This window comes from Prionailurus bengalensis, chromosome C1 (genome assembly GCF_016509475.1).
Source record: "Prionailurus bengalensis isolate Pbe53 chromosome C1, Fcat_Pben_1.1_paternal_pri, whole genome shotgun sequence".
In the NCBI taxonomy this organism is placed as follows: Eukaryota; Metazoa; Chordata; class Mammalia; order Carnivora; family Felidae; genus Prionailurus; species Prionailurus bengalensis.
This window is the reverse complement of record NC_057345.1, coordinates 118,692,093-119,201,804: the sequence shown is the minus strand read 5'-3', so window position 1 is coordinate 119,201,804 and position 509,712 is coordinate 118,692,093. Positions and strand designations below refer to the sequence as shown.

Below are 509,712 nucleotides of genomic sequence, written 5' to 3'. Positions count from 1 at the left end.
GTCCCAATAGGGCATGCACTTTCTGGGACATACTACGCTAAAAAAAAAATTCATTGTTTCTCTGAAATTCATATTTAACTGGGCATCCTACATTTTTATTTGCTGAATCCGCCGACCCCATTCAATACCCAGCAGCCTCGTGAGAGATCCCGGGTGAATGAAAGATGGGATGGCTGAACGACACAGAGTCAGTGGTTAACATGGGAGTCGCATGTAAGGCAGGGGACAGGCTTTCCGAACAAGAACACCGGTTCCTTTTCCCTGGTGTCCCCCATGTGTCAGGCTCTGTGCTGGCCCATAAGGGGGGACTGCTCTTTAAGTCCTCACACCCTCCCGCACAGAGAGGCCCAAAGGTCCCAGAAGCCAGGTGACGCTTCAAGCTGGTGACGACCCACAAGGCCTGTGTGACTACGAGTTCGGGAAGAATCAGAGAGGGACTCTTCAGGCAGCTAGAACTCCAGCTGGGTCGCCTGTGCTGGGCAAGAGGGGCAGTCAGAGATGGGGACACTGCCTGCCTCTGCCCGAGGACACCAGACTCTTCATTCCCGAGTCACATACAGCAGGCTCTGTTTTCCTTCTCTACCACGTCCACCTCCTGCCCCTTTAAAAAAAATTTTTTTTAACGTTTATTTATTTTTGAGACAGAGAGAGACAGAGCATGAACAGGGGGAGGGGCAGAGAGAGAGGGAGACACAGAATCCGAAGCAGGCTCCAGGCTCTGAGCCATCAGCCCAGAGCCCGACGCGGGGCTCAAACTCACAGACCGCGAGATCGTGACCTGAGTCGAAGTCGGACACTTAACCGACGGAGCCACCCAGACTCCCCAACTGCCCCTTTTTTAAGCTACCCATTTGTCCTGCCTCATCAGCTTCAAGGATAAAATGAGGTCACAGTACTTGGACTAATCAGAGTTCACAATTTGTATCTCCCTTCCCACCTAAAATGTCACACTCCGTTTCCAGGATAAGTGGAAGCACCCTGGGGAGTCCCGCTCAGCCCAAGAGGCTGGTCCTGATGACCTCTGAGGAGCCTGGACCTTCGGCTGCCCAGCTCGGGGGTCTCTGCAGGCTGGTGTCGGATGGATGCCCATCTGCTATGGGGACACAGGTTCATGCCACTGTTGCTGGCCAGGCAGTGGTTCTCTGGGTGGAGAAGGGAAGAGTGGCCTGGAAGAGGGCACGCGTGTGCATGCACCCCCCGCCCCCCATACACACAAAGATGTACACGTGTAGACACACAATTCAGAAGAGTTGCTGAGTGCTGTCTAGGAGCTGGGCCTTGCTGGGCCCATCAAGGGATGTAACCCCGAGCTTGCCCCGTGGCAAAGGGCACAAGTCATCAACAAAAGCCAGATTTTACATATGCACTATAAAGCCAGGGCAGGAGAAGTGCTACAAAGGAAGACTGACGTTTGGCCAAGGGGAGAGGGAGTGGCCCAAGAGTTTCCCGGAGGACTTGTCATGGAACAGAGACCTGACTGTAGGAAGGCGCAAGCCGGCTGTCATTTGGGGACAGACACTTCCAGGTACTTGGGACGCCGCATTCAGAGGCCCTCAGAGGAAGTGTGCTTGGCCTGCTGGAGGACCAGGGACAAGGCTCAGATAGCTAGAACAGTGGGGGCTGCAGGGAAAGGGACAGGGAAAGAACACAGATGTGGCCAGGAAGCTGGTCACATGGGATCTTGCAGCTAGGGCATGGACTTTGGATTTGGAGTTTCATCCTAGGTCAGGGAGTCCTTGGAGAGTTTTGAGCAGGGGAGTAACAGGAGCCATGTTCTGTTTTAAACACACTTTCCCAGGTGGCTCAGTCGGTTAAGCGTCCAATTCGTGGTTTTGAGCCCCCCGTCCGGTTCGGTGCTGACAGCGCAGAGCCTGCTTGGGATTGCCCCTTTCCCCCCTCTCTCTGCCCTTCACTGTGCTCTTTCTCTCTCTCAGAATAAATGAATAAACTTAAAAAAACACAAAAATAGGGGCGCCTGGGTGGCGCAGTCGGTTAAGCGTCCGACTTCAGCTCAGGTCACGATCTCGCGGTCCGTGAGTTCGAGCCCCGCGTCGGGCTCTGGGCTGATGGCTCAGAGCCTGGAGCCTGCTTCCGATTCTGTGTCTCCCTCTCTCTCTCTGCCCCTCCCCCGTTCACGCTCTGTCTCTCTCTGTCTCAAAAATAAATAAACGTTAATAAAAAAAATAAATTAAAAAAAAACACAAAAATAAACACACTTTACGGGCCTGCGTGGAGAACTAGCCATAGGGGGTGGGGGCGCAAAGACGACCATGAGAGGAAGCCGGCACCAGTCTGTCCCAGTCAGAACTCCTGCTGTCTGGCACCAGGGCCTTTTTTTGAAGGTGAGCTGGTCGGGGTGGGGCTCATCTCAGGGTCAGGCATCTTGTTACACCAACAAAAGACAACCAATGTGGGGGCTCCTGCTGGAGCCGTGGAAAATAGGTGGGAAGGGGAAGCCCTGGGACACATCTCCCCTGCCTGCTGCCCTAAGCCAAGTGTCTGCAGGGTAAGGGCGATGCTCTAGGGCTCGGACACGGGGTGGACAGTTGGCCAGGTTTTATTCTGGGAAATGATACACCTGCTCTTCTTGGATTGAGAGACCTCCACCCGGCTGTGCATCAGAGGCACTTGATAAGCACTTCATAAGAAAGGACGCCTGAGCCGTAGCTCAGACCCAGCTCGGACCAGCTGGGGTAGGACTCCAGCAACAACAGGTGTTTTCTGGCTTGCTTTTCTTTTGTTTTGTTTTAAAACGTGTTATTTATTTTTGAGAGAGAGCACGAGCAGGAGTGAGGGAGGGACAGAGAGAGAGGAGAACAGAGGATCTGAAGCCGGCTCTGCGCTGACAGAAGTGAGCCCGATGCGGGGCTCGAACTCACAAACCATGACTGAGATCACGACCTGAGCCAAACTCGGTCGCTTAGCCAACTGAGCCACCCAGGCGCCCCAAGAAACATATCTTTTAACTAGATTATATTGCTTGGGTTCTTTTTGTCGTTAGTGTTATAGAGTCCAACTAAAATAGTTTTCCAAAGTTAGTTCTTTTCTTTTTCTTCTCTGCTTCTACCACTGTGGTTGTGCCGTGCATTTGGGATACAGTTAGGCCCATGTGTTACTGTTTATCTTCCATCTCTGGGTTTAATTATTTGCTCATATTTGGGGTGGGCGGGGGGAGGGGTTGGTTTGTGGAGCATTACCACGGTTCTGAGAGCCGGAGCTCCACAAAAAGACTCAGGGGAAGGTCTCTCCCTCCTCCTCATATGCACCCTGTAGGTAACCAGTCCCTTTGGTTTGTGGTTTATCCTCTGAAGCGGTAGTTTTCGTAAATCTCCCACTGGCTGGTCTTGAGATCCATATCCCGCCTCCACCTTCGCTCAGAAGTTCCCTAGACACAGCCCACGCGTGCACACCCCGCACCTGTGCCCTTACTCTTCCTAAGGTTCCACCACCTTCCTGCCTCCTGTTCCCAGGTCAGGCTTCCCTCGGCCCCTGGTTCTGCAGGACCGCACTACCTCGAAGGCAGGGACTAGGTCTGTCATCTCTGGGTACCTGGTACTTGTACCTCGACTACGGAGGAAGGCGGCGGGGCATCGTTGCCTGTTCAGGGAATTGCTTCCCTCGACGTCCACCTTCAACACCACTTTGTCCACTTTGCTTCCTTCAGCACACCCAGCCCACCATTAGTGAGCCCCTGGCTGACTCCACCCGCCCCTTCCCCCTTTCTTCCTGGGTGCCCAGCATTATATTATTTGTGCGAACTTTCCTGCTCAGGGCTTGTTCCAAGGGCTTGGAACCTGGGCTCATGTCAGTGCATGTGTTTACATCCAGCTCTGTTGCCCCACATAAACAAGAGCCAACTTCTTTTGTTTCTCTCCTTGCCTTCCAAACGCGTCCTGTGGCTCTGGGCCCTCTGAAAGAATGGGACTGTGTTGGGGATCTGGTGCCACCTGCTGGATGCCACAGGAAAGGCCTCATCTGCCTCCCAAGTACACCGTAGCCTCGGATTTCCCCCATGAAACAAACCAGCTTCCAAAGAGGGACTATGGTCTGTGCTTTTCTTCCTTCTTTTCAGACCACCCTTAGATGAGAAAAGGCAAGGAACCCTTATACGTGTTGTCTTCCACAATCAATCCCGTAGAGAAAGTTTCTTCAGTGGAATCACTGACCACGTGAAGTTTGGGGGCTTCCTACGGAATCAGTCAGCCAGGTTCTCTAGGGATCGTGGATATAGTCAAAGGGTAGATGAGGAGCTCAGCGTTAAGCAGCGGTCTCTGAAGACCCGCTAGCTCCTTCCCGCTTGCATTTACTCAGATTATCCCCTCTCCTTCTCTCTAAAGTCCAAGAGCTGTGAAACCAAAGGACCTCAGGATAATTCACTACCGTTGCTTCATTTTACAAGTAATTATAACTGCTTCCTTGTTGAAGACTTTCAGTTTGTGAAGTATTTTCTCAATGATCCTTACAATGTGCTGAGACACACAGACTGGCTGTTATTATCGTGATATAAGTGGGGAAACTGAGGCCCAGAGAGGTTCGTGGACTTGCCCAGTTAACAGAACAGCTAGGCTTGGGCAGAACCCAGGCTGCCTGATTCTGTATCCACTCTTCCCTCTACCACATGAAAGTCAATGGAAATTTTACTGCTTTATATTTCTTTACTTTTAATTTAAAATCTCAGCTTCTGGGTTTCTACGTGTCACAGAATAATACTTACATTTTACTTAATTATTTGTTCTTTAAAATATGTAATGTAGAGGGGCGCCTGGGTGGCGCAGTCGGTTAAGCGTCCGACTTCAGCCAGGTCACGATCTCGCGGTCCGGGAGTTCGAGCCCCGCGTCAGGCTCTGGGCTGGTGGCTCAGAGCCTGGAGCCTGTTTCCGATTCTGTGTCTCCCTCTCTCTCTGCTCCTCCCCCGTTCATGCTCTGTCTCTCTCTGTCCCAATAATAAAATAAAAACGTTGAAAAAAAAAATTAAAAAAAAAAATAAAATATGTAATGTAGAAAAAGCACGAATTAGCAAATCTCCTAGCTCTAAAATCGATCAGTTTGGATCTAAAGAAATCAGATAGGGGCGCCTGGGTGGCTCGGTCGGTTGAGCGTCCGACTTCGGCTCGGGTCATGATCTCATGGTCCGTGAGTTCGAGCCCCGCGTCGGGCTCTGTGCTGACAGCTCAGAGCCTGGAGCCTGTTTCAGATTCTGTGTCTTCGTCTCTCTGACCATCCCCTGTTCATGCTCTGTCTCTCTCTGTCTTAAAAATAAATAAACATTAAAAAAATAAAAAAATAAAGAAATCAGATAGTATGTTACCCCACCAGGGTATTGGCCACATTTATGTGTCCCCAGCACACAGCAAGAGGTTTGGCACAATATAGGCTCTCAATAAATGTTTGTTGAATCAAAGAATATGAAAGAAATATGAAAACTATGTGTCTAATATCCATTTACATTTTCATGAACGTGTATGTTTATGGAGAATATTTGTTATAGGAGAAATAGGAGCTGAAGGTAATAAATGAATTCTGAATCCCTGGTAAATAAGGGTGTACTCTCAGCAAATACAGCAAGTTTATGCAATCTCCTTGCCTTTTATTAAACAGGGAAATAAAAATAACTTTACGGGGTGGCCGTGGAGTTAAGTGAGACGATATGGCAGCACATTACACAATAGATATTAGCTGTTATGAGCGTCTCACTGTTTATTTGTTGAGGGAGTGAAGCTGACTCCTTACCTGCCACCCCACCTTCCGCAATTCCCCTTGCCACCCTCTACCATCTGTCTCCCATGCTCCAATGGCTAAGCTGAGAACTGCACACGAGAGAGAACCTTCCAGAAGGTGTGGGGATGAAACATTGCACTAAAGAACACGAAGTCTCTCTCTTCAAGCAGGGTTTAGGAATAGGAGTTCACGTAAATGCTAAAGATTGGGAATAGAACGGTCGGGATGTGGGCCTCTTTGAAGGTGGGAATGGACTGATCGACTCAGTGGTCTCTCATGTCCCTTCCAAAGATGGAGGACTTCATCTTGGGTCTCTGTCCAGACCTCGCCAACTTCATCTTGGGTCTCTGTCCAGACCTCGCCGCCTTCCCCTTCCCAGTCACATCACAGGCCATTCCCCCTTTGCCCAGCAGATGGCATCATGGAGAGAGGTTCATTATGAAGGCAAGGAGAACTACCTCTCCTAGAGGACATCCAGAAGGGCCTTTTATCCAGGGGGCAGCCACTTACTTCCAGGGTAGAGAGCCCATAGCACCCCTCCCGCTCCTTTTTAAATTTTTTTTATGTTTTTAATAGCGTTGATATTTTTGAGAGGGAAAGCACAGTGGGGGAGGGGGAGGGGAGGAGGGAGGGAGAGAATTCCAAGCAGGCCCCATGCTCAGCGACCATGAGATCATGACCTGAGCTGAAATCATGAGTCAGATCCTCCTCAACCAACTGAGCCACCCAGGTGCCCTTCCCCTTCCTTCTCACAGTGGATTCAATCAGAGCAAGCAAGCACCTTACCCAAAGGTTTTTGGTCTACGGGAGATGGGGACAAATAGTTTGTCATTAAAAGATAAAGGGGCACCCGGGTAGCTCAGTTGGTTAAGCATCTGACTTCAGCTCAGGTCATGATCTCGCATTCGTGGGTTCAAGTCTTGCGTTGGGCTCTGTGCTGACCGCTCAGAGCCTGGAGCCTGCTTTGGATTCTGTCTCCCTCTCTCTCTGCCCCTCCCGCTTGTGCTCTGTCTCTCAAAAATAAATAAAATGTTAAAAAAAAATTTTTTTTTTTTAAAAAAAGGTAGACTGAGCTAATCTGATCCCTTCTCTCAGGAATTTGAACCAGGAAGTTCAAAAGAGATTGGGCAAGTGGGGCACCTGGGTGGCTCAGTCGGTTAAACGTCTAACTTCAGCTTGGGTCATGATCTCATGGTTTGTGAGTTTGAGCCCTGCATTGTGCTTTCTGCTGTCAGCACAGAGCCCGCTTTAGATCCTCCGTGCCCCCCTTTCTCTCTGCCCCCCCCACTCACACTCTCATGCTCTCTCTCTCTCTCTCTAAAATAAATAAACATTAGAAAAGAGAGAGAGAGAGAGATTGAGCAACCTGGTAACAGGGACAGAAGCTGGATGGTTATGAAATAGAGAAGTTATGTGGGGCAGCTATGATAGGCCCTGAGCAGCTGAAGTTAGGAAGCAGTGAAGAAGCAGGTTTCTTGGTTTGGTAAACACAAGAAATAAAGCAGATGCACCAAGATGCACCAAGAGACAAGAGGCAAGTCAGGATGGAACCCAAGCATGCCTCTCCCTGAGCTGCCCCAATCTCAGCCAGCTCCAGTACTGGGACCCCACCCTGTAACAAGCCCTCTCTTTCTTCAGAAGCTTAAGAGAATCTACTCCTTAACACCAAAGAGTCTAATCAGATCTCGAGACTCGGCCAAGGCATGGGCACAGAGGTCTGGTGTCACATTCTCCAATAGCAGTGGCTTAAAAAAAAAGTTTCATTTCAGATACTGTTTGCAGGAAGTGTGTTAAAGCCATTGTGAGAAGACTTTAGAGAAAGCAATGCAAAAGAAAGACCTTGAGATGTATAGAGAAGGTTGTCAGATGATGCTTACTCCCCCAGTAACCAACAGTGCAAGCCCATACGCGCACACACACACACACACACACACACCCTGCCTGGGGTCCAGCTATCAATATCTCAACAACTAGATACCTGCAAAAGGTAGAGCCCTTTTTTATGTGCTTACTGTCCCTGAAGGTGGAAGTTGACCGGGGTGGAGGCTGAAGCCAAGGACAGGCTACTCTTCAAGGTCCCCAATGCCCGGAGCTCCAAGCTGGCCATCCTGGGGGCACCAATGGCTTCTGCTGCTCCTCCTCCCACTGTGACATTCCAGAAGCTCTTGCCTCTGCTTCAGGCTGATGCATCTACCTCCAATGGCAAGCCTGAACAACGAAGCCCCGAGCCTCTCCTGCAACTTCCAGTGAATTACTCTGGACCTTTAAATGGTTTACCCACCTTGCCCTAGATTCAAAGTCTAGAGTACTTACCAAGGCCAATCTCATCTTGACCCAGTGTTTACCTCCACCATCACCACCAACCAAGCTAGATTAGCAGAGGGGCTAATAGAAGGCAACAGGAACTTGGTCACTATAACATCAGCTGTTCACATTACGACCCACCAGAAAGACCACCAGTGAGCAGTCATGTAGGCAAACATCTTTGTTTCTCTTTCCATCCTTCCTACCAAAAAAGGAAGCCCCAGGAGCTATGGGAACGAAAGCAGACCGTACTTCCGCGCTCCAAGCTGTTGGAGATAGAAGTCTAGTCTACACTGGGGGTGGCGTGCTGACATGGTAAGGGGAGCCTTGTGTCAAATACAGGACTGAAGTTTTAAAACACACAATGAAACCGAGTCTTCACCAAAAGGATGCTGTCTTGGTAACGGATATCGACCGACAAACTATAGGTTTGGACTGTGTATCATTAAGGGAGCCCACCAGTAGGCAGGAAAGCACATGTTTAAATACAGTTGGTAGTAATTACCGGAACAATAAAGTCGTTTCGTCTATGCCTCAATGAGCTGATATTACTCAATCAAACTATCCACACTATAGTCACCACCCCAAGTCCCAGCTTGTGACTCATAGAGAGGAATGATAGTCAGTGGACACATGGGATCATGAAAGTGGAAGGGAGGGTGCTCAGTGCAGCCTAAGGAGAGGGATACAGGATCTAATTTGGTCTCTGCGGGTCAGAATTACAATATACAGCTTGGCGTGTTAAAGTTAGAAAAACAGCGTTGTATTATTGTGGCAATAAGGGAAGCTGGTATCTTTGGAAAAAATCTTTTATACTAAAGCATGATTTGTTTAAGTTCTCAGTTAAGTTGGAGTTGAAAATAATATGATTCCATGATGTTTTTCTTTTTTGTTGTTATTGGGGGGGGGGATTTTTTTGTTTGTTTGTTTTTTTATTTTTGAGAGAGAGAGAGCACGCACACCCATGCAACTGGGGGAGAGGCAGAGAATCTTTTTTTTAATGTTTTATTTATTTTTGACAGAGAGCGAGAGAGACAGAGCATGAGCGGGGGAGGGTCAGAGAGAGAAGGAGACACAGAATCTGAAGCAGGCTCCAGGCTCTGAGCTGTCAGCACAGAGCCCGACGCGGGGCTCGAACTCACAGACCGCGAGATCATGACCTGAGCTGAAGTCGGACGCTCAACCGACTGAGCCCCCCAGGCGCCCCAAGAGGCAGAGAATCTTAAGCAGGCCTCATGCCCACCAGAGAGCTGAACTCGGGGCTCAAACTCATGACCGCGACATTATGACCTGGGCGGAAATCAAGAGTCGGACGCTTAAACGACTGAGCCACCCAGGCGCCCCTTCCATGATATTTTTTCTGGGTCTGCCTCTAAAATAGTCTGCTATGCTGTAGCCCACCCCCAATATCGAGTAGAGCGGTCTAACCTGTGCCCGAAGCACCTAGATTTTAGTCTTTACAGTTCCCCAGCAAGAACCAAGGAGCCTTGGAAAGTTTTCTGATTCTATATCCTGGAGCAAGGATCATTCAGATGGGTGTGGGGTATCACTTTGTTGCCAGAAAGAAAGTATGCCTCCAAGGTGATCCAACGCAATTTAAAGGATAAAGGAGCCAGTTGAAAGGGCTCCCACTGAGCAAATTGTGACAATTAGAAAGACAGCAATAGTTCTCTGCACAACCCTATGAGGCATACTGAAAAAAGGAAAAGAAAAAAAGGCAGGTACAACTTTTTAATGATGTTTACAGTATGTTGACAAAGCCAAAACGATGTATATACTATATTCAAGTTTTGAATATGACATCAAAACTTGATCATTGCAAATCAAACGGCTAAAAGACGGATTGCAATCTTGGCAGGGGATTCAGCATCGCATCAATTCTCCTCAGGAAATGAAAAATTGTGGAAGATTTACTGTTAAAAAAAAAAAAAACCCACAGAGGTTTGGGAAGTCCAATTATCCCCACCGATACTCAACCTAATAAACGAACTCATGATGAATCACCCCGGAAATCATTCTGGACCCGTCCTGGGCAAGAACATACCACTGAAAGTTTGACCCAGAGCACTGCAGCATGAAGTGACTTGAGAGGATGGTTCTGGACACCTGGGTTGGGAGACAACATTTGTAATGTCAGGATGAATAAAGAAATTTACCTGAATTGGTACCTGGGTGCCGGTTAGGTTATCTGTAATAAGGAGTTTCATTCCACTGTTTGAAAGATTTTGCTTACTGGATTTGAAAGGCTGCAGTCTGAGGAGAGTGTATTTAAAAGAATCAGCTCAATTAAATTTGAAAGTATGGTTGGAAATGTCTAAGGGAATTTGATCAATTAAGTACAGGAGGGATGTGATATAATTAAGGAAGATTTAATCTGTAAAGCCCATACTTAATTAAAAGGTAATCACAGAACAAGTAGAAAAAAATTCTTATTTTATTTTAAAAAAATACTAGATTTCTTACTAAGATTATATTTGTAAATTGAGGTTCTCGGCTTAGAAGACATGGGATATTGGAGCTTGCTATTTAAAATTTTTTTTTCTACATTTATTTATTTTTGAGACAGAGAGAGACAGAGCATGAACGGGGGAGGGTCAGAGAGAGAGGGAGACACAGAATCCGAAACAGGCTCCAGGCTCTGAGCTGTCAGCACAGAGCCCGACGCGGGGCTTGAACCCACGGACCGCGAGATCATGACCTGAGCCGAAGTTGGACACTCAACCGACTGAGCCACCCAGGCACCCCTGGAGCTTGCTATTTTAATCAACTAAATAATAATCAAAATACAATGAACTTTTAAATATTTCTATCATGCCCAAAAGCCCCCTCAGAACTTTTTTTTCAGAATTTTTTTTTAATGAAGAAATAGAAGACCCGAGTAGACCAATAACAAGAAAGGAGATTGAATCAGTGATTTAACATCTCCCCACAAAAGGGGCACCTGGTTGGCTCAGTAGGGTAAGCATCTGACTCTTGGTTTCAGCTCAAGTCATGATCTCACAGTTTGTGAATTCAAGCCGCACATCCAGCTCCACACTTGGAATTCTCTCTCTCCCTCTCTCAAAATAAATAAACTTAAAAAAATGAAAACATAAAATCTCCCCACAAAGAAAAGCTCTGGAGCTGATGGTCTCACTGGTCTATTTGGTTTTAAATATTCTACCAAGGGGGTGCCTGGGTGGCTCAATCGATTAAGCTCCTGACTTTGGCTCAGGTCATGATCTTCCAGTTCATGGGTTTGAGCCCCGAGTCAGGCTCTGTGCTGACAGCTCGGAGCCTGGAGCCTGCTTTGGATTCTGTGTCTCCCCCTCTCTCTCTGCCCCTCCCCTGCTCACGCTCTCTCTCTCTCAAAAATAAACAAACATTAAAAAAAATTTTTAAGAGATAATACCAATCTTTCTTTTCTCGAATGTTTTCCAAAGGGGGAACACTTCGTAACTCATTCTGTGGGTCAGGATTACCCCAATTCCAAAGCCAGACAAAGATACTACAAGAAAAATTCAACAAGTATCCCTTGTGAATACTGATGCAAGAGCCCTCAACAAAATTCTAGTAAACGGATTCAGCACATTAAAAGGACTATACACCAAAACCACATGGGATTTATTCCTGCAATGCAAGGATGGCTCAACATATCAACATAACCGATCGACATAATACACCACATTAACAAAATAAAGAAAAAAAGCCAATTGATCATCTCAACTTATATAAAATTTGGCACACAACTGTTAGATGGTAGAGGAGGGTCAGTAAGTACTGTGCCCTCCAGAAGGAGAAAGTGTTTCACTTTAATACTGAAACACAAAGCAAGCCACTTCATACTGGTTGCACACTTTACTGATGGGGGCAATCCGGAGGGCTGCCAATCCAAATGGTGCTAAGCAGTTATTCTCTGCCCATTTTCCACCAAGCCCTGACTGCAACCACAGCTTGTATAAATGGAGATGCCTGGTGGTGAGGTCCCAAGGTAGTTATCTAAAATAGTGCCACCTGTGCACCTGAGGGGCGTGCTACTAGTCATCTAAAGTGGAGTCATCTCTGGCAAGATGGAAGGCCAAAGATGGAGTCAGTGTTGTTAGCACGCCTGCACTCAACAAACTAGGAACAGAAGTAAACTGCCTCCACATAATAAAAAGCCATATGAAAAACCCACAGCAAACTTCATCCACAACGGTGAAGGACCAAAGGCTTTTCCTCTAAGATCTGGAACAAGACAAGGATGCCTGCTTTCACCAGTTGCATTTAACATAGTACTAAAAGTCCTAGTCAGAGCAATTCAGTTAGGCAAGGAACAGAAAGAAAAGGCATCCAACTAGAAAGGAAGAAGTAAAGTTATCTCTGTTTGCAGATGATATATGGTCTTATATGTAGAAAACCCTAAAGATTACACACACACACACACACACACACACAGTTAATAAATGAAATTTAGCAAAGTAGCAGGATACAAAGTCAACACAAAATTCAATTGCTATCCACTAACAATAAACAATCTGAAAAGGAAATTATGAAAATAAGTCCATTTACAATAGCAAGAAAAAGAACAAAATACTTAGGAATTAACTAAAAAGGTGAAAGGCTTATATAATGATGAAAACTACAAAATATTGCTGAAAGAAATTAAAGACATAAATAAATGGAAACACATCCCATGTTCATGAATTGGGAGATTTCACATTGTTAAGATGTCAGTACTATTCAAAGAAAACTACAAATGCAATGTATCAAAATCCCAATGACATTTTTAACAGAAATAGGAAAACCCATCCTAAAATTTATAGGGAATCTCAAGGGATCCCAAATAGCCAAAACAATGTTGCCAAAGAACAAAGTTGAAGGACTCACACATCCCGATTTCAAAACTTACTACAAAGCTGCAGCAATCAAAACAGTATGGTGCTAGCATAAAGACAGACCAATACAATAAAAGAGAGAATCTGGAAGTAAACCCTCATATATATAGCCAAATGATTTTTGACAAGGATGCCAAGACCATTCAATGAGGACAGAACAGTCTTTTCAACAAATGGTGCTGGGAAAACTGAATATCCACATGCAAAAGAATGAAATTGGACCCTTACTTAACACTGTATGCAAAAAATTAATTCAAACCAGATCAAAGACCCAAATGTAAGACCTAAAACGATAAAAACTTTTAGAAGAAAACACGGTTGTCCTATGGTGATAGGGCTTCCTGGTGCTGGATTTGGCAATGATTTTTTGGATATGACACCAGAGGCATAGGCAACAGGAGAAAATAGACAAATTGGACTTCGTGACAATTTTCAAACTCTATAAAAAAACAAAAACGAAAACAAAACCAAAAACATCAAATGACAATGTCCACAGACTAAAAAGGGAACCAACAGAATGAGAGAAAATATTTGCAAATCATATATCTCATAAGGGATCAACATCCAGAGTCTTTTGAGAACTCCTAAAACTCAACAAGAACACAACAACAAAAAACAACCCAATTAAAAAATGGGCAAAGCACCTGAATAGACATTTCTCCAAAGAAGATATATGAATGACCAATAAGCACAGGAAAAGATGCTCAATATCACTAATTATTAGGAAAGTGCAAATCAAAACTATGAGATAACTATCTCACACTAATTATGATGGCCTCTATCAAAAAATCCCAGAAAACAGCAATTGTTGGAGAGGATGTAGAGAAATTGGAGCCCTTGTGCACTGTTGATGAATGTAAACAGTATAGCCTTTGTGAGAAACAGTACGGTGGTCCCTCAGAGAGAAAAAATAGAATTGCCATTTCATCTAGCAATTCACTTCTAGGTCTATATAAAAGATTTGAAAGCAGGGTCTTAGAGAGATATTTGTACCCTCACGTTCATAACCGCACTATTCACAATAGCCAAAAGGTGGAAGCAACTCAATGCCTATCAGCTGATGAATGGATAAACACATTGTGGTGCATACATACAATCGAATCTTTTTCAGCCTTAAAAAGAAAGGAAATCCTGTCACACGCTTTAACACGCACAAAACTTGAGGACATTGTGCTGCATTACATTACCCAGTCACAAGGAGACGAATACTGTATGTTTCCACTTGTATGAGATACTTAGTAAAAATTATAGAGACAGAAATTACAAGGGTGGTTGTCAGGGACTAGGGGGTAGGGGAGATAGGGAGTTTTTAGGTATAGAGCTTCGGTTTTACAAGATGAATTATGGAGATGTATAGTGGTGATGCTTGTACAACATGATGAATGTATGTATAAAGACCACTGAACTGTACAACTTAAAAATATGTGTGTTTTACCACCATCGAAAAATACCAACCACCAGATGCCCTGTAATCTGTCATTCCCTGGGTGCTTATCCCTATATGTTTATTTCCTCTTTATACCCTAATCTAGTCCCAATCATGCACCCCTTGCAAGCCTCCCAAACATCACTGCAACCTTTAGGATGCTTGGTCCGCCATCAGCAAATTCCACATACCTTCACCTCCTTCTCTGAACATTTGTTTCTCTTGCTTGCTTTCACCAAAGCTTGGCTCTCTTTTGTGAGGATACCATAACTTCCTCCCACACCCTGCGGAAATCAGGATAGAGCAGGCATCCTCTTTGCCCCCATGGCCATTTCCTTCACAAACCTCAGCTCCTGTGACATCCGTGCTGTCAGACCATTCCGATACACCGCCAGCCTTGCTACTATGATCCACCCACCTCCTAGTCACTCTCTGTCTCCTTCTTGAATTATTTGAGCACCTGGACCCTTGCATTCTTTAACACTCTCCTTTGCACCATTCTTGCCAACTTCAACATTGGCAGAGACAATCCACCCAAGACCTTGGCCTCTTGTAACTGAGCCTCCTGTTTTGATTGTACCTCAGATGTAATTTATAGAGGTGACCAAGGGGCAACATGGAAAGGTCAACGCCATTGAAAGAAGTATTTATTATTTACATTTCCTGAGAGGAGGGAGCACATCATGCCACGTGGGGCAACATGGGAAGTAGCGGGGTCAGTCAGGAAGCAAAAGGAACATGTAGAAGGCATGGCCCCGAACCTCTACTGTGGTTTCCATGGGAAGGAATGGTGAGGCAGGGTAGGGAAGTTTAAAGAAGTTAAAGATTGGATAGTTTGAATAATTTTGGCCGCCTCTGGGATTACAGGGATGGTCTCTAGTTGTCCAGTACCTGACTCAAGGGTCATTCATTTAGGGCAGGGGACATACTGGCATGGTGTGTGAGAGCTGAAGGAAATGGTCGGGGGTACGGTTGGTTTCCCATGTGAAAGGTATGTTTATGGGCAGAGTAGAGGGAGTCACTTGTTCTCTCTAGGAATTAGCTAGTCCTGGGAGGGGCAGTCTTTCCAGCATTAGCAAGACCCCTAAATTGTCAAAATATCATTAAATATGGAAAATTTTTTTAAACACACAAGTCATACACCTCCTCAATTCTCTGTAACCTTTCGCCTCACCATAGCCATTGACTCCCACAGTCATACTCTTTTTTTTATTCAGAAATTTTTTCTTAATGTTTATTTATTTTTGAGAGGGAGAGAGAGACAGAGTGTGAGCAGGGGAGGGCCAGAGAGAGAGGGAGACACAGAATCAGAAGCAGGCTGCAGGCTCCAGGCTCTGAGCTGTCAGCACAGAGCCCGATGCGGGGCTCGAACCCACGAGTCGTGAGATCATGACCTGAGCCAAAGTCAGACGCTTACCCGACTGAGCCACCCAGGCGCCCTTCACAGTCATACTCTTGACCTTGCCATCACCAATATTGACACCACTTCTGAAGTGTCCATTTCCAACCTCCCCCCTTCTAATCACCACCTCCTTATACTTCTACACGCCTTACTATGGTGACCCCATTCCAACAATCCTTACATTCCACTGGGACGATGATCTTGCCACTCCTTCCTTCTGCAAAGGGCCTAGAAACAGTGCTAAGTGCACATGGTATCCACCATGTCCGTGGTTAGCACATAAATCATCCCGTGGGCCCTCACTGTCCTCTTCTCTAGCCTAGAGTTCATGGTCCATCACTATATAACCACCTCTTTGCAAACGCCCTCCCCTCCCTCGTTCATTTCTCCCCACTCTACACCTGACTGGCAAACTCTACCTCTGGCTAAACCCCTCAACTATCCATCCACCCATCCCTGCACCTGAGCATCTGAACATTATTGTAGAAAATCACACCACCATATTAACTGCCCTCACGCTGTGTTTTTGACCCAGATCCCAAATGGGCACTCAACAATCATTACAGGGTCCAGGTGGGCTCTTTCCTCCTCTTCAGGTGGAAATTTCACATCTTTTCTGCTTTCTTCATACATTCCCCACCCTGTCCCCACTACACTCTCAGCTGATGAGCTGGCTCCATGTGTCACCAAGAAAACAAAGAAGCAATCAGGTAAGAACAGCCTCACCTTCCCCCCTCTGAAATCACTAGCCTGGGCCCATTGACCACAGCTTCCCTCTCCCCCCTCCCCCCCCCCGCCCCCGACCTGCTTTATTGAAATATAACTGGCATATAACATGTAAGTTTGGGGCACCTGGGTGGCTCAGTTGGTTAAGCATCCGACTTCAGCTGAGGTCATGCTCTCATCCTGGGTTCGAGCCCTGCATCAGGCTCCACACTATCGGTGATGAGGGATTCTCTCTCTCTTGCTTTCTCTCTGCCCCTCCTCCACTCGCGCTTTCTCTCTCTCTCTCTCTCTCTCTCTCAAAAATAAGTAAAGAAATCTTTTTAAAGAATCTTGTAAGTTTAAAGTTAGAATGTGTTGATTTGTTAGCAGCTTTATCTTGTTACGGTGAAGAATTCCTGAAGAATTCCCACTCATGCCCTGGACCCCAACCCCTCTCACCTACCCAAGGAATTCTTTCCCACAGGGATCCCCTCTCTCTGGCATCATCAATTTGTCTCTCTCAGTGAGATCCTCTCAATACACTATATCTCAGTGAGATCATTATCATATAAACACGGCGAACAACACAAAGCCTCTTAGACCCCATCCTTCACAGCTAAGAGGGTTGTCTGTGTTCCTAGGAGTACAATTGCCAGATCACATAGAAATTCTACGCTTAACTTTATGAGGAACCGCCAGACCGTGTTCTCTAGTGGCTGGCCCGTTTTACATTCCCACCAGTAACGTATGAGAGCTTCAGTCTCTCCGCATCCTCGCACTTGTTACTTTCTGTCGGTTTGTTTTGTTTTTATGGCCGTCCCAGTGGGTGAAATAGTATCTCATTGTGGATTTGACTTGTATTTCCCTAATGAGGAAGGATGCTGAGCATCTTTTTATGTGCTTGTTGGCCATTTGTGAATCTTCTTTGGAGAAGTGTCTATTCAAGTCATTTGCCCACTTTTTTTTTTTTCCTGTAAGTTTTTCAATGTTTATTTTTGAGAGAGAAACAGAGTACAAGCAGGGAGGGACAGAGAGAGAGAGAGAGACAGAGGGAGACAGAATCTGAAGCAGGCTCCAGGCTCTGAGCTGTCAGCACAGAGCCCGACGCAGGGCTCGAACCCACAAACCATGAGATCACGACCTGATGGAAGTCAGACACTTAACCAACCGAGCCATCCAGGTGCCCCAATTTGCCCACTTTTAAATTAGGTTGTCTTTTTGTTGTGGAGTTGTTACAAGTTCTTTTTTTTAAATTTATTATTATTTTTTTTAATTTTTTTTTCAACGTTTATCTATTTTTGGGACAGAGAGAGACAGAGCATGAACGGGCGAGGAGCAGAGAGAGAGGGAGACACAGAATCAGAAACAGGCTCCAGGCTCCGAGCCATCAGCCCAGAGCCCAACTCGGGGCTCGAACTCACAGACCGCGAGATCGTGACCTGGCTGAAGTCGAACGCTTAACCGACTGCACCACCCAGGCGCCCCATGTTACAAGTTCTTATATATTCTGGAAACTAGGCCCTTATTATATCTATGATTTGCCAATATTTTCTCATTCTGTGGACTGTTTTTTTTTTGTTTTTTTTTTTTTAATTTTTTTTTTCAACGTTTATTTATTTTTTGGGGACAGAGAGAGACAGAGCATGAACGGGGGAGGGGCAGAGAGAGAGGGAGACACAGAATCGGAAACAGGCTCCAGACTCTGAGCCATCAGCCCAGAGCCTGATGCGGGGCTCGAACTCACGGACCGCGAGATCGTGACCTGGCTGAAGTCGGACACTTAACCGACTGCGCCACCCAGGCGCCCCTGGACTGTTTTTTCACTTTCTCGATAATGTTCTTTGATGCCCAAATTTTTTAATTTGATGAAGTTCAATTGATCAGCGTACTTTCAAATACACATTTAACAAAACACATTTTATTTGGAAATTTCCAAACGTACACAGAGCACAGGATAACGAACTCCCTCCTAAACCGGTCATGAAGCTTCAACAACTACCGACATTTCGTTGCTGTTTCATCTATGCCCCTGGTTTTTGTTTTCATGGCGGTGGTTTTGTTTTGGTTGTAATATTTTGAACTAAATAGCATGTCGTTGCACCTCTAGATACTTCAATATGCATCTCTAACTGACAAGGACTTTTTGGTTTACATAAATATCTTCCTTCATCCCACCTAACAAAACAAACAATTCATTAATATTACCTAATATTCACTCCATATTCAGATCTCCCCAGATGTCTCAAAGGTGTCTTTCTTTTACACTTAACCTATTGATTCAGGATCCCAACAAAAGCCACATCTTGCATTTAACTGCTATGTCTTTCACATCTCTTATTTTGTGAATGTCTCCTTTCCCTTGTTTTTTGTGCCATTGATTTGTTAGAAAGACCACATCATCTGCCCTGTAGGCTATCCCACCTTCGGAATCTAGCTGAGGTCACATATTGAAGCGTGTTATAGCATCATTTACACACGAACAAATGAGCAGCCAGAGTTGGCGTCAGAAACAGAACAGATCCCAGTAATAATAGCTAATAGCTATTTGGTACAAACTATGCGAGACATCATACGTACATGAACCCATTGAATCCTCACAGTAATCCTAGGAGCTAGGTGGTACTCTCATCCCGTGTTATTGATGAGAACACTAGGCCCAGAAAGGTTAACTTGCCCAGAGTCACACGGCTAGTAAGGGGTAGAGCCAGGATGTACCCCCAGCAGTCTAGCGTCAGCCTCTGTGCACTGCACTATTTCTAGATTTACATCTGGTCACAGAACCTTTTACGACAGACTTTCAAGGCCAAGGTTGAGGGGAAACCCCCAAGTCCTGTTCAGGAGCATGTGACTTGAAGTGACCCCTCTTTAGTTATGGGGATGAGAGTATCTAGGAAACTTCTAGGATTAGGAGGTAACATGGCCCTTTGAGATAGATATTATCCTCACTTTAGAGATGAGGAAACTGAGGTCCAGGGCAGGTGACATCCTTTAGGCAAGAGCCCCCTGCCTCCTAAGAAAGTTTTTTCAGTCTCCATAAATACTGCTTCTGGGCTGAGGGACCAACCCACGTCTGCCCGGGGGCAGCCACACCAGATCTAGGTTCTTCACTAGTGTCAGTAGGGTTATCTCTGCCAGACCAGCCTATGGCTCCAGAAGGGGCTGCTGGGCCAAGCCTGAGACAGGAAACACCAACCCCAAGGTGTCTCCATGGGATACTACACACAGAGGGTTAGCTAGGAGTCAGGTATGGTCCTGACTGAGATTGCAGCTAGCCCTTTCGTGGTCAAGACCCCTGCAGAGAGCTGATGGTTTGTATGGAGAGACAGTGGCCCACAGCCTGCTAACCATCCAAAACCCCACCCCAATGCCCACAGGCTTCTGGGTCTCCTTACATCTTTATCTTCCCTGGCAACCTCACTTTTCCACCCAGGACCTAAGCCCTTCTTTCTCCTTGGGGGTGGCAGGAAAAGGCTTGGATGGAAGAGAAAGTCAGACACAGAGGCCAGACCCACTTAGGAGAATGGACAAGAGCGACTAGGTTCAATTGTATGAAGGCAGGAGATGTAATGGGAAATGTACAGGGACAGGAGTCCTGTGCCATTCTGGTGCATGCTAGGTGCATATGAGCTGGGCATCCTGTGGAAGCTAAATGTTTCTGTTTCTCCATCTGTAAGATGGGAATAATGTACTTCATGTGTCCACAGACTTTTTCCATAAGGGCCAGATAGCTAAAATTTTAGGCTTTCTGGGTCAGACGGTCTCTGTCCTGGTTAGTTAACTGTGCCCTTCTGGGAGAAAGCAGCCATACGCAACTTGTAAAGAAATAGGTATGGCTGTTCTCCAATAAAACTTTATTTACAAAAAACAGGTGGCGAGCAGCGCTGCTGGGAAGATGAAGTGACAGGTGTGACGCTGCTCTGTGGGCTGTACAGCATGGATCACTTGAGGGGCATGGGCCAGGGGGCAGCTGCTACGGTAAACTAAAGCCCAGAGCAGACCACTGGCGGTGAACGCTTCCAGACAGGAAAGGCCACGGACCTGTCAGTCAGGTGGGCTTGGGCTCCGCAGGCAACGTAACCACAGGTCACCTCCTGACCCACGTGGGGCCGCCGTTTCTTAGAGGGCTAAACAGGCGACCAAGGCCGCCTTTCAGGGAGAGAGAAGGAAGCCCCCGCCCAGGCAGCACAGCCTAAGGCGAGGACCCCGCAGGCCTCAGCCCCGCCCCAAGGCACTCAGTCAGGGAGGAGCCTCCAGCTCCAACCCCGACCGCCAGCGAGCTAGTCCCCGCCCCAGGCCCCGCCCCGGACGTCCCGCCCCCCTGTCCCGCCTCCAGAGCCTGCTCTGCGCCAGGCCCCCTGTAGTCCCCGCCCCCGGAGCCCAGGCCAGCCGCGCTCTGCGCTGGGCCGGCCCCGCGCACGTGTCGCCGTGTGCTAGGTGGCGGCTGCGGAAAAGGTGAGCGCGCGGAGGGGACGGCAGGTTCGCGGAGCCGGGGAAGGGCCCCCTCCCTAGCGTCCACTCCAGCAGCGCTTTCGAGCCGCGGTGCGCAGCCTGGGGCCCGGGATGGACGCCCGGCGGCGAGCCCTCCGCGAGGGTCCCGCGGCCCCTCCTCGGCCAGCCTGGATCGTGGCCTTGGCGCTGGTGGGCCTGGGGACGTTGGGACCCGGGCCAGGACCCTTGCTTTCCTAGCCTTAGTTTCTCCATTGGGAAAATAGGCCCAAGTGATGTGCCCCGTTAGGAGTTTTTTGTTAAAATAGGCCAGCCGGTACCCCCACGTTCTTGTTTGTAGCAACTTACTTGCTAATTAAACACGTTTCAGAGGCAGGAAGACAGTAAGCCTCAACCAAAGTAAAATAATTGTGAATTCTTGTTGAAATATTTACGAATGAAATAAGAGGACGCCCAGGACGTGTTTCAAAATAAACCAGTTGGAGGAGGAATGTGGGTGGGAGAGAGGAAACAAGATTGGCCATGAGTTGGTTGAAGTGCTAAGTGGCTAAGTGCTCTTTTCTCTACTTTTGTATATATTTGTAATTTAGCATTAAATTTTGTTCTGAGATGAAAAATTTTCTGTGGACCCCTGATAGCCTGTGTTCAAATACTGTGCCTGTGTTAGTCACAGCGAGGGCTGCCAGGACAAGTACTGGGTGGCAGAAATTGGTTTTCTCAGGATCTGGAAGCTGAAAGTCCAAGATTAAGGCGTCAGCATGACGCGTCTTCTGAGACTGCTCCCATTGGCTTGTAAATAGTCACCTGTGGCTTGTGTCCTCTCATGGTCTTTCCTCTGTGTCGGTGTCCTAAGGTGTTCTCTTAAGGACAGCAGTCATATTAGATGAGGACCTACCCTCATGACCTCACTTAATTATCTCTAAATACAGTTATATCCCTAAATACAGTTACATTCTTAGAGGGGGGGCAGGGGTTAAGACTTCAGCATGTGAATTTGGAGGGAACACAACTCAACCTTTAATACTGCCACTTTGGTAGTCTGGGGTTTTGACCAGTTTACTTAGCCTATCGTGCCTCAGTTTCCAATGCTTTAAAAAAGGGGCAGTAGGAGCTCCTGGGTGGCTCAGTCGGTTGGGCGTCTGACTTCGGTTCAGGTCATGATCTCAAAGCTCGAGGGTTCCAGCCCCGCATCGGGCTCTGTGCTGACAGCTCAGAGCCTGGAGCCTGCTTTGGATTCTGTGTCTCCCTCTCTGTCTGTTCCTCCCCTGCTCACACTCTGTGTCTCTCTCCCTCTCAAAAATAAATAAACATTAAACATTTTTTTTAAATAAACAAATAAATAGGGTCAATAGTAATTGGGTCATGGAGTTGTGAGGATTCAATTGTTGGATAATATATATAAAGCTCTAAGAGTTGTGTCTAGCATCTAAGAAGTACTTTATACGTTGAACATAGGGCCTCACTATGGGATGAATAGTGTCATGAGGCAGTTGGGGACTTGGTGCTTATTAAACGTAATAATCATGCATTATCACAAGAGGTGTCAGCTGCTGTGCCAGACCGATTATTTTACGTATTCATATGTTTATTCATATGCCCGTCACCGCCACCCTAGTGATGCCCTTGTCCCTTGCCTGTTTGGCAGATGGGTAAGGTGATGCACAGAGAGGGAGTTTGGATTGGAGCTCTGGCTGTAGAGCTCATGCTCTTACCCACCTTGCTGTATTGCCTCCGTTACAGAGGATGTGGCCCTGGGGTAGGTCAGCCTGCAGGCAGACCCAGGGAACTGTTGGCTGACTTCTCTTTCTCTTGGCTCAGGTTTACAACGGTGGCAGCGCTCATGGCAGGTCCCCTGTGGCGGGCCGCAGCGTTTGTGCAGAGACACAGGACAGGACTGGTGGTGGGTTCCTGTGCAGGCCTATTTGGGGCCCAGATCTCATACCACGTCCTCCCAGATCCTGTGATCCAATGGCTATACCAGTACTGGCCTCAGGGCCAGCCAGCCCCACTCTCCCCAGAGCTGCAGAGGCTCTTCCAAGAAGTGCTACAGGACATTGGTGTCCCCGCAGGCCATAGCTATGAGGCTTTCACCACCTTCACCTTCCAGCCTGTGAGTGCTGGCTTCCCGACACTCCCCGCCGGGGCGGTAGTGGGCATCCCAGCCAGCTTCCTGGGTGGCTCATTGACCAACACTGATCATCCAGTGGTTGTACATGGGCAAAGAGTGAACTGGCAGAGCCCAGCAGGTGCCCGGCTGAGAGATGCCCTGACCCTGTCCCGCGACGCCCAGAAGTTTGCCTTGGCCAAGGAAGTGGTGTACCTGGAGAGCAGTGCAGCCGCCCTACAGGCTCTGCCGGCCCCAGCTTGCCTGGCAGGAACGTGGGCACTGGGCGTGGGTGCCAAGCATGCACTGGGGCTCTATGGGGGCCCCATGAACATACGGGCTGCCTTCAACCTGGTGGCAGCGGTGGTGGGCTTTGTGGCCTATGCCTTCTCCACAGACTCTCTCACTCATGCCCTGGAAGCCTGGCTGGACCGCCGCACGGCCTCCCTGTCTGCAGCCTATGCCCGGGGTGGAGTGGAGTTCTATGAGAAGGTTTTATCCGGCAACGTAGCCCTGCGCAGCCTCTTGGGCACACACGGAGCGAAGCTGTATACGCCTAGTGGGAACATCGTTCCCAGACACTGGTTCCGCATCAAACATTTACCCTTCACGACCCGCCGGGATTCTGTGCTGCAGATGTGGAGGGCCACCCTCAACTCGGGCCGCTCCTGAGGGACTCATCACAAGGACAGATGCGGCTCCTGCAGGCACCACCCTGCCGTTGACTCTGGGGGCTCTCTTGGTACTTCTGGACCCACAGCCCATTGTCAATTAAGTCAGACTTTGGAATTAAACAGCCTAGGTTCTATCCCGGTCCACCACTCATGATCCCGATGAGCTTGGGCAAGTCCCTTTTGAATCTAAGCCTCGGTTTCCTCAGCTGTCAGATGGGGATGATGTAAATTACCTGGCAGGATGGTGGGGCAGCGTGAGCTGTGAATGAAAGGGCTTGGCCAAGAGGACATTCCGCGAAGAAATGGGATGTCCCTCCTTGGTGTTTGAATACCAGCCGCCTGTGGGAGTCAGGCCGCTTCTCCCCCCTGGAGGTGCTTGCACGACGTGAACAACCACCCTGTAGCTTACCTGGTGGTCTAATCCCAATTTCCTTCTACTGTGGCAGACATTGAAAACCTTCGAGGCCCAGGTGAGAAGCTAGTGTCGCCCGGAGAGGCTGGGAAGTGGGAGCTTGAGGGAGAGCTTCAAGGGTGATGTGTCCAGCGAAGATGGCATGCTCAGAGAGAGCCCCTGGGCCTGAAGGGGAGTGGAGGTGTTGCTGACACCCGGCGAGACCTGTGGCTGAAGGAAGAGGAAGGAGCAAGCCATTGCAGAACTGAGGCTCTGCAGGGAGGGAGCCTGCTGATGCATGGTCAGTGCCTGGGGAGGAGAGGGCCGGGGGTGGGGGCAGAGGGAGCTTGGTTTTCAGGGGCCAGGAGGAAGCAGGATGGAGGAGAGCAATGGACTGGGCCTGGTGTCACACTCAGGGCCCAGAAGGATATGCTGCACCCTTGCTCTGTTTCCCTTGGGCCGTCTAGTGGCAGATGGAGCAGACCCCACTTTTGGTCCTTGGACAGGAGACCCCTTCCCAGAGGAGAGGTGGGGACAGTTGTAGCCGGCAAGCCAGGTTCCCTTTTTTATTTTTATTTTTCATTGTCGATTATGTTTTCCCCGGAACAGTGGAAGAATTCAGGCCCGTTGCCAAGGTAACTCAGGGCAAAGAGATCAGGCCACACCCAGGGAGCCAGGAAGCCCACTCAGTGGCAGACAGTTCCTGCAGGAGGCTGAGTGGAGAGTGAGCAGGGAGGGGTGGCATGTCTTCCTTCTGGGTCCTTCACGGTGGCTGCAGATCTGTGCTCTGGCTCCATGGGGCCAGCCTGTGGGTCCCAACGTCCGGCCTGGCCACACACCCCATCTCTCAGGTCTCCGGGATGGCGCTGGGCACACACTTGGTGGATGCATAGGCAGGTGGATGAGTTAGTGAGTGGTAGAACTCATGTCCGCTCTGGGAAGTACCACTTCAGGGGGCCCCTCAGGCTGTCCCCCGGCTGCTGCCCCCATGTATGACTCTGTGATCTCGGCTGGAGAAATGTGGTTTGGGGTCTGGATTCAGTGAGCTCCATCCACTTACACTCCCCGCCCCACTGAGTTCAATACTAGAGGAGCAGCAGGATGGCCACGCCAGGCATTCCTGCTGACTTGCCCAAAAGGGAAGGACAGGGAGCCCCCGTGGTAAGGGTAGTGATCCCCTGAGATGGCTGCTGCTTTGGCTCCCTCTAGTCCATGTCACAAACTTTGCACTCCTCAGCTGCTCCCGGTCCCCACGCATGCCTCGTGTGGCCCAATTTCCAGACCTTGGCCCAGAGCCTCCACCCTGTGAGCTGCCCCTCCCCTTCCTCCCTGCTGCATTCTGCACATTGCCCAGGCCCAGGCAACCCTCAGCTCTGTCCTTGCCCTCCCCAGATAGTTCCTCCCTCCGGCCTCCTGGCCACTGTTCCCACCCCTCCCAGCTCTTGGAAAATCAGGTCTGTCTGCTTAAAACTGTTTGCAGACATCCCCTTGCTTTCTGCTAGGGGCACCTGGATGGCTCAGCCTGTAGAGCGTCTGACTTCAGCTCAGGTCATGATCTCACAGCTCGTGAGTTCAAGCCCCACATCCGGCTCTGTGCTGACAGTTCGGAGCCTGGCATCTGCTTCGGATTCTGTGTCTCCCTCTCTCTCTGCCCCTTCCCCACTCGTGCTCTGTTTCTGTCTCTCTCAAAAATAAATAAACATTAAAAAAAAAAAAGTTTGTGGACATCCCCTTGCTTTCTGCCAGAGCTGCATCTCTGAGCCTGGACCTAATGGCCTCTCTAACCATCTTGTGTCCCCTTCTCCCGGTTCTGTGGATCCTAAACTCAGGAGCACTTTGGTTCCCTCACTGCTTTCCTCTTCCTTCCCCACACAGTGCCTTGATCTGGGGTGCTTTCTCCCATTTTGCTCTTGTCTCTGTTATTTAGTGCTCTTTCTGCAGGAGTACCCAGTGACCTGACCCTGGGAACCTTCCCCATTCACACCCATCATGCACCCTGTACCCCTCCCGAGCTCTTAGTGCAAACTGTAACTACATAAGTTACCGTGAAGCTAATGGCTTACCATCTCCTCTACTGAAACGTACTGTCTATAAGAACAGTGTCTTGTATACTGCTGTGCACTGAGGCTTTCCATAACATGTTTGAATGAATGAATGGAACTTTTAAGCTACAACAGGCAGGCCTGGCTCCCTAGAGTCAGAGCATTTACTGTAGGGCTGGCTGCACACATGGGTGAGGCCATATGAATCATAGGTGACCCTGTCCTGTCTTCCCAACTTGGGACTTTCCGAGGGCAGGGGCTGGCCCGGATCTTCTGTGATTGTTGTTCTGTGGGGAAACCAGGACACTTCTGGTCACTTCCTATAGAGCACAGATTACCACTCAGGCCACCAGGGTGTCCAAGAGGCTTTAGGAAATAGGTCACCGCCCCCCCCCCCAAATTTTGTGATATATTGTGCCCTCGCACACAGATTTGGGTGTTGATCCTAGAAAGATGAAAAAGCATGCTCCAGAGCTCTGTAACAGACCAGGTGGCAGGAAGGTACCCTGTAAATGCGGCCCTGCATCTTTCCTTCTCAGATGCCTGCAGCACGCCTCAGCTGTCAGCACTCTGCCCCTGGTCCCAAGAGAACATTGTCCTGTTGAGTCGTGCCCCCCTCCCACATGATCCTGGTTCTGAGCGTGAATGTGCAGAGATACCCACCCCCCCCCCCACCCAGAACAGTCCTGCGCAGACTCCGAAGTAGGCTGACCGACAGAAGGCTCTGTCAACGCACACAGATCCCCCCACCCCATGTGCACGCGCGCATGTGCGCGCACGCAGGCGCGCGCGCGCGCGCACACACACACACACACACACACACAGCCGGAATATAGGAAAGGGAGCCCCAGAGCCATCATGCCATCATTGGCTCTGCCCATTCCTGACCCTAGCAGCCTGACTCGTCCCCAGCAGCCAGTATCCACAGTGCCATGCACCCCCATCCCCAGGTGTGTGGATATCACAGTCTGGGGCTGAAAGAGACCTGTGGATCCTCACCCAGTGAGTCCTCCTGCCCACTACATCCCTACAGTATTGTTTATAGCGCCTTTACTACGTAGCAGACACTCTGCTAGGCTCTTAGAGTCTGTTTTCATTGATCCCCAAATTGGAACAGATAGTTGATAATGTTACTTCAATTTTCTTTTTTTTTTTTTTAATTTTTTTTTAACGTGTATTTATTTTTGAGACAGGGAGAGACAGAGCATGAACAGGGGAGGGTCAGAGAGAGGGAGACACAGAATCTGAAGCAGGCTCCAGGCTCTGAGCTGTCAGCACAGAGCCCGACGCGGGGCTTGAACTCACGGACCTCGAGATCATGACCTGAGTCGGAGTCCGCCGCCTAACCGACTGAGCCACCCAGGCGCCCCAATGTTATTTCAATTTTACAAGCAAGGAAATAGCACAGAGAGGTGAAGAAATGGGCCCCAAGCCACAAAGCTTTGAAAATAACAGAACAAGGATTTGAAGTCAGGAGCCTGGGTCCAGATCCCCTTTGCAAACCCTTTGTTTACACTGTCCTATTTATCCCGAGGGTTTTGTGGTATAAACTTGTACTGTAACCTCTACAGCCTTTCTCCCCTGCTGGTTAGAGGTGACTCTCTAGCCTCACCTCTCATCAGGAGAAAATGGTCACTGAGCAGAGCTTTCTGGAACTTCCAGGGGAGACCCTTTCAGCTAACTGAAGAGGAAAGGACACCCGATTTGTCATATTTGGTGCTGAGGTGAGAATGGAGTGGAGGGACCAAGCATTAGGAGCCCTCAGAGGCTCCAGCTGAGGACAAGGTTACCTTAGGAAGCAGAGAGAGGACACAGACAGGATAGCCTGCTGTGGGTTCAAATGCTGGTCCTGCCACTTTAGCAGAGTGACCTTGAACAGCTGATGTCCCATCTTGGTCCCCAAGTTTTCTATTAAATGGGGACATTGATATGTAGCTTACAGTATTATTTTGGTAATGAAAGTGAAATAAAGTTTGCAAAATGTGAAGCCCAGTGAGAGTATATAGTAAGCTTTAAAAGAAGATTGGTTTTGGGGCACCTGGGTGGCTCAGGCGGTTGAGCGTCCAACTTTGGCTCAGGCCAAGATATCACAGTTCATGAGTTCAACCTCTGTGTCTGGCTCTGTGCTGACATCTCAGAGCCTGGGGCCTGATTCAGATTCTGTGTGTCCCTCTCTTTCCACCCCTCCTCCACTCATGCTCTCTCTCTCTCTCTCTCTCTCTCTCTCTCTCTCTCTCTCTCAAAAATAAATAAACATTTATTTATTATGGGAAGATAATCTGTCCCCAGTCGAGAAGTCAAAGAAGATTGGTTTTGGGGCACCTGAGTGGCTCAATCAGTTGAGTGCTGACTTTGGCTCAGGTCATGATCCCACGGTTCATGAGTTCGAGCCCCACGTCAGGCTCTGTGCTGACACTCAGAGCCTGGAGACTGCTTTGGACTCTGAGTCTCCCCCTCTCTACCTCTCCCCCACCCATGCTCTGTCTCTCTCTCTCTCTCTCTCAAAAATAAAATAAAAGACGTTAAAAAAAATTAAAAGAAGATTGATTTCCTAAATTTCCCTGCTTTTTAAGTGATACAGGTACTAGGGTGTTCAGAGCTTGGAGTTGCTGCCCAAATACCAGCAATTCCTTGAGGCTGGAACCCTCCCAGGGAACTCACTGCTGCCTACTACAAGTCTGTGCTTAGAGCTTTTCAAAGTCCCAGTTAGGTCAGTTCCTTTGCTGAGTTGCTATCAGTTGACAACTTTTTGGAAATTACGTGGCAGCAGCTGAGAGCAAAGGACCCATGTCCCTTTGGTGTAGATACCAGGCCAGAGAAGAGGCCATTAAAATGGGAAATAGTCTTACACCTACTATATTGGTAATTTTAAAATGCTAGACCATTCACTTTTAGGGTGGTTGCTGTGAAATTGGTACAAACGTATGTTCTTGGTGACATTTGTAGTAAACAGCCTCCAAAATGGCCCCAGTGATCCCCATTCCTGGTGCTCTTGGCCTTGTGTCATCCTCTGTCTTTACTCCCCTGGTTCAAAACAGTAGAATACAGCAACATTAAGGGGGTATCACTTCTTTAATCAAGTCACAAAAGATTGTGACTTCTGTCTTCCTAGCAGACTCTATTGTCTTCTCAGATACATGCTTTGATAAAGCAAATTGCCATATTGGAGCCTCACCATAGCACGGAACTAAGGGCCATCTCTGATCAACAGCTGGCTAAGAACTGAGGCCCTCAGTCCAACAGCCCATGAGGAACTGAATTCTGACAACAGCTGGAACTGAATTCTGACAACAACTGAGTAGGCTTGGAAGATAATCTGTCCCCAGTCGAGCTTTCAGAAGAGACAACAGCCTCAGCCAGCACCTTCGCTGTAACCTGTGACAGACTCTGAAGCAGAGGACACAGCTAAGTTATGCTTGGATCCTTGACCCACAGAAGCAGTGAGACAATAAGTGTGGGTTGTATGAACCACTTAGTTTTATGGTAATTTTTTGTGCAACAACAGCTAACTAATGCACATGATTAATTAACAATGGTTTGGGGTGCCTGGGTGGCTCAGTTGAACATCCAACTCTTGATTTCCGCTCGGGTCATGATCTCGACGGCTCTTGGGATTGAGCCCTGCACTGAGCTTTGCGCTGACAGCGCAGAGCCTGCTTGGGATTGTCTCTCCCTCACTCTCTTCCCTTCCTCTGTTTGCATGCTCTCTCTCTCTTTCTCTCTCAAAATAATAAACATAATTGACATAATGATTTTAGAAAGCAATTTGGCAAAATTTGATATGACCACAAAACTGTATCTTTAGAGCCAGTAACTTGAAACCTAGAAACGTATCCGAAAGCTACGACCTAACAGAAACTAAATAGTATATGCCCAAAGATGTACATAAGAACATTAGCGGTGATCATTAAAAAAAAAAAATCAAAATAATAGAAATGTTGAACAGCAATGACTTAGAAAATTATGGCACATCCATCTGTTGAATGTTGTTTGGTCACCAAAAAGCATAATTGTGAAGGTTATGATAGAAATGTAGAAATATTAGTTACAAATAGCAAATCTTTAGAAAATAGGAAGTGCTGCTTGCAATGATGATTGCAATAATGCCCCATGGGTAGGACCTGGAAAGAAATTCACAAAGTTGGGGCGCCTGGGTGGCTTGATCGGCTAAGCGTCCGACTTCGGCTCAGGTCATGATCTCACGGTCCGTGAGTTCGAGCCCCACGTCGGGCTCTGTGCTGACCGCTCAGAGCCTGGAGCCTGTTTCCGATTCTGTGTCTCCCTCTCTCTCTGCCCCTCCCCCGTTCATGCTCTGTCTCTCTCTGTCTCAAAAATAAATAAACGTTAAAAAAAAAAAATTCACAAAGTTGAAAGTAAATCTGTTCCCGTGGAGTTTGGAATGACTATGCCTTCAATATATGTAAGGATTTACTGCTATATATGTTTATACTTGCGTATGAAGGCTTTTTCAGAGGGGCCCATGGGCCCGCTCCCTCTCCCTGCATCAAGGTGACAGATTCTGGCATCACTGCTTTTGGCTGTGTATCCTTGGGGTGTGGCCAACCTTCTGTCTGTCAGCTCCCGTAGCCATCATGAAAATGTGCTGCTCAGACCTGCGGGGAGCAGAAGTGACTGACAGCCGCAGCTGTTGTTTCCTTCGCTCCACCGCCGCATTCTCACTGAGGCCATGCCTCTCACAGGCTGCTTTCAGCCAACGGCTGGTCTGGTGGCCATGCTAAGGCAGGCTCATTCCAGTGAACTGAGGGACTTCTCCAGTGGGTGCCTGTGGCTCCAGGACTCTACTGTATGTAACCTGGGCAGGTCTGTCTTAGGTCCGAGACCCTTCGCTACCCAATCCTCCTTTATTCCCCACTCCTTTCCAGGAGTCAGATCTACATCGTGATACGAAAGCTCCCCTCCACTTTCTATTCCCAACCCCTTTGCCCTTCACAGGCATTATCCCCCGACACATGTAATCCTGTCTTCCTGTCTATTTCTCAGAGGACCTGAGCTAATGAGATTACTCCATTGCTCAGTCAGGTGCACTGTGAGGTCCTGGGGTGCTTGCAGTCCCACGGAAGGGCCCGTCCGACAAGTAAACCTGCAGTGACAGCACCGTGAGATCGGTGCAGCGAAGGCCCGTGACCTTGGCCGTGCAGCTTGGTGACCACTAATTTTTTTGCACGCGTAGTGCAATTTTATTTCAATCGCACCCAGTCGGTGTGTAGGAAATGTAAATGCAGCGGTACGGTAAAAATAGCAGAGAATCTGGGGCGCCTGGGTGGCGCAGTCGGTTAAGCGTCCGACTTCAGCCAGGTCACGATCTCGCGGTCCGTGAGTTCGAGCCCCGCGTCGGGCTCTGGGCTGATGGCTCAGAGCCTGGAGCCTGTTTCCGATTCTGTGTCTCCCTCTCTCTCTGCCCCTCTCCCGTTCATGCTCTGTCTCTCTCTGTCCCAAAAATAAAGAAACGTTGAAAAAAAAAAATTAAAAAAAAAAATAGCAGAGAATCGAAAAATCCAAGAAAGAAGTACACATAAAGCATGAGAGTTCAACATTCATTAACGTTTCATCTTGGGTTCTGACTGACACTTGATACTCGCAAATTTCAAAACAAACCTTGAAATCGTGAGGACTGTTCTGAAGACATTTCAGCACCAGCATAAGATTCACCCATTCAGCTGGTTTGCAGTTGACTTGTTCTCCACGTACGTAGCGCGTAGTACAGATCTGTCACGGGTCAGATCACAGCGTTGAGGAAAGGAGTACCTTCCCGTAATTAGAAAGGATCCCCTGGACTGCACTCAGGTTAAGACATCCAGTGTATAAGAGCACGCAAACCATCGTAACGTGCTTCCAAGAAACATTTTTCTTAAGTAGGCTGTATGCCCCGTGCAGAGCCCAACGCAGGGCCTGAACCCACGACCCTGAGATCAAGGCCTGAGCTGAGATCGAGAGTCGGACGCCTAACCGACAAACGCCCAGGCGCCAACAAGGAACATAATTTTTATAAAGAAAACAACTTAAGCTTCGGTTTCCTATTTTAATTACTGAAATCTCTCACAATGACAAAGTGTCACCTGTGACAGTTAATGTATACAGTGATTCAGTCAAACTTCTTAGGAAGAACACACTTGGCAATCTGGGCTAATGAAAAAGGATGGAAAATATGATGGGATTCAACACTGGTTCTTTTTGTCAGATTACACAGACATCGTGTTAATGTTAGACCGAGGCACAGAATGTTTGGTGGGTAAACCAGTCTCCTCTTCAGAGCTGGCATTTTATTGTAGTCTTTTACTCTGTACCCAGTATTCTGTCCTACCAGAGGCTGTTTAACTTCACCCACAAAAAATGATTTCTGACCAGATGTATAGGGAACATAAACATTTATGTCATCAAGCTGTTTGCATAACCAAAAGTACAATAACAAAGGTGAACGTGCCTCCCAATTTCTTTTGGAAAACAGTACTTTATAAGCTTACTGCGTCTTGACTGCCTTTACTGCTATTGCCTGACAGTGAATAGTTAGTGGAACAAAGAGCTGTTCACTTGAATTCTGATAGCTCATCCCTCAGAGGCTAATCTCAAGATGAAGTTTCTACAGAAACCGGAACTATTTGAACATGGAAAAAAAAATCCCTTCAAACCTCTTTGAAGGGTAATGGCTGCCCGTCTGAAGCATCCAACTATGCCATCAACAAGCTCTGTCTCATGAGCTGACACGAAGACATCTAGACAGCCGATGAAAACGGATTATTTCTTCAGAATTTCAGTAAAACTTCTGATAATCACAGATTTCAAGGCAAATATGGCACATTATTGTATCTCAAGCATAAACGAAGAGGGAGAGAGGCTGGGGGTGCCGGCCTGGCTCAGTCAGAGAGCATACGGGCTCTTGATCTCATGGTCTGGACTTTGAGCCCCATGTTGGGTATAAGATTACTTAAAATAAATAGACAAACTTTTATTTATTTATTTATTTATTTTTCAACGTTTATTTATTTTTGGGACAGAGAGAGACAGAGCATGAACGGGGGAGGGGCAGAGAGAGAGGGAGACACAGAATCGGAAACAGGCTCCAGGCTCTGAGCCATCAGCCCAGAGCCCGACGCAGGGCTCGAACCCACGGACTGCGAGATCGTGACCTGGCTGAAGTCGGACGCTTAACCGACTGCGCCACCCAGGCGCCCCTAGACAAACTTTTTAAAAAAAAGATAGCCTGGAGAATTTTTGATTTCCTAAACATCCCCCCCCCAAAGTCTATCATTGTAACATATGTAGGACTTCTTCCCTATTTTAATCTTACGAGCTTCAAAGAAAAAGGAGTGGATTACATACCCGCGTGCATGCATGCACGAACATGCACGCGCACACACGCTGGTAAGTAACCTAATTCCTTCTTCACTTTATTAAAAGGAAATTATGCAGGGGCGCCTGGGTGGCGCAGTCGGTTGAGCGTCCGACTTCAGCTCAGGTCACGATCTCGCAGTCCGTGGGTTCGAGCCCTGCGTCGGGCTCTGGGCTGATGGCTCAGAGCCTGGAGCCTGTTTCTGATTCTGTGTCTCCCTCTCTCTCTGCCCCTCCCCCGTTCATGCCCTGTCTCTCTCTGTCCCAAATAAATAAATAAACGTTGAAAAAAAATTTTTTTAAAAAGGAAATGATCCAGAAGTCATCATCGGTCTCCCTTTCCCTCACGATCTCTGTGACCTTAACTGCTGCTGTCATTGTTACTTCTTGTATTTCAACAAAACAAAATTCAAAAGCAGCTTGGTAGGCAGGAACATGTTCCTGAACACTTGTATAACTGCAGGGCGCCTAGGTGGTGATAACTTCCAAATGCAGGGGCCACACTTTTGGGTTCCACGGTAAGCTAATTCAGATGAAGCTCAGAATCCCGTTTCAGACCACGGTTCTCAGGGCAGAGCCACCTGAGGGAACGCCGGGAACTGGCCCCAGGGGAGCTACTGAAGGGTCCCCGGGTCAGGAAACACCGCAGGGGAGGCCATGCTCTGGAGGAGCCTGCGTTACAGAGACCGCCATGACAGGACCTTGAGGAAGAGAAGAATCCTGTCCTCCTCCAGCGACCCTCCAGCGCCCTCTACTGACAAGACTCAACTTAGTGTCAGCCGGGGAGAAATACTTAAAGGGTCCCTCTCCGTTTTCTCAAAGCAGATGGTGAAGGACGCATTAGAAGCAGTAAATTGATAACTAGTCCAATGGTCAAAGAGCAAAACCTGGCATGGCTGGCAGAGTGCAAGCAAGGGTGTGGGGGGAGATGAGACTGAGGGGCCTGGTGGGGACCAGGGTATGCAGGGCCCGGTGGGCCATGGCGAGGTGTTTGGATTTTATTCTGAGAGCACTGGGGAGCCTTTGATAACGCTACAGCGGGAGAGGACACGATCGTGCTTGGATCTTAGAGAGTGACTTTAGTGGACAATGGGTTGAGAGGGCCAGACAGGAGGCAGAGAGAGCAGTCGGTGGGGGAGGGGACATTTGGTAACAAAAAGTGATGGTGGTGGCCTGAACTTGGCAGTAGCCGTGAAAATGAAAAGAAGCAGGACTCGGGCTACATTTAGGAGGCAGTATCGATGCGATCTGGTGGTGGGCTGGGTCTGGGGGTGTGAGAGAGGAATGTCAGAAGTCAAGGGTCAGCAACGTCCCCCAGTCCCAGTTGGCAGCTGGGGTGTCAGGGGTGTCCCCTCTGCCTTTTCTCTGCTGCAGAGCTCGCAGACGCCGAGTCCCGTTCTCTTTCTGTCTCCTGGGATGTCCCTCCTCCTTTACTGACTATGCCTCCACGGAAAGACTGTGGCGGTGGCCGTGAAGCCTTTCGGCCCACGCGATGCCCGCGAGCTCCCGGCTTGAGGCAGAACAAGGAAGAAGGCCTGAAGACCGTTCTCCAAAGCATCCACAGATTGTTCAGGGCAAAGGCCAATGGAGGTGAGTAGCTGGTGTCCACAGGCCGGACGTTGCCAGCTCCTTCGTCTGGTGTCCCTCTGCTTGTGCCCTCTCCTTGTGCCCCCGGCCGTGCTCGCCTCTGGCAGGCTCGGGCGGCACAAACTTACCTGGTCACCTGGACCCAAAGCCACCGTGGCTCTGGACGTCTTCCAATCTAGGTCCGTGGAGCTGTCGTTCCCCAGAGGGACCTGCTCCCTGCTGCAAGTCAACGGGTCCAAACTCATGCTGTCAACCACCCCTCCCCTCCCGCTCCCCCTGCCTGCTCACAGGCTGCTATCCCTGGGCCGCGCAGGCTTTGTGAAGGGCTGGAGGGTAATGAGCTGGGGCCCCGGGCCAAAGGACTCAACTGTGGAGCCAGAGCCCACGTGGAGGGACGGACGGAGGGGGAAGAGCATCCACACGCCACACGCCAGCACCTCACCGCTTTATGATCAGACCCTCTCTGTTTACAGATTTTTAAAAAACTTTTTTTAACATTTTTATTTATTGGCAAGAGACAGAGAGAGACGGAGCATGAGCAGAGGAGGGGCAGAGAGAGGGGGAGACACAGAATCCGAAGCGGGCTCCGAGCTGTCAGCACAGCGCCCGATGCGGGGCTCGAACTCACAAAGTGTGAGATCATGACCTGACCGAAGTCGATGCCCAACCGACCGAGCCACCCAGGCGCCCCTGTTTACAGATTTTACTGTTGTCATCAACAAGTCCTGCCAGAGTCCCACAGTCTGACACTGACCGGCTAGTCGGTCGTGGACAGTTCACGGATGCCGGTGGTTGTCCTTGCTGGCCCACAGCACAGTCGGGTGGGCACCGCTCACTGGCTCCATTTTCCAAGACCTCAAGTCAACGTCAAGGTTGACTTTTCCCTAATGCCATGCACATGTGAAGAGACTAAGGTCATAGCTCTGTTCACCACAGAGGGTCTCCCTCCCTTACCTGGCCCCCGAGCTTAAATCCGTGGAGCTGCGCCCCTTCAGAGCTAACCGCGGCTGACTCGGGGGGCCCCTCCTGGCCCCCACCGGTCGTGGGCAACTCTGCAGGCCGGAAACATGCCTGTCTTTGTCGGCGTGCGGAAGCAGGAAAGAACTGGAATCAGAGTCCCGGGAGACCGGGACCCAGTGGGAGGCTGTCAGCCAGGGGTGAATCTGTGGGTGCCTCTCCAGGCAGCCTTTGGCTTCGGAAACTGGGTTGAGACCACGGCTTTACGACTGCCTGCCCCGGGCCTGTCACTTACCCTCTCCATACCTCAGTTTCCCCCATCCGTAAATGGGAAATACGAAAATGCCTGTCTCCTGGGGTTGTTTTAAGAATTTAACAAATCGAGGGGCACCCGGGTGGCTCGGGCAATTGAGCGTCCAACTCTTGATTTGTGCTCAGGTCATGACCCCACAGTTCGCAGTGTCGAGCCCCTGGTCGGGCTCCGCGCTGACAGTGCGGAGCCTGCTTGGGCTTCCCTCTCTGCCGCTCCCCTGCTCGAACCGTCTCTCAAAATAAATAAATAAATTAAAAAAAAACAAACAAACCTTAATAAATTGACATTTGTAAAGCACTTTGAGCGGCACCTGGCACAGAGATAAAGCTTGGGAACGTTGAATATGCTTTTCTTCACCAAGGCACGATTGTTGGGAAGTGACCCCGTGTGACATCTTTGGAAATGTCCCGGGCGATTGTGACGTGAGTCAGGGCTGGCAGTGCGGCCCCGCACAGCGTCCTCCAACCCCCAGCAGCGTCTTACTCGTGTCTGACTCCCCCACCAGCCTGGGCAGCAGCAAGGGCCCCCTCACCCCCTCATTCCCAGTACCTGAGAGTCCGTGCTCAGGCAGTTTGCTGAGTACACGACTGAGGTGTGAAGGGAGGCGGGAGCGTGACAAGCGGGCACACCCCAGAGACTCAACTCAGCCCGCATTTCTTAGGAGCTGGTGGGGGAGAGGCTGAAGTAAGGCTTCTAGACTCCAGTCCTGATCCCTGGATAAGGTACCCCAAGAGGGCACACAAGGGTACCCAAGGCCTGCAGCACCTTCTGACGTGGCTCCCGCAACAGCTGGGGCCACCCTCAGGCATCGATCCCCAGGTCCTGATGGGGCCTGCTGGCGCACGGACTGTCCCGTGCCGGTCCCTGGAGAGGAAAGGTGTCCCAGGCTCTGGATGTCCCCTACTGCAGAGGGACGCAAGCTCTCGGAGACCCCGCAGGAGAGCCGGGCCGCAGCTGCCACAGGCCGGGCCCCTTGGTGCCTCCTTCTCTTCTGTGCAGACCCACACCTTCCTCCATCTCCCAACTCCTGTTCCACCCGCTTTGGATCCGGTACCTAAGGCTCTGCTGGCCGGCCAAGCGAATGTCAGGAGCCATCTGTGGCCTCAGCCAGCGGCAGCTGCCGAGAAAATGCTTGCATACATATGAATCAACGTTGTTTTGCCTCGTGATAAGATCTTCAGTTGAGCCAGGGGAGATTTGCTAAATTATTCAGAGGTTACATTAACCTGAGGAAGACAGAACTGACAGCCAGGGGGGAGGGCCAGAGTGGGAAGCCTAGAGACGACTGAGGAGGCCCTGTGGCCTAAGGAGGAAGCCACTGTGGGGTAGCCACAGGCTCGTGGCACCTCGTGAGAGCACCAGGCCCATGTCCCCCTGACTGGCCTGACCCTGGGTCACCTCAGTAGATGCGGCAAAGTTGGCTTTCAGTGCCCGTCGAGGTGAGCAGGGGCCTCACATTCCCCCAGGCCCTCAAAAGGAGTCTTCCTCTCAGCTTGTTCAGCCCGGCCCTACATGGAACTGCCTCCATGGAATAGTGTTACAGCCTTCACATGGGGAGCGGCTACTCCGTGCCAGGCTGTTTCCTCATATTATCTCATTTAACCACCACAACCCCCCCCCCCATACTATCTCATTTAATCACCACAAAACTCTTTAAAGAAAGGCAGGTATTAGTCTCCCAGTCTAGCTGGGAAGCAGCAGCTCAGAGAGGTTATGTAACTTGCCCACCGGCACACAGCTGTTGCCGGAGGGACCAGGGTGGGATCCCTGGAGCCCTAATGCGAAGCCTATGCTGTGTTCTCTCCCAAAGCTGCAGCCACACCGGGGAAGTCAGGATCATCTGGGGTTTCTACATCTGGGAGAGCAGCACCCTTCTGTGAAGCGGCAAAGCCTCCTGGAGACCCCCAGGGAGCCCCACTCCCTGCTGGGGTGCTCTCGGTGAACCGATTTGAAGCATGTGGGGCACCTTGGAGCCCCGACTGGAACATTTCAGTCACTGAGTTACTGCTTTGTCCTGCGGGGATATGATGGTGGCCTGAGGTCTCTTCTGAAAAGCGGGCTGTTGGTAAAACTTCCTCCAAGCAGAGGAAGATGGAGAATGAAATTTTAGATATGCTTTCAGAAAGGATGTTTCTGAACCCCCTGAGGCACCCATTAAATGCAGATCCTCAGGCCTGCCTGAGAACTACCGAATCAGACTGTGGGCAAACCCAGGAAGCTGCATTTTTCACAGGCTTTTCTCTGGGGTGATTTGTGTGTACCCTAAAGTATGAGAATGACTGCCTTGGATAAGCCAATATTTAGGTTGATGTTCTTTATAATTTTTTTTTTTTAATTTATTTACTTACTTGGGCGCTGGGGGGCAGAGAGTAGGAGAGAGAATCCCAAGCAGACCCCACACTGCCATCGCGGGGCTTGAACTCACAAACCATGAGATCATGACCTGAGCTGAAATCTAGAGTTGGATGTTTAACCCACTGAGCCATCCAGGTGTCCCCAGGTTAATGTTCTTTAAACACCTGAAGAATGGACCCTCTCAAGTGTGTGCAGCCCCTTCTGAGGGAAAAGGCCTTGGCCACACCTGAAGCAAAGGTCTCCTGCAGGAACCGTATGACCCTCCCACATGACCTCTGCCCACCAGCTGGAGCCACAGAGGACACACACGGACACACACAGACACATACCATACTCACCGCACCCCCCCCCCACCAAACCCTCACCCCCCACAGACCACATACACACACACACACACACACACACACGCCCCATGCCCCAGGAAACCTTCAGAAGTCCAGTGCAAATAAAGGTGACGTTAATTCACTGGCCCCATCACATTCTCTCTTGGATAGTTAGACCAGGGGTGCAAGGTAAGAGCCAGTCAGTCGGCGGTGGAGCCTGAAGAAACCTGGAGGCACTCAGGGGTTAGCAGTGGTAGAGTCCGTGCTGTGAGTGGCTGATGCTCTTTGCCACTTGTGTGGATGTTGCTGGTGACCAGGTTCTGTTCCCACCGTGAAGGTAGGCATGGCCACGTGGCCCGCTCCGGCCAGTGGACTTGAGAGCTGATGGGGGTCACTTCCACGTGAAAGCATTTGAGAGCCAGAGTGTCTCCATCTTTCCTACCCCCAGTGGGCCTCCAGATGTTGGGTCCCCATGGCTATGGAGCAGAGACCCCAGCACCCCGTGATGAACATGGAGCGAGAGCAAAAAGCAAACCTTTGTGGTTTGAAGGCACGGATTTGGGGTCGTTACCACCACATCACTCACCCCTTCGTGCTGCTGTACTATGCTTAAGAGACAAACCGCCACAAGGGTTAAACGCACTCCGCTCAGACAAGTTTGGGCACTCAGCTAGAAGTGGCTCATTAGTAGGAGGTGAGAATTCTGCTCCCTGGAAGCAGTCCTGCAGATTCTTAATGCTTAGGCATTACAGCCTGGTGCCCACTGATGCTTCGATGCCTTTCTGAAAAACAAACATCAAGAAATGATCGTGCGGAAAAAAAAAAAAAAAAGAAAGAAATGATCTTGCAAACACATAGTTGCTACAAATGCCTTGTTTACCGAGAGTCTGTGTGTCTTTCTTTCTTTCTTTTTTTTTTTCTCCCATTAGAAGAGCGGAAGCTTTACCAAGGCGACAGCCGCAGGGCTGGAACAAAGCAGGACCGGGGAAAACTCCATTTCTTCATTTTCTGCCCCCACCCCCCACCCCCTTCCCTCCACACCCAGCTCTTTGAAAAGCTGAACGCAATGCACAGATGCAGGAGCTGTTTTCATTCTTGTGGTTACAAGCCCCCCTCTGTTCCCATGGCAGCCTGGCACTCTCCACCTTGCACTCTTCACACGGCATCAAGTCGGCTTCCTTGTCAGGCTCTCCCAACTGGGCTGTGAATGCCTGGTGGGCAGGGAGGGGAGGGGGGGGCCTTCCAGCATCCTGGCCACCTGGCTGAGCACCTCTAGGCGAGGGAGGGGCGGGAGGAAGAGCCAGGAGGGGAGACCCTGTGGGCCTGACAGCAACCCAGTCCGAAAGCATTTACTGAGCACCACTGTGCACAAGTCAGATGGCAAGGCCCTAGGGAAAGGTCTAGATTCATAACATAACATGAATCGGTTTACAAATTTCCGTATACGTTATTTTTTGAACCTCATGGCATGGTGGTGCGGTAAATTGGACATACTTACCTATAGTTAGCGCATCTTACTTTAGAAGAATGTGAGTCTGCAGAGTTTCCAGGTAGTGTAACAAAAAGGGGAGCGCCCTTGGCCATGCATGTTGCTTCCAGTCTTGGCTTTGCCCCCACCCTGCATGTGACTTTGGGAAGCATCAGCATCCTGACATATAAAAGGGAAAGAGTGGCCCTGCAGCCACAGCCTTCCTGACATTCTCGGCCCGGTCTGAAGCCTAGGGCTGTTCCATTCACCAAGAGACGTGGGGGTGCCATGAGGCTGGGGGCAGGCGCAGGCCTGGAGGCCGGCAGATTAGGGAGAGGGGCAGGAGGCTTGGACCACCTCCTTTCCAAGGCCGCAGGGCATCCTACAGGGGCCAGCCAAGGAAGTGTGCACTGAATAAATGCTTGAGTGAGGGCTGGGCAGCCCAGATGGGGCAATGTCCGGAAATCCCGACTGTTTAAGAGCATGTGGGCTGATGTGAGTGCTCAGAGATTAAATGTGACCCAGGGGACCCTGGGAAGAGGAGCTGGCAGTGTTGAGAGTACTGTCTATCCCACCAAGACTGGACCTGGGAAAACCATAGATTGCTAGTATTGTCACTGACTTCATGGTGACCACGTTGTGGGGGTGAGAGGTGACAGCACACCATTACCATCAACTAGTCATTAGCACACATTTATTGAGCACCTACTATGTGCCAGGCTCTGTTCTAGGCACTGGAAACACAGTAGTGGATACAATCCCTGCCTATATATTCTACTGAGGGGCATAGACAAGAAACAAAGAATAAATAATTATGGAGCATATAAGAAGATGGTAAGGGCTGCTGTGGGACAAGGGATTGGATATGCTGGGTTGGGGGACCACGTGCTTTCCCAAATAGGGTGGCCCAGGAAGCCCTACACTGCAAAGGCGACCTTGGAGCCAAATCCTGAGCAATGTGAGGGAGTGGAAATGTGCGAATGATCATTCCCATGAGAGAAGGACCAGGGCAAAGGCCCTGGGGCAGGAACGTGTCTGGCGTGTTTGTGGTTGGAGCCCAAACAGGGAAGAGGGAAAAGGAGAGAAATCAGAGAGGAGGAGGAGGAAGGGGCCAGATTGTGTAGGGTCTCGTGAAGGAAGAACTGGGGTTTTTCCCTGCCTTCGTCTGAAAACCTTTGTTTCTTTTCACTCCTCTGTTGAAAGTTGTCCTCTGCCCACGGGAAGCAGCCTGTCTGGAGAAGGCTTCTCCTAGTTGCTTGTGGTGAGACACAGGCCTGTGTGCACGTGACAGTTCAGGTGCAGCCCGGGCTGGCCCAGGAGATTCGAAGCCGTGACCCTCAGACGCGCAGGTCACGCCCAGCCAGCCTGTGAATAGTGCGGCCACAAAATGCAGCTGAAGGGTTGGGGTGCCTCGATTCTCCGTGTCTCCCCACACACCTCACTTTTAGGGACCCAGCTGTCTAGAACCAGAGGCCATTGCCTCTCCCCTGCAGACATCTGCACCGGCCGTTCCCTCTGCCTGCAGCCCCCACAGCCCCCTCTGCGGCTCCTATAGGCCTCTCCTCCCCAGCAAGCCCGGCCTGGCTCTTCACCCCGGCTCCTCTCCGCTCTCTGTGGGTCTACGGCCCCTCTGCTCCTTCTGCCATCCTGCTGAATCATCCACCAGGAGCCTCCCTGCTTCCTTTCTTTTTTTTTTTTTTTTTTTAATTTTACGATTTTTAAAAATTTATATCCAAATTAGTTAGCATAGAGTGCAACAATGATTTCAGGGTAGATTCCTTAGTGCCCCTGACCCATTGAGCCCATCCCCCCCACCCCCTCCAGTAACCCTCAGTTTGTTCTCCCTGTTTTGAGTCCCTGTTTTATGAGTCTCCCTGTTTTTATATTACTTTCACTTCCCTTCCCTTATGTTCATCTGTTTTGTCTCTTAAAGTCCTCATATGAGTGAAGTCATAAGATTTTTGTCTTTCTCTGACTAATTTCACTTAGCATATTACCCTCCAGTTCCATCCACGTCATTGCAAATGGCAAGACTTCATTCTTTTTGATTGCCGAGTAATACTCCATTGTGTGTGTGTGTGTGTGTGTATATATATATATATACATATATATATACCGCATCTTCTTTATCCATTCATCCATCAGTGGACATTTGGGCTCTTTCCATACTTTGGCTATTGTCGATAGTGCTGCTATAAACATGGGGGTGCATGTGCCCGTTCAAAACAGCACACCTGTATTCCTTGGGTAAATGCCTAGTAGTGCAATTGCTGGGTCGTAGGGTATTTCTATTTCTAGTTTTTTGAAGAACCTCCACACTGTTTTCCAGAGTGGCTACACCAGCCTGCATTCCCGTATCCTGCTTCCTTTCTTTCTCCTCCCAACCCGCCTCCCTCGGGCCACGGTACACGGAGCCTCGCATATTGCCGCCATGAGAAGATGTCAGGAAGTTCTGGGCCAACAGCAAGGGGAAACCAGACTCCGGGGTGGAGAGGAGCCAGGGGCAGAAGGGAAACAGGAAGTGGGAGCAGGAAGTCAGTGAGCACTATTGAGGCAAAATGAACCAACCCTGCAGAATCTCTAAAAGAAAGAAAGACGGGCGCCTGGGTGGCTCAGTCGGTTAAGCGTGCGACTTCGGCTCGGGTCGTGATCTCACAGTTGGTGGGTTTGAGCCCCGCGTCAGGCACGGCACTGACAGCATGGAGCCCACTTAGGATTCTCTGTCTCTCCCTCTCTCTCCCTGCCTCTCCCCAGCTTGCACGCACGTGTGCGCACGCTCTCTCTCAAAAGTAAACATTAAAAAAAAACTTTTTTAAGAAAATGAGTTTTAATCGAGCCCAAGTTAGGAGAACTGCCTGGGGAAAAAGACTCTTCGCCAGGGAAGAAAATGCTCCAAAAAATGAACAGTTATTACAGGGTTATATACTTTTTCACATCTGGTAAAATCTCAAAAGATTATACACTCCCATGTAAGCAGGGATCACGAGTTTTATCATAAAGGAATGCAGGAAGTAGGAGACATGATGGCTATCTTAAGGTCATGATGGTTTTCTTTTGGGCTAAGAAGCTCGAATGTACATTCACAACTCAAATGTGCAATGCCTGCGTGGCAGGCTATAAATCAGGCTTTGGGTTTGAACAAAGTTTATGTACAGTCATGTTGACCTAGAAAGAAGTTTAAAATGACTTCCCTTGTCCATCAGGCCTTTACAGAGTTTCTTCCTCATCATTATCCAGCCATGGAAGGAGGGCAGGGAAAGAGGGAGCTGGGCGTGGTGGGGAAGGCAGGCTTCCAAGGTTTACTTGCGTTTACTTGCGTTGGGGGCCTGAGCCTTCCCATGGCACTGTCCCTGGCTTACCCGGACATTTAAACTGCTGCAACAGGCTAAATCCGAGAACCGGGAAAAGGGTCCCACAAGACCAGCCAAGAGAGTCCCTGGCTTTATGCAGAATAGAAATCAAAACAGGGGCACCTGGGTGGCTCAGTGGGTTAAGCCTCTGACTCTTGATTTCGGCTCGGGTCGTGATCTCACGGTTCCTGCCTTTGAAACGTGCACTGGGCTCCACGATGGTAGTGCGGAGTCGCCTTGGGATTCTCCCTCTCTCTCTCTTCTCTCTTCCCCTCTCTCTCTTCGCCCCTCCCCCACTCGTTCTCTCTAAATAAATAAATAAGAAATAAGAAATCAAAACAGAAAACAGATTATTGAATAGTGTAAGTGACAGCTAGGGAAAGGCAGAGGGAGTGTCTGGAGCCCTCAAAGGGAAGCAGAATGGGTCTGGTCATTGCCTGGGGGTAAGCATTTATGTTAGAAAAGGGTCTAGGGTAGTGTTCCTCCAGGAATCCAGGGTAGGGTCCAATCAAAGGGAGTAAACGATAGGTGTCACTCCCTAACTCACCGAAGGTGGGGTACGATGCCAGCCTCGGCTGAGGTCTGTTCGAAGCTAATGTCCTGGAACGTGTTTGGGATCCAGCTCTTCTTAGATGTTATCGTGTGTTTGGGGCCTGGGAGAAAACTCAGAGGATGATTCACTTTCTCGCTTTCCCCTTGAAGTGGGAACATTAGCTTCTTTGGCTTATTCAGAGGCAAAAAGTGGAACACGAGTAAATGGGGCCCAGCAGACACGCAGCAGAGAAGGCGCCTTCCTAAAATGGAGTCCCTTCAAGCCTCCCTACCTCACTTTTTCTGGCTGCCTAAAGATGTTCACTGGTGATATGCATCGACTGGTGGGTCTATGGGCCAGGCCTGTGCTGGGAGATCCAGTGTCGGGCCCACCACCAAGGGCCCCTGGCCTCCACCCCAGAGAGGGCATGTCCTGAGTGCACCCCCCCCCCCCCCCCAGGGACAGGATGGGTGAGGACAGGTGAGGCAAGAGTGAGTGCTGAAAGGCGGGGTGGCATGACATTTTTGAAAGATTAGATGATTTCTCCAACATTCCCCACCCCCTTTTCCCTTCTTCCTTTCTCCCCTCCCATTTAAACCCAGCTCCAAGCCTCTGGGAAGAGGAAGATAGGAGAGAGCAGAGAGCAGAATAAAAGCAGTCACTTCCTGGCTTTTGTTTCGAAAAAGTCCTCCCAGACCATTAATGGCAGAGAGTCACTAAAGCTTGAACAAAAGACCTGGGAGGAAACCACCGGGAATGAGGAATGAGGGCAAGGCTTCCTGCCCCGGCTAAGATTCCCCGGGCTGGGCGGAGGGTCAAGGGGACAAGTTGCAGGGGAGGAGGTAAGAGGTAGGCGGGCTGGGCCCTGCTTCCTGAGCGGAGCCCGTGGGGTGTGGCAGGACCTGGTGGGGGCCAGGGGATGTGAGGGCGCTGGGGGCACCTGGCACACATTTCCCTAGAAGGCACCAGGTGGGGGAGGGGAGAAGTTGGGAAAGCTTAGCTTTTTTCTTTTCCTTAGCTGTTCTTTCAGAAAATCCAGTGCCCCTACGAAGCGACAGGGCCACAGAGGGATTTCCAGGAGTCCACATGCAACCTGTGAAGGAGCCCGGAAGCCAGGAATCCCTGGCTGCCGACCTAGGAGCATCTCAGCAGGTGCCTGTGAGGACAGACTAAGAAGCCCGGTGGCTCCGGGTCCCCTAGGCCTTGACCACATAAGTGTTCCCCTCTTCCCTCCACCTTCCTCTAGGACATAATCCCAGGGAAAGGGCAGAGAGGAACCCTTACTAAGAAAACAAAGTTCAGGGCGCCTGGGGGGCTCAGTCTGTTGAGCATCCTTCGGCTCAGGTCATGATCTCACGGTCCATGAGTTCGAGCCCCGCGTCGGGCTCTGTGCTGACAGCTCGGAGCCTGGAGCCTGCTTCAGATTCTGTGTCTCCCTCTCTCTCTGCCCCTCCCCTGCCCGTGCTGTGTCTCTCTCTGTCTCTCAAAAATGAATAAACATAAAAAAAAAAAAACAAACTTCTTTGACACGTAAAAAAAAAAAGCAACAAAGTTCAATCAAGTAAATTTGAAGTTCTAGTTGGCTTTATTAAACAAACGGGCATCATCCCATCTGCCACGTGGGAGACAGCTCCCAGAAACTATACAAACTACACAAAGATTTTTTTTTTTAATGTTCTTAATGTTTATTTTTGAGAGACAGAGAGCGTGCACTAGCGGAAAAGGGGCAGAGAGAGAAAGGGAGACAGACCATCTGAAGCAGGCTCTGAGCTATCAGTGCAAAGCCCGATGTGGGGCTCGAACCCAAGACCAGTGAGACCCTGACCTGAGCCAAAGTCGTGTGCTCATCGGACTGAGCCAGGTGCTCCAAAAGGGAAGGTTTTTCTAAGAAGGAGGGTGGGGCAAGAAAGTTATTAGCAAAAGAAAGGATTGTTTCAGGCAAGGTTGTTTTTCCCTAGGGGGAAGGGGGGGGGGAGGGTCTTCTCTAGGTTACCTCCTCTTCCTTTGGGAGATGTCCCTGTGACAGATTACGTTGTTAGAAAATTCTTGGTTGAAAGGTTCAAACTTATATTTCTGGAGGAGGTTAAAACTGCAGTTTAGGTGTTAGGCCTGGTTTAGTGACTTGGCCTGACCCCAACGACACACTTTTGGGCCTGTGGGGTATTGGTGGGTGTGGTCATGGAAGGCTTCCTGGAGGAGGTTGAATCAACAAATTGCAACTTTCCGATATGTGTGCCAGTTTGAATTTCCACGTCTCGAGGGGCGCCTGGGTGGCGCAGTCGGTTAAGCGTCCGACTTCAGCCAGGTCACGATCTCGCGGTCCGTGAGTTCGAGCCCTGCGTCAGGCTCTGGGCTGACGGCTCGGAGCCTGGAGCCTGTTTCCGATTCTGTGTCTCCCTCTCTCTCTGCCCCTCCCCTGTTCATGCTCTGTCTCTGTCTCAAAAATAAATAAAAAACGTTGAAAAAAAATTAAAAAAAAAATGAATTTCCACGTCTCCAAGAGATTCTGTTGTAGCCAAGACAGTTCTCTATCCCAGGAAGGTGAGTCCAAGCATCCTCAGGTGCTCGAAATTCTGTGGGAACTTTTCGGGGGGCTAGTCCCAAAGGCTGGGTACACACTGGTGACTACGCCCAGGGTGGCTAATGCACCTGCAGGAGCCTGGCTGGGCAGGTTCTTGTAGATGCCCTGGATGGCCAGCAGGGGGAGCAAGCTCGCCACAGCCCAAGGCCCAGGAGCCCTGGGGAGAAGCGTGGGTCGAGGCCCAAATGCTGGGAGGCTCCCAGGATTTAATAATCTTCTAGGTAGTGGACGCCTTAGCGAGTGGGGGACCCACCCCTGGGCATCCATCCACCCTCCCTCAACCCTGAGCCCAGCCCTGCAGTTTCTGAAGAACAGTTCTTTCAGGTGCCGCCCGAGCCTTCTGACACACAAGCCACTGAGCAAAGAAAGGTAGGACCTGATGGCCCAAGGTGGTCTCCGGGGAGGGCGCAGGGCTGGTGTTTCTCAACTGGACTCTGCAATCCTTCAACTGTGGAGACGCCTCCAGGAATTCATGCGCTTAAAATGGCAGGTGTAGAAACATACTTGCGAGCAGACACCCTTGCGGTGATTGGACACAGACCAGTCTTAGTACCCTCTGATGTTACTGCTGCTGTTGCCTCTACTACTAATATATTTTTTAAGCAGGCTCTATGTCCAACATGGGGCGTGGACTCAGCGATCAGAGTCGCATGCTCTATGGACGGAGCCAGGCGGGTGCCCCCTATGACTACTAATATTAATACCACTACTAGTAAATTGTAGACTCCCCCAAATGATACAATCTAATTTAGCCATTAAGAGCACTGTCTTCAGGGGCACCTGGGTGGCTCAGTCCGTTAAGCGTCCGACTTCAGCTCAGGTCATGATCTCATGGTCCGTAAGTTCAAGCCCCGCGTTGGGCTCTGTGCTGACAGCTCAGAGCCTGGAGCCTGCTTCGGATTCTGTGTCTCCCTCTCTCTCTGCCCCGCCCCTGCTCACTCTCTCTCTCTCTCTCTCCCCCTCTCAAAAATGAATAAACATTTTTTTAAAATTTTTTTTTCAACGTTTTTATTTATTTCTGGGACAGAGAGAGACAGAGCATGAACGGGGGAGGGGCAGAGAGAGAGGGAGACACAGAATCGGAAACAGGCTCCAGGCTCCCAGCCGTCAGCCCAGAGCCTGACGCGGGGCTCGAACTCACGGACCGCGAGATTGTGACCTGGCTGAAGTCGGACACTTAACCGACTGCGCCCCATAAATGAATAAACATTTTTAAAAATTTAAGAAAAAAAGAACACTGTCTTCAAGGGATATTTAATGGCATGGGATACTGCTCATAATATGCTAATTCTTCTCCATTTGTCCTTCCAGAATCATTTTCTGCCCCGCCCTGCTCTGCTCCCCAAGAAATGGAGCCCAGTGCATTCCTTCACCCTATTCCCTTGCCCTCTGGCTTTGAGTTGGGTTCAGCCAATGGGAGACACCAGCAGGAGACGGGAGGGCAAGAGAGATAGGCTGAGATATGTCTTCTCAGTCTCCCAGGACTACAGTCCCTGCTGGGCCACCCCCTCTAAGCGTGCAGCCCTCTCTGGGCTCTGTTACCATCATTTTCTCCCCTTGCCCTTTTGACTCTGGTGGCGGTAACAGCTTCATGCCAGGGCCGGCTCCCAGGTGCCTCGGCAGCTTTGGTTGGTTCCCTCAAACTTATCTGCATCTCTGTAAATCATCCTTCATCAAATCGCTCTTCATTTGAACCATCCTAGTGAATGCTGTTTCCTGCCAGGATTCTGACTAATGCGTGCGTCAAGTGAAAAGAGAAGAATACAAAGCTTTGTGTATATATATTTAAAAAAAAAAAAAAAAAGGCCTAGTGCTTTATCCTCCTGATTTCACTGAGCACTCACAGCAATGCGGCGGAATGCTGTGGAGAGATGCATTGACACCAGATTCAAATTTAGAAAGCATCTGAAGGAATGTTCTAATAACATCTTTATGGAAGGGGACGAAGGCTGACAAAGGAAAATTGCAAAGGGCCCTCTAGATATTTATTTCTTTGAAACATTTCCATAAGCTACTACCAGATTGTATTTAAAAAAAAATTATTTAACGTTTATTTATTTTTGAGACAGAGAGAGACAGAGCATGAACGGGGGAGGATCAAAGAGAGAGGGAGACACAGAATCGGAAACAGGCTCCAGGCTCTGAGCTGTCAGCACAGAGCCCGACGTGGGGCTCGAACTCACAGACCACGAGATCATGACCTGAGCCAAAGTCGGATGCTTGACCGACTGAGCCACCCACACGCCCCCAGATTGTATTTTTTAAATGCATAATAGGGGTGTCTGAGTGGCTTAGTCCGTCAAGTGTCCAACTTCGGCTCAGGTCATGACCTCACGGTTCGTGGGTTCGAGCCCTGCATCAGGCTCTTTGCTGACAGCTCAGAATCTAAGCATTCTGTGTCTCCCTCTCTCTCTCTGCCCCTCCCCTGCTTGCACTCTGTCTCTCTCTCTCAAAAATAAACGTTAAAAAAAATTATAAATGCAGAGTAGTGGACCTCCTTTAAGAACATGCTTCTGAGAAGGAGAGAGGGAGGAGGAGGAACAGGAGGTGGGATGGGAGGGGGAGGCAAAGGCGGCTGCTTGATAAAGTAGGCCACATGCACTCCAATGACCTGATTTTTCCCTCCATAGCCAAACCCAACTTAGAAGAGGAGGAGCTGACTTACGTTCTTAGACTCCCAGCTCTATACTGTGGGGCCTCAGGGGTTTGTGTTTTGTTTTTTTGTGGGTTTTTTTTTTTGTCTGTAAAATGATTATATGAAAACCTATCTTAGGAGCTGTTGTGATGACTGATGAGTCAGTATATGTAACATGTCTGGCTCTGTGCCCAGGTCGTCATAGGAACCGAACACGTGTGAATCCCCGTTTTATCCTTTCAACCATGTCTAGAGTGGGTCGCCACAGTTATGTCTGCACGGTGAAGAAGGAATGGGGTGTGAGACACAACAGCTTTGTATTGTTATCCGGTGCCTGGCACATAGCAGTGGCTCTTAATAAGTAGTTGACAAATCAGTGAATGAACAAATGAACGTTCTGCCCAGATCTACCCTCCCCATGCTGGGTCCTGGGAAGACTCTTCACCGCCTCCTGTCTTTCACCGAAGGATCTTAATTCTCTATCCCAGCGTATTAGTTATTTATTGCTGTGTAAGAAATTCCCACAAACTTAGGGGCTAAAACTGTACACATTGGTTATCTCAGAGTTTCTGGGCACAGACTAGCTGGCTCTGCTGCTCGGGGACTCACTGGTTGTGCCCGAGAAGCTGGCAGGCTGCATTCTTATCTGGAGGCTTGACTGGGGCTGGCCTCAGAGCCTGAGAATATGCTGTTGCCCACCCTGGAGATCTCACAGACTCTTTCAGGTTGTGGGCAGGATTTGTCTCCTTAGATGGAGGACTTAGATCCTCTTTTTCTGGTTGGCTGTCAGAAAGAGCCCTTCTCAGCTCCTGGAGGCTGCCCACAGTTCCTTGGCAAGCGGCCATCTCCCTGTAGGGCAGCTTCCTTCTGGGAAGTCTGCATGAAAGACTCTCTCTCAATCCACTCTACTCAGAGCCACGTGCATGTGTACATGTGTGATCACCTTTGCCATATAACGTAACTGTCAAAGGAGGGACTCCACCTCCCTTAGAAGCAAGTCCCAGGTCCCCCCCCCCCTCACTGGGAGAAAGTGGGGATTATACAAGGTGTGATTCATCGGGGGTCACCTTAGGGTATTTGTACCACACCTATGCTCTCAGAGTCCTGTTATCTGTTGGGCAAGAAGCAAATGTATATTTTCCACACATATACACTATTTGCATTTGTCCCAGAACGTTCAGGAAATAATTCCTTATCCCCAGATCATTGTGATGACAACAGGTATCCTGGCATGTTTGCTGCTGGTTTCCTTTGAAGCAATGGAAGAGGTTGCCTTACATCTACAAGCCTTTACACTCTTCAGATTCACTACTCAGGTGGCCATTCACTTGTCCACATCGATTCAGCCATTTATCGGCATCCACAGGGTACGGCAAAGGTGATGGACTGTCAGCCCTTGATAACGTGACATTATGTGGCCCTTAATGGCATATATTTTTTGAGCATCTGCTGTCTGTCTAGCACTCTCCACAGAGATCATGCCGCTAGTCTCTGCCTTGATAACCAGTTTATCCACTTTTCTGGAGTAAGAGCATATTTCTTTGCTTTGAGTCAAGGTATGTCATCAATGGCAAGTCACACAAAACCACTGGTGACTTAAAGAAGTAAGAGATTTCTTTTATTCAGCTACCAAGAGGCCCAGGGCTAGGCAGTCCAGGGCTGGTGCAGCTCTTCCTCCAGCATCTAACTTTTGTCCTCATGGCCACAAAACTGTTGCTGCATCTCCAGGCATTGCATCCACATCTCACACAAGAAGAGGCAGGCAGAGCAAAGAGACTTGTTTTGTGGGTTTTTTTTTATTCCAGAAAGGTCACCCTCCCCAAGGACTTCCACATGCATCATATTGGCCAGAACTTAATCACATGCTAGCAGTAACTCCAAGAAGACTAGAGAAATAAATTTGGAGGCACATTGCCAGCAAGAACAAAATCAAGGTTCTGTTAGTGGAAAGATGAGGAAGGTATTTGGGGTAGGTCACCAGCCGGGCTCCTGTGGGGTCTTAGGCCAAATCATGGTCTCTCAAAGCTGATGGTTTTGCAGTGACAGCAGCTGATTCTTTCTGGGTCTTTATCAACAGGCGTGGTTTTTTTGCCAGAAAGGCATTGTCTAAGCAACGAGAAGCTGCCTTAAAATGGAACTAATGACTCTTCTTCCCTGAGAGGCCTGCTGTCCAGAGCTCGGGTAGAAGGTCAAGTGGTCTTCAAGGCAAGCCTCGATGAGATGAGATGAGATGTCATCGTGCAAACAGTGTTTTAGGGTAGAGGTCTCTTTTCCTTCTGTTTTTAAAAGCGTGCACCGGGGCGCCTGGTGGCTCAGTCAGTTGAGCATCTGACGGCGGCTCAGGTCACGAGCTTGCCGTTGGTGAGTTCGAGCCCCATGTCGGGCTCTGTGCTGACCGCTCGGAGCCTGGAGCCTGCTTCGGATTCTGTGTCTCCCTCTCTCTCTGCCCCTCCCCTGCTTGTGCTCTGTCTCTCTCTCTCTCTCTCAAAACTAAAATTAAAAAAATAAATAAATAGAAGCGTGTACAGGGTAATGTACAGGCCCTGAACCTGTCTGCCCCCCTCACATCCGTGACCCTTCCGCTTCTCTTCTCTGTGTTGCAGGGGGCTGAGCCCCCAATGGGTTCATTGTGATAGTACGGTGGGCATGACTGAGAGGGAGCGCCAGCAGGAGACTGGAGGGTGGTGGAAAGGAGAAGCAGGCTCTTCCTCTCTCTTTCTACCTCCGAGAGTGTCCCCACAGCGGGTAGGGCTCCCCCCGGGGCTCCAGTGCCCTCTCCCCACTACCCCACTAAAGGCAGGCTGTTGTTTCTACTTGGCTAAGTGACCCCACTCTTTTGTGTGTGTGTGTGCTAAGTGGCTCTGGTGATTGCCCCTCCAACGCAGGCTGGCGGTGGCTGACACTAATCTCCGGGTTGTCAGCTGGGCTCCCCAGCCTCCCATCTCCTGTGGAACCAATAGTCGGCCTCAAGCCTCTGTGCTTTACACGCTCAGGTGCTGTTTGCCTCCTGGTTGGAGCGCAGCTTATAGAAGCTATACGGTAAACTACCAACACCCATCACTTACATTTCACAATGGTTACCATTCTGCCATACTTACCTCATCTATTTTTATTTTTCGGGGGAGGGGGGAAGAAAACCCCCCAGACCTCTTGATGTTGCGGAAAGATCTCAGTATGTGTCCCAAAAAAAAAATTCGGGGCATAACAAGCATATTGAAATTGTTCCCACCTATGTGCGCACATTAACATACCTAACAAAATGAGCAAAAGTTCCTTATGGTCATGTAACACCCAATTCATATTCAAATTTTCCCAGTTGTTCCAAAGATGTCTGTTTTACAGTTGGTTTGTTCGAATTAGGATTTAAACAAGGTCCACATGTTGCATTGGGTAGGCATGTTTCCCAGGGGTCTCCTTTTTTTCTGAGTGTCTCGTTATTTATTCATTTATTTAATTTTTGATGTTTATTGATTCTTGAGAGAGAGAGAGAGAGAGAGAGAGAGAAAGAGATACAGAGCGTGAGTGGGGGAGGGATAAAGAGAGAGGGAGACACAGGATCCAAAGCAGGCTCCAGGCTCCGAGCTGTCAGCACAGAGCCCGAGGCAGGGCTCGAACTCACGGACCGCAAGACCATGACCTGAGCCGAAGTCGGACACTTAACAGACTGAGCCACCCGGGCGCCCCTCTGAGTGCCTTGTCATCTTGAACAGTCCTCACACAAGGTGTCTCACATGAGTGTGCAGGATCGCTCACAGTGCACACACGCGCGCGCACACACACACACACACACTCATGATGGCTAGCCACGGCTGCACTGAATCCCTCCCAGCTGGCTTGTGCCCATTTTCACAGAGCCCCCTACACAAACTGCTTCTTCAGCGTTGGTCCATGCCTCTTCTCTTCCAGGCACAGACCCTCTCTTCCCTCCTCTGGACCACCCCAGACTCGGAGTCACTATGACTCAGCTTGGTACTTAACTCTTCTTAATGGTTTCTACGTTTGTTTGTTATGTTTCCCTAACAGCGTGTAAAGCCACATGGAGGCAATACCTAAGCTCTTAATGACTTTCAACTACACAGGGATCTTAGAGGTCATCTCATCTGAGTCTTGGTTTTCCTTTTTTTATAGCTTTACAAATTGCATAAGTAGCATGTCACCACCCATTTCACAGATGAGGAAACTGAGGCTCAGGGAAGCTAAATAACTTATGCGGGGACATACAGCAACTTAGCAGACAGGCATCCACTGGTGGTGGATTTTCCACTGGCCCATACACCTTGCCTTTCCATTTTCCTGTGGCATCTAACACTGTGTATAAAACACAGAAACTGCCGGGCACCTGGGTGGCTCAGTCAGTTAAGCACCCGACTTCGGCTCAAGTCATGATCTCGCGGTTTGTGGGTTTAAGCCCCATGCCGGGCTCTGTGTGGAGGGCTAGGAGCCTGGAGCCTGCTTCGGATTCTGTGTCTCCCTCTCACTCTTCCCCTCCCCTGCTCATGCTCTCTCTCTCACAAATTAAATAAACATTAAAAGAAAAACAACAACATAGAAAATGCTCGCTAAACGGCTGTTGCCTAACATCTATCACAGCTCTGGATCTGATTTTTAACTACTTGAGGTGAGTGTAGTTGTGGCCATTTAGAAATGGTTTTTGAAAGCAAACGATCGGCTAAAAATCCCACCCCATACCGCAATCCCTTTGAATTTTCAGGGAGTGTTTGATCCACTGGGTGCTGGTAATTGGTTATTAATGGCTAATAGAGTCAGCCAGCTAATCTTAGGGAAAGCGGTCCCCAAAAGAAAATGTCAAAATACACTATACCTGTAAACTCATGGAGAGAGAGGCAGATTGGTGATTGTTGCCGGGGGGCGGGGGGTGAGAACAAGGAATGGGGAGTAGCTAGTGGGCATGGGGCTTTATTTTGGGGTGGTGAAAATATTTGGAAACCAGATCAATACGGTGGTTGCACAACATGGTGAGTGTGCTGGTCACTTGTAAAATGGTCAAGGTTATGTTATGTGAATATCACTGCAATAAAACTAAATATACTACACTTAGCGGGATTAAACGTCACAACTCGGCCCTGCCAGACCCAGCCACCCCTGAGCCTTCCCACCACCTCAGACCGTGTAAATGGAAGACAGGGTTCAAGTCGCAGGCAGCACCGTGCTGGGGAATGTTTCGGCTCTCCCCTCATTAATCAAGGGAGGCACTGCGAGAGAATTGCCCTTTGAGATTGGGGCTGCCCACGAGAAGCATATTCTTGGGTGCGAGAGAGGCTTTGGGACAAGATGGAGAGGCCATAGTGGCTTGTGTGCCCAAGGGGGGCCCATGAGTTTTGTGGGGCAGTGGGTTCCTTGGGCTGTGCCACCAGCACTTCCCCCTAAGAAAGCCAACCGCCGGCAAAGGGACTCGGCTGTCAGCGAGCTGAGGAGAGGCAGAAGGAGGGGCCCACAGTTATTCCTCTTGAGAGATGGCTTTTGGACACCCGCCATCCTGAAAACAGCAATAGAGAACCCACAAAACCCACAAAAGAAGAGGCTGCACTTGACGCCCAGTGAAGCGAAAAGACTCTTATCCTTGCCCCCACCCCTTCTCCAAGTCCTCAAGGCAGGGGACTGAGGAGGGGTATGAAGGGCAGCCCCCCACTCCCAACCCCTGCACTCCCAGGCTCCTGGCGACAGACAGGCTGGTCCTGGGAGAAGGGCAGGCGGCGAGCATTACATCAGATTCACTATTTAAGATTTTAAAAAGGAACTAGACTGGACAGGAGGATATTTTTAATACCTGAAAGCAACCAAAAAGCTACGAATGTGAGATCAAGCCCAAGATTTTACCAAGGATTATGAAAGGAGGTTTGATAGAAACGTTTAAAAGATTTGGAGAAAAAAATAAAACCATTTCATGTTTCTGCCCCCATGGAGTTCAAACCGTGAAGTACGTGGCTTCATCCGAGTCCCTGTTTTCTCATCTGTAAGGTGAGGATAATAATACGCCCTCGTGCTGGGACGTTGCAAATGTTCCATGGAGTAATATTCATAAAGCGCCTGGCACACAGTCAATAAAATGTGGAACGAAACAGCAGCTTTCGGAAAGCAAGCGGCTCTTCTGGGCAGAAACACGCATATCCCGGGGATATTGATGCTCCTGAACAAGTCTTAGATTTTCTCATCCCCTGGGATTTGAAATATGGATAGGCTTTTTTTTTTTCTCCTGTGGGCAGCCTCCTGCACTAATTGAAAAGCTGCACAGAGGAAAAGACCGTGTGAGGACACAGAGGAAAGGAGGCCATCGGCAAGCCAGGGAGGGGCCTCAGGAGACACCAACGCTGTTGACACTTTGATCTTGGACTTCCAGCTCCCAGAACTACCAGAAGATCAATCTCTGTTGTGTAAGCCACCGATCTGTGATATTTTGTTATGGCCGCCCAAGCTGACCAACAGAGTCGTAGACTTGTTTGTCCAACGGGATGCAGACAACAGTGACAGAGTGACAGCCACCAGCCAAGCCCTTAAGAGGCATCACACACTTTTGCTCATGCTCTTGTGCTCCTGACATGTGCCATAAGAAGAACTGGCCCTGGATACCCACTGGCCCAAGGAGAAGAGAAATGTGGAGCACCCATCAACCCGACCAGCAGTTATCAGCCCTGAGTTCAGAGCCCAGAGTCCACACCTGGGTCCAGCCTGGTCCAGACACCTTACAGCCAACCACAGGTCCATCAGAAAGAAGTGTACCCTTGCAGGGCACCTGGGGGGCTCAGTCGGTTAAGCGTCCGACTCTTGGTTTTGGCTCAGGTCATAATCTCACAGTTTCATGAGTTTGAGCCCCGCGTCAGGCTCTGTGCTGACAGCGTGGAGCCTACTTGGGATTCTTTCTCTCTCTCTCTCTCCCTCTCTTTCTCTGTCCCTCTCCCACTCACATGCTTTGTCTCTCTCAAAATAAATAAATAAACTTAAGAAAAAAATAAGAAGCACACTCTTGCTGCTCTACACAACTCAGGTCTAATGAAGAAGCTAACAAAGAAACTCCCTCGGGGATCAGCTGTGAGAATAAAGTGCATAATATACGAAAAGCCTGTGCAAAGGTAAGACATTAATATTATTTTGTAGCAAAGAGATCAAGCCTCGCGCAGTCAAACTGGGGAGGTCACCAGTGGCGTCCTTTGTACGGTGGCTACAGAATGTTCACTGAGGAAGGAGGACGGCAGTGAGGAATCTGGATTATCAATGATTTTTATTTTTTATTTTTTTTAATTTTTTTTCAACGTTTATTTATTTTTGGGACAGAGAGAGACAGAGCATGAATGGGGGAGGGTCAGAGAGAGGGAGACACAGAATCGGAAGCAGGCTCCAGGCTCCGAGCCATCAGCCCAGAGCCTGACGCGGGGCTCGAACTCCCGGACCGTGAGATCGTGACCTGGCTGAAGTCGGACGCTTAACCGACTGCGCCACCCAGGCGCCCCTATCCCCCATATATTTTTGTAGGGTTTAAATATTTTATTCAAAAAATGCACGCTGATCAATCAAGAAGCCCACCCTCCTTCCACACTGGGGCAGGCCTGCCACCAGATGGTTTCTTTCTTTCTTTCTTTCTTTTAATTTTTCTTTTTTTTGAGAGATACAGAGAGCAAGTGGGGGAGGGGCAGAGAAACGCAGGGAGAGAATCCCAAGCGGGCTCCAGTGCTGTGAGCGCAGAGCTCAGTGTGGGGCTCGATCCCACAAACCGTGAGATCATGACCTGAGCCGAGATCAAGAGCCGGACGCTTAACCGACTGAGCCACCCAGGCGCCCCCAGACCGTTTCTATTTTCTGTGAACCGGCTTCTCTCTTAGCCTGGAGGCATGACTGAGTCTGGTGCTTTTGTGAACACCAGGTAGCTGAGGATGTTTGAGCCCAAGGTATGGTGGGGGCCGGGCTGCGGGATGTGCCGACCAGATAGATCATGGAGGGTGTTGGGTGCCGTACTGGAGAACTTGAGCTTCGTGCGGAGAGGGGAGTCATTGGGATGGACCGGAGCTCAGCAACGGGAGACAGGTGACTTTGGAAGCACACAAGAGACAGCGAGAGGGGGTTCTGCAGTGGAAAGCGGGGTTGGCAAGGGACACGGGGGCAAATCCAGCCCTGACGCTGGTCTGCTGTAGGACGGTAGCCAGTTCCAGCTGGAGGTGGAGTTTCCCTGGGTAAAAATGGAAGCAGCCAGCGACTGCTATTTATAAAAATAACTACAAAGACTCGACAACCCGGAGAGAACGCTGAAAAAGTAAATTGAGGGCTGTTGGGAAAATGCTCAGTGCTTCTCATCTTCAAAGCATTGCTGAGCCATGAGGTCACACATCCTCCTTCCAGAGCCCCGACAGAAATACAGGGAAGAAGGAAGGTGGGGACAAAGTGTGGGTGATTTCCCCAAAGGAGCAAAACTGGCATCTGAGTGTTTTGTCACGGGACGCCACTTGAACGTTCACTTCTTCAATCTGTTTCTCCACCCTGTTCCTCAGACCCAGCCTGCTTGGGGGCTCGGACGTGCAGCGGCAAAGGTTGGGGCAGCCAGGGGACAGGCAGAGCTGAGCAAACCGTGCCAACAGCTGGGTGGGTCACTGCTAAGCTGCTAAGATTCAGGTCCAGGTGATAAAGGCAAACCCAGGCTGCTGGTCAAGGGTCGTGCTGGGCGAGGGGCCTGGCTGAGGCCCCGGGGATTTAACTGCGAGGTGGGCACAGGCAAGAGCCAAGGTGCCAGCTTCGGGCAGGAGGAAAGTTTGAACCCAGAGAAGGTAATAGGGAGTGAATGAGGGCAGAGAGAAGACAGGAGTGTGTACCTCCCGACATTTGAATGAGAGCTAACCTGCGCCTGGAGGCCAGGAGCCAGTCCCCTTTCCCTCCGTTGTTGTAAATTCTACAAGCCTCCAGTGTGGAGGTTTCACTCTTCCATGGAGGAGGAAACCAAGAGTGAGGGTCTCACACGGTGAGAGGATTTGAACCCAGACCCCTTTACCCTAATCCCCTTGCTCCAGGCAAACTCCCAGTCACCCTTCAAATTTCTGTTCAAGGGCCCCTCCTCCGGCAGCCTTCCTGGACTTACCCCAGAGCGAAAGAGCAGCCCAGAGCTAACTCCTTTGAGACGGCCCATCGAGCTGAGTTCAAAGGGCTTGTTGCTTGTCATCTCGGCCTGGACTGCACACCCTCGAGGGGTAGACTCTTGGCTTCCTCCTTGCTGTCTCCCACCCCTGGCGGCACCAGCTTCGCCTGCTCCCCTGTGACTTAGGCTATGCCCTAGGTCTTCTGTGGGGTGGCCTCTAACTGGCAAAGCCTTGGGGCGCCCGGGTGGCTCAGTCGGTTAAGCGTCCGACTTCGGCTCAGGTGACGATCTCATGGTTGGTGGGTTTGAACCCCGCATTGGGCTCTCTGCTGAAAGCTCAGAGCCTGGAACCCCCTTCGGATTCTGTGTCTCCCTCTCTCTCTCTCTGCCCCTCCTCCACTCGCGCTCTCTCTCTGTCTGTCAAAACTAAATAAATGTCAAAAAGAAAAAATTAACTGGCAAAGACTTTCCCTGTGTCTTAGGTCAGATTCCCAAGAGGGAGAAACTTGCAGGCAGGTCAAAAGCCACGGCCCAGGGCCAAAGGGGTAGGGTGACCCTACTGGACTAGGAGGCACTATCCCTGTGGGCAGGACAAGCCCGGTACCTGATGATCCAGAACAAAGACAGTAGGGACTGAGCATCTCAGTCTCAGTGCCGGGGACTCATCCACGAACAAAACAGATCGTGGTGCATACGTTGCTATGGGAAGACAGACCACACATAAACAAACCTGTAAGGTGATTTCCAAGACTGGTCTATTCTGTGAAGGTAGTAAAAGGGGAAGGTGCTGGGGCTGCCTGTGGAGCCATTTTAGCCAAGGTGGGCAGAGAACGAGATTAGCATGTCCCGGGGGGAACTTCCATACTCAGAATGATGCTTCCGGGGGGCCACTCCAACCTGCTGAATATCCGAGTCCCGCACGGCTCAGAGATGGTGACAACAGTCTCTGCTCCATGAAAAAACATACCCAGACCAAAAGCATTGCTTCAGTTTCATGGTTCAGCATATTTTCTCCAGCCTCCATGGGGAAAGATTATTTCATTGCCTTCAACAGAAGGCGTATTTGTATGTGTACATATGCTTGAGAGAAATTTACTGAAAAGATGTGGGTACGAGACCAGCTGGCAACACTTTCCAAGCCAGGATTCTCTTTTTGCAATCTGCCCAAGAGTTCTTGTTTGCAACGCTCGAAACCTAGCTGGGGGAGAATGCGGTGTAAGGAATACACGGGGGGGGGGGGGGGGGGGGGGGGGGGGGGGGGGGGGGGGGGGGGGGGGTCACCTACCCTGGAGGCCCCGCTTCCCCCAAAAGGAAGGGAGGCTCTGCCCTTGAAGGGAGGCAATAAAGACTTTTCAGGGAAACGTAAGGGTCTTGGACCGTTCTGTCTGGTCCAGAGCATAGATTTCACATGCGGAAGTGGGAGAGGGAAACGAGGGAAATGCAGTTATCCAGGGGTGTCTCCTACAGCTTCCTTTTAAAAGGCCTTTTTCTAGGGTCTTAACTGTGCCTGCTCAGTGGATAGAATTCCTACCACTTTCTCAAAGTGATTCATTCCCCAGACTTTAAAATTACACTGATCTTCCAGTATGTCAGGTACGGCAGTGCTTAAGAGAATGGAGGTGGTGGGGGCACCCGGCTGGCTCAGTCAGCAGAGCATGCAAATCCCAGTCTCAGAGTCGTAAGTTCAAGCCCCACGTTGGGCATGGAGCCTACTTGAAAAAAAAAGAGAAAGAGACATGGGGCGCCTGGGTGGCTCAGTCGGTTAAGCGTCTGACTGTGGCTCAGGTCATGATCTCATGGTTCGTGGGTTCAATCGCTGAATCAGGCTTGCTGCCCTCAGCACGGAGTCTGCTTGGGATTCTCTGTCTCCCTCTCTCTCTGCCCCTCCCCCCCCCCAAAATAAGCATTTCGAAAAAGAGAGAATGGAGGTGGTGAAAAAATTGCAAATTGCAAAATGTAAAATCACCGAGAGGCCATCAGAATATTTACCGATCCCTCCCCCCACCCCATGCTACCTTTCTTTTCCTGCTTCCTTACTGCATGTTTCTCTTTATGGCTAGTATGAGGAGCTCTTTAAAAAAAAGCACCCTGGGGCGCCTGGGTGGCTCAGTCGGTTAAGCGGCCGACTTCGGCTCAGGTCATGATCTCGCAGTTTGTGAGTTCGAGCCCCGCATCGGGCTCTGTGCTGACAGCTCGGAGCCTGGAGCCTGTTTCAGATTCTGTGTCTCCCTCTCTCTGACCCTCCCCCGTTCATGCTCTGTCTCTCTCTGTCTCAAAAATAAATAAACGTTAAAAATTAAAAAAAAAAAAAAGCACCCTGGGCAAAAAGCGTGCCCAGGGACCAGATAAACTGGGACCCCGGGCCAGAGAAAGAAGGATAAAGATAATGATGTGGGCAGAATAGTGACAACATGCCTGCATCCTAACACCCAGAACCGTGATTACATTAGGTTGCCTAGCAAAGGGGAAGTAAGGTCACAATCAGTTGACCTTAACATAGGGGGATTATGCAGGAAGAACCACTGGAATCCCAGTAGTCCTTGCAAGTGGAGAAGGGAGGCCAGGGTGTAGCACGGAAAGAGGGACTCTACCCATCCTTGCTGGTTTTGAAGATGGAGAGAGGCTCTATCAGCCAGAACAAAACGGGGCCTCGGGAAGTTGGAAAAGGCAAGAAATGGGTTCTCCCTTCATGGTATCTAGAATACACCCTGCTCTTCACCCGGTGAGACCCGTATGGGGCTTCCAACCTGCAGAACTGGACGATACCAAATTTGTGTTGTTTAAGCTGCCGAGTTTTTGGTCACTTGTTACAGCGGCAGTAGGAAATTAACACACAGGGACGTAAAGCAAAAAATTGAAAACAAGACCCAGAGGAGGCATGAAACAGTGAGCTGGAGAACAAGAAGGCACTTCCGGGGCCCTCAAGACACAGGACAAGGTGAATAGGGCTCTTTATGGGACACCATGGACCTCAGGGCGAGGAGGCATAACTCGGTTCCCCTTGCTGGCCAGTCTCGTATTCAAGACTGTCTACACGGTGTGTGCAGCCCAGTGCAAAGTGAAAAATACGGGGCCTTTTGTTTAAATTTATGAAGGGTTTTGAGACAAAGACAGGGCTCTTCTGAACCTGGAACCCTTGTGACTCTACAGGTCACATGCCCATCAAGACCCTGCTGCTCGTAATTGGTGGGAGCACACTGTCACCTCCCTGAAGTAGTTCTGAGTTATTCAGAACATTTACTTGGGCCCGAACTGGTGATATTCCTTTTGTCTGGAACCTCTCTCAGTTCCCCCATTGCTGACCTTTGCCCCTGACCTGAGATTTTAAAAGGACAGTGTGCCTGATACATATTACTCGAAGCCTCTTTTTGTGCTCCTGCCTGGTTGGCTGGCTAAATCTCAGTATTTCCTTCTGCTGTTGCTAGGGACCCTTCAGCACCAGCAGGGGACGGGGGGTGTCCCACACGAGTCTGAGAGAGCACAAATTGTAAGCAAGAGTCATAAGCAGAATTTTTATCTCAAATCAGAGCAGAAGGACTAAACTGTACAGTGCTTACAATGCCCGTGTTTCTGGAGTTTAGAATCCCAGTTTATGTTCCTTCTGGCAAAACATATATTTCTGCAGAACCAACATCCCTTGCAAAATATAGTTTCTGTAATCAGTTAGGTGGATGTAGATTTAAAAAGAAGGTTTTTTTTGAATGTGTATTTATTTTTGTAGGATAGAGCGACAGAGCGTGAGCAGGGGAGGAGCAGAGAGAAAGGGAGACACAGAATCCAAAGCAGGCTCCAGGCTCTGAGCTGTCAGCACAGAGCTCGATGCGGGGCTCGAACTCACAAACCGTGAGATCATGACCTGAGGCGAGTGGAAGTCAGACACTTAACCGACTGAGCCACCCAGGCACCCCAGGTGAATGTAGATTTTAAGTTGTTACCACCAGCCTCCCATTCATGTGGGTGAGGGATTTAGCCACATGTGACACCACACTCCCCACCTCCATGGACTCCCCCCATCCCCCTCTCTGCCCCCACTGGCCCCGAGATGAGCAATCTAACCAGGGACCAGGGCTTTGTTCCCCATCTGCTGGCCTCAGGTGAGGTGGAGTCAACAGGACAGGTCACCTGGGGCCTTTGGCTTCCATGTTTTTCATGGAGGTTAAGGTTTTTCTTACCAATTCCCCAAAGTCTCTGGAGAATTCTTTGCTATTATCAAAGGAATGGGGGGCGCATTTCAAAGGAATTGCTCTCTCACTCCCCACTTTCACGCTGTCCTTGCCACAAGGACAAGTCAGCATCCAAGATGTCTTGAGCCTTTGTTTGCTGTCTGAGCCCCACAAAGGGTACAGGAAAACAGATTGTGAAGGGGAAAGGAAGGTGCTACAGACTGAATGTATCCCCCACAAAATCCACATGCTGACACCTAATCCCCAGGATGATGGTATTAAATGGGGTGGGCGTGGGGGGGCTTTGGGAGTGATTAAGTCATGAGGGTAGAGCCCTCAGGCATGGGATTGGTGCCCTTATAAAAGGGACCCCGTAGAGCTACTTTGCCCCTTCCGTCACGTGAGGACACAAGGAGAAGACCGCCATTTATGACTCAGGAAGCAGGCTTTCGTTAGACACAAAATCTGCCAGTGCCTTGATCTTGGACTTCGAGCCTCCAGAACTGTCAGGAATAGATGTCAGTTGTTTAAATCATCCAGTCTGAACTATTTTTGTTCTAGCAGCCCGAATGGACTGAGACAGAAAGGAAGTGAGGAATAGGTAAAGATGGAGGGACAAACAGTAGGAAAAATTGCCACTGACTAGGGTACGGTAAGGACCACTTTGTGAGCCTTGTGGAGAGTCAAAAAGGGGCCAGACACAGCTCACTGCTGTGAAGCATTCATCGTTCAGCCTGAGAGTCAGTGCGCGCGTCAGACAGAAAGCCACTGCTGTTTGTTTTCTGCCCAAACCCACTCTCCCCCACCTTCTTCACTGCTAGCAAAGCTCTGGAAATTCCTGTAAAAGCAGTTTTTTGTTTGTTTGTTTGTTTATTGTCAAATTGGCTAACATACAATGTGTAAAGTGTGCTCTTGGTTTTGGGGGTAGATTCCTGTGGTTCATTGCTTACATACAACACCCAGTGCTCACCCCAACAAGTGCCCTCCTCAATGCCCATCACCCATTTTCCCCTCTTCCCTGACCACCCCCCCTCCAACCACCCTCAGTTTGTTCTCTGTATCTAAGAGTCTCTTATGGATTGCCTCCCTCCCTCTCTGTTTCTATTTTTTCCCCTTCCCTTCCCCCATGGTCTTCTTTAAGTTAAGTTTCTCAAGATCCACACGAGTGAAAACATATGATATCTGTCTTTCTCTGACTGACTTATTTCATTCAGCATAATACCTTCCAGTTCCATCCACGTTGCTGCAAAATGGCAGGATTTCATTCTTTCTCACTGCCAAGTAGTATTCCACTGTGTCTATAAACCACATTTTTTTTTATCCATTCATCAGTTGATGGGCATTTAGGCTCTTTCCATAATTTGGCTATTGTTGAAAGTGCTGCTGTAAACATTGGGGTACACATGCCCCTATGCATCAGCACTCCTGTATCCCTTGGGTAAATTCCTAGCAGTGCTATTGCTGGTCATAGGGTAGTTCTGTTTTTAATTTCTTGGGGAACCTCCACACTATTTTCCAGAGCAGCTGCACCAGTTTGCATTCCCACCAACAGTGCAAGAGGGTTCCCATTTCTCCACAGCCTCGCCAGCATCTGTTGTTTCCTGAGTTGTTCATTTTAGCCACTGTGACCGGCGTGAGGAGGTATCTCAGGGTGGCTTTGATTTGTATTTCCCTGATGATGAGTGACGTTGAGCATCTTTTCATGTGTCTATTAGCCATCTGGATGTCTTCTTTGGAAAAGTGTCTATTCATGTCTTCTACCCATTTCTTCACTGGATTATTTGTTTTTCGGGTGTTAAGTTTGATAAGTTCTTTATAGATTTTGGATACTAACCCTTTATCCAATATGCCATTTGCAAATATCTTTTCCCATTCTGTCAGTTGCTTTTTGGTTCTGTTGATTGTTTCCTTTGCAGTGCAGAAGCTTCTTATCTTGATGAGGTCCCAAGAGTTCATTTTTGCTTTTAATGCCCTTGCCTTTGGAGGTGTATCGAGCATGAAATTGCTGCTGCTGAGGTCAAAGAGGTTGTTGCCTGTTTTCTCCTCTAGGGTTTTGATGGTTTCCTGTCTCACATTTAGGTCTTTCATCCATTTTGAGTTTATTTTTGTGTATGGTGTAAGAAAGTGGTCTAGTTTCATTCTTCTACATGTTTCTGTCCAGTTTTCCCAGCACCATTTGCTAAAGAGACTATCTTTTTTCTATTGGATACTCTTTCCTGCTTTGTCAAAGATTAATTGGCCATACATTTGTGGGTCCAATTCTGGGTTCTGTTTTCTATTCTGTTGGTTTGTCTGTGTGTTTTTGTGCCAATACCATACTGTCTTGATGATTACAGCTTTGTAGTAGAGGCTAAAGTCTGGGGTTGTGATGCCTCCTGCTTTGGTTTTCTTCTTGAATATTACTCTGGCTATTCGGGGTCTTTTGTGGTTCCATACAAATCTTAGGATTGCTTGTTCTAGCTTTGAGAAGAATGTTGGTGCAATTTTTATTGGGATTGCAGTGAATGTGTAGATTGCTTTGGGTAATATTGACATATTAACAATGTAAAATCAGTTTTAAAATTGACACATAATATTGTGTCTCCCAATTTTATTTTATTTTAAATTTTTTAGTGTTTATTTATTTTTGAGATGGGGGAGGAACAGAGAGAGAGAGGCACAGAGGATCTGAAGCGGGCTCTGTGCTGACAGCAGAGTAGGGCTTGAACTTACACACTGTGAGATCATGACCTGAGTCAAAGTTGGATGCATAACCGAGAGCATGAGCAGGGGATGGGCAGGGAGAGAGGGAGACACAGAATCTGAAGCAGGCTCCAGACTTCAAGAATCAACAAGGCTGTGATCCACATGCAGAAAAATGCACAAACCATACCACACAGCGTGATGGTGAGCACACTCATGTGACCCCTCCCACCCCATGATAATAACAAAGGTGACACTTCTCCAGACTTCTAACACCATAGGCTAGTGAGGCTTGTTCTTGAACTTTATATAGCATGTGTTATAGACTGAATGTTTGTGTCTCCTTCAAATTAACAAGTTGAAACTCTAACCCCCAGTGTGGCTGTATTTGGAGATGGAGTCTCTAGGGAAGTAATTAAGGCTAACCGAGGTCATAAGGGTGGGGACCTGGTCCCATAGGATTAGTGTCCTTGTAAGAAGAGACTCGAAAGATTCCGCTCTTTACCCCTCCAGCAGCACACTTAGGAAAGACCATGTGATGACATAGAGAGAAGGTGGTTGTCGAAAAGCTAGGAAGAGAGCCTCCCTGAGAAACCAAATCGGCCAGAACCTGATATTGGCCTTCCAGCCTCCAGAGCTGTGAGAGAATGAACTTCTGTTGCTTAAGCTTAGTCAGCCTGTGGTGTCTTGTTATGGTGGCCTGAGCTAACTAACAGAGCATGCATTCCCTGAGGTCAAACCCTGAGCTTGATCAAGCATCCAACCCCCACAAGGCCATGTGCTCAGGGACACTCTCCCCGGGTCCAGACCACGATTGCTCTAAGCTGCACACAGCCCTTCCATAGCCCTGTAGGTGATTGGTTTGTTTGTTTGTTTGTTTATTGGTAAAGTATGTTTTCTTTATTTAAACAATTTTCTTAACATTTTTGTTTTATTTTTGACAGGCAGAGAGAGACAGATCACAAGCAGGCAGAGAGAGAGAGGGAGACACAGAATCCAAAGCAGGCTTCAGGCTCCAAGCTGTCAGCACAGAGCCTGACGTGGGGGCTTGAACCCATGAACTGCAAGATCATGACCTGAGCCAAAGTCAGATGCTCATCCAACTGAGCCACCCCGGTACCCCATGTAAAGTACATTTTTATTACTGCTTTTTTGTCCACAGGTTTTGCCTTTTCTACATTTAATCTAGTCTGTTTTATTTATTTATTTATTTATTTATTTATAATAAAAATACGTGTATTTTTTCAGGAATAGAATTTAGTGATTCATCACTTACATATGACACCCAGTGCTCATCCCAACCAGTGTCCTCCTTAATGCCCTTCACCCCTTTAGCCCTTCCCCCACCCAACACCCCCCAACCACCCTCAGTTTGTTCTGTATATTTAAGAATCTCTTGGGGCGCCTGGGTGGCTCAGTCGGTTGAGTGTCCGACTTCGGCTCAGGTCATGATCTCACAGTCTGTGAGTTTGAGCCCCGCATTGGGCTCTGGGCTGATGGCTCAGAGCCTGGAGCCTGCTTCCGATTCTGTGTCTCCCTCTCTCTCTGACCCTCCCCTGTTCATGCTCTGTCTCTGTCTCAAAAATAAATAAACGTTAAAAAAAAAATTTAAAAAAAAAAAAGAATCTCTTATGGTTTGTCTCCCTCCCTGTTTTTATATTATTTTTGCTTCCCTTCCCTTATGTTCATCTTTTTGTATCTTAAATTCCACATATGAGTGACATCATATGGTATTTGTCTTTCTCTGACTGACTTATTTCACTCGCCATAATACCCTCTAGTTCCATCCACGTTGTTGCAAATGGCAAAATTTCATTCTTTTTGATGACTGAGTAATATTCTAGTGTGTGTGTGTGTGTGTGTGTGTGTGTGTACACACACATATATATATATATATATATATATACCACATCTTTTTTATCCATTCATCAGTCGGTGGACATTTGGGCTCTTTCCATATTTTGGCTATTGTCGATAGTGTTGCTATTAAACATTGGGTAGCATGTGTCCTTCGAATCAGCATTTTTGTATCCTTTGGATAAATATCTAGCCTTGCAATTGCTCAGTCATAGGGTAGTTCTATTTTTAATTTTTTGAGGAACCTCCATGCCATTTTCCAGAGTGACTGCACCAGTTTGCATTCCCATAGTGACCGGTTTAGATGTGAGCATGTGGGACAATTCTGGCCAATAAGGAAAGTCTGCTGGAAGCTTCTGGGAAAATCTTTCTTTTTATGAAAAAGATGCACAGACAAAAACATTCCTTTGTTTCTGTTTGATGTTGTTGTTCTTGGAATTAGGGCAGTCCCTTTATAACAATGAAGGGAAATATCTGAGGTATAAAGTCAACACTCTGAGGACAGAATAGTGAAAATAGGGCTGGAACAAGGGTGAGGTAAGTGAAACATTTACCTGAGGTGCAAAATTTAATTTAAAAGGGTGTCAAAAATTTCAGTAATCAAGGAGTGCCTGGGTGGCTCAGTCAGGTAAGTGTCCAACTTCGGCTCAGGTCATGATCTCCCAGTTAGTGAGTTTGGGCCCCACATCAGGCTCTGTGCTGACAGCTCAGAGCCTGGAGGCTGCTTCAGATTCTGTGTCTTCCTCTCTCTCTGCCCCTCCCCCACTTGCACTCAGTCTCTCTCTCTCTCTGTCAAAAATAAATAAACATTTAAAAAAATCTCAGTAGTCAAGATACATAATATTTAATGCAATATTTTGAAAATGAGTATTAATGCAAAAATCCACATGAACAAAATATCAAAATGTTAAATAGACAGGAAAGTAACAATACCATGCTACGCGACAGTGAAGCCTGAGGCAAAAGGAAAAATCAGTAACGCTGATCCTGCTTTTATTCAAAAATTTTGAGGGGGTGTCTGCATGGCTCACTCAGTTGAGCATCCAACTCTTGATTTACGTTCAGGTAATGATCCCAGGGTCGTGGTATTGAGCCCTGCATCAGGCTCTGAGCTGGGCATGGACACGGCTTGAGATTCTCCATCTCTCTCCCTCTGCCCCTCCCCTGCTTGCACGTGTGCTATAAATAAATAAATAAGGGGTGCCTGGGTGGCTCAGTCGGTTAAGCGTCCGACTTCGGCTCAGGTCATGATCTCGCGGTTTGTGAGTTCAAGCCCCGCATCGGGCTCTGTGCTGACAGCTCAGAGCCTGGAGCCTGCTTCCGATTCTCTGTCTCCCTCTCTCTCTGCCCCTCCCCTGTTCATGCTCTGTCTCTCTCTGTCTCAAAAATAAATAAACGTTAAATAAATAAATAAATAAATAAATAATTTTTTTGATATTTGTCCATCCTGAGTGTGTGTATTAATTTTCCTTTTTAAAAATATTGCATTAAATACTATTTGTTTTTATTATTGAATTTTTTGCACACCCTTCAATTTTACTCCCAAGGCAAGTACCGTGCTAATTTCACCTAATACCAGACCCAAGTTAAAATGAAAATTCTGGGGGCACCTGGCTAACTCATTCAGAAGAGCATGTGACTCTTGATCTCAGGGTCCTGAGTCCAAGCCTCACATTGGGTGTAGAGACTACTTAAATATATAAATAAGGGGCTCCTGGGTGGCTCAGTCAGTTAGCATCCGACTCTCAGGTCATCTGACCTATAGGCTCAGGTCATATATCACGGTTGGTGAGTTTGAGCCCTGCATCTACAGTGCAGAGCCTGCTTGGAGTTCTCTGTCTCCCTCTCTCTATTCCCCTCCCCCCACTGGCTCTCTCTCACTATCTCTCAAAATAAGTAAATAAACGTTACAAAATAAATAAGTAAACTTAGGGGTGCCAGGGTGGCTCAGTCAGTTGGGCATCCTACACCTGATTTCATCTCAGGTCATGATCCTGGGATCATGGGGTTGAGCCCTGCATCAGACTTCACACTGAGCTTGGAGCCTGCTTAAGATTCTCTCTCTCTCTGCCCCTCTCCCCCACTTGTATGTACTCTTGCTCTCTCTCTCTGAAATAAAAATAAGTAAATAAGATAAGAATAAATAAACTTAAACTCTAAAAGTGTTTAACCTGCAGACTTTTCATTACGTGGAATAATAGAAGTTTTATTGTAAACATTATTTTTAGTTGGGTTTTCTGTTTACTGCGGCTCAAAGTGTCATAACAAATACAAGATCCATTAGCTGCAAGTGACAGAAACAACAGATACTGACTAAAAGAGTGAGAAAGGCACTATCTCCTACGTCATAGAGTCCAAATTACAGTGGACTCCAGATGCAGCACAACCAGGGGTCCAACTCTGTGTCTCTCCTGTTCTTCGACCAGTACTTTCCTCCCAGAGGTTTGTCTGAAGGTCGGTGTTGTATAACAAAGAATGTATCTGGTCTTTGTCCTAGGTTCCTGGCACAGGCTTTCTCAGACCCTTGTGATTTCCTGGGTGATGGGTTTGCCTTTGTTTCTCATAAGCCCCTTGGGTCACACCTGAATTTACACAAACAAGGTGGCCCAAGATGGAGGTTGGTCACCAGAAAGTCCACCCATGTGATTAGACAATTCCTGTGTTGAGCCAGCCCCACCTCCAGGGAGGGGATGGGAGTTGGAGATTGAGTTCAATCACATGACCATTGTTTAATCAATCTTGCCTACGGAATGAAACCCCAGTAAAAACGCTGGATGCTGAAGTTCAAGTTCAAAGCAACTTCCTGGTTGGTGAACACATTGATGTGCAGGGAGTGACGCTCTGATTCCACAGGGAGGGGGAACAGGTTCTCCGTGTTCAGGACCCTCCCAAGACCTCGCCCCATGTTCCTGATTTTTATACTTAATATAATAAAACTATAGTCATAAGGATACTGCTTTCCTGGCTTCTATGAATCATTCTAGCAAATTATTAAAACTGAGCGGTGTCATGGGAACCTCCAGATCTGTAACCAGTTGGTCAGAAGCAAAAGTGGCTGGGATCCCACTTTGCAGCTGGCATCTGAGGTAGGGAAAGTCTTTCTGAGAACCGTGCCTTTTAACTTGGGCCCACACTGACTCCAGGTGAGATCTGTATTTCTATCTGGAGAACTGTATTACAGTACACAAGTTGATGTCACAACAGTTGGTATCAGAATAGCTTCCCCCAGGGTCACAAAAAGTCTGCCAATAGAAACATACCTACTAGTTTATTTCTATAGCAAGGAGGGAAACACTTATCCCCCAAACATGGAATAGACCATCTTTCCCTCAATCTTATTGTGCCCACTTACATCACACTAGACCCGGGTCACCGGGAGAAGGTCACAGATTGATTGGTTTAAGCCCAACTTCTTAAAGCGATCACTGGACAGCATACGAGTTTGCTGTGATTAGTTTAAAGTAATCGATCTTCCCATCCTGCCACCAAGAATTGAAAATAGGCCAGGGCGCCTGGTTGGCTCAGTAGGGGAGCACACGACTCTTAATCTCAGGGCTATAGGTTCGAGTCCCAGGCTGGTTGTAGAGATCACTTGAGAAAAAATCTCTAGGGGCACGTGGGTGGTTTACTCAGTTAAGCATCTGACTCTTGATTTTGGCTCAGGTTATGATCTCACGGTTCATGAGTTTGAGCCCCACATTGGGCTCTGTGCTGGCAGTGCAGAACCTGCCTGGGATTCTCTCTCTCCCCCTCTCTCTGCCCCTCCCCCACTTGCGCGCGGGCGTGCGCTCTCTCTTGCTCTCTCTCAAAATAAAAAAAATAAATTTTAAAAATCTTCCCAAAAAAATCTCTAAGGAAAAAAAAAAAGGAATTGAAAAGGGGGTCATCATCCCTCAGTCCGCATGAGCTATTTTTTCAGGAGTGGTAAATAATTAAACAAAGTTGAGGCTCTGTTAGGAAAAAGAAGGTGTGCTGAATAATGGATGTCAGGAAGACCGCCAACAGAATAGCATCATATAAAAAAAGAGAATAGCCTTTGATTTGAATCGCAACTTCAATATCCACTGGTTGTGGGAACTGACTTCGAGAACCTGTGTTCTTATCTGTAAAAGGAAATATAATGTCTACCTGAATGAGTGTTTGTAACATGAGTTTACATTAAACGACAATGCACGGCGTGTAACATATTGTAGTGTCTAATGAAATGCATAGTGCCTGACACGTAGTAGACGTGTAATTACATGCACAGTACCTGGCGTGCACAATATCTTTCCTTCATCCAGCCTCCTTTAGACGCCGAGCTCCTGGGGGCTGCGTGCAACCTTTCATCTTTGATGACCTTGACGAGTGCCTGGCACACGATGGGCACTTAAATAGATGTTTGCTAAATGAAAGGACAAGAACATTCCTCTGCAAAACTGGGACCTTTCTCTCTCCTACCATGAAGAATTCTGCAACTAACTAGGGAGCCCATTTTTGCTTTGACACAGGAAATTTTAGCTAGCTAAATTTGAACTGCAGAGTCCACACATCTTAGCTCCTCTTTTACCGGATCTTGATCTTCCTATCTCTATTTCCCTCGGACCTGAATTTCCACCTCCCTGTGTTTCTTTTCCCAGGAGCATTTTGTTGTTAAGTGTCCTTGCCAGAAGCCATTTTCATTGAAAGTGAAAAGACAAAAACAAACAAGTGGGCAAACAAAATCCTAGCATAAAAAAAAAAAAAAAAAAAAAAAAAACCAACCACTGAAGACCCATCGAGGACTTTCTGCCATTATGAAGTGAATTATTTCCTAGGCTGGTCTGAGTAGCACCCAGACTTTATATCAGGCTTTGTTCCAAGGGGGTGGGAGTGCCAAAAGGGAATGCGGCCGCCCGAAAGCCGTCCAAGGAAAAAGGCTTCATTTAGAGGCGAGCCCACAATACACAGTTGGCAATGCTAAACTGAGCTTTCTCCCAGCTTCCAGGGGGAAATGAAAGGCATTCCTCCTATAGCTTCCCTTTCAAGCTCTCACAGCTGGAAGGGCAGGAGAGCCAAGTTCGGCCCTTTTCAATGCAGGTTGTCACTCGGATGCCAGGATCTTCTGATCTATTAGCCAAACACCCAACGTGAGAAAAAGACCCATCATGCATCTTTTTGCTTATCCATCATTAAATGCTCCATTTAACACAAAAGAACCTGACTTTCTCTTTTTCTCTTCTGCCATAGCTTGAGGAGAACACCGCCCCTAAGAGATTTTTTAAAATTACAAAAGGGAAAAAAAGAAAGAAAGATGAAAGAAAGAAAGAAAGAAAGAAAGAAAGAAAGAAAGAAAGAAAGAAAAAGAAGCTTTGGAAGCAGATCCCTCATTTGTAATTCTGCACCTGAGGCTGTTTGTATTTCATGGAATCTGAGAACAGGAAGGGAACTTGAGAGTACTCTCATGGAAACCCCCCTGTTTCACAGACTGAGAAGCAGTTGCCTGCGGAGGTAAAGTGACTCACCCAAGATCACACAACTAGTTAAGGGCAAGGGCAGGACCAGACGACCATCTCCCGACTCCTAATTCAGTCTTTGCTCACTACACGATAGACGTTTTCATCAGACCATTTCTACAAATTCTTATAAGAGATTTAATAATTCAAACAGATGATGCCCTTGCAGAAGGACAAACTGGAGTAGCTTCTGTGTTATTTTAAACCAACAACCCAGATAGTAAAATTCAAGAGCTCAGCTTCTTTTTCTAGTCATACAGAATAAAACAGTTTACAGGCCGACATTCCCTAACTCACAAATAAGCTACGTTCTAACAGTGTGTTTGAGACCTGCTGTTTAGAACGCAGGATGTGTGTTCTTCCCGGGAAATCACGTGAACCAGTGTGGGTAGAATCCCAGGCCGGGTCACAAAGGCCGACTTAACCAGTAAGTAACCCCAGTGGAGTCGAAGCAACCCCTCATCATGTGATTTCCAAGCAAGACCACGTTCCAAGTTCCAAGAAGGGGTGGCGGAAACACAGCCAAGTGCCCCATGGCCCCATCGGGAAGATGTACCTCCCAGGTGGGCGTGGGGAGTCCCAATAGAACCATGAACCGGCCATGGGCTTTGCCTGAAGATCGAGTGGTTTCGAGTCACCGTTGCCAGTTTAGGAGTGGCCTAGTTCCTTAACGTCCCTGAGCATCTGAAAAGTGAGGATGATTATCATACCTCACGGGAAAGTTATAAGGACAAAAGAAGAGAATGCGTTAAAAGGACCTATTAAAGCGTCTTGCGTGCATGACAAGCTATCGCTTATTACTGTTAGCTACTTGGGGGGAGTGGAAGGAAGGATGGGCTCTGGCAGTTTGAAGAGCTGGGATGCTCTTTTGGGGAAGGCTGACTCTGGGGTGGAGGAAGGCTCCTGCCAGGGCCTGAGGGACAGGAGACAGTGAAGGGACCTGGGTTCTTGGCCCCCAGCTGTAGTTCCATCCTGACTCGACAGGAGAGGCAGGCGCTGGGCGGGGCCCACAGCACTACTCCATGTAACCCTGTCATTGAAAGGGCTGGACTCAGCAGCATGCAATCATAAAGCAGACTTGCCCTCTGCAATCATCTTTACCCGTCCCCGGGGACCATCTCCGCAACCTCCCATCATACTTCTGGGCCCTTTCAAGTCTCATTTCAGTGACTAAAATATCCAAGCCAGTGTAACAATCCACCCCCAAACTGTGTCAGATTTTAAGCTCCTGCTCCTTCCTTCCGCAGGCTGAGGACTGCTTCAGGCTTAGAGGCAGCAGAGGGGAGAGGGGTGGGGGTCTGTGTGGTTGGCTTCTCTCTCCCAGCTCTGCCCCAACCCCCATGCTCCCCAGCTGGATTGCAGACGTCTGAGGTCAAACCCACAGGGAGAAAGGATGGAGGAAGGAGAGCAGAGCCCCGTGACCTGGCACAGGGTCCTCTGGGTGTCCGATGCACAGCAGTTACCTCTGTCCAGGCCCCTGGCTCCAGAGTGGCTCTGTCCCAGTTTGCCCAGAACTGCGAGATTTTCCAGGAGGCAGGGCTTTCAATGCTAAAACTGGGGCAGGCCCAGGCAAACCGGGAGGAGCTGGTTACCTTACCCAGGCACGTCACACTACCCAGCTCCCTCCAAAGCAACCAATTTCTCGAGACTCTTCTGCCCGGAGTGACCAGTGGGAGAACTGGTAGGCCAACTGTAGTTCTCTTCACAGGTCCTGTTTATAGGGCTCACCTGGCTCTGAGACGTAGATCCCTGGCATCTTCTAAAGATTTTTTTTTTTAATGTTATTTATTTATTTATTTATTTAGAGGGAAAGAGAGAGAGTAGGGGAGGGGCAGAGAGAGAGAGAGAATCCCAAGCAGGCTCCACACTGTCCTCACAGAGCCCCAATGCAGGGCTCAGACTCACAAACCATGGGATCATGACCTGAGCTGAAATCAAGAGTCAGATACTTAACCGACTGAGCCACCCAGGCGTCCCAGATTCTTGGCATCTTCTAGATGGTTCTCTTTGAGACCTCTGTCTAAGCTGAAACTTAGCTTATGAACTAGAGGAATTTCTAGTGCCATGGAACCCTCAACTCATCGGTTCCACTGGGCACTTAAGAACATCTCAAAAAAAAAAAAAAAAAAAAGAACATCTCAGCAGAGGGGCATTTGACTTCAGCTCAGGTCATGATCTCATGGTTCGTGAGTTCAAGCCCCACATCGGGCTCACTGCTGTCAGCCTGTCAGCGCAGAGCCTGCTTCAGATCTTCTGTCCCCCTCTCTCTGCTCCTCCCCTGCCCGCACTCTCCCAAAAATAAATAAATATTAAAAAAAAAAAAGAACATCTCAGCAGGTATCCTCAAGAGAGAAACTACAGCTTGGTGTAGGCCGTGGCCTGGGATCAAATTATAGCTCAACCATGGGGCGCCTGGGTGGCTCAGTGGTTAAGCATCTGACTTTGGCTCAGGTCATGACCTCACAGTTTGTGAGTTTGAGCTCCGTGTCAGGCTCTGTGCTCACAGCTCAGGGCCTGGAGCTTGCTTTGGATTCCGTGTCTCCCTCCCTCTCTCTCTGCTCCTCCCCCTCTGACACTCTGTCTCTGTCTCTCTCTCTCAAAAATAAATTAACATTTAAAAAAATTTTTTTTAATGTTAGCTCAGCTTTTCACTACCCTGGACTGTGTTACCTTGAGCAGATTACTGGGCATCTCAGTATACTGGGCCTCAATTTCCCCCCATGTGAAATGGTACCTAATTCATAGAATTATCCAGAGGATTGTAAAAGTTAACTCATGCAACCGGTCTGGGTTCTGGTAAGGGCACAGTAAATGTTAGCTGCTATCAACATTACAATAGCAAGCCGGGATTGGGTAACAAAAACTTTAATAAGTTTTAAATCTGTTGCAGGCATGTTTTCTCAAGTTATCTTCTCAATTTTAAGGCGAATTAATGAGTCAGTGTTGCAAAGGCACCAGTGAAAGGTCAGACGCTCACACACTGCTGGTGGGAATATAAATTTATAGTCTCTCTGGAAGGTCATTTAGCAACAAGTTTCGAAATCCCTAAAAATGTTTTTGACCCAGCAATTCCACTTCTAGGAATTTATCCTGAGGAAATAATTAGATGTGCAGATTACTCATCACAATACCCTTAAAACAGAAAAGGATAGGAAATAATCTAAAGGTCTTACAATAGGGAATTGGTTAGATTTTGGTTCACACATACAATGGCACAACATGCAACTATTAAGAATGAAATGATTAGGGGCGCCTGGGTGGCGCAGTCGGTTAAGCGCCCGACTTCAGCCAGGTCACGATCTCGCGGTCCGCGAGTTCGAGCCCCGCGTCGGGCTCTGGGCTGATGGCTCGGAGCCTGGAGCCTGTTTCCGATTCTGTGTCTCCCTCTCTCTCTGCCCCTCCCCCGTTCATGCTCTGTCTCTCTCTGTCCCAAAAATAAATAAACGTTGAAAAAAAAAATTAAAAAAAAAAAAGAATGAAATGATAAATCTGTATTTATTGACATAGAAGGATGCTTGTGATATGTATGGTGTACGTATTTTTTTAAATGTTTATTTATTTTGAGAAAGAGAGAAAGAACACATGTATGCATGTGTGAGCAAGAGAGGGGCAGAGAGAGAGAAAGAGAATCCTAAGCAGGTTCCATGCTCAGTGTGCAACCAGATGTGGGCCTCGATCTCACAACTCTGGGATCATGACCCGAGCTGAAATTAAGAGTCAGTTGCTCAAGCAACTGAGCCACCCACCTGCCCCTGGACCATATACATTTTAAAATCATGTAGATTCCAGGATTTTTTTCTGAGCATAGGGATTATTACCATCTAGTTGATGTACAAATGTATATATATACTTTTGTATCTTGCTTTTTTTCTTTTTTGTTTAATGTTACCTAAAAACCATTTTGCACCATCTATAAACGTTAGTAGTAATAATACCCATCAGCTTGACGTTTCATGATTTAGATGATGAATCATTTCTTGTTGGAGCACGTTATTCCAATAGTGCTAACATCTTCGTACATAATACTTTTTTTTTTCCATTTTTGGGAGTATTTCCTTAAGGTTAACACCCCAAAATCAAGAGCAAAGTATAGGAAGTATAGTAAAGCACGTGGACACTGCATGTGAGGGGGATATAAATATTTTTAAGGCTTTCAGCACATACTGCTTTCCAACAAGGTTATACCCATACACAAGGAGAATCAGTCTGGAGTCCATGCTTATCCACTTAGTAGAGCTTGTCCACCGTCCTCTGCAAAGAGGAGCTCACACTGCTTATATAATGTCTTTCCTAGGTTTATTGTCCTACACAAACAGATTATTTTGAGAGTATCCTTTCCTCTTATTATGATGAACACTGCTGGTTTCATGTGAAACTGCACAAATTACCACAGATACAAGACCAACAACAACAAAAAAAGAGGGGTGCCTGGCTGGCTCCGTTGGTAAAGCATGAGACTCTTCATCTTTGGGTTGTGAGTTTGAGCCCCACGCTGGATGTAGAGATTACTTAAAAGTAAAATCTGAGGTGCCTGGGTGGCTCAGTCAGTTTGGCCCCTGACTTCGGCTCAGGTCATGATCTCACAGCTTGTGAGTTCGAGCCCTGCATTGGGCTCTCTGCTGTCAGCACAGAGCCTGCTTCAGATCTTCTGTCCACCCCCCCCCCCGCCCCTCCCCAGCTCCTTCTCTCTCTTTCTTCCAAAATAGATAAACTTTAAAAAATAATAATAGTAAAATAGAATCTTTAAGAGGCACCTGGGTGGCTCAGTCAGTTAAATGTCTGACTCGATTTCGGCTCCGGTCATGATCTCACAATTCGTGGGTTTGAGCTCCACATTGGGCTCTTCGTTGACCGTGCAGAGCCTGCTTGGGATTCTCTCTCTCTTTCTGTCTCTGCTCCTCCTTCATTCGTGCTCGCATGCTCGCTCTCTCTCTGTCTCTCTCAAAATAAACTTAAAAATAAGAGGAAGAAAAAAATAAAATCTTTAGAAAAAGAGAGAAAGGAGAAAAGCATTCCACCGTTACCCCCCCCCCCCCACACACACATACTCGCCAATCGATCGGTTTATATGGCAGACAGGCAATTTGATTATGCTCAGTATAACTCGGTACATTTCGGCAGTTTCTAAGTGCCTTTCAGTGGTTGTTCTTCCCTTTATTTCTGATTAATTTTGAATATTTTTTTCAGAATTATTGATGATACAAAATGCAAGTGTATTAAGAAGCATCTTAATGCTGGAACACTGAGGGGAAGCCTCGAACAAAAACTGGCAGATTGAAGCCCAGGAGAAACTTCCAAATGTCAAACGCTCTCTTGTCCTGTAATAACAGAAAGTCTAAAACGTCTGATGGATGCGGCATGAAGTTTAGGAAAAGAATCACATAAAACAACCACAAGCAGAAAAATACAAATAATGAAAACGACAAGAGAAGAGAGAAAGATTTTAAGAATTAGAACATGCCAAAATCAGTCCTTCATTAAGAGCAGAGATGTGTCTTGAGCATAGATTCTTTGCATCACCCAACTTAGTGAAGAAGAGTGAATCAGAGGAATATCACTCTTGGTAATTTGACCACAATACACTGACATCAACAAGGATAGCATAGACTCATACCAGGCCACCACTACAAGGACACTGATCAAAATATGTAGGAAAAAGTATAACAAAAATTGGAGGAAAAAAAATGTATCGTCGCGATGTATCCAATAGTTAATCACTATTAACTATTATGGGTTTTTTTTTCTGGATTTTGTGATACTGGTGGTTAGTTGTCAGCTTTTTTTTTTTTTTTTTTAATTTTTTTTTCAACATTTATTTATTTTTGGGACAGAGAGAGACAGAGCATGAACGGGGGAGGGGCAGAGAGAGAGGGAGACACAGAATCGGAAACAGGCTCCAGGCTCCGAGCCATCAGCCCAGAGCCCGACGCGGGGCTCGAACTCACGGACCGCGAGATTGTGACCTGGCTGAAGTCGGACACTTAACCGGCTGCGCCACCCAGGCGCCCCAGTTGTCAGCTTTTTAAAACTTGTAATATGTTGGGGCACCTGAGTGGCTCAGTCAATTGAGCGTCCGACTTTGGCTCGGGTCATGATCTCACAGTTCGTGAGTTCGAGCCCCGCGTCGGGCTCTGTGCTGGCAGCTCGGAGCCCGGGGCCTCCTCTGGATTCTGTGTCTCCCTCTCTCTCTGCCCTTGACTCACTCGCATTCTGTCTCTGTCTCTCTCAAAAATAAATAAACATTAAATTTTTTTTTTTAATTTGTAATGTGTTGTGATTTCCCCTAGATGAATATTCACATTTATGCCTAATTTGATCTTCATAATTTGATCTTCTTTTTCTTAGAAAACGTCCCAATTTGTACTAACCTCGGGTGCTCAAAAACCCAGATCCGCCCCTTCTGTGAACACAGTGCCCACACATGTTCTCGGGGAAGATCCCAAATCCAGTTTCTGCTGTCTCCATTATCATACCTGGCATGTTTCATTTTGTTTGTTTATTTTATTTCTTTCTTTACTTATTTTTAGAGGGAGGGAGAGAGTACAAGCAGGACAGAGGTGGAGACGGGGAGAGAGAGAGAGAGAAAGAGAATCTTAAGCAGGCTCCACACTCAGCACAGACCCTGACTCGGGACTCCATCCCACAACCCTGGGATCATGACCTGAGCCGAAATCAAGGGTCGGATGTTCAACCGACTGAGCCACCCAGGTGCCCCATACCTGGCATGTTTTGTAACGAGAAGACGTACCACAGCCCAAGTCCCTTTGGGAAGGACTAAACAATGCCAGAAAAACCTCTCCGGAGATTCTGTAGGTGGGAAGAGGGGTCAGTTCACTCAGCTTTTGACACTGAGCTCTCCAACATTTACGGAGCGTCCACCACAGACATCAGGCACCGTGGACACCGATGAAGGACGGGCTGCAGCGGCAGAGGTGGAGATACAAATGGGAAGTCGGTTTGTGAACCGACGGCACTCAGCAGGGCACAGTCATAAGGCCACTCTGTTTCCGCCTCGTCTTTCAACCTGACTCCACCCCAGCGGGACGTCTGAGGCAGGCGTCGCACATAGGTCCCTTTAAGTCACGAGAACAATAGTTGTTCAGAAGTTTGGTGGCACTCAAAATGCTCAATTTCACTGAAAGGTCAAGTGTCTCTCTCCTTGGCCATGTCCCCCAGGCACCTGCCATTCTTCCATATGAGCTCGCTAGCCAGGGTTGTTGGTGAAGGGGAGGGGAGGGAGAGAAGGGGAGAGGAACAAGGATAAAGGAGCAGAAAGGGTCTTATCTGATTGCCTTGGTAGTGACCTGGCGTCGGGGTTTGATAACTAACAACCATTTAGGACATGTCTGTGGATTTCTTGGAGAAGCCACAAGCACTTATGCTGCAAAGCTTCCAAGGTAGGGTTGCCAGATAAAATACAGGATGCTCAGCTAATCTGAAGTCCAGATAAACAATAAATGGCTTTTTAGTAGATCTCAAACAGTGCATGTGATAGACTAACAGCTCATCCTTTGCTTATCTGAAATTCAAATTTAAATGGCCATCTTGTATCTTCATTTGTCAAATCCGGCAACCCTGTCCTAAGTACCGTGCTCATTATGAGGTTGGGGTGTGTGTATGTCGGGGACAGGGACCGCAGTAGCCCCGCAGCAGCGGGTCTTCTAATCTCCACACCCAACGTGGGGCTCCAACTCACGACCCTGAGATCAAGAGTCATGTGCTCTACCAACCGAGCCAGCCAGGCGCCCTGGGTGAGGTTCCTTTCAGTGAGGCTCCAGGCAGTCTGCCCAGTTTGCGAGCCACATCTAGTGTAGGAGAATGGTGTACCTTTGCCCCATTGCCTTCTGGGGCAGGGCCGTGTTGGTCTAGTGTCACCCTGACTTCTGGGACCAGTCCTCGGCTTTCCCCAAACACTTAAAGCTCCCCCGGACGCCCTTCTCACTTACCTTGAGGCGAGAAGGAAGCATCTGTCTCCCCTGCCCCAGGGAAGGGCACTGGGGTGGTGGGAACACACAGGCCTCCGTCAGCCTTCTCCATAGAAACCCTTTTGGCTGTCATTCGCGGGCGGGAAGCGGGGAAGGGTTTAAGGCTGACAGAGGAAGTTTCACATTGTCCTATGTGGGGTCTCAGCACTTTGTGTGGATGGGAGGTTTCTTGGCACTGACTATTTTGTTCTCTGCCTTTGCGGCCTCTGCTGAAATTTCTGGATAACAGGAAAAGTCCCTTTTAACCTCCAGTTATACTCCCTTCTTGTGAAAGAAGTCCAAGGGGGGCACAATGGGAACCATGGGAAGAGCTTTTTTAGCGGGGTCTGGGGCAATCAGGAAGGGCCTCAAGGAAGGGGAACCACCTAGCAGGCCCTCAGCCTGTGCTGCTCAAACTTTAAAGTGCCCAGGGTCCCCCAGGATGGAATTAAACTGCAGATTTGGCTTCAGCATGTCTGGGGGGGGGGGGCCTGAGAGTCTGCATTTCCTGCAGCTCTCAGATGATGTCCTCATGTGCACTTTGAACAGTGAGGGGCTAGAAAGACACGTAGGAGGAGTTGCCAAGGCCCTTGGGGGAGAGGGGAGAGGTCAGGCATGGCCATCGTGGGAGCAGCAAGTGTGAATGCAAAGTTCAGGTCATGTCAACATTGCCTTTGGGCTGTTCAGCCTGTAGGTCAGGGGCTAAAAGGGACCAAACCACACTGGTGGAAGGGGGATGGGGAGTCAGCAGTAGAAGTTCCAGAAGGGTCCTGACTCTGCCGGCAAAGCTAGAACAGGAAAATCAGGCTGAGTGGGCTCCATTTGTGTCAGATCTTGAAAGTAAAAAAAAAAAAAAACAAGAAAAAAACAAAACCACTTTATGAGCTAGCCTCTATAATTGCACTTCACAAAGCCGTGTGAACGTTAATTACTGAGTGAATCCGACGGCTTGACCACAAAGGGCCTGGGACGGATACATTCAAGTCTTACTTTGCACTTCGCCCAGCTGGCACTGTCATACAACTCTGTGTCTCTCAACATGCATAAAAGGTGTGAGTCACATGACAAAGGTCTGTCGCCCTGAGGGAACACCTTGCTGAGGGTCAGCGACTCAGCCTAACCCTGACTATGGGAGTTGGACTAATGGCTCCCCCAAAGATGTCGACACCCTAGTCCCCGGGGCCTATGAATATTACCTCACATGGCAAAAGGGACTTTGCTGATGGGGTTTAGGATTTTGAGATGGGGATATCATGCTGGGTAATCTGGGTGGACCTAACCTACCCACACTAGTAAGGACTCACCATTCCCAGCTGTGGTCAGAAGGAGTGATGTGACAGTGAAAGAAATGTCAGAGAGACATGTCAGGAGCATGAGAAATCCTGTTGCCGGTTCCTGTTGCGTGGGCGGGCTATGTACATGGATCGGAGAGAGCCCCCAGCTGACAGCCAGCGAGGAGACTTGGGTCCCAGATCTCATGGAACTGAGTTCCACCAGTTGTGTGAACAAGAAAATGGTTCCTCTCTTACAGTCTCCAGAAAGGTATGTGACCCTGCAGTCATGTGGGGATCCATGTCAGACTTTGACGCACGGAACTATATGACAATAAATTGCATTGTTTAATTTTTTTTAATGTTTATTTTTGAGAGTAAGAGACAGAGTGTGAGCGGGGGAGGGGCAGAGAGAGAGGGAGACACAGAATCCGAAGCAAGTTCCAGGCTCTGAGCTGTCAGCACAGAGCCCGATGCGGGGCTCAAAGTCATGAACCGTGAGATCATGACCCGAGCCGAAGTCGGACCCTTAACCGACTGAGCCACCCACGTGCCCTAAATTGCATTGTTTGAAGCTGCTAAATTTGTAGCGATTTGTTATAGCAGCGACGGAAAACAAATACCCCGCGGAGACCGACTTCCCTCTTCCTTGTTAGAGGAAGGCCCCGAGCCTGATGCTGCAAACTAGCCTCTCTAGGCTGTCACACCCAAATGCTGAAAGCTCCCCAGAAGCGGCTGCTGTTTTCTGAGAACAATGAGTTGCTTGTCAGCCTGAGAGAATAGGATGACAAATCTACTTCGCTAACAGCCCTGAGTCTGATGGGCATGCCCTCCCATGGCAAGTTGGTCCTTGAATACTTGCCTTCTGTCCTGCCCTTATTTTCCTTGGCTCCCTGGCTGACTCTTTTGGTGTTCTAACTGTATCCAGAAAGCCATCTCAACTCTTGTTATAGAGAAAAGCCATATGGACATAGCATGGGGACTCACCACACGCCTGCCTCGGTGGTTTCTGGGAGGAGCCCTGCCCGGACATCTCAGTGACACCTTCTTGGCCCCATAGGGTGGTTAGAAGAAGAAGGGATGTGGAACCAGTCCAGTCCAACCATGTCATTTTATGTGGAAGGAGGGAAGGAAGGAAAGGAGAAAAGAAGGAAGCAGAGGTCAACTGCCAGAGGACCCGTCTTCCAGAGGGGGGCCAGGCCGACAGGATTCCAAAGACTGCTGTGACAGTGGAATTAGGGAAGCAATGAGAGTTGAGAGAGAGCTAAGGACACTGAGCCCAGGCAGCCAAGAGGGCGTCCCCGAGGGCCACTAAAGCCATCCGCACCCAGTATCCACCAAGGCTCTGAGATGGATGCCTGGGCACCAAGCAGCCAACACCAGGGTGTTGGAGCGGGTTCTGTGGTCAGCTTCTGTCACCCCCCCCCCCACACACACACACATACAAAGGGACCAGATGACCAAAGTCACACCTCAGATAAACAGAGCCGCCTGGACCTCACACTGAGCACATGTCATTCTGCCCAAACAGCCATCTATCTCCATGATCATAAACATGTATTCAAAGTTACTAAATATGTGCACAGTTTCTCAGGGTACAGATTGTTCTCTAACGGTCAACATCTAAACAAATCGATTAAGGTCCACCTGTTAATTTTCTGAGTAACTGAGCAAACTCAGCTTTCTTTCTCCTCCCTCTCCCCGTTTAAAGCATGCTTTCTAGACTGTGGCTTCAAATGTCGTAGCACTACATCAAGGCCTACTTTCCGTTTCTGGCTCACAAATGAAGGCGTGCTCAGGTTCCCTCACCTGTGGGGTTCTGTGCTTTGTGGGGGGGGGGGGGCCTGGTTTCCCCTATCCAGAGTGAAAAACAGTGGGTGAGGAGGTCACTCGGGTTCCGAGGCGGAGAAGCCTCCACACTGGAGTTTATGGGTCTCAAAGGGCCTCACCACGTAGAAATTCCTGCCCCGCCCTGCCTACTGCATCCCATTTTAGGAAGCGCCTGTACCCCAAAAGACTCTGTGGTTGCTGAACTATTCATTACTTCAACAAACAGTCATTGATCGTCTACTGTCTGCTGGAGTCCTATGAAAGAAGGACTCTTCACCTTAATCTGCAACCCGATTGGTTCCTGGCACTATCCCTCTGTACCCCAGTTCTACTACAGCCTTCTAGCCTGACCCAAAAAGTGGTCTCTCTTAGCCTCTGACCTCTGCTTTCTTCCAGGGTCTATTTTTCATCCTCCCCCTTGGCTCAGTGACCGCAAAAGAGAGTTCCAGGCAGTCACCCCTCCCCTCCCCCACCCTAGTCTTGGCCTCGGGGCCAGGCGGGATCCGGATCCCGCCTGCCAATAAAGCACTCAGAGCTCCAAGCCAGTTTCTGGGGGGACGGCAGCAGAAGGTGCTTTCCCTGGGGGACTGAGTGTCAGCCCTTGTTCTCTGGTGCAGCAAAGGCCTTCCATTCGGGCCCTGGAATGGCAGCCCTAACTTTCCGTCACTAGGGGTCCCCTGACAGCAAGCACAAGATGGCCATCTTGCCTGAAGTCCATTTCATCTTGCAAAGCCAGCTTCTGCTGCTCCGTGATGATTAATGCTGTAGCTCTCTTTCTACTCTGTGAAATGCCTTTTCATGCAGTGCACTCATTGAAACGGCTCTGCCATCTGCATGGGTCTCTGCGGAAATGTGGGGAAATGGCCATGCGTTTATTTATGTCGCCCATTGTTAGCTAAGAATATCCAGGTGTTCTAATAATGGAGGTACCAACACAGGAAAAAGTGTTGGATGGTGGAAAGGATGCTGAGCTCAGTATCAGGAAAACGAGCCCCACGGCCCGACCTGGGTGGCCTCAGCAAGTACCTTGTACTTTGTTAGCCTCAGATTCTTGCAGGGAAAAAAAATGAGCCTCCTAGTTTTGCTCGGCCGATCTCAAAGGGTTGTCATGAGAATCCAATGAGAGGGCGTTGTGTATCCCACATTCCCTCAGGCGCCAGCAGCCAGAAGGACACATGAATCCACATTAACAGGTGTCATAGCTCATGCTCCCACCTTCTGACCCAAGGCCCCCAGGGATCCCCAACATGTTTCACCAGAGATATTTTTGGGAGCTCCTGGGGGTGTCTCAGGAGAAAACTTTTTCAAGTGCCTGAGATGCCCTCTCTACAACTACCCATGCCCCCAAGGAAGGTGAATTTCAGGGCTCTCAAAGCTGCAAAAACCAAGAGGTGTCAAAATGATCTGTCCCCTTAGACCTGCTACACCCCCTTCGTTTCAGAATGACACCTGGAGGCTGGGAGTGTAGGAACCCAGGAATGCTCAAGCTTCAGGTTAGGCTTAGAAGAACACTGCTACACAGAGGGGCTGGGGAGCAGCGTCAGACCCTGGGCTGAGGTCTTACCCACGTTCCCGTTGAATCCACATGGCTGCCCCAGAGGTGGGTGTTGTCCCCTTTCTCATTTTGCCAAGGTCACTCAGCTGGTAGTAGTAGGTGGTAGAGCCATGTGGTGAACATTTGTCATTGTGTTGAACATCGGGCATCTGCATATACTTATGCTACACTTTCTTCTAGAAGTTTCATAAGTTTTGAAACTTACATTTAGGTCGATAGTCCAACTTGACTTAATTTTTGTATATAATACAAAGTGAGAATCATGGTTCTTTTCTTTTGCAGATGGATATCCACTTGAGGATATACTTTTTTTTTGGCAGAAACATCAAGATAAGTGGGAGGAGGGTTCTACCATCCACTGCGGAAATCAAGTTGAAGGGGAAGATATTCCCTCTTTCCATTCTCTGGTCGCTCAAAACTTCAACTCTTGAGGGTCACCTGGGTGGTTCAGACAGTTAAGCATGCGACTCATTCTCACTCAGCTCAGGTCATGATCTCACAGTACTGAGTTCGAGCCCTGCATCGGGCTCTGTGCTGATGGCACAGAGCCTACTTGGAATTCTCTCTCCCTGTCTCTGCCACTACCCTGCTTGTGCGCTCTCTCTCTCTCTCTCTCTTTCTGTCTCAAAATAAATAAATAAAGTTAAAATTTTTTTTTTACCTCTCGAGGGAGACAAGCCAAGGCACAGTTTCAGTTAGAGGTTATGCAGGGTGGTCCTGAAGTGCAGTGACAAGAATTCCCCCCACCTCGTCAAGCTGGTGTCTCCCCAGGTAGCTTCTCTACTGTGCCTCACTTCGTTTGTCAGGGCCTCCTACCATCCGGTTCTTCTATGAATTACCCACCACCCTTCACATAAATTTCTCTTCTGCTAAAGTTAACTAGAAACAGTTTCTGTTTGCAACCCAATCCCTGGCTGCCACGAGGCAGGATTCAAATCCTTCTAGAAACACCCATGTGCTTTCTAACATACCTTTCACGGTGCTCTGTGAAAGCCTATCTGCATAGAAGACATGATTACAATGCATTAAATTGGACCATATCCTCATGAAATAAGCGACAGGGTGGTGGCAATTCTGGAAGAAAGCAAGTCAAGCCATCAAGGTCAGATGCTCTAAATCTCCATACTCATAGAAAGGTTTGAAAGGAAAAGTGCTACTCAAGTCCGGAAAACAACTGTGTAAATAGGAAACGCCATCTGGGTAATGGGATTCCACCACCTGTTTTTTAAATAACTGAATTCAGTGGCAATTTTTAAAAATGTCCTGTATAGTTTGTGTATGGTCATAATCCTGCAACCCAGTATTTTAAAGCCAGAAAGGACCCTAAAAGTCATCTGACTTCCTCACCTCATTTCATAGGTAAGGGGACTGGTACCCAGTTAGGTTAAAAGACTCATCTAACATCACACACCGAGGTAGTGATGGAACCAGAGCTAGAGGGAAGTTTTGTCTCCACACCAACACATTGCCCAAAGGAAAGGAGGTTGAAAGAGTCCAAAAATCCAGAGGGTAACATACTTACTCAGTGGGAAACTACATTAATTAGTTTAATTATCTAGGAAATGAAATCACACACTTTCCCCAGTCTTTTTGTCTCTGTGAAGTCACAGGTTCATCCTCAAGACTGTCCCCCTGAGATGTGCCTGCTGTTTCCTCTGTTCCTACAGAGGAACCATCCAGGTAAGCCTCACCTCCCACAGTCCCCTACAGTATCCTGAGGCCCATACTCAAGTGAGCAAAGCATTGCAGAGAGCTAGGGTGTATTCAAAGTTCTCTAAAGGATGGTTGACCTTTGACCAACGTGGGGGTCAGGGGAGCCAACCCCCTATGTAGCCTGTAGTGCTATCTTGGTGCTGTGGTAGTACCTTCTAGATGATCATTCAGATTAGCTTCTAAGGAAGAAAGATGCTCAAGAAAACCTAAGGTCTTGGAGAGCCTGGCTGGCTGAATCAATAGAACATGCAACTCTTGATGTTGGGGTCATGAGTTTGAGTCCCACGTTGGGCAGAGAGATTAATCAAAAAAACAAAACAACAACCTAAGGTCTCTACTGAGGCATTTTCGCATCAGCAGGCAGCCACTCTCAGTACAGTTTAAGGAAAAGCCTCCCTTCCAAATGATACATTTCCTTAAGAGGATCTTGAAGTTAGAGGACATCCCAGGCAGGGCTGACTCAGTTTCCCCACAGGCCCTCCCCAGCCACCTTACAACAAAAATTATGAGCATGTGTTACATTTATAATAAAAAAAGAAACTAATCTTTTTTTTTTTAATTTTTTTTCAATGTTTATTTATTTTTGGGACAGAGAGAGACCGAGCATGAACGGGGGAGGGGCAGAGAGAGAGGGAGACACAGAATCAGAAACAGGCTCCAGGCTCCGAGCCATCAGCCCAGAGCCTGACGCGGGGCTCGAACTCTCGGAGCGCGAGATCGTGACCTGGCTGAAGTCGGACGCTTAACCGACTGCGCCACCCAGGCGCCCCAAAAGAAACTAATCTTTAAAAAAAATCTGGCTTCCATGGCATTACGCCCAGATCTGGGGTGAATGGGCAGGCAAATCTGTATTTTAATAAGTTCTTTGGATGATTCCCATGTGCAGACAGAGTTGAGAATCCTTGGGTCGAGGCATTAAGGGTCTCTGATAATGTATTACCTGGGAGAAGTGTGTGATTTGGTGTCACTCTCTCAGATTAGCTCCTGGGGAAGAGGGATGCTGATGAAATTCAGAAGACCTATGTAGTGTGTTTCATGGGACAGAAGTGAGTTACTTAAGTAGAGCACACCAGGGGCAGCCAGAGGGCACTGGCCCGTCTCAGCTTGGGCCGCCATACCAAAATACCATAGATTGCATGGCTTAAACAAATGAAACTTATTTCCTCACAGTTCTGGAGGCTGGAAGTTCCAGATCAAGGTCTGGCTGGGTTCAGTTTCTGAGAGAGCTCCCTTTCTGACTTACAGATGGCCACTTTGTCCTGACATGGCCTTTCCTCCTAGTGCACTTGGAGGGAGAGAGAGAGTAAGCTTTCTGGTGTCTCTTCCTATAAGGACACTAAGCCTGTGGGGTCAGGACCCCATTCTTATGACCTAATTTTGCCTTTATTACCTCCTTAGAGACCCCATCTTCAAATATAGTCACATGAGGGATTAGGGCTTCAACAAATGGAAAGAGGGAGGGGCACAAACATTCAGTCCATGACAGTGCCCAAGAAGTAGAAAACGGAGAAGGGGAAGCCAGGCCAGCTCACAGGGTAAGCCTCAGAGGCCTCCCTTTGTCCTGTTGGCCTCCATGTTCTTTTCTGTCCACCACAAGCCGGGACTCATAACTCAGGAACCCACAGGCAATTAGGATATTTGTTTTATTTGGAAGCCCCCATATTATGTTTAAAAATAATTCTGGGTTTTTTATGAAAAGCAGGTTGGGGAAAAACATCTGGAATGAGATAAATCCACAGACCATTTACATAGACCAAAAAGAGAATGGGGAAAAAAAACCAACCCACTCAAATTATACTATTCTTAACAGTGCCGGGAAAGACAGGAATGAGCAGGGAGGGGGACAAACTTCTTCTAAATGATAGTAAAAGAAGGTAGAGGAAACCAGAGTGTGGGTGGGTCTGTGAGCACTTTGCTCTCACCTTATGGAAAGAAAGAAGTTTCATTGAAGCAATTTGGAATCTTTTTCAAAAAAGCAATTTTTATGTGTGGTTCTAAATTACAGACTTGAGTCAATTCTGAAGAACTTCCCACAAGATTAGTATCTAAATTCCCCTCCTCTCCACAGCTAAACAGTCTGTGTCCTGTCTCCACTAATACGGGTTGTCCTCTAAGAGGAAGTGCGTTTCTGGCAGACATCGTTTCGACAGCAGTGTTGCTGTGTGATGTTGTGATATAATAAGAAATGTATATTTGGTCCTTGTCCCCGGTTCCTGGCACAAGAGCTTCTAAAACCCTTGGAATCTCCTGAGTGCTAAGAGTGTCTTTGGTATGCTGATGACTTTTGGCTGAGGGGCTCCTACAAAGCTTGGACTGGAGGGTTGGAACTTTTGGCCCCTTCTCTGGACCTCCAGGGAGGGGAGAGGGCTGGAGAGTAAGCTAATCATCCCTAGCCAATGATTTAATCACTTGTGCCCACCTAACGAAACTTCGTAAAAGCTCCTAAGCCACAAGGTTCAGAGAGCTTCTGGGCTGGTGACTAACTATATTGAGGCACTGGGGGCGGGTAGCACACCCAGAGAGGGCCTGAAAGCCCAGAGCCCCACCCATACCTTATTCAATGCTTCTCTTCCATTTGGCTGTCCCTGAGTCGCAGCTTTATAATAAGCCATTCATAGCTAGTAGACTGTTTTCCTGAGTTCTGCGAGCTATTCTGGCCCATTATCCAACCCAAAAAGGACTCATGGGAACCCCTAATTGTGGCCAGCCGGTCAGAAGTACAGGGGGCTGGTGATTTGCAATTGGCATCTGGAGTCGGGGCAGTCTCGTGGGGCTGGGCCTGTAACCTGGGGGAGCTGACATTAACTCCAGGTGGTCAGTGTCAGAATCGATTTAAATTGCAGGATACCCAGTTGGTATTTGGAGAGGTGGATAACTGGGTGGTATTGGGGGAGGGGGCCGGAAATCCGCACATTTGGTGTCGGAAGTGTTGCAATGTGAAAACAGCCTATGTTTCTTCATGTTCAACATACTGAGTTGAAAAGGGGTTGACATCTTCAAGAACCCCTTCAGAAGGGTTGATGAAGCCCTCCCCCCCCCCAAACAACAATAGCAATTCCTCATTGCAAAACAGTTCATCTCTAGGACGCTCTGCCTGGGGAATAAACCTTTACTGAAAGCCCACTGTCTTAATGGTCTGTGTCGATTCCTTTAAGAGGGAAGGCAGTAGAAAGGAGCTAGCATGGCTGGGCATCTATTAAGTTATGTCTCTTATTCTTGATCAGTTCTATGAGGTTGTGACGACTGTGCATGTTTCACAGATAAGGGAGCTGAGTCCCAGAGAGTCTAGCCTCCAACCAAGATCTAGCCCCTCTGCCCACTAGTTGTGACTTTTGGCAAGTTACTTAAGTCTCTATGTCCTGGGCTCTTCATCTGTAAAATGAGAATAAGAAAATCCCCCTCACAGGGCAACTGAGAGGATGGAAAATAACACATTGCAAAGTACTTAGTAGAGAAATAAGTGATCAGTAAATATGAAGTACCGTTATTATTGTTACAGTTAAAGAGGTCAAGTAGCTTGCTCAAATTAAAATTGCTATTAAGTGCTAATGCTGGATTTCCGTCACTTTCTTCGTCCAAAGTACACTCTCCTCATTACTCAGCAGGCTCTCTAAGTTGAGAATAAAAGACAGAGAGACGGAGACATCTGTCCTCTTTCCTCCAGGGGTATCAAGGTATCTAAGGGTGTGGATTTGATTGATGTTAACTTCTGGCCACAGACTGATTGACTGATTGATTGATTTTGTGGCTTATTGGTCAGAAAGCCGGGCTGGCTCCCTGGAACCTGCTGGAATGCTCAGAAAATTTGGCTGACTGGGCAGTGGGTAGGGTTGGAAGCTGGGAATAGGCTGGCCAGGGTTGGGGAAATTGGACTGCCACAGGCCTGGTGCAGGAGTGGGTACAGGGTCTAGACTCTATGTCTGTGGGCTCAACGGGGTGGACAGTCTGGACTACATACGTGGCCAGGCAGGCAGGCAGGCAGGCTGCAGGGGGATGTGCCCAAGTCAGCAGGCTACCGTTGAGCTGGAAGAAAACCCATGGAGCTAGCAGCCAATGGGTGACTTGGAACAATGAAGGATGGTTTTGGGGTCTCCTAGGGGCGCCTGGGGAGGGGACTGACTCTCAGTAACTTACTCACAGCCCTGGCCACTGTTAGTCTCTCCTAGCGAGAGTGTAGGAGTGGGGTGCGGATGGGGAGGTGAGGGCATGTGTAAAGAACCAGCATGAAAATAGGAGCTGGGTGCAATCGCTGCTTATATGCTAGGCACTTTACATGTGCCAGTAGCTAGTCCCACCACCGGGGTACCAGTAAGGAAACTGAGGCTCATACAAGTCAAATAGTAATGGTCAAGGTCAGTGTTAGACTGTTGAATAAGCTAACTAAAAGTCTGCTTAGGATATTTACAAAGTAGGAATATATGAAAACTTTTTTCAACAACTGTCAATTTGAGGGGCACATGAGTGGCTCGGTGGGTTAAGCATCTGACTTCGGCTCAGGTCATGATCTCATCACTCATGAGTTCGAGCCCCTCACTGGGCTCTCTGCTGTCAGCACAGAGCCCACTTTGGATCCTCTGTCCCTCCCCCCAACCCCGTCCCTTTTCCCTTGTACTCTCTCTCAAAAATAAATAAACGTTTAAAAAATTGTCAATTTGAATTGTCTAAGAATGCATCAAAGCAATCATTGTTGGAAAAATCAGAACTGTGTTGGACTTCCTTACAATTATTTTTATGTCCTAAAGAGAGCAGAAGGGGGAGGGTGGAAAAATGGCTTTCTCCCCATTTTTCTCTCCTTTTTAGGGGCATGGGGAGAGGAGGAAAGCTTTTCTAGAAGCCTTCAGCAAATTTTCTCCAGCATCTTTTTGGCTAGGACAGAGTCACACACATACCCTAGAACAGTTACTGGCAAAAGGAACCAGAACTGCATTAATTGTCTTAGAATAATCACAACTTATACTATGGGGCTGGGCAAATGGCCACACCATAGAATTGGGTTCCGTCAGCAAGAAGGGGACAAGGGCGGTTGAGTATGCAATCAGTGGAGCTATCACAAGACTTCAGGACGCTCTGGGATCACTGGGGAGCTTGTGAAGCATGGACTATTCATGTACCAAATGGCTGCCTTGAGTTAGGGTTTATCAACTATCACTTTTAAAAAAAGGGAGTATTAATGGACCCTTGTGAAGACTTGAATCCCACGACATAGTATTGTTAGTACCGTGCTCTAACGAAAGCTTCCCCTGCACCACGGCCTGTCTTTATTTCTCTCACTTCCCTTAATCAACTAAACTCCTTGTGACCTGTCTTCACTCTGTCTACTTCCCACTCCCTCTCCAACTCATTGTCATCTGCCTTCCACCCCCGTCTCTTCCTTGAGATTGTCAGTCAACGGTCATGAATGAATATTCAACTCCCAATCCCTGACACACTTTCCCACCCACAGCTTACTCAGCTTGTGGCACATGGCACAGTTAACCCTTCTGACAGCCTCGACAAGCTCTCCTCCTCTGAGGCCTGGGACCCTACCCAGTCCTTCTCGCCCTGACTGGTCTACTACGGGGGCATATTCCCAAATGTTGGGGCTCACCCCATAGCATTCTTTCCTTTCCTCCTCTTCTTTCTCCTGACACTGTCCTTAGGACACGCACTACCATATCCAATATCTAACTCCAGTGCAGGCTGGAGACTTGAGCTTGCAGAACTTAAGTTTAACTGACTGGATGGTTCTACCTAGAATCTCATAAGTACCTCAAGTTCAATTTCATTTAAACTGGAGTCACCATCATATCTTTCAAACTGACTCCTTTTTATCTTGCACTCCTGATCTTGGTGACTGGCACAACGACCCATCCAGCCACTTGGCCAACCAGAAACCTGGATCCCACCTGGATCAGAAGATAAATGATCAGGTGCTCTTGTTTCTACTTAGTGAATATCTCTAAGTATCTCTGTTCTTTTATATATCCACAATTTCCACCTTGATCTAAGCATAGCCCTCTGGGTTATCATGCGGGTCTAAAGCTTATTTCCCCACCTTTATGCCTACCCTACCCCCAGTCTAGTTTCTACTGTTGATACTTGCTCAGAGAGGAGCTGGAGGTACAAATTCAGCAAGGAGTGCGTCTAATAGGCATGGCTCATAGTAAGGGTCTAGTCACTGCTAACAGCTCCTACTCATGGAGCAGCCCGACTCTGCCATTTTTACCATTATGCAACCCTACCTCTTCATGATTGGAGACCACTTAGTTATTTTTTTCCAATGCTGTGGAATCACACAGAGCTGATTTATTTAATTTTTACTTATTTTTTTATTTTTGAGAGAGAGTGCAAGCAGGAAAGGGGCAGAGAGAGATGGGGACAGAGGATCCGAAGCAGGCTCTGTGCTGACAGCAGAGAGCCTCATGTGGGGCTCAAACCCACGAACTGTGAGATCATGACCTGAGTCCAAGTCAGATACTTAACCAATGGAGCCACCCAGACTCCCCGTTTGGAGACCATTTATTTATTTATTTATTTTTCAACGTTTTTTATTTATTTTTGGGACAGAGAGAGACAGAGCATGAACGGGGGAGGGGCAGAGAGAGAGGGAGACACAGAATCGGAAACAGGCTCCAGGCTCTGAGCCATCAGCCCAGAGCCCGACTCGGGGCTCAAACTCACAGACCGCTAGATCGTGACCTGGCTGAATTCGGACGCTTAACCGACTGCGCCACCCAGGCGCCCCTGGAGACCATTTAAATTAATCCATTGGCTCTTGCTATACGCTCTGGAATTCCTAATAAGCGTGTTATAAATTATCTGAGGAAGAACACACAAATCTAAGGGCTAATTTTTAGCATGTTAGCATAAAGCCAATGGGATGTTCTCAACTACAAAGAACTTCTCAATAATTTGAAAGCTTTTTCTCCGCTGGATTGAATAACTAATTCGTTTGATGTCATCGACACCAAAATAATTCAGACCTAAGTTAAATCTATTATTCTGTAAATAAAGTCATTTGGAAATTGCCTCAAAGAGACTTTGACATTTTCGCTCTTTTCAAAACTGTCATTTCACATTCTATGTTTTGCAAGAGGTTTAAAACAAGAGCACTTGTGCCTTCCCATTTGGGTAAACTTGACCTTGAGCTGGAGCAAAGTGCCCCACACTCACAGTATTTACCTAGTTTTTCTTGGGTTGGATTTTAGCCAAACCTTCAACAGAGGTGTTCCAGAATGACTTTAATGCTTTATCACAGGAACTGGAGTATGTGCCCTAGGCCAATACAAACAGGTGTCCTAGTGCTTGGCTTCAACTCTATGGACACTTAACAGTTCTAACCCTTGTAAAGAGAGGGAGAATGTTGGCTTCGGCTTTTAGATCAACCACTTCTCCACTGGCCCACAAAGTCTTTTGGAGCAGGTGCCATATCGTATTCATCCCTGCAAACGCAGATCCTAGCATGGTGCTGGGCACAGAGATAGCACTCCATCAAGCCAAACACTTAATCCTGCTGCCAGGGTTAGAGGTCCTAGTTTATCTCCTGCCTCAACTGGGACTGGTTCAGAACAGGGGTTGGCGTAGCAGAGTACTAACAAGGGACAGATAGCATCCTACCATATAAGAACCTGAGTGGTAGAGATGAAATTAGATGGGGGTTGACAGTATTTGAGAAACAGTCAAGTTGTTGGAAAAACATATAGCTTCCCAAAATGACTAAGCTGAAGGACTGGAAATTCAATGTGTAGGTGCTGACATGGTTGTTTAAAGAGGAAAGATATGTTTTACAGTAACCACGCACAGAGCTTATACTAACACATGCTGCCCCTCCCTATAAGCCAAATGAAGGTACATTCGAATTCTCTCCTCTTTTGGTTAATGTTTGTCCTACTTTTTTCCCACTAAGACTAGATCTGTGATTCTTCTTTCCTACCGAAACGTATAAAACATCCACATGTGGAAAGATTCTGATATGTACGATTCCAAATATTGCAAGCCCCAAACAGAAGCAAGGCCCTGCCTTGGAAAAATTCTCAGTTGACTGCCACAGTTAAATCAGGGATATCTTAAAACATAAAAACAAACAAACAAACAAATAAATAAGCAAGCAAGCTTGGGCCAAAGTCCCAATTGTAGAAGCAAGGAAAACGGGCAGTTGAAGGGAGATCACCTGCGGGGGGGGTGGAGGGATGGGGGTGGGGGTAGCTCCTCCCCACTCCAGTCACTTGGCAATTGCTTGTTTGGACATTGGACAGGGCCTTAAAATAACCTACTCTCCGTCAGACGTAGCTGATGTCGTGTCTACATAGGAGCATTACCATTAATTGATAGCACCATGTGCCAGGCACTAGGCCGAATGCTTTGTATGCATCACCCCTTTTCATGTTCACTATTCTGTAGGGGTCCACAATCCTCTTGGAGCTTGAGTGATTTACCCAAGTACACACAACAGATACGTCTGCCCTATCCAAAGCCCAGCTTCCTTCCACAGAACCAGTATTTCCCAGACTGGACGAGGGCTCGGCATTGTCAGGAAAGCCCTGCTCATTAGCTACGGCGTGGGGGAGAGCGTAGGCCTCCAGACTTTTGAAGACTTTTGCAGAGCACCATGGCAGGCACTCAAGAACTGTTGCTGCCGTTTGCAGACCCTGTTCATCTCAAGGAGTACAGTTTGTCCCACGGTGAGTGCAGTGCTCAGAAAAGGAGGTCCAGAACACGGGTTAATATGGGGCCACGAGGCATGTGCTGTTCTGACAGTTGTCTGAACAAAGACTTGATCCAGGAAAGAGAAATAAAAACCTGCTTCAACCGGAGCAACTGGTCTAGATCTCGGAGCTGGTGGGGGGCGGGGAGGGGCACGCAGTGGAGACTGGTGGGGCCACAAGGAGATTTGATGAACACCAGGAGGGTTGGGAGAAGGCAACAAGGAGCAGGTGTGGGGAGAATGTTGTCTGATGGTTTAGGTAACTGTCTTTGAATGCCAGGCACATTCAAAAATATAGAGCCCCCCCTTTTTCATTTATTCATTTTGAGAGAGACAGAGCACGCACAGATGCGTGAGTAGGGAGGTGCAGAGAGAGAGGGGGAGAGAGAGATCCCGAGCAGGCTTTACGCTCAGCATGGAGCCAGACACAGAGCTCGATCTCGCAAACCATGAGATCATGACCTGAGCCAAAATGAGGTCAGGCACCCAACCGACTGAGCCACCCAAACACCCCAAGATATAGAGCCTCTTTTACAGGGACTGCAGGCGTCCTCCCAAAGCGAGTGGCAGCTCTTCAAGGTATCACTGCTGGAAGGAGACTTGGTGGAACGCACATTAAACTGATGACGGTACTCAAGTCTTGAGAGATGAGACGGGGAAGGCCAAAACTTGGGCCTGGTCAGCAATGGAGATGTATGCCTTACACGCACCATAGTTTTTGTTGTTGTTGTTGTTTGTTCTTTGTTTTGTTTTTTTTTGTTTGTTTGTGTTTTTTTTTTTTGGGACAGAGAGAGACAGAGCATGAATGGGGGAGGGGCAGAGAGAGAGGGAGACACAGAATCAGAAACAGGCTCCAGGCTCTGAGCCATCAGCCCAGAGCCTGACGCGGGGCTCGAACTCACGGACCGCGAGATCGTGACCTGGCTGAAGTCCGACGCTTAACCGACTGCGCCACCCAGGCGCCCCTGTTCTTTGTTTTTTAAACAAGGACCATATATTATTTAAACACTGGTGTAACCAGAGTGCAATGAATAAAAAACGGACCACGCGTGTGAGTCGTTTGTCAAGGGTGACACAGCGTGTAAATATACTTGACAGATAAAGGGAAGCGCAGGAGAGAGAGTGGTCCCGAAGCCCGTGTTACAGGCAATCTGTGATTCTCCACAGTGGCAGATGCCATTATGTAACTTCCGGTTCCCATTCTCTCCTTCTCCCTCAGTATGAGAATGGAAGGAGCCCCGCATTTTAGCTGGGAACATGGCAGCCATGGAATAAAGACCCCATTTCCCAGGATCCCTTGCATCTAGGTGTAGCCACAAAACTAAGTGATGAAGGACTGTGTGCCAACTTCAGGAAACCTCCTTCAAATGGCAGGTAACTGGCTTTGCCCCCTTTTCTTTGTCTCTTTCTTCAATGGCTACCTGAAATATGGATATGTTGGAGTTCTAGTGAACAATTTAGACCATAAAGATGACGGGGCACCTGGGTGGCGCAGTCGGCTAAGCGTCCGACTTCAGCCAGGTCACGATCTCGCGGTCCGTGAGTTCGAGCCCCGCGTCAGGCTCTGGGCTGATGGCTCGGAGCCTGGAGCCTGTTTCCGATTCTGTGTCTCCCTCTCTCTCTGCCCCTCCCCCGTTCATGCTCTGTCTCTCTCTGTCCCAAAAATAAATAAACGTTGAAAAAAAATTAAAAAAAAAAAAAAAAAGATGAGAGCCACATCTTCGGGACTGCCAACCAGGGAGCTGGAAAGAGCCTGCATCCCTGAGGACCTAACGGACCTGGGCTACCACGTCACCCCAGGACTGCCAGACTCCCTTCCATCTTTCACAGGAGGGGGAGATGAGCCCCTTCTTGTATAAGCCACTGTAGTTTGATTTTTCTGTCAAGCGTATCCCTTTAATTTCTCCCTTTTAGGTCCAAGTTCACCCTCCTGAGGGCCTACTGTGTGCCAGACATCCTACTGAATACTCTCACATGTCAGTGCCACTTAACCCTCTCAAACCTATCTCCCTCCTATAGATTCTAGGTTAAATTCAGAAGAAACCTAAGCCAACATCTCCATCAGTGGTTTCAAATATTTTTTTAAATATTTACTTACATTTATTTTTGAGAGAAAGAGAGAGCGTGTGTGGTGCGTGTGTGCTCGCAAGGGAGGGGCAAAGAGTGAGAGAGAGAATCCCAAGCAGGCCCTGCACTGTCAACACAGAGCGTCATGCATGTCTCGAACTCCTGAACCATGAGATCATGCCCTCAGCCGAAATCAAGAGTCAGACACTTAACCGAAGGATCCACCCAGGCGCCCCTCAAATATTTTTAGAGCAGCAGCAATTTACTCCTTCCTTCCTCCCCCACTACCAAACAACAATCATACACATTATCTCAAAAAAAAAAAAAAAAACAGACAAATAACCAACAACAGCAAACCTGGGGACGCCTTCCCAGAACCTACAACTCTACACTGAGCATAGTATTGTGCAGATACTATACTCTCTATCCACATGTTGCCGATAATCCAGAGGGAGGCAGTGACAAGTTACATGACAATTGCAATGTGGTGTTAAAATGACTACAAGAGGGGCACCTGGGTGGCGCAGTCGGTTAAGCGTCCGACTTCAGCTCAGGTCACGATCTCGCGGTCCGGGAGTTCGAGCCCCGCGTCGGGCTCTGGGCTGATGGCTCAGAGCCTGGAGCCTGTTTCCGATTCTGTGTCTCCCTCTCTCTCTGCCCCTCCACCGTTCATGCTCTGTCTCTCTCTGTCCCAAAAATAAATAAACGTTGAAAAAAAAATTAAAAAAAAAAATAAAATGACTACAAGAGCGATAGATCACATGGACCATGGAAGCACAGAGAGAGACCATCTCGGTCTCTCTTGGTTTTTGTTGTTGTTGTTGTTGTTATTTCTGTTTCCTCTCTGCCAGTGCATTAGGTATCTTAGGAGACCCTCTGCTAAGCCAAGGGGGCTGAAGCTGAGTCATTGTCTCAGTTGTTCTGCTTTGTGAGCCCCTAAGTGTCTTTCAGACCAGGTATTTATTAGTGGTCTGTTGTTAATGACCATGGTAAGCTATCTAAGCTGAGTTTGTATTAATCTTTAGAGATTCATAGTTACAAAGAAGTGAAAACCTCAGAATAAAATATGAGGCTCTTTGGTCCATGTTGGATTTTCAGGAAGCTAATTGGTCCCTCTTGAACTGTTCTGTGTGTGTTTTTCTCTGATTTTCCAGCTATTATGCTGAGCACCACCTCAGATTCAGCTGCCTGTTAAGTGGGACAAGGAGGACTGTCATTAGCATGACAAGGAACCTGCATGAAATCTAGACTTTAACCAGTACTACAGGGGCCAGCCCAGATATGGGGTAGATTTGGTGATGGGGAGGAGAGTGATAAGGACCAGAGCTTAGGGACATCTCAGAACAGGCAGCCCTGGAAATGGAAACTCTATTAAAAAAAATTTTTTTAACGTTTATTTATTTTTTAGAGAGAGAGAGAGAGAGCGAGAGATCATGAGCAGGGGAGGGACAGAGAGGAAGACACAGAATCTGAAGCAGATTCCAGGCTCTGAACTGTCAGCACAGAGCCCAACGCGGGGCTCAAACTCACAAACTGCGAGATCATGACCTGAGCCAAAGTTGGACGCTAAACTGACGTAGCCACCCAGGCGCCCCTGGAAATGGAAGCTTTAGATACTCTTTGAAAGAGGAGCTGGCCTGGTCCACATGGTCTGGTGTTGGGGACCTTGAAGGAAAGCAGGGAGCAGGAGAGGAATATAGGGTCAGAGGGGTGGACAGAGGTGATTCACTGACACTCAATAGGTATACTATAAGTATCTCCTGAAGAAAAGGAAGAGTGGAGGGAGATAGGGCAGGAAAGGAGGAGGAGGAAGAAGGGAGAAGGAAAGAAGGGAAGAAAGGAAGAAAGGAAGGAAGGAAGAGATTGCTAAGACCAAGTAATAGGCAGCCAAAAAGGAGTTGAGAGTCAGGGGTTGCTTCAATAAAATACACAAAACAAGAACATACATGCAGGGACACTGGGGTAATGCTTCAGCCGACAGAAAAATACACAGACACACACACACAGGCACACACATACAGACACACATACATATACAGACATATGCATACACATATATATGATAGCCAGCCTCCAACACGGTCCCCAATCCTTGTCCGTTGGTGTATATACCCTTATGTTGTTCTCTCCTACACCAAACAGAGCTGATCTGGGCAACCAATAGGATACTGCCCAAAGACTTGGCCATAAAAATCGTGGAGGCTTCTGCATTTCTGTCTCTGAGATCACTCATTCTGGGGGAAGACAGCTCTCATGTCATGAAGACACTGGAGAGTTTTACACGGCGAGGAACTGAGGCCTCCTGTCAACAGTTCATGCCGGCTGGCCAGCCATGTGAACAAGCCAGCTTGGAAATCGATCCTCCTGCCCCACCAAGCCTTCAGCTTCAGATGACAGCAGCTTACTCTCAGATGCCCGACCCATGGAAGCTGTGAGATAATGTGTATTGTTTTATGTCAAGCAACAATAGAGGACTAATACAAAATAAACACATAATTTCCACATATGTATCTTTTTAAAAATGATTATTGTATTTATTTTGAGAGAGAGAGAGACAGAGAGGGTGTGCTGTGTGAAAGCTGGGGGGAGGGGTAGAACGTGAGGGAGAAAGAGAATCCCAAGGAGGCTCTCTGCTGTCAATGCAGAGCCTGATGTGGGGCTTGATCTATGAACTGTGAGATCATGACCTGAGCCGAAATCAAGAGTCAGACACTTAACCAGGTGCACCTCCATATATATACCTTATACACAAAATATATCGCTTTCCATAGTGTCAAGATAATATATATTTATGGGAAAATGTTAGTAAATATAAATTAGTCAATTAAAATCAGCACAATTCCACCTGTCCCCCCTAGAGATGGTAATGCTATGTTTTAAGCACAATATGTGTGTTCATTGATTTAATGCCGGCAACAAATCTTATGAGGTAAGTGATGCTCTAATCCCCATTCTAACGGATGGGGAAATACAGGGAGTGAAAGTAAACTTGCCTAAGCAAAATGTGAAGGAGACAGAATTTGTCTTTTTTCTATGCATCTATTTCTTTTAATTAACAGGCTTTGTTTTCTAGAGCAGTTTTAGGCTTACAGAAAAATACAGTATATCCAATGAAAACATAGTATGTTCAATGGGTTTTGACAAATGTATACTGACACATATCCAGCATTACAATGTCATAAAGAATAGCTTCCTTGGCCCTACTACGCCCCTGTTCTCCATCCGTTCATCCTTCCTGATGCACATCATTCTTAGGCAGAGCTCATACTGCATATATTAATTTTGTACCCTGTTTTTTTCTTTTTTTAAGTGTTTATTTAGTTTTGAGAGAGAGAGAGAGAGAGCATGAGTAAGGGAGGGGCAGAGAGAGAGAGGGAGACAGATAATCCGAAGCAGGCTCCACGCTGCCAGCAGCAAGCCCTATGTGGGGCTCGAACTTATGACCTGGGAGATCACGACTTGAGCCAAAGTTGGACGCTCAACTGACTGAGCCACCCAGGCCCCCCTGCAATCCTGTTTTTTTTCAATTAATATTACATAAGAAGCATTTTTCCATGTCAGTAAAACTTATTTATAAACACATTTTGTTTATAAGCACAATTTTTAATGCTTGGATAATATGCTATGTGTGCATGGATGAACTGTAACCTATCCCCTGTTGTTGGGCATGAAGCCCGGTTTTTTTAAGTCTTGGGATGGGGGTGAGGGACTCTTGAAACTCAACCCAGCATCCTTAATATAAGGGTGCATTTATCCAAGGATGTGTGTGAACTTCCTCAAGTAGGTACAACAGCTGTGATTTTTAACATTCTCCGTTAGAAACTTGGAAACTCTTGACTCTGTGAGTTATTTCTAGGCTGTGGGTACACTTGTTCTTCCTCCCCGACCTGTGTTCTCCCCAACCCCCAACTCCCAACGTGGCTTTTAGAATGACTTTTCCTCGGTTCTCCAAAAATGAATCATTGCAAATAGAAAATGCTCACAAACTTTTCTTCACACCCTACTTCCTGCGTCAGACGCAGGCTGATACTACTGATGTCTTTCCAGAGGCCCGCTCAAGGCAGATGATATCCTCTGAGACTGATTTGTCAAATGGTCTGTATTACTTTTGCCCATTTCCAAATTCCTTCATTTAATTTTAAATTTGATTTTAACAGACTATAGACTCCTATTAGATTAATCTTTATGGCTCATCACAACTTTCAACTGTCTCTAATTGCCAATTCCCCTTACATGTGGTTTTCTTCTTCCTAGAGTGTCTCTTTTACACACCAGGGGACACCTACATCTGTATTTAAGGAAGATACACAGACCTGCTTGGACTGGTCCATTAGTTAGATTGCCATTAAAAAAAGAGATGATGCACAAAAATTTAAGCCTCAAGTTTAAAGCTTGCTGTCCTCTAGCTGCCTCTCTCTCTCTCTCTCTCTCTCTCTCTCTCTCTCTTAAGTCTGATACCCACATAGGCAGGAGAGTATTCTAGATTGTGTGATTTTGATGATCCTCAGAACAGCTACTGGTACTAGAAGAATCTAAAGAAGTTAAGAACTAGAATGGTACACTGGATTGGTAATTATAGGCTTTAATTTTTTTTAATTTTTAAAAAATATTTTATTTTAATTTTGAGAGAGAGAGAGAGAGGGAAGGGAAGAGATAGAGGGAGACACAGAATCCAGAGCAGGCTCCAGGCTCTGAGCTGTTGGCATACAGCCTGACGCAGGGCTTGAACTCACGAACTGCGAGGTCACGACCTAAGCCAAGTTGGACACTTAACCGACCGAGCCACACAGGCGTCCCTAGGATTTTGTAACTGACTGATTTTGGTCAGAGAAACATTGTTTGTCTCACTCACAGTGGGTAGTTGCCTTCATTTCTGAGTTCAGCCTAAAGAGAGTTGAAGAGAAGGAAGCATGACCTAATTTTGGGTTTAATATATTACTGGATGTTGAGATTGAAGGAAAAAAAGAAGTATAACTTGCCGAATTCCTATAAGAACAGTATAGATGTTTTTTCCAATGAAACTTATCAGACCATTAAGAACATGCTGTGTTATTTATCAAACATTCCATAAAAGATCACCGTACATAATAAATCCAATCCAGGGCCTTGCTGCCCTTACTAGAAATTCATACAAACTTAGGTGACTAGTAATGAGTGCTAAGAAAACCATTTGTTACCTTCCATTAGATGTTTTGCTTTGTCACCAGCAAAAGTTTATATCCAAGATAAAAAATTGGAATCATTATCGGGGTGCCTGGGTGGCTCAGTTGGTTAAGTGTCTGACTTTTGATCTTGGCTCAGGTCATGATCTCACAGTTGGTAAGATTGAACCCCATTTGGGGCTCTCCACTGACAGCTCAGAGCCTGCTTGGGATTCTTTCTCTCCTTCTCTCTCTGCCCCTCCCCCACTCGTTCTTTCCCTCTCTCTCTCAAAATAAATAAATACACTTAAAAAAAACTTCTGGAATCAGGGGCGCCTGGCTTGGTCTGTTAAGTGCCCGACTTCAGCCCAGGTCATGATCTCACGGCTTGTGAGTTCGAGCCCCAAGTCAGGCTCTGCGCTGACAGCGCAGAGCCTGGAACCTGCTTCGGATTCTGTGTTTCCCTCTCTCTGTTCCTCCCTTGCTCACACTCTGTCTCTCTGTCTCTCTCAAAAATAAACATTAAAAAAAGTTAAAAAAAATTTGTGGAATCATTATTTAAACTGATTAAATATATAATGATTATACATAAAGTTTCTAGTACTTGACATCCAGACTATTACAACACACTTCTGAATTTTCTTCCCTTGCATCTGAGGCATAGGATAGACTCCCTTCAACACCAAAGTTCTCCATGGCTGTGATTATTGATCAAGGATGGGGCCTGGGAAAGCTGTGGGTGACTTATCAGAATTGGGTGGGGGGAAGGTAGGGGTGAGTGTCAGTACTGATTCATGGGGCAGGATTGTCACTGTTTTAATTGGTCTTCCAGATTCAGTCTTTGCCCAATCCTAATCTCTCCTTCCTCAGAAGCATGAAATTAATTTTTCCTAAATTGCTGATTACATCATCATACTCCTTACACTCTTTTATCATCTGCCACTCTATGTTTATACTCTCCAGCTTGACTTTCAAGAAACAATTTCCCCACCCCTCCCCATTGCCAAGGCTTTAATAAGATTTGAAGTTAATCCTTTATCCTATTGCCCCTTGCCATAATACCATCCTCTGAGAATGGAACTAGAAAATTAGTTTATTTCACCAACCATTTTTGGGGGGGAGGGGTCTTTACTGTGTGTGGATTTGGGGGATCCAGAAATAAATGAAAGCCAAGATCGATGTTCTAAGAAGCTTAAAAATCAACTGGGGAAAAGAGAGGAGCTGGCGCATTGCAACGTCATGGGCTATGTGCTTTCCTGGGGACACAAAGAGTTGAGCCCTGGGTGAAGGGAAGATCAAGGAAGGCTTCTCAGAGGAGTCAGCCTGAGAGCTGAAATCTAAAAGGTGAGTAGGAGTTTGGCAAAGAAAGGAAAGGCACAGCATGATAGACAGAAGGGAAACACTGCACATAATAAGATGAGAAGGAGTAATTGCCTTATGATAGACGAGTCATCTGTGGGTAAAACGTGCTAGAGATAGTTAATAAATATATCACCAATGAAAACCAGGGATTATGCAAGTCCAATCAAGGTGTCTCAGAAGTGGTGTAAAAACCAGAGAAAGTAGGAACTTAATCCGGCCTATTGAACCTGCCTGCTGGAGGTGGTGACGGATGGAGGGCACATCCTAGCAGTGTGAGAGGCTGTCAAGAGTCTGTCCGTGTTTATTAAGCATTGTCCAAGGGAGAGATGCATCATGGAGTGGGCATGAATATTGCGTCACCAGAGAGGAGTGCTCTGTTGTAGGGAGAGATCCTCATTCTCCGTTTCCGAAATAATTTTCTTATGCTTGAGGACCTTCATACTGGGAAGAGGGTATTCTTAGAGCACACATCAGTGTCTGGTCCCTGGAAGGTGTATTTCCTTTAAAAAGAGTAACTTTTGCTTTATAATCAGTTTCTTTTCTTTTTAAAAATTTTTTTTTAACGTTTATTTATTATTGAGAGAGAAAGAGAATGAGCATGAGAGGGGCAGAGAGAGGGAGACACAGAATCCGAAGCAGGCTCCAGGCTCTGCGCTGTCAGCGCAGAGCCCGAGGTGGGACTCAAACTCACAAACTGTGAGATCATGACCTGAGCCCAAGTCGGACGCTCAACCCGCTGAGCCACCCAGGCGCCCTTTTATAATCAGTTTCTAAAAAATTTTGAGCGTACGGACAGCGCTAAGTGCCCCATCATGTCGGTGTTCCGATAAGGGTAAAGTTGGCTCTTCAAAACTGAGCATAAGGCCCTCAGGCCTGGTGGCCCTACAGGGCTCTGATGCCTTGGGGGCTCTGAGGAGTCAGTGGGCCTCCTCCTCAAAAGCAATAAGTATGACCTGCGTGTCCTGCTACCGTTGTGTGTTTTGCACGTCTGCTGTCCTGTCCTTACCTCCACCCTCATCTAGAATATAACCTAGAACGGTAGGAGTCAAGTGCTGCCCTGAAGACAGTTTGTCACCAGTTCATAGTAAGATAAATACAAAAATGCGATTAAGTAGGTAGAACCTTTTAGAGAAATTTAAGAGAAATTAATTTCTATTGGAATTTAACAAAAAAATTGGCATTTGTATTCTATTATTATGTGTTCGTTTTCCCATTTACTTTCTAGTAATTTATTTTTATTTATATTTTGCAAAAATATTCGGCCATGACAGATTTGTTCTTCACCCTAGGCGGTTTGAGAAGTGCTAATGGGGGCACCTGGGTGGCTCCGTCAGTTAAGCGTGTCAGACTCTTGATTTAGGCACAGGTCATGATCTCATGGTTCCCGAGATTGAACCCCGTGTGGGGCTGTGCTGACATTGTGGAGCCTGCTTGGGATTCTCTCTGTCCCTCTCTGACCCTCCCCTGTTGGTGCCCTCTGTCTCTCAAAATAAATAAACAAACATTAAAAAAAAGTGTGGATGGAGATGGCAGAGATCCCTGTTTTGCATGGATGCTGTATTAGCTTTGGTGCCTGTCCAAATGGGAGCTGTGGGTCTCAACCCTACTGCACAGTAGAATCACCTTGGCAGCTGAAAAAAAATCTTTATCTATATCCACATCTGTAAGAGGACCCTGGGCTCCACTCTGACCAATTAAGTGAGAATAGAGTGGGATCAGAGTGGGGCAAAGTCTTCTGTACTTTTTTTTTTTTAATTTCTCTTAACGTTTACTTATTTTTGAGAGATAGAGTGCAAGCGGGGAGGGGCAGAGAGTGAAGGAGACACAGAATCTAAAGCAAGCTCCAGGCTCCCAGCTGTCAGCACAGAGCCCAATGCAGGGCTTGAACCCACAAACTGTGAGATCATGACCTGAGCCGAAGTCAGACGTTTAAACGGTGGAGCCTCAGGTGCCCCAACTCCTCTGTATTTATTAAAAACTTCCTTCGGGAAAGAAGGAACATACTTAAAGATCATAAAAGCCATTTATGAAAAGCCCAAAACTAATATCATCCTCAATGGGGAAAAACTGAGAGCTTTTTCCCTGAGATCAGGAACATGACAGGGATGCCCACTCTCACCGCTGTTGTTTAACATAGTGCTGGAAGTTCTAGCATCAGCAATCAGACAACAAAAGGAAATCAAAGGCATCAAAATTGGCAAAGATGAAGTCAAGCTTTCGCTTTTTGCAGATGACATGATATTATACATGGAAAATCCGATAGACTCCACCAAAAGTCTGCTAGAACTGATACATGAATTCAGCAAAGTTGCAGGATACAAAATCAATGTACAGAAATCAGTTGCATTCTTATACACTAACAATGAAGCAACAGAAAGAGAAATAAAGAAACCGATCCCATTCACAATTGCACCAAGAAGCATAAAATACCTAGGAATAAATCTAACCAAAGATGTAAAGGATCTGTATGCTGAAAACTATAGAAAGCTTATGAAGGAAATTGAAGAAGATTTAAAGAAATGGAAAGACATTCCCTGCTCATGGATTGGAAAAATAAATATTGTCAAAATGTCAATACTACCCAAAGCTATCTACACATTCAATGCAATCCCAATCAAAATTGCACCAGCATTCTTCTCGAAACTAGAACAAGCCATCCTAAAATTCATATGGAACCACAAAAGGCCCCGAATAGCCAAAGGAATTTTGAAGAAGAAGACCAAAGCAGGAGGCATCACAATCCCAGACTTTAGCCTCTACTACAAAGCGGTAATCATCAAGACAGCATGGTACTGGCACCAAAACAGACACATAGACCAATGGAATAGAATAGAAACCCCAGAACTAGACCCACAAACGTATGGCCAACTCATCTTTGACAAAGCAGGAAAGAACATCCAATGGAAAAAAGACAGCCTCTTTAACAAATGGTGCTGGGAGAACTGGACAGCAACATGCAGAAGGTTGAAACTAGACCACTTTCTCACACCATTCACAAAAATAAACTCAAAATGGATAAAGGACCTAAATGTGAGACAGGAAACCATCAAAACCCTAGAGGAGAAAGCAGGAAAAGACCTCTCTGACCTCAGCCGTAGCAATCTCTTACTCGACACATCCCCAAAGGCAAGGGAATTAAAAGCAAAAGTGAATTACTGGGACCTTACGAAGATAAAAAGCTTCTGCACAGCAAAGGAAACAACCAACAAAACTAAAAGGCAACCAACGGAATGGGAAAAGATATTTGCAAATGACATATCGGACAAAGGACTAGTATCTAAAATCTATAAAGAGCTCACCAAACTCCACACCCAAAAAACAAATAACCCAGTAAAGAAATGGGCAGAAAACATGAATAGACACTTCTCTAAAGAAGACATCCGGATGGCCAACAGGCACATGAAAAGATGTTCAGCGTCGCTCCTTATCAGGGAAATACAAATCAAAACCACACTCAGGTATCACCTCACACCAGTCAGAGTGGCCAAAATGAACAAATCAGGAGACTATAGATGCTGGAAAGGATGTGGAAAAACGGGAACCCTCTTGCACTGTTGGTGGGAATGCAAATTGGTGCAGCCGCTCTGGAAAGCAGTGTGGAGGTTCCTCAGAAAATGAAAAATAGACCTACCCTATGACCCAGCAATAGCACTGCTAGGAATTTATCTAAGGGATACGGGAGTACTGATGCATAGGGCCACTTGTACCCCAATGTTCATAGCAGCACTCTCAACAATAGCCAAATTATGGAAGGAGCCTAAGTGTCCATCAACTGATGAATGGATAAAGAAATTGTGGTTTATATACACAATGGAATATTACGTGGCAATGAGAAAAAATGAAATATGGCCTTTTGTAGCAACGTGGATGGAACTGGAGAGTGTGATGCTAGGTGAAATAAGCCATACAGAGAAAGACAGATACCATATGGTTTCACTCTTATGTGGATCCTGAGAAACTTAACAGGAACCCATGGGGGAGGGGAAGGAAAAAAAAAAAAAAGAGGTTAGAGTGGGAGAGAGCCAAAGCATAAGAGACTGTTAAAAACTGAGAACAAACTGAGGGTTGATGGGGGGTGGGAGGGAGGGGAGGGTGGGTGATGGGTATTGAGGAGGGCACCTTTTGGGATGAGCACTGGGTGTTGTATGGAAACCAATTGGTCAATAAATTTCATATATATAAAAAAAATAAAATAAAATAAAATAAAATAAAATAAAATAAAAATAAAAAAATAAAAACTTCCTTAGTGCTTCTAATGTGAGGCCAGGGAGGAGAATCCTTAATGTGGGTGGTAACCAATCAATGACCACAGGTTGAATGAATGACCAAGACATGTCAGCCAGTCAATAGCACATCTAAAAATGCTGTGCCAGGTGCATGCTACAAAGGCATTAAGATTAATCAAGATTTTCTAATCTGTTGTTAAAGCTCCTATGGATAAAGCCAACACATAAAAAAAGAGTATAGACCATTAAAACCGCAGTATTCATCTACAAATAAAGGAACATTTATACATTATGGGGATGAGCCCATCTTTTCCTTTTTCTTTTCTTCTTCTTCTTCTTCTTCTTCTTCTTCTTCTTCTTCCTCCTCTTCTTCTTCCTCTTCTTCCTCTTCTTCTTTTCTTTTTTCTCTTCTTTTTCTTCTTCTTCTTCTTCTTCTTCTTCTTCTTCTTCTTCTTCTTCTTCTTCCTTAAACATACAGCACATCCAATAATATTCCTCCTGATGGGAGATTCCTCAGGCTAGTTCCTCCCATTTGGTCACAGAAGCCACTAGATGTCACTCAAGGTCCCTCAGGCTTCCCTCTCAAGGCTCTGCCCAGCCTTCAATTCTCCACCAGATCATTTCATCTCCAAATCTTGTCCCTGCAGTCCACGCTCCCAGTGGAAGCCAGGCAAAACCTAAGGCACAATGTGTCTAGTCATCTGGTCTCCTTTCACTGATTTCCCTAGCCTCCTGGGCCCATCTCATCCCTTCTTTTATTGGAGAATAACAACTGAGGGCTGATTATAGACCAGACATTACCAAACCAGACCAGTCTGTGAGGAAATAATGGTGAGCCATGGTTCCTGCCCTCATGGAGTTTAATCTATGAAAGCACTTCTACGATTTTGTACTGTTTTATTTACTTCTTAATTCTCCCACAGACCAGAGGCACTCAAACTTTTTGGCCACACACCTAAAGGAAGAAAGACATCTTACATCGCAACCTACATACACACAAAACACACAAACATGCAACCAAAGTTAAAGTTTCACAGTACTGTGTTTACCTTCACTTTGTGTGATGCGCTCTATTTTCTAGCCTAATTCATTTCCTTTTTTCAAGATTCTAGTTATGGTCTACCACCCTGATTTCACAACTCATTTATAAGTCACAACCTAAGAATGAAAAACACTTGCCTTGAGGGCACGGGCCACCTCTTACCTATATTCTAGATGCCTAACAAATAGTAGGTGAGCAATACACGATTGTTGGTTTTTTATGAATGAAAATTATGAGAACAAATTTGCATTAGTATTTAAGTTAAGAAAACAAATAAAAATAAATCAAGAAAACTTAGATACAGGTTAAGTGCCTTATATGGATAATGTCCAAAGAATGTACTTATATATACAGATTATATTCACATATAACTACAAATAATATTTTTTCTGACAATATACAAATTATACACTAAGCACACCATATGTACTGTCAATGTAATTTAATATTGTGGTTATAATCTAAGATTCATGTATTTTATTTTATTTATTTTTGTTTTAAGATTTTATTTTTTTTTTAATTTTTTTTTCAACGTTTATTTATTTTTGGGACAGAGAGAGACAGAGCATGAACAGGGGAGGGGCAGAGAGAGAGAGGGAGACACAGAATCAGAAACAGGCTCCAGGCTCTGAGCCATCAGCCCAGAGTCCGACGCGGGGCTCGAACTCCCGGACCGCGAGATCGTGACCTGGCTGAATTCGGACGCTTAACCGACTGCGCCACCCAGGCGCCCCTAAGATTTTATTTTTAAGTAGTCTCTATACCCAATGTGGGCGGTCAAACTTACAACCTGGAGATTGAGAGTTGCACGCTCCACTGACTGAGCCAGCCAGGTGCCCCTGGCTCACGTATTTTGTATTCATATAGTTAAAAACATGTTCATCTTGGAAAAAGAAGTCATGAGGTGAAATTAACTTTTTTTTTCAGGTATTAAAACTGATTAGAGATTCTAATGGCTAAAAAGCATGGCATTAGAGATCATGGCATGATGTGATGTGTTTTGGGGTCTGGGAGGGAATGGTCAAGAAAAAATTCTTAGGGCACCCGGGTGCCTCAGTCGGTTAAGCTTCTGACTTCGGCTCAGGTCATGATCTCACAGTTCCTGGGTTTGAGCCCTGTGTCGGGCTCTGTGCTGACAGCTCAGAGCTTGGAGCCTGCTTTGGATTCTGTGTCTCCCTCTCTCTCTGCTGCTCTCCCACTCACGCTCTGTCTCTCTCAAATTCTGTGTCTCCCTCTCTCTCTGCTGTTCTCCCGCTCATGCTCTGTCTCTCTCAAAAATAAATAAACATTAAAAAAATTTTTTTTTAATAAAAAAAAAGAATTCTTGAGACGTTTTTGGTGCAAAAAGAGTGGTTTTATTAAAGCACGGGGACAGTACCTGTGGGCAGAAATAGCTGCCCTGGGGTTGTGAGGAGTGACTGTATATACTTTTAAGTTGGGAGGGGGTGAGGGATAGTTTAAGTCTCTAAGGAATTTGGAAGCAAGGTTGTGAGGACTTTGAGGGGCTGGCTGTTGTTAGGAAAAGGTCATTTACTACTGTCTAGTAAAACATTAGTCACGAGTCCCTTCAGATGTATAACAGTGGGCCATATGATTGGAGGATGATTGCTAACATATATCTTGGGGGGCAGGTAGAGATAAAAGAAGTTTCCAAAGGAATTTCTATATGTTAAAGAAGATTTACAGGATCCTGGAGATCCGGCCAATGTCAGGTTAAGGTTGCCTTTTGCCCTTAGCAAAGTATTAATATTGAGGCAGCTGAGCTCCTTGAAGAAGGTCACTCTATCTCAGGTACTTGTAGGCGGGCTGCAAGTTGTAAGGAAATTTAATTTTTTCTACATTTCTTTTGCTTTTGTTCTCCACATCATGGCACGCAGGATAGTGGCCTCCAAAGATGTTCACACCATCTGCACAGAATGATAATGTGAATACGGTAGCTTGCATAGCAAAACGGACTTTGGAGATGTGGTTAAACTAAGGATCTTAAATGGGAGGGTGATCCTGGACTGTGTGGATGTGTCCAGCGTAATCACAAGGGTCCTCATCCAAGGGGGGTACGGGTGTCATGGAAGACGCAGGGATGAGGAGACAGAGATGTGAAGATGCGAGCTCCTGGGTCTGAAGATGGAGGGAGGGGCCATGAGCCAAGGAGCGCTTCAGCCTCAAGGAGCTGGAAAAGACAAGAGATTTCTCCTCCAGAAATAACATAGTCTATCAATCCATCTTGGACTTCATATGCCCAGAATTGTGACATAATAAGTGTGTGTTGTTGTAAGCCGCCAAAGTTGTGGTAATTTGTTAATGGCTTCTTCAAGAAGATTGCTATTGGGACAAGTGGATAGCTATGAAAAAAAATGAAGCGGGATCCCTATTTCTTTCCACTAGCATTATTTCCAGAGGGTCATAGATTTAAGTATTTTAAAAAAGAGGAAAAACAACCGTAAGTATTAGAAGAAAATATGTTTTTGTTTTTGTATTGATGAAAATACAAAACCCAGAAACAATAAGAGGTTGAAAACAGCAACTCACGCGCAGTTGGTGGGCGCAACTTGGCAATATTTATCAAAATTAAACATGCCCGTATACTTCAACCCAGCAATTGCATTTCTGTCTTAAAGAAATACTTTGGGGCACCTGGGTGGCTCGGTTGATTAAGCATCTGACTCTGGATTTTGGCTCAGGTCATGATCTCAAGTTTCATGGGGTCAAACCCCGTGTCAGGATCTGCATTGACAACACAGACCCTGCTTGGGATTCTCCTCCCCCTTCTTCTGCCCCTCTCCTGCTCTCTCTCTCAAAATAAATAAACAAATTTTATTTTTATTTATTTATTTAAATGTTTATTTATTTTTGGAAGAGAGAGCACAAGTTGGGGAGGGGCAGAGAGAGAGAGGGAGACACAAAATCTGAAGCAGGCTCCAAGCTGTCAGTGCAGAGCCCGACACAGGGCTGGAACCCAAGAACCATGAAATCATGGCCTGAGCCAAAGTTGGATGCTTAACTGACTGAGCCACCCAGGCACCCCTAAATAAACTTAAAAAAATAAAATAAAAGAATACTTTGTGGGGCTCCGGGGTGGCTCAGTCGGTTGGGCGGCCTACTCTGCTCAGGTCATGATCTCACAGTTCATGAGTTCGAGCCCCACGTTGGGCTCTGTGCTGACAGCTCAGAGCCCAGAGCCTACTTCAGATTCTGTGTCTCATGCTGTCTCTTCCCCAGCCCAACTCAAACTCTGTCTCTATGTCTCTGTCTCTGTCTCTGTCTCTATCTCTGTTTCTCTCTCTCAAAAGTAAATTAACATTAAAAAAATACTTTGTTATATGTACAAAGTTTTCTTGTACATGAAATGAAAGTGTTCTTTATAGCATTGTATGCAATAGCAAAGAACTGGAAATGACCTAACTGCCCATTTTTAGACAAGATTAAATACACTATGGCGCAGCCTTTAGAGTGACAGATATCTATATGTTTTATTAGGTACATTTATAAGTGAAATATTGTATGTATAGCATAATCCCTTATACGTAGGGGGAAAGATATACATTTAGCTTACAGATGTGGAGAAAATTCTAGAAGTATACACAAGAAACTGTTAGTAGTACTTACCTTTAGAGAGTGCGAAAGCAGGAGGAAGTCTTGGATTTTTTAAAGTTTTACATTTTTCTATATAGTTCTTGATCCCAGGGATTGTCAACATGGTTCTTCTGCTGCTTTAGAAAGGAAAGAAGGAAGAAAGAATTGCTAGCAAGCGAAGAGGAGAAGGTAATTTTGACAGAGTGATCAAATCTGGGCCAACTGCTTCAGAGATACATGCTATCTAATTTTCAAAAATAAGTTTTTTTTTAAAGCATATTTAAAGCAGCTCCATGATTAAAAGAAGCCCAAGGCACAGAATTCTGAACTTGTTGGAAAAATATATGATGCCTCCTTAAAGGTTTAAACTCTATAAATTGTTTTGTTTCAGTTTGTTATTCCTCTTTTTTTTTTGAAAGAGGGGGCAGAGAGAGAGGGGGAGGAGCAGAGGGAAAGGGAGAAAGAGAATCTTAAGCAGGCTCCACACCCAGTGCAGGGTGGGGGGCCAACTCAGGGCTCCATCTCATGACTGTGAGATCATGACCTGAGTCGAAATTAAGAGTCAGACCCTTAACTGACTGAGCCACCCAGGCGCCCCACTTTAAGTTATTCCTGAAGATTCCAGACAGGTAAAAAGATGGAATTCCCCCTTTGTCCCTTCGTTGTCAGTCGAAGGCAGGTAGAAATCCAATTAAAAAATTTTTTTAAAATATTTTATTTATTTTTTGAGACAGAGAGAGAGAGAGCGTGTGTGAGTGGGAGAGAGGCAGAGACAGTGGAGGACAGAGCATCCGAAGCAGGCTCTCGGCTCTGTGCCGACAGCAGCAAGCCTGACGCGGGGCTTGAACCCACAAACCGTGAGATCACGACCTGAGTAGAAGTCAGATGCTCAACAGACTGAGCCCCTAGATATCCAATTAAGGTCACATGTCAGAAAGCAGGTATTTGAAAGCTTGTATACCTTGTATGTTCCACTTCATCAGCTTAGGCAACAAAATCAAGTCACTTCAAGTCATGTGTTCTTTAATGTTAAAATTCACAGTCAGTACCCTGAGGTCTACCTAGCAAGCCTAGTCCAGATTTCCCTTGGGGTTCTCCTTCCTAGATATCTCCACTGACCTAAGGATCACTTATTTCTTCCAAAGGGATCCTCCCAGGTTGCTGATGGCAGGGTGGCTGAGCCACAGCGCCCAGTCCTTGTGTCCTTCATTCTCTGTTGCCTTATGGCTGCCAGAGGTCACTGCCACGGTCCAGGCGCATGGCTTGGCTGCACAGGCTAGAACAAATGCCCATTCCTTCTTGGCTGTGGCTACCCAGGGTTAGAAGAGGTCCTAACGTCAACTACACAGTGCAAAAAGGCCAGTCCTCCCCTGCCAACACCCTTCAAGTGTGGACACAACACTTGCTCTCACTCTCCCAAAGCACAGCCAAGGGCAGGCTGCAGACAAGGGAAAAAAAAAAAAATCACAGTCAATAGCAGTGTCTGCCAATATCTAGCAATGTTTGGGGCCACTCTGAAATGCAAAGAAAGATCTTGCTAACTCTCAAATGTAAAATTAAATCACTTAAATTATGTTCTTAATCATGGATAAACATAAGATTAGGTATAAAGTCCTTATTCTCACAGCTGTGAGCTTTTTTACACCTATAAACTAAACAATTTTGCAAATTAAATCAACAAAATTAAAAATTCAATTAATATCATGCATGTAGTGTAGTAGATGATGTTGTTTTGCTGAAATTAAAGTGTCCCTTGTGATGAGAAGATGGAACTCACTGCTATGGCATGGGTTTATAAAGGCATGCTTATAATCAACTGAATTATCCCTACATTCTTCTCTGTTTGAATTTTTGTGAAACTTTTGTATGTTGTGCCATGAGGATGCTTGATCTTCACTTAGGCAGAACGTTGTCATCTCCACAAGAAGTACTCTACTTTTTTTGTTTGTTTATTTATTTATTTTGAGAGATCACCAGCAGGCGGGGGGGGGGGGGGGAGGCAGAGAGAGAGAGAGAAACAGAATCCAAGCAGGCTCTGTGCTGTTGGCACAGAGCCCAATGTAGGGCTTAAACCCACGAACAGTGAGATCATAACCTGACTTGAAACCAAGAGTCAGGCACTTATCCGACTGAGCCACCCAGGCGCCCCAAGAAGTACTCTACTTTTTTCTCATTTGCCCAAGAAAATTAAAGTTACAGTTCTCGGTGCCAAATATGAAATCAGGTGGCAGTGTTTGGTTACAAAGTGGTCATCAAAATGATCTAGAATAGGCATATATTAATTTTTAGAGATTGTAATTTAAAGATGAGCAAAAATTTACATATTTTTGTAGAGAATTTACAGTATGTATGATTTCATTTGTATGACATGTCCAGAGTAGGCAAACCTATACAGGCAGAAAGTAGATTAGTGGTTGTCAGGGGCTGGTAGAGGAGGGAGTGAAGAGTGGCTGCTAATGGGTATGAGAGGTTTTTGGGAGTGATGATGTTGTGGAAGTAGATAGTGGTGATGGTTGCACAACTCTGCAAATATACTACAAAGCACTAAACTGTACACTTTATTATTATTATTTTTTAAGTGTTCATTTAGTTTTGAGACACACACACACACACACACACACACACACAGAGCATGTGCAGGGGAGGGGCTGTCAGCACAGAGCCCGACACGGGGCTCAAACCCACGAACCGCGAGACCATGACCTGAGCCCAAGTTGGCCGCCTAACCCACTGAGCCACCCAGGTGCTCCTGTACACTTTAAAAGGATGAGTGTTATGGTATGTGAATTATATATCAATTTTTTAAAATGTTTATTTTTGAGAAAGAGAGGGAGAGGGAGAGAGACAGAGTGCACATGTGCAGGGGAGGGGCAGAAAGAGAAGGAGACAGAGAACCCTAAGCAGGCTCTGCACTGACGGCAGAGAGATGCAGGGCTCGAACCCACAAACCGTGAGATCATAATCTGAGCTGAAGTCAGATGCTTAACTGACTAAGCCACCCAAGTGCCCCATATATATCAAGTTTTTAAAGAATGACTTCATAATTTTCCCAAAGAACAGTAGATGGATATGAGTCTTACATTTGTTTATCTAAAGGTCTCATTCTATGGAGGTTCCCACAACAAAAAAAATGTCTCCTTCAACCCCTCCAACGTGGAGACTCCAGCTTTATTTATATTACAAGTTTGATACAAAGATGATTGCCCTCAATGGGTTATCAGGTAGTAGTGGCAATAAGGCCCATACAAGCATAAGTATCCTATTAAAAACAGAAGGGAGGTATAAACCAAGAACTACACATGTCAAAGGAGGAAGGAATTCTTACTTCTGGTGGAAGTCCCACATGACCTTAGGTCGGAAGGATGACTGGATGTTGGTAGGTGGAGATGAAGTGAAGAGCATTTTAGTAGGGGGAATAGTATGAACAAAGGCATGGAAAAAGGAGAGCTAGAGGCAGGAAAACATATTTGGGGGAGGATGAATGAACACTTGCTGGAACTAAGCTCTGGGAAGGACAGTCAGTAGAAGAGGTAAAGCAGGAAAAATATGGACTGACAAGCTGTCTTTTTAAAATGCAGGCATGCGAAGGAGAAGAGAGTCAATAGAAATCGCTGTCTTTCACAGATCTGTATAAATTTACAAGATTTCATCTTGTAAAAACCTGTCCTGATTAATAAAGAGGCATTTTGTTGGCTTGGAGACAAAGCGCTGCTTGAAAGAACGCTTGTGTGACCTCGGCTCTGGTGGGGTACTGAAGCTAAGAGCAAGGAAGAGCAAGAAGGCACCAGGCTACAGGAAAGGACAGGGACAAAAATGATTGCAAAAAGAAAGTGCGACGGTCCCCAAATCCCCCCTCTCATCATTTCAGCTGAGATCACCCAGCCCGTAGGCATCTGTCTTATCACAAATAAGTTTGTACCATCAGTAAAATATGAATGCACGTGGCTAAAACCCCTGGTGTGATAACACCAAATTCATATGTGTTATCATGATGAGTTAATTCAATTTTTAAAAGCACACCGCTCCTGGCACACAGAAGGCACCCAGACGTTTGTTTCGTAAAAGAACATTGTTTGTTCTTTGTTTTAGAGTCTATATTTAGGAGAGGAAATGATTCAAAACTACATCCTAAAACCTGTATCCTCTATCAGCACTGAAGTTGGGACATTTGGGGCCCAGAGGTCCGGTTTTCCCCTTTAAAACTTAGGTTTCTGCTCCTCGGCCGGTCCCTTAGGTCAGTAGGTCCAGCAGGGGTCGCAGTTCAAGTAACCAATCGCTGCTGGGGCATGGGGCGGGGCCACAGCGCCCCGCCCCCTCCTCCCAGCCCTCCCTCCCCAACCTACCCAGGTCCGGCCTCCTTCGCACCTGCGTGTCCCCCACGCTCGCGCGCGGGTGCAACCTCTCCTGTCGGCTCTAGCTGGGAGGGTTTTTGGCCTCCCCTCTCGCGAGATCGCCTCCAGTTGCGGCCGCCGCCGCTCCTGGCCGCTGAGTGGCGGCGTCTGCGCAGCCGCCATGTTCGGTTGCTATGCTGTGGCCTGGGAGACGGGGTGTGCTTGAGGGAGGAGGAGGAGACGGAGGAGGAGGAGGAGGAGGAGGAGGAAGAGGAGGAGGAGAAGGAGGGGGGAGGTTGAGCTCCTCTTGCACTCTCACACACAAACGCTGCCCCGGATTACCCGCCCGCTCGCACCGCGCTGCGCGCTTTTCCGCTCCTCGCGGCCCCCCCACATTGTTCTCTCAGGACTCCTGGGTCCCCGGGGGCTGAATTCCGGGCCTGAGTCGGGGACAGGAGAGACTTGGCTTTGGCCGAAGGGTCCGAGGTTTGGGGCCAGGCCCCCCGCCCCGGGGCTCCCCTCCCCCACGGCACTTTGGGGGTGTGTGGATTATCTCATCCCCGCAGGGAGGTGGGAGAGCGCGCCGGCCGCCCGCCTCCCTCCCGCCTCCCCGGCGGCGCCGGCCCGCTGCAGCCCCGCAGTATGAGGTGGTGCTGGCGGCTCGGGGCCGTGGCGCGGCCGCTGCGGCGGCGGCTGCTGGGGGGGCGCTGAGGGAGCCCCCGGGAGCCGCGCGGCGGACGCGCTTCGCCCCGGCGCGCCCGGGCCTCGAGGCTTTTCTTCTCCAGCCGAGAGGACGCGGCTGTGCACCGAAGGTAAGAGGCTCTGGGGTTCCGGCCGGCGTCTCGGCCCTGCGAGGCGCGCGAGGCTGTTACCTGGGTGTGGGAGGCGAGCCAGGTAGGGCAAGCCGGAGGCACTAGGTTGATTTCAGAGAAGGGGAAAAATGATGCTTGTACCCCCGCCTCCCTTTCTTCTCGGGACCTCTGCTCCCGCAGCTCCTGGGGTTAGTGTTGGAATCTGTTAACGGGTGAGCGAAGGGAGAAGGGAGAAGGGGATGGAATCGGTGCGGAGATGGAATGTTCCACAGTACCTAAACTCTAGGTAAGGTTTTGGAATCTTCTGAGTTTTCCATCGTTGGTAGGCTTCCTTTTTGGTTTTGTTTCTGTTTTTTAATGGGCTCATGTGAGTGCTTCTTGCTTCTGCTGCATGGGCAAACTGTCTCTACCGTTGAAGTTTTAAGCCTCTTGTGATTCTACCGGTATATACTTGTGTTTAGGAATCTGTAGTTGGGCCAAAAAAAAAAAAAAAGTTGAGATGTAGCTAAGTAGACGATGCCGATGCATTTCCCAAGGTTTCCTTAGGATGGAACAGTTTACAGTTGCAAAGATACATGTATCGGTGTTTCTGCGAAATTTGAAATGGGAGGCTTTTATGTGTAGGGTTACCTTATATTGTGACACCAGTACAGACAACGAATTGTAGGCTTTTCAAGCGCTTGTTCGGGGGAACCTGTATATCTGCAATGTACTAACTGCTTTTAAATCAGAGTTGGAGTAATATTAGGTTTATGTGACCAGATTGTGGGTCTAGCTGAAACAGTACAGCTTAAAACGTGTTTATGGGGGCGGGGGGGAACCTAACCCAAAAGCCAACATATCCGACTTATAAATGATGATTTAAGGGAAAAGGTCATGGAACAGTAAAAGCCCAGATTTTTTACCCTAATTTTTGAACCTTAACGTGTCAAAGAAAAAAAATTATTTTTCATTTTTTTTAAGGGAGGAGGAACTGACCTTAAATGATTGCTCAGTCCAAGGTGTGCTTGCTTACTGGAGTAGAGCTAGATGTATCAGTTAGATCTTGAATTTGATGAATATAAATTCAACCTATAGATTTTTTTCAAAAAAGATTTTTCATAAGCAGAAGTTTGTGTATTGTATAGAACTTCTTTACTGACTCATAATAAAAGAGTGTGGTCTTTTGTCGATCCCACCATTTTTTGTCAGAATAAATTTATGCTCCAGTTACCACAAAGCTGTTTTTATGTCTCTGTTTTGTTTGTTTGTTTGTTTTTAATGACACACATATCTTTGTTACCGTTTTTCACTGAAACATGTGTGGTCTCATATTCTCATGTTCTTGAGTGGTTTGGTTTATAAGAAGAAAATCATAGTCTCTTAGTACATGGAGATATTTATGATTCAGCTAATCTGTTTTAAACATTTGGCCAGGAGCTAAACACAAGGAGCCATGACTATTTTGTCGTATTTATTAATGTTGAGTAGGCTGCAGTTTATTAAGTTGGAAAATCACACGTTCTTCAAAAGTAGTAATGGAGAGGATGTAACTTTCTTATTGCCTGCTTTCTAACCTGCTTAGCTTCTGGGCTGTGGGTACAGAATTGTTTCATGCTTGGTTTTTTATGTTCTAACTGAATATCTTTTAAAATGTCCCTACTAACTTTGTTACTTCAAATTTGTGACACCCAATTTCTAATTTAGGCTAGGCATAAAACCAGCATTGATTGAACACACTTGCTAAAAATACTTTCTGGGTCAGATGTACTTAGAATGCAGCCTCAGGAAAATTCATTTGACCTATTCTAATGTGACCAACGTACACTTCATTATTATTGAAGGACTTTAAAAAATTACAGACTGTCACAAATTAGGTTTCATCGGTTCAGGCATAGAAGCCTAACTGTTTTCAATGTATAAAGTACTTTATGTAGGATAGTAATAAAGACTTTTTTTATCAAAAAAAAATTTATGTGACTCCCCCCCCATTGAATATTGTTAATCTTTATGATTTGTATATTCAAAATATTTTAGTTTTGTCTAAAAAAATTATTTGAGTTGTAAAGTGACAGTACAAGGTGCAGTGTTATCTCTTTGGCATTTATTTGACTTATTCTGAACCCTTTATGGGGGAGCATTGGTCATGTTTTTGAGTAAATTATCTTTAAGGACTGAGGTAAGAGAATGCCAGATAAATTTCAAGGAGACACTGGGAGGACACTCCCCTGCCCCCCCTTTTGTGAGTTGATATGGTCCGTTTTAAGCAATAAGAAAGCTTTAAAAAAATACGTAGAAATCTTGTTTTGTGGATGTTTAAACATGACTGTTTAAAAGTTCTTTGATTTTTTTTGTGTTAGTTTTTAGGAGTGTAAAATTGGTGACCTCATGCGAAATGGCAAGTCTGTTTAACTATGTGGCTAAATATGAATTGTTGTCCCTACGTGAAATTTAGTATTGGTGGAAATTCACTGGCTACAAACTGAGTTGAATTTTGTTGTTTTTCTGGGTAAACGCATGCATGATGTAAAATTTTTTATATGCTGTAGTCTAGATTTGTTAAACTTGTCAGTTTAGTAGATGAAGCTGTGAAGCCTTGAAGGTTAGTTTAACACGCTGGAAATCCTTTTTTATTACTGTTTACCTGGAAAGTATTGTAAGATGAAGGTGTTATTTCTTCATTTAATATTCAACTAATAGTACAGATGGTGATAAGGAATATAATGTAGAAGTACTGTAGAATCGTCTTTATTGGTGTGGAAGTTCAGGATCTGGGAACAGTGTAGTACATTTCTTTTCCTTTGCATGGTCAGTCAGTATAGTCGTATATACAACAGGGTGGGAAATAAGAGGGGATATTTATTACATTCTCTAAACTTTGTTAGAGGCATCTCCCTCCCCCACCTTCATTCTTCATTTTGTTACTCCTAAGTAGCAACGCTAGAAGAAAGGTGTAAGTATTTGAAAAAATTGGTAGGAACAGATGGAAAAGTAGGTGCTGTGGATTATCTTGAGGGGAAGATACTAATTTGGGCATTCTTGTGTTTGTATCTTTTAACCAAAAAGTTATATAGAGGAGTAGAAAGATAAAAGGATACACAAGGGAAATGTTTAATGTCCGTTACGCGCCATATAATGTAAAGGAGCATTTTGTGTTGTCTTACGTAGTCATCAAGTACAGTTTCTGAGGTAGGTATTATGAATTCCCTGCTTCCTCCCTCCCCCAAATGGGGTCAAAGAGCAATTAAATAACTAGGGCCACACTGCAATAAGTAGAATTGAAACTAGGTCTGTCTGACTCTGAAGCTTATTCTGAAGAATAAGCTGTCCAATTAAACTTTCTACAGTGATGGAAATACTCTTTTTCTGCACTGTCAGGTATGGTAGCCATTAATCATATGTGGCATGGAGCACTTGAATGTGACTGTCCTGCCTGAGGAACTGAATTTAAAATTGTATTTAATTTTAACCAGTTTAAATTTAAATAACCAGATGTTGCTAGTGGCTATAACATTGGATAGCACAGCTCTAGATCTTGCTGCCTAGAAAATCTGAGTTTTAGTATTGAATCTTCCACTAGTTTATATATGACATTAAGCAAATTATTTGATTTTGAGCCTCAATTTAATCCATTGGGAAAATGAAGAGGTTGTCACTGAAAAGATTATCTCCAGCGTCCCTTCTTGCTCTAGAGTTCTGTGATTCTTACTAAAATATACAGTGGCACTTAATATTTGAAAGCATTGTATCTGGAAGGATTCCTCTTACCAATATACTTACCCATTATTTAAACTTTTTTCTTTAGTTTTTCTTTTTCAGAAGGGTAATATGTATAAAGCACACATAATGGATAATGGATTCCCCCCTCCTGCCTCCGCCCTCCCCTCCAGTTATTAAGTATTGTTTAAATTCAAGGCAGTGCTTTCCTTGGAACAAAGTTTGAATTTTTTTTTTAATGTTTATTTTTGAGAGAGAGAGAGAGAGAGACAGCATGAGTGGGAGAGGGTCAGAGAGAGAGACAGAGAGAGAGGGAGACAGAGAATCTAAAGCAGGCTCCAGGTTCTGAGTTGTTAGCACAGAGCCTGACACAGGGCTTGAATCCATGAACCATGAGATCATGACCTGAGCTGAAGTCAGATGCCCCACCAACTGTGCCTCGCAGGCGCCCCTGAAGTTTGAATTTTTAAATATTTTTTTTGAATTTTTAAATTCTTATTTCAGCATGCCACCTTCCCATTTAAGAACGTGTCTGTTACAGTTCCCTGTTACTTATCTAATTAATTCCAAACATATCAACTTGGCCTTGAAGGCTTTCTACCCACTTCATCTCACTAACTTTGTTTCTCATTCTTGCTTAAAAAGAAAATACTCTTGTGTTTTCCTCTGCCCTTGTTTCCTCAGTTGAAACATTCCTGTCTCCGATTCATGTGCCCCCTCTTTAAGTCTTCCTCAAAATTCAGTCTTTTTTCCCTGGAAGAATGCTGCTTAATCCAGTCATGATCGACAAGTTTTCAATCCTAGTAATAAGCACCCTGGGCTTAATATATGATTTTTAAATATAGTTAGTTGAGTACATCCTTCTTAAGTTTTTACAACGTTACCTGTTCTGTGTCCTTAATAAAAATATATAAAAAAAATTAAAATGGGAGTTCTTTTTTACTGCCTCAGGAGTTCAGTTCATTGCCTAGCAATTCGGCTTCAAAGAGTCGCTAATATAAAAAAATGATACTGTCACAACATTCACCCTTAATTACCATTTAATAGATATTTTGTTTTTTTTCCAGGCAATTGTCCATACTTTTAAAATTAAGTTGTATGGTAGAGATACAGTTTTGAGTTTAATATATTTGAAACATATAGTAGAAGCATTGCAATGTAGGAAAAAGATGATAGACTTTGAAGTCACATTGATGTAGGTTGGAATCTGATCTCGAAAACTTTGGACAAATTATATAACCTTCAAGCCTACTTCCTTGTCTGTGAAACTAGGATAAGAATACTTGTCCTTGAATTGTTGTAATGATTAGGATAATATGTATAAAGCATGTAGTACTCTTTAAATAGAAAAGATGGTCAATAAATGGTAGGTGATCATATTTTTCTCATTTTCCCATTCCCATCATGAGTATAACTTAAACAATTGCTTAGCAGTTCAGATGATTTATCAATCAGGTGATTGATTTAGTCATTTACTTTTTGTTAAACATTTTGCTGTTTCTGAAATTTCTACTCCTATAATCTACAGTGAGTATCTCTGTGCTCATAGCTTGTTTATTTCCTCAGTTTAAAACTAGGATAATGGTCCAGTGGTATGAACATTTCTATGCCAGGTTTCTCTCAGAGAAATGGGCAATCTTGTTTTGGGAAAAAAAATGCTAATTTGATTGTAAAATTTTACCTTATGGTTTTAATTAATGTATTTTGGAAATTTTGGCTTATTGGGGGAATGACATAGTAAACACTCATTTATATGTGAATTAAACAAATATTTGAATGTCTGTTATAGGGATCAGTGGTATACAGGTAAATAGGACATGATTGTTGTCCTTGAGCTCTAATTCTAGGATGGTAACACATGTCAACAAACAATTACAATTCATAGTGACAAGTGTAATAAGATCTGGGGGAAATGAGATGTGGCATTTGAGCAGTGTCTTGGAGGACGGGTTGGAAGTGATCTGGGTAGAGAGAACAGCATGTACAAAATGTCAGAAGTATGAAAGGGTGCATAGTGTATTTGGAAAAATACAGGTTGTCTTGTATATGTGTGTCTTTGTGGGCTGGCTCTTGGTGTCTGATTTTGTGTGGAATCTGTGTTCCTGTATGTGTGTGTCGACTATGTGGATGAAACCTTCTGAGGGTCCTTATTTGGGCTTTGAGTGAAATTATAGTGAGAACTTTAGAACTTCCCAACTGGTGTGCCATGAATGGTTCACATGTGTGCCAGAGAGCGAGGTACCCATCAGGCTATTGGTCCTGGGCATATTGGAACCCCTAGATGGCTTCTTTTGACCTCCTATAGTGTTGGCTTATTCCAGTGTGCTAAAAATTATTTTCTTTGGTGCCAAGTTGGGAAAAGATTGGGAAAGGTACTGTGTTCTAGAGGCTCTAAGTATTGGCAAGTTTATGGTACCCACTCACCCCTGGCATTCCCACATGTAATAAAAAGTATAACCAATATCAAATCCTAAAATAAACACAAAGGAGATCAAATCAAAGTCCCCTTTTTAATCTGCCTTTCTTCTCTCCCCCCTCCTCCCCCCCCTCAGTAACTACTACTTCATTGTTTTGTGTGTGTGTGTGTGTGAAATATCTTTTTGGTACTCCTTTTAGGTGTACTTTTTGCTAGTGCCCTACACAAATGTTTAGTCTGCCTCTTAGGAAATCAGAATTTGCATTAGGGAGCAATTATCCATATTTAAATAATGGAATAAGATTAGATGTGGGTTTTGAAAGGTAACTCCTGACTTGTAGATAATGATGCAAGGATGTAAGGATGGTGCAAACATGAGGCTAGAGAGACCAGTTAGGATGCTCTTGCAGTGGTCCAGGTGAGAGATTATAGCTGGAAACGGGGAGATGAAAATGAGGATGTGGGACTAGAACCGAAAACTGATTAGGTAGTTTCACTAGAACTGAGTGTCCATTTGGATATAAGGGAAAGAGGAAAAGAGTTGATGATGATACCAAGATTTCTTCTTTGGGCAGCTCTAAGGCCAAATAATTTTTATTGTGTACGTACAGTGAGCCATGCATTTTGCTAGGCACAAGGTTGTCATGAATTCTTACTGAATTTTAAAAATTAATTTATTTTGAAATAATTTCAAACCTATAGAAAAGTTGCAAGAACAGCACAAAGAGCTCTTGAATCTCCTTCAACCAATTTTTTCCTTGAATTATTCTTACTAAAAATATTTTCCTTGAATAATTTTACACACACATACAGTATATACCATATATATACCATATGTGGTATATACTCTGTATATAGTGTATATACTGTGTGTGTGTGTACACAAGTTAAGCATGCAACATCTTTGTGCGTGGCTCGCGGTAGTGGGCCCAAGTGTGGCCTTTTCTTCCAGATGCCCAAAGAAGGAACTTTTGTCTTTGACCCTTTCTCTCTGCGATATCTTAGTGGATTCTCAAATTTTAGTGAGACTACCTAGTTATCTCATTTCTGGTCTCTCATTTTCATCCCTACTTCCAGCCATTTCAGAGGAATGTACCATTTTTTATTTCATTGGACTGTTTCTGAACCATTTGAGAGCAAGTAGCACACATGATGCCCATGGTAATCAGTGTGTCTTTACCAAAACCTGGATAGTCTCTTACATAATTACCAAATCAGACAGTTAACATTGATATAACAGTGCCTTCAGATTGCCAGATGCCATTCAGAATTTTCCAGTTGTCCCAGCAGTTTTTCTCTTTTCTTTTTGGTTTAGGATCCAACTTAGGATCTTACATTACATTTAATTATAATGTCTCTTTTTAGTCTCTTCAGTTTGAAACATTTCCTCAATATTTCTGTCTTGTATGACCTTGACCTTTTTTATTCTGAAAGATATCCCTTCACTTCGGTTCATCTGTTGGTTTGCTCATGTGTAGACTAAATGCGTTGTTGGCAGGAATACCATAGAAATGATGTGCTGTTCTTAGTCTATCACTAGGATGCATACAGTGTTGTCCCACCACTGTGATGTTTACTCTGAACACATTATGTTCATGTTTACTGAGTTTCTATACTGTAAAGTCATCATTTTTACTTTTGTAATTGGTATGTCTTTTGTGAGAAGAGCTCCAAGGCTCCAAGTATTTGATTCTTCCTCAAACTTCCATCCATCAGTCCACTGGGATGGGGCCACTGATGACTTCTGCATTCTGCCTGAATCAGCTACTACTATGAAGGTTGCTGTCTGCATTTACTGTTTGATGTTCTGCTGAAAACACGTCTCCCTTCTTCCCCATGCATTTATTCATTCATTCATTTATTTATATCAATATGTACTCAAGGATTTCTATTCCTATTCGGTGGGTTGTATTGTTATTTTTAATTTTTTTGTTGTTGTTATTGTTGAAATTGTCCTAGACTTGGCTAGTGGCACTGCCCCCCCCCCCCCTCCTTTCAGGATGGCTCCTGAGTCTTTTTGATATGTCCCCATCCTTTGAGTCTTTCCTTACTTTCTGGCACAGGATGTTCCAGACTCATACTTTTTCTGTCTCAGCTCTGGAATCATATATTTTCCCAAGGAATTGCGAGTTCTTTTAGTAGAGTAGAAACCAAGATTTGTATGCTTAATAAGCTCATTTCTACTGGGGTATAATCACTTCTAGAGTGGGCACAGCTAGGAAGTATAGGTATATATATGTACACATCTCAGTCTATTTCTATATCTAATGACGTATATATATTTACAAAGTTTACACTGCTACATCCAGTTCCAATTCAATACCTCATGGTTCTTTCTGGTCTTCCCCCATTCTGTATTTGGAAATCCTTCTCCAAAGTATGAAATTGGCTCTCATTATTCTCAGTATATTTACTCATTTTCTCAGTCCCCTTATGTGCCAGTCTTCTAACCACAGGCCAGCTGTCTCCTGCCTGACACCTCTGAGGCCCATGGCATGGGGTCCTCTGGGCATGCTAGGAAGTGAAAGAAACTTCTCATTTAATCTTTCTATTTTTTTCATTTAATCTGAACAAAAACTTGTTAGAAAGGTGTTCTCAGTTTTAAAGGAGAACAAAAGGGAAATTCAGAAAAGTATGTAACTTTAGGCATGTTACCACGTAAATAGAGCAAATATTTTGAATTCAGATTTGCGGGTTGCTAAAGCATCTTTTTTATTTTTTTTCCTCCTATGCTTTGTAGCCTCTGGAATTCAAAATGTCAGGATTTAGGATTGTATAGGTGGTAGTTGAAGCAGTGGGTATGACTCCTTACGAAGCTTATGTCTCTTAGAAGCAAAGAAGACTAAATGGTGAGAGAGGAGTCTAGTTGTATGGTAGAGTGTGATGAAGGAAGGAGTTCCAGGGAGGTGTCAAATACTGCTGAGAGCAGCAAAATGCTCTGAATTTGGCTATTGGAAAGTTACTGATAACCTTAGCTGATTCTTTTTCTAATGTGTTCAGGCAGGCCACTTGTAACAGAATTAAATGAGATACTGGGGTGCCTGGTTGGCTCAGTCGATTAAGCTTCTGACTTTGGCTCAGGTCATGATCTCACCGTTTGTGGGTTCAAGCCCTGTGTCAGGCTCTGTGCTGACAGCTCGGAGCCTGGAGCCTGTTTTGGATTCTGTGTCTCCCTCTCTGTCTCTGCCCCTCCCCACTCATGCTCTGTCTCTCTCTCAAAAATAAATAAACATTAAAAAAATTTTAAAAAAGAATTAAATGAGATACTGATTAAAAACATCAATTCCCCAGGTTTCATTTCAGACTTTATAGATTATTAAAAGGCGAAGTGAAGAATGGGGAGGTGCTGGTGTAGGAAATCTGCTTAAATGCTACTATGATTGTTCCGAGAAACACTAAAGTTTGAGTATTATTGTCTTAGCAGAAGAGTTAAAATAGAGGGGTGTAATGGAAAACTAAATTGAGAAATTAGACGTACAATGAATGTAGACTGAATAGCTCCAAGAAATTTGAGCACATAGAGGGAAGAAGGAAGATCTCTTGTCCCCTATTCGTGGTGGAATAGGGGCCAGAACCAAGAAAAAGGTTTTTTGTTGTTGTGTTTTTTTGTCTGTTTGTTTGTTTGTTTTTAAGGTTACAGACAGCTTAACATTTGGGGGATTAAGAGAAAGAAACTATAGTGGTTATTTCATCCACTGTGCTTGGCAGTGGGGTTACAGAATGAATAAGACATGATCTTTATTTTCAAGGAGATTATACTTTCTTTGGAGGAACTTAAAATTTATTATAGTACTAGAAATATATACAGATAAATCATAGTTATGTTAGTATATAGCTAAAGTATGTACAGATAAGTCATAATTAATAAGTGTAGCACAATATATTACCAAACTCAGACTTCTCAAATATTTAAAAATTTATTTAAATTTTATTTCCTTTTTTAATTGGTAGTATGTCTGTTTGGTTCAAATTTTAAAATAATGTAAAAAGGTATGTATTGAGAAGTCTTTATTTATTTTTTAATGTTCATTATTTATTTTTGAGAGTCAGACAAAGCATGAGCCAGGGAGGGGCAGAGAGAGAGAGACAGAAAATCTGAAGCAGGCCCCAGGCTCTGAGTTGTCAGCACCGAGCCCAACATGAGGCTCCAACCCAGGAACCATAAGATAATGACCTGGGCCAAAGTCAGTAGCTCAACTGACTGAGCCACCCAGGTGCCCCAAGAAGTCTTAATACTGTTCTGTCTCTCCCTTCCCTGCTCTCTATAGGTAGCCACTTTGATTTTTTGTATATTTTACCAGTATTTTTGCAAATAGAAAAGAAATAATAAATATAAATCACTGTTTCCCCCTACCTTTCTATGTAGAAGACAGCATATTATATTAATGTTTTATATCATAGTTTTTTCATTTAAAATATATGTTGGAGATCCCTTAACTTCAGTATAAGGGAACTCTTCCCTTTTTTTTTTTTTTTTTGTATAGTGACATGTTCAATTGTGTGGATATGCTATTAGGCTAACTGATTCAAATTATTTGAACTTTGCTCTACTTTTTTAGGCCCTTTTACTTGTGCAGCTCATTTACTTTCACCTCTTCTGTATGAACTAGTGCTCCCATAAGGCATTTTATTTTATTTTCTTCTTCTTCTTCTTCTCCTTCTCCTTCTCCTTCTCCTCCTCCTCCTCCTCCTCCTCCTCCTCTTCCCCCTCCCCCTCCCCCTCCCCTCCCTCTTCTCCTCCTCCTCCTCCTCCTCCTCCCCCTCCCCTCCCTCTCCCTCTTCTTCTCCTCCTCCTCCTCCTCCTCCTCCTCCCCCTCCTCCTCCTCCTCCTCCTCCTCCTGCTGCTGCTGCTGCTTCTTCTTCTTCTTCTTCTTCTTCTTCTTCTTTCTTCTTCTTCTTCTTCTTCTTCTTCGTCTTCTTTCTTCTTCTTCTTCTTTCTTCTTCTTCTTCTTCCGACCCGGTGATCAAGACCTGAGCTGAGATCAAGAGTCGGATGCTTAACTGACAGAGCCAACCCAGGTGCCCTCCATGAGGCATTTTACATCAGTGATCTGTGTTACTTTCTTCACTTAAAGTCATCTAATGAATGCCTAGTTGGAGAAGCATTTTAGACTTTGTGGCCAAGCAAAGGACTTCCTTTTTGTAGTAGCTTAGATGAAAAATGGAAGAAAAAGAGAAAGGGGTGAATAAAATACGTGTTTTAAAATATGGTATTTCATTTAATTCTCTCACAGAACCCTGTAGAATAGGTAATGTTATCCCCTTTTTATAGGTGAAGAAGTTGAGGGTCAAAAAGTCGAGTTTGTTTAGACTTTCACAGCTAGAAAATGGCAGATTTAGGTTTTGAAAGTAGGTTAATTTGAGTCCAGAATCTGTATCTTTTCTGCTGCTGTCCTATTTTCTGTCTCCTATTTTTGAATTCCTGAATTCTAGTCTTATAACTGGAGCTCTCTGCTATCTCATAAGCCTTTCATCAAGAATCATAAAATTAGGCATGTTTCCCTATTATGTTTTTCCTGATTGCTGGGATAGCACCTGCTTATCTGATCTCTACCACTAAGGCCCTGCTTGCCTGAATTGCTGACTATTGCCCACTAGTATAAGATGTGGATACTGTTTTTTAGCTCTCTGTCTAGATTGCCTCTCCTTATCCCTGAGTTTCCTTTTCTCCTTTAATTTTTTTCTACTGTATCCCCGTTACCATTTGAGCTTCAGTTTGGCAATATGAACCTTGGGCAAAACTTCGGAAATTTTGGTGGATGATATTTTAAAAAACTCATCATGTCTTGTTTGGACTTGTAAAATAGTCTCCTTAAAGTGCATTCTGCCATTGGTTTTGCCCTTTTTAATCCTCCTCGGCACTGTAGCCCGAGTAATCTGACATGCATATCCTATCACGTTACACGCTGCTCAGAATTTTGTATTGGCTCTCTCTGCCTGTAAGATACAAGCTAAACTCATGGTCAGCCCTTGTCTGCCTCTCAAAGCTTCACTCCCATATTCCCAGTATTCACAGTGCCTTGCCTGTAATACGTGCTAATTAATACGGACTACACTTCAAGTGAGTAGAATGAATGAATTTTCCAAGGAGATTAAAATTATTTAGGCAATATTTTAGAATATTTTTAAATTCATGTTTTCTTTTTTAGTTATTTCTTATAGCATGGAGATAAAATATTTTTACAAACTCCAAGGATTCCCAAATTGTTTTATTTACATTGGAATTTTAAAAATCTCTATATTTGGTTTATTTACACTTCCAACTTTCTAGCCCAGTCCAGACTGTGATCAGTTACTGTGCTTGCTGCAGAAGCTACATAGGGAAATGAGGAATCTTCATTGGGAGGGGTTTTGTGATTTGGAAAAGTTATTCTAGGTGATTGTGATATTATCACCTACTTTGCATGTAGATATTTTTATAGATTTTGATCTGTGTTAGCATCATTATTTACAAAGCAATCGTATAGATCAACAGTTCCTTATATGCAATTCTGAGATCACCAAGGCCCTGAAAAACAAAACTTTTTAGAAACTAATTTGACAGCCAAACTTCACCTAAACTGATGTGAGGCTACTGAGACTTTAATGTTTTTATTTTATTTATTTTCATTTTAAAAAAAAAAAATTTTTTTTTTCAACGTTTATTTATTTTTGGGACAGAGAGAGACAGAGCATGAACGGGGGAGGGGCAGAGAGAGAGGGAGACACAGAATCGGAAGCAGGCTCCAGGCTCTGAGCCATCAGCCCAGAGCCTGACGTGGGGCTCGAACTCACGGACCGTGAGATCGTGACCTGACTCACGGACCGCGAGATCGTGACCTGGCTGAATTCCGACGCTTAACCGACTGCGCCACCCAGGCGCCCCTTTCATTTTTGAGACAAAGACAGAGCATGAGCAGGGGAGGGGCAGAGAGAGAGGGAGACACAGAGTCTGAAGCAGGCTCCAGGCTCTGAGCTGTCAGCACAGAGCCTGATGCGGGGATTGAACTCACGAACTGTGAGATCATGACCTGAACCAAAATTGGATGCTTAACCACTTTGGTGACTGAGCCACTCAGGTGCCCCAAGGCTACTGAGACTTTATTTATTTCACTTGCATTGAACATTCCTAGGGTACTCTAAGGAAATTTTAAATAATGTATGGTTAATACTGGGTATTACCCTAGACCCAACTGTGAATGTTATTTAATATGAGGTATTTATGCATTATCACCTCTCTATAATCAAAATATTCTGAAATTCAGAAGTGTTTTGAAACCAGTAGTTTCAGATACAGGATTTTAGATCTGAACCAGTTTTCACTACTTCCAGTTTCCTTAGCAATGGGTGATAAATAGTACTCTTTTATTTTGAATTTCTTTTTGATGATAATGTAGTTGAACTTTTTTTCCATGTGTATTCATGTGTATTTCATGTGTATTCATGTGTATTTCATTTCTTGTTGCATTCTTCAAATTTTTTGTTCATTTTTCTGCTAGGATTTTAATGTTTTTTCTTACCAATTTATAATATTGTAGATACTGACTGGGTTTCTGTTAGCACAGAACCACTTGTGACATATTTTAAGTTCTTTGTCTCTAACAAATCAATAGGAAATGCTGTGAGTTGAACACTCATCTACTTATAGTATAAGGGAGATGACTGTGCTCCTGTGCTCAAAGTGCCTTAATGGCATCTGGTCTTATTTTAAAAGCAGAAGCTTTTACCATGGCCTGCAAGCCCTTACATGATCTGTGGGTGCTGCTCTGTCTGACCTCTCTGACCACTCTTGTTCACTTTTTTCAAGGTGCACTGGCCTCTTTGCTGTTCCTGGAACATGCCAGACGTGCTCACACCTGAGTCTTTCTTGGTTGTTCTTCCCTCTGCCTAGAACACCTTTTTTCCCAAGTGTTCCAGGCAGAGTATCCACATGACTCACCCTTACTTCAAGTCTGCTTAAAAATGAATTTCTCAGTCATACTTTTCCTGAATATCCTATTTAAAATTGTATCCCTGGGGGCACCTGGGTGGCTCAGTTGGTTAAGCGTCTGACTTCAGCTCAGGTCACAATCTCACGGTCCATGGGTTCGAGCCCCACATTGGGCTCTCTGCTGTCAGTGCAGAGCCCGCTTTGGATCCTCTGCTCTCCTCTCTCTGCTCCTCCCCCTTCCCTCTCTCTTAAAAGTAAACATCAAGGGGCACATGGTTGGCTCAGGTGGTTGAGCTTCCGACTTTGGCTCAGGTCATGATCTCATGATTCGTGGGTTTGAGCCCTGCGTTGGGCTCTGTGCTGACAGCACGGAGCTTGCCTGGGACTCTCTCTCCCTGATCCTACCCCCTCATGTTCTCTCTCGCTCGCTCTCTGAAAATAAATAAACAAAACATTTAAAAAAATAAAAGTAAAAAAATAAAATTGTATCCCTATTTGCACATTCCATGCTTTACTACCTTATACTATATAATTTTATTTTTACTTATTAGAATGTGGAAGCTCCATAAGGACAGGGGCTTCTATCTTGTTTAGTTTGTTGATATATTTGTGTTGCTTCTCTTGATCTGGCACATTTTGAGACATTTGGTAGATAATGTTGAACCAAGGAAAGGGTTAGAGGAGAATAAGGAGGAACATTTATCTAATTGTCAAACATATAAACAACTGAGGCTTCTAAAAATTTTTTTACAGATTTTTAATGAAATCAAAATATAATAGTAATGGTAGAATATAATTTTTTCATTGTATTGGTTTAGTAATGAGAAGAGTGTAATTCCTTTTTATAGGATAACATTTCACTTAATTAGGGTAATCTCCACACGTTGTGGGGCTCAAACTCACAGCCCTGAGATCAAGAGTCGAACGCTCTGTTGACTGAGCCAGGTGCCCCTGTAAAAACCATTCTTAATTCATGGCCCAAAAGCAAACAGATTTGGCCATTGGCCATAGTTTGCTGACCCCTGGACTATGCCACTATTGCCCAAATTGGTGCAAACTCATCTGCAGCACAGGCCCAAGTATCTTTCCAGGTTTTTTTGTTTGTTTGTTTTTAAGTTTAAATAAATTTATTTATTTTTGACAGAGAGAGCACAAGTGGGGAGAGAGGCAGAAAGAAGGAGAGACAGAATCCACAGTGTCATCACTGAGACTGATGCGGGGCTTGAACTCATGAACTGTGAGATCATGACCTGCGCTGAGATTAAGAGCTGGACATTAACCACCTGAGCCACCCAGGTGCTCATCTTTCCAGGTTTTGTTTTCCTGATGAGTTGTCTTGTATCCAACTGCATTACTGGTGTTTCTTGGATAGTTACTGGTTTGTGAGGCTTTTGGTAACCAGTACTCTGATTTAATTCTAGTGTAACTACAATATTTTGATAAAAGCGTAGTATTTCCAGTTTTTTCCTAAAGTCAGTTTTGAGCGTTAAGACAGGTAGTACTCAGTGATGATGATGGTAATAATAATGGCCAACATTTATTAGGTACTTTTAAGTGTCAGGCACTATGCTAAGGACTTATGTATCACCTCATTTAATGCTCTTAGCAGCTCCTTTGTGAGGAAACTGAGGCACAGAGTGGTTTAGTAATTCCAAGGTATAAAGGTAGTAAGGATTTGAGCCTTAAAACAGCCTGATTACTGAGCTCACATTTTTTTTTTTTAATTTTCTCTTTAATGTTTATTGTTGAGAGAGAGGGGGCTTGAACCTGGACCATGCGATCATGACCTGAGCCAAAGTCATACGCTTAACCGAGTGAGCCACCCAGCTGCCTCACTGAGCCCACATTCTTAACTACTAAGAAGTATTACTTCCCATGTATGCTAATAGTTTGTATTCTTACAGTTTGGGCCCCTTTGCAGAATTCCCTCTTTTTTAATCTAACTTTATTTGTGAAGGACAGGGGCTTCTATCTTGTTTAGTTTGTTGATATATTTGTGTTGCTTCTCTTGATCTGGCACAGTTATTTTCAACAGACAAGGACTCATGAGAACATATGAGGTAATAAGATGGTATTATGATTACATACAAAGTCAGGGGCTTTCCCACTACTTAGACTTTACTCCACATTAAGAGGTACTTTTTACATCATTCTCATGATAACTTCTATTTCATTCTACAGTTGACACTTGAACAACATGGAAGTTAGGAAGTGCTGACCCCCACACAATCAAAAATTTATGTATAACTTTTGTCTCCCCAAAAACTTATTAACTGCTAGTAGTCTGCTGTTGACCAGAAGCCTTACCGATAAACAGTTAACACGTAATTTGTATGTTCTGTGTATTATATGCTGTATTTTTACAATAAGCTAGAGAAAGGAAGATGTTATTTAAAAAATTGTAAGGAAGAGAAAATACATTTATCGTACTGTACTGTATCAAAAAAAACCTGCATGTAAGTAGACCCATGCAGTTCAACCCTGTATTAAGACTCAGCTGTATTCTTGTTTGTTGAAAAAGTACTGGTTTTGGCTCACTAAGTCGATTTCATAGCCAGTGAATCTCAACCTACAGTTTGAAACATTTCATTAAACATTTAGGTACTGTGAACTCTATTGTTTGTGTTCAGTTACAAAGGAAATTGCTTATATGAAACACTTTCTAAATGAAGGATAAGAATTCTGGAGGCTAGCATTCCTTTTTTTCCCCCCACCTAAAAATGCTCTACACTAAATAATAATGTAATATAATATGACTATATTATATAGTTAAATTAAATAATTAATTTTTATTTATTTATTAATTTAATTTAATTTAATTTAATTTAATTTAATTTTATTTTATTTTAGAGAGTGTCAGAGGGAGAGAGAGAGGGAGAGAGCATCCTAAGCAGGCTCCATGCTCAGTGTGGAGCCTGGCACAGGGCTCAATCCCATGACCCTAGGAAAATGACCCAAGCCGAAATCAAATCTGATGCTCAACTGACTAAGCCACCCAGGTGCCCCTAAGAGAATTTTTGTTGAAGAAGAAAGGAGCATCAAACCCCGAAAGATGATGATACTATATACACTAATGGCTGGCCCTTTCGGACAAGGAAAAACAAGAATATTTTCATTGGCTGATGGTACTTAATGAAAGATGGACTTTATTGTTGGTGTCTTATATGGAGATGACTAAAGAATAGAAATTTAGAAAGTAGGATGGGAGAGAGGGGAAGACCTAGTGGCTGCTGAAATTGTTTCTAGTAATGAGCTACAGTAGGTAGCTAGGTAATGAGGTACAGTCAGGTACCTTAGGTACTTGGTAATGAGCTTAGTAATGAGCTACAGTCAGGAGAAAGAAACAGTAGTTTTTTGACTCCCTAAAACCTTTTGTTTATGTCTTTTTTAGTATATTGTTTTACTGGATTATTTAAAGTCTCTTTCTTCAACTAGACTGTGAGCTCACTGAGGGTGGAGATCTAGATGAATATATATTTATGTCTCTAGCATCTAATACTGTGTATGGCAACTAGGAGCTGTTGACATGTTTACATGAATAAACAGGTATATTGAAGGTACAGGATTAGGGACCTCTTTATGGGCTTTAGTGAGTCTAGGTGTCCCTATCTCTCTCTTGTGCGTGCTCTCTCTCTGTCTCTCTCTCTCTCTTACACACACACACACACACACACACACACACACACACAGTCATATGGTACTTAAAATGCTGTAACGTATAAATAGGAAATAATGAGATATAAAAGATTAAATAGTGAAAAAAGGAAAAGCCTCAGGTAAATAAATTTGACACAAGAAATGGTTTAAATTATATTCCAGGATTTATAGTTTAGAATGAATTTTAAATTTATATTGACATTGTAATTCAGCATTTTTAGTGGGTCCATAACCATGGAGGACATTTGGAAAATGCTGCCTGTACATCAGTGAATCAGTGTGTGGGCCAGTGCTATGCATTCATGTCTCAAGTGATTGATTTGCTTGTGATTATCTGGGATACTTTTTTGTTGTTGTATATTATTTCTTAAGAAGATTCTTGTGAAAATTATTGCATAATAATTACTGTACGAATAGTATTTGGTGTATTAAATACAGAGAGCTAAATTTTAGAGCAAAACTGTTGCTACATTTGTGTTTTTTTTTTATTTTCCCCTTCAATGGCGTATCATTTTTATAGTTCATAGTTTTCATAGTTCTGTCCTAAGAGAATCTGGCCCATTCAGTTTTATATTGCTAGTTCAGTTCTGAAGGGTTGAGGGACCCTTGAATATAGTGTTACAGCAACAAGCCAAGTTACTCAATTCAGTGTTTTACACTACCAGCATTACAGTTTACAGTTACATTCAAAGCATTGTATTACAAATGAAGATTATAGCTAAGCAGATGGTTCATTTCAGAGCATTCCATTTAAAATAACTGTAAAAAATTGTCACTTATCCAGGAAACTTTTTGTGAGTAGTTAATTGGTTGATTTTTTTATAACAGAGGTTTTATTGTATTTGCTTTTAAAACAGCATTTGAAAGAGATATTCTTCCCAACAGGTTTTTATTAAAAAAAAATTTCAAGCCTTCGGAAAAGTAGCAAGAGTGGCATATTGAACATCCCCATGTACCTTTCATATAAATTCACCAATTGCTAACATTTTGCTACTTTGTTTATTTCTCTGTAGACACTTTTAAAATTTCTGAGCTATTTGAATATTGCAGTCATCACGATCATAACACTGTACCCTAAATGATTCAGCATGTAGACATGCATTTTCTAGGGGAAAAGGCACATCCTCCTACATAATCACATGATCACACAGGAAATTTAGCTTTGACACGGTGCTGTAATCTGAAATATAGTTTATATCTAGATTGCTCCAGTTATCCAAACAAATGCTTTATACTTTTTTTCCTCCTGATCCACGATTGGGTTAAGGACTGCACATTGCATTTGGTTAAGTCTCTTTTAATCTATAGCACTTGCCCAGTCTTTTACATCTCCTCCTCCTCCTCCTCCTTTCTTTCTTTTGGAGAATCCAGGCCAGTTGTTTTGTAGAATGTCTCTCAATTTGGATTTGTCTGGTTGTTTTAATATAATTTTTTTCATAATTAGGTTCAGATTAAACATTTTTGGCAGGAATATTACATAGGTGTTGTGTTCTTAGTGTATAACATTATGGTACTTATCAGTTTTGGTGATGTTAAAGATTATCATTTGGTTAAGGTGGATTTGACAGATTTCTCCACCGTAGAGATACCTTTCCCCCTTCATAATTAATAGTATCTGTGGGATGATACCTTGAAATTATGTGTATACATTGTTCCCCAACAAACTTTCATCCACTGATTTTAGAATTCATTGATGACTTTTGCCTGAATCAGTTGTGGTAGTTGTAAAATGGCAGTTTTCTGTTTCTCTCATTCCTTCTACATTTATCATTTGACATTATTCTATAAAGAAGTTAGTTATTTCTCTCCTTCACTTAAAAAAATTAGTATCAGGTTAAATCTGAGGATTCTTGTTTTATTGTTTGTTTTTAAACTTAAATGGTCTCATTTGGCTGGTGGGAGCCCCTTTAAACTGCCTCTTATGTTCTTTGACTTGTTTCCATCAGATTTTGAGGATTTCTTCACTTACTAACACAAGACGTTTAGCCTGACCTTGTATTTTTCTTGTCCCAGCTCTGGAACCAACTATTTTTCCCAAGGAATCCTGAAAATTTCCTTTTAGTGTGAAAAATATATAGGGCATTATATATGTTCAGTGTTAATTGAAGTATTTTTGCTTCTAGGTTCCAATAGCGGACAGAGATAGCATATATATATATATATATATATATATAATTTTGTGGCCATTTAAATTTAATTTAATTAAAAAAATTGTTAGTCACATGAACCACATTTCAAGCGCTCACTTCTGTGTAGTATGGTTGCTGTATAGGACAGTGCAGATTGTAGATCACACAGGTTTTACCATTTTACAGATGAAGAAATTGGAGCTCAGAAAGATGAAGTGACTGTTCCAAGGTAGATCCGAACGAGAAAGCAACAGAATTAGAATGTTAAAGTTTACAGTGAAACAGTGGTTTATCAGGTTTACTAGTGTAACGGCAGTTGTTGATAGAAAAGGAGACCTTTGCTTTAGGCTGTGAAAGCTTTTCTTGCTAAATTCCATTTGAGTGCAGCATAGTAACACAGAATATTTTGTGTTTTGAGAGCTTAATAATTGGCTAAATACAGAGTGCGTGGATGGCTCAGCTGGTTAAGTATCCTACTCTTGATTTTGGCTCAGGTCATGATTTTGTGGTTTGTGAGTTTGAGCCCCTTGTTGGGCTCTGTGCTGACAGCGTGGAGCCTCCCTGGGATTCTCTTTCTTTCTCTGCCTTTCCCCTGCTTGAGTGCGTGTGGTGTGCTCTCAAAAAAAATTGGCTAAATAATTGGCTAGATGCTGCTTTGCCATTCATTTGCACTAATTTCTATTCATTCATTTTTTTGCAATAAGGTTCCATTTGTGTACTGATTTATGAACTTGACTTGGGAAGCTGTTGGGAGAGGTTAGAAAGAATAAGTTATGCTAATTAAGCAAAATAAAGCAATGAAATTCTGCTATTGATTCTCAGTCAACTTGTAATTCAGGATATAAAATCAACATGCAGAAATTAGTTGCATTTCTTGGGGTGTCTGGGTGGCTCAGTCGGTTTAAGCATCCAACTTCGGCTTAGGTTATGATCTCGCGGTTCACAAGTTCAACCCTGTGTGTCTGGCTCTGTGCTGACAGCTTAGAGCCTGGAACTTGCTTCAGATTCTGTCTCTCTCTCTCTCTCTCTCTCTGCCCCTCCCCTGCTTGTGCTGAGTCTCTCTCTCAAAAATAAACATTACACAAATTAATAAAAAAATTAGTTGCATTTCTCTATACTGACAATGAAATATCTGAAGAAGAAATAGGAAAACATTCCCGTTTACAGTAGCATCAAAAACTTAGGAATAAATAAAATACTTAAAATAAATTTAGTCAAGGAGGTGAAGGATCTATCCACTGAAAACTTAAGAATTGATGAAAGAAATCAAAGAGGACACAAATAAATGGAAAAATATTTTGTTTTCATGGATCAGAGGAATTAATATTGTTATAAAATGTCCATACTGTAGATTTAGTGCAATTCCTATCAAAATTCCAACGTCATTTTTCACAGAAATAGCAAAAATCTTAAAATTTTTGGTATCACAGAAGACCCGAAATAGCAAAACAATCTTGAGAAAGAGTAACTAAGTGGGAGACATTACATTTCCTGTTTTCAAACTATACTGCAAAGCTGTAGTGATCAAAACAGTCTGATATTGGCATAAAAACAAACACATAGACCAATGGAATAGAATAGGGAGCCCAGAAATAAGCCCATGCATATACAGTCAACTACTATTTGACAGGGGAGTCAAGAATACTCAGTGGGGAAAAGATAGTTTCTGTTATTTTTTTCAATACTGTTTGATAAACTGGATATTCACATGCAAAAGAAAGAACTTGAACCCTGTTTTATACCACCCACAAAAATTAACTTTAAATGGATTACAGACATGGGGCGCCTGGGTGGCTCAGTCAGTTAAGCGTCTGACTTCGGCCCATGTCATGATCTCATGTTCCATGGGTTTGAGCCCTGTGTCGGGCTCTGTGCTGACAGCTTGGAGCATGAAGCCTGTTTCAGATTCTGTGTCTCCCTCTCTCTCTGCCCCTTGCCCACTCACGCTCTGTTACTGTCTCTCAAAATGAATAAACGTTTAAAAAAAAAAAAAAAATATATATATATATATATATATATATATAAATAAATGGATTACAGACTTAATTGTAAGGACTGAAGCCATAACTTCTGGAAGAAAACCTAGGGGAAAACCTCCTTTGATGTTTGTCCTGGCAACAAGTTTTTGGTTTTGACACCAAAAGTGCAAGCAACAAGAGCAAACATAAATAAGCAGTACCACATAAAACTAAAAAGGTTCTGCATAGCAAAAGAAGCAATCAATAGAATGAAGAGTTAACCTACAGAATGGGAGGAAATATTTCCAAACTGTCAGATAAAGGGGTTAATATCCGAAATATATAAGGAACTTAATAGCAAAAAAATCCATTTTAAAAATGGACAGAGGACCAAAATAGACATTTTTCCAAAGAAGACATACAAATGGGCAACAGGTGTATGGAAAGATGCTCAACATCACCAACCATCAGGGAAATGGAAATCAAAATCACAATGAGATATTACCTCCCATCTGTAGGAATGGCTATTTCCAAAAAAAGAAGAGATAAATGCTGGCAGGAATGTGAAGAAAGGGAGCCCTAGTGCACCAGCAGTGGGAATGTACATTGATGCAACCACTATGGAAAACAGAATAGAGGCTTTTCAAAAAATTAAAAATAGAGCTACCTTATGAGCCACCAGTCCTACTTCTGGATACATATCTGAAGGGAATGAAATTACTATTTCAAAGAGATAGCTGTACTGCCAAGTTCATTGCAGCATTGTTCATAATATCTAAGACATAGAAACAACCTAAGTGTCATGGATGGATGAATGGGTAAAGATGTGTGTGTGTACACACCAATACATACACACAATGGAGTATTATTCAGCCATCAGGAAGAAGGTACTCCTGCTGTTTGTGACAGCATGGATGGACTTTGAGGGCATTATGCCAAGTGAAATAAGTGAGACAAGAGAAACAAATAACTATATGATCTTACTCATATGCAGAATCTTAAAAAAGCCAAAGTCATAGAAACAGAGAGTAGAGTTGTGGTTGCCAGGGGTTGAGGGTAGTTAGGGGAAATGAAAGGTTGGTCAAAGAGTACAAACTTCTAGTTATAGGGTAAGTAAATTTGGGTGTTCCAATATTTAGCGTGATGATTATAGTTAATAGTCCTGTATTATATACTTGAAAGTTGCTAAGGGAGTAGATCTTAAATTTTGTGTGTTCTTACCACACACAAAAAGTTGTAATTATGTGAAGTGACGCATATATTAACTAACCTTGTCATGGTAATTATTTCACAATATATTCGTGTATAAAATTCTGTTCTACACCTTAAACTTACAGAATATTATATGTCAATTACATTTCAATAAAGCTTGGGAAAAAGTTGTTAGAATTTTGTCATATTTGCTCTGTGTGTGGGCATGTGTGTGCGTGTATGTGCACACAAGACAGGGAGGGAGGGAGAGAGAAAATGAGAGAGATGAGAAGCTTTCATGTGAGTGTGATATCAAAGTAAGAGAGTTAGATGGAGTGTTATGAAGCATAATGACTCCCACTTTGATAGAATGATCCATCCACCTTCATGGTGTTTACTTTTTATTTATTTATTTTATTTTACTGTTTTCAAAGATTTTATTTTTAAGGAATTTCTGTGCCTAATATGGGCTTGAACCTACAACCCTGAGATCAAGGGTTGCCTGCTCCATGGAGTGAGCCAGCCAGGTGCTTCACCCTCATGGTGTTTAATCAGGACACCTTTACTCTTAGGGAAATTAATGTAGCTCCCAAAGTAGGTTAATGAACCCCAATTAACGAGCCCCAAAGTGGGTTCCACAAGAGGGCTCAGTGCAGGGCACAAATTCACAAACTGTGAGATCATGACCTGAGCTGAAGTCGGGTATTCAACCAACTGAGCCACCCAGGTGCACCAGGTTGCAGTTTTTTAAATACTTGCTTAGTTGAGCACTTTCTTTCCTTGCCATATTTCTTACATATTTTACTATTACTCCGGTTAAGTTACTCTTCTCTTCCCTTAATGTAGTAGTGCTACTCAAATGATTGTGGATTAGTCCATGGCTGGGAGGAGATGAGTATAGTAACTGAGAGTAAGTAACTTTCATAATAATTGACTGAGAGTTCGATTTCTGTTAAATGTAATAAGAAAACATTGGAGCATGTATTCTGTGAATCTTTAAAATTTTTATTTTCTAGTCACTTTTATTTTATTTACAAAAACTGTGTTATACTGTGGGAAACATACCATCTCAAAACTTAGTGTTTTAAAACAATAGTCATTTATTTTGCTCACAAATCTAATTTGGTCAGCGCTTGGCACAGAAGATTTGTCTCTACTCCATGCAGAGGGAGCTGTGGTGGCTTGACTGAAGTTGGTTCACTTGCTGAGCTGGCAAATTGGTACTGTCAGTGGGAGCTCTGCCGGGGCTGAGAGTTGGGGGCTTGGCTTCCTTTCCACATGTGGCCTGGCCTTCCTCAGATATTGGTGGCTGGATTCTCAGGGTACGTGTCCTTACACAAAGTCAGGTGAAAGCTGTGTCTGCTTTTATGACCTGGCCTCAGCAGTCAGTGTGTCTTTTCTGCTTACTGTTACTCACCGAAGCAGACACAGAGGTGTTTCCAAACTCGTGGGGTAAGGGACATAGACTCCACGTTTTGATGGAGTGGCAAAATTCTAGAAATGTTGCTGCCATTTTTGGAAAATACAATCTACCACAGTCCATGATGGATTAGAAATTGGAAAAAAAATGGCCTTCACCAAGCTTCCCACAAAGATAGCTTTGAGAAGCATTACTAGATGACAGTTCTGTGGGGCACTTTTATCAGCATACTAGTTTAACACACATTTGAGGGATACCTTTTTATAAATTAATATGGTAGACGTAGTATGGTGCATTGGTAGCTTAGTGTTTGGCCTTTCCTCCATCATAACCCCAGCTGAGTGCTGTTAGTCATTTAAATCTTTCTTTTCCCAAAGGATGATTTAGTCCTTTTTATATTTAAGAGGGAGTCCAAATGGCTGATAGGAGACTCATAATGCATGAGTTTGTGTGTATTTGGTGGTTTTGTTGGCCTGTAGACTTTAGGATTTATGTCTTTTTCCTGACCTGGGGGATAGTTTTCTGAAAGAGATTCCCAGTGTTGTGCCTGGGCAAAAACTGGCTGTTAGTGTTCTAGGCAACCCAGTGTGGAAAGAGAGCAAGGGAAAGAGTGGCTCTAGTAATCCTGATGCTTCTGTATAATCTTAAAAAAAATTTTTTTTTCTCTTTAGTGTTTTTATTTTTGAGAGACAGAGAGGGAGCAGAGGAAGGGCAGAGAGAGAGAGGGAGACACAGAATCCAAAGCAGGGTCCAGGCTCTGAGCTGACAGCACAGAGCCCGATGTGGGACTCGAATCCACAAATTGTGAGATCATGACCTGAGCCGAAGTCGGACATTTAACAAACTGAGCCACCCAGGCACCCCATGATGCTTCTGTATAATTAACACATACTGTTTGAATACTACTGAGTACAAAGTTCAGTCCTAGGTGCTAAGAGAAGTACAAAGGTAAGTAGGACTTCTGCCTTTGAGGATCTTTAGTCTTAAAAAGAACATCTATACTTGGTAGACTTGAATGCTTGACTAGTAGTATTGTTCTTACTCAAGATCTGTGTATTACTACTACTACTAATACTAGAAGTAATATCATCTGACATTTATGTAGCACTTAAAAATTACAAGTTATTTTCAGGTAATTACTACTTTAGCTAATATTTGAGCTCTACTCCTCAGTTTTTAGCATAGTGCCTGGAACACAGTGGATGCTTAATAAATATTTGATTAAGTGAACAAATGAATCTTTGAGGAATAATAAAATGATTGTAGTCTCTGGTGTCTGGCACACTAGGTCTTGTACTTTCTAGCAGTGTCACATTGAGGTTGCATAATCTCGATCAGCCTGTCTTCATCTGTAGAAATAAAGTTAGTATCTCCTTATGTACCCTATAAAAATAGCTTGAGAGCATTGGGTATGAGCTCCTAAGAGGGTGTATATGTTCTCCACCTCTCGTTTTAAAACCCAGTGTACATGATGATAAGTAGAAAAAAATTACTGGTGTTGAAAACTAAAATTAGAAATTTTAGATAATGAGGTTTAAAATCTTAATGTTGTACTGCCTCTAGTACAATATTAGTTTAACTGTTGAATTTTTTGTATTTCTTTATTCTACATAAATTTATATTTGAAATGAATCTGATACATTAAGCAGAATATAAGTTTAGTTTGGCTTGTTTTAATTTTCACCCTTTTGTAGTAACAAAAAAAATACTTTTTTTCTTTTCAATTTTTTAAAGTTTGTTTATTTATTTTGAGAGAGACAGAGTGAGTGGGGGAGGGGCAGAGAGACAGAGGGAGAGAAAGAATCCTAAGCAGGCTTCAGGCTGCCAGTGCAGAGCTTGACATGGGACTTGAGCTCATGAAACTGCAAGATCATGACCTGAGCTGAAACCAACAGTCAGAAACTCAACCAGCTGAGCCACTCAGGCTCTCCTGTACTTTTATTTACACGAACTCATAAGAAAACTTAGGATATCCTTCTCCCCCCCCCCCCCCCAAATTAACTTGTTGGGTCATTCTTTATATAGTTTGCCAGGGCTCTTAAAAATACATATTCTTCTTCTTCTTTTTTTTTTAATGGTCGTGTAAGAACTCCAATAGAGCATATTTAGAATAAGCAAAGAGATCACAGATGATGAAAAGTGACAACACAAATTTCACAAAATTCAAAAATACATTACTTTCACTAATTAATGGCCTGTCACACCTGTAAAGTAACATTTGTTGATTACAGAAACTTAGATCACCTCTTCATATAACTAAGTTTTTAAAAAGTTATTTTTATATGTTTAAAAAAAATCTTTTAATGTTTATTTTTGTAAGACATAGAGGGCACATGTGAGTGGGGAAGGAGCAGAGAGAGAGGGGGACAGAGGACCGAAGCCAGCTCTGTGCTGACAGCAGAGCGCCTGATGTGGGACTCGAACTCATGAACTGTGAGATCATGACCTGAGCTGAAGTTGACCACTTAACTGACTGAGCCACCCAGGCACCGTAAAAAATTATTTTTAATTGTGTAAAGTATGCATAATGAAATTTAGCATCTTAATTATTTTTAAGTATGTAGTTAGTGGTATTAAGTATATTCATATTGTTGTGGAACCATCACTGTCATCCATCCCCAGAATGCTTTTCATCTTTCAAAACTGAAATGCCGTATACATTAAACAACTTCTCATTCCCTCCTACTTTCCCTTGGCAACCACCATTCTGCTTTCTATGAAATTGACTACTATAGATACCTTATTAGGTGGAATCAACCAGTATTTGCCATTTTGTGACTGGCTTATTTCACTTAGCATGGTCTTCAAGGTTCATCCACATGGTATGTAGCATGTGTCATAGTTTCCTTCCTTGTTAAGGCTGAATAATATTCCATTTTATGGTTGTACCACATTTGTTTTCCCATTCATCCACTGATGGACACTTGGCTTGCTTCCTCCAACCTTTTGGCTAATGTGAATAAAGCTGCTGTGAACTTGGGTGTATTAATACCCCTTCAGGGCCAAGCTTTTCAATTCTTTTGGTTATATACCTAGAAGTGGAATTGTTGGATCATGTGATAATTTTATTTTTAATTTTTTGAGGAACCACATGCTGCTTTTCATAGCAGCACACCATTTTACTCTCCACCAATACTACATTGTTTTGATTACTGTAGCTTTGTAAAAAGTTTTGAAATGAGAAAGTGTGACACTTCTAACTTGTTCTTCTTTTCAAGGCTTCCAGTATCTCCCTATCCTTGTTATTTTCTGTGTTTGTTTGTTTCTTTGTTTTTGACAGTAGCCAACCTAATGGGTGTGATGTAGGATCTCATTATGAATTTAATGTGCAATTAATTCCCTGATCAGTGATATTGAGCAACTTTTCATGTGTTGATTGGCCCAGTTTCATACCTTTGCATGTGGGTTTCCATTTTTCCCATTACCATTTATTGAAAAGACTGTACTTTCCTCATTGAATGGCCTTGGCACCCTTATAGAAAATCATTTGAACATGTATAGTAAGGGTTTATTTTTGGGCTCTCCATTCTATTCCATTGGCCTTTATGCCAGTACTACATTGTTTTGATTAGTGTAGCTTTGTAATAAGTTTTGAATTGAGAATTTGACACCTCCAACTTTGTTCTTTTCAAGATTTGTTTTGGCTATTCACAATCCTTGGAGATTCCATATGAGTTTTAGGATGGATTTTTCTATTTCTACAAAAAATGCCAGTGGGGTTTTGATAGTTTTACATTAAATGTGGTAGATGGCTTTGGGTAGTTTTGACATCTTAATATTTTCTTCCAATCCATGAACAGAGGATTTCCATCTTTATCTTCTTCAATTTCCTTGCCTCAGTGTTTTGTCATTTTCGGTATACAGGTCTTTTGCCTCCTTAGTCTAATTTACTTCTAAATATTTTATTATTTTTGATGTTATTGTATGAAAGTTGTTTTCTTAATTTCCTTTTTTGGATCATTGATTATGAAGGTGTAGAAACCCAACTGATTTTTACAGGTTGGATTTGTATCCTACCACTTTGCTAAATTTATTAGTTTCAGCCTGATATTAATACAGTTACGCTATCTCTGTTGTGGTTACTGTTTTTCTGGTATATATTTTTTTACATTGTTTTACATTTGAATGTAAATTGAATCTTCAGTTTCCATCCAGGACTCGAATCTAAATTGTGTCTTTTGTAGAGATTATATAATTGGAGCAGGGCTTTAAAAAAGATCTATTGTAAAAAAAAAAAAAAAAGATCTATTGTGTGAATCTTTGCCTTTTGATTTGAGTGTTTATATCATTTACATTTAATGTTGTTATTGATAAGGTAGTGCTGTTTTACTAGTTTTGTTAGTCTTTGTCCTTTTTCCACTGTAATCTGTATTATAGCTTTCTTTTAAGTTGATATTTTCCAACCTGTCATTTTAATTATGTCATTTATTTTCTGTATTATTTTCAGTTTATTTCTTAATGGTTTCCCTGGGGATTTACTTCTAACTGTTTAGTTGGGGATAATAGCAGATTAATCTCAAATATAGGAATTTTGCTCCTATATAGTTCACCTTCCCTTTCCTTTTTGTAGTATTGCCATATAGATTACATTTTTATAAAGTATAATCCCATCAACAGTTTCTAAGTGTTGCTTTATGCATTTGTGTTTTAAATCAGGAGGAAAAAAGTTACAAATAAAAAATACGTTCATAGGGTTGTTTATATTTAGCCACATAGTTACCCTTACTGGTGGTTTTCATTTTTTCCTTGGATTTTATTTTATTTTTTACTTTTTTTTTTTTTTTTAACGTTTATTTTTGAGACAGAGACAGAGACAGAGTGTGAGCAGGGGAGGAGCAGAGAGAGAGGGAGACACAGAATCCGAAGCAGGCTCCAGGCTCTGAGCTGTCAGCACAGAGCCCAACACAGGGCTCGAACTTGTGAACCATGAGATCATGACCTTAGCTGAAGTCAGACATTTAACTGACTTAGCCATCAAAGTGCCCCTCTTCCTGTGGATTTTAGTTGCTCTCTAAATGTCCTTTCATTTCATCTTTTAGTGTTTTTTTTTTTTTTTCCCCTAGGGCAGATCTGCTAGTGACAGATTCCTTTAGGTTTTGTTTTGTTTTGTTTTGTTTTGTTTTGTTTTGTTTTTTGGACCTCTCTTAAATTCTTCATTTATGAAGTATTGTTTTGCTGGATATTGAATTCTTGTAGATAGTCTTTCTCTGTTAGCACTTTGTGTCATTTATTGCCCTTTGACCTACATGGTTCCTATTAGATATTAGTCTGTAAATATTATTGAGGATCACTTGTAGGCAATGAGTCACTTTTCTCTTGCTACTTTCAAGATTTTCTTTTTCTTTGTGCTTTAATAGTTTAAGTAGGATATGTCTAGGATCTGGTTGAGTTTATCTTTTTTGGAAGTCAATGGATTTTTCTGATGGGTGGCTTAAATTTTTAAACATCAAATTTGGGGACTTAATCTGCCATTTGCCATTTTCTTCAAATATTTTCTCTGCCTCCTTTTTAGTTGACTGTTCTGAGACTTCCATTATAAATATGTTAGTGTAGTTGATTATGTTGTCTCTCAGGTCTCAGACTTTTTTTTTTTTTTTCCATTCTTTATTCTTTCTGGTCCTCAAATTGGCTATTTTCAATTGACTTATTTTCAAGTTCACAAATTCTTTTTTCTCTTGAAAGAGAAAAAATTTCTCTTGAATTGAAAACAAAAAGTTGTTTCCTTTATATTTGGACTATCTTGTGTTTAGAACCATTTAATATCATTGTATAGATTATTCTTTGAGAGTAAATTGACCACTTGAAGATTAGTCAGGTTGTTTTTCAGCTTAGAGTGCATCACCTGGTTATATCATGGTCCCTAAAATAACCCTTTGAGGTGAGTGCTATTACTTTGACCATTTTATAGATGAAGCAAATGAGGCAGAAGTAGGTTAAATAGAATAAACATACATCTGGTGATCATCTATATTCTTAATAATAGGCCTTATTGTAATAGCATATAGAACAGTCTCTACATCTGAATTCTTGTGACATGTAAGGTTCAAACTGAGTATTAAAAATTTAAATTTACATTGTCAGCATTTGCCACTAGTAGAAGAAATCAGCCATATTAACATGATGAAGTGGCCAAAATGTGCATTATGTTAAATTAAATTGAATTTTCTTATGTAATCAGGAGATTATGAATCATAATGTCAGAATTCTCTACATATTGTCCCTCTTAAATGGTTTGACTGTATGCTTTTTAACAGTTTTTTTAAAAAAGTTATTTATTTGAGAGAGAGAGAGCAAGTGGGGTAGGGTGAGAGAGAGAGAGAGAAGGAGAGGAAGAGAAGAATCCCAAGCTGGCTCTGGGCTGAGAGCAGCACAGGGTTCCATCTCACAAACTGTGAGATCATGACCTGAGCTGAAATCAAAAGTCAGACTAACCTACTGCGCCACCCAGGCACCCCTTTTAACAGTTTTATTGAAATAAAATAGCATATAATTAACTGTATATATATTTGAAGTATAGTATTTGATCAGTTTTGACATATTTATACATCCATAAAACTTCTCATCACCACAATCAATATAATGAACATGCGCTTTACTCCCAAAAGTTTCCTTGTGCCCCAGTGTGATCCCTTCCTCCACACTGCTGCACCTGAGGGAACTGCTGCTCTGCTGTCACCAAATATGACTTGGTATTTTTTAGAATTTTATATAAATGGAATCATATAGCATGTACTCTATTTTCTTTTTTTTAAGTTTATTTATTGTGAGAGAGAGCGTGCATGGGGCAGAGAGAGAGGGGGAGAGAGAGAATCTCAAGCAGGCTCTGCACCATCAGCACAGAGCCTGAAGTGGGGCTAGAACTCACAAACTGAAGAGATCATGGCCTGAGTTGAAATCAAGAGTCAGACCCTTAACTGACTAAACCATCCAGATGCCCCCCCCCCCCGCTGTACTCTTTTTTTTGATCTAGCTTCTTTGAGCATAATTATCTTGAGATTTGTACATCTTGTTGTGTATATCAGTAGTTCTGTTTTTATTATGTACTAGTATTCCATTTTATTAACAAACCACAGGTGAATAGGTATGTACCACATGTGAATAAATTCATTTACCTGTTAATAGACATTTGTTTTGTTTCCAGTGTTTACCTAAACAAATACAAGTCTTCATATGGACATATGCATTTATTACCTGGAAATGGAATGGATGGCTTATAGAGTTGGGAATAAGTTCAAATTTGTAAGCAAGTGCCAGGCTGTTTTCTAGTGTCGTTGTGACACTTTGTATTCCCACCAGCAATGAATGAGAGATCCATTTTTTCCTGCTCTTTGCCAGCATTTAGTGTTGTTCTATCCTGATGGGTAGTAGTGATCTTGTGTTATGGTTTTAATTTGCAATGTCTGATGATGTTGAGCATCTTTTTATGTGTGGGTAATCCCCGCATTGGGCTCTGTGCTGACAGCTCAGAGCTTGGAGCCTGCTTTGGATTCTGTGTCTCCCTCTCTGCCCCTCTCCTGCTCATGCTCTGTCTCTCTCTCAAAAATAAACATTAAATAAATAAATTTAAAAATTCTAAAAATACTGTTAAAATATATATACTTTTCTTTTCACTTGATTTAAAAAAAATACTTATTTTTGAGGGAGGGAGGGAGGGAGGGAGGGAGGGAGGGAGGGAGGGAGAGAGAGAGAGAGAGAGAGAGAGAGAGAGAGAATCCCAAGCAGGCTCTGCACGAAGCCTGATGCAGGCCTTGAACCGTGAACTGTGAGTGAGATCCTGACCTGAGCCAAAATCAAGAGCCAGACAACTTAATGTACTGAGCCACCCAGGATCCCAAAAAGTACGTATCTTAATTAAAAAATACTTCATTGTTGGGGCGCCTGGGTGGCTCAGTCAGTTAAGCGTCTGGCTTTGGCTCAGGTCATGATGTCGTGGTTTGTGGGTTTGAGTCCCATGTCAGGCTCTGTGCTGACAGCTCTTAGCCTGGAGCCTGCTTAGATTCTCCATCTCCCTCTCGCTCTGCCCCTCCCTGTCTCTGTCTCTCAAAAATAAATAAATGTTAAAAAAAATTTTTTTAATACTTCATTGCTAAAAAATGCTATACATGAGTTGTAATTACTGGTCACAGATCATCATAACAATTACAATAATAATAATGACAATAAGTGTGAATATTGAGAGAATTAACTGAAATGTGACACAGAGACTTGAAGTAAACAAATGCTGTTGGAAGAGTGATGCCATAAACTTGTTTGATGCCGGATTGCCACAAACCTTCAATTTGTCAAAATTCAGTATCTGTGAAGTACAGTAAAATGAGGTGTGTCTGTATATCTTGGTCAAAATTTAGTTGTCCATATATGTGTAGATCTCATTTTGGACTCTTATTTTGTTTCATTCCTTTATTTATCTTGATGTCAATACAATAGTGCCTTCGTTTCTGTAGCTTATAATGAATGAGTTTTAAAATGAGTAGATTTAGTCTCCCATTTTCTTTCTTTTTTGAAGTTGTTTTCAACTATTTTCAATTCAAATCTTTTTATGACCTATTTAAGTCTCTTTCATTTTCATATAAATTTTAGAATGGTTTGTCAATTTCTGTAAGAAGCCTGCTGTGATTTTTAGTGAGATTGCCTTGAATCTATAGATCGTCTAACCTGTGAACACAACATATCCCCTCATAGATTTTATTTCTTCCTTAGTAATAAATATTTCTTCCTTGGTTTTGAAGTTTTCAGTTTTAATGCTATTGTAAATTATATTATTTTTAAAATATTATTTTTTGGTTGCTAGTTTATTAGAAATACAATTAATTTTTACCTTTGGCATGATATTTTGCTTTGCTAAACTCAAGTTATTCTAGCAGCAGCTTTTTTTTTTTTTTGTAAATCTTCAGATTCTCTATGTAGCTAATTATGCCATCTGCAAATATTGATGGTTTTTCTTCTTCCTTTGTAACCTCAATGACTTGTATTTCTTTTTCTTGCTTAATTGCTACTCCTCACCCCTCCACTGCAGTTCTGAATAACAGTGATGAGAGCTGATTGGATTTCCTCGTTTTGTTCCTACTATTAGCTGGAAGCCATTCCATTTTTCAGTGTGAAGTATGATGTTAAGAATGTTTTCCACAGATGTCCTCTGTCATGTCAAGATTTGCGTGTCCCCTGTTTTATTCTCTACCACCCGTTTCATCTTTCTTGTACTTTCTTGCTACTGCCAAGTCATGTCATTTGTTTCTTTTTGTGACAGCCTAAACCTTTTAATCTGTATTTGTGATGATTGAAAATAAACTATCATTTTGTCCTTTGAAGTTAAAAGAAATTCAGAAAGAATGTGCTTTTTACTGAACAGAAAACATTGTATTAACATTAGAATTCTAAATATGAAAGAATTTTATCTCAGAATTTTAATTCACCGCTATATGAATATGCCTGAATGCTTTTTCTGTCTCTTATTATATTTGCCCGTAATTTATGTAGTTTGAATATCATCATTTATGTTCAGCTCTTTTGACTTAATATGCATAAATTTTTAATGTCTGTAGACAAAAAGATTTATCATAATTTTAGGTCTTTTAAGAATATTTAAAATTTTATTAGTACATTGAGTATAAAATGACTGAACATTTTTATAGATCACAATTCATATTCTTTTATTTTTTATTTTTATTTTTTATTATTTTTTAATGTTTATTTTTTATTTTTTAAATTTATTTATTTATTTATTTATCTATTTAAAAATTTTTTTGAATGTTTATTTACTTTTGAGAGAGAGAGAGAGGAAGGGCCAGAGAGAGAGGGAGACACAGAATCTGAAACAGGCTCCAGGCTCCGAACTGTCAGCACAGACCCCAACGCGGGGCTCAAACTCACGAACTGTGAGATCATGACCTGAGCCAAAGTTGGACGCTTAACCGACTGAGCCACCCATGCGCCTTTGTTTATTTATTTTTGAGAGAGAGAGAGACAGAGTTTGATCAGGGGAGGGGCAGAGAGAGAGGGAGACACAGAATCCAAAGCAGCCTCCAGGCTCTAAACTGTCAGCACAGACCCTGTCACGGGGCTCGAACTCACGAGTGGTGAGATCCTGACCTGAGCCGAAGTTGGATGCTTAACTGACTGAGCCACCCAGGCACCCCAGAATTCATATTCTTTTAAAAAGAGATGGGCTCGTTTCCACTGAAAGCAGTTATGTATACATGTATATCAGTTTTACTGAAAACGCTTTTCAGATGAAGAAAGAAAGATGTGATGGAGAATTTTAATTGACCTTTTTTTCCTAAAGCATCCTGAAGATTTGGCATAATTTTTTTCACAGTTAGAATTTTCAGGTAATAAAATTTCCCAGAAATCAAACAGAATTATTGCTTTATGAGAGGAAAGTAAATGTGGCAAAAAGTGTGAATATACTTAGTATATTGGTAACTAAATCTTCGTAACTGAAGTGAAGATTTCATTTTTATGGAGAAGTCTCAAGAGTGGATTAGACAGTTCATTTTTGCTTTAGGTCTGAAGTCTTTAAGTAGTGTTTCCCAAGAAAGTAACTTAGCACTAAAGATACTGAGTAGTGGGAACAGTGCTAATAAGACTGTATTTCACAGCTAAGATTCTAAAATGTACAAGACAGAATAGTCTGGAAAATATACTTAATTTATTATACTTTTCATTTGGTTACTTAAGGAATACTTACTCTGTGCCTAGCATCTTAAGGTTTGGGGTTGAAAGTTATAAAAGGAAGTATAATGGTAATTATGTTAGAACCAGTCTCTGCCTACTTGGCACTTACAGCTTCTTTTGAAGGATGCTTGAAAGAGGGCTAGAGGAAAATAAAATATTTTATGCTAGAACATAAGTTCCATAAGAATAGGAACTTGCCCCCCCCCCCCAATTGATGTATGCTGAGGGCCTAGATCAGTGCCTGGCACAGTTTAGCAAATATTCGCTGAATATTTAGTCTACTTAGAAATTATTCCTGGGGTACATGGCTGGCTCAGTTGGTAGAGCATGTGACTTTTGGTCTTGGGGTTGTGAGTTCAAGCCCCACATTGGGCAGAGAGATTAAAGTTTTTGTTTTTGTTTATTTTAGAGAAAGAATGCCTGTATGTGCAAGTGAGGGGAAGAAGAGGCTGAGGGACAGGGAATCAGCGGGGATCCTGACATGGGGCTCAATCCCACTACCCTAGGATCATGACCTGAGCCTCATTCAAAGAGTCAGATGCTTAACCAGCTGAGCCACCCAGGTGCCCCGGGCAGAGAGATTACTTAAAATTACTGTTTGTTTTTAAAAAAAGAAATTATTCTAATTTTTTTTAATGGAAAGGATATTTTTCATGAATATGAGTTTAAAACTCAAGAGTCTCTCCTTTTAGGGTTTTTTTTCCCCTTCAAGAAATAATAGTTTTATTAATTTTAATTCCAATTAGTTAACCTACAGTGTTATATTAGTTCAGGTGTACAATATAGTGATTCAGCAATTCCATACACCACCCAGAGCTCGTTGCAATAAGTGCACTCCTTAATCCCCATCACCTATTTCCCTCATGCCCCATCCACCTCCCTGCTGGTAACCATCGTTTTGTTCTCTAAAATTTAAGAGTCTGTTTCTTGGTTTGTCTTTCTCTTTTTTTCCCTTTGCTTGTTTGTTTTGTTTTGTTTCTTAAGTTCCTTATATGAGTGAAATCATATGGTATTTGTCTTTTCCTGACTGACTTATTTTGTCTGACTTAGCATTGTACTCTGGTTCCATTGATGTTGTTGCACATGGCAAGATTTCATTCTTTTTTATGGCTGAATAATATTCCATTGTATAAATATTACCTCCTTTTTATCCATTCAGCAACTGATGGACACCTGGACTGCTTCCATAATTTGGCTATTGTAAATAATGCTGCTATAAACATAGGGGTGCATATATCCCTTTGAATTAGTGTTTTTGTATTTTTTGGGTAAATACCCAGTGATGTGATTGCTGGCATGTAGGGTATTTTTAACTTTTTGAGGAACCTCCATACTGTTTTCCATAGTGGCTACACCAGTTTGCTTTCCCACCAACAGTGCACAAGTGTTCCTTTTTCTCCACATTCTTTCCAGTACCTGTTGTCTCTTGTGTTGTTGATTTTAGCCATTCTGACAGATGTGTGGTGACATCGCAATGAGTTTTGATTTGCATTTCTCTTATGGTGAGTGATGGTGAGCATCTTTTCATGTGTCTGTTGGCCATCTGTATGTTTTCTTTGGAGAATGTTCTCTTCAAGAAATATTTTTTAAAATTTGAAGATTACTATTAATGAATTTTTTTCTCAAAGGTTAGAGGATAACATCAAACCACGTAATCAAATAAAATTATTTAAAATTCTCAGGGGGGCGCCTGGGTGGCGCAGTCGGTTAAGCGTCCGACTTCAGCCAGGTCACGATCTTGCCGTCCGTGAGTTCGAGCCCCGCGTCAGGCTCTGGGCTGATGGCTCAGAGCCTGGAGCCTGCTTCCGATTCTGTGTCTCCCTCTCTCTCTGCCCCTCCCCCGTTCATGCTCTGTCTCTCTCTGTCCCAAAAATAAATAAACGTTGAAAAAAAAATTTTTTTAAATTCTCAGGAGGGTGTAAACTAGTAAGGTTTTATTGCAAATTATAGGTGGCCAACATCTTGTGACAATCCACATTTAAGAGCGTTGAATGTTTAGAATAGATTGTGCATTTCTGTAGTTGGGCTTAGCAGTGCAAATTTATTCTTTTAAAGTTAATTTGCATTGTCTTAAATACTTTTTGCCCATTACTGTTAGTGACTTGAGGTTGAGAGGAATGTTTTGGTAATAATAGCTACTTGAGCTTGTGTTTAAAGTTTTATCGTGTAATTTAAAAAATATGTAAGTACAACCACTGTCTGGAAAATATTTTTATTTATAAGCATAAATCTAAGGAACATGAGATTTTGAGGATAGAGGGTAGGTACATTTTGTTCTAATTTGAGGACATTTACATATGTTAATTATAATGTCCTGCTGTCCTATTGTTAGTTCTTTTTGTTTGAATATTATCTATTTAGGGTAGCCAAGTTTAGGTTTCTTTGGTCTGTAAAGAACAGTGGCTTTAACCTTATTTATAATCTACTAAACCTGTTTAAACATGGAGCCAATAGATGGGTTACTTTCAGGATACATTTATCTCTAAATATGTTGTCTAAGAGTAGATTTGGGTAGTCTCTAAAAACATGTGACTTAGTTTTCTAAATAATTACATATCTGTGGAAATGCTACTCAATGTTTTCTTTGTTTTTGCCAAAAATGGAAGTAATACCCAATACAATATTTGCTTAATGTTAATAATTGGTTTTCAAAATAATCTGCTGTTTGCACTTCACTTTGTAAATAATAGTCATAATAAAACTATATATATATATATATATATATATATATAGTTTTTTTAATTTCTTAATGTTCATTTATTTTTGAGAGAGAGAGAAAGAGTATGAATGGGGAGGGGCAGACAGAGAGGGAGACACAGAATCTGAAGCAGGCTCCAGGCTCCGAGCTGTCAGCACAGAGCCTGATGTGGGGCCTGAACTCATGAGCCATGAGATCATAAGCTGAACCCGATAAAACTATATATTTAAAGCATAGTATTAGTTGGGGCATCTGGGTAGCTCATTTGGTTAAGCGTTTGACTTCAGCTCAGGTCATGATCTCACAGTCTGTGAATTTGAACCCCGCATCAGGCTCTGTGCTGACAGCTTGGAGCCTGGAGCCTGCTTCGTATTCTGTGACTCTCTCTGTCTCTGCTGCTCCCCTGCTCACACTCTGTCTCTCTCTCTCTCAAAAATAAATAAATATTAAAAATTTTAAAAAAAGCATGATATTAGCACTCCCTAAACATCAGTTAGAAAATTGTATGAGATAACATAAACTAGACTATGGTGAGTAGTAATCAAGGACATATGTAATTAAAGAGTTCTTAAAATGGATAGATTTCTTTGTTCATATAGTCTCCTTCAGTGACTTCTTGAAAATTTATATGTAGCATAGAGGATGATCAGAAGAGCCCCCTAGAAGCATTTGATATTTTGCTCAACTGAGACTTTAAACAATTATGTTCTCTTAGCATCTCCAAAAGAACATCTTACTTTCATAAGTGAATAGAAAAAGTTTGAGGTACTAGGAAAAGGTGTCTCTTCTGAGAAAAGCACTCATCTGTCAGCTGGATGTCATATATTAAGATGCTCATAACTTTTGGGAGTGTGTTTTCAAAATGTAATGGAAATTCTGACAACTTATTTGTCAGAATTAGCTTATTTGGCTTACTGTTATCTTATTTCTTATCACCTGTGGGCAGTTAGGTTGTCACTGCCATAATTGTGTCACTTGTCAAGTGGTATGTATCGTAAATGTAGATAATTTTCAAGACTATGGAAGAATCTCAAATATGGAAGTATCTGGGTGAGTTACATAGAAATTTCATTGAAACAATCAAAAAAAGAAATTTCAGGGAAACTGTTAACCTGGGTTCAGGTGCAAATGTCAAAAGTAAGTGTGGCAATAAATGGGGAAGACTGGTGTTGGCAGAATACACTGATATCTTTTGATCCTGTCATTCCTGTACCATTCTTTGACATTGGAATATCTTTATAACATTGGCCAGTGCTCTTTTTTTTTTTGGTAGCTCCCCCTACTGTTAAACCTAATTTGCCGATTCTCTGTTCCTTATGAATTTCCTTAGGTCTTTGCCCACTTTCTTCAGCTGGACCACTCACCCCAGTTGAAGGGAAGGCAGGGCTGGGGAGAAGGGAAAATATATATCTGTTATAGGCAAGAGTTTAACATACACAAAGAGATCGTTGTGTGTGTTGCTTCATATTTTCTATTAATGTGTAATGAATTACCCCAAATGTAGTTTAAAACGATACACATTTATTTTCTTCCAGTTTGTGTGGGTTGGGTGTATGGGTGTAGGTTGGTTGGCTCTTGGAAAGTTGCTCTCTAGATGTTGACTAGACTTGGGGATCCTGGGTTCTTTTCCAAGGTCATGTGATTGTTGATTAATACAATCAAATGTAGGGCTCAGGTCTTTATTTGCTGGCTATCAGCATCTAGAGGCTCCTGACACAGGTCCTCTTACAGTACGGCAAACCATATCTTTAAATGTTTATTTTGTTTTATTTTTTGAGAGAGAACATGAGCTGGGGAGGAGCAGAGAGAGAGAATTTCAAGCAGGCTCCGTGCCGCCAGTGCAGAGCCCAGTGCAGGGCTTGAACTCACGGACCATGAAATCATGACTTGAGCTGAAATCAAGAGTCGAATGCTTCACCAACTGAGCCACCAAGGCACCCTGGCAGACCATGTATTTAAAGCCAGCAGGAGAATTTCTTTTACTTCAGGAAGTAAAAGAATTTTGCACCTGAGTGTGGCCCACCAAAGGCATTCTTTTCTTTTGATTTGGGACTTAAATCACATCTGCAATATCTTTCTTACCCTTCACCTAATTGTGGAAGGAAAATCTCATCAAATTTCTTGTCTTTGCCATATTCAAGTGGAGGGCATTGTACTGTTATCTGATTAATTAAGAGTAATAAAAATAAAAGTTTTTAGTTTACATTCACTTACTCCTTCTTTGAAACTCTTCTTTATGTAAATCTGAGTTTTGACCTATATTATTTTGCTTCCATCTAAATAACTTTTTAAAAAGTATTTTTCAAGACTGGTGCACTGGCACAAATCCATCCCCCCCCCCTTTTTTTTTGTCTGAGAAATTGTATGTTTATCTTTCTCTTTTGAAAGGTAATTTTGCAGGATATAGAATTCTCGGTTGGTGGGTTTTTCCCCTTAACATTTTAAACATTCCACTCTACTTCTTGTTTGCAGGCTTAAGTAGTCAGATGTAATTCTTATATTTGCTCCTCAGTGTTTTTTTCCTGTGACTTCCTTCAGGATTTGTTTTTTTTTTTAAGAATTAAAAAAAAATTTTTTTTTAAAAACATTTATTATTGAGAGGCAGAGAGAGACAGAGCATGAGCATGGGAGGGGCTGAGAGATGGGGAGACACAGAATCCAAAGCAGGCTCCAGGCTCTGAGCTGTCAGCACAGAGCCTGACAGGGGGCCTGAACTCACAGACTGAGACATCATGACCTGAGCCGAAGTCAGACACTTAACTGACTGAGCCACCCAGGTGCCCCATTTTTAAGAATTTTTTAAAGTTTATTTGTCTTGAGAGAGAGGGAGGGAGAGAGAGACATGTTGAGGGGCAGCGAGAGAGGGGGAAAGAGAGAATCCCAAGCAGCCCCCACACCATCAGCATGGAGCTCAATGTAGGACTCAAAGTCACAAACTGTGAGATCGTGACCCAATATGAAACCAAAAGTTGGATGGATACTCAACCAACTGAGCCACCCAGGTACCTCCAGGAGTTTTTAATCTTTGATTTGTAGTTTTAAAATGATATGCTTAGGTATAGGCTGGTTTTTGTAGGGTTTTGTTTTGTTTTTTTGGAGGGGCATTTTTCCTTCTTAGTGTTGTCAAGGCTTTTTGGATCTGTACTTTGATTTCTGACATTAATTTGGGGAAATTCTCAGTCATTACTGTTATAAATATTTTTTCCTATTTTTCTCCTTTTTCTGGTATAGCCACTGTATTTATGTTATACCTTTAAAAAAATTTTTTTTGTCCCACAGTATTTGGGTGTTCTGTTTTTATTTTTGTTTTTGTTTTTTTTAGTCTTTGTTCTTTTTGCTTTTTTGGTTTTTGAGGATTCTATTAATATATCCTCTAGCTCAGAGAGTCTTTCCTCTGTTGTGTCTGATACATGTCTATCATTAGGCATTCTTCATATATATGTGTTAGTGTTTTTTGCCTATAACATTACTTACTGGTTCTTTCTTAGGATTTCCATTTCTGTGCTCACATTACCCATCTGTTTCTGCATGTTGTCTACAATATCCATTAGAGCCTTTGGCATATTAATCACAGATAGTTCTTCTCAATTCTCTCTGTGATAATTCCAGCATCTATTTCATGTCTGGTTCTGACGCTTGCTCCATCCTTTCAAATAGTGGTTTGCCTTTTATCATGCCTTGTAAATTTTTCTTTTTCTTTTTCTTTTTCTTTTTTCTTCTTAAAGATTTTATTTGTAAGTAATCTATACACCCAACATGGGGCTCAAACTTACAACCCTGAGATCAAGAGTCACATGCTGTGCTGACAGCCAGCCAGCCAGGCAGCCTGACATCCCTGTAAATTTTTCTTGATAGGCAGGCATGGTGTAGTGGTAAGAGGAAATGCTGTAAATAGGCCTTTAGTAGGTGTGGGGAAGGGTATGGGGAAGGGTGGGGGGAGGAGAGAAGAATTCTGTAATCCTCTGGTTAAGTCTCAGTATTTTAGAGAGCCTGTGTCTCTGGACAGGGTTTCTCAGTTTTTCCCTCCCCTTTTAGATGGGACAGGATATCTAAAGTGGGCTGGAGTTGGGTATTTCCCTTCTCCCACCAGAAGGCTAGAGTTAGTTGGAGTTGAGTATTTTCCTTGCCCCAGGTTTGTTAGGCTCTTGTTAACTAGTTTCTCCTAAGGGCAGTTGTTGTTAAGAACAGAGTGCTTTGGTGTATTTAATAATAGTGTTTGTGTGTGTGTGTGTGTGTGTATGTATGTATGTAGTATGTATATGTATGTGTATGTATGTTTACTCCTGGCAGAAAGCTTAACTCTACTTTTCTCAGTACTTACTGTGGGAATCTAATTGGATTCTTGGAAATAAATCTCACATTGTGGAAGTCCCCTGGAGTTTTTTTTAACTCTCAGAATTGTCCACACTGAGCCCCCAGCAATTTGCCAGTTACAGTTACTGGTTCCCTGGGTGGTTTCTGCTTGTGACTCTTTACATGAGACCTCTTTGCCTGTCTCTTCAGTCTTGGGGACAGTAGTTTGCCTTGATCTTCTCTTTCTCATAAATCTCAGAAGCATTGGTGATTTTCCAGTCTGTTCTCCTTTTTACTTGTTAAAGTGGCATGGGGGCTTGCAAGCTCTTTACGTATGGAACCGGAAACCACCCATCACTGTCTTGTAATTGGTGAACCTTACTTGGCTTAGCCCTTCTTTGTCAACTGCTAAAGCTGTTTTCCTTATATAGTTCTCATACCTGTGTAACACTGACTGTTAGCTTTAATCATTTTGACATGAACAGTCTGTGATGTCAACTGCAGTTACTGGATACCACTGATTTGAATTGGTGTTTATTTTTATTATTTTTTGCTTACTCATTATTCAGATTTCTTACTACTTATTGCTTATTCATATTTAAAAATTTTATACCTTGTGTTTCTAATATATCTTATTTCTTTTCTCTAATTGTCTTTAAGAGGAAAGTTTTATGGATTTTAAACTTTGAATCCTTGACTGTCTGAAATGTCGTTAGCTTTGTTCTCCCACATGAACGCTAATTTTTTTGGTATGTAATTCTGTGTTTCATATAATTTTTAGAACTTAAAAGCTACAACTTTCATTGCCTTTTAACATCAAGTACTGCTAATAGCAATGTGTTGTCTCTTCTTTCTTGGCAATGCTATTTTTTCCTCTTAATTTTTTTTTTTATGTTTATTTAATTTTCAGAGAGAAAGACAGAGCAGGAGTGGGGGAGGGACAGAGAGAGGGACACAGAATCCGAAGCAGGCTCCAGGCTCTGAGCTGTCAGCACAGAGTCTGATGTAGGGCTCGAACCCATGAACTGCGAGATCATGACCTGAGCCAAAGTCAGCCCCTTAACCAACTGAGCCACTCAGGTGCCCCTGTTTTTCCCTCTTAGGTTAAAAATTGAGAAGCAAAGATGTGTAGTCTTATGTTTTCTATTTTGTTTTTGTTTTCTTGAGAATAATAAGAATAATCCTATTAGAATTAGTTTGAATATGAGGATAGTTAAAATGAAGGGTATTATTGTATTTTAAAAAATTGAGCAAACTCCCATGTTTCCCCCAAATCTGAATCAGTTTAATAAAGGGCCCTTCAAAGTTACACAATCTTCCTTCCATTTGCTATTCTACAGTGTCGTTTAATACTTGCATTGGTGAGAAATGTTCCAACTTCCTAAGATAGCATATGCTCCTACCCCTTTTTTTGGCTACTCCCAAATTTATTTATTTTGAATTGGATTATGACTTCCTGAACAATTCATGTATTGTCTTCCCAATGGAACAGTTCAAAATAAAGCTTTTCTTCAGGCAGTTTGAATTTTAGTTTAGATGATGAACTATATACAGTTCCTTTATTTATGCCTACAATTCTTATCCAGGTGTTTCAAAAGTTATAACTGCTTTTTACCTAAGTGTTAGTTGAACAATATATAACAGCCTTGCTGTTTTAAACTACTTTGTATCTTCAACTATTCTTTTATTTAGTGAATTTGTTTTTCAACTTAGACCGTGTGTGGACAGTAATGACCTCACGTTTCCGATTGCCTGCTGGCAGAACCTACAATGTACGAGCATCAGAGTTGGCCCGAGACAGACAGCATACGGAGGTGGTTTGCAACATCCTTCTTTTGGATAACACTGTACAAGCTTTCAAAGTTAATGTAAGTATTTTATATAGTTTTTTCTTTTCATAATCTGAATTTAGATTATATTTTAAAACTAAAATTGTTTAATTGTATTACACTTTGAAAAGCCTTATTCATTATCCAGTGAAGAAAGTCTTTCTAGTATGGGTTTGTAAGTTTCTAGTATAAGTTTTGATTTAAACTGGGTCTTTCAAAAGGTTGACACACCAACAGTGCCTTATGATAAGTGGAGCAAATCCGTGTGTGGCTGGTTTTTATAAATGAGCTTGAGGTGCTTGAAAGGAATTTATTCCCGTGAGTGATTTACACATTTTCTTCGTAATCTTTCTTGTACTTTCCGCGAATAAAGCTTGCTGAACAGAGATAAAGGACAGCCCTGATCTTATCTGAGTCTTGTCTGAAATATTTATTCAACAAATATTTGTTCATCCTATTTCTATTTTTATTTGTTTAACGTTATTTGTGAATTTCACCCATGCAGTATGTTGACAGTTGTTGGTTCGTTGCCAATGCTTTGTAGTACTCAGTTGTGTGAATATGCCACAATTTGCTTATTCACTTATTTGTCACCATTTACTTGTCCACTTTACTGTTGGTGTATTTGGATTTTTTCCACTTTGGGCTCTTGTCAGTAACGTTATTGTGAGCATACTTGTACATGTCTTGATATATACAAGGGCGTATTCCTCTTTTTTATTTAAAAAATTTCAAACCTGCAGAAGAGGAGGAAGAATAGGGTAATGAATACCCACATATTCTTTAGCTAGACTGATCCATTGTTCACATTTTTCACATTTGCTTTATCTTTCTTTTTCTGTGTGTTCTTCTGAATCTTCTGAAAGTAAGTGGTACACTTCACATGTAAGTACTTCAGCCTAGGAATCTCATAAATTACCACAGAACCATTGTCCCCTTCAAAAATCAAATACTATGAAATAATAGTGGCTGGTGTATAGTCCGTGTTCGGACTGGATTCCTCATTCCTCATTTCTGCCTTTCATAGCACCTTCCATCTGTTTTTTGCTGTGTTACCTGGGTTTTTCTATACTTAGAAATCTTTCAGTGATACGAAATACTAATCTTCTGAAATTAGCCTGGATGGACATGGGTATTATGCTAAGTGAAATAAGCCAGATAGAGAAAAATAAATACTGTGTGACTTTACTCATATCTGAGAGCTAAAAAAAAAACAAAAGCTGAACTCAGAAAGAGTAAAATGGTGGTTTCCATGGGTTAGGATGTGGGGGAAATGAGATGTTGGCCAAACGGTACAAACTTCCAGTTAGGAGTAAGTTCTGGGGATCTGATATACAGCATGGTGACTGTGGTCAACAGTACTGTACTATATACTTGAAAGTTGGTGAGGGAGTGAACCTTAAATGTTTGCACCGTACACGAAAAGGGTAATATGTGAGGTGATGCATGTACTAACTTTGTCATGGTAATTGTTTCATGATGTATATGTGTATCACATCATCTTGTTGTACACCTTAAACTTACACAATGTCATGTCAGTTATATCTCAAAGCTGGAAAAAATAAAATATTAATCTTCTTTCTTTACCAGTTTCTTAAACTTGAAATTTTCTGTATTACAACACGATCGCTAATCTGTCGCTAGTTTATTTTTTTACCCAAACTCCAAACCATTTCACATTGGAAAAGTGGCTGCAGAGTGGTACCTTTAAGAGTATTTTCTAACATACCCAACTAACGTGCTTTTCCGAAATGTTAAGCTTTAATTTTTTTCTTTTGTTTTTAGTATTCTGTCCTCTGTTAATACATAGTATAGGTTGCCAACAAAGGATAATAATATTTAGTGAAGGGAATTCTACTTCATAAAAATTTTTAGTTAATGGAAATTCATGTGTTGGGACTTGGTACAAGAAAAGCCCCTTTTCCTGTTATTGACTCATTAAATTTCTTTTGGGGGGGTTAAATAGTAATTCTTAATATTCATTATACTTAGTTCATATTTACTTTTAATTTTAACTTGTAATTCTGTATTTGTTTCAAAATATTGCAGAAGGATTTGCTATTTTCTGTTTAGCAAAATTTTTTCTGTTGGGCACTTTAGTTAATAATCCAATGTTGTATTTTTTTAATGTTATTTTATTTATTTTGAGAGAAAGAGAGCATGCGCATGAGCCAGGTAGGGGCAGAGAGAGAGGGACAGAGAATCCCCAGCAGGCTTTGTGCTGTCAGCGCAGACCCCATCATGGGGCTCGATCTCCCTGAGCCGAAATCAAGAGTTGGGTGTTTAACCAACTGAGCCACTCAGGCGCCCCTGGAATGTTGTATTTTTCAACATAGTAATCAATGTGCTAATTACTCTTTTAGAAAGACATATATTTACTCTTTTTATATATTTTTAATACATGTTATATATATTTAAATGTCCATTTTAATACAGTTGAGTGTATCACTAGACTGATAATATTATGGTACTGGAAACTTTACCTTTACTTCAGGTCATTACCAAATTTAGTTTAAGAGGAACAGTATAAGAAATTGACTGTTGGTGGGGCGCCTGGGTGGCGCAGTCGGTTAAGCGTCCGACTTCAGCCAGGTCACGATCTCGCGGTCCGTGAGTTCGAGCCCCGCGTCAGGCTCTGGGCTGATGGCTCAGAGCCTGGAGCCTGTTTCCGATTCTGTGTCTCCCTCTCTCTCTGCCCCTCCCCCGTTCATGCTCTGTCTCTCTCTGTCCCCAAAAAAATAAATAAACGTTGAAAAAAAAAAATTAAAAAAAAAAAAAAAGAAATTGACTGTTGGATATGTAGTATATTTATTCCTCAGGGTATTTGGACCCAAGTCTTTCAAAGTGTACTTTTAGTGCACTTAGTACTTTTGTGTAGATGCTGCATATTTTAATCTATGTGAATGGCTTTCTAGTTGTGCAGTTTACAATCTGTACAGCATCATGTGATCTAGTCTGCAAATTAACAGGGGAGTTCAAACTTCTGATATTATTCTCTGTGTCCAGTAAGTACCATTAGGTCTCAGAAATACCCACTGTGGGCAGCTGCTAGTTTCACCAGCCTCTCTGTTCCCTGGGAAGGAGAACCGTTCAGTTCTCCAGGTAGTCTCTGGAGGCTGCCAAGCAAGGATTTGTAGCATTTTAGCTGTTGAAATCATTCCTTTCCCTGAAAGATGTCTGTACCACAGATTAAATGTTCATTTTTACCAAAGTCTGCTTTTTTTTTCCATCTTGTATTCATCTCATCAAAACCTTTTCTATGTGGGGGCACCTGGGTGGTGGCTCAGTCAGTTAAGCGTCTGACTCTTGGTTTTGGCACAGGTCACGATCTCACAGTTCATGAGTTCTAGCTCCACATCCGGCTCTGTGCCGACAGTGCGGAGCTTGCTTGGGATTCTCTCTCTCCCTTGCTCTCTGTCCCTCCCCTGCTTGCGTATGTGCTGTCTCTTTCTCTCTTTCCAAAATAAATAAATAAACTTAAAAAAAAATCATCTGGGGAGCTTTTTTAAAAAATTAAAAATCTTTTCTGTATATCGTCCTGGGAGAAAATGGTGTAATGAAGGAACTGATAAAACTTCATTAGTTCCTTTTTTTCTTTCTCTTTGTAGACACAGGGTTGAGATAAGCCTGTTAGTGTTGTTTCAGTTTGAAGTTACATTTTCACTATGGTTTTGGCACAACTACTTTACTGTAGCCAGCCTATGGAGTGTGTTTTCTTTCTGTGTCCTTGAATTCATTGTCAGTCACTAAAAACATGTTTCCATTAAGTACATAGTATCCATACTACGTGGATTCATTTCACTTACCTATGCGGACTTTTTCCAAATTTTGGCTCTTTTTTTTATGTCAGTATGGCGATTTAGGAGTAGCCTGTGTGACAAGGAAGGGTTGGGGAAAACCACCCTATTCCAGTTATTAGGACTGTGTAAGAAATTACCCCAAAAGTTAGTGGCATATTTATTATCCTCAGAGGTTCTGTGAGTCAAGGATTCACATAGGTAGGGATGGCTTATATCTCCTCCATGGTTGGACCTCAGCTGGAAAACTCAAGGCTGGAGGCTACAATCATTTAAAGGCTTATTCACTCATATGACTATTACCTACGACCTTAGCTGAGGCTTACACACACTTGTGTATGCTCTCTCTGTGTGCCCCGGGCATATTCACAGCATTCCAAAGGTGAGCATCCTCAGAGAGAGTGAGAGCCAGGCTGCAACCATATTGCCTTTTCTGATCTGGCTTTGGAAGTCACATAATGTTACTTCACCACATTCTGTTAGTGCTGTCACAGAGTCACACTCAGGATCAGTGGAAGAGAAAGTTATTCAGCACACATTATTCAGTGTGTAGTTCTAAGGTGCTTCATAGATAGTAGTGTTCAAAGACGAGGAACAAAGCTTATGCGTTGAGGAATTTTTTGCCTTTTTTTTTTTTTTTTGGTCTTTTTGTCCCAGTTTACTTTTTTTTTTAATTAAATTTTTATGTTAAGTAGGCTCTATGCTGCACATGGGGCTTGAACTCATTACCCTGAGATCAAAAGTTGTATGCTCTTCTGACTGAACCAGCCAGGCACTCTTCCCTTAGTTTATTTTTTGGAAATAAAATTATCCTAATAGTACTAAAGCTGTTCTCTAAATTGTTTTGTTTGTTATATATGTCTATGTACTCAAGAATAACTGATATATTTTTTAAAGTTTATTTATTTTGAGAGAGAGAGAGACAGCATGAGTGAGGGAGGGGAAGAGAGAGAGGGGAGAAAGAATCTCAAGCAGGCTCTGTGCTGCCGGTGCAGAGTGTGACAGAGGGCTCAAACTCAGGAAACCGTGAGATCATGACGTGAGCCAAAACCAAGAGTCACACTGACTGAGTGACCCAGGCGCCCCAATAATTTTTTTTTTCATTTATTTTTTGTAATGTTTATTTTTGAGACAGAGACAGAATGCGAGTGGGTTGGGGCAGAGAGAGAGGGAGGCACAGAATCCGAAGCAGGCTCCAGGCTCCGAGCTGTTGGCACATAGCCCCACACAGGGCTCGAACTCACGAGCTGTGAGATCATGACCTGAGCCGAAGTCGGACGCTCAACAGACTGAGCCACCCAGGTGCCCCAATAATTTTTTTAATGATACTAGTACCTCAGTTGTTAACAAAAGGTGCCATAAATCATCAATTTTTTTTTCTTGAAATAAGGTGAAATTCAATTAATATATATTTTTGTTATGTGATAATTTGGGTTGATGAATATTTAGTTGGCTGAACTTTTTCCTTTTTTTGTCTGTGAAATAATTTGTTAACCAAATCAGTAGTGTAACCCTAATTACAACAGTGTGGTTAGCAGGTGGGGTGCAGATTGAGATGGGAAGCTAAAGGAGTATAAGGATGGTGAATTTAGCTAAATGAGATGTACTCATTTGCAACCACAGATAGTCCTATATCTGTAAAGGAGGATAGGATTTTAGGGAATTGTTTTCCTGATTATTGTTGCACTGACTTTATATATTGTATATGTGAGGAAGTAAGTTTAGAGTCATTAGGTTACTTACTAAGTCAGTGGCAGAGCCGAGAGAGGTGGGAGGGGCGGGGGGGGGGGAGAGAGAGAGTGTGTGTGTGTGTGAGAGAGAGAGAGAGAGAGAGAGAGAGAGAGAGAGAAAGAGAGAGAGAGGGAGGGAGGGAGGGAGAGAGGGAAGGTCTTTTAGGACCTCTAGTCAACATTTCAACTATTATTTTATTGTCATTTTCTAGCCCTACTTAAATTCAATATGTTATTTCCTTTAAAAATACTGTGTGTGTCACTCAGATTCCCTCAGAAGTGTTTTGTTTTACATATATGATTCATATATACAGTTTAAAAAAAAACCAACCAAATAGTTCTAAAAATGTTGTCACAAAAGCCAGCAGTTCCCTGCCCCATTACTACTTAGAAATAACCACATTCAAAACAGTTAGTTTTTCTCTCATGTTTATTACTATGGTTCTAAGAAACATGCCTATATTATTTCTGCTTTTGTCTGCCTTGTTTTTTTTTTTTTTGTTGTTGTTGTTGATATTCTTTATTGACTTTGAAGAATGAGACTTCAGATCTCTTACATCTCCCTTCCCCTCTCCATACACAGATAATTCTTCTTCTCTGTTGTCCTCTCAATAAATAAAATAGTTATGTAATATTACTTGATTAGTTCGGTATTTCTTTTCCGTAGAGAGAAATGCTCCTATCATCTGCCTGGAGTTTGTAGAGCCTTGCTGGGTCTTCTTAGCACTAAGCGAGAGAAATGGACTGGAGAGCTCTTAGCTCTTCAGTAAGTAGACTTGCACTTACGTAGATTTCCCTGTTTTCAATCCAGTAAAGATGAATCAACAGCTGTCCCCAATGTCCCTGAGTCCAGAATCTCTGGTTCTTATAGTAATTGGCAATGGGAAGGGGGTGGGGGTGAGAGATGGTCAGGTCATGGAGGGGCCTGTTACTTATTCAGACTCATTTTGATTACTGCCTTTTCTGTTATTTTAGTGTGTCTTAAGCAAACATTCGTGTCCAGTCTGCCTTGTTTAATCTTCACACCTCTCAGATTGATTTTCAACAATGTCCACCCTGGAGGAGAATTTACTATTTACCAAATTTTTTTCTAGTAAAATCACATGTTAAAATGGAACTTGTTACCTTTAGTGCAAAAAGATGTGATAATTTGCCAATTACCACATAGTCTGAAATTTAAACATTGTAGTATGTCATACATGTTTAAAGCTTTGCTTCATTTCACAATGTTTTTTCCTAAACTGTATCATATTGAGCACTAGAAAACTGTATCGATCAGATGTATAGCTATGTGCAGTTAAGGTTATCATATTTCTTGTTTTTTTCTTTAATCCTGTTATGTTTCTTGAGGTATGTATACTCCTTAGGTCTTGTATCACATTTGTCATGCATAAATTTTTACTGATAATGATGTTTACTTCCTGGACAGTTACCCAGTGATGAATTTGTAAGTCTTTAGTTTGAAGACTTACTAGCTTTGTGAGTATACATAAGTTGCTCTACCTTTTTGTGTTTTACATTCTTCATTTGTTAAGAGAGAATAATATTTGCCTTGCATGGGATGCTCAGAATAAAATGAGAATATTTGTGAAGTGCTTATTTATGTATCTGACTTATGTTACACATTTAGAAAGGTTGATTTCTTCTATTGATTATGATCCATTTGTCTATTCTGTAGTACCAGATATGTTTCCTTGGAAGAATTTTATTATTAAAATTCCACAAAATAGCAATCTTCTTATTGCTTTGTATGTATATATAATATTTTCATCTATGTACTGTGTCCATGTACTATTTCCAAAACCCAGTGTGTTTACTGGCAATATTAATTATAAATACATATATACAGAAATTGTAAATATGCTAGTTTATTCTTAAAAAGTAAAGAGGAAATAATTGTTAAGTTTCCAGTTTTGAGAATTAGGTATTTATTATTTTGGCAGTTGTATGGTAAATTAAATAAAATTGTGGGTTGTTTGTATATCTATTTAATGACAGTAATTATTGAGTGCCCAGTATATATTATAGAAAAAAATAATGGTGAAAATAACTGTAAGCCATTAAATTTTTGAGAAATATGTTGAATTTTATTTAGAAAGATACTGCAGCTCAGTCTCTCTACCCTGGATGTTATATATAGGTTTTTAAAATTTATTACTTATGATACGTGTTGTATAGTGCATAAATCTTCATTAAGCAACTCAAGAGTGTTTGCATATGTATACATCTGTGGAACCACCACAAGATTAAGTCATTGATTATTTCCCTCACCAAAAAAGGATTCTCTTGTGCCCTCTTTCTTTTATTGTATTTCCTTTATTAGCTTTTTTGATTAATCTTTTTTTTTAAGTTGATTTACATATCTTGAGAGAGAGAGAAAAAGCATGAGTGGGAGAAGGGCAGAGAGAGAAGAGATAGAGAGAATCCCATGCAGGCTCTGCACTATTAGCACAGAGCCTGATGCAGGGCTTGAATTTGTGAACCGTGAGATCATGATAGGAGCTGAAGTTGGATGCTCAACCGACTGAGCCACCCAGTCATCCCTGGGCTAATCCTTTAATATCAGACTTTTAGTGATTACTTTAGAAATTACAAAATGTGGGAGTGCCTGGGTAGTTCAGTCGGTTGAATGTCTGACTTCGGCTCAGGTCCTGATCTCACAGTTCATGAGTTCAAGCCCTGCATCGGGCTCTGTGCTGACAGCTTGGAGCCTGAAGCCTGTTTCAGATTCTGTGTCTCCCTCACTTTCTGTCCCTCCTGCACTCATGCTCTGTCTCCCTATCTCAAAAATAAATAATAAACAAAACATTAAAAAAATTAAAAAAAAAAGAAATTACAAAATATGTCTTTACTTATAAAAGTCTCCTTTTAATACATTTACTGTTGTCCTCCCCCAATGCAAAATCCTTAAAGCAGTTTAAATCCATTTACCTGCCTCCTACTTTTTTGCTATTGTTAAGTATTTTAATATCCCCCTCATGTTGTTATAAACCATATAAGCCTTTGTTATTATTGCTTTAAACAATCATTTACCTTTATATTTACCTTTATATTTACTATTTTACTATTCTATTTACCTTTATATCTATAGTTTCTACAGCTATTCATTTCTTATATATCTATGCTTCCATCTAGAATCCTCTCCTTTCATCCTAAAGAATTTCTTTCATTATTTAAAAAAAATTTTTTTTTAACATTTATTTTTGAGAGACAGAGAGAGACAGAGCACAAGTGGGGGAAGCGCAGAGAAAGAGGGAGACACAGAATCCAAAGCAGGCTCCAAGCTCTGAGCTGTCAGCACAGAGCCTGATGTGGGGCTCGAACCCATGAGTCATGAGATCATGACCTGAGCTGAAGTCGGACACTTAACTGACTGAGCCACCCAGGCGCCCCACTTTTATTTTTTTTTTAAATAAGGTCTCTTGATGATAGATTCTTTCAACTTTCTGTCTGAAAATGTCTTTAGTTATTTCTCATGTTCTGGGGGATATTTTTGCAGAGTATAGAATTCTGTGTTGATAGTTTTCTCCTTCACTGATTTAAATATGCCACTTCACTGGCCTTCATAGTTTCTCTTGAGAAGTCATCTTTCAGTCTTACTGTTGTTTTCCTGAAGGGCAAGAGAGAGGTCCTTTTCCTCCTCTGTTTTTAAGAATTTTCTCTGTCTCTTTGATTTTTAGTCACCTGTCAATAACATAGCTATATATGGTTTTGTATGTATGTGTTTTATCCTGCTTGGTATTCATTGACCTTCTTGAATCTGTAGGTTGGTATCTTACAACATTTGAAAAGTTCTTAACCTTTACTGATTCAAATATTGCTTCTGACTCATTTTCTTTTCTTTCCTGTATTCCAGTTAACATATATATTAGTTTGATTGCATCCCATTCTAGTTTATGATTTTTTTTCTGTCCTTTAAATAGCTTTTAATCTGTCTTTGCATGTGCTGATTGTTTTTCTTTTTTCCCAGTGCTTACTCTGCTATTAAACCTAGTCAAGGAATTCCTCTGTTTCACTTATTTTGTAGTTCTAGATTATCTATGTGATCATTTTCATAGATTCTAATTCTCTGTTGAAATATATATTTTAATCTGTTTTCTGTATTCTATCTTAATTGGCTTTGATACGTTGTCATAGTTATTTTGAAGCTCTTACATAAGACTAATATATGTCTTGTGTCTTGATTATCAGACACTTTTCCTGCTTCACATACCCACTAATTTTGCATTGTGTGATGGCTATTTTAAGTGTAATATGGAATAGTGGAAAGCAAGTTGGCCCAGGGGCCAAATGCAAGCCTGGTGGTTATTACTGTTTGGTTCATGAGCTAAGAATGGTTTTTACTTTTTAAAAGATGTTGTTGTTGTTGTTGTTGTTGCTGTTGTTGTTGTTAAGACAATGTGCAGTGGAGACTATGACCCTCAAAACCTAAAAATACTTTCTGGCTCTTTACAGGAAAGGTTTGCTGACCCTTCTTGTAAAAGCTCTGGATTGTTATCTTCCTCTAAATAAAATTTTATTTTATTCTGGCAGGCAGTTAAATTGCCAGTGGGTCACTTTGATCCTGTGGGGCTTAGTTTTAAGCTTTGTTAAGGTAAGTCTATTTTAACTTTGTTTTTATTCCTAGGGCATGGATTATCCAGGGTCTTACCTAAATGCCTTGGGTATTCATCAAGATCTGTCTCCTCTGACTGAGCCTGAACTTAATTTATTCAGAACTGTGCAAGCTCTGAAATCTTTGTTTAGCTAACAGCCTCCCCAACTGCCGTTCTGTCTTAGGCTTCTAGGAGTCTAACCCTGTGTGTGCACAGCCTAGGAGGCAGATGAGAACCAGAGAGGATTTTTTATATAGATTTTTGTAAGTTTTTCTTCTTGGTTCTTTTTTTCTAATAACCTGCCCCCCAAATCCAGCTACCTTAGCATTCCCAGACATTAATTGTAGTTTTCTCGTCCCAGCAAGACTGCCACACTGCTTGGGCTCTATTTCTCTACACCATGATTTGGAAAATGCCCTTAAGGGAGAGATTTGAGTGTGAATATGGGGTTTGAATCATCTAGTTCTCGTCTATCAAGGATCATGGTGTTGTGTTGGTTATTGCCTAAGGGTTGAAAATAGGATTTTTTTTTCTTTTGTTTTTTTCTATATTTGGCCCAGCTTTTATAGATGTTTATAGCAGGAGGGTATTCTAACATTAGCTACTCCATTATGACAAGAACTGAAAATCCTGATTGTTTTAAAATGTGAAAATATATCTCATTGTATAGTAGTGGACTTTGATTTGAAATATTTAACATGTTGCTGGCTGTGTTCTTTGTTCCATTATTCAGTTTAGCCAAGTAGAAGGACTCAGATCTCAGTTAATAATGGTGAATGTATGCATCCTATAAAATCAAATTAGTGTGATATATTGATCTGGTGAAGGGGATAAAATGGCCCTTTTCCAAAGATGAAGCCCTAGGCAGCTGGACCATTAGGTTGGTTATTTTATTAAGATTTATTTAAGTAATCTCTACACCCCATGTGGGGCTTGAACTCATGACCCTGAGATCAAGACTTGCACACTCCTCCAACTGTGCCAGCCAGACACCCTGGGTTTGTTAGTTTAGAAGATTTCATCTCAGAAGTCATCTGCCACATTTGAGATACCCCTTAATCCTACTTGGTCTGGGCTCACCTATTATCAGAGAAACTTTGGCTGGCCAATTCTTAATACTTAATTAACAATTTTATATTTGTTGTTTATATATCCAGTATCTCCAAAACAATTCTTAAATGTTTTAGCCCACACTGATCATCTCTTAACTACTATACTTATAGTGTATGTGGAATACAGACCTGGTAACACGCTGTTATATGACCTTATTTCGTATTCTTTAAGGGAATAATCATTTAAATGTTTTTCCTATCATACTATTTTTTTTTGTATTCTACTGAATATAAGGGCTGTCTATGCCACAGGTTACCATGATTAATTTGATGAAACTAGGTAGTTATCTTGGGGTATGCTTTCTCTCTTTTGCTCTTTGTATGTCTTTCCTGAAGTTGAATAACATGGCCTTCTCAGCTACATGTGGCCTGTTCTTTGAGAAAGGATGTATGTCCTAGCTCTGTTTCTCTGCTAGAACTTACAAACATGCTTTCAATATTCATTGGAATGGTGTCGGTGACTGTAGAAAGAGATGTGGATGTTATCATGTAGGTAAGCTACGTGACTCTCTCTCTCTGATTCACCACTCCCTATCCCTTCCCCTGGGCGATTCTTTGTTCTGAGTCCCCATATAGAACCAAGAATCCCCAGGAGGAATCTTTGGTGCCCACCCAGTGTGATCCTCTGCCCAGAGGTTGGTGTTGGTTGGTGTTGGTGGATTGACTCTGTTGATCACAGTATTATAGAAAAGAACTTACTTTGTTCTTTGTATCCATTCAGAGTGTTATTACTAACTCAAAATTAGGTAGTTTGTTATCTATATATTAGAAATTTGGTTATATAGTAAAGGTAGCATCCATATAGTCTTATTTGAGTCTTTGTCCTTATTTAACATTCTTTTCAAAAATGAGACTTTAAAATAATTTTGCTTCCAAAAGTTAAAAATAAAACAACTCTGGACTTGCATATATGCATGCATTACATGTAAACATATAGCAAATTACTCACTTTCAGAAATCTTTACTTCTCTTGAAACTCTTTTTTCTAGTGCTTATGAATTCAGTATAGTAATATGTCTTCCTCTTAAATACTTTTCCTAGTAACTGGTTTTATGACTTTTTTCATTTACCTTTTGAATTGTACACATAATTTTTAAATGTAACTATTTAGTGTCTGCAAAGAAAAGCAGCAGCTGTGATATGTGATGAATCAGTAATACTGTTATGACAGTATTTTTTTCAGAAAAATTTCAGATTTTTCAGAATGTGCACACACTTCTTTTTGATGCTTCCTTTGATTTGTTTGTAATAAGCTTCAGTGATTATTATTTCTGCTGTTTCCTTTGTAGTTATTTAATTTTTTCCCCCATGTTAAGGAAATCTGGAGGTGAGTAGGCATTTAAGTTTAGTACTAGATTAATTTACAGCATTGGATTCACTGTGTATTTTTTGATATCACTTAACTTTGAATTACTGTGAAGTGACTTTCATTTTTCCTTATCAAGAATAACTTGAATGGGGGCACCTCGTTGGCTCAGTCGGGTAAGTGTCCACCTTTGGCTCAGGTCATGATCTCGTAGTTCATGAGTTCAAGCCCCGCATTGGGCTCTGTGTTGACAGCTCAGAGCCTGGAGCCTGCTTTGGATTCTGTGTCTCCCTCTCTCTCTGCCCCTCCCCTGCTTGCACTCTGTCTCTCTCTCTCTCAAAAATGAATAAACATTAAAAAAAAAAAAGAATAACTTGAATGGGACTGGGCTAGTTCTACAAAGAACTACATAGATCTTGGATCTACCTGGATTGCAGCTTTTGGACTATCCCACACAGATTATTTAAGCATATAGTGATGTCACAATTACGACTAAGCACTCATGAATGGTTAATAAAGGACGTATTGTGATGTAGGAAGGTAGCATGGTATGATGAGAAGTGCATGGACCTTAGAATTCAAAAGACTAGATTTGTAACCTGTACCTAGTAAGTATTTGCTCTGTGGCATTGTCCTGTTTGCTTGATCTTTATATATAATTTCCTTTTATATGTAAGGTGGAAATGATATCATCTATTAGGGTTGTCAGGATTAAATGAATGTATATAAAGCAGCCAATAAGGATTCTATTAAGGTGCTTTTGAAATACAACATCCCTTCTTGTTCTTTATCTTCTTTTCCCTCTTTCCTCTTTAGTTACCCATAGTTAGCCAGAGTGAAAAGTTAGAGGGTACAGTGTCCACGAGACTGCCCTCACTTCTGACACCAGTTGCAAGTTTGGGAGATTTCTGAAATGACCCTGAGTTTCAATAATTGGTTAGAAGGGCTCACAGAACTGGGGCGCCTGGGTGGCTCAGCTAGTTAAGCATCTGACTCTTGATTTTGGCTCAGGTCATGATCTCACGGTCTGTGGGTTCGAGCCCCACATAAAGCTCTTGTGCTGACAGTGTGGAGACTGCTTGGAATTCTGTGTCTCCCTCTGTCTTTCTGCCCCTCCCCTGCTTGCTCTCTCTCTCTCTTTCTCTCTCTCTCAAAATAAATAAAGAAATTTAAAAAAAGGGGGGGCTCATAGAACTCATTAAAAGTTGTCATTCTCATGGTTACAGTTTATTACAGGGAGAGTGTACAGATTAAAATCAACCAAGCTGGGGTACCTGAGTGGCTCAGTTGGTTAAGCACCTGACTTCAGCTCAGGTCATGATGTGGGTTCAAGCCATGTTCAAGCCCTGCTCAGAGCCTGGAGCCTGCTTCAGATTTTGTCTCTGTCGCTCTCTCTGTCCATCCCCCGTTCACACACACTCTCTCTCAAATATAAATAAACATGAGAAAAAAAATTTTAATCAGCCAAGGTAGATGCCAGAAGGAGTTAAAACTGAGAAAGAACTTCCAAGTCCTCTTCTCATGGAGTCATAGATGATGTTACCTTCTCCTGGCCACCATGTGTGACAATACACACAAACTATTTCCAACGAGGGAGTCTCCTCCAAGCCTTTTGTATTTTTACTGGGACTTGATCACATACTCCCTGCATAACTGACCTAATCTCTAGCCTTTCCTACTGGTCAGGCTAATACCCTTAGTTTTCCGTTCCTGTAGAAGTCAGAACTGATGTTCTCCATCATAAATCATATTGTTAGACTGTCAGGTAACCAAGACCCCCAGGCAGGAGGTCTTGACGGGACCAAAACACCTGCCAAGCCCAGGACATTCCAAGGGTCTAGAGATCATCTCCCATTAGTGAAGGGCAAAGACCAGACTTTTGTTTGGAAAAGGTCATTTCTTCATGGTAGTGCTACATTTTTGTAGTAGCTGATGCAGAGCCTGATGCCAGGTTCGAACCCATCGAGATCATGAGCTGAGCCGAGATCAAGAGTCAGACACTTAATCTACTGAGCCACCCAGATGCCCTGGTTATTAATTTCTATCTAAGTAGTAACATACACTTTTAAATATTTTTTCAAAGCCCAACAGGACAAAGCATATAATGAAAGCTTAATGAAATGCTCCCACTTATTTATTTATTTATTTACCCACTTTCCAAAGGCTTTATTGGTGAATATGTTTTAGAAGAGAAAAATTGATTCTGTTATTTCCAAGCCAGTGGAATGAAGAGCTGTGTCCAGGGAGACATCAGGTGGCACCAGAGGGGACTGATGCTTTGTCTACCTTTCATTCCTAGTTTTAGTCAACCAATTCTTTAGGTTTAAACCATAGGCTGATTTCTTTCTCTGCACTGTTTACTGAATCGTTGCCATGAATGATGTTCCTGCCAACTTGAATACAGAAGTCTTCATGAGTGGTGCCTGGCTTACAATCTGCTGGTTTGGTCTCCCCAAACATCACTCACCCCGTCTTCACCACAGTCAGACCCTCCCAAACCATGGCCACAATGGGCCCAGAGCTCAGGTACTTTACCAGCCCTGGGAAGAATGGGTGGGCCTTTATGTCAATGTGGTGCTGCTTTAGCAGTTCCTTAGAGGCCTGTAGGAGGGAGCCTTTTGGCCACAACATGGAATCCCTTCTGCTCAAAGTGCTTGCCCACCAGGGTGTGCTACACACCATGCAGCTTGATGGCAATGACCATGTGCTCCTGATTGGCCATGGCCAAGAAGCTGGCTGTGCTGTGCTGCTTGGGGGACTGGAGGCCACTCCCACTCTTTTAGTACTAGTTTTGAAATACCTTTGAAGATATATTTTAGGCATTTATTTCCATTTTTCTATGCTGGTTTATATTTTTTATTCTGGACATTTTTTATATTGACTTCCCATTATACAAGATGAGGATTTAATATTTTTAGTCTATTTTACATCCTCCTCCTAAAATTCTTCTGTCATAATTTTTAGTTAAATATGTTTATCTGTCTATCTGTCCCTTTACTGTTTATCTTTTGATCTTCTATCAGAATTACATTTGGCTTCTAGTAAAAGAAACTGGAAATAACAGTAACTTAAATGAGCTAAAGTTAACTTTTCTATCAAAAGAATCCTAGCGATTGACAGTCCAATAATGGGATGGCAGCTTCACAGTTATCAAGGAGTCAGGTTTCCTGTTTGTCCTTCACTTCCCTGGGTGCATGGCTGTGTACATAAGATCATTTCATGATCCAAGAAAGCTTTCAGAATTCTAACATGCTTGTCAGCTTTCAGGCAGGTGGTGGTGTTACCCAAAATGGAGTTCGTCTCTTGGTGGTTGTTGAGCCAAAAGACACAACCAAGCCAAAGAATAGGAAAAGGAAGGGTTTTACTTGCAACAAGTAAAGGAGAACACTGGGGATCGTTCCCAAAGCAGTGTCTCCTGAACCACAGTATTGGGGAAGTTTTAAGCTAACAGTGCACACATATTCATGAAGGGGCTTTGCTCAGTGGGGAATACAGCATGGAATTGGGGCAGAAGTCATCTGAGGGTGACTGAGTCTAGGTCGCAGTCACGAAGGTTGGCAGTTGGTCCATGTCTAAATGCTCAGGTTTAGATCCTGCACAGAGAACTCAAGGATGTGCATCAGGTGAATCTTAACTTTTGAATCAGTACTGGAGCTTTACTACTGATTTACTGTCCCTGATATGATTAGGTTATATCCTGGCCTGATAGTGGCTGTCTGCTCTTACATTCTTTCACAAGATGGCTGGGACCCAAATTGACTTCTCTTATGTTAAGAAAGCTCTGTCTGTTCTTTTTCTAGGAACCCAACTCTTTCTGATTACAGTAGGGGAAAATGGAGAAGCAAAAAAGGGGACATACCGGTTTTCTTCCCCAAACTTAAAGAACGTTACTGATAAATTCTACTCTGTAGGTTCTAGTTACATCTTACTGGCCAAAATTCAGTCACATGTCCTCATTGGGTCTGCAAGGGCTGGGTATTTTATTTTATTTTATTTTATTTTATTTTATTTGTTATTTTTATTTTATTTATTTTTTTAATTTTATGTAGGCTCCATACCCAACATTGGACTTGAACTCTCGACCCTGAGATCAAGAATAGCACACTCTACCAACTGAGCTAGCCAGGTGCTCCAGGGCTTGGTATTTTACATACCGTTTCTACCCCAAACAATATTGAAGCTTTATTTTAATGAAATGAGACAAGATGGTTATGATGTGGGCCGTTGGCAGTTTCTGCCTTAATTGGTGTCATTGTTTACTTTTTTTATCATTATGCAAGTTAATTTACTGGAAAGCCAAGCAGCGTAGTTGGATGGTATTTTGTTCTTCCTAGAATTATTCATTGTCTTTTCTTGAAAATATGCTTAGTTTTCTCTCTTGAGCTTTTAGTTTTTGTGTCATATTGTAGGCAAACCTCATTTTACTACACTTTGATTCATTGCATGTCACAATCCTGCATTTTTATAGATTGAAGGTTTGTTGCAACTCTATGTTGAGCAAGTCTGTTGGCCCCATTTTCCCAACACCTTTTGTTCACTTTGTGACTTTGTGTCACATTTTGGTAATTCTTGCAATATTTCAAACTTTTTCATTATTACGTGTTGTGATTTTTTTTTTAAAGATTTTAATATTTTTAAGGAATTTCTACACCCAGCGTGGGGCTCAAACTCACAACCCTGCGATCAAGAGTTGCATGCTCCACTGACTGAGCCGGCTGGGTGCCCCTGTTCTAGTGGTCTTTGGTGTTACTACTGTAATTATTTTAGGGTGCCATGAACTACACCTGTGTAAAGCAGTGAACTTAATTGATAACTATGTGTGTTCTGACTGCTCCACTGACCAGCTGTCCCCCTGTCTTTCTCTTTCCCCTCTCCTTGGGCCTCACTATTCCCTGGAACATAAGAATACTGAAATTAGGACAGTTAATTATCCTACAGTGGCCTCTGCGTGTTCAAATGAAAGGAAGGGTCATACATCTCTCACTTTAAATCGGAAGTTGGAACTGATTAAGCTCACTAAGGAAGGCATGTCAGAAGCTGAGATAGGCTAAAAGCTGGGCCTCCACCAGTTAGCCAAGGTGTGAGTGCAAAGGAAAAGTTCTTGCAGGAAATTAAAAATGCTACTCCACTGAACACATGAATGATAAGAAAGTGAAAGAGCCTTATTGCTGATACAGAGAAAGTTTGAGTGGTCTGGATAGATCAAACTAGCCACATTTCCTTAAGCCAAAGCCTAATGCAGAGCAAAGCTCTAATGATTTTTAATTCTGTGAATGCTGAGAGAGGTGAGGAAGCTGCAGAAGAAGAGTTTGAACCTAGCAGAGGTGGTTTCATGAGATTTAAGGAAAAAAGCTGTTTCTGTAACATAAAGGTGCAAGGTGAAGCAGTAAGTGCTGATGTAGAAGCTGCAGCCAGTGATTCCAGAAGATCTAGTTCCTCCTTGAAAATAGCTACACTAAGCAGCAGATTTTCAGTGTAGACAAAACAGCCTTCTATTGGAAGAAGATGCTATCTAGGACCTTTACAGCTAGAGTGAAGTCAATGCCTAACTTCAAATCTTCAATAGACAGACTGACTCTCTTGTTAGGGGCTAATGCAACTAATGACTTTAAATTGATAAGTTGAAGCCAATGCTCATTGGTCATTCAGAAAATCCTAGGGCCCTTAAGAATTATGGTAAATCTATTCTACGTGTGCTCCATGAATGGAACAGCAAAGCTTGGATTGTAGCACATCTGTTTACAACATTGTTTAGTGCATATTTTAAGCCCATTAATGAGACCTGCTGCTCAGAGAAGATTCAGTTCAAAATATTACTGCTCACTGACAATGTGCCTGGTCACCCAAGAGCTCTGATGAAGATGTGATGCTGGCCTCATAGACTGATTTTGGAAGTGTGTATTCCTTTTCTTCTACCCTCTGAAAGGGATTATAGAGAATTGATATAATTTTTTCTTTAATGTTTGGTAGAATTCAGCAATGAACCCATCTGGATCTGGTGCTCTCTGCTTTGGAAAGTTACTAATTTGCCTTAACATTTTAAGCAGTAGGTTGCTAATTCTTTTTCCTTAATAAGAATAACAAAGATGGATGATTGTTTACAATGAAATTTGAAGTTACATCCTTGTATTTGCATTAAAATCAAGTGTTTATTTATTTATTTATTTATTTTTCAACATTTTTATTTATTTTTTTGGGACAGAGAGAGACAGAGCATGAACGGGGGAGGGGCAGAGAGAGAGGGAGACACAGAATCGGAAACAGGCTCCAGGCTCCGAGCCATCAGCCCAGAGCCTGACTCGGGGCTTGAACTCAACGGACCGCGAGATCGTGACCTGGCTGAAGTCGGACGCTTAACCGACTGCGCCACCCAGGCGCCCCTCAAGTGTTTATTTTTTAAAGATGACCTCCCCTTCCCGTTTCTATTTTATGTGTGTTTTGGCAGAAAATAACAAGAGCCATTTTATCTACTTTGTCATCAATCATCTAAACATTACAACCTAATCCTTCCATAATGTATATGTATATCAAACCATCTCTTTGTACTCCTTAAATATATACAATTCCATTTGTCAATTGTAGTTTAATAAAGGGTGAAAAAGAAATACTATACAATCTTGCCTCAGCCCTCATTCTGCTTCCTGAAAACTGCTTCCTCAAATCTTACTGTCTAGTTGGGAAATTAACTAGCTTCTTGTGGCTTATTGTGTTTGACTTCTAGCAGTTTTTAGAACTGTTACCTTCTCCTTTTAAGGAAAACTCTTTTCTGTCTCTGATCACATTCTGTATCTTAATCAGTTTTGTACATATTGATGTCCCCCCCCCTTTTTTTTTTTATCTTTCCCTTTCATTCTTTCCTGGTTTCTGTAGACTGTGATACCTATTATCTCCAGTCCTGTTATTTTTCCTCATTGCAAAAACTCTGTCTGCTAAAGATGCTAGAGGTATTTGTGGTCCAGAAAATTTTTGAAATCTCTCCCACCATGAGAAGGGGTTGATATTACCTCCAGTTAAACCTTGGTGGGCCTTTGTGATCCCCTCCACAATAGAATCCATTGGAAGAAATGTTGTATAACTTCCCAGTTGAGGTTAGAAAAACCAATTCACTTCTGCTGGCATTTTATAGTACACTCCTCTAGGAGAGCTTTCAGATGCCATGTAAAGTTCGGCTACCCTGAGACCTTGTGGAGATTTTGTGAAGAGACCATATGGAGAGAACACATAGATGCCCAGGGAATTCCCAGCTGTTTGTCTCCCAGGGCAGGACATTAGACATCTGAGTGAAGACACCTCTTGAGATGACACCAGTCCTAACATGTTATAGGCACACGAGACTCATTGAGACTGATATAGCTGAACCCAGTGAAATCCCAGAATCCTCAGTAAAATAAACTTAATGTTACTGTTTTAACCCACTGTTTTTTTTTTTTTTTAATGTTTATTTATTTTGAGAGAGAGAAAGAGAGGGAGGGAGGGAGGGGGAGAGAGAGAGAGAGAGAGAGAGAGAGAGAAAGAGCCCCAAGCAGGCTCTCTGCAGTGAATGCAGGACCCAGCGTGGGGCTTCAGCTCACAAACCACAAGATCATGACCTGAGCCGAAATCAAGAGTCTGATGCTTAACAGACTGCACCACACAGGCATCCCTAACCCTCTGTTTTGATGTGATTTGTTAGTCTTCAGTGCATAACCAGAATAGTATTTCACATTCAGCATATTCAAAACAGTTAATTGTCATCTCCTCATCAAATGATATATGTTATTTCTCTTTGATTAGTGTCATCATCACTGCTACATAACATTTTTGGTCCTTTTTTTTAAAAAATCTTTTTTTTTTAACATTCATTTTTGAGAGACAGAGTGAGCAGGGAGGGGCAGAGAGAGAGAGGGAGACACATAATCTAAAGCAGGCTCCAGGCTTTGAGCTGTCAGCATAGAGCCTGACGTGGGGCTTGAACTCATGAATAGCAAGATCATTCTGGCTAAAAGGTTATCAATTTTACTGTTTTTTAAAAAATCGCTAGTTCTGGTTTTAAGTAAATTTGGTCAGTTGTTTATCTCTTCAGTTTCATCGATTTCTATTATTTTCTTCCTTCTTTTGGTTCAATCTACTGTTTTAATTTTTCAAGGTAGAAGCATGTAGATTATTATTTTGAAATATTTCATGTTTTCTATTACAAGCATTTAATGCTGTAAATATCTCTCCAAGCACCGTTTCAGCTGTACATCCTGCAGAGTATCATATGTTGTCTTTTTATATTCATTCAGTTCAAAATATTTTTAAATTTCCCTCAATACTTCCTCTTTGCCCTGTGGGTTATTTACATGTATGCTGGATTCCAGATATGTGAGGGTTTTTCAGATACCTTTCTCTTACTAATTTCTATTTAAATTACATTATGTCTAGTTAATGTGCTTTGTATGATATCAATTCTTTTAAATTTGGTAAGGTTTGCTTTTGTAAGGTTTCTTTTAAATTTGGTAAGGTTTATGGCATATTTTGGTGAATGGTACATGTGCACTCTTTTTGCGTGGAGAGGTCTATAAATGTCAATTTGGTTGTTGATTCATAGCATTTTTACATCCTTGCTGATTTTCTCTTTGCTCTATCAGTTGTTCAAGTTGAAGTCTTCAACTGTAATTGTATAATTGAACATTTGTGTATCAGTTATATTAGTTTCACCTCATGGGAAACTAATGTGTTTGTATTACCTCTTGTATTAGCCATTTAAAACTGTTATTTCTTCTTAGTGAGTTGACACTTTTATCAATACGTAATGTCCATCTTTTCCCTTGGTCATTTTCTTCCGACATCTACTTTGTCAGATAGTACACTTCATCTTCGATTTGAATCGTGTTTATATACTGAATCTCTTTTCATTATTTTTATTAATGTGTGTACATTTTTATGTTAAAATGGAAATCTGGTTGACAGTGCATGAATAGGTCTTTTTAAAAGTACAATCTGGGGGCTCCTGGGTGGCTCAGTTGGTTGAGTATCTGACTTCTACTCAGGTCATGATCTTGTGATCTGTGAGTTTGAGCCCCATATTGGGGTGTGTGCTGGCAGCTTAGAGCCGGGAGCTTGCTTCAGATTCTCTGTCTTCCTCTCTCTCTGCCCCTCCCCTGCTCTCACTTTGTCTCTTTCTCTCTCTCTCTCTCAAAAATAATAAAAATAAACATTAAAAAGTTTTTTTTAATTAAAAAAATTAAAGTACAATCTGACAGTTAATGTCTTTTAATTTAAACTTAATGAGATTATTGAATTTATTCAATTTAGTGCTTCCATTTTTAAGTTCTTTTGTGTATCCATTCTGTTTTTTGTTTCTTTTTCCTTTCCTGCCTTCTTTGGATTAGTTGAATATTTTTAGTATTCATTTTTAGTGTATCTCTTTGCTTCATTTGTTGTTTTTTTGAGATTGCTATCTAGATTATATTATATATATACCAACTTTTTATGATCCACTTAAATTTCACATTTTACCACTTCAATTAAACCTGTACACTTCCATCCATACAGTTCCCAGTTCCCTCTCCTTTTATTGGTTATTGTTGTCATATATATTAATTTTATATAGGATGATATCTTCTCAGACATGCTGTTTTACTTTCAACAGTAACACGTTTTTTAAATAATTTAGTCGGAGGAAATAGTGTATTATATTTACCCATATATTTACCATTCTTTTTGCTTTAAGTTTGATTTCCCTCTGGTATCATTTCAATTCAGGGAAGAACTTCTAGGTATTTCTTTTGGTCCCAAGTCTTCTGGCAATAAATTCTCTTAATTTTCCTTTGTGTGACAGTGTTTTGAGTTGCCTTATACTTTTTAAAGTATATTTTCTTTTCTTTTTTTTTTTAAGTTTACTTACTTTGAGAGACAAGAGCGACCTGGGGAGGGGCAGAGAGAGAATGAGAATCCCAAGCAGGCTCCATACTGCCAGCACAGAGCCTGCTGCAGGGCTTGAACCCACGAACTGTGAAATTATGACCTGAGCTGAAATCGAGAGTTGGACGCTCAACCAGCTAAGCCACCCAACCGCCTCTCTCTCTTTTTTTTTTTAATATTTTTTTACTTTGAGAGAGAGAGAGAGAAAGAGAGAGAGAGGTGTGTGTGCGAGAGAGAGAGGGTCAGAGAGAAAGAAGGACAGAGAGAATCCCTGCTCTATGAGGGGCTCTATCTCACAAACCCATGAGATCATGACCTGAGCCAAAAGGAAGAGTTGGACACTTGACTGACTGAGCCCCCCAGGTGCCCCAAAGTATATTTTCTTTCTTTCTTTTTGTTTTTTAAATGTTTATTTATTCTTGAGAGAGAGAGACAGAGTGCCAGTGGGGCAGGGACAGAGACAGAGAGGGAGACACAGAATCCAAAGCAGGCTCCAGCCTCTGAGCTGTCAGCACAGGGCCCGATGCAGGGCTCAAACTCCCCAGCCTGTGAGGTCATGACCCAAGCCAAGGTCAAATGCTTAACCAACTGAGCCATCCAGGTGCCCCCCCCCCGATGTATATTTTCAATGGATATGGATTTCTGGGGGGATAGCTCTTTCTCTTTAAATACATAGTTTAGCTGTTTTGTGACTTCATAGTTTCTGATCCAAACTCTGCAGTCATTCAGATTATTGTTTTTCTATATGAAATGTGTTTTTTAAATATGGTCTCCTGTAAAATTTTTAGAAATTTGATTTTATCTTTTAGCAGTTTGATTTTGATGGGTCTGGCCATGGTTTTATTTAACTGAAATTTTCAAATCTTTAAATCCATTGCTTAGATCAAGTTTGGACACTTTTCAATCCTTATTTCTTCAGATATTTTTTCTGTATCAATCTCTTTCTGGTCTGTTTCAGGAACTCTAGTAATGTGTATTTTAACTTTTGTCCATAGGTCCCTGAGTCTCTGTTCACATTTATAAACTTTCTCTTTATTTCAGATTAGACCTGTTATTCATTACCTTAAAATTGACTTTCCAGTTATATTTATTCTGCTATTTAGCCCATTCAGTGAGATTTTTATTTTTTTTCAATATGTGAAATTTATTGTCAAATTGGTTTCCATACAACACCCAGTGCTCATCCCAAAAGGTGCCCTTCTCAATACCCATCACCCACCCTCCCCTCCCTCCCACCCCCCATCAACCCTCACAGTTTTTTTTTTTTTTAATTTTTTTTTCAACGTTTATTTTATTTTTGGGACAGAGAGAGACAGAGCATGAACAGGGGAGGGGCAGAGAGAGAGGGAGACACAGAATCGGAAACAGGCTCCAGGCTCCGAGCCATCAGCCCAGAGCCCGACGCGGGGCTCGATCTCACGGACCGCGAGATCGTGACCTGGCTGAAGTCGGACGCTTAACCAACTGTGCCACCCAGGCGCCCATGTTCTCAGTTTTTAAGAGTCTCTTATGCTTTGGCTGTCTCCCACTCTAACCTCTTTTTTTTTTCCTTCCCCTCCCCCATGGGTTTCTGTTAAGTTTCTCAGGATCCACATAAGAGTGAAACCATATGGTATCTGTCTTTCTCTGTATGGCTTATTTCATTTAGCATCACACTCTCCAGTTCTATCCACGTTGCTACAAAGGGCCCTATTTCGTTCTTTCTCATTGCCATGTAGTACTCCATTGTGTATATAAACCACAATTTCTTTATCCATCAGTTGATGGACATTTGAGATTTTTGTTTTAGATAATGTATTTTTCAGTTTGAATATCTCCATTTATATATGGGTATATGTATGGGTGTTTTTTCCTGAGAATTTCTGTATATTCTTTCATTTTAAGAGTGTTTACCCCCTTTATTCATGGAAGATGGTTATGATAACTATGTTAAAGGCTGTGCCTGATAATTCCAACATCTGAGTTATTTCAAAGTGTCCATCAGTTGATCATCTTTTTACCTTGAAAATTGTTCAGATTTGCCAGATTCTTAAGTGTATCAGGTAATTTTTTATTGCATCCTGGACATTCTGGAATATTATGAGACTGTATCTTATTAAAATCCGTGATATAATATTGTTTTTGTTGTTACTTTAGTGGGAGGTTAACCTGGTACTCAAATTCTTCTCATTTTGGGGGCAGTGGTTCCAGCATGAATTCATTTCCAAAGCCTTTGGTGTGATCTGGGAGTGTGACGTTTGCGTGGCACTCGAGAGCTACTTTAAGGCTGACACTCTAGTTCAGTTCTTAGTCACTGCTGTGGTTCTTCGGGTGTATTCTGCACATGCACAGCTTTGGCATGAGCCCAGGACTTGTTCTGATGTGTATTCTCCTACACTTTGCAGGCTTTTCTGCACACTTTCTGGTTGCCGGTAGCCACTTTTCATACTCTGGTCAGAAGGATGAGGTTCTTTTCTGTTTTGTGGAACAGTCTTGTCTTAGAGTGTAGTAGTGCTGAGAGAAAAGTGAGGGATAAAAACCAAACAAGCACAGATTACTCCCTACTCTTCAAAAAACCCTATTTTCTTGTACTATGCAGAGATGGGAGTTTTAGTTCCCACGGTATCATCACCATAGCCATGTCATTGCATGACCGGGGCTATCCCTGAGGCAGAGCTCTAGAGAGGAAAAAATGTGTCTCTGCCTGCGCCCCCCCCCCCCCCCCCACCCCCCGCACCACACTGGTTCACAGGGCTTCCTTCTCTCTTCCTCTTAAAAAGAAAATTGGGTTTCCCTTGTCTCTTTTGCTGCCTGTGCCTACTGGCAGTTCCCTAGTTCAACCCATCTTTGAGTCAAAGGTTTAAGTAAAGAAAACTAAAGAAAGGATAAAAAAAGAAAACCTGAAAAGCTCACCTTACCTCAGATTGTGATTTTTTCCTCTCTACACTGCCTGCTATAATTTACATTTTGGATTCCTCATATGATTGCTTTTTGTTTTTTTATCTTGCATCTTGAGTGAGAAAAGTAGGGTCTAGTATGTTTATTTCTTGTTGATCTACACCTGAAGTTGAATATAAATCTTTTCTTAGTAATGTCATACTAGATCAAGTTTTTCTTTGGTAGTATATAGTGTCTTTCTTACTTACATACTTGCTTCAGTAAAGTGACACATGACTCACCTCTCAGCTTCTCGTCTGTAGAAATTCCCCTGCTTGGTACCCTGTGAATATGCTTTTATTTTTTATTGTTTTGAATAATATTTAAGATACGTTTCTACAGAATCCTTTTTCTTTCATATATCCAAATTAATATTTTATTGGATAATTTTACTGTAGTATGGCTTCTCAGTTGTAGCTTTGTATTAGTATCTGTTGGATAATACTTATCTTGCATATTAGTTCTGTGTTACTTCCTTAGAGCTTTCACATATGTTTTTGGTTCTTTTTGTCAATAACAATGTGGTATGACAATTACCTCTTTTTCATAGATAGAGAAATCAAACCCAGGGAGTTTGTGCCTTGCTCATAGTTACAGGCCAAGTAAGTGATAGATTGAGATAAAAATCCTGGCCCTTTGACTCCTCAGACTGATGTTTTTATCTGCCACACCATCTGCTATCAGTTGACTGGTCTTCTGTTTCTTCTCTATATCTCCTTCTGATCAGTGACACAAATTAAAAGTTGTGGTTATGAAAGATTGGAGATAAGTAGTCCATGGTGCTGTTTGTATTACGTTTTTGTATGCATAAGAATTTAATGGTGGACTCTTAAGGAAAGCTTATTAGAAGTTTGGATTGCTGTCTGCACACTTCAGTTTTGTAGGTCTTTTGGGGGGCTTAGGAATCTGTATTTAAAAAGTACGCAAGATGATTTGGATCCATGTAGTCTCTGTCATAAAAACACAGTTGGGAGGGATGGAGACTGCCTTGGCCTCATTAACATTCTATAATTAGTTGTTATTTATAGAGCACATTTTCCATTGTGTTCATTGCATATACTAAATGGGACATAGTCAAAATTCATGTCCCAGATGTATTATACTTACTATTCTCCTCCCTCGTGGAGTAGGCTTTCTGTTTAGTATTTTTCTAAAGTTCAGTGAGAAACGAATCTATAGTCTTATAAGAATTGTCTTTAGGAAGTGGTTTTGAGCCCATAGCTAGAATTGTAAATGTTCCTCTGTAGTGATGATTCTCAAAGGGGACTGATTTTATACCTGCTCCCCCTCCCCCAGGGGACATTTGGCAATGTCAAAACATTCTGGTTGTCACAGTTGGGTGGGAGCTACTAGCATCTGCTGGGTGGAAACCAAGGATGCAGCTAAACATCCTATAATGCACAGGACAGTCCCCCTCTCCATGAAGTCTCTAATATAGAATGTCATCAGTGCCAAAGTTGGTTGAGAAACTGTGTTCTAAAGTTAGTGTTCAATGAAGACTTTTTATGAATAAATTCTTTTTTTTTTTTTTTTAATTTTTTTTTCCAACGTTTATTTTTGGGACAGAGAGAGACAGAGCATGAATGGGGGAGGGGCTGAGAGAGAGGGAGACACAGAATCGGAAACAGGCTCCAGGCTCTGTCTGAGCCATCAGCCCAGAGCCTGACGCGGGGCTCGAACTCACGGACCGCGAGATCGTGACCTGGCTGAAGTCGGACGCTTAACCGACTGCGCCACCCAGGCGCCCCTAAATTCATTTTTTAAAAGAATGTTTAGTTGCAGTTTTCCACTAGTTAGGTGTTTATACTTTTGAAAGTTAAGAGTCAAGAGATTTTGTTTTGTCCCTAAGCATACCCCCATACACAAACATTTCTTCTTGAGTTGATTGTTTGCATTGTGCATTTGCATATTAATAACACTGGATAAATGGGAATGACTAAATTAAGACAGAGCACTGTACAGATCTGTGGTCTCCCTGTGTAAAAATCTATTTTAGTTCAGCTTTAAATGAAAGCAGAGTAGAAAAGTAGAATGTTACAGGGGCTAAGTTTGAAGTGGGGAGGTTTATATGTAAAGAGTAAAACTTGACAATTTTTGTGTATCAGCAAGTGATACATTAGAGTTCCCACTGGGCCATTTACTTGCTAGCTAATTTTTCTCGGTAAAACAAAATTTTCTCAGTCTGAATGAATAAGAACTGATATTTCAGGGTTTTGGTAGTGTAGTGGGGCAGAACTAACTTTTCAGTTGAAGTATAACATACATACAGTAAAAATCAAATCTTAAATGTAAGATTGATAAGAATTACAAACTAAAGTCTGTGAAATAACCATTGGATCAAGATACAGAATATTAGGGGCGCCTGGGTGGCGCAGTCGGTTAAGCGTCCGACTTCAGCCAGGTCACGATCTCGTGGTCCGAGAGTTCGAGCCCTGCGTCAGGCTCTGGGCTGATGGCTCAGAGCCTGGAGCCTGTTTCCGATTCTGTGTCTCCCTCTCTCTCTGCCCCTTCCCCGTTCATGCTCTGTCTCTCTCTGTCGCAAAAATAAATAAACGTTGAAAAAATAAATAAATAAATAAAAAAGATACAGAATATTAGCAGTACTTTAGAAGCATTCCTTGTACTTCCTTCTTGTTATTTATCACTCCTTGCCTGAAGTAGTCACCATTCTGATATCTATCACCATAGATTAGTATTGTTTGTTTTTAATGTGAAATTCTTATTTTTGTAAGTCACCATGTCAGCAGTTTTATATATGGTTCGACCTAAATATTTCTTTTTCCTCCCCACTTCTGTGTAATATTCCATTTGTGGCAGCCAGTCCCCAAAGATGGCCTCCTACTGGACCATACCTCTTAGTATTCACACCATTGCAGAGTTCCTCACCCCTGAGTGTTGCCTGGCCTATGTGGTTTGTTTCTGTCCATGGCAATAAAGAGACTCTTTGTGACTGCCAGTAATGTGAAGGCGTCCCCCTTCTAGTTGGGTCTCTTAGAACGCTGGTACTCTTGGAACAGTCTCAGAATCCAGGTATCCTGCTGTGAGAAGCCTATACCATATGGAGAGGCCATAGATGTAGGCTTTCTGGTTAACAGTCCCAGCTGATACTCCAGCCAGCAGTCAGCATCAGTTGCCAGTCGCGTGAGTGAGCCGTCATGTACATCTTGGTACTGTCAAACTTCAGATGAATTTAATAGCTGCCATCTAACTGCAACCACAAGTAAGAACCACAGAGTGGGCCCATCAACCCACGGAAGCATGAAAGATATTAATACTTTTTATTTATTTTTAAGTTCTTAAAAAAATGTATTTAAGTAATCTCTACACCCAACGTGGGGCTCAAATTCATGACCCCGAGATTAAGAGTCGCATGCTCTTCTGAGTCAGCCAGGTGCCCCTGATACTTCTTAAAAAACATCTTGGGGCGCCTGGGTGGCGCAGTCGGTTGGGCGTCCGACTTCAGCCAGGTCACGATCTCGCGGTCCGTGAGTTCGAGCCCCGCGTCGGGCTCTGGGCTGATGGCTCAGAGTCTGGAGCCTGTTTCCGATTCTGTGTCTCCCTCTCTCTCTGCCCCTCCCCTGTTCATGCTCTGTCTCTCTCTGTCCCAAAAATAAATAAATGTTGAAAAAAAAATTTTTTTTAATAAAAAAAAAAAACATCTTGGTGTGTTTACCATAAAGCAATAGATAGTGAGACATCATTGCATAAGTACACTAAAATTTATCCAGTCCATTGTTTGTGGACCCTTGGTTTGTTTACATTGTGGGGCTACGATGAATACTACAGCTTTAAACAATTCATATGGGGCGCCTGGGTGGCACAGTCGGTTAAGTGTCCGACTTCAGCCAGGTCACGATCTCGCGGTCCGTGGGTTCGAGCCCCGCGTCGGGCTCTGGGCTGATGGCTCAGAGCTTGGAGCCTGTTTCCAATTCTGTGTCTCCCTCTCTCTCTGCCCCTCCCCCGTTCATGCTCTGTCTCTCTCTGTCCCAAAAATAAATTTAAAAAAGTTGAAAAAAAAATTTAAAATAAACAATTCATATATGTAAATTGGTGGAAAAATATGTATACATATATATACATATATACTTCTTTTGGGCGAATATCTCAGAGTGGAAAGCTTAGGTCAGATATTATGAAACAGTTTTTCATAGTGGTTATATTTGCATATACATTTCCACCAGCCGCTTATGGGAGTTGACATGTGCTCTCTCTCTACATCCTCACCAACACTTGGTATTTTTCAATTTCAGCCGTTTTGATGCTTATGTTGTAGTATTGTGGTTTTACTTTCTACTAATGAATTTTCTCAACATTTAAAAAATAACACCAATCTCTTCCAGTGAATAAAAAGAGAAGTAATAATTAACTACTCATTTTACAAAACCAGCATAACTTTCATATTTATAGCTAGTCAGATCATTATTATATAAAGAAATACTGTAGGGGCACCTGGGTGGCTGTCGGTTAAGCATCTGACTTCGGCTCAGGTCATGATCTCAGTTTGTGAGTTTGAGCCCCGCTTGGGCTCTGTGCTGACAGCTCAGAGCCAAAAGCCTGCTTCAGATTCCATATATCCCCATCTCTCTGCCCCTCCCCCACTCACACTGTGTCTCTCTTAAAAATAAAGTAAATGTTAAAAAAAATTAAGAAGTATTGTAGAACAAGATCTGAAAAATTTTCAAACAAATTATTAACAAATTAAATTTATATTGGCACATACACACAGTACTCATAAAATGTGTTTATACTAAGTTAGGTTAATTTCAAGAATGTGAGCTGTGAAGGAGAAATTCCATGTGATCAGTTCCCAAACATGTTTTTAAAAAAACAAAAACTTAGTGCACTAGAAATAGAAAAGAATTTCTATAAACTGCCGAAGGGTATTTACAGATACCTAAGGCATATATCATACCTAGAAATGAAATACTAGAATTTTTCCCCTAACACTGGAAACAAGGATGTCCACTGTCCATCACTTCATTGTGCCTTTGTTGTTGTTGTTTCCCTTTCCCTTATAATTATTGATCGTTTATGTTTCCAGTATTTATCTCACTCTTTTTGTGGTTTATCAGTAGTTCATTTTTGCTAAAATCTCCTGTGGGGAAAGATTTGTCAGGTTCTTCTTGTAGGAACTATCAACTTTATAGTATGTATGCTTTATCAGCTTTATTGACATATAATTCACATTTAAAGCATACAGTTCATCCTTTGTAATTGTACATTTCAGTGGTTTTAGGTATATTGCTATATTTTAAAATAATATATATATATGTAACATAAAATGTACTACCATTTTAAGTGTCCAGTTCAATTGCACTAATGACATTCACATTGTTTTGCAGCCATTAATACTGTTTCCAAAACTTTTTCATCACTCCAAACAGAAACTCTTGAACCATCAAGCAATTACTCCCCATTTTTCCCTGACCCCAAAACCTATGAATTTGCCTATTCTAGATATCTAAGTGGAATCGTACAATATATGTTCTTTTATGTAGGCTTGTTTCATTTAGCATAATGTTTCAAGATTCCATGTAGAATGTATCAGAACTTCATTCCTTTTTTATTCCTGAAAAATATTCCATTATACAGGTATACTGCATTTTGTATGCTCATTCATCTGCATTCATCTGTTGATGGACCTTGGGTTGTTTGCACCTTTCACCTCTTGTGAATAATGTTGCAGTGAACATTAGCTTGCGAATATCCAAATCCCTGTTTTCAGTTCTCTGGGGTATATACCCAGGAGTGCATCTGCTAGATCATATGATACTTTTGTTTAGCTTTTAAGGAACTGCAAAATTGTTTTCCATAACAGCTGCACCATTTCACATTCTGACCAGCAATGTACAAGGGTTCTAGTTTCTCCGTAAATTTGCCCACAATTGTTATTTTCCACTTAAAAAGAAAATTATAGCCATCTTTGTAGGTGTGAAGTGGTATTTTTTTATTGTGGCTTACACTTTGTATTTTTGGAACTCTTTTTGGTGCATAAAAGTTAAGAAATAGCATATTGTTTTGGCAAATTGCACCATTTATCATTATGCACCATAATGACTTTTTTAATACTTAGTAATGTGATTTTATTTTTATTTTTTATATTTTTTACATTTATTTATTTATTTATTTATTTATTTATTTATTTATTTAAGTTTATTCATTTTGAGAGAGAGAGAGCATAAGCAGGTGGTGGTTGTGGGGAGGGGAGGACAGAGAGAAGGAGAGGCAGAATCCCAAGCAGGCTTCAGGCTCTGAGCTGTTAGCCCAGAGCCCAGTGCAAGGCTCGAACTCAGCGACTGCAAGATCATGACCCAAGCCAAAGTCAGACGCCTAACTGAGCCACTCAGGTGCCCCTAACCTTTTATTTTTTTTAATTTATGTATTTATTTTGAAAGAGAGTGAGTGAGACAGACAGACAGCATTAGTGGGGAAGGGGCAGAGAAGAGGGAGAAAAAAAGAATACCAAGGAGGCTCCACACTGTCAGCACAGAGCCCAACGCAAGGCTTGAACTCGTGAACTGGGAGATCATGACCTGAACTGAAATCAAGAGTCAGATGCTTAACCTAGGTGAGCCACCTAGGTGCCCTTTACCCTTTATTGGTTGTATGATTTGCAGTTACCTTCTTCCATTCAGTAGGTTACCCTTTCATTTTGTTGATGGTTTCCTTTGCTGTACAAAAGCTTTTTAGTTTGATGTAATCCCCTTTGTTTATTTTAGCTTTTGTTGCCCTTGCCTGAAGAGACTGTTCCAGAAAATATTGCCAAGACCCGTGTCAGAGAGCTTACTGCCTATGTTTTCTTCTGTGTTTTATGGTTTCAGGTCTTACATTCAGCTGTTTATTTCATTTTGAGTTTATTTTTGGCACAAGGTATTGGTTCAGTTTCATTTTTTTTTCATATAACTGTCTAGTTTTCCCAGAACCATTTATTGAAGATTAATTGATCATACATGCTTGAGATTATTTCTAGGCTCTCTATACTGTTAATCTCTGTGTCTATTTTTGTGTTTTTTAGTGTAGTTTGAAATCAGGGAGCATGATACTTTCAGTTTTGTTCTTTCTCAAGATTACTTTTGTTATTTGGAGTCTTTGGTGGTTCCATTACAAATTTTAAGATTATTTGTTCCAGTTCTATGAAAAATGTCATTGGTATTTTTGATGGGGATGGCATTGTTTCTGTAGATTTCATTGAGTATTATGGATATTTTAACAATATTAATTCTTGGAGCCCTTGAGAATTATATATCATTTAATTTACTTATCTTCAGTTTCTTTCATCATTGTCTTATCGTTTTCAGAGTATAGGTGTTTGGTCTTCTTGGTTAAATTTATTCCTAGATGTTTTATTTATTTATTTTTTATGGTAAACATGATTGTTTTCTTAATTTCCCTTCCTTTAAAAAAAAACCTTTTAAATGTTTATTCATTTTTAAAAAATGTTTTTTAATGTTTATTTATTTTTGAGAGAGAGACAGAATATGAGTGGGGGAGGGGCAGTGAGAGATGGAGACACAGAATCCGAAGCAGGCTCCAGGCTCTGAGCTGTCAGCACAGAGCCTGACACGGGGCTCGAACCCACAAACCGTGAGATCATGACCTGAGCTGAAGTCGGACGCTCAACCGACTAAGCCACCCAGGTGCCCCTGTTTATTCATTTTTGAGAGAGAGAGAGCACTTGAACGAGCGAGTGGGGGAGGGGCAGTGGGACAGAGGAAAACGCAGAATCTGAAGCAGGCTCCAGGCTCTGATCTGTCAGTACAGAGCCTGAAGCAGGACTCGAACCCACAAACCGCAAGATTATGACCTGAGCCAAAGTCAGATGCTTTAACTGACTGAGCCACCCAGGAGCCCTTCTTAATTTCTCTGATAGCTTATTATTAGTTTATAGAGACACAACCAATTTCCATATGTTACTGTGTTGTATTCTACAACTTTATTGAATTTATTAGTTCTGATAGTTTTGTGGTAGAGTTTTTAGGGTGTTCTGTATATAGAATTAAGTTTTCTACAAGTAATGGCAATATTACTTCTTCCTTTCTAATTCGGATACCTTTTATTTCTTTTTCTTGCCTAATTGCTGTGGCTTGGAGTTCCAGTACTGTATTGAATAAAAATGGTGAGAGTAGTTATCCTTATCCTGATCTTAGAGGAAAATCTGTGAGCTTTTCAACATTGAGTCTGATGTTAGCTGTGGATCTTACATATGTAGCCTTTGTTACGTTGAGGTATGTTTCTTCTGTACCCACCTAATGTTGAGACTTTTTATCATAAATGGATGTTGAGTTTTGTCAAGTGCTTTTTCTGCATATACTGAGATGCCCATATGATTTTCATCCTTTGATGTTGTGGTGTATCACTTTGATTGAAATACAGATGTTGAACTATCCTTGCATCCCTGTAATAAAGCCTGCTTGGTCCTGGTGTGTGATCTTTTTAATATATTGTTGAATTTACTTTGCTGTTAGTTGGTGAGGATTTTTGCATCTATGTTCATCAGCGATATGGGCAGAATGTCTGGTTTTAGTTTTGCTGGCCTTGTAAAATGATTTTGGAAGCAGTCCTTCCTCTTCAGTTTTTTTCAAATAATTTGAGAAGAATAGGTACTAACTGTAAATGTTTGATAGAATTCACCTGTGAAGCCATCTGATCCTGGGCCTTAGGTTTTTAGGAGTTTGAAAATTGCAGATTTAATTCATTAGTTGTAATTAGGCTATTCAGATTAAAAAATTTTTTTTTTTAAGATTTTACTTTTTAGGTTATCTCCACAAACACTGTGAGACTTGAACTTACAACCCCTAGATCAAGAGTTGCTTGCTCTACTTACTGACCTAGCTAGGCATTCCAGTCTATTCAGACTTTTTATTTCTTTGTGATTCAGTTTTATAAGTCATGAGTTTCTAGGAATTTAACTATTTCTTCTAGGTTTTACAGTTTGTAGGCATATACTTGATTGTAGTAGTCTGTTATCATCCTTTATATTTCTGTAGGGTCAGTTGTAACTTCATTATTTCTGATCTTATTTGTGCCCTCTTTTTTTTTTTCCTTGATGGGTCTAGTTAATGATTTATTGATTTTCTTTTCAAAGAACCTGCTATTAGTTTCATTGATCTTTTCTCTTGTTTTTAAAAGTCTCGGTTTCATTTATGTCTGATCTGGTCTTTACTATTTCCTTTCTTCTGCTAATTTTAGGCTTTGCCCTTCTTTTTCTCGTTTGTTTAGGTGTAAAATTAAGTTGTGTATCTGGAATTTTTCTCATTTCTTTAGGTAGGCCTGCATCACCATGAACTTCCCTCTTAGAACTGCTTTTGTTGCATCCCATAGATTTTGGAAAGTTTTGTTTCCATTTTCATTTCTCTGAAGGTATTTTTTAAATTTCTTTTTTGATTTCTTTGTTGGCCCATTGTGTGTTTAGTAGCATGTTGTTTAGTCTACCCATGTTTGTATTTTTTTCCTGTTTCCTTCTTGTAATTGATTTCTAGTCTTCTGTTGTGGTTAGAAAAGATCCTTGGTATAATTTTAGTCTTCTTGTATTTATTGAGACTTGTTTTGTGGGCCAACATGTGAGTTATCCTAGAGAATGTCCCATGTGCACTTGAAAAGAAGGTGTATTCTGCAGCCTTTGGATGAAATGTTCTGTATATATCTATTGAGTTAATCTGGTCTAATGTGTTGTTTAAGGTCAGTCTTTTCTTTATGATTTTCTGTCTAATTGAGCAGTCTTTTGATGTAAGTGGGATATTAAAGTTACCTACTCTTATTATGTTATTGTCAATTTTTCCCTGTCTGTTAGTATTTGCTTTATATATTTAGGTGCTCCTTTGTTGGGTGAGTAAATATTTACAAATATTATCTTTTCTTTTTGAATTGACTCCCTCTATAGTTCTCTAATGCCCTTCTTTGTGTTTTGTTACTGCAAAATTTGTTTATGTGGTTTTACTTCATTTTTTCCCCATTTGAATGAGGAGGTATTTGTATGCTTTTTCTCCTTTATTCTGTTAATACTAAATTAATAATTCTATCTATAGCTTTTGTAATATTAAATCCTCCACAAAATCTTCGAATCATTTTTTGTCGTGATGCCAAAATTCAGTTTGCTAGTATTTTATTTGAGATTTTTGCATTTCTATTCATTAATGTGATTCACTTTCATATGTTCTTTTACTGTTATTATTGCCTTTTAAAGTAGAATCATCAGAGTAAGTAACATCTTCTGCTTTTCTATTCATTGGAAAAGTTTAGGTAGATGGAGATTTTGTATTCTTTGAAGGTTAGAACTTCACAGATTTGGTAATGCTATTTGTGCTTTTTATGTGTGAAATTTTAAACAGCTTACTGATTTTCTTTCATTGTTAGATCCATATGCTCTATATGTGGTTCTTGTTAATTTTTTTTTTTTAATTCTTAATTCAGTTTTGTTAGAGGCTTGTGTGTTAACATTTTTTAACCCATCTATAAGTAATTTGGGGTGTTATTTATTTTGAGAGAGATCGACTATGACTGGAGGAGGGGCAGGAGTGAGAGAGGAGAGAATCCCAAGCAGGCTCTGGAGCTTAGTGCAGAGCCTGACGTGGGGCTCTAATCTCACAACCATGAATGAGAACCTGACCTGAGCCAAAGGTAAGAGTTGGACACTTAACTGACTGAGCCACCCAGGTGCCCCTATATTTTTAATACTTTTAATCATTAAGTTTATGGTCTTTATGGCTCTATTATTTGAAGTTTTTAAAAGAATGTAATTAGCTTTCATAACTTTTGTCTTGATTCCACCAGTGTTTTATGATTTTGAATTGTGACCTTGTCTTCAGATAAGCATTATCCCTGAGAATTGTTTGTAGTCTGGGTTAAGGATGCATTCCTTGAGGGATGTTTTGTTTTTACCCAGAACTAATATTTGATCATAATTATTCACCATTGGGGTTCTTTAAGCAATAGACAGTATAAACTCAAACATTAGACCCTTGTGAGGGCAGCCTTGTGGTTGTGAATGATTTTCAGGGGAAACTTTTCCACTTCATCTGGATCCCAGGTAGAGGCAGAAAAACTACTTTTGTTTTATCCTGGGCTGGTGGGAGGATTTTGTCCCCCACTAATCTGCCTTTCGTTAATAGTGTTACCATCCGAGAGCGCCTGGGTGTCTCAGTTGGTTAAGTGTCTGACTCTTGATTTCAGCTCAGGTCCTGATCTCACAGTTCATGGGATTGAGCCTTGTGTTGGGCTCCATACTGACAGTGCAGAGCCTGCTTGGGATTGTCTCTCTCTCTGTCTCCTCTGCTCTTCTCCTCCCCACTTGTACGCACACACTCTCTCTCAAAATAAATAAATAAACTTAAACAAAAATAATGTCACCATCTGAGTTGGGAGTTTCAGTGAAAAAGTCTTAGTCCTGTATCTCACCTTATTTGAGCCCATCTCCTACTCAAATTGTCTCACTTGTATGTGATGAACTTAGACTGCTTATTCCTTAAGAAGCCTTTCCATGGCAGTCCTGGCACAGTTCTTAAGTTTTATATTTCCCTCTTTTTCCTTGCTGTAGGCTTCTTTTCAACCCAGCAATACAATTAAAAGAATGTTTATTGCATTTTTACCAGCATCTCTAGGGATTTTGTGGCAGAGAGTTCTTAGATTTTCTACTCTGCCATATTGCTGGAAAGGAAAGTGGGTATTTTTATATGGGTTATACAAAGCAATTGTGTGTACCCAGCTTAAAAAATATTCCTTTCAGCTGAGGAGACTAAGTATAAGTAGTCTTCCATTGTTGATAATGGCAAAATTATTCTATGAAACAAAGTATTTTATGGTGGCTGTAAGCATGGACTCTTGAGCCAGATAATCTGGGGTAGAATGTAAGTTCCACTACTTACTACCTGTGTGATCTTTGCAAATCTGTGTTTATTTTCTCTGCCTCAGTTTCTTCATCTTTAAAGAGTCTTTTTTAGGATTTAAGTGATTTCTGCACCCACCCTGGGGGCTCAAACTCACAACCCGGAGATCAACAGTTGCCCACTCTTCAACTGAGCCAGCCAGGCACTCCTAAAGAGTCTTAACAGGACCTACCTCAGAGAGTTCTCACGATAATGAAGTGAATTATTACATGTTCATTTACAAGTGTCAGACATAGCAAGTAGTCAGTAAGCTTTGGCTATCACTGTTGTTCTCAGTCATTACTAACTTTGCTAGCCATAACTCTGTTTGGATTATTTTTCTTTATGCAGAACCTTTCTCTTGACTTTCGTATAGAAAAAAATGTAGTTTTTTTAAACTATAGAAGGTGTAGTTTATATTTGGAGTACCATAATATTTGTTTCCCTTCTCCTGTTTTATAAATTAGTTCCAGGCAGAAAAAAGAAGCTATTGTCACTCCTTTAAGCCACTACTAAATTTTACGTTGTCCACCAATAAGTTACCTCTTTTTCTTTTCTTTTTTTTTTTTTTTTTTAAATTTTTTTTTTCAACGTTTATTTATTTTTGGGATAGAGAGAGACAGAGCATGAATGGGGGAGGGGCAGAGAGAGAGGGAGACACAGAATGGGAAACAGGCTCCAGGCTCTGAGCCATCAGCCCAGAGCCTGACGCGGGGCTCGAACTCACGGACCGCGAGATCGTGACCTGGCTGAAGTCGGACGCTTAACCGACTGCGCCACCCAGGCGCCCCGACCTCTTTTTCTTTTCAAAACCCATGTGTTTATGTTATCTCTTAAAGTTTATGTTGTCTGTTAAGAACCTTTCCTCACTTTAGACTCCTAATGAAAATCTATTCCTGTTGTGTATGTTCCATCCAGGGATATAATCAAAGTCCATACTCTAAGAGGGATCTGAAGGATTTCAGTCACTGTTAAGACACATTATATGCCTTTGGCCTAAACATTATGAAAGTAACTCTTTCCTCCAGCCCTTTAGTATTTCTAACCTGCATTAACTGTTACATAATTGCCTTTTTTCTTATGTGTAAACATTTCTTTTTTCCATGTTCAGGAAAGCATCCTTAGAAACGAGGGGCCTCAGAGATCATCTACTCCAATTGTTTTCAGTCGTTTTAAAGTATGAAATACTTTTGGGTTTTTTTCTGCCACAAAGATACACATACACACATGTATATGTGTGGGTGGGTAGATGTAGTAGACCAGTTCCATTTCCTATGGTTGAAGCAGGAAGCCCAAATCTGGCCTTTGCCACCTCAAAACACACATGAACTAGTCTATCCCCATAGGTTTTGAGTTGATGAAACTGGCTTAGTTAGAACAAAATTCACCCAAGACTACATACTAACTAGCCAAGTAAGGACTTGGCTTGACTGTTGTTTCCGTTTTACTGTACTACCCTACAGAGTATTTTTCTCTGCCATAAGTTTTATAGTGCTGCTGCTTGGTATTTCTTATAAACTTGTCTAACACATCTGTCCTTGTGCTTGGCCTGCCAACAGGAATCTCAGTTTTGCCTGGCAGTTGTTATCAACTTAAATTTCTAGTAATAAACCTAGATAAGTTCTGTTAGGAACAGTTTCTTTTTTTGCCTTTTTTTTAGTTCTTTTTTTCTTAATGTTTATTTATTTTTGAGAGAGAGACAGAGAGACAGAGAGAGCATGAGCAGGGGAGGGACAAAGAGAGGAGACATAGGAGAGAATCTGAAGCAGGCTCCAGGCTCTGAGCTCTCAGCACAGAGCCCAACAAGGGGTTCAAACTCAGCAACTGTGAGATCATGACCTGAGCCAAAGTCAGAGACTCAACCGACTGAGCCACCCAGGAACCTCAGGAACAGTTTCTTCATCTTTAAAGGAACTGTTTCCAGTTAGTATCTATGCAGGATGCACTGTCCCTTGTGCTTTAGAGATTTCCTCAGATGTCTTGTTTAGCTGGTCCTCTTAGGAAGTAAACATACAAACAAACAAACAAAAAACAAAAAAAAGAAAAACCTCTGAAGGACCAGGAATGCCTGCTAAGTGACATATATAAAAGCCATATAAACTTTAAATTATTTTCTGAAGGCCATTCTATCATTTATGTAGTCACTTAACCAAATATGTTTTTATTGCCTTCTTTGGCAGTCACTGTTCTGCCTGCTGGGGATTTTGGTACCTGTCAAGGTTCTCCATCAGCTGTTTCTTTACTCTTTCTTCTGACCCTGGGCAATCCCATCTGCTTCATGGCTTCAGTATTTTTTACTTTCTGTGATTGAGACCAGTCTCTGCTCTATGAGTGAGGGCTGGGTGGAGGCTTCCAGCTTCTTGGCCACACTGTCCTGTGTTTTAAAATCTGAAACACAGTTGAGATGCCTGAGAATGCTGGCAGCCTGCCCCTTCTGTACAGATTCTGTATGCCTTGACTACTATCTAAGGGTAGAGGGATTTTTCTCTTCTTGGCCATCCTGGAGTAGAGCTTGCTTACCATCAGCCTAGGAGGAAGAGAGAGAAAGTAGATCATGGCTCAAGTGCCACAGACTGACCATTCTTAGCAAGACTTAGTATAGTTTTTTGAATAAATGCTGTTTCATTTGTTCTATGTTCTTACCACAATTCCCGGAGGCTTTAAATTGTTGGGGTTGTGTTTTTGCTTGTTTTCCTTAGCAGTAGTTGTTTTGCTGGGAAGTAGGCCAAGGGAATTGCTTTCAGGACATCGTTACCTGATTGATTTTCAGTATTGAACCACACTTGCGTCTCCGGAAGACCTCACTTGTTCATCGTGTATAATCCTTTTGAGGGTTGCTTAATTCCATTTACTAATATTTCTTTGAGGAATTTTGCATTTATGTTCATGAGAAATATTTGTAGTTTTCTTTTTTTGTACTTTGGCTTTGATATCTGGGTATACTAGTTTCATAGAGTGAGTTGATTTTCTGGAGGTAGGTTGAGTAGACTTGTTCTTAAGTCTTATTTAAATATTTCTTAGAATTAATTCTCCAGTGAAATCATTAGGCCCAGGAGATTTCAATTTAGGGGAGGTGTTTTTTTTGTTGTTGTTGTTTGTTTTTTTTAAAGTACAGTTTCATTGAAAAAAATAATTGTAGAGGTATTCAAAGTATTTCATACTAGGTAAATATTAGTAGAGTTTTATTTTTTGAGGAAATCATTTATTTCACCCAAATTGTGAAATGTCTGTGTATAGATATGTTTCTTCTATTTACTTACCTTGTAGATGTTTTTGGAGTGTGCAGTGACATCCTTACTTTTAATTCTGTAATTGGTAATTTGTGTGTTCTCTCTCTTTTTCTTTATACTCTTGCTAGAAGTTTTTCAATTTTCTTGATCTTTTCAAAGAACCAGATTTCCATTGATTTCTGGTCTTACCTGTATTTTACTCCTTTCCTTCTATTTATTTTGCTTTTTCTAGTTTTTGTTAGGAGTTCAGGCTATTGACTGGAGACCTTTCCTTTTTTTCTAAAGTAAACTTTTAGGTCATAAATCCTCTTTTCAGCACAGCTTTAGCTATATTCTGTAGTCAACTTTTAATATATTGAATTTTCTTTTTTCCAGTTTATTGTATTTTTTTTATTTTACTGAGCCCTCTTTATCCTGTGGAGTATTTAAAAATGAGTTATTTTCCAAGTGTTTAGTTTCTAATTTTTAACTTTGTTACTGTTTTCTGCTCTAGTTTTATTATGGTTATAGAGCACTGATTTTAGTTTTCAATTTGGTAAGGTTTATTTAATGACCTAGGATATGGCCTGTCTTCTGAATATTCCATAGACAGTCAAAAAGAATGAATATTCTGGTGTTGAATAGAGTGTCCCATGTAGATGTTGTTAGTTGATGTCTTGTTGAATTCTATATTCTTGCTAATTTTCTATTAATAATTCTAGCAATTGATAAATTTTTGACACTGGCAGTTATAGTTGTGCTTTTTCTATTTTCTGATTTTCTTCCCATTCTATTTTTGTTTCATTTGTGTTCCAGTTGTGTTTTTTTGTGCATAAATATTTTGTAATGTTCTTTTCTTTCCCCTAGTAAAATTTTTTGCTTTCAAGTATAGTTTTTAAAATTAATGTTTGCGTGATACATCTTTTTCAATCCCTTTGTTTGCAATTTACACATATCATTATATTTGAAGTAAATTTGTTGTAGGTAATAGATCATGGTTTTTCCCCCTACTCTGCCTTTTTATTCATCTATTTAGACCATGTACTTTCATGTAATTATTTGTGTGTTAGAGCTTAGGTTTGCCATTTTATTACTTGGCTTCTGTTTATTATGCTTTTCATTTTTTTTCTTGCCTTTCTAATAGGTTATGTAAACCTTTTTTAGAATTTCGTTTTTAGTGTTTTTGAAAGTATCTTTTTGCATGGCTGTTTTTGATGATTGCTCTTGGTATTACATTTTTTACATACCAATTATGGTAGTATAGTTGAGATTTGAACAATATGAGTTTGAACTGCATGGGTCTATTTATATGCAGATTTTTTCCCGATAAATATGGTATAGTACCATAAATGTTATTTGCTTTTTCTTATGATTTTCTTTCTTTTTTTAAATTTTATTTTTAGAGGGAGAGAAAGAGTGAAAGCAGGGGAGAGGGGCAGAAGGAGAGAGAGCGAGAAAGAGAATCTTGAGCAAGCCCCATGCTCAGTGCAGAGCCTGACGCGGGGCTCAATCCCATGACCCTGGGATCATGACCTGAGCCAAAATCAAGAGTCAGCTGCTCAGGTGCCGACCTTATGATTTTCTTAATAACTTAATATTTTCTTTTCACTAGCTTATTATAAGAATACAGAATATAACACACATGACACACAAAATAGACGTTAATTGACTTTTTTTGTTATCAGTAAGTAAGGCTTCCAGTCACCAGTTAAGATTTGGGGAGTTGAGAGTTATATGCAGATTTTCACCTGTGGGGCAGGAATGGAGATTGGCACCCCTAATCCCCGTTGTTCAAGAGTCAACTGTATATTGGCAACAGTATTTTACTACCTTGAATGAAGTATAGAAACTACCTGCCTTTAGGGGCCTTTACTTTTCCCCCTTTCAATTGTGTTAATTTTTTTCTCTATGTACATTGGGCAGCATGTCAGATAAAGTTACAGTGTTTTCTTTTAGCCATCAAATATAATATAATCCTAAAGAGAAGCATAGGCTTTTAGATTTTTCCCAGTTTCTCCCACTCTGTTGTTCTTTTTTCTTTTCTATTTTTCCATATTTCTTCCTGTTACTGTTTCCTTTCTGGTTGGAGAACTTCTTTTAGGTATTCCTTTAGTGATGAACTATTGGTGATAAATTCTCTTAAATTTTCCTTTTTCTGAGAATGTTATTTATCTTTCATTCCTATACAATATTTTCTTTTACTAAAGAATTTTGTGTTGATAGCTGTTTTCTTTTAGCACGTGGAAAATATTATGTACAACTTCCTTATGGCCTTGTGGTTGCAGATGAGAAATCTGTCTTAATTTGAATTGTCACTTTGTATAGATAAATATTGCTTTCAAGATTTTTTTTCCTTTATGTTTTGTTTTCAGTAGTTTGATTATGATGTGTCTCAGGGTGTATTTGTTTGGAACCATTTTCCTTGGGATTCACTTGGATTCTTGAGTCTATGTTTTCACTTCTTGCCAAATTTGTGAAAATTTTAGCTAGCATTTCCTCAAATATTTTATTATCCCAAAACTATCTTCTCTTTTAGGGACTCCAGGGACAAGACTGTTATGTTTTTTTCCATTGTTTCACATGCCTCTGAAGGGCTGGTCATTTTCTTTCTTACAGTTTATTTTCTTTTTGTAATTTCTAGTCATCTGTCTTGAAATTCACTGATTCTTTTCTTTATCATCTTCATTCTCCTACTGAGCACATCAAGTCTTTATATTTTTAAGTTACAGAATTTCCATTGGTTCTTGTATATCTCTGTTTCTTTGCAAAAATATTCTAATTAAATTTTTTTGAGTTTATTTATTTATTTTGAGAGAGAGGGAGAGAGAGAATCTCAGGCAGGCTCTGTGCTGACATGCAGAGCCAAACGAGGGGCTCGATCTCACAAACCATGAGATCGTGACCTGAGCTGAGATCAAAAGTTGGATGCTTAACTGACTGAGCCACTTAGGTGCCCCTTTCTTTTCGTTTTCTTTTTCTTTCTTTGTTTTTGACAGCATTCATAATGGTTCATTGAAATGTTTGTAAGGTGACTACTTCAAAATCCTTGTCAGGTAATTCCAACATCTGAGTCATGTCATTGTTGGCATCTGTTGATTGCTTTTTCTCATTCTCATTGAGATTTCCCTAGTTCTTTGTATGATGAGTGATTTTAGGTAGTATTCTAGACATTTTGGGGAATATTTTGTGAGACTCTAGATTGTATTCGATCTTCTTTATTGCAAGGAGTCACCTTGGTAGTATACAGGTCCTGGCCTGCTTTTGTGGGTTGTTCTAATGATAATTTAGTTTCTAGAAACTTTGTGTAATTACCTTATTCTGCTTTGTGTGTATCTTATCCAGAGACCTAATTGAAAGCCATGCATGTATTCCACACTGTAGCTGAATTTTAAAACCTTTTGCTCTTTTAATTTTGGTCAGTTTTATATGCAGCTTATCATGGGTATGTTATTTCACGATTTAACTGTTCTTTTTCCTAGTTACCTCCTCCTGCTTTCTGTTTGATAGGTGCCACCTGCTATAGCTGGATGGTGTGTTAGTGGAAATCTAGGCTTCCCTCTCACCTTCTGCTGTCACTGTAACAGTGGGGGAAGCTAAACACTGCCTGTTACCATAAGGCTGAAATGGAAGTTCAGTAACACACTCAGCTTCTGCTGTTACCACTACTAAGGGGTAACTGTGTTTTGGAACTTGGCTTTTGGTTGGCAGAGGTAGAACAGGCTTCCCACTGGCTCCCTGCTAGTACCAGGAGGCACATGGAACTCTAGTTCCCTGCTTGATTTCCACGGCACTACTGGAGATGGGCTCTGTTTTTTTCCCATTGGGTTTGGCAGGAGTAGAGTTGGCATTGTCAGTAAGGTTTCTGTGCTGCTAGAAACCCTTCTTTTCCTGGTCATTTGGCTAGAGCAAGCAGGTTTTCTTGGCCTGTTTTCATCAGCGACTATTGGCATTTCTGGATTGTAGGATTCTTCAGAACTAAGTCTATATAGTGTATGGGAGATGAAAATAAAACTGATGACTGAGAGTAGAAAATAACCTATACATTTGGAAATAATTCCGTACATCTGTGGTCAACAGTTTTTTGACAAAGTTACCAAGATAGATTCAGTGAGGAAAGAATAGTTTCTTCAACAAATGGTGCTTAGACAACTGGATACCCACATGTAGAAGAAATAAGCTGCACCCCTACCTAGGTATATATATATATACCTACCATACAGAAAAATAAGGTTCAAAAGACTGAAAAGACTACATGTTAAGAGCTAAAACCATTAATCTTTTAGAAGAAAATATATAGGTAATTCTTCATGACCTTGGACCTGGCAAGTAATTCATAGATATAATATCAAAAGAAATAATAAATATGGCTTCACCGAAATTTAAAACTTTGTGTATCCAAGTTTATGATCAAGAAAGTGAAAAGACACCTACACATGGGAAAAAATATTTGTATATTATACATCCAGAAAAGCTCTAGCATCCAGAATATAAAAAGAACTTCTAAAACTCAACAGAAAGGTTTATCAAGCCAGTTTTTAAAATGGGCAAAGAACTTGATTAGACGTTTCTTCAAAGATGTTCAGATGGCCAATAAGCACATGAAAAAAATGCTCAACATCGTTAGATATTATGGAAATGTAGATCAAGACCATATTGAAGTACTACCTCATACCTACTTGGATGGCTTCAATCAAAAGAATAGAAAATAACAAATGTTGGCAAGGATTTAGAGAAATTGGAACCTTCATGCATTGTTAGTGGGAATGTGAAATACTACAGCTGCTGTGGAAAGGAGTTTGGTGGTACCTCAAAAAGTTAAACAGAATTTCTTTTGTTTAATTTTTTTTTTTTTCAACGTTTATTTTATTTTTTGGGACAGAGAGAGACAGAGCATGAACGGGGGAGGGGCAGAGAGAGAGGGAGACACAGAATCGGAAACAGGCTCCAGGCTCTGAGCTGTCAGCACAGAGCCCAATGCAGGGCTAGAACCCACGAATCGTGAGATCATGACCTGAGCCAAAGTTGGACGCTTAACCGACTGAGCCACCCAGGCGCCCCTCGCTTTTTAAAATGACTAATGCTTAGGGCGTTTGGGTGGGTCAGTTGGTTAAGCATCAGACTCATGGTTTTCAGGCTCAGATCACAGTCTCATGGTTTGTGGCTTCAAGCTTTACACTGGGGATTGACAGTGCAGGGCCTGCTTGGGATTCTCTTCTGTCCTTCTCCCTCTGCGCTCCCCTGCTCGCTCACTCTCTCTCTCTTCCTCTCATAAATAAAACCTAAAAAAAAAAGGTGGGTAATGCTTGATCTCCATCCTGGACCAATTTAATGAGAATGGGAGAGGGGTCGGGGAGGTGAGTTGTATCAGTATAAAAAATATTTATATTAAATAGCAGCCACCATTGTGAATCATTACTTGAAGCACATACATTCTGCCATTTACGAGTTTTGCAAATAGCTTTTTGACCCAGTCTGGCCAATAAGACACGAAGGATAGCTCTTTGTAAAGTAACCTTACTAAGAAGGTTGTTCTTTTCAACATTGTCATGTATTGGTATGAATTTTGATATTGCTATGACCATCTTGGTAACAGCCTACAGAGACAGTTAATACCAGGAATGCAGATAAGAGAGATGGAAAGAAACCTGGTGATTGATTATATCTTTCATCTGCTTGAATTAGCCAGCTCTGGAGTCTCTTGTACCTCTTTATTTTCTATTATTTGAAAACATACATGTCCTCATTGTTTTGGCTCTGAGTTTTGATTCTAATATGTAGCTGGAAGCTTCCAAACTGCTATAGCTAGTGAGAGGAAAAAATAGTGGTAAGGTATACCACTATTTACTAACATGTTTCTTCTAATATTTGTCTTATATAAATAAAACTGTAGTGAACATAGTGGTATGTATAGCTGTTTCGTCGTAGTCCGGGATTTAATTATTTGTCACTAAGGTTAGAATGCCAAAAGTAGTCAATATTGTTACTGCTCTTAGTTAGTGTTTTCAGATTGCTTTCCCAACACATTATATCTATCTATAATGTTAGCAGCAATAAGTAGTTTTTATCTCACTCATTGGATTTTTTGGATTGTGGTTTGCTCATGGCATGGCATTATAGTTTTCCACTTTTGATTTCTTTTATTACCAGATGTGTTGATTATTTCTTCATGTTTTTATTTATTGGTTACATCTTTCCCCCAAGTTTTTATTTAAATTCTAGTTAGTTAACAAACAGTGTAATACTCATTTCAAGTGTAGAATTTAGTGATTCATCACTTACATACAAATTACATTTCTTTTTTTAGGAAATTACCTAGTCATGCACTTTGTTCTACAACTTAGTAACTGTGGAACTTAGGGAAGTTATGCTTGCTTTTACTAAAACAGCAGGATAATAAATGATGCCTACATGATAGAATTAATGTGAGGTTAAAAGGAGGTATTTTTCTAAAGTTCTCTGAATACTTGCATAATTAAAATATTATTTATCAGTTTGCTACAAATAATTTTCATCTTTGTTGGGGCTTTTTGATGACTTTATTTTACATGCAGAAATACTAAATTTTATTTAGTTAAATGTGTCACTTTCTAGTCCTAATTTATTTTTTTTTTATTATTTAAAAAAATTTTTTTTTTCAACGTTTATTTATTTTGGGGACAGAGAGAGACAGAGCATGAACGGGGGAGGGGCAGAGAGAGAGGGAGACACAGAATCGGAAACAGGCTCCAGGCTCCGAGCCATCAGCCCAGAGCCTGACGCGGGGCTCGAACTCACGGACCGCGAGATCGTGACCTGGCTGAAGTCGGACGCTTAACCGACTGCGCCACCCAGGCGCCCCTCTAGTCCTAATTTAAATGGAAGAATAAAAACAGTAAGACAAGGGGCGCCTGGGTGGCTCAGTCGGTTGAACGTCGGACTTCGGCTCAAGTCATGATCTCGTGGTTCGTGGGTTTGAGCCCGTGTCAGGCTCTGTGGTGACAGCTCAGAGCCTAGAGCCTGGAGCCTGCTTCGGATTCTGTGTTTCCGTCTCTCTGCCTCTTCTGTACTCATGCTGTGTCTCTCTCTCTCAAAAATAAACAAACATTTAAAAAATTAGAAAAAAGCCAATAGGGCAAATGATAAAGATATATATGTGAGTTAATGTGGCAACAGTATAAAATTATCAAAATCCCATGACACTAGTTTGAAAGCAGAAGCCATTTCAACCAGAGGTTTTCTTTAATGTCATCATATTTTTATATGCTCTTTGAACCTTCTGAACAAAAGTCAAGAGTATTTTTTTTTGTTTATTTATTTTTTAGTAATCTCTACACCCAATGTGGGGCTCAAACTAATGATCAGGGGATCAAGAGTTACATGCTCTTCCAACTGAGCCTGTCAGGGACCCCAAGTCCGACTGTTCTTTAAGTATTATGTAACATGTGAAGTCTTTATTCTCAATCAAGTCATTGGTGTGGGAATAGTTGCCAATTTAATAGAAGAGGATAAAAATTCAGGAGCTCAAAAATGTGAAAGTATATTGCCTATCAGTGTTGATTTCCTTTTCTTTTCTTCTAGAAACATGATCAGGGGCAAGTTTTGTTGGATATAGTCTTCAAGCATCTTGATTTGACTGAGCGCGATTATTTTGGTTTACAGTTGGCTGACGATTCCACAGACAACCCAGTAAGTTTAAGCTGTTCTCTTTTATTTCATTTCAGTTTTTCTCTCTGTTCATAATATAAGGAATTTTTGATTTATAATGTTTACTAATCTGATTAGTGAGTTAAAGTTTTAAGAATTTAATTGGAATGATTAGAGCTAATTCTTCTGCCTTTGTTCCTCATTTTCTTGGTGTTTTAATTAATAAAGTTTTTTCCTGAAAGTTTTCATAATTATAAGTCAGTCTGTAAATCTTGTGCCAGTTTATTTATCTCACACAACTCAACTGTAAATCTAATGCATGCTACTTGACTGAGACAAAATTGGGCATAAAGTTTAAAATATTAATGCAGTATTAAAATATTGAAGTAAGATAAAAATATTTTTGAATGTTAATGTATCTTAGTCTTAATATAAATTAGCCTCCATTAAAGTGAAATTAGTTTTTTGTGGTATTCATGGCAGTCTGTTTCTAACAAATTTCCTTATTTGTTAAATGTAAATTTTCCAAGTAGGAAGATTCAAAGGAGACCCTCCCAAATGAGATAGAGATTAAGTTTGGGAGCTCTACAGTTACTTGGACATTAAGTTACTTAGATTGTTACTGATTCTTTAACAATCATGATAGTTCCAATCATGATTCTTCTTGTTGGAAAAAATCACATTATAGAAATAGAAGATAGCATGTGATGAATAACAGAAGTATTGAATTCTATGAAAAGTTATATGCTTATACAGATAGGGTCTTTTACAAAAGAATAATGATACTCATTTGATTAGTACAGGAGAGTGTTTTGAAAGAGACCTTTTATATCTATAGTTTAGAAAAATTTGGAGGCTGGACAAATGGGTCTCTGGTTCAGTGCTTTAGAAATTGGTTTATAAGGGAATGTTAATAGAATGGCTATAGAAAATACAAATAACTCTTACATGAAAAGTACAGTTTCTCTCCATGTCTTACTCTTGTTCTCTCATAGTCAGAATCCTAGATCTCTGAATGAATGGTTAACAGAAAGGAATATGGGGAAGCAGAGGTAACTGTGAGATGTTAAACATTACTTTTTTTTTTTTTTGAAGTTTATTTAATTTTGAGAGACAGCAGCATAGGGACAGAGAATCCCAAGCAGGCTCTGCGCTGAGCATATAGAGCCTGACACGGGGCCTAAACTGCAAGATCATGACCTGAGCTGAAATCAGGAGTTGGATGCTTAACAAAGTGAGCCACCCAGGTGCCTCCTAAATATTACTTTTTCCTGGCATCATTTACTCGTTTTGTATGAAAACCTATGAGAATGAGGTGGATAAAACAAAGCAAGAGCCAGCTAGTGTCAGTGGAAGGAAGTACTTTTGTAATGAACTGAAATAAAAACAAACTTTCCATATAAGTTGATGCCTTCACCAGAGATTGGAGCTTCTACAAGGGCCTAGTTGAGTAGTATTATTTCTTGATAAATGAATGTGAAAATGGAAGTGAGTAGAAATGTCAGTTATGCAGCCTTTCCCAGAAAGATAAATTGTGAGCCAGGCAACACCAAAGGTGTCTGCCACACCCCACTTTGTGTGACATACAGCTAATAAAAGTTAGTTGTCTGGTTATCTTGCTGACAGTTATCGGTCACACTCTCCTGCTGGAAGCCTGTCTTTAGAATGATTAGAAAAATGATAAGACAACAAAGGAGAAAGAGCAGCTACTCAGAATCATTGTCCCTGCCATGAGTATGAAAAATCATCCGCTGTGATAAAGTATTCTAGAAGGACTAATACTGAGATCACATATATTACAAGGGATAAAATTCTGTTACCTAGGGGCACCTTGGTGGCTCAGTCGGTTAAGTGTCTGGCTTTTAATTTCGGCTCAGTTTATGATCTCACGGTTTATAGGATTGAGTCCCGCATTGGGCTCTGCACTGACATTGTGGAGCCTGGTTCAGATTGTCTCTCTCTGTCCCTCTCCTGCTTTCGCGCGCGCACACACACACACACACACACACACACTCTCTCTCTCTCTCTCTCTCTCTCTCTCTCTCTCTCTCTCTCAAAATGAATAAACTTAAATTCTGATACATAAGTGTGTGTACAGGAGGACATTTTAGCAGGATGAATATGGGGAAGCAGAGGAATTTAGCTGGGTCGATCTTTTTGTAGTCTCCTAATTTTGCTTATTTTGTCTTACTTTTCTATCTTGAGCTTTCCTTTCCAAATAAGATATATTCCCAGGTCCAAGGGTCTATTTGCTAATGATCTAAAATCATTCTTCCCCCAAATTTGGAATTAGAATTTCAAAGACCCAAAAGAAGCCTTAGAAATTATTTTGTCTAGGGGTGCCTGGGTGGCTCAGTCAGTTAAGCATCTGACTCATGGTTTTGGGTCAGGGCATGATCTTGTGGTTCGTGAGATTGTGCCCCATGTCGGGTTCTGTGTTGACAGAACACCTGCTTGGGATTCTCTCTTTCTCTCTCTTTCTGCCCCTCCCTCTCCCCTACTCTGTCAGTCTGTCTGTCTGTCTGTCTCTCTCTCAAGATAAATAAATAAACTTTAAAAAAAATGAAAAAGAAATTATCTAGCACCCTTATTTTTTCATGAGAAATTATCCTAATCCAAGGAGATAAAGCCTAAGCTATTGCTGGCATTAATGAAACTAGTCTTGGGTGTCAAAACTCCCTATACAGGTCTTTCCCACAGTACTGCACGTTCAGTATTTAAATACTTAGAAGAATCTGTGAAATGACAAAATGAATCCACGGAAAGGCCTGTGAGGCACAAATGTTGTAAGCAGTGTCCTCTTTCTGATTGTCAATATGAAAATACATCACATCAATACTTTGAGGGTAATTAATGGACTGACAGAAGGCATACCATTCTGAAAAAGAGAAAAGAGGGTAATGTTTGTGAAACATGTACTGTAGACTTGTTTGTAAACCAAATTCTCAATTTTATAAACAAATCGTTAACATTTTTTAAATGAAAAACTGAGGCTTACAAAACTTGTTTAATGACATAGATAATTAAGTCACTGATAATGGTTTTGAACTTGCATTTAGACTCCAAATCATAGTGTACTCTACCTACCACAAAACATTGCTTCTCAAGAGATGATGATATATAGATGCACAGGATTTAGAAAAATGAACATGTTGAGAAGAGGATGTATCCATGCAATAAAATTGCCAACAGCAATCAAAAGGAATTTGGTTATGTTCTAAAAGAATTAATCCTTGTCAATCCTTAGCTGAGATTTTTTATTTAAGTTTTTCTAGTTATATATACTTATATATATGTACATGTATGTGTGTTGTATATATATGGATGTGTTTGTGTGTGTGTGTGTGTGTGTGTGTGTGTGTGTAATAGTTTTAGAGAATTTTGGAGCTAATATTCCCTTAGGCACACAGACATTCAAATTAATTTAATTGGACTTAATTGATAAATTATATAGACACCCAATGTTTTATTGTGACATGTACACAACAAATACAGACTCATTTTCTTTAGAATCTTCCTTGGTAAGAGTTCCAGTGCAACAAACAAAATTACTTAAAGAAAAGCTTTGACTTTTCAAAATATCTTCTGCTTTCATTAAAACCTATTTGTTGTAGGGGCACCTGGGTGGCCCAGTAGCTTGTTAATAAGCCTCTGACATCGCCTCAGGTCATGATCTCATGGTTCAGGGGTTTTGAGCCCCCGTTAGGCTCTGTGCTGACAGCTCAGGGCCTAGAGCCTGCTTCAGATTCTGTCTTCCTCTTTCTCGGCCCCTCCCTGCTCATGCTCTGTCTCTGTCTCTCTCTGCCTTTCAAAAATAAATAAACATCAAAAAAACCCACAAAAAAACCACACCTATTTGTCATAGCTCTAGCTCTTAGTATAATGTATGGTTTAATAGTAGTAGTCAGTGAATGTTTATTGAGTGAGCAAAATAAGGAGTAATGTGGTAATAATTCATTATGCATAATTTCTTTAATTTTATAAGTACTTAAAGGTGGCTCTTCCTTATTGGCCTTTATCAGTATGATATTCATCAGAACCCTCTGATTATATTATACATGTACATTTACTTTTGTTTTTTGTGCTGTTTTGTCCCTAAAGTGAATTACAATACCCTTAGTGGGACAAAGAGTATATTAGCGGTTACTGTTGACTTGTTCTATTTTTGCTTTCATCCTTCTGATACTTCGTGTTGTGGTTATATTTTACTGTTTTAGTACTATTTCCTTATTCCCTTACATTGTGGCTTTCAGACCTAACTTACATCAGAATCACCTGGATGCTGCTTAAAATACAGATTTCTGGGCCCTATGTGTAGAGTTTCTGATTCAGAAACTCTGATGTGGAGCTCAGTAATTTGCAATGCAAACAAGTTCCCCTGTAAAAGTGCTGCTAGTCGATGGAGCCATGTTTTGAAAATCACTGCTCTAACACAGTAGGCTAACTAAGACTACTGAAGTAAAAAAAAAATAATGCACATGGAATAAATTTGGTCTGTTTTTTGGAGATTCTTTTTACATGCTCAGAATTCTTAAATTTTATTTCATCAGGTTTGAGAAACTACAGGAAAAGCCACATAGAGGATGACTCTTCTGTCAACAAGCCACATTTTAGTACTTGTTTTTATTTCATATATCTTAGTATATCTGTCATATTCATCCGTTTTACTGTTACATCTTAACCAGGCTTTTACTGTCTGTTGCATAAATCTCTTTGGTAGTCTGCTGAATGTTAGGTCTTTGGTTTTGGTCTCTTTTAATCCTGTTCCATTTTGGGAGGGAATGACAGGCAGATTTAGGGTGCAGAAAAATGTTTCAGAGAGAATCCGTGTCATGTGTAAAGTTCCAGAATGAAGAATGAGGAAGGTTGTATTGAGGAACTGAAAGAAAATTTTAATAATGAGTGGAATACAGAGCAAGAGGAGAATGTGGGTGTAAAATGAAGTTTGGGTAGGAGCACCTGAGTGGCTCAGTTGGTTAAGCATCTGACTCTTGATTTCGGCCCAGGTCATGATTTTACGGTGGTGAGATTGAACCCTGCATGGGGCTCCACGCTGGACATGGAGCCTGCTTAAGATTCTCTCCCTTTCCCTTTGCTCCCCTCCTCAAAACAAAAAAACCAAAAAAATTTTGCCTAGTATGGCAGATTATGGAATACCTTTTAATCTGTAAGATTATATTCACCTAAGGATTTTTTTTATGCAAGTTACATGAGACTTGTATTTTAGATATACCACTTTGGTTACAGTGTGGCCAGTGGCAAATAGAGCTGCAAGCTAGAGACTGTTGGGAGATTGGAGCCTCCTGGCGTCACAGAGCAGGGGAGGGGCTCCTGAGTGGCTCAGTTGGTTGAATGTCCAATTCTTCTTGATTTCGGCTCAGGTCATGATCTCATGGTTCGGGAGATTGAACCCCAGGTGGGGCTCTGTGCTGACAGCCTGGAGTGTGCTTGGGATTCTGTCTCCCTCTCTCTCTGCCCCTCCCCTGCACACGCTATCTTTCTCTCTCTCTCTCTCTCTCTCTCTCTCTCTCTCTCTCCCCCCTTTCAAAATAACTAAATAAACATTAAAAAAAAAAACGGTACTGATATCTTTGTTACTCAGTTTCAAGTAGCTATCCTACTTGTGATTCCCTCTCCAAATCTCGTTTCATTTCATTTTTCATTTTCATTTCATTTATTTTTTTTGTGTGTCATTTTTCCATGGGTTGCCTCAAAGGTGAGCTTATACACATCTTAAAATCATATATTTATGTTCTTTAAAAATAAGCATTCTATTTTAAAAAGCAGTGTTTCTGTAGCAAGATGGCAAACTGAGTGCACATTTCTAGCATGTATTAATGTTGGTTTTTTTTTTTTTAATGTGTATATATATTTGAGAGAGATAGAGACAGAGTGTGAGCTGGGGAGGGGCAGAGAGAGGGGGAGATGCAGAATCCAAAGCAGGCTCCAGGCTCTGAGCTGTCAGCACAAAGCCAGACATGGGGCTCAAACTGACGAACTGGAGATCATGACCTGAGCCGAAGTCAGGCGCCTAACCGACTCTAACATATATTAAACACTGTTCACTAAGTATTTTAATCTTACCAAATTTAATCCTAACAATGTACCTGGATACTACTATTCCCACTTAACATATGAAAAAATGAAGGTATGGAGAAGTGAAGTAACTTGCCCAAGATCACAAAGTTCATGACTGTAAGTAGTTTCAGAGGAATGCCTAATTCAGTGATGAGCAAGGTGTGGTGGGGGAGTGGGGTGGGGAGGCTGTGGAGACTTTGGGGGACTGTTGGAAGGAGGTACACTGCTGTAGAAGCAGCCAAGTGGGTCAGCTCATTCCCTCCCCACAGGCCATGTGGTAAGTAATTAGTACTGCTTACTCCTAACTTTACCATTAAGTGTGAGTACTTGAAGGAAGAGAGGCAAGTCAGTGTCCCAGAGGGCTGGTGACACCCGGTAAAATGAAAAAAATCACCCTTGCCCAGGAGACTCGGTAGCTATGATACCCTACTGGCAGCACACTCTCCCACATTGATGTAAGTGGAATATTAGAGTCCTTTCCTATCATTGCTGTTTCTTCCTTTAAGTCTGTTAATACTTGCATTATGTGTTTATATGCTCTTATGTTAGATGCATAAATATTTACAAATTTTATATCTTCTGGTTGGATTGACTCATTTGTTATTACATTATAACTTTGTCTCTTACTGTAGTCTTTGTGTTAAGGTCTGTTTTGTCTTTTTCTTTTTTAATTTATTTATTTGGAGAGAGAGAGAGAGAGAGAGAGAGAGAGAGAGAGAGAGCGTGCGCGCAAATGAGCGTGTGAGCAGGGGAGGGACAGAGAGAGAGGGAGAGAGAATCCCAAGTAGGCTCTGCACGTATAGTGCAGACACAGGGTTGGGTCCCCTAACTGTGAGATCATGACCTGAGCTGAAATCAAGAGTCAGACACTTAACCGACTGAGCCACCCAGGTGCCCCTGTTTTGTCTTACATAAAAAGCTACCCAGCTTTCTTTAAGTTTCCACTTGTGTGGAATACCTTTTTTCCATCCCTTCACTTTCGGTCTGCATGTATCCTTACATATGAAGCAAGTCTCTTATAGGTAGTATATAGATGGGTCTTATTTTCTTTGTTGGCAGTTTGAAAGATTTTTTATGGTGGTATGCTTAGATTTTTTCCCCTTTATCTTCTGTGTATGCACTGTAGGTTTTTGCTTTGTAGTTACCATGAAGCTTACATAAAACAACTTACAACAGCCTATAACAACTTAAGTTGACAACAACTTAAGTTTGAACACATCCTAAACCTCTACATTTTTACCCCCACCCCCATTTTATCTTTTTAATGTCATAATTTACATCTTTTTACCTTGTGTATCCATTAAATTATTGTGGTTATAGTTATTACTGTTAGTTTTATCTTTTAACCTTCATACTAGCTTAATACATGATTAACCTAGCACCTTTACAACACTTAGATTATTCTGAATTTTACTATATATTTACTTTTACCAGTGAAATGTATACTTTTATGTCTTTCTGTTACTAATTTGCACCTTTTCATTTCAGTTTAAAGAAGTACCTTTAACATTTATTTTAAGGCTTGTCCAGTGGTGATGAACTCCTTTAGCTTTGGCTTGTCTGGAAAACTCTTGAATGCTCCTTCAGTTGTGAAGGTCAGTTCTGCCATATAGAGTATTCTTGGTTGGCAGGTTTTTTGTTTCTTTCAGCACTTTGAATATGTCATGCCATGGTCTTCTGGCCTGCAACGTTTCTGCTGAAAAATCTGATGACAATCTTATGGGAGTTCCCTTGTATGTAAGAAGTTGTTTTCTTCTTGCTGCCTTTAAGATGGTCTCCTTGTCTTCTAATTTTGACACTAATTATAATGTGTCTTAGAGTGGGTCTCTTTGGGTTCCTTTTATTTGGAACTCTGAGTTTCTTAGATCTGGATATCAGTTTCCTTCCCCATGTTAGGAGAGCTTTGAACCTTTATTTCTTGAAATAAGTTTTCTGCCCCTTTCTGTCTCTTCTACTCCTGGGAGCCCTATGCTGTGAATATTGATCTGCTTGATCTTGTCCCTTGAGTCTCTTAGGCTATCTTTACTTATTTTCATTGTTTTTTCTTTTTGCTGCTTGGGTTAGTTCTACTATCTTATCTTTGAGTTCACTCACCTTTCCTCTCCTTCATCTAGTCTGCTGTTAAACCCTTCTAATGTATGTTTCAGTTCAGCTACTGTGTTCTTCATTCAATCCTGTGACTTCTTTTTGATACTCTCTTATATTTTCTATCTCTGTTGAAATTCTCACAGTGTTCATCAGTTCTTCTGAGCTCAGTGAGCATCTTTATGACTAATATTTTGAATTCTTTATTAGGTAAATCACTTATATTCATTTCATTAAGGTCTTTTTCTGATATTTTCTCTTGTTCTTTTATTTGGAACATATTCCTCTTTTTTCTCATATTGCTTTACTTACTGTGTTGGTTTCTATGCATTAGATTAAACAGCCACCTCTCCTAGTCGTGAAGGAATGGCCTTGTGTTGAACCTTATCATTCACCCTTGCCCTCCGTAGCTCTTGGTTATCCCTGGAACCTTTCAGGATTTCCCAAGTAGCTAATTTATTTTTAGTGGCTCCCAGTACTTAAAGATGTGCCAAGACCTGCCGGTGTCTCAAAGGGGAGGATCTTGGTCAGCATCTAGATTCAGGGCAACTGGAAGCCAGACGCTCAGACAGCAGTTTTTAAAGTATGCAAATATACATCTTTTAGGGGAATACTGGGAGATGGGCATTTTTGTCTGGCCCCTGCATGCTGAACCCTGGGGTGATAATTAGGTAAGAACTGTAAATTCTTCGTTTGCTGCTGTCCCCTTGAACCTGTGAACATAAGCCCTGCTTGCCATTAGAGTCAAACCATCAAAGAGTGTGTCCTCTGGACAGCAGACACAAAATCCAGGGCACCAGACACAACCTCCTTTCTCAGAGATACCAACAACCTGGGCGGACAAGGAGAGTACAAAGATGGCACCCACCAGCCTCCTTTCGGAGAGTGCCTAAGTAAATTCTGATATGTGTGCCAAACTGGAAGCCTGCCCCTCAGGCCAGATCTTTTACACAAGGAAATAGGCCTCTTTCACCTAAAGACTAGGGTGTGTTTCATTCTTGTGTCTCTGCATTCTGCCCTGGAGAATGGTGGCCAACCAAGCATGGTTTCTTCATTTGTTATTAGTCCCTTTGGACCCATGACACAAGCCATGCTGGGCAACAGAACCAGATGATCAAGGGATATTCCCTGGACAGCAGACATAAAAACTAGAGCACCAGACATATGTACAAGCTCTCCTCTGGGAGGCACTGTGCTCTGGAGCATAGCAGAGGGAGTACTTGGAGATAGTACCTGCCCTCTGAGGTCTCTTGAGAGGATTACAGTTGAGTCTTAGATGAGCATTTAATTGGAAGCCTGCTACTCTGGCCACAGCTATAAGAGAAGCAAATAGGCCTCCTTGACAGAAAGACTGAGTGCCTCAGTCTGTTGCCTTTTTGCTGTGCCCTGCGGGGAGTAGCTGGTTTAGAACCCTTTCTCCGTTTGTTAGAAGAGTCCCGTGGGACCTGCAGACTTCAGCCCCGTTGGTCACCAGAGCTGAACAATCTAGAGGTGTCTCCTAGGCAGCAGTTGAAAAAATCAGGGTGCCAAACAAGGAATATATAAGCTTCTTTCCAAGAGATACCAGTGACCTGGAGTGAGGCAGAGGGAGCGTGCAAAGATGGTGCCTGCTGGCCTCCGTATCTTGGGAGTGTTTCACTAGGGCCCCCTCGACGTATGTTAAATGAGGTGTCTTCCCCTTAGGCCCATGCTTTAAGATAAGCAAGTAAGTCTGTCTCTCACATAAAGTCTGGGCACTTTTCAGTTGGCTCTGCTCTGCCCTGGGTTGGGTGAGTTTGCACTAACTCTTTAAGAACTGTTTCTCAGTTTACTCTAGTCTTGGGAGTCTTGTGGTCACAGGCTCTAGTTGACTTTCAAAGCTAGGGATTTTGGGGTCTCTTCTGTCAGGTGCAGGTTTTAAAGGTTGAGGCACCAGATGTGCAGTTCAAACTCTTTGCTCTTCAGGGAGAGGCTCGGGGTTGTGAGTTCCCTCCTGAGTGGGTTACCATGCTGGGGTTGGGTTTTATGGTGAGATTGTGTCTTGTCTTGTCTTTCCCACTTTGTGCGTTTTTTCTCCTTCACTCGATGAGAGGAAGTCACTCATCTAGTTCTGGGGTTTTTTCCAGAGGAAATAGTTCTGTATGTAGCTTTTAGATTCAGTGTGTCCATGGGGGTAGGTGAGTTTAGTAGGATTCACCTAGGTTGCCATCTTGAACCAGAACTTCCTTATTAGCTATTAACACTTGGTAGGTATTAATCATTTCTAGTAAGATACCACATTTTAAATTCATATATATTGCATTTTAAACAATGAAGACTCTTATCTCAGATATAGCATTGTAATTCAATTGGTGTAATGATTTTGGGCATAGATTATGGTGCATGACTAAAAATAGTGATATACTCTCAATGCCCATTTATGCAGGAAAATTAGAGAGCTTACAATACTTGTTTTCAGGACATAATGCAAAAAGGTACTGTAAGCAATTCCACTCCCAGTATTTACTCAAACATGAAAACATGTCCACACACAAAAGTTACTACTCAGCTGTTCATAGTAGCATTATTCATAATAGATAGGGGAAGCACTCATGTCCACCCTCTGATGAACAAATAAACCAAGTTGTATATCCATACAATAGAATATAATTTATCAAAGGAATGACATACCACTTCACACCTAGTAGGATGGGTATAATTAAAGAGACAATAGCAAGTACTGATGAGGATACAAAAAAATTGGAACCCTTTTTTTTTACATAGATGGTAGAAATGTAATATGGAAAAAAATTTGGTAATTCCTTAAAAAGTTAAATACAGAGTTATCATATGACCAAACAATACCAATCTTAGACACACCTTTGAGAGAACTGAGTCACATGTTGACAGAAAACTTTTACACAGATGTTAATAGTATTGTTATTCATGAAAGCCAAAAGATAAAAACAACCTAAATGTTAGCTATAAAATAGAATGTGGTACTGTTAAATGCCACAACATGGATGAACCTCGAAAACATTATACTAAGTGAAAGAAGCTAGGCACAAACAACCATCTGTTGTATGATTGCATTCATAGGAGATATCCAAAATTGTAAAATCCATAGTAATCATAAGTAGAATAACAGTTGCCAGGGGGCCACTGAAATGGACTGTTACTAGGTATGGGATTTCTTTTTGGGGTGATGCAAGTATTCTGACATTATTTAGTATTGATAGTTACATAACATAGTGAATATACTCAAGTACATTGAAGCATACACTTTAAAATGGTGAATTTTATATTGTGTAAAATATATCTCCGTAAATAATGCTATATAAAATAATGCTGGGTCTGTGGTCATTTACATTTTATATTTTGATAAATATTTCCAAATTGTCCTACATTGAGATGGCATAATTTTTATTCTCACGAGCTATGTATATGTGCCTGTTTTCCACATTCTTGCCATTGTGGTACAGCATTAAAAGTTTTAATCTTTGCCAATGTGTTATTGATGAAAAATGAAAAGCTGATATAAATGACTTTTATATTTCTCTAATTATGATCGAGATTGAATATCTTTTCATAACTTAAATGTCATTTAAATTTCCTGTGAATTTCTATTCTTACCCATTACCCATATTTCTATTAGTGTTGGTCTTTTTCTTACTGATTTGTAGAACTTTTTTATATGTTGTCTCTTTTCCCACTTTGTTTTTCTTTTGACTTATGATGTATTTTTACTAGGAACACTGTCCAGGAGTGCTCATTATATAATTGTTCCCTTTTCGTGGCTTAAGCCAAGAATTGAAGTCCTGTCTCATTGACATCATTGATGAGGTCTGTTAAATTTTCCAGTATTTAGAGATGCCCAAGTGGCTCAGTAGGTTGAGTGTCCAACTCTTGATTTCGACTCAGGTCATAATCCGAGGGCCGTGGGATTGAGCCCCTCATCGGGCTCCACGCTGAACGTGGAGCCGCTTTGGATTCTCCCTCTTCCTCTCCCCTTTTCACCCACTCATTTGTGCATGCTCTCTCTCTCTCTGTGTCTCTGAAATTAAAAAAAATTTTTCCCAGTATGTATTATTGTACTCCTCAGCTTTGTCAGCTGAATGTATCTATTTGTGTATGTAAATGTGTTTGTATCTCTGATACTATTTTAGAATATTTTAAAGGAGAACTGAATGTGGAAGGCAGGCTTTGAATAGATAACCTGAGCCCAAATTTTGACTTTAGACAAGCATTAAAATGAATGTAAGTTATGACTTTTTCTAAAAAATATGTAGAATGAAATCACTAGAAGATAGATGGGATGGAAAATGGATAAATGGGTAGATCTGCAGGGGAAACAAATGTGTTACCTAGGGGTGAAAAACAGCTGATTGCTGGCGCAGAAACAACCCCCCCCCCACACCCCACAGACACACCCTGTGTCAACCGTTGAGCCACTCAGCAGGTTTATTAAGTCCTTTTCTACATTTTTTTAAAATACATATATGCCAAGCCCTGTGCCTAGGTGCTGACTGTTCAGCTTTGAATGAATCAGATTTTATCCCTTACCTCATGGAGTTGATAATCTAATGGAGGAGCTAGGCAATAAAAAGGCAAAGCAAACGTTACAATTAAGAAAATGTCGGGGCGCCTGGGTGGCTCAGTCGGTTGGGCAGCCGACTTCGGCCCAGGTCATGATCTCGTGGTTTGTGAGTTCGAGCCCCGCGTCAGGCTCTGTGCTGACAGCTCAGAGCCTGGAGCCTGTTTCGGATTCTGTGTCTCCCTCTCTCTGACCCTCCCCCATTCATGCTCTGTCTCTCTCTCTCTCTATCTCAAAAATAAATGTTAAAAAAAATTAAAAAAAAAAAAAAAAGAAAATGTGAAGGAAAATAATATTCCTTGCCTATTTACAGAAGATAACTAAGGACATAGAAGATTTGTGACATACTTCATATATATATAAATTATATATATGTATATGTATGTAAATATATATATTCATATATATATTTTCATATATATATGTGTATATATATATCTATATGAAAGAGTACAAGCAGGGGAGAGGGGCAGAGGTAGAGAGAGAGAATCTTAAGCAGGTTCCACGCTTACCACAGACCCCAATGTGAGGCTCGATCCCATTACCCTGGGACCATGACCTGAGCCAAAATCAAGAGTCAGATGCTCAACCTACCGAGCCACCTTCATGACATACTCTTGTTAGGGTGATCAATGAAGGCCTTTCTGAGGAGGTGGTGTTTAAGCTGAGACTTAACAGGTAATGGAAGGAGTAAGATATGGGAAAGTTAGAGAAGAACATGGTGTGCATAAGGGAGCTTCTAATCAAAGACCCTAAGATAGCATCTGTGAGAAACAGACAGGAAGCCGTTATGGCTGGAGCTTAGTAAACTGAGGTAAGAAGTGATCATGCAAGCCCTAGTAAGGACTTTGAACTTTGCATGAGAAAATGCCAAGAGCTATTAAGGAAAGAAGTGACATATTTCAAAAGCCTACACTTGCTTCCAGATGGAGAATGAAGAACTTGGTAAGAAAAGAAGCAGAGATAACAATTACGAGGCTATGGCCAGAGCTATCCCAGATATAAGATGGTGGCAGAATGGATGGAGAAGAACTGTTAAATTCTAGGTATAGGAAGAAGGTAGAATCAACTGGATTTGATGTGTTGGATGTTGTGGATTGTGGAAGGGGAAGGTTTACGAATTAATGTCAGCTATTTGTTATTAAAATCTCTATGTGTTCTGCATGGAATCAAGTATGGGTGGTGGAGTATGGTTTATACATAATGATGTAAGCTGATATTTGTGTAGTGCTTTGAAAATACTGCCACATCTGTTACTCATTTTGGGTTCTTTAATTTTTTTTAATGAAATATGTTGGCAGTTGAAATATTTTCTGAATTCAGTTATAGTTTTCCTGAACTAGAGCTTAACTGGCATTCGGAAGTGTTGAGGCTACTTAAAATTCTCACACCCAAAAATCAGTCATTCCCCAAACTAAACACTGTCTCTTACAAAATTAGTGTGGAGGGTGTTTTGTTATGTTTTGTTTTGGTGGGTGGGGGGAGGAGATAGTTGTATTTTTTAAGGAATAAGGTATAAGTTAAAAAAATTTTCCTTAAGAGTATATTTTCATGGTGTGTAGTTAGATTTTGTTTGAATGAGATTATAAGGCCAACTATATTTTTATGAAAGATACCAAGAATTTTAAAAACTTGCCACACTGTTACATAATACAGTTAAATTAACAGAAATCACTTCAGATTGCTGTGATTATTTTTAGTTTTGGAATAGAGGTTATGTTGGACACTGTATACTTTGATGGAAAATTCTAATGAAAAATTTAGAGCTACCACAAATACGCTCAGTACTTTCTAGTATTAATTTTGTTATACTTGATATGAATATCTATAAATTGAGTATTTTTCCTAGACCTTTTTCAAAATGCAGTTTTTAGGAATGATCTTCAAATGTTACAGAATTGCAACAATTGATGTATTAGTTCCTCAAGGGAAAAAGAAATCAGTCTTATTTGTTTATTTTTCAGAGGTGGTTGGATCCAAACAAACCTATAAGGAAGCAGCTAAAGAGTGAGCATACATATTTACTTGATGTTTTGCAAGTATACTTTATAAAGATAAAGGATTGATATAATCTAATTGATTAGAACTGCTTTTATTACTTCTAGGAGGATCTCCTTACAGTTTGAACTTTAGAGTCAAATTTTTTGTAAGTGACCCCAACAAGTTACAAGAAGAATACACAAGGTGGGTTTATGGAGCATTGTCAAAACTATTATGAAATTTTGAAATTATTTAGGCAAAAATAGATTATCATAGTGTACTTCTGAGCTTCCCAGCCATCACACAGAATAGGGTATAGAGCTTTCATGATAATCGTTTCCTGCCTTCTTGCATGGCTGGGAGGGCTTTAGGAGATTGGGATCCCAGGACCACCCCATCCAACCACAGGCAGCCTCCTGAGCCATATAAAATTAGATTTTTCCTTTTTTAAAAAATGGCTCGGAAGCACTTCTGTAACTAATTGAGGTAATTAGATGATACTGCAATTGTATCCAAGTGATGCTGCATTGTGAGAATTGTGCCTTTTATTTCATGTAAAAGAATATTCTATGTATATTTTTGTATTTCCATTGAGGCGAACACAGAATTTAGAAAATATATAACCATTATGTGCAGGAGTAATGGTCAATAGGTACCTTCCCTCCCCCCACCCCTACCATTTTCCTTAAAAGTATAATTGACATATGGTGTTACATTCGTTTCACGTGAGCAGGTACCTTTTTATAAAGAATGTTGGCAGAGAATGCTCTAATACATTCATGTCTTTAAGTGCCCACTTTATTGGCCATTTTAAGTCTGATCTTAAGTTACAGTCTAATTTTGTTGTCACTTCTAAGGGACAAAGTATACACAAAAATGACCCAGATGAGCATTTGAGTGTATGAATGTTAGGTGAACTGTTTAAGGTAGAAATAATTACAGTATGATATCTGTTCCTGAATAATAACTTTGTTTACTGCTTGTAAGACAATTAGTAATCAGGTTTTTTTTTTTAAGACTAAAAATTAACATATGATACCTTCCATAAAAATCTTAAATAGAAGAATATAGGTCAGTGCTTGTATTCAAAATTACTCTAAAGGATAAGTGCCAAATTAACAATGTGTGTCTAAAGCTATGTGTAGATAGGTTGTGACATGTTAATATATTGGTCATTGTTTAGAATTCTGTGGTGCTGTGGTGAAACAAAAGAATAAATTAAAGATACTTACCTATATCTGCCAATCCTCAGGTGTTTATACAGTAGGGTTTTCTGCAGACCAGGTGAGAAAAGTTAGGTTGACCTTCTTAAGAATCCTTTTCTGGGTGTTTGTTGGGGGCCAGGTGTGAAGCTCTTTATAACAGAATTTAGGAGTGTAGCCCCTGGGTTAGGCAGTCCTATCCTTTGAAACTAATAGTATTTCCAAGCTAATTTGTCTTGAAATGCAAAGTTGTGTTATATGAATAACCTTCAATTAAATATTATAGTTCTTAGTCATGTTTTGTTGTTGTTGTTAAATAATTAAAATAACAAAATCCTTTATCTTAATAATTCTTAGTATAAAAATTTCTCTAATTTTGGATTAACTTCAAGGAAACTACTTTGAATTAATGAAAATTGTGAAGTATAAAACATTTTTAAGTGCATTTTACTATTTGCTGGTAAATATAACCTGAAATAAAATAGCAAAAGTATTTTATAATACATGTTTTATGTAATCAGATTTTTAAACGTATAAGAAATATTTGCAATTAAAAGACCAATTATTTAAAGTTGGATTTCTAATGTGTTTAACATTCATGAAGTTTGTTAGCATAACACTTAAAATACTGTCAATTATAACCCTATTCATTAATTTGCTTCACTCAAAAGAATGTTTTTGAATTTCTTAATGGAGCTTGAATGTGTTGATTCTTTTAAAACCTGTGTTGAAAGCATAAGGAATAAATGTATCTCATTGATAAGTCAAAATATCTTCCTGAAGTAGAAGAAAGTAAAGCCAAGTTTGGTAGTAGTCAAGAGATTAATTTGTGCTCAGTCTGTTGTCAAGAAGATTCTTTGTTTTCACTAGAAATAATGTATTCATTCAAAAATCCTTTATGATAGAATGTCCTAGAGTCTTATATCTGGTGCTGTTTGGTAAAAATGAGTTAAGTACCTAGTTTTTATTATATTACCATAGTGTACATTAGTGAATCTCTACCCCGACTACAACTTAGAATCACTTAGGGGAGCTTTAAAACATGCTGATGCCTTGGACATACCTCCTAGATATTCTGATTCAATTCAGTCTCAGATGGGACCTGTGCACAGGCATTACAAGCTTCCCAGGTGATTCTAATGTGCAGCAGGTTTAAGAAATACTCCTTTAAAACTTTAGTGCTTAGGCAACCTTAATGCAGTGGTCATGATTAGTAATATGACACCTTCAGCCACAGTTGCTAAATTTTAAGGACTAGTTTAAACCCACAAAACAGGAAATCTGCTACACCCCCTTACCTTGAGATTCCATTTTAGATCAGTGGTAGGAAAGAGTGGGCCCTATAGAGCTTCCATCAAACTACAGTCATTTGGTGTTAGCAGGTGCTGGCATCCTTAGAATTGGAGTTTTCTCAGGAGTCATGAGGGTACAAATGACAGTTCTTTTTGGTACCTTTTTAGTGTCTAGGTGTACTCGATACATGATAAGTGTTTATGGTATTGGTTATTGTCTGGGTTAGAAAAGTTATATTATTTTTAGAGATTAAACATTTTATTTCTGTATTTACCTCAAGCATTATTAATCTCTCTTAAAAGTCTTAATTGTAAAAATTGGGTTTTTGTCACCTGATTTAGGGCCCCTGGGATACAAGTGATATTACTTCCTTTTTACAAATATAGAAACTAAGGGTCAGCCAAATTTTAAGTAATTTTCTAAAGAACACAGGCTGGTTTAGCTTATGACTTGAATTCTGGTTTCCACTCTATCAGTTGTTACTGGTTGGTATATAAATGAAATTCGGCAGGCATAGGTATTATTTGTGTAAGATTATAATATTTTGTCAAGGATATACATGCCTTTTTAAACTTAACTATAAGATTGTTTCCCACCAGGAACTTTTAATTATGAAACCAGGTAAACTAGATAGAAATATCTTGTCTTAGATTGAATAAGTAGATAATATTTACAATATTATACATTATGTATTCTCACAGGGAGTTTACATACTTCTTTAATATATACAGTCAGGATATTTGTATCAGCTTTTTAAAAAAATTTTTCTATAGTGAATATCTGATTCTCTGAAATCCTTAATTAAATTATTTAGTAATTTAAATATTGTCATGTACGCTTTCATAATTTTAGTCAGACAACTAAAATTGTTAATGATTTTTTATTTTGGGGGTGTTTTTACTTTTTTCAGTGGGATGAAATAAAAGTCTTAAAATTTCCTATTTAAAGCCACAAAATTTGGTCTTCTGCCAGTGTTCTGCAGCACAGGTGACTTGTTTGCTGCAAGCATTAGGGAATGACTTACCCATTAGCTGGGACTTACAAGAGGACAGTGCCATCTTGTAAGGAACCTCAGCATTCTTTTTTATAGAAATCTTGTATTTTCTTGGTGTTAAAGGAATTTGCTTACTTGGCCATTCTAATGGTAGAGAAGGGGTCTTGGTGTTTGTTTTTGTTTTTTTTTCCTCATCAAAAAGAGCTTTCTTAACTCAAATGAAAATAGAAAGGTGTTTTTCTACAATTAGCAGCTTCCAGCAGGGGGCAGCATAATGATAAGATGATCATAGGCATGTCTTTGCCTCTGGCTTTCTGTCTCAGCAGAAAGGATGGTTTTCTCCAGTTGATTCCTAGTGCATTGCTGCTGTCAGCTCTCTGATGTCTCTGACTCAACTTTTCTGTGTTTCACAGTTCTAATTTCTACAAACACCAATCTTAGAGTATTCTCCTTAATCTCCCTTGGTCATGTAACTCTTAAAGATGTTGAGAAATTTTATAATAGAAGCTAGTGGAAACAAGATATTTGAAGTACAGAATTTTGTCTGCCAAAGAATTTTAATGATTGGAATTCATGAAATATGAAATCTTACTTAAAAATATATCTATGTGTGCTAATATGTAGATTATAAAAGCAAATATGTAAATATTTCAAATATACTTATATTGGTTAATGTAAGTATACAGTTTTTAATCCTGAAATGTTATAATTCCAGTAAATGCTAAATGCTGTCTCTCTCTCTCTCTCTCTCTTTAAGGTACCAGTATTTTTTGCAAATTAAACAAGACATTCTTACTGGAAGGTGGGCTATTTTAAGTTTTTAGTAATGGGCTTTAAAAGTACTTTCAGTTCTGTATTATTTAAGTAATTCATGATCATCGCAAACAAATTATTGAAAATGGTTGCATGTAGCATCAGTTTTTTTCATCAGATAAGATCATTACTTAACAATTAAAAAGTAAGTCACATGGAATAGTATAATATAAATTACAGTGCTTTTGAAATTATTGTGTTTAACCATGGGGTATGTGTTTTCTATTTTGTTTTATTAGATTGCCCTGTCCTTATAATACTGCTGCCCTTTTGGCTTCATTTGCTGTTCAGTGTAAGTGTCAGCCCACTTTTGGGTCATGGAGTATGTGATTGCATGGTCTGTGTTGATAGTACATTACCTTTAATGTATGAGTTCTTTAGACATACATTATTATACAGAAAAAGTGATTGCAAAGAAAATGTAATGAAATATCCAACTAGTTAGCAATGAGTTTGTTTCCTAAAAAGTTTTTCTGAAGTTGTTTGAGACCTAGAAATGTTAAGTGTAGTGTCATAATTTGCTTACATGGTAGCTAGCAGTAAAAACAAATACTTTACTTCCAGAAATATAATGGAATTCATGACATTTCTTATTTAGCTATCAGAATTACAAAATGTGTTTATTAAATTGTGAATATTTTCCTTCCATATAATAGCTGAACTTGGAGACTACAATCAGTCAGAGAACTTGCCAGGCTACCTCTCAGATTATTCTTTCATTCCTAATCAACCTCAAGATTTTGAAAAAGAAATTGCAAAATTACATCAGCAACATACGTAAGAATTTATTTACTTTTACACTTATTTCATAAACTTCTTAATGGCATGTTTTCTAGAGAAATGTTTTAAATTATTTCTAATGTGAGTGTTGTGTTTATTTAATATAGAACAGTTACTGTTATGTAAAATAGTGTGATTGATGTAAGGAAATGTGGGTTATCTATACTAAAAAATCATTACTAATTTCATAGACTACGTAAGGTTTTTTTTTCATTTCTACTAAGAACCATAAAACTATAGGTAAACAGAAGTTTACTATTATATAAAGTTGACAGTTCTTTAAGAAGGAATTTTAGAATATTAATGGTATCTTCACAGATCAACTGTTACAGATCAATCTACTCAGCAATTCTTTCTTAGTTTTTAGCTATGTGAAAGGAATCATTTGTTTTGCAGTGAACCAAAAGGAAAAAAGGAACTTTATGTAATACTAAAATAATGTTTTTAAAAGTCCTTTTTTAAAAAAGTAGCACTTTTTCATTCATAACAGTATTCAACTTTGATATTTTGTGAGTGTTAATTTTCTGTGACATAATTTGTTTCAAGAAGAGATACATTGCTTTGAATAGAAAATAATATTGTTTATTGGTTCAGAGTTTGCTTTTGCTTTAACATGCAATTCAGAATACTCACGGAGAAACTAAGGCAGTGCTACGTATTGGCTAAGAGTTTGAACTAGAGAGCCAGACTGCCTGGTCTGGAATTCTGGATGCGACAACTTTTGGGGTGCCCAAATGGCTCAGTCAGTTAAGCATCCAGACTCAGTTTTGGCTCAGGTCGTTATCGCACAGTTCCTTAGGTCAAGCCCGTTATCGGGCTCTGCGCTAACAGCATGGAGCTTCTTTGGGATTCTCTCTCCCTCTCTCTCTTCCTCTGTCTCTTCCTCTCTCTGTCTCTCACAATAAATAAAATAAACTTAAAAAAAAAAAAGACAACTTAATGATCAATAATCTTGACCAAATTGCTTTATATCTCTGCTTCTCTGCTTCTATGTAAATTGGAGATAATAAAAGTGTCTACCTCTGGAGTTAATGTAAGGCTTACATTAGTTCATATATACAAAGTACTCAGAATAGTGCCTAGTACATAGTAAACACTGAAGAAATATTGGCTCTTAATTTAAGGGAACTTCCTTTCATTTGGTTATGGCCCATGTACCTAACACAGGTTTACAAACTGGCGTACTGCCTATTTTTGTATGGCCCACGGGCTAAGAGTGATCTGTACGTTTTAAACGGTTGAGAAAAACATAAAAAGAAAAATAACATTTTGTAGCATGTAAAATTTTCAGAAATCCCAATTCAGTATCCATAAATGAACATTTACTGGAACACAGATTCCCTTATGCGTTTTCATGTCTGTGGCCGCTTTCATGTAACAGCAGAGTTGAGTGGTTGCAGCAGAGACCACGTGATCTAAAAGCCTAAAGTATTTACTATCTCTTTTCAATAAAAGTTTGCTGACCTCTGATCTAAAATAAGACTAATAAAATGAGAATTTTAATAAACTGGCCTAATGAGATGAAGGGGCTATTTTGGTCTAACAGTAAGTGCCATTTGTAGTAAAAGTTCTACACATAGCATATCCGGTCAAGGATTTGAAGATAAACCAGATTTTTTAAAAATTTGCCAATAAAGTCTCTTCTGTAAGGAAAAAGCTTGTACATTTGACAAGATATTGATTATGTATTTGTATTTGGTTTAGAGAAATGATTCCTCAGATCTTTAAACAAGAAAAATAGAATCATCCAGTTTGAGAAGTGGGGATTGGGGTGGGGAGATAGAGTATTTGTTTAACTTAATTGAATTTTATAGAAAATTGAGGTATATGTGCTTTTTTTAGGAATCTCATTTTTATGATCATGCATTGGTAGGCTGTTGGCTTCCTTTTCTGGTATCATTAGTGAGTGAAAGATTGATATTTTTTGCCTTTGTAGTTTGCTGCTTTTGCTCTGCTATAGTCAGATAATATCAGATAACTAAGATTTTTAGAAATATATATAATGCAGGAGTAAATCTACTTCTAATGGCTTTGCCGAGTGTTCATAAGAACACTGCGTTGCTGTGTTCATAAGAATCACCTGGGACATTGCTTAAATATAAATAGTTTAGGACCTTACCATTTTATATCCAATTGTATACAATTGTATTTCTGAAACTGATGAGACCAGTTTTTTTCCCCGTTTGTCATGGAATGAAACTTCTGAAAAAATAATAAAATTAAATTACTAGAAAAGTAAAATGGAGAAACAGAGACATAAAAATGACAAGACCTTAGATTCCACATACATGTAATTGCTCTGTCAAAGTGCTATAAAATATAAAAGACTGACACTGTCAGTTTCTGTACTTGTTATGAATCACCACCTGTCTGTACACCATATCTGAGAAGCACTGCTCGGGAGATTGTCTCAAAACTTCCATGTTTTAGAAGCAACTATGGATTAAACACAGATACAGTATATGGACCAAATTTTGAAAATCACTTCTTTCACATTTTGTCAGGGAATAAATGACTTTGTCAGACATAAGAACACCGAGGAACTTTTAAAACCTGTGTTTTTGTTTTGTTTTGTTTTCAATACAGCTGCCACACAGTTATTTTAGTTTCAGGTATTGACTGTAGTAATTTGATAAGCCTATTCCTTATGCTACACTCAAAAATGTAGCTACCATCTGTCATCATACACTAATACAATACCATTGACTGTATTCTCTATGCTGTACCAGCTCATTCTGTCATTGGAAGCCTGTATATCCTATTCTCCTTCACCCATTTTGCCCACCCCCCCACAGCCCTCCCCTCTGGCATCCATGAGTTTGTTTTCTATATTTATGTGTCTGTTTCTGCTTTTGTTTATTCATTTTTTAGATACCACATGTAAGTGAAATTATTCTTTCTTAGTGTGACTTATTTCACTTAGCATAATATCTTCTAGATCTATCCATTTTGTCACAGATGGTAAGATCTTATTCTTTTTTATGGCTGAATAATGCGCCATTGTATATGTACACACCACATCTTTATCCATTCATCTATTAATGGACACTGGCATGGTTCCATATCTTGGCTCTTGTAATTAATGCTGCAGTAAACATAGGGGGCCATATATCTTTTTAAATTAGTGTTTTCATTTTTGGGGGATGAATACCCAGTAGTGGAATTACTGGATCATATGGTACTTTTTATTTAATTACTTATTCATTCTCTCATTCATTTCTCACATGGTATTTTTATTCTTTTTAAATTTTAGTTAGCATACAGTACAATATTGGTTTCAGGAGTAGAATTCATTGATTCATCACTTAGATACAACACTCAGTGCTCATCATAACAGGTGCCCTCCTTGATACCCATCACCCCTCTAGCCCATCCCCCACCCACCTCCCCTCTATCAACCCTCAGTTTGTTCCCTATTAAGTGTCTCTTATGGTTTGTTTCTTTCTCTCTCTCTCTCTCTCTCTCTCTCTCTTCACCCCTTCCCATACATTATCTGCTTTGTTTTTTTAATTCCACATATAAGTGAAATCATTTGGTATTTGTTTTTTTCTGACTGACTTATTTTGCTTAGCATGGCTAGCTCCAATCCATGTCGTTGTAAATGGAAAATGTTCACTCTTTTTGATATCTGAGTAATATTCCATTATATGTATATACCACATCTTTTTCCACTCATCTATTGATGGACACTGGGGCTCTCCATAGTTCAGCTGTTGCTGCCGTAAACATTGGGGTGCAGGCATCCTTTCGAATCTGTTTTTGTTTTTGTTTTTAATTCATTGGGTAAATGCCTGGTAGTGTAATCCTGGGTCATAGGGTAGTTCTATTTGTAACTTTTTGAGGAACCTGCATACTGTTTTCCACAGTGGCTGTACCAGTTTGCATTCCCACAAACAGTGCAAGGGATTCCCCTTTCTCCACATCCTCGCCAACACCTGTTGCTTCTTGTGTTGTTAATTTTAGCCATTCTGACAGGTGTGAGGCAGTATCTCATTGTGGTTTTGATTTGTATTTCCCTGATGATGAGTGATGTTGAGCATCTTTTCATGTGTCTGTTAGCCATCTGGTGGATGTCTTCTTTGGAAAAATATCTATTGATGTCTTCTGCCCATTTCTTTAACTGGATCACTTGTTTTTGGGTGTTGAGTTTGATAAGTTCTTTATAGATTTTGGATACTAACCCTTTTTCAAATATGTCATTTGCAAACATCTTTTCCCATTCTGTTGGTTCCCTTTTAGTTTTGTTGATTGTTTCCTTTGCTGTGCAGAAGATTTTTATCTTGATGAAGCCCCAATACTTCATTTTTGCTTTTTCCTTTGCCTCTAGCAATGTGTTTTAATAAGAAGTTGCTATGGCTGAGGTCAAAGAGGTTGCTGCCCCCTTTGCTCCTACAAGATTTAGATGGTTTCCTGTCACACATTTAGGTGTTTCATCCATTTTGAATTTATTTTTGTGTATGGTGTAAGAAAGTGGTCCAGGTTCATTGTTCTGCATGTTGCTGTTCTGTTTTCCCAATACTATTTGTTGAAGATTGGATATTCTTTCCTAGTTTGTTGAAGATTAGTTGGCAGTATAGTTGTGGGTCGATATCTGGGTCTTCTGTTCCATTGATCTATGTGTCTGTCTGTGTGCCAGTACCTTAACTGTCTTGATGACTATAGCTTAGTAATATAGCTTGAAGTCCAGAATCATGATACCTCCAGCTTTGCTTTTCTTTTTCAGGATTACTTTGACTATTTACGGTCTTTCGTGGTTCCATACAAATTTTGGGATTATTTGTTCTAGCTCTGTGAAAAATGCTGGTGGTATTTTGGTAGGGATTGCATTAAATGTGTAGATTGCTTTGGTTAGTATAGACATTTGAACAGTGTTCTTCCAGTCCATCAGCATGGAATGGTTTTCCATTTCTTTGTGTCCTTTTCTATTTCTTTCATAAGTGTTCTATAGTTTTCAGAGTAGAGATCTTTTACCAATTTGGTTACATTTATTCCTAGGTATCTTACACTTTTTGTTACAATTGTAAATAGGATCAATTCCTTGATTTCCTTTTCTACTGCTTCATTATTGATGTATAGAAATGGCAACCAGTTTCTCTATGTTGATTTTATATCCTGCAACTTTGCTGAATTCATGTATTAGTTCTGGTAGTTTTTTTGGTGTCTTTTCAGGTTTTCTACATAGAGTATCATGTTGTTTGCAAATAGTGAAATTTTGACTTTTTCCTTGCCAATTTGGATGCCTTTTATTTCTTTTTGTTGTCTGATTGCTGAGGCCCAGACTTCCAGTAGCATGTTAAATAGTAATGGTGAGAGTGGACATCCTGTTTTGTTTCTGACCATAGAGGAAAAGCTCTGTTTTTCCCCCATTGAGGATGATATTAGCTGTGGGTCTTTCATACATGGCCTTTATGATGTTGAGGTATGTTCCATCTGTATCTATTTTGTTGACGATTTTTATCAAAAATGAATGCTGTATTTTGTCAAATGGTTTTTCTGCATCTATTGAGAAGATAATGTGGTTCTTATTCTTTCTTTTTTAATGTGATGTATCATGTTGATTGATATGTGAATATTGAACCACCCCTATAGCCCAGGCATAAATCCCCCTTGATTGTGGTGAATAAGTCTTTTAAGGTACTGTGGGATTTGATTTGTTAGTTTCTTTTTGAGAATTTTTGCATTCATGTTCATCAGGGATATTGGCCTGTAATTCTCCTTTTCAGTTGGATCTTTGTCCGGTTTTAGAATCAAGGTAATGTTGGCCTCATCGAATGAGTTTGGAAATTTTCTTTCCATTTCTATGTTTTTGGGAAAATTTGAGAAAACTGGGTATTAACTCTTCTTCAGATATCTGTTAAAATTCCCCTGGGAAGCCACCTGGCCCTGGACTTTTGTTTGTTGGGAGAATTCTGATTACTGATCCAAGTTCTTTGCTGCTTATGGGTGTGTTCATATTTTCTATTTCTTCCTGACTCAGTTTTGGTAGTTTGAATGTTTCTAGGAATTTGTTCATTTCTTCCAGATTTCCCAGTTTGTTGGCACATACTTTTTTTTTTTTAATGTGTGTTTATTTATTTTGAGAGATAGAAAGCAAATGGGAGAGGGGCAGAGAGAGGGCACTTGAGAGAATCCCAAACATGCTGCATGCTCACCATGGAACAGGATGCCAGGCTTGATTTCACGATTGTGAGTGAGATCATGACCTGAGCTGAAATCAAGAGTTGGATGCTTAACCAACTGAGCCACCCAGGCTCTCTAGCATATCATTTTGCATGATATTCTCTTATAATTGTTTGTATTTCTGGGGCGTTAGTCGTGATCTCTTTCATGATTTTATTTATTTGAGTCCTTTTCTTTCTGATAAGTCTAGCTAGGTGTTTATCAATTTTAGTAATTCTTTCAAAGAATCAGCTCTTAGTTTCTTTGATTTGTTATACTGGTTTTTTTTTGTTGTTGTTTGTTTGTGTGTCATTTATTTCTGCTCTCATCTTTATTATTTCTTTTCTGCTGGGTTTAGGCTTTATTTGCTGTTTCTTTCCTAGTTCTTTTAGGTGTAAGGTTAGGTTGTATATTTGAGAATTTTCTTGCTTCTTGAGGTAGATTTGTATTGCAATCTCTGCTACATCCCAAAGGTTTTGGACTGTCAAGTTTTCATTTTCATTTGCTTCCACGTAGTTTTTTTTTTTCTTCTTCTTTAATTTCCTGGTTAACCCATTCATTCTTTTTTTTATTAAATTTTTTAAAAAATTTATTTATTCTTGAGAGAGAGAGACAGAGCATGAGTCAGGGAGGGTCAGAGAGAGAGAAGGACACAGAAGCCGAAGCAGGCTCCAGGTTCTGAGCTGTCAGCACAGAGCCTGATGTGGGGCTTGAACCCACAAGCCAACCACAAGATCATGAGTTGAGCTGAAGTTGGATGCCCAACTCACTGAGCCACCCAGGTGCCCCAGCCCATTCATTCTTTAGTGAGAACTTCTTTAAACTTCATGTATTTGTGTTCTTTCCCAATTTTTTCCTGTGGTTGACTTCCAGTTTCATAGCATTGTATTTCAAAATGTGCATGGTATGATCTCAGTCTCTCTGTACTTGTTGAGGGCTGATTTGTGACCCAGTACATAATCTATTCTGGAGAATGTTCCATATACACTTGAAAAAAAATGTTTATTCTGCTTTAGGATGAAATGTTCTGAATATATCTGTTAAGTCCATCTGGTCCAGTGTGTCATTTAAAGACATTGTTTTATTGTTGATTTTCTGCTTAGATGATCTGTCCATTGTTGTAAGTGGGGTATTGAAGGCCCATACTATTATTGTATTATTATCAGTGAGTTTCTTTATGTTTGTGATTAATTGATTTACATATTTGGGGGCTCTCAAGTTGGGGGCATAAATTTTTACAATTGTTCTTCTTGATGGAGAGACCCCTTCATTATGATGTAATGCCCTTCTTCATCTCTTGTTACAGTCTTCAGTTTAAAATCTCATTTGTCACAGGGTGCCTGGGTGGCTCAGTTGGTTAAGTGTCCGAGTCTTGATTTTGACTCAGGTCATGATCTCCCAGTCATGGCATCAAGCCCCACATTGGGATCTGTGCTTGGCGTGAAACCTGCATAAGATTCTCTTTCTCTCCCTCTGCTTCTGTCCCCTGCTCATGCGCACACGTGCGTGCACTCTCTCTCTCTCTCAAAATAATAAAATATATATTATAACTAATATATATTATATTAGACATGATATATAATTATAAAATATATTATATTAAGTATACTTTTGTTATATATACTTAGATTAAAATTAATATAATTAAAATTATATTAAAAATAATATATTATAATATAAGTATGGCTACCCTGGCTTTCTTTTGACGTCCATTAGTATGATTGATGGTTCTCCATCCCCTCACTTTTCGATCTGCAGGTGTCTTAGCTCTAAAATGTGTCTCTTATAGGCGGCATATAGATGGATATTGTTTTTCATCCATTCTGATACCCTATGTTGATAGATTGGGACATTTAGTCCATTTACATTCAGAGTGATTATTGATAGATATTGATAGATTTGGTGCCATTGTGTTACTTGTAAAGTTAGTGTTTCTGGTGATGTTGACGTTCTCTGTTTCTTTCTAGACTTTGTTGCTTTTGGTGTTTTTTTCCCCTACTCAAAGAGACCCCTTTAATGTGGTATTTATATTTTTAATTTTTTGAGGAATCGCCGTACTGTTTACCGTAATGGCTGCATCAGTTTACATTCTCACCAACAGTGCACAAGGGTTCCTTTTCTCCACATCCCCTAGTGCATTCTTGTATTTCTGGAATATGAAATATTCTACAAAATAATGATTTGTGTTAATGAAAATTTACTTTCCAGATAAGTTAGATATTACTGTATACAACTAAGAGGAGTAGTCATGCATGATGTGTTATAAAAGATTTAACTAGAATGCTGATATTTTTCTAGATAAATAGGTTTTTTTTTTCCAGTTTGGCCATATTTGTGATTGGTATAATTTTTACTACACTGTCTTTACAGAGGCTTATCTCCTGCAGAAGCAGAATTTAATTATCTGAACACAGCACGTACCTTAGAACTCTATGGAGTTGAATTCCACTATGCAAGGGTAAGTGAAGAGAACTAATGTGATGTTGTTGAGTTAGGCTTCATTTACTCTATATCAGAGTTTTTATTTAATGCCTAGTAGGATTAGGCAACCAATGGAGTAACTAGTGAGTGCTGACAACATAGTTGCACTGAAAATTTCCTCTGAGTATAAGTATTTTCAGAATCCCTTAAGATTTAATACCTGAGGAGAAGAATGGTTGAAGTGGATATTTTGTGTTATTTTTAGGTTTTTATGTTATGAAGATAATTTTTGTAAAGATAATTTTGCAGACCATAAGAGATAGTACCTTTAGGCTTTTTATTTTCCAAAATAAAAGCAGGAAAAGTAGGGATTTTTGCATTCATATTCAGTGTTATAAAGATACTTTCACCTCACCGAGGCTTGTGTTACTTCACTTGTTTCCTCATTTAGTGGCATCATTATAAATTTTTATTTATAAAGCACAAAATGAAGTATGTTAACATATTTTGGTTGTCTTTCTCCCCTGTGACAAATCCCTTTATTAATAAAAGATGGAATTTACAGTCTTTGGCTTCTTCTGTACATCAGTCTGTAACAACTTTTTAATGGTGTCAAACTTTTCTGCTTCCAGAACCCTGCTGTAAGCATGTTTGTGAGTTGCTGTCCTTAATTAGTATGTCTCTATCTAAATTCTTTCTCATGATTTTATCATGAAGTTATGTTCCTTTAGAAGTACTTGGAGTACAGCTTTTCTACATAACAAATGAAAAGTGGAATTATAGGTAATCATTGTTTGAGTTGGTGATAGGTTTTATATTCTCTTGAGATAAATTAGCAATCCGAATAAGGAGAGCAGTCTGAAAGAGAGTTACGTTTTCCTTAGATAATTATTTTGAATTGATTTTATAATATACACCCTCGAAGTTCTGTTCCATGTAATGGTTTTATTGTTCAGGGCCTCACCTGGCTATGTTCTTCTGGAAGAGGAGTGTTCTTGTATTTCACAAAGCTTATGTCAGTCTCTCCTTTAAAAAAAACAAAGATTGGGGCGCCTGGGTGGCGCAGTCGGTTAAGCGTCCGACTTCAGCCAGGTCACGATCTCGCGGTCCGTGAGTTCGAGCCCCGCGTCAGGCTCTGGGCTGATGGCTCGGAGCCTGGAGCCTGTTTCCGATTCTGTGTCTCCCTCTCTCTCTGCCCCTCCCCCATTCATGCTCTGTCTCTCTGTCCCAAAAATAAATAAACGTTGAAAAAAAAATTTTTTTTAAACAAAAAAAAAACCAAAGATTTGCTTTCCTCACATGACTAGATCTGCTAGTTCTGAGTGTTTGTAACTTGGAAATCTATTTGATTCCATTTAAAATGCGTAAGTAAGGCTCTCTTGAACTTTTTGTTTTCTTTAAAGTGTTTCCCTCCCCCCCCCCATCGCCCCCCCCTCCGCCCATCTCTGTTTATGGGTTATTTTTTAACCTGATTCTCCAAAATGTAACATAGTTGTCAATATTTGTGCAGCTAGATTTTGGTTTTTATCATAAGGTTTAAAACTAATGGAACTTCCTTCACATATGTAAACTAAACTATGGTTAACAATAAAAAGATCACTAAATTCCGTCATGTTAGTCCTTAGCAGTTTTCTAAAGGTAGTGTACCCTGATGCCTGCTATCACTGACTGCTGTCGATGAAATACAAAGGATATGAGACTTTCTTTTTTTAATTTAAGTGACATGCTGGATCTCATGCATAACTAACCATATTGGTATTTATTGATTTGATTAAGTAGGAGTTCTGTTGTTATTTAAATTATTAGATTGTAAAACTCTAAGAAAGCCATAAATGTAGAGTGCCAGATTAAATTAAATTTTAAGTGGTCAGAGTTATTTAGAAACCTAATTTGTACTGACAGAAAACGCCAGGAAAGGGTGTTTTGGTTGTGTGTGGATACTGAGAACTTAAGAAAATGTGCAGATGTCCAGTGAACGTGGAGGGGAATTTTACAGCATCCTGAATAAAAATGACAAAAAAATAGAGGAGAGAGGATACATAAAGGGAATACCTAATTGAATATCACAAGCAAAGGTGTTTGAAATAATATTTTATTTTGAAAAAAAGAGGTAAGATGTTTTCTGCCTTTGAAATGTAGATTGAAAAAATCAGAGAGTAGAACAAGTTATTTATAGCAATCTGTAAAGCACAAATAAGTTAGAGTACTCATTGTTGTGGGTCTTTTAGGTGCCTTACACAGTGTTGGTGCTAAGGAGTACTTAGCAAAACATCAGTTATCTCATGGAGTTCACAGGATGGTGGGGAAGAAAGAAATGGGTCATGCGTTGACAAAAATGTGAAGATAAGAAGGGGAAAGTGGAGAATGATATGGGACTATATGATCAAACATCTAATCCAGCCTGGGAGCAAAGGTTAGGGAAGGTTTATTATAAGAAGTAATTTACCGAAAAAAAATTTTTTTTCGGTAAATTACCGAAGCCAGAAGAATGAATAAGAATTAACCAAGAGAGTGGTTTTCACTGTAGACCATCGCCATGAGTAAAGACCTGAAATCAAGAGAACATGACATGCTTAAGAAAATAAGAACATTTTATGTGTCCAGGAGATTATATGAGTAAGGGAAAAGGGAACTGTAGAAAATTAAAGAATGACTGAGAACCTCAAGATAGAAAGAGAAAAAAAGATTCGAGGTAAGGGAGCAGGGACATAGTTTGTGTTTTAAAATAATATGGTAAATGGATTTTTTTTTTTTAGGGGTGTGTGTATGTGTTCAGTTTTAACATATGTATAGATTTACGTAACCACTACCACAATCAGAATAAAGATAATCCATTATCCCATAAACTTTTGTTCATGCTGCTCCTTTGTAATCTAATTTTACACTTCCCCCTAATCCCTGGCAACTGGTTCTATTTTCTGACTCTGAATTTTTGTCTTTTCCAAAATGTCTTACAAATGGAATCCTATATTATGTAACCTTCTGAGACTGGCTTTTTACAGTAATGCATTTGAGATTTATCCAAGTTATTGTGTATTTCAATAATTCATTCCTTTTTTGTTGTTGTTTGTTTATTCACCCATGGAAGAACATCTGGATTGTTTGTGGTTGTTTTTTGTTTTTTGTTTTTTTTATTAATAGACCACTGCAGAAAAATCATTTCCAGTTTTTTTGTGTGGATTTAAGTTCTCATTTCTGTAGGGTAAAAACCCCAGAGTGAGATGGCTGGGTCATATGGTAAGTGTGTATTTAGCTTTACGAGAAACTGCCAAACTGTTTTCCAAAGTGACTGAACAACTTTGTATCCTTACTCGCAATATTGTGCAAGTTCCAGTTCACATCCTTTTTTGGCATTGTCCGTTTTGTTTTGTTTTTTTCAAGCTTTTCTAATAGATGTGTTTCATCTCAGCATGTATTTACTTTGTATCTGTCGAGCATCATATCTTCTTTGATGAATAAGCTGTTCAAATATTTTGCCCATTATTTGTTTCTTTTCTTACCCCCCCCCCCTTTTTTTTAAAAGAACTCTCTATACTAGATACACTTTTTTGATGGGTATGTGATTTGCAGATGTTTCTCCCCATTCTTTGGAGCAAAAGAAAGTGATAATTTATAATATTCCTTACTCGATCACTGATAAAAGAGATAGCTAAAATCTTTATCTTGCTGATTTTTAGACTAACAATGCAGTCAGCAAACTTGACTTAATTGATTTATGTAGAATATCGCATCTAGCAACTCCACAGTATGTATGATTTTCAAACACACAATATAATTTTTGAAAAACAAAAGGAAACTTTAAAAATCTTCTGAACATTTGGAAATCAAGAAATACACTTCTAAATAAACAGTGGATGCAAATGCAGTCATTATTTCCACCCAGCACTCTGTGCTTTATTCTCAGATTCTTACCTACAAAGAATAAGGATTAGTTACCCCCAAATTTTTGGTTAGGATCAGTTGATGAAATAATGATATGAAAGTAATCTTGAAAATACAATTTGAACATATGATATTAATTCCAAGGAACATTTGGGGAGCTAAATTTACGTTTTTGTGAAGAATTTCTGACCTCTTAAAATGTTATAAAAGCACTATCTCAGGAGTAATTGCTAGTGTAATTAAACTGTCTTAATTTGTTAAATGAATGGTTTGAGGGCTCAGCAAACACCTATTATCTTTTCTAATGAAAACTGTTCAGTGTTTATTAAACTGTGAGAATAGAATAAAAGAACATAATAGAGTTATAAGATACCTATGCCATGGGTCCTCCAGTTCAATCTCTGTTTTATAAGGATGTCAGTGTAATGTAAACTCTGTATTGCATAACCTTGTTACCTAAATGTAAAAGTAATCACAGAAAGTTTGGCTTTAGGATTTCAATTAAGTAGAGGATGCTCTAAATTAACCCTAAAACAGTTCAAGTTTTAGGCTTGTTGTCAGTATCTTATTTCCATAGGTATTTGTAATAATAATGAAGATAATTCTAATGAAAAATAACTTTTGCCCTTCAGCGTTCCAAAGGAAAGGAAAGCTTAATGATGCTATTTTGATTATTCATTCATTCAATGAATATTTATTGAGCACCTTCTATGTTCCAAGTCCTGTTTATAGACACTGTGGATACAGCACTGAGTAAAGCAGGTAAAAAAAAACCCAACCCTCATGACGCTTGTATTCTGGTGGGCAAGACAGACTATAAACAAATAATTGAGTATATCAGAATACATAGTAGGTATTCCATGGAAGTAAAGTTTACAGTAATAGGCAAATAGAATAACAATCACCTGTGGAAGGGTTTTATTAGCTGGGAGGCTCATGAGGGAGCCTTCTTGGATTTTGAAAATATGTATCTTTGTGTTGGTTACACAGACATATATATATATGTATGTGTAGGTATATATGTAAAATTTTGAGTTGCGCATGTAAGATTTGTACATTTTATTTATTTTTTAAATGTTAACGTTATTTTAGAGAGAGAGAGCGTGAGCAGGGAGAGGGGCAGAGGGAGTGAGAGAGAGAATCCTAATCAGTTTCCATGCTCAGCTCAGACCCCAACACAGGGCTCTATTGCATGACCCTGGGATCATGACCTGAGTGGAAATCAAGAGCCAGATTCTCAACCAACTGTGCCACCCACATGCCCCTATACATTTTAATATATGTACATTATACTTAATTTTTCTTTAACTAAATACATAACATATCAGATAGTAATAGATGCTGTGGAGGAAAATTACTTGAGAAAGGGGAGTGAGACCAACAAAGTGTGGTATGAGGGAAGGCCTCACTGAGACTATCAACAGATTTGAAGGTGTTATGCAGATACGTATCTAGGGGAGAGGAGACATCAATGGAAACCATGAAATAGGTTGCTTGGAAGTTCAGGGAACAGCAGAGAGAGCATTATGGCTGGTGCAGTATAAGGTAGGAAAGAAGAGTATTGATTAGTTTAAGGTGGACTAAGGTTTTATAAGACATTTTAAACACTACAACTTTTAATTCTAAGCAAGACCAGTAGACAGTTTGAGGAGATAAAAGTCTTGGTGTGATTTACATTTTGAAAAGATAACAATGGCTGCCATTTGAGAGTATTCTATAAGGCACTAAGAGACCAGCTAGACTCTTACCATGATCAAGGTGAGAAATAATGGTGGTTGTAGCAGTTGGGTGGTGAAAAGTAATCAGATTCTGTATATATTTTGAATATGCAAGTGACAGTATTTACTGATGTATTGGCTATAGGATGTGAGAGAAAAAGGATTCAGGAATGATTCCAAAGTTTTTGGTCTGAACAGCTAGACAGATGATGTAACTATTCAGAAAGATGGGAAAGACCAGGGAGAAGAGGTTGGAAGGGTGGGTCAAGAATTAGTCTCACAACAGTCAAATTTTAGAAAACTTTATACACATCCACACGAAGGAGGGTAGGCAATTCAGTGTATAGGACTGAGTTCAGAAGAGAGGTCTGGACTAAAGACAGACATTGGGAATTGTCAGCTCATAGTTAATATACAAAGCCATGAAATGAGAGCACTCGGAGAAATCTAGTAAATACTGAAGAGAAAGGTCTTCAGAGCTGGAACACTTCAGAGGTTAGAGAGATGAAGAAGAACCAGGAGGAAGCAACCATATAGATAGAAAGCCTGTCTTTCAGACACGTGTGTGTCTTTGAAGAGAAACAAATTACGAGTGTTTAACTATGTCAGATGAGAACTCTATTAGACATGTGGAAGTCATCAGTGACCTTGTAAGAACAGTTTGGGGGTATTTTGATGGCCTAGGCTGATTATAGAGTATACAAGAAGGAATACGAGGACAGTAATTTTGAGAGGTTTTTGCCATACAGGACACAAGTAATAATAATAGCACCTAAATAGCATTTACTAAGTGTCCAACACCTTCTTAAGACTTTATGTATATTAATCTCATTTAATCCTTACAGTATCCCAGTGAGGTAGGAGTATTATCATTTCTTCACAGATGAGGAAAGTGAGACACAGAGATACTAAGTAATTTAGCCATACGATGTCTATTTCTATATTGAAGAACCAATTTATAGCTTCTTCTAAAACACTGTTTTTAACTTACATGCATTTGAAAACTTTTTGACAGATTGGTTAGAATAATCAAATAATTTAAAAATGTAATCTCTTGAAACAGAGAAAAGAGTTTCTTCCGTCAGAGTGGAGCAGTATATATGACTTCATCTGTGTCCCCCTAGAGTATTCAGATCACCCAGCGACTTTCCATAATTCTGCTGTGTGCTTTCACTCATCACATCTTGTCTAGACATAGCTTGTGTGTGTGTGTGTGGTGTATCAGACATCTTTATGAAAGGATCAGTAGATAACTACCTGTGTTCATTTTCACTGAATAATTTGAGTTTGCCTACACTATTGAGCCTACGTAAGGCACACAAACTTTTGTTTTTGAATCAGTGAATGTATATTATGCCTAACTACATTAAAAACATATAAACATAAACATTTTAATCATATATGGGGAAAACATAAAGCTAAAGGTTAAAAGAGAACATAATTTCAACATACGTTACAGAAAATTTTAATATCCATATTTTATTCATAATATTCTTATTTTGTATTCATATTTCATATTCTGAGGATTAATTTTTTATGGACATGTAATTAGAAATATAGGAAAAAGATGAGCATTTAACAGGAGAAATACAAATGATTGATATTATGAAAAATTGCTTGCTTTTTCTAATCCTCTAAAATAGAATCCCGAGGGGCGCCTGGCTGGCTCAGTAGAACATGTGGCTCTTGGTATTGAGGTCATGAGTTTGAACCCCACATTTGCTGTAGAGGTTACTAATAAAAATGATAAATAAACTTTAAAAAAATCCCAGGGTGCCTGGGTGGCGCAGTCGGTTGAGCGTCCGACTTCAGCCAGGTCACGATCTCGTGGTCCGTGAGTTCGAGCCCCGCGTCGGGCTCTGGGCTGATGGCTCAGAGCCTGGAGCCTGTTTCCGATTCTGTGTCTCCCTCTCTCTCTGCCCCTCCCCCGTTCATGCTCTGTCTCTCTCTGTCCCAAAAATAAATAAATGTTGAAAAAAAAAAATTAAAAAAAAAAGAGAAAAAAAAAAGAAAAAAAAATCTAAAAAAATAAAATATAACCATGAAAATAACAAGGAGAAACCAATTTCATAAGATTTGCAAAAATTCAAAGGATTAAAAATATCCATTATTGGTAAGGGTATGCAAAGTGGACATTTTGAAACATTGCTGAAGTATAACTTGTTATAACCCTTTTGGAGTGCAGATATTCATATAATCTTCAATCATTTCCATTTCTCAGATTCTATCCTGTAGAATATTTATATAAGTGTTTTAAATAGTGTGTTCAAGAATTTTTATTACAGCACTATTTGTAATAAAAAATTAGAAACACTAAATGAACAGAAATGGTTAAGAAATTGTGATAAATCCATGCTTTGGAATAATATGCAGCAGTAAATAATTTACAGAATAAGATATCATATTTTTTGTTGATTAAAGAAATTGTGTAGTTATATAAAATATATATTTATATTTTTTATAAACATAAAATATTAATAGTGGCTATCCCTGGGGAATGAGGCAGAGAAGGTGAGGGATGCTGTTTGACTTCCTGGTATTTCTATATTTGTTTGAAATATTTTAATAATTACAAATAATTAAAATTATTTTCATAGCTACCCTACACCACTTAAAATTAATGTTTCCCCCACCCATAATATAAAATTTTAGTGGGATTGAGTTACTTTACTCTTAACCTGTGACAATAGACAGGCTAGAACATTAGATAGTCTTAGCTGTGCAGTTTGTGTTTAGAACAGTATTCTCCAAAGGAAAGGAGGGAAGACCACTACAGGTTATGGAATAATGATAGGTTGAGGTATGGGTCAAAAATATTAGAATATTCATATTCATCCTAAATCTCAACCATTTACATTGTTATTTTTTAGCCTGTTACAAAACAGATACACAACTGTGTACTGTATTTCAGGGAACATCGGCAGCTGCCCCCAAGTCAAGAAGTAGATGTTAGCCATCCATTCCAGAAACCTTCTTTGTGCCCTGTCACGATAATAGCCCCTTCCTACATTGTATTTTTTTATGGTTTTATCGCCCAAGTGTGCCTTCATAGATACTACAACTTGGCCTTGCTGTTTATTTTAACTAGATCACTTTAAATCTCTGTTAATCTCTGTTAAAATTTTCATGTTAAAGAACTGGGCCGTTTCACCTTTAATTTGTCATGGTCTGGACTGGACTGATCACATATTAATGGTGTAACTCAACGTGTTCTGCTTTCTGTGTATTACTTGCAGATTGGCAGCTTGATTAAGGGGCATGTTCAGAGTAAGGATTGATCCCTTTTTTGTGTGATTTTATCAGGAGGCACATAATGTCTGGTTTTCACTTCTGTTTTTAATGTTAGTAGCCATTGATGTTCAGTGCCTGGATCCGTTAATTCACTGGAGGCTGCACTTAATTCTTAAGTCGTATCTTAAGTCTTTTGTTTTTATTTATTTACTGGGATAATTTTTTTTTAATGTTTATTTTTTGAGAGAGAAAGAGCATGAGCAAGGGAGAGAGAGAAGGAGACACAGAATTTGAAGCAGGCTCCAGGCTCAGGGCTGTCAGCACAGACGCTGACAGAGGACTCGAACTCACGAGCCATGAGATCATGACCTGAGCCAAAGTTGGATGCTTAGCCAACTAAGCCACCCATTATGGGTAATTACATAAATTACACATGTGGCTTGTACTGTATTTCTGTTGGACAGCTCTGGTCTTGCAGCTGTCTCCAGAAGAACTCCCTGAAATGCAAGAAATGTTCTAGACCTGTGCACACTAATCAAAAAGTGGTTAGTGTGATTGAGGAAGTGAAGTTTTAATCTTATGTCAGTTTAATGAATTTCCATTTAAATAGTTGCATGCGTTTAGTGACTACTCTTTTGGACATGCATGTCAGGTGGGCTGGGATCTGGTTAGAGGGGGGTCTGGAGTTCTGTCCCTGGGTGAGAAACTTGTTCATGTGGGCTAATGAATTTTCACAGAGAAGATGGACTCAAGGGGTGCCTGGGTGGCTTAGGCAGTTAAGCACCAGACTTAACCTCAGGTCATGATCTCCTGGTTCCTGGGTTCAAGCCCCGAGTTGGAATCTCAGCTGACAGCTCAGAGCCTGGAGCCTGCTTTGGATTCTGTGTCTCCCTCTCTCTGCCCCTCCCCCACTCACGCTCTGTCTCAAAAATGAATAAACATTAAAAAAATTTTTTTTGATTAAAAATGCACAAAATCTTAAAAAAATATGAACTTGATCTAGACTTTGATTCATTAGAGAAACACGAAGAAGGCGTGAGAACCGCCTTAAAGAAATATGTAATTATGGGTACACAAAACATCACAGAACTGGCTTGATGAGAAACAGTTTTTTCTAGTTAGAAGGGAGAGATAAAGTGGGATGGGATGGTTGTTTAAAGGCCTACAGTGCCAAGCTAAACAGTTAAGACCTCTTCCTACTGGTGATAGAGATCCATTCCTTTAACATTTAACAAATGAGTACAGTTGAGCCTTGTACAGTGCAGGGGTTAGGGGCACCAACCTTTATCCCCCCAGTACAGTCCGAAATCTTCATGTAATTTCTGATTCCCCCAAAACTTTACTAATCGACACTGTTGACCCAAAGCCTTACTGATAACATAGTTGATTAACATGTATTTTTTATGTTATATGTATTATATACTACTACATTCTTACAATAAAGTAAACTAGAGAAAAGAAAATGTTACTAAGAAAATCATCGGGAAGAAAAAATACATTTACAGGACTCTACTGTATTGATCAGTGTACATCATCTATATACAAGATGAATGGTCTGTCAGTACCTACATCAATATTGTCTTCTATTATACAAAACACTGTAGATATTAAATGTATTACTAACACTAGACATCAAAAACGAAAAGTTAATGTGAAAAAGAAATACATATTTATTTACAGGAGTAACGATTCATACATTGATAATGGAGAAGCAGCGGTATGAATGCTATGTACCAATGAATGAATCATTATAAAATATTTATGGCCTACAATATTGCACTCATAGTCCTGATACAATATCGGAAGCATTGTTAATTTTTTTTAAAAACGACTTACCGATGATGGTAGGCTAGTTATACAGTTTCTCCAATTAGGAGACAAAGAGGCATACTGCACAGTAATGTAATTCTTTGAAAGCAGAATTATAAAACACTAAGCAAACTAACACATTATTAATTTTATATTAAATATCACAGACCTCATTCCTGTATAAGGATAGGCTATCCACTTCCATATGAGTCTTGCACATGATGTTCTCCAGGCGAATACTTAGACATTGCTGATGATAATGGCACAGAAATGTTTCATACAGTTTCTCCCATATGGTCAGATTTCTGCACAAAGATACCCACACACATTCACAACAGATAAGTTTATAAGCCGAATAGCATGATGATTATTTGCAGTTCGTAGAGTGGTAGATTGTCATAAGGTCTTCATCCTCGTCTTCACAGTGAGTTGGCTGTGGAGGAAGAAGAAATGGGGTTGGTCTTACTATCTGAGAGGTGAGCAGAGGTGTAAGAAGTGGGGAAGGTGGAAGTGGGCAGGAGAGGTAGGCACACTCGGTGTAACTTTATGGAAATGCATTCTAATTTCTACCAGGCTTTTTTGCTCTTTAACTTCTCTAATAAAATTTCTGTACGGTTACCAGTTCCTCCAATGTCTGCTTTAGTTGCAGTGCTCCTATCGTAGAAGGGCCCACGTTGCAAAAGAAAAGTCAAAAGCAGTCTTCAATAGTTAACTCTGCTGCTAGGTTGTCCAATGTCAGTTCATTGCTTCACTGCTTCTTCCACTTCTTCCTCATCATCTAGCACTAATTTTGGGAGCACTCACCTCTATCAAGTCACCTTGTTAATCCTGTGGTGCGGTGCTCTTGAGTTTCTTGATAGGTCTGTATCATGAAACCTTTGACCCTGCATCTTTAATCCGTCTCATGATTTTCTTGGCTGGCTCTGTCATAAGTCCTGTAAAGTTATCTGGACACAGTTTTCTCCCCCAGGAATTTATTGTTTCGAGTTTGATGGCTTTCATGGCCTTTTCTGTAATAACAATGACATCCTCAAGATCCTTCCAAACTTGCATGATGTTTTCTTTATCAGGGCTCCTTCCTGTACCGTGGACATAGACCTTTCCATAGAGACTGTATGCAGTGAGCCTTTAAGGACCTTAAGGACCCCCCTGATCTGGAGGCTGAATTAGAGATACTGTGTTTGGGGGCAAGCAGAATATTTTGACATTGTTGCTGTTGAACTCATGGGGTTCTGGATGGCCAGGGGCATTGTCCAGTATCAAAAGAACTTCAAAAGGTAGTCCCTTACAGGCAAAGTACTTCTGGAATTCAAGGAGAAAACATTAATGGAACCAATCCAGAAAAAGAGTTGTCATTGTCCAGGCCTTCTTGTAAAACCAAAAGACTGGCAGATGGTGTTCATTTTTTCCCTTCAGAGGTGGAGCGTTAGCAGTTTGGGATAAGCAGTTTTGATCATAAACTCAACTGCGTTTGCACAAAGCAGAGGTGACCTAGCCTTTCCTGCTTTAAATCCACAGACTTGCTTCTTTGCCTTACTAGTAAATGTCCTTTATAGCATTTTCTTTCCCCGGATGCAGCCCTTTTACCTGCATTGAAAACATGTTCAGGCAGATACCCTTTCTCCTCAGTGATTTTCTGAATGGCACCTGGGAACGTGTCTCCTGACTCCTCAGCAGAGACGCTTTTCCTGTTTTCTTGTCATTTTTAAAGCCAAACTTCTTTCTAAAATTATCAGACCATCCTTTTCTGGCATTAAATCCTTCAGGTTTAGATCCTACACCTTCTTTTTGCTTTACGTTGTCATATAATGACTTTGCTTTTTCTCACATCATATTAGAGTTTATAGATAGAGACATACCTTTCTTATAGCGGTCCATTACCCACAAAAAAGCTACATTTTCAATATGAGATGAAAAGGTACATTTTGCACCAAGTACCAGGTTGTTGTGCATGCTAGTATAGTTGCAGCAATGGCTTCATGAATTTCCTTTTCCTTTTTTACAATGGTACTCATGCTGGATTCATTTATCTTGAAACAGCAGGCAGCCACAATTGCAGACCTCAGTCTATTAAGCAATTCAGCTTTTTTCTTATAATGTCATGATTTTCTTTGCTGGAAGTGTTCCCAAGAAGCAAGTAGCACTTTTTATGGGTCCCATGATGTTACTGGAAGTTTATGGTATTACACTAAACACGTTGAAAAATAAGCAAGAGCTGTGAGAAATCACTTTTGCTGCTAGATGGAGTTTATTGGAGAGACCAAACCGCACATGCAGAGATGGTTAGTATCACACCATATTTTAAGCCGATGCTTGGCAACACCTGAGCTTACCGCGACAGCAACAGGAGGTGACTATGAAATTATTACAGTGATACAGTATGTACTACAGGAAATGTTATGCAGTTATGATTTCATACAAATGTTTACATTTCTCTTGACTGTGAATGATGCCTTGTATGGTCTGTAAGTGTGCAGAAGTTTTGATACATCCTAACTTTTTATAATATATTTGTGTGTATTGGGGCACCTGGGTAGCTCAATTGCTTAAGTATCTGACTTGGTTTTGGCTCAAGTCATGATCTTGAGATTGAGCCTCACGTTGGGCTCTGCACTGACAGTGCAGAGCCTGCTTGGGATTCTCTCTCTCCGACCCCTTCCCCACATGTGTTTGTTCTCTCTCTCTCTCTCTCTCTCTCTCTCTCTCTCTCTCTCTGTCTTAAATAAATAAATAAACTTAAAATGCATATATGTGTGTGTGTATATATATATATATATATATATATATATAATTGTGTTATTTTATGGTAATAAACAATAAAACAGAGTAGGATCTACATTTATTTTATGCAGTCATGGCATACCTAACTTAAAAAAAAAATTTTTTTTATATTTCTAGGCCACAGGATTTGTCTGCAAGTTTTTTGAAATTGTTGCAAATCTATAAAATTTTACAAATCTATATTGAAAAAAAGTCTGCATATAAGTGGACCCACACAGTTCAAACCTGTGTTGTTCATGGGTTAACTCTACAAGACACTTTTCTACACACCTAAGAACCCAATAGTGGAAAAAACAAAGGCCCTATGCTTTGCTACTTGGGTTCTACTGAAGAAGAGTAAAAAATAAATAGATTAAATAACATAATTTATAGCATAATATAGGTAGTAGTAAGTGGTAAAAAGAAACACAAAGATATTTTAAAATAAGGTGGTCTTCATGCATTTTCCTGTACATCGGAATTAGTAGCATTTGTGTCCATTAAGGACATAACACTTCTTTTTTTTTTTTTTTTTTTTTTTTTTTTTTGCTCACTTCTGGCATCACCTTGGGAATTGCCATTTCATATCTAGATAGCTATAATTTAAGAACTTGAGTTCCTAGAGAGCCTGAACATGTTTTGCTTTTTTGTTTTTAAACATGTTTTTCTGCCAACATAGCAGCTTGATTGATTTATCTATGTGTTGAGTTTGGTATATCTCTTTAATGTATTGGTTCTTCTCTAGTGCTTGGTGATCATTGGTTGTGTACTTCCTTTTGCATTTGTGATTCTTAGTCCACTTGCTTGTCGGCGTTCTCTTTGTTATGGCCTGCTTTAGGTGATGGTGGAGGAGAGAAGGAAAATATTGCCGCAAAACACATGCCTATAGTTTGCCTTTCTCAGTTTGAGGTTCTCCATCCATTCTGAGGATTGCTCTAATTTCTGTCCCCATTATCCACACTTGGTGTTTTAGATAAGCTGCACATACTTCCTTGTCCCATAATTCAGTCCAGACAGGGCAGGATTCTAGAGTTGGTAGGAGCTAATTACCTTAGCTGTTCTCTACCTGATCATCCTGACAGTAATTTGAGGGCTCCCTTTATTTCCTTCATCTGCTGGCTGTGAAATTGTATCTGTTGACTATACCTTCTTTCTGCCTCCATACAGAACTTTCTCTTCTGTGTTTAATTCAAGCTGTGGTCTTCTATAATTTTTTTCTCTCCTAAAATCTGATTTTATCCTCTTTATGTCTTTGCAAATTTCTCAAAATGTCTGCTCTGTTGATTATGTACGTTCAAGCGGATTGTTTTGATGTATCTTCTGTGGTATGAGAGTGGGAGCAGAAGGAGCAGTAGGAACATATAGTACGTCTGCCATCTTGGCCCAAACTTCTAATTGATATTTTTTAAAAAATGATTTAAGAAACCTAACACTGTACAATAATGCTGGTTATTGCTAAATAAGTTGGTCATACAGTACCCAGTGTTGTGTTACTTTGGCCATTGGTATTTATTTTCCTGTCACAGAAGTTAGTAAGTTTTTTTATTTAATTAGAAGTTATTGAAACTACATTTTAAAGGATTTTTTTTTCTAGGGGCACAATTATAAAATTTTGATTATAATTTCATTAATTAGTTCTGTCTTCTGAGTATATGAATGGTAGGGGGTAAAGCATTGTTGCTAAATGCTAAAAGCATTAGCTTGCCTATAGGATGTTTCAAGTCAACTAGCAACATTATTTCAAGGTTGATTCGCATCTGAGAAATTAATTCAACATTTTCTCAGTAGTACAGATTAGCTATTCAAGTTGGATGAGTTGTCATGAAAACCCTTCCTTTCCTCAAAGCACAGTTCAAATTTTCTTCTCCATAGTCATTCAAATTCTCCAACAGTTGTTCCCTACTCTACTGCCATGATTTTTTTGTAGTATTACATTAGTTATAGGATTTATCATTATATTGGAAATCTTGTTTTTTTATAGGTTGCACTTCACTAAACTCTGAATTCTTCCATATTTTCTTTAATTTTGCAATTCTGACACTGTATTTACACAGCAATTAGGTTAGAATAACTTAGAAATGAAAGAATAGATCCTACTTCATCGTTCTACAGGGTGAGAAGGCCTTTGATTCCCTGTCTCAGAGAGTCAATTCCAGTTATACACTGTGGGGAATCCTGAGATCATTTTTACTGTAGATAATGAATTTTAATATTCTAACATTTAAGTTTGATTGAAGTATGTTCTTTATCCTCGTGAGGTAAAAATTACTGTGTGGGTTTGTAAATATTATGCAATTATGTGCTGCCTTCAAATATGTTACATTGTGTTTAAAAACTCCTTATCCCATTTTTAAAATATATATTTTACAAGAAAAGTCCAATATTTTAGATTTGTCATTTTCTTTTTTTGAAGGATCAAAGTAACAATGAAATTATGATTGGAGTGATGTCAGGAGGAATTCTGATTTATAAGAACAGGGTACGAATGAATACCTTTCCATGGTAAGAACTTCCATCAATATTTTTGCTTTTACCATTATATTACCAAATATAATAATTCGTATTAAAGAAAGTGGTTGTTGAAGTATATTAATGTTGTCATGCATCTTATCCCACCTGAAATCTACTAGAGACTACCAAAATAATTAAATTGTTTATTTTAAAACTTGCTTAATCCAGACAAGTCAATATTTATAAAGAATACTACTTCATGAATTTTTCTCTTGGAGAATCTCTTAAATTTGTCCTATAGTATAGTAGCTAATACTGTCATGTTTACTCTGTGTCTTGCACCATGCTGATTGCCTTATTATTTTTTCATTTTTTTTAAGTTTTTCAAAAAAATTTTTAATGTTTTATTTATCTTCTTTTTTTTGAGAGAGAGACAAACAAGAGCATGAGTTGGGGAGGGGCAGAGAGAGAGACACACACAGGATCTGAAGCAGTCTCCAGGCTCTGAGCTGTCAGCACAGAGCCCGATGCAGGGCTCAAACTCGTGAATGGCAAGGTTATGACCTGAGCCCATGTTGGACTCTCAACCAACTGAGCCACCCAGACCCCCATTAGAAGTTTTATTTTTAAGTAATTTCTACACCCAGCGTGGGACTCAGACTCACAAACCCGAAATCAAGAGTTGCATGTTCTAATGACTGAGCCAGCCAGGCACCCACTCCATGATTGCTTCACGTTACAGTATTTCCTCTAAGTGCATTAAGTGAGGTCCCATTTTATCGGTTGGAGCATGGGTGTGGTTGCTGCATCTATGATCTGCTATTACGTGGTTTAAATTGGTGCTAGGAAAGTATGGTGGCTCCATGGGGTTTAAAACTCCTGTTTCTTCAGTTTTACTGCTCTGCTGTCCTTAGCATGTTGTCCTCATTGTCCAGGATGACTCACCCTCTGTATCCCAGAACGAGGAAAAAGAAGTAGGATCTGCCTCTTCCCTTTAAGGGGATAAGTTGAAAATCATAAAAATCACTTTGACCATATCTCTTATGCATTATATGAGCAGCTGCAGTTTTTTAAAATAAATGTAATGATTTTCTTTAGCAGAAGAAACAAATACATAAGAAATACATTGTATTACTCTGTTTCTCTTTACATCTTTTAAAAGATTTGGTCCTGATTTTTAACTATCTGTGATTTTTATTTAATAGGTTTTTGTAACTAGTCACTTTAATAACACTTTAATAGAAATATGATAAGTAACAGAAGCAATTATTTTAGAAAATTGCCACAACTTTGTTTAAATAATAACAATAAATTTCCTAGATGGGTCACAAAACCATACGAAGCATAAAATATAAAAATTGATGAACATCATGAAAATTAAAGACTTTGCTCTTCAAAAGAGACTCTAAAGAAGATGAAAGAACAAGACACAGTCTTTTGTAAAATATATATTTGATAAAGGACCTATCAAGAATATATAAAGAACTTTAATAACTCAGTAGTAAGAAGACAATCTGATTAAAAAGAAGAGGCAAAATATTTGATTACACGCTTCCACCAAAGGAGATACACAGATGGTACATGAGCACTTGACAAGATGTTCAATCATCAGTGAAATGCAAATTAAACCACAGTGAACTACTGCTCACACACAGAATAGCTCCACTTAAAAAAAAAAAAGTGACAATACCAAATGAGGGCAAGAAGCAAAACTCCTTAAATCTCATACGTTCCTGGTGAGAGTGCAAACTAGTACACCAACTTTGGAAACAGTTTGGCAGTTTCTTTAAAGTTAAACATAGATTTACCATATAATCCAGCATTTCTGTTCCTGGAAATTTACCCAAGAGAAATGAAAACCTGAGTTCATATGAAGAGTTTTACACTAATGTTCCTAGCTACATTATTTATAACACCACAAAACAGAACTGCAGGTGTCCATCAGTTGGTGACAGAGGATTTATTTCCATAGTCGATACTGTTCAGCAATAAAAAGAAATGAGCTATTGACAACACTAAACCATATGGATGCCTTGGCCTCAAAACTTTATGCCAAGTATAAGAAGCCAAACACAAACATATTCTTTGTTTCTATTTATATGAAATTCTAGAAAACACAAATTATAGAGACAGTAGACCAGTGGTTGCCAGGAACTGAAAATAGAAGGAAGCAGTTGACTGCAGAGGGACACAAGGGAATGTTTTGAGGCGATGGAAATGTTATGTGATGATTTTGGTGGGTGGTAGTTACATAACTGACTACATTTGTCAGAACTCTCTGAATTGTTCATTGAAGTTGGTATATTTCATTATATATGTCAATTACACTTCTACAAAGTCCATTAAAGAAAATTAAGTATCCTTTAGTGTTTCCTATCAAATCTTTTATATGTTTGCTATATATCATTCGCTATATATCATTCAAACCATGATATGTTCAGAGGAGGATATAAAGACACGGCACCTGCCTATTAGTGGACACACAAGAATGAATTATACAATTAATAACAATAAGAAAATATGTAATTAAAAGCCTCACTGTCAGTTTTCATAACAGTGAAATGGTAAATGTGCATCTTTTTTTTAAATATGAAATTTATTGTTAAATTGGTTTCCATACAAGTATCACCCAGTGTTCATCCCAACAGGTGCCCTCCTCAACACCCATCACCCCCCCTCCCCTCCCTCTCACCCCCCATCAACCCTGTTTGTTCTCAGTTTTTAAGAGGCTCTTATGTTTTGGCTCCCTCCCTCTCTAACCTCTCTTCTTTTGAAATGTGCATCTTTGATTGTAATACATTTCTGATTTTACTAAAGACAATTTTAAAAATATTTTACTTTGTATTTTTATATTTTACATTTTTATATGAATTTTATATTTTATATAAATGTCAAAATTTGAAAAATTCTTTTCAGATAATATGGGATAAAATAATACAGTGATAATCTAAATTTTTCTGTAGTTTCAAAACCCTATATTGTATATACCTTTTTATTTTAAGAATTCTAGAAGAGTTTTTGGCAAATTGTTTTGGAAACACAAAGGATACAGTTGCTCTAGGGAAATTTTTAATGGCTCCATGATACATGGGATGGATTTTAAAGGATGAATAGAAATTTCCTCAGTGAAGCAGGAAGTGTGGAAGAGGTAGGTGTGAATTTAAGGAATTCAGGTAGAGGTAGCAAACAGCAGAGGCCGAATAGTAAGGGTATGACAAGTTGAGGAAATGAAGAGCTATTTGGTTTGGTTTCTCTTTCAGTTGTCTTCATTGAAGACAGAAATAAGGGAACAAAAATTTAGGAAGATATTGCTTACAAGAGAAATTAGATTCCAATTGTGAAGGATCCTACATATTCTGCTAAGGAGTTGGCATATTATTTTATTGGTAAATATGTTTAGAAACAGTTTAATATTGAGAAATATAACTCACATTTCCAAGTCTTTTTTTCTTTCTTTTTTTTAAAAAAATTTTTAATCTTTATTTATTTTCGAGAGAGAGAGGGACAGAGCATGAACAGGGGAGGGGCAGAGAGAGAGGGAGACAAGAATCTGAAGCAGGCACCAGGCTCTGAGCTGTCAGCATAGACGACTCATGAACTCAGAAACCATGAGACTGTGACTTGAGCCAAAGTCGGACACTTAACCGACTGAGCCACCCAGGTGCCCCTTTTCTTTCTTTATGTTTTTTTAATGTTTATGTATTCTGAGGTGGGGAGGGGCAGAGAGAGAGGGAGAGAGAATCCCAAGCAGGCTCTGTGTGCTGTCAGCACAGAGCCTGACACAAGGCTCTATCCTACAAACCATGAGATCATTACCAGAGATGAAATCAAGAGTCAGATGCTTAACCAATGGAGCCACCCAGGCACCCCACATTTCGAAGTCTTTATCAAAGTACAAGTTAGGTCATGCACACACAAAAAGATATGAATGTTTAAGATATTGATTGGAAAGTATATACTGTTCATTTTAAATTTTATTTTCAAGAATTAAACTGAATAGGGGCACCTGGGTGGCTCAGTCGGTTGAGCGTCCAACTTCGGCTCAGGTCATGATCTCACAGTCTGTGAGTTCGAGCCCCGCGTCGGGCTCTGTGCTGACAGCTTGGAGCCTGGATCCTGCTTCAGATTCTGTGTCTCCCCTCTCTGTGCCCCTCCCCTGCTCATGTTCTGTCTCTCTCTGTCTCAAAAATTAAAAAAAAACATTCAAAAAAATTAAAAAAAAAAGAATTAAACTGAATAGATGGGATTTAAAGTTGTTAAAGCTACTATATCTGAATCATCATGGAACATAAGTGTTTCTTCTGATCCTCGTACTCATGGCAGTACATACTACCACTGGGAGGACTAATTTAAAGCTATTTGACTAATTGTTGGAGACTGAGCAAAAACTGGCTTGAGAGATGAAAACTGAACCCCAGCCTTACAAAGATGCCCACACTGTCATGAGTTTTCCTATCACTAGGCATTCCACCAGGTTCCCAGGCTGAAGAGTGGAGAAAAATCCACTCCTGTTTGGAGGGCACGGTGGGGTGAGCAGAGAAGTAACCATTTTGAAACATGCTCAGTGCTTTCTTTTATCCTTAACAAAGGTCTGCCCTCAAGGAAATCTATCTTAGCAGTACTTAACCAACATGGACTTTACCAAAGCATAACCAAAGTGGGGAAGGAAATACCTTTTTTTAGCCCCCACTGTACCTCTTGTCTCACTTAAGGAGAGGGTGAGCTGAAAAGCACTGGAGGTCAGGGCCAAGTAGCACAGATCACCAAACCACGGAGACCTAATCATGGGTTTAAGAACAATTCCTCCCCAACCCTCCCTTTACTACCACATCAAAGGGCTCCTGTATAATAACAGGGGATTACAATTTAAATAACTGCCAGACTCAGACTATTTAAGAAGGAGTCTCTAGGGAAACTGAAAGCCAACAGGGGAGACCAAAACAAGGAAACTAGAGGAAATAGCCTCACACACTTACCTCACAGAATGTTCCTTTGAAGAAACCATAATTTGATTGGTTTAGCTTCTGAAGGATTCATGCCTCTGGGCATTAGAGCAATGTGTTGGTAATTAGGGGAGTTTTACAGCTGGGTGTGCTTATTGAAAGAATGGGATGACTGGTACCACTGTCCTCTGAGGATTACTGTACGCATACCAGGAGACTATGTGCCTTCCTGAAGAGTAGCAGCAGAAGCTTAGCACTGGGAGTTGGGGGATATGGGTGGATTTCATGAAAATAATGCAACAAATACAATAGCAATCCGGGGTCAGGGTTGCATATATCTTTTTGAATTAGTATTTCCTTTCTATTTGGGTACATACCCAGTCGTGGAATTATTGGGTCATGTGGTATTTCTATTTGTAAATTTTTCAGGAACTTCCCTACTGTTTTCCACAGTGGCTGCATCAGCTTGCATTCCCACCAGCAGTGCACAAGGGCTCCCTTTTCTCCACATTCTCACCAATATTATTTCTTGTCTTTTTGGTTTTGGCCATTCTAACAGGTGGAAAGGGATATTGTGGTTTTGATTTGCATTTCCCTGAGGATTAGTGATGTTGAGCATCTTTTCATGTGTCTGTAGGCCATTTCAGTAGGTTTACTTTGGAAAAATGTCTATTCAGGTCCTCTTTTTTTAATAAGTTTGTTAATTAAATTTCTTTAACAAATATAGGCCTATTCAGATTGTGTATTTCTTCTTTTGTGAGTTTTGACGGATCGTGTCTTTCAAAGAATTGGCTCATTTTATTGAGATTATCAAACTTACGGGCATAGACTTCTTCATAGTGTTCTTTTACTATGTTTTTTTTTAAGTTGCTGTAATTCAAAAACCTTTATTTCATATTAATACAAATCAAACTTGATTTTCAGTCACTGTTTACTATGCTTTTAATTGTAGTGATGTCTACTCTTATTTCTGAATATTAGTAATTTGTGTACTTTCTCTTTTTCTCTTAGTCTGGCTCAATAAGTAGAGGCTTATTGATTTTATTAAATTTTCAAAGAACTAGCTTTTGGTTTCATTGATATTCTCTGTTGGTCTGCTGTTTTCTTTTTCACTGATTTCTGCTCTACTGTTTTTCTTACTTTAGATTTAAATTGCTCTTCTTTTTGTAAAGTAGAAACCTAGATTATTGATTTTTGGTCTTTCTTCTCATATATGCGTTCAGTGTCATAAAGTTCCTTCTAAGTACTGCTTTTGCTGTGTGTCATGTATTCGGATGGGTTGTGTTTTCATTTTCATTTAGGTTAAATAATTTTTCATTTCTCTTGATTTCTTGTTTGATTCATGTTGTATTTATAGGTGTGTTATTTACTCTCCAGGCATTTTAGGATTTTCCAGTAGTTCTTTTTTCTACTGGATGTTCCAGTAGATATCAGTAATTACTGATTTCTAGATTAATTCATTGTGCTTTGAGAGTAGATATTATATGATTTCTATCCTTTGAAATTTGTGAAGGTGTGTTTTATGGCTGAGAATATGGTCTATTTTAGTGAATGTTCCAAATGAGCTTGAAAAGAATATTTTTTAATGTTATAAGAAGTAATCTGTAAAGGTCAATTATATCCATTAAATTGATGATATTGTTGAGTTCACTTATGTCTTTAATGATCTTCTGTGTGCTGAATTTTTCCATTTCAGATAGAGGAGTGTTGAAGTCTCCAACTATGTTAGTTATTCATGTGTATTTCTTTGTAATTCTATCAATCTTTGCCTCTTGTAGTTTAATGCTCTGTTTTAAGGTGCATACCCATTAAGATTTCATAATGTCTTCTTGGAGAATTTACCCCTTTATCATTGTGGAATGCCCTTTATCCCTGATAACTTTATTTGCTTTAATGTCTGTTCTTTTTGAAATTATTAGAACTACTCTTTTTTAATTTTTTTTTATTTTTGATTCTTTCTTTTTTAAGATGCAGTTGATGGTGCCTGGGTGGCTCAGTCTGTTAAGTGTCCGACTTCAGCTTAGGTTATGATCTCAATGGTTCATGGTTCAAACCTCACGTAGGGCTCTGTGCTGACAGCTCGCAGTCTGGAGCCTTCTTTGGATTCTGTTCCTCCCTTTCTCTCTGACCCTCCCCTGCTCGAGCTCTGTCCATCTCTCTCTCTCAAAAATAAATAAACAATAAAAAAAAATTTAAGATATAATTGACATATAACATTATGTTAGTTTCAGGTGTACAAAAATGATTCAGTATTTGTATATATTGCAAAATGGTCACTACTGTAAATCTCATCAATGTTTGTCACTACACGTAATTACAATTCTTTTTTCTTGTGATGAGAACTTTTAAGATCTGTCTTAGCAACTTTTAAATATACAATACAGTGTTATTAACTATAGTCCCCATGATGGCCATTACAACCCTACTACTCCTGCTTCTCTTGATTAGTCTTAGCATGGTGTGTGTGTGTGTGTGTGTGTCCACACACACATATATATGTATTCAATTTTTTTTAATGTTTATTTATTTTTGAGAGAGAGAGTGTGAGTGGGGGAGGAGCAGAGAGAGAGGGCGACACAATCTGAAGCAGGCTTCAGGCTCTGAGCTGTCAGCACAGAGCCCGATGCGGGGCTCAAACCCATGAACCATGAGACCATGACCTGAGCTGAAGTCGGACGCTTACCGACTGAGCCACCCAGGTGCCCCAGCATGGTATATTTTTATCCATCTGTTTACATTTAACCTATATATGTCTTTACATTTAAACAACATACTGTTGTATCTTCTTTTTTGATCCACTCTGACAATGTATCTTTTAATTGTTGCATTTAGCCTTTTGCCATTTTTAAAGGATTTTTGATGTTTGTATTCGTATCTGCCATATTCATTACTTTTTTTGTTTGTTGCCCTTGTTCTTTGTTTCCATTTTTGTGTTTCCCTCTTTTTCTGCCATTTGTTATTTTAATTGAGCATTTTATGTGATCTCATTTTCTCTCCTTAGCTTATCAGTTTTACTTCTTTTTTTACTTGTTTTAAGTGGTTGCTCTAGAGTTTGTAGTTCTATTTACATTAGTCCAAGTCTACTTTCAAATGATAATATGCCACGTCACAGGTAGTGAGTACCTTATAATGAAATAATACTAATTTCTTCCTCCTGTCCCTTGTATCATTGCTGTCAATCCTTTCACTTATTTATAAGCCTACAGAAGTATATAACTTTATATACATATATAATTATACATATATGATAGGTACATAAGCATACCTAATTGAATACATTGTTGCTTTTCTTATTTTGAAGAAAATGTTATATGTTAGATCAGTTAAGAATATGAAAAATCAAGTTTTTATTGTAATGTCACTTACTCCTTCTTCACTGTTTTACCTTTCTTTATATAGATCCAAGTTTTGGGCCTATATTAATTTTTTCTTTTAACGTTTCTTGCAAGGCAGGTCCGTGGCAATAAAGTCCCCCTACTTTTATTTGAGAGTGTCTTTATTTCTCATTCATTTGTTAAAAGGTAATTTCAAGAATACAAAATAAGGGGTTGGTGGTTTTTTTCTCTCAATGCGCTCTTCTTTATGGTTTTGGAGAAGTTGGATGTAATTCTTCTTACCTTTGTTCGTCTATAGGTAAGGTGTTTTTTCCTTTGGCTTCTGTCAAGATTTTTTCTTTATCTTTGATTTTCTGTAACTTAAAAGTGATATGCCTAGGTGTGTTTTTTAGGCATATATCCTGTTTGTGTTCTCTTGAGCTATCTTGATCTGTGCTTTGATGTTCGGTGTTAATTTAGGGAAATTCCTTAGTTATTTTGGTTTCAGACATTTCTTCTGTTACTTTGTTCTCCTTCTGGTATGTTCATCACCATATGTTACTGTATATTGCATCTTTTGTAGTTGTCCCACAGTTCTTAGATAGTCTGTTCTTTTTACATCCTTTTCTCTTTGCTTTTTGGGTTTGGGGGATTTTACTGATATATCCTCTATCTTAGAGATTATTTCCTCAGCTTTGTCAAGTGTACTAATGTCATGAAATGTATTGTTTCTGTTATAGTGTTTTTTACCCATAGCATTTTCTTGAAGTTCTTTCTTATGATTTCCATCTCTGTACTTACATTGCCCATTTGTTCTTATATGTTTTTTACTTTATTCTTTAGAGTCCTTAGCATATTAATTGTAGATGTTTTAAATTCCCAGTCTGATCATTCCAGCGTCTCTTCCATGTCCGGTTCTGTTCTGTTTCTTCACATCGTGTTTTTGCCTTTTGGTATGCCTTGTAACTTTTTCTTGATAACCACATATGGTATTTTAGTTAAAGGAACTGCTGTAAATAAGCTCTTAGTAATGTTGTCAGGTGTTGGGGAAAGGCAAGTGTACTGTATCCTATGAATAGCCCTCAGTGTTTTAGTGAGCCTGTGCCTCTAGACTGTGAGCCTCACAAGTGTTTCTCGTTTTTTTTCTCCCTGCTAGGTGGGATAGAATGGTTAGAGTGAGCTGGAGTTGGTTTGGCTTCCCCAGGCTAGTTAAGCTTTGGTAGTAGTACCCCAGCAGGTTAGGATTTGTCTAACTAGTTACTCCTGAAGGACCTTATTAAGAACAGAGTGCTCTGGTGTATTTCAAGATGGTTCCTTTCCCCTTCTCTTGCTGGAAACCCAAGGGTATTTTTCTCTGACATTTACCATGCGAACCTGATGGAACTGCTAGAGGTAAATCTTAACAATATTGCAGGAGCCCCCTGTATGACTGGGTGCCTCTGGAGTTTTTAACTCTGGAAGTTGGCTACACGGAGCCTCCAACAATTCTTAAATTACGGTTCAGGTTTTACTGCCTTGGCACTGGTTCGTCTGGCAGTTTCTGCTTGTGAGTCTCTGCTCTGGTAAGCTGCAGCTCTCTGCATGCACTTGTTGGTCTCAGGCCTTGAGGGTAGCAGTTTGCCCTGTGCCCTCCTGTCTCTTATGGAGCCAAGAAGAGTTGTTGGTTTTTCAGTCTGTTGAGCTTTGTACTTAATACATTGGAGTGGTGATTTCTGAGTCCCTTACAGAACCAGAAAACTACTTGTAGTTTTAAAAAGTAAATAACTATGTTGTTGGTATATCTTGAAATTTTAATTTGTGATATGTGTTTTTATGTATTTCTCTAGAGCTGAAAATTAGAAAATGTATAGTTCACAGCAAATGTTCTGATAAAACTTTATTCAATTGAGTATATAGATTCTAATTATTTTTCATGAAGCACCAGAATCTTTAGATTATTTATGTAATGTGTGTATATATGATTAAATGTTCAGAGGTTACTATATATACAGCTAAAAGATTATTTTTTGAATTATTTTCTTAAGTTACTGTTTTTATCTTCATTCAGTACTATAAACACTCCAATTCATTCTTTTTATCCAGGTTGAAGATTGTAAAAATTTCTTTTAAGTGCAAACAGTTTTTATTCAACTTAGAAAAGAATTGGTGAGTGATGATCTTAATCATTATTAATATAAATGAATATATTTATAAAACTATTTGTATAAATATAAATAACATTTATATAAACAAATAGTATTTATATAAGTGAAGTCTTCAGAAATGAAGTCATTCGTGGCCAGACTCTCAGTGTGAGGTTGATAACTGCCCACCGATTTAGTTAATTCACATTTTATGACAGTGTTTATTTCCCCAGTGTTACTGTGGTTCTGATTTAAAAAGTTCTTCTAAATAACCATTCTACTCTCTTTTGAACTTTGAAACTGATCTCAATTGTGATGTTCATTGTCAGTTGCCAGGGTCTAGTCATGAAGGTGGTAACTGAGCATTTTATATGTTCTTCTTCTTCTTTTTTTTTTTTTTTTAACTGATCTACAACACTTTCTTTCGTATATATGCTCATTTCATTTTAGGGAAACTGAGTGTTTAGTTTTGTTTCTAGTTCATGAATGTATAGTACATTTCCTCCCTTTGTGTGAATGGTGGTGTCCTTTTGTATATTAAATACAACACATTGAGTTGTCATGGGAAAGAATTTCATCTTGCAAATGATATTCTCTATTTAACCAAATTAAACTAATTTTATCCTTTGACTTAAATTATTTCTTACAAATTGTAACAAATTAATGCAGATTTCAAGGGAGTTGTATGTATGTGTAAAATGTATTTGAAATCTTAAAAATATTTGAATCAACTGTATTTTATCAGCAACTATGATTTCCCTTTTATCCTCACAAAATATGAAAGTTTTTTCCTATAGAGTTTTATTGAAACACACAGAAAAGTGTATAAATATTAAATATAGTGTTTGGTAAGTATGTAGTAATATATCATGTTAATATGTAGAATGTTACTGTCACCTTGGTTTTATTGCTGATGGATCTGATGCTCATTTGCTGTCATTAACCTTTCTGAAAGGTAAATACTGATCACCATGGATTAGTTTGCCTATTTTTGAACTTTAAAAAATGAATCATACATAATGTTCTCCTGTTGTGTACCTTCTAACCTTAACATTATGAGATTCATCCATATTGTTGCACATAGCAGTACTTTGTTCTGTTGCTACATGGTGTTCCGTTGATTGAATATACCATAAATTATTTATTCTTATGTTAGTGGATACTTTTGGCATTTCCAGGTTGTGACTATTACAACTAATGCTGCTAATGAACATTTTTATATATGTTTCAAATCTTATCTGGAAGCCTCTACTTCTCTAAAATACTTTACTTTAAATCATTATATTGGTAGAAGGCAATGTAGAAGTCAACTTTCTAATTTTTTCCCATTAATAGTACTATTGTTACTACTAATAGTAGTTGTGGTATTTAACATTTATTGAGGTCTTACTCTGTGTCTGATAATCACACAATCATTTTCATAGCATTTAATCCTCAAACCATTCTGTGAGGTAGTATATCATTTAGGAATGTGTTTAGCCACAGTTATTATCAACAAAAGTCATCTAACAACTGATCTGAGACTGTATATGGTCGTAGTCTGTAGAATGTCGTTTTGTTAATGTTTTCTCTCAGGAACATCTTTTTAAATACCCACACTTTATAGAAACTACTTATCTCTTAATACAACATTTTATGTCTATTGTTTACAAAATGTGGATTGTGTTATCATTTATTACAGATTGTCCAAGTACAACTGGTAGAAAGCCAGAATCACACATAGACTTTTTGACGTATGCAAAGTGTCAAAAAAGGTAGAACATAAATGATTCTTAGATGTTGCTTCTGCACAGTATTGCTGTGTAATGCTCTGTGTGAGACCTAATCAATATTCATGGCATATGGTACAGCATGTAAACTACTTGTTAGTGCATACAAAGCCACTGTTAAGCACAGTTAAAAATTTTTTGGTGATCAAGAAGTGGTATTTTAAGCATATTATCTTCTAAAATAATAGTTTAATATTTATTTTTTTAATGTTTATTTTTGAGAGAGAGAGAGATAGAGCGTGAATGCTAGAATACAGAGAGAGAGGGAGACACAGAATCCGAAGCAGGCTCCAGGCTCCGAGCTGTCAGCACAGAGCCCGACGTGGGGCTCAAACTCATAGACTGCGAGATCATGACCTGAGCTGGTCAGCCGCTCAACCGACTAAGCCACCCAGGCACCCCAGTAGTTTAATATTTATATGTGGGCATCTTACTATATTTTAGTTATGGAAATGCTCTCATACCTTTTGATAGGCAAACATTTCTTTAACAAGGCATAGAAAACCTTAAAAGAAAAGATCAGTAACTTGGACTGTGTTAAAATTAAGAACTATATTCGGGGCGCCTGGGTGGCGCAGTCGGTTGAGCGTCTGACTTCAGCCAGGTCACGATCTCGCGGTCCTGGAGTTCGAGCCCCGCGTCAGGCTCTGGGCTGATGGCTCAGAGCCTGGAGCCTATTTCCGATTCTGTGTCTCCCTCTCTCTCTGCCCCTCCCCCGTTCATGCTCTGTCTCTCTCTGTCCCAAAAATAAATAAACGTTGAAAAAAAAAAATTTTTTTTTTAATAAAATTAAGAACTATATTCATCAAAAGGTAGCATGAAGGGAGTGAAATAGCACAGTGTATATCTATAATACACACGTACCCACATCCTTGGTTATATATCCAACCCAGTCCAAAGATATGCTACTGCCTTGAACAGATACTTCAGAAATGAAGACAGCCACGTGGCCAGTAATGTGAGAAGGTGTTGAACCTCTGTGATCATCAGGGGAGTACAAATTATAACCAAAATGTGATACTTCTACACATCCACAGGAATAGTGTAGAGAAGAGATTGATAAGCCAGTGGTTGGTGAGTTAGAGGATATACGGCCGGTGGGAGGGAGTATATATTGATCTGACTGTTTTGGAAAACTGTTGGGCATTATCTACTAAAGATGAACACGCATATCTTATCCAACAACAGAAATGTACGCACATGTGCATCAGACCACATACAGGAATATACATAGCAATATTTTTATATCCTGAAACTGGAGAAACAAAGTATCTGTCGACAACAAATGGATAAGCTGACATATTCATATGATAGAATATTACACAGAATGAAAATTACTGTTTCACAACCATATGGATGGATATAGAAACAGAATACTAAAAAGAATTCAAACCTTAAGACACATATGTATGATTCCATGTATATAATTTAGTTTAAAAACAGGCATAACTAATCTGTAGTGATAAAAGGCAGAAGAGTGATTACCTTTGCAAAGATAATCTGGTAGAAAGGGGAGATACTTTAGAGTTGCTAGTAATAATCCATTTCTTGTTCTGGTTGGAAGTTAAATGGTTGCGTTCATTGTGTGAATACCAGAGCTATACACTTAGAACATGTGTGACTTACTAGATGTAGTTTGCTTCAGTAAAACCATTTAAACAGTAATTTGTGCCAAACTTTTAGAGAAAAATTAAGGAAATGCTTCTATTATGTTGCTACTTATTTTAAAATTTGAGTTATATAATAGTGTTTATAAGTGCTGAATATTCCTATGTACTTGCAGTCTACACAGATATACAAATTTTGAGATGGTTTTAAAAGGTGTATGTATCTTATAGTTTAATTTATGTTCCAGGATTATATTTTGAAGTAGAATTATAGCTAGTAAGCTTTAAAAACAGATATATATCCAATTTTAAGCTTCTTTGTAGCTATATTGTAAAATAAAAGTTCCTAAGAGTTGTAATATTACTGACTGAGGTGAGGTCCACATTTTGCAAACCTTTCCATTTATTTTACTGCCTTTTTATTGGATAAACAAAAAAGGGGCTGTGCTACAGGGATTAGTGTTTGTAAGGCTAGAATGTTTATCTGTAAAAAGTAAACTAAATGGAGCATTAGATCCTGATGTTTTCCTGGTATTCTCTACATTTTGTCATTTACTACAGCACGAATCTAGAGAAACGTTATTGGGATTTAATATGGTGAATTACAGAGCATGCAAAAATTTGTGGAAAGCATGTGTAGAACATCACACATTCTTCCGTTTGGACAGACCGCTTCCACCTCAAAAGAACTTTTTTGCACATTATTTTACATTAGGTTCAAAATTCCGGTACTGGTAAGTATTGCTTATGCACTAATGCTTTATTATTGGATTTTTCCTCACTGTAAAATAAACGTGTATTTTATTGAGTCATAGAATGTTTATTATTTGTACACCCTACCGAGTCAGAATCTCTGTGGCGTGTGGCCCCTTTGTCTCTATCAGCCAAAAGTTTAAAGGTTCTTGTGCCATATGGGAGAAACCTCGTCCATTGACTATAATTTTGATCATTATTCTCAAAGGTAAATCAATGATATTTAATTATTTACATTCTAGACATCTATAATTTCCATTATGTCTTTGTTAAACATTTACAAGAAAACTTTTCTTTGTTCTAAGACACCTTTATTTGTAAAAGCAAAGGTATCTTCTGCATGAACATGTAATTTATTGGTTTCCCTCACTATCCAAAAGTAGAATGTCCCTGTAAAACCTTTCATAAGCCAAATGGCATACATGAAGAAGCCATTACCATTAATCTATAATGGTAAGCTTTTTTAGCATTCTCAGACCCCCAAAATTACCTCTCACAGGCTTTTCTTTTACCTGAGGACACATCTTGCTATTGAATACACAAAATAAATCAAGATAAAGCACAGATGCTCACAGACACAGTTCAGAGCGTTGGTGGCTTACTGCTGAGATGCTGAGTGTACTCCCTGGGAAGGAACTTGGGGCAGGGGTCGGGGGCAGTCTCGCTGCTTGCGGGGTGTGCTGCCTCTTCAGTGGCTCGCTGCAGAACAGATGCTGAGTGCTGGGTTTTCCTTATATTGTACAAGCATAGTGGCGTGACACAGGCTCACAAAAAGCAGGGGATACCTGTACTTTGCTTTTTTATGTATGAGTTTGTTGAACCCTTTATTATAAAGAGTTCAAAACAGCTGTTCTGCAAAAATTACATTTAGTCATTGAACAATAACCCCAAATTTCTTTTCCTAAAACTGTCTTATTACTATTTTATCTTTTCCTAAAAGAAACAGTCTTTGGGGGATAATTCTAAATTTGGAGAAATTCTGATTAATTTTGCCTCTGGAATTCTTACAAGACTCAGGAAAGCTAGTTTTTAAGTGCAGCCTGGTAAGAATCAGATAGAAAAAGTCATTCGTAATCTCTGCTAAAACAAGCGTTATCCATTTTTGTTTCTGCTTCATAAAATAATATTTTCCATCTTCAGTAAATAAAATCTTTCATCATTATGTGTTAGATTAATTCATGTTATATATTCATGCAGAAAATATTTAGATGTGGTCCAAAAAAGATTTGTATTGTAAATCTCAGAATTTATAAATGCCAGTTTGTAATCTCAGAAAAAATAACAGCATAAAGCTTAGTACAGGATATACTATTAAAAATATATTCTCCCCCACCCCCAGAGCGACCCCCAAATTCAGTAGCAACACTTAAACAGAATTAGGAAATTTTTAGCTACAAAAAAAGGTACAGCAGATTCTTTTTTTTTTTTTTTAATTTTTTTTTTAACGTTTTATTTATTTTTTGAGACAGAGAGAGACAGAACATGAACGGGGGAGGGGCAGAGAGAGAGGGAGACACAGAATCGGAAGCAGGCTCCATCCAGGCTCTGAGCCATCAGCCCAGAGCCCGACGCGGGGCTCGAACTCACAGACCGCAAGATCGTGACCTGAGCTGAAGTCGAACACTTAACCAACTGAGCTATTCAGGCACCCCTCAAATTCTTTAACAGATGTAAAGCAGTTCAGGTTTTCTCTTTCTTCTCAGTAAGCTTTGGTAGTTCATGTTTTTCAAGGAATTTATCTGTTTTCTCTAAGTTGTTGAATTTTTTGGCATAAAGTTTATAGTATTCTTTTTAATATCTCTAGAATCTGTAATAATATCATTTCTTTCATTCTTAATTTTGGTAACTTGTACCTTCTCTCTTCTCTTTCCTTGATCTGTCTTTGCTAGAGGTTTATCAGTTTGGATTAAAAACTCTTAAACAGGGCACCTGGGTAGCTCAGTCGGTTAAGCATTTGACTCTTGATTTTGGCTCAGGTCATGATCCCGGGGGGTCGTGGGATAGAGCCTGGGATCAGGCTCCGTGCTGAGTGTGGAGCCTGCTTAAGATTCTTTTTCTCTCTCTCTCACCCTCTGACTTTCTTCCCCACCTGACTTACACATGCTTTCTCTCTCTCTCTCTCTCTCTCTCTCTCTCTCTCTAAAAGAAATAGAAAACAAAAAACTTTTAAACATTGTTAATGCCAAATAAAACTTTATTCAGGCTTATGTGTAGCTGGGAGTCACCCTTTGTCTACCAAGTCTTCAAGGAAAAAAAAGTGACTGAAAAATCTTAAACTTACCAGTTTGCCATTCAAATCTAAAGTCAATAAACATTATCAAATATACAAAACCTCAGGGAATATAACATCTGTGAGTCCATCTAAAGAATAATGCTTTTTTAGGGGCTCCTGGGTGGCTCAGTCGGTTAAGCGTCCGACTTCGGCTCACGTCATGATCTCGCGCTCTGTGAGTTCAAGCCCTGCATCGGGCTCTGTGCTGACAGCTCAGAGCCTGGAGCCTGCTTTGGATTCTGTGACTCCTCCCCTCTCTCTGCCCCTCCCCTGCTCATGCTCTGTCTCTCTCTGTCTCTCAAAAAATAAATAAATGTTAAAAAAAAATTTTTTTTAAATAATGCTTTTTAAAAAGATTTTAATTTTGGGTGATCTCTACCCCCAATGTGGGGCTGTAACTCACAGCCCTGATATCAAGAGTCACAACCTCCTCTGACTAAGCCAGCCAGGTGCCCTCTAAAAATGTTTTAATAATAAAATTAACCCACAAGAGATAAGTCAACATGACTCAAGAAGAATCTTGGTAAAAGAACTAAGAATGAAGCTTAAGTCCTTTAAATATAGACCTAATCCTTGACAACTGTCAGAATTATGACTATAGAACAGAATTTAAGTGCTATAAACTTTGATAAAGTGAAAATAACAATAGAACTAAGAAAACAAGAGAGTAGTCGAAGTATAAGAAACCATGTTAGCAAAAATTAAATGGTAACAACACCAACTCCTTAAACTTGTCCTGGTCTGTCTTTCTTACCATGTATATACATGTATTTATGAGTGGCAGTCTTTTTCTTCTTTCCGTTCGAGGGAAATTAGTTTAATACTGTTTTCATGAAAAGTGGCGTATATCGCATAATCACACAGTTAATAGAATTATGTCCATTTTTATAGCATTTTCTACGTATATAGAGAGTTTTAGAATGATTTTTACCACTCATAATGGAGATTATTTCTTAGGGATAAGACTGGCTAAATTTTTTTTAAAAATCTTTTTGTTATGCTTTTCTGTATTGCTGAAATTACCTATAATGAGCCTGTATTCTCTTACCAATCGGCATTTTCTCATTGTTTAAAGATAACTATCCTGCTGTCAGAATTTGGTATTCTTAGATTATGGTATATTCATGTTGTTCTAGTAATAATACTAAACTCCTAATGAACCATATTATGGATAATATAAAATATAAACCTTTAACTGCTCCATCGTATTTCAATTTTTTTAAAAGTTTTATTTCTTTAAGTAATCCCTACACCCCATGTGGGGCTCGAACTCATGACCCTGAGATCAAAAGTCACATGCCTTTTTGACTGATACAGCCAGGCCCCCCCATATTTCAGTTTTATCTTTATGTTTTTATTATGAAATTCAAGTTGTTAATCCAGCCTTTTGAGTAATAGTGTCTCATTTGAGTCCTCTTCGGTGGTAAATTAATGTATCAGGGAAACAGAAAGTCTTTTTGATTTTTCTAATAAAAGCAATTTAATTAAGGGAGTTGGTTACACAGGTATTAGGCTGGCAAAGCAAAAGTGAGAAAGAGGGTTATAGTGAAGTAACCAGGAGGAATGGATAATGCTTAAAGATCAGAAGTGGGGCACCTGAGTGGCTCAGTCAGTTAAGCATCTGACTTCGGCTCAGGTCATGATCTCACGGTTCGTGGGTTCAAGCCCCATATCGGGCTCTCTGCTGTCAGCTTGGAGCCTGGAGCCTGCTTTGGATTCTGGATTCTGTGTCTCCCTCTCTCTCTGCCCCTCCCCTGCTAACACTCACTCTCTCTCTCTCAAAAAGATAAATAAATATTTAAAAAAAAAAAAAAAAAGATCAGAAGCTTGTGTTACATCTAGGCTGGAGTCCATAAGCCTAGACCTGCTACTCCACTGTTAGAACCACTGTCACAGTCAGTTCTGGATCTGCCCAATAGGTGCTGCTTTGACCAGGGGTGGTATATAACATTGACAAGGTGTGATTTCTCTTAGTGTCCTATTCCCACTTCTGTTACAGCAGCTACCAGCATTTGTCAGTCTCCGGCTTTTGACTTACATTTACTTTTTTTCTGATGGGAGATCAGAAAGTAGAGTAAGAGAAAGCCAGCTTACAAAGGAATCTAGAAAATAGTTTGCTGACTGGGAGCCTCCTATGAAACTTAGTGGATCATGGAAGAACAGGATTGAAGCCCATGACAGCTCAGTTAACATTAAATTAAATTAGTGTGTATAAGTAAACCATACATGTTTATAGTTGTAAAAGTTAAGTTTTGTTTGTAGTCCTTTCAAACTTTAAAAAATATATCCAAAGCACTTAAAAAATTTTTTTTAATGTTTTATTTATTTTTGACAGAGAGAGAGACAGAGCATGAGCTGGGGAGGGGCAGAGAGAGAGGGAGACCCAGAATCCAAAGCAGGCTCCAGGCTCTGAGCTGTCAGCACAGAGCCAGACGTGGGGCTCGAACCCACTAATCGCGAGATCATGACCTGATCTGAAGTCAGATGCTCAACCGACTGAGCCACCCAGGCGCCCCTATCCAAATCACTTAAAAAAAAAATGTTTATTTATTTATTTTGAGGGAGAAAGCACGAGCAGGGGAGGAGCAGAGAGTAAGGAAGAGAGAGAATCCCAAGCAGGCTCTGCTGTATCAGTGCAGAGCCTGACACTGGGCTCAATCCCACGACTGTAAAGCACTTTTTAATCATCAAAATGATCAATAATCTTATGATTGAGGTAGGAATGGCAGCATGACAGGTGTTTATCTAGACACAGTCCTGTCTATACTGAGTATGCATTAAATAAAGATTTCTGTCTGTCATAATAAACAGTGGTTAGAAATACTAGAACTATTATAATACTTACAGTATTGAAATATTATTTAGGCTAAGAGATGGAATTTGGAATATTAAACGATTTATTATTTCCTCCATGAATGTACCCAAACACACATCTTTATTATCTCTGTTCCAAAATATCCAAGGGATTAAAATCATTGTTCTAATGCGGAAATAGAAAACAATAATGAACCTCACCTCGTTACCTTGTTCACAATTGCAAGTATAGTTTATCCTTCTTAGAGGAAATATATTTTCTTAAGAAACTTCAGCGTACCTAAGTTTAAAAATCATGGTTATGTTTTGGACTTTTCCTTTAAAACATCAACAGATAGGGGCCTCTGGGTGGCTCACTGGGTTAAGTGTCTGACTTCAGCTCAGGTCATGATCTCACGGTTTGTGAGTTCAAGCCTGGTGTGGGACTCTGTGCTGACAGCTCAGAGCCTGGAGCCTGCTTCGGATTCTGTGTCTCCCTCTCTCTCTGTTCCTCCCCTGCTTGCACTCTGTGTGTGTGTCTCTCTCTCAAAAATAAATATTTAAAAAAATTTTTTGAACTTCAACAGATAGACCATTCTGTTCACATTTATCTATACTTATTTATGGAAGATGATCTTAAAATTGTTTGCTTTGCTTTGGAAACCTACGTTTGGCTGCTTTTATATGAATTAGATATCTACAAATGTAAATGGTTCTATTTGATATACTAGACATTTATGTCTGTTCACACTTAAATAATATGATGTGTCAAGTAGCAAATTCTCTGAAAACCAAGTTTTTAGTAACAAATAAGTTCTGAACACCTTGGTTTACCATAGAGGAGGCTCTATTTCCATGCATAAACTGTGTGCCTGCTAGACAATTCAGCTTCAAGGCAAATTGTAGTGCCCAACTCCCAGTGATTTTTCAGTCCTTAGTTCCTCCCTGTTTATGAAAGTCCGGAGTTGCCTGTGTCTGGACAAGGAAGGATTTGAGAATATAACCAGTCTTTGTATCTGTGATCGTTACCAGTAGACAAGGAAGAAAAGCCCAAGGAAAGAGCAGCTTTTTAAGATTCCCTGTGTTCTCCTTCATTAAGGAGTAGTAGAGATACAGACCAACCTGTGGGGTGAGAGTGACAGTCATTCTCAAATAAAAGAAGTATCTAAAAATGAAGTGTCTGTGGAACACATCTTTGTTCATTAATTGGAAGAGCTATAAATAAGCTTCATCCATTCAGGTAGAGCTGGAATTCAGTCCATTCATTTCTTCTTCTTCTCTGCTCCCTTTTCTCTGCTACAAATTTGTCTCTTATGAAGTTGTAATATAATCATGTTGTATGTTGTTATTTTATCTTATAATTTTCCTTAAGGTTTTATTATTGTGCATGTTTATGTATTTCAGTGGGAGAACTGAAGTCCAGTCAGTTCAGTATGGCAAAGAAAAAGCAAATAAAGACAGGGTATTTGCAAGGTAAGCTGCCTCTATTTCAGTGTTTGAATTTTTTTAAAAGAAAGATTAAAATTACTAAAAACTCTTTTTCCAGATGTGATTACAGAATTATCACATGATCCTTTATTTAATTAAACAATAAATTATGTTGAGGGAGTAATGAAATAATTTGTCTAGTTTATTCATTGCCCCCCCCCACATTATTTTAATGTGAGCTAAATTAACCCTGTATCAAGCATTGTAGTTCTTACCAGGCTGAATCAAATACTACGTTATTCATGTAACATATTTGGGAAAGTTTATTTCCTTTATTTTTTTAACATTTTTGAAAAACATAATGATTAATTTCATGTATTATTCAGCCCATTTCCATTTTTTTTACATCATCTTGTTGAGAAAAGTTAATTTTGGGGGAGTGCCATTTAGTTATCTTCATATTTTTAGGAGCTATTGTTTTCAAGCAAGTTGAAACAACATGATGAAGTTTATGTTTTAGAAAATAGTTTTATGAGCAATGATGGAGAATGGATTGGAAGTAAGGACCCGGTGCTAAGGGACCAATTAGGTTATTGCAGTAATCCCAGTGAAAATAATGAAGGCCTGACCTAAAACATTGGTGATGAAATGGAGACTAGGGGCCAAATTTGAGGAATATTTTGCAGGTAGAACTAACAGAAGTTGTTAAATCACTTAGATGGAGGTGTGTTAGGGATAGGAGTATCTGGAGAGACCGTCAGATTTGAGTGACAGAAATGGACAAAGGGATACAGGAAAGAGAACAAATTTGTAACGGAAAAAGTTGTTAACCTGGCACAAGTCTAGTTTGAGATCCGGGAGCAGCAGTCTAACAGGATTATCCAATAAGTGGGAGGGAGGAGGAGTGACCAAATCGGTGGCAGCAAATATTTATTGAGGACCTACTCTTCTGAGCGTGTGTCAGGTCCTGGGAATAGAATGAAGAACGGGACACACGTCTTAGCCCCCTGGAGCTTAAATTCTGATTGGTGCAACAGATATCTAATGCAAGTAACGGATTGAGCCAGTGCAAGGCTGTGGAGCTGGAGCCTGCTTGTCATGTTTGAGGAAGGGTAGGCAGGCCAGTAAGGGAGCAGCAGTAGAGAACATGTTAGGGAGGTAAGCAGCAGCCAGAACTTGTATGACCCCATGTTCAAAATACTAAGGACTTTGCATTTAAGGGAAAGCCAGTGGGGACTGAGAGCATTGAAGAGATATAAAGGGACTTGGACTTTTAAGAGTCTGGCAGAGTTGTTTTGTTTTATAGTGGTAATCTGAAGTATTTACAAATACCGTGATTTCTAGGATTTGCTTCAGAATCATTGGGGTGAGAGGGTTCAGGTAAATGTAGGGACGAATGAAACAAGGTTGACCGTAATGATAATTGTTGAACCTGGGTCCTGAATGCAGTGTTTATTAAATTATTCCCTCTACTTTTGTTTATATTTAAAGTGTTCCATAGTAAAATATGGGGGGTTAGGGGATCACTCTGGCTGCTGTGAGAGAATCCGTTGTATGGGCATGTGAGTGGAAAGAGGATAACCAGTTAACCTAAGAGTGGCTAACGTTTATTTTGTATTTATCTGGGCCAGGGAATTTTTGTGTATTATCTCACAGTCCCCATAGTTCAGTGAGGTAAATCCCATTACAGATGAGAAAACTGAGCACAGCACATTTGAATAAGTTACCTGAAGTATTAAGGGATTCTCACACAGGCCTCCCTGTTCTTAGTCACACTTTTACCCTCTACAGAATAGGTTTGCTGTTCTGCATGAGATAGGTGAACGCTTGGCTGCTCTGTCTCAGAGATGTGAGAGACGACCTTTATTGTCTGTCTCCCCCACTAGAATGCAGGCTATATGAGGGTGGGAGTTTTATCTGTTTTTTTCACTGCACTAGACCCAGCTCTTTTAATAATGTGTGCAGTATGGTAGATGGCTTTTAAATGAGGCATGTTTTTTCAGTGGAAATGGCTTACAGAGGATAAGTCCTTAAAGAGTTCATGTGTTTGGTATCTCCTGTCATAGGAGGCATAAGAGTTTTAATAAATTTTAATGAGAAATTTTTGCTTTGGCTTTTATTTTTTTTTTTTTTTATTTTTTTTAATTTTTTTTTCAACGTTTATTTATTTTTGGGACAGAGAGAGACAGAGCATGAACGGGGGAGGGGCAGAGAGAGAGGGAGACACAGAATCGGAAACAGGCTCCAGGCTCCGAGCCATCAGCCCAGAGCCCGACGCGGGGCTCGAACTCACGGACCGCGAGATCGTGACCTGGCTGAAGTCGGACGCTTAACCGACTGCGCCACCCAGGCGCCCCGCTTTGGCTTTTATTTTAATTTTACCCTTAGCCTTTATCAAAAAGACCTTCCTGTTTTGTGTTTCTAGAGTAAAAGGAGTTTTTGGTTTTTCTCTTTTCTCCAAAAGTAAAAATTGTTTTATTGTTTTTTTTTCTGCTCATAAAAGTGATACTTCATTATTTGTTAAAATTCCAAATGCCAGTAATTTTACCTGGCAGGGGAGATAACCATGATCGCAGAGATGGTTCTCTCCGGGAGAGGCTTGTCCATTGTGCTCAGGCCATTCTGATTCCTGTGGTTCCCCCAAACGTGGGAAACTCAACTGTGTTCGAGGTTTCCCCTGTCTAAAATAAAGAAAAGAAAAATAAATAAATTAAAATTCCAACATGCCAAATAACATAAAAAAAATTATGATGCAATACAATTACGTTAAATAATTTTTGGTACTTACTATTTAAGGTTTTGCCATGTGTATACTCACAGATATGTATCTGTATATATCTGACAAGGCTGAATCAAATATTACTACATATATATATATACATATATATATATATATATATATATATACACAATATAATATAAATAGCTTACTCTTTGCCAGTACTGTGCCCCGAGTGCTTAAACAAATGAGTAAAAAATAATATTGTAAGTTCCTTGGAGTAAGGACATTTGAAACAAAAAATTATTAAAACACGATTTTTATGTGTTTGAATAATAAAATTAACTTGCTTTTTTATCCACCCCCCCCCCTTCCATTCCTGGCTTACCCCCATCCTCTTTTGTGTGTGAATGATCTACTCAACAGGAAAACTGTCTGAAAATGCCTTGAAGGATTTAGCTGGTCAGGGTTATATAGCATTTTGCTGTCATACATTTACTTGAATTTGAATGATGTAGTTTATCTCAACATTTGTTCAATATTTTGAATTTGATTTATTGTTATATCTTGTTTTTTAGGTTTATGAGGGAAATATTGTCATTTTTCTATTAAATATAAATCTTAGTGTCATATTAATGGTTATTTGGTTACTTGGTTATTTGGGAAGGGCGAAAAGAACAAAATAAGAACAAAGATGCCTACTGTAATAGACATGGCTACTGAAATTATTCAGAATCCTCGCTCTTACAGTCTTAGATACCTTTGTTTCCAGTTAGAAAGTTCTAAGCACCAGTATGAAGGTAAAATGTACAGAAAGTCCTTTTGAAATTATTTTCCTTGAAATTTCTCAGGAATAAAATAATTTACTTCCTATTAACTTTGTTGTTTTCATTTAAAATGTATCCTTTCGCTTAGTACTACGACTTATTGCACCACTCCCTCAGACTTGTTAAAATCAAAGCAAATATTTTTCTGATTTTTTTCTCTTAAAAATGCACCTAACAAGGGACTCCTGGGTGGCTCGGTCGGTTGAGCGCCTGACTTCAGCTCAGGTCGTGATCTCACAGCTTGTGGGTTCAAGCCCCGCATCAGGCTCTGTGCTGACAGCTCAGAACCTGGAGCCTGCTTCGGATTCTGTTTCCCTCTCTCTTTGCTCCTCGCCTACTCGTACTCTGCCTCTCTCTCTCTCAAAAGTAAATGAAACATTAAAAAAAATTTTTTTTAATGCACATAACAAAATTCTTAGCTTTTTTCTTCTTTTGCTTACAAGAAGCTTGAATTTTTCTTGCTTGATATTTATAGAAATAGTGAACACAGTTTGATAACTAGTTCTACTGTAGTGTGATATCCTGATATGAATATCAAATTATACATGTACTTACATATTAATATTATTATCACATGCAAAGTACTTTCTTTATAAGTGTTAATGTTTGAATATCTTGATCATGTGTGACTTTGAGAAATATGCACGATTATACCTGCATCCTAGTTCTTCATTTTGTATGTGCATTATTAAAATGGGAAATTGTAATAGGTTATTTTATGAAACAAATATGCGTTATTTAAGGAAAAGTAGAGCTAAAATTCCAATATAAGCAGTCCTAAATATCTGTCCCATATCATTTGTTATGTGGAATTCTATGAATCCTCCTTAAAATAAGTCCTTAGCAGGGACAAAGTTTTGTTTAGTGTTTATGACCCTTCCATCTCCAAAAGTCTAAGGCTTGTTTTTATAATATATCACAGCCTCACTGTGATGACCTGATGCATATCTACCAAAAAACTCTGATGGTTTTAGCAGTTATTAAGTTATTCTGTTAAAGTATTAGAGAATTCTGGAGTTCTTATCCACTTCTTAGAATTTTAGTTGGTGGTGTATAAATAGAACAGATTTCTTCTTCAACTTTTCATGTAAGGTCACTTTTTTCAGCAGTGATGAATATGTTAATATTTTTTCCCAGTCGCTCAACTCTTTTCATTGCTTTCACACTGTTTTAATTGTCATATAATATCTAAGAAGAAAGCAAAAGAATGTTCACGTGTAACAGAAAAATGAAGTGCCATGGTCAGAAAATATATTTACCACATTGCAAACACACTGATGAAGTGTGGTATTTTTTTCTCTGAAATTTCCACACTCAACAGGAAACATAGACAGCAAGCTTGAGTGGGTGGGTCTCTGAGGTTAAAGCTGTTAATAAAATTCTTGAAATTTAGTTTTAAGCGCAGAGCATTTCCAACCATGTTTAGTTTATTAACAACAGTTAAGTGTTCTGACGCTTTATACTACTAGGTGAGTATAATTGGATTTTTTCGTCTTCAAATGACTTTTTCCCTCTCTTCAAAAATGAAAGTAGTCAATCTAACTGTAGTTATGCAGTCTTACAGCTGACATTTAGTAGTCTAATATATGAGAAAGAATAGCTTATTAACTCTTGAGAGTTAACATTAATACAAGAGCAATAATTCTAGGGTTTCTTTTAATAATCTTTACTTCATTTTAAAAATCAAATGTATGAAATACCATCGCTTTTTTTCTTTTCCATCTTATTCTGACTAATAGGAATATTAGTTTGCATGGCACTATTAGGAGATTGGACTAAATGGTGTCCTGTGTTGTCTTCAAATAAGAAAAGCCTATAATTTGAATTCATTTATGAAAAACTAAATCTGAGTCAGTGCCTATTTTTAAATCAATAACATTACATCTCTCTTACGAAATGTTCTAAGTTCTTAAATTAAGGAAATGTCATTAAGCCAAACTAAAAAAGGTTTGGGCTATGAATATACGAAATGAGGCACTTGTGTGGTTTGGATTCGTAAGTAATTTAAGTTACTTGTGGTTTCATAAAATTAATATACTAAAACATTGCACTGAAAATTTAGATACTCATAAATTATAAAATGCAGGATGTAGGGGAGGACCTAGGTTCATACATTATACTGGTAAATTTCAATATTTAGACATAGATACTTAACTGATTTGACTTATAGAAGGTTAAAACGAGGATCCTCCACTCATCATTTTAATACTTCCTACTGTGTCTGTAAATTTTATTAAATATTCTTGGTACATGTACTGTGCTTTTTAGTCTATTCTGTATCTATGTGCTTCAGTGAATTTATTGCAATATAAAACTATCAGCTTGCAAGATCGTTTATTATGTGTTTTTATGTAAGTAGCTTACTTCCGTATATTAACCTTCGTATTAACTGTGCATGTCAAAAAAACTAGGTATTTAAGTAGATGTCATATATATTTCCATGAATTTTGGCCATTATCTGAATTTGAACATAAAAAAGACTTTAGTTGTTAACTTACCTAAATTCTAAAGATTTCTGATCTCTGCAAACTTCAGTATCTTTTCTGAAAAGATTACTTAGGTCTCATCTTTATTACTATGATAGCTGACAATATATAGATAGGTAATAAACATAGTCTTCTACTCCCTCCCATGAGACAGAATAGTTAACCTTCTAAATGATGTTTTTTGGAAAAACAAAACAAAGAAAAAAAAATCCACTGTCCTATTATGAATAAAATGGAAAAAATACATAATTATCCTTTTTGCCATGTCCTCTGTTGAGGCAGAGGATCAGGGTTTGGGTTTAAGATTTAAGGATATTCAGGAGATAATATGCTAGCAGTTGTTTAATATATCACAAGATGACTTAGAATTTCAGAAACTCTGGAATAGGCAATATTTATAGTATTCATCTATGAGATAACTTGGTAGCCAACTGTTCCTTTGCTTTTTTCCTTTCTTCCTTTTCTTGTTTCTTCTCTTTTTCTCCTCTTTTCTCCTCTCTCTCTCCTCTTTCCTTTCTTCCTCTTTCTTTCCTATTCTCTCTTCTACTCTTAGCGTGTCTTTGCTTCCTTCTTCATACAAAGCAGATTTAATATCTTAGGAAATTATGAGGTATATAGCCGCCAAATGCATTAATTTCATTTAAGTAAACTATTTTTGTTCATCTAGAATATGACAAATTCTAAGATTTGGTTTATAGTTGGAGGTATAAAAATGTTTACATACTAAATTATTTCTGCAGATCCCCAAGTAAGCCCTTGGCACGGAAATTAATGGATTGGGAAGTAGTAAGCAGAAACTCAATATCTGATGACAGGTTAGAAACACAAAGCCTTCCATCGCGATCTCCACCTGGAACTCCTAATCAGTAAGTACAGACTGACATCAGGTATATATGTTGCTAATTTCTAAATTATTGACTGTGTTATTTCCATTGCCCAAAGATCGAAATATGTAAATCTTTACCTTTAAATCTTTTAGCCAGACATGATTTTTGTTGCTCCAGAGCATTATTTCCTCATAGCCTGCAGCTTATTGCATAAATGGCCTGGAAAAGCCTCAGTGAATGAGGGAGTAGAACATTGAACAAGGATGTTCACTATCCTATACAGTATGGGTCTCTAGCCAATAAATCAAGATCTATTAGTAGACTTAAAATCTGAAAATAATGGTTATTACTTGCATAATCCTTTTTTATTGGCTCTCAAGCAGAATTTCTAGGGGAGCATATATTCTTTGAAAATGCTAAATGATTGTGATTATCTTACTTTATCTCTTACCCCAACCACTGTTTCACCACTTTCTGTGGTCTAGAAAAAGGGGTTTCCAACATAAGCTCCCACAAGCTTAGCTATATCTATGCTAAGAAGCCTGTGTTACTCAGCACTTACTGTTTATATACTTCTATTATTTCCTACCAAAACTGTATGCTTTGATATAGATAATAGTAAGATAATCAGCTTGTACTGGCCAAAGTTGTTAATTTTATAATGTGTTAACAAATGTGTTGAATATATGGATGTAACTAAATAATGATAAACACATCTCAGTATGTTCACAGACCTTGTTCAACCAAAAGGTTTAATACAAAATACTTGAATTTTTGTATGGAATATAATATTTGAAGAAGTCTAACTTTAGAAATATTTTATACACATTAATATCCAATAAGTGTGTAGTAAATTCTAGAAGTTGTGTCACCGATGGGTGTTTGTCAGCCCAAGAAAAAACTTCTACCATATTGAAAGTAAAGTATGTGCATAAATAGTTTGGTTCAGGGAACATTATCTCATACTTCAGTGTCTTCCTTTTTTTCTTTTAATGTTTATTTCTTTTTGGGAGACCGAGAGAGAGAGAGCATGAGCAGGGGAGGGGCAGAGAGAGAAGAAGACAGAGGATCCGAAGCAGGCTCCATGCTGACAGCAGAGAGCCCAGTTTGGGGCTCAAACTCCCTAACTGTGAGATCGTGACCTGAGCTGGAGTCGGACGGACGCTCATCCAGCTGAGCACCCCCAGGCACCCCCGCTCAGTGTCTTCCTTACTGCTAGAAAAGATAGACTCAAAAGTTTCTATGTTTCTAGTTGCAAATTGCTAAATTATCTTTTTTCTTATATATAAAATACTGTATATATTCAGAGGCTAATCAACTGTTTGAAGAAAATTCAGAATCATCTTTTTTGGTCCCTTTTCCAGGCACTCATTTTTCCATTAAAAAAAATTTTTTTTTTAATATTTGTTTTTGGAAGAGAGAGAGAGAGCACCAGCAGGGGAGGGGCAGAGAGAGAGAGAGAAAGAGAGACACACAGAATCTGAATCAGGCTTCAGGCTCAGAGCTGCAAGCTGTCAGCACAGAGCCTGATGCCGGACTCGAGACTACGAACCGTGAGATCATGACCTGAGCTGAAGTCAGATGCTTAACTGAGCCACTCAGGCACCCCATCCATTTGTTACTCGTACCACTAAATAATTACAGAAAATTGCAGAAAACACAAGAAATTGTGTGACAGAAGACACAGGAAAGATGATTGAGTTAATTAATTAGGAGTAGTTCTGATTAAATTTCCTCGTTAATGAAACAATTTTAATTTAATTTTATTTTTTAATGTATATTTTTGAGAGAGAGAGAAAGAGACAGAGTGCAAGCAGAGGAGGGGCAGAGAGAGAGGGAGACAGAGAACCTGAAACAGGCTCCAGGCTCCTAGCTATCAGCACAGAGCCCGATGTGGGGCTCAAACTCACAGACCGTGAGATCATGACGTGAGCCGAAGTCAGATGCTTAATCTACTGAGCCACCCAGGCACCCTAATGAAACAATTTTAGATATGATCTGAAAAAGCTTTTTTCTCAATTCTAAAGAGACAGTACAGTGTGATAATTAAGAGCATAGGCCCTAGAGTCACTGTACGTTTGAACTTTGAACATATTAATCTCTTTGTCCCATTTTTATCTTCTATAAAATTATAATAGCAGTGTCTTTTATGAGGGTTAAATCAGAGGATATATGTAAAATGCTTAGAACAATGCTTAGCATATAATAAGTGTTCAAATGTTAGTTATCATGATTAATAACAGTAATCAAAATAATTCATGTCACTATGTCACTTACAAGGATGGAATTATGTTATTCATTATCTATTTTTAGGAAGTAAAGGAAGTCCCATAAACAGAAACATTTATGAGGATTAAAAGAGAACTCAGACCAGAAGATATTTCTGAATTATTTATTCTTTCCCTTTATTTTATACAGGCAGGCCTTGGAGATATTGCAGGTTTGGTTTCAGACCACTGCAATAAAGCAAGTCAAATGGATTTTTTTGTTTCTTAGTGCATGTAATGTTTACACTAAATGTGCAATAATAGCAATGTCTAAAAAATTAGTGTACATACTTTAAAAAATATTACTAAGAAGTGCTAACCACATTCTAAGTTTTCAGTGAGTCGTTATCACTGCTCACAGTTTACTGTAACAAATATAATAATAATGATAAAGTTTGAAATAATGCAAGAATTCCAAAACGTGGTAGACATGAAGTTGTGCAAAGGCTGTTGGAGAAATGGCACCAGCCGACTTGGTCGCAAAGTTACTGCAAACCTTCTATTTTGTTTTTTTAATTTTTTTTTTAAATCTTTATTTTTGAGAGAGAGAGAAAGTGCGAGCAGGGGAGGAACAGAGAGAGACAGAGAGAGAGAGAGAATCCGAAGCATGCTCCAGGCTCTGAGCTGTCAGCACAAAGCACGATGCGGGGCTGACTCATGAACCGTGAGATCATGACCTGAGTCGAAGTTGGACGTTTAACCGACTGAGCCACCCAGGCGCCCCAATTTTTTTTTTTAAAGAAGAAGCATAAAGCAAAGCACAATAAAATGAGGTGTAAATACTGATTAAGACACAAAGTTGTAGTGACTATAGCCTATGGAGACATTAGGTGTAGAGATAACAGATTGAATAGGTAAAATCCTTGCGGCAGTTCGCTGACTGTAGTTCAGATTTTTGACTTCCTATTTGGTGTTCTTTCTGTTTACTTCACACTGTCTTCGTCAGAGTCTTTGCTTAGTCAATATGGTTAGTCATAAAAATACACACTCACTTTCTAATGTAATCATATAAATAAAAAATGGGAAAAATTGAATTAAAGCACATTTTCACTCAATCTTTTTTCCTCTTCATATAGTCGAAATTCTGCATTCACACAAGAGGGAACCCGGTTACGACCGTCTTCAGTTGGTCATTTGGTAGACCATGTGGTTCACACTTCCCCAAGCGAAGTATTTGTGAATCACAGATCTCCATCTTCAACACAAGCTAACAGCATTGTTCTGGAATCATCACCGTAAGACCTTTTTCATTTAGCTTCCTTCTTATAAATTATACTGCCCCAAATTGTTTTATTTGAAATAATCCTGGGAAATTAGGGTGTTTGATATAAGTATTTGTTTACACAATGTATTAACATTTATGTATTTGTAAATGTGCTTATTTGTCCCTGAGAGTTCTTTGTACTCTTCCCAACCAAAACAAACAAACAAAAAACTTTGTTTTCATTGATTCAGTATGTTCTTTAACCTTTGATGCATACACTTAAATATTTGTGCAGATGTAGATGTAGCACTGTGGTCAGGTAGTAAGGTACTAAAAGATAGAGGGTCTTAGTATTATTCAAGAAGGGAACCGTAAGAATGAATAGACAATAGAAAATGATGGAAAAATTACTTAGCAAAGGAGAACCAAGTAAGATGACCATCATACTGAAAATGAGTTGTAGAAAGTATTCACACATCATTTTTAAAATTCATTTTTCTCTCGAATTACATACTGGTACATAAATTCAGCTTCATAATTCAGTATTTATACCCCATCGGTTTAATGTACAATATGCTTACCCTCACATTAATATACAATATCTTGACTTATTGTTTATATTAATGCAAATTAGTCCATATGCAAGTAAAAATTCAGAGTAAGAATTAGGAAAGAAAAATAAAATTCTTTACAAGAAATGTGGCTTCGTATAAAGATGCATTTATTTAGAATGGAGTGACTATGATCAGGGCTGAAGAAAGGAGAGGTCTGAAAGTGATGGGTGGAAGAGTAAAAGGACAGGTCAGCAAAGCACGAGCTGGAACACGTGACAAGACACAGAGGAAGCGATTGTCCTCACTGTCGGGGCAGCCAAGGAAGACTGGCTGAGCCATTAAAACAAGTGGAATTCAGTCTTGGTAACATGTCTTAGTCAAACATTTTGATTGTACGTGTATAGTAAAAAGGTTGGAAGGGTAGGAAAGATATACACTGCACAGTGACACCTGTGGAAAATGAGTTGACAAGAGACACGATTGATGGAGATTTTGTTTTTGATTGCTTTAAAAATTAGCATTATAAACTTTGATTTTTAGTAAGCATATATTTTCCAATTCTGAAACTTTAAAAAGTACAATAATTAAGAACATGATGGAAATGTTAAGTAATTAAATTTAAAAATGACATACTTTGAGCACATAGAAATAAACCATATAGAGGAATCTCAAAAGCCTGTCTTGTTACAGAACAGTAATACCATTCCAGGGCCTAATCAAATTATCTCCATCCATTTTTTTAAAGGGCCCTTTTTGTAGAGATACACACACATACACATGTGTATACATACACATAGAATTGAGTGTTTCCACATGCAAATTTTATGGATTCACCAATCCGAAAAAACCTTCGTTCTGAAGGTTTCCTGAATTTAAATGGAGATGCAAGTTTAGGATAGTTTGGAACTGTGCGGTTTTTCTTCCCCATCCTGATCCACAAGAATTTCAAATGCCTGGACCTGTATTTCTCCTTGGACATGTGTTTTATTTATGAAACTTGTGTGTTTTGTATTCAGGTTTGAATCTCTAACACTGCATTTGAAATTCAGCCAGTTTTAACCTTAAGAATAATGAGAGAGTTCTGAAAAAATAAGCTTAATGGTAAACAAATTAATTGTTTACAATCAGCTTTTTCATAAATTATCTCACTGTTGAACTCAATGAAATAGAAAAGACTTTTATTCCCCATTTATAGATGAGAAGGCCCACTTAACAGGATTTATCCCATTTTATACAACTAACATTCAGGTCTTCCCTATCTGACCCAACCAGCAGAATTTTTGTATCCTAGACAGGGCTTTGTTGTAATCACTTGGTTGGTTGATTGATTTTTGCAATTCAGAGAAAATATTTTGCAACTTGGAATCTATAGGATTTAGTTTTATATTGGCCAAATGTGAAAAGAATTCAGACAATGTGTCAGATGAAGCACAAAGCATTTCAACATGTATTGAAATAGATCTTGAGATCATCTCACCAGTTCCCTGTTTTTTGAGTGAGTATAGGGCCTTTGAGGTGAAACCTGAGTCCTGACTTTAATTACTGCGTCAGGTTGCCTTCTTCACAAGACGAAAACACTGCTAACTCATAGGTGTGTTTGTTATGGAAACAAATAGGAGGTTGTTTGTACTGCTTAGAATAAAGTTACCATTTATAGGCAGGGGCAATTGAAACTACAGTCTACCATTTCCTTCCTTTCTTTAAATGTTTCAGAGAAGATTAGACTGTTTTAGTTTGTGATTTTCTGAGAAAAACAATAATCCTAAATTAACTTGAAAATACTTAACAGGTGCTTATTTTAGTAAATTCGTACCACAAATGTTAGTATACTCCTATCAGTATGTAACAGGGAAGTTTGGACATTTCTACAAAACCATCACAAAGCATGTAAGTTGGGTGGTTAAGATTTTATTTGAAAAAAATTTTTTTAATGTTTATTCATTTTTGAGAGAGACAGAGACAGAGTGCACTGGGGGAGGGGCAGAGAGAAAGGGAGACAAAGAATCCAAAGCAGGCTCCAGGCTCCAAGCTGTCAGCACAGAGCCCAAAGAGGGGCTTGAACTTGTGAACCGTGAGATCATGACCTGAGCCGAGGTCGGATGCTTAACCGACTGAGCCACCCAGGTGCCCCTAAGATTTATTTTTTTTATTTTGATACAGATTGCTAAGGACAGCAACAGAGAGCTGCTTTGACTGCAGAATAAACTGCTTTCAATGCTGCTGTTGAAGTATTCATGAGGAAATTTAAAGCTGACTGGACTGTAGTAAATCAGCAAAGCTTTTGCTTACCTGGCTTGATTGACAGTTTTAACAAATCTTTTGATGCTATTTTACAGTATATTGCTTTGTTGACAGCAAAGTGCACTTAAAAGTAACATTTTCATTATTTTTTAAAATGTCAAAGTTGAAGATAAGCAAGTTACAGTAAAACCTTGGATTGTGAGTAGCTTGTTCTGGGAGTGTTCCACAAGATGAGCAAACATTTCTTTAAAAAAAATATGTTTTTAATGTTTTATTTATTTTTGAGAGAGAGAGAGAGAGAGAGACAGAGTACCAGCGGGGGAGGGGCAGAGAGAGAGGGAGACACAGAATCCGAAGCAGGTTCCAGGCTCTGAGCTGTCAGCACAGGGCCCGATGCGGGGCTTGAACTTGTGAACTGCGAGATCATGACCTGAGCCGAAGTCAGACGCTCAGCTAAGCCACCCAGGCACCCCAACGAGCAAACATTCCTAATAAATTTTAACTTGATAAACGAGCAATGTCCTGCAATACGAGTAGTATGTGATGCCAAATGTCACATGATCACAACTGAGCCAATGGTTCTTCTCTCTGTCTCGGTGACGGATTGTGGGTGATCATCTCCTTTGCTCATATGCTCAGTCTCAGGCCACAGTGTTTAGCAGATATCCGTGATTTTTCAGAACATTGGAAGATGCCCACAACTAGCACTAATGTATTTTTTGTCACTTCAAAGCACCTACAGACAGTCCCTTGCTTTTCCATGCAAGGTTAAATTTAGGAATACTTTCCTTCATTCTAGATCAGGCTGCCTGCAGATAATGGACCCTCTCCTCTGCTGCCTTATTGTCGTTACAGTAAATACTGTACTCTAGTCAGCATCCCTGTGAGCATGCAGAAAAAATTCCATTGAGTCAATAGATAGCAGTGATTCCCCTAGTGATAGTGAAAGTTGTCCTGCAGGATAACCCTCCTCTCTCATCTCCCTCACACCAGCCACGAAGGTTTTCAAAGGTCAGTGCAAGTTAATTTGTTTACTTTTCTTTATATTTTGTATTTTCTTTATTCGTATTACAGTAGTATAATCATTTTTTATGTGAATATTTTTGGGTTGTGGTACGAATCATCTGAGTTTCCATGATTTCTTATGGGGAAATTTGCTTTGATATACAAGTGCTTTGGATCACAAGCATGTTTCCGGAATTAATTATGCTCGCAAACCAAGGTTTTACTATATTTGTATTGAAAAACCCCACTATGAGAGTTGGGCATTGGAACACTTTTGGAATTATATTCATTCCCATCACCCTTTCTCCATTCTTAATGTTCAGAAGTTAACACAAGTGGTAATTTTTCCTCCAGATTTTTTATGTGGGTAGATTTTGAACATTACATTTCAAGTTTTGTTCCCACTCAGCCCCCTCCCCCACCATCATTTAGGCAAATTATTGGTTTTAAATGTATTAAAACCATTGAGTTAGAAGTGTGTTATTAGAATTTCACATATAGTCATGTTATCACTTATAACTTTCTATATGACATGATAGAAAATAGTCTTGGGACATTCTCTGTTAAGTTCTATTGAGGCCTCAGATACTGTCAGATAGGTAGATTGCTTAGCTTTTCTGTTTTATAAATTGACTTCTGAGAAGCATTGTATTTGGAGAAGAGTCCACTGCTACAAATAGTTTGAAACCTCTGATTTAAAATAGCTTTGTTCCTGTTTTTTGCAGTTGTTTTGATTAAAGTACAACTGTAACATAATGTTAAGAGCACAAGCTCTGGATTCAGAGTGGGTTTAAAACTTGGTTCCACCACTTCTAATTATGTGAGCTTGGATGAGTCATTTTATCTCTGTAAGCCTCAATTTCCTTGCCTGTAAAAAATAGGATGATAATATCTTCCCCGTAGTGTTGCTGTGAACATTTAATGAGATGAGCAGTTAAGCAGAGAAAAAGTGTTTGGTAGATGTTAGCTATAATAATTGTGTAATTTAATTACTTTGGGAGGATATACTAGTAGGTAGGCTTTAAGAATATTATCAGCCACATATCTGTCTGCATGTTTGAAGTATGGATGGCTAGTTGAATACAACGAAGAATTCTCCAAATTCTCAACTTTATCCTTAGGCCCTAATCACAAGAGACTCTTCACAGATTTCATAATCCTGAAGTATCAAACCCATTTCCTTGGACAGTCCCATGCCTGGACTGTCCCATTCTAGTCTTACCTAATGACTCACCTCAGCTTTGTCCATACCTTATGAATTCCTTTCACTTAAATCTTTCTTAAAGATTTGCCTTCATTTTGCCCTTCTGAGCTACTGCCACTGAAAATTTTATCTCCATGCTCAGCTTGACCCAATTCCCATGCCAATCTTGATCAAGTCTAGCAGCATACAGTTGACCCTTTAACAATGTGGGGAGTAAAGGGTGCTAACCCCTGCATAGTTGAAAAGTCACATATAACTTTTGACTCCCCCCACATTTAACTGCTAATAGCCTATTGTTGACCAGAAGCCTTATTGAGAACATAATCACTTGATTCACACATAGTTTGCGTGTTACATGTAATATGTACTACATTCTTAACTAATGAAGTAAGCTAGAGAAAAGAAAATGTTAATTAGAAAATCGTAAGGAAGAGAGAGTACATTTACAGTACTGTACTATAAAAAAAATCCATGTGTATGTGAATCGGCACAGATCAAACTGTGTTGTTCAAGGGTCATCTGTGTTATGGATCCTGCAAATACCAGACCACTCTAGGACGAGGAAATAAAAGAACCAGAGGAGCTGTGATGGGAGGAGATAATCAAGCTACGGGGACTCAGAGGATGCACTGTATTTGATGATGTACTTGTGGCAGCAAGACCAATCACATAGGTCCCTGGGCTGCTGTAGCTGCAGTATATTTACCTGCCATCCATGTCTGGCAGATACCTGTATTACTTACTTTTGGGAGCTAAGGTCAGGGACTTGAAGTTTGGTTGAAACCAGGCATCTCAGGTCTGGGACCTTGATTCTGAAATGGATTCGTACTGATGTAGTAATATGAGATTTTCAATTCTAGTCTTAATATCATATCCCTGAGAGTTTATATGCACTTTTTAAATTTATTGAACATTTATTAGTAATCAGTCTGCAATGGTGTTTACTTTGAAGTGCTGTGAATGTTACTATAGATTAGCCAATGTGTCAAGAATCTTGATTTTGAATCAGAATTTTATCTGCATCTTAACATAGTATAAGTATAGGATAGTAGAGTTACTGTGCAGTAAGAGCTGGGATAGACTAGTGACTGTAGTTGAAAGAGACATGTGCTCCTGGTATGCATCTTAGAAGATTAATCTTAAAATAATCCATCAGTCCTGTCAAGTTTGTATTAGGGTCTACCAAGAATATGGTTTTTGCTTATTTTCCAGTCTTAAATTAGAATAAACTTTATGCTTCTATAAAGCATAAAGAGTTTCAGTTTATCTTGCCCACTTTTCTTTTTTAAAAGTAACTAAAATAATCCCTTTAGGATTACACTCCTTTCTGTACTCTCCTTGTAACAGATTTTTTTCTGCCTCCCATCTTTAAATTAAGCCAAAGTATTACCAATATTTGTAAGACACCAGCCATAGCTCTGATGCCCACTTTTTTCATTGGTTCCTATTTCTCTAGTCCTGTCTGAACTACCTAATAGTAGATGCTGGCTTTCTCTTTAAGTCACAGTTCCCTTCTCTGAGAGGAATTCTTTTCTTTTCTTTTCTTTTCTTTTCTTTTCTTTTCTTTTCTTTTCTTTTCTTTTCTTTTCTTTTCTTATCTTATCTTATCTTATCTTTTCTTATCTCTCTCCTCTCCTCTCTCCTCTCCCCTCCTCTCCTCTCCTCTCCTCTCCTCTCCTCTCCTCTCCTCTCCTCTCCTCTCCTCTCCTCTCCTCTCCTCTCCTTTAAATGTTTATTTATTTTGAGAGAGAATGCGAGCAGGGTAGGGGCAGAGAGAGAGAGAGGGAGAGAGAGAATTCCAAAGCAGGCTCCGCACTGTCAGTGTAGAACCCAGTGCGGGCCCGAACCTACTAACCATGATATCATGACCTGAGCTAAAATCAGAATTGGATGCTTAACTGACTGAGCCACCCAGGTGCCCCTCAGGGAAATTATTTCTAATGGGGCTGTGTTCCATTATGCTGTCTGGTTGTTCTTCCAAAGAAGAATGTCTCTTCATTTTGTTATAATTAGCAATTGTAGGTTTTTTGTTTTGTTTGTTTAGTTTTGCCTAGAAAAGTTATCTTTTCTTAGAACTGGCATATTTAATGACATTATTTTAAATGTGTTACAATTTCTAATTATAAAGCATGGTTTACCTATGAAAGTCCTTTTCCTAGATAATTGGATAAGTAATAAATTGACTGCACTCATGATCTCTACATTAGATATGAAGGAGGAAGTTATCATTTGTTATAATAAAATTGAGTTAAATACATTTGGAATAGGTCTTTTTTTTTTTTTTAATGTTTATCTATGTCTAAGGTGGGGGGATAGAGAGAAAAGGAGACAGGCTCCATGCTGTCAGCATGGATCCCAATGCAGGGCTCCAACTCACAAACCATGAGATCATGACCTGAGCTGAAGTTGGATGCTTAACTGAGCCACTTAGGCGCCCCAGAATAAGTCTTAAAATGTAACTGAGAACCTTTGTCCAAAATAAGAATTTCAGGAGTCTGTGTTGACATCCTTGATTACTTTGATAGACTGTATTAGTAGAGACACAAATAGATATAGATGAAGTTTGGTTCTTGAACATAGAAAGGGCAGTTACCGGGATTGTCCTAGGAGAATACATAATTAGTCTGTAAAAGCTCCCAGACCAACCTGTGTGTCTTCAACCATCAAGCATCCGGAGAGCCTGACCATCACTATTTGAGAAGTTATTTTAGCAAGAAAGTTACATAAAACAGTGAGAGAAGGCAGGTACCCTTTTCCTGAAATCCAAAATTAGTGTTTTTTCTTGTGTTATATCTTGAGTAAGCCTCTCCGTGTGTGCTGCATTCTCCTCCTCTTCTTTAGAACTTAGCTTAAATCGAATCCAAGCCTGTATGCTTAGGCTCTCTTCCTATCTGTGGCTTCCCCTGGACTTTGCTTAAAGGAGAGATTATACTCGTATACCTGCTGGAATCTGTCAGGTAACTGTGGGAGGAATTTATGTGCCTGGGATGCCCATGGCCCATCTAAAGGCAGCAGCTAGTTCTTGGCTTTGACCAGTGGTAATGCAGATCCATTCTTTCCAGAGTTTCTAGGTATTCCATTCTGGAAATCTGGATACATGTGTAATTTTTAAAATGAGTCAATTGACTCATATTTTATACAGAAAAATTAATGGGCCAAATGTATGTTGGCCAAAATTGGCCCATAAGCCATGAATTTGTAGCCACTGTTTTAGGGCAATGGGTTCTAATTAGAAATGCATAATAAAAATAACTTCTGGAGTTTTTTTGACCATATATGCCTAATCTCTAACCTCAGAAATGTAAATTGAACAGTTTAAGCAGAATATCCCATATGTCAATACTGTCCCTCTCTTGAACTGAGTATTGTCATTGTTAGGCCCATACCTACCAGATTTGGCTCACTTAAATATTGCACTACAGATCAGACGTGAGTTTGTCTCAGTTGTATATTTTAGGATTGGTATGTATTAGGCTGTTGGCTGGACCACGAATAAAGAAAAGCTGATCTGACTCCATTCCCAGCTTATCTCAACCTTACACTCTGCCCTATAGATCTTTGGTTTTGAGGCTGTTTCCCGTGTATGACAACTATATGCAAAACTAGGAAAAAAAACCTTTCTCTTCACCTTGCCTAAGTTGCTTATACTTAACCCTAAGTAAGGGATAAGACCTACTGATTGATTGATGTGGAGTCCAATGACTTCTGGTATTTGAAAAGTCTTGAAAGCTTTTGGTCAACTGACTTTTAGAAATATCACATCTGTGAGGCTGTGCCATGGATGTCCATCTTTATGTGTCCTAACCCCTTGCAGCAGGCCGTGGTTGAGGTACATGACTCTATTCTAATCTGTGGGAACAATTTCCTAGACTAGCAACAGTTGAATATATTAGATCTTAAAGGCTTGGGTTCTTGGCAGAAAACTAGTAGGATAAAAACGAATATGCTTGGTACCTATAATCCCTGACCATCAAGGTAGACCTCAAAGAAGTTTTTGCTGAAAAAGACAGGTGTATTTTTTGATGCAGTCCTTATAGATTTATTAGAATTTGGAGTATTTTGTTCCCTAAAGATTTCTGTGTAGAAAGTTAGGCTGAGTGGACATTATGGTTTACCTACTAATTTAGTGATTAACTTTTACATTATGTAAATTTGGAAGGACTGTATTCTCTCTTTTTTAAAACTTTTTTTAATGTTTATTTATTTTTGAGATGGAGACAGAGCACGAGCCAGGGAGGGGCAGAGAGAATCCAGTGGGGGAGACACAGAATCTGAAGCAGGCTTCAGGCTCCGAGCTATCGGCACAGAGCCTGATGCTGGGCTCGAACCCACAAACTATGAGATCACAACCTGAGCTAAAGTCGGGCGCTTAACTGACTGAGCCACCTAGGCGCCCCAGGACTATATTCTCTCTTTAGAGAAACTTCCCTGGAGGACCATACAGTTATACCATTCATTCCTGATAATTGCTGACTTCATTGGTACTAATCAAATTTTTAGCTTCATTACCTGTATCTACCAGGTATTTAGCAGTGAGCCTCTAAGTAAGCTTCACACCTTCTGTACCAAAGGAGGGCATATATGTCAAAGAGCCACTCTGACAGTAATCTCTGTGTCTGTTATCTTGGGCTAAATCATGTGGGTATCAAATTATCCCAATTCATAGTGACAACAACAAAGGTTCTCTTTTTCTTATATCATACGTATATCATGGGTCAACTGTGGTTCTACTCCATGTCATGTTCATTCCAGGACCCAGACTGCTGTTTGGGGCATGGCTAGTAAGCATAATGAATCATGATTTGTTTTTTTTGTTTTTTGTTCTTTTAATGCTTATTTATTTTTGAGAGAGAGAAACAGAATGTGAGCAGGGGAGGGGCAGAGGGAGAGGGAGACACAGAATCCCAAGCAGGCTCCAGGCTCTGAGGCGTCAGCATAGAGCCCGACGAAGGGCTCAGACCTATGAATTGTGAGATCATGACCTGAGCCGAAGTCAGAGACAAATTGACTAAACCACACAGGCGCCCCCATGAGCTGTTTTTAAAGTATCCTTTCAAAGTGACCACTTCTACTCATGTTTCATTGGCCAAAGCAAGTCAGATAGCCAAGCCTGATGTCACTCAGAGAGGGGTGGGGAATAACTTTTGAACAGTAATACAGTCTAATGCAGTTCCACTTCCTTAAGTTCTTACAGCTGGTATCTTGGGCATCTGTTGCCACTCAACACAAAAAGCAGGAAGTGGGTGAAATCTGTGCCTGAATTGCACAACAGCAGCCATTGACACCGCAGCTATCAACTCTCTCATTGGACCTAGGCAATGGGACAGTCAGTAATTTTTTTATTTTCCAAAAGACCTCCTGGCATTGCAGAAATAAATAATAACCTCAGGAATGGTCACCGCTCTTAAAAAGAACCATTTCCCCTTACCTGTTCTAGCTTCCACAACTTCCATGATGTATGCTTTCTAGGATGCAAGTTGAAACGCTGGTTCCCCCTCCTGGCCTTTGTGAAAACTCACAAGTAATGTTATTACATATACTGTGCTCATTCATAAAAGCTCCCATTAGGGGTGCCTGGGTGTCTTGGTCATTTAAGTGTCCGACTTTGGTTCGGGTCATGATCTCATGGTTGGTGAGTTTGAGCCCCGCATTGGGCTCTCCGCGCACAGCCGGCTTCAGATCCTCTGTATCCTTCTCTCTGCCTCTCCCTTGTGCACACACGCCCCCCGCCCCCCGCCGCCAAAAATAAACATTAAAAACTACCGTTTTTACCTTGAAGCGTCTTCTATCCTTCCTAGCTCTTTTTATCGGTTCTTGCTGCCACAAATTGAAGCTTATGCTCCCTAATGTTAATTGAATTTTTGTTTTTTTTTAATTGTATATTCCAACAATGTTTTATCCAGTTTTGTCTCCTCAGTGAGCTCAGTACTCTTACTCAGATTCCAATCTTTGGTGTAGTATTGAGTTCATTACTTTCATGAATTGTGTCTTATTTCTAAAGAAATGGGCCATGGGTGCCTGAGTGGCTCAGTCGGTTAAGCATCTGACTTTGGCTCAGGTCATGATTTCTCACTTTGTGAGTTCGAGCCCCGCATCGGGCTCTGTGCTGACAGAGCCTGGAGTCTGCTTCGGATTCTGTGTCTCCCTCTCTTTCTGTTCCTCCCCTGCTCACACTCTGTCTCTCAAAAATAAGTATTAAAAAAAATCTAAATAAATTGGGCCAATCACAAGTTCTCTAGGTTGTATTGGGTGTTTTATCTGTGGAACGGCTCAACTCTCAATTCTGACTTCTCTTTACCTCCCTTTTTCCCTGACTACCCCTGTGACTCCACTGAAAACCTTATTTTAAAAAAGTGTTTTGGAAAGTGTATATACTGCTACAGTGGATTAGTAAATATCTTTATCATGATACACTTAAAAAGTGTATTTGATTATTATGTGGAATTGTTTACAGATTTGATAAAGTAGGAAATTCAATGTACTAAAACTTCAAAGTTAAGATTTCACTTGTAAATAAATTTTTTTTGAAGTTTATTTATTTATTTTGAAAAAGAGAGAAAGAGCACAAGCAGGGGAAGAACAGAGAGAGAGAGAGAGAGAGACAAAGAGAATCTCAGGCAGGTTCTGCACTGTCTGAGCCACCCAAGTGCCCCAATAAATACAGTATTTCAAGCTTATCTTCTACTAGATGTTGTAAATATCTGAGTTGCTTGACTCTAGCTGTGTTGTTATGTTATGTTACCGTTATGTTATGTTATTTTTTACCTTAGCTTTTAAAATAGCAATTCTAGGGTGCCTGGGTGGCTCAGTTGGTTAAGCATCTGACTTGATTTTGGCTCAGGTCACGATATCCCAGTTTGTGGGATCCAACCCCGTGGCAGGCTCTGCACTGACACCGTTGAGACTGATTGGGATTTTCTCTGTCCCTCCCCTGCACATGCACATTCTCTCTCTCCAAATAAATAAATAAACTTAAAATAACTGTTCTAGAAGACAACTTCCAAAATAGTCATTTGTTTTTCTTTTTTTCCTATCTAGATCACAGGAGACCCCTGGAGATGGGCAGCCTCCAGCTTTACCACCCAAACAATCAAAGAAAAACAGTTGGAACCAAATTCATTATTCACATTCTCAACAAGATCTGGAAAACCATATTAATGAAACATTTGATGTTCCATCTTCCCCTGAAAAATCTACTGTAAGTACCTACTTCAGATATTCTCACATCTCTTTGAATTTTTACTTTTATCATTTAGAGAGAGAGAGTATGGGAGAGAGGAAGAGAGAGAGAATCTTAAGTAGACTCCACACTCAGTGGGGAGCCCAGCCCAGGGCTTGATCCCACTACCCTGGGGTCATGACGCAAGCTGAAATCAAGAGTTGGATGCTCAACCAACTGAGCCACCCAGGCACCCTCCTTTGAACTTTTTAATCTGTAATGAAATTTCTTTTAGACTGTGGTATGTTTTATCTGTAAATTAAATTACTGTACTTTCTTTTTTTCATCATATGTTGGTCATGAATTTTGCCATGATTGACCCAATTGTGGAATTTCAACTTATCTTCATTTTTAAAATGTTCATTGCTCTAGAAGTTAATTCCTGACAAATTTATGTTGATTTCAGCCTTGCAAAACACTCGCTTTTAGAAGAAATGCTAATAATCCATTAAATATCACTAACTTTATTATATCATTCACCAGGTGCACGGACTTTATCTAATTTTCATTAACCTTTTGAAATTGAGTTCAGGTCCCTGGATTTTATGATCACTCTCTGCTCTATAAAATATATTTATGGATCATTTGGTGCTTTTCCTTTAGAGGACATGCTTTTACCACAACAAAATGGTAAATTTTTCGAATCTCCTGATTTATGAATTTTCATTGCTTTCTCAAGGAGATGTAAATAAACCAAAAGTGAGATTGTCAGTAAATTTTAGGGATACACTGTGTTCATGAAGAAGTTTTAAGACAGACAAATATGGGTATATTTCAGGAAACTTAAGGAGACATCAGGAAATAAAATAAGATACAGGGAGAGGAGGACCCGCAGCAGGTATTGGTAGGGCCAGAAGTTCCTGGTCGCCGCCTCTGTGGTAGCCCTCTTATGTCTAAACTTTGAAGAGCGCGAAGCAGCCACTCTGTTCTCCCACAGTTACTGCTTCACCACCACAGGCACATCCAAAAACAATCAGAATCCTTACCAAAAATGAGTGACATATTTGGTAATACCTGTGTGGTGATTCTCCTGTATCACTCACTCATACATTCATTCATCGATTCATAGTCACTGAGGTCTTTCTATGAGCTCGGTACTTTGGTGGGTAGTGGGAATATAAAGACAAATAAGACATGGTCCCTGCTATTAAATAATCTACAACCTAATTTATTTAATCATTTATGCAAACATTAATTATTAAGAATTGTGCATTGTTACAGGCTTTGGGGATATATTGGAATAAAATAGGAAAAAAAAAACCCAAAAATTCTACCTTCAAGGAACTTACATTCTGGGGATAAGGGCGAGACAAACAGTAAACAAGGTAAATAATCTGAATATATAGCATGTTAGATAGTATACATTCTGGGGAGAATAGTAAAGAAGGAAGGGGCTAGAGAATTTCAGGATTAGAGGACCACAGTTTTAAATGGTGTAAGCCAGGGATGAACTCAGTGATGAGTCAGATAGATAGCTAGTGGAAGATCAGGGGAGCTGAGGGAATAGAAGGTACAAAGCCAGGAGTATGACTGATACGGTCAAGGAACACCAAGGGAATCAGTGTGGCTCGAGCAAAATGAGCTAATGAAGAGGAGATGGGTACAGGAGAAAGCCAAAGTCTTTAAAGATTGTGTTTTTTTTGTTTTTTTTTAATTTTTTTTTTCAACGTTTATTTATTTTTGGGACAGAGAGAGACACAGCATGAACGGGGGAGGGGCAGAGAGAGAGGGAGACACAGAATCGGAAACAGGCTCCAGGCTCTGAGCCATCAGCCCAGAGCCTGACGCGGGGCTCGAACTCACGGACCGCGAGATCGTGACCTGGCTGAAGTCGGACGCTTAACCGACTGCACCACCCAGGCGCCCCAAGATTGTGTTTTTTAACCCTGAGTGAGATACGAAGCAAAAGGGACAGGTCATATGTGAGGAGAAAAGCAGCATGATGTCACTTAAGTTGTAAGCAGTGTCAGTCTGACTGTTGTATTGAAAATAGACAAAGGGTAGAAGCAGAGATACTGGTTGTGAGGTCATGCAGTATTCTAGGCAAGCGGTGGTGATTTGGATCCATATGGTAGCAGTGGAAGGAGGAAGACATGGCTGTATTCTGGATAGTTTTAGAACAGAGCTAACATAATATGCTGAGGGATTGGATGTGGAGTGCTGGAGAAAGAGCAATCCAAGATAACAGCAAGGTTTGGGCCTGAACACCAAGGTTTTACGAAGTTTCTGTTTACTGAGAAGTAAAAGGCTGCAGGTAGAGCAGGTATGGGTGATATATTAGGGGTACAGTTTGGGACATAAGTTTGAGATGGCTACTAGAAGTCCATTTACAGGTATGATTCTGGAGTTGAAGAGAAAGGTCCAAGCTAGGGTTATAATAACACTGAGGGTTGATGGCATGTAGACAGTATGTAAAATCACGAGAGAGGAAAAAAAACACCAAGGAAGTGTAGTGTGTGCTGATAACTAAATAGGAGGTTCTAGGAGGTCTTTGGCTCTCCAAAATGTAAGCATTAGGGAGATGAAGAGACCAGCAAAGGACACTGAGAAGATTCAGACAGCAAGGTAGGAAGAAAACTAGTCTACCGGCTAACTGACTAATGGCAAGAAAGTCACAGAGAGAATAGCCAACTTTGTCAGATGTTACTGGTAAGTCACGACAAGGATTGACAGTTGAACACTGGATTTAGCAATGTGAAACTCTTTGGTGACTTAATTAGAACAGTTTTGATGGAGCATTGGAGATAAAATCATGACTCTGAGAGGAGAGATCAGAGGGAATAGAGACAGCAAATGTGGCCAACTCTTTAAAGACGTTTAAGAGCAGGAGGAAGGAGACAAATGGGGCGTAACTAGATGGGGAAGTGGAGTCCAGAGAAAGTTCATTTTTTTTAAGGGGACACATAAAAGTATTTCTCGGAAGGGTGGGGAAAATGGATAATGTAGGAGAGTAGAGAATTAATTGCTATAGCAGTATCCTTGAGTATGGAATAGGACCTGGGTCTAGAGCAAGTGGGAAATCAGTTTGAAGGTAATATAATTAGAAGTGATTATAAGGAAGGAGATACAAATAACTAATGCAGCTGTAGGGTTAAGGGAAGACTTCCCAAAGTGAGCATCTCTGACCCGTGTCTTGAAGGATAAGCAGGAATTAGCCAGATACATCCCCTGAAAGCACGCATAAAACATATTCAGTGAAAGTAACCAGTTCCAAATGACCATGTACACGAAATGTCCAGAATAGTCAAATGTAAAGAGACAGAAAATAGATTAATGGTTGAATAGGACTTAAGGAATGGGGGGGGCGGTGAAGGGATGGGAAATGACTGACTGCTAATAGGTACAGGATCTCTTTGTGACAGGGCTGAAAATATTTTAAAATTAAATGGTAGTGGTGTTTCTACAACGCTGTGGCTATAGTAAAAATGATTGAATTAAACACTGCGTGAAGTGTATATAATGTGTGAGTTATATCCCAATAAAGCTGTTTTTAAAAAGCAGAGGGAGGAATGTGAGTTCCTGTAACACTTATGAACACTTGTTGTGTGAAGAGCTTTGAGCCAGGTTCTAGGGGTATTGCAATTAATAACTTAAATCATAATGCCCCTGTTCCTCCTTGCACTTAGTCTAGCATGCAGTGACAAGGAGGCTGTATCTAGTTGTGTAACTGCAAGTTAGTAATCAGTATTTACTTTCCTGGGGCTCCTGGGTGGCTCAGTCGGTTAAGTGTCCAACTTCAGCTCAGGTCATGAACTCACGGTTCATGAGTTAGAGCCCCACATCGGGCTCTGTGCTGACAGCTCAGAACCTGGAGCCTGCTTTGGATTTTGTGTCTCCTTCTCTCTCTGCCCCTCCCCTGCTCGTATTCTGTCTCTCTGTCTCTCTCTCTCAAAAATAAATATTTTTAAAAATTTTAAAAACAATGTAGTTTCCTGAATTAAAATTTTGAATTTAAGTTATGACTTTTTATATGTTGTAGATAATATTAATGTACAAAAAGCATACTTCATGTATATATTTCAAGGAGAGATTATAAGTGAGGAAGATTACAAGTTATTTATTTTTCTTTAAGCCTAATGGTGGTATCCCACAAGATAATCTTGTTCTAATCAGAATGAAACCTGATGAAAATGGAAGGTTTGGATTCAATGTGAAGGTAATCTAGAATTTACATTGTACTCAGTTTTTAAATTAAGGTGTGTCTATTTTGGTAATATTTGACTGATATCTGATTTGCTCTGTTGTTAAGGGAGGGTATGATCAGAAGATGCCTGTGATCGTGTCCCGAGTAGCACCAGGAACACCTGTGAGTTATCTATATCTTGCAAGTAAATCCTATTTTCAAGAACATGTACTCATTTTATTTTTATTAGTTTAAATAAGTGGGAAAAAATTAATCTTTTCTGAAAATTTGTCAAGTATCAAATGTTGGCTAAATCTCTTAAATTGTTGGGAAGTTTTCTAACTTCCTGTGTATAAGAGGTTTTTTTAATCCATGTTTTTGGAAAGAAGCTGTTTATAACTTTCAGTTATAGAAACTACAGTTTCTAAAGTGCTCATAGATTCTATCAAAATAACTGCTCTAAACAGAAAAATGGAGACAGAGGTATAGTATTTGTTTTGCTTTTTTGTTTGGTATTTTCATATAGAATTGTTTACCTATAATCTGTTTGCCTACTTTGTGTTTTAAAAATTGACTTTAAATAGGTATGATAACTAGTGATTTTTTTCCCTATAGGGACAGTTTTTAAACTTTGTATTATAAACATTGTAAACAGAAGTTGAGAAAACACTGTATGTACCCATTATGATGAACCCTCCTGTTCCCTTAATTCACCTTCAGGATTCATGAACTTTCTGCTCATCACAAGGACAATTCTTAATGAGTTGTGGGTGTGTTCTCTTTATTGCTCTTTTATGTAGCAAATATTGCCCTCAATTTCCCATTTCTGTTGTTGCCTACTTGACCTAAATGGTCTTCAAGGAGTTTTCCATCAGCATCTTTTATCATTTACCTGTCTCTGTGTCCACAGACAGATATAAACCAGCAGCCTGAAAGAGTCCAGTTAGGCTTTTTTTTTTGGTGCTGTGCAGCAACCTTATAATTGATTTGATGATCACAGTCAAGATTGATCAAGGATATCACAATACATACCTTTGGTTCTGGTTGTTAAGGACTTTGTTGGTTGCAAATAACAGGATACTCTGGAATACCACTGGCTTATGCATAAATACAAAATGTGTCCTATAGCTATAGTAGTACCTCACAAAACCCAAAGATAGGAATGCGGTCAGACCTGGAGGGAAAAAAACCCAAAACTTTAAAATAAACATCAGGACTCTCTATTTTTCACCTCTGTTTCTTTTTGTGCTCCATTCTTCTCTCCCACTGCAAACCAGTTTGTGTAGGGCATCAGCCTCATCTGTCTAGTTCCTCTAAATAAAATACAGGCTGAATAAAGACCGTGTACTGAATAAAGACCGATGTCCTCTTTTCAACACATCACTTGGGATCAGTGGGGACAGGCCAGGGATATGATATATAAAATGCCTCTTGAACCTATTCATGTGAAGGCTGGGGACAAAGATGGGGGAAATAGTCCAAAATTATTTATTAGTATATATATAATGGGAAATATGTATGTTTAGGACAGACTGCAGATGCAGAGAAGAAAGATTGTTAAATTCTCATCTGTAGGTAACATCTAAAATAGAAAACTAAAGAAAAACAAAATCAGGATGTTATTTGGAGATACTGAAATAGATACAAAAGATGTAGCTAAAGTGTTGAAAGAAGTTGCCTGGGGTGGGGGAGCAGGATGTACAGAGGAACACAAGAAATGGTTGCTTGCCTTAGTAATCTTGTAGACTTAGTCATTTCTTCAAGCTGTGTGATGTGAACTTTACTAAAAACAAAAATTTTAACCAAAATTTTTTTTAAGTCAAATACATATCTTTTGACGTGATGATGCTACTTCTAGCAGTTGCCGGTAATGAAGCAGTTGGACTAGGGAACAAAGGATATGCAAGGAAGTTCATTGTAATATTGTTTATAATAAATATTGGGGTGGTGGTAAAACGTACATCATTGAAGTTGGTGAAATAAATTGCGTGCTGCTTTATAGCTGTTGAAATGATAGATGATGTAGTTCTATATAAGTATGGAAATAGGTTCATAAAATGGTGTCATGGAAAATGTGTATTATTGCTCCCCATGTATGTTTGATCCAGTTTTTTTAAATGTGAGTTAGTGCTTTAAAATTTTGGGAAATAGGGGTGCCTGGGTGGCTTAGTTGGTTGAGTGTCTGACTCAGCTCAGGTCATGATCTTGTGGTTCATGGGTTCGAGCCCCATGTCAGGCTCTGTGCTGCCAGCTCAGAGCTTGGAGCCTGCTTCAGATTCTGTGTCTCCCTCTCTTTCTGCCCCTCCCCTGCTCACACTCTGTCTCTCTGTCTCTCAAAAATAAATAAACATTTTTTAAAAATTTAAAAAGTTTGGAAAACATACTCAAAATGCTAATAGCTTTTCATCTGGGTAGTGGAGTTATTGGTGTTTATCACTTTGTTTTGTATTCTTCTCTTTAGTTGTCTGAATCATGATAATGAGAGTGTGTTGCTCTTGTAATTAGAAAAGATAATCTCTTTTTTTATTTATCCACCAGTTGTAATAGTAACTGAATGACATAAAAGAAATACTAATTTTCCTGAGCAGTGAATGTGGATCATTTTCAATTAAGTCAGAGGTGTTCAGGGAACATCATATAGACAGGTTTATTTCTGAACAGAATTCTGTGACTCTAAATTTTCTTTTTAGGCTTTACAAATTATTGATAATTTTCCCTATCTGCCGTGTAGAGCTATGTCCCATAAATATTGGCTGAAGGACACCTCACTAGCTCAGTCAGTAGGGCGTGTGACTCTTGATCTCAGGTCATGAGTTCAAGCCCCACATCTTGTGGAGAGCCTACCTTTAAAATTTTTTAAAAGTCGCAATTAGAAAACACCACATTTAAAAGATAAGAGAAGACACAAAAGTTCCCAAAAGGCAGAGAATGAGAGACAAGAAAGGTGGATGGAAAAAACAAAACCAGCGAAGCATAACAACAGTTAAGGGAGGAAGAAAGAGGTTTCCAGAAGGAAGCCTTAAAAAATATATTGGCTGAAGTTAGAACAATAGAAACTTAACATTTTTATATTATCTTCTTAGAGACCATCACAGTGTTCCAGTTGGAAACCTCATTTTAGGTGATTGGGGGAAAAGAACAGGACTTCAGATATTTTAATGTTATTTTTTATATTGGACACCTTCTGAAATGGTTAAAATAATTGCCAATTAAAACCATGTTTTTCTTTCTGTCTGATTATCTTTGAGCCAGCAATTGATGCTCCAACAGAATTCGTTTAAATACATAGTTTATTGGGGTGCCTGGGTGTCTCAGTCGGTTAAGCATCCTGACTCTTGATTGTGGCTCAGGTCACGATCTCACAGTTTGTGAGATCAAGCCCTGCATCAGGCTCTGCTCTGACAGTGCGGAGCCTGCTTGGGATTCTCTCTCCCTCTCTCTCTGCTCCTCCCTGCCCTGCCCCTGACTCAAAACAAATAAACGTTTAAAAATGAATAAATAAGTATGTAGTTTATCTAGACTTTCCAGATCAGAATGCAAATAGATAAATAAAATGCAGCTTCAGCTTCCACCAAAAAAAAAGAATGAAAATAGAAATTTATAAATAAACCCAATGAAAGGCAGATTAAGTATGAGAGAGTTTCTGTCAGTGATAATGGGTTCAAAAAAATTAATCTCTGCATGTTCTAGCATATTGATTAACTACCCCATTAGCCTCAGTCTCTGAACTGGAAATATCAGTGGATGTGTTCAAGGTACAGTAAGAGAAATGCATAGCTATTCTCTTCCTACCACATGGACTGCCGCCTCTTTCCTGCCAGCTGTACTGTCCACAAATAAGGTAAGAGGGTAACCCTTTACTCTAGCCCATTACATTCTCCCAGTACCATTGATATGGAGCAGTTCACCACTCTTCGGGTACCGCAGAGGCATTTACAAAAACTAGGGACCATATTGGTACACAAAAGTATCACAGTGCTAGTGCACAGAGGGAGTATATGAATGTCATCTCCACTGTGAGAAGTAGAGAAAGGAGCGACTAGAGAGAATGGTCATTACTTCTGAACTTGCATTTTCTAGATTGTAATGCTCTGCATTGAATCATCACATTTCTGCCTTTACAAATCTGTGAAATAATTAGAGCAGATACCTGCTCCATTTCCAGAATTTCATGTGTTTAAAATCACACACTTTGTAAGCAGCAAAGGAAGAACTTTTGCTCTTGCCACTAGTGACAGTACCTTGTTGGATTTTATTGACTTTTTTATTATTATGAATTTGACTAGTAGTGCTTTCATTTCTTCAATCCCTTTTTTGTAAGATCCGACCCTGTCATTTCCTTCTCTGTCCGACCTATCATCCTTCAGACTTGACGCCCATCTGTTCGCATTGCTGTGTTCCTGGAGCATGCTGTCCATACTTGTGCTTGCCTCTTTTAGCCTAATTACCTTTGTTTTCTCAGTAAAATGCAGGCCGCTGTCACTTCGCATTGTAGTGCAGAACCATAAAAACGACCATGCAAGCTGACACTGTGTAAAGCGATCTTGATAATCAGTGGGAAAAGTTATGGTGATTTCTAGGACCTTTAAATTTTTTATCAAATAATTGAAATTTTCTTAGTTTCTCTTATAAATATATAGGGAGATGAAAAAATAATAAAACTCATAGTGCTTTATTATCCTCTAATTCAAACTATCAGAAACACTGAGAAATATAAAGAAAGCATTCTTTTTTCTGATGGAAACTTACCACAACTATGTGGAAACTTGTTTCCCTTATTGTCGTGTAACTTAAAATACAAGAGTGAGCATTTTTCTTTCCTTGGCAAATTGTCCTAATCCTTTCTAAATTTGTATTCACTTCTAGCATTCATCCTGTGCATTTTCAGTGTTATGAAATATACCTTTAGTGAGAACTTCTTTGCCAGCCTCACTTCCTCTAGGACATTTTCATCTTTCTCATCACAGCCACTTTCGTCATTTATGTTGATAAGTCTGCCTTCACTGGATTCCTTTCACTGCATGCCTAGAGGCTGACAGTAGCCGCAGCAGCAGCATTTCCACTGTCAGTGGTTGATATTCGATTTGCATTTTGCTTCCAGCACTATCACTCTTTTGTTTCTTTGTTGCATTTTTAACTTTTCTGGCTAGTTCCTGCTTTATATTTACGTGGGTTTATCACTGGGAGACATGGAGGTGACACAGGTACCTGCTTTGCTGTCCCTGCATGAACCGAATAACAGATGCACAGCAACACATCACCAACAGACTTTGAAAGAAGCGATGTGTGATAGGTCACTGATTGTGATGTGTGTCTGTTACTTATGTCGTGATTTGTGGACTCACAAGCTAGTAGCCAAGTTCGTATGTTATGCAATTATTCAATTAATGCATCGTGGCAACTGCAGTCTGAACCTTGTTGGGAGACGGGTGTTATGTAACTGTACTGTGGTGACAAATTTGTACATATCTGGACCATGCAAAGTGAGGGCTGCCTGTATCTATGCACCTTGAGGCATAGTCTTATCTGTGTATCTAGGCGTATAATAGGACATCAAGGAAGAAGTTGTTGAAAAGAAAAAGAAAAAAAGGTAGTAGCTTCATGGGAAAGCTAGATTTCTACTTCGTGCAAACAGATGAGTAAATGGATGGATGCCGTTCTACATATAGTTTTTGTTCTCCTGCTGTAGTGTCTATAAAAATAAATTCCTGTGCTTTACTTTCAGAAAGCCATGTACACACCTGAAACTTTATTTATGTTACATTATAGGCTGACCTCTGTGTCCCTCGATTGAATGAAGGGGACCAAGTTGTACTGATCAACGGTCGGGACATTGCAGAACATACCCATGATCAAGTTGTCCTATTTATTAAAGCTAGCTGCGAGAGACATTCTGGGGAACTCGTACTTCTGGTTCGACCTAATGGTGAGTACTCTATGTAGCACTGGATATTTTTATTGTTTCTTACTTTTGTTACTAGATGCAGCAACCAGAGCGGGCTTTTAAAAAACAAATCATGCCATGACAGTTTACTGCTCAAAGTGGCCTGCATTCACACTTGCGGTAGGATTCAGTTCTTGGCCCCTTGTCTACCACATAGCCTTGCTCACTCTCCTCTGTTCTGTGCTGGCTTTTTAAAAATTCCTTCTGCCCACTCTCAACAATAGCCAAATTATGGAAAGAGCTTAAATGTCCATCAGCTGATGAATGGATAAAGAAATTGTGGTTTATATACACAATGGAGTACTACGTGGCAATTAGAAAGAATGAAATATGGCCCTTTGTAGCAACGTGGATGGAACTGGAGAGTGTTATGCTAAGTGAAATAAGTCATACAGAGAAAGACAGATACCATATGTTTTCACTCTTAGGTGGATCTTGAGAAACTTAACAGAAGTCTATGGGGGAGGGGAAGAAAAAAAAAAAGAGGTTAGAGAGGAAGAGAGCCAAAGCATAAGAGACTCTTAAAAACTGAGAACGAACTGAAGGTTGATGGGGGGTGGGAGGGAGGGGAGGGTGGGTGATGGGTATTGAGGAGGGCACCTTTTGGGATGAGCACTGGGTGTTGTATGGAAACCAATTTGACAATAAATTTCGTATATTGAAAAAATAAATAAATAAAAATAAAAATTCCTTCTGCCTAAGATGCTCTTCTTGATTTTTCTGTGATTTATATCTTCATTCAGGTCTCTGCTCAGATGTCTTCCCCAGAAAATCCTTCTCTTCTGACTACCGTAGCTAAAAAGGCCTCCCTCTTCCCTCAGTTGCTCTAGTAGTGGTCGGTACACAGTAAATAGTTGTTAAATAAATGAGTATATTTTGAACCACTTTTATTTACTTCTTTTTTTTTTTTTTTTAATTTTTTTTTTTTTCCAACGTTTATTTATTTTTGGGACAGAGAGAGACAGCACATGAACGGGGGAGGGGCAGAGAGAGAGGGAGACACAGAATCAGAAACAGGCTCCAGGCTCTGAGCCATCAGCCCAGAGCCTGATGTGGGGCTCGAACTCACGGACCGCGAGATCGTGACCTGGCTGAAGTCGGACGCTTAACTGACTGCGCCACCCAGGCACCCCTATTTACTTTTTTTAAAAGCAAATCCAAGTTAGTTTTTAAATCCAAGTTAGTTAACATACAATGTAGTAATGGTTTCACAAGTAGAATTTAGTGATTCATCACTTAAATATAACACCCATTGCTCATCCCAACAAGTGCCTTCCTTAATGCCCATCACCCATTTAGCCCATCCTCGCACCCCACACCCTCCCAGCAACCCTCAATTTGTTCTTTCTATTTAAGAGTCTCTTCTGGTTTGTCTCCCTCTCTGTTTTTGTCTTATTTTTCCTTCCCTTCTCCTGTGTTCATCTGTTTTGTTTCTTAAATTCTACATATGAGTGAAATCATATATTTATTTCTCTGAATGACTTATTTCGCTTAGCATGATACATTCTAGTTCCCTCCACATTGTTGCAAATGGCAAGATTTAATTCTTTTTGATCACTAATATTCCATTATACACACCCAGACACGTACACACCACATGTTCTTTATCCATTCGTCAGTCGATGGACGTTTGGGCTCTTTCCATAATTTGGCTATTGTTGATTGTGTTGCTGTAAACATTGGGGTGAATGTGCCCCTTCAAATCAGCGTTTTTGTATCCTTTGGGTACATACCTACTAGTGCATTTACTGGGTCATGGGGTAGTTCTAGTTTTAATTTTTTGAGGACCCTCCGTACTATTTTTCATAGTGGCTGCACCAGTTTGCATTCCCAGCAATAGTGCAAAAGGGTTCCCCTTTCTCCACATCCTTGCCAACATCTGTTGTTTCCTGAGTTGTCAATTTTAGCCGTTCTGACCAGTGTGAGGTGGTATCTCATTGCGGTTTTGATATGTATTTCCCTGGTGATGAGTGATGTTGAACATCTTTTCGTGTGTCTGTTAGCCATCTGGATGTCTTCTTTGGAAAAGTGTCTATTCATGTCTTCTGTCCATTTCTTAATTGGATTATTCTGGGGCGGCAGCAAGTTGAATTTGATAAGTTCTTTATAGAGTTTGGATACTAACCCTTTATCCAATATGTCATTTGCAAATATCTTCTCCCATTTGGTTGCTTGTCTTTTAGTTTTGTTGATTGTTTCCTTCACTGTGCAGAAGCTTTTTATCTTGATGAGGTCCCAGTAGTTCATTTTTGTTTTCATTTTCCTTGCCTCTGGAGACATCTACGAAGAAGTTGCTGCCTGTTTGTCCTCTAGAATTTTGACGGTTTCCTGTCTCACACTTAGGTCTTTCATCTTTTTTTAGTTTATTTTTGTATATGGTGTAAGAAATGGTCCAGGTCTTTTGCCATGTCGCTGTCAAGTTTTCCCAACACCATTTGGTGAAGACACTGTGTTTTTTTCATTAGATATTCTTTCCTGCTTTGTCAAAGATTAGTTGGTCAATCATTAGTGTGTCCATTTCTGGGTTCTCCCTTCTTTTCCATTGATCTGTCTATTTTTGTGCTGATACCAAACTGTCTTGATGATCACAGCTTTGTAATACAGCTTGAAGTCTGGAATTGTGATGCCTCCAGTTTTGTTTTTCTTTTTCAATGTTACTTTGCTATTTGGAGTCTTCTGGTTCCATACAAATTTAGAATTGTTTATTGTAGCTTTGTGAAGAATGCTAGTTTTTGGTAAGGATTGCGTTGAATGTAGATTGCTTTGGGTATCATCAACATTTTAATAATACTTGGTCTTCCAATCCACGAGCATGAAATGTTTTTCCATTTCTTTGTGTCTTCTTCAGTTTCTTTCATAAGGTTTCTATAGTTTTCAGCATACAGATCTTTCACCTCTTTGGTTACGTTTATACCTAGGTATTTTATTATGTTCAGTGTCATTGTAAATGCGATTGATTCCTTGATTTCTCTTTCTGTTGCTTCATTATTGGTGTATAGAAATACAACCAATTTCTATATATTGACTTTATATTCTATACCTTTGCTGAATTCACATATCAGTTCTAGTAGTTTTTTGGTGGAGTCTTTCAGGTTTTTCCATGTAGAGTGTCATGTCGTCTACCAAGAGTGAAAAGTTTGACTTCCTGCCGATTTGGATGCCATTTATTTCTTTTTGTCTGATTCCTGAGGCTAGGACTTCCAATTCTATGTTGAATAATAGTAGTGAGAGTGGACCTCCCTGTCGTGTTCCTGACCTTAAGGGGAAAGCTCTCAGTTTTTCCCCATCAAGGATGATATTAGTTGTGGGTCTTTCGTACATGGCCTTTATGATCTACAGGTATGTTCCTTCTATCCCTACTTTCTTGAGGACTTTTAAAAAGAAAGGATGCTGTATTTTGTCAAATACTTTTTCTGCACCTATTGAGAGGATTATGTGGTTCTTATCCTTTCTTTTATTAATGTGATGTATCATGTTGATTGATTTGTGTATTTTGGACCAGGCCTATAGCCCAGGAATAAATCCCACTTGAGTAATTCTTTTAATGTATTGTTGCATTCAGTTTGCTAGTAACTTGTTGAGAATTTTCGCATCCATATTCATCAGGGAAATTGGTTTGTAGTTCTCCTTTTTAGTGGGGTCTTTGGTTTTGGAATTAAGGTAATGCTGGCCTCATAGAATGAGTTTGGAAGTTTTCCTTCTCTTTCTTTCTTTCTTTCTTTCTTTCTTTCTTTCTTTCTTTCTTTCTTTCTTTCTTTCTTTCTTTCTTTCTTCACCTTCAAAATATTGGTATTAACTCTTCTTTAAATGTTTGGTAGAATTCCCCTGGAAAGCCATCTGGCCCTGGACTCTTGTTTTTTGGGAGATTTTTGATGACTGATTGAATTTCCTTATGGTTATGGGTCTGTTAAAGTTTTATCTTTTCCTGTTTCTACTTTATATGTTTCTAGGAATTTGTCCATTTTTTCCAGATTGCCCAATTTGTTGGCATATAATTGCTCATAATATTCTCTTATTATTTGTATTTCTATGGTGTCAGTTGTGATCTGTCCTCTTTTGCTCATGATTGTATTTGGGTCCTTTCCCTCTTTTTGATAAATCTGGCTAGAGATTTATCAATTTTGTTAGTTCTTTCAAAGAGCCAGCTCCTGCTTTCATTAATCTGTTCTACTGTTTTTTGTTTTTATTTCGATATCCTTGGTTTCTGCTCTTTATCATTTCCCTTCTTCGGGGTTTAGGCTTTATTTGCTATTTGTTTTCCAGCTCCTTTAGAGGTGTATGATTAGGCTGTGTATTTGAGAAATTCCCCCTTCTTTAGGAAGGCTTGGATTGCTATGTACTTCCCTCTTAAGATTGCCTTTGCTGTCTCACAGAGGTTTTGGACACTTTTGTTCTCATTTTCATTGGCTTCTATGTACTTCTTAATTTCTTCTTTAATTTCTTTGTTAACCCATTTGTTCCTTTCTTTTTTTAATTAAAAAAATTTTTTAACATTTATTCATTTTTTGATAGAGACAAAGTATGAATGGGGGGAGGGGCAGAGAGAGAGAGGGAGACACAGAATCCAAAGCAAGCTCCAGGCTCTGACCTGACAGCACAGAGCCCAGTGCGGGGCTCGAACCCACGGACTGTGAGATCATGACCTGAGCTGAAATTGGATGCCCAACCGACTGAGCCACCAGGTGCCCCCCTTTTTTTAAATTTTAATATTTATTTGTTTTTGGGAGGGAGAGAGATAGAGCCTGAGTGGAAGAGGGGCAGAGAGGGAGACACAGAATCTGAAGCAGGCTCCTGGCTCTGAGCTGTCAGCACAGAGCCCAAAGTGGGGCCAAACTCAACATCACGAGATCATGATGTGAGCTGAAGTTGGATGCTTAACCAACTGAGTCACCCAGGCACCCCCTCTCTCCCATTCATTCTTTAGTACGATGTTCTTTAATCTCCCAGTATTCATGGTCTTTCCAAATTTTTTTCTTGTGGTTGTTTCAGGTTTCATAGTGTTGTCATCTCAAAATACGCATGGTATAATATTGATCATTTTGTACTTGTTGAAGGCTTATTTGTGACCCAGTATGTAATCTGTTCTGGAGAATGTTCCATGTGCACTCGAAAAGAATGGGTATTCTGCTGCTTCAGGATGAAATATTCTGAATATATCTGTTAAGTCCATCCGGTCCAGTGTGTCATTCAAAGCCATTGTTTCCTTGTTGACTTTCTGCTTCAGTGATCTGTCCATTGCTGTAAGTGCGATGTTGATAGACACCTTAGTTATGATATAATGCCCTTTTTCATTTCTTGTTACAGTCTTTGTTTTGACATCCATTAGCATGATAGATGTTTCTCCATCCCCTTAATTTCATTCTGCAGGTGTCTTTAGGTCTAAAATCAGTCTCTTGAAGGCAGCATATAGGTGGTCTTGTTTTATTATCCATTCTGATAACCTGTGTCTTTTGATTGAAGCATTTAGTCCATTTACATTTAGAGTGATTATTGAAATATATGAATTTAGTGCCATTGTGTTGCATGTATAGTTGGTGTTTCTGGTGATGCTCTCTGGTCCTTTCTAGTCTTTGTTGCTTTTGGTCTTGTTTTTCCTTCACTCAAAGAGTCCCCTTAAAATTTCTTGCAGGGCTGGTTTGGTGGTCATGAACTCCTTTAGTTTTTGTTTGTCTGGGAAACTCTTTATCTTTCCTTCTATTTTGAATCACAGTCTTAATGGATAAAGAGTTCTTGGCTGCATATTTTTCTGATGAAGCACGTTGAATCCATCCTGCCACTCCTTTCTGGCCTGCCAAGTTTCTGTGGACATATCTGCTGCAAACCTGGTCTATCTTCTCTTGTAGGTTAAGGACTTTTTTCCCTTGTTTCTTTCATAATTCTTTTCTTGTCTGTGTATTTTGTGAATTTAACTATGATATGCCTTGGTGATGGTTGATTTTTGTTGAATCTAATCAGAGTCCTCTGTGCTTCTCAGATTTTGATGTCTGTGTCCTTTCTCAGATTAGGAAAAGTTTTCCACTATAATTTGCTCACATAATACTTTCTGCCCCCTTTTCTCTCTCTTCATCTTTTGGGACTCCTATGATTCCAATGTTGTTACTTTTTACTAAGTCACTGAGTTCTCTAAGTCTTGTATTGTAATCTTTTTGCCTTTGTTTCCCTCTTTTTTTTTACTTCATTTTTTCTATAATTTTATTTTCTGTAACGCTGTTTTGCTGCTCTGCTTTATCCGTCCTTGCCATGACGGCATCCATTCAAGATTACATCTCAGTTTATAGCATTTTTAATTTTTGCCTGACTAGATTTTAGTTCTTTAATCTCTGCAGAAAGGAATTCTCTTGTGTCTTCTATGCATTTTTCAACCCCAGCTAGTAATAAAATTGTGGTTTTAAATTCTATTCAGACATCTTACTTACATCTGTGTTGATTAAATCCCTGGTAATCATTTCTTCGTGTTCTTTCTTCTGGGGTGAATTCCTCCATCTTGTCATTTTGGAGGAAGAAAAAAATTAATAAAATAAAGATTTAAAATGAAACAAAAAAAATTAAAATTTAGATCTTACGTGTGTTTCGGTCTGTTTGTTGAGAGAAGCTTGATAGAATAGATAATAAAAAGAAAGGGAAAAATTTTAAATTTTTTTAAATAATAAAATAGAATAAAAATTTTTTAAAAATTAGGAAGAATTTCCTCTTTCTGTATCCAAGAAAGAAAGAAAAGAGAGAAAAAAACAAAACAACATAAGGAAAAGCAGAAACAATGAAAACAAATAAATGAACCAGCAAACAGAACAAGACCCAAATGATATTACATTCATTTTCCTGTAGATCTGAAACTTTATAGCACACTATAGTCCGTAGACTAATAAGCAGGTGGAAAGGATTTGTGCTGGTCTTCTGGGGGATATACCTGGATGGCACAGGTGGTTGGTGCTTGGTGTAACGGCTCCATTCTCCACTTGGTGGCGCTGCTCAGCTTAGTGGGGTCGATCCATGGAAGTGCACGAACAAAAATTGCAAATGGCCTAACCCAACTCCTTAGTCTCTAGCACAGAAACTTTGTGCCGTCACCAACCTGCACACCAGCACCCCTTCTTTGTCTCAGGCTTCTGTCTGTTCCCTTCCTCTACCTTGACCATGTCTAAGCTGTTTGCCTGCCAGGTGGTAACCTCCCTCCAGGGTTTTATCTCAGATGGTGCTGTGTTTCAAAATCCCACACTTTGGAGACCCCCAGCAGCTTGGATCTGCTTAGACTCTCTGGGGGAGGGTCTCACCGAGCAATGGCCAGGTACCAGCTCGTCCCAGAAAACATTTGCACAGCAGCAGAGTCTCAGGGTTTATGGTAAATCACAACACACAGCCAACGCCAGGTTTTGGTGACATCTGGCGTCTTTGTTCCAAGATCAGTAAACCTGGTTGGCCCAAGGGAAGGTTGTATGGCCTCTACCAAATGCACTTCAATCAGGTGAACCGCTTCTCCCTGTGTGGCACATGGACCCCTCAGACCATGCTGCCTGCTCCTGAAGATTCATTCACCCTGCTTCCTCACCAGAGCACCGCCAGGCCCTGAGCTTCAGACCATCAGACTCTGCACTCCACTGTTCATAGAACAGTGGTGATATTAAAATCCTCTCCTTTCTCCCATCAGTGGTTTTGGGGAACAGATTTTTTTTTTTTTTGTCCAGTCCCCTGCGAATGTTTTCACTCTCTCTTTTTCTTTCCAGCTACTTTCAGGAACAGTACTTTGCTTGTGCAATCCCTAAGCACTGTATTCTCCCCCTTTCTCTCTCTGTCTTCTGTCCACAAAGATTGCTTTCTACCCACAGTGGCTCTGCAGCTTTTCTCTCCCCCAGTTCACCTCTCCACACCATATACGTGCCAAGTTCTATGGCTCATATTATGCAGATTGTTGCGTTCGTCTGCAGATCAATTTCCTAGGTGTTCAAAATGGCTTGATACTGATCCACCTGCATTTCAGGGACGAGACAAGCTCAGGGTCCCCATACTACTCTGCCATATTTACTCAAGAGCCCGTTTTGAACCACTTTTAGAAAACTCTGTAACAAGCTACAGTTAGAGCATTTTGAAAAATCCTGTCTGTGTTTGTGGTGGACAGTGCCAGTAGCCTAATCATGTCATCTCCTTGTCTGGACAGCTGGCTTGTTAATTCATAACCACAGTTCCAGGTTTAGAGAAACCTTAATACCATACTCTCTAGCTCCTTTGCTGATGGTTTGAGTTTCCTCTACGATAGCCTCAAAATCATCCTGCCAGTGTGTGGCATTCAGTGGCTCTTGAAGCAGTTCATTTTCCCTTTGGGTAGCTTGAACTATTAATTGAACTAAAAATCTGTCTTCTTTCAGTCTCTTTGTTCCTAATTCTGTCCCTTTGTGCTATGCAGAATAAATTTAATGCAGAATAAATTAAATCCCCCTTCCTTAAGTTTTTTGGCAAGAAACCCTCCTCCTTTCTTCAGTTTATTGCACTGTTTCAAGTGCCTGCTACACTTTATCAGTCTCCTCTGAGAAAAATTCTTATATGCCTGTATCCCAGCATTATAAATATTCTAGTTTTGTTCTGAACAGTTCATCATTAACCATAGTTTTAGCCACAAGAGTAATTGTTGGTTAATGCCTTGCTACCAGTTGTTGAATATTTACCATAAAGAAGTAAAATGTAGTTAGAACTCGACCCGTTCCCCTATCACCACCACCACACCCAACCCTGCAGAGTTTTCCAAGAGAGTTTCTTTAAAAAAGAAAAATAAAAAAATTTAAAAAAAAAGAAAAGAAAAAGATATACAAAACACTCATTTTGTCTCTTGGGTACAAACAGGCATTTTCATTTTAGCTTGTCTACTTTGTTTTTTGCATTCATTGTCTAGAATTGGCTTTCTAAGAAAATTCAGAGGACTTCAACAGAACATTCTATTTTGACTTTTCAAGGAACACATGCATTTAGTCCTGATATTTAGGTGATTCATTACTAGGCATTTTCTGTCACATAATGCAACTTAAATTTTATACTAAGAATAATATTTCCTCAGTTTTGCTTGTTGTGTTTTCTCTTGATAACAGATTCTAAAGAACTTAATAGTAAGTTCTGCACCTGGGCTATTTTATATATTCTCTTTTAATCTTTGCAACCAGCCAGTGAGATACGTGAATTATCTTTATTTTATAGTTGAAGACACTTTGACACCAAGATATTCAGTTATCTGCTTACAAATTTCATGACTTATATAGAACCAGAATATGAACAAAATTCCATTTAATGGGAAAGTCATAGCCTTTTTGCAATTCTAAATCACTTTATTCATACTTTAAATTAAGAGAGGAACGGGGTGCATGGGTGGCTCAGTTGGTTGGGCGTCCAACTTCGGCTCAGGTCACGATTTCATCGTTCATGAGTTTGAGCCCCACATCGGGCTCTGTGCTGACAGCTCAGAGCCTGGAGCCTGTTTTGGATCTGCGTGTGTCTCTCTCTCTCTCGCTGCTCCTCCCCTGCTCACACTCTATCTCTCTCTCAAAAATAAATAAACATAAAAACAAAAAATAAAATAAAATAAAATAAAATAAAATAGGAGAGGAAACCATCTATAGCTTAGTTCTTGGTAAAAGACCTTTCTTTTGTTTTATTGTCGAAATCTAGACTGGGACTTGTATTTACTTTCAGCATGACTCTGTCATGTCCCTTTTTATTTAAAATAACATGTCATCAAAATTTAAAACTATGTTTATAAAAAATACCAGAAAGACAAACAACTTGTTTTTGTAGGTTTTTCCCCCCTTTAGATTTCATTTCTTCTTAGAATACATTTATACATTTTTTTTTCTTTTCATTCCTTATTTCAGAAATTTTTTCTTCTCAGAAGTGCACACATCTGAACAGGAACCAGACCTGTTAGGCATGGGCAAAAGAAGCCACTAGCTTGGCTCTACTCTGGCTCTCTTTTTCAGCTTTCCCTTGTCTGTGGGGGTTAGGATTTTGCAGGACCAGGGGGGCATACCAGTCTATCACCTATGACTGTGCCTTCTTTTCTAGACACTTCTTTTTAACCTTTAGTTCTCTGTCCATATAGCTCTGACGCCACTTACAGTGTGGCCATTTTCCCTAGGTCCATTCTCCCCGGGATAGATCACATGGTATATGTACCCCTGGGCCAGCAGGATAGCTAAGAGGCAGCAATTTGCCGAGGAGTGGAGAACAAGCTTCATATGGGCTGGTATATTCACACGTGTTCATAGGCCCCCCAAGCTAAGAATGGAGCTTAGGGTAGGAAAAGAAGTAGGGTGGGCTCCAGGCCGGAGTCTAGGTTCTGGCTCTCTTTCTTCTATTGTGACAGTGGATTTTGCCCTCCTAGGTTTTGTAGATGTTTCAAGGAAAGAGGATAGAACGGATTTTGTTTAGCACTCTATTCAAGTTATTTGTATCATCTCATATATGGATGTATAGTATATAGGTCCCTGTTTCTACTTTTGTTCTAGGCCCCACAATTTAAGGGCAGGTCTGTTCTGAGCTGCTATCTTGGCAGCTCCTCTTGAAGTTATAGGCATTTTCAGCAGTATGCCCGGGAACATTTCTTTTCCCTAAAGGTACAACAAGGTTCAACTTCACAGCCACTCTCTGTCCCTTATGCAGTGGCACCGGACTGCGATCTGATGAATTCTTTTTCCTGACACAAAATTAAAAAACACATCTGGTAAATTCTTGCCAATTCATTAAGATTTCCATGTGGCTTTGTTTTTTTTGTGGATTTTTTTAGCTGTATATGATGTAGTGGAAGAAAAGCTAGAAAATGAACCAGACTTCCAGTACATTCCTGAGAAAGCCCCACTAGATAGCGTCCATCAGGATGACCATTCCCTGCGGGAGTCAATGATCCAGCTAGCTGAGGGGCTTATCACTGGAACAGTCCTGACACAATTTGATGTAAGTACTATTGTATGGAAAGGATGTTGGGCCATATTTTTAAATTAATTTCATAGTTTCCTAACTACCTAATCTATCATTTATAATGTATAAACTAAAATGATATTCTGAGAAATAATTGACTTAAAAAATGTTCTAAAATCCATAGTTTTAAACATTTCTTGCAAAATGCTAGCTGTGGTGACATAATAATCTGTTAAAAGAGAAGAATAAGGAGATTTTATGTGTATGTCTTCAAACTAAATTTTTTCCTGTAATTATATAGCTCTTTTTATGAAAGGTAACAGGTAAAGATAGTCTATGGTGGAGCTAAAAATTCTGAGTTAAAGAAAAAGAATTTTTGTACCTAGTCATATTTAATCCTTCTCTACTGTTTGTCCGTCTAATTGGTCATCATTAATATTTGTTGCTCTAAAGTATGTGTTATTGATGATTGACTATAAACCATTTGTGACTGTAAATCATTTAGGGTAGGTCAGTTTTTCCTTTGAGAAGTTCTTGGTTCATATACTGTGTAAACATCTCCAAACTAAATGAAAATGGTATATAATTCTCATGAGAAATTGCACAGAATTCAGCTTTGAAAATTTGGTTCAATACCCTACTAGCCTAAGGTACATACATCATTGTACGGTTGAGATATCCTAAGGAAAAAAACCTGTTTGTTTTTTGCATAGAAATAAGTCTGAAAAACAAAATAGAACCTCTTAATGGCTTGCTGAACTCATCTTAAGCTCTTTTTTTTTTTTTTAAAGCAACTATATCGGAAAAAACCTGGAATGACAATGTCTTGTGCCAAATTACCTCAGAATATTTCCAAAAATAGATACAGAGATATTTCGCCTTGTAAGTATCTACTATCTCTGTTTATTAAGTTCGGTCTTTGTAGCATAGCTTTATTAAAACGTTCTTTCTTTTAAATTTTTTTTCAGATGATGCTACACGGGTCATTTTAAAGGGTAATGAAGACTATATCAATGCAAATTATATAAACGTAAGTTTATTTTTATTGTGCCTTTGTCATTCGGAATAAGACGGACTATAATTTTGTGGTTCATTTTTTTCCCCCCAAATATTTATTTATTTTGAGAGAGAGAAAGAGAGTGTGCATGAGGCCGGTGGGGGGTGGTAGGGACAGAAAGAGAAGGAGACAGAGATAGGATCCCAACTGTGCTATCAGCCCAGAGCCCGATGCAGGGCTCAAACTCACAAACCATGAGATCATGACCTGAGCCAAAATCAAGAGTCAGGCACTTAACCAACTGAGCCACCCAGGCATCCCTAAACTTTGAGGTTCCTTTTATATTTGAGAGAATATTAACAGTTTCAGATATTGAAAAATATTAAAATACAAATGTTAAAAAATAATTTGATACTGGGGCACCTGCCTGGGATTCTCTCTCTCCCTCTCTCTCAGCCCTTCCCCCACTTGTGCACGTGTTCGCTCACACTCTCTCTCAAAATAAATAAACCTTACCAAAAATAGTTTGGTACTGGTATATTAACATGCATATAGAGCAGTGGAATAGAATAGTTCAGAAATATTTTTTTTCTATAAATACTTCACTTACTTCCTCACTTTTTGTATACCATATTTTAGATGTATGAAAATATAAATGTAAAAATGGAATCGTGAAACTACTTGGAGGAAATGTATGAGAATTATTTAAAATCAGAGAGGGAAAATTTTTTCTAAGTTTAGACACTCATCTAAACTTAACTCACAGAAAGAAAAGTACAAATCAAAACTGCAAGGGATTACTATTTTTCACCTATTAGATTGAAATATCAAAAAGTGTGATAATATCATATACAAGTCTGTATCCCTTATCTGAAATCTTGGGGCCAAATAGACTTTGGGATTCGTAATTTTTTGGATTTTTGAAAGTTTATTCAGTGCCTATACCAAATACTGTAATAAGTCACATCCCTAGTAGACTATGTGACATTACCCTGTAATCAATGCGTTGATACTCAATGGGAAACATGGATATTCCCACTGAGTGGTACTCCTAAAGACTGTAAATAATCTTAGATTAACTCAGGTCAGATATTGTTGTCAAATGAGTCCAACTTAGGTCAGATGTACCAAACAAAAGACAAACTTACACTTCAGAGCACTGGGAGTTTCAAAATTGTGTGTGAGGGATCAGCAGTATATTAAAGAGACTCTCAGGGAAAAAGCATCCCTGATACATTGTTGGTGGAAGTATAAATAGGTACAACCTCTTTGGAGAGGTAACTAACAAAAATGTTAGGTTTATAAAAATAACTCAGTGCAGTCTTGTTTATGGTAACAAATAGATTAGCAGCAACTTAAATGTTTGTTAAATAAATTATGGTATATTTATACAGTAGAGCCATTAAAAAGAATGAAGTTTTATGTACTATTCTGACATGATCTCAATGATAAAGTGGAAAAAGAAACAAGATACACAGAACAACATTGTAAGCCACCTTTTATGTCTTACAGAAAACAAAGACTTCTGCATGTACATTTGTGTGTTGTTTATAGAGTGTCTCTGAAAGGATATTTTAGAAATTAGAGGGGTTCCTAGGTGACTCAGTCGGTTTAAGTGTCTGACTCTTGGTTTCAGCTCAGATCATGATCTCATGGTTCATGAGTTCAAGCCCTGCATCGGGCTTTGTGCTGACAGTGCAGGGCCTGCTTGAGATTCTCTCTCTCTCCCTCTCTTTCTGCCTCTCTGCCCGCCCCCTCAAAAATAAATACAGTTTTTTTAAAAATTAAAAAAGAGGGGCACCTGGGTGGCTCAGTTGGTTGGGCGTCCAACTTTGGCTCAGGTCATGATCTCACAGTTTGTGGGTTCAAGCCCTGCGGCGGGCTCTGTGCTGACAGCTCAAAGCCTACAGCCTACTTTGGATTCTGTGTCACCCTCTCTCTCTGCCCCTCCCCCGCTCACACTCTGTCTCCTCTCAGTCTCGAAAATAAAAAAAACATTAAAATTTTTTTTAATTAAAAAAATAAAGAAATTAGCAAAAAGGATTGTTCTTCTGGGTGTGAACCAGAGGCTGGGAAGAGAGTGAGACCTCTTTTTCTGTTCACCCTTTAGTATTCTTCCAGTGCCATGTGTGTGTGTCACCTTTTCTTCTTTTTTAATGAAGTCTCAAAATGTAGTAGGATGATAATCCTCCCCGAATACTCACGATCTTACTTCTTCTTAAAAATAATTAATTTAAAATATTTTTACTATCTTTTTCTATTGTATGTGTTGTGTATATTTCTTATGTATGTTATATAGTATAATGTATATATGTTATATAGTGTGTATTATTTGTAAAGTCTGAACTAAAACAAACGGCAGAATTTTTGCTTCTTGCAAATTTTACCTGTAAGCTGTTTAGAGACAAATATTTTTTATTTCTGTAGCAAGTCTCTTCCTCTAAAGCAGGGTTTTCTGTAAAGCTGCTCTTAAGCCCACAAGAGTGCTTTGGAAAATATTTTAATTTTTATTCCCAATACTTAAAAGATAAATATGTATAAAACTACTGAGAAATTTCTTCTATAGATAAAGAAATTGTTAATAAAGTTTTATTGATTTTGCAGCTTTTTGAGATCAGTTGTATTCAGTTATTATTTAGTGGATGATTTTCATATACTTGATCACAGTAAAAAGTAATAATGTAAAAGACTTTTAGTTTTGTGTCCTTTTCTTTTTAGATGGAAATCCCTTCTTCTAGCATTATAAATCAGTATATTGCTTGTCAAGGGCCATTACCACACACTTGTACAGATTTTTGGCAGATGACTTGGGAACAAGGCTCCTCCATGGTTGTAATGTTGACCACACAAGTTGAACGTGGCAGAGTAAGTCATACTTGAATCTTAAACAATGCTTGCGCTGTTTTCAAATTAAATTGCATATATGGTCAAAATGTTCACGTTGATTTAGTCTTTTTTGTAACCTTTAAACTTACTTTCTTATGTTGTGATTAAAATCATAGTGACTAACACATAATAAATATGATATGTAAATGTTAACTACTATTATCAGTTATTATCTAAATGGATTAATAGCTATTTGATAAAGGATTTGGATCTAAAATATATAAAGAACTCCTGCAACTCAACAATAAAATGATAAAACCCCAATTAAAAAATTTTTTTTCTTAATGTTTGTTTATTTTTGAGAGAAAGAGAGACAGAGTGGGTAGGAGAGGGCAGAGAGAGAGGGAGACACAGAATCCAAAGCAGGCTCCAGGCTCTGAGCCGTCAGCACAGAGCCCGACGCCGAGCTTGAACTCATGAGCTGTGAGATCATGATCTGACCCTAAGTCGGACGCTCAACTGACTGAGCCACCCAGGTGCCCCGATAGAATCCCAATTTAAAAATGGCCAAATATTCTGAGTAGATGTTTCTTGAATAAAGATATTTAAATGGCCAGTAAGATCATGAAAAGGTGCTTGGCTGGCATCATTAGTCACAAAGGAAATGCAAAAATCAAAACCACAAGGAGGTAGCACTTCATATCCAATAGGATGACTAAAATAAAAATGACAGATAATAGCAAGTGTTGACAACGATAGGGAAAAAATGACACCCTCTTATACTGTTGGTAAATTTGTACAATGGTGCAGCTGCTTTGGGAAACAGTCTGTCAGTTCCTCGAAAGGCTAACCATAAGAGTTGTTACAACTCAGCAGTTTCACTCCTAGGCATACCCAGGAGAAATGAAAACATACATCCACACAAATACTTGTACACAAATGTTCATAGCAGCATTATTCATAATAGCCAAAGGGTGGAAACAATCAAAATGTAACAAATAAAACATGGTATAATCATGTGTGTGTGTGTGTGTGTGTGTGTGTGTGTATATATATATATATATATATATATATATATATATATATAAAACTTGGCAATGAAAAGGAATGAAGAAATGATACATGCTACAACATGCATGAACCTAGAAAGCATCATGCCAAGTGAACAAAAGCAGTCAACAAAGACCGCGCACAGTATGATTTCATTATATGAAATGTCCAGAGTAGGCAAATTCACAGAGGGCAGAAAAGTGGATTAATGGTTGCCTAGGTCCAGAATGAGAGAAGAGGTTAGGATAGAGGAACACACAGTGATTATTAATGGGTTTGGGAGTGAAAAAATGTTCTGAAAGTGATTGTTGCACACTTCTGTAAATATACTAAAACTAATTGAATTGTGTGCTTTAAATGGGCAAATGGTATGGTATGTGAATTATATGTCAGTAAAGCTTTTTTTTTTTAAAGTCCTAATTATGGGGTGCCTAGCTGGCTCAGTCAACTTTAGCATCTGACTCTTGGTTTTGGTTTAGGTCATGATCTCACAGTTTGAGTTCACGCCCCAGGTTGGGCTCTGTGCTGACAGGGCAGAGTCTGCTTGGGATTCTCTCTCTCTCTCTCTCTCTCTCTCTCTCTCTCTCTCTCTCTCTCCCTCCCTCCCTCCCTCTCCCTCTCTGTCTGTCCCTCACCTGTTTGTGCTGTCCCTCTCTGTCTCTCTCAAAATAAATAAACTTAAAAAAAATTTTTAATCCTAATTATGAAAATAAATGCATTGGCATTTTAGAGAATCTTTCTCATTGTTAACTTAAATCTAGAAATATAAGAATTAATGCACCATTTTGCCACTGTCATAGTAAATAATTCACACAAGAATTAATCAAGAATTGTAAAACATTGGATGAAAGCTTGTAATAAACAGGATATTTGCAGTCTCAAAATCTATCCAAACAGATTATTATTACAAAGAAAAAATGATGAAGAAATGTTAATAGAGTTGGCAGATCTAGGTGAAGGATATATGAAGGTTCCTCAAATTATTCTTGTAATTTTTTTGTAGGCTTAAAAGTTTTCAAAAAGTAAAACATTTTCAAAATTGAAGAACCTAAATTCTATATATTTCTTAAATCTATTGATGTCAGGTTAAGTGTCACCAGTATTGGCCAGAACCCACAGCAAGTTCATCCTATGGATGCTACCAAGTCACCTGCCACTCAGAAGAAGGAAACACAGCATATATCTTCAGGAAGATGACACTATTTAACCAAGAGGTAGGAAGGCAGGATATCCACTCAATAGAACTTTTATGTTCAAGGTAAAACTTTGAAAGCCAAAAATGTTTTGAGTCCTGGTGAACTAGGAAATATTATTTTTAAATTACTGAATTATTTGCTTCTTTGGGATTCTTTGGAATCTTATGAAATGTATTCTCCTGCTATATTAAATGCATTTTCACTTTCTCTAGGTAGATATGAATGGTCAGTAAAAAAGATTCTAGTAAATAATACTTATTACTCATAATACTTTGCCTATTCATTAAAAATTATGCCAGGTTTGTGTTTAGTTTCTTCCTACCAGTAACATCAATAAAGTATTTGGGTATATCTGTGGAAATAGAATAATTAAAAGCTGTCAAATTATTGTCCTTTTTGTAAAAGAGTATAAAGGAGAGCGTTCACAGTCTCCTCAGTATTAAGAAGGAAAAGGTTGTAGGCAGGATCCTCTGACAGCAGACAGATTATAGCTTTCTAATTGCTAGTTTACTGCCACCTGGGTCACTCTTCTTTGCTTCCAAATCCAGAGCTAGAAATGGAAACTGATTAGTAAATGATGGCTTACTAACCCACTTGGAAGATATGTGTGGAGGGTGGCATGTTGCCAGTCTTGTCAGGCTGTTAAAGACCGTACACCCCACTTTCACTGCCTGCAGCTAGAGATTCCCCTGTAGCCACCTTTGGTTTTGACGGGGGCTCGAGAAGAGCAAATAGTACAGTCTACTACCTTTGTATACCCATGCCTACCCCATCAATGGTTAAGCCTTAGGAAATGAGAGCTTCCTCTCCCCCTCCCTGCCCCATTCTACCTCCCAGAATGTGAATAAAGGAGCCCAGCAAGACAGCTTTACTGACCCAGAGGGAAGGAACTAGAAGTCCTGCTGATGTATAATAAAGGAATCTGGCATTGAATAGGTTATAAGAAGTAAAAAATTAAACTTTGAAAATCTTTTGTAGATTCCATCAGAATGAATTTAGGGCTTAGGGACATATACTGTATAGCTCATGGTCTAATGTAACAAGGTAAGTCCGTAAGATATTTCTTCATTTTCCCAAATGGATATGAAAGGCTCTATATGGCTTCAGCATAGTCTCTTTATGCTCCACCTATAGATTATCCATGGCAGTTTATAATATTAAAGTGTCTTTTCTTCGCAAACCCTGAGTACCTCAGAACTATGCTAAGACACAAATTAGTTTTTAAAGTTTGGGACAAATATAATTGGGAAAATACATTTGTTACCATACCAAATACATACATACATGGATAAATAGACAGACACTACCTCAAAACATAATAAAAGATAATTTTACATTAACCATTTTTGTAATTATTGGTACATTAAATTAATTAAATTCTTATGTTAATAATAATCAAGGAGCACCTGGGTGGCTCAGTCAGTTAAGCATCTGACTCTTGATCTCGGGCTCAGGTCTTGATCTCAGGGTCATGAGTTCAAGCCCTGTTTTGGGTTCCACGCTAGGTGTGAAGCCTACTTTAAAAAAAAAAAAATAAATAATAAATAATAATAATCATCATCATCATCAAAGGTTGTCTATTGTAGATAACCATCTCATTTCATAGGATACTAAAAAATTACTTATCAGGTTATTCTGAGGTCTCTTTGGGAATTCTTCTTTCATTAGTTCCTTTCTTAATCACCTTGTACTTTAATGGTCTTTTCTGGAAGCTCCCTTTAATGTAAATGACTGTAGCCAGATTTAATAGTGTCGAATGACCATAGCTACCAATTTTTGAGAATATGATTCCAAACAGCTGATGGGGTAATTTATAGGTCTTCTCATAGAATCCTTTCAAAATAAGACTATCCCTTTGGGTTGGAGGTGTTATTTTTCAGTTTAAGACAATAAGGCTCTGATATATTAAGTGCTTACCGGCAGAGTCAAGATTAGAAATGAGATGCATAAATCCAGTACCTTTCTCCATTTTACTGATTCTTGGCTCCTAAAAAAGAATTAAGCCCTGATTTGACTTTGTGTTCTTATGATCTCCAGTTTTTAATCCACATTTATTTTGAGATTTTGTTTTCCTAATTTCCATTATTTCACTTGTGTTTTTCAGAATTAGCCCAATTTTGCTTATAAAAGTTTTTTTACCTTACCATTTTGTTCACCTAACACTTTTTAGTTTTCTTCACACCTTTCTTTGTATCTTAACTTGGTTTGCTTATTTATTTGATTGTCATCTGAAAAATACAAATAGACAAATTGAGTTATCAGAAGAGTAGTGATCCAGGTAGACAATACTTAATGGATCCAACTGTTTCTGTGAAACAGTTTCTTTCTTTTTCATTAAAATTTGGGGTTTTGTTGAATTTCTGCATTACTTTTTGTGTGTAGTGGGAATACTCTGCTCGCTTTTCTTCTAAAATTAAAATGACATAAATGTTTATACCTTAAAGATAATTCCTTAGTCAAAGTGCATAATTTTTCATTCACACTTAGAAAAATGAGAGTCGTCAACTCACTCAGATCCAATACATAGCCTGGCCTGACCATGGAGTCCCCGATGATTCCAGTGACTTTCTGGATTTTGTTTGTCATGTACGAAATAAGAGGGCTGGCAAGGAAGAACCTATTGTTGTTCACTGCAGGTATTCTATTTTCTGTCTTTTATGATTGAATAGCTGACCAGATAGGTCACTTCTAAAAGGAAATGCGTATTTTATTTTGTCCTTAAATTGTGATCATCACTATTTTAATTAGAGGGAACCTAAAGCTATGAAATGAAGCTGGAAGGCAGCAGGTATGTCCCAACACATGATTGTCTGAAGCATTATCATAAGAAGTAAAAATAATACTTTACTGGTTAATTCTTAGAAGGTTGTCTTTTTCATAGTCTACCTCTCAGACACTGGGTATCTTATAATGGCTGGCATCTTAGACTTGATGAAATACAATATTGTAGGCATTCAGTTGCAGCCTAAGGTTTAGATTTTCTCCTCCCAGCAAGGTATTCCCTCCTGTTCTGTGACCCCTCCCAGGATATTTGTTAAGTACCCTCCCCTCTTGGAGTGGCTCTACCCAGTATCATCAGAGGCTATGCCACTTCTGTGAGACCTAGGTAAACAATGGTAGGCTACCCTTTCTTGCTTTCATATTCAGGCCCCATTCTGCCTTCCAGAGGGCCAGGTACAATCACTCTAGCCTTCACTGCCACCAACCCAGAGTAGGAAACTGAAATTATCTTCTCCTTATCCTAGCCATTTCTGTCGTTAAGTGATTCATTCAGAAGCTTTATTGAATCTTCTGAATAGATAAATGAAGGTATCTCTTCATCCTTAAACTTTCCAGCACTTTTTTAAGAGCAGACTTTCAAATTATCAAAACAGATTATAGACCAGATATCTGAGAGGAAAAATGTCAGGAATGATGAACACGTTTGGCCATTTCATATCCTAAGCCCCCAAAAGCTGCTATAGCTATGTTCACAGAGAATACTTCAAAAAGTTGTTCTTGACAATCCCAATTCTAAAGTTTAATCAAAATTAAATTTGATTTTAAAAACTGACTTGAATATGTAAAATACTATTGTCTTTTGTACATTTGTTAATGATTATTGTAACTTTGTTATTTTGCATTTTAAAGTGAGGTTGCTCCAGTAAGCTTCTATACTTGTTCAGATTTTTAAAACTGAAATGTGACTCTTTTAAAGTAGCATTTTACACTAACAATGGGGAAGGGGTGGATACAAATCATTTAATCTGCATTACGTGTGAAATGTTTTTCAATTTTCAAAGTATTTTTTAGTTGGGTTCTACTTTTGTAAGATAAAACTTTTAATTAAAATCAAATTATTATTCCGTTGTATTATGTTTCATTCAGTACTTTAATTTACTGCACAAAAGCCACAAGAAGTGTAACAGGATAGTATCAATGAGACCTTGCCCCTTACTTTTTTAGTGCTGGAATTGGAAGAACTGGGGTTCTTATTACTATGGAAACAGCCATGTGTCTCATTGAATGCAATCAACCAGTTTATCCACTAGACATTGTAAGAACAATGAGAGATCAACGAGCCATGATGATCCAAACACCTGTAAGTACTGCACTTTATGTACTTGTGTGTATTCTCAACATGATGATTTTTGTTACCATTATATATGCCAAACCATATTTTTATATTTTAATTCCTTACCAGGAGCCAGTAACCCGTAGCATAGGGGTTGGTAAATATTGCCTGTGAGCCAAATCTGGCCCACCCCTTGTTTTTGTAAATAAAGTTTTATTGGCACACAGCCATTCCCACTTCTTTACATATTGTCTATGACTGTTTTTATACTAAAGTATCAAAGTTGAGAGGTTGCAACAGGTACCATATGATTGGCAAAACCTAAAACATTTACTAACTGATCTTTTACAGAAAATGTTTCTTAGTACCACCCTATCATGTTAATCCTTGAATGCTTAAACAGGTGCAGAGGAACTCTCCCTCTATTAAGTGTCAGTCAAGTGGGATGTCAAGAACTGGAGAGTCTTGATAGACCTGTTTTCCATGAAACAGCTGTGGTGAAATCACATTCTTTTTAACATAAGAACTTGAATCACAACAACAACAACAAAAAAAGTCATGGAAATTAAGCTACTCACTTATTGTATTCTACACAGACTCTGAATTATATTCCAAGAATAAAAAGAAGAATTTTAGAGTTAATGTTAAGATTATTTTTTGTAGTAAGCAATGGTGAAATATTAGCATTGTTGGTGGCATTAAAGTTATTGAAGTGAATCGACCTGTGTGATCTAATAAATGCCTGTCATTTTTTTTAGCTTTTAATTATAGAAAATTTCAAATGTACGCAAGAGTACATAATCAAACGCAAGAGTAGATAATCAAACACTATGTTGAGTACTCAAACCCAACAGCATTTGCCATATTGTTTCATCTGTAGTGCCACCTACTCTCCCATATTTGAAGCAAATCCTAGACGTCAGATCATTTTGTCTATAAATATTTTAGTGTGTATCTGTAAAAGGTACAGAGTGGTTTTTCTTCTAAACAAAATCACAATACCATCATCACATGTAAGTATAATAAGCAGTAATTTCTTAATGTTATCAAATAGCCTATATTCAGATTTTCATTTGTCCCATATAAATCATGTCTTTTTTATAGAACAGCTTTATTGAAATATAATGCACATACCACAAAATTTACCTACTTATTAATTTTTAGCTTATTTTTGAGAGAGAGAGCAGTGGGGTAGGGGCAGAGAGAGAGAGGAGGACAGAGGATCTGAAGCCAACTCTGTGCTGACAGCAGAGAGCCCAATACAGGGCTTGAACTCAAAAACCGTGAGATCATGACCTGAGCCGAAGTCGGACACTTAACCAACTGAGCCACCCAGGCGCCCACAAAATTCACCCTTTTAAAGTATATAGTTCATTAGTTTTTAGTATATCACAGGGTTTTGCAACCATCGCAACTATCTAATTTTAGAATATTTCATCACCTGAAGAAGAAACCCCATACCCATTTCCCTCATACAGTCTCCAACCTCCCCCCAGCCCAGCTTCAGGTAACCACTAATCTACTTTCTGTCTCTGTAACTTTACCTTTTCTGGACCTTTCATATGCATGAAATCATACAACTTGGTCTTTATAATTGACTTCTTTTAATTAGCATAATATTTACAGGTTTATCCATTCTGTACAGTGTATCATATTTCATTTCTTTCTCTTTTTTTGTTTGCCTGAATAGTATTCCATTGTTTATCTATTCATCTGTTCATGGGCATTTAGATCATTTCTGCTTCTTGGTTATTATGAATAATGGTACCATAAACATTTGCGTATGTTTTTGTGTGAATATGTTTTCATTTCTCTTGGGTATATACCCAGAGGGGGAATTGCTGGGTCATATGGTAACTCTGTTTAACGTTTTGAGTAACTGCCAGACTGTTTCCGATGTGGCTATACCATTTTGCCATTCTTCTGTCAGTATATGAGGGCTCTGTTTTCTCCATATCATTGTCAACACTTGTTATTATCTGTCTTTTTAAGGTGGTCTCTGCACCAATGTGGGGCTCGAATTTGTGACCCTGAGATCAAGAGTCCCATACTCCACTGACTGAGCCAACCAGGCACCCCTCTCTTTTTTCTATTTTAGCCTACTGAACATAAAGTGGTATCTTGTTGTGGTTTTGATTTGTGTTTCCCTAGTAACTAGTGCTTTCAAGCATTTTTTCATGTGTTTATTTGTATATCTTCTTTTGAAAACTGTCTATTCAAACCTTTTGCCCTTTTTTTTTTTTTTAAAGATTTTATTTTTAAATAATCTCTGCACCCAACAAAGGGCTTGAATTCACAGCCTTAGATCAAGAGTCACACATTTCACCAACTGAGCCAGCCAGATGCCCCTTCCCCTTTTTTCAGTTTGTTCTTTTGGTCATTTTATTGTTGAGTTGTAAGAGTCCTTTATATTTTCTGAATACAAGTGCCTTGTACGTCTATGGTTTGCAAATGTTTTCTTCCATGCCATTCTTTTACTTTTTTGATTATGTCATTTGTAGCACAGAGGTTTTTAATTTTGATGAAGTCTATTTTATATATTTTTTAAATCACATATGCTTTTGGTGTCATATCTAAGAAATCATTGCCGAAACTCAAGGCTGCAAAGGTTTATTCTTCTGCTTTCTTCCGAGAGTTTTATAGTCGAGCTCTCACATGTGTGTCTGATTTATTTTGAGTTAGCTTTTACATATAGTTTGAGGTATGGTTCCAGTTTCATTCTTCTGCATTTGGCTTTCCAGTTGTCTCTACTCCATTATGGAAAAGACTGTTCTTTCTTTTAAAAAAAATTTTTTTAACATTTATTTATTTTTTGAGAGACAGAGAGAGACAGAGCACGAGCAGGGGAGGGGCAGAGAGAAGAGAGAGAGAGAGAGAGAGAGAGAGAGAGAGAGAGAGAGAGAGACAGAATCCGAAGCAGGCTCCAGGCTCTGGGCTGTCAGCACGGAGCCTGATGCAGGGCTTGAACCCATGAACCGTGAGATCATGACCTGAGCCGAAGTCAGTTGCTTAACCGACTGAGCCACCCAGGCACCCCAAGATTGTTGTTAATTGTCTCTATGTTCCTTGTCAAAAACTAGTTGACCACAAATGTAAGGGTTTATTTTTGGACTTTCAACTCTGTTCCATTGATTTATATGCCTATCCTTATACTACTTACATAGTGTCTTGATTACTTATAGTTTTATAATAAAATTCGAAGTCAGGAAATGTGACTCTCCCAACTCTGTTCCTTTTTCAAGACTGTTTTAGCTATTCAGAGTCCCTTGCTTTTCCATATTAATTTTATATGGATTCATTATATGTTCTCTGCAAAAAAAAAAGCAAGATATGGATTGCATTAAATCTACATATCATTTTGGGGGAGTGTTGCCATCTTAATGATATTCCATCTTCCAAACCATGAACACAAAATGTCTTTCCATCTATTTATGTCTTCTTTAATTTCTTTCATATGTTGTAGTTTTCAGTATACAAGTCTTATACTTCTTTTGTCAAATTTATTAAGCTTTTTAGTCTTTTTGGTGCTATTTTAAGGAAAATTGTTTTCTTAATTTCAGTTTGGGAGTATACATTGCTTGGGTATAGACATAAAATTGATTTTGTATGTTGATCGTGTATCCTGCAACCTTGCTGAAATAATTCATTAACTCTAATAATTTTTTACCTATGAAAGTGGATTCCTTAGGATTTTCTATATGCAAGATATTATCTGTAAATAGAGGTAGTTTACTTCTTCCTTTCCACTTTAGATGCCTTTCCTTTCTTTTTTTTTAAGTTTATTTGTTTGTTTCGAGAGTGAGAGAGAGAGAGAGAGCTTGAGCAGGGAAGGGGCAGAGAGAGAGGATCCAAAGCAAGCTCTATGCTGCCAGTGCAGAGCCCCGTGTGGGGCTCAAACTCACAAACCATGAGATCATGACCTGAACTGAAATCAAGAATTGGAGGCTTAGCCAACTGAGCCACCCAGGCACTCCCGTCCCCCCTTTTCTCTCCCAAGTGTCCCAAGCTAAAACTTCCAGTACAATGTTAAAGTGGTAAAACCAGACACTCTTGTCTTGTTCCTGGTCTTAGGGAGATAGCTTTCAGTTTTTTACCCACTAAGTATGTAACAAGCTGCCTTTTGTCAGGTTGAGGAAGTTCCCTCTGTTGCTAGTTTGTTGAGTAATTTCATCATGAAAAGATGTTCAGTTCTGTCAAATGCTTTTTGTGTATGTATGTCTCTTGAAATGATTGGTTTTTGTCTTTTATTAATGTTGTATAGTATATTGACTGACTCTCAGATGTTAAACTAACCTGCATTCCGGGGGTAAATTCTCCTTGGACATGGTGTGTAATTTTTTTTATATGATGCTTGATTTGATTGGCTAATACTTTCTTGAGATTCTTGTATCTATATTCACACATAATGGATTTTTAATTGTAGCAAAACACACCACATAAAATTTATCATCTTAACCATTTTGAATTATGCAGTTCAGTAGTATTAAGTGTATTCACACTGTTGGGTAACCTGTCTCTAGCACTTTTTCATCTTGCAAAACTAAAACACTATACACATTAAACAACAACTCTCCATATCCCTCTCCTCCCATCCCCTGGCAACCAGCATTCTACTTTCTGTTTCTAGGAATTTGACTGCTCTAGATGCCTTATATAAGTAGCTTCATACAGGTTTTGTTTTTCTGTGACTGGATTCTCTCAGCATTATATTCTCAAGGTTCATCCACTTTGTAGCATGTGTAAGAATTTCCTTTCTTTTAAGGCTGAAGAATTCTTTTTTTTTTTTTAAAGATTTTTTTTTTTCAACGTTTATTTATTTTTGGGACAGAGAGAGGCAGAGCATGAACGGGGGAGGGGCAGAGAGAGAGGGAGACACAGAATCGAAAACAGGCTCCAGGCTCTGAGCCATCAGCCCAGAGCCTGACGTGGGGCTCGAACTCATGAACCGCAAGATCGTGACCTGGCTGAAGTCGGACGCTTAACCGACTGCGCCACCCAGGCGCCCCAAGGCTGAAGAATTCTTGATTGTGTATAGGCCACATTTTGTTTATCCTTTTATCTGCCGGTGGACATTTGGGTTGTTTCCATCTTTTGGTTATTGCAAATAATGCTTCTGTGAACATGGATGTATGAATGTCTCTTTGAGGTCTTACTTCCAATTGTTTTGTATGTATATATACCCAGAAATCAAATTATTGGATTGTATCATACACAATGAGTTTTTGCTTTTACAGTTTGTATAAAATCAGGATTCAGATACAGTCCACAAATTTTGATTGGTTTATGTCTCCTAAATCTCTTTTAATGTGTTGCTTCTTTCTACGTTTCTTTTCTTTTTTCCTGCAGGTTATTTGATGAATAAACCAAGTATTATCTGTGTTTCCTAAAAGTGGTAAATGGATCTATAGACTTGAACAAATTAGGTGGTATTTTGTTCTTTCAAGAGGCACTTAAACGTCGTCTTTCTTTTTGTGACGTTAGTGGCCTTGGGTGATCAGTGTCTGCGTCATTAACTGGTGGGGTTTGAAGAATGATAATAGTCTATTATTCCTTCTTTGTTTATTAGCTGGAATACTTCTTTAAAGAGAAAGTTCTCTTCTGCTATTTGGTTAACCAGTGGTATAGGCTGTGCTTTCCTATATCAGTTTTCAGTATAATGAGTTGGTTCACTTGCCTCTCCCACTGGTGACCTCATACTTTTGTTTGCTTTGATATTATTCTGATATCGTGGATTTAAACATATGTGATATATTTCAACTCGTTGTAGTTATTTTTTTTTTTTAATTTTTTTTTTCAACGTTTATTTATTTTTGGGACAGAGAGAGACAGAGCATGAACGGGGGAGGGGCAGAGAGAGAGAGAGACACAGAATCGGAAACAGGCTCCAGGCTCTGAGCCATCAGCCCAGAGCCCGACGCGGGGCTCGAACTCCCGGACCGCGAGATCGTGACCTGGCTGAAGTCGGACGCTTAACCGACTGCGCCACCCAGGCGCCCCAGTTTTTTTTTTAATGATGCCTACACTGTCCCATTTTTGGCCAGTAGGAACCTGTTCAGCTCAGCTCCTAAGCTGTTTTGTCAAGACCCTAGTACGGATAGTTTCTTTGCTACCAATAAAAATGTCCAGGCATGTGCATTTCCTGCCCCAGTTTTAGAATCATAATTTCTCCAGAAAAGTACTGTTTTTTTTGTTTTTGTCTTCAGAAATTATTTTAGGGATCACCTTCTGAGCACTAGGTATTTTAAGCTGCTGGGTTAGTGTTAGTATTTGTCTCTAGAAATCTTCCATTGCCACAGTGAAGAAAACAAACGTATAAGGAGCTACTACTGACGCTTCCAATACAAATTCAGGACCTCAGTGTTTTTACTTGATGTGTTCTACCTTACATCTTTATTTCCATTCTTCTTTAACAAGAATAATGGTTCTCTACAATATCAGCAATGAAAGATTTAGACTATCACAAATACTCCCTTGTTTTATTCCACATGACATAACATCTCAAAATAACAAAACTAACACTACTACCACCAACAGAATCGTTACTGAAAAGAATTTTTTTTTCTATTTTTTGGATATTCTATTTTTTTCAAATTACTGTTTAAAAGTCCCTTGAAATAACTCCTCTCTATGTGGTTATACCATCAGCTACATACACACATTGATTGTTTCATATTATTTTCAACTTACAGAGATTTTGTTAAATTAACATTCTAATTATGGGGTATATTTATGTGGTTCCAAAGTAAAATCTATAGAAGGAGGAGGTATATCCAGTGAAATCTAATCTCTACCCCTCTCCTGAACTCTATTCCCTCTATTTCTTCATAGGAGACTATGTTTTTAATGATTTGTCCTTCCCTTTTGTATAACATATATATTGAGATGGACATTTGTAGTCACCCTCTTTCTGTTATAAAGAGAATACATTGTGTGCACTTTTCTCTGCCATGCTGTTTTAACTTAACAAGGTACTCTGGAATCATTTTATAGTGATCGGTAGACTTTCATTCCTTCCCCTTCAGCCCTTCACCACATAGTATTCCCCTGTGAGGATGTGCCACCCAGTTCCTTCCTGGTAGCCATTAGGATTGTTCCTACTCTGTGTTATTAAAAATAATCCAGTGGTGAATAGACTTATTTCTGAATATATGTTTTCAATTTCTTTTTCTGGTTTATCTTTCGGATAGATTCCTACAAGTGGGATTAATGGGTGAAAGGTAAATTAATGTAACTTTTTAGATGCTGCCAAATTGTAGTATTTTACATCCCTACTAGCAATGTATGAGTGAGTGTTGCCAACAAAATACATTGTCAGACCTTTTTATTTTTTGCCTTTGTGTTGGTGAAAAATGGTATCTCTGTGCGGTTTTACTTTGCATTTCCTTTATAAGCAAGTCAAGTGAAGTTGTTGTTGTTGTTGTTGTTGTTGTTTTCTAGTCTTTCTGATCAGTTCTGTCCTTTCTATTTTTCAGAGTCAATACAGATTTGTATGTGAAGCTATTTTGAAAGTTTATGAAGAAGGATTTGTTAAACCCTTAACGACGTCATCAAATAAATAAGAAAGCATAAGTCTGGGATATGTGTTGGAAAACTGCTTTCTGTTCTATTCACTGTGCCATAATTCTGCTTGCAGGAAATGGCAGTTAGACAAAAACAATGAAGAACTAACAAAAACTGAAAACTTCAGCACTGTTGCACTTTATGTTTAAACAATGTCACTCTCTCAAAATCTGTAATTCATGTGTTTGAAGACTATTTCATGCTTTGCTCCGAACAAATAGTGAATAACTGAGTATGTTCAGGGTAATTTATGAAATCTGTGGTGGTGCCATGCAGTCCCCTTCTGGTAGAATTGCCACAAACAAGGCTCAGAATTCTCCTCATCTCTGATACACACCTGTATCTTGAAAGCAAAAAGAAGTATACATCAGGAGTCAGCTCTGGTGTTTCCCAGTGATTCATGTACTTACTATACTGATTACCAGATTTTTATTTTTTAAATTTTAGCAATATCATTCTCAATATTAGCCAATACACTGCCTATGGATGCAGCACATCTTTCCCCGTACTCCCCTGTAGAGACCTGCTGTTCGTGAGAAGAAAGATGGAATTTGCTTTTCCCAGGAAATGCTGCACAGTGTCCATTTACCAGCATCTTATAGAAAGTATAAATATGAATCTACAAGTTTTCTTGAATTTAATAATGTAACTTATATTTATCATACGGTTGGCTTATTCCAAATCATGTGATTCACATACTTGATGTAAAGGAATGCATGCGTTGTGTCTTAACCCCTTAAGTGCCTTGAGACGTCTTTGTATGTCTAATGAAAAGGCACTCATTTGACCCCACTAGGAGGTATGTGTGTATATTGTACATTTACATTTTTATGCATTTTGCATTTAAAAAAAAACAGCTTCTTGTATGAAGAGTTACGCAAAGAAGGGTATGGAAATTTTATTTCTTACTCAATTCCTGTATTTTGCCACAAGAAGCAAAGATAAATTGTGTTCTACTGAGTGAGCGTTCTGCTGCTATGGAATTATTGAAAATCTGCACATTCCTTTCCTGAGGGACAAGGGTTACAGTTGAGCAGCTCAAGTTAAAAGATGCTTTATTATTCAAATTTTCTCTTTATTTTATCCCTAACTTTAGAAATGGCACCTAATATGCATATTAAAGTTAAACATATTGATATTTTCAGCTAAAGTTAGAGCAATTCGTTGTGATTTATTTCTATCACTGTCTAAATTATTTTTCTTAAAGCATTTATTTCGGTTCATATCAAGCTTTGTTCACACCAGTCTGTTGGTTGGGATGCTTCGAACGAGGAATGAAACGTTTTTGACTTATTTCTAAAGGCAGTCCCTCAATAACTGCATTGAGGATTTATTGTCATATTTGTGTACAATTAAATTACCCCAGTTTATATATACTTACTAAGTTATAAGCATGTTAATACGGAGAGTTTTGCTTGTCAGCCTGATGGAGGCTCTGGTTCCCTGTAAGGATGTGTATCCTTTCCTCTTCAGGACTTTTTTTTTAAGTCTACAGAGAGATAGAACTTTAAAATTGCCCAGTTTTAATATAAGTCGAAATTTGCTCACCTATTGAAATGTTATATTACACACTTGTTTTATATGGATTGTGGTCAAAATATTCATTTACTAATGGTTTCTGAATACTTCTGTATAGTCTTGACAAAACTTAGAGTTTGAATGGTAGATATTGTGAAATGCCGTTCAGTATGAGGGGACAAATACACATTTAAAAATCTTCAGTGTAATCAAAGTGATGTTATTTCAGATAATCAGAACCCATAATAACACATCTTAGGAAATTAAGTCCTAAACATTGAAAACCAAGATACCAAATAAATTATTATATTCAAATATTTTAATTTTTTAAGAGAAAAGTAAACATAACCTTTATGTCAAAGAGAAATTCTCCTCTCCCTGGATTTCACAGCCAAGACAGTATAAATTAGTAACTAACTAGAGTCTTATTTGAACATTCCATTTTCTACCAACAGATAAATATAATTTAGGCTGCTATATGACATAATGATAAATCAAGAAGTGAACAAGTAAAACCATGTTGAGGGTCTACATAATTAATAGCTGTTTGACAGTTGTTTTTAATCTGAATTAAAATGAAAATCTATTCTGTGTGGACAGAATGTGACAACCATAGATTAAAAAGGTAAAAAAAAATGCAGTTGTATAGATAGGAACAGATAAATGTCAGGGTTGGCATGTTCTTTAACTTACACTTCTGAGATAAACTCTAATTTTGTTGGCAATGAGCACTGCTGCCTTTTAAAATGATTAATTCCAGTCTTTAAGTGGTAAATATTAGAAGTCTAGAGTTACATTTAAATTTCTCATAGGTGGATTTTTCATCTGGGAGCTACCCTCTGTCAGTATTTTTATGTACAGAAAAGATCCTTTTTTAAAGGCATATTTATTAGGATCTTAAAACAAATTATCCTTCAGAGCTTCTTAAAATGGATATGCTAACTATGCTTCTGTGTTCACCCAACAAATCAGACTTTATCCGTCACACCTAAGAATTTTTAACCTGTTCATCAATCTAAATAGGGTTCTAGGAATAATCCCAGCTTTAATATGCCAAGTAGGTCTAGATTTTCCATTCATATCCATGTAATACTGTGTAATAAAAATGTCAAATTTCTTGTATCTGAACTGCTCTCCCTTTCCTCCAGTTAACTCCTCTGCTCTCCCACTCCCCCCACCCGCAGAGAAATCAGTGCTACTGTTCTTCTCACAAGTGGAAATAGATATTGGTGAATCAAGGGGCTTTGTAAATGATAAATGTTTATGAAAACCTTTCCTCTCTGATTTAAGGTGGTTTTACCATGTTCATTTCAGATTTTGTTGAGCATCAGATTTGTGTCAGCACTGTGTACATAGCATGAGGAATATTTTGGAATAGACTTTACATTCACAAGAAGAATTGGTGGTATTTGTTAAATGAGTACATCCATTCAAAATAGAGGCAGAGTAAACAGCTTAAGAAATAATTTTCTTCGTGTGGCCTGCTAGCACAAGTGGGGGGGGGGGAGGTGTTGCTCATTTTGATTAAGGGTAAAGAGAAAATTTATATATAAAAACTGACTTCAAACTTAAGAAGGTATGATAAGCCATTAAGACAGTTGCTTGAAGGTTTCAAGTACTACTACGTACACTTTTGTGTGTTTATATATATTTGTGTGTTTCATAAAGGCTAATGGTAACAAACAGAGGTAAAGGGTTATTTTAACTCTAGAGTTGTTTATAATCTGCTGGCAGGTCTGGTCAGGTCTAATCAGGTATTTGAGTGAAAGTCTTCTGTCTCCACTAGAAATACTCTTAACTTGAGAGCTGAAAGGAACTTGAATGATTTTATCTAATCTCACCTTCTCCATTATTTTAGGCAACATATATGAATAGATCATAAATTCTTGTGAATTTTAGTCTGTTTCAGCTCAAGAATTATACTCAGGCAGTGTTTTCACTTAATAACTATGATCTTAGAAGATGTCACTTAATTTAGAAAATAAGTAGGCTTTAAAAGGTGATCCTAATTAGGACCCTGACTCAGTTTGCTAGTTATGCTTCTCTGATAGAACATAAGCTTTTGTGAAGTGTTTAGGCTGATAACACATGCAGTACAAAAACATTCTGAAATGTAAACTAGAAGACTAATTTTTTAAAAGCACTTAAGACATAGAACTAGGATTTAGGATATATGTCGAGTTATAATCAAATAATTTATGTTCATAATGTGAACATGTAGTAGAATTAAAGCATTACTTATTTTATAATCTAATCAGGAAGGGAGAAAGAAAGAAGAATTTTTAACAATGTTCTATTTAATACCTGTGTTTTGAATATTTAAGATATTCTGATAGTAAGGTTGCCAAAGTAGTTTTGAATTCATAAAAATTATTTATACCACAATAAGGTGGGATATGTTTACATCTCTTTTATTTTGTAGTTTAGGTGAATTTACACTTAAGTCACTTAGAGTAAATATATTATGGTAAGTAGTTGTGGGAATAAACATCTCTTAATAATATGACGTGAAAAAGATGAATTATGTCGCACACAGTTGGCTTTTATGCCACATCAACAAAGTAACCATATTATCATTGCTTACTTCCCACATTTACTTTAGCTGTTCAACCAGTTTCTGCAGTCATTTGTGTGTGTGTGTGTGTGTGTGTGTGTGTGTGTCTGTGTGTGTCTGTGTGTGTGTGTGTGTGTGGTGTTTCTTCCAAGTAAAATAGCCATGTTGTTAAAACCCACTGGATTTTATCAGATATCAGAATTACTGATCTGTTGGCAGATTTATTGGTGTCTCAGTGTGATCACAACATAAGTTATAGCAACTGTTTATAAAATTCTTAGTGAATTGTATAGCTACAAAGGAATACAAGTAATAAAACATTCTTGAGCAAACTAATAGAGAAGTTCAGCAATTTTATAAAGAGCCCATGAAATTAATCCCTAAATTGTATTTCAGGAGTTTATCTTATTTTACAATGTCTGCAACTGTTACCAACAATTGTTTTATTATATACTGACTTCATTTATTCTTAGTAGCAATTCGTACAATAAGCCTCTCAATAGTATAAAAAACCAACAAGTCCTATATCAGCCAGAAATGAGACATTTTATTTTCATAATCTTGGTGAAGTTGCCCTGGGTAAACACCAAATAGTTACTTCTGTTTCCATTTCTAAATTTGCTGCTATTTATTTGTATGTTTTTCTACTGCAATTTACTATTGATTTCTAAAGTTTTATAGTCACTGTTATTTTTATTTTAGCAGTCCAAGCTCAGTGGGCAGCCAGAAGTAGTATCTACTGGGGTGCAATCCATCAATATTGACTAGATGTGATTCAGTGCATAAAGAAGAAAAGCAATTTTTTTTAAATTTACGAAGTGAAAGGTATTAGCAATATTGCAAGTTAAAGACTACAATTTTAGGTGGAAGTCCTAATGTTTAACTTCCTGAAACCTTTTAAAATTTCCAATAAGAGAATGAGAGTGTTTAAAAGCCTTGATGTGCTCATGGAAGTTTCAGTTAAGCACTGTAGAATTTTCCTACTTGTGTAAATGATACAGAAAATATTTTTCTATGGACAAAAGATTGAAACCGTTAACTTCTTTTACTTCATTGTGTAAAAGGAAATGATACTTGTATGTCTTTCATGCTGTAAAAATATGAATGTATCTTTGAAATGTTATTAGAATTATGACTTGATTCTAAGGAAACTCTTTGTTTGCAAAAGTCAGCAAGGGATTGAAAAAAATGAAAGGAAGAGTATTCCATCCACTTCATTATATAAAATGCAATTTTAGAAGAAAACTGTAATTTTAATTATAAACAAGCAATCACTACTGAAGCATATTTCAGATATAACATACATTGTTTTGTATTCTGTTTTGTTTTAGCTCTAGAATAGAAAATTTCAAGAAAACTTGTGCTTACTATTTTTAAGTGTAAAACAATTGAATTCTAGACTTCTGGAGTGTGGAAGGGTGTTTTTGTGTGAGGGTAAACATTCTGCTGCATGTGTTTACCATGAAGGAAAGTTCTCAGGCTTTGTCACTGTGGCAGCCACAAATGAGGACATCATTGTGAGTGTGACTTTGGTTGACGCCAGAAATCTGTGCATCAGATCCACTATAGTAAATATGTGCAGAGGCCCCTGACAAATAGTTTTGCCTTCTTATGATCAGTATCTTGGACAGGTAAGACCACTGAGCCCAGTTCTGACCTGTAACAGTGGTGTATTAGATGCTTAGGGATTTATTAATTCAGCTGAACAACAAACCCTACCATGTTTTAGGCATGGTTTGCTCAATAGTCTTTTTAAAGGGTAGTATTTATTATTCATCACTTGTTACACTTGACTCAATGGGACCTTCATTATTTTGACTCCTGCTTCCGTATATCCAACTTCAGAAAAGTAATTTCATCTTATAGTCTTTGTGAAGTAAATACCCTGAAGCTATAAGGTGATACCTTTCTTCATTAGCTTTTTTTTTTCTTTTACAGTGGTTAAGAGATTAATATCAGGCCCCCTCAACCCTGAGAGTTTCCAAAATGTAACAAATATTACTTGTAACTTTAACCGAAATGCCACCTTGCTAAATGAAATTATCACCATGACATCGTCAAGGAGGATCAGCCCAGTTTACCATCTTAGACACAAATAGGTGCTGACATTTGATTTCCCCAAATTCACTGTAGTCACAATTGAGCCCATTTTACCTTTTATTTAAAAGAAGCTTTTTAGTTTTTACTCCTGAATTGTGTTGCAGTTCCTTGCCTTCCCTGGCAAGAACATTTCAATCCAATTCTGGGATTCTCTGGCACCCATCTTTTCCAACCCTTTAGTGAGTTCACGAGATTATTCAGTCTTTCTTATATCCTGTAGAGTAGGTCAAATTTCAATGCTGAAATTGACTTCTTGACTTTTAAATAGTAGCACTTTATTTCATGCTTACTACTGACTTAATTTATACATTTAAAAAGTAAAATCTATCCTAGGAGTTTTGTAAATATGGAAAAACTTTAATGGATTAGTATGTAGAACTCATTGGATTGGACCCAAGTTCAGTGCTTTACAATGATCTCCTGGTCATTTGATATTTAAAAGGTAATTTTTGTGGTTTTAGCTTTGCCACTTTTCTGTAATTAATTTAGTACAGTGAAGCCTACCCAGTTGACTCTCCGGCTGGACTCTGGGTGCTCTCAGCTAGCTTCAACCAGGTTTGGTTTACAATAATCCTTTCTGCTTTGAATTTTCCTACATGACATGAATACTTGGAAATCCACTTGTTTGGTTTTAAGTGGTAGGTAGGGGTTAAGTCAATACTGCACCACAAGTAAGTTGAAGAGGCAAAGTCCTGATACTTTATATACGTGTCAAGGGACAGGATTTAAGACACTAAAAACAGTTTACATTAAGCTGTTTTCATTTTATCTCATTAGAGTATGTGTGCTTGGAAAAAAAACAAAAAACTGTCCAACCCAGTGTTCTTAAAGCATCAGGACATTGCAGTTACAATCCATATTGTTATCTTTTCAAGTAAGAAAAGCTAGTCTTTATTTTCTACAGTGTAGGCTTAATTTTAGGACAATTTACTATATACTCATCAGTGATATTTTTAAGTATTAGTTTTACAAAGAATTATTTCTATGTAGAGGGTGTATTAATTTGGGATTTTTTTTCTTGTAACAGGTGCTATATGTAAATATGAAGGGCAAAAAGTCACTTAGTTAAAAATCTAGTTTATTTCGTTATTAAAATATGATTTTGCATTTCTGCTGTCATTTCACGTTTGATTGTACTGAACTAGTAGCAAAATGGAATTAGCCCCTTAATTTTTAAAATTAACTCTCTTTCCCCATTTCACAAAAATAGCTCTTTCCATATGGTTTGTTTCCACAATAAGAGGCAAAGAAGCTTAGGGTTCGTTTAAAATGTATAAGCTTGAATTTGGTCAACACGGGATAATTTGAAATCAGCGCTCTGCATTTGTCACTGCAGCTTACTGTATGCTTGAAAAGCCTGTGTATTTGTTTTAATTTCAGTGAAAAACTAGAATTCCTGAAGTTTATTCATGTAAAAAAAAATCTATGAATACTAACAGCAGACAGGATTAAAATGCTGATTCACATTAAAACTGTTTTAGTCCTAAGAGCAACTTCTGTTACGTGCAATGCTATTACACATATTTTGTTGGCCATATTTCATTTTGATTGAGAAATAGTTGTTCAGGTACAGACGTGAAAAAACTCTAGCTGTGACTTTTAATTGTTCAATTGCAAAATAAAGATGTGCTTTAGTAATTTAAAGTAGAGGAGTTTTGAAGATTATTTTTTGTTGTTGGGCTTTTCTGACAGTGGTTGTATTCATTAATGGGGGATCCGAAGGGACTGGGAGAATACTAAGTGCAAACTTTATTTCTAGAATTTGTTTCACGAGTGGCTGTGTTTGGGGAGGGGTGAGGAGATTAAGTAAGGAACTAAAAGGGATTTAGAGGATTAAAGAATAAGGAAATGTTCTTCCTTCACTTCAGCCACTGCTTGACTCCTCTCTCCTCCCAGCATCAGCCCCTCTTCTGGTATTCCTGACCTAAGATCTTGTCAATCAAAATGAGGGACCTTTCTGTACCTACATTCAGCGTGCCTTGTATCAGACCCCAAATGCAGTTGAAGTATGCCATCTTTCATCTGAAAGAAAATTTCTTTAAAAATTAATATTTAATTTCGTATCTAAAAAATGAAGGCAAAGATAAAGATTTATGATTATGCCATGATTATTCTTACGTACATAATAATAGAAATTCAAACAGTATAAGGAAGATTCACAAGGAGGTGTAAAAGCCTCTGACCTACCCCTAAGAGTAGTCTCCCTCAAACTGATGACAACTTCTATTAAATTTCTTGTATTTTCCTCTGGGGGAAAATGTGTGTGTATGCATTTGTAAGTACATATACATTTTGTTAATGTCAGAGGGATCGTACAATATATTCTGCAGTGCTTTGTCACCCTGGAAATACTTCCATATCAGCATATTCAGGTCTACCTCATTCTTCTCAATCACTGCCTTGTACTCCATCCTATGGATATACCGTAATTTAATTTCCTGATGCACACTTACCTTGTTTCCAGTTCATACTGTACAAGCAATGCTCTGTTGAACCTCCTTTTGCAAATATTTTCTTTAATCATTATAAGCATAAACGTAGGGTAAATTTCTACCAGCAAAGTTGCTAGGTCATAGGGCACCTGCATTTTGAAATTTTAATAAATATTGTCTAATTGTTCTTGGAGAAGTTTATATCAGTTTATGGTTCCATCAAAGCATATGAGAATGTCTGTTTCCCCACATTTTTATTAGAACTGATATCAAACTTGCTCATCTTATAAATGAAATTATCTTTTGACAATGCATTTCTTCTGTGAGGAAGTTAAGTAGATTTTCATATCTTTATTGATCTTTTGTATTTCTTGTTCTCAAAATTCCATATTGATATCCTTTGCTTATTTTTATATCAGGTTGTTTAATGTTCTATTCATATGAGATGTTGGAAATTAAAGAAATTAGTCACTTGACAGTCATGTGTTTATATATTGCAAACCTTTTTTCTTATGGTGTTCTTTGACTTTATTCTTCTAGGGTGTTGGGGGGACATGATAATATTTTTAATACTTTTATCAACAAATGTATCAGTCTTCTTCGTGACTTCGGAGTTTGGGGTATACCTGCAAAAGCTTGACTCTAATCCTCTATTAACATTCCATCTGTGACAGAAGCTCTCTTAACCACCTTCTAAGTAACCCGCTCTGTAGACTGGCACTCTGTTTTCCCCTCTTGTTCTCCCCTTGCCACCACTGACTGCTCTGAGTCATTCCAGAACTCTTGGGGTTCCAATTAAAGTAGTGAGCTTCAGGGGCGCCTGAGTGGCTCAGTTGGTTGAGCGACCGACTTTGGCTCAGGTCATGATCTCACAGTTTGTGAGTTTGAGCCCCGCGTCGGGCTCTGTGCTGACCGCTCGGAGCCTGGAGCCTGCTTCGGATTCTGTGTCTGCCCCTCCCCTGCTCATGCTCTGTGTATGTGTGTCTCTCTCTCAATAATAAATAAACATTAAAAAAAAAAGATTAAAAAAAAAATAAAGTAGTAAGCTTCCTAAAATCAGCTGTATTTATTTGCTAACCTATATATGCAAATTTATCTTTCTGATACCATTTAACTATGTGCTACATAAGCCAGTGAAATGTGCATGTGAAAAGCAGGAGGGTTGGGTTTTTGCAAAACCCTTACAAAGGTGTCATTAAAACTTCATCAAATTCTTTAAAAATTATTTAAAATAGGTATTAGCGAGACAATTATGAGAGACTAACAAAAGATGATGCATTTGAGAGACAGAAAAAAATAAATGCCACACTTGGGGTCTGTTTTTTGCAACAGAGACTCAGGGACTATAATTGGGCTCACACCCAAAGTAAAAGTAAAACCTTGTTCCTACATAAAAAAGAATACAGATAAAAATGCATTTTTTTTGTCCTAAGCTAAAACAAAATGCTTGTATTTTTATCTCTCCTTTAAATGGCTTTTCAAGGGGCGCCTGGGTGGCGCAGTCGGTTAAGCGTCCAACTTCAGCCAGGTCATGATCTCGCGGTCCGTGGGTTCGAGCCCCGCGTCGGGCTCTGGGCTGATGGCTCAGAGCCTGGAGCCTGTTTCCAATTCTGTGTCTCCCTCTCTCTCTGCCCCTCCCCCGTTCATGCTCTGTCTCTCTCTGTCCCAAAAATAAATAAAAAAACGTTGAAAAAAAAATTTTTTTTAAATGGCTTTTCAATTAACCAAGTAACCATTAGTTTTGGTACCATCAGATACAGTTTCTACTGTATGTAAAAATTCCTCTCGAATATTTAGACAGTTTTTAAGTTTGCTATTAAAAATTATGATCACCTTTTATATATTCCCTTTTAAATTATACTTGTACATATGGGTCAATTATCTATAAAATTCCCCCCAACATAATATATTTTGAATATATGAAAATATTCAAACATACAGAAAATTGAAAGAATTGAAGTTAACATCCATATACTCATCCCCTAGATTCTGTAATTACCATCTTGCTATATTTGTCTTATGACTTGTCCATCTGCCTAAGCATCTCTCAATCCATCAATATATCTTTTATGCATTTCATAAAATGATGTTGCCCACATCTGTACACTGGACCCCTGAGCACTTCAGCTCACGTATCTCTAATCTTCAGCAATTATCTTTTTGACATAACGTTTTTATCAGTAAAATAAATATTAAGTCTACCATTCAGTAAGTTTTAATGAATGCATATTTCTATGAAAGTCAAACCCCCATGGGGATCAAGAGGTACAAACTTCCAAGTATAAAATGAGTCAGTGGGATGTAATGTACATCATATTGATTTTAGTCAATAATACTGCATTTCAAATTTGAAAGTTGGTGAGAAAGTAAATCTTAAAAATTCTTACCACAAGAAAAAATGTTTAACTGCACAGGTTGTCAGATGGTAACTAGACTTACTGTGGTGATCATTATACAAATGTCAAATCATGTTGTATATCTGAAATTAATATGTTGTATGTCAATTCTATTTCAGTTAAAAAAAGAAAGAACGGGGAGGGCGCCTGGCTGGCTCAGTCAGTAGAGACTGACTCTTGGTCTCTGGGTTGTTAGTTCGAGCTCCCCGTTAGGTGTAGAGAGTACTTAAAAACAAAGTCTTTTTTTTAAAGTTTATTTGTTTTGAGAGAGAGAGAGAGCTTGGGCGCACGATTGGGGAGGGGTAAGGGAGGAGAGAGAGAATCCCAAGCAGGTTCTGCAAGGTGAGCGCCGAGCCCCATACAGGACTCCATCTCTGGAACTGTGAGGTCATGACCTGAGGCGAAATCAAGAGTCAGAGGCTTAACGACTGAGCCACCCCAGAGGCTCCAAAATCTTAAGAAAAAAGAAAGGAGGAAAAAAACCTACATAAGGATTTGATACAGAACATTTTCATCACTTGAGAGAGTCTCCTTTTCCCTTCCCTGTCCATTACTACCCTTACCTTCCCTCCCTTTGTTAGCTTCCTGGGGCTACCCTAACAAAGTACCACGAACTGGGTGCCTTAGAACGACAGAAATCTATTGTCTTGCAGTTCTAGAGTCCAGAATCCAAACTCAGAATGTTATCAGGGCCATGCACCCACCCCCGGAGGGTGCTAGGGAAGGATCTCTTCATGTGTCTTTCTTAGCTTCAGGTAGCCTTGGACCTTCCTTGGCTTTTCAATTTAACCACTCCAAAAGTCCATCTTAGCATGGACATTGTTCTGTGAGGAAACCAGCTATATTGGATTAGAGGCCCATGCGACTCCAGCACCACCTCATCTTAGTTATGTCTGCAATGACCCTATTTCCAAATAAAGTTACATTCTGAGGTACTGGCAATTAGGACTTCAAAATGTCTTTTGTGGGGGGTGGACAGAATACAACCTACAACATTACTAGAGGCAGTGAGTATACTGATTCTTAGAGATTGGAATAGCCTGTCCTAGAATTTTTCATACGTGCAATTTATATGTATATTCTAAGACTCGTTTTAGTCAAAATTTCTGAGATTCATCAGTTTGGTTTTTATTTGGTAAGTAGTTAAATATATTAATAGTTTGCTTATCGGCCTCCTTTTCATGGGTAGCTGGGCTTGGAGACATTCTTGATTTGGGGGATTTTATCCGTAAAAATGCTGTGAACATTCCTGTACAAGTATGCTTGTGAACACATGCTTTCGTTTCTGAGTAAATATCGAGGAGTGGAATTGCTGAATATGTTAAGTATACCTGAAAGTTTTTACTGATACTGTCAAAATTGGCTTCCAAAACTATACTTCCATCACTTTACCACCTCATCAGTAATGTGTCTGTGTCTCCACCCTTGGTGGATATCATGACTCTTACATTTTCTCATGTAATAAGACATATATAAAATGTGATTTGCAAATTTGAATATCTTTTTATATGCTTCTTGGCCATGCATGTTTCTTTCTTGGTGAATTGTCCATTCAGGTCCTTTCTGTTTTGCAACTTGGTCCATTTAAACAACAAAAAGCTATTTGGACTTCCGCGTCTGAGCATGAGGAAGCAACAGGGCCCAGAGTCAGCCTCCTGTGTAAACAACTGGAAAATTGAACAAAATAATAGGAAAAAACGTTTGCAATATCAGGAAAAGTCCATTAAGACTGTAATTCCTGGGAAAAGATCAAAAGAGAGGTGAGTGAGGCTTCCCATTAGCCAGATCAAAAGAGAGGTGAGTGAGCCTTCCCATAAGCCAGGTTTTCTTTGTGGAGATAATTTATAAGCTGATGCAGGCATATGAAGCCCAAACAAGACTGGTAATCTTGCTACTTGGGGAGACAGGTGTCAGAGTTTTGGGAAGCTGGGGCTGTTAGAAGGTATGAAGCAACGTTCCAAGGAGGAGGAAACGACATAAAGATTTCAGTAAATTTACATAGGAGTCACTCTGAGTCTTAGATGGAATATTAATCTTTGCATGTGGTAAAACCTCATGAAGAAGACAAACTTCTGAGGAAAAACAATTACCAAGTTGTAGGAGGAATATTCCCAGGGCTGGCCACGAGGATGAGAATAATTCGAGTTTCTTTTAGGCACCGAGGAGAAGCCTCTTTGAAGATAAGAGGATGTCAGCAAAAACTCAGGAAAGCCCAAAGTTTAGAAGTGAGGCTAACCAAGTTGGAGGGTAAAAGCTACTCTAAACTCAGTTCAAAGGTTTTAAAACAAGTTTCAAAATGATCAAACTAATTCACAAGTTACTTAACTGCCTAATGGATAAAGGCCATTTAAAAAATACCACTCAAGTGGTCCCTGGGTGGCTCAGTTGGTTAGGCATCAACTTCTGCTCAGGTCATGATCTCACAGGTCATGAGTGTGAGCTCTGTGTCAGGCTCTGTGCTGACAGCTCAGAGCCTGGAGCCTGCTTGGGATTCTCTGTCTCCCTCTCTCTCTTAAAAATAAACATTTAAAACAAAAATACTATTGTAGAAAATAAAATTTATCATGTTTGGCAGCCAACAAAAAATTACTATAGACAGGAAGACGCAAGGAAGTATGACCCAGTGGAGAAAAACCACTTAGTCTTGGAAATGGTGAAGATTGACCAGAACAAAAGGACAATGAAACATGTAGGAAGTAGGATCAATATGCCTATGGATGTAGAAGAAAACATAGGGATAAGGAGGGGCAGAGAGAGAGAGAATCCCAAGCAGGCTCTGTGCTGTCAGCATGGAGCCCAGTGTGGGGCTCGAACTCACAAACAGTGAGATCATGACCTGAGCGGAAATCAAGAGACATATACTTAACCAACTGAGCCACCCAAGTGCCCCAAGCAGAATTTTTTTTTTTAAAGAACCAGTTGGGAGTGATGTCTTGGAAGATGGTGTAGGAAGTTCCAGGAATCCATCCTTCCACTTAAACAACTAATTTGGCTTGCAGAGAATCTCTGGAGTCACTATTTTGGAGTTCTGGATCCAGTTGGAATATTTGCAGCATCTAGGAGATAGATTGTTGGTAACGAGACTGGTAAGTTTGGTAAGTTTCAGCCTTTCACGTGGTAGCAACTACCACATCCCATCCTTGCAGCAGGCAGCAGTGAAGATAGCTACCTGTGCTTCTGGTGTGGCTTGCTGGAGCCAGAGTGGGCAATAAGAACCTTGTCTTCTAAGTATCGAGATTTGTGGGTTCTGATTGAGGATTGCTGCTTTTGATCGAGAGGCCAGGACAGAGGCTGGTTTCTATTGTTTCAATCCCAGTGGGCTAAAGCTGCTCCCAGGGGATAAGAACAGTACTTGGTTCCCCCTCCCCTTCTTGAAAGACAGACCTTACAACAATATTTGTCAGGTCACTGGCTGCCACAGAGTAACAGAAACGTAAGTGACCATATAGACAGAAAGGAATACACACTTTGCAAAAATATTTTGGAAAAGTTACAAATAACTCCAGACCTCAACAAGCAAAACTCAGTAATTCCTTTTCTTTCTTTCTTTCTTTTTCTTTCTTTCTTTCTTTCTTTCTTTCTTTCTTTCTTTCTTTCTTTCTTTCTTTCTTTTTCTTTCTTTCTTTCTTTCTTTCTTTCTTTCTTTCTTTCTTTCTTTCTTTCTTTCTTTCTTTCTTTCTTTCTTTCTTTCTTTCTTTCTTTCTTTCTCTTTCTTTCTTTTCCTTTTCTTTCTTTCTTTCTTTCTTTCTTTCTTTCTTTCTTTCTTTCTTTCTTTCATTTTTACTGTCTTGACTGTTTCTTTATTTTTGAGAGATAGAGACAGAGTACGAGTGGGGACAGAGCAGAGAGAGGGAGACACAGAATCCGAAGCAGGTTTCAGGCTCAGAGCTGTGAGCTATCAGCATAGAGCCCAATGTGGGGCTGGAACCCACAAACCGTGAGACCATGAGTTGACCTGAGGTCAGACACTTAGAACTGACTGAGCCACCCAGGTGCCCCAGGACTCAGTATTTCCTAAGGAATGGGGAAATTTGGTTTTCAGAGTTCTCACCACCTAATACTCAAAATGTCCACTTCTCAACAAAGAATAAAATTATTCTTTATAATATTATTATTTGTAATACAATTACAATAAATAGGAAAATATGGCCCATTCACAGGGGAAAGAAAAAGAATTGGATGGAAATCATCTTCAAGGAAGTCCACACAGTAGAATTATTAGTCAAAGATGTGAAATCAACCGTCTTAGATATGTTCAATGGGCTAAAGGAAACCATGGGCAGGAACTGAAAGAAACCAGGAAAATCATGTATGAACAAAATGACACTTGAACCAAAACAGGGTTACCTGGCTGGCTCAATTAGTACAGATGCATCTCTTGGTCTTGGGGGTCGTGGGTTTGAGCACCCTGTTGAATGTAGAGATTACTTAAGTAAATATTAAAACAAATTCTGGAATGGCAGAGTAAACTAACTGAAAAGAAAACCCACTACAGGGGTTCCATAACAGGTGCGGGTAGCCAGAAAAAAGGATCAGTGACTTGAAGATAAGACAATTGAAATTATTTAGTGTAAGGAGGAGAAAGAAAAAAGAGCAAAGGGGAAAACAATCTGAGGGACCCGTGGTATACCACAAAACATACCAACACAAGCATTAAAGGACTTCAGATAGAGAAGAAAGAAAATTGGCTGAGAATATATTTGAAATACAGTAGTCCCCCCTTATCCATGGTTTCATTTTCCATGGCTTCAGTTACCTGTGGTAAACTGTGGTCCGGAAACAGATGATCCTCCTCCTGACATATCATCAGAGGGTCCATAGTAGCCAAACACTGTGTCAATTGTGTTTGTCATCATCACGAGAATAAGAGTGAGTACAGTACAATAAGACATTTTGAGAGACCACATTCTCATAACTTTTATTACAGTATATTATTATAATTGTTTTATTTTATTACTAGTTATTATTAATGTCTTACTGTGCCTAATTTGTAAATTAAACCTTGTCCTAAGTATGCATGTATACAAAAAGATGTAGTATGTAGACGGTTTGGTACTATCCATGGTTTTAGGCATCAGTTAGTCTTAGAATGTATCCCCCGCAGATGGGGGGCACGACTGTAACAGCTGAACATTTTGCAAAACTGAGGAAATACATGAATACACATGCCCCAAAAGTTTGACAAACTTGAAGCAGGATAAAATTAAAAGGTACATACACTGAGATACATTATAATCAAATTGTTGAAACCCAAAGACAAAGAATTTTGAAAGCAGCAAGAGAAAAAGAACTCACCAGGTACAAGGATCTTAAGTAAGATCAACAGCTAACTAGAAATGATGGAAGTCATCAGGCTGTGGGATAACATTTAAGATATTGGGGGAAAATGTATCAACCAAGAATTTTATATCTGGCAAAAATACTCTTCAAGAATAAAGGAAAGGGGCACCTGTCTGGTTCTGTCAGTAGAGCATGCGACTCTTGATCTCAGGGTTGTGAGTTCAAGCCCCATGTTGGTTGTAGAGATTACTTAAAAAAATTGAGACAGAGGGGTGCCTGGGTGGCTCAGTTGGTTGAGTGTCCAACTTTGGCTCAGGTCATGATCTCACAGTTCATGAGTTCAAGTCCCATGTCGTGCTTGCTGCTGTCAGCTCAGAGTCTGCTTCAGATCCTCTGTCCCCCTCTCTCTCTGCCCCTACCCCACTGGTGCTCTCTCAAAAATAAATAAACGTTTAAAAAATAATTTTTAAAAAATTTTAAAGGGACACCTGGGTGGCTTAATCGGTTTAGCGTCTGACTTCAGCTCAGGTCATGATATCACAGTTCATGGATTGATTTGAGACCCGCATCAGGCTCTGTGCTGACAGCTCAGAGCCTGGAGCCTGCTTCTGATTCTCTGTCTCTTTCTCTCTCTTCCCCTTCCCTGTTTGCACTCTCTCTCTTTCTCTCTCTCTCTCACTCAAAAAATAAACATTAAAAAATTTAAAATATTTTTAAATGAGAGAGATTTAAGAAAAAAAGGAGAAATTAAGCCATTTGCAAATTAAAAAAAAATGTTGAGGGAGTTCATTACCAGTAGATCTATCCAAAAAGAAATGCTAAAGACAGTACTTTAGGCTGAAATGAAAGGAAACTAGATGGAAACTTAAAGCCATAAGAAAAAATAACACTGATAAAGGTAAATAAATTTTACATAGATAAATAAAACCAATTATTTTACTTTTAGCATGGTTGGTTACATTTCTTTTTTTCCTATATAATGTAATAGGCAAATGCATAAAATAATAATGAATCTTAATTAGTGGGCATACAACATATACAGATGAAGTCTGTGACAATTTTCTGGTCAACATCATTAATCATTAAGGAAATGCAAATCAAAACCACAATGAGATACCACTTACACTCATTAGCATGGCCATTATCAAAAAATCAGAAAATGACAAGTGTTATTGAGGATGTGGAAAAATTAGAACACTTGTGCACAGTTGATGGGAACATAACACGGTGCAGCCACTATGGGAAACGGTATAGCTGCTCCTCAAAAATTCAAAAATAGAATTACCATTTGATTCAGCAATTCCATTTCTGGGTATATAACAAAAAGCAGTGAACACTGGATCACAAAGATATATGTATACACACACACACACACACACACATACATACACTTGTGCTTATAGCAGCATTATTCACAATAACCAAAAGATAGAAGCAACCCAAGTATCCATCAATGGATTAATGGCTAAATAAGTGAAATCATACAGTATTTGTCTTTCTCTGACTTATTTCATGTAGCATAATCCCTTCAAACACCATCCATCTTGTTGCAAATGGTAGAAGTAACCCTGGGGGGAGAACACTTATGTTTTTATGGCTCATGTTTTTATGGCCATATAAATGCAATATCATTGCATTATATTATATTGCATTACATATATATATATGTATATACATATACATATATATATGTAATGCAATATATATATATATTTAATGCAATATATATATATATATATGCAATGCATATATATATATATATATATATATATGCAATGCATATATATATATATATATATATATATATATATATGCCACATCTTCTTTATCCATCATCCACTGATGGACACTTAGGTTGTTTTCACGTTTTGGCTGTTGTAAATAATGTTGCTATAAACATGGCAGTCAAATTTCTCTTTCTTATGGGGACACCAGTCTTATAGGGGCACCTAAACCAGTCATATTGGTTTAGGGTCTGCTCGAGTGACCTCATCTTAACCTGTTTCATATGCCAAGATCAGATATGATCACCTTCATAGGTACTGGGGATTGGAACTGCAAGCTGTCTTTTTTTAGGACATGATCCAACTCATCCTCTGTTCTAATTACCTCATTTTACACATGAGACAACTGATGCCAGAAAAGATAAATCCTTGTTCAAGTGAGTTAGTGACAGGGTGGTCACCACTGACCTTTCTACTGTATGTCTTTTAATGCCTTCAGAGGCCCTGGGGGCGGTCAGTAGTCACAGTATGGGGCAGTCAGCGAAAGACCTCCCTACTCAAAGCATACCCACTCATGAGCAGCGTCAACAAACTGCAAGCTTGTGGGTAATGCCGACTCTCAGGCTCCACTCTAGACTTAAGCCTTTTAACAAGATGATTTGGTGACATATACACATTAACTTCTAGAAATAATGAGCCTTGGCTCCTTCCTTTTTCCTCCTCATCCTGGTTTCACCATTAGGCAACTCTAATAGCAAAATGTTTTTACTTCTGTCTTTCTATTACACAATATTATGAACTTCCTGGTGCCATCCAAGGTTTTCTCAATTTTTCTTCCTATCAGTATAAAGAAGGAGCATAGGCTACCAGACCAATAGACTCTGTTCCAGACTTGTCTTCAATTCATCCTTCCATGTCCCTTCTCTGCATAATTCTCTCCCCCAGGTATCCCCCCACCCCGTTCTTTTAAGGTGTCCTTCAATTAACCTCTGTGGCTAATACTTCAGTATGAATTTAAGATCTTACTTCCCCCCAGGGTTACTTGTAAAGAGAGAAAGTGTGGACTTTCAAACATGAGATTCTGGCTCAGGAAAGCTTTAACTGGATAAAGGGAACTACCCAATCACATGAAATTAGGCACAAGTCATGGCTCCATTTAGGAGACCTTCATCTTCTGTTTGCATCCCCAGGTACTTTTGTTCTTTGGTCTGTAACATTTACATCCTCTTATATGTCATGTTGAATGCTTTTTTTTTTTTAATTTTTAAAAATATTTTTATTTTTGAAAGAGAGACAGAGACAGAGCGTGAGTGGGGGAGGGGGAGAGAGAGAGGGAGACACAGAATCAGAAGTAGGCTCCAGGCTCTGAACTGTCAGCACAGAGCCCCACGCGGGGCTTGAACTCAAGAACCGCGGGATCATGACCTGAGCTGAGGTCGAACGCTTAACTGACTGAGCCATCCAGGCGTTCCATGTTGTATGCTTTTGAAAACATTTTCAGACACCTTGTTTTCTGTAATTCTCATTACTGCCCTGTGAGGCAGGTAGTATCATCTTTATCCTAACAGACCTTAAACCTGTTTTAGATGTGTTCGCTTCTAAAGTTTAGACTATTTGCAGTCTGCTTATAACAATCTCTCTCTTAGCGCTGTTTCCTGATGACTGGGTTTATTTATTTTTTATTTATTTTAGTTGTGTGCATTTTTTGAATAGGTAATGCTCTCTTGATCCAGTGTCTGATAAATTAGTTCTTCATGATATCCACTCTCCTGAGAGTATTTTCTTTTCAGTGGAGCCTTTTTGGAATCCTAAAAAGCCTTTTGGAATCCCAGAGCCTTTCAGTCTCTGGGACTGAGTGTTAAATTGGCCTTCCTTCTGCTCCACGATGCTCAGAATACCTTGACATGAGCGACCCCACTAGTGTGGACCAGTTTCGAAAAGCTAACCAAGAAAGTAAAGAACTCTCTTGGAAATAAACACAAAAGAAGGAGAATTTGCAGGCTTGGGACAAATATCCCTAATTATTTAAAGGGTTCTGATACGAAAGAATTATGTTTCTTCTTGTGGGCAGAGGTGGATTCACCATGAAGATAATTAGGTTTAAGCTTTGGGTCTCTTGACTTGTGTGGGCCCCTTCCAAGAACCAGTACCTAATTTTCAATACTTAAATATGTGTTATTTCACTTAAAGGGCCCTGACCCAGTTGTATGGTTTTCAGAAGCCACACAATTGGGTCCACCTCTTTCTGCGTGACTCCAGAGGGCAAACCAAGAGCGAAGATACACATGGAAATCTAGAGTGAGAATGTTCTGTTAAAACTGCCAGTTATTTCACTAGCAAAAGTTTGGGAATAGCAGAGAGCTGCAATTCGGGACAAGCAAGTTATGCAAAACCATAGGCAAATCTAGGGAAAAAAAACAAATCTAGAAAACAAAAGAGGAGGGCCACTCTTTTACAGAGGAAAGTGGGAAATTGAGAGGGCTGTTAGAGACAAAAAGTCCCTTGGAGTAAACAGGGAGTTCCAAGTATAGGGGCTATTCATTGGCTCAGTTGTGATGGCCTCTCACTGGCTGGGGAGGAGAAAAACCTTTCTGCTTCCTACTGCGATGGTAAAGTAGTAGCTAAATCAGCATGCGCATGGAAGGTACATCTTTTCCCGTTGGGTCTGAGTGGTGCAGCGTTAGAGCTCCCCCTGCTGGCCTCCCCCCTCCATTCTAAACTATGTTTCTTTTTGTTAAAATCTCCCCTCTCAATGAAGGAAAATCTTTCCGTGGGCCAGGACTATTTCACCAAGAAGTGGGTTATTGTGGTAGGCACTCTCCATAGCCCACCCAGAGTCATTCTTCCTTGCAACACCCCCCTTATCCTGCTAAGAAAACTTGGATTTGTTCTGGGGCGCCTGGGTGGCTCAGTTGGTTAAGCATCAGACTCTTGATCTCATCTCAGATCTTGATCTCAGGGTCCTGAGTTCCAGCCCCATGACACGCTTTGTGCTCTCACAGCATGGAGTCTGTTGGGATTTTCTCTTCCCCCCTCTCTCTGCCCCTTTCCGGCTCAAGCTCTCTCTTTCTCTGTCTCTCTCAAAATAAATAAATAAACAAACAAACATTAAAAACAAAAACAAAAACTTGGACTTGTTCAAGAAGTTAATGGAGAGTCCAGATCTGAGAGCGGGCCCTTCCCCAAACCCCAAGAGTGAACTGTGGTTGGTGCAAACAAATCATGGTGTTCTCTTACCCTATGGTCAAGTAAATAGTCTAAGGATCAGTAAGTAGTCTAAGTCTGGGCAGGTAAAGGTAATCTAGTTCTGACTAATGAAACACGCTGGTGTCCGGTGGGGGGTGGGGGGTGGGACTTCACTCTCTAAATTAAAAGACAAGGCTTTAGGAAGTTCTTTCCCCCTTTGCCTTTCATTCCTGAAACTCGGAAGAGCTGGGCATACTGCCACTCTTCTGGGGCCAGTAAGCTAGAAGCATAGAAACCAGACTCAACACGCTAAGGATGGCAAAACAGGAAGAGTAAAAGTGTTTAGGATCCTTATAGCGCTGTCGAGGACCTGAACCAATACTAGACAGCCGCCTACCTCTAGGTTACCTATGTGAAAAACACAAACTCCTTATTGAAGTACAGTTAATTGTGTTCTCTATTACTTGGGGCCAAATGCATTCTTACTGAATTCAGCGGTGTTCAAGGCGAGAGCCTACTGTGTCTCTGGTGGGAGCCAATTACGGGACCAATTTGCCACAAAATAGGGATGTTGCAGAGAGTATTTATGTCTCAGAGGGAGGATATGGCGAGGAGACAAATTGTTATTAGGAATAATCTTATGTGATGAGAGCATGGACAGCTTCCCATGACCTAACTTCTTAAGTTCCATTTTTCTTCCCCACATCTTCGTATTTCCTTCAGCCTACAACGTTCTTTCTCACCTATTCCTCTCCCCTCATCCACAGCCTCCCTCAGACCCACCCTCCACAGGAGTTAGAGCTGAGGATTGAGCAGAAGGGGAGTAGAGGACACCTTCTCCAGATTGGTGGGACACGCAACAATTTAGGGAAATGAGGTAGGTTTGTAAGTCTTGACAGAAAATGCCCTCATTATTGATCAGTAAACAAATGAATTACAATACAGCTTTCAAATGTATAGACGGAGACAGCCCAGATGGCACTCAAGACTATAGCTTTCAAATGGGTCATTAGTCCCCCAGCGGAAGGCTTTCCAAGAAGTACATAGCCTTGACAGAATTTTTTTTTTTAATTTTTTTTCAACGTTTTTAAATTTATTTTTGGGACAGAGAGAGACAGAGCATGAACGGGGGAGGGGCAGAGAGAGAGGGAGACACAGAATCGGAAACAGGCTCCAGGCTCTGAGCCATCAGCCCAGAGCCCGACGCGGGGCTCGAACTCACGGACCGCGAGATCGTGACCTGGCTGAAGTCGGACGCTTAACCGACTGCGCCACCCAGGCGCCCCGACAGAATTTTTTTTAAGAAACTTTTTATTATGGAAAAAATTTAAACCTGTACATCAAATAGAATACTTATCTACTCAACTTCAACCTATAGCCCTTTCTTGTGTCATCCATATATCCACCGCCTCCCTGCCTCCCATGTCATAATCATCACCAGCGCTTTTTTATTGAGATAAAGATGCAAAGATGACCCTCAACAAATCCTCCCATCCCTGTACTTCCACGCTGCTTCTCCCATGAGAGAAGATCAAAATGTCCTACAGTAGATTGCAGTGATGGTTGCACAGCTTTGTGAATAAGTTACAAGTCAGTGAAGTGTGCATTTTAAATGGGTGAATTGTATCACATGCGATATATCTCAATGGAGCAATTTTAATTTTTTTATTAAATTTTAAAAAAATATTTACTTTTGAGAGAGAGAGAGAGAGTGGCGTAAGTGGGGGAAGGACAGAGAGAAGGAGACACATAATCTGAAGCAGGCTTCAAGTTGTCAGTGCGGAGTCTGACGAGGGGCTCGAACTTACCAACCGGGAGATCATAACTTGAGCCGAAGTCAGACGTTTAATGGACTGAGCCATCCAGTCACCCCAAAGGAGCTATTTTTAAAAAGTAGAGAAAGAAAATTTGTTTAATACTACTAAAAAAAAAAAAAAAATGGGCATCTTATTCCCATCCTAGTTGAAAATGGTCTGGCCTGTGACTTGCTTTGACCATAATAGGCAACAGAAGTGACACAGTGTGACTTCTGGGCATTTCCCTTAATAGGCTTTGGGGCCTGAGCCACCCCAACTACCCTGCTAGAGGAAGAGGCGTGAGCCGGACTCAGCTGTTCATTTCAGCCATCCCAGCTAAGATGCCACAGAGAATGAAGCCATTTTGGCAACTCCAGCTCCAGGTGATGTGCCCCAGCCAACACCACGTGGATCAGAGACCAGATGTTCCTGCCAAGTCCAACTTGTAAGTCTTGGGGTGGTGGGGGACCGGCAGGGCCAAATCTCCAGAAGGGGCTCAGTATTTGCCTCTTCTCATCTCAGCTTGCAGGGTCCTCCACTTCAGCCACTTCACACCCTCACACCTTCCAGGGTTGGCTCTCTGGCTTGCCCAGACTGTGGTGGGTGTCCACACTGCCCTTCACCTTACAGCTCTCACCTTAAGCTCTTGCCTCCCTGTCTTGTCACCTCCCATGGCTCCATCTACTCACCGCCAGCCACACTGGCTTTCCTTGAGCAGGCCAAGCACCCAGGTAACAGGGCCTTTGGGGTTCCCTCTGCTCTTCCCCCAGGGGTCCACTGGACTACTCCTTTGCCTCCCTTGGTCTTCACTCAAAGGTCACCTTTTTCTTGAGACCTTCCTCCTCACCTAGCCAGTCTGTCTAAAATGACCACTTCCTTATTCCCCATCTCTATCCGCTGCTTTTATTTTTCTCTCTCTCGTTTAGCACTGCCTAACAGTATTTAATTTTACTAATGTATCTCGTTTATTTTCTGTCTCTCCTGCTAGCACTTAAGCTGCATGAGGGATTCTTGTCTGTCCTGATACGCCTCTGTATCTCCAGGGTCTAGAACACCGCCTGGCCCATCACCGGCAATTTCACAAATTATCTGCGGAAAGAACTGATGAAATGTCCCCTGTCCATGCTATGTTAAACGACATCTATTTCCCATTCCCTGCTTTATTTTTCCTCATGATACCACTATTTTATCTGTATTTATTACCGTCTTTCTCCTTACTACAATGAAAGTTCCTCTAACAAAGGGGCAGTAAATATTTGCTGAATGAATCAATTTCTTGGACGAATAGATGAATGAGTCTAGCGGCACCTGATGCTGGATTCCGAAAGCGCTAAGCTACCTTTGCGATAATACTGACTAATTTGGGGGCTCTCTGCCGGCGTGCACCCCCTCCGAAAGAGGAGGTCTGATAACCATGGTTGGATTTCGGCAGCGCCCCTTTAAACCAGCCGTGGACGCTGGGCCGCTAGCGCCGGTTGCAGATCCGGTAGGGCCTGGCATCGCCTGTTTAACCCGAGTCTCGCCCAGCCGGGAGATTTCCGGGGCGGTGTCATTGCCCATTTAAGATCAGAGCGCCCCGCCCCGGGGGCGGAGCTTAGAAGGGGCTTTAAGGGGCGGGCCGGCGGGAGGCTGGGGTCCTCCGCAGGATTAGCGCAGGGTGGGCGCGCGCCTTAGGCCGCCATTTCTTGGCGTTTCCAGAGGAGCCGCCCCCTCCTCAGTCTCTCTCGGGACCTCTTTCCTTCCGTCGCCGGCTCTCCGTGCAGTCTTCGCCACCGCGCCTCCGTCCCCAGCCCAGGTAAGTGCGAGGCCCAGTGGCCCCGGCCGCGCTGCCCGCACCCGGCTCCGTCCACGCCCCGCTTCGCCTCCCGGCTCGTGGGACCCGTTCCGGCCCGCGCCTGGGCTCCGTGCTCGCGGCCTCGCCTCGGGACCTCGCCTCCGGCCGCCGCTGCTTCCCCAGCCGGCCGGCAAAATATTAAACCTGCTGGGAGGGGAGGGGCGGCGGCGGCCAATCGGGCCCGGCCGCTGAGTTTCGGGCGATACCGTGAGCCGCAGCCGGGAGTCCGGGGCAAGGCCGGTTAATGTGTGCCGGTTCAACCCCTGCCCGGTCCCGACTCTCTCGTGAGTGGCCGAGGGTCGCCCTTCACCGTGAGTTCTCGAGTTAGCCGTCTGGTTGGCGAGGGGGATGTGGCAGGTCAAGGGAAAAACCCACCTCGAGTGTGTGTCACGGTTTTACAACAAAAACCCGGGTGGACTTCGGGGGTTGGTTTGCGTTTGACCGAAACTTCAGCCGCTTGGCAATTGTGAGAGGCAGGTGTGTTCCCAGCAATGGCGGGATCCAAAGGACCCTCCCCGCCCCCACTCGTGGAGCTGGGCGTGTTCTTCGTGGGTTCTTCGGTGTGTGAACTCTAATGGTACCTGTCACTACTTTTGTGGTTACTAAGTCTCATGAATTTTAGCTAAGGGTAAGAAGACCCAAGTCTTTTAAACCTCTCAGCCACATTTTAAATCAGTATCAGAAGTATTTTTTTTTTAAGAGGGGAAGAATTACCCTTAACTCCATTTCTGGCATTGCTAACACGTTGTTGAACCCTACTTAAGATAGTGAATTATTCGTACATGTAAGCTAGTTTGCAGAGTTTTCTTCTTTTATAGGTAACCTTCGTTAGCAAATGATAGGTATTACTTCTGTTGAATTATTCTTTTACAAACGTTTTCTCTGTTGGGATTAGTGGGGCCAAAGGTATTAATATCTTCATGGCACTTCTGTATATGGGTATATTGCTTTATCAAAAAGCAATTGCCTACCAAAGAATGTGGCCATCAGTCACTTAGGAGCGTGTACATATTTCATGACAAACTTCTGAGTTTTTAGATTAAAAAAAAACCAAACACCTGCAGTTAATACAGTGCGTTTTTATGATTGTAAAGGAAACCTTTCTTGTTCATTGCTGAAAAATTAGAAATCACAGATTAAAAACTAGCACTAAAAAAACATATAAACCTACTCTCTGAGAATTCCACTGTATCATTTTAGTGTCAGAAGTTCTTTATTGAGTTCCTAATATGCTGATTACTATGCTAGCTAGGTCATCTTGCTGAATGAGTCAGACCAGGTCCTTGAGTCTTAGTGGGGAAGTACACAGTTAAAAAAATAATTAAACAATTGGGTGTTTAATTACAGTTTTCTAAGTGTTGAAAAGTCTAAGGGTATTGAAAGGAGTACCTCATTTAGACTCAGGAGTCAGGGAATGCTTTTCTGAGGAAATGGGGGAGACTTAAAGTGGAAAAAGAGCATTCCAGAAAGATGGAACAGCCGAAACAACAACAAAACAACAAAAAAGGCCTGCAGTTAAAAAGATTGTTGGATTGAGCAGAAGGGATACCAGAGCAGATTGAGCAGCTGGGAGTAGGCTGTCTGAAGGGTCAGGCAGGTAGGAGGAGGAGCTGCATCAGGGAGCAAGGCCACTAAAGGTTTTTAAACTGGGATCAGATTTGTGGTTGCTAAAAATCTGCTGTAGCGTTAAGAATGGAAATAGCAGTTGGGTGGAAAAAGTGAATTTTGAAACATCTTTTTTTCTTTAAATAATTTTTAAAAGCTCTTTTGACACCTTCATATATTCTTATTATAGAGGACTTTGGTACCTTCACATGACCCTCTCCAGAGATAACCTCCCTTAACAGTTGCATGTTTTAGTCCTTTTGCATACATGTAGGTATCCCACACCAGGGTGGGATAAAACTTAACCATTTTTCTCTGATTTCATTTTTAACTTAAAAATATTGTTGGTGTCTGAGTCCACTGTATTTAAAAAACAGTTGTGTTGTATGCCAGTTGATGTACCATAGTTTGTTTAACCGCTTGATGGACACATTTAAAATTGTAAGGCAGTTATGCCCTGAAAATCCTTATTTCTACAACTTGGATCACATCCTGTTTCTTTAGGATATCTTATCAGAAGTAGAATTGCCAAATGAAAGGGTATGCACGTAAACATTTTTTTTAAAGATTAACATTTTTTTTTTTTAACATTTATTTATTTTTGAGAGACAGAGACAGAGCATGAGTAGGGGAGGGGCAGAGAGAGAGAGAGGGAGACACATAATCTGAAACAGGTTCCAGGCTCAGCTATCAGCACAGAATGTGGGGCTTGAAGCCATGAACTGTGAGATCATGACCTCGGTTGAAGTCAGACGTTGAACCAACTGAGCCACGTGGGTGCCACATTTAAAGATTTTTTTAAAAAGTTTATTTATTTTTGAAAGAGAATTCCCAGCAGGCTCTGCACCATCAGCACAGAGCCCAACTCAGGGCTTGAACCCAAAATTCACAAAATCATGACCTGAGCCAAAATCAAGAGTTGGACACTCACCTACTGAGCCACCCAGGCGTCCTTGCACATTAACATTTTTGATAGTGTGGCCAAATCTTCCAAAGAGGACAATGTGTGAGGGTGATTGTTTATCCCATATCCTTTTCAACACTGGCTGTCTTTTTATTTTTTTATTTTAGAGAGAGAACACCAGCAGAGAAGAGAGGCAGAGGGGGAAGAGAAGGAATTAAGTTTATTTATTTTGAGAGACAGGGAGAGAGAGAGAGAGAGAGAGAGAGAGAGAGAGAGAGAAAGAGAGAAAGAGAGAGAGAGAGACCCCCAAGCAGGCTTTGCACTGTCAGTGCAGAGCCCATTGTGGGGCTCGAATCCATGAACCATGAGATATGACCTGAGCCGAAATCAAGAGTCGGGATGCCCAACTGAGCCACCCAGGTGCCCCTCATTTCTTTGACTTTAAATTCTTAGTCCATCAGAAATTTATTTTCATATACATTACTTTTTCTCTTTTTAAGTTTATTTATTTATTTTGAAAGAGAGTCAGTGAGTGCACACGGGGAAGGGGTGCAGAGAGAGAGGAAGAGAGAATCTCAAGTTGGCTCTATGCTGTCAGTGCAGAACCCAACTCAGACTCGAACTCACAAGCCATGAGATCATGGCCTGAGCCATGAGGTGCCCCTCATGTAAGTTGCTTTTATATTTTGTAAAAAGTAGTTGTGACATTTGGTTTTACGGTTCAAAATACATAGCTATTATATTGTGAAGAACCTTTGTTTTTTCTTAGCAGATTAACTACTTGTATAATGAGTTTTTATTTTCAAGGGAGAAGATAAGGTAAAAGTCAGGAAGCTTGTTTTTTAGTTCATTTGCTTCCTAGGAATCTCTCAGTTGTGCATTTTGAACATTGTTTTCCCTAAGAAAAACTTTTATTTTGGAAAAATTCAACATACACAGAAGTAGAAGAATATAATTAACCCTCATATACCTATCGTAACAGCTCTGACAATGGCCAGTTACCTGGGCAATTTTAGTTTCTAGCCCCACTTAACTCCTTTCCTTGTATTATTTTGGTGCAAATGCTAGGCATTGCATCATTTATAAGTATTTCTGTATGTATCTTTAAAAAAATAAGGACTTTTGGGGGAACATATCTTTAAACTATTGTATCTAAACTGTTGAACATATCTTTACACTATTGTATCTAAAAGAAAAAGGGCAGTAATTCGTTGGTTATCATAAACAAGCCAGTCAGTTTTCAAATGTGTGCATGTATAATTTATGTCCTTGGGAAGTTCAGATGACAACTGTCATGTCTTTGCTAGTTTACCTAATTACATAGGAGTATGCGTGCTTGTAAAATGAGGATTTATAGCAATTGAATTTTTAAATACATTGGTATTATTTCAGCATTTTGGCTTCTATTTTCATCATATTTACAAATGCATCTAGTTTAAAGCATCAACTGGTTATACAGGACTTCTTTAACATTTAGTTTAAATTTTTTAATTAGTTTATTTATTGTTTAATTTACATCCAAGTTAGCATATAGTGCAACAATGATTCGGGAGTAGATTGCTTAATGCCCCTTACCTATTTAGACCATCACCCCCCCCCCCCAACACCTCCAGTAACCCTCTATCTGTTCTCTATATTTAAGAGTCTCTTATGTTTTGTCCCGCTCTCTGTTTTTATATTATTTTTGCTTCCCTTCCCTTATGTTCATCTGTTTATTTTAAATTCTTCATATGAGTGTCATATGATATTTGTCTTTCTCTGACTAATTTCACTTAGCATATACTCTCCAGTTTCATCCACGTAGTAGCAAATAGCAAGATTTCATTCTTTTTGATTGCCGAGTAATACTCCATTCTATGTATATATACCACATCTTCTTTATCCATTCATCCATCGATGGACATTTGGACTCTTTTCATACTTTGGCTATTGTCGATAGTGCTGCTATAAACATTGGGGTGCATATGCCCCTTCGAAACAGCACTTCTATATCCCTTGGATAAATACCTAGTAGTGCAATTGCTGGGTTGTAGGGTAATTTTATTTTTAAATTTTTGAGGAACTTCCATACCATTTTCCATAGTGGCTGCACCAGTTTGCATTTCCACCAGCAGTGCCAAAGAGAGCCTCTTTCTTCACATCCTTGCCAACATCTGTTGTTGCCTGAATTGTTAATGTTAGCCATTCTGACTGGTGTGAGGTGGTATCCCATTGTGGTTTTGATTTGTATTTCCCTGATGATGAGTGATGTTGAGTATTTTTTATGTGTCTGTTAGCCATTTGGATGTCTTCTTTGGAGAAGTGTCTATTCATGTCTTTAGCCCATTTCTTCACTGGATTATTCATTTTTTGGGTGTTGAGTTTGATAACTTCTTTATAGATTTTGGATACTAACTCTTTATCTGATAGGTCATTTGGAAATACCTTCTTCCATTCTGTCGGTTGCCTTTTAGTTTTACTGATTGTTTTCCTTCGCTATGCAGAAGCTTTTTATTTTGATGAGGTCCCAATAGTTCATTTTTGCTTTGTTTCCCTTTCCTCCAGAGACATGTTGAGTAAGAAGTTGCTGTGGCCCATGTCAAAGAGGTTTTTGCCTGCTTTCTCCCCGAGGGTTTTGATGGGTTCCTGTCTTACATTTAGGTCTTTCATCATCCATTTTGAGTTTATTTTTTGTGTTTGGTGTAAGAAAGTGGTCCAGGTTCATTTTTCTGCATGTCGCTGTCCAGTTTTCCCATTACCAGCTGAAGAGACTGTCTTTATTCCATTGGATATTCTTTCCTGCTTTGTCAAAGATTAGTTGGCCATACATTTGTGGGTCCATTTCTGGGTTCTCTATTCTGTTCCATTGATCCGAGTGTCTGTTTTTGTGTCATAAACAGGACATCTTTAATGATAACATCAGACAGCTTAAAAAAAAAAATTAGATCCGAAATTGAATTAGGATCTAAAGTAGGTCCACGCATTGTGATTAACAGATATGTATGTATTTATTTATTTATTTATTATTTTTTTAAATAAAAAATTTTTAATGTTTATTTGAGAGAGAGTGAGCGCGTGTGCAAGCAGAGCAAAAGCAGGGAGGGACAGAGAGACAGAGACACAGAATCTGAAGCAGGCTCCAGGCTCTGAGCTATCAGCACAGAGCCCAACACCGGGCTTGAACTCATGAACTGCAAGATTATGACCTGAGCTGAAGTCGGATGCTTAATTGACTGAGCCTCCCAGGCGCCTGAAAAGATGGATATATATTTTAAGTCTTATTAATCTGTAGTTTTCCTTACATCTCTTCCCCCCTTGCAATTTGTTGAATAAACTGAAATGTTTTAAACAACAAATTTATCATGTATGTTTTGTGCTTGTGTTTTCTTGCAGACGCTTTTTAGCTATGATCTTTGATAATTTTTTCTCTCTAAAATATGCATACATTTTACATAAATTGCTCTGTGACGTAGTAGAAAGAGACCAATATTTGGAGCCAGAAAAATTAGACTTTGAGCCCCTCTCTTCATTATTTACTAAATAATGGACCTGGCCAATGGTCTCATTTATCGGACCCTTAGTTTACTCGTCAAAATAAGACAGTATTTTGGGGAGTTTTTCTAAGCAGCAAGTAAGATTCTTTACTAACCGTTTATTGTACTTGTTGATGAAGTCTATTCAAAATAGAAATTGTGTCTTCAAGGAGCCAATGATAAAGGAGACAGACATGTAAATGAATAATTAAAATCTGATTAGTGAAACAGTAAACAGTCTTCAAGTTTCAGTGGAAGTGTGATGATGGGAGTGACTCTTTGGCAATCAGAGAATGGTTCTCAGGGGAGGTATAGGTGGAATTGAATTAAATAGATCGGGATTTTCTGATACATGGGCTTTTGACATCTGGGTTAATAGTACCTTTCTTAGGTTGCTGAAATAGTACCTTTGTAAGGTGCAAAGGGAGCAGTGTCTGAAGAGAAACCTGGAGAGAAAGAGACAGGGCCAGATGTTCTATTTGAGTGCTTTTGTAAACCAAAAACCTATCTAAAATTTTATTTTCTTGGTAGTTAAGCAGATGAACATAAAAATGACACCTCATGGGGCGCCTGGGTGGCGCAGTCGGTTAAACGTCCGACTTCAGCCAGGTCACGATCTCGCGGTCCGGGAGTTCGAGCCCCGCGTCGGGCTCTGGGCTGATGGCTCGGAGCCTGGAGCCTGTTTCCGATTCTGTGTCTCCCTCTCTCTCTGCCCCTCCCCCGTTCATGCTCTGTCTCTCTCTGTCCCAAAAATAAATAAACGTTGAAAAAAAAAAATTTTTTTTTAAAAAAATGACACCTCTTAGGGCTTTGCCAATTTACTCAATTATGTAGGAATATCCATACTTATCCATATGTGTGATATGTGTATGATCTTCAATTTATAGGCATTATTTTTTAATGTGCTGGTATTTAGTTTTAAATTACCTTTTAATCAAGTTTATAAGTGTAACTAGTTGAAAGTCATCTAATCCGAAGTCTTCTTTTGAAAAACAGTACTCTCCTGAGTTCTGTTCCCTTTAAGACAACCACTTTGATTTAAACATATTTTTACTGTCACTTCTTGATTTTTGGTTTCAGGAATTACCAGTTGAATTCCAACTAGGCAAAATGAGGAATTGGCTCTCTGTCCACATCTACCTTTATTATTTATCTTATAGTTACTTTATAGTTGTGTTTAGATCAATATTTAGTGTTTAGAGTATTATGAATATTTAAAATATTAGGTAAGTCATGTAGTATACTGTGATTCCTTTTTCTGCTTGACTTCTTGTTTTCTCTGGAATTAATAATTGTCTTATTTGCATAAATTAGACATTAGGTTAGCAAAGTAGTTTTTTTGGTGTTACCATTTTGTGTTTGTTGTATTTTTAAGATTACTAAACCTGTCTCTTAATAAAGACATGAAAGGAAATTGCATTAACATAATTTAACATTATAAAGAATTGATTTTACTAAATAGCAATTTAAAATATGTAAGAAATAGAATATTTGATAAAAACATAAAATTTGGATTATATTTGTATTTTAGCTGAAATAGGTGATTTTTTAAAAAAAGATTTTATCTTTAGTAATTTTTTTTTAATGTTTTTATTTTTGAGAGAGAGAGAGAGAGAGAGAGAGAAACAGAGCACAAGTGGGGAAGGGGCAGAGAAAGAAAGGGAGACAGAATCCAAAGCGGGCTCCAGGCTCCGAGCTGTCAGCACAGAGCCCTGCACGGGGCCCGAACCCACAGACCACACGATCATGAACTGAGCCAAAGTTGGGCGCTTAACCGACTGAGCCACCCAGGCGCCCTTTAAAGATTTTATCTTTAAATAATCTCCCCACCCAGTGTGGGGCTCAAATTTGTAATCCCAAGATAAAGCATCGTGTGCTCCACCCACTGAGCCAGCTAGGCACCCCTTTTTGTGTTTTTACTGTGATTGCTCAGAAAAGAAATGATACTTCTTAGGATTGTTAGTGATCATCAAAGGATACTTTAGCGAATGGATTGTTTCCTAACATTTGTAGAGGTATACGGCTATTGTACATGAAATTCATTGATCCAAAAGACCTGATAAGCTTAATTAATGTTTGTTGTCTTCTGTCAACTCCTTATAAAATAGTCCAGTAAGTTTAGAAATGCTGTAAATTATAGCTCTATTTTATATAAAAGTCTTCAAAAACTTGGAATTAAAGTAGCCAGTTTTAATTATTTTTTTCAAATTTATTTGACCAGAAACCTTTTTTAATAGTGTATCCTAATACCATAGGATTTTAGTAAATAACACCATATGTCTGACTGCATATTGTGGGGAGTCTTCTGATACTTTTTTCTGTCTGGTTTTTACAGTGACAAAAATGCTGAGCTTCTTCCGTAGAACACTTGGGCGTCGGTCAATGCGTAAACATGCCGAGAAGGAACGACTCCGAGAAGCTCAACGAGCTTCCACGCACATTCCTGCAGCTGGAGACTCTAAGTCCATCATCACGTGTCGGGTGTCTCTTCTGGATGGTACTGATGTTAGTGTGGACTTGCCGGTATGTAGGTCCTGCTGAACTTTTGCAAATTCTATATGAGACCACTTTCTGCATTTGAATTCTCTACTGTTACCTTCCTGGGGAAGTTAGGTAATATAGGTTAGTATGCATCAGGCACTGTAATGTTCAAGTACACGGATCAGGTAATCTTAGATACCCAGAATGAAAATATTTCTTTGGGATTAGTGGAACTTAACCTGAAATATTTAAATGATAGGGCGGTTATTGGCACAAAACATTTGTGTGTTTATGTGTGTTCCTTAGTGTAGCTACATATAGGGTACTCTAGTGGATTTTTCACAATCCTTATTGAGCAGTCATTAAAGTAATGAGAATCTTTGGGAATGACAATAATACTTACATGTATACTACAGAACTTTTAGTACTCTATACTTTTCTGTAATTTTCAAAACACTCCTCACTTTTTTCAAAATAAATACTTCCTCAGCAGTTTAGTGTGCTTGCAGAAATTTTAATGAAATGGGGTAAAAGGACTTCATACTCATCAGCTCTGTCTATCCCTTTGCTCCCAAACTAGTTTGCGGGGGAGATTTTTTATACACTGTAATCTTTATTTCAAGACAGGATGTTGTAATTTTATTCAAATTTTAGGTGGTTTCTTTTTCCAGTTATGAATATATAATTATAATTCACTATGAAACAATCTGATATATTTGAAAGGGATTGACTTATTCCTTATAGGCCTTTTTGAGGGGCAGAAGAGGTAGCTATATGGTTTAGGGGGAGTTGAGTTTCTCTCTAAGCTATTTACTAATACCAAATGTCTTTGTTCTGCATTAAAAGATTTATGTAACTAAGCTGTAAAATGTGTGATTGGATGTGTCATTGGATGTTCCCTACTATCTTCCCTCCCTACACATTCTTTTTAGTATACGCCTATATACCCAAAATGCAATAAAAAAGTCTTTGTGCGAGGTGGTAGCGTAAATGCTGCTACACTACACAGTTGAATAAACTCTAGAAGACCTTTAACTTAACCTTTAACTCACAGTGAGAGAATAAGGAATTGGATAGTTTAAACGAATATTCTGATTAATTGAATAATTTAGAATGTACTAGGCACGTGCCTTACACATCTTAAAAGTAATAGAACGTGATAAAATTAAACATAGGGTTTCTTAAAGTGTTTTGAAGTTGTCATCATGAGTACGTATTTATTATCTTTCTATGTTAGACTGGACATCTTTAGGGTTTTTGATTCTGGAATACTTGAAGGCATTTACATTTTCTTCCTGTAAGGCTTCTTGAGGGTTTGTCAGACATTCCAGTATGTGATACTTTGTGAGGAGTTTTCATATTCATTTCTTTCTTGATAAGTATCTTAAGAGTTTTGTGTACTATTCCATTAAAATATCATTAGATATGTGATAAAAAGCTTGAGATTGCTGTGTAAGAGACCAGAAAGAAGTTTATTATTACCTAATGGTTGAAGTATGAAGTCTCACGGTTGTTGATGGGGGGGCTGATACTAGGAAAATAGGCTTTGTGAAAGAGCTTTTTAAAGAGATAGGCTAGGGGCGCCTGGGTGGCTCAGTCGGTTGAGCGTCCGACTTTGGCTCAGGTCATGATCTTGCGGTCTGTGAGTTCGAGCCCCATGTCGAGCTCTGTGCTGACAGCTTGGAGCCTGGAGCCTGCTTTGGATTCTTTGTTTCCCTCTCTCTCTGCCACTCCCCCGCTCATGCCCTGCCTGTCTCTCTGTGTCAAAAATAAACATTAAAAAAAATAAAAAAAAATATCATTAGATATGTGATAAAAAGCTTGAGATTGCTGTTTTAAGAGACCAGAAAGAAGTTTCTTATTACCTAATGTTTGAAGTATGAAGTCTCACGGTTGTTGATGGAGGGACTGATACTAGGAAAATAGGCTTTGTAAAAGAGCTTTTTAAAGAGACAGGCTAGGGGTACCTGGGTGACTCAGTCAGTTAAGTGTCTGACCTCGGTTCAGGTCATGATCTTGCAGTCTGTGGGTTTGAGCTCCACGTTGGGCTCTGTGCTGACAGCTCAGAGCCTGGAGCCTGCTTCGGGGTCTGTGTCTCCCTCTGCTCCCCCCCGCCCCCCGCCAAATAAACATTAAAAAAATTTTTTTTTTTAATTTTTTTTTTTTCAACGCTTATTTATTTTTGGGACAGAGAGAGACATAGCATGAACGGGGGAGGGGCAGAGAGAGAGGGAGACACAGAATCGGAAACAGGCTCCAGGCTCTGAGCCATCAGCCCAGAGCCTGACGCGGGGCTCGAACTCACGGACCGTGAGATCGTGACCTGGCTGAAGTCGGACGCTTAACCGACTGTGCCACCCAGGCGCCCCTAAAAATTTTTTTAAAGAGGCAGGGTAGAGTGGAGGAGAAGCTGCACTAGTTTTGTTTGCTTATTTGTTTGTTTGTTTTTAATTTATAAAATATTTCGTTTTGAGAGAGGCAGAGAGAGCATGAGCAGGGGAGGGGCAGAGAAAGGGAGGGAGACACAGAATCTGAAGCAGGTTTCAAGCTCTGAGCTGTCAGCATAGAGCCCAGCACAGGGCTTGAACCCACAAACCGTGAGATCGTGACCTGAGCTTAACCAACTGAGCCATCCAGGTGCCCCAAAATAACTCGTTTTTTTTTTTTGGTTTTTTTTTTAATTTTTAAAAATATTTATTTGTTTTTGAGAGAGACAGAGTGCAAGTGGAGGAGGTGCACAGAGAGAGAGGGAGACACAGAATCCTGAAGAAGGCTCCAGGCTCTGAGCTGTCAGCACAGAACCCGATCCGATGCAGGGCCTGAACTCATGAACTGCGAGATCATAACCTGAGCCTAAGTCGGATGCTTAACTGACTGAGTCACCCAGGTGCCCCCAGCACTAGGTTTTAAAGTAGTGGAACAAATGGCTAGTGACTGGTATAGAATGGTTTCCTATGCTTGGTATGCTCAGTAGTGTGGATGTGATTGCTTGATCAAGGCCAGAAATACTAGCTGACCTCTCACATAGACAATTGCAGTGAAAAAGCCAAGAGTTTTAGGTTTGACTCTTTGGGGAACTAGAACAATTGCCTTTTCAGCTCTGCAGGTGAAATCCTAGAGTTGGTAAACTAATTCTAGATCCTTTCATGGGTATAAAGTGGGCATTGGCCTGCCAGCTAAACTGTTTTACTAAAAAAAAATAGACCAGAGGAATGTTAATTTCTAAAAAAGAAAGTCCCCTCCCCCCCTTTTTTTTATTTAGCTTCTCAACCAGTCTAGTGTTATTCCGAAAGAGGATTTAGAATTGATTTTAGAAATTGGATGAAGCATATACTCATTTCCCACTAGGATTAAGGTCACTAGTGATCATAACAAACCAGTGTGGAACTAAGATGATTGCCTAGGCAATATGTAAATGATCATCAGTGATTAAATAGAATGCTTTAAATCTTCGGACTTCAACTTAGTATATACTGGTAGTATGGCCATTTTTTCCTTTTGCTGACTTCTTCCTCTCAAAACTGAGGGAGGGATTTAATTATCTTCTCTCCTCCCCACCTACTCCCCCTCCCCCTTTTTAAGAAATAACTACAGGGGCGCCTGGGTGGCGCAGTCGGTTAAGCGTCCGACTTCAGCCAGGTCACGATCTCACGGTCCGTGAGTTCGAGCCCCGCGTCAGGCTCTGGGCTGATGGCTCAGAGCCTAGAGCCTGTTTCCGATTCTGTGTCTCCCTCTCTCTCTGCCCCTCCCCCGTTCATGCTCTGTCTCTCTCTGTCCCAAAAATAAGTAAACGTTGAAAAAAAAAATTTTTTTTTTAAAAAATTAAAAAAAAAGAAATAACTACAGAAATGCCTAATGCCTTTTGGTGAATGATAAAAGCATCGGGTGGAAATTTCTGACTGATTTTTAAATTTTCTCTTTGGAAATGGCCACAGAAACTTTGTTGATTTATGATCTTAGTGTTTAGTAATAGCCTGTCTTGTATCATTCTGCATCTTTCGAACTTTAATAGAAAATGTTTGATTAACCAATTTGGTAATTTAATAAACCTATTTTGCTGATGTAGATGCTGAAGGCTTTAAATTGTATAGCCCATGTGTGGTTATACTTTTATTTATTATATATATGTTTTTAATTTTTTTAATGTTTATTTTAGAGAGAGAGAGAACGTGAGTGGGGAGGGGCAGAGAGAGGCATTGTTAAGATGGCAGCACACCCCATGTTGATCTATAGAGTCAACATAATCTTCACCAGAGTACCAGTTGATTCGTTTATAGAAATTGACAAGCTGATTTAAAAATTCATATGGAATTGCATGGGACTCAGAATAGCCAAAACAATACTGGAAAAAGAACAAAGTAGCAGGACTCACACTTTCTAGGTGTTTGTTTTTTTTTGAGCAAGAACATGCTCATATGCACCCCAGCAGGGGAGAGGGGCAGAGAATCTTAAGCAGGCTTCATGCTGAGTGTGGAGCCCAACATAGGGCCTGGTCCCATGACCCTGGGATCCTGACTTGAACCGAAATCAAGAGTTGGATTTAACCAACTGAGCCACCCAGACGCCCCTCATACTTCCTGGTTTTAAGCCTACTGTAAAACAACACTAATCAAGATGGTGTGCTACTGGCACAAGAATAGGCACGTAGGGGTGCCTGACTGGCTTGGTCAGTGGAGCATGGAACTCTTGATCTTGGGGTTGTGAGTTTGAGCCCTGTTTTGGGTGTAGAAATTACTTAAAAATAAAATCTTAAATGGAGCGCGTGGGTGGCTCAGTTAAAGGTCTGACTTCAGCTCAGGTCATGATCTCGCTGTTTGTGAGTTCGAGGCCCACGTCGGGCTCTGTGCTGACAGCTTGGAGCCTGAAGCCTGCTTCAGATTCTGTGTCTCTCTCTCATTCTGCTGTTCCCCCTCTTTAGCGTGCGCTTTCTCTCTCTCTCTCTCTCTCTCTCTCTCTCTCTCTCAAAAATAAACAATAATACACATTAAAAAAAATTCCATTGTATGATACATTGTATTTTGTTTATCCATTCATCAGTTGGTGGACATTTGGGTTGTGTCCAGCTTTTAGCTACTGTGAATAGTGCTGCCATGAATATTCTTGTACAAGTGTTTGTTGGAATACATGTTTTCAGTTCTTTGGGGTGTGATATCTAGGAGTGGAATTGCTGGGTCATATGATAATTCTATGTTTAATTTTTTGTGGAACCGACAAATTGTTTTCTGTAGCAGCTGTATCATTTTACATACCCACCAGTAATGTAGGAGGGCTCCAGTGTCTCCACATCCTCAACGCTTGTTATTTTCCATTTTTTTGATTATAGTCATCTTAGAGGATGTGAGGTGATATCTCATTATGGTTTTGATTTGTAGTTTTATTTAAAATTTTTTTTAATGTTTATTTATTTTAGAGAGAGAGACAGAGAGCACGCAAGGGAGGGGCAGAGAGAGAGTGAGGCACAGAATCTGAAGCAGGCTCTAGGCTCTGAGCTGTCAGCATAGAGCCCAATACACGGCTTGAACCCACAAACTGTGAGATCATGACCTGGGCCAAAGTTAAATGCTTCACTGACTGAGGCACCCAGGCGCCCTGATTTATAGTTTTCTAATGATTACTGATGAGCATCTTTTTATATGCTTACTGGCCATTTTTACATTGTCTTTGCAGAAATGTCCATTCAAACCCTTTGCTCACTTATTTCTTTTAATTGTGTTTGTTTTTCTTAAAATTTTTTTCATGTTTATTATTCTGAGAGAGAGGGTGTGAGCAGGGCAGGGGCAGAGAGAGGGGACAGAGAGAGAATCCCAAGCAGGCTCCATGCTGTCAGCACACAGCCTGCATGAAACCAAACTGTGAGATCATGACCTGAGCCGAAATCAAGAGTTGGACTGTTAACTGAGCCACCCAGGTGCCCCTATTCCTTTTAATTAACAAAAATTTTTTGGTGTGTTCTTATCTGGCTTTTAAAGTGAAAAAAAATTTGGGGCACCTGGCTGGGTCAGTCGGTTAAGCGTCCGACTTTGGTTCAGGTCATGGTCTCGTGGTTCGTGAGTTTGAGTCCCATGTCAGGCTCTGTGTAGATGGCGCAGAGCCTGGAGCCTGCTTCAGATTCTGTGACTTCCTCAGTCTCTGTCCCTTCCCCACTCATGCTGTGTCTTTGTGTCTTGCAAAATAAACATTAAAAAAATTTTAAATGAAAAGAATTTTTAAAAAAATTTTAATTGCAGTATAGTTGACATACAGTATTATATTATTAGTATCAGGTATATAACACAGTGATTAGGCAGTTGTATGCACATTATGAAATGCTTGCCATAAGTGTAATTACCATCTGTCACCAAACAAAGTTATTACGCTATTTTTCCAATGCTGTGCTTTTCATCACTGTGATTATTTTATAACTGGAAGTTTGTATATCTGGGTCCCCTTCACCTATTTGACCCATCCCACCCACCTACCTCCCCTTTGGCAATCATTAACTTATCCTCTGTATTCATGAATCTGTTTGTTTTTTTGTGTGTTTTGTTCATTTGGTTTTTAGATTGTGCACATAAGTGAAATTATATGGTATTTGTTTTCCTGTGTCTGACTTATTTCACTTCGTATAATACCCTCTAGGTCCATCCATGTTGTCACAGATGGCAAGAATTCATTCTTTTTTTTTTTTTTATGACTGAGTAATATTCCATTGTGTATATACACCACATCTTCTTTATTGATTCATCTATTGGTGGACATTTAGGTTGGTTCCATATCTTGGCTATTGTAAATACTGCAGTAAACATAGGGGTGCATATATCTTTTTGACAAGCATTTTTGTTTGTGTAAGTACTCACCAGTGGAATTACTGGATTATATGGTATTTCTGTTTTTAATTTTTTGAGGAACCTTCCTACTGTTTTCCATAGTGGCTGTACCACTTTATATTCCCACTAGCAGTGCATGAGGGTTCCCTTTTCCTGCACATCCTTATTTCTGCCCAACACTTATTTCTTGTCTTTTTTGATACTAGACATTCTGATAGGTGTGAGGTGATAACTGTGGTTTTGATTTGCATTTCCCTGAAGGTTAGTGATGTTGAGTATATTTTCATGTGTCTGTTGGCCATCTGTATGGCTTCTTTGAAAAATTGTCTATTCATGTCCTCCGTTTTTTAATTGAATTATTTGTTTTTTGGGTGTTTAGTTTTATGAGTTCTTTATATATTTTGGGTATTAACATCTTGTTGGACATATCATTTGCAAGTATCTTCTCCTGGTCAGTAGGTTTCCTTTTCATTTTGTTGGTGGTTTCTTTCACTGTGCAAAGGTTTTTTAGTTTGATATAGTTCTAATGTTTATTTTTGTTTTGTTTCTCTTGTGTGAGGAGGGTTATCCAGAAAAATATTGCTAAGGTCAGTATCTGAGAGATTACTGCCTATATTTTCTTTTGGAAGTTTTATGGTTTCAGGTCTCACAGTTAGGTCTTTAATCCATGTTGAGTTAATTTTTGTATATGGTATAAGATAGTGGTCTTGTTTCATTCTTTTGCATATGACTATCCTGTTTACCCAGTCCCACTTATTGAAGAGACTGTCTTTCCCCTAGTGTATATTTTTGCTTCATTTGTTGTAGATTAATTAGGCATATAAGCATGGATTTATTTCTGGGTTCTCTGTCCTTTTCCATTGATCTATGTGTCTGTTTTTGTGCCAGTACCATACTGCTTTTGTTAATATAACTTTGTAGTATAAAAAAATAGCTTTGTAGTGTAGTTTCAAGTTTGGGGTTGTGAGATCTCCAGCCTTGTTCTTTCTCAAGATAGCTTTGGTTATGGTCATTTGATTTATGATGAGGGTTCCAGAGCCATTTATTGGGGGAAAGAATAGTCTTTTCAACCAGTGGTGGTAGGAGAACTGGATAGCCATATATGAGAGAATAAAGTGAAGTTGAAACTTTAGCTGACACCATATACAAAAGTTAACTCAAAATGGACCAAAGACCTAAACATAAAAGTAAGACGATAAGACTCTTAAAACAAAATGTAGGGATAAATCTTCATGACCTTGGATTTGGTTTTTTAGGTACGACATGAAAAACATGGACAACAAAATAAAAAAAAAATAAGTTGGACTTTTATCAAAATGAAGAACTTTTGTGTCTCAAAGGCCATCATCAAGAAACTGAAAAGATTCTCAGAATGGGAAAGAGTATTTGTAGGTTACATATTTGATAAGCACTTACGTCTAGAATATATAAAGAACTGTTACAGCCCAATAATAAAAAGACAACCCAATTAAATTTTTTTTATGTTTATTTATTTTTGAGAGACAGAGCAGGAGTTGGGGGGGGGGCAGGGAGCAAAGAGAGGGAGACACAGAATTCGAAGCAGGCTCCAGGCTCCAAGCTGTCCACACAGCCTGACGTGGGGCTCCAACCATGAACCATGAGATCATGACTTGAGCCGAAGTTGGATGCTTAACCAACTGAGCCACCCAGGCGTCCCAAAGACAACACACTGAAAATGGGCAATGGGGTGCCTGGGTGGCTTGGTCTGTTAAGTGTCCAACTCTTGATTTGGGCTCAGGTCATGATTTTATGGTCGTGAGATTGAGCCCTGTGTCAGGCTCCACACTGGGATGGAGCCTGCTTAGGATTCTCTCTCTCTCCCTCTCTGTCTGCTTCTCTGCTCATACTCTCTCTTTAAGAAAAAAAAAAAAAAAAAGGATGGGGGGCAAAGGATCTGAATAGACCCTTCTCCAAATAAGATATGCAAATGACCGATAGGCACATGAAATGATGCTTGACATCATTAGTCATCAGTGAAACGCAAATCACAACCATGGTGAGATACTACATGTCAACTGTGAAAGTTAAAATGAAGATGTCAGATAATACTAAGTGTTGGTGAGAATGTGGAGAAACTTTAACACTCTTACATTTTTGACGGTCCTATAAATTGTACAACTGCTTTGCATTATAGCCTACAGTTCCTCAGGTGATTAAACATAGTTTACCATGTGACCCAGCAATTCTACTTTTAGGTATGTATCCAAGAGAATTGAAAACATAGGTTTAGACAAAAACTTGTACACAGATGATCATAACAGCGTTATTCTTACTATCCAAAAGGTGGGGAAAAAAAAACCCAGCTATCTCTCAAAAGTTGAATGGATAAACAAAATGTGTTCTATCCATATAATGGGATATTATTTGGCCATGAAGGAAATGAAGTTCTGATACATGCTACATGGGTGAACTTTGAAAACATTGGCTAGGTGAAAGAAGCCAGTCACAAAGGACGACATATTATATGATTCCATTTATATGAAGGTCCAGAATAAAGAAATCTATATGAAAAAAAAGTGTAGATTAGTGGTTTGGTGGTTGCCTAGGGCAGATGGGTAGGGACTGAGGGAGTGGTGGGAATGGTGGTTGGAGCAAAAGCTAAAAAATACAAGGTTTCTTTTTGAGGTATGAAGATGTTTTGAAATTGTGATGGTTGTACATATCTGTGATTATACCTTTGAATTTTGTACTTAAAAAAAATTAATGTTTATTTTTGAGAGACAGAGTGTGAGTCAGAGAGGGGCAGAGAGAGAGAGGGAGACAGAAATCCAGGCTCTGAGCTGTCAGCACAGAGCCCAACATGGGGCTCAAACTCACAAACCATGAGATCATGACCTGAGCCGAAGTCAGACACTTAACTGACGGAGCCACCTAGGTGCCCCTGAAGTTAGTACTTTTAATAGGTGAATGATATGTGAATTATATCTCACACCTGTTTTTAAAGATGCATGGGATTTTGCATACTTGTGTTATATTCCATTTAACGTTTTTTTTAGTACTCAAGAGACATGATTTAGAGTTGATTTCCTTGATTCATTACAGGAAAACAAAATCTGGAGACTGAATATTAATGAAGGCACACGATGATGGGGCTGTGGACTAATCGTGGCAGTGAGACTGCAGGAGAAGGAATGCTTAGTACATGGATATGGTGCAGGGAAGAAAGTGGAGATCAGACCTGAGTAAAATACAATTTCGCTGTGGTGGAGTGGGGGATATTGATTGTGTGGAAGATCATGAGAGCATAGTCTCCTGTCACTGAGAGGAGTAAAAGAATGAAGCGGAAAAAGGAGGGCCCTATGATGGAGTGGTGCAATGATGTGTTTAGAAGCCAGATTTAGAGGGCTTAAAGCAGGGGAGCCTAGGTGGCTCTGTCAGTTAAGCCTCCAACTCTCTTGGTTTCGGCTCGGGTCATGATTTCTCGGTTTGTGAGTTCAAACGCGTGCTGACACTGTGGAGCCTGCTTGGTATTCTCTCTCTCCTTTCTCCCTCTCTCTCTGCTCCTCCCTTGCTCGCGTGCTCTGTCTCTCTCTCTCTCTCTCTCTCTCTCTCTCTCTCTCTCAAAATAAGTAAACTTAAAAAAATCTCTGAAAAAGGAAATAGAGGATTTAAGGGAATTATTGGGGACAATCTTATATTTTTTGGACCTCTTTTAGTCCCTTGTACCTAGTAGGTGCTTAATCAGTATTATTTAGTTATGAAGGGAAGTTGAAGAATTGCCATGAGATTTGGCAGTAACAGGAAGGAAGGAAATAACAGCATCTAGAGAATGGCTAGATAGGGGAGATCTGAGTTTGTTAAATGAATAGGAAAAATGTTTCTCAGAAATTGGTTTTATATACACAGGTGGAGGTTATAGAGTGAGTATTCTAGAGAGGACTGCCATCTTTTGCTGGGAAAGAGGGAAGGCTGATGAAAAGGTAATATCTTGATGGTCTTAATCTTCAGAAAACAGGATGTGAAGTGAGGCGGTGACCTGGAATAATTTATTAGGAGAAAAGAAGAATATAAGCAGCAAGTGATGGTCTAGATGCAGCTGAACAATGAATTTGTAGTGGGTCAGGAGGTGAGTGAAGTAGGTAAAAGAGGACTAAAGTGCAAACTTCCAGTTATAAAATTGATAAATTAGGGTGACAAAAGTAGAGCATAGGGAATATAGTCAGTCATATTGGAATAACTTTGTATGGTGACGATGATAACTGCACTTACTGTGGTGAGCGTTTTGTACTTTATGTAATGGTTGAATCACTATGCTGTATGCCTAAAACTAATGTAATGTTGTATTTTAACTACAGTAAAATTTTTCTTTTAAACGTACAAAGGACTTGAATAGATATTTCTCTAAGAAAATATGCAGATGGCCAATAAGCATCTGAAAGAAAGTATGCTCAACATCACCATTAGGGCATTAGGGAAATGCAAATCAAAATCACGTCCTTTCACATCCATTAGGATGGCTGTATCAAACAAAACCAAGCAAAACAACCCCAGAAAATAACAAATGTTGGTGAGGATGTGGAGAAATTAGAATCTTATGAATTGCTGGTGGGAATGCAAAATGGTGCAGCTACTATGGAAAACAATTGGGCAGTTCCTCAAAAGTTAAAAACATAGGATTATCATATTCCACTCCTAAGTACATTCCCAAAAGTATTGAAAGCAGGGACTCAAACAGATACTTGTATACCAGTGTTCATAGCAGTATTCACAATAGCCAAAAGGTGGAAACAACCCAGATGTTTATCAGCAGATGACCAGATAAACGATACGGTATATACATACAATGGAATATTATTCAGTTTTAAAAAGGAATGAAATTTTGAAACCTGCTACAACATGGATGAACCTTGAAAACATTATGCTAAGTGAGATAAGCCAGACACAAAAGGACATATATTGTATGACTCTACTTATGTGATGTATGTAGAATGGGCAAATTCATGAGTCACATAAAGTAGGAAAGAGGTTATTAGGGGTTAAAGGGAGGGAGTGTGAAAAATGGTTGTTTAATGGGTACAGAGTTTCTGATTGGTATTATGAAAAGTTCTGGAAATGAAGGGTGGTGACAGTTGTACACATTGGGAATATGTTTAATGACATTGAATTGTATATGTTAAAATGGTAAATTTAGTTATGTTAAAAAAAGAAAAGAAACGGAGACTGATGCTTGTTAAGTGGGATCAGTGTACTGGAAGTTCCCATTGTAGTTGGAGAATCTAGGCATTGAGAGTAATTTTGTGAACAAGATAGAGATGAGGTTGTGATAAGAAGTTGGGGGTATCTAATTACTGATCTGAGAGGTGACATTCCAGTTAAAATCTGGGTGTGGTGTGTAACCTTAGGAAATTGGAGCTTGGGAGAGAGCAAAATGCAAATTCTAGCCTTGTCATTTTTGTAGCTATGCAATGGGGTCATATTACTAAAGCCTTCTGAACTTTTTCTATGTTATGTATTTATTAAATGGACAAATAAGCCATAATCATCAGGATAATTGGGAGTATTAAATAAACATATGTTTAAGAAAGAGTAGAAGTGCTGGCACTTAGGTAGGAAACTTAGAAAAATAGAGGACAAATATTTGAGGAAATAATAGATTGTTTTCCCAGAATTAAAGGGAGATGAAAGATCTCAGATTTAAAAGGCCCAACAGAATACAATATAGAGATGAGGAAAAAACCACACTTAGACACATTATATTGAAATTTAAGACTCTCAGAGATAGAGAAGTTTAAAAGCTAACCAAGAATTAATAACATTATTAAGGACCAGAATTCGAATTGTCATCACACTTTTCCACAGCACATAAGCTGTAAGAAGATGAAAGAGTAATACGTTTTGAGTATTGAACAGTGTTGAAAGAAAATAACTCTGAACCTTAAATTTTATAAGGTGACAATAAGCATTCAAGTGTAAAAGCATGTTGAAAATACTCTCAAACATAGAAGACCTTTAAAGATAGGCCGTACAAAGTCCCACATGGAGAACATTTCTGTAGGAAGAACTTAAACGAGTGGAGAAACAAATCTAGCAGATGCTGTTAGGTATGTGTGATGTACAAATGTAAGATGTATAAAGAATGATCAAAATACCAAAATAAAGATTGTCATCTTAAAAAAAAATTAGCCATGACCAAAGAAAAGAAATAGAGAAAGTATGCTCATTGACATGAGGATTGGATGGAGGGGAGATGATGGGCATGAGGGCGTTGTAAAGTTCTTCTCTTGATAAAGGGATATATGGATAGCACTTTTATTTATCAAAAAGAAAGATTGTAAAAAGTGCAGGAAAAGCAAAAATACAAGTTGTATTTTTTTTTTTAATTTTTTTTTTTTCAACGTTTATTTATTTTTGGGACAGAGAGAGACAGAGCATGAACGGGGGAGGGGCAGAGAGAGAGGGAGACACAGAATCGGAAACAGGCTCCAGGCTCTGAGCCATCAGCCCAGAGCCCGACGCGGGGCTCGAACTCCCGGACCGCGAGATCGTGACCTGGCTGAAGTTGGACGCTTAACCGACTGCGCCACCCAGGCGCCCCTACAAGTTGTATTTTAAGGATGTCCATTAAAAGACAGTTTGATGACTGAGTAAAATATATAGATCTATAGATATATATAATTTTACAAGAAATACCTAAGTCATAATTTAAAATTACATAGGAGGAGAGGCATGGTTAGGATGTTTATGAAAATTGTTGAAAATTGAGGATCTTAACAATGCTTTTGCTTATGTGGGTTATATCTATCAATAGTTACCTTATTAGAATTTAAAACTGAAAAATTTTAAAAATAATTTTAAGACAGCAAAAAATAGGGGCCCCTGGGTGGCTCAGTCCGTTGAGTGTCTGACTCTTGATTTCCTCTCAGGTCATGATCTCATGATTTGAGGGATCGAGCCCTGTGTTGGGCTGTGTGCTGACAGCATGGAGCCTGCTTGGAATTCATTCATATTCTCCCTCCCTCCCTCCCTCCCTCCCTTCCTCCCTCCCTTCCTCCCCCTCCCTCTCTCCCTCCCCCTCCCTCCCTTCCTCCCTCCTTTCCTCCCCCTCCCTCCCTCCCTCCCCTCCCTCCCTTCCTCCCTCCCTTCCTCCCCCTCCCTCCCTCCCTCCCTTCCTCCCCCTCCCTCCCTCCCTCCTTCCTTCTCCCTCTCTCTCCTCTCTCCCTCTCTCTCTCTCCCTCTCTCTCTCTCCCCCCCTCCCTCTCCCCCCCACTCTCACCACGTGCTTGCGTGCACACTCTCTCTCTCTTTCTTAAAATAAATACTCTTTAAAAAACCTAAAACAGCCATAAAATAACCCTTGTATGTTATTAATAACATACAAGTATTTTTGTGAAAAATAACTATTTTACTAAACAAAAGAATTTAGTGAGAAGAGTAATTGTCTTATGCACTTTTGCATATCTCATTAATGTCTGGTCTAATAGAACATACTTAGGTTCTGGTTTCTGCTTCTGCATTTACTGTGTTGCAGTATGTTGTTTTGATTGAGTTACATGGGGAGAATCCTAGGACCTTGAGGATCTTTTGAAAGTATCTGGAGGAACCCTTGGGCCCTGAGACCACACTTTGAGAACTGCGTTTTCCATACAAGTTTCTTTGCTTATTATCTACCTTCCCCCGCCATTTGTGTCTTCCGCATTGACGACAGTATTATCTCATTGTCCTGTATTTCCTCCCATGTTCCAGTTTTGTTTTTGCCATTTTCTACCTTACATTGTTTTCCAGTTTAAGGCTGATCTCCAAGACTGATGATTCTAGTCTCTATGACTATCTCTTCTCTAAAATCTGTTGGCAAATACACAGTTCCACATGATTCATACGTTAGTGTTTTAAGTTTTCTTGTGTATTTTCCCTCTCCAGTTACATTATAGAGCTCCTTTGAAGTAGGGACTCTAAAAATTAACAAGATAAGAGTTTGTCCTTATGCACAATGTTCAGTACAAGATAATAATTATTGGTTGAGAGGAAGTGACACTTTCCATGAAAGTGCAGATAGATCATAAATTCTCTTTTGGCTTTAAATAGTTTATTGTGAAATTATAGTATCTTACCCGTTACTTGATACATGGTAGTATTTTTGGTATTGCAAGTAATGTTTTTTTACTTTATTTTTTAAATTTAACTTAATTGAAAATTTTTAATTTTTTTTTTTTTTTTTTAACGTTTACTCAGTTTTGAGAGAGCGCAAGCTGGGGAGGGCAGAGAGAGGGAGACACAGAACCTGAAGCAGGCTCTAGGCTCTGAGCTGTCAGCACAGAGCCCAACACGGGGCTCAAACTCAACGAACCGTGAGATCATGTCCAGAGCCGAAGTTGACATTTAACTGACTGAGCCATCCAGACACTCCCAAAAAAAATTTTTTTAAGTTTATTTTGAGAGAAAACCAGAAGTGGAGGGACAGAGAAGGAGAGAGAGAGAATTCCAAGCAGTGTAGGCACTGTCAGCACAGAGCCCTAAGTGGGGCTCAAACTCAAGAATCCTGAGAACTTGACCTGAGCGAAAATCAAGAGTTGGATGCTGAACCAGCTAAACCACCCAGGCACCCTGCAAGTAATGTTTTTTTAAATAGATCTTCAGTTCACACTTGTTGATCTTTAAAGTCATTTATTGATTAATTTATTTTCTTACCATTTCAGAAAAAAGCCAAAGGACAAGAGCTCTTTGATCAGATAATGTACCACTTGGACCTTATTGAAAGTGACTATTTTGGACTGAGATTTATGGATTCTGCACAAGTAGCAGTGAGTAGCTGTTTTTTTTTTGAAATTCCAGTATGGGAGCAGAAATGGAAAATTTCAGATGATGTGCTAAGTGCTACCAGGCTACATATTCATATGTCATTTTCTTTTTCTTGTAATTTTCTTGTTCAAAAAAAAAAAAAAAGAGTTCTGGTCGTAGCCCATATTACTAGAGCATAATCTTTGCAGATGAGGGTAAGAAATCTGTCTTTTCAGTAACCACTGGGCTGGTTGTTGGGGGTACTAGAGTTTGAGAACCACCGTGCAATGGAAAGGGTGATAGAATGGAGTATTGTGGGTTCTTGGGTAAGTGATGGAAGTTACTGATTTGCAAATTAAGGTGAATAGAGTAAGTTATCTTCAAGATCCCTTTCTGATCTGTGATTCTGTATCTATAAATGTTCTTTGACATGTGCATTTTATTATTACTGGGTTTTTTTGAGTGAGTGAGAGAGAGAGAGGAAGAGAAGACGAGCTGGGAAGGGGCAGAGAGAGGGAGAGAGAGAATCTTAAGCAACTCCACGCCCAGCGCGGAGCCCGATGTGGGGCTCGAACTCATGATCATGAGATCATGACCTGAGCTGAAATCAAGAGTTGGATGCTTAGCTGACTGAGCCACCCAGGTGATCCTGACCTGTGCATTTTATTATTAAAAAAAAATTTTTTTAATGTTTATTTATTTTTGAGAAAAAGACAGATTTATATAAATTTATTTATTAAACTTTTTATTTTGTTATTTTTTTTAATGTTTATTCATTTTTGAGAGAGAGAGAGAGCATGAGTGGAGGAGGGGCAGAGACAGAGAGGGAGAAACAGAATCTGAAGCAGGCTCCAGGCTCTGAGATGTCAGCACAAAGGCCGATGCGGGGCTCTAACTCATGAGCCATGAGATCATGACCTGAGCCAAGTTGGTTGCTTAACCCACTGAGCCACCCAGGTGTCCCCTGACCTGTACATTTTAGATGAGAGAACAGCATATGTAATAGGGTAGGAAGTTGGAGGCTTTTCAAAGATCTGAGTACTATTGGGATTTGACTGGAGGGTATTTGAGAGAAAGTAAGTAGTAGATGGTAAGATTGTAAGGTGGGTTAGTGGCTATATCATCCAAAGTGAATACCAAAACTATTAAATAATAAATAGGCAGTATTTATTCTCTAATAATTGGCATTAGAGGTTTTTCAAGCCAGGAGGTTATATTTTGCTTCAGAAAGCATTATATAGAAATATTGAGTAGGATTATTTGGAATGGGCAGAGATTGAAGTCAGGAGTCATTGCAAACACTGGGGATAAAAGTAACGTTAAGGCCTGGAATAGGCCATTCATAGTAGCAAGGAGAGGGAGGGAGTAGAGATAAGGATATCAAAACATTAAGCCTTGTTTTCTGGAAGTCTGTGATGGAGAGGGATGTGTGTGTATGTGCTTAGTGACACATTAACTGTCATGTCTAGGACTCATAGGAACAATATATAAGACATCTCAAGTTCTTTTTGGAGCGGGACATTCATTCATTTGGTGTGATTAATAAATTAACTAGAATACCTCTATAAGATGCTGTTAAAAACTCTTTCGGAGATGGCTTATCCGTAGTTGGCTTTATAGAGTATCTTGGCTAAATTTACAGCTGTTAATAATGTTAGCTGTAATTTTTTTCTCTGATTTCCCTACTCCTAGTCTCCCTTCCTGGGTTGAAAGAAATTAAGCATGAGCATTTAGCAACAGACTACTGGTTAGGTAAATTTTGGTACACTTGTACAGTGGAATACTCTGCAGCTCATTAAAAATCGTGATTTTCTTTTGGGGCGCCTGGGTGACTCAGTCGGTTAAGCATCCAACTTTGGCTCAGGTTATGATCTCACGGTCCATGAGTTCGAGCCCCACATCAGGCTCTGTGCTGACAGCTCAGAGCCTGGAGCCTGTTTCAGATTCTGTGTCTCCCTCTGTCTGACCCTCCCCCATTCATGCTCTGTCTCTCTCTGTCTCAAAAATAAATAAAGGTTAAAAAAAATTTTTTTTTTAAAAAATCGTGATTTTTTTAAGTATACTAATTGACATAAAATGATGTCAAGAAGAGAATTACAAAACAGTATGAGTTTTTCAATTTTAAAATAAGTGGACATATGTACACATATACATGAAAAAATTTGCAAAACTCTTTTCTGTAGTTTTAGTGTTCTTATCTCTGGATGGAATTTGTGTGGGAGGTGTTTTATTTTTCTTCTTAATGTTGTTTCTCTTTGATTAGACTAAATCCATCAAGGGCAGGGAATGAGTGTAGCCTCTGTTGCTCGGCATGTAGCAGACACACAAACCATTGAATTAAATTCTGGTGCACTGCTTAGTTTGATATAAAGGCTTTGTTCACTCTTGAGTTTAATATCATTCACTAGTCATCTTTCAAATAATAGAATTACAGTCTTGCAAGCAATGAAAAAATAAATGATGTTAGGGATAAATAATTCATAGCATTCTGTTTTTTGAGGGGTTGTAGAAGAAGAGGTCGAAATATGCTAACATTAAGTTTCAAGTACCTTCTTTCCTTAAGATCTACAAATACAGTAGTCTCTCCTTATTTGTGGTTTCACTTTCCATGGTTTCATTTACCCGTGTTCAACCCCAGTTTGGAAGCAGATGATCCTCCTTCTGACATATTGTCAGAAGGTCACTGGTAGCCCAGCGCTACGTCACAACGCTTACAACATTCACCTCACTTCATCTCATCATGTAGGCATTTTATCATCTCACAGCATCACACAAAAAAAGATGAATACAGTATAAGATATTGTGAGAGAGAGAGAGAGACCACATTCACAGAACTTTTATTATGGTATATTATAATTGTTCTATTTTATTATTGTTATTAATACCTTATGTGCCTAATTCATACATTTAGTTTTATTATAGGTATGTATGTGTAGGAAAACATAGCATATGTTGGGTTCGGTAGTTTGTGTGGTTTCAGACATCCACTGGAGGTCTTGGAATGTATCTCCCACAGATAAGGGGGACTGTTGTCATTGGGGAAAGAAATAGACATTTCTTTCTAAGAAGTGGCCATTGCTAAGCTGTATTCTTTGCTCGTTGTTAATATCAATAATCACTGAATTGTTAGATCCATTACTGTTTCTTCCCTCATTTGACACACGTATTGTGCCTTTCTTCTGGTTCTAACAAGTTTTTGGTAAAGCCAGCATTAGAACTTTTTTCCCCCCCCAGCTTTAAAGTTTTATTTATTTAAGGGGCGCCTGGGTGGCTTACTTGGTAAAGCGTTTGACTCTCGATTTTGGCTCAGGTCATGATCCTGTGGTTTGTGAGATTGAGGCCTGTATTGGGCTCTACAGTGATGACGCGTATTCTGCTGCTGATTCTCTCTCTTCCTTTCTTTGCCCCTCCCCTGTTGCACATGCACACACGCGCTCTCTTTCTGTCTCTCAAAATAGACTTTAAAAAAAAAAAATGAAGTTTTATTTAAATCATCTGTACACCCCACATGGGGCTTGAACTCATGACCTTATGATCAAGAATCGCATGCACCCCTAACTGAGCCAGGCAGGTGCCCCAGAACTTTTAATCTGTGCTCTTTTTAGTTCTGGTTTATCCTTCCCAATGCCCAGAAATCTAGGCATTAAAATTAAAGTTAAGTAAGATTTATTTTTAGTTTCTGTTTTGCTGTCACTAGAATACTCTGGAGTTGAACTAGAAGGACAGTAGCTGGTAGATGAAAGCTATTCAAAATGAGCTTTAGATAAACCTTTAATTATTCTTAAACTGCTAACGCATGATTCTACAATTTTATGACATCAGTAAATAGAGAAGACTTTCTGGTATTTGTCACATGACCAGATTTAACCCCAGAATGAAACAAAATTGATACCTTGCAAACAGTTCAGTTTGTTGGTGAAGATAGTGAACTTGATAGATCAAGTGGACTTTTTGGCCAGGATCATCTGTGTAAATTAAGTTAGTCCTATGATTTTCACATCTGTTTGTCAAATTTAGTGTGTAGACCTAAATGTAGAATCCAAAGAAGGTTGAGGCAGGGTAAAAAAAATAAAATGACTGAGGGCCCTAATACCAAAACCAGATCCAGACACTACAAAAAAAAAGGACTACAGGGCAATAGCTCTGGTGAACAAAGATATAAAAATCCTCAACAAATATTAGCATATTAATATGTATTAATATGTAAATATATGTATGTATATAATATACATATAATACATATATACATACTGAACTGAATCAAGAGTTGAACACTGGGACTGAGCTACCCAGGTGCCCCTATTTCTTTTAATTAAGAAAGTTTTTTTAAAAATTTTAAACATTTAAAAAAATATATATCAATAACATTTTTACAGAACCAGAACAAATAATCCTAAAATTTGTTTGGAACCACAAAAAACCCCAAATGGCTAAAACAGTCTTAAAAAGGAAAAACAAAATTGGAAGTACCACGCTTCTAGATTTCAAGTACATTACAAAGTTGTAGTAATCATAACAGTATGGTATCGGCACAAAAGTAGACACATAGATCAATGGAACGGGATAGAAAGCCCAGAAACAAGCCCACAAATATGGTCAATTAGTCTTTCACAGAAGAGTCAAGAATATGCATTGGGAAAAAGACAGTCTCTTTGACAAATGGTGTTGGGAAAACTGGACAGCTACATGCAAAAGAATGAAGCTGGTCCACGTTCTTCTACCATACACAAAAATGAACTCAAAATGGATTAAAGACCTAATGTGAGACCTAAAACCATAAAAATCCTGGAAAAGAGCACAGGCAGTAATTTTTCTGACATCAGCTATAGCAGCACTTTTTTTAGATATGTTTCCATAAACAGGGGAAATAAAAATAAACTATTGGGACTACATCAGAATAAAAAGCTTCTGCATAGCAAAGGAAATAATCAACAAAACGAAACACAGCCTACGAATGGGAGAATATATTTGCAAGTGACATATCTGATAAAGGCTTAATATCCAAAATATATAAAGAACTTACACACCTCAAAACTTAAAAAAACAAATTATGGACAGAAAACATGAACAGACATTTCTGTAAAGAAGACATTCAGATAGCCCACAGACACATGAAAAGATGCCAACATCACTCATCAGGGAAATGCAGATCAAGACTGCAATGAGGTATCACCTCACATCTGTCAGAATGGCTAAAATCAAAAACACAAGGAACAAGTGTTGGTGAAGATGTTGAGAAAAAGAAACACTTGTGCACTGCTGGTGGCATTGCAAACTGGTGCAGCCATCGTGGAAAACGGTAAAGAGGTTCCTCAAAAGAGTGAAAATAGAACTACCATATGATCCAGTAATTACACTTTTGGTTATTTACCCACAGAATACAAAAACACTAATTCAAAAGGATACATACACCTCTGTGTTTATTGCAACATTATTTACAATATTCAAATTATGCAAGCAGCCCAAGTGTCCATCAATAGACTTAATAATATAAATGGAATATTATTCTGCCATTTACAACAACTTAGATGAACCAGAAAATATAATGCTAAGCTAAATAAGTCAGAGAATGACAAATGCCATATGATTTCATTCAAATGTGGAACAAATGAGCAAAGAAAAAAAAAAGACAAACCAAGAAACAGACTCTTAATTATAGAGAACAAACTGATAGTTACCAGAGGAGAGGTGGGTGGGTGAAATAGGTGATAGGGATTAATGAGAGCACTTACCACAATGAGCACTAAGTAATGTATAGAATTTTTGAATCACTGTATTGTACACCTGAAACTTAACACCGTATGTTAATGGTCCTGGAATTAAATTAAAAACCTTGAAAAAATGATCAAGGAATTACATGTTACATTTTAATCTTGAATATATTGTATGCTTATATATGTAAAGTTAGTGTGTTAAAGTTTAGTTTATTGGTCATTTCACATCAGTCTAAAATATGTATGGCTGGAATTATTCATCCATCATGGAGATAACCAAAGTTATATGATGAAGCCGTAGTTTACTTTTTTTTTCCTATGTAACATATGAATTTGCTGTTGTTAACTTTTGCTTATACCAGCTCATTTTATGTTCATATATAAATATTTGATTTGTAGCTGAAATAATGGCATACTTACAGAAAAGTTGCAAGAACAGTGTAAATAACTATTTCTGTGGAACCATTTGAGAAAGAGCTGTAGATGTCTCATCACCCCTGAATTCTTTAGTGTATGTTGCCTACAAACAAGTATATTATGCACAACTCAGTACAACCATCAAAACTAGGAAGTTGACATTGTGACATTACCACCATCTAATCCACAGACTCCATTCAAATTTTGCCACTTGTCTCTACAGTGTCCTTTATAGCCAAAGGGTCTAGTTCGGTCAGATTCATGTTTTACATTCAGTTGTCAAATTTCTTTAGTTGCCTTCATCTTGGAATGCTGTGGTTCTTCATTCTTTCCTTAACTTCTATACTTTTGAAGATACAGGCCAGTTGTCTTATAAGCTCTCAGTTTGGGTTTGTCTGAAGTTTCCTCATGAACTAGATTAATCTTAGACACTTTGACAGAAAAATAAATGAAGTGATGCTGTGTTCTTCTTATTCTATCAAGTAACATTTAATTTCATTTTGTCTCATTACAGGTGATATTCACTTTGATCCCTTGATTAAGGTGGTGTCTGCCAGGCGTCTCCATTATATTCTTTTTCTCTTTGTAATAAGCTTGCTTGCTTGCTTGCTTGCTTGCTTGCTTGCTTATTTATTTATTTATTTATTTATTTATTTATTTATTTAGTGCCCCCCCCCGAAAAAGACCACTTTCTCATCAAACTTTCTGTTTATTTATGAACTAATGGATTCTTGTCTTAACCGGTGTGTTATCATTTGTAACTACTATTTCTTTTGATGCTCAAAGTTTCCCAAGTTTGGATGGTGGGAACTGCTTCAAGATGGTTTCTGTGTTCTTTTAACACGCACCATCATTCTTTGGGTATTACCTTACTTTCTGGCCCAAGAATACGTTCCATGTTCATATTGTATTTCCCTGCTCTAGCCCTGGAATTTGCTAGTTCTCCAGTTGGCTTTGTGGTCAGACTTAGGGAATGTATGTTTACGTTTATTTCTGTAATCTTATATATAAATTGACACATTCAGTGCCACAAGGCTGATTGTAGTTTTTTTCCTTTCCCATATTTGCAGTTCTCTTCTACGGAAACCAGGGTTTGATTGTCATCAGGATGTTTACTTGAGTGATAACTCACTCTGGATGGAATCAATCTCTAACCTCTCCCTGTACAGATTCTGGCATTACTCTGACCACCTAATAACTTCTGGACTGAATTATTTGGAAAGAGGAAGCTTTTTATGTTCCAATTACCTTATAAATACAGAGTAGTATATGAAGCACTTCTTTGGAAATAGTGTTGAAGAATGATTTTCCTAGAGGTATGGTTTAGAGTAGGAGGATTAGAGGGAAGAAAGAAGGCATGCTTGAGTAAAATATAGTAGGTTTTACTTGAGGTGGCCACATAACTTTTGCCTAAAGTAGGCCACATTTAAAACATTGAGATATAATTTACAAATCATAAAACTCACTTGTGGTTTTTAGTATATTCACAGAGTTCTGCAGCCATCACATCACTATCTAATTCCAGAATATTTTCATTGCAAAAGAAACCCTACTTACATTAATGGTCTCTTCCCATTTCCCCTCTCCCACAGCCTCTGGCAAACACTAATCTTTCTGTATGTATGGATGTACCTATTTTGAATATTTCATGTAAATAGAATTACATAATATATAGCCTTTTGAGTCTGGGAATGTGCTTAAGCATAATATTTTCAAGGTTTGTATTGTGGCATCTCCCCATACTTGATCCTTATGGTTGAGTAATATTCTGTTGTATGTATATGCTACATTTTGTTTACTCAATTCATTGATGGACATTTGGGTTCATTCATTTTTGGCTCTTAGGAATAGTGCTGCTATTAACATTGTGTACGAATTTTTGCATGAGTATAATTTTCAGTTTCTTGGGTATGTATCTAGGAGTGAATATGCTGGGGCATAAGGTAACTGTTTAACTTTTTGAGGAACTGCCAAACTGTTTTCCATAATGACTGTAGTATTCCACATTCTTTCCAGTAATGTGTGGGGGGTTCTGATTTCTCTGTGTCCTCACAAACACATTATTTCTTTCCTTTTTAATGTTTGTTTATTTTGAGAGAGAGTGCCAGTACCAGTGGGGAAGAGGGAGAGAATACCACGCAGGCTCCATGCTGTCAGCGCACAGTCCAACACGGGGCTCGATCCTGCAGACTGTGCGATCATGATGAGCCGAAATCAAGACTTGGGTGCTTAACTGAGCTACTCAGGCGCCCCCACAGTATTTCTTTTTTGATTCTAGCTATCCTAGTTGATATGAAGTGGTCCTATGTTGTTTTTGACTTGAACTTCCCTAAAGCCTAGTGATGTTAAGTACCTTTTCATGTGCTTTTTTGGCTGTTTCTGTATCTTCTTTGGAAAAATGTCTATTCCGATCCTTTGCACATTTTAAAATTGGGTTGTTTCTTTGTTGAGTTGTAAGAGTTCATATATTTTTTTCAGTAGTAGACATTTTTCAGATCTGTGATTTGCAAATATTTTTCCCCATTTTGTAGATTTTCTTTTTACTTTCTTGATAGTGTCCTTTGCACATAATTTTTTAATTTTGATGAAGTCTAATTTATCTGCTTTTTTTTTTATGCTTTTGGTCATATCTGCAAAACTGCTGCCTATTTTGTTTTTTTCTTTATATTTTGGAGTTAATTTTTGTATGTATTGTAAGGTAGGGGGCTAACTTCATTCTTTTGCATGTGGATATCCAGTAGTCCTAGCACTATTTATTGAAAAGGTTATTCTTTCTCTATTGAATAATCTTGGCTTATTGAAAATCAGTTAGCCAGTTATATGAGTTTATTTCTGGCTTCTGGCTTCTGGCTTCTGGCTTCTGTTCCATTCACCTATCCATATGTTGATCCTTATGCCAGCACTACATTGTCTTGATTACTGTAATTTTTTGCTAAGTTTGAAATTGGAGTTTAAGTGTGAATCCTTCAATTTTGTTCTTCTGTTTCAAGATTGTTTTGGCTGTTTGGGGTCACCTGTATTTCCATATACATTTTAGGATTAGCTTGTTCATTTCTGGGGGAAAAAAAGGCAATTGGAAGTTTGATCAGGATTGCACTGAGTCTATCCTTTTGCTATCATTATAATATTAAATCTTATCCATGAATATGGATTGTCTTTCCATGTACTGGATCTTTACATCTCTTAAAACAGTGTTTTATAGTTTCACTTTACATGTCTTTTACTTCCTTGGTTTTGTTCTTAAGCATTTTATTCCTTTAATGCTATTGTATACATAGTTGTTTTCTTTTTTTTTTTTTCTTTTTAAAAAATTTTTTAAGTTTATTTTGAGAGAGACAGAGACAGTGTGAGCTGGGGAGGGGCTGAGAGAGAGGGAGACAGAGAATCCCAAGCAGGCTCTGCACTGGCAGTATAGAGCCCAACACAGGGCCCGATCCCACAAACTGTGAGATCATGACTTGAGCTGAAACCAAGAGTTGGACGCTTAACTGACTAGGCCAGCCAGGTTCCCCTACATAGTTGTTTTCTTAATATCATCTTCTCATTGTTCATTGCTAGTATATAGGAATATAGTTGGGTTTTGTATACTTATCCTGTATCCTGCATCCTTGGTAAACTTCTTTATTAGTTTTAACGTGTTTTATGAAAAAGAACATGTCATCTGCAAAAAGAGATAGTGTGACTTCTTCCTTTCTGATCTGAATGCCTTTTAAAAAAATTTTTATTTAGATTCCAGTATAGTTAACATACGGTGTTATATTAGTTTCAGGTGTACAATATAGTGATTCAGCAATTCTATATATTACTCAGTGCTCGTGTATTTTCATTATCTTTTTACTTTTTAAAGTAAGCTCTACATCTAGTATGGAGCTTGAACTCAAGACCCCAAGATCAAGAATCACATTCTCCACCAACTGAGCCAGCCGGGCATCCCCTAATCTGAATGCCTTTTATTTATTTATTTTCTCTTTCTTGCTTAAGTGCCCTGGTTAGAACCGTTAGTAATATGTTGAATAGAAGTGGTGACAGCAGACATTATTGTCTTGTCCCTGATCTTAGGGGGAGAGTGATCAGTCTCTCACCATCAAGTATGCTACTTGTGAGATTTCTATAGATGCCCTTTATCACGTTAAGGAAGGTGTCTTTTATTTCTATTTTGTTCATTGTTTTTATCAAAAATGGTGTTGGGTTCTGTCAAATGCTTTTTCTGCATCTGTTGACAGAGTCATATGGTTTCTCTCTTGTATTCTGTTTATATGTTGTATTATGTTGATAGTTTTTTTTGTTTATGGGTGGTGTGTTGGACCAGTCTTGCTTTTCTGGGACAAATCCCACTTGGTCATAATGTATAAGCCTTTTATATGTTGCTTGATTTGATTTGTTAGTATTTTGTTGAATATTTTGGTGCGTATATTTGTAAGGAATATTGGTCTATAGTTTTGTGGGTTTTTTTCCCTTTGATATCTTTGTCTTGTTTGGTGGGAACAGTACTAGCCTCAGAGAATGAGTTGGAAAGTCTTCCCTCCTATTTCTGGGAAGGTCTTATGAAGGGTTGGTGTCAATTCTTCTTTTAGCATTTGGTAGAATTCACCAGCAAAGCTGTCTTGGTCCTGGGCTTTTCTTTGTGGGAAGTTTTTTGATTATTGACTAATCTCTTTATTTGTTATAGGTGTATTCAGATTTGCTGTTTGTTTCTTGAGGCAGTTTTTAAATCAAGCCACTTTATTTTTTTAAAGCTTATTGATTTATTTTGAGAGAGAGAGCGCATGGGCACACGTGAGCCAGGGAGAGGCAGAGGAAGGGGTGGAAAGAGGGAATCCCAAGCAGGCTCCACACTGTCATTTCAGAGCCTGATGCACAGGGGCTTGAACCCACAAACCATGAGATCATGACCTTAGCCGAAACCAAGAGTTGGATGCTTAACCGACTGAGCCACCCATGCACCCATAAACCAAGCCATTGTGGAGAGCTTTGGGGGACTTACTGGATGAGGGGTTGGGATAGTATGTGTAAACCAGTTTTATTCTGGCATCCTAGGATTTATAGTTGCTCTTCTTTTTGTTGACAGCAGAATATCGCCCATCCTCTATTTTCACATCTAAACTTAATTTAGTGTCCTTTTACATAGTCCAGAGATGATCTGAAGCTTTGAATTATAATGATGAAATCTCTAGCTGCTTTACATAGAAAAATGTGCATGTATGTATATTATATTTTGTGTACATATAAAGGTAATTAAGGTATTCCTGAACCCCATCTATGGACTTTTATTTAGTAACCTTTTCTTTCACAAATAATCTGTAGTTTAAAGGAAATCTGATAATGGTATTAATTTGCATGTGTTTTCTTAAAGTCTTTATGATAATCATTAGTGTTTTTGAAAATCTATAATCTCTTCTATATTATTGATGACTCCACAGATTTTTGTGGTACTATTTATTGATAAAGGATCAGGGTCATAAAAATAACAGGATGTGTGAAAAGTTGCCGAATGACAGCAGAACTCCCAATGTTACGGTTTAAATAAATGATGTTATGGGGTAGTTTTCTTGCACAATAGAATATTCCAGTGTGGAAATAATATATCTTAAACCAGGCAAGAAGGAATTCTTCTGATATTAAGTGGTTTTAGGTTGGTGCAGTAAGACTTGGCAAAATAGTTGAGGAATTAACTGTACCAATTTGCCAGAGAGCATGTATGATTTATTTTGAAGAAACAATTTTCAGTCTTAAAATCAAATGTCTACTGAGATCAAACAGGAGAACAAAAGAAGGGAAGCAAGTTGGAGTATATCTTAAAAGACACAGGAGTGTTGTGTACTTTTAAGAACTATGTTTTTTCTCATTTTTTTTTCCCTGAATCATGCTGCATGCTTGATATATTTTCATTTCCCATTAAAGATTTTTATTTAAGATTTTTTGGGTTTGTTTTATTTGTTTTTTTGATATTTATCCATTCTTGAGAGAGAATGTGAATTTATCCATTCTTGAGAGAGAGAGAATGTGAGCAGGATAGGGGCAGACACACACACACACACGCACACGCACACGCACACGCACACACTCTCTCTGTCTCTCATTCTCTCTCTCTCTCTCTCTCAATCTGAAGCAGTCTCCAGGCTCTGAGCTGTCAGCCCGGACCCGATGCAGGGCTCAAACTCAAGAACCAAACTGTGAGATCATGACCTGAGCTGAAGTCAGATGCTTAACTGACTGAACCACCCAGGCGCCCTTCAAGCTTCATATTTAGAGCTTAGAATTTTAATTGGTCCATCAAGTTTTTAAAGAAGAACTAGTTACCTAGATTGTAGACAACTCTGTCATGTTTCAGAAAAGAGAAACAAAGGTAGCATTTCTCCTTTACTTGGAAAAGAAGGAAAAAGAACTTTAACAAGTCAGTAGTAATTATTTTTTTGCTTTTTAAAAATACTGATTTGATAGCTTGTATTGGTTCTATGTATATTGTTTAAACTTCCCTTATTCTGTGTGTAAAACTCTTTAATTATTAGCACACAGTATTCAGCAGTCTATTAAAAGTATAATTAATACATTATGATCAGGTGGAGTTTAATTTTCAGAAATGCAAGGACGATTCATTATCAGTTGATACAACTTGTCATATATGTTTTTTCATGCATTGTCTCCTGCCTTTGTTTTCACAGGATTATCCTTTCTTGCTCACTTGATATCAGGCTTGGCTATGTGATTTGCCTTTGGCAGCGGAGTCTGAGTTGATGTGATGTTTGCCAATTCTGAATAGTTTCACTAACCATTTATGCTGTTATTGCTTCGTCATATACTTAAATGTATACTTAAATATACATTCAAAAAAAGATTGAAACTGAAATCTTTACCACAAAGAAAATAAAGTAACTTGATTAGTTGAAGTGTATGGCATTTAAAGACAACACTGAATGGAAATGGAGATGTTAGATCCAAAGCTGAAGGCTAGAAAATGCATAATTGTCTAGTGGAACATAGAGTAAATGTTTTACAAGTGCACACCTGGAGGCTGCAACAGTCAATTACCTTGATAGCAAATCCAAGATCACTGAGTTAAGGGAAGAGGCAATTCTTATTCTAGTTTTAGAATTCAGCTTTCAGGTACTGTGGGCACAGTGTGTGAGATTTGTTTGTCTTGCTGACCCTCACTTATCTGAGGTTGTGCAGATAATAGGTCTAGAATTCTTATCAAGTGGTTTTTTTGGTGGCCTGTTAAGCCCCTTCTTTGTAGCCCCATAATACCTTGAATAAACCCAATGGACTTTGGCCTGTATAGAATTGACCTTCTGTCTATCTGTGTAGCTCCATCCAAGCTGTAGAAGGTGTACCTTTTTCCATTTCTAGGTGTTTAGTGGATGTGTGTTACAACCTGTATAGGCAGCATCTATAGAAAACAGACCTGGTGATTACTCAGTGGCTCTGCTTTTTTTTTTTTTTTTTTTTAATTTTTTAAAGTTTGTTTATTTTGAGAGAGATAGAGAACAGCTTGAGCAGGGGAGGGACAGAGAGAGGGAGGGAGAGAATCCCAAGCAGGCTCTGCATTGTCAGCACAGAGCCTGACGCGGGGCTCGAACTCACAAAACTGTGAGATCATGGCCTGACCTGAAACTGAGAGTCAGATGCTTAACTGAGCCATCTAGGGGCCCCAGTTTTGCTCTCTTTCTTTGTAGATATTTGATTATTTACATTGGCAACAATAACAACAACAACAACCCTAGATTAGTAGAGGAATGATAGAAACATTTCTTTTAAACACATGATGTTAATTTACATATTATTGCCAGTGCTATTTATTTTTTTTAATAGTTTTTTTTTTTTTTAACGTTTATTTATTTTTGAGACAGAGAGAGACAGAGCACGAATGGGGGAGGGTCAGAAAGAGGGAGACACAGAATCTGAAATAGGCTCCAGGCTCCGAGCTGTCAGCACAGAGCCCGACGCGGGGCTCGAACTCACGGACCGCAAGATCGTGACCTGAGCCGAAGTCGGCTGCTTAACCGACTGAGCCACCCAGGCGCCCCTGGCAGTGCTATTTAATTTCATAATAGAAGTTCCAGCAATTATAGTTACAGAAGTTGTAAAGGCTGGAAAGGAGGAGGTAAAACTAACACTGTTGGCAGATGATTGGATTGGATATCAACTGAGAACTTAACACAAACAATAGGATTCAATAAAGTAATGGGGAGTGAAAAATATATAGAAATAAGTAGCATATATGTTAAATATATGCATATTGTAACATGCGCATAGATACCCTTGTATTTGTTAAATAAGGAGGAACAGTAAAAAGTGTGTTTCCAAAATAGATTATGTACTCTGTCCCTGGAGAGTAAATATAAAACCTGCCTCACTCAACTTATATTCCCACTATGAGTTTACTTTTAAGAATTTTAAAAGAGCATACTAATAATACACAGGCGCAGTGGGAAATCTATTTTAATGCCTCATCTAGGTCTTCATTTGAAATGTGTTACAATGAATATAGATTAAATTGAAGTGTTTTCAGTTAGATTACAGCAGTGCAGTGTATTGGTTCTCCATTTTTATAGCATAGTTTTTAAACTTTTTGTTGTTTACAATGTTAAAATTTTCAAAGATGTAAAAGATCTGTATGCTGAAAACTATAGAAAACTTATGAAGGAAATTGAAGAAGACACAAAGAAATGGAAAAACATTGCATGCTCATGGATTGGAAGAACAAATATTGTTAAAATGTCAATACTACCAAAAATGTTAAAATTTCCTTTAAAACAACCCTTTAATTCAGAGCATAGGCCTCTACTCCTGAGAGGAGAAATATTTTCTGCAGATGTACTTGTTTTGAAAGATGGTTAACACATCTCTGTTTTCAACCCTTTGCTCTTTGAGCAAAAGTAGTAGGGCATTTCTTTAATAGAGCTGTGTAGGTGGTTAGAAGTCAGGAATCACTTATTTGAAAAGCTGTTTACAGACTGTTTGGCTGAAGGGCTGGGATGAGGGTGTGTACATGTTAGTGTTTTGGAAGCTCCCTAGGTGATTCTTGTTTGATTTGGTTATGTCTTTTGTGTTTGTGATTAAATATTATTTATGTTTTAAGATATACATAAGTAGATAATTTTTCTTTCATGCCCAGTTCAATAGGACAGAAAGAAATGTGGCTTCTCATATCCTTTGATGTCTACATTTATCAACCAAACTTTAAAATTAGGAAATTAGGAGGGAGTTTGTTTGCTTTGTAAGGTATGATGGGGAAAGAGAACTCTATTAGTTTCACACTAAGCATCCAAGAATCTATATCTGCATGCTCTCACCTTTATCATCTAATGTAATTTAAACTCAACTCCTAAAGACCCTGATTGAAGGAAAATCCTATCAGTGCCTATCTCTGAGCTCTGAATTTTCCAGTCCCTGGGCTTGGAATGTGGAGGAGATGAAAGAAAACAGACTTGAGAATATGCAAGCATGAACTCAGACCTCAGACCTTCCCCCGAATAACGTCACCCAGAACTCCCCAGCTCCTAAATTTCACTTTAAAATGTGCTTGATGCATTATCTGAGTTTGGGTCATCCTAAGGGAGAGCAGACATATGTAGGTAAAGAAGGGACTAAAATATCTGCTTGGAAGAAAACTCTGATCCTTAATCTCACTGGGATGATTTTATATTTAATGTGCTTCTTAGAATAGTAGGGTACAAATTAAAGATTAAAGGTGAATTTTTGAGACTAGCCCTAGATGTTCTTAAACAGGAAGAAATTTAAGTTATAATGATCTAAGAAAGAAAGACTGTAGATTGATCTTGAAATATCACATGGTCTATCTTACATTAGTGTTTCTTTCTTTTACTCTTCAAAGTTCATTCTGTCAAAATTGATAGTCTGTTGGTTTTCAGTCCATTGTTAATGTTCTGTCTTTTTTTTTTTTAACCAACACACATAAACAGTTGTGGTTTTTTTTTGTTGTTTTTTTCCCCTTTTCCCCCTCCTTCCCTCTTTGAAGAAACTCTGGATGGGTCAGAAACCAATAACATCTTGTTGTGGGCAGGGGCGGTGCATGTGGTGATAGAAATTGGGTATATGGGCTGGTGGGCTATTGTAGGAGGTGGAGGGACTATGGACCATATGCCTATTAATACTACCCCAAAATTAAGCCATATAAATATATTACTTATATAAAATATTAAAATAAGGGGTCCATGAGAGTTTTAAGTAGTATGTGCTCATTGTAGAGTAAGTTTAAAATAGAGGAAAGCATAAAAAAGAAAAACTATCACCAGCAGTATCTGTCACTTAGAGATAAGATTTTTACTGTTTTGTTTTAGATTATCTCAGTCCAAAAGAAAAGTGCATGTTTTTGTATACAAACTTGTACATTTTGATAAAACACTTGTGTCTATCCTATACCTTTAAAAGGTGTAACCTACCTTTTAAAACTCAGCAGTATATTGTAAGTAATTTTCCAGATCCTTAAGTATTTGCTTTCCTTGTTTTTAATGGCTGCATCATGTTGTATCATACTGAAATACTTTAACCAGTTCACTGTTGTTGAATATACATATTGTCTTAACTTTCTCATATAATTGCTTATAAATAAATCTGCACACATCCATCACTATTTCTAGGTATAGAATTGTTGGGTCAAAGACAATTATTTTTAAAGCATTGTTAAATTGCCTCCTGGAAGAGTTGTGCTCATTTATGCTCATGGTGTAGGAGTCTCCCTAACCATAGGCACATAAGACAACCCAGGTGACCAGCCAGACTACCTGTTAATTCATTGCAGTAGAGTAGATAAAACCTGAAGATAAGGCAACTCCCAGATTCATGTTGTGGGAAGAAGACAGTCTGGGGTATAAAAACTAATTTTATCTTTTACCCAGTATGTCATTGGCATCAGGCTCTAGTAGGTATTAGCATAATTAAGTTTCAGATTATTGGATATTGAGTTGCTGACATTGGCCATGATGGATGGACTTTTTTGCTGTACTAGGTTGAAGTCTTTTCTGCTAAAAGATTGAATTGTGTTCTGTCTACGGGCTGGCCTAGGATTCAGTTGGAGGGACGTATAAAACTGAAGAGTTGCTACATTGAAATATGCTTAAAATGGATATCCACCTGAATTCAGTAAAAGATGAAAGATGGCTGGGTACTTGGCTGGCTCAATAGGTAGAACATGCAACTCTTGATCTCAGCTCCAGGTTGTGAGTTCGAGCACCACATTGGGTATAGAGAGTACTTAAAAAATAAAATCTTAAAGAAAGGATGAGAGATGGCTGACTAAGTAGCATACACACTTGGAATCTAGAGAAAATATTGCACAGTACTTAATTGCCTTTTGAACTGTTTACTGACCATCTTATTTCAATGTGCAGAGGTACTTTGCTCGCCCACTGGTAGCTTTGTGAATTTCACTTTTGGATCTTGGGGGAGAATGGAGAGAAGAGGCTAGGCAAATAATTGGCAAGAAAAGCAAACGGTTACAAGGCTGTTAACAATGCAGCCTTGTTTACCCACTTTGCCTGTCTGGGTTTCTGAAACTGGATTCCTTAGCTCTGTGAACTAGTTAGTACAAGAGCACTCCTTTCGTTTTTTGGGTGCTTGGAATTGTAAGCATGTTGGAGAGAACACAGGCTTGTATATCTTAGTTGGATGAGTGCATCCCGTCACTGTTAGGACATGGTGGTGTACAGGGATTAATAGTGAGAAGTGAGCTGGGACTGGTTTATGTGTGGAAGCCTCTGGAATTGCTTCTTAAGTCTGTTTGTGTTACGGGCATTTCAGAGTGGGGAGGTTACAGAAATCAAAAGCCTATTACTTTTGAAACCAGAAGTCTGCTAGTCACAGTTTTAACATTTTTTATTTATAAAGCAAAAGAACAAAAAAGGCTACTTCATTTAATAGGTGGGGTTAGTTATGAGAAAGATCTAATTTTATTTTGCAGGCTCTTTCAAAGAGTACTACGTCTGAGTAGTATCTGTTTTGTAAAATTTAAATGACACTGTTATTTCCTCTCACTTTTGGTTGTGATCTGTTAATAAATATTACGTTTTTATTACAAGAATGAACCAGACACTGGAGTATGAGGATACTTTTCTTCTCATTTTAACAATTTTGAAAGAGTCATTTTATTTTGGAAACAGGAAAACTAAGGGCAGAATTTAAAATATCATCCTTGTTACTGTGAGAGAGGAGAGGAAGTGTTTTAAGAAGTAGTATATCTGGTCTTAGGTCTTTTTTTGCTTGTGTGTCATAAGCTTGCTGTAGATGTTGGGACAGATAATCCTCCCCCATTTTCATCCTCACTTTTGTTTTTCATATTTCTTTCTGGTTATCAACAAAAACATGATGAAAATTAACTTTTAATAATTAAAATATTGAGTTCTATCATCTGCATAACATCTGATTTTTTTATTTTCAGCACTGGTTAGATGGTACAAAGAGCATCAAAAAGCAAGTAAAAAGTAAGTGTTGAAAAAATTGTGAACAAAAAGTAAATTATATATTAGAAGCTCTGATTCCTAATAAATCATGTTTCAGATGAATTTCTTAGCATCTCTACTTTAAAGATAATTTCAATTTGATATACTGACCTACCCCCTTAGTTCTAGAGGGTTAATAGTAATCTAGATTCAAGTGCTTTATAGTTTATTTCCTGGAGAAAGGCTTGCATCTTGCAAGGAGATTGAGTTCTCATGCGATGCTTAACTTTTATTTAGTAATTGTGTTGGAATTTTCCTGCTTGGCATCTGTCCTGCTCTGTAAAATGTTTTGAGACTTTAAAGCTGTAACTTTTAAAATTTAAAAATAATGAAATGAAACAATTGACATAAGATGTCAGTTTTATTCCTAGTAATAGGGAAAAATACCAGTGTTCACTCGTAATCCAGCTTTGTGGTAGTAGAGATTTCAGAGCGCCTCACCTTTTTTGTCTTTACAAAATAATGGGACCTCTGAGAATTTACAAGTTAGTGAAATAGGTGAAGTGAATTGAAAGTGTGGGGGGAATTTGCAGTGAGCGGTTAATAACCCAGGCATTCCTTAGTCTTTTAAGAAATATAGTGTGACAGGTTTTTTAGGGCTGTTAGATTGCACAGTCAAGACTTTTATTTGATGCATTTGTCCCTAAACTGTTAGAATTAATCTAGAGCTATCTATTTTTGGGAGGACAGCTAATTGTAATGGTACTATATGATGGTTGGTACATTTTAAAAAACCTACTGATTGATCTTTTTGTGTTAGGTGTACTTAAAACCTTTAATTTAAAGGCTTTAATGAAGCCATACAGTATTTCGATGTGTGAAATATTACCACAAAGCCTGTTACCTTTTCTCCCTACTTCAAGTAGATTATTTTTGACAAATTTACTGACTGGAAAATTCTTACAGTTTGAATAGTTATATTTAAAAAAATTAAAGTTTTTTTTTTTTTTTTTTAAACAGTTGGTTCACCCTATTGTCTGCATCTTCGAGTTAAGTTTTATTCCTCAGAACCAAATAATCTTCGTGAAGAGCTAACCCGGTAAGACTACTCTCTAGAGTTGTACAGTGGTAAAGTAGTTTTGGTCAGCTAGCTAAAGGTGTTGGAAGATTGTCTTTATAATTCTTTACAGTTTATAGACCACTAATGAAATGGATCTCTTACCCCTGGTAATAAGACCTGTCAGACAATAGAATTTCATTTTGGCACAGTGTTTTTAAGTGTAGAATTTTTCCCTTTGTCAGTTTTCAAAATAAAGAGTTGGTTCCCTAGCATTCTTTAAGGTAACTACTGAGTTCCTTTTTTAAATTATCATCAACTCATGGATTTTACTTATTTATGTATGTATGTATGTTCAGTTTTGGGAGTGAGTGTGAGCAGGGGAAGGGCAAAGAGAGAGGGACAGAGGATTTGAAGCGGGCTCCGTGCCAACAGCAGTGAGCCCGATGCGAGTCTTGAATTCACTAATCATGACCTGAGCGGAAGTCAGATGCTTGGCTGACAGAGCCACACAGGTGCCCCTCAACTCATGGATTTTAAACAAGATTGATGTGTTTGAATATGTTGCCATATTATATTTATTCATGTTATGTTTGTTGGTGTTCAAAGTGATCTGTCTTTGGCCACTGGGAGTTTATTCATGTTGGCTCCTAATATTCTTTACCTATTGAAATGCCGCTCGCTGACTGATGAAAAATAATAAATCCTGATTTGGTTTGAATAGTTTTAAACAAACTTTAAGCAGGTTATATACAATTATTTCTATTTTGTCCTGCCTCCTTCATATTTATTCATTGATTATACATGGTAAATGCATGATTCATTCACACATACTATTTATTAAGTAAAAATTGAGTTGCTGAGTCCCTTTAGAAGGGTTTTCTTCTCTTGCACCCTCTACCAGTGAGATTATAGCTAATCTCCATAGTTACATATATGCCTGTGTCCTTTCACATCCCAGGTGGTTTGTGTTGTGAGAGTAATGTAAACTTAGATCACAGAGCTCATTCTCCATAATTTGCTTAAAACCTTTAATCTTAAGGTGGTTGTACTGTACTCAGTTATCTTATGGACATGCTGCCATCCTCCTGATGGCTTATCGGCCCCAATTTTTTTTTCATATTTTTTTTCTTTTATAGATTCTATTGCAGGTAAAATTCTGTAATTAAAAATGTTTCTTTTCACATTAGAAGGGTAGGATTATTTTTCATAGTAGATTATTCTGTTTAGTTAAATTTGTGCCTTTTATTTTTCTTAGGTATTTATTTGTTCTTCAGTTAAAACAAGATATTCTCAGTGGAAAGTGAGTATTAGTTATTTAAGGTAAACCACATTTTATTAAGTAGTTGAAAATGATTTTGAAAAATAAGTTCATAATTATGAAAAAGGAATGGTCAACATAAAGTAGGTATTATTTGCATTTATCTTAAAATGAACCTTGGGAAGTTGACTTGTCTAACAAATTTGTGTTTCGGTCTCAGATTAGAGTGTCCCTTTGATACAGCAGTTCAGCTGGCAGCTTATAATCTGCAAGGTAAGCAATTCTTATGTTGATTGTTAAGAATAAAGCATAATTCTTTTTTGTGTGTTTTTAGTTAAGAATTTCAAAAGATTCAAAATGATGGGTAAGAAAAGTAACACCACTGTTAACTTGTATCAATATCCAACCTTATTACTTTACTTTGTTTAAAGAACATGGCCTTCTTTTTCTTCCCGTTCACTTCATTTGCTCCCTTTCTATCTGTAACTTCTTTTCAAGCAAAATTGCTGTTGACTTGATAATTCAATAAATATTATAAGGGGACTCTCAGCTTTTTTTTTTTTTTTTAACTTGAAAAGAATGCAGGGATATAAGAGATTTTTGCAGTTGTATTTTTGCTTTCTTTAGTTTGATTCTTTTTTTTTTTTTTAAGTCTTGTTTATTTTGAGGGGGAGAGAGAGAGCATGAGAGTGAGTGAGGGAGGGACAAAGAGAGTGAGAAAGAGAGAAACTCCAGCAGGCTCCTCACTGTCAGTGCACAGCCCAACTCAGGCTCGATGTCAAGAAGTAGGAGATCATTACATGAGCTAAAAATCAAGAGTCAGATGCTTAACCGACTGAGCCACCCAGGCACTCCTCTTTAGTTTTATTCTTAAAAATGAATCCATGAAAGAAATACTTAGAGCATATTTAAAAGTTCCTGATGGTTAAATATTTTCCAATAAATGAAATTAATGAAAAAACTTACAATTTTGTACCTTATTGTACTGACGAAATACTGTTAAGTTTAGGTATTTTTTTCTGAAAAATTGACATTTTAAGAAAACTGTAATTTCGGTCCTCATTCACAAAATGGAAAGAAATCTGTTCTATTGGAGTATCTAGACGCTTAACCATCTGAGTGTATCTTGGACGCTTAACCATCTGAGCCACCCAGGCACCCCTAAATGTTTATTGTTTGATTCATGCATTGTGGCTCTATTTTGTTATCTCTTAATCCTCCTTATCACATTTTTTTTCCTAAGTAAAAGTTGTTTCCTACTTTCTCCTTCATCCACAGCACCATTATTTGCATGATTCCGCCACACTTCTTGTCATGTTGTGCATCTCTGTGTCCCGTGTCTAATATTTTGCCAAATCGGAAGTCTTAAGGTCCTTAGAATAAATTTGCTGAAGTACAGTACATCTTCATAAAATGAGCTCTGTGTTTCTTGTTTATGATTTTATATTTTATCAGAATAATTTTTGTTACTAGCTTTTCTCATACTCTCAATTCAGTTTTTCCTTGACATTTTAATATATATCCTGAACAACACTAGGTAGAAGATTTGGTTTGGTGCTTCTTAAAAATGTGACCTAAAACAGAAAAAAAAAATACCCGTTATCCAGACAAAAGAGTAATTTCTTCAGCAACAAATTGGGCATGATAATATTTTCCAAGGTTGTTGAGAAAATAGATGACAATATATCTGTAATACATCAAGTGTGTAGAGTCTGTATTCAATAAATAATGAGTTGTTACCATTTTTATTAGTATCTCAAGATCTCTGTATTTTTTTCTCTATACAACTGGATTTTTTTAATAAAAATGGAACTATTTTAATTTTTAAATGAGTAAGATGTTCTTTAAAAGGGAAAATGTCTAAAGTAAAGAAAATATTAGAATCATTTTCCCTTCTTCCCCAAACCTATATTTCAGAGCTAACCATAGATGGGCACATTATTATTTGTGCCCCGCCCAAGTGTTTTCCTACTGCTTCCCTTCCCCAGATACTTTTTACTAATATTTTTTTAAGTTATTTCTTTAGGATTATCTATTTACAATTACAGGAGGACGGAGCCTGTATCTTGTAGTGGTGTATGATGTCATGTTCTCTGCATATTAGATTTTTTTTTTTTTTAATATTTATTTTTGAGAGAAAGAGTGCAAGCTGGGGAGGGGCAGAGAGAGAGGGAGACACAGAATCTGAAGCAGGCTCCAGGCTCTGAGCTGTCAGCACAGAGCCCGACATGGGGCTCGAACCCATGAACCATGAGATCGTGACCTGAGCCGAAGTCAGATGCTTAACCGACTGAGTCATCCAGGTGCCCCTCTGCATATTGGATTCTTAATAGATGCTGGCTAAATGTTTTTTTTAAAGGTTACTAAATATTTTTGTTTATTCATTATAAGGTCAAAAGGTGTTTCTCTAAGGAAGTCTACAAAGAGGTTTGCAAAAGCTAAACATTATAAGATATGAAATAAATGAACAGAAACACATATATTTGAAAATATACCACCAACCACAAGTATATCATTGTGCGTATAGATGTTGGTTGACACGTTGTAAGTCTAAGCTAGATTTATTTTGGGGAATGATCTGGGTGTTATGAATTACTATAGTTTAAGAAAGAACGTTTGTAATCTTAGCAGTTTTTATTAATGAATTCTGAAGAAAGATTCAGCAGGAAATAAACTTAATTAACAAAATATAACTTTGTGCAACTTATGTTTGTAGCTGAACTTGGTGACTATGATCTTGCTGAGCATAGTCCTGAACTTGTGTCTGAGTTCAGGTTCGTGCCCATTCAGACTGAAGAGATGGAGCTGGCTATTTTTGAGAAATGGAAGGAATACAGGTACTTGGCTTTGCCCACACTTTTCTTTAACATCACTGCAGTGATTTTGTATGTTTTCTTCTATTACCGTCCTTGGTATAGAATTTACATTTATTATTATTAAAAATTACTATTTTTTAAATTTCAGAGGTCAGACACCAGCACAAGCTGAAACCAATTATCTGAATAAAGCCAAATGGTTAGAAATGTATGGGGTTGATATGCATGTGGTCAAGGTAAGAACTGTGTTGTGATGATTTTTAAAAAGTTTATTCCTTCAAGATTGAAGGTAACTATGACATTTTTCAAAATGAAGGAGGGCATGGAGATGGTATAGTATAGCACTGGGTACTTGGGATGTGTTATAAAGGTTGAGATTAAATATGAAAATCTCACATAAAGTTACAGTATAAGAAAGAAGAGAAACAACCAAAATCTCCAAAAAGGTGTATCTGTGTTTTTAAGGTGTTACTATGTTTTTTAGATTTTTAAACCACTTTTTATTCTTATTAAGTGTAATATTCATGTAACATTCATGTCATCTGGCATCACATAAGCTGAGTAGGCTATTTAAAAATTAAAATAATTCAGGAAGCAAAATTGAAAATTTATAGCTTGAGAAGACTTTGATAAGCTGTAATACAGCTTGTATAATGATTTAACTTATTTCTAGTTTAAAAAGTTAAAATTTTCCAGAAAGACAGTTTTTTTAAAGTTTGTTTATTTGTTTATTTATTGTGAGAGAGAGCTAGTGTGTGTGAGTGCACATGCATGTGGGGGAGGGGCAGCAAGAGAGGGAGAGAGAATCTCAAGCAGGCTCTGTGCTGTCCGCGCAGAACTGAACACGGGGCTTGATCTCCTAAACCATGAGATCATGACCTGAGCCAAAGTCAAGAATCAGACGTTCAACTCACTGAGCCACCCAGGCGCCCCTAGAAAGGTAGTCTTTTTAAAAATGGTGATTTAAGTGGTGAATAGAATATAGGCAGAATCTGCAAAGAGCTTTCTTTGTCGTGGAAGTACACCTGTGTATTTTCAGTGATGACCTACCTTAAGACTATGGTGTTAGCCAAAGCATAAGAGACTCTTAAAAAACTGAGAACAAACTGGGGGTTGATGGGGGGTGGGAGGGAGGAGAGGGTGGGTGATGGGTATTGAGGAGGGCACCTTTTGGGATGAGCACTGGGTGTTGTATGGAAACCAATTTGACAATAAATTTCATATATTGAGGAAAAAAAAAGACTATGGTGTTAACGGTGAACTAAATGTATACATGAATTTTCATGAGAATGTTATTTTGGATATTTCTATTTGTTGAAAACATTTTGCATATTAATAGTAGCCTGTATATAGTTAATATAATTCAATGTGAAAATAAACTTTTGTGTGAAAATGTGATATCTGTCTTATGCAAATAAAGTTAACATGTTTTGCTTTCCTTAAATTAGGCTAGAGATGGAAATGACTATAGCTTGGGACTGACCCCAACAGGAGTCCTTGTTTTTGAAGGAGAGACCAAAATTGGCCTATTTTTTTGGTAAGCAGAGTTAATATTACAGATACTTACAGGTTTTTTGTTGTTGTTGTTGTTTTTTAATGACTAAAAACATTTCTTTCAAGTTAATACATAAAATAGAGTTTGGAGATCAAATAATTCTGAAAAGATAATAAAAATCACCTGTCTCCTGTCATACTCCTTACCCATTCTTAGTCCCATCCCCCAGGGGTAATTTTTAAAACTCTTCCATCCATTTTTCCATTAGTTTCAAGGTATGTCAATATACATCTCTTGATACATATTTTTTATTTCTACATGTATTAAATGTTCACATGGACACTCTCATGTCGTATAGTTATTAATTACATCACTACTTTTAGGACTTCTTGTTCCACAGTCATATTACCCCATATTCCCTGGTGTGTAAGAGGAAAATATTTACCCCTCCTTTTAAGCTGTGCTTCTCTTTTTAGGTCCCAACTTAACTCATAGTTTAAAATTGTATTTGCATTTCCTATCAAGGAATAGATTTTACTTGGATTTCGTAGCCATAGTAAAGTTCTTCACATCTTGCCTGGTTTGTTCTAAAAGTAGAAAATCAGGAAATAGTGTTCATATTGTTATCCCTGTATCTGAAATGGTGGAGAACTTCACACTGTACTGGTGTTATATACATGAGTTAAAGGGCCTCTATGTTGTTTACTTCTTCACAGCATGCCAGGATGGTTAGCTCAAAGCCCGCCAGCACCAAACTCAATTTCTTATATATCCAGTTACTTTAAATATAGCCCAATAAGTTTATTTTTAATCATTTAGAGCCTTCCTGCTTTGCATGTCCCCCTATAAACTGTATCTGCCATCAGCTGGTCATAGATGTGACAAATCCTGTAGCTATAAAAGACACCAAACCACTACTGCCCTTCGGAACTCTCTGACCTAGAGACTTCCCGCTTGCTGCTGAATGCCATTGCATAGAAACCCAAGCCCCCTCTCTAATTCCCTTCTCTCCTACAAGTTCCCTTGCTGTCTCCCCTGCTTTGGGGGTAGCTTTGTGCAGCCACCTCTGGAGGATCTCCTGTTGTCAAGGGCTTCCTTTTCACACAACCCTGTCCAAACACCTGTCAGTAAAGTTTGTTGTACAATAGAGCTAGGTCATGATCCTTTCTTTCTGATCAGTCTGGAAATACTTGAACTCACAACTGGAATTACATTTTCTTTCTGTATAGGTTTTTGTTTTTCCTGGAGTTTTTGGCTTCCCCCTCAGTTTCTTACACCCCACGCAGTGCTTTAAATTACCTGCCTTTGTCTTATCCTTACGTTCTTTCAGATCCTCAGGGTTGCATTAAATGATTTTTCTGTTCCCGTTGAAATTGTCTGCTCTCCAGGCTGCTCTACAGCTTTCATCTGTTTTTTCAGCTAGGATCCTGTGTCTTCGTCCCATATTTTCCTTTCTTTTGTTTTTTCTGATCTATATCCTCAGGTAACTAACTGCCTAAGAAAAGCAGGGTGTAGGAGATAAATTGTTTGAATCCTTGGATACCTTAAAATGGTTTATTCTTCTCTTATGCTTTCTTGGTAATTGGGCTGAGAATAGAATTTTAGGTTTGAAAATTATTTTCCCTCAAAAAGTTGAAGATAGATTTCATTTATTTTGGAATTCAGGTATCCATGCTAGGGACTTTCTGAGAGACTTGAGTGGAATACCTTCACAGTCGTCCCTTGATAGGTGAAGGAGCTTTGGGGTATTTATTTATCCAGTCTTTGAGTGTTAATTCTCTGACACTTCCAGCTTGCCCTATGGGCAGATGGAACATACTTCATGGCCAGAGAATGCTGTAGCTGGAGAGTTGAAGAAAGCATCTTTTGTACCACTTCTTAAGGTTGTTGTGAGGATCTGTTGAAATAATACGTGTAGTACACCTAGAAGGTTACCTGACACTTGATAGGCCTTATGTAAGTATTTGTTACACTTGAGTGCTAGTTCTTCCCCTCCTGCTCCACCTATTGTGCTTAGTTACTTACTATTTTAGTACAACTCTTGTAAAAAAAAGTTATGTTTTACAATTGTATTTTGTATAAGTTATATTTAAAAATTAGCGAGAATGAGAGTTTCATTGTTTTGACATTCACAGTTTGCAGAAGTGCAAAGTTCACATGTGGTAGGTTGTTGAGGATTTCAGTACAGGTGGGTGATAGAATTGGAAAAGGGGCCATAAAGTGAGGTTTAAAAAACCTTTTTTCTTTTTTTTTTAAAGATGTACTTCCTCAAACAAATTGATACAGAAAATAAAGTTGCAGGTCTTAATTAAAAATTTGTTTTCATTTATGCCTTTTAGAAAACCTTTATAGTCTTTCTGTATCCAGTTCCTATGCTGCTGCTCTACACTAGGCCTGGGGAATCTCTTGTACCATAGCTGGGAACCTATAAAGTATTAAATGGATTTCTTCATTTTCTTTTTTTTTGTAACATTTTTACTGTCTGATATTTGTGCAGCATCAGTTTTGTTAGAGATCCTGCTTTTGAAATGTTTTTTTTCTGTTATCCTAAATATTTTTTTTAGATTAGAGGCTTTGTTGGTGGGCAGTACAGGTAAAGAGGGTAAACACCCTCTTAATCAATTTACAGTTCAGCTGTTAGATGATTGATATACTGGAAATAACAGCAAAAATTTTATTTTAATTTAGAGGACATTATTTGAAATCTGGCTTTTGTTCTAATATTGTTATAGGCCCAAGATAACCAGGTTGGATTTTAAGAAGAATAAATTAACCCTGGTGGTTGTAGAAGATGATGATCAGGTAGGAATTGTATTGCATTATTTATTTAACGATGACTATGTTATGTGGTAACTCAAGTCTAATTTTTCTTTTCTTCTTTTTTTTTGAGAGAGAGGGAGAATGTGCATGCAAGCTGGAGAGGGGCAGAGAGAGAGAGGGATAGAGAGAGAGTCCCAGGCAGGCTCCATACCCAGCACAGAGCCCAATGCCAGGCTTGATCTCACAACCGTGAGGTCATGGCCTGAGCCGAAATCAAGAGTTGGACACTTAAGTGACTGAGCCGCCCAGGCACTCCTATTATTCTTTTATAAGGGTTTCCAAACTCATATTCTTTAATAAAATCTTCTCAATTTAGGCTTACTTTTTTTTTTTTTCCAGTTAACTCTAGTTCCCGATTGATAAACACAACATGAATGTGTCTCAGATGCATTATGCTAGGTGAAAAAAGCCAGACTCAGAAAATTATGACTTGTATGATTTCATTTATATGATGATCTGGGGAGGGCAATCCTATAATAATGGAACAGATCACTGTTTGGGATTAGGGAGAATGAGGAGGCTTGACTACAAAGAAACAGCAAAGGGAATTTAGGGGAATGAGATAACTTTTCTATAACCAGATTTTGGTGGTAGTTCCTAGACTCCATGCAATTTGTCATAGCTCACAGAATCATGAATGAACTAAAAAAAAAAATAATAACTTTATTCCTTGCAAAGAAATAAATTGAAAAACATATATACATATAGATGGATATAGATAAAGGCAAGTTCAGCAATTGTATGCACAATGATGTGTGAGAAGGACTACTTAGCAAAACCTAAAAGAAGATTTGGAAAATTAGATGAAACAGTGATATTACTAATTTTATTACTAAGACAATGCAAAGGATTGCCCTTTCACCCAGCTTAGAAGGAAATTATAGAGGCAACAGACAGAGCATTTTAAAAAGAAATCTATTGAGGGGGCACCTGGGTGGTTCAGTCAGTTAAGCATCTGACTTTGGCTCAGATCATGATCTCATAGCTCATGAGTTTGAGCCCCACGTTGGGCTCTGTGCTGACAGCTCAGAGCCTCGAGCCTGCTTTGGATTCTCCCCCTCTCTCTGCCTCTCCCCTCCTCATGCTTTGTCTTTCTCTCTCTCTGAAAAATAAACATTAAAAAAAAAATTAAAAAAAAAAAGAAATCTATTGGGGTGCCTGGGTGCATTGGTTAAGTGTGCACCCCAGGTTAAGTGACTTGGGGTGCCTGGGTGCATTGGTTAAGTGTGCACCCCAGGTTAAGTGACTTTAGCTCAGGTCACGACCTCATGGTTTGTGAGTTCAGGCGCTGCGTCGAGCTCTGTGCCGACAGCTCAGAACCTGGAGCCTGCTTCGGATTCTGTATCTCCCTCTCTCTCTGCCCCTCCCCCACTTGCACTCTGTTGTCTCTGTCTCTCTCTTGAAAATAAACATTAAAAAAAATTAAATCTGATGGCACAGAGGATGATCATTGTATCATCAACAAATGAGTTAACAATGAGTCAGAAGCTGCAGATTTCATATGTAAAAACTTATTTTACGATTTTCCTTTTTATGTAAGCACATATGTGATTGCATGATATTTGTATCGAAATCCAAAGGCATTTTTTCAGGAAGAATAAAATACAATTCTTTGTGATAAGGAAATATGGTCATAATTTAATTGGTGACACTTGTTCTTATTTGGGCCATAAAATGCACATTTTACAATTGATGGCATTTTAAATTAGATCTTATATAGTATTACCTTCTTGGATATCTTTTTGAAGGTATTTTACACACACACATGTGCAAATATGTGTATCTGTTCTTTTTTATACAGAAGTTACCATGCTTTTAGACTGTGTACTAACCCTTTTTAAACTTTACATTATAACTTTTGGAATATTTTCCATATCTGTATGTAGAATGCTTCTTTGTTCTTAAAAAGCAAACTAAACTGCACAGTATTCTGTGTGGATGTACCCTAAATTATTTAATACATTCTCAACATTTATTCACTATATATGCATGAATTTGTACATCAGCAAATATCTGTAGGATAGTTTCCTGGAGGTGGATTTGCTGGTTCAAATGGTTATGTGCACTTGTCCTAGATAACAGAGATCCTATGAAGGATCAAACCTGTTTCTTCAGAGGAGTTGTCACATTTTTATCTGAAAGGTAAAAAATGGAATTTCACTGTAGGTTTAATTTGTATTTCTGTTTTTATGGGTGATACTGAACATCTTTTCACATATTTTGTTAGTTATATTTCCTTTTCTCCAAACTCTCTATTCATACCCTTTGCCCATTTTGTCATTGGGCCTTTTTTCTTACTGGTTTGTTTTGCCCTTTTTCATAGAAATTGTAAATACTGTATCTAATAGTTGTTCATCTGTTAATGTTATTTATTGTGATTTTTGCCACATGCTTTAAAAAAAATTAAATAGGCAAATTTATCAGTCTTTCATGGATTATGGAAGGGTTTTTCCTCCTTTGAGGTTATATGTTTCTCCATGGTTTATTCTATGTGTATTTTTTGTTCGTCAATTTCACTGAAGTATAATATACATTCGGATAAGTGCAAAAACAAGTGGGCAGCTTGCTGGATTTTCACGAACACCTATATGACCAGCACCTAGTTGGGGACGTAGAATACTACTAGAATTACACACTTTTGTGCCTCCCACCAGGTATAGTCCTCCAAAGGTATTTTCTTGTTCTTCTGACTTTACCACCATACACTGGTTTTTGTTTATATCTTAAACTCAATCTGAATGAAACCTGACTGTTCTCTTTGTGTCTGACTTCTCTTTATTTATATTTGTGAGCCTTCGCCCTCTTGCAGCTGGTTGCTATAGTAGGCTCCTTCTTACTGTTACATAGTATTCCTTTTTTTTTTTTAAAAAAAAAACGTTTATTTATTATTGAGAGACAGAGAGAGATAGAGCATGAGCATGGGAGGGGCAGAGAGAGGAGGAGACGCAGAATCTGAAGCAGGTTCCAGGCTCTGAGCTGTCAAAACAGAGCCAGCGGGGCTCGAACCCACAAACCGTGAGACCACGACCTGAGCCAAAGTCGGACGCCCAACCGACTGAGCCACCCAGGCACCCCAGTAATATTCCTTTTTACATATAGACTGCACTTATTTATCCATCCTGTTGTTGACGGACTGTTGAGTTGTTCTGGTTTTCACTATTAAAAGTGCTGCTCTGAAGACTAGGGTATGCATGTGTTCGGTTTTAGTGGATACTGCCAAACTGTTTTCAAAAGTGTTGATACACATTTGCATTCCCACCTACAATGTAAGAGAGTTCCATTTGTTCTCTTTTGGCTAATGTTTGGTATTGTTCCTTGTAGCCATTCTGTTCATAGAATGGTTTTGTGGTTTTCACTTGCATTCCCCTGATCACTATTTGTTTAGTGCTTATTTATATATTTAATATTTAAGTATTCTCTTTTATGAAGTGGCTGTTCAAGTCTTTTGCTTATTTTTCTCTTGGGTCATGTGCTCTTTTTCCTCATTGAAGTTCTTATGTATTGTGGACATCAGTTCTTTGCAGATCTGTGTGTTGTAAGTATCTTCTTCTTGGCTTGCCTTGACTCCTTTAATAGCATGTTTTGGGTAGAGTGTTTCAATTTTAATGTAATAGAGTTTATAACTATTTTCCTTTGTGGTCAGTACTTTCTGTGTCTTCAAATTTAGGAATCTTTGCCTATATCAAGGTCATGAAATAACTACATATAGATTGTCATTTTAAAATATAGTTTAATTTGTAAAATATTCGAAGTGTACTGCAGAGTTGTATCAGAAAACCTGATACCCATTTTACTCATCTAGAGTAACATTTTTGGCATAACCATAACCGTGTATTCAGAGATATCTGGGTGGCTCATTCGGTTAAGCGTCTGACTCTTCATTTCTCCAGCTCAGGTCATGATTTCATGGTTTGTTAGTTTGAGCCCGCATCAGGGTTCTTTCTCTCCCTCTCTCTCTCTGCCCCTCCCTTGTGTGCGCGCGTGCGCTCTCTCTCTCTCTCTCTCTCTCTCTCTCTCTCTCTGCCCCTCCCCCACTCGTGCTCTTTCTAAAAATAAATAAACTTAAAAAAAAAAATAACTGTTCAGTACAGTGAGGTATAATCCTCTAGCTAGCCATCATTCTTGAGGGTGTCATTCTCATACTTCCTTTTTCCAAATATAAATACATCATAATACATGGTGGAATTGTTTTTGAAATTTACAGAAATCATATATATATATATATATATTTTTGGCAGTTTCCTTAGTTTACCTAAATAGGTGTAGCCATGTAGATATCAGTTCATTCATTTTAACCTATATATGGTATTTTATAATGTGAATAAACAATTGTGCATTTATTCATTCATCTTTTATTCATTTATCTTTTTTTTAATTTATTAAATTTTTTTTTAATGTTTATTATTTTGAGAGAGAAAAAGACAGAGTGTGAGCAGGAGAGGGGCAGAGAGAGAATGAGACACAGAATCCGAAGCAGGCTCCAGGCTCTGAGCTGTCAGCACAGAGCCCAACGTGGGGCTCAAACTCACAGACCTTGAGATCATGACCTGAGCCGAAGTTGGACACTTAACCGACTGAGCCACCCAGGCACCCCTCATTTATCTTTTTGTATCATTTTTAATGTTATTTACTGATAATTTGTTTTGGACATTTAGTGTTTTATTGCAATACTTACTATTATAAATGAGATTGTGAAGAAAATCTTTGGATATACATTTTGGTCTTAAGAAAATCTTTCTCCCTAAACAGGTGGTAAAGCTTAATTGTTACAACCAGGTCCTGGAGCACAAATAGTTAGGTTCTGATTTCCTCTTTGTGACCTTGGGCTTTATTTCTTGAGCTTCAATTCCCTATCTATGAAATGAAGCTAATGATAATATCTGTTCATTGAATTAATCCATGTGAAATCCTTAAAAAGTGCCTATGAATGTTAATTATTATTTGGATTCCTAGGAATATGGTTACTGTGACAAAGAATGTGCACCGTTTTTTTCTTTTTTTTTTTTTTTTAACATTTTTATTTATTTTTGAGAGACAGAAACAGAAGCAAGAGTGGGGGAGGGGTAGAGAGAGAGGGAGACACAGAATCTGAAGCAGGCTCCAGGCTCTGAGTTGTCAGCACAGAGCCCGACACAAGGCTTGAACCCACCAACTGTCAGATCATGACCTGAGCCGAAGTCGAATGCCTAACTGACTGAGCCACCCAGGTGCCCAAAGAATATGCACCTTTTTAAGTCTGTTGATATATATTGCCACATCTTGTATGATCCTTTACATGATAATTATATATTTATCCCAAAGTATGGCAAATAAAGCCTCATTTTTATGTTTCTCTAAGAAATGAGATCATGTAAGTAGAGATGACCCTCTTAGGAATAATTTTATATTGGCTGTGAAAGTGGACAGCTTGATTTCAACTCTGCCTTTTTATGTAGGTAGCTATAGAGAATGTCTTAGTTTCCGGGAGCAAACTAGATGCTTTATTATTCTGTTCTTGGTATTGCTGTGATTGTATTTATAGCTGAGTAACAAGGGACAGAAAGGACTGTTTAACCTAATAATTACCTCTCTTTACATCCTTTTTTTTTTTTTTTCCAGGGCAAAGAGCAGGAGCATACATTTGTCTTTAGATTGGATCATCCAAAAGCATGCAAACATTTATGGAAATGTGCTGTGGAACATCATGCCTTCTTTCGCCTCCGAGGCCCAGTCCAAAAGAGTTCTCATCGATCAGGATTTATTCGACTAGGATCACGATTTAGATATAGGTGAATGTCAATATCTGCTTTCATAATTTTCATATGAAAGAATATCTGTTCTTTCATAAAGCAAAAAGTTTGGGCTGACCTCTCATTTTACAGATGTAGAAACCAAGGCATAGAAACAAAGTGGTTTCCAATGTTTTCCACTGGCCAGATTAAAAGACAAAGTAGTATTGTTATTGGTTGTAATTTCATTTTTCTTAAAGTTTATTTTTATTTATTTTGAGAGTTACAGAGAGCAAACAGGGAGAGACAGAATCCCAAGCAGGCTCCACGCTGACAGTGTGGTTGTAGTTTCTTGAATAGCCAATAAAACATTGAAATGATGTAATGGATTCTGTATCCCTCTTGACATTTACTTTATATATTAATCGTCCATTTAAATTCATATAATAAGAGTTTTTAAAGAGTCTCCATCCATTAGCTGAATACCATATAGAAAAAGGTATTGTGCGCTGAGTGGGAAATGCATCTGAGTAACATTTCTGGTCCTTTATAAAAATGAAGTTATTTTTCTAGACTCCTTGTGTGTTGGTCATAAATTAGAAATGTTTTGGTTTACCTGAGAGTAGATCATTGGGAGTTTTTGGCATGTCATGAGAGTCACTGTGATTTAAAGTAGGAATGGATACTATTCCATATTGTTGATAGTTGATTGTGTGGGTGGGATTCATGTAAGTAGAGCTCTATTCTACCTATATTAAAAGTGAGGAGGCATTTTCTTAACAGAATTTAAATGCAAATCAAAGAGAATGGGAAAATAGTTTTAAATATTTCTGGAAAATTATCTGAAAAATGTATCACAATTAGAATAAATAACAGAAAATCTTGAGTTAATTGCATATTTTGCATGAGGTAAATGAATAAGGAGGGGAAAAGAGTTGCATAAGAGTACAGATATTCCAAACTTACTCAGTATATTCTTAGTTATATGCATGTTTAAGAAAAAAAACAATATAATTTGTACGTTGCATATTTCGCACAAGCCTAAAGAGTAGAAGAATGATGTGGTAAAGACAGACATCAAGCCTGTTCGTAGTAGTTCCTTCAGGATGAAGCTCAGGCGGGTTCTTTTAAGGACAGTCTTAATATAGACTTTTTCTCATGTGTATCTGATTACTGTAGGCCTCAAATTCTCTTATTCTTGTTAATATGCCTCATTTATTTTAGTGGGAAAACGGAGTATCAGACCACAAAAACCAATAAAGCAAGAAGATCAACATCCTTTGAAAGAAGACCCAGCAAACGATATTCTCGACGAACTCTACAAATGAAAGGTGAGATGCAGTCCTGTTTCAGAGGACAGTTCTTCCTTGACAGTCCGTTGTGTGCTGGTATTGTTTACTTGAAGGGAAGTTATCTGAACCTTAAGCTTATTCCAGTCAACTAAAGTGCCCTTGTTAATTAACTTTGGTTATGACAGAATCAATATAAGAAAATGGAAAAATTGCTTATGTTGTTGCTGAGGTTAAACTTTGTGTTAATCCCAGTTCAGACACTATTTTGAATTTGTGTTCAGTTTTTGTTTGTGCTATTTTAGTTCTGTAGATTAACACCTTCCCTTCCCTTTTTGACTTCCTGATTATTGCATTCGTAATAATCTCTCAGGGCGCCTGGTGGCTCAGTCAGTTAAGCATCTTTTTGTTTGTTTGTTTATTTATTTTGAGAGAGAGCACGCATACAAGGGAAGGACAGAGAGAGGGGGTGAGAATCCCAGGCCAGCTCTGTGCTGTCAGCGCACAGCCTGATGCTGGGCTCGACGCTGGGCTCGATCTCACAAACCCTGAGATCATGACTTGAGCTGAAATCAAGAGTCAGATGCTTAACTGACTGAGATAACCAGGCACCCCAAGCATCTGACTCTTGGTCTCAGTTCAGGTCTTGATCTGAGTCTTGTGTTCAAGCCTGAGTTGGGCTCGATGCTGGGTGTGGAGTTTACTTAAAAAAAAAAAAAAAAAAAATCTCTCAAATGTCTTTAGGAACTTTAAAAAAAACCACTGGTTTACGATGAATACATTTTAAGTAAAAATTATGCCAAGGGGCATCTGGGTGGCTCAGTTGATTGAGTGTCCAACTCTTTGATTTCAGCTCAGTCATGATCTCATGTTTGTGGGTTTGATCCCCAAGTCCAGCTCTGGACCAGCAATGCAGAACCTGCTTGAGATTCTCTCTTCTTTTCTCTCAGCCCCTCCCCCACTCGTGCACATGCATGTGCATGTGCTCCCTCTCTCTCGCTCTCAAAATAAACTTAAAAAATGTTATTTCGTATAACATTATAATAAGATTCTGTTAAATAGTGTTTAAATTTATTGTACATTCATGTAATAAAAAGCTTGATTTTAAACTAAAACTTGTGTTTGGTTTTGAATCTGAGTTTGTGTCAAAATACAGATTGAATTTTAAGCATATCTGATGTTAGGGTCATCCCAGTTGTCCAGTAACATGATCTGATGTTTGACTTAAAAAACTGATTTATACTCATAAGTTTTGTGGCTATAAATCAAATAATATATAGCTGTTAATGAGACCATTTTAGTTTGTGATGGTTTAAAACCCTGAGTTACCTCTCATGTTCTATTTTGTTGTCACATAACTCACTCTAAGAGGCTTGCAGGTGGTTCTGTTTTAAAAGAAGATGGTATTTATTTTATTGCTTTATTTTTAAAATGGAAATAATTGTCACTATTGATTTTAGTGATGTGAATCCTAGAACATTTTGTTAAAGGAAGGTTTTTAAATCTATAGTTGGGAAACATGGCTTGAAAAAACAGTCCTGGGTGCCTGTGTGATTAAGCATCTGACTCTTGGTTTCAGCTCGGGTCATGATCTCACAGTTCATGGGTTCAGGCCCTGAGTTGGGCTCCACACTGATGGCGGGGAGCCTGCTAGGGATTGTCTTTCTTGTTCTCTTTCTGCTCCGCTCCTGCTTACTCCCTCTCTTTCAAAATAAATAAACAAACCTAAAACAACCAGTCCAGATTTACTTTTATGAATAGTGAAGGAGCTTACCATATAAGAGGAAACTAATGGGATGTTTTCTTTTCTTTTTCTTTTTTTCCCCATGTCAGCAAGTACAGCAAAACCTGAAGAATTCAGGTGAGTAGTGTCTTACAACTTAGGAACATGTTTTAGAATTCATGTAGTTGCTGTCATTAATGAAACAAATACTTGTTGAAGACCTGTCAACGTATTAAGTTGTTCCTTAGCATTGGGAATATAGCAGGGGACAGATGTAATGCCAGATAAAATTGACAAAGAAAAATAAAGCAGTTTAGAAATAAAGACTGGGTTGGGGGGTGGATATACTATTTATAATGAGAATGACCTACATTTGTTATTGGCTTGTGACTGAGGATATAAAGATGAATAAATTAGGATTCTTGCACACAGGGAGCTCAAAGAACAAAGTTTTATTTGTATAATTCTTTATATTACATATTGCTGGATTTGGCTCACTAACATTTTGCCGTCAGTGCAATGCGGGGCTTGAACCCTCGAACCATAAGATCATGACCTGAGCCAAAATTAAGAGTCAGACTCTCAACTGACTGAGCCACCCAGGCACCCCTCCTCATTCATTTCTAATTTTAGTAATTTGAGGGTCCCCTCCCCATCCCCCCCACGTTGGTTAGTTTAGGTAAAAGTTTGTCCATTTTGTAGGCTGTTTCAAAGAACCAGCTTTTGGTTTCATTGATTCTTACTCATTTTTCAAGTTTATCGATTTTCTCTCTGCTATATTGTTTCATTTCTTATGCTTGCTTTAGGTTTAGTTTGCTTTTCTTTTTCTAGTGTCTTAAGGTGCGAAATTAGGTTATTTGAGGTCTTTATTCTTTTTTAACATAACATTTATTGTTATAGATTTTCTTCCAAGCGCTGCTTTAATCACATTCTGTAAGTTTGGTATATTGTATTTTCATTTATCCCAAATTATTTTCCTGTTTCTCATGATTTCTTCTTTGACCCGTTGATTATTTGGGAATGAGTTCCTTGATTTCCACATATTTGTGAATATCTTAACTATTCCTCTCTTATTTTTGTGTGTGTGTGCTTTTATTCCACATGGTTAGAGAACATACTTTGTATGATGTTGATCCTTATAAAGAAACTTGTTTTATGGTTTAGCATATGGCTTATTCCAGAAAATGGTCTATATGCACTTGAGAAGAATGGATATTCTGCCGTTATTGAATGTTATGTTCTGTAAATGTCTGTTAGGTGTACTTGGTGTAATACTGCTCAGGACTTCTATTTCATTGTTGACCTTTTTTCCTAATTCTATCCATTATTAAGAGTAAGGTTGTGAAACCTCCAATTACTGTTGCTTAGTTGTGTATTTCTCTCTTCCAATTCTTTCAGTTTGGGTCTTTTGTTAAGTGCATATATATTTATAATTGTTTGACTCTCTTATTATAAACTGTCACTCTTTTTCTCTAGTAATTTTTTTGTTTATTTTTAAAAATTATTATTATTGATTTTAACATGGCCTCAACTTTATTGAAATCATCAATATCCCAGGCGCATTAACCATTTTAAAAAATCAATTTAATGCTATCAAAAGGTGATATTCGATTTAATCCTGTTTGTCTTCACGCCACTGTCGTGAGCCTTCATTCCAGGCCACATAAACAAAAGGACCAACACCACATGGATGATGACCACCGGAACAATAGCAACATAAAAATAGCTGTCCTTATTGGACATCCCAAAGGCGCCTTCAAAAGCATAAGATTTAGTCGTGAAATACAACCCACGAGGTACAGTCATCATTAAAGCTGTGAAGAACAAGAGCGTCTTCAGAGTAGATGCTAATGAACTTTCATTTTTTTCTTTTTTCTTTTTTCTTTTTTTAACATTTATTTATTTTTGAGAAACAGAGATAGAGCACAAGCAGGGGAGGAACAGAGAGAGAGAGAGAGAGGGAGACACAGAATCTGAAGCAGGCTCCAGGCTCTGAGCTGTCAGCACAGAGCCTGACGCAGGGCTCAAATTCACGGACCATGAGATCATGACCTGAGCTGAAGTCAGTCACTTAACCAACTGTGCCACCCAGACACCCCTGAACTTTAATTTCTGAAGTCGGGCGGCTGTAGTGCATTTAGCGCTGCTTTGTCAAGGTGCTCCATGGTGCAGCCAAGTCTACAGCAGGTGATCGGAGGCAGCGGGGCTCAGCGATCGCACTGGGTCTGCTTGATTGAAGGCCCACAAAAGCATGCCACGCTGGATGTGCCCTTTAGTAAATTTTTGTTTTGAAGTTTGATACAAGTATTGACAGTCCAGTTCTCTTCTGGTTGCTTTTCTCTCTCTTTTTTTCTTTTTGTTTTTTAAATGTCTGACTTTATTTTTTATTATTTTTTGAGGGAGAGAGAGAGTGCATGTGTGTATGAGTGGGAGAGGGTCAGAGGGTTAGGGAGAGAGACTCTTAAGCAGGCTTCACAACCAGCATGGAGCCTGTTGTGGGGCTCAGTCCTATGATCATGAGATCATGACCTGAGCCAAAATCAAGAATTGGAAGCTCAACCAACTGAGCCACCCAGGGACCCCTCTTCTGGTTGCTTTCCCCTGGTATATTATTTTTATCAAATTTGGGAAGTTCTCAGCGATTATGTCTTCAGATTATCTTTTTGTTCCTTTCCTCTTCTTCTGGGACTCCCATCACATGCATGTTGCTACATTTGATGGTGTCCCACAGGTACTGGAGTCTCTGTTCATTTTTCTTCATTCTTTTTCTTTCTGTTACTCAGACTAGATCATCTCAGTTGACCTGTCTTCAAGTCATTGATTCTTCAACCTGCTCAAACCTGGTGTTGTGTCTTTCAGTGAATTTTTAAATTTCAGTTCTTGTACATTTCAACTCAAGAATTTCTGTTTGATTCTTATGTGTAAATTCTCTGTTTAATGGTATTATCTTTTTTTATACACTTTGAAATACTTTCATTTTTTTTTTAAAGGTGTATTTATTTTTGAGAGAGAGACAGCATGCACATGTGAGTGGGGTAGGGCCAGAGAGAGAAGGACAGAGGATCTGTAGCAGGCTCTGTGCTGACAGCAGCGCGATATGGGCTCGAACTCATGAACCATGAGATCATAACCTGAGCCAAAGTCAGACACTTAACCGACTGAGCCACTCAGATGCCCTAAGTGATATTTTCTTTTTATGGAGACAGTGTTCCCAACTTACTTCTTTAGATTTGGTTTTTTCATTCTTGAACATCTTTAAAATAGCTGATTTAAAGTCTGGATTGCCTGGAGAGAGCTCTGTCTTCTTGGCTGCACTCACGTGAAGTAAAGCTTCCACCACATTGAACTTGGGGGAATGGGGAAGGGGAGCAAATTGTGGCTCAAATGCCAGACTCAGCTCTGAGATTAAGTAGATTTCCTTGAATAAAAGGTTATTCACTGATGTATGCTTTTTAATGATTGTTTTTTAATAATTTTCACCAGCTAAAATGTTTGTTTCACAGGCGGGAAGGGTCCTCAAACCACCATTCTAGAAGTCCTACTTTTGATGACTCAATTTTAATAGTGTATATTACAGTGTATAGTTTCACATAATGCTTTTCAACTATTATTATGTGCCAGTCTCTTGGAGTGTCTCAGATTCAGGATGTACTTGTAAATCTAATTAACTCTTTTGAACTTGTCTACTCTTATATGGCAGATGTGTGACTAGAGCTACTTCAGAAGTAGAAATTATTTGTTGTGGGGTGCTGAGTATGGCCAGCCTCTCCTTGAGATGTCCTATTCAGTTTTTCCCCTTCCTTCCACACTTAGAAAGCCATTAGTGTCAGGCTGATTAGTGATTCACCATAAAAATACTCTGCTTCTGGGGCGCCTGGGTGGCGCAGTTGGTTAAGCGTCCAACTTCATCCAGGTCACGATCTTGCGGTCCGTGAGTTCGAGCCCCGCGTCAGGCTCTGGGCTGATGGCTCGGAGCCTGGAGCCTGTTTCCGATTCTGTGTCTCCCTCTCTCTCTGCCCCTCCCCTGTTCATGCTCTGTCTCTCTCTGTCCCAAAAATAAATAAACGTTGAAAAAAACAATACTCTGCTTCTTGGATAAGGATTCTTCTGATGTTTCTTTAGCTGTCAGTAGGTTGTTAAATATAAATAAATGAATAGAGTAAGGAGGAAGTAAGTGATTTTCTCTATTGTGAATTTTTAATTAGGGAAAAAACAATTTTCTGCTTTTCATGAGTTGTGCTTTTATTTTCATTGTAGTTATTTATAAGCTATGCTTTTAAGAAAGATGATGGAGCAATTTTAGAGGCATTCTATACTTTTTAAACTATTTTATTTGTTTTTTGTTTAATCATGTCTTATTTAACCTGAAAAAGAGGCTAGTACAGCATATTAGAGCTTAAAATAAAGATGACAACCTAGTGAATTTAGCAGAAATGTAAAAGTATTCAAGCAATAATATGTAGTTGAAATAAGGTTTTTATTTGCAAGAATTTATCCTTCTTTAAAAATTTTTTGAAATACACGTTTCTGACCCAAAACTTGAGTATAGCTTTATAATCTCTTTCCTAGAATTTAGATTAATTTAACTTTAATGACAAAATTTTCTTTTCTTTCCTTGAATAATGCTTTTGGCTCTGGAAACTGCACCAGAAATGAGATACTTAAATAATGATATTTTATTTTTATTATTTTTTGTAATAAGCTTTTAGAAATTAAATGTAGAGGGGGACCCAGCTCTCCTGAAGGTTATTTACCAGTCTACATAACACTGCTTGAGAGGACCTGAGTTTGGACTGGCATGAATACCCTTTCATTCTTGCCCTTGTAGTTCTGTTTGCATGAACGGTTTTGCTCCAGTGAACCATGGAAAACAGGACTGTTTGAAAAAGCATAGCTATTTGACCTAAAAAGCTTCTTGACCTTGTACTGTGCCTATTTGAGTAACAGGTTTTTAAATTGGCTGATGTCAGTCGTTTTCCTTGTACTATTTTATCTCCAAACTATTCCCCATGAGCCTTGACTAATATAGAGTATCCTAAGAAGAGGTGACATTTTAAAGGATAGTCCACATTACAGTGATTGGTACTTTTTGTACAGGTTTAGCAGACAGAATCTTGAAGATGGAAAAGAAAAGAAAAGAAAAAATGGTGGAGGAAATGATGAATACAGAGTATAGGAGCAAAAGGGGTCAGTTATTGTAGGTGTTCTTTGAAAGGGGAAACTGGGATAATGTCAGTAATGAGAAGTGTTTCACTTTTATATTAGTGGAAGTGAAAGAATGTAATTATGAGAAAATAGTGCTTTCTACATTTCAAATTTTTAGAAACCAGGAACTATGATCCAGTTAAGATCACTTATTATAAGTACTTTTTTTTTTTTTTAATTTTTTTTTCAACGTTTTTATTTTTATTTTTGGGACAGAGAGAGACAGAGCATGAACGGGGGAGGGGCAGAGAGAGAGGGAGACACAGAATCAGAAACAGGCTCCAGGCTCTGAGCCATCAGCCCAGAGCCCGACGCGGGGCTCGAACTCACGGACCGCGAGATCGTGACCTGGCTGAAGTCGGACGCTTAACCGACTGTGCCACCCAGGCGCCCCTATAAGTACTTTTTTTAATGTTATTATTCATCTTTATTCATCACCTGCTGGAGTTATTCTCAGTTAGAGAAAAAGCTTCAAAGAGTAACCAAGGGGATCATCCAGCCAAGCAGGTTGGATGAGATTTCATAATATTTGGGATTATGGTTACTTAAACCAGCATAATGTGTTCTGGGAACAGTAGCATTAGTCAAAAGAAATCGTACCTGACAAGTATATACTTTACGATTGTCTTGACAACAGTTACACACTAACTAGTATTTTTTTTAAAGCTTTTTTTTCGTCAGTTTTATTTGTGTTTTGCTAATATTAATGCATTTAATCCTCCTGTAACAGTTTCACGCAGATGAAGAACCTTAAGTTTAGAGAGCAGAACTAGCTAGTGGTAGTGGCATGGCTTGAATTTGAACCCAGTCAATGCTAGTGGAAGTTCTAGTGACTCAACTTGTAATAGAGATGTAGGTACTAAAATGATAAGCTATAAAATGGGTTCACTTTTCATTACCTAGTCTTTTAGCAAGGGCTCTTCATTCTTGAGATCTTTTCTTAATTTGTTGCCTTTCACCAGGTAGTTTTTGTTTTCTTCTCACCCCTTTAAGAAAGGCTGTTAGATATTGTATTAAGAGTTGGGTTTGAGAAGCTTTGCGTGTTTCCTTTTACTAGAATGACATTGTGGCTGGGTATGATACTGAGTATTGCTATGGAGAAGTCTATGCCAGCCAGATACTGCAGTGATTTCCTTTTAATTTTCTTGGGGTACCTTAAGTATTCTTTCCTTATCCTTGAAAGTCAGTATTTTAATAATAATTGGTTGAATGCATTTAACTCTCTATCTCATTTTCCTGGGACATAGTGTTCTTGTTAAATCTGTAAATTATTTTCTCACTTTCAAGGAATTTTATGCATATAGTTGTATGTAAACATATACATATACACATACACACATGTATGTATGTAAATATATAGACACACACATACACATACATATGTGTGTGTATATATATGTATACACATACATACATATGTACATACATACATTATTTTGAATATATTTTTCAGTTGCCTTAGTTGAATTATTTACCTCAGGATGCAAGTATGCTTATGCTAGATGTTAGAAAGTGTGAAGTTAGTGAACTCTTTTTTTTCCCCTTGTTTTGTTGTGATAATACGTCATTTTTGAGTTATTTTATTGAATTTTTTTTAAGTTGCTCTGAGGTTTGTTTTTATTTTGTTATAGATTGGAGTTTTTATTTTTTTATTATTATTATTTTTTAATGTTTGTTTATTTTTGAGACAGACAAGCAGGGGAGGGGCAGAGAGAGATGGAGACACAGAATCTAAAGCAGGCTCCAGGCTCTGAGCTGTCAGCACAGAGCCTGATGCAGGGCTTGATCTCACGAACTGTGAGATCATGACCTGAGCCAAAGTTGCTCGCTTAACCAGCTGAGCCACCCAGGCACCCCAAGATTGGGGTTTTTAAGTGCTTTTGGGGGGGAAGGGATGGAGCAGGGAAATGAGTACAGCCTAAGCTAAAAATTTAAAGACACATTTATAAGTTATTTGGAGCAGAAAGTATACAGAAAGGTTTCTAATTTTAAGTTTGTACTAAGGTCTTTTGGGTTATAAAATGCTGAGCTGTTGATGACACTGGAAGATCTTGTGAGAGGGTGTGAATATACAAAAGAAGTGGCACAGATAAGCTTATGTGGATATTTGTGCTTAATGCCTTGAATTTAAGGAATCATTTGTGCTGCTCTTCATTTTGCTATCTTTGACAGATCCTGTCCAATGAATAAGATTAGTAGTGAACTACACATTTAAAGCACAGTTAAAATACAGGTATATACAAATCTCAAATGAGCAGATCATAGAAAAACAAGTGTTTGTCTACGAAAGCAAATGTTTTCTGAGCATCTTACATTCTTAGTTTTGGAACCAACAGTAATTTTTTCTTTATTTGCAACAAAACAATGTCTTTAAAAATAAAGCTACTTTCATTAGTGTATGTGTTATCTTACAGTGTGAAGCCCTAGAATTTTATATATGGTTTTTTAATAGATGTTTTTCCCCATTGCAGTGTTCACAATAACGCTTCAACTCAGAGTAATGGCTCCCAACAGGTAAGATCATCTTAAGCTTCTAAAGCACTAGAACACTGTAGTTAATTATGACATATACTGGTATTATTAATTGAATTTTCATAGTGGTATAACTTCAGGAAAGTTTTGTGTGTTTTTCTTATTTGTAAAGTGGCTCAAAAATGAAACCCTCTGTTATTTTATTATCTATGATGTTATAAATGGGACAGGTATCCTATAGAACATTTTCTGTTCCTGTAAATCCTATAAAATGAATAAGACACTGATAGATTATTATTTATCTCTTTTAGAGATAGATCTTTTAGATAGATTATTGTTATCTCTAAGGTAGTCTATAACATTCAAGCATTTGTTTATACTTTATTTGTTCAATATGTAGATAGTATTCCATTCTAATGTTCCGTTTATAGGTGACGAAGTCTTTTATGTAAGTAAAATAGATGATTTTTATAATTTCTGTCCAAAGGCTTGGGCTGTGAAATCTACTCTACCTGTGGTTCCTTCTGTTCCCTCTGGTCCTGTGCTGGCAGAGATAGAGAATCTTCCAAGGAATCCTGGAACAGACCAGCATGACAGGAAATGGTTTGTTAACTCCTTAAACCAGAATAAAATGTTACTTGCTTAATGTATTCTAAATTCCCAACCCATAATCTTAGAACACGTTAAATGATTGAAAGCAAATTATTCATATTTGTAAGCTGAACAGAAACATATATTGAACAGTCAGAATGGAATTGGGAAAACAAGGGATATAAGTGAAGAATGAAAAACATTGGTCAGCTCTCCTTATTTTGGTTAGTATGATTGGGAGACTGATAGCTGGTTCTCTGTTTGAAACAACTTCAGTGCTAGTCCAGTAGAACCTTTTCCGGATCCATAAAGAAAATGTGTTTGCTATGTGTTATTCCACACAACATAACGCTACTGTTTTGGATGAGTTTTTTCATTAGAGACTGAAGATAAAGCCAAAAGGGAAACATGATTCTAATCTGATAAAGCATGAAATACTCCATTTTGGGGATTGGAGAGAGAATCTGATGACAGAGAAGATCTTTCATTTGCTTAGATTTCCAGGGTCTTTTTTTAGATTCATACACAAATATGAATACTTTGTGGCTTATTGGACTGTAATCAGTAGGGCTCGTTATTTCCCAAATAAATATATGTGGCTTGGAGGGTTCATAGGGAATTATTTGATTAAGTGGTCATGTTGGTTGCATCAACTGTTCAAGTTGTATGTCTGTGAAATGAACCTTGATAATTTATAGGATTTTTCTCTTTTTTTCTCTTGCTCTTAGTTTATTTATACCTGAAATCTAATGAGTTTCTGTGGTGATCTCAAGGTTTTGGTCAGCTTTCTGTGCAACCAGTTCTTCCTTCATGGTGGTGGGTCAACAGTGGTTGGTGATTATTTTCAGTCTTTGCTATGTAATTGTTTTTCACTGTTATTTTGGCTTAACTAACTTGCAAGGTGCTTTGCTCTTCATGGTTGGGCATATTTTTACCTCAGTTCCAAATAATTTGATTACTTTCTGAGATTGAGGGAATTCCCCCCCCTTCCCCCCCCCCCCTTTTCCTTTTACCTGAGAGTGTGGTAGGAGAACTTTGTGTATGTGTGTGCAAGTGGACACACACTTCAAGTATAAACAGTGAGGCTTCTAAATATCAGATTTTAGTCTTTATTTTTTTAAGCCATTAGAAACAGTTCTTCAGTTTCTTACTGAACACACAGCTCCAGTAAGCAGCTATGTTTTATTGCCTTGATATTAACACCAAGTCTGTTGGCAAGGAAACCAGTACTGAGACTTCAACTATAAAAGAACTGCCTTAATACATGCTTACCTTTTATACTAATATGGAATGAGAGTCTGGTTTTTTTGTTTTCTGGTGTTTTTTTTTTTTCATACTATATTATGACACTAAATCTTTATTGAGTTTTCTGATTTTCATGGACACATATTTAAATCTGTTTAATTTGATTCATTAGGCCCTAAGTTCCTTTGATACAACCTTTAGAAATAGACAATACTGAATCTGAGAGTATTGAATTTCAAGGGAAATGAAAAATTTGGAGCTATATGTCCTTCCTTCATTTACTTGTGCTGAGACCTCCTTTGCTGAAATGGAGTAAAATGATGATCCTGAAAACCTAATGAGTCTCAGTGTATGTCAGCAGTGGCGTGGAACTGAATACACAACTGATCTGTTTTGGAGCTAATGGATTCCCCAGCCTGAATTTAAAGTGCATTTTCTATTTCACTTTTTGTTTCTGCATGCTTTGCTTGTTTTTAATGCTTTTAAGTGAATATAAAACAGTCCTCCTTTAGAAAGTGATAAGTTAATAAAATTTGGATATGCTCCCTAGATTTGAACAATTGGGCAGAATAATAGACTATAATCAGGTAGATAAATTTTAACCATTTTAATCTAAACCTATTTCACATTCAGTTCTTTAGCTTTCTCTTGCTAGTATGCTCTAAATGGCACCATTATTTCAGTAAGTGATTTGATAATCGGTAATGTAGATATTTAGAGTCTTGATTATTTAGAGTATCACCTTTTGAGAAACAGTTTATGTATTTTAAACCCATTAAACCATTTATAAACAACAAAAACAAAATCGAATAATATTTGTGAAATCTTGCATATATTGGGGAGAACATAAACCTAATTTAATGTCCTAAGTTTTCAGAGTCTGTGTGTTGAGGGTCATGAATTTTATGGGATAGATTTGATGAACAAATTGTATATCGGTTGAAGAAAAGATGATTTTATTGTAAAAAAAAAAAAAAAAAGTTCAAATTTATTCTAAAATCCTTTTAGCTAATTTCTTTTCAATTTCCCTAAGGAAAGAAAGGTAAAGATTCATGTTTCAGTTGAGTTAGAAAAGTGTCGTATTTAAAAGTCTAGTTTTAGACCTCTTTTATAATTGGGATGATTTTTTTTTTCTTTGTAATTGTCTTAAATATGTGCTGCCCTTATTGCTGTGTTGAAAAACCTTGATCTTCTGAACCGTGACAAATGTTTTCTTTCTACTGGAGGACTCTGGTTATTTCTAACCAGGAACTGCTTGTATGCATGCTTCATTCTCATAGTTCTGCAGGTCTATTCTATAGCACTGTGTGATAAAAGGTTTCTTAATATACTTACTAAATTGTTCCTTGGAGGGGCTTTATAGTCTCATCACATTATCTGTACCTGTTGAATTTTATTCTGAGGTCCTGTGAACTTTGATTATAGAAGGAATAGTAATTCTCCATTGTTAATTGGAAACATTGATGTAAAGTTACATGGCCTCTGAAGGTAGTTGTGGAATTTTGTTTCCTGAGTTTCAGTTTTGTGAAATCCCTTAATTTGGGGAATAATTCTCACAGTTGCCCTTTTCTATGTGTGCCTTTATCCGTAATTTAGAACTGTCCTTGTATTTTATTATTTTTTAAAATGTTTATTTATTTATTTGGTGGGGGGTGAGGAGAGTGTGTGAGCATGAGCCAGGGAAGGGGCAGAGAGAAAGGGAGACAGAGTCCCAAGCAGGCTCCTCGTTGTCAGTGCGGAGCAAAACACGGGACTCCTTCTCATGAACTGTGAGATCATGATCTGAGCCGAAATCAAGGGTTGGACACTTAACTGACCCACCCAGGCACCCCAGATTGTCCTTTTAAATATCTGAGTGAAGTCAGTTATAAATATTTTTTTCCTCTTCATTAGAACTTCAAACAACATTTCTACCTTTGATTTTGATACCAGCATCAGGGACAGATAGAGTGTTTTGCTCTCGGTGAAATTTCCTCTATTTAATTCACTTAACTGACTCTGATTACTTACTCATATTTCCATATTGAGCTTTTCTACTACATATAACTGTTGATTCTGTCCTCCCCCCTCCCTTTATTCTTGAATGTCATTGCATGGAGTAGATGTCAATAACTACTCATAACAGTGGTGCATGCTGGTCACACTGCCTTTCTCCTTTGTTACCTCTTACACATTCATTTTCTCCTATTCCTGTAGACTAACTGTGCTCCCCTCCCACTCCCCAACCATCCAGGCTCTCTGCTGCCAGTGACTGCTGTCAACGTGGTGGAAACCAGTGGAACACAAGGGCCTTGTCCCCACCCCAGCCTGCACATAGAAACTACACTGACTTTGTCCATGAGCACAATGTGAAGAATGCAGGAGTCCATCATGATGTTCATTTTCCTGGCCAGGCAGCCATGACTGAGATATGAGTGTTAAGCCTGTTAGATACTGGAACTCTTTGTCATGCAAATTGATGGTATACATTTTTTATACATAGAGGATTGGTCACGTTAGGACAATTTGGGAGAAATTATATTGAGTCACTAGTCGTAGTGTTGGTTGTAATTGAATAATTCTGTGAAAGGGAAATGATGTTAAGCTGTATGCCATCAGTGATAATGACAAATGCTTTTGTGTTGAAAGGGTATGTATATCATTGTAATTTTGGAAAGATTTTTCATGATTTTAACATGTTAATGCATCACTCAGAAGATGTCTCAGGAGAAGGTTTGTGTAAAAGCTGTGTTTGTGTAAAAGCTGTCTATTATCATCCTATCCAAGCCATCCAAATAGATTGCAGTTAAAAGAATCAGACGAAATAATCGTACACTGAGAAGGAAACATATCCAGGGACCCTGTTTCAGTCTTTGATGATACTTTGATAAAACTACTTTTCTATACCATTTTTAATACGCCTACAGTGACCCATGCCTTAATTTCAGTTAAGTGCCTAAGATTCTGTAATTGTAATTAATGTAATTTATAATTAAGAGCACTTTTAGTTTTTAACAAACGCAAGTATTTTAATTTACCAAAATGTCTAGAAGTCACATTAATGATGTGATTCATGTAGAGAGAGAGAAATCTGAATGTTTACTTTTGTATGATTAACTAGTTAACCAGTGGTTAACTGAATCTTGTTACGTTACTGCTGAATGGTTGTACAAAATGGAAAATGTATCCACTTTTGTCTTTTCATATTTCTCTCTTCTTTTTTCATCTTATGCATCTGATAGATTTCCCAGGTTTGCAGCAGCCTCATAATCTGGCCTTAAAATAAAATTCTAAGGCCAAAACCATACCACTTTCAAATGGATTGGATATATTACTATTTTTTGTCCTTCATGAACTCTGAATGTAATTATCCAAGCTCTTTGATTTAATTCATAGAGGCAGGTTACATGAAAAAAAGTACATTTCTAATGTAATGGAAATTGATGTAAGAGAAGCATTTCTTTTGCCTTCCTATAGTTTTTTAGAAATTTTAACAATTTCCAAACCTTAAAACTATGTATATAATAGTTTGAAGATATTTTATAGTCTGAGAATTCATAATACTTCAAGATAATGAAGCTTTATTATAAACAACCTAACCCATATACCATCCATTTACCTCCAGCGTCAGTCTTATCTCTCTCTGCTAGACAAAGACAAAGGTTTCAGAGGGTGTTATTATTGGACTGTTGGTTGCAAATAGCATACAACTTGTCAATAGGAAATATAAGTAAGCAAAATTAAATAAGACCTAGGAATGAGATTTATAAAAGCAAGTTTCAGCCTGTGAGTTTATCACAATCATTTTAAGGAGACAGAAGTTCAAAGTATTCTTTAGCACATCCTGTAAACCTGTAAATAGGAACAGATCCATATCTTAAATAGCCTAGCTCCCTCCCTAATTCTGTCATCATAAAACATGCTTAAAAATGACCACTAATGTATGTTCCTCATAGTTGTTTTAGACTTTACATGGCTCAGATTATAATTGTTAGGTATTGTTGATGGTGATTTTTTTCTTTAAAACAGGGAATTTGAATTAACATTTTAAGCACAAAACTTTGGTTTGTGTCATTCAGGAGAAGATTTCATGGATGTGACTACGATTAAGAACCTCCTATTTCTTTAAAAGTTTTTTTTTTAATTTGTTTTTAATGTTTATTATTTTTGAGAGAGAGAGAGCATGAGTGAGCATGAGTGGAGGAAGGGCAGAGAGGGAGAGAGGGAGGGAGGGAGGGAGGGAGGGAGACAATCTGAAGCAGGCTCCAGGCTCCGAGCTGTCAGCACAGAGCCTGATGCGGGGGCTTGAACTCATGAAGTGTGAGATCATGACCTGAGCTGAAGTCAAATGCTTAACCGACTGAGCCACCCAGGCACCCCAAGAACTTCCTATTTCTATAATAGAAACCAAAGGAGTGTATAGAAACCAAAGAAATAATAATAATAAAGGTTTTTAGGTCTTTTAGTAAATCCCAAGGTTTGACTTTTCGTACTTCAAATATACCTTAGCAGAATCTTAACTTTGGGAATTAGGGGAAGGATTGTAATAATAGAAGAGTAAGGTCTTGGGGCGCCTGGGTGGCGCAGTCGGTTAAGCGTCCGACTTCAGCCAGGTCACGATCTCGCGGTCCGTGAGTTCGAGCCCCGCGTCGGGCTCTGGGCTGATGGCTCAGAGCCTGGAGCCTGTTTCCGATTCTGTGTCTCCCTCTCTCTCTGCCCCTCCCCCGTTCATGCTCTGTCTCTCTCTGTCGCAAAAATAAATAAACGTTGAAAAAAAAATTTTTTTAAAAAGAAGAGTAAGGTCTTCAGTTTGCATTGAAAGTGGTCATTTCTATAGAATTTGAGTTAATTAGTAATGTTACATTTAAGTGATGGAAGAATCACATCATGGTTACATTTTCTTTGAAAACCTAATATAATAGTTCATTTATAAAGTCCTGGATAATAGAAACTGGATTGGAGGGGAGGGGGTGGGGAAAGTAAAGGACTAAGACTGGGTGGTAGTAGAATTAAATTTGTCTATTATAAGTTTCTATATGATCCAGGATTTCATATCAAATATTGTGAAAATTCCTGTTAATGGTAATTTCAAGATACACGTTTCCATAGCTATGAAGAATTTACAGGTCATTCATTCTAAATAAATTGTCACCAACTTATTTATATTTTGCATTTTATTATGCCTTAAGGGTTAGTGATCATACATTCTAGATTAGGGAACTAATATCCTCTAGAAGTACCTTAGTTGGTCACTATCCTTTTGATCAGAAGGAGCCAACCATACAGAGCTCTGGGACCATGTGATTCAACTTCAGTGCTTGGGCTAATTTTATTTAACATAGTTTTTAACATCTTGAATTAGGTTGGCTATGTTTCTTTTTTTTTTTTTTTTTTTCTTCAACTTTTTTATTTATTTTTGGGACAGAGAGAGACAGAGCATGAACGGGGGAGGGGCAGAGAGAGAGGGAGACACAGAATCGGAAACAGGCTCCAGGCTCCGAGCCATCAGCCCAGAGCCTGACGCGGGGCTCGAACTCCCGGACCGCGAGATCGTGACCTGGCTGAAGTCGGACGCTTAACCGACTGCGCCACCCAGGCGCCCCCAGGTTGGCTATGTTTCAACTGCACTTTTATAAACAGAAACTTACAGAAACACAGCAAAGCTAGTGATCTTCATACTTTCACACATGAAAATAGAAGATCTTGTGATTATTGTTTCTTAAAGGCTTTTACCTGTCTCTGAGTATAGTCTAACCCTTCTGACCTTGATAGGGTAGTCACAGATACACTGTACTTTTAAATGGGTATATAGAGAAAAACAGAAACTTAATATTTGTCCTGCTGTGTATATGCCTATATTTTAAAAAGCAACTAGTATACAAACATTCTAATACTGTAATGTCAGTATAATTCAGATCCTTTTTAGGTGGATTTTAAGTTTGTTTAAAGTGCTGACCCAGGAAATATTGTTTATAACACTTGGGTGAGTCTTTATTGTTAAAATTGTCCAGGATGTAAAAGATGCTTTGTAAACATCAAGATAAAAAGCTGAAATGTCTTCTGAATGGAGGACACGCAGATGACTTGTTTCATGGGATAAACAACGAACTGGACCTTGATTATGGTAGTTTGTTTCACTAGATTTTTACATACTTATTTGGTTGATATGCTAATGATTATTTTGATTAGTAGTCTTGTTTTATCACTTTTATGTGTCCTGATGTCATGCATTTCATTTTTCCATCTTGCTAAAACAGGAAAATAGATGAAGGGGGTGGTGGAAATAATGGACGATTATGGTGTCTTGAGTTTAAGGAGGAAGAGGAGTATTGTGATGACAGGCTTTACAGGAATAAGAAGACTAATCCTCATCTTTGATCCCTTTATTTCCATATGTATTCATAGATGTAAACTGACAAAGTGGGGGGATGGTTTTCCATATTAGTGCAGCATGTTCTGATGGTGAAAGCAGTAATCATTTGAAACAGCGCTTTAACTGTTTTGGTTGGGGCATACACTTCATTTTGAAACCATAGTTCATTGCTTGAAAGGCTGTTATTTTTTATGTGTTAGACTTTAAATATTGGGTCTGAAAATATTAATATCAAGTTGCATTTATTTTATATCTTTGGTATATAGGGCTTGTCATGGATTTGCAAAAGTAAAATCCTCTTGTATTAGTCTCTTTACCACCACCTACTTCCTTCCTATATTTTAATGTAAATTATACCACATCATCAGTTATACCTGGCTTCCAGAATGGTCAGTGCTTGCATGTGATAGAATTTGCTAGAGATAGAATTTGAAGATCCTTTTAGGGTGGGGAAACCTCTGTCTGTGCCTCTGTCTTTCTGTTGTCTCTCTTGTGGGCTTCTGTCTCAGTATAAAATGTGATTTGTCAAATCCTTTCTTGTTAATATGAATCCCATAATATTTTTTCTCAGCTCCCTTTTTTGAAGAACATAAAATTTTCTCATGCTCTTTTATTATAAATTATCTTTTTACTTTTGTCATGTGAAATCCATTGTGAGAATTTTGTTTCACCCACTGGACATGAACTTTGGTGATAGAAATACTAGGGTAAGAAGCATGTCACTTTCACTGGACTATGTGTTATATAACTTCACTTCTTTAATTCTCGCTAATGTGTAATACATTTGAACTGCTTTGAGCATTTTGGGTTGGTGGGGAGTACTGTAATATTAACCTTTTTAGAGAATTAGTGAAGAGGAGAAATTTCAAAAGAAGTTGGTGAAAGGAAAAAAAAAATTTCTGTGGCTTTTTTAATGATACATTTTTTTATTTTTATACTGAAGTAGAAAAGCAAGTGTTCCTGTTTTTCCTGAAGGAATTGTTCTCACAATTTTTTATTATTAGATAATTACCTAAGCTTTTGTGTTCCTAACAGCAAGCTGTGGCCTTCATTTTAGGTGATGGTGCTCAAGTGAACTTTTTACATTTTGTTCCTGACACCTGGCCAACGTTTTGTTTATATTGGCATGGAGGAGAGCTAACTGACTTGGAGAACAACATTCTCCAGGAGTGTGACTGAAGACTCCCTTGGTGGTGTAATAAACCTATACCTCCTCCTCTTAAAAGCAGGTTTAACAGCTGCAGATCTTATTTTTTGTTCTTGAAGGAATTCCCATTTGTTTTGTTTTTGAGTAGTTTTAATAAGAAGTGAGCTATACTAGTGTATGGTTAGGATCTGTGGGAAGTTGCAGATTCCTTAATAAAGGTCTGGTGTATTGACTAATGACTGATTATTGTTAATATTAAGTGAAAAAATATTTTCAGTTATTAGGAATGGGTGGAGTAAAAGAAAATGAAAAGTAAGAGATGATAACAGGAAGACAGTTGATGGCCTGACTTGTCTTGTGGAACTGGTTGGAAGACTATCCAGAGAAATTATGGAAAACATCCCAGGATGTACAATGCCACATATGTACCATTACTCAGAAGAATTTCCTGTAACAGAGCTATGTTTGTAGCCCAGCTAATTAGCTTCAGGGATTATTTAATTATAAACTCTCTAGGAGTTTGGTGGAGATTAAGAACTATGTTTTGGGGCACCTGGGTGGCTCAGTTGGTTGAGTGTCTGACTTCAGCTCAGGTCATGATCTCAGGTCATGAGTTCGAGCCCCGTGTCGGGCTCTGTGCTGACAGCTCAGAGCCTGGAGCCTGCTTCAGATTCTGTGTCTCCCTCTCTCTCTCTGCCCCTTCCTTGCTTATCCGCGCTCACTCGCTCGCTCTCTCTCTCTCTCTCTCTCTCAAACATTAAAAAGAAAAAAGAATTGTTTTTTTTTTTTTTTTTAAAGAAAGAATGAACTATGTTTAACAACTTACATTAATTCTTTCTGGGAACACCAGCAGCAAAACATTTGGAAGTCTTTAGAAAGACTTGTGGAGATTTGAGTAGAATGTCCAGTTTATCACTTTAAGTGGAACTTAACAGATAAACTGGAGTGATAGCAGTTAAAAGTACTTGTGTCTTGGAAAGGTGTTGAATCTTGGTGCGAAGGAGTTTCAATTTGGTAAGGAACCCTGGGGCAATCACTGCAAATTTTTAAGTTGAAGACTGGGGAGGATTGTACTGATATCTCCATTTTAAGTTCACCTCGTTACTTGTCGAGTACCTACCAGAGCACCTCCTTGTTCCTCACTTCCTCATGTGCAGTCACTTATAGTTACTCTTTTGTATATACCCTCAGATATCTTCCCCTGTTGTGCACATCTGGTTCAATCCTGGCTAAATCCAGCTCTGTCCACTGTACATGTAGATGGAGAATATGGAATGCAATATCGTTGAATGGTCTCTCTCTAAATTTTGGCCACTGAGCTCAAATGGGTCTTTAGATGCTGCCTGAAATCCTATCACATTTTCTTTCTTAAGCTATTCATTGTCACATTGTGCTGGCAGTAATTTCTCTTCTTTCAAACTTCCACCACCTCCTCAGCTCTCACTCCTCACTGCCAGTTAATGACCTTGCTTCCTACTTTCTGGAGAAAATAAGCAAGCAGAAGAGATCTGTACACTCCCGCCACCTTATCAGTTAACTTCTTTCCAATTGGTCATATATACTCTGCTATTCCTGTTGTTCGTCTAGGTGAACTATCCATTCTCTTATTTAAGGCCTACCTCTTCACTTGTCTTCTAGATCTTGACTCTTAGCTACTCAATAACATCATTTCAGCAATGCTCTCTTGTGCTATAGCATTATTTTTCCCCTCTCTACTGGAATATTCTCATCAGCACAGAAATACCTTATGATCTCTAATATTATTAAAAAAAGAAATCCTCCCTTGAATCCACCTTCCCCTTTTGGCTATTCCTGCATTTCCTTGTTTCACTTACAGCAAAACTCCTTGCCATGAAAGAATTGTCTATATGGTTTCCCCTTCTCATTCTGTTTTGAACCCATTCTAACCAGACTTTGCCAACTAAGCTGCTGTGTATGATTGTGCAGGTCGTGTCCTGAACAAGGGTGCCACATTCGAGAGGACAGTGATCACATATTTGTGACAGTGGTTTTCCAGCAGGTGGCACTAAATTTCTTGTTCTAATAAAAGCATATTCTATGACAGTTTTGTAAGAGATGCAAGTAAAGTGTCTTTGGGAGGGACATTGTTTAAATCCACATAAAGATTCTGTATGGGCTAGTAGTGTTCTGCTACCACTCCACCAGAAGAGCTTTTGTTAGTTCACAATGACCACATTTCTCATCCTGCATTAATCTTCAGTCAAGTTAGCATTCATGACAGTTGCTCATTTCCTTCTTCATGAAATGCTTCCTTCACAGAGCTTCTCTCTCGTCATCTACCTCACTAGCCATCATTTTTATTAAAAAAAAAATTGTTTTTGAATGTTTATTTATTTTTGACAGAGAGACAGATCATGAGTGGGGGAGGGGCAGAGAGAGAGGGAGACACAGAATCCGAAGCAGGCTCCAGGCCCTGAGCCTTCAGCACAGAGCCCAACGCGGGGCTCGAACTCACGGACTGTGAGATCATGACCTGAGCTGAAGTCAGATGCTCAACCGACTGAGCCAGCCAGGCGCCCAACCCCCCCCCTTTTTTTTTAAATTTTATTTATTTTTGAGACAGAGAGTATGAGCAGGGGAGGGGCAGAGAGAGAGGGAGACACAGAATCTGAGGCAGGCTCCAGGCTCTGAGCTGTCAGCACAGAGTCTGACACAGGGCTCAAACTCAACGGACTGTGAGATCATGACCTGAGCTGAAGTCAGACGCTTAACCGACTGAGCCACCCAGGCACCCCACTAGCCATCATTTTTAGACCCTCTTTTAGTTTCTCCTTATTTCCCTAATCCCCTAAAGATTGTTTAGGACCTTTTCTGCAATAACTCATTTTCTTGGTAATCTCAACTAGTGTTATGGTTTTAGGTGCCATTTATACATTAGTAATTTCCCATTTTATATCATCAGCCTGGACTGCTTTGTTTCCAGACTCACATATCCAACTGCCTGTATGACATTGCTACTTAGATATCTAATATAGGTATCTTAATTTTAAAAAACTTTTTATTTCAAAATAATTTTAGGCTTACAGGAAGTTCAAAGATCTTGCAGAGAGCTCTCATACCGTCCCTCATTAGTTTTACTGAATGTTAACATCCTACATAGCCATGGTACAATGGGACAATTATCAAAGAAAGGAATTAACATTGGTACAGTTCTAACTATACTGTGTACTTTATTCAGATTTCACCAGTCTTCCCACAAATGTTCCAGGATCTTATCTGGCCCCCTTCCATCTATGATCTTTAGGCTTTGATGACCTTTTGAAGATTACTGCTCAGATACCTTGTAGGATGGTCCTCCAATTTGAGTGTATGTGATGTTTTTCTATGATTAGATTGAGTCTATGGGTTCCAGGGGAAAATAACACAGAGGTGATACTGGGACATCTCAAATTTAATATGTTCAAAATTGAACTCCTCGTTCAATTTTTCTTATCTCTGCTGTTTTTCCTAGCTTACTAATTGGCAGTTCTGGTTTTTCTGTTGGTGGGCCGGTGTGTTTCAGGCTTCACACCAGAACTGCTAAATCAGAGACCAGAGATAAGACCTGACAATTCCATTTTAATGTGCTCTCCTGGAGATTCTTTTGCATACTAAAGTTTGAGAAGCACTGGCTTATATCAGGGCCCCCAATAATTCTCTTGACTCTGCTTTGTTTCTACTCATCAGTCAGTGAGGTCTGTTCTTTCTTCAGAATAGATACAGAATCCCTTACTTGTCACCGTCTCCACTGCTCCCATCTTGTTTCTTTCTTTTTTTTTTTTTTTTTTAAGTTTTTATTTTAATTCCAGTTAGTCAACATACAATGTTATATTAGTTTCAGGCGTATAGTATAGTGCTTCAGCACTTCCATACACATCATCTGGTGCTCATCTTTATAAATATACTCTTTAATCCCCATCTATTTTACCCATCTCCCCACCCAGCTCTTCTCTGGTAACCATCAGTTTGTTCTCTGTAGTTAAGAGTCCGTTTCTTGGTTTGCATCTCTTTTTCCCCTTTGCTTATTTGTTTTGTTTCTTAAATTCTACATATGAGTGAAATGGTATTTGTCTTTCTCTGACTTATTTTGCTTAGCATTATACTCTCTGTCGTTGCAAATGGCAGGATTTCATTCTTTTTATGGCTGAGTAATATTCCATTGTGTGTGTATGTATGTGTGTGTGTGTGTGTGTGTGTGTCACATCTTCTTTATCCATTCATCAATTAACGGACATTTGGGCTATTTGTGTATCTTGGATCAATAATGCCGTTACAAAGGGTGCTTGTATCTCCGAAGTTGGACACTTAACTGACGTGAGTCACCAAGGCATCCAAGGATGAATTAATCATTATAGACTAACAGCCATAGCAGAAGAAAATTTTAACAGCAGAGTAAAAGGAATAGTTGAGGAATTATGAGTGGCATTTGGGTATGAGTACAGAATTCATGGGGAGGTATGATAATGATAGCTGACATTTGAGTACATCTGTGACTGGCATTCATTGGAGGTACAGGAGTACCTTATTTCTTATAGGACTCTGTAAGATATTTAGGCTAGTGAAGAAATTAAGGCATAATAAGGATATAACTTCTCCAAAGTTACATTGCTAGTACATGGATAGGCTGGGCTTCAAAGTCAGCCTGGTCTTAGAGACCAGAATGATACCCACTGCACTGACTCCATACATTGTAAAGCTTGGTGGGGCTAGATTGTGGTGAGTCAAAAGGAGTGTCATAGGAGTAACTTTCTAAAGAGGCAGTGTGAAAAATGATTGTCAATTGGTGGAAGACTAGATAACTAAAGTATGCTACATCCATACTATGTAATTGATAAAGAATGAGGAAAATGCTCCATGTGCGTGGTTATTGAGTGTGTCAGTCATCCATTGTTCAGTAACAAACTCCAGTGAAGTGTCTCAGGTATGTTTTCATTTTTATAAAAATAAAACCATGTATATATTTGTAAGTGTACAGAAAATGAAGCTGGAAAGATAAACTGAATTTTCAAAGCAATTTAGTAGGTATAAGGGAGACTTTTCTTTTTTTTTTCTTTCTTCTTTTTTTTTTTTTTTGTTAGCACCTACTATAAATAACTTAAAACAAATTAAAATGCCCCCATATGTGGTGGGAAACAGGACAGACTGCTTCAGGTAAGTGTCCATGAAAAAGAAGATGGATAGAAGAGATAACATCATATATATTTCTTTGTACATTCTTGAGAAATGGATGTGTGCTAGGACATTGCCAGAAACCACAGATTAAAAATGTAATGTCTAACTACATTTTTAAAAACTTTTTGGGTATATAATCCATTGGTTTTTAATATATTCACAAAGGTGTACAACTATCACCACTATAATTCCAGACATTTCATTATCCCCGAAAGAAACCCTTCCCCATTAGTGCTTAATGCCTATTTTCCCCTCCCCACCAAGCCCTAGCAAACACTAATCTGTCTCCATAAATTTTGCTAGTTCTGGAAATGTCTCATAAATAGAATCATATAACATGTGACTTTTTTGTCTGACTTATTTCACTTAGCACAGTGTTTTTAAGATTTATCTGTGTTGGGGCCACCTGTATTGGTAGGTAGAGCATGCAGCTCTTGATCTCAGGGTTGTGAGTTCAAGCCCCATGTTAGAGCTTACTTTAAAAAAAAAAAAATTTTTATCCATGTTATAGCATTTGTATTTGATTTCTTTCAATGGTTTGGTATATTCCCTTGTATGCTATATAATCTTTTATTCATCAGTTGATGGACACTTTTTGGTGATTGTCCATACTGCTCTCAACATTCAGGAACAGATTTTTTGTTTGTTTTTTAATGAACATGTGTTTTCAGTTCTTTTGGGTATATAGCTAGGAGTGGAATTGCTGGGTCATATTAACTGTATTTAACATCTTGAGGAGCTGCCCAAATTGTTTTCCAAAGTAGCTGCACCATTTTACATTTCTACCAGCAATTTTGTTGCCTTTTTCATTATAGTCATCTTGGTTGGAGGGTGTAGCTCATTGTGACATTGAGTTGCATTTTTGGGGGGCTAATGATGTTGGGTATTTTTTATATGCTTATTGGCAATTTGCATATCCTTTTTGGAGAAATATCTATTCACATTCTTTGCCCATTTTCAAAATTGGACATAGTAATCCTTTCTTTATCTGTAGCATCTCAAATTCTGTCTCCTTTTGTTTGTGCCCCTTTTTTTTAGAGCCATATCTTTATTTAGTCTTTTTATAGAACAACACTTTATTTTAATTTTGTGGCACATTATATGTTTGCCCCTACCTATGTGAGGCAGATTGTATAGAATGAAAACAAGGCCCAGTGACAGTTAAGTCCGTTTGTAGTTAAGTCCGCTCTTGTAGCAGAATAATTAGTTATTTCTCTGTTTCAGAGAGACAAAGTAAAAAAGATTAAGTAAACAGTAATTACATTTTGTAGTTCACATCTTTATGAGATGGGGTGCTCAGGGATGAATTCTTTTAGAAATTATGCTTTTTAATTCTTTTTTGGCTTCCTTACCTGTAGATTGTAATCCTTTATCTGTTTGCAAGTTTCAACGGGGAAGTTAAATAAGTCTTTTTGGATGAAGATACAGTAAGTATCTTAAATGGCACACATTCTTCCCTAGGGAAGAAAAGAGTGGATGCATCAAGTTTGTTTAAGCAGTTATTGGGAGTTATTGGTGTTTCATTTTCTATTGATGTGTAACAAATTACTAGAAAATAGATAAATCCTGAAGTAGCTTTTGCAGACTTCTCAGGAGAGGTATTTTATCTGATGTTACTTAATGAAAATTTCAATAGCAACAGCACACAAGAATGTGGCACAAGTGATCTTCAGATACATCACAGCCTGTTCTAGAATGCAAGGGTGTGATAGCAAGGAAATGAGTTTTCACTTAAAAAAAGTCTTTATAAGAGTCTTGAATGTGTCAGCCACAGCTTTATCGGAAGATGAGAATTAATAAATCTTTTTTTTTTTTGGCTTTGTTTTGAGATAGAAAGTGATTGGAATAGAAACCCTTGCTGGTTTCGGGGCGCCTGGGTGGCTCAGTCGGTTGAGCGTCCGACTTCAGCTCAGGTCATGATCTCACGGTTTGTGAGTTCGAGCCCCGCATCAGGCTCTGGGCTGATGGCTCAGAGCCTGGAGCCTGCTTCAGATTCTGTGTCTCCCTCTCTCTCTGCCCCTCCCCCATTCATGCTCTGTCTCTCTCTGTCTCAAAAATAAATAAACATTAAAAAAAAAAAAGAAAGAAACCCTTGCTGGTTTCTATCTGCTACAGTGAATGGTTCTTTTAATACCTCTCCTTGTGCACATTCTGTGCTTACTCTCTCTTGCATGCACTCTCTCACTCCTCCCTTCCCTCTTTCTCCCTACTCCTTGTTTCTCCCTCTCTTCCCCTGTCTCCCCACTTTGTTTACTTTGAAAAGAAATGTATTGAGAGTTAGAGGGAATAAATGGAATAAATTGTTTTTGTGGTCTCCTGACCTGATGGTAGTGTTTTTACACTAAAATTACTGCACTTTTTTTCCCCTCCCCAATACTAAGCATTTTAAGTTGTATTTTTTGAATACCTCCTAAATTAACATGAGGTTTCATTAGGATTTTCATCATGCTTAAAATGGTAGACTCCCTAATGGGTACATATCAGAATTAGTAATTCTGTAATTTAGTGAGTGGTTGGTAAGTATCAACTGTGTATAGGCACTGGGTTCTACATTCTGGAAATGGAATAGTGACCAAGACATAAGTTCCTACTCTCACGACATATATATTCTAGTAATAAGAGACTGATAATCAGTATACAGATAATAGATGCCATGATTTCAAATAGTAACAGATGCTGTGAAGAAAATAAGGTAATGTCACAGTAAGTGACTTCAGGATGAGGGGTAGTCCTTTGAAGAAATGCCCAAGTTGAGAGGTGAGTGGTGGGTGTAAGGACTCAGTCATGCAAAGAAGGAGTATCTCAGGCAGACATAACTAACACAGAGGCCTTTGAGTTGATCTTTGAGGAGTAGAAAAGAAAACTAGTGTGGATGGAGCTTAATTAAGAAGAGGCTCTACTGTAAGTGTTCTGAGGGTGCTAGGCAGAGACCTAATAATGGAGTGCCTGGTATGCCAGCGAAAGTAATGTGGATTTTATTCCAAGGTAGATTTTGAGTAAGAGAGGGATGAGCAATAACATTCTCTACATGTCTCCGAGGCAGTTACCACGTCCATTCAGGGAGTCAAACATAGTATACTACTATTACCAAATATATGCTGTCCACGGTCAAGTTTCCTGATTGTCCTAACCCTGTGTTTTATAGAGCCTTCTACGATCCAGTTCAGAATCACACATTTACATTTTGTTTCGAGTGTCTTAATCTGCAGCAGTTCTTCAGCCTGTCTTTATCTTTCACAACATTTGTATTTTTAAATACTATGCATCCATTGTTTCACAGACTGTTCCTATTTGGGATTTAATTGATCGTTTCTTCATGATTCAATTCAGTTTATGCACTTTCGTCAATAAAAATGTGATATATCTATATAGACGCGATATATATCTGTAGCAAATTACATCAGAGGGTACTTGACGCTACTTTGTCCATTACTGGTAGTGTTGATTTCAGATTACTTGGTTTAGGTATTGTTTATCAGACTTTTCCACCATATTTTTTTTGTAGTTAAAAAATTATCAAATACTTTGTGCAAATATTCTTCCAGCAAACTTCCACCTAATGGTGAAAATTAGTTATTGTTGCAAAATGGTGATTTGCTAACATTCTCTACACTAGTTAGTTGGTCAGTTGGTGTTCTACAAAAAGAACTTTTTCTTATCTATTTATACATGGATTTGTGGATTCTTTCATTCAGTGTGTTATATAGTTCGTGGTATTCCTTTGATAGTCAACCTGTCCCAAATCTGGCCAATGAAAACCTGTCAAATTATGTCCCTTACCACTTACTATGTCCCCTTCACTTTCTGAGAACTTTTTTTAGTTTTTGGTATAAGAGGGTCCACACTCATCTTGTACTTTCCTTGCCTTAGCCCTGAAGGCAGCCATTTTTTAAGAGCCTGGAATCCTTTTAGTTAAAATGGTATTTAGCAATCAAGATCTGGGCATTAGATTATGTTCACTGCTCCTGTAAATGTCATTGCTTCTAGACTTAGTGGACAGAGTGAAAAAAAATAGGTATGTTTAAATCACAAATTCATACTGATACTCTAATTTTAGTCTGTATCTGGGTTCTTTGCCTCCCAGTTCCTTATTTTTGTCTCCCTTCTCTTCTTCCCTAGTGAGAAACCTAACTATTAGCAGTATACTGATTCCATATTTGCCCACTTGTATGATACATATCAATAGCTTCAGTATTGCTGTATGCATACCGCTACCAACAACAAATCTAAGTAAATTTCAGTATTTATCCACAGTTCTCTTTAGTCTGAGAATAAGTAAAATACTATATTTAAAATTTACTTGGATTAGTTCCTTTTTTTCCTATGTAATTATGGTATTCATTTAGTAGTAAATACATCTTAATTTTTCTAGATGTTGCCAGATTCCCCTTCATTGGAGATGAAGTATATGTCTTTTTTTTTCTTACAGCTTTATTGAGGTACATTTGATACACAGTAAAGTACATTTATTCAAAGTGTTTGATATAAGTTTTGACATGTATACACCTGTGATACCAACACCATAATCAATATTAATGATGGATATGTTCTGTGTAGTTTTCATTTAAATTCCTTTTATTAGCGTATTTTTTATGTTTAAGAGCCATTTGCATTTTTTGTGAGAATTGACTCTTTAATGTTTATTTATAAAAAACAATTTTTTAATGTTTGTTTATGTTTGAAAGAGAGAGAGCATTGAGTGAGGGAGGGTCAGAGAGAGAGAGAGAGAGAGAGAGAGAGAGAGACACAGAATCCAAAGCAGGCTCCAGGCTCTGAGCTGTCAGCACAGAGCCCAACACAGGGCTCTAACTCACAGTGTGTGAGGATTGTCACCTGAGCCGAAGTCAGATGCTTAGCTGACTAAGCCACCCAGGTGCCACTGTTTATTTTTGAGAGAGAGAGAGAGAGCATAGCATACCTGCGCATGTGTGTGAGCAGGGGAGGGACAGAGAGAGAGGGAGACAGAATCCCGAGCAGGCTCCACTCTGTCAGTGCAGAGCTTGACAGGGGACTTGAACTCACAAACCTTGATATCATGACCTGAGCTGAAATCAAGAGTTGAACGCTTAACCAACTGAGCTACCCAGGTGCCCCGGGTTTGATTCTCATTTGTAGTGTCCCCTTCCACCTTTTTCAATAGAATTGTTCACTTTTTTCTTCCCTATTTTTCAGAAGTTTTTAATGCGTATTAGGGATATTAACTATATAATATCAGTAACTTGTAATATCAGTAATGTATCTATGTAATATCAGTAATCTCAGATCCACTTAGAACTACCTTGGTGTATAAGGTATGAATATTGAATCTAAGTTTGTTTCCAAGTTTGTATCCAGTTGTGTCAACACTACTTTAAAAAAAAATTCATCAGGGTGCAGGAACAACTAGATATTCACATAGAAAATAATGAAATTGGACCTCTACCTCACACCATGTAAAAAAAATGAACTCCACATAGATCACAGACCTAAAATTAATAGCTAGAACTATAGAAGTCTTAGAGGAGAACACAGGAGTAAATCTTTGTGACTGGACTCAGCAATAGTCTTTTAGATATAATACCAAAAGCACCTGTGACAAAGGAAAAAATAAATTGGAATTCATCAAACATTAAAACTTTTGTGTTTCCAGTGATACTATCAAGAAAGTAAAAAGACAATACATAAAATGGAAGAACATGTTTACAACTTCTTTTGAGTTCTCTAGAGTGATTTAGTTTTTTCCTAGGCTTTCCCTACCCCCAGAATTAGGTTTTAGCTTTTTACAGTCTTTCTAATCAATGCCACTTGTTCATCTGTTCCACTACCTTTAAATTTCTACTCCCCTCCCCCCCCACCTTTTAATGTTTATTTATTTTGAGAAAGAAAGAGCGTGAGAATGAGCAGGGGTGGAGCAGTGGGAGAAGGAGAGAGAATCCCAAGAGGGCTCTGAGCTGTCAAGCACGGAGCCTGACTCGGGACTTAATCTCTCACAAACTGTGAGATCTTGACCTAAGCTGAAATGAAGAGTTGGACACTTACCTGACTGAGCCACCCAGCGCCCCTCTCCCCACCTTTTTTGTTCCTTATAAATGAATGTGATTTTGTGTCCTTATATTGTCACCTTAGAGTGATTTTATGAGAAAATTATTTTATGAGAAATATAATGATTTTTTAAAATATGGTTTGTAATTTTTTGTTGGTGAGTTCAGTTTGCCTTGTTTTAAACAGGTTTGTTTTCTTTCCTTTTTACCATACTCCTTTCCAATAAGGCAGTTTTGAAATTGCCCCAGCCTGAACTTTTGAAATCCTCCGCTCTGAAGAAGGTCTTAGAGTAGGATCTTCTGGAGAAATTCCTCCAGTCCTTGAGTCAGTATATGGTGGTCTTATTGTTGGTTGCACAGATATTTCTAATTCTTCCCTTCATAGCAAGCAAGCACTTTTCATTTGAAACTGCATTTGTCATTTGAGCCTCTGTTCCTGTCAAAAAATTACAGTACCTTTGTTTCAGGTAGTGAGTCTGACTCTTGTTTACTGTCTCGCTTGAGGTGTCTTGGGTTTCATTACTCCCAGGGAGTTGGGTTTATGACCCCAGTGCCTGTTTCCACTCCCAGCTCCCTGAGTTCTTCCTGTCTTGAGCCCCCGTTCATTAATGGGAGTTTATCACTGTTGTTTTTGGAAAAGCCTGAATTCTCTGCTTTATCTTTCTCTTAATTACTGTATTCATCTATACAAGGTCAACTCTTTACCCTTTCTAGCCCTTCATTTGTACTTAGAAGAATTGTCTTATTTTTAGTAATTGAAACATACTTTAAGTTACAGAAAGTCCAGTTTTAATCTTATGCCCAATGTAATGATTTTTCCTTCCCACATTCTCATTTTTTTTTTAACTTATTTTGACTGGGGGGGGGGCAGAGAAAAAGGGGGGGAGAGAGAGAGAATCCCAAGCAAGTTCTGCACTGTCAGCACCCAATGTGAGGCTCAAACCCACAAACCATGAGATCATGATTTGAGTTGAAACCAAGAGTTGGGCGCTTAACCGACTGAGCCACCCAGAATGCCCCTGCATTCTCATTTTGTTAGGGGTGGCGGTTGTTTTGTTCTTTTAATCGTTACTTTCTTCTTACTCTTGTGGTGCTTACTTTCAAGGCTGAGGAAGAAGAAAGAGGAAAGGGAGCAACATTTTACTTGAATGATTCTGTTGTAATCCAGCATGGTGTCATGGCCTGTATATATGTGCGAGCTCTTTTGTGCTAAACCCGAATACATTTATTTTCAGAGGCCCTTATAGAACCTATCACTTGCCCACATAGGCAGTGTACTTCACATTTCACCTTTGGCAACACTCTTCTTTCGCTTACTCCTGGCTCAGCTCTTGCCCGTGAGTACACCCATATTGTGTGTCATCTTACCTTGGTAAATTTGTCTCACGGGTGGACTTCTGTTGAATGGGCTTCAAGCAGGACTTACAGTTGGCTCAGGGGAAGCACATACATTTTTTTTTCTTTTCCTTGCCATTTTTTATTTTGGAAAACTTCAAACCCACGGAAAAGTTGAGAGGATGGTGGATGAAGAGTCATACGCCCTTCTAGATTTTCCACTTGTTAACATATTTTGCCCATTTGCTGACTTTTTCTTGGCTGAAGTAATTGAGGATCATAATGAGACATTATATCGCTACCTTCCTAAATATTTCTGTATGTCTCTCCAAAAATCAGACATTCTTGTACATAATATGTTTACCACACTCAAAATTCAACAGTGATGTGATACTGTAATACATAGGCCATACTCATATTTTCCGAAATGTTTCAGTAAATGCCCTTGATAGCTGGTTTTCTTCCTTATTCAGGATCCAATCAAGGTTTCAGTTAGTTTTTCATATCTCTTTAATCATGAAAAGTTCTTCACCCTTTTTTTGCCTTTTGTGGTAATGTTTTTAAAAGAGTCGATGCTGGCTTCTTTGCAGAATACCTCTTAGATGTATGTGGTTGTTTTCTCATGATTAGATTGAAATTTAACAGTTTTACTAATGTTTTGGTTAAGGTGATACTCACCAGATTTTTCTGTAAAAGTACCTGTTTCCTTTTTGCTCTAATCTGTGGAGTGTCAATGTCCTATTCCCTAAGTCTCACACCCAATGGTTTCTTAGCATCTGTTGATAATTTTTGTCTGAATCAGTTATTAGTACTTTGGTATTTACAATATGGTTATTTTCTAATTCTGTCATTCTTTCCATGAATAGGTGTTGGCATTCTCCTATAAAAGAATTTTTTGGGGTGCCCGGGTGGCTCAGTCGGTTAAGCACCCGACTTTGAATTTCAACTCAGGTCATGATCTCATGGTTCGTTGGAACGAGCCCCACATTGGGCTCCAAGCTGACAGCAAGAAGCCTGCTTGGGTTTCTCTCCCTCTCTCTCCCTCTTTCTCTCTACCTCTCTCTCTGCCCCTCACCCCTTAAAATAAATAAACATTTAGAAAAATAGAGAATTTTTCCTCTTCTCATCTGTAAAGGAAATAATTTTTTAATCCACACGTGGATTTTTTAAAAATGTATTATCATCCATTCCTGCTACTCATTTTGATGTGCGACTTGTTTCAAATTTGGCCTCTGGGAATCTATGCATTCTTGCTGTGCCAAACAGTAGAAATGTACTTTATCCAACTGCTGGTCTTTTTTCTCCATGTTCTTAAATTTGGCTTCGGTGAATTTAGGCTTCTGCATGCTGAAGGAGGCACTTCCCTGCATAGAAAGTATATTTGCATATGCTCCCAAACTTACAGATTCATATATCAGATTTTCAAGAACTCTCCTGATGCTCCCTGACATCGGCCTACTAGTTTCTGATGTTCAGCAGTGCCCCGCCACCAAGTAAGATGCCATTATGCCCTTTCTCAAGTTCTTTTAGAGCCTCTATTTACTGGATGTGATTTTGCAATGCCCTACTGTCCTGGGGAGAGGAGGAGAAAAGTCAGTGCACTTATGTCCTGTGAATTTTCTTGCAAAATGTTTTTGTGGATTTGTCTTTCATGGTCTGGAAAATACGGTGTTCTCAGGTTCTTTCTTAGTAAGTCCTGCTCAGATATTTAGAATGTGAGATGTATTAATTAGCTAGGACTGCTGTTATGACTGGGTGACAACAGAAATTCTGTCTCATGGTTTTAGAGGCTAGAAATCCCAGAGATCAGTATGTAGGCAAGATTGCTTGCCTCTGAGGGCTATGAGAAAGGACCTGTTCCATGCCTCCCACCTGCTTCTGGTGGTTTGCTAACAGTCTTTGGATTGCAGAAGCATCACCTGATCTCTACCTTCATCTTCATGTGGCATTCTCCTTGTGTAGGTATCTGTGTCCAAATTTCCCCCTTTTGTAAGGACACTACGCATATTGGATTAAGTGTCTACCCTACTCTCTGGTGTGATCTCATCCCAATTTAATTACAGCTGCACACATCCTATTTCCAAATAAGATCACATTCTGAGGTGCTGGGCGTTAGGACTTCAAGGTAAGAATTTGAGTGGGAGACACTCCTAACATGGGTACTTTTTAATCACTGTTCTTCAACAGAAAGGCTGAAACCATTCAACATTCTTGTATATATGGGCTTCTATTTAATTTCATATAATTGAAATTAATAAAGGGTTTTCCCCCCTTATTTCTGGATGTTATAGACTGAATATTTGTGTCCCCCCGCCCCAAATCCATATGTCGAGAATTAATCCCCAGTGTGATGGTGTTTTGGGGAGGTGATTAAGTCATGAAGGTAGAAGCCCTCATGAATGGGATTAGTGCCCTTAAAAAAAAAAGATACCAGAAAGATCCCTCACATACCTCTCTTGTCGTATGAGGATACACTGAAAAAAATGGTCTCTGAACTAGAAAGCTGACCTCAACCAGACACCAAATCTTGCCAGTGCCTGTTCTTGGACTTCCCAGCTTCTAGAACCCTGAGAAATGTTGTTGATAAGCCACACAGTTTATGGTATTTATGTTACAGCAGCCTGAATAGACTAAGATCCATAGTGTATAGTTAAGTAAAATTATGTTCCGTGTCCATGTTAGAACCACAGTGGATAAACTCTCACCAGTTATCACAACCTTTTGTCCAAAATGATTGCTATCCACATCTTTAAAAGTTTATGACGAAACTTTTAAAATTACATAGAATATATGATGAACTGCAATATGCTCATCAACCAGCTTCAACAAATTCCAGTATTTCAATTTTTGCATCTTCTATTCTCCATGTTACCACCACCAACTCTTCTTTTGAAGATGTTATTTAAATTAAAAAAAAAAAAAAAGCCCCACAGGTGACACTGAATCACTCTTAGGGGAGATACCATTTAGAGCAGTGGAAAAAGGCTTGAAAATGAGCTGATGATACGGTTTTACACTAATAGATTTTTATAGTTTTAGTACTAAAGATGAAAAGTGCCTGAAATGCCTTTACTCCAGTGGTTTCTAAATGAGTTTTTAGCCAAGAAATCATTTGAATTAAATTTACTTGGGAATTCTAAATAAAAGTCCTTAAAATCACTGTGGGGAGATCAAAACACCACTTTTTCCTTACCCATAGATAAGTCACTTATATATATCTGTGGAATCCTTTGGGCTCTGTAGAACACATTTTGAAAACCAAGATAAAGTGATTTGTCCAAAGCTGTACTCCTGGGTGGTTGCAGAGATAAGACTCTAGGATACAGGTCTCTTGTGCAGAAATTCTCTTTGTTCTTACTACCTCTTTTTACAGTTTTTGAAAGAATTTTTTCTTACTTGGCTCCTAGACACTAGGTATGTAAGTGAAATGTGGCCTTCATTTTTCTAGGAAAGCATGGAACCTTCTAAACAATGGCAATTCTTTCCTTTCCACTAACTCAGTATTAGATCAACAAAATGATCTACAGCTTTGAACTTTCCACAGCAGATGATTTGGGTTGACAGTCTCTGGTTCTTTAAAAAATAATAATAATAATAATAAAATAAACAAAACATTTAGAATACGTTGAATCTCTAAATGAAGTTGTTTCATTTTAGTTTCTTGTTCATTGCTAGTGTACGGATATACAGTTGATTTTTATATATTGATCTTGTGTCTTGCAGCTTGGCTGAACTAAATAATTTCTAAATTTCTTTTTTAAATTGTATTCTATTATGATTTTTTTATTTTAGAGAGCACGAGTGGGGGAGAGGGGCAGGGTGGGGGGAGAGAGAGAGAATCTTAAGCAGGCTCCCTGCTCAACACAGAGCCCAACACAATCCCATGACCCTGAGATCATGATCTAAGCTGAAATCAGGAGTCAGATGCTCAACCGACTGAGCCACCCAGGCACCCCAATAATTTCTAAATTCTGAGTTTGGCTAAGGTGGGTTTTTTTTTGTTTTTTTAGGACATTTTTACTTATAAAATTCATTTATTGTAAGTGTACAATTCCATCTTTAGAAATGTATAGAACTGTACATTCATCACCACAATCTGTTTTAAAATGTTTTCATCATCCCAAAAAGTTCTCTTGTGCTGGTTTAAACTTAAGTAATGCTTCTGCCCTCCCCTCCCCCAGGCAACCACTTATCTATTTTCAGTTTCTATAATTGCCCTTTCTAGACACTTTATATAAATGGAATTACACATTATGCAGGGGTGTATGTCTGGCTTTTTTCACCTAGCATAATGTTTTTGAGGTTCATGATCCTAGTCTGTTCTTTTTAACTGCCGACTAATAGTCCATTGTATGGATATACACATTTTGTCTGTCTCTTCACCAGTTGGTGGGAATTTGGATTGTTTTTACGTTTGGGCTACTATGAGTAATGTTATGAATGTTTCTGTAAATGTATTTGTGCATGCAATAAGGTATCATTTCTCTTGTATAGACTTCTAGGAGGAAAATTGCTAGGTTGTATGGTAAATTTACATTTTAACTTCTCAAGGGTTGGCAAACTGTTTTCTAGAGTGGAAATGAATGAGGGTTCCAGTGTCTCGACATCCTGATAGTTATTTTGTCTTTTTGATTATATCTACTGTACTGAGTGAATGAATAGTGGTATCTCATCGTGGTTTTCATTAGCATTTTTCTGAGGGCTTGTGATACTGAGCATCTTTTCATGCACTTATCAGCTATTTATATATTGTCTCTGGAGAAATGTCTGTTCAACCTTTTGCCCATTTTTATATGGTTTATTTGTCTTTTTATTATTAAGAGTTCTTTGTATATTTTGTATATTTGTCCCTTATCAGATACATGATTTGCAACAATTTTCTCCTAATCTGTGCCTTCTCTTTTCATTTTCATAGTGTCTTTTGAAACTCAAACATTTTATTATGATAAAGTTCAGTTTATCAAATTTTTATTCTATACATTGTACTTTGGTGTCCTATCCTAATAAGAACGTTTTGCCAATCCAAAGTCACAGATACTTTTCCCCTGTGTTTTCTTCAAATATTTACAGTTTTAGCTCCTAATGCTTAAGTCTGTCATCCATTTTAATTTAATTTTTATGTATCGTGTAAGGGAAAGGTCTAACTTCATGTATTTGCATGTATATCTAGTTATCTTGGCACCTTTTTTTTGGAAAATATTCTTCTTTTTTCCATTGATTTGTGTTGATAAAAACCATAAATGTAAGAAATTCTGAACTGTTTCTTGATTTACATGTCTGTCTTTGTGTCAGTACCATACTGTCTTCATTATTGTGACTTACAGTAAGTTTTAAAATCAGATGGTGTATATACTCCCAACTTTTGTTATTTTTTTTCAAAATGGTTTTGGCTATTCTAGCTTCGAACTTTCATACAAATTTTAGGATTGGCTTTTCAATTTCTACAAAAAAACCCTGCTGGAATTAGACAGTGAATGCATTAAATTTGTAGATTAGTTTGGAAAGATTTGCCAATATTAAGTGTTCCAATATTGACAATAGTAAATGTCCTGATCTCTGAGTATGAAATGTCTTTTCATTTACTTAGATCACCGTTAATTTACGTGTAAATTCTTTAAGTGTACATGTTCTGCCTGTCCTTTATTAAGTTTATTCCTAAGTTTTTATTCTTTATATTATGAATAGAGTTTTAATTTCAATTTCCTGTTGTTCATTGCTTAGTATATAGGTATACTTGATTTTGTATGTTGATTTTGTATCTGGCAACTTTGCTGAACTCATTTATTACTTTCTAGGATTTGAGGACAAATAGAATTCGAAGACAAATAGGATTCTATGATCTACCTGTAAAAACCTCCTTCTTTTTACTTCTTCCTTTCCATTATGGGTGTCCTTGGTTTATTTTTCTGTCCTTTTCCTTTTTTCTCCCCCCCGTACTACATTAGCTAGAACCTGTAGTATGGTGTTGAATAGCAGTGGCAACAATGGACAGCCTTGTCTTACTTCATTTTTACAGGAGAAAGCATTCATTCATTCATCATTAAATGTGATGTTAGCTCTTGGTATTTTGTAAATATCCTTATCAGATTAAGGATATTCTTATCCATTCCCAGTTTAAGAGTTTTTTTTTTTTTTTTTTACCATGAATCGTATTGAATTTTGTCAAATGCTTTTTCTGCATCTATTGAGGTGATCGTATGGTTTTCTTCTGTTAATATGGTATATTACCTTAATTGATTTTAGAATGTTAAGCCAAGTTTGCATACTTTGGGTAAATCCCACTTGGTGATGGTGGCCAATCCTTTTGATCTCTTGCTTAATTTCTTGTTATGTCTTTGGTATGGCTCAGTATCAGGGTAGTAATGGCTTCATAGAGTGAGTCACAGAATACTGCCTCCTCCTCTATTTCTGAAATAGTTTGTTGAAGATTGGCATTATGTCTTCTTTTAAATATTTAGTAGAATTTACCAGTGAAGTCATTTGGGCCTGATTTTTTTCTTTGTGAGGTTTTTAATTACTAATTCAATTTCTTTACTTATATGTGTCTATTCAGATTTTTCTGTTTCTTCTGGAGTGCACTTTGGTAGTTTCTGTCTTTCAAGGAGTTTTTTCATATCATCTGAGTTGTTGAACTTATTGGCATAAAGTTCATAATGTTCCCTTATACCATTTTATTATGTATATATATTTTTAAAGTTAAGATCTGTGGCCAATGGGGGACTGTAATTCACAACTCCACGATCAAGAGCCACATGCTCCACTGACTGAGCCAGCCAGGCACCCCTCTTCTACCATTTTAATATCTGTAGGATCTATAGTGATGTCACCCTTCTCATTCATGATATTGGTAAATACGTATTCTTTTTTTCCTTATCCCTTTAGCTAAAAGTTAACAATTCTGTTGAGCTTCTCAAAGAACTAGCTCTTGGTTGAATTCATTTTCTCTATTGTTTTCTCCATTTGATCTTTATTATTTTCTACCCTCCTCTTACTTTGCATTTAATTTGTTCTTCTCTTTGCAGTTCATTAAAGTATAAGCTTAGGTCACTGATTTGAGAACTTTCTTCTTTTATATAGATATTTAGTCCTTTAAATATTCCTTTAAGTACTACTTTAGTGGTATCCTACACATTTGAATATGGTATGCTTCCATTTTTATTTAGTTCAAGATACTTTTCTGATTTTCTTTTTGGTTTTTTTTTTTGAGCCATTGGTTATTTAGAAGTTCCTTAAATGGTTTCCAAATATTTGAAGATTTCCCAAGGATCTTTCTGTTTTGGATTTCTAATTTAATTCTGTTCTGGTCAAAGAACACACATATTTAATATGACTTGAATCCTTTTGAATTTATTGAGTCTTGTTTTATGGCTTTAGTGGTAATTTTTTTTTTTTATGTTTATTTTTGAGAGAGAGAGAGAGTGAATGAATGAATGGAAGAGGGACAGAGAGAGAGGGAGACACAGAATCCAAAGCAGGTTTCGGGTCCAAGCTGTCAGCATAGAGCCCGACGTGGGGCTTAAACTCACGAACCACGAGGACATGATGCTAAATTGACTGTGCCTCCCAGGCATCCCTCTTACTGGTTATTCTATGCGCACTTAAGAAAAATGTGTATTTTGGTGTTTTGAGTGTAGTATTCTATAAATGTCAATTAGGTAAAGTTGTGGTTAGTGTTGTTCAAGTCTACCTTGCTGATTTTCTAACTGGTTGTTCTATCAGTTATTGAAAAGGGGGTATTGAAATCTCCAGTCATAATTATTGATCTGTGCATTACTCTTTGTAGTTCTTTCAGTTTTGACTTCATATATTTTGAAGCTCTGTCATTAAGTTCATAAATATTTAGTATCGTTCTCTTGACTAAATGACTCCTTTATCCTGATAAAGTGATCATCTTCATTTTAGGTACTCACTCTTCTTTGTTCTGAACTGTATACTCTGATATCAGTATATTCAGTCAGACTTTCTTGTGACTAGTGTTAGCTTGATATATATCTTCTATCTTTATTTTTAATCTCTTTGTTTATATTTAAATTGTTTAGATAGGCAGTATCTAAATCTAAATCTAAAATTTTTAGGTTGGCAGTATCCAATCTAAAATTGGATTTCACTTTTTAATCTTAACTGACAATCTCTGCATTTAAAAATTAGTGTGTTAGGTCATTTACATGTATTGTGATTATTGCTGTGATTAAGTTTGAGTCTGTCATCTTTGTTATTTATTTTGTTTGTCCCATGTTTCTTGTTCCTTCTTTCTGCCTTCTTTTTTCATAATCAGGTATTTTTAAAAATTTTTATTTATGTCTTTCCTTCAGTTCTTAGCTGTAATTCTTTGTGTCTTTGTTTTGTGTTGTTTTTACCATAATGGTTGCTTTAGCATATACAACTTACCAGTCTACATTTAAGGGATATTATACCATAAGAACCTTACTATAGGTAGGGTACTTGTATTTCTGTCCCCTAGGCTTTTTATTATCATTTGTCAAGCATTTTACTATTATGTATATTATAAATTCCATAATACATTTTTCATTTTCTGCCTATAGGTCTTCCTTTAATGTTCTTTTAGTGCAGGTCTTTTGGTCATGAATTTTTTTGTGTGAATATGGTGTTTTTACTTTGACTTTTTTTTTTAACCGCTTTATTAAGTTATAATTCACATACTATACCATTCACCCATTTAAAGTGAACATTCAAGGGCATCTGAATGGCTCTGTTGGTTAAGTATCCGACTCTTGATCTTGGCTCAGGTCAGGATCTCATGATTGTGAGATTGAGCCCTGCATCCAGCTCAACACAGAGCTCCGTGCTGAGACTGCTTGGGATTCCCTCTCTCCCTTTCTTTCTGGCCCTCTCCTGCTCAATTCTCTCTCATGTGCATGTTTGCACGCTCGCTCTCTCTCTCTCTCTCTCTCTCTCTCTCTCAAAATAAACACACAAAAAAGAAAATCTTTCTTTAAAAAAAATAGTGTTTTTAATACGTTCGTAGGATTTTATAGCCTTTATCAGTTTTATTTTGGGACGTTTTTGTCCCCCTAAAAGAAACCCCATACCCTTTAGCAGTTGTTCTGATCAGTTCCTATTCACTCTCATGTTTGGGAGAGATCCCCTACCCTAAATACCACAAGATGACTGAGCATACAACATCCAACATGGGACAGATGAGATAGCAATGTATTAGTTACATATACTCACAGCTCAACTGAGGGGAAAACCTCACAACATACAGGGCCACATGGGTGTTGTACTTGGGATCAAAGTGAACAAACATGGGCTGTGGGAGGCAGCCTTTGTAGTAACATGAGGATGAGGTGACCCCTGGTTCCCACTAGAAGATGTGATTACTTGTTCAAATAATTTCATAGGCTGGCAGGGAAGTAAAACTCATTAAGTTAAAAACCAAGTAGAATGCAGCTAGTACAGCTGCCTGGGGAACTATCTTTCTTTTTCTTTCTTTCTTACTTTCTTTCTTTCTTTCTTTTCTTTCTTTTCTTTCTTTTCTTTCTTAGATTTTATTTGAAGTAATCTTTATATTCAACATGGGGCTTGAACTCAAACCCTGAGATCAAGAGTTACATGCTCTGCCAAGTGAGCCAGCCAGGTGCCCAAGCAACTTTTCCACAGGATGGGGTGGGGCACATATCTGGTTAAGAGTAGGGGAACTCATGGTTAGGCATTTGGAGCCCTGTGAGGCCCAATGTGTCAAGGCAGCAGTTAATATTGAATCTTAATTTCATGCCTTACACCACAGCAGTGAGTCTGCATTCCTCCCTGATCCCTCCTTCATCCCTTGACCACCACATATCTGTTTTCTATCTTTATGGATATGCCTATTCTAGACATTTCATATAAGTGGACTTCTACCGTAGATGGTATTTTGTGTCTGAATTTTTCCCCTTAACATCAGGTTTTCAAGGGTCATCGTGTTGTACCATCGATCAGTACTTCACACCTTTGTATTGCTGATTAGTATTCATTCTGTGGCTGTATTACATCTTATTTATCCATTCTTCAGTTGACGGGCATTTAGTTGTTTCCACTTTTTTTTGGCGGTTAGGAATAACGCTGCTCTGAACATTTGTGTACAATTTTTGTGTGGACGTATGTTTTTGTTTTTCTTTGGTATATGCCTAACTTTTCCTTTGCTTTTTAAAGCTTTTTATGCTGGATGTAAAATTTGGGTTGGTAGGTTTTTTTTTTTTTCCTCTTTCAGTGATTTCAGTATGTTCCCCTTCTGCCCTCTAGTTTGCATTGTTTCTGATGAGAAATCTGCTTTCATCTTTATCTTTATGCCTCTGACCACATAATGGCTTAGTCTGCTTTTAAGATTTTCTTTTTATCATTGGTTTTAAGTAGTTTGATTATAACATGCTCTGGTATAGTTTTCTTTATATTGCTTGTGTTCAGGGTTTGTTGAGATTCTTAGATCTGTGGGTTTACAGTTTTCATCAAATTTAGAAAGACTTCAGCTGTTATTTCTTTAACAGCTCCCACTTTGGGACTCCAATTATTCATAAAGTACACTGCTTGTCCCACAACTAACTGATATTCTTTTCATTTTGGAGGGATTCTTTTTTCTCTGTGTTTTCCATTTTTTATAATTTCTCTTGCAGTGCTTTCAAATTCAGTGCCTTTTCTAATTTGAAATCTCTTGTCAATCCCATTCAATATATTTTTCATCTCCGTTATCTCAAGAAGTTTGATTTGAGTCTTTTATATTTTCTAGGTCTCTGCTTAACTTTATGAACATAGAGTAGTTACAATAACTGTTTTAATGTCTTTCTCTGCGAATTCTAACATTAATTTCTATTGATTAACTATTCTGTTAAATTTGCAATTTTTTTTTTTTTTTTTGGTAATCTTTCAGTGGATGCCTGATATTGTGAAATTTACTTTGTTGGATGCTAGATAATTTTATATTCTTGTAAATCTTTTTGAGCTTTATTTTGGGATGCAATTGTTAACTTAGAAACAATATGAGCATTTCAGGTCTTATTTTTATGATATGTTAGGTGGGTCCATTGCCATGCCCAGTGTGGGTTAATTATTCTTCACTACTGAGGCAAGACCTTTCTGAGTATTCCGTACCCTGTGAATTATGTGTTTTACAGTCTGTGGAAGTAGGCCCTGTAGCCCAGAGTGAGCCTCGTCTTCTCAGCTTAGGTCCTCCATGCCCAGTCTCATTTCACCTCTGCACCACTGCATGGGAATTCTCTCAAGGCCGTCATAGAGTTTACCATCTTTGTTTTCCAAATCGCCTGTGTTATCTGATGCCGAAATATCTTAAAAATAGTTTCTTTTCTTCTCCTTCAGTTATTTTGAGGTATGGGGAGGGGGGTTGCTAAATCTAGTCCCTTTTATGCCATTTTTGGCTGGAAGAGAAGTCTGCCCAAAAGGTTTTGACAGATGACTAAATCAGTTGGGATATGAACTCTTACATGGATTTGTTTTCATAGGATATTTTTGTTAGTATTTAAATTCATGATAAATTTCTTTTTTTTTTTTTTTCAACGTTTATTTATTTTTGGGACAGAGAGAGACAGAGCATGAACAGGGGAGGGGCAGAGAGAGAGGGAGACACAGAATCGGAAACAGGCTCCAGGCTCTGAGCCATCAGCCCAGAGCCTGACGTGGGGCTCGAACTCACGGACCGCGAGATCGTGACCTGGCTGAAGTCGGACGCTTAACCGACTGCGCCACCCAGGCGCCCCTCATGATAAATTTCTTGATCTAAGTTAGTTCTCTTTCACCCTTACAGCTTGCCTCTGAATATTGATTTGCTAGATAGTCCAGACTTAATGGAAACAACCATTGATGATCTAATTGGGGCACCTGACACTCTGGAAACACCCCAAGTGCCAGATGAAGTTAACACAGTCACCGGGCAAACTGGATTAGAGGAACCTAAAGAGGAGTGCGAGAGTAAGTAAATGTTCTGTATAACATCAAGGACAACTTTTTATTTTACATCCCTTTGAAGTGAGCTATTTAAATCAGTTCCTTTAAGAATGTTTTATGCAATAGTTGAATTTTAAAATTTAAGGAAGAATAGTTGTGCCTTCTTGCCTGTTTTTGGCTTAAGGGTCCATTGAAATTGTTAAGATTACATAATTGGGACAGTTAAACATTTGTGTCATTTGGGGCGCCTGGGTGGCTCAGTCGGTTGAGTGTCCAACTTCGGCTCAGGTCATGATCTCACAGTCCGTGAGATCGAGCCCCGCGTTGGGCTCGGTGCTGACAGTGCAGAGCCTGGAGCCTGCTTCGGATTCTGTGTCTCCCTCTCTCTCTGCCCCTCCCCTGCTCATGCTCTGCCTCTCTTCTCAAAAATAAATAAAAACATTAAAAAAAAATTAAACATTTGTGTCATTTATAAGTCATTAAACATTCATGAATTTTCTTTTTTCTTTTTAATGTTTATTAATCTTTGGAGAGAGAGACAGCACAAGCGGGGGGGGGGGGGGAGGGGAGGTGGTGGAGGCGGACAGAGAGAGAGGGAGACACAGAATCCAAAGCAGGCTCCAGACTCTGAGCTGCCAGCACAGAGCTTGACGCAGGATTTGAACTCGTGAACTGAGAGATCATGACCTGAGCTGAAGTCAGCACCTTAACCGACTGAGTCACCCAGGAACCCTAAGCATTCATGAATTCTCAAACTTGCTTTTTTTACTTTGTTTCTTAAGTGGAAATTAAGAGAAAATTTCCTTAAAGATTTCCTATAACACAGGATTTAATAGATGTTCGGACATTCCATTAGCTCCTAGGAAGTATTTTGTTATTAATGAGGACTGTTGTTCCAGACCCACAAAAATAAATAATCCAGGAAAAGTGCTGCTTAACTTTTTAAAAGTTAAGATACCTAACAGGAAGTGAGCCCCTCATTACAGAAGGTATTCAAACAGAGCTTAAATGATGTTGAAGTTGTGACAGAAGAAATTCTTGTGTAGCATGGGGGTTTCATTAATAAGACTTACTGAGTTTACATTTATAACGTGTTCAGAGTCACTCAATGAAAATAGAGTGTTTTGATATTAGGAATTAAGGTTTTATAATCTTGGTATCCAATTTATTCTGTATTTTCTTTTGGCTATAATATCAAAATCCTGATTCGCATAGGTAAGTAGCTATACATGGTAACTTTTTTAAAAACATCTTATGCTGTAATTTTAGGATGTTCCTCAGACAAACAGAAGTAGCACAAGAAGCTTTATTTCAGCCAGACCCCCCCCCCCCAGAACCCAATTTGGGGGGTATTAAGTTATCAGCATAAGCTAAAGTATTTGTGGTCTCACATCATCATGTTTAAAATTTAGTATCGCATAAAGAAGCGTTAAGAAAACCAGGAGATGGCAATTAAAGTACATAAACAAAAATGGAGGATTTGGGGAAGATCAGTGTTGAATTTGTGATTTTGTACGTTAAAATTACTGGAAAAGTTTTAAGAACTGCCAGTACTGGAAAACTATCTCTGGAAATTCTGTTATCATCGTACTAGGATCAGCTCTGGGAATCAGTATTCCTTAAAAGCTCCCTATCTGGTTTTAATGTATAGCCATGGGAGGGATCCACTGAGTTAATGAATGGACACTTTATAAGATCCCTTTGAGGAGGAGAAAATGATTTCATAGTTTTTCCCTCCCTTCTACCTAATTAAATAGAAATTACTAGGCATGGGGCACCTGGGTGGCTTAGTTGGTTGAGCATCCGACTTCAGCTCAGGTCATGGTCTTGCAGTTCGTGAGTTCAAGCCCGCACTGGGTTCTGTGCTAACAAACAGCTCAGAGCCTGGAGCCTGCTTCAGATTCTGTATCTCTGTCTCTCTGTCCCTCCCCTGCTCATGCTCTGCCTCTCTCTGTCTCTCAAAAATAAGTAAATGTTAAAATTAAAAAAAAAAATTACTAGGCATTCAACAGCTTGCTTTATCACGAGACTGTGTGCAAATTCAAACTCATACCTGATTAGTCCCTGCAAAATAAGATTATTACAGAGTGGCTAATTTAAATAGAGTTCGTTTAAAGGTGAATTGTGTTTAATATATTATCTTTTCAGTGGTTAGAGAACTTTATTTGTAATGTGTTTTGCAGCTAGGTGGAACATAAGAGAGACAAAAGGCTTTTCCTGCATTGCACCTGCGTTATCAATACATAATTTTTTTTTAAATTTTTTTTTTCAACGTTTATTTATTTTTGGGACAGAGAGAGACAGAGCATGAACGGGGGTGGGGCAGAGAGAGAGGGAAACACAGAATCTAAAGCAGGCTCCAGGCTCCGAGCTGTTAGCACAGGGCCTAACACGGGGCTTGAACCCACGAACCATGAGATCATGACCTGAGCCGAAGTTGGATGCTTAACCGACGGAGCCACCCAGGCTCCCCAACACGCTCTTTTTTTTTTTTTTTTTAATGTTCATTTTTAAGACAGAGCACGAGCGGGGGAGAGGCAGAGAGAGAAGGAGACACAGAATCCGAAGTGGGCTCCAGACTCTGAGCTGTCACCACAGAGCCCGATGAGGGCGGGGCTTGAACCCACAAACTACAAGATCATGACCTGAGCCAAAGTTGGATGCTTAACTGACTGAGCTACCCAGGCGCCCCTGTTTGGGTTAACTTTTAAATTAATAGTTACCTGGTTCTAGAAAGAAAATGTATTTATTCTGTGGTCATCTGGATTATTACATTTAATTTTTGGTAACTGGTATTGGGGAAAAAAACTTAAGTGTATTATCTCATACAGCTGTGACAGATTGATAGACTAAGGGGCCATGTTGCCATTTCTTCCCAGCATTAAAAGATGCCTCAGAGAAGCTCAGACACCTTGAGTTGGAAAGCAGTCTATTGCTGTCCTCCCGTCCCAGCGTTGATGTCAACATCAACAACCAGGTATTCAGATTTCTCCCTCATACACCTGTACACATCTTCAGACCTTCTGGAAATCCCTGCTTTCCAAAGCTGATGCTTTCTCTCTTCTTTCGCTGGGGAATGTGTGTGTGTGGACTTCTTACAGTAGATCTCTTTAAAAAGCACAGTTCATGTATGTTCTGGAGGAAAGGAAGAAACTTGGGCCATGATAGGAACTGTAAAGTCATCTCCTGAGTGTTTTTAAACACACATGCAAAGTGTTGTGGTTGCTTTAAACTTGTTCTTTTGATTCAGCCCATCCTCTTTCTAATTCTATTCAATGGGTTGTGCTATAGTTGAAGAACCAGTTGAAAGCCTTTCAAAATCACAGAAGGATTTGTTCAAACGGGAGCTGCTCTGTCCTATAAACAAGGAAGAGAATGGAACTTGAGATGCTTCAGCTTTGTCCTTCATAACTTTTACCACCCTGTGCCCTTGGAGTTTTAGGTGTGAGGTGGGGGGTGCATCCCAATTTAACATATTAAACTTTAGTTCATTGAGTGTAATTTAAAAATTTTCTTAAATAACTTATAGAGATAATTAAAAATAGATCAGATGAGGTAAAAATAATTTACTGTGTCAGCTACTAGGTGTCCCTACTAAATGGAAGAGTAAATTTTAGATAATGATCTGGAGACACCCTTTTTTCCATATATAGACAACAGATAACAAGGATCTGTTGAATTAACTTTGTTTTGGTTTTAAAGAGGAAAAGGGACCAGCTGATTTGTAGTGTTCTTTCATCCTTGGATAACTAGCTGGAATTTCTTCAGAGACCAGTATAACAGAGAGAGTGATTTTCTTCTTTCTTATCATTGTTCAAGCTATCTTTTTGAATCCAACTTGGTTTTCTTTTTCCTTTTTCTGTTTTTGCTTAGGAATGTCTTTTACAAGCTGATTAAATTCCAGAAAGGCTTTCATTTTCTTGACCCCTCAGTATTTTTCAATTATATTGATCTGTTTGCTTTCATATCGTCCGTTGCTTTTACTATCTCTATAGGTAGGGGAATGCAGGGTCAAAGACAGAGGGTTAATTGAAAGCTCTAGATGAAAGCTTTAGATGGTTAGCAATTAATTTGAGAAGAATTTAATGAAGGACTAGAATGAACCTGAAGGAGAATGATGAATCTTGCTGGGCATAGGGTGGGAGAAGAGGAATGATTGTTACACTGGAAGGGAGTTCATGCAAATCCACTGAATAGCAATGTGTTTCTTTTGTAAAATTCCCTGCATGTCTTGTTATAATATCACTGAGCCTCCAAAGCAGAGAATCTGTTAAATTAATCTTGAAGACTTGAAGAACGAACAGGAGTGTGGGTTCAGGATAGGAAAGGGAGTGTAAGAGTAGGTTAGGTAAAGGACAGTAGCTGCCGTAGAGGAACATTCTGGGGTTCACATAGCTAGAAAAATGATAGCTAATATTTAGTGAGATTAATCAATGCCAGGCAGGAATAACAAGAAAGAACTCAGTGTTGTATTAAAAAAAAATAAGAGACCTCTTTATAACTAGAGTGGTGTATACAAGTTTGACTCCTGTTTTATATATATGATACATTTTTAATCCAGTCTGATTTCTCTACCTTTATCATCAGTAGATCACGTTTGCTTAGGGAATGCAAATTAATCTTGATATAAGCTTTACTAATTAAAGTAATCTTAGAATGAAAAACCTGTAAATAAAATACATCATGGTAAAGCAAAGTACCAATTTTGGATGATTAGCTCTAAGAATTGTGGAACTGAGAAGCTGTAAGCCAGTGACAGAATGTTAGGCTCAGACTAGCACTACTGGCAGCAGAATTGACTTCAAACTCATGTCTTGAGAACCCATTTTATTTTATTTATTTATTTTTTTTTTTTTTTAATTTTTTTTTTAAACGTTTATTTATTTGTGGGACAGAGAGAGACAGAGCATGAACGGGGGAGGGGCAGAGAAAGAGGGAGACACAGAATCGGAAACAGGCTCCAGGGTCTGAGCCATCAGCCCAGAGCCTGACGCGGGCTCGAACTCCCGGACCGCGAGATCGTGACCTGGCTGAAGTCGGAAGCTTAACCGACTGCGCCACCCAGGCGCCCCATTGAGAACCCATTTTAGAGGGACCTCATGCCATGGGAGGCCTACATTACCCAGGATTGATGCAGTCCCTTGACATCCTGATACACTGTTGATTCAGTTCTACAAACGTGTTTATTGTTTACTTTCTGTAAGATAAACTAATAAGATGAAAGAAAACAGCTAAGAAATACAGTTTTTGGAAGGCAATATCAGGATCCATGAAGACTGACAGGCTGGAATGATGCACTATATATAAGAATATATGTTATAAATCTGAAAATACAGGATTAGGATAGAGAGGTAGAATATAACACAAGCATGTGTAAAAAAGTGTTTTAGGAATATGTAAATGTGGTTTGAAGTGTGACTGGCAGAACATCTCTGTTATATTAACCAAAAGGGTTTAAAAAGGGAGGTCCAAACATAGTATTATTATAGTCATTTCTGGGTAGCACTCTTCAAAACTGATTAGGAAACTAAAGCAGTTTGAGAAGAGAAGGAACTAAATGGTGAAAGCTCTTGAAGCTAAGTTACAACTAAGGATCAGTAGTCTCAGGAAATAGCATTTTATTAAAAAAATTTTTATTGACAGGGGGCGCCTGGGAGGCTCAGTCGGTTGAGCATCCGACTTCGGCTCACGTCATGATCTCTCGATTCGTGAGTTGGAGCCCCATGTCAGGCTCTGTGCTGACAGCTCAGAGCCTGGAACCTGCTTCAGATTCTATGTCTCCCTCTCACTTTGCCCTCTGCATTCCTTCCCCATATGCACTCTGCCTCTCTCTGTCTCTCAAAAATAAATAAACATTAAAAAAAATTATTTTTTAATTTTTTTTTAATGTTTATTTATTTTTGAGAGACAGAGAGTGCAAGCAGGGGACAGAGAAAGAGGGAGACACAGGATCCGAAGCAGGCTCCAGGCTGTGAGTTGTCAGCACAGAGCCTGATGCAAGGCTTGAACTCACAAACTGGGATCATGACCTGAGCTGAAGTTGGACGCTTAACCAACTGAACCAATCAGGTGCCCCAGGAAGGGCATTTTAGATATATGAAGAGGTATTATGTGAAAGAGGCATTAGTGTAACCTGTTTTAATAGCCTCCGAGAAGAGTTGAGGTCAGCGAGTATGTAAGAGGTATGCAGGTGTCACCTTGATATGAGAAACATTTTGTAGGGTACCTGGTTGGCTCATTCAGTGGGGTGTGTGACTCTTGATCTTGGGGTTGTGAGTTCAAGCCCCACATTGGATGTAGAAATTACTTAAAAATAAAATCTCTAACAAAAAAGAAAGGGAGGAAGGGAAAGAGAGAGGGAGGAAGGAAAGGAAGGAAGGAAGGAAGGAAGGAAGGAAGGAAGGAAGGAAGGAAGGAAGGAAGGAATCATTTCCTAACAGTAATTTCCCAAGAAAGCAGCACGTTCTTCAATGTGGGAAGTTCCTCAGGCAAAGATAAATTAACCACATTATGGGCTCTTTTGGTGGTTGGAGGAACTGATCATTCTGTCCAACCTTGAGATGCTGTGATTAAGTGTCATTGTTGGGGTTCTTCCCTCTTTTTTGTACCTCCTCTTTTTAGAAATTTATTCACAGTTTCTGTGCTTGACCTATGTGTTTGAAGTCCTTTAGGGCTTATGCTGGATCAAGATCTATAGATTTTTCAAGTTACTTTCCTCCTCTTAATTACCTGAGGCAATTCCAAGATTTTCTTTATCTCCAGATTTCATTTTAGAAATCATTTTTTTCTTGTTCTTCAGTCAGCAAAAAAAGTGCTTAAAAAGGGGTGCCTGTCTGGCTCAGTTGGTGGAGTGTGCAACTCTTGATCTCAGAGTTGTGAATTCGAGCCCCACGTCAGGTGTAGAGATTACTTAAAAATAAAATCTTCCCAAAAAATGCTTAAAGTAACAAAAGTTAAACTGCATTTATTAGTGAGGACAGGTGGCCTAATTAAGACATGCATGGCCCATGGAGAGCAAACTGAGGGTTATTGGAGGGGTTGTGGAGGGAGGATGGGGTAAATGGGTAAGGGGCACTAAGGAATCCACTCCTGAAACCACTGTTGCACTGTATGCTAACTAATTTGGATGTAAATTATAAAAAAAAAAAAAAATTGAAAAGAAAAGTATCAGGAAAAAAAAAAAAAAGACATGCATGGCCTTTAGCAACTGGTCTTTTTTGGGAAAAGAATTAAAAGTAGGGCATGACAGGGGCGCCTGGGTGGCGCAGTCGGTTAAGCATCCGACTTCAGCCAGGTCACGATCTCGCGGTCCGGGAGTTCGAGCCCCGCGTCAGGCTCTGGGCTGATGGCTCAGAGCCTGGAGCCTGTTTCCGAATCTGTGTCTCCCTCTCTCTCTGCCCCTCCCCCGTTCATGCTCTGTCTCTCTCTGTCCCAAAAATAAATAAACGTTGAAAAAAAAAAAAAAAAAGTAGGGCATGACAGCTGTATTCTATTGACTAGGAATTGGTGGACTATTTCCATGAAGGGTCAGATAGTAAGTATTTTAGTCTTGCCAACCATACTGTCTCTGTTACAACTACTCTGGCGTTGCAGCACAAAAGCAACCACATAGGAATGAGCATGGCTGTGTTCCAGTAAATTTTATTTACAAAAGCAGGTGGTGGGCTAGATTTGACCTGTGAGTTATACTTTGCTGACCTCTTCTCTTGATAGTTAAAAATTTAATCTGCAACAGGTTGCCACCATATATGATTTGGAATAATCTGGCATTTTTACCCTTTTGATTTGCTTGTATCCAGACTTTAAAAAGGTATAACCAAGAACTATCTCAAAAGCCAAACTTGGCACACAGAATAAAACAAAACAGAAAAATGAGTTTATTTTAAGGTTTCAGTCTGCAAGCCAGGGACCTGACGGCTGCAGGAGCAATGAGTCCTGAGTTGCTCACGCAGACAAATCGTTTATGGGATAAATATAGAAGTTTTTGTTTTTGTTTTTTTTTTTTCCCAGCTGATTGATTGCTTAGTGGTCCTGTTTTATTTGGATCAGGATAGCTGACTCAGGGGAACAGGGAAGTCCAGAGATGGTGTGAACTAGCTTGGCATTTAGAAGTTGTCTGGTTTTCTCTGCTGATTTCTGAGAACTGTAAATTCTTTTTTTTTTTATAACTGTAAATTCTTGTCAGATTTCTTTCATGTACATATGTTGATCATCTCCATTTTTATCCTTGACCTAAGTGACACCATTTCACTTGCTTCTGCAAGTCATTACCTACCTTTCTTTCTCTTTCTTTCTTTCTTTCTTTCTTTCTTTCTTTCTTTCTTTCTTTCTCTTTCTTTCTTTCTTTCTTTCTTTCTTTCTTTCTTTCTTTCTTTCTTTCTTTCTTTCTTTCTTTCTTTCTTTCTTTCTTTCTTTCTTTCTTCCCTTCTTTCTTATAATAATCTATTGTCCTATTAGCTAACATATAGTGTATACATTATAGTCTTAGCTTCAGGAGTAGATTCCCACGATTCATCACTTACATACAACAGCCACTGCTCATCCCAGCAAGTACCTTCCTCAATGACCATCTCACATTTTTTCCACCTTCCCAACCCCCGTCCCCATCAACCCTCAGATTACAAGTAGTTAACTTTCTTTACATCTGCCCTGGACACAGGGCAGTGGACACAGAAGGTATGTGAATAAGTGTAACTTCCCTTTGGGAATGGAGGCAGTCTTCAGACATTAGCTGTGCAACGGCCATACTTCTCCAGAAATCAGTGAGCTGTTACATATCATGTAATTTGTAAGTAGAAATTATACTTTTTATGAATGCAAAGGCAAATATTTCCTGCTTGGCAATAATTGGTAAATAATTTTCCCCATACCCTCTTGAGTTCTTGGCTGAGACCTCTGTGACAAAAGACCGAGTAACAAGAGAAAAACAAGTTTCCTAACCCAGGGAAAAATGAATAACTCTCAGAGACAGCTTAGAATTCCTGCTTGAATACCACCTTCAGCTAGAGTTGAAAGATGTAGGGGAAGCCAGTTATGAGAAAGTTATAAGGAAAAAGTCTGATAAATAAGAGTAAGGTTGTTACGCAGATTTGATTCCTTGCTTTTCATTGAGAAGGGTCTGAAGTCCCCAGGGATTAATCTTTGTCCTTCTTGGTGGAGTGGGGAGGAGGGATACTTTTGTAAGTTTATGTTCTGCTTTTAGGCAAATAGGGGGAGAGTGGAGAGCTTTTCTTGTGGCCTTCCAAGATGGACTATCAGTGGCATAGTAACTGGCTGCCACTGGAATTATGTACTATAATAAAAGAAAGTGAAAGTGTTTTAAAGCTGTTACACTCAACTGTATATCAGTAATTTTTTAATGTTCTCAGACATCATAATTATAGATGATACAGATTTTTAAAAGCAGGAAATTTTAAATCTTCCGTTATTCACTGCTAAGAGATAACTACAGTTAATGTTTTTAAGATAAATAATTTCCAAACATTTAAATGTGATGTATTTTTTTAAAATAAAAGTGCAGGGACAATAGCTTTTTAAAACTAATCGATTGTAAACATTTCTTTATCAATGACCTATTACAGACAGTAGTTAAATTGCATGCCCATGTCACCATTGTGTTTACTCAGTTCCCTGTTGGACATTTAGATTATTGCTAACTTTCACTGTCATAATCAGTGCTGTGACAAACAGCCTTATAAATAAATACCTTCAATCATCTGATTATTTTCCTGGGAAGGAAGTGATAGGTAGACGTATAGGCAATTTTAAAGCCTTTATACTTTTGCAAAAATTGGGAGATGGTGACAGTGTATACTTTTACTTGTGAGATATGTGTTGAATTCTTGTCTTTGTAATATAGGCAGGTTGGTCTGAGAATCCTGTAACTTGCAAATTTCAATAATTACCAAGTAATCTCAAGTCCGCAACATAATTGACTCTGAAAAGAAAATGTCAAACTATTTTGAATTAGCCATGATTTTTCCCTACTATTAGGATATAATTGACAAATGAATTTGTATTATATTTAAGGAATACAATGTGATGATTTTATATACATATACATTGTGAAATGATGTCTACAACTGAATTAATAAATATAGCCATCACCTCACGTATTTACCTTTTTGTTTTGTTTTGGGTTTTGGTGACAGTGCTTAATTAGCAAATTTCAAGTATTCAGAACAGTATAATTAGCTATAGTCACCATGCTATACATTAGAGTCTCAGAATTTAATTCATTTTATAACTGAAAGTTTGTACCTTTTTACCAAGCTTTACCTATTTTCCTACCCTCAAGCCCCTGGCAACCACCATTCTACTCTGTTTCTGCGTTGGATTTTTTGTTTGTTTAGAGTCCACATATAAGTAATACCATGCAATATTTGTCATTCTCTGACTTGTTTCACTTAGCATAATGCATGTTGTTGCAAATGGCAAGATTTCCTTCTTTTTTAAAACTGAAGTATAGTTGAGATGCAGTTTTATATTAGTTTCAAATGTATAACATAACGATTCTACAATTACAAGCATTATAAAATGCTCACTATAAGTGTAGTTACTATCTGTCACCATACAAAGTTACTACAGTATTATTGGCTGTGTTGGCTATGCTAAGACTTCCTTGTTTTTAAACGTAAATAATATTTCATATATGTACATACACTCACATTTTTACTCCATTCATCCGTTGATGGATGCTTAGGTTGTTTCCATATCTTGGCTACTATGCATAATATTATAGTGAACACAGGAGGGAGATACCTACTCAAGATAGTGATTTTGTTTCCTTTGGATATATACCCAGAAGTGGGATTCCTGGATCATACAGTGTGAACTAGTCATGATTGAAGAAGGATGTAAGGAACTTCCTGCAATTAATAGGAATCATTCCAAACACTAAGCATTTACAGACATAGAGTTAGTTCAGAATAGTGATTCTCAGACTTATATGTGTGTTAGAATCACATAGAGGAGCTTGTTAAACATTCAGATTTTAGGGGCCCACCTGGAGGCAGATGTGTGGAAACCACACTGAGAAACACCAAATCAGAATAAGCACATTAATTAAATCTTTTCAAATCTGAAAGAATGGTGTAGTGTATAATCCCATACATGGCGGCTAGCCTGTTTTATAGATCAGAAGCTGTGTGTGAGACTAAGAAAATGTTTAGAGTCAGTCTGTTGTTTAGATCAGCCTTAAATAGCAAGCACGTAATAATAACGATAATTGTTGTTGTAGTCATTCATTTTAAGGTATCAGTTGTAGTACAGATAATTTAAACTTCTTAATTTGCTTCCTTCCATTTATTTCTTTTCATAATGGTTTGTTTATAATGTTTTCATTAAGATCCTCACTGACTGGACTTGTGCCTTATTCTGTCATTTTCATAAGTCTGTACCTGAGAGTGACTGTGGCTATATAACATAATCCCAAGCAAAATCATCTGCCTGATAACAGCTCCAGAATTACAGGGATTAGCCTGTGTAGGGCCTAACCTAAAATCCAGTTGAAGTTAATTACAGCAAATGGCACATGTTCTCCATGTGTGATTTAACTCAGGCATCTGTCCTGGATGATGTAGTCAGTTCTTCAGTAGCTTTAAGGCAGGAAGTTGGGCTGGATGATTTCTAGAGATCTCTACCAATTTGTATTTCATGTTTGTGACTATTGAGTCCTTAGTTTGAAACTGCTTATGGTGGGAGGGGACTATTCCTGGAATAGGATAGGAAGGCTTAAGACACGTGATATCCTGGTTGTCTGAATATGAACTTTCATCAGCCCCTTTCCTATTTCTGTATAACTATAGCCCGCCAGAGTTGCTTACACTGTATTTTTAATATCTAGGAGGAGGTGGTGAAGTTGACTGAGAAATGTCTTAATAATGCCATTGAGAGCCCAGGATTGAATGCCAGGAGAGTTCCTCCTGACTTGAAGAGTAACATTTTGAAGGCTCAAGTAGAAGCAGTGCATAAGGTAAGCTGCCTTTAATGGGGAGAGTCCTGATGAAGCGGAAATAGATGAGACTTACAGCTGAGAACCCTGAAGACACATAAAGTACATGAGTGTTAAATAAGGGTGACCTACGGGGCGCCTGGGTGGCTCGGTCGGTTAAGCGTCCGACTTCGGCTCAGGTCATGATCTCGCGGTCTGTGAGTTCGAGCCCCGCGTCGGGCTCTGTGCTGACAGCTCAGAGCCTGGAGCCTGTTTCAGATTCTGTGTCTCCCTCTCTCTGACCCTCCCCCGTTCATGCTCTGTCTCTCTCTGTCTCAAAAATAAATAAACGTTAAAAAAAAAAATTAAAAAAAAATAAGGGTGACCTAGCTAGTGATTGCAGATAGCGAGTAGTTCCCAGAAACAGGCTCAGGATGGCAGAATGCCTTCCCAAGTCTAAGTCTAAGCTAGTTTAAGAGGAGGCAGTCATGGGATAAAAAGTTGAGAGTAAAGACCCTCTAGGGTGTAAGAACTTTTTTTTTTTTTTTTTTTTAACTTTTGTTAGGGGCACCTGGGTGGCTCAGTTGATTAAGCATCTGACTCTTGATTTCAGCTCAGGTCATGATCTCACCATTCGTGAGTTCGAGCCCACATCAGGCTCTTTGCTGTCAGCTCAGAGCCTGCTGCGTGGAATTCTCTCTGTCTCCCTGTCTCCCTCTGTCCCTGTCTCCCTGTCTCCCTGTCTCCCTCTTTCCCTCTCTCTGCCCCTCCCCACTTGCTCTCTCTCTCTCAAAATAAATAAATTTTTAAAAAATTAAAAAAAAAACTTTTTTCCCTTTAATTTTAATTTTTTTTTATAATTTACATCCAAATTAGCATATAGTGCTACAATGTTTTCAGGAGTAGATTCCTTAGTGCCCCTTACCCATTTAGCCCATCCCCCCCCACAACCCCTCCAGTAACCCTCAGTTTGTTCTGCATATTTATGAGTCTCTTATGTTTTGTCCCCCTCCCTGTTTTTATATTATTTTTGCTTCCCTTCCCTTGGATGGAGGAAACCCTTTTTTTAAAGTCAAATTCCTGTGGAAGTGAGTCCCTAATCTTTGCCATTTTTATAGCCAGAAAATCTAATGATTTTTAGATTCCTGTCAATACTAAGTCTGTGGTTTCAGGTCTTTAGCAGTCTGCTACTTCCCACCACCCATCTGACTTCAGTTTGGTAAAGTTGCATGTCACAGTAGTGACAGTTGCAAGGTGAAGGAGTTGGCTGTGACACTGTGAAGAATGCCATGCCCTTCACAGCCTTCAAGGCCTTCAAGGACCAGCCCCCATGAAGTTTATGGCATTCATGCTGTCAGAGTCTGCTTTCCCTTGGTGCTCCCTAACTTTCAGACTTACCCTCCGTACTAAAATCAGGACAGCAGCCCGTCTCACCAAGTCATGTTATCAACTAGGATTTCAAAATACCTTGTTGAGAAGATGCACTTTACCCATCCTGTCCCCAGGCACAAGCCTTGAACAGAACCTGAGAAGATTTGAGGAATATTGTTCATGCTTTGGTTATTTATCCTCTCCCCCTAGTGTAAACATAAAGCATGATATTTGTATATAAAAGTAAATATGAAATATGATGATACAGGCTCTGGAATCAGACAACTTGAGTTTGAATCCCTTTCTAGTCTACCACATACTAGTGTTGTGATTTGGCAAGTTAGTTTCTCTAAGCCTCAGTTCAATCGTGTTTAAGAAAAGATAATGGTAGTACCTACCTTAAGGTGGGTTACAAGGACAGTAAATGTAGAGGACATGGAATGGTGAGTGCCTGGCACATAAACAGCATTTGATTAAGTATTGAAGCTACGTGTTGTATTAGCAGTGGCAGTAGTTGTTACTATTGTTACCTTACATAATATTTCCACTTTGGGACTTTTCTTGACTTGGAGAAGAGAAAAATAAATTCAATAGCCCTAAAATAAAAAGATTTTATTTTATAGTTAAAAACTTCCCCATGAAGAAAAATCCAGGGCCAGATGCCTTCATTTTGGAAATCTACTGAAGAAATAATTGTTCCATACAAACTCTGTCAGAAAACAGAAGAGGAGGAAGCACTTCCCAACTCATTTAATGATACTAGTATTACCCTGGTATACCAAAACCAGCAAAAAATTTCATATGAAAAGAAACTATAGACTAATACCCTTCTTGTGCATAGACTCAAAAATCCTTAACAAAATAGACAAGTAGGTTTATCTCAGGAAAAAAGTCGGTTTATAATTTAAAAACCACGGTAGTTGACTGTATTAAAAAGTAAAGAAAATTGTCTCAATTCATATGGAAAAGGCATTTCACAGAAATCAACACCCATTCATGGTAAATGCTCACAGCAAACTAGAAATAGAATGGAGCTTGTTCAGCCTGATAAAGGGTATCAATGAAAAAAGTCTACAGCTAGCATCACATGCGTGCTGAAAAACACATTCACTGAAATGGCCAGTATTAAAAACTGACCATCCCTGTGTTAGCAGTGATGGCATTCCTGCAGTGCACATTGCTGGTAAGAATATAAAACGTTACAAGCACTTTAGGAAGCATTTGACAATGTATTAAATACACACTTCCTACATGACCCCGCAGATCTACTCTGAGGTATGTACCCCAGAGAAATGAAAACGTAGGTTCATACAGGTTATTAGTACATGAATGTTCTTAGCATTATTTGAAGTCGCTAAAACTAGGAAAAACCCAAATGTCCATCCGCAGGTAAACAGGTAAACAAATTGTGGTATATTCATACAGTGGAATGCTACTCAGCACATAAAAAGGAATGAATTGGTGATACATGAGAATCATGGGTGAATCTCAAAAACATCATGCTATTCTAAAGAGATAGACACTAAAAAGATAGGCATTATGATTCCATGTGTATAAAACTATAGGACATACAGCTCATTGTTTGCCGTGTGTCAGGGTTTTTGATGGGGTTGCATTGGAAGCCTCAAGGGAACGCTGTGGGGGTAGTGACAGTGTTGCACATGTTGATTGTGGTGTTGGTTATGCACCTGTATATATTTTTCAAAATTCATCAAACCACACATTAAAAATGTGTGCTCCAATCGGTTTTCTAGGTGTGTAGGATGGTTTAGTGTTGGTCTGGCTGTATTTCATGGACCCGAGACATGAGGGTTATGGGAGGGGCTGTGGGAGGGGGATGGGCTAAATGGGTAAAGGGCACTAAGGAATCTACTCGTGAAATCATTGTTGCACTATATGCTAACTAATTTGGATGTAAATTTAAAAAAATAAAAAAAAGTTAACAATGTGCTTTTTACTCTATGTAAATGATACTTCAATCAAGTTAAGAGAAAAAACTGATCCCCTCAGAAAAATATTTTAGAATTTCCTCCTAACATACCTTTTGTGTTCAGGGAAAAATAAAAAGCCAAATACGCAGCTTAGTATCTGTCTCTTCTTTTTATCAGGTAAATTCAAAAAATTCTGACATTGAATCTTTTGGGATTCTGTATATATTGACTAACACACCATGAGAGCTGTCTAGTAAAGGGCGTAAATTTGTGTACTATTGAAGTAGAAGTGTGGATTATTAATTTGGGTATGGATGAGACTGCACTAGGTGAGGTACTGGTATTTCCATATGTAAGGTATGATTACCTCTGGAACTGAAGCAAAGTGATATTTCTGTTTTTACTGGAAAGATGTGTAAATTCCTTATTACTTTAGTATCCTTACAAAGATTTACTTTTTTTTTTCTTCATTTTCTCAGGTTACAAGAGAAGATAGCTTATTAAGTCATAAAAACGCACATGCTCAGGATGCTGCCACAAACAGGTACAGTTTGGGTTAGACTGAATTAATTTGATGTTCTTTTCCTCTTAACTTTGCTTTTTTGCTCTTTTTTTCCTGTTCTTCAGTGTATCCCCAAATAATTTCAGGATATCTATTTGAAAGATAGCTTGAATTCACTCTTGTATCCATTACATAGCTGTTTACTTCCTAGTTTTAGATGATCTAGAGATAATTCTAATTAGTCTCTACATCTCATCCTTCTACTGCAGAGCAAAAGCGACCTTTAGAGATATTTTTAATCTGCATGGTGAGGAATGTATATTATTTCTCTTAACTTCAGCGCCATCCTATTATCACAGTGGCCTTGTTCTTACAAACTTTCTACTATGGGCTCTTACGTTATTCACATAAATTTCTTTGCTGTTTTAAGTCCCTTCCGTGTCTCTTTCCTTTAATAAGTATTAGGCCATTTATTTGTTTTGCTAGGCTTTTATCCCCTGCTCTGTGCCAATTTGTTTTCATCACTGTGTATCCAGTGTTTTGTGCTTAGTTGGTGCTAAACGTTGTTGAATGAATGAGTGCTATTTCTTTTCCCATTATTCAAAATGTATTCAGTGAGCAGTTTCCTGATTAATCTTATTCAGTTCCAGGTACTGTAACCAACATAGCCCTAAAGCATATAGCATGCTTTGTATTGTGTAGATAGTATTCAGCAAACATACTAATTGGTGATCAGGGTAAAACTAGAATTACAATTTAACTTTTTAATTAACTTCAGTAAATCATTTGGCCCACGACATTTAATTTTTAAATTTTTTTTTAAGTTTATTTATTTTGAGAGAGAGAACGTGTGCGATTGCAAGCCAGGGAGAGGTAGAAAAAGACGGAGAGAGAGAGAATTCCAAGGCAGCACCGAGCCTGACATGGCACTTGATCTGAAATGTGAGATTATGACCTGAGTCGAAATCAAGAGTTGGACACTTAACTGACTGAGCCACCCAGCCACCCCTGGCCCACAACACTTTAAATACTGTTATTATTTAGAGTCTTTTAGAACTTCATTTAAAAAAAAAAATTTTTTTTTTTCCAATAGGAAAATAATGGGGATAGGACTGCCCAGTTGCATTGAATTCTTACTGCTGGAAACACCCTAGAATGTACTCCCAACTTCTAGATTTGTTTTTCTAAACGGCTGCTGATATTTTGAGTAATCTAATTTCCCCCTAGGATTTGAAATGTATCCTTTAAGATGTGTTTAAGTTCCTGTTTATGCTTGGGTCTATTTCGGGACCTTTTCCTTTTTTGTTAATCTTCTCTCTAATCTTTTTTTCCCCCATGCCATACCACACTTTGAAAAATTACTGTATCTCCTTTTAATATTTCAAGGTTCTAGAAAACTGTGGAGATTATATATTGTCTGTGTACCAAATGTCAAGCTTTGTACTATCTTCACATTTTGCTGTAGTAGGTATAGACTGTTTTTCCTTATCTTTTTTTATTGAGTTGTAATTTCCATACCATAACGTTTTCCCTTTATAAGTACACAATTCAGTGCTTTTTAGTATGTTGACAAAGTTTTGCACCATTACCAGTAATCTAATTCCATAACGTGATCATCACCTCTAAGAGCAGCACCATACCCATTGCAGTCTCTCCACATACTGGATTTGCTTACTCTGGACAGTTCATGTAAAGGAATCACACAATATGTGGCCTTTGTGTCTGGTTTCTTTCAATTAACAGAATGTTTTGAAGGTTCATCTGTAGTGTATCATGTATTGGTACTTCACTCCTCTTCGGGGCTGAATAATATTCCACTTTGTAGATAGACCACATTTTGTTTATCCATGTATCAATTGATGGACACTTGTGTTCCCACTTTTTGACAATTATGAATAAAGCTGCCATGAACATTCACATAAGAGAATTTTGGGGGTGCCTGGGTGGTTCAGTTGGTTAAGTGTCTGGCTCTTGATTTGGGCTCAGGTCATGATCTCACAGTTCATGAGTTCGAGCCCTGCATCAGGCTTCACACTAACAGAGTGGAGGCTGCTTGAGATTTTCTCTGTCCCTTTCTCACTATCCCTCCCCTGCTTGTGTACTCTCTCTCTCTCTCTCAAAATAAATAAGCAACAACAAAAAATAATTTTTGTAGACATGCTTTCAGTTCTATTAATATATACCCAGGAGGGCTATTGCTGAGTCATTTGGTAACTCTTAGGTTCAACTTTTGAGGAACTGACAAACTGTCTTCCAAAATAGCGACATTTTCTGTTCCCACCAACAGTGTATATGGGTACCAGTTTCTCCACATTCTTTCCAGTGCTCATTGTTCTCCATCTTTAGAATTATAGCCATCCTAGAGAGTATGAAGCATGTCTCATTGTGGTTTGACTTTTGATTCACTGAGGATGTTGGATGTCTTTTTTACTTTGGAGAATGGCTATGCACATCATTTATTTTTGTAGTAACAGCTTTATTGAGATAAAATTTAAATGCTATGGTGGGGGAAGGGGCACCTGGGTGGCTTTAGCCACTTGAGCATCTGCTTCTTGATTTCGGCTCAGGTCATGATCCCAGGGTTGTGGGATCGAGCCCTGCATTGGGCTGAACATGGAGCCTGCTTAAGATTTCTTCCCCCTCCCCCTCCCTCTCCCCCTCCCCCTCCCTCCCTCCCTCCCTCCCTCTCTTCCTCTCTTCCTCTCCCCCCCTCTCCCTCGCTTGTCTGTGTGTATATGCTCTAAATAAATAAATAAATAAATAAATAAACAAACAAACAAATATGCAATTCACCCATTTAAAGAATATAATTTAGTGGGTTTTGTTTTGACATATCTGAATTTTAAAAAATTATCCATAGTTCCTTCATTCCTTCATTGTAACTGCCATTACCTAAGTCAGTCACGGTTTATTCTTTTATTAATGGACCAGGGTTTGTTCCAAATTAATGTTGTACATGTTCTTCCTTACACATGTTGTGAGGATTTTTTTAGGGTGTATACCTACATGGGAGTGAATTTGCTGGGTCATGACATAACACTGAGCAGAATGGCTGCGGAACCTTTTCATCTTCTTCTTTCCATGTTTTGCAGCAGTGTAAAGTACATATGATTAATCTTTTCTTGAAGGTGTGGGAGAGTTCATTGTAAAACATGTTGTTTCACTCCTTTTAATGCTCATTTTTTCTTACATTGAATCTTTTCCTCTGAGCTGTTTCTTCTTTCTGAAGCACAAAGTTATATTTTTTTTCTTTTTTAGGCTTTACTGCTTGCTTATTCTTGAAGTTCTTCATTTTCACTACTGTATGGTCTAAGAATAGGTTTAAAACAGTTTTTTTTTTTTTTTTTTGTTAGTATTCAAGGTGGCCTTTCCATCTGAAGACCTATGTCTTTTTTCAGTTCTGGAAAATCATAAGTCATTATCTTCTTGAATGTCTAGTATCCGTTAATTGAAACATCTTGATTGCTGCTCTGTTTCTCACAACTATTTCTTCTTTTTTTGTTTCCTTGCCTCTTTTTGCCTCAGAGTTGTGGATGCAACAGTCATAGCTTCCACTTCACTTTTTCACTCTGGGATTTATTTCTCATTTTTTCTCATTCTCCTTGTAGGCTTGGACAGGAACTGCTCCTGTTTGCACACTTTTCAGTGACGTTAGGAAGGACTGGGGTTTCCTGCTGGATATGTTATCCTGGTGGATGACGGTCTTTGGCTCTAGATTTCCCCCTTTCCTCCCTGGTGTTGAAGCCATCTGTAACGCTGCTCCTGTTCTCACTATTCTTATCTGGGATTAGACACCACTGTGATTCCTGCCAGGCCTTCGGGTAGCAGATTCTCTGGCATCCTGTCACCTGGCTAATCCTGCTGTAATATCTGGAGCACTCTAGATGTGGCTTCTGCCTTCTGCAGCAGAGCTCTGCAGCCTGTGTCCTGAAGTGTTGGCTTCTCCCTCTGGTTTCCTGACTGTTCTCCCATATCTCAGGTATTCTGATTCATTTCTAGTCCACCAAGGTTTCCCATCCATGTATTTGATAACAGCTTTTAAAAATCAGTCGCTTGGGGGCACCTGGATGGCTCAGTCGGTTAAGCGTCTGACTTCAGCTCAGGTCATGATCACGTGGTTCATGAGTTCGAGCCCCACGTCGGGTTCTGTGCTGACAGCTCAGAGCCTAGAGCCTGCTTCAGATTCTGTGTCTCCCTCTCTGCCCCTCTCCCACTCATGCGTGCTCTCTCTCTCTCTCTCTCAAAAAATGAATAAACATTAAAAATTTTTTTTTAATCAGTCACTTGATTTATCTTTTTGGTGTATCTGCCTTATTTTAAGATAAATCTTTTCTGAACCTTCAGTAAGATTTAAGAGGGAAGCAAAGTAGTCTGCCATTTTGATCCATCTGTGAATGAGTCTGATGTGGATATGAAAATTGTTACATGGTAGATGGGGAAGGGTCTCACAAAGGCATCTGAGTGCAACACTGACTGCCATCACGCCCCTCACAAATTGTCATTTCTTCTTCCTCTGCGTGAAGCATTACTCTTCTTCCTGAAGCCCTTTCTTTGAAAATGCTCCCTATGCCTGTATAGGTGCTCCATGATGTGAATTTATCTTTTTCTTCCAGTGCTGTATTAAATGAGAATAATGTGCCCCTTCCTGAAGATTCTCTTGCTCTGATGCATACCACACCTGCAGCAAATGGTTCTGTTCTTAAGGTAACAACCCTTACTTTTGAAGGTTTCTCTGAAGACCATACTGAGTTGAGTCCTGCAGTATAATCATAGACATCTGGTGATTTCTGATGGATACCGGAACTTAAGCTGTAAGAAAAGCATTGAGCCTCAGTTCTCTAGGGAGAATCCTATTGTCACATCTCTCACAAGAGTATCACAGGGCTTCTTCAGTTTCTCTGTTATTTGTCGGCCTTTTGTTTTAGGTGCTCTTTGTATTTTTGTTTTTTTGATGCCTCCCTAGTGTCTCAAATGATAGATGACACATAGTAGGCACTAAATAAATATTAATTGAAACACCAGCAACCTATCATTGTGTTGGCAGTATAACCAGGTCATCACAGCCCCTGCCTTCCCTGATAGCCACTTGTCACACCTGTATCAGTCTAGAAATCAGAGAAACCCAGTTCATTGCCCACTGAGTGTTTTAATTTGCAAGTTAAATAAGAAATTGTCCTTGCAAATAAACGTTTACCTCTTTAACTACATAAATGCATTTATTGTAGAAATTTGCCAAATCCTTCATAAAGAGAAAAAATTAGGAATCTCCTATATTCCCACTATCCAAAGACAATGTATAGTTAATATTTAGGTGTATAATTTTTCAGACTTTTGGGTTTAAAAAAAAAAAATCCAACCTAAAATATCTTCAGTCAGGAGCTTCCTTCCTGCTTATTAAAATTCTAAAAAGCCATATTGACATTGTTGGTCATTGAAATTGAAGTGGAACCTGAGATTTTTTGGAACAGAGAAGGGCATTTAATTCAAAGATTTATTGCATTTATAATATGTACCAGGCAACACGCTAGTTTCAAAAATTCAGAAGTGAATGAAACACGGCCTCTTTTTTCAAACTGCTTATATTCCACTGGGGAACAGAATTTTAATACATTGTGGTAGAGACAGATACACGCTGTTTGGGGGCACTCACCCAGGCCACGGCGGGGGTGGGGGGGTGGGGGGAGGGTTGGTATAAGAGGAGGGAGATGTGAGAAGTGAGAGAACAACTTTTTCCTATGTGTGATTAAAATTAAGTTGAATGTTGAGACATAAATAGGAGATTGACCACAGCCTCAAGGCAGATAGGTGGAAATAGAACTGTATAAACCAAGGGCCTTTTTGTTATGTGTACTAGACCCTGAATTCTTTTTTTTCCAGATTGGAATTTTATCTTTTATTCTCTTTAAGTTCTTCCTACCTACCTACCTTGTCTCTCTCTCTCTCTGTCTCTCTCTGTCTATAGTACAGAGCTACATCTTCCATAAGGTGCTTCAAATAGTAATTAAAAAGTGTTAATTAACATTTATGGGGGAAGTTCATATTGTACTCTTCTGTAAACAGTGATGTACTGGCACATCTGGATAAAGCAGTGTTTGTAATTTAGGCATCTTCTTCACTCGTGTTTCCTATGCTGAACCTTTTTACCTCTCTCTTCAAGTCTAAGAACTAAGAGCCAGGACGGTCTTAACCTTACCCGAGTTTTGTCTCACTAAAAAGAGTAGCTATGTAAAAATTCACATGATACTTTATCTTTTTCAGCTTCTGATTGTAGTCTGGTTCCCCTTCAAGCAAAAGTGGAATCACTATAATAACCATGATTCCTGAATGTCCTGGAGTTTTTTAAAGGTTAACACCAAGCAGGCCTGAGTCAGAATTGTAAATTGAGAAGATGCGGAAAAAATTTAGTTAGGTGGTTAATGATTCATTGAAAGTTATGTATTTTTTATCTTCCCTAGGATGCTACAGATGAATTGGATGCCTTGCTTTTATCTCTGACTGAGAATCTAATTGACCACACAATCACACCTCAGGTAAATATGCTTAAAACAGCAAAGTGGAAAGGAATTTCTGTTTTGAAAAGTCTCCCTGCTACATTCCAATCTTTGCCTTTTAAAAAAAAAAAAGTTTATTGGGGCGCCTGGGTGGCTCAGTCGGTTAAGCGGCCGACTTTGGCGCAGGTCATGATCTCGCAGTCCGTGGGTTCGAGCCCCATGTCAGGCTCTGTGCTGACAGCTCAGAGCCTGGAGCCTGTTTCAGATTCTGTGTCTCCCTCTTTCTCTGACCCTCCCCTGTTCATGCTCTCTCTCTGTCTCAAAAATAAATAAATGTTAAAAAAAAAATTTTTTTTTTAAATAAAAAAAAGTTTATTTTGAGAGAGAGAGTGTGTGTGTAAGTAGGGGGGAGGGGCAGAGAGAGAGAGAGAGAGAGAGAGAGAGAGAGAGAATCCCAAGTAGGCTCCATGCTGTCAGTGCAGAGCCCCACACAGGGCTTGATCTCATGAACTGTGAGATGGTGACCTGAACTGAAATCAAGAGTCAGACGCTTAGCCAACTGAAGCACCCCCAAATTTTGCCTTTTTAACCAAATAGTAAAACTGTTCATTTAATCAGAGGCCATACTTCAGTAACCACTTAACTTTGCCTTTCTACTAAAATTTCACCACTTTGAATTTATGTGTCACTTTATAGAAACCACATGTTACTATAAGCCTCTTTGTTATTCAACATTATATTAAATAACATGAGAGGAAGACTGTGGAGATAAATATAGAGTTAAAACAATAAGGATATAGAGCATAAGAATGGTTGGCATTGAACATATTGATTGTTACTGCAGTATGGAAGATGCTCTGTTGGATACAATGGCTGAATTATAATACAAATAAGAAACAGTTCTTTCCTGCCAGAGACGTAGGGATGAAAGGTATATAAATAACTCATTTAGTGTCTTCTGAGTAACATGACAAGAACTGCTTTGGGAACTACAAGTCATTCTTAAGGCTTGGAAGTACAGGTAGTGCTTTCTGTGCTGCTGGGTGTTTGCTTAGATCTTTAGTTCTTAAACTTAGGTGTGTATCAGAATCATCTGGAGGGTGCATCAAAGATTACTGGCTCCACCTTCAGAGTTTCTGATTTGGTGTCGGGGGTTGGGGCCTGAGGAGTTGCATTTCTCACATGTTCCAGGTGATGCAGATGTGATTTGGGAACTACTCTTTTGGAACCACCAGCTTAGATCAATGAACAGAGACTTGACCAAAAGATAAGAATAAATCACAAATCTGGAGAAGTGGATAGGCAGAAGATAAAAGGGATATTGTCAGTATTGAGCCATGGTAATACTTTATAAAGACGAAAAAAAAAAAAAAAAAAGGAACTTTGAAGATTAATGTAAGATGGCCTAAAGGCCAGAGAAGGAATCCCTGGGGCCTAACTCAGAACCTTATTCCATGTACACTCTATCATAAGTGGATAGAGTGATGAAAGTCAAATTGATTAAACAACCCTTTTGTGTCACTAATATGTTTTCCCTTCCCTAAAAATTAAGACTGCTTTTTTATTTTAAATCAAAATTTAGAATATGATGTATTTTAGATTCTGCATATGGACTGTTCTGTTACACTTACAGATTTGTAACACTCTTTTAATAACTAGCTTTTTAACTGATTTTGATATACAGTAAGGTCAGCCAGGCATCATGATGTAGCTGTTTTGTTTTGTTACTTTTGCTTATTAATTCTTTCAGACGAATTATAGAATTTTTTTTCAGGTCCTACCCCTCCAAAATCCTTTGGGTTTTTATTTGCAAATACATTCAATTCATAAGTTAATTTGAAGAAATTGCCAAATTTGTAATAATTTTTCTTCTTAGCTAAGAATACAATGTTTTTCTCATTCAAGACTTCCTGTATTAAAGTTTGTCATTATAGCCCCGCCAATATAAGTTCTGTACTTTCTAATTTTTATTATTTTCAGATATTCCTGTTTTTTTGTGAGATTTTATTTTCCCATTAATTTTAAACTGGCTTTAAGAAGGCTATTCTGAAAAAAAAATTCAACAAAACTTTTCATCACTGAAAACAGTAAAACTGTAAAAATAAAACAGTAAAGCTATAAAAAAATTATAGATATTTAAATAAAGTATGCATTGGGGCGCCTGGGTGGCTCAGTCGGTTAAGCATCCCACTTCAGCTCAGGTCATAATATCACGGCACGTGAGTTCGAGCCCCATATCAGGCTTTGTTGCTGACAGCTCAGAGCCTGGAGCCTGCTTTGGATTCTGTGCTCTCCCTCTCTCTCTGCTCCCCACCCGCACTTGTGCGCTCTCTCTCTCTCTCTCTCTCTAAAATAAATAAAAACATTTTAAAAAATTAAATAAAGTGCATTTTATTGAGGGAAGGGTTTTTATTATATTTTTGTGTTTACCTCATTTATAGTTAGCATTCTCAAGGAGTGTGCAAATTATAATCATAAAGTTCTGTCTTCCCTGAGAGGAACAAAGGCAGAAGGAATCTAAAATTTATAGCAGAAATATCTATTACTAAGGCTAGGGAAAAAGTTCTGGAAAGCGCTAAGATTCCTATCAGTTTGGAAATTAGTAAATATGTAAAATAAATTTGTGACAAGATATCTCTAAGACCAATAGGGTAGTATCCAATTTTTTTTAAGTCAGATGCCCAAATTATCTCTCTCAGGCCACAGCAGACTATCTTCTTAGGTCCATGCAGGTCTTCTTTTGTTTGTCTTCTTTTGTTTTCCTTTGGCCTCCATTCCTGACTTCCATTCCCCTTTTCCTCCGAGGCACCCATTCTACTGTATTTGCTATGTGTCCTTCCAGGAACCTTTCATATATTTATTTAGATAAACATCTGCTAAAAGCAGTATGGAGGTTCCTCAAAAAATTAAAAATAGAATCACCATATGATCCAGTAATTCCACTCCTGGGTATTTACCCAAAGAAAATGAAAACAGTAATTCAAAAAGATCTGTGCACCCATATGTTTATTGCAGCATTATTCATAATAGCCAAGATATAGAGGCAACCCAAATATCGACTGATATTACATGAATGGATAAAGAAGTTGTGGTATATACATACAATGGAATATTAGTAATAAAAAAGAATGAAATCTTGCCATTTGCAACAACATGGATGGAGCTAGAGGGCATAATGTTAAGTGAAATAAGGGAGACAGAGACAAATACCATATAATTTTATTCATGTGTGCAATTTAAGAAACCAAACAAATCAACAGAGGAAAAAGAGACAAATAATAAAACAGACTCTTAAATACAGAGAACAAACTGGTGGCCACCAGAGGGGAGTTGGGTGGGTGGATGGGTGACGTAGGTGCAGGGGATTAAGAGTACACTTACCTTGATGAACTCTGAGAAATGTATAGAATTGTTGAATCATTATATTGTACACCTGCAACTAATGTAACTTCAAAGAACAACTTCACATTTCTTTGAAGGTACTGTGGGAGAATGTGGGATAAATACCCACAAGTAGTATTGCTGAATTGCGTGCATATATGAATACTGGATATTGCTCTCTGGCCCCAGAATGGCTCCCACAGTTACATTCCTACCAGTTTTTCCTTACACTGCATTTTATCTGATTGTCTAATATGTTCCATCTTTATGGGTTTGTCTCATTGTTACAGTTCACATGAGTTAAATGGTATATTTCCTCCATTGTTTTATTGCTGATTTAAGTTTCCCCTGTGAGTGAGTCACCTATTCATTTCTTTTACCCATTTTTCTATCAGGTTTCCTGTCTTTTCCCTGATGATTTCAGGAATTTCTTGTATAGTCAGTCTAGTTGTTAATCATATGTCAGTCTTAGATATTAAAAATATTTTCTCATAATCTGTGTATTAACACATCTGAGGCATTTTTATCACTGTGTCATTTTAGCAGGTAGCGAGGAGATTGAGGCAAGCTATGTCTATCACTGTGGAGATGGTTGAGTAAAATAGGTGTATAGCCTTGACTGAACAGAAACCTTTTATTCTTTTTTTAAATTTTTTTTTTCAACGTTTATTTATTTTTGGGACAGAGAGAGACAGAGCATGAACGGGGGAGGGGCAGAGAGAGAGGGAGACACAGAATCGGAAACAGGCTCCAGGCTCTGAGCCATCAGCCCAGAGCCTGATGCGGGGCTCGAACTCACGGACCGCGAGATCGTGACCTGGCTGAAGTCGGACGCTTAACCAACTGCGCCACCCAGGCGCCCCAGAAACCTTTTATTCTGATGCCATTCGTTCTTCATTTTTTCTCATTGTTTGGGGTGTAGGGTTTGAAAAAAACCTTCCGCATCTGCCACCCCATCCCCTGAGATGAAAGGTATTCTTTTCTGTTAGCTTTAATTTTATTTTACCTTTCACACTGAGATTTTAATCCGTTTGAATAGTTTGAAGTTTTGGGGGAGGAGGTCAGTTGTGGTTTCGATATGACCCAAATTTGCATTCATCCATATAAAGATCCAATTTTCCCAATATTATCTACTAAATAATCCATCCTTTCCCAGTTGGTGTGTTTCTGATCCAGTGGGCTCTGTCTTTCTGCTCTACCACCGTTGTGTTTATTACTCTGGCTTTGTGCTGATATCTCGTGTGTTCTTATAAATTTCAGCATCAGTATGGCAGATTTTCCCCAAAATTCTGCTGGCATTTTAATGCAGTTTATATTAAATTTATAGATTATTTTGAGAAAAAAAAAACCTGGCACTTTTGTAAAATCTTTTCATTTTCATGAACACGATACTTGTGTTTTCTCTCATCTTTATTTGAGTCTATAAATGTTCTCTATAAGTCTTCTTAAGTTGCAGGTTAAGTCCTAAAGACTTTATAGTTTTGTTACAATTTTGTTGATACCGTGAATGGTATTTAATTTTTTACAGTTGAATTTATAAGTTAATTTTGTGTCTAACAGAGTTGCTGAATTCATTCATTAGTCAATCTGCTGATTCTCTTTAATATTCTGTCAGTTTCTAGAGTGTGTTTCATGCCTGTATCAATTAGTGATTAATTCACTTCTCATCTATTGCTAAATCTGTCAGTTGTTGGTGTATTTTGAAGATATGCTGTGAGGTGCACGTATATTAACAGTAATTAAACTTTCTCAAACTCCTTTGAGCACTTTAAAGTGTCCTTCTTTGCCCCTTTTTTTTATCTTAATTTCCTTTGTGACTGATACAAAATTGACACCGTAGCTTTCTTTTTAAGTTTATATTGCTTAGTGTATAACCTCCTGTGCTTTTATTTTTAGCCTTTTTGTATCTGTTGGTTTTAAGTGAACCTTTGTGAACAACAGTTCGCTGCATCTTGTTTTTTTTGTTGTTGTTGTTTATTTATTTTGAGAGAGAGAGAGAGAGAAACAGAGCATGGACAGAGAGGAGCAGAGAGAGAGAGGGAGACATGAGAAGCAGGCTCCAGGCTCTGAGCTGTCAGCACAGAGCTCGAACCCATGAACCGTAAGATCATGACCTGAACTGAAGTCAGACACTTAACTGACTGAGCCACCTAGGCGCCCTTTTATCTTGTTTTTTAAGTCTTACTTGAATGGAGTTTATATAGATATATAAATTTATATATTGTGTACATATTATATACATAGATACATTTATATGTTATATAAATGGAGTTTAATCCATTTATATTTACTGTAATTATGGTTATTATAGGATGTGTTTCTGCCAAACCATTTTTTTGTTTACCTTTACCATGTAGTCTTTCTCTTTCTCTGTCCTTTTTATTTCCTGTGATAAAAGTACATTTACTTTATATTGATGGGAAAGTCTTACGTTGTATTTTTGTTCTTCTGGTGGTCACCTAACTTATTAATAAGACCTGGACTTATGTTAATTTTTTCCTATCAGGATCTAAGGCCACCAGTCTAGGGACTAGTCTGATTTTGTATAAAATAGGAAGAGTTCATGAAATTGTAATTCTACACATAGAAGTAAGATCTAGAAAATTAAACATTAAAAAGAATGTAACAAAGACCCTGTGAGTCAGGAGCAGTATGAATGTTTGTGTGTGCATGATAATCAGGGAATGACCTGTATATAAACAGATTTGTTTTTCTGTGTACGTCTTTTGTGCTATTAATTTGGATTAGTCGCAATCCACTGTTCAGGATGCTACCAAGAAGGCTATGATTGTTTGCAATGAACTGAAATGTCAGAAAATAAAATGTTAAACTGGATGCCAGGGTTGGGGAGTGAGGGAAGTCCATTAATAAGGAACTGAAAGTAGAAACAGAATTCTTGGAGTAGAACATTTTTAAATTAAAGAGATTCCCTCTTAAGTGGTGAGTATGGCATCTGTGTCATAGAAAAGGATCTTGGATTCAAAGTGCGTGTCAGCTTAGGGGGAACCATTAAGAACTGTGCATTTCATAGTAGAAGAAAGCATTATGAGAATGATTATGAAAATCAGACCTCCCTAAAAGTAAACACATATATAACATTTATTTTAGGTATCTTCAACATCCATGATCACACCACGGTGGATTGTGCCGGTGAGTGAATGACATTGGCGGTTGTTCTTTTGGTTGCCCTGTCAGAGTAAAGCTAAAGCCTGAGGAAAACCAGGTTCTTGCTTTTCCCTAAAAATGTGGGGGCATTCCCAGAGTTCTGTTAACTGGACTTAATAGCTTCAAACTAGTGATTTAATTTTTCTATTTGTAAATGCTCACTAAGGATGCTGACAAAAACAGAAATAAAAATCTGAGGTGAAAGATGGTAAAAAAACAAACCCAAACAGCCATGACCATCAGGATGCTCTTACTTATGACCATAATCATTAGAGAAGATGACTCGGAGCTGAAGGGCTGACGCCCGGGTGGGCATTGTCAGCCCTGCTTACATGCCTTGTCTTCTCCCTCAGCAGAGCCGTGTTCTTTCTGATGGACTGGCAGGAAGCGTGCCGTCCTTGGCGGGGAAGGAGGGACATGATAATAGAGAAGCAGCCTCCCTGATTTCTGCCCCGGCACCATTCTTGGTGGATGCTGTGACCAGGTGAGGAAATTATTTCTCCATTGCAATTCTTAGGCATCTGTTAGGAAAAAATAATAAAATTAATATATTTATAGCAGTAATGTCAGATCTTCTTTAATTCAACTTAATTGAAACTGGGTAAATTTTTTTGTTTATTATTTAGAATAGTGTTTCTTTCTATTTTCTTGTCAGTTTGTCTTCTACAAAATTATGAAATAGGCCTTATTATTACTAGGTTTTTTTAATGAAATCTTCATAAATGTTATTAGGCTTATCTTGAAAAATTTATATTTGCTTTAAAATTCATTTATATCTTTTCCTTTCATGCTTTAACTGTTATGTTGTCCATCAGTAAGGTGAAGAGTCACAGATAAGAGGGAGATAGGAGATTCCCAAGGTGAGGCTCTGGCACACCTTGTACTGACACCTGTTACAAGCTTATTTCAGCATATCGCATGCCACAAACAGAAGCTGGACTCAAAAGACCTTTCGCTTGGCATGTAGTTCTTCAGCTTTTCGTTGTCAGGACCAAAACTGTGCCTCTTTTGCAAAAGATGTACAATTGCTTTCGTTCTCACCTCGGACTTTTTTCTGATTATGTCTGTTTCTCATATCTTCTTTGGATGCCGAGAGTGTAAGTCAGTTGAAGTAGATGCTTTCCGAACTAGAGAAAAGTTTCCTAATTAAGTGAAAAAAATTATTAGAGCTGATTAGCTTGAGAGAAGTTGATAGTTTCATTTTAAGTCGTTTTCTTATCTCCACAGTCTAATATAATCACTCACTCAGCAAACACTTATTGAATGTCTGTTATGTACCAGGCCTTGATTTTATCTGGTTTGGCAGCACTGAAGACAGCAATGAATAAGACAGACATGGGACTTGCCTTGGGGAACTCACGTATAGTTGTCAAATAGCACCTTATACAATCTTAATAGGTTATTTTTCTAACCATTTATATGCCTAATAATTGCCACTGTAAAAATAGAGATTACATGTAGAGGACCAGGTGATAATGCTTTGTAATTGAGTTTACACAATAAAATATGCGTTCTTAAGGACTTGTAAATTAAAAATTACAGATGAAAGAAGATTGTCTGCTCTCCTTCCCAAAACAAAGTAGTCATAGAAGAATTAAAGAGATCAAAGATGACAGTAGTGCACCTGAAACTAATATAATGTTAATATGCCAATTAGACCTCAAAAAAAAAAAAAAGATAAATCAGTGGAACAGAATAGAGTCTAGAAACAAACCCACACCTACATAGTTACCTCATTTGTGAAAAAGGGGTGGTGCAGTGCTATGCAGTGCTACTGACAGACTGGATGATCTGTCAGTAAATCAGCTGGACAAATTAAACATCCGTGAGGGAAAAAATTAATCTTGACCCAACCTCAGACCATACACAAAAATCCATTCTAGATGGATTTCAGATCTAAATGTGAAACATCAAATAATAATAAAGCTTTTAGAAGAAAACATAAGCAAACATCCTAGAACTCAGAAAAGATTTTTTAAACAGGTCACAAAAAATCTTTAATCATACAGGAAAAAAATGATAACTTGGGTTATATCAAGAACTTCTGTTTGCCAAAAGAAGTAACTGGAAGATCTCAAAAAGGGAAGCCACAGAATGAGAGAAAATATTTGCACTTCCTTCCACCTTTGCATTTATCTCTATCCCTCTGTCTTTGACAAAGGACTCCTATCTAGAATATATAAAGAGCTATTGTAAATCAATAAGAAAAAAATAGCTAAATAGAAAAATTGGCAAGACTTGAATAGGGCAGTTTACAAGAGGATATCTAGATGGCCAGTAAACATACAAGACAGTGTGTGACCTGACTAGTCACTGAGGAATACAAATTCAGTTTTCTTCTTGTTTTTTTTTAATCTGCATGCTGGTTACAAAGGTATGTTCAATTTGCAAAAAATCATCAAGCTGTAAACTCATGCTATGTGCACTTCAATAAATATGTGTGATAATTAGTAATTTTTTTTTTTTTAATGATGACTGGTCACATCTCTACAGATTCAGATTTACTTTGGGTGCTGTGTGTAAAATTTTACTTTAAAGGCATAAGACCGCAAGAACAAAGAATAGAGGAGAAGACAACAGCAGTTGAAAGATTTCAGGTTGTGGAAGCAGAGAAATAATAGTAACCAACTTCACAGAGAAGGGAAAAATGAAATCTAGGCCTAAAAAGGGGAGGGGGTGGAAACTGAGAAAATAAAAAAGCCAGCCAATTTCCACTGCAGAACCCGGAAAGAGCTCAGGAATTGGAGGTACCAGGTATTTGTGAAGATGGGGCAGAAGGTAGGGCTGAGAATCTGAGGACTGGTTGAAAAGATTATAGCATAGACGCCCCCCAACCTCACTGCACCCATGCCAGCATGATTCTGCAGGTTTTTTTGTGGAAGAGCTGGGCCAGAGGGCCTCCAGATGTGAAGAGTTTCTGTTTAGAGTAAGGCTCTGAGCTGAAGCAGAGGTAACTCAAAGTCCGTACACTGAAGGGTGAGACAGCCAACCTTCCTTCTTTCTCAGCTTCCAGAATGTTGTTGGCCAAGTAAAATGTCTTCAGCTGAGAAATAAGAGGATTATTCTCTAGAGAAACTGACCAATAAAGACAAAAGGCTCCCAGAGACTAACTTTTGTGGCTGCCCCGATGAGATTGCCAGGAAACCTGCCCGGTGACTCTACTGCAAGCCCATTAGTGTAGGGAGTGTGCTTATGTGTACAGTTTCCAAATGGCATTCCAGTGCTTCACTTCTAAATAGGAATGGGTGCTTCCTTCATAAGTGCGAAGAGGGCCAAAAATTATCAGATGTCTGAGGGAAAATTAATTAGAACAGGTAAACTGAAAAAGAAACGGGGGAAAGAAAGGAATGTGAACATCAAAAACTTCACAAAACAATAGTTTCATGAGAGAGGAGATGCTGCATCCGTGCAACAGTAACAGGAAATGAGAAAGAAAAAACGCAGTATTCTTAGAAATTATTAACCATGTTAAAAATAAAATCTAAGGAAGGCGTGGAAGATACGTTGAGGAACTCTCCCAAAAAGTAGAACAAAAAGATGAAAATTAGGACAGAAGAGAAAATTGGAGGATTGGTCCAAGGAGTCCAGTATATGAATCATTAGAGATCCGAAAAGAACAGAGTAATTGTAAAAGAAATGGAGATTTCTCAGAACCCAAGTACTTGAGTTTTTAGATTCAACGGACCTGAGTACCCAGCACAGAGAATGAAAATAGACAACACCAAGGACTCCTATTCAGAATATCTGAGTTAAGAGAGGATGTAAGTCTTCAGAGAGGGAGGAAAAAGTACGTGAAAGGATTGGCAATCAGAATGACAGCAGACTTCGCTGAAAGTAAGAAGATAATAGAGCAATGCCTTCAGATTTCAGGAGGAAAATTATTTTTCACCTAGATTAAAAAAAATTTTTTTTGTTTATTTTTGAGAGAGAGAGAGAGAGAATGCAAGCAGGGGAGGGGCAGAGAGAGAGGGAGACACAGAACCTGAAGCAGGCTCCAGGCTCTGAGCTGTCAGCACAGAGCCTGATGGGGCGCTTGAACTCATGGACCATGAGATCATGACCTGAGCTGAAGTCAGACACTTAACCAACTGAGCCACCCAGGCACTCCATACCTAGGTTTTTATATCCAGACTATCAATGAAATGTGAGATTAGAATGAGCATAGAGTTTCTCTAAAATATGTACTTCCCAAATGGGCTTACTCACTGGAGATGTGTTCCATCAAAATAAGATGATTATCCAAGAAGACATGGGACCCAGGAAACCGGTGCAGGAATTGACCAGCAGGAAGGTGGAGGGAAGTTCCAAGGCAACAGCTGCCCTGCAGGTCTAGAAGTGATTCTGTACAGATTTGAAGAGGGGGGTATAGAGTTCCAGGAAGGATATTACTAAGAAAAAATACAAACAAATGGCCTTACCCCAGTGTTTAAACAATTACATGACCTGTCTGAACATAGTGTGAAGAGATCCGTGGTTCTATCTGCAAGCTTAGGGACAAATTAGAAATAAGTACAGAAAACTGATCAGACAGTCACAACAAAAAAGGAAGCAGTTCTTTAGTCCAGGAACAACGAATTGTATAAGAAAAAAACATAATATACGTCTGTCAATTGTGGAAATACTCCACATTGTGGAAATGATTACAACACTGAATATCTATGTGATCAAAATTGTTCCCACAACTGTTGAAAAGATAGGAAGGGAGGATTGGGGAGCTGGTGAGTGGGCTATAAGAATGGTAAGCCCTGCCAGTCCATGACAGGAAGTCATTGTAGAAAGAGGCCACTTAGACTCTTGCTAGTTGTGCATCACAGTCACCTGGAGGACTTACTAAAACACAGCTTACTGGCTCCAGCCTCAGAGTCTGTGATTCGTATGTCTCGGTGGTGCCTAAGAATCTGCATTTATAACAAATTCCAGGGACTACATCTTGAGACCCGGAGACACAGAAAAGTGAAGGAAAATACTGAAATAAAAGAAAACTGTTGAAAGTGTTTGTCTCTGTGTAGTAGAAATGAGGGAGGTGGCGCATGATGGCTGTTTCGTGTATAAAGTTTGTTAGTAGTTTCACCACGTTAAACTGTGTTCTCTGTACTGTTTATTTTGAGGTTTTCATGAAACCAAATAGATGACGTTACATCCTTGCATCTGTGTACATGCTCTTCAGCTGTGGCAGAAACTGTTGGGCACTCATGCAGAGCCCACAGCCTTTTCTTTTTCACATAACTCTGATTACCTGCCGTGGGAACTGAGCCACAGCCATCTGGGACTATCTGTGTAAAGCACAGAATCGTGTGCCCACTTACCTTGGTAGTTTTTGAGCGGGTTGCTGTCATGCTCTGCATAGTATTGTTCTTGCTATTCATAATAACCCTGACTCATTAACAAATGAGTAAGTGTTTGGTACCTTTTATTCAAGGAAGTAGGGGAAATTGATACCTTTAGATTTCATTTCAAGATGAAATAAGCATCAATTATCTAGAAAATTCCCTTCTGTAAATGTCTCATTGCTAAATTTGGTGCTGCAGCATAGTCACTTTAGGTTTTTCACTGTCAACCTGCTCCATGTAGCACTCGTGGAGAAATCCATGTTGTTCCCACCCCAGTGGTTTTACTGAATAATGAGTAACCCATTCTTCCTTTCAGCTCTGTTCCAACGTTGGCCGAAGAAGCCATCTTGAAACAGAAGTGTTTACTGACTACTGAGCTCTGAGGGTTTGGCTCCTTCTCACTTATAACTGGAATGCCCAGCACTCTGCAGCTGTCCGTCCTGGAATCAATTTCCGCTGGAATGTGTTGGGTTCAGGAGCTTGTCCTTACTTGTGAGTTAAAAAAGCTCACCTAGATTAGACTTCAACTCAATGAAAAACATTTTCCGTCCAACTGGAAGGGCTTAATTACACTACGTATTTGATCAAATGAGGGTATCTACCTGTAATTGTATTGAAGTTGTCAATTCTTAAAACGAGAATTACTTTCTCTGTGGTTTCCCTCAAACTCTTGGCTCCATCTAGTGGGTGTAATTGTTCATAACCCCTCCATAACCAGAGGTCTCTGATAGTCAGTAATAGCCTTTTGAATGTTATTTCTCTCCCTAGTATCAGGATAAGTGTCCTTGATCTGAATGCCTGTTAGAGAAGTTGCCCTTATCCATTGAATACCTAGAAATCAGGAATTTAGGAAATTAATGAGGGCATTATGTAGGTAGATTAAGGCCTAGCTTGTTTACAATTATTACAGTACTAAAAAGAAGTTTAGAATACAGAAGGTTTCCAGGTGTCTCCCATACTTTTAACATCTTACTGGACTGGCTATCTTAATACTCCCAAGTTTACATTAAGGTTAAGATAAACTGTGTGTATTTTGCATCATATATATATATTTTTTCTTCAGCCCTGCTTCCCTATAGGAAACACTCACATGCACCACACACATAGACTGTAACTTTTCAGCCTGGACGGAGATAGCAGTCACTTCCCCACATTGCTACCAGTTTGGACATAGACTTCATTTCCTTTTAATATGGGCTAAATAAAGTTAGAACTCATCAACTAAAGACAATGAAACAAAACAAAAATACCAGGACAGAAATGGGGAATCAGGGAGTAGGGGGATTTTGTTTCTTGAACACCTACCATGTCTGAAACTACTCTGCATACTGGAAGAACTCCTGTCTCACCTTATGTTAGGAATTTTGTGTTAATTTTAAAAAGTTTCTAGAAGTTCCTCGTCACTTTTGGTACACAAAAAAATTCTGGATATTAAAGTAGTACATGCTCATATAGAAAATAACGAAGATGCAAAAATAACCACTTGCAATTCCAGCATCCAGAAAAACACTATTATTTTGGCTTTAAAACTTAAGAATTCCCAATTGCTACTGGGAATGAGGATAGTGTGGAAACCATCTTGGTATAGTTGTTAATCCCTGTGATCAAGGGTTGATATCAAACCGTACCTCCTGGAATTTGATGTTTAGTTTTCTGCCCTGTATTATGTATATAATTGAGTGTTAATTTATGTTGCTCAGCATAAAAGAACATCCAGTTTTGTGACCTTTAAAACTGTGGTTTGGACTGTCCTGGGTTCCCTGTAGCACAGTCATGTGCTCAGGCAAACATGTGCTACTGTCTGATTGGAAAGATCAGGAATTTTAATCTTGTGCTGTTTCCCAGGGAGCTGTAGAGTTTGGAAACCACTTTTGCACGGAACAACTTTGGTGAAGGAAAGAAAGTTGGCGCTTCTTGCTGGCTTCCTCCTCTTAGCCATTGTGCTAAGCTTGTGAATTTCGTTGGTGGAGCTCTTGCCAATTCTTAATTGTAAAACACATTTTCTCGCAGCTGTAAGTGACAGCTAGAACCAGGGGCCTAGCCGGGGACATGCTGGACTGGCCATCAGATTTCTAGTGTGCTGACAGTGCTGGAAGTACTGAAAGGTTCAAGTTGTGCCTGTAACCGCGGTACTTGGAAGGCCTCAACTTCCCAGCCAGTTTAGGAGCGAGCACCAGCCTCATTTTAAACGGTTTAAAATTGAGGAATAAGTTGTTAAAAATAGTCTATAACCTCTGTGTCTTCAGGTACCTGTATTCTTGCTGGTTAGAATATTGATAAAGACTTCCTTAAACTATATTTAAACCTCAAGCCAAATTTTGTCTTCTGTCCTGGCATGAAGTGGTAAACATGGAAGTTTATACTTTCATGATGAATTAGCCCTGACAGTGTAGGTGCCTGTCAAGTAGAATAACTTCCCTGTCACGTCTGCTGCTGCCGCCTTCCCCAGAGTTGCTGTGACGGCGATCTCGTTCTGCTTATCTGAGAGTGGAGGGGAGAGAACTGCAGGGCTCAGGATATCTGTGAATGTGTCCGAGAGGGAAGGGGAAAGTCCGTCTCTGTGATGAGAGAGAAGCATATATGTGTGAGTCAGTGAAGAATATGAGCAGAGGAAGGGATTTGAGGTGATGCTGGATAAGAAGGCAGGCTGGTTACAGCTATGGTGGCACTGCCTGTCGGTGACCTTCAGGGCTCAGTCTTCCACTGCAAAAGATTAAAACCCACCTGCACATCTGAATCCTCGGATAAACTAACTGAAGCTCGGATCCTCAGGTGAGCTCAAAGAACCCCAGTGGCTGTTCCCAATGACAGCTGGGTGGGCAGGAAGTTTTTCTCTATCTAGAATGAGGTTCCCATGCACCTTAGTAAATACAGCTAAAAAGAAATACTGGCAACGTTATAACTATGTGAACATGTTTGAAAAGAGAGCAAGAACAATAGTTGATTTGAGCGCTCCAGCTAGAAAGCTGTTAGTGTTCTTCCCTTTGAAAGTAGCTCGGAGGTGATTTAGAGCTGAGATAACAGACCCAGATTGGCAACAAATAACAGGAGGCTGTTAGCCACAGGCTCAGCTTCTCTGTGGTTACTTTCTTCCCAGAGTTTCCAGTTCCACCCTGGACTCCAGTAACTCATTAGGGTCAGCCATGAAGGCACTTGTGACTGGGAGCGGAGGGGCCGGCGCCGAGAGGGTGGCAGGCCTTCTTGTGTTGTCCTGAGGCGTCTCGAGGGTCTGAGGGGCTCCCCGAGACTGGGTTGCGGCCGCTGCTCCGTCTCTGGGCTTGCCGTGTATCCCGCCCCAGAGACACTGAGTACAGAGCCATGCAGCAGGTGCCTGCTGCCGGCCTTGGGGGAGCAGAAAGGACAGGAATCTCAAGTCAGGCCATGTGACAGTCCGGGCAGGGAAGGGAGAGGTGGTTTGGGGGCTTAAAATCAGATTGTAGGCTTCAGCTTTCTGCCCTCAACTCTTCTTCAAAATGAGACCCTGTTTCTCCCTGCTGTCACAGTAGCACTCTTGGAGACACTGGAAGGGGGCACCGTTCTCCCGCGCCTGCCCTTCTAGAAGCGCTGCTGAGTAAAGGAATGAGCAGATTCCTTTGAGCTTGATAAATTCAGACATTCCCTGAGCAGCTTTCTTAAGATGTTTATATTGTTTTAGGAAAAATTCTACTTAAAAATATTTCTTACAGCCTGCTGTCTGTTTTCACCTTTATCTGCTTTTGCATAATCACGGAAGTTCTGTGGACAATCAAGGATGAAAGCCCTGGGTTGTCCCTTGCGTCTTGACTGCTCCTTCTCTCATGCTTCCCAATTTTGGCTAAAACCGGCACCTCTGTCTTCTCTTACATAAGCCCTAGAATGAAAGTTCAGGTGTTGCTTCAGAGACCATTTTAGAGCAGGATTATTTGACAGTCTCTTACATAGAGAAAAATCTTCCATATTGTTCCATAAGTAAGGGTCCTGAGAAGCAAAGTTCTTGTCTCCTCATTTAGAGCAGGCATGAGCAAAGTTTTTCTGTAAAGAGCTGAGGTAATACTTTACTGCTCAGCAGTGCCGTTGTTGTACAAAAGCAGCAAAACAGTAGGGAATGCATCGGCCGGCTGTGTTCCAGGGAAGTTCATTTACAAAAACAGGTGCTACTTCCAACTTCAAGCTTCGTGGAGTGGCAGCATGGCTCCCTGGGAGTCAGGCAAGTGTTCAGGTAGGTTCTGCAGCATCGTCCGCCGCTGGGAGGCCCCTGACGTTTCTGGACGTTGGCGTCCTCATTTGCATGGACAGGGTGGTCGTGGGTCTCCCAGCTCTGAGCGTCTTTGTGAGGCCTGCCCACTTTCTCATTAATCTTGCCTTCAGCCTTTTGGTTGCTTAGAAACCTGGAGTCTTCTGCAGTTGAAGAATGGACATTTCTGTATCATTTGTCCCTTTTTCCTCTCAAAAATTCAAACACTCTGGTTTTTGAATGATCGGACAAAAGTTGGAAGCTTTTCCTATCTATTAGCCTTCAGGATGAGGAGACTTGTTTGGATTATAGAAATTTGTCCTGAGCTTAAGTCTGCCGTGTGAACATGTGCCAGAGCCGGAATTATTTCCACTTTTAAGATAGGATACGTGATTCTCTTTATCACATTGCTTGAGATAATAATTCAGTCACTTCCCAGGATTTCTTTTTATCAGGGAGGTGTTTTAGTACAGATCCCTTGCTCTTTTTATTTTCATAAATAAATTTTCTTACCTGGGTATGATAGACAGTTTAAAGGACCTCACTAACTATTTTGTGTTTACTTTTTATATATGTAAAGCTTTGCAGTAGCTTTTAAAGTGTAATTTATTTTTATATCAAGTGCACTATTCATTGTGTTCCACAGCTTTATATGACTTGTATTAGAAGCACTGCACTGAACTGAGTTGTTTGTATACTGACATGACAACCGTAGATGTGACCACAAATAAAGCTTTTGTGAAACATTTCTGTTTTTACGAGCTGTTCAGTTTTTTGGAAGTGTAATACCTACATGGTGCCCGTTTTCTGTCTGCAGCACGATTGTTAGAGCTGCTATTAGTAGGAAAGCGAGGGAGCGAGTGGAAGCAGTGAACGGGAGGAGCTGCAGCACCGCTCTCTGTGTTCATTTTAGTACGAGCGCTCCAAATTTGGGAGCAGAGGCACTTTCAGAGTTGGAAAAACCTCATTGGTCCTTCCCAGCACATCCTGGAAGCCACAGTGGCCATTCCAGAAGCCACAGGGTACAGCAGAAACACAGCTCTACTCAATACAGGAAACCTTAAATTATTTCAGAAGCCTGCGCCTCATTTCCGTTGTCTGGGACAGGGTGGTACCTTGTACGTGGAGCAGCGTCTGGTACAGGGCGGTAGGTGTCTTCTGTCACGCCACCCCAGGGAAGAACCTTGCTGCTGGACAGACAGTCTGAGCGAGACTCCTGAGACCATTCTCTTCCCTGCTCCCCTCCTCTCCCTTCCGCCCAGAAGACAGACAGCAATTGGCCTTGGAAACCAAGGAGCTTCAATTAGGTTCTGATGAGATTTGCAGAGAGAGGCAGGAACCTGGGCTCCATCACCTGTGCTGGAAGCTCTCAAAGAGATTTGGCAATAAGCAACCAAAGTCACTCTAATGTGGGCAGAGTGACTCCTTGGGAAGATCTGGAGAGTTCTCTGACCAATAAGAAGGTGAGACGATGGGTGCAAATGCGGACTCCTTCTCTGGCAACGGCAGGGACGGTCTGCCTGCTGCCTGACCAGCAGAGGGTACCTCCTGGCACCTTGAGTTGGGGACGGCAGGACACCTGGGAAGGCTGTGAGTCCCCAGAGGGAAGGGAATGGTTACTGGGCTACCAAGACAATCTATACACACACACGCACACGCACATGCACACACACACACACACACACATACATACATGTATGTATGTATATATATATTGGTTAAAATATGAAGGAAAAACAAAATTCAGGAGAGTAGACTGCAGCTGGATAATTGCTCTTTTAAGCCTTGGAGATATAGGGCTTGCACTTTTTAAAAAAAAAAAAATTTTTTTTAAACATTTATTTATTTTTGAGACAGAGAGAGACAGAGCATGAATGGGGGGAGGGCCAGAGAGAGAGGGAGACACAGAATCTGAAGCAGGCTCCAGGCTCTGAGCTGTCAGCACAGAGCCCCATGCGGGGCTCGAACTCATGGACCGTGAGATCGTGACCTGAGCGAAGTCGGACGCTCAACCGACTGAGCCACCCAGGCGCCCCAGGGCTTGCACTTTTAAAAGAAATTGTTACGTTTATACTCCAAAAACATGTATTCTAATGTTATTTCTGTTCTTCAAATATTAAACATTAAAAAAAAATGAACCCAGCATGCCACACAGAAAGGGCTTTTGTGGTCAGTACCAAGGAAAGATAGGAGGGGCATGAAGGGCACTCAGGTCAGTAAGGCCCAAGAAAACGAGCTCAGTGTTGGTTTGGGGGCAGTGTGGTGGCTTAAGGTGATTTGTCCCAGCAGATGTTCAACCCAACTTGCTTAGGTTCCAAGGTTCCATCATGGAGGAGAGACCCTCAGGGGTGCAGAGAGACCCTGTCTCCACAGCAGGGTCACCCATGCCCTCGTGGGCCCTGGCGGCCACTCCCTAGCTTCCCATAGTGCACCCTTCACGCCTCCAAGTGCATCATGCATAGATCAGAGCTCGCTCATGCTCTCAAGTCAGGAAATTAGGATGTTGGAGGGGGAGTAGAATTGCTGGATGACCTGGTCCCAGTTTTCCATGCGTAGATCAGAAAAGAGATCCAGAGAGGGAAGGAACTGACCCTTGGTTGTAGGGTCAGGGGTAGGAATTCCCTGCTCTCCTCCTCTCACCCACTTCCCTCAGCACTGCTACTCTTGGCTCCCCATGCCAGAGTTGCCACAGAGCACAGTGTCACCTTTTCTGTAGCACCTCTGAGGCCCTTCCTGCCTGGCTCCAGAATTCCCACGGGAGAAGCTTATCCATGTCAAACCTCCATGGCTCCAAGCAAAGTCTCCTCAGAAAAAAACCACAGCACAGACCTGGAATGACCCACATACCTCTGCCATCCTTCAGGGCTTCAGAGGTCCTGGAACAGCCCCTTCCTCTTCTCCGGATTACAGCCAGTAGCCCTACCTCGGAGTGATCACTCCATGTTCACCATGTGCTCCCCAGTCCCACTGGTTCTGTCCTTTCAAGAGCTCTGAATATCTTCTAGCTGGCAAACCAACAGGACAGGTGTTCACGGGAAAGTCCCACCAGACACTCAGGGCTCTCACATGGTTTGCCATTGTTTCTTATTTATTTTTTTCTGTACAAAAATCTTTAACCTGTAAAAGAAAGAATCATAAACATTTTACGTTATTAGATCCTCAGATCTTACTCATAGCTGTATTTTGTGCATTTTTACCAACCTCTCCCCATTTCTCCCTACACTAGCCCTCAGCAACCACTCTTAAACTCTCTGTTCCTGAGTTTGCCTTTTTTAGATTCTACATATAAGTGATAGAATCCAATATGTGTCTTTCCCCATCTGCCTTATTTCACTTAGCATAACGCTCTCAAGTTCCATCCATGTTGTCACGAGTGGTAGGATTTCCTTCTTTCTCGAGGCTGAATAGTAATATTCCACTGTATATATGACTCATTTTCTTTAGCCATTCATCCACTGATGGACATTTAGGTTGTTTCCATTCCTTGGCTATTGTGAATAATGCCACTGGTTCTTCTTAATCAGTTTTAGGTTAGGGACTCTTACACATCTGGACATGTGGGTAGTTTTGCATACAATTCCACGTGCTCATCGATCTGTTAGGAATCCTCAGGTCAGAAGCTCCTGCTCAGGATGGGAGTATCTGGCCAGAGGAGGTATTGGGGGTGGAGAGGGGCAGAGAGAAGGAGGGATTCTCCTGGGCAACTGATGGCTCCCCTCCCCGCTGTCTGCAGCACTGGCCAGCGGTACAAGCTCAACAGATGCTTGTGTAACGAAGGCCTGATGGCATACACAGTTCTCAGCCTAGGATAGTCAAGAACAGTACTTTAGGCCAAATGTTGAATTATAATAATATAAAAATGTACCCTATCAGAGCCCTGCCATCAGCCTTTCTGCCTTGTGCTTTGTAAATGGGAGACTAGTACCTGCCTCGTGGTATGGTGAAGGTTACATGAGTTAATACCAGAACCCATCGGGGCGCCTGGGTGGCTCAGTTGGTTGAGCGTCCAACTTCAGCTTAGGTCATGATCTCACACTCCGTGAGTTTGAGCCCCGTGTCGGGTTCTGTGCTGACAGCTCGGAGCCTTGAGTCTGCTTTAGATTCTGTGTCTCCCCCTCTCTCTGCCCCTCCCCTGCTCATGCTCTGTCTCTCTTTGTCTCAAAAATGAATAAAAACATTAAAAAAATTAAAAAAAAAATACCAGAACCCATCTACGTGCTCATGGCCCTCAAGTCCCTATCTCCAACCCATATCTCTGCCTGAACCACCCCCCGCTCCTGACTCCATGTGGAAGTTACTCGGGTACCTCAGACTCAGTGTATCATAAGCCACACTTAAAGTAGTTCTCCCAAAGCTCCCCACCCCCACATGTGCCCAAACTTCTGCTTCTCAGTGATCCTGGTCTCAGTGAGTTGTTGACTTGCCCTTGATTCCTCTCTCTGTCCTCCCATGTTCTTTCAGTCCTCACGCCCTGCTGGGTCTGTCTCTGAAATGCCTCCTCATTTTTGCAACTGCACCCCTTGACCAAGTCAGCATCTGGCTTGACTTGCATCAGGCAGTTGCCTTCGTCAGATGAATCCATTTTCCAACTGTAGCCAGAAATGAGGTCACGCTCCTCCTCAGCACTAAAACAGTAATGGCTTCCAATTGCCCGGAACACAGCATCCAAACTCCTTTGCTGGCTTCCACAGCACGGCCTCCAGCTGTGCTGCTAGCTTCCACTCCTTTGGGTGGCCTGTACTCACTCTCATGACTGGGCCTTCCCTCCTGCTGGGAACTCCGTGGCCCTGGGCCCCGGGCCCCGTGCCCTGAGGCTTCTCATTGAGGGCCCAGGTTGCACATCACTTCCTCCAGATGTCCAACCCCCCAACGTGCGCTCCAACATCAGCCCATCTCCACTGTCAGCACCTGTGTGAGTTACTTGTTAACTGCCTTCCTGATAATACAGGTTCCTCCCTTGCTGCATCTGGGGTACCCGGCGTGCTTCCGGGCACGCAGTTGGTGCTCAAATGTTTGTTGAATGAAAGCTGGGAACTGGGGAGATGGCCGAGACTGACCTCAAGACCGTGTGAGATCTCACCTCAAGGTGCAGACGCACTCCTGCAACAGATGCAAGATACCTTTCAGACCATGTCTGACCAGGTCATTGGAAGAATTGGTAACATGAGTAGTCACATTGACAACCTGGAGAAAAATGTTGCAGACCTCATGGCACAGGCTGGGGTGGAAGAACTGGAGGGTGAGAACAAAATACCTGCCACACCAAAGAGCTGAAGTTTGTTAACTTGCCCTGAAACCCAGAACACCATTTTTACAAGCCAAGAGAAGAACAAATGGCTTAAAAAAATTGTTTTAATGCTAATTTAGTTAGAGAGCGAGAGGGAGACAGAGGATCCAAAGTGGGCTCTGTGCTGACAGCAGTGAGCCTAACACGGGGCTGGAAGTAACAAACTGTGAGATTATGACCTGAGCCGAAACCAAGAGTTGGACGCTTAGCCGACTGAGCCACCCAGGTGCCCCCCAAATGACTTTTTGAAGCAACTACTATATATAGACAAGATTTCTATTATAATGTGTGCATTCTTCCTGTCACATACTCTTGTTAGTTTATAGAGTGATTCACACCCCCCTCCCGGTTTCTTGAACATGGTAACTTCACATCTTGGACCAAACACTACAGTAGTTCCTGCATAAAACTGTCAAAATTTTTATTATAAAAAAAAAAAAAGTCAAATGAATGCTGAACTCATTAAGCACCTACTATGTTCCATGGGCTGCACTTGATCCTTAATTCAGGTTTTCCCATTTACTCCTTACAACCTCTGTGGTCTTACGAAGAACCAGAAGTCTGGCTTCCAGTGGGTGTTGGACCAGGACTTGAACCAGGTCTGGATGACTCTACGCCTGAATTCAGCATATCCCAAACCTCAGGCCTTCACACACAGGTCACCAATTGTCCCGGTTTGCCTGGGACAAGGGGGTTCCTGGGACATTGGACTTTCAGTGCTAAAACCGGGAAAGTCCCAGGCGCATCGGGACAACCTGTCGCTCACTGTATTAACAGACCACAATGTTGCCACATTTGTGTGTTACTTAGAACTTCCTTTAACATTATTTTTACCCACCTGCTTTTACATGGGCTTATCCTAAAATGTAAATCACACTTGTGATGGGATGGTTATTTATAGTTTTGCTAATGTGCAGTAAAAGGAAAGCAGTCTATCTGCATATCATGTAAAGCTATCTCACAGAGCTCCAGGGGTGAGCGTGGCCTGCTTTGTGAAACCTTTTCCAACCCTGCACTTCCCCAGACCCAGGATCTGTCCTTCCTGCCTCTGAGCTCCCCAGGAAGCACTGAACTTGCCTTCTTGGAACTCGGTCCAAGAGTATCAGTGCTCACTAGGGTGTGGAGGTTATCGCCTTTGATACACAGCCTCCCCACGAGGGCTGTCTCCCTAAGACACCAGCGAATGGGTATCCTATTAGTGACCTCTGGACGTGTGTGTGTGTGTGTGTGTGTGTGTGTGTGTGTGTGTGTGTTGCAGGGCTTGGTAAGCAGTGTGTCTAGGCCATAGCTGGTACACTTGTCCCAGTCAGGGTATGGACCCAGGTGTGCCGGCTTATCTCAGGCAGGGCCAGAACATAGGCCCAGCTCCTTAGGAAGACTTGGTTGATTTGGTCTTGGGACCCTCTGCTCCCTTATCAAGCTGAGGGCTGTGTCTTGAGCCCTTTGACCTCTGCCTTGACACTTCCTGTCATTCAAGAGCTGCCTGCATCTAAATGGCTCTCCCCACCAGTTCCACAGGGGGGCGCTGCAGCACCACAGTCAAGAAATAGAACATTGGCAAACCTAGCCGGTCTGCCCAGATCCCTTCCCAGCCCCCTCCCTACCCACAAAGGTAACACATCCCTTTAGGTACACATCCCTAAATAGCAGAGTTTAGATTTGCCTGCTTTTGAATTTCACATAAATAGAATCATACTGGATGTATTCTTCTGAACTTCTCCAACTTTGTGTTCATCAGTTCACTCAACGATTATTGACTGAGCATCTACTATGTGCTAGGGTCCCTATTAGATGTTCAGTACACAGCAAAGAGCATCTTCCACAACAATTCTGCCTGCACGGAAATTCCATGCCAACAGTGCCCTCCTCAGTGGTCCCCGAGGCCATGCTGACCCAATGAGGCTGATAGTCCTGCTTCCAGATATTCTGGAGCCGCCTTCTTGGTTCTGCTCAGAGTTTTGGAACTCCTTCCTCCATTGCCCCAGATTAAGATACCACAAGAAAAGAAAATTACAGACCAATATCCCTGATGGATATAGATGCAAAATCCTCATCAAAATACTAATAAACTGAATCCAACAGCATATTAAATGGTTATACACCATGGCCAGGTGGGTTTTTTTTTTTTTAATTTTTTTTTCAACGTTTATTTATTTTTGGGACAGAGAGAGACAGAGCATGAACGGGGGAGGGGCAGAGAGAGAGGGAGACACAGAATCGGAAACAGGCTCCAGGCTCCGAGCCATCAGCCCAGAGACTGACGCGGGGCTCGAACTCACGGACCACGAGATCGTGACCTGGCTGAAGTCGGACGCTTAACCGACTGTGCCACCCAGGCGCCCCAAGCCAGGTGGGTTTTATCCCAGGAATACAAGGTGGTTCAACACTAAAATACCAGTGTGATACAACACATTAATAGAATGAAAGAAAAAAAAATGATCATCTCCATTAACACAGAACGGCAT

At 39.7% G+C, this 509,712-nt stretch overlaps 3 protein-coding genes, 2 long non-coding RNA genes and 3 pseudogenes across 8 annotated transcripts; 6 read left to right on the top strand and 2 right to left on the bottom strand.

Annotated features, from left to right (window-relative positions):
• The first annotated feature begins 20,748 nt into the window (after positions 1-20,748).
• On the top strand, positions 20,749-29,690 carry TMEM177 (transmembrane protein 177). The gene is made up of 3 exons (XM_043576572.1): positions 20,749-20,863; positions 22,676-24,327; positions 29,202-29,690. Exon 2 carries the CDS (start codon positions 22,698-22,700, stop codon positions 23,631-23,633), a length of 936 nt encoding a protein of 311 aa, XP_043432507.1. The 5' UTR covers positions 20,749-20,863; positions 22,676-22,697; the 3' UTR covers positions 23,634-24,327; positions 29,202-29,690.
• Positions 29,691-109,050: 79,360 nt separating this feature from the next.
• LOC122479673 lies at positions 109,051-113,503 on the bottom strand. Its single transcript, XR_006296401.1, has 2 exons — positions 113,229-113,503; positions 109,051-109,535 (listed from the first exon to the last, which is right to left on the bottom strand). It is a non-coding gene; the product is annotated as an uncharacterized LOC122479673 (long non-coding RNA).
• A 4,345-nt stretch (positions 113,504-117,848) lies between these two features.
• PTPN4 (protein tyrosine phosphatase non-receptor type 4) lies at positions 117,849-344,464 on the top strand. Its single transcript, XM_043576571.1, is given in 28 exon segments — positions 117,849-118,338; positions 162,093-162,247; positions 210,177-210,284; positions 224,922-224,964; positions 225,063-225,141; positions 229,184-229,228; positions 229,479-229,531; positions 229,896-230,016; positions 238,549-238,636; positions 254,413-254,501; positions 264,790-264,824; positions 264,827-264,852; positions 268,768-268,940; positions 275,429-275,497; positions 282,225-282,350; positions 285,655-285,813; positions 297,825-297,984; positions 302,078-302,161; positions 302,255-302,311; positions 307,898-308,054; positions 318,835-319,001; positions 319,757-319,847; positions 319,934-319,995; positions 322,681-322,827; positions 324,924-325,052; positions 327,522-327,670; positions 328,980-329,115; positions 336,561-344,464. Coding segments are annotated over 27 exon segments (2,778 nt in total). The 5' UTR covers positions 117,849-118,338; positions 162,093-162,109; the 3' UTR covers positions 336,648-344,464.
• LOC122481256 lies at positions 176,891-179,300 on the bottom strand (annotated as a pseudogene).
• On the top strand, positions 277,993-278,119 carry LOC122482403 (annotated as a pseudogene).
• Positions 344,465-361,249: 16,785 nt separating the features above from the next.
• On the top strand, positions 361,250-502,706 carry EPB41L5 (erythrocyte membrane protein band 4.1 like 5). 4 transcript variants are annotated; one of them, XM_043576567.1, is made up of 25 exons: positions 361,250-361,429; positions 369,825-370,012; positions 385,431-385,535; positions 404,041-404,083; positions 405,062-405,140; positions 406,357-406,401; positions 406,580-406,632; positions 409,076-409,196; positions 409,324-409,411; positions 410,624-410,712; positions 413,403-413,472; positions 419,089-419,258; positions 420,423-420,529; positions 422,321-422,348; positions 429,887-429,929; positions 430,375-430,490; positions 463,505-463,668; positions 466,524-466,621; positions 475,490-475,618; positions 479,358-479,422; positions 483,994-484,084; positions 485,836-485,910; positions 492,361-492,402; positions 492,771-492,901; positions 498,064-502,706. In XM_043576567.1, the coding sequence occupies exons 2-25, from the start codon at positions 369,833-369,835 to the stop codon at positions 498,128-498,130; spliced, it is 2,199 nt and encodes a 732-aa protein (XP_043432502.1). In that variant the 5' UTR covers positions 361,250-361,429; positions 369,825-369,832; the 3' UTR covers positions 498,131-502,706. The 4 variants fall into 4 exon arrangements, with proteins under 4 accessions (XP_043432502.1, XP_043432501.1, XP_043432500.1 ...); XM_043576566.1 differs by lacking the exon at positions 361,250-361,429 and adding an exon at positions 361,665-361,779 and having other exon boundaries at positions 492,774-492,901; XM_043576565.1 differs by lacking the exon at positions 361,250-361,429 and adding an exon at positions 361,665-361,779.
• LOC122481253 lies at positions 435,993-436,861 on the top strand. Its single transcript, XR_006296797.1, has 2 exons — positions 435,993-436,264; positions 436,504-436,861. It is a non-coding gene; the product is annotated as an uncharacterized LOC122481253 (long non-coding RNA).
• Positions 502,707-506,230: 3,524 nt separating the features above from the next.
• On the top strand, positions 506,231-507,351 carry LOC122481252 (annotated as a pseudogene).
• Positions 507,352-509,712: the final 2,361 nt, after the last annotated feature.

Excerpts from the sequence above, each read along its gene's own strand:
- TMEM177 (XM_043576572.1), top strand. The coding sequence starts at position 22,698 with ATGGCAGGTCCCCTGTGGCGGGCCGCAGCGTTTGTGCAGAGACACAGG.
- EPB41L5 (XM_043576565.1), top strand. The coding sequence starts at position 361,713 with ATGTGTGCCGGTTCAACCCCTGCCCGGTCCCGACTCTCTCGTGAGTGG. Across the intron at positions 466,622-475,489 it reads ATGTCAACATCAACAACCAG|GAGGAGGTGGTGAAGTTGAC; the intron begins GTATTCAGATTT and ends TTTAATATCTAG. Across the intron at positions 492,902-498,063 it reads TTGGTGGATGCTGTGACCAG|CTCTGTTCCAACGTTGGCCG; the intron begins GTGAGGAAATTA and ends TCTTCCTTTCAG.